The sequence below is a fragment of the Haematobia irritans genome, chromosome 4 (assembly GCF_050003625.1).
Source record: "Haematobia irritans isolate KBUSLIRL chromosome 4, ASM5000362v1, whole genome shotgun sequence".
In the NCBI taxonomy this organism is placed as follows: Eukaryota; Metazoa; Arthropoda; class Insecta; order Diptera; family Muscidae; genus Haematobia; species Haematobia irritans.
The window spans coordinates 6,287,014-6,760,373 of NC_134400.1; the positions used below are offsets into that span (position 1 = coordinate 6,287,014).

General features: G+C 29.1%; 22 protein-coding genes and 3 long non-coding RNA genes across 42 annotated transcripts; 10 read left to right on the forward strand and 15 right to left on the reverse strand.

Annotated features, from left to right (window-relative positions):
• Window positions 1-28,241: 28,241 nt before the first annotated feature.
• Window positions 28,242-34,477, reverse strand: LOC142235278 (uncharacterized). Its single transcript, XM_075306530.1, has 2 exons — window positions 29,241-34,477; window positions 28,242-29,139 (listed from the first exon to the last, which is right to left on the reverse strand). The coding sequence occupies exons 1-2, from the start codon at window positions 34,475-34,477 to the stop codon at window positions 28,242-28,244; spliced, it is 6,135 nt and encodes a 2,044-aa protein (XP_075162645.1).
• A 163,673-nt stretch (window positions 34,478-198,150) lies between these two features.
• ND-39 (NADH:ubiquinone oxidoreductase subunit 39) lies at window positions 198,151-200,036 on the forward strand. Its single transcript, XM_075305379.1, has 4 exons — window positions 198,151-198,308; window positions 198,447-198,885; window positions 198,955-199,320; window positions 199,377-200,036. The coding sequence occupies exons 1-4, from the start codon at window positions 198,269-198,271 to the stop codon at window positions 199,768-199,770; spliced, it is 1,239 nt and encodes a 412-aa protein (XP_075161494.1). The 5' UTR covers window positions 198,151-198,268; the 3' UTR covers window positions 199,771-200,036.
• A 5,341-nt stretch (window positions 200,037-205,377) lies between these two features.
• LOC142234289 (uncharacterized) lies at window positions 205,378-223,177 on the reverse strand. The gene is made up of 6 exons (XM_075305380.1): window positions 221,955-223,177; window positions 212,298-213,212; window positions 209,075-209,298; window positions 208,802-209,011; window positions 208,000-208,740; window positions 205,378-207,032 (listed from the first exon to the last, which is right to left on the reverse strand). Exons 1-6 carry the CDS (start codon window positions 223,030-223,032, stop codon window positions 206,331-206,333), a joined length of 3,870 nt encoding a protein of 1,289 aa, XP_075161495.1. The 5' UTR covers window positions 223,033-223,177; the 3' UTR covers window positions 205,378-206,330.
• Psn (presenilin) lies at window positions 214,158-235,788 on the forward strand. Of its 5 annotated transcripts, none has more exons than XM_075305383.1 (9): window positions 214,158-214,263; window positions 233,223-233,408; window positions 233,464-233,714; window positions 233,772-233,981; window positions 234,043-234,263; window positions 234,327-234,425; window positions 234,482-234,610; window positions 234,869-235,048; window positions 235,385-235,788. In XM_075305383.1, exons 1-9 carry the CDS (start codon window positions 214,228-214,230, stop codon window positions 235,651-235,653), a joined length of 1,581 nt encoding a protein of 526 aa, XP_075161498.1. In that variant the 5' UTR covers window positions 214,158-214,227; the 3' UTR covers window positions 235,654-235,788. The 5 variants fall into 5 exon arrangements, with proteins under 5 accessions (XP_075161498.1, XP_075161497.1, XP_075161496.1 ...); XM_075305382.1 differs by having other exon boundaries at window positions 214,160-214,263; window positions 234,482-234,637; XM_075305381.1 differs by having other exon boundaries at window positions 214,161-214,263; window positions 234,482-234,673.
• On the forward strand, window positions 224,816-226,403 carry Poc1 (Proteome of centrioles 1). The gene is made up of 3 exons (XM_075305387.1): window positions 224,816-225,006; window positions 225,066-225,829; window positions 225,904-226,403. The coding sequence occupies exons 1-3, from the start codon at window positions 224,883-224,885 to the stop codon at window positions 226,315-226,317; spliced, it is 1,302 nt and encodes a 433-aa protein (XP_075161502.1). The 5' UTR covers window positions 224,816-224,882; the 3' UTR covers window positions 226,318-226,403.
• On the reverse strand, window positions 227,633-229,959 carry Atox1 (Antioxidant 1 copper chaperone). Its single transcript, XM_075305390.1, has 3 exons — window positions 229,731-229,959; window positions 229,593-229,668; window positions 227,633-228,344 (listed from the first exon to the last, which is right to left on the reverse strand). The coding sequence occupies exons 1-3, from the start codon at window positions 229,734-229,736 to the stop codon at window positions 228,211-228,213; spliced, it is 216 nt and encodes a 71-aa protein (XP_075161505.1). The 5' UTR covers window positions 229,737-229,959; the 3' UTR covers window positions 227,633-228,210.
• Window positions 230,410-232,686, reverse strand: ORMDL (sphingolipid biosynthesis regulator orosomucoid 1-like). The gene is made up of 3 exons (XM_075305389.1): window positions 232,405-232,686; window positions 232,196-232,347; window positions 230,410-230,950 (listed from the first exon to the last, which is right to left on the reverse strand). Exons 1-3 carry the CDS (start codon window positions 232,579-232,581, stop codon window positions 230,815-230,817), a joined length of 465 nt encoding a protein of 154 aa, XP_075161504.1. The 5' UTR covers window positions 232,582-232,686; the 3' UTR covers window positions 230,410-230,814.
• A 27-nt stretch (window positions 235,789-235,815) lies between the features above and the next one.
• Window positions 235,816-236,920, reverse strand: mRpL15 (mitochondrial ribosomal protein L15). Its single transcript, XM_075305388.1, has 2 exons — window positions 236,692-236,920; window positions 235,816-236,631 (listed from the first exon to the last, which is right to left on the reverse strand). The coding sequence occupies exons 1-2, from the start codon at window positions 236,794-236,796 to the stop codon at window positions 235,876-235,878; spliced, it is 861 nt and encodes a 286-aa protein (XP_075161503.1). The 5' UTR covers window positions 236,797-236,920; the 3' UTR covers window positions 235,816-235,875.
• A 3,471-nt stretch (window positions 236,921-240,391) lies between these two features.
• On the reverse strand, window positions 240,392-241,385 carry LOC142234295 (regulator of telomere elongation helicase 1 homolog). Its single transcript, XM_075305391.1, has 2 exons — window positions 241,085-241,385; window positions 240,392-241,029 (listed from the first exon to the last, which is right to left on the reverse strand). The coding sequence occupies exons 1-2, from the start codon at window positions 241,143-241,145 to the stop codon at window positions 240,866-240,868; spliced, it is 225 nt and encodes a 74-aa protein (XP_075161506.1). The 5' UTR covers window positions 241,146-241,385; the 3' UTR covers window positions 240,392-240,865.
• A 750-nt stretch (window positions 241,386-242,135) lies between these two features.
• Window positions 242,136-246,626, reverse strand: LOC142235279 (uncharacterized). The gene has a single exon (XM_075306531.1). It carries the CDS (start codon window positions 246,624-246,626, stop codon window positions 242,136-242,138), a length of 4,491 nt encoding a protein of 1,496 aa, XP_075162646.1.
• Window positions 246,627-247,246: 620 nt separating this feature from the next.
• On the forward strand, window positions 247,247-251,935 carry CtIP (CTBP-interacting protein). The gene is made up of 6 exons (XM_075305392.1): window positions 247,247-247,473; window positions 247,529-248,193; window positions 250,473-250,555; window positions 250,632-251,018; window positions 251,241-251,616; window positions 251,681-251,935. The coding sequence occupies exons 1-6, from the start codon at window positions 247,392-247,394 to the stop codon at window positions 251,891-251,893; spliced, it is 1,806 nt and encodes a 601-aa protein (XP_075161507.1). The 5' UTR covers window positions 247,247-247,391; the 3' UTR covers window positions 251,894-251,935.
• Window positions 251,924-254,742, reverse strand: Hpd (4-hydroxyphenylpyruvate dioxygenase). The gene is made up of 4 exons (XM_075305393.1): window positions 254,589-254,742; window positions 252,887-253,297; window positions 252,167-252,820; window positions 251,924-252,073 (listed from the first exon to the last, which is right to left on the reverse strand). The coding sequence occupies exons 1-4, from the start codon at window positions 254,589-254,591 to the stop codon at window positions 251,999-252,001; spliced, it is 1,143 nt and encodes a 380-aa protein (XP_075161508.1). The 5' UTR covers window positions 254,592-254,742; the 3' UTR covers window positions 251,924-251,998.
• Window positions 254,743-263,875: 9,133 nt separating this feature from the next.
• On the forward strand, window positions 263,876-309,941 carry LOC142234021 (uncharacterized). 9 transcript variants are annotated; one of them, XM_075305080.1, is made up of 6 exons: window positions 274,940-275,093; window positions 275,234-275,395; window positions 280,066-280,925; window positions 283,290-283,406; window positions 299,273-299,398; window positions 309,485-309,941. In XM_075305080.1, exons 3-6 carry the CDS (start codon window positions 280,382-280,384, stop codon window positions 309,595-309,597), a joined length of 900 nt encoding a protein of 299 aa, XP_075161195.1. In that variant the 5' UTR covers window positions 274,940-275,093; window positions 275,234-275,395; window positions 280,066-280,381; the 3' UTR covers window positions 309,598-309,941. The 9 variants fall into 9 exon arrangements, with proteins under 9 accessions (XP_075161200.1, XP_075161195.1, XP_075161197.1 ...); XM_075305082.1 differs by having other exon boundaries at window positions 280,080-280,925; XM_075305081.1 differs by having other exon boundaries at window positions 275,234-275,355.
• A 713-nt stretch (window positions 309,942-310,654) lies between these two features.
• On the reverse strand, window positions 310,655-311,333 carry LOC142234023 (uncharacterized). The gene is made up of 2 exons (XR_012721542.1): window positions 310,905-311,333; window positions 310,655-310,837 (listed from the first exon to the last, which is right to left on the reverse strand). It is a non-coding gene; the product is annotated as an uncharacterized LOC142234023 (long non-coding RNA).
• A 15-nt stretch (window positions 311,334-311,348) lies between these two features.
• Window positions 311,349-316,418, forward strand: Uggt (UDP-glucose-glycoprotein glucosyltransferase). The gene is made up of 3 exons (XM_075305076.1): window positions 311,349-311,455; window positions 311,515-311,798; window positions 311,855-316,418. The coding sequence occupies exons 2-3, from the start codon at window positions 311,561-311,563 to the stop codon at window positions 316,252-316,254; spliced, it is 4,638 nt and encodes a 1,545-aa protein (XP_075161191.1). The 5' UTR covers window positions 311,349-311,455; window positions 311,515-311,560; the 3' UTR covers window positions 316,255-316,418.
• Window positions 316,419-316,433: 15 nt separating this feature from the next.
• TORIP (Torsin interacting protein) lies at window positions 316,434-319,257 on the reverse strand. Its single transcript, XM_075305078.1, has 4 exons — window positions 318,556-319,257; window positions 318,363-318,502; window positions 316,678-316,774; window positions 316,434-316,610 (listed from the first exon to the last, which is right to left on the reverse strand). The coding sequence occupies exons 1-4, from the start codon at window positions 319,154-319,156 to the stop codon at window positions 316,489-316,491; spliced, it is 960 nt and encodes a 319-aa protein (XP_075161193.1). The 5' UTR covers window positions 319,157-319,257; the 3' UTR covers window positions 316,434-316,488.
• Window positions 319,258-320,594: 1,337 nt separating this feature from the next.
• LOC142234019 (uncharacterized) lies at window positions 320,595-322,631 on the reverse strand. The gene is made up of 2 exons (XM_075305077.1): window positions 321,711-322,631; window positions 320,595-321,410 (listed from the first exon to the last, which is right to left on the reverse strand). The coding sequence occupies exons 1-2, from the start codon at window positions 322,328-322,330 to the stop codon at window positions 320,960-320,962; spliced, it is 1,071 nt and encodes a 356-aa protein (XP_075161192.1). The 5' UTR covers window positions 322,331-322,631; the 3' UTR covers window positions 320,595-320,959.
• Window positions 322,632-323,387: 756 nt separating this feature from the next.
• Window positions 323,388-323,923, reverse strand: LOC142236859 (uncharacterized). Its single transcript, XR_012722235.1, has 2 exons — window positions 323,667-323,923; window positions 323,388-323,599 (listed from the first exon to the last, which is right to left on the reverse strand). It is a non-coding gene; the product is annotated as an uncharacterized LOC142236859 (long non-coding RNA).
• A 1,269-nt stretch (window positions 323,924-325,192) lies between these two features.
• On the forward strand, window positions 325,193-337,250 carry Pitslre (cyclin dependent kinase 11B pitslre). Of its 3 annotated transcripts, none has more exons than XM_075304841.1 (4): window positions 325,193-325,547; window positions 327,336-327,810; window positions 333,563-336,173; window positions 336,238-337,250. In XM_075304841.1, exons 3-4 carry the CDS (start codon window positions 333,786-333,788, stop codon window positions 336,760-336,762), a joined length of 2,913 nt encoding a protein of 970 aa, XP_075160956.1. In that variant the 5' UTR covers window positions 325,193-325,547; window positions 327,336-327,810; window positions 333,563-333,785; the 3' UTR covers window positions 336,763-337,250. The 3 variants fall into 3 exon arrangements, with proteins under 3 accessions (XP_075160956.1, XP_075160955.1, XP_075160954.1); XM_075304840.1 differs by lacking the exon at window positions 327,336-327,810 and having other exon boundaries at window positions 336,238-336,786; window positions 336,998-337,250; XM_075304839.1 differs by lacking the exon at window positions 327,336-327,810.
• LOC142233808 (uncharacterized) lies at window positions 327,817-333,388 on the forward strand. 2 transcript variants are annotated; one of them, XR_012721496.1, is made up of 4 exons: window positions 327,817-327,999; window positions 328,065-328,347; window positions 328,430-328,474; window positions 333,093-333,388. It is a non-coding gene; the product is annotated as an uncharacterized LOC142233808 (long non-coding RNA). The 2 variants fall into 2 exon arrangements; XR_012721495.1 differs by having other exon boundaries at window positions 327,817-328,347.
• Window positions 337,251-339,810: 2,560 nt separating the features above from the next.
• On the reverse strand, window positions 339,811-341,190 carry Pex16 (peroxisomal biogenesis factor 16). Its single transcript, XM_075304842.1, has 2 exons — window positions 340,982-341,190; window positions 339,811-340,919 (listed from the first exon to the last, which is right to left on the reverse strand). Exons 1-2 carry the CDS (start codon window positions 341,091-341,093, stop codon window positions 340,012-340,014), a joined length of 1,020 nt encoding a protein of 339 aa, XP_075160957.1. The 5' UTR covers window positions 341,094-341,190; the 3' UTR covers window positions 339,811-340,011.
• A 308-nt stretch (window positions 341,191-341,498) lies between these two features.
• Window positions 341,499-342,136, forward strand: LOC142233812 (coiled-coil-helix-coiled-coil-helix domain-containing protein 7). Its single transcript, XM_075304844.1, has 3 exons — window positions 341,499-341,656; window positions 341,800-341,898; window positions 341,968-342,136. The coding sequence occupies exons 1-3, from the start codon at window positions 341,612-341,614 to the stop codon at window positions 342,076-342,078; spliced, it is 255 nt and encodes an 84-aa protein (XP_075160959.1). The 5' UTR covers window positions 341,499-341,611; the 3' UTR covers window positions 342,079-342,136.
• On the reverse strand, window positions 341,838-343,139 carry LOC142233811 (distal membrane arm assembly component 2). The gene is made up of 2 exons (XM_075304843.1): window positions 342,133-343,139; window positions 341,838-342,067 (listed from the first exon to the last, which is right to left on the reverse strand). Exon 1 carries the CDS (start codon window positions 343,122-343,124, stop codon window positions 342,162-342,164), a length of 963 nt encoding a protein of 320 aa, XP_075160958.1. The 5' UTR covers window positions 343,125-343,139; the 3' UTR covers window positions 341,838-342,067; window positions 342,133-342,161.
• A 636-nt stretch (window positions 343,140-343,775) lies between these two features.
• Window positions 343,776-444,512, forward strand: LOC142233815 (vacuolar protein sorting-associated protein 26C). 3 transcript variants are annotated; one of them, XM_075304857.1, is made up of 5 exons: window positions 343,776-343,947; window positions 344,391-344,510; window positions 344,571-345,345; window positions 387,289-387,373; window positions 444,316-444,512. In XM_075304857.1, exons 2-4 carry the CDS (start codon window positions 344,442-344,444, stop codon window positions 387,333-387,335), a joined length of 891 nt encoding a protein of 296 aa, XP_075160972.1. In that variant the 5' UTR covers window positions 343,776-343,947; window positions 344,391-344,441; the 3' UTR covers window positions 387,336-387,373; window positions 444,316-444,512. The 3 variants fall into 3 exon arrangements, with proteins under 3 accessions (XP_075160972.1, XP_075160971.1, XP_075160970.1); XM_075304856.1 differs by lacking the exons at window positions 387,289-387,373; window positions 444,316-444,512 and adding exons at window positions 344,112-344,199; window positions 347,090-347,363 and having other exon boundaries at window positions 343,777-343,947; XM_075304855.1 differs by lacking the exons at window positions 387,289-387,373; window positions 444,316-444,512 and adding an exon at window positions 347,090-347,363 and having other exon boundaries at window positions 343,777-343,947.
• Window positions 396,696-407,301, reverse strand: LOC142235280 (uncharacterized). Its single transcript, XM_075306532.1, has 8 exons — window positions 407,290-407,301; window positions 404,724-404,750; window positions 404,556-404,656; window positions 399,675-399,726; window positions 397,641-397,672; window positions 397,325-397,568; window positions 396,862-397,090; window positions 396,696-396,796 (listed from the first exon to the last, which is right to left on the reverse strand). Exons 1-7 carry the CDS (start codon window positions 407,299-407,301, stop codon window positions 396,872-396,874), a joined length of 687 nt encoding a protein of 228 aa, XP_075162647.1. The 3' UTR covers window positions 396,696-396,796; window positions 396,862-396,871.
• Window positions 444,513-473,360: the final 28,848 nt, after the last annotated feature.

The following is a 473,360-nucleotide window of genomic DNA, read 5'->3' on the forward strand; positions in this document are numbered from 1 at the left end:
GAAGCTCCGGAGGTCAAATCTGGAGAACGGTTTATATGGGTGCTATATATAATTATGGACCGGTATGGACCAATTCTGGCATGGTTGTTAGAGACCATATACTAACACTATGTTCCAAATTTCAACCGGATCGGATAAAAGTTGCTTCTCTTAGAGGCTCCATAATTCAAATCTGGGGATCGGTTTATATGGGGACTGTATATAATCATGGACCGATATGAACCAATTCTGGTATGGTTGTTAGAGACCATATACTAACACCATGTTCCAAACTTCAACCGGATCGGATAAAATTTGCTTTCTTAGAGGCTCCGCAATTCAAATCTGGGGATCGGATTATATGGGTGCTATATATAATTATGGACCGATATGGACCAATTCTGGCATGGTTGTTAGAGACCATATACTAACACTATGTTCCAATTTCAACCGGATCAGATAAAAGTTGCTTCTCTTAGAGGCTCCGCAATTCAAATCTGGGGATCGGTTTATATGGGGACTGTATATAATTATGGACCGATGTGAACCAATTTTTGCATGGTTGTTGGAGACCATATACCAACACCACACGCAGAGAAGGAATATGATCACCTCAAACATGTTTCAAGAGCAAAATGTTATTTTTGTATGGTGACCATGTAACATGTTTGTCACTAAAATGTTATTTTCTCGTCAAATATAACCTGCTTGCCGAAATCAGATACAAGATTTCCGAGAAGATAACATGGTTGCGAAAACCATGTTACATGGTCACCACCCAAAAATAACATTTTAATCTTAAAACATGTTTGAGGTGATCATATTCCTTCTCTGGTTGCATGTACCAAATTTCAGCCGGATCGAATGAAATTTGCTTCTCTTAGAGGCTCCGCAAGCCAAATCTGGGGATCGGTTTATATGGGGGCTATATATAATTATGGGTCGATGTGGACCAATTTTTGCATGGTCATTAGAGACCATATACCAACACCATGTACCAAATTTTAGCCGGATCGGATGAAATTTGCTTCTCTTAGAGCAATCGCAAGCCAAATTTTGGGGTCCGTTTATATGGGGGCTATACGTAAAAGTGGACCGATATGGCCCATTTGCAATACCATCCGACCTACATCAATAACAACTACTTGTGCCAAGATTCAAGTCGATAGCTTGTTTCGAAATCTGGGGATAGGTTTCAACCGGATCAGATGAAATTTTCTTCTCTTTGAGGCTCCGCAAGCCAAATCTGGGGATCGGTTCCCAAAAAATTTCCCTACAATTTCCCCTATAATATTTTTTTTTTAAATTTAAACAAAATTTATAAAACAAACATGGTTTTTTGTGTTTTATTATCTTAAAACATATGCAAATGCAACGTATATTACGAAAAAATAAATTAAATCTCTATAAAAATAAAATTTTGGAAAAAGTTTCTATACAAAAATTTTACTTGGAGGACAGTCTAAACTAAGATTAGAGAACAAAGTTTTGATCTACAAAACGATTTTAAACCCCATATGGACGTACGGTATACCGCTCTGGTACCTCTAATATTGAAATCTTGCAAAGATTTCAGTCAAAGACCCTTAGAACAATTTTTAAAGCACCGTGGTATGTTAGAAATTCTACGATACACAATGATCTAAATATGCCAACTGTTATACAGAAAATTAGCAGATATAGTTCCAAGTATCTCAATAGACATAGCTACCATCCAAATATCTTAGCTATAACACTCTTAGATGATAGTAATGAGATTAAAAGGCTTAAAAGACTTCATGTTTTTGATCTCCCATTTAGAAAATAAACAAAAATATTCTTGTTATAAATACATAATTAAGCACCATAGTAGTATTTGATATTATTATTTCAAATAAGATTACGTTAAAAAAAAAGAAAATTGTATTAATTTTTACGTTTAATAGAACTTGAAATATCTGTTATTTATAATGTTTTATACAATTTTGCTTATTATTTCTTTGTAAATAGATTGCAAATAAATGAGTTTGAGAAAAAAAGAAATAAAATTTTGACAAAAATTATCTATAGAAATAAAATTTAGACAAAATTTTCTATAGAAATACAATTTTGAAAAAATGTATATAGAAATAAAACTTTGACAAAATGTTCTATAGAAATAAATTTTGAAAAAAAAAAATAATTTTGAGAAAAAATCCATTGAAATAAAATTTTGAGAAAATTTTCTATAGACATAAAATGTTGAAAAATTTTTCTATAGAAATAAAAATTTGAAAAATTTCCATAGAAATAAAATTTTGACAAAATTGTGTATAGGAATACAATTTTGACAAAATTTTCTATAAACATAAAATGTTGAAAAATTTTTCTATAAAAAAGAAAAATTTTAAAAATTTCCATAGAAATAAAATGTTGACAAAATTGTCTATAGGAATACAATTTTGACAAAATTTTCTATAGAAATAAAATTAAAAAAATCTATAGAAATAAAATTTTGACAAAAATTCCATAGAAATAAAATTTAGACAAAATTTTCTATAGGAATAAAAATTTCACAAAATTTTCTATAGAAATAAAATTTTGAAAAAAATTTCCATATTTTGACACAATCTTCTATGGAAAAAAAATTTGAAAAAAGTTTTATAGAAATAAAATTTTGACACAATCTTCTATGAAAAACAAAATTTGAAAAAATTTGTATAGAAATAAAATTTTGATAAAAAAAATCTATAGAAATAAAATTTTGAAAAAAAAATAAATATAAATAAAAATTTGAGAAATTTCCATAGAAATAAAATGTTGACAAAATTGTCTATAGGAATACAATTTTGATAAAATTTTCTATAGATAAAAATTAAAAAAAATTCTATAGAAATAAAATTAAAAAATCTATAGAAATAAAATTTTGACAAAAATTCCTTAGAAATAAAATTTAGACAAAATTGTCTATAGGAATACAATTTTGATAAAATTTTCTATAGAAAAAAATTAAAAAAAATTCTTTAGAAATAAAATAAAAAAAAAAATCTATAGAAATAAAATTTTGAAAAATATTCCATAGAAATAAAATTTAAACAAAATATTCTATAGGAATAAAATTTTGACAAAATTTCCTATAGAAATAAAATTTTGACAAAATTTTCTATAGAAATAAAATTTTAAAAAAAAAATTCTACAGGAATAAAATTGTGGCAAAAATGTTCTATAGAAATATTTGTTTGGCAGTTTTGTGGTAAGATTTTCTTCAAATATTGGTAGATTTTTTTGGCCCGAGTTGTAACCGTGGTTACAACACATTGTTAAAGATCAAGCCTTGTCTGCTTCTAAATTCCTCCTCTAGTATATAGCCATTAAAATGTAAAAACTTATAAAAAATTGTGTTGAGTGAAAAAGTCCCTACATTGTCCCCCTACGTCCCTACAACACGCTAAATATTAGAAAAAACCTACATGTAGGGAATTTCCCCTACTTCTGGTAATACTGTTCTGAATAGATATGACGATGTCCGTTCGACCGTCTGTTGAAATAACGCTAGCTTCCGAACATGCACTCAAACAATAGTGAACTGGTCTGGTTCCCTATTTTTTGAAGGTTTGGTTGGTTTTAGAAAATTTAGGTTATTTTAGAAAATTTTATGTTATTTCGATATCACTCCGATTTCAGAAAAATCAGTAATATTCGACAAATTCAAGAAAATTTATAAGATCAAATTATTGTTTTACTTGTCAAAGGAAAATTCGTAGCTTGAAAGAAAAAAATTGCAAAAAGATCTTTAGTGCCATTCAAGTTCAAGATGGGTGCGTTATTGATAAAATTTATAAATTTTAAGAAATTCCGAACTATTTTATGGGAGATACAAATTTAGAAAATTTTCAACTTCATTTGTGTATAGTTTTTTCCCATTTTCTAATTCATTTAACTAACGTACGTAAAAAAATTATTAAAGTCAAATAAATTTTTCCAAAACATATTAATTTCATGACCTAAAATACAATTAAATTGGGTTTAGTGCCATATAAGGTTAGGTTAGGTGGCAGCCCGATGTATCAGGCTCACTTAGACTATTCAGTCCATTGTGATACCACATTGGTGCCATATAAGTGTGCCCACAGTTTTTTTCTCTTAAATGTCTTACGGCCATTTTCATGTAGCTCCGTTAGGCTTTAACTGTCAGTTAACAGAAAGTAAATTGCAAATATCTTCTCTTCGGTTAAATTTAACTGAAAATTTTTCAGCAGTTAAGATCCTAGCTGACATATGGAATATATAGGCAAGATGACAGATATGTCCATAGTATGGTTTAAAAGTTCATTAGCTAACGTAGCACTAACGAAGCTTCATGCAAATGGGGGTTAAAGGGAGAAGTAAACTATTTTTTCAGTGGAGATATTAGTAGTTACAATACCAACAATTTTTGTCAATATTCTGCTATTGCATTAATTTTATTTTTAACAAAAACATTCACATGAATATAAACAAGTATATACGGCCGTAAGTTCGGCCAGGCCGAAGCTTATGTACCCTCCACCATGGATTGCGTAGAAACTTCTACTGAAGCCGATGGCAAGGTATCTTAAAACTTCCTAACACCGTAACATATACCACATAGTCCATACGTGGTATATATTAAACTAAAAAAGACCGATTAAATACGTATATAATTAAGTTTAAAGTTTCTATAGAAATAAAATTTTGACAAAATAAAATTTTGACAACATTTTCTATAGAAGTAAAATTTGGAAAAAATTTTCTATAGAAATAAAATTTTGTCAAAATTTTCTATAGAAATAAAATTTTGACAAAATTTTCTATAGAAACAAAATTTTGACAAAATTTTCTATAGAAATAAAATTTTGACAAAATTTTCTATAGAAATAACATTTTGACAATGCTTTCTATAAAAATAAAATTTTGGTAGATTATTTTTGGCTCGAGTGGCAACCATGATTATGAACCGATATGGACCAATTTTTGTGTGAATGGGAATCGCCTATATATAACTATAGACCGATATGGACCAATTTTGGCATGGTTGTTAGAGACCATATACTAACACCATGTTCCAAATTTCAACCGGATCGGATGAATTTTGCTCCTCTAAGAGGCTCCGGACGTCAAATCTGGGGATCGGCTTATATGGGGGCTATATATAATTATGGGTCGATGTGGACCAATTTTTGCATGGTCATTAGAGACCATATACCAACACCATGTACCAAATTTTAGCCGGATCGGATGAAATTTGCTTCTCTTAGAGCAATCGCAAGCCAAATTTGGGGGTCCGTTTATATGGGGGCTATACGTAAAAAGGGACCGATATTGACCAATTTTTGCATGGTTGTTAGAGACCATATACTAACACCATGTACCAAATTTCAGCCAGATCGGATGAATTTTGCTTCTCTTAGAGCAATCGCAAGCCAAATTTGGGGGTCCGTTTATATGGGGGCTATACGTAAAAGTGGATCGATATGGACCAATTTTTGCATGGTTGTTAGAGACCATATACTAACACCATGTACCAAATTTCAGCCGGATCGGATGAAATTTGCTTCTCTTAGAGCAATCTCAAGCTAAATTTGGGGGGTCCGTTTATATGGGGGCTATACGTAAAAGTGGACCGATATGGCCCATTTGCAATACCATCCGACATACATCAATAACAACTACTTGTGCCAACTTTATAGTCGATAGCTTGTTTCGTTCGAAAGTTAGCGTGATTTCAACAGACGGACGGACGGACATGCTCAGATCGACTCAGAATTTCACCACGACCCAGAATATATATACTTTGTGGGGTCTTAGAGCAATATTTCGATGTGTTACAAACGGAATGACAAAGTTAATATACCCCCATCCTATGGTGGAGGGTATACAAATTAACAAAAATAACAAAACTTACAAAATGTTCTATATTTTATTGCTAGCAATGCTCTTTGTGACCATGACCAACATAATAGCAGAGGCAATTTATATGAATCGGAAGTTGTTAGTCAACTAGGAAAATTTTTGTTTTTCAATTTTCAATGTTCCAGTTGAACAACTACGCAATGTTTATTTCAAGGTTTGAAAATCAGATATGAAAATTTTGTGAATTCTAAATCTCTTATACGAGGAGATGGTGAACCATATTTATTTGAAAAAAAAAAAAATGAAATAGGCATTGAGTCAGTAGGGCAAAATGCTATGAACTTACTTTGCAATCGATCGAAAAATGATTAAGGGATGCTGAACCATTAACATTTTCCATTCAACATTTTCATGTTAACAAAAAGTCATGGCTTTTTCTATTAACAAAGCAATAAACTTTCGTAATTACTCCTCGTAAAGTGTTGCCAAAAAATGTATTTTCCCCTTTTGGAAATTTCATAACTATCCCATGCGGGATATGTGTAAATGTGTCAATAATTCTGATTCTCATCGCGGCTATGGAGGGCTATGCGTTTGCAAGTGTGTTTCATTTTCATGACACACATTTTACGAAAATATCGCATGTGAATGCAATAGAGTGTGTCCTAATATTGCAAGTATACCCGATATTTGATGGTCCGCTAAATCAATGAAAAATATCACTGGCTTAATTTGAATGAATTTTTTTTATAGGCTCCATACATAAAAAAATATTAAACTTAAATCCGGGAATCGTACCATTTGAGTTTTGTTTTAAAAAAGTCTTCAAATTAACTGATATATCGTAAGAAAACAAGCTTCGAATATAGTCTAACCCCCAATTTCATGAAGCTCCGTTAGTGCTTTGTTAACTAACGAAATTTTAAACCGTATTATGGACATAGTTGTCATCTTGCCTATATATTTAATATGCCAGTTAGGACCTTAACTGCCGAAAATTTTTCAGTTAAAGTTAACCGGAGAGAAGACATTTGCAATTTACTTTCTGTTAACTAGTAGTTAAAGCCTAAGGGAGCCACATGAAAATGGCCTTAAGACTTATTTTGAAGATTTTGTTTCGTTGGTTTAAAGAATTTTGTTTGTTTGGAATCAAGAGAACATTTAAACTATTCAGTTAAAATAACGACCCTATGCAAAATTTGTGCAAATTGCCACTAACGGGCCTATACAGGACTAAAGGGTGATACCGTCAAAATTTGGTCAAGGGAAAACGCGTGTAAATCGGTGAAATCGTTTATTTAAAAAATCAAATTAAATTTCTTTTTCAAGTTCAATTAGTATAAAATTCAGGAAAAATATTCAGTTAGGCTTTCGCTTTTCCAAATCCGAATTGCCGGGCCTCACGTTTGACACCTGCCATCAGATTTTGTACAGCCACCTTGTCCACCTTCTTCGCCGCAGAAAGCCAGTTTGCCTTGAACTGCTGCTCGTCCTTAGCAGTTTTTTTGGTCTTCTTTAGGTTCCGCTTGACAATAGCCCAGTATTTCTCAATTGGGCGGAGCTCTGGCGTGTTGGGAGGGTTCTTGTCCTTGGGAACCACCTGCACGTTGTTGGCGGCGTACCACTCCATGGCCTTTTTACCGTAATGGCAAGATGCCAAATCCGGCCAAAACAGTACGGAACAACCGTGTTTCTTCAGGAAAGGCAGCAGACGTTTATTCAAACACTCTTTCACGTAAATTTCTTGGTTGACAGTCCCGGAAGCTATGAAAATGCTGCTTTTCAAGCCACAGGTACAGATGGCTTGCCAAACCAGATATTTCTTTGCGAACTTTGACAGTTTTATGTGCTTGCAAATATCTGCTACCTTTCCGCTTCCTTTTGCCGTATAAAACTCCTGTCCCGGAAGCTGCTTGTTGTCGGCTTTGACGTAGGTTTCCTCGTCCATTACCACGCAGTCAAACTTCGTCAGCATCGTCGTGTACAGTCTCCGGGATCGCGCTTTGGCCGTCGTATTTTGTTTATCATCGCAATTTGGAGTCACTACCTTCTTGTAAGTCGATAGTCCGGCTCGTTTTTTGGCTCGATGCACGGTTGTAGACGATGCACCCAGCTTATTTGCGGCATCTCGGAGAGAGAGGTTAGGGTTTCGCTTGAAACTACCGGCAACTCTCTTTGTCGTCTCAGTGGCTTCCGATTTTCGATTTCCCCCCGATCCAGACTTCCTGACTGTCGACAAACGTTCCCCAAACACTTTAATTACATTTGTAACGGTTGATTTGGCAACTTTTAGCGATTTTGCCAGCTTTGCGTGCGAGTAGCTCGGATTTTCGCGATGCGCGAGCAAAATTTTGATACGCTGCTCTTCTTGCTTGGACAGCATTTTGACAACTGAAGAGTGAATTCCAAAATCAAACTAGGAGCAACATTCTACACGCACACACCTTCAAAATGAGGGGTGTTCAAGTTTTTTAAATGCAAACTTGAAAGAAATACGTCAAGTTTATATTGACCAAATTTTGACCGTATCACCCTTTAGCACCACTACTCCACTTTGTCGCAGATTTGAAATTTTATATAATTTATTGGTTCACTTGATTTTAAAATATTATTGGGTCTAGACATTTATCAATGGTTGAACATATTCCAAATATTTCTCCTTGCTGGTGTGATTCGAATGCTTAATCTAAGGATTTGTCCCGGACCTGTCTAAGTTCTTCCAGGATATGGCCTTGGGAATGAGTCCAAGCCGTGTCCTACGCACAATTGCCATAGTTGGTAGAATTCTACCAAACCTGATAGAATTTTTACTCTTTGATAGGGTGGTGGAATTCTTGATGTTTTGGTAGATTTTCAAAATATTCCTCTTCAACTAAGAGGTACTTCACACATTTTCTATAGAAAAAAAATGTTTACAAAATTTTCTATAGAAATAAAATTTTGACAAAATTTTCTATAGAAATAAAATATTGACAAAATTTTCTATAGAAATAAAATTTTGACAAAATGTTCTATAGAAATAAAATTTTGTGTTTGTTGTTGATATTGTTGACCTTAAAAATTTTGACAAAATTTTCTATAGAAATAAAATTTTGACAAAATTTTCTATAGAAATAAAATTTTGACAAAATTAGAAATAAATTTTTGACAAATTTTTCTATGGAAATAAAATTTTGGAAAAATGTTGCTTAGAAATAAAATTTTCACAACAGTTCCTATAGAAATAAAATATTGACAAAATTTTCTATAGAAATAAAATTTTGACAAAAGTTTCTGTAGAAATAAAATTTTAACAAATATTTCTATGGAAATAAAATTTTGAAAAAATGTCTATAGAAATAAAATTTTGACAAATATTTCTATGGAAATAAAATTTTGGAAAAATTTTGTTTAAAAATAAAATGTTAACAAAATTTTCTTTAGAAATAAAATGTTGACAAAATTTTCTGTAAAAATAAAATTTTTCAAAATAATTATTTGGTAGTTTTTTGGTAAAATTTCCAATTTCCGATGCGCGAGCAAAATTTTGATACGCTGCTCTTCTTGCTTGGACAGCATTTTGACAACTGAAGAGTGAATTCCAAAATCAAACTAGGAGCAACATTCTACACGCACACACCTTCAAAATGAGGGGTGTTCAAGTTTTTTAAATGCAAACTTGAAAGAAATACGTCAAGTTTATATTGACCAAATTTTGACCGTATCACCCTTTAGCACCACTACTCCACTTTGTCGCAGATTTGAAATTTTATATAATTTATTGGTTCACTTGATTTTAAAATATTATTGGGTCTAGACATTTATCAATGGTTGAACATATTCCAAATATTTCTCCTTGCTGGTGTGATTCGAATGCTTAATCTAAGGATTTGTCCCGGACCTGTCTAAGTTCTTCCAGGATATGGCCTTGAGAATGAGTCCAAGCCGTGTCCTACGCACAATTGCCATAGTTGGTAGAATTCTACCAAACCTGATAGAATTTTTACTCTTTGATAGGGTGGTGGAATTCTTGATGTTTTGGTAGATTTTCAAAATATTCCTCTTCAACTAAGAGGTACTTCACACATTTTCTATAGAAAAAAAATGTTTACAAAATTTTCTATAGAAATAAAATTTTGACAAAATTTTCTATAGAAATAAAATTTTGACAAAATTTTCTATAGAAATAAAATTTTGACAAAATGTTCTATAGAAATAAAATTTTGTGTTTGTTGTTGATATTGTTGACCTTAAAAATTTTGACAAAATTTTCTATAGAAATAAAATTTTGACAAAATTTTCTATAGAAATAAAATTTTGACAAAATTAGAAATAAATTTTTGACAAATTTTTCTATGGAAATAAAATTTTGGAAAAATGTTGCTTAGAAATAAAATTTTCACAACAGTTCCTATAGAAATAAAATATTGACAAAATTTTCTATAGAAATAAAATTTTGACAAAAGTTTCTGTAGAAATAAAATTTTAACAAATATTTCTATGGAAATAAAATTTTGAAAAAATGTCTATAGAAATAAAATTTTGACAAATATTTCTATGGAAATAAAATTTTGGAAAAATTTTGTTTAAAAATAAAATGTTAACAAAATTTTCTTTAGAAATAAAATGTTGACAAAATTTTCTGTAAAAATAAAATTTTTCAAAATAATTATTTGGTAGTTTTTTGGTAAAATTTCCAAAACCTCCAATTTATGGTAGATTGTTTATGGCTTGAGTTGCAACCGTGGTCCTACAGTATAAATTTATACCGTCAATGTCAAACCCATGTTTCTGGTCAATACGTTTTGACCAGAAATGGAACTGGGACTTGAACTGCACCGGTCCCGTTAAAGGGAGCTTCGACTAGTATATAGCAAAAAGGGAATGAAAACTTGATAAATAGGATATGTATCCTAATTTCATTAATTCTAGATTTAAAGCTAGGTAGGTCTCTCAACCAATACCATAATCGTTAAGGGACAGATTTTCTTTTTTGTTTTTAAAATCGTTATACCCTAATGTCTTCTCACCCCAGCAACCAATCGTTAGTTAAAATTTTTGTAAACGAATGTGTATCGATTTGTGCGAGTAGTATGTTTGTAGTTGAGTGAGTTTATGCGCTAATAACATTTCGCTCGTTTAATTTTGATTCATTTCCATTTACGTTCGAGTATTGCAAATTTGTAATTTGATTTTTGCGCATTGATTCACTTATAATTTTGTTTTCAGATGTACTATGCACATACACATGCATTTGTGTATGTGTGTGATTGTGTAAGTGTATACATGCGGTCAATACATGTGCAAATTCGATGGTTGAGGCAAACAAAATTTCGATTGGCTATGTTTGTGTGTTACCATATACATTTTTCATTTCTTAATGTAAATTTGGTGGTGAAGGTGGTGGTGATGGTGGTGGTTTAACAAAACTCAACACATATTTCAACAATTTCGATTGCAATAGGATTTACATCGCTAATAATTGCAAATGAACACTAACACACTGCCGTTATAAAGCCAACCATCATTGGCATACATTTTCCCAATATACTGCACTTCCCATTCAAAGACTAACTAGAATTTCTAACACACTTTGGCACATACATATTTATAGTTAGAGACTGCAGTAAATTTTTGAGGTCATTCAAATCTCTATTTGTTGATTTTATATAGTATGGACTTGTTATTTCCGATTTAATTATTTAATAAAAATCATATAAAAATATTCACACTAATATTAATATGATTTTCTGATATGATAGAAATTTCTAAATGGATGCTGGGTAATGCGTAATATTTTCAAATATTTGAAATGAAAATGTACAGTTTGCCATGGTGGAATATTGAGAGGCTTAAATTTTTAAACACATTCAATATTGCAGTAAGGGTCCTATTTATTGTGTGAACTTGATGGTATGACCTTGATAGCATGGACTACGACAATTTTGGGGCTTGGTTCGGTAGGGTTAAACAAGATTTACTTGGCTCCAAAGATTTTGACCTTCTCTTAATTTTGGTATTGATTCCGAGCCAAAGATGTGTCTTCTTGAATATAAATAAATTTTTAGGTTCCAAAAAATCCAGAGATTCTATATTCTCAAAATAAGTCTTAGCCTATATTTAAATCTAAAGATTCAATCAATTAATTTAAGGGCGATTTCGTTAAACCAAAAATGTGTTTCTTTATTTACCTTAGTCCAAAGATGTACGACTTTATAGGAGGGTTGCAAATTTCCAAACTTTGTGTCATAAATTTAATAAAACAAATTAAAGCAAAGATTATAAACTTTATTTTAATTAAAATTTCATTTTTTAAACAAATTTGTCCTATGGAAAATGTTGTCAAAATTTTATTTCTATAAAAAATTTTGTCAACATTTTAATTCTATAGAAAATTTTGTCAACATTTTATTTCTATAAAAAATTTTGTCAGAATTTTATTTCTATAAAAAACTTTGTCAAAATTTTATTTCCATAAAAAATTTTGTCAAAATTTTATTACTATAGAAAATTTTGTCAAACTTTTATTTCTATAAAAAACTTGGTCAAAATTTTTTTTCTATAGAAAACTTTGTCAAAATTTTATTTCTATAGAAAATTTTGTCAAAATTTTATTTCCATAAAAAATTTTTCAGAATTTTATTTCTATTAAAAATTTTGTCAAAATTTTATTTCTATAGAAAATTTTGTCAACATTTTATTACTATAGAACACTTTTGTCAAAAATTCATTTCTATAGAAAATTTGGTCAAAATTTTATTTCTATAGAAAATTTTGTCAAAATTTTATTTCTATAAAAAATTTTGTCAGAATTTTATTTCAATAAAAAACTTTGTCAAAATTTTATTTCTATAAAAAATGTTGTCAAAATTTTATTTCTATAGAAAATTTTGTCAAAATTTTATTTCTATAGAAAATTTTGTCAACATTTTATTTCTATAAAAAATTTTGTCAGAATTTTATTTCCATAAAAAACTTTGTCAAAATTTTATTTCTATAAATTTTTTTTTCAAAATTTCATTTCTATAGAAAATTTGGTCCGAGTTTTATTTCTATAAAAAACTTTGTCAAACTTTTATTTCTATAAAAAACTTTGTCAAAATTTTATTTCTATAGAAAACTTTATCACAATTTTATTTCTATAGAAAATGTCAAAATTTTATTTGTATAAAAAGTTTTGTCAGAATTTTATTTTAATAAAAAACTTTGTCAAAATTTTATTTCTATAGAAAATTTTGTCAAAATTTTACTTCTATAGAAAATTTTGTCAAAATTGTATATCTATAGAAAATTTTCTTAAAATTTTATTTCTATAGAAAATAAGGGCGATTTCGTTAATACAAAAATGTGTTTCTTTATTTACCTTAGTCCAAAGATGTACGACTTTATCGGAGGATCGCAAATTTCCAAAGTTTGTGTCATAAATTTAATAAAACAAATTAAAGCAAATATTATAAACTTTATTTTAATTAAAATTTCATTATTTTAAAGAAATTTGTCCTATAGAAAATGTAGTCAAAATTTTATTTCTATAAAAAATTTTGTCAACATTTTAATTCTGTAGAAAATTTTGTCAAAATTTTATTTCGATTTGTTTTGTTATTGTTGGTTTTGTTCTTTAATCATTGTTGTTGTTTTTTTTTATTTAATCTTAAAACCATACATTGACTAAACTGCAAGTGTAGCTTAACCAACAGAGGAAAAGAATGTTTGTCAAATTTATTTGGGCAAAGCCCTATAGACTGCAAGATGGTTGGATGGACGCACGTTTCGGAATTACCACATTCCTCATCAGCATCCTCTACTTGCAGCAAAACTATCAACCAATTATCAGGATAAATTCAGGCAGTACATTAAACCCAACAATGGGCAACACTTGAACCCTCATGATAGCCGGCTTATGCCGAAATAAATTCGTACAAACATATCTCTTTTCCTTTGCCACCGTCAAATCATCGCCATAATTTGTGCCAAATGCAATCAATTCGAGCAAATCTAAACTTATTCTAAAATTTGATGTTCATACCGACATATTTTTCATTTGAAATAATGAAATAAAAAAAAATATGAAGCCACTTTAAATTAATTATTGGCATCAAAATTTGTGATTTAATGCCAAAAAAGAGGATCATTGACATTTTAAAAATTATCTTTGCTTTATATCTTAATCCTAATTTGAAGACATCGATTTAATTTTTATGTCGGTTCCATTAGTTACATTATTATTATTATCACCCAGAATAATGGCTAAGAATTTTGTCTTTTAATTGAAACTAAATGAGCCATTTTATATGCTGTAAAATTTTAGCGGACAATGACTCTAAATAGCTACCTCCTTCCTAGCCTCAACCTAAAGGATAATTTCAAATTAATTTCATCTTAGTTGGTATAGCCTAAAAACCTATAATTGTTCGTAGTTTATTAAGCATAAATCACCGACACCATTTCGAACACCAACATCTTCGTCTCCTGCAACCACAGCAAGGGATAACATTCTCCTATCTCATGATGCGTCTCCTCTAGTTAAGGATCTTTTGTTATAGCTACGCTACACTTTGTGAGTCTGTGTCGGTGTGTGTGTGCTTGAGTTTCCTGTCTCTTGGTTATGTTGTCTGTAAGCTGACTTTAAATCCAAAGTAATAAGACGATTAAGTTTACTTAATGCCTTGTTAAATATCCTTACAAATGTCTTTGGTTTAAAAACCAGACCACCCACCCACAACTTTACGGTATGACAGGCAAACAAAGTCACTTTGGACCTGATACCCATTCCTTCAAGGATTTCATACACGCCATTCATGCACATCTGCTTTGGAAGAGAGCCACAGACTTGACACCAAACCGCTTTACCACCGCCAGCACCACCACAACCACTACTCCTGATTCAACCGGAGTCCTTGCAAGTCCTTATTGCAAGGCAACTATGTACATCTCAAAGCCATCGAGCTTTTAAAGACAAGACAAGCATCCCTAGAAAACATTGACCGTAAAAAGTTTTGCTTCACTGCTTCAAATATGAAAGGGGTGGGGGCGATTGGTATAGTTCTGCAGTCCACCATCATGGCCACTTATAAGTGAAGATCCAACAAATTTGAAATTAAAAGTCAAAATGATTAATTGTTAAATGTCAAATTAGTTGAAACATAAAACTGACATTGAAGGTTTTCAAGCATTTGGAAACCATCACTTTGGATCATGTCAAGTTTTGTTTTGTCTTCGGATTGCCAAGAGAGGGCATAACTACTTAGTGTCCTCTTGAAACTTTTGTGCACCAGAGCACCAGTTTATCATAATGTCTTTGTTAATAGAAACATCCTGTCGTGCCCCTCTCACTCTCTCGCTTTATGTGCGTTCATACAGCAAAATATGCTATGGCACATTAATGTTCGCATTGTTTGGTGGAAATAATTGTTGTATTTAATTAATTATATTATAATACAAAATTAAAAATAAATACTTTGATGTTCGAAGAGTAAGAACGCGAAAGCAAATGGTAAGCTACAAACTACACGAAGTAGAAAGAAAAATGCTCTTAGGTGAATTTCTCATTCAATCCAAGGAGATATTGATTTCCATAAAAACGCTCTCTTTATAACCGAAAATTTAGGTTAGGTTAGGTGGCAGCCCAATGTATCAGGCTCATTTAGACTATTCAGTCCATTGTGATACCACATTGGTGAACTTCTCTCTTATCACTGCGTGCTGCCCGATTCCATGTTAAGCTCAATGACAAGGGACCTCCTTTTTATAGCCGAGTCCGAACGGCGTTCCACATTGCAGTAAAACCACTTAGAGAAGCTTTGAAACCCTCAGAAATGTCACCAGCATTACTGAGGTGGGATAATCCACCGCTGAATACCTTTTGGTGTTCGGTTGAAGCAGGAATCGAAACCACGACCTTGTGTATGCAAGGCGGGTATGCTAATCATTGCACCCCAACCGAAAATTTTGTCAAAATTTTATTTCTATAGAAAATATTGTCAAAATTTTATTTCTATAGAAAATTTTGTCAAAATTTTATTTCTATAGAAAATTTTGTTAAAATGTTATTTCTATAGAAAACGTTGACCACATTTAATTTCTATAGAAGATTTTGTCAAAATTTTATTTCTATGGAAAATTTTGTCAAAATTTTATGTCTATAGAAAATTTTGTCAACATTTTATTTCTAGAGTAATTTCGTCACAATTTTACTTCTATAGAAAATTTTGTCAAAATTTTATTTATATAGAAATTTTTGTCAACATTTTATTCCTATAGAAATTTTTGACAAATTTTTTTTCTATAGAAAATTTTTTCAAAATTTTATTTCTATAGAAAATTTTGTCAAAATTTTATTTCTATAGAAAATTTTGTCAAAATTTTATTTCTATAGAAACATTTGTTAAAATTTTATTTCTATAGGAAATTTTATCAAAATTTTATTTCTATAGAAAATTTTGTCAAAATTTTATCCATATAGTAAATTTTGTCAACATTTTATTTCTATAGAAAATTTTGTCAAAATTTTATTTCTATAGAAAATTTTATCAAAATTTTATTTCTATAGAAAAATTTTCTAAAATTTTATTTCTATAGGACATTTTATCAAAATTTTATTTCTATAGAAAATTTTGTCAAAATTTTATTTCTATAGAAAATTTATTCAAAATTTTATTTCTATAGAAAATTTTGTCAAAATTTCATCCCTATCGTAAATTTTGTCAAAATTTTCTATAGAAAATTTTGTCAAATTTTATTTCTATAGAAAATTTTGTCAAAATTCTATTTCTATAGAACATTTTATTTCTATGGAAAATTTTGTCAAAATTTTATCCCTGTAGTAAATTTTGTCAAAATTGTATTTCTATAGAAAATTTTGTCAAAATTTTATTTCTATAGAAAAGAACAAGAACATCAAGAATTCTACCAATCTACCAACTGTAACGAATCTACCATTTTTGGAAGAATTCTACCAACCGTGTATGTAATGCAAAAGGGTAAAGCGCTATATTTTTGTTTTTATACCCTCCACCATAGGATGGGGGGTATATTAACTTTGTCATTCCGTTTGTAACACATCGAAATATTTCTCTAAGACCCCATAAAGTAAATATATTCTGGGTCGTGGTGAAATTCTGAGTCGATCTGAGCATGTCCGTCCGTCCGTCTGTTGAAATCACGCTAACTTCCGAACGAAACAAGCTATCGACTTGAAACTTGGCACAAGTAGTTGTTATTGATGTAGGTCGGACGGTATTGCAAATGGGCCATATCGGTCCACTTTTACATATAGCCCCCATATAAACGGACCCCCAAATTTGGCTTGCGAGGCCTCTAAGAGAAGCAAATTTCATCCGATCCGGCTGAAATCTGGTACATGGTGTTAATATATGGTCTCTAATGACCATGCAAAAAGTGGTCCACATCGGTGCATAATTATATATAGCCCCCATATAAACCGAACACCATATTTGACCTCCGGAGCCTCTTGGAAGACCAAAATTCATCTGATTCAGTTGAAATTTGGTACGTGGTGTTTATATATGGTCTCAAACACCCATGCAAAAATTGGTCGAAATCGGTCCATAATTATATATAGCCCCCATATAAACCGATCGCCAAATTTGACCTCCGATGCGTTTTGGAGAAGCAAAATTCATCCGATCTGGTTGAAATTTGGTACGTGGTGGTAGTATATGATATATAACAACCATGCCAAAAGTGGTACATATCAGTCCATAATCATATATAGCCCTCATATAAACCGATCCCCAGATTTGACCTCCGGTGCCTTTTGGAGAAGCAAAATTCAACTTCACTCAAATCGATGATTTGATGGTGGCAAAGGAAAAGAGAGATGTTTGTACGAATTTATTTCGGCATAAGCCGGCTATCAATGTAAAACCTTTTTTCGGAGGGTTCAAGTGTGGTTTTTGTTGGGTTTAATAAACTGCCTGAATTTGTTCTGATAATTGTTTGATAGTTTTGCTGCAAGTAGAGGATGCTGATGAGGAATGTGGTAATTCCGAAACGTGCGTCCATCCAACCATCTTGCAGTCTATAGGGCTTTGCCCAAATAAATTAGACAAACATTCTTTTCCTCTGTTAGTTAAGCTACTCTTGTAGTTTAGTCAATGTATGGTTTTAAGCTGAAATAAAAAACAACAACAAAATTTTATTTCTATAGAAAATTTTTCCAAAAATTTATTTCAACAGAAAATTTTGTCTATCTTTTGTTCCTATAAAAAATTTTGTGAAAACTGTGTTCCTGTAGACAATTTTATCAAAATTTTATTTCTATAGAAAATTTTTTCAAGATTTTATTTCTGCAGAAAATTTTGTCTATCTTTTGTCCCTATACAAAATTTTGTGAAAACTGTGTTCCTATAGAAGATTTTATCAAAATTTTATATCTATAGAAAATTTTTTCAAAATTTTATGTCTACAGAAAATTTTGTCTATCTTTTGTTCCTATACAAAATTTTGTGAAAATACGAATGCAAATTTCGCTTATCATAGAAGACGCATTTCTCTAGTATAAAGTTTTTTCCCTTGACCAAAGGTCGATAAACTTTTCAATGAAGTCGTATTGTCCTTATAATTAAGTGATCTGATTTAAAAACGGATATCATAACATGAAAGAAAAAATGTTTGGGCTAAGGTCAACTTGACTTTAATAATTTAGAAAAAAATCTTTAAATTTGTTGTCTTTTTGCATCTTGACTACAAAGCAAAAAATCGTTCAAATATAGGACATGTTTTTCAACACTTTATTTTAAAGACGTTTTGTACTTGAAACACAGCATAATTTCTACTAGAAGTCTAGTCTTAATTTGGAAAATAAAGTCGTCATTAACTTGTTTTTAAAGGACTTTGATAGCATATGAAGAAAAAAGCTGAAAAAGCGAAAAATTAACATTTGCTTCCTAGAAGCAACTACACAAAACCCGATTTTAAAAGAGAATTGTGTCTTAAAAGTGTCCTTACTTGTATTCTCCGCTTCTTTGGCTCGGAATCAATACCAAATTTTTTAAAGTAAAGACAAAATCTTTGGAACCGGGTATGCTTTTTTTCAGTGTATAGACAATTTTATCAAAAATTTATTTCTATAGAAAATTTTTTGAAAATTTTATTTCTACAGAAAATTTTGTCTATCTTTTGTTCCTATACAAAATTTTGTGAAAACTGTATTTCTATAGACAATTTTATCAAAAATTTATTTATTTTGTCTATCTTTTGTTCCTATACAAAATGTTTTAAAAACTGTTTTCCTATAGAAAATTTTATCAAAATTTTATTTCTATAGAAAATTTTCTCATAATTTTATTTATATAAAAAATTTTGTAAAAATTGTATTCTATATATCATTTTTTTTCAAAATTTTATTTCTATAGAAAATTGTGTCACAATTTTATTTCTATAGAAAATTATGTCAAAATTTTATTCCTATAAGAAAAATATTTTTCACAATCTACCAATATATCAAGAATTCTACCAAACATTAAAAAATATAAAATTTTTGATAGAATTTTACCAACTGTGGCAACTGTGATGTCCATAGAATTTGGCCGAAATATTTGTCTGTCCAGGGCTTCGTTGCTGTCTTCAGGATATTTTCCCAATAATATTTGGCATATATTTTCATCCCACGGTCAATGAATAATAGCGGAAAGCAACCATCGGCGGTTACGGTGGCCCAAACCGTTACCATCGACGGCTCTTAAGTTCTGGTGGCCAATCGAAGGTCTAAATATTAAGCTTATCTCTTTGGCAAATGAAAATGATCATTTTGTTTGATTCACAAACTGCTCAATTTGGAAAGACTTCTCAACGGAGAAAGCCAAATTGTTAACAGGCCACTTTTGTGCAAGCAAAGCTACTCTTTGGCTCTTTCCAGACTAACTTTTTTGCTCTTGCACCCTGACAAAATATTGTAATGAAGCTTAAGATTGCATGTCTGTAAAATGCCAATGCGAGTTTTGAATACAAGATGCATTTATTTGATATAAAGTTTTTTTTCTTGTCCAAAAGTCGATAAACTTTTCGATGAAATCATTTCGTTCTTATAGTTAAATGATTCGATTAAAAATTGACTATCCTAACATGAAAGAGAATATCGTTGTACTAAGACCAACTTGGCTTTAATACTTCTGAAAAATATCTACAAAATTAATGAAATCGTCTTTAAATTTGTTGACTTTTTGCATCTTGGCTACAAAGCCAAAAAGCGTTTTAAAACACGTTTGGAAAACGTTTTTCGTTTGTTACAGTTTTTTGTTTTGAATTTCTTCGAAAATTTCAAATTTTTATCATGAAAAAAATTTGCTTATTACAAAATTTTTATTTTTGCAATGAAAACATAAATTTAAAACATTTTATTATTATTTGTTATTATTAAAATAATTTCTTCTACATTGTTTGTATTACAGAAAAAGGGACTATTTAGAAGTGAAAAAGATGTGAGGGAAGATGCAATTAGCGAGAAAATGTTTTTTTTCGGTAAGTCTGTATGAAATTGCTTTTACATCCTATAAAAGAATCAACATTTATCACAAAAAGTATATACTTTTCTACCAACCAAATTTTCTTACAACGAAAAACCAATGGGAAACGATATTTGTTTGTCTAAAACTTCGTTTGGGAGGAAAGAATTATTTTTTTTTTCATGTGTCACTCAAGCAGTATATTGCCCGATTTTGTAAAATATGGGCCAAAAATATAATGTCCTTTAACGCTTTGATTAGTAGTCATATTCCTACAGATGTCAATATAGCTTTCATTTATATCTTTTGTCCGATATTCTCTCGTAATATTCAGTATAAAACCTGATTTAAGGCTACTTCTGTCCAAACAAAACATTGCCCATATTGCTGAATTTATCCAGCGTTGATTACTGAGACCATAATTCACCCATTAAGACGCCTTTTTATGATTTGGAATAAAACTTTCCTTCTTCTAAGCTCACTTATAAATGACGAAACACATACATATATTCATTAAATTTACAGTTGGGTACTATATGATAGTCTCCCCTTGGTATTAGCTGGTTCTTAGATGATTTTTACTTCGTTTTGCTCTTTTACATTTTCATTGATTGCCTGAAATGTTAATTACATTCAATACTAGAGTCTTCAATACTATCCACTTGCTTCTGCTTTTCTCATCGATAACTGCCATTTGAGAGTGTACTCGTATGTTGGAAACACATCCAACAAACTAATCGACACTTATTCAAATATTCACAATGCATTCGAATTGACAGTTTACTTAACTGTAGGGCAATTTAACAATACATGTCATATGTCATCCCGTAACAGTTAAAACAGACATTATGCAAACACACACACACACACACACATGCATAACAATCAAGCACAATAATATTTGGCTAAGAGTCATACAATACTAAATAACATCTACTCTACACTGTTACAAATTTTATTGCTATTCCGTATTAAACATCTCCCAACACAATGAGCCTCAAGTATGCTTAGGATTAACTCTTTCATTATAGAGCTACCTATGACATTGTGTGAATGTCACACTCATGACACAAGAGAATGACGCTCTCAGAATATTTATGTGTGGTTTTATATGTATGTGTGTGTTAAATAGCCTATCAGTTCTGAGAATAAACTAAACTATTGTGTAAAATATATTGGCCTCAATGTAATATATGACGAGGTTAGGTTAATTACAAAAATTCTGTTTAAATATCTCTCTCTCTCTCTTTCTCGCTCACTCTCTTTGGGCACAGCCCAATGTCTTTTGCAATGTAAAGACAATAGGACATTGTGGGTGAAGATATTCTGAACGAGTAGACAATCATTTCTTAGCACATTAAGGTGATATACAATGACATACTGACATAATTAAAGCATGGTGATAAAAAAAAACACCCAAAAAATAATGTTTTCAGGAAATTTGAAATTTCTTTGAGACAAGCGTTCAATTTTTTCTGCTTCTATAATAAATACTTAAAAAGAAAAAGGCAACATTTTCAATATATCTATTTGGGAGCAAAGCGTTTTTCAGACAAAAATTGGTATGATTACAAAGATGTCTTTATTTTAAATTATTCACGCATGAAGGGTAATTTGTGATTCTATTTTCAATTGGCCTCATCATGTCCGTACGTTGGTGTTTCCCTCTATCGAAAGCAAACAGACTTGCAAACAATATAGATATCCCCTGGAAAAATTACAGTAGGGTAATACCAATGGAGACCATACGAAAGTGGATCGATTAGTACTTAGCACCACCGCCTGATGAAACAAAAGTTGCACATGAAGTAAATTCTCTTCATCAGCTACTGAACTCGTATTTCTTTTTTTTACCGCCATGTGGAAGAGGAGTTTCGAGGTTTTCTAGAGAAATGAAAAGAGACAAATATCAATCGGTATGCTGGTAGCACGCCTACTTGAGGCTCACTTAGACTTTGTGGACTAGTTTTTCACGTCCACATTCCGACTTATTGGACCGATTAACCTCACTAGGCGAAATAATAGGGATCACATTCACGGTTGCCACAGTTGGTAGAATTCTACCAAAAATGGTAGATTTTTTACTGTTTGGTAGAATGGTAAAATTCTTGAAGGTTTGGTATATTTTGCAAAATATTCCTTTTCAACTAAGAAGTACTTCATAAATTTTCTATAGAAATAAAATTTTGACAAAACTTTCTATAGAAATAAAATTTTTCCAAAATTTTCTATAGAAATAAAATTTTGACAAAATTTTCTACAGAAATAAAATGTTGACAAAATTTTCTATAGATATAAAATTTTTCAAAATTTTCTATAGATATAAAATTTTTCAAAATTTTCTATAGAAATAAAATTTTCACAAAATTTCTATAGAAATAAAATTTTGACAAATTTTTCTATAGAAATAAAATTTTGAAAAAAATGTTCTATAGAAACAACAATTTTGACAAAATTTTCTATAGATATAAAATTTTGACAAATTTTTCTATAGAAATAAAATTTTGAAAAAATTTTCTATAGAAATAAAATTTTGACAAAATTTTCTATAGATATAAAATTTTGACAAAATTTTCTATAGAAATAAAATTTTGCCAAATTTTATATAGAAATAATATTTTGACAAAATTTTCTATAGATATAAAATTTTGAGAAAATGTTCTATAATAAAGTTTCGACAAAATTTTCTATAGATATAAAATTTTGCCAAAATTTTCTATAGCAATAAAATTCTGACAAAATTTTATATAGAAATAATATTTTGACAAAATTTTCTATTAAAATAAAATTTTTACAAAATTTTCTATAGAAATACAAATTTGCAAAATTTTCTATAGAAATAAAAATTTGACAAAATTTTCTATAGAAATAAAATTTTGACAAATTTTTCTATAAAAATAAAATTTTGAAAAAATGTTCTATAGAAATAAAATGTTGACAAAATTTTCTATAGATATAAAATTTTGACAAAATTTTCTATAGAAATAAAATTCGGACAAAGTTTTATATAGAAATAATATTTTGACAAAATTTTCTATAGAAATAAAATTTTTACAAAATCTATAGAAATAGAAATACAATTTTGACAAAATTTTCTGTAGAAATAAAGTTTTGACAAAATTTTTTAAAGAAGTAAAATGTTGATCAAATTTTCTACAGAAATAAAATTTGGACAAAATTGTCTATAGAAATAACATTTTTACAAAATTTTCTATAGAAATAAAATTTTACCAAAACTTTCTACAAAAATACACTTTTGACAAAATTATCTGTAGATATAAAATTTTGACAAAATTTTCTGAAGAAGTAAAATGTTGCCAAAATTTTCTAAAAAAATAAAATTTTGACAAAATTTTCTATAGAAATAAAATTTTGACAAATTTTTCTATAGAAATAAAATTTTAAAAAAATGTTCTATAGAAATAAAATTTTGAAAAAATGTTCTATAGAAATGAAATTTTGACAAAATTTTCTATAGATATAAAATTTTGACAAAATTTTCTATAGAAATACACTTTTGACAAAATTTTATATAGAAATACAATTTTGACAAAATTTTATATAGAAATACAATTTTGACAAAATTTTCTATAGAAATAAAATTCTACCAAAATTTTATATAGAAATAAAATTTTGACAAGATTTTCTATAGAAATAAAATTTTGACGAAATTTTCTATAGAAATAAAATTTTGACAAATTTTTCTATACTAATAAAAGTTTGAAAAAAAATTTTAAATTAATGAAATTTTGACAAAATATTCTGAAGAAATAAAATTGCAAAATAATTTATTTTTTATTTGGTGTTTTTTTGGTAAAAAAATGTTTCTAAATTTTCGTAGATTGTTTTTGGCTCGAGTGGCCACCGTGCTCACATCACTCTCAAAAGCAAGATGTTATTTTTGGATTACGTGGTAGCCCGCTTTATTTCAGGCTCACTTTGACTATTCCGCTATAACTATCGTTATCGGTATTTCTAGTTTCTTGAAGAAAAATCACGCAATGAAATAACAAAGCATTGGAATGTTGTATACAATGATTCTTCTCCGTCAATGGCTACGGTTAACATTCAAGCTGGTCGTACCTCACTTTTCAATTGGCTGCGTCCTTGAGACAGGTTTCGGACCAATGGTTGATCATTCCGGACAAGATATCCATCTGCGAAATCATTTCAGAGAAGTGTTTGAACCGTTTGCATCGCAGTCCGAAGAAGTTTCTGTGTCGTTTCATCAACCCGACATGGAGCCATTGGACTGCCAAAAGGTCACATCAGCTGAAAACCTCAATTTTCTAGAACATCGACTAATTGGAGAAAGATCGTGGGTTCGATTTCTGCTTCGACCGAACACCAAAAAATTTTTCAGGCCATTGTACGGGGATAAAAAATTTGGTCTCCATAAAATTTCCTCTACCAATCCCCTAAGTAGCACCTCCTGAAATTGATCTAATACAGGTTTTTTCATCCGTATGTCAATCTCTAGTATTTTAAGTTTCATATTTTCTGAAGATAAGATAAACTATGGCATACATATAACATTCATCCTCATTCCATATTAAAATTGCAATAGTCTCCTTTTTTGTGTGTTAAGCTTGTTAGGAAAAAAATGGTCCATGGTAAAACAAGAGAAACGAACAATAAAATTGATTCGTTTTTTTTGCTGATAGCTGACTTTTTCCTGTTTTCCCACAACACTTTTCAAAAGCATATCACCCAGGCATTTAGAATTGCATTGGCTTTTACATGGAGTGTTGCATAAGTGTTTGAAGTGGGTTGCCAACACTCAACACACTCTCTCCCTTTTTCTCTCTCTCGCCTAAAAATATGCATCAGTGAAGCGCATCTTTTATGACATCAAATATAAATGATTCTCGTTTCTATTCTCGTTCTCGTTTCCGGTTGCTGGTATCAAGTAACAATTTTTATTATTATTATTACTCTCACTATGGTACAGCAGTTTCCAATGTTTGCTGTGAACAATTCTATGCAGTTGGGTAGTTTGTGAATATTTTGTTGGGTGGAAACGGAGATGGCATAGCACTCGAATCGAGGAGTTTAATAAATTCTATGTGTATGTAAAGTAACCCTCCTATTTTTTTAAACTCATCAAAATGGTCTCTTGAAAACGGAAGTTTACTACATTTGTTTGTAATCTCTTGTAAGTGTGACAAAAGTTCAAATGAAATGGCTGAAAAGCGATCAAATCAAAGAACAGAATTCCAGAGTGATGGCAGGAAAGAAAAGAGCGATTATATTTCAATAAATTTAAGGAAACTATTTTAACTATTTGAATTTTTTCTCCATGGCCAAAAAAAAAAAAAATATATTGTCCCACAACATATAAAAGAAACAATGAAGAGGTCTGAATTTTAAATATTTCTTCAACATCTATCTGACGCTTTTTGATATGGATTGGAAATATTTGAAAATCTATTAACAACGGATCTACAGTAAATTATTAAATATTTAACGCAATTGATTTAATATAAAGAATTTCAGGTGGGTTTAATGAAATATACTCCCTCAAGTCCCCGATGTTTTATTTTAAATTTATTTTTTTAGTGACAAATTTGCCACTTTTTGCAAGCGCTGATGTTTTTTTGAGCCATCTTTTTGCTTTTGTTGGGCCTCCTTTTTTGCCATGTTACGCCACATTTTCTTTTATACTGCAAGTATTGATCCCAAATCCCTTTACGATTACAAATGTTATCAGTGCCTTAACAAATAATCGAGTTTAAGCAACCAACACTATATATGGCGCATAGGCGATATGTATCGCCTAAAACTATGCAACGCAATGTTTAGCTCAAATGGTGATTTTTGTGGAAATCGAGATAAAATGATTGTTGGGAAATAATTAATTTTAAATTTCAAAAAGTGTGATATATATGTACACAGAAAAAAATTTCACGAAATTTTTTTCCAATTAAAGTCTTAATTAAGTTTTTAAAAATATTTAATTAATAATTAATTAATAATTGTTTCAAAAAATTTTTTAACAATAATTGTTTTAAAACAGTTTTTACTTAAAAAAAAATCAATCACAAAAAGTAATAGTATCAAATAATTTTTTAATTGACTTTTCATTAATTTTTTAATTGATTTCAATTAATTTTTTAATTGATACCATCATATCTGTGATAGAAGACATTTCAATTAAAATTAATTGGATCAATTAATTTCGTGATTGAAGATAAAAAATATTTTTTTATACCCACCACCATAGGATGGGGGGTATATTAACTTTGTCATTCCGTTTGTAACACATCGAAATATTGCTCTAAGACCCCATAAAGTATATATATTCTGGGTCGTGGTGAAATTCTGAGTCGATCTGAGCATGTCCGTCCGTCCGTCCGTCCGTCCGTCCGTCCGTCCGTCCGTCCGTCTGTTGAAATCACGCTAACTTCCGAACGAAACAAGCTATCGACTTGAAACTTGGCACAAGTAGTTGTTATTGATGTAGGTCGGATGGTATTGTAAATGGGCCATATCGGTCCACTTTTACGTATAGCCCCCATATAAACGGACCCCAAAATTTGGATTGCGAGGCCTCTAAGAGAAGCAAATTTCATCCGATCCGGCTGAAATTTGGTACATGGTGTTAGTATATGGTCTCCAACAACCATGCAAAAATTGGTCCACATCGGTCCATAATTATATATAGCCCCCATATAAACCGATCCCCCGATTTGGCTTTCGAGGCCCCTAAGAGAAGCAAATTACATCCGATCCGGCTAAAATTTGGTACATGGTGTTAGTATATGGTCTCGAACAACCATGCAAAAATTGGTCCACATCGGTCCATAATTATATATAGCCCCCATATAAACCGATCCCCCGATTTGGCTTGCGAGGCCCCTAAGAGAAGCAAATTTCATCCGATCCGGCTGAAATTTGGTACATGGTGTCAGTATATGGTCTCTAACAACCATGCACAAATTGGTCCACATCGGTCCATAATTATATATAGCCCCCATATAAACCGATCCCCCGATTTGGCTTGCGAGGCCTTTAAGAGAAGCAAATTTCATCCGATCCGGCTGAAATTTGGTACATGGTGTTAGTATATGGTCTCGAATAACCATGCAAAAATTGGTCCACATCGGTCCATAATTATATATAGCCCCCATATAAACCGATCCCCCGATTTGGCTTGCGAGGCCTCTAAGTGTTAGTGTGTATGGGTAAAAAGATCAACCTGTGGAATGTAGAATCTCTTGAGCCGAAACAAAGTCAACTATTTTGGGAGAATAGTCGGCTTTGTACTCCAGATGATATGATTTGGAAGAAACAAACCAATATGGATGCAATGGAACGAAAGAAACAAGAAAACAAATTGATTTCAGATCGATGGAATACAATTGGATTTATTTCTTCAACTTTGACGTCTTACCAGTATGGTCGATAAATTCAAACAGAGAAGATATACTTATTTTTCTACGGAAATAAGACCTGAGATATGGTTTGACATTGTGGTGAATTTACTTTGACATTTACAAAATAATTTATCGATCGCAGTGAAAAGTATCTATCGACTATTTGGGTATTTGTAAATCCCATAAAGGGATTCAGTAGTGAAAAAATTAATTTTAGTCGGGAAGTGTTCTTAAGTGTTTATGTGGCATAAACATTAGCGCCCGCCTTGCAGGACGCCTGCAAACCAAACAAAGATTGATTTTCAAACCATATCTTAAGTGTTCATGTAAATATGCATTAATGATTTTTAATTTTTCTTTTCTAATTACTAGAAGTAATTTTCATGCTTCATTTACAATATGGAATATATATTATTAATACGGAAAAATAATTCAAGTTTTTTTTTTTTTTTAATATATATATGTATATAAATGAAAAATGTGTGTGTGTATATCAATGGAAAATGTGATGGGCAGTTCACGTTTTCATTTATTCTCTAAGAATCAGTGCATTCTTCAGTGGGTTTTCATTTGACAAAAAATTAAAAATAAAAAATTATAAAAAAAGAACTAATTAACTGGAGCAGGTACCGTAAAGAGACCAACCATAAATAGTGTTTTGGGCTGTTGGCAACCCAGCTCTATGTATGAAACCCTCGCTTATTATGCGTGCGTATACATCTACACCCAATATAATAGAAATTGGACCGGACTTGTAAAATTCCTTATCCGCCAACAGAAGATTCGAAAAATGCTTAGTACATGATGACGAAATTGTTTTACTTGGTGTATGAACCGATATGCGATTATTGACTTTTAACACGGTTTCAATATAGATATCGGAGTCGTAGGTAGACATCAGCGAAAGTGGACAAATTGTTTCTTCGTCTAAAGATAATGTGGTTAATCCAAGTTTGTCTACAACCTTTGAAGATATGCAACTAGATTTCGATCCGGAATCTAAAAGGCATCTTAGAGTATTATTTCCATTTTTAGTGGCAACACATACCAAAACAGTCGGGAGCAATGTAACTGAATTTTGCTTTAATATTGCCGATAACGATGTACTTGCTGAATTGGATGATGTCGGTGCACTTTCTGCTATTTGAGGTTTTTTGGCAAGAGTTGGGCTGGAAGAAGACGATTCTGGTGCTGATTTACGTTGCTTTCGCTGGGTTTCCCTTAGTCTTCTATGTGTGTGTAGCAATGTATGGTGAGCTTTTGTGCAATAATGGCACCCAGTTGTCGTAAAACAGGTATTCCCTGAATGTTCATGTGCCAAACAGTTTTTGCAGTATCCATATTTATTTACGATCTCAAGGCGCTTGACGGTGTTCATATTCAAAAACCGTTTGCATTTTCGCAATGGATGGGGACATCTACATAAGCGGCATATATATGAATTGGTCTTCTTCTTTCCATGATTATTTGTGTTGCTGTTCGGAGTTTTCTTAGTGGCACGCATTGTCGGACTATAAGCAGATCGGAATTCTTATGTTTGAAATGGGTTTATGATCGCAGTGATATGAGGAGTGCTATTTAGGGTGTATTGTCAAACGGAAGGATGACGAGCTTCGTGATTGGGCGGGTTACCATGCCCTTTTGCGTAACGACTTCCGCAACTCTGACCCGATTGTCGGTTCCTGTATAGACCTTCTTGACTCTCCCCAAACGCCAACAATTTGGAGGTAGATTTTCCTCTCGAATAACTACCATAGTATTTTCTTGTAGATTTTCTGTTGGCCGTTTCCATTTATTCCGCTTGTGCAGTTCTTTAAGGTATTCTTCTTTCCAGCGAAGGCAGAAGTGCTGGTGGATTACCTTAAGTCGTTGCCAGCGGTTAACTATGGACATTGGATTTTCATGAGTAGATGGATCGATGGGAACTAAAAGTGGTGACCCTATTAAAAAGTGTCCAGGAGTCAGAGCGGACAGATCTGTTGGTTCCTGGGAGCAAGGTGAAATAGGACGCGAATTTAAACATGCCTCAATTTTTGCCAGGAGGGTTTGAAATTCTTCAAAAGTATGTTTGAAATTCGCTGCCCCTTTTTTGAGATGAGCTTTAAAGCTTTTCACCCCAGCCTCCCACAGCCCACCCATGTGCGGGGCACCTGGAGGAATGAAGTGCCACGTAACATTCTGGTGGGCATAATTCGAAGTGATAAGACGATTGGATGTTAGGAGAAAATCTTTTGCAAGAGTTTTGGATGCTCCTACAAAATTTGTCCCATTATCGGAATACAAATGTAGAGGACATCCACGGCGAGAAACGAACCTACTAAAAGCGCCTAAAAATGCAGCCGTTGAGAGTTCGGATGTAGCTTCCAAGTGGATCGCCTTTGTGGAAAAACATACAAAGACACAAGTATAACCTTTCGAAATGCGACATGCTCGACCGGAATATGACTTAATGTCAAAAGGACCCGCAAAGTCTATGCCGGTGTGAGTGAAAGGACGTGAGTATTCTGCTCGTTGAGGCGGCAGAGCGGACATTAATTGGGTTTGGCATTTGTGTTTATAAAGTGTACATGGCTTACACTTATTTATCGTAGTTTTTATGAGATTTTTTGCTTTAGGTATCCAATACTGTGCTCTGATCAGTTTTAGCATTAATTGGTTGCCTCCATGAAGAGAAATTTCGTGGATGAAGCGAACCAGCAGCCGGGAATACTGGCAGTTATAGGGAATTATAATTGGATGTCTTTCATTGTATGTTAGAGCTGGCGAATTTGATAGTCGACCACACACGCGCATTAGGCCCTCATTGTCCACAAATGGATTCAAACTAAGAAGGGTACTAGAAGTTGCAATACGCTTCTTGGCGGAAAGTGCCTGGTACTCATTGGGATAGTATGCCTTTTGGCAAATAATTTGCAAGCGCTTCTGTACAGTAACAACTTCAAAGGTGGAAACATCCTTAGTTGGCTTATGAAAGTTGGATTTAAAATTGGGATGTGTTCGATAAAAGAATCGATAAATGTATGCAATCACTCTAATCGCTCTTGATAGTGAAGAAAACTTGTCCAGGAGATCATTAAACTCAGTGAAATATGAAAAATTTACTTTTATTGCTTTTCTTTCCAAGTCGATATCTGGCGTGATTAAGTGATTAAAAATTGGCCAACAATCATCGGAATTTCTAAGAAATTCTGGTCCTTGCCACCAAAGTTCATTTTCAATGAGGTCTTGTGGGAGTAAACCTCGACTAGCAAGGTCAGATGGATTGAGTTCAGATACAACGTGATGCCATTTGTGTGGTGGAACAATTTGAATTATTTTGGATACCCTATTGGCAACAAAAGTAGCCCAAAAACAAGGAGGCTTTGACAACCACGAAAGAACTATTGTTGAGTCGGTCCAACAATCTACTGAAAATTCATTTAAATTAAGTTGAGGAATAATATGGTCTATCATTTCGGCGAGCAATGTCGCGCCACATAACTCCAGTCTTGGAATCGACAGAGTTTTTATTGGGGCAACTTTGGTCTTGGAAGCAACCAAATGAGTGGATATGGAATTTCGGTTTTTTATTCGGATGTACAATGCCGCAGCGTATGCTTTTTCTGACGCATCGCTGAAACCATGGAATTGTACCTTACTCTCAGGGCAATAATCGAACCATCTTGGAATTTTAATGGAATTAATATAAGGATAATTGATTTGAAAAGTATTCCACTTTTTCAAGGACTCGTCCGTTATCCTTTCGTCCCATCCCGTGCCATCAATCCATACTTGTTGCATAATAATTTTAGCCACAATAATGCATGGTGACAGCCACCCAACGGGATCAAATAATTTCGAAATCTGTGATAATATTTCTCTTTTGGTGTATGTCGAGGAAGAAGGAAAATTTTGGACAAAAAAGAATGAGTCGGATAAAGCATTCCAACGGATGCCAAGAGTTTTGGCAGTACTGGAGTCATCGAATTCTAAAAAGTCCGCATTTAGTAAATCGGATGGTGGAATGTCGTATAAGATAGCCTTGGAATTAGATGTCCATTTTCGCATTTCAAAACCAGCTGATTTCAAAGCCAAAATCAGTTGGTTTCTAGATTCAATAGCTTCTGGAATTGAATGTGAGCCGGCCAATGCGTCGTCAACGTACATGCAATTGCGAAGGATTTCACTAGCCTTTGGATATTGAGATTGGACATCATCAGCCAACTGTATCATTGTACGTATGGCCAAGTAAGGCGCACAATTTACACCAAAGGTGACAGTTTTAAGTTCAAAATCTTCTAAAGGATTTTGGGGATTTGTCCTAAAAAGGATACGTTGGAAGCTTGTTTGATTCGGATCCACCAGAATCTGGCGATACATTTTGGTTATATCACCATTGAATACATATCGGAAGAATCGCCAATTGAGGATAAGTGTGATAAGTTCGTTTTGTAAAATTGGGCCTGTATAAAGTAAGTCATTCAAGCTTACTCCATTCGAAGTTGGAGCCGAAGCATTGAAAACGACTCGGACCTTAGTGGTCACACTTTCAGGTCTTATTACCGCATGATGCGGTAGGTAATAATTCTTGGAATCCTCATATAAATTAGAAGGGAAAACTTTAGACATATGCTTCAGTGAAATATATTCTGCAAGGACATTGTCATATTCATCCTTAAAGGCAGGAGTACGAATAAGACGGGCCTCATTTCGAAAATACTGGGCCATTGCAATTCTCCTAGATTGAGCAATGTCAATATCCTTTGGATACGCTTCTTTAAAAGGAAGTGATACAATATATCGTCCCTCTTCGTTTCTTCTTGTTGTGTGGACATATAAGCTTTCACAAAATTGGTCAGATGATGAAGTAAATTTCTTCCTGGGAAGATCTTCCACCTCCCAAAAACGTGAAATCTCCTTATCCAGTGAGATTTCACAAAAATAGGATAAAATCGTGGGAGAAAAATTTGTGGAAGGATTTGGAATAGGCCCTGTCAAAACCCATCCGAATACAGTTTCTTGGGCCATTAGTGACCCGCAAATTTGCAGCTTTAGGCCTGGAAGAATTATTGATGGCAAAATGTCCCCCCCTAAAAGGATATCGATTTTGGAGCTTTCAAAGAATTTTGGATCAGCAAGAGGAATATTTGGAAGAGCTGAAAGTGTGCCAATGTCGAAAGTACTCGACGGAAGATTTCCTGAGAGATGAGGAACCACAAGTGCTGAGGCAAAAATTTCTATGGTATCATCAGTGTTAGAGCATAGTAGGAATGAACATTCCTTTTGTACTGACGCTGATATTGTATGATTTAATCCCGAAATCTTAGCATTGGTATGTTTGAATGGAAGTTTAAGTAAATTAAAAAGTCTCTGCGAGATAAAAGTTCCCTCTGATCCCGAGTCAACTAAAGCCCTTGCAGTGTATGTTAGGTCATTGTGCTTAATTCTTACTAAAGCAGTTCCCAGTAAAACACCACGAGAACTAGTCGAAAAACAAGCATTAATTATCCCACTTCCTGATGCAGTAGTGGACTGTAATACTGTTGATGTAGAAGGATGTGGGCATGTATTTGAATCAGAATTTAGACCAGTATTAGATTGGCCACTCTGTGGTTTATGGAGAAGAGAATTATGTTTCTTATGGCATACACGACAGGAATATTTGCTCTTGCAGTCTTTGACTGTGTGGGATGAAGAAAAACAGTTTATACACAAGTTCTTGGATTTAATCTCTGTAAATCTTTGGTTCGGATCAAATTTGAGGAACTTTGGGCACAGACGAATTACGTGAGCCTCTTTTGGGCATAGGAAACATTTTGGTTCCGACACCTTGGTCTGAAACGACTTTACATTTGAGGAATTTGCTCGATTGTGGGGTTTTCCCATTAGAGATTTGGATTTAGTAGTAGAATTCGACTCCTGTTTCCGAATCTCCGATACAGACTCTAATGTCTTATGGCGATTCGTCAGGAAGTCATCTAATTCGGCCCACTTCGGAATGACTGTTTTATCTGAGAGCGTTTGCTCCCATAAAGTTAAAGTGGAGTCTGGAAGTCGATTGGAGCATATAAATGTAAAAATAGGGTCCCACGTATCGACTTGGATATTATATTGTTTGAGAAGGGAGATGCATGTATTCATGTCCCTTTGAAGTTTTTTCAATGCTGTTCCAGATTCCGAAGTGATAGGTGGAAGGCCAAACAAATTCTTCAGCTGAATGTTCACAAGAACTCTCTGGTTCTCATAACGAGCAGAAAGATTATTCCATGCAATTTCGAAGTTATCGTTAGTAAGAGGGAATTTGCTCACGATGTCGTGGGCCTCCCCCCTCGTTCTCTGATTGAGATGGAACAATTTCTCAACAGAGCTTAGCCTCGGATTATTCAGACATACTGCCTTAAATATGTCCCTAAATGTTGGCCATGCTGAGAAATCCCCTGTGAAAGTTGGAATCTCACACGGGGGTAACTTGAAGCCATTCGGGGCTTCGGGAACGTGAATGTGATGGGAAGTCGTGGACTGAGGAACTGGACTTGCATTGGGAGGAGACTGGTCTAATAAAATTTCACGTAGGCGTGCACTACATCGACAATAAGATGCATATGTACTTCTATACTTCGCCTTAACCGTTTCCAACTCGGAAGCCCTCTTATCATCGCCCGATGTATCCCCCTGCTCACCACTTGTCCTCGCTTCAATATCTTGGAGACATTTATCATACGAATGCTTGACCTTTTCCCACAACGGCTTCAATTCTTCCATATGGGCTTCTATGAGAAAAGATGACGACAATGGAGTATTCTTGTCGTTAAGGTTGGCTTCGAAGTCCACCAACCTATCTGAATCACGGATGAACTTATTGAGGGACATTGTAACAAATTATAAGATATATACAATCAACGAAAATAAAAATTCGACACTATTTTGGACGAACTTTTCGAATAAAACGAATACCGTTGAAAATATTTAAAAAAATCAACCAAAAGAAATGGAACACAGATTCTCTATACCAATTTACGATTTATGACTCAAGTTTGAAATACCATTAAAATCCCACAAAACGTATGTGATGCTCGCGGAATAAATGGATAGAAAAAATAAAATATAGCAAAATAAATATATTTTCAAAACCCAATAGGAAGTTATTAATAAATCGAAGAAAATAAAACAATATGAATAAGTAGCATGCGATAAAAAAAAAATAAAATTAAAAAACGTAAGGAAAATTTTACGACTACGACTAATACGATTTTCCCTTTCAGAAATTGTAAAAACGTAAGTTGCGACAACCCTACAAATTTACCATCGAAAAGAAAAAATAAAAGGAGATATTATGTATTTAATAGATACAAGATTGAAAAGATTCGTAAATGTCGCGATATCAGCTGTTTAAGAATCACAACAAAATGTAAAAATATAAGGCCGTTGAAAAAATGGAATTTCCAGTTTGCCTTCTCCTACTTCCAGAAGAGTTCCACAATAGTGGATCTTAAGAGAACGAGAGAGTGGATGGGGCCTGCGCAGTAAGAAAACTGTAGGTATGGTTGAGTGTGTTGGTGATGAAAAAGAAATGGGAACACTAGGAGAGAGGGTTCTTAAAGCTGCGCTATAGATATGAAGACAGATGGAGAATACGAAGAGAATTAAATTCACAAAGCGTGGGCTAACTACGGAGCTGCCTCCTCAACTGCGACTGATTTATTTTGAAAACAAACAATGAGTTGTAATGGATAGCAACATATGATACTAAATCACAAACCTTTCCCAGATTAACCATTAGCAAAAATCGCTCAATAGCTTTCAACTACTCACAAAAAAAATAAGTAAATTAAAATCGAATATAAAATTATTGATATTGGGCACAATTTCATATAAAATCAGAGCGATTACTTGTTTCGTGAATAATTTATTTAATAGAAAAAATATATATATTATGCTCAATAATAAATATTTTATAATAATTAAAGTATTTAAAATATTTAAGCAATACTATCAACTAAATCAAAAAAAAAAAAAGTGCTGTAAAATGTATTATACGGGGAATTAGTGGGATCACTGTAACTATGTTTATAATAGTCTCACAAAGCTGAGAGACTTGTAGACTAGTAGAAACGGATGAGAAGGAGGGAAGGGGTAGGCAATTGTGATGGAGACAGAGTGAACAAAATATGGGCAATGAATATTTTAGTGTCTACTGTTGGTGAAGCCTAAGGAATGTGTAGCGGGGGTGTGATGTTAAATAGCGGCAAAGGCGAAATCAAAGTGAGAGAGTATTATAGTTGTTGGGCAGTGAGGAGAAATAGGGGAATATGGATCACTGTAAAGGAAAAATGGAACATAGTCATAGCATTATAACAGAGCCGTGTATAGATCTACAGCAGGCGTCTGTTATGAACATGTGCTGTTAGGGAATTTTACAGAGCACGTTTTTCGGATCACAGAATACGACTTACGCTTCAATCAAAGTTCCTTTACGAATGCTACAAGCCAATTTTCCTTTCTCTACTTCAGTTCTTTTTAGCGGATGATATGCAGTGTCTCATTTACCTTTAAGCTTTTTAATTCTTCTCCCAGAATATGTACTTGCGTCACTTGTTAACACAAGTAGAGCAGTATTTATTTCCTTTTCTTCGTTTGATTTATAGTGATTTTAGTTCGCATGCACTTTTAGGTTTTAAATGGTTATCATTTTATACGTTTTACTTTTTTTTTTTAACAATAACTTCTTTTTACTCAATATTTTAATAAATTTTCTAAATTTAATTACGGAGCTCGTAACCACACTGAATAGCACTAGCAGAATGAATTGAAGAATAAATGGAAAACGTCAACTAACCTGTTTGATGTTTGGTGATGACGATGATGATGAGAATAACTGGTATGTGGAGTCGATTTCTCAGAGAGCAATTATTACAAGAGTCGATGGAATCCACGGGAGCGAATCCGGCTCGAAGGACCAAAAATGTTAGTGTGTATGGGTAAAAAGATCAACCTGTGGAATGTAGAATCTCTTGAGCCGAAACAAAGTCAACTATTTTGGGAGAATAGTCGGCTTTGTACTCCAGATGATATGATTTGGAAGAAACAAACCAATATGGATGCAATGGAACGAAAGAAACAAGAAAACAAATTGATTTCAGATCGATGGAATACAATTGGATTTATTTCTTCAACTTTGACGTCTTACCAGTATGGTCGATAAATTCAAACAGAGAAGATATACTTATTTTTCTACGGAAATAAGACCTGAGATATGGTTTGACATTGTGGTGAATTTACTTTGACATTTACAAAATAATTTATCGATCGCAGTGAAAAGTATCTATCGACTATTTGGGTATTTGTAAATCCCATAAAGGGATTCAGTAGTGAAAAAATTAATTTTAGTCGGGAAGTGTTCTTAAGTGTTTATGTGGCATAAACACTAAGTGAAGCAAATTTCATCCGATATGGCTGAAATTTGGTACGTGATGTTAGTATATGGTCTCTAACAACCATGCAAAATTGGTCCACATCGGTTCATAATTATATATAGCCCCCATATAAACCGATCACCTCCGGAACCTCTTGGAAGACCAAAATTCATCTGATTCAGTTGAAATTTGGTACGTGGTGTTAATATATGGCCTCAAACACCCATGCATAACTTGGTCGATATCGGTCCATAATTATATATAGGCCCCATACAAACCGATCCCCAGATTTGACCTCCAGAGCCCCTTGGAAGAGCAAAATACTTCCCATTCGGTTGAAATTTGGTACGTGATGTTAGTATATGGTATCCAACAACCATGCAGGAATAAGAAGTTTTAAGATACCACAACCCAAGTAATTCGATTGTGGGTGACAGTCTTTCGTAGAAGTTTCTACGCAATCCATGGTGGTGGGTACATAAGGTTCGGCCTGGCCGAACTTGCGGCCGTATATACTTGTTTTTTTTTTTGTGTGTATGCATTTAATTTTTATTATACCCTACACCATAGGATGGGGGTATATTAACTTTGTCATTCCGTTTGTAACACATCGAAATATTGCTCTAAGACCCCATAAAGTATATATATTCTGGGTCGTGGTGAAATTCTGAGTCGATTTAAGCATGTCCGTCCGTCCGTCCATCTGTTGAAATCACGCTAACTTCCGAACGAAAGAAGCTATCGACTTGAAACTTGGCACAAGTAGTTGTTATTGATGTAGGTCTGATGGTATTGCAAATGGGCCATATCGGACCACTTTTACGTATAGCCCCCATATAAACCGACCCTCAGATTTGGCTTGCGGAGCCTCTTGCAGGAGCAAAATTCATTCAATCCGGTTGAAATTTGGTACGCGATGTTAGTATATGGTTCCTAACAACAATGCAAAAATTGGTCCATATGGGTCCATAATTATATATAGCCCCCATATAAACCGATCCCGAGATTTGACCTCCAGAGCCTCTTGGAGGAGCAAAATTCATCCGATTCGGTTGAAATTTGGTATGTGGTGGTAGTATATGGTCTCTAATAACCATGAAAAAATTGGTACATATCGGTCGATAATTATATATAGCCCCCATATAAATCGATACCCAGATTTGACCTCCGGAACCTCTTGGAGGAGCAAAATTCATCCGATTCGGTTGAAATTTGGTACATTGCGCTAGTATAGGGCCGCTAACAGCCATGCAAAAATTGGTCCATATCCTTCTATAGTTATATATAGCCGATGACCAATCATACAAAAATTGGTCGAAATCGCCAAAAAATAATCTACCAAAATTTTATTCCTATATGAATTTTGTCCAAATTTTATTTCTATAGAAAATTTTGTCAACATTTTATTTCTATAGAAAATTTTATCAAAATTTTATTTCTATAGAAAATTTTGTCAAACTGAATTATATACGTATTTAGTCGGTCTTTTTTGTTTAATATGTTATATACCCCGCATGGACTAACTTACGATGTTAAGAAGTTTTAAAATACCTTGTCATCGGCAAGTGTTACCGCAACACAAGTAATTCGATTGTGGATGACAGTCTTTAGTAGTTTCTACACAATCCATGGTGTAGAGAGCGTAAGATTCGGCCATGTGTTTGTGGTTCGCAGGATTCCGGTCGTAATTATTAACCGATTTTTATGAAATTTGGTGCATAGCGTTTCTTTGGCACAAGGACGAACGCTATTGAATGTGGATGGAAATCTGATCAAATTTAGATATAGCTTCCATATATGTGTATCGCCCGATTTCGATAAATAGGATCAAATTACGCTTCTTTACTAAGAGGTTGGCATAAAATTTAGCTCGACGTAATCTAATTCACTGCCTTTTAAGTTTGCAAAATTTCATCGAAATGGGTTCAGATTTAGATATAGCTTTCATATATATGTATCGCCCGATTTTCCAAAATTCTTCAATAATAGCCTCATTTATTAACCGATCTTACTCACAATTGGTCAAACCTACTCTTCTATAGTTCTGAATATACCTACAAAGAATCATCGAAATCGATTCAGATTTAGATATAGCTCTCATATATGTTATGTAGCGCTCGCTTTTCCAAAATTTGGCCATAATAGCCTTAGTTTTTAACCGATCTTAGTCAAAGTGCTGACTATACATGAAAACAATTATGGAAATCGGTTCAGATTTAGATATAGCTCCCATATATATGCATCGCCCAATTTTATAAAATAACCTTTTTTTCGAACCGATTTTACTAAAATTTAGCACAAGTTAACCTTTTAATGCAAAATGCCATTCAAATCGGTTTAAATATAAATGTAGCTTCCGATCTTACTCAAATTTAGTTAACGGTAATCTCTTGTAAAATAAACCAAACATGCAAAATATCATCTAAATCGGTTCAAATCAGTGTTGCCAGAAGTAGGGGAAATTCCTTACATGTAGTTTTTTGTAATATTTAGCGTCTTGTAGGGGCGTAGGGGCACAATGTAGGGTATTTTTCTCTCAACACAATTTTTAATAATTTTTACATTTTGGTGGGTCTAGAGGAGGAACTTAGTAGCCGGCAAGGTTTGATCTTTAACAATGTATGGTAACCACGGTTACCACTCGTGCCAAAAAAATCTACCAACATTTAAGACAATTTTACCACAAATCTATCAAACAAATAATTCTATAGAAAATTTGTCAAAATTTTATTTCTGTAGAAAATTGGTTAAAATTTTATTTCTGTAGAAAATCGTTTAAAATTTTATTTCTATAGAAAATTTGGTCAAAATTTAATTTCTATAGAAAATTTGGTCAAAATTTAATTTCTATAGAAAATTTGGTCAAAATTTTATTTCTATTGACAATTTTGTCAAAATTCATTTTCTATAAGGGAATTTTGTCAAAATTGTATTTTCCAAACTGTTATTTTAAAGAAAATTTTATTTCTATAGATGTATTTCTCAAAATTTTATTTCTGCTATAGAGATTTGATCTACCAAAAAATCGATAGAAAACTTGGCCAAAATTTTATTTCTATTAAAAATTTGGTCAACATGTTATTTCTATAGAAAATTTGTCTACATCTTATTTTATAAAAACTTTTGTCAAAATGTTATCTCTATAAAAAATTTTATTGTATAGAAAATTTTATTTCTATATAATTTTTTTCTCAAAATTTTATTTCTATAGAATTTTTTCTCAAAATTTTATTTCTATAGAAAAATTAATCAATTTTTATACCCTCCACCATAGGATGGGGGTATATTAACTATGTCATTCCGTTTGTAACACATCGAAATATTGCTCTAAGACCCCATAAAGTATATATATTCTGGGTCGTGGTGAAATTCTGAGTCCATCTGAGCATGTCCGCCCGTCCGTCCGTCCGTCCGTCCGTCCGTCTGTCTATCGACTTGAAACTTGGCACAAGTAGTTGTTATTAATGTAGGTTGGTATGGTATTGCAAATGGGCCATATCGGTCCACATTTACGTATAGCCCCCATATAAACGGACCCCCAAATTTAGCTTGCGATTGCTCTGAGAGCAGCAAATTTCATCCGATCCGGCTGGAATTTAGTACATGGCGTTAGTATATGGTCTCTAACAACCATGCAAAAATTGGTTCATATCGGTCCACTTTTACGTATAGCCCCCATATAAACGGACCCCCAAAATTTGGCTTGCGATTGCTCTAAGAGAAGCAAATTTCATCCGATCCGGCTGAAATTTGGTACATGGTGTTAGTATATGGTCTCTAACAACCATGCAAAAATTGGTCCACATCGGTCCATAATTATATATAGCCCCCATATAAACCGATCCCCCGATTTGGCTTGCGGAGCCTCTAAGAGAAGCAAATTTCATCCGATCCGGCTGAAATTTGGTACATGGTGTTGGTATATGTTCTCTAATGACCATGCAAAAATTGGTTCACATGACTCATAATTATATATAGCCCCCATATAAGTCGATCCCCAGATTTGACCTCCGGAGCCTCTTAGAGGAGCAAAATTCATCCGATCCGACTGAAATATGGTACATGATGTAAGTATATGGTCTCTAACAACTATGAAAAAATTGGTCCACATCGGTCCATAATTATATATAGCCCCCATATAAATCCATCCCCAGATTTGACCTCCGGAGCTCTTGGAGGAGCAAAATTCATCCAATCCGGTTGAAATTTAGTACGTGGTGAAATTTGGTACATTGCGCTAGTATAAAGCCGCTAACAACCATGCCGAAATTGGTCCATATCGGTCTGTAGTTATATATAGCCGATCCCCAAAAATAATCTACAAAAAATTCTATAGAAACTTTTGTCAAAATGTTATTACTATAGAAAATTTTAGTACTATAGAAAATTTTGTGAAAATTTTATTACCATACAAAAATTTGTCAAGATTTTATTTCTATAGAAAATTTTGTCAAAATTATATTTCTATAGAAAATTTTGTCAAAATTATATTTCTATAGAAAATTTTGTCAAAATTTTATTTCTTTAGAATTTTTTTTTTCAAAATTTTATTTCTATAGAAAATTTTGCCAAAATTGTATTGCTGTAGAAAATTTTATCAAACTGAATTATATACGTATTTAATCGGCCTTTTGTTGGTTTAATATATACCCCGTATGGACAAACTTACAATTGAGAAGACGGTTTTAAGAAGTTTACCGCAACCCAAGTAATTCGATTGTGGATGACAGTGTTTAGTTTCTATGCAATCCATGGTGGAGGGTACATAAGATTCGGCCTGGCCGAACTTACGGCCGTATATACTTGTTTTTTATAGAAACTTATTTCAAAATTTTATTTCTATAGAGATTTGATCTACCAAAAAATCTATAGAAAATTTGGTCAAAATTTTACTTCTATTAAAAATTTGGTCATCATTTGATTTCTATAGAAAATTTGTCCAAATTTTATTTCTATAGAAAATTTTGTCAAAATTTTATTTCTATAGAAAATTTTGTAAAAATTTTATTTTATAGAAAATTTTGTTTCTATACAATTGTTTCCCAAAGATTTGTTTCTATAATTTTTTTTTTCAAAATTTTATTTTATTTCTATAGAAAAATTTCTCAAATTTTTTTTATAGAAACTTTTTCCAAAAGTTTATTTCTATAGAGATTTGAACTACCAAAACATAAAAAAATGCTACCAATCTACCAAACAAAAAAAATCTACCATTTTTGGTAGAATTCTACAAAACTACGGCAACCGTGGTGGTAATACAAATTTATTTTTACGTTGCATTTTCATATGTTTTAAGATAATAAAGCGCATAGAACCATTTTGTTTTGTAAAATTTGTTTAAATTTAACGAATTGTAGGGAAAATTGGGGTAAAACTCTGGCTTCTGGGACCGTATTAGTCCATATCGGACGAAAAATATATGTAGTAGCTATATCTAAATCTGAACCGATTTCAATAAAATTTGGCACACTTGACTATAGTACTAATTGTTCTTCTTGTGCAAAATTTTAAATCTGGCTTCTGGGGCCATATAAGTCCATATCGGGCGAAATATATATATATGGGAGCTATATCTAAATCTGAACCGATTTCCAAAATCAATAGGGTTCTATTGTGAGCCAAAACACCTACTTGTGCCAAATTTGAAGTCGATTGGACTAAAACTGCGACCTAGACTTTGATTACAAAAATGTGTTCACGGACAGACGGACATGGCTATATCGACTCAGGAGCCCACCCTGAGCATTTTTGCCAAAGACACCATGTGTCTATCTCGTCTCCTTCTGGATGTTGCAAACATATGCCCTAACTTATAATACCCTGTTCAACAGTGTGGCGCAGGGTATAAAAAGTGTGTCACATTTTATTGCTAGTGACACTTTTTGTGTCACTTTTTGTCTCAGTGGTAAAAAATTTAAATTGTCTTGTATTTTTTTTTTTGTTCTCATAAAATTCTGAATATTGAAATTCCCAAAATAAATATTTACTGGGACATTTTTAAAGGTTAATTCTATTAAACCCAAAGAACTTTTATAGTTAATGAACAACAAAACATCTTACCTACCATTTTCATAATTACATAGAAATCACCACTTTAATAATTTGTTGTCTTTTCGGCTTTCTCCAATGGCATCAAAAGCATTCAGAATAATGTTGCAACAAAAATATTTCAACCCTTTTCAAAAATGTCGACAGTTCAACCAAACAAAAATTCAAAAATAACCCACAATTGTGTCAAGTCCACACCGTAAAAAGCTACATCAAGACAAACACAAAAAAAACTTCCGTGGCAATACAACAATTTCGTTTGGCTTCACGCCTGTTGCAAGACAATATTCAAAATTTATTCATTATTTAAGCAATTTTTATTAGACAAAATGCTTAATTAACTGAGAATAACTAATTAGTTTTCCTTATCAATGGTAGACATTGAATTTCATAACTAACTACCAGCATTACGTAGCATAGCAAAAGACTCCGAAACGATTGCTAAGCAAACACAGGCGTAAAGAAGTCCACATAGAAGTAGGCATTGAAAGCATAGCATATCTTAAGGCTGATAATTTGCCGGAAACATAGCTGCTGCTTCTGCCTTTGTAGTGGTATGGTTTGGCCTGGGGGCTACTTTCGGGTACGGGTGAATGGTCATTTGCTAGAGTATTAGGAGAATAATTATGCATAAATTTAATACTGGCAAACAAAGAAATAAGTAAACAATGAAAACAGGACCTATTCAATGCTCAATGACTTTGTTAGTGTCAAGAGTGATAAATTTATGGTCTGTCAGTAAAATAGAATAATCATCGAAAAACAAAACTTGATTATTCAGCAACCATGAGATCTTCGGCTAGGAAGTTAACGCTGGGCACTAGTGTCTTAATCAGAAAATTAAACAAGTTTAACACCTAAATGTAGGCAACATACGCAAGAAATATTTTCGTCTCTCTCTCTTAATTGCACGAAAGTATGCTATGAATTTTTTGCTGCTTTATTAATTTATTAAGCACTAACTGAAGCTAAACAATACTCTGTATTCGTATGGATCTAGGCATTTTTTTTTTGTTCTCACATCTCAACTAAATTCACACCTATTAAAGAAATGAAGATTAGATGATGGATGTGTTGCTAATTGGCTTGTTGAAAAAAAAAGTTGAAAATTCATTATGAAGAAAAATGGTAACAAATAAAACTGTTTGCGGAAACAAGGTGAATGGTGAGCTTATGGACATACTTATTGGGTAGAAAGTTAAATAAGTGGGATATAGGAAATGGAAATTTAATTAAGTGTGGCTATACAATAGAGAATTGCGTAATCAAGGAAAACTTCACGCAAATAATAGATGAAATATTGCGTTACACAGGAAATCGTATTCTTTTACGAGTTAGAAAAATCAAATATTGGCTTTTAAAGATTATGCAAAAACCTAAGGAACCAAAATGTCTACACCATTAATCCACGGAAAAGTCATAACCTTTGTTTTAAAAATTTTCCAATCACTTTACTATACTTATCTTTGAAATTCACACCCTTCCGTTAAAGTCATATGTCTTTGAGTTAAGGTCAATTTTTTCCTAATGTCCAGAAAAACATTTTTTTCGGAATTAAAGAAATAATCTTTAATCTAAATGAGATTAACGAAATTTGGATTAACGAATTTTTTTCTCAAAAAAGATCATTTTTCTTAAGGACTCATTTCATTTTGTTTTTAATTCTTTGACACTCGAAGTTATATGAATTCATGGTTCCCTATGCTCCCTGTTTACACCCTCCATCCTAAGGTAGGAGAGTATAATAACATTGTCATTTCGTTTGGTACACATGGAAAAATATAGGCCTCACAGCTCATAGATTAGTAGGATTATTAATGTTTTGCTAGATTTTGCAAAATATTCCTCTTCAATTACGAGGTACTTCGCAAATTTTCTATAGAAATAAAATTTTGAAAAAATTCCTATAGCAAAGAAATTTTGACAAAATTTCTTACAGAAATGCAAGTTACACCAAATTTCCTTTAGTACAGTAATTTTGACAAAATTTTCTATAGAAATAAAAATTTTGCAAAAAATTCCTACAAAAAAACATTTCTGTAGAAATACCCCCATATGCAAAAGAAAACTTCAAGCCTACTTTTACCATATAAATTTCTTCGATAAACTGTCAATAAATTATTTTACATATGGGCAATAAAATTTTAACAAAATTGGCTATCGAAAAAAAAATTGGAAAACAAAATTCTATAGAAATAAAAATGTTGACAAAAAATCCTATAGAAATAAAAAGTTTGAGAAAATTGACTATAGAAATGAAAAATTTGGAAAAATTTCTTTTAGAATTAAAAATTTTGACAAATTTGCCTACAGAAAAAAATATATAAAAAAAATATATATAACTACTTTTGAATATGTAGCATTACTGTAACGTTTAATTTGCATTGAGAATATATAAATTGTATTAGTTTTATATATAAAATCAATATATATTCCTAAGCTATAATTATATGATTTATATCTTGTTGTATAGGAAATTCGCATATATTAAAAAAAAATAACAAAAATAAATACAATTTTGTTAAATTTCCTATAGAAATAAAACTTAGACAAAATTTCCTATAGCAAAGAAATTTTGATAAAATTTTCTATAGAAATAAAATTTAGAAATAATTTTCTATAGAAATAAAATTTAAAAAAAATTCCTGTCTGGACAAATCTTGACAAAAGTTTTTATAGAAACAAAAATTTAACAATATTTTTTATAGAAATAAAGTTTTGACAAAATATTTCTATAGATATAAAATTTTGACAAAATTTTCTATAGAAATAAAATTTTGACAAAATTTTCTATAGAAATAAAAATTTTGCAACAAATTCCTACGGAAAAAATATTTCTATAGATATAAAATTTTGACAAAATTGTCTATTGAAATAAAATTTTGACAAAATATTCTATAGAAATAAAATATAAAAAAAATTCCTAAAGCAAAGGAACTTTGACAAAATTTCCTATAGCGAAGAAATGTAGAAAAAATTTACTATAGCGAAGAAATTTTAACAAAATTGTCTATTGAAATAAAATTTTGACAAAATGTTCTTTAGAAATAAAAATGTTGACAAAAAATCCTATAGAAATAAAAAAATTTAGAAAATTTACTATAGAAATGAAAAATTTGGAAAAATTTCTTCTAGAAATAAAAATGTGGATAAAATTTCCTACAGAAATAAAATTTTGTTAAATTTTCAATAGAAATAAAACATTGTCAAAATTTCTTACAGAAATAAAATTTTGACAAAATTTTCTATATAATTAAAATTTGGACAAAATTTTCTATAGAAATAAAATTTTAACAAAATTTCCTGTAGAAATAAAATGTTGACAAAATTTCCTATAGAAATCAACATTTGACAAAATTTTCTATAAAAATGGAATTTTGACCAAATTTACTATAGAAATTAAATTTTGACAAAATTTTCTACTGAAATGAAATTTGACAAAATTTTCTATAGAAATAAAATATAAAAAAATTTCATAAAGCAAAGGAACTTTGACAAAATTTCCTATAGCGAAGAAATTTTGACAAGATTTTCTATAGAAATAAAATTTAGACAAAATTTTCTATAGAAAAAAAATTTTTGCAAAAAATTCCTACAGAAAAAATATTTCTATACATATAAAATTTTAACAAAATTGTCTATTGAAATAAAATTTTGACAAAATGTTCTTTAGAAATAAAAATGTTGACAAAAAATCCTATAGAAATAAAAAAATTTAGAAAATTTACTATAGAAATGAAAAATTTGGAAAAATTTCTTCTAGAAATAAAAATTTTGACAAAAAATCCTATAGAAATAAAAAATTTGAGAAAATTAACTATAGAAATAAAAAAATTGGAAAAATTTAGTTTAGCAATAAAAATTTCGACAAAACTTCCTACAGAAATAAAATTTTGTTAAATTTTCTATAGAAATAAAATTTTAACAAAATTTCCTGTAGAAATAAAATTTTGAAAAAGTTTCGATAGAAACAAACATTTGACAACATTTTTTGTAAAAATAAACATTTGACAACATTTTTTATAGAAATAAAGTTTTGACAACATTTTCTATAGAAATAAAATTTTGCAAAAATTTTTTATAGAAAAAAAAATTTTGGCAAAATTTTGTACAGAAATAAAATTTTGACAAAATTTTCCATAGATACGAAATTTATACAAAATTTCCTAAAGCTAAGGAACGTTGACAAAATTGCCATGTAGACAAAATTGCCTATAGCAAAGTAATTTTGGCAAGATTTTCTATAGAAATAAAATTTAGACAAAATTTTCCATAGAAATAAAATGTTAACAAAATTTCCTGTAGATATAGAATTGTGACAAAATTTCCTATAGAAGTCACAATTTGGCAAAATTTTCTATAGAAATGGAATTTTGACAAAATTTTCTATAGAAATCAAATTTTGGCAAAATTCTCTACAGAAATTAAATTTTGACAAAATTTTCTATAGAAATAAAATTTTGACAAAATGTTCTATAGAAATAAATATTTTGGAAAAGTTTTATTTAGAAATAATATTTTAGCAATATTTTCTATAGAAATAAAATTTTCTATAGAAATAAAATTTTTACAAATTTTTCTATTGAAATACAATTTTGACAAAATTTCCTAAAGAAATAAAAATTTTTGAAAAATGTCTTCTAGAAATAAAAATTTTGACGAAATTTACTATAGCAAAGAAATTTTGGTAAAATTTCTAATAGCAAACAAATTTTGAAAAAAAATTCTAAAAAAATAACATTTTGACACAATTTTCTATAGAAATAAATATTTTGAAAAAAAAAAATCTTATATAAATAAAATTTTTGGAAAATTTTCCTATAAATAAAATGTTGACAAAAGTTTCTATAGAAATAATAGTATACAAAATAAGAATTTTTGGTTAAGTAGTTTTTTGGTAATATTTCCTCCAAAATGTGGTAGATTTTTTTTGGTTCGAGTGGCAACTGTGCCTACGGAGCCTCCTGAAAAAGACAAATCTTATCCCTTTCGCTTGAAATTTGGTACTTTAGGTTAGTATATGCCCTCTAACAACCGTACAAAAATTTGTCCATGTAGGTCCATAATTATATACAGCTCCCATATAAACTGATCCCCAGATTGAAGCTCCGGAAGCTCTTGGAGTAAGTAAATTATATCCGATTCGATTCGATTGAAATTTGGCCCTATAATTTCCATGCTAAACGTGGAATATATCGTTTCATAATTATTTATAAAAAAATATTTATTTATAACGATTTATGTTATAATTATTTATTTATAAAAATATAAATATGATGATATATATTCAATGTAGAAGACAATGTTAAGAAGGTTTAATATACCGTGTCATCGGTAACTCTTACCACAAACAAAGTAATTCGATTGTGGGTAACAGCCTTTATTAGAACTTTATTCGCAATCCATGGTGGAGGGTACATGAGATTCGGCCTGGCCCTACATACTTGTTTTCGATTATTCCTAATGCTATAATTTGCAATTTGGTGCCCATATTCAGGGTATTTACGATGTTGTTAGCCATGACGATTTATGTGATTTATTTTCTTATTAATTTCCTTGAAAGCCATAATACAATTTCCGTTTAATTCGTTGTATATCAGTTCATTGCTCACAGGCAATGATACAAACAGATATACAGATATATTATCATATTACCATTTGCCTATGACACCTAAAAGTATGCAACGAAAAATTTAGAGGGTTAAGCTAAGGCCTTTTAATAAAATGAATTTCAATTTTATGGAATTATTGGTAAGTGATTTTATGAACCATCCAACAACCTTACATAAGCAACAAATAATTTGCCATGAATACCTTTCTCCAGTGAATAATTAATACGACTAATCAGATTTATTTGCTTTTAAGGTAAATCGATTAATTTATTTTTTTTTACAATATAATTTCTTACCTAGATATAGAACTCCATAGATTAATAACATGAGGAAATTTAATTTCATAGTCAGTTTTAAATTCCAAAGGCCTTCCACATAGATATTTTACATCTTCAAATTTATCCTCTAATGGATATTCTTATTCACACGCTGTTCCATAAGGCTAGCTCTAGTTATATTGGCCATTTGGATTATAATCCCATAAATTCGTCAAATACACACACACACCCACACTGAAGTTCACAAGCAATACATTCGCATTTCAATTCATTCCGGCAATACCCACAGTCATATTGTAGAGTTACTAATGCATTATATACATTCCACACACACACACAGACACACATGGATACACACATACCTTTGCATTGGGAGAATATTGTAAAACCGCATTAAACCATTTGAGGCGATTAGGTCTGTGCAATTCGCATATAGAAAAATCACCTACACATAACCAAAACACACACATTCAAGGTAAGAGTGGAACATTCTGACTTTCAGAAATTTTGAATATGTATGTGAGTTTATTAGGATGCCCTGCAGCATTATTATCATGAAGTCATATAAGAAAAATAAGAAAAAAAAATTGAGACCCAAATAAAATCTGATTTCTCTACCGAGGACTACATACGAGTACATCGGGTATCGAAATCACCGTAAAAAGGTCATGGCTTCTATCCCAGAATATATTTATATTTCGTTGCACCCTTAGCCATGGATATGTGGATTGAAGTGGAATTATGGTTTTTGGCTGATCATCAACAACAAAGTGAATTTAATTCAAAGCAAATTCGAAAATATTTCATCTGTTCCACTCTATGCTCACAATACTAACCAACTCATATTCCGAATTTTAGCTTTCATCGACAATTCAACAGCAGATTAAAACTTAAGCTAAGGCAAATATATGAGAATCCATAACTAGAGGCTGTATATTAGAAATGTTTGTCCTAAGCTATATGTGTGAAAATTATGAAATCAATTAGGAACTATGGTGAAAAATTGCTAAATGTGGATAGGTGATAAATCTCTTTTGTATGCAACTTGATTTTGAGGCCATAATAGAAAATCACCATACAAGGAAAATTTTCATGAAAATCCCCAAAATGAAGCTTCTCTCATATTAATGAGTACAAATCGAGTTCTAATTTCAAAAAAATGATATGATACCACCTTTTTGGAGACGAGTAAGAATGGAGGGCAATGTAAAGATACACTGAAAAACATTATCGTGAGACCAAAGATTTCATGTCCTTAAAATACGAAGCCGAATACGAATCCGAAGTGTGCGCCTTGTTTTGAAATGAGTGTGCCACCTTTTATAGTGTATGACACTTTTTGTGCCACATTCTTGAAATTCTCAACGACAACGATGCCCTCTTGTATTCAATTCAATATTATGGGGAAAATTTCTTGGACAGACAACCATGTCAGCCGCAGGGGAACCTGGAACACTTTTACCGCAATCATGTTGTTTTCTCGCCAAATATTAAATGGTTGTCGAAATCAAATACATAATGTCCGATAAAAATGACAAACAAAATTAGACAAAGAACATGTTGCTACACACAAAAAAAAAATTTTCAGATTCAATCACGAAATTAATTGATCCAATTAATTTTTTAATTGAAATGTCTTCAATCACGAAAATGATAGTATCAATCACAGTTTTAATTGGGCATAGAAAAAATTCTTGATTAAAAAATTAATTGATGTCATTAGCAATTTTCAATTAATTTTTTAATTGATTCAATTAAAAATTTAATTGATTTTGAATGCAAACCCCAATTAATTTTTTATTTAAAAAGGTAACTATTTTCAATTACTTTCTGAATTGGCTTAGAGTTTTTATTTGGATTAAGAAATATTCATCACTTTTTTTAACTGACTTAGTCTTCCGAATTTGATTAAAAAGTTAATTGTATCAATTAATTTTTTAATTAAAAATTTTAAAAATTTCAATCATTGACTTAATTAACTTAATGTTTCTATCTTGATTAAAAAGTTAATTGTATCAATTAATTTATTAATTGAAAAAACATTTAACTTCAATTAACTTTTTAATTGGAAATATTTTAGTGATATTTTTTTCTGTGTATGAGAAGTTATCATATTCCTTCTCAGGGCATGTCGGAATACGGGCCGGAATACGTGCTAAGTTAGCCGATTGGAGCAAAATTTTCTACACAAATAAAATTTTGAGAAAATAACATTGAATGAAGAAATAAAATTTTGAGAAAATTTTCCATAGAAATAAAATGTTGCGAAAATATTCGATAGAAATTAAATTTTGAGAACATTTTCTATAGATATAAAATTTTGAGAAAATTTTCTTATAGAAATAAAATTTTGACTCAATATTTTTATAGAAATAAAAATTTGACACAATTTATATCTATATAAAATTTTGAGAAAATTTTATATAGATATACAATTTTTTAGAAAATTTTATATAGAAATAAAATTTTGAGAAAATTTTTTTAGAGCAATAAAATTTTGAGAAAAATGTCTATATAAATAAAATTTTAAAAAATTTTATATAGAAGTAAAATTGTGAAAAAATTTTGAGAGAATTTTTATAAAAATAAAATTTTGAGAAATGTTTTATATAGAAATAAAATTTTGAGAAAATTTGGTTATAGAAATAAAAAGTTTAGGAATTTTTTTTAGAGAAATAAAATTTTGACAGAATTTTATATAGAAATAAAATTTTAAGAATATTTTCTATAGAAACAAAATCTTGAGAAAATTGTATACAGAAATTAAATTTTGAGAAAATTTTATATAGCATAAAAATTTAGAGAAAATTGTACACAATTGGGAAAATTTTATAAAGAAATTCAATTTTGAGAAAATTGTATGTAGATATAAAATTTTGACAAAATTTTCTATAGAAATAAAATTTTGAGAAAATTTTCTTATAGAAATAAAATTTGGACTCACTTTTTTTATAGAAATAAAATTTTGACGCAATAGTCTTATAGAAATAAAATTTTGAGAAAATTTTTTATTGAAATAAAATTTTGCGAAAATCTTTGATATAAATAAAATTTTGACACAATATTCTTATAGAAATAAAATTTTGAGAAAATTATTTATAGAAATAAAATTCTCTATAGAAATAAAGTTTTGACAAAATTGTCTACAGAAATAAAATTTTGACAAAATTTTCTATAAAAATAAAAATTTGAGAATATTTTATATAGATATAAAATTTTGAGAAAATTTTATATAGAAATATAATTTTGAGAAAATTTTTTTAGAGAAATAAAATTTTAAGAAAAATTTATAGATAACTAAAATTTTAAAAAATTTTATATAGAAGTAAAATTGTGAAAAAATGTTCTTATTGAAATACAATTTTGAGAGAATTTTTATAAAAATAAAATTTTTTAGAAAATTTTATATAGAAATAAAATTTTGAGAAAATTTGGTTATAGAAATAAAAGGTTTAGGAAATTTTTTTAGAGAAATAAAATTTTGACAGAATTTTATATAGAAATAAAATTTTGAAAAAATTTTCTATAGAAATAAAATTTTAAGAATATTTTCTATAGAAACAAAATTTTGAGCAATTGTATACAGAAATCAAATTTTGAGAAAATTTTATATAGCATAAAAATTTAGAGAAAAATGTACACATAAATTAAATTTTGGGAAAATTTTATAAAGAAATTCAATTTTGAGAAAATTGTATGTAGATAAAAATTTTGACAAAATTTTCTATAGAAATAAAATTTTGAGAAAAATTTTTAGAGCAATAAAATTTTGAGAACATTTTTAGAACAATAAAATTTTCAGAAAAATTTATATATAACTAAATTTTATATAGAAGTAAAATTATGAAAAAATTTTCTTATTGAAATAAAATTTTGAAAGAATTTATATAAAAATAAAATTTTGAGAAATGTTTTATATAGAAATAAAATTTTGAGAAAATTTTCTATAATAATAAAATTTTGACAGAATTTTATATAGAAATAAAATTGTGAGAAAAGTTTCCATAGCAATAAAATTTTGAGAAAATTTTGTTATAGAAATCAAATGTTGAGCAAATTTTGTTATAGAAATAAAATTTTGAGAAAATTTTCTTATAGAAATAAAATTTTGAGAAAAATTTATATATAAATAAAATTTTAAAAAATTTTATATAAAAGTAAAATTGTGAAAAAATTTTCTTATTGAAATAAAATTTTGAGACAATTTACATAAAAATAAAATTTTGAGAAATGTTTTATATAGAATTAAAATTTAGAGAAAATTTTCTTATAGAAATACCATTTTGAGAAAATTTGGTTATAAAAATAAAAAGTTTAGGATTTTTTTTTTTTTTTTGAGAAATAAAATTTTGACAGAATTTTATATAGAAATAAAATTTTGAAAAAAATTTCTCTAGAAATGAAATTTTAAGAATATTTTCTATAGAAGCAAAATTTTGAGCAATTGTATACAGAAATTAAATTTTGCAAAAATTTTATATAGCATAAAAATTTAGAGAAAAATGTACACATAAATTAAATTTTGGGAAAATTTTATAAAGAATTCAATTTTGAGAAAATTGTATGTAGATATAAAATTTTGACAAAATTTTCTATAGAAATAAAATTTTGAGAAAATTTTCTATAGAAATAAAATTTTGAGAAAATTGTTTAGAGCAATAAAATTTTGAGAACATTTTTTAGAACAATAAAATTTTCAGAAAAATTTATATATAACTAAATTTTATATAGAAGTAAAATTATGAAAACATTTTCTTATTGAAATAAAATTTTGAAAGAATTTATATAAAAATAACATTTTGAGAAATGTTTTATATAGAAATAAAATTTTGAGAAAATTTTCTATAATAATAAAATTTTGACAGAATTTTATATAGAAATAAAATTGTGAGAAAAGTTTCCATAGAAATAAAATTTTGAGAAAATTTTGTTATAGAAATCAAATGTTGAGCAAATTTTGTTATAGAAATAAAATTTTGAGAAAATTTTCTTATAGAAATAAAATTTTGAGAAAAATGTATATATAAATAAAATTTTAAAAAATTTTATATAAAAGTAAAATTGTGAAAAAATGTTCTTATTGAAATAAAATTTTGAGACAATTTACATAAAAATAAAATTTTGAGAAATGTTTTATATAGAAATAAAATTTTGAGAAAATTTTCTTATAGAAATAACATTTTGAGAAAAGTTGGTTATAGAAATAAAAAGTTTAGGATTTTTTTTTTTTTTTTGAGAAATAAAATTTTGACAGAATTTTATATAGAAATAAAATTTTGAAAAAAATTTCTCTAGAAATGAAATTTTAAGAATATTTTCTATAGAAGCAAAATTTTGAGCAATTGTATACAGAAATTAAATTTTGCAAAAATTTTATATAGCATAAAAATTTAGAGAAAATTGTACACATAAATTAAATTTTGGGAAAATTTTATAGAGAAATTCAATTTTGAGAAAATTGTATGTAGATATAAAATTTGGCAAAATTAGAAATAAAATTTTGAGAAAATTTTTTTGAGCAATAATATTTTGAGAACACTTTTTTAGAACAATAAAATTTTGAGAAAAATTTATATATAACTAAATTTTATATAGAAGTAAAATTATGAAAAAATTTTCTTATTGAAATAAAATTTTGAAAGAATTTATATAAAAACAAGTAAGGAAAGTCTAAAGTCGGGCGGTGCCGACTATATTATACCCTGCACCACTTTGTAGATCTAAATTTTCGATACCATATCACATCCGTCAAATGTGTTTGGGGCTATATATATATAGGTTTGTCCCAAATACATACATTTAAATATCACTCGATCTGGAAGAATTTGATAGACTTCTACAAAATCTATAGACTCAAAATTTAAGTCGGCTAATGCACTAGGGTGGAACACAATGTTAGTAAAAAATATGGGAAACGTTTAAATTTGAAGCAATTTTAAGGAAACTTCGAAAAAGTTTATTTATGATTTATCGCTCGATATATATGTATTAGAAGTTTAGGAAAATTAGAGTCATTTTTACAACTTTTCGACTAAGCAGTGGCGATTTTACAAGGAAAATGTTAGTATTTTCACCATTTTTGTCGAAATCAGAAAAACATATATATGGGAGCTATATCTAAATCTGAACCGATTTCAACCAAATTTGGCACGCATAGCAACAATGCTAATTCTACTCCCTGTGCAAAATTTCAACTAAATCGGAGTTAAAAATTGGCCTCTGTGGTCATATGAGTGTAAATCGGGCGAAAGCTATATATGGGAGATATATCTAAATCTGAACCGATTTCAACCAAATTTGGCACGCATAGCTACAATGCTAGTTTTACTCCCTGTGCAAAATTTCAACTAAATCGGAGCAAAAAATTAGCCTCTGTGGTCATATGAGTGTAAATCGGGCGAAAGCTATATATGGGAGATATATCTAAATCTGAACCGATTTCATCCAAATTTGGCACGCATAGCTACAATGCTAATTCTACTCCCTGTGCAAAATTTCAACCAAATTGGGGTAAAACTCTGGCTTCTGGGACCGTATTAGTCCATATCGGGCGAAAGATATATATGGGAGCTATATCTAAACCTGAACCGATTTCAATAAAATTTGGCACACTTGACTATAGTACTAATTGTTCTTCTTGTGCAAAATTTTAAGTAAATTAGAGTAAAACTCTGACTTCTGGGGCCATATAAGTCCATATCGGGCGAAATATATATATGGGAGCTATATCTAAATTGAACCGATTTCATCCAAAATCAATAGGGATCTATTCTGAGCCAAAACACATACTTGTGCCAAATTTGAAGTCGATTGGACTAAAACTGCGACCTAGACTTTGATTACAAAAATGTGTTCACGGACAGACGGACAGACGGACATCGCTATATCGACTCAGGAGCCCACCCTTAGCATTTTTGCCAAAGACACCATGTGTCTATCTCGTCTCGTTCTGGGTGTTGCAAACATATGCACTAACTTATAATACCCTTTTCCACAGTGTGGAGCAGGGTATAATAAAATTTTGAGAAATGTTAGAAATAAAGTTTTGAGAAAATTTTCTATAATAATAAAATTTTGACAGAATTTTATATAGAAATAAAATTATGAGAAAAGTTTCCATAGAAATAAAATGATGAGAAAATTTTGTTATAGAAATAAAATTTTGAGAAAATTTTCTTATAGAAATAAAATTTTGAGAAAATTTATATAGAAATACAATTTTGAGAAAATTTTCTTATAGAAATAAAATTCTAACAGATTTTTATATAGAAATAAAATTTTGAGAAAATTTTCTATAGAAATAAAAATTTGAGAAAATGTTCCATAGAAATTACATTTTGAGAAAATTATCTTATAGAAATAAAAATTTGAGAAAATTTTATATAGAAATAAAATTTTGACAGAATTTTAAATAGAAATAAAATTTTGAGATAATTTTCTTATAGAAATAAAATTTTGAGAAAATTTTCTATAATAATAAAATTTTGACAGAATTTTATATAGGAATATAAATTTTCCAAAGAAATAAAATTTTGAGAAAATTTTCTAAAGAAATAATATTTTGGTTGTTGGTAGATTATTTTATGTTCGAGTTACACATACACATGTGTTACAAAGTTCTCGACCTAATATTTTACTTGCGAGTTATAGCAAAAATACTTAAAACATTACATTTGAAATAAAATTTCGTTACTTTTAGAAATATTTTTGTTATCTGTGTACGTTAAAAATTCGCATATTAAGGGCAATACTTTATTTTCAGTGTATAGTTCATTCTATGCTGAAAGTTATAAAAATATTCTACTATTGAATAACTCTTAATTTTCAATAGAAAACACATTAATAATTTCTCTTCTTGTTTTCATTAGAAAATTGAAAAATAATCTAAAGAATTCCAATAAATAGAATATGTATTTATTTATACTTTAGTAAATACTAAAAATTATAGAACTTAATTGCAAAAACCACAGTATTATGATTAATGTTTATATTGAATTTAATTAAGCCATTCATTAGACATCCAATAAGAGAAGAGACTCTAAGTTGCTACCACAGACTCTAAGACATATCATTCACATTATGTTATTTGAATGCAAGTGAATGTGTGTGTGCGCATGAGAGAGAGAAAGCCTACATAATTAAATGCAAATATAAAATAGTGTAAATAAATACATTTATTGTTCTAAACATTGAGATCTAGTAAAGATTATGTTACTCTGCAAAGATTTTTATATGACCTAACAGACAATGGAAAGTGAATTAAGATGGAGAAAAAAAGATTTTTGGAAAATTCGCTTCTCTATAAAGCTTGACAAAGCATTTCAAAAATTCAAATATTTTATATTTGTCCTGGCAATAAGATTTTCATTTCTTTTCCGGCAATTTTAACCTTAACCCTGGCCTGTTATTATAGAATTTCTTAGTTGAGATTGAATGTAAACATAAAATATAATATGTGAAATTCCTTTCCATGTGATATGTTTGTGTATAACACCCCTCTCCATCTCTCTCTTGCACTTTCTTTCTTTCTTTGCTAACGAGTTCGATTTGTGACACCATGTAGCTGGACACAAAATGACTTGATTTCATTTTTCACAATAACGTAAAGGAAATTAATTAAGTGAACACAAATTGAAAATAACATGGGAATCGAAACATTTGCTTACCTTGATTAACACCTGAATCCAAATTGCCAGTAATAACAAAAGAAGACAAGGATATCGATGATGATGTGAATGACTATGATGATGGCATTCATACTCAATGCGATGAGAGCATTCCATTGAGAGCAATATGAAAGAAATAATAGCCCTAGTCCCTAGTTACAACATAAAGGACTTGCATTCTAATAACATCATCATTATTGTAGTCATCAGCACTTTTGTTAAAGTTAGTTAGTTTGTAGTTATAACAGCAATTAACAATAAATTCTACTAGCAAACAATAGGTAACACATACACATTCATATAGAAGGATTTTTATTTGAAAACACCGGAGTCCAACATGCGCATTTACACTTATATGCAATTTATACACTCAAGAAAAAAAGCACAGAAAAAATATTATCAAAATATTTACAATTAAAAAGTCGATAAATTGTTCAATTAATAAATTAATTGTTACAATTAACTCTTTAATCAAAATAGAAATATTAAGTTAACTACGCCAATGATTGACTTTTTTTTTTTAAATTTTAAATTAAAACAAGTAAGGAAAGTCTAAAGTCGGGCGGGGCCGACTATATTATACCCTGCACCACTTTGTAGATCTAAATTTTCGATGCAATATCACATCCGTCAAATGTGTTGGATGCTATATATAAAGGTTTGTCCCAAATACATACATTTAAATATCACTCGATTTGGACAGAATTTGATAGACTTCTACAAAATCTATAGACTCAAAATTAAAGTTGGCTAATGCACTAGGGTGGAACTCAATTTTAGTAACAAAATATGGGAAACATTTAAATCTGAAGCAATTTTAAGGAAACTTCGCTAAAGTTTATTTATGATTTATCGCTCGATATATATGTAGTAGAAGTTTAGGAAAATTAGAGTAATTTTTACAACTTTTCGACTAAGCAGTGGCGATTTAACTAGGAAAATGTTGGCATTTTGATCATTTTTGTCGAAATCAGAAAAACATATATATGGGAGCTATATCTAAATCTGAACCGATGTCAACCAAATTTGGCACGCATAGCTACAATGCTAATTCTACTCCCTGTGCAAAATTTCAATTAAATCGTAGCAAAAAATTGGCCTCTGTGGTCATATGAGTGTAAATCGGGCGAAAGCTCTATATGGGAGCTATATCTAAATCTGAACCTATTTCAACCAAATTTGACACACATAGCTATAATGCTAATTCTACTCCCTGTGCAAAATTTCAACTAAATCGGAGCAAAAAATTGGCCTCTGTAGTCATTTGAGTGTAAATCGGGCGAAAGCTATATATGGGAGCTATATCTCAATCTGAACCGATTTCAACCAAATTTAGCACGCATAGCTACAATGCTAATTCTACTCCCTGTGCAAAATTTCAACTAAATCGGAGCAAAAAATTGCCCTCTGTGGGCAAATGAGTGTAGATCGGGCGAAAGCTATATATGGGAGCTATATCTAAATCTGAACCCATTTGGCTGATATTTTGCAGGTTTTTTGAGACTCATAAAATATTCGGATGTACGGAATTTGAGGAAGATCGGTTGATATACACGCCAATTATGACCAGATCGGTGAAAAATATATATGGCAACTATATCTAAATCTGAACCGATTTTTTCCAAAATCAATAGGGATCGTCTTTGAGCCGAAACAGGACCCTATACCAAATTTTAGGACAATCGGGCTAAAACTGCGAGCTGTACTTTGCACACAAAAATACACCAACAGACAGACGGACAGGCAGACAGACAGACAGACGGACATCGCTAAATCGACTCAGAATTTAATTCTAAGACGATCGGTATACTAAACGATGGGTCTCAGACTTTTCCTTCTTGGCGTTACATACAAATGCACAAACTTATTATACCCTGTACCACAGTAGTGGTGAAGGGTATACAAATTTTGTGATACAATTAAAAATAAATGCCAAACATCGAAATTCCTTTTCACCATGAAATAGTAATATCCAATAGTGGCCACTGTATTCATTTTATTGTTATACCCTCCACCATAGGATGGGGGGGTACATTAACTTTGTCATTCCGTTTGTAACACATAGAAATATTGCTCTAAGACCCCATAAAGTATATATATTCTGGGTCGTGGTGAAATTCTGAGTCGATCTGAGCATGTTCGTCCGTCCGTCCGTCCGTCTGTTGAAATCACGCTAACTTCCGAACGAAACAAGCTATTGACTTGAAACTTGGCACAAGTAGTTACTATTGATGTAGGTCGGATGGTATTGCAAATGGGCCATATCGGTCCACTTTTACGTAAAGCCCCCATATAAACGGACCCCCAAATTTGGCTTGCAGACCCTCTAAGAGAAGCAAATTTCATCCGATCCTGCTGAAATTTGGTACATGGTGTTAGTATATGGTCTCTAACAACCATGCAAAAATTGGCCCACATCGGTCCATAATTATATATAGCCCCCATATAAACCGATCCCCCGATTTGGCTTGCAGACCCTCTAAGAGAAGCAAATTTCATCCGATCCTGCTGAAATTTGGTACATGGTGTTAGTATATGGTATCTAACAACCATGCAAAAATTGGCCCACATCGGTCCATAATTATATATAGCCCCCATATAAACCGATCCCCCGATTTGGCTTGCGGAGCCTCTAAGAGAAGCAAATTTCATCCGATCCGGCTGAAAATTGGTACATGGTTTTAGTATATGGTCTTTAACAACCATGCAAAAATTGGTCCACATCGGTCCATAATTATATATAGCCCCCATATAAACCGATCCCCCGATTTGGCTTGCGGAGCCTCTAAGAGAAGAGAATTTCATCCGATCCGGCTGAAATTTGGTACATGGTGTTAGTATATGGTCTCTAATAACTATGCTAAAATTGATCCACATCGGTCAATAATTATGTATAGCCCCCATATAAACCGATCCCCCGATTTGGCTTGCGGAGCCTCTAAGAGAAGCAAATTTCATCCGATCCGTCTGAAATTTGGTACATGGTGTTAGTATATGGCCTCAAATACCCATGCAAAAATTGGTCGAAATCGGTCCATAATTATATATAGCCCCCATATAAACCGATCCCCAGATTTGACCTCCGGTGCCTTTTGGAGAAGCAAAATTCATCCGATCTGATTGAAATTTGGTACGAGGTTTTACTATATGATATTTAACAACCATGCCAAAAGTCGTCCATATCAGTCCATAACCATATATAGCTCCCATATAAACCGATCCCGAGATTTGGTTTTGGAACCTCTTGGATGAGCAAATTTCACCCGGGTCAGTTGAAATTTGGTACATTGTGCTAGTATATGACCGTTAACAACAATGTCTAACTAGGTCCATATCGGTCTATAGTTATATGTAGCCCTTAGATAAATCGATCCCCAATCACACAAAAATTGGTCCATATCAAGTTCATAATTGTATATAGCCCCCATATAAGCGACACCCATATTTCAATTCTGGCTCCCTACGTACCGTGCAAAAGTCCATATCGATTCGTAGTTATTTGTAGACTTACATACATTTTTGTCTAATATATACCACGTGTGGACTAACTCACAATTTAGAAAACGATTTAAGATACCACAACCCAAGTAATTCGATTGTGTATAACAGTCTTTCGTAGAAGTTTCTACGCAATCCATGGTGGAGGGTACAAAAGATTCGGCCTGGCCGAACTTACGGCCGTTTATACTTGTTCTATTTTCCCCCACTAATATGCTCCTGTCTCCTTGCAACAAAAATAATGGTTTATGCCATTGCATTACTATTGTCTCTCTCTCACTGGTATTGACATCATTTTCATAGTAACTAAGTAGAAATCTAATATTCTTGCAAATGATGACAAGCAAAATAAACCCTGGGAAGTCATAGACAAGTGCCAAAAATCTTTTGATTTACAAACAGACAAACTATTTCACCGAAATGTTGATATAAACCTCATTTCCATATTAAGTGATTACAAGGTCTCTCAGGACCTAACAAACTCATGGACAATCTTACCCCCGTGTCCCACCACCACCACCACCACCACCACAATTCTAATATTTTAGAATCTGAAGTAAAATTTGATTATTCATGTATCTCAGTCCTATTCCCTTCCACCTCAAGTGGCGTAGAATAGGAAGAGCGATGTTGAAACATATTTCTGGGAATTATGTTTACATGAGCCGAGTTTTATGTGAGTGTGTGCCATGAACCAAATGTTTTAAATCTCTTAGGTTGGTAATTCAATTATATTGTGCTTGCAACTCCATAAAGAGGACTCGGTGGTCTAGAGAATATTTGAAGAAATTATCGGGGTATTCAACATCCGAATAAGCATTAATAAAGATGGTATTAATAACCCTAAAATGAATGCCATGCTCTATGCAGATGTACTGAAACATTACTGAAGTATCACAATAAACTCCATATTATGATTGGCTGATAAGTAATACAACTAAGTTAAGCGTTAACCTTTAAATGCGCACTGTATCTTTTAAGATACAACCAGAAAAAAATTCTTGTGTCTTACATTTTTGATCGAATTCTACGAAATTAACTGTGTTGCATCTAAAATATTACAACGCATTTTTAAAAAATATCTTTCTAGAGTACATCTGTGTAATCTGAAATAAATTATATAAATTTTAAATATATTTCTATTTTGAAATTAAATTAAAAAAATAAAAAATAAAAAAAAAATAAAATTTTTTCCCTAAAAATTAAAAAATAATATTTAACAGAGGTTAATGTAATGCTGATAAATAATCTGTGTTGAATAGGCAGTTGTTTTTTTTACCATTTTGGATATTATAATTTTGTTTCGGAGGAATCGGTGTTTTTGTGTAGAGATGATCACCACCATAGCAGCATAGTTTCAAACCAAAAATAAATTTTGAAATTTTTCTACGATATCTTCCTGATAGCTCTTACCCACAGTTATGCTTAAAAAAAACTATCATCTTGTCAAATTTTAACCAAGCGGAAACAAGTCAACTTTGTAAATCCATTTGCCATAGAGGGCAAAATATTTTGTATTTTTGCATAAATATAAATATTTCAACACCTCTATCAGTTGCGGCTGAACTCTTTTCTAGTCAACTGACATTTGCATAGAGGAAATATTGGATTTGTGAAAAAAATTCAAATGATTTCAATCATAACTGTCACTTCTGAAGCATTCTTGGTATTCTTATAACCTACATCAAAGTACACAGGAAAAAAACTAAAAAAAAACAAATTTAAATAAAAAAGTTTTTTTTTTAACGTTGGACGTTTTTTATGTGTAGCTCTACCACACTGCCTCTATTGAGATGTAGGGTATAAAAGAAATTCTTACTGGCTCAAATATTTGTCATGCCATCTAGTTTACTCAATTTCAGAGTCATGGCACGGGGCCATATAAATATAAAATTTTTTTATACCCCATAGACAAAAGTTAACAAATAATTTCCCTATAAAACATAAATGAATTGTTCAGGCAAACCAAAAAAACAACACCAAGAGCAAATTACAAACGCAATTTTTGATTAAAACACCAAAAAGCTTTTGAAACCAGCTTTTATGCGAGGTCAACATTTGTTTTTCACGTTTCCTTAAACTCCATACTCTATAGTGTAAAAAATTTAATACTAGGAAAAACTACTAGTGATTTACAAACAATTTTGTTTATTACAAACTGAAAGTTCAGGCCATGATGATAGAGCAAAAAATTTCAGTTTTTTTTGGTTTTACGGACACCATCAACAAAACAAGAGAAAAATCCATTATGAATAGTTTTTAACCTTCAGTTTCTTGTTTTTTTTTTGCAAAACTTTAATTTAATTACAAATGAAAAAGATGGCATTTTTTGTTGGTTATGTGTATGCAAATGTTATAAATATTGGCAATGCCAAGGGTATAACATTTGAGATCACATTAAATAAATTCTCTGAAATTAAGTTTTTAGATAGCACATAAAGGTTATAAAGGTAGTTTTTTTATTTCTATAGAAAATTTTGTCAAAATTGTACTTCTATACAAAATTTTGTCAACATTTTATTTCTATGGAAAATTTTACCAAAATTTTAAATTTATAGAAAATTTTGTCAAAGTTTTATTTCCGTAGATAATTTTCTCAAAATTTTATTTCTACAGAAAGATTTCTTAAAATTTTATTTCTATAGAAAATTTTGTCAAAATTTTATTTTTTTTTTTTTTTAAATTTTTTTTCTATAGAAAATTTTGTAAAATTTTATTTCTATAGAAAATTTTGTCAAAATTTTATATCTCTATAAAAATTTTTGTTAAAAATTTATTTCTATAGAAAATGTTATTTGTCAGTCAAATTCTTTATGTATAGATAATTTTGTCTAAATTTTATTTCTATAGAAAGTTTCGTCGAAATTTATATTTATATAGACAATTTTGTCATAATTGTATTTCTATAGAAAATTTTCTCAAAATTTTATTTCTATAGAAATATTTGGAAAAATTTCAAATCTATAGAAAATTTTCTCAAAATTTTGGTTTTATAGAAAATTTTCTACAAATTTTATTTCGATAGAAAATTTTGTCAAAATTTTATTTCTATAGAAAATTTTGTCAAAATTTTATTTCTATAGAAAATTTTGTCAAAATCTTATTTTTATAGAAACTTTTTAAATTTTGTTTCTATGGAAAATTTTGTAAAATTTTATTTCTATAGAAAATTTTGTCAAAATTGTATTTCTCTATAAAAAATTTTGTTAAAATTTTATTTCTATAGAAAATGTTATTTGTCAGTCAAATTCTTTATGTATAGATAATTTTGTCAAAATTTTATTTCTATAGAAAATTTCGTCGAAATTTATATTTTTATAGAGAATTTTGTCATAATTGTATTCCTATAGAAAGTTTTCTCAAAATTTTATTTCTAAAGAAATATTTGAAAAAATTTCAAATCTATAGAAAATTTTCTCAAAATTTTGGTTTCATAGAAAATTTTCTAGAAATTTTATTTCTATAGAAAATTTTCTCAAAATGTTACTTCTATAGAAAATTTTGGCAAAATTTTATTTCTATAGAAAATTTTTTCAAAATTTTATTTCTATAGAAAATTTTATCAAAATATTATTTTTATAGAAAATTTTGTCAAAATTTAATTCTATAGAAAATTTTCTCAAAATTTTATTTCTATAGAAAATTTTATCAAAATATTATTTTTATAGAAAATTTTGTCAAAATTTAATTCTATAGAAAATTTTCTCAAAATTTTATTTCTATAGAAATATTTGGCAAAATTTTAAATCTATAGAAAAGTTTCTCAAAATTTTGATTTCATAGAAAATTTTCTAGAAATTTTATTTCTATAGTAAATTTTGCAAAAATTGTATTTCCATAGAAAATATAGCAAAATTTTATTTCTATAGAAAATTTTCTTAAAATTTTACTTCTATAGAAAATTTTGTCAAAATTTGATTTCTAAAAAAGAGAAAAATCTATATAAATAGTTTATTATTTTTCGAGCTGTATGGACAAAGAAGATTAAAGGAAATTATAGAAAATTTTGCGAAAATTTTATTTCTATAGAAAATTTTGTCAAAATTTTATTTATACAGAAAATTTTGTCAAAATTTTATTTCTATAGAAAATTTTGGCAAAATTTTAAATCTATAGAAAATTTTGACGAAATTTTATTTCTATAGAAATTTTTTCAAAATTTTATTTGTATAGAAAATTTTTTCAAAATTTTATTTGCATAAAAATTTTTTTCAAAATTTTATTTCTATAGAAAATATTGCAAAATTTTATTTCTATAGAAAATTTTGTCAAAGTTTTATTTCTATAGAAAATTTTGTCAAAATTTTATTTCTATAGAAAATTTTTTCAAATTTTAATTGTATAGAAATTTTTTCAAAATTTTATTTCAGTAGAATATTTTATCAAAATATTATTTTTATAGAAAATTTTGTCAAAATTTTATTTCTATAGAAAATTTTCTCAAAATTTTACTTCTATAGAAAATTTTGTCAAAATTTAATTCTATAGAAATTTTTCTCATAATTTTGGTTGTATAGAAAATTTTCTAGAAATTTTATTTCTATAGAAAATATTGCAAAATTTTATTTCTACAGAAAATTTTCTCAAAATTTTACTTCTATAGAAAATTTTGTCACAATTTTATTTCTATAGAAAATTTTGGCAAAATTTTAAATCTATAGAAAATATAGAAATTTTATTTCTATAGAAAATATTACACAATTTTATTTCTATAGAAAATTTTGCCAAAATGTGATTTCTATAGAAAAATTTCTCAAAATTTGATTTCTATATAATATTTTTCAAAATTTTATTTCTATAGAAAATTTTGTTTTTTTTTTCTTTTCTTTATATTAACCCCGCGAAGCGAGATCATTAATACTTTTTATTTTATATTGCATTAGAGAACGGTACAATTGATAACAAAAAATATGTAGATTTGATATGTTTCCATTTAGAATGAAGAGCTTCATTGCGTAGATAATAATTGCTTTTTTCGTATAAATTTGTTTTTGTTTCTAATAATGTCTATTGGTATTGAAAATATTATTTTTATAGAAAATTTTGTCAAAATTTTATTCTATAGAAAATTTTCTCAACATTTTAATTCTATAGAAATATTTGGCAAAATTTTAAATCTATAGAAAATTTTCTCAAAATTTTGATTTCATAGAAAATTTTGTAAAAATTTTATTTCTATAGTAAATTTTGCAAAAATTGTATTTCTATAGAAAATATAGAAAAATTTTATTTCTATAGAAAATTTTCTTAAAATTTTACTTCTATAGAAAATTTTGTCAAAATTTGATTTCTAAAAAAGAGAAAAATCTATATAAATAGTTTATTATTTTTCGAGCTGTATGGACAAAGAAGATTAAAGTAAATTATAGAAAATTTTGCGAAAATTTTATTTCTATAAAAAATTTTGTCAAAATTTTATTTATATAGAAAATTTTGTCAAAATTTTATTTCTATAGAAAATTTTGGCAAAATTTTAAATCTATAGAAAATTTTGGCAAAATTTTATTTCTATAGAAAATTTTTTCAAAATTTTATTTCTATAGAAAATTTTTTCAAAATATTATTTGTATAAAAAATTTTTTCAAAATTGTATTTCTATAGAAAATTTTTTCAAAATTTTATATCTATAGAAAATTTTTTCAAAATTTTATTTCTATAGAAAATTTTTTCAAATTTTAACTGTATAGAATTTTTTTTCAAAATTTTATTTCTATAGAATATTTTATCAAAATATAATTTTTATAGAATATTTTGTCAAAATTTTATTTCTATAGAAAATTTTTCAAAATTTTATTTCTATAGAAAATTTTTTCAAAATGTTATTTCTATAGAAAATTTTCTCAAAATTTTACTTCTATAGAAAATTTTGTCAAAATTTAATTCTATAGAAATTTTTCTCATAATTTTGGTTGTATAGAAAATTTTCTAGAAATTTTATTTCTATAGAAAATATTGCAAAATTTTATTTCTATAGAAAATTTTCTCAAAATTTTACTTCTATAGAAAATTTTGTCACAATTTTATTTCTATAGAAAATTTTGGCAAAATTTTATTTCTATAGAAAATTTTGGCAAAATTTTAAATCTATAGAAAATATAGAAATTTTATTTCTATAGAAAATATTACACAATTTTATTTCTATAGAAAATTTTGCCAAAATGTGATTTCTATAGAAAAATTTCTCAAAATTTGATTTCTATATAATATTTTTCAAAATTTTATTTCTATAGAAAATTTTGTTTTTTTCTTTTCTTTATATTAACCCCGCGAAGCGATATCATTAATATTTTTTATTTTATATTGCATTAGAGAACGGTACAATTGATAACAAAAAATATGTAGATTTGATATGTTTCCATTTAGAATGAAGAGCTTCATTGCGTAGATAATAATTGCTTTTTTAATAGCTTTTTTCGTATAAATTTGTTTTTGTTTCTAACAATGTCTATTGGTATTGAATTAAGAGTTTATGGTAACTGAGTGATTAAAGATTTTTTTTTCCAAATTTGGAATTGAATGCTGGGATTTAAAATCTTCCTTCTAATTGTCTTCGAGTATTATATCTGTGACTTATAGGCTCTAGAAATGATTCATTTGAAAATTAATTTACAATTGTTGACTTGTATAGGTTGGTAACAGTTAAAATTCCATGTTCCTTGCAAAATGTAGAAGTGTTCAGGTTGTTGTCTGTTGATCGATGATTTGTTCCTTCACCCAAATTCTGTTGACTCTGTTGAATGTACTCTCTGTTGTTCATTAGGATCTTGTGCAATCTGTTCTGTGTTTTTTGAATGATTTTTATGCTCGGGGAGCTACCATATGCCGTAATACCGTGTCTAATGGACGATTCGGTGAATGTAGTTTTTCGAAGTTTTTGGTTTAGCAGATTTACGTGCTCTTTCCAGTTAAAGAACTGATCCAATGTAACTCCCAAATATTTGAAAGAATCTACAGTTTCTACGTGGTCGTTGCATTCATCTTCGTCGTTTGGATTTGAGTGTTTGTTAGTGTATAGGCATTTGTGATTAAGGATTTTTATTTTGTATTTGTGATATTCAGATGTGGTCTTCTAACGTGCATGATTTTGATTTTCTTGACATTAATTATTAGGCCGTTGTCGTGTTTGTTAACAAATTGGTCTCTGACTGCATTACCTTCTCAGCTTCAGCTAGGTTCTCGTTAGACACTACAACAGCTGTGTCGTCGGTAAGCCAACCAATTCATTAGTGTAAATCAGGTATAAAATGGGTCCAAGTTTGGAACCTTGGGGACCCCATGGGTGATTAGAACCGCATTGCTCAATGCATTACCGACTTTAACTCGATAACTCCTGTCCACTAGATAACATGCGAACCAGTCTAGACATTTCCCATGAATTCCGTTTCGTTCCAGCGATTCTATGAGTTTTATATGCGAAAGCGTGTCGAACGCTTTGCTAAAATCAATGAATAGGACTAAACAGTGTTGTTTGCTATCCAGACATTGATTGATGTGTGAGGTAAAATTTCCAAGCAGTTGGTTTATGTTTTTCTCTTTCTGGAACCCATATTGGTTTCTATTAATGACTTTATGCTTCTCTAAAAACTTTTGGACTCTTCTTACCATAACTTCTTTCATGACTTTTTCAATTGATGGCAGTAAAGATATTGGTCTGTAGTTGTTATAATCACCTTTTTTTACCATTTTTATAAATTGGTCTTACAATCGATGTTTTGAGCGACTCGGGCACGCGTCCTTCGTCAATACTCGAGTTTATTATATGTGTGACGATTGGTGTTAGTTTCTCGGCATTATACCGTAAGTGTTTTGGTCGAATACCATCATTTCCAGGGCCTTTTTGAATATTTATAGATTTTAGGATATTTTATATCTCAATTTCACTAGCTGGTTCAATATATTGTTTGGTTTATTTTATTTTCATTAGTTGGTATAGTTCAAAATTATATTTCTATGGAAAATTTTGTCTAAATTTTATTTCTCTAGATTTTTTTTTTTTTTTAAATTTGAAAAACTTATCGCTGCACCCTCGCATTAAGCTATCCCTATTTATTTTATTGGTATATCACAATTTACTCCACATTTGATAACCTTTCATCAAAGCATATCCCTTATACCCACAGTCGCTCTGTAATCTTTATACTTAACATAAATCTTAGAAGCAATTAAAATTGAGATGAATGCATTACAACTCTTGCAACATTATGGTTTGACATTATTTTTATGACTTACAGCCATAGAGTTTTATATCCAAAATGCATGGATGGCCAATACATTTGGTCGTTTAGGCCAATGACCTAAAATAATCGATTAAAATAATTGTAATGCCCTAAAGCAAGTTCACTCATAGAATTCATATAATTAGTCACAAATGAGGGGGGGGGGGGCGACAAGGCATGGAGATTATATTCATTCAGTTGTTCCGGTAATAGGAGACATGGTTGAATTGTCTGAATAAATCTATCTTTGATGTGTGTTAAAGAATGACAAGCCATGTCATGCCATGACAATTCATTAAAATCCTCTGTCACTCTTACCCTAAAAAGTCCTGCCTAGTGGAAAGTATCAATGCATGTGAATGTATGGGTGGTGCTCTTTTGTTTTGCCTGTTTATGAGTCTGTTTGTGTGTGTGTAAAGTAAACATTACAACAATTAAGTTTAATTTCATTATTCTTAACATTAACGATTATTTTCCAACGACTGCAATTTAATAAAAGTTTTATGTGTAACGGATCAGGGTACGAAATATGGCTTGCGGCCACACCATTTTGTAATTATTTTCCACAAACACTACAGCAGCAACAACAACAACAAGATCTACAACAACATCACCGTTGTTATGTGAATAATAGCCGTAAAATTTCCTCTGCCATACCAGCGCAAAAGGTAGAGGGGTAGGTAGGAAATGCGCAGAAAGTATGCTACTGAAGCCATCACAATGCTATCGAGTTAACGAACATTTTTGAATTGAAAAACAGAATTCAATTAAATTCCAACCAAATAATAACAGCAAAAAAGACCTGGTGGTAAGCATATAAACATATCCCTTAAATTGCCTATGGGATAATGACCATTGGTATACTTTCGATGAGCTAGTTGGGATATGGGTCAATGCGACTTTATTTCTCCCCTACTAATAGCATGACCTAGATTTTTTGTAGTGCACTATGATTAACGCTTCGATGATGGTGACATTGTTTGCTAAGGGGTAGCTGACACGAGGTTCACCAAGATCAAATTTGCCCTCAAAATTGCCCTCTCTCGCACAATTCAGTCTTGATTTTTCAGCATAGGCATCATGATTTTTTTAAGAGAGACATTTTTAACTCTTCTCTTTTGACAAAATGAGTGAAAAATCTAATAAATGCCCCATCTTTTAATAGGGACTCTATAAAAACAAATTACATTTGTTTATTTATACGCACATATGTACATGTACAAAAGCACTCACTTACACTGACAAATAATATTTACACATAAACACCCACTAAACTACAAATACAGTCAGACCCGTACACAAATAGAAGTGCTGAAAGTACGGTTGCCACAGTTGGTAGAATTCTACAAAATATGGTAGATTTTTTGATGTGGTTCAATTTTTATAGAAGTATAATTTGAACAAAATTTTCTATAGAAAAAATTTGACAAAATTTTCAATAGAAAAATTTTTATAAAATTTTCTATAGAAAAAAAAATTGACAGGATTTTTTAACGAAATTTTGACAAAGTTTTCTAACGAAATTTTAACAAAATTTTTCTATGGAATTAAAATTTTGACACAATTTTCTATAGAAATCAAATTTTGACAAAATTTTCTATCGAAATAAAATTATGACAATATTTTCTAAAGAAATAAAAATTTGACAAGATTTTCTAAAGAAGTAAAAATTTGACAAGATTTTCTATAGAAAAAAAATTGACAAAATCTTCTAAAAAAATAAAATTTTGAGAAAATTGTCTATAGAAATAAAATTTTGAAAAAAAATCTATAGAAATAAAATTTTCACAAAACTTTCTATAGAAATAAAATGTTGACAAATTGTTCTATAGAAATAAAGTTTAGACAAAATTTTCTAGAGAAATAAAATTTTAACAAAATTTTCTATAAAAAAAATTGACTAAAAATTGTAATGAAATATAAATTTGACAAAATTTTCTATAGAAATAAAACATTGACAAAATTTTCTATAGAGATAAAATTTTGACAAAATTTTCTATAGAGATAAATTTTTGACAAATTTTTCTATAGAAATAAAATTTTAACAAAATTTTCTATAAAGATAAATTTTTGACAAAATTTTCTATAGAAATAAAATTTTAACAAAATTTTCTATTGCAAGAAATTTTGACAAAATTTTATATAGAAATAAAATTTTGACAAAATTTTCTATGGATACCAAATTTTGACAAAATTTTCTATAGAAATAAAATTTTGCGAAAATTTTCTATAGAAATAAAATTTTCTAAAGAAATACAATACAAAATAAAATGTTGACAAAAAAATTGTAACGAAATAAAATTTTGACAAAATTTTCTATAGAAAAAAAATGTTGACAAAATTTTGATCCCGAAGGCCGAAAAGTCGACTTTTTGGATTTTGATTACAATCCCCAATAATAGTGTTGCCAACTCCCCAAGGCCAAAAAGCACCAAAAATATATTATAAATTCTAACATACCACCTTCCACCACAAAATCGAAAATTAAATGCTCTACTAAAACAAAAAAAAAAAAAAACTTCCGAAGATGTATTATGAATTGAATTTTAAGAAGTTACGGTTACTTTTCTTTAATAATTCATTTTAAGGAATACAAACTTTGTGACAATTTGCTTTTGGCTATAACACATTATAATAAAATTTGCAGCAAATATGCATAATTTTATACCGTTTTTACTGATATAGTTTTCACTTTTGCGGCAAAACTCGAACTTAGTACTCACCATTATGAACCGCTATTTAAGTATACACTTTGATCAGTTTTAATGCTTTCGTCCAATTCATTTTGATCAGTCATGTTTTTCAACTTTCAAAATATTAATATATGGAAGAAGTCTATTGCTTATTCCAATTCTGCGTGCTTTTGTGAATTTAATACAACGCTTTTAATGACATCTTTACCAAATTCAAAAATTCGGCACTCATCGTTCGACTTTCCTACAGAATACCCTAAATAACAATATTAATTAAAAAATAATCAATACCAACTTCATAACAATCAAATTCTATATTTGGCAATAAATTTGACTTTCTTCGGCTCTTGAAAGTCTAATCAAAATTTTTGTATCAATTAAACTTAATACTGTTCAAAATAAAAAAAGCACCAAAAGCACTAAATGAAAATGCCAGAAAGCACCAAGTTGGTGCTTTTTTTGAAAAGGCACCAAAAAGGCAATTTGGTGCTCTTTAGAAATCAAAAAGCACTAAATTTGGTGCTAAAAGCACCAAATTGGCAACACTGCCCAATAAATTCAGTTGGAACCATAGTGCGTATGAATAATACTTGGTGAACCATTCATCACACATACGTATAGGTGTTCAGATTAAATGACAATAAAAGATGGGTACTATGTTCGGGTGGAAGACCCCAAAGCAGAATCTTTATCAAATCTGGCCAAACATGGGTGGAAAATTTTTAAAGCATTGATAGTGTACAACTTAATATTTTATATTTTATGTGATATAGTGTATATGAATAGTACATCATGTGACTGTTTGCTAAAAAAAAAATCTTGTCTAGATCTACCCTAGTGTTAATCAGCTTGTAATCATCGCATTGTTTAAAACATTTTCTATGGATATCAAATTTTGACAAGATTTTCTATGGATATCAAATTTTGACAAGATTTTCTATAGAAATAAAATGTTGACAAAAATTTCTAAAGAAATACAATGTTGACAAGATTTTCTATAGAAATAAAATTTTGACAAAAAAATTGTAACGAAATAAAATTTTGACAAAATTTTCTATAGAAATAAAATTTTGCGAAAATTTTCTATAGAAATAAAATTTTGACAAAATTTTCTATGGATATCAAATTTTGACAAGATTTTCTATAGAAATAAAATTTTGACAAAATTTTCAATAGAAATAAAATGTTGGCAAAAGTTTCTGAAGAAATACAATTTTGACAAAATTTTCTATAGAAATAAAAATTTGACAAAAAAAAAATTGTAACGAAATAAAATTTTGACAAAATTTTCTATAGAACTAAAATTTTGACAAAATTTTGATCCCGAAGGCCGTAAAATCGACTTTTGGATTTTGATTACAATCCCCAATAAATTCAGTTGGAACCATAGTGCGTATGAATTATACTTGGTGAACCATTCATCACACATACGTATAGGTGTTCAGATTAAATGACAATAAAAGATGGGTACTAGGTTCGGGTGGAAACCCCCAAAGCAGAAACTTTTTCAAATCTGGTCAAAACATGGGTGGAAAAATGTTAAAGCATTGATAGCGTACAACTTGATTTTTTATATTTTATGTGATATAGTGTATATTAATAATACATCATATGACTGTTTGCTAAAAAAATCTTGTCTAGATCTATCGTAGTGTTAATCAGCTTGTAATCATCGCATTGTTTAAAAAATTTTCTATGGATATCAAATTTTGACAAAATTTTCTATGGATATCAAATTTTGACAAGATTTTCTATAGAAATAAAATGTTGACAAAATTTTCTATAGAAATACAATTTTGACAAGATTTTCTATAGAAATAAAATTTTGACAAAAAAATTGTAACGAAATAAAATTTTGACAAAATTTTCTATAGAAATAAAATTTTGCGAAAAATTTCTATAGAAATAAAATTTTGACAAAATTTTCTATAGAAATAAAATTTTGGCAAAATTTTCTATAGAAATAAAATTTTGGCAAAAGTTTCTGAAGAAATACAATTTTGACAAAATTTTCTATAGAAATAAAAATTTGACAAAAAAACTTGTAACGAAATAAAATTTGTAAATAAAAATTGTAGCGAAATTAGTTATAAGTTTTTTGATAAAAAACTTATAACTTATAAATAAATATTTTTTTAAATTTGATAGATTAGTCGTAAAATTTTCTTCAAATCTTGTTATTTTTGGCACGAGTGGCAACCGTGGTTGAAAGGCAAATATGCTAATGCACACATACATTCTCTCTCCTCATTCATGGCATGTGTTCTCATAACAAATACGCATTCATAGTCAATTGTTATTTGTACATGCGAGAGTAGTTATTGCAAAACCCTCATATATAGAATCTCTCATCCACTCTCATATACACCCAATAGTGAATACAATTAAACAGTGGAACTCTTAACAAATAAATCTTTTAATAAACCCCCTCGTATGTAAACAAATAAATTTGTATAAACAAATAAACATAGTAACGATATGATTGCATTGTATGAAATCATTGAAATTCCCATTGATGTGGAATTATTACAAAAGTCCTTCTGTCCATCAATAATTCACATTATTCTGATATTGCGGTGAAATGTAATGCGTAGCTAGATATTCCAATTTATAATGATATATTGAGGTATATGTTTATATAATAAACTCAGCTGCCAATAATCATTACTTTGGAAAATTATAATAATAATAATAATAATAACAACAACAACACCGACACCAGCAACATAAATAATGAATTTAAATTGAAATTATATTGAACATTTTATTATTTATTAATACAATTATAGATGGACATAGTGCTATAGTCATACAATGGAAGGCCCTGCCAAAGAAAATAAGGCAATATAGTTTAAAAAAAAAAAAAAATTTTAAGACAACAAAGTTTTGACAAAATTTTCTATAGAAATAAAAATTTTGAAATTTTTTTTTCTATACAAAAAAAATTCTATAGAAATAAAATTTTGACAACATTTTCTATAGAAATAAAATTTTGACAACATTTTCTATAGAAATAAAATGTTGACCAAATTTATCTATAGAAATAAAATTTTGACAAAATTTTCTATAGAAATAAAATTTGGACAAAATTTCAAAATAAGTTTGTTTCTAAATTTGGTAGATTTATGGTAATTTTTTTTTCAAATTTTGGTAGATTATGTTTGTTTCTAAGGCCCTCCAAATCAAACTTCTGTTGCTTTGTTCGATTTGGCCTTATTAATACCATGCCATAGAGTTTTGAAAATAAAAGATTTGCATTCATTATATCGTATTAATTTACTTTTGGTCACTATAACTTTTGTAGTTGATTCAGTCATTTGTTCATTCATGTATTCACTTCAGTATGAATAGATAGATAGTAAAGCTGTGTATATTAAGGTGGTTCATGTCATTTGTTATACTGTTATTAAGAATTTATATACAAAAAAGTTTATGACCAAATTCATCTCATGAAATTAACACAAAAAAAATGGAAAACTCTAAAAAGAAAATTCTAATAAATTCAGTTAGGACCATAGTGCGTATGAATAATACTTGTTGAACCATTCATCACACATACGTATAGGTGTTCATATTAAATGAAAATAAAAGGTGGGTACTAACATATGTTCGGGTGGAAAACCCCAAAGCAGAAACTTTATCAAATCTGGACAAAACATAGGTGGAAAAATTTTAAAGCATTGATAGCTTACAAATTGATTTTTTAAATGGGAAAAATCTTCTTTTCGGCTCGAAAACCAAACCTAGTACTCACCTTAAAGCGGTAATATTTTATGTGATATAGTGTATATTAATAGTATGTCATATGACTGTTTGCAAAAAAAAAAATCTTGTCTAGATCTACCCTAGTGTTAATCAGCTTGTAAACATCGCATTGTTTACATTTGTGTTTGGCTGTTCTTCAATGCCATTAAATAAATAAATTAGGCCACCATAGGTTTATATTTACTTTCATATACATATGTATTTAAGTGCCAGAACGTGAAGATTATACGAAGGATTTACACATTGTTATTCGGCAAACATTATCCCATTACTTCAATTATACTGCGACCATTATATTAATCCTGGTATATCAAGTCTACCTTAATAATAAAGCCTCTCAAGTTTGGTGATATTCTATTAAAATAGAGATTTAAGGTATTTGATAATAAAAGATATTTAAATATTAATGACGGATTAATTTTAAAGAATTTTTCACCTAAAAAACACTAAAATTATTAGAATTAAAAAAACACTAGAATTATTTCTCCAGAGATGCCTTTCTCGGATCCGGTTCTCAGGAAAATATGAAAATTTTTTGCGTATGGAATAATAAAGAATATCTTTTTCATGTCAACTAGATTGAATTAAAGACAAAAGCTTCATCCCAGACGGTTTCAATCATTGTATTAACTACAAAAAAAATTCCAATAGGAGTTAATATTTATTTTGGGAACATTTTTTAGTAATGAAGAAACCCATATTTTATCTTTGTGCTTCAAAACTGGCATTTGTAGGATCGTGAATAGGTTTTAATACAACCCAAAGGGAAAATGGAATCTTCAATCAATCAAATTTGTAGTCTCGGTTAGGTCGAATTGGATTAAGTATAGTTGGAGCCCATAACTTTAGGCTGGCTGAGACTATTTAGCCCATAGTGATATCCCATATAGTGAATTTCTCTTTATCAAAAAAAAATCTGCGTGCAGCATTTTTTAGCTCAATTGTAAGGGACTTTCTTTTTATAGTACAGCCTGAGCTATTTTTCATATGCTACAACTTTGGCTTCCCATTTGTATTCTAATCATGATTACCACAATTGCTCGAATTCTACTAAAAATGGTAGATTTTTTATTGTGTGGTAGATTGGTAGAATTCTTGATCTTTTGGCAGATTTTGCAAAATATTCCTCTCCAACTATGTTAAAAGGTACTTTACAAATTTTCTATAGAAATAGAATTTTGAAAAATTTTCTATATAAATAAAATTTTGACAAAAGTTTCTATAGAAATAATATATTGACAAAATTTTTTATAGAAATAAAAATTTGACAAAAATTTCTATGGAAACAAACCTTTGATAAAACTTCCTATGGAAATAACATTTTGACAAAAATTTTTATAAACATAAAATTTTAACAAAATATTCTAAAGAAATGTTGCGAAGATTTTTATAGAAATATTTTTTTTTTAAATTTCCTATAGAATAAATCATTTACAAAATTTTCTATATAAATAAAATGTTTACAAAATTTTTCTTTAGAAATAAAATGTTGACACAATTTTCTTTGGACAAAATTTTCTACACATATATAAATTTTCAGAAAATTATCTATAGAAATAAACATTTGCAAAATAAGTTTTTTTTTTATTGTAAAATGTTTGGTAAAATTTTTCTCTAAATTCTATAAAAATAAAATTTTGAGAACATTTTTTATAGAAATAAATTTTTGTCGAAATTTTCTATAGAAATAAAGTTTTGACAAAATTTTCTATTGATAACAAATTTTGACAACACTTTCTTTAGAAATAAAATTTTGACAAAATTTTTTATAGAAACAAAATTTTGAAATAAAATTTTGAGAAAATGTTCTATAGAAATAAAATTTTGACAAGATTTTTTATAGATATAAAATTTTGACAACATTTTTTACAGAAATAAAATATTGAAAAAATTTTTTATAGAAATACAATTTTGACAAAATTATCTGTAGAAATAAAATTAAAACAAAATTTTGACAAAATTTTCTATAGAAATAAAATTTTGACAAAATTTTCTATAGAAATAAACAAGTAAGGAAAGTCTAAAGTCGGGCGGGGCCGACTATATTATACCCTGCACCACTTTGTAGATCTAAATTTTCGATACCATATCACATCCGTTAAATGTGTTTGGGGCTATATATATAGGTTTGTCCCAAATACATACATTTAAATATCACTCGATCTGGAAGAATTTGATAGACTTCTACAAAATCTATAGACTCAAAATTTAAGTCGGCTAATGCACTAGGGTGGAACACAATGTTAGTAAAAAATATGGGAAACATTTAAATCTGAAACAATTTTAAGGAAACTTCGCAAAAGTTTATTTATGATTTATCGCTCGATATATATGTATTAGAAGTTTAGGAAAATTAGAGTCATTTTTACAGCTTTTCGACTAAGCAGTGGCTATTTTACAAGGAAAATGTTGGTATTTTGACCATTTTTGTCGAAATCAGAAAAACATATATATGGGAGCTATATCTAAATCTGAACCGATGTCAACCAAATTTAGCACGCATAGCTACAATGCTAATTCTACTCCCTGTGCCAAATTTCAACTAAATCGGAGTAAAAAATTGGCCTCTGTGGTCATATGAGTGTAAATCGGGCGAAAGCTATATATGGGAGCTATATCTAAATCTGAACCGATTTCAACCAAATTTGGCACGCATAGCAACAATGCTAATACTACTCCCTGTGCAAAATTTCAACTAAATCGGAGTTAAAAATTGGCCTCTGTGGTCATATGAGTGTAAATCGGGCGAAAGCTATATAGGGGAGATATATCTAAATCTGAACCGATTTCAACCAAATTTGGCACGCATAGCAACAATGCTAATTCTACTCCCTGTGCAAAATTTCAACTAAATCGGAGTTAAAAATTGGCCTCTGTTGTCATATGAGTGTAAATCGGGCGAAAGCTATATATGGGAGCTATATCTAAATCTGAACCGATTTCAACCAAATTTGACACGCATAGCAACAATGCTAATTCTACTCCCTGTGCAAAATTTCAACTAAATCGGAGTTAAAAATTGGGCTCTGTGTCATATGAGTGTAAATCGGGCGAAAGCTATATATGGGAGATATATCTAAATCTGAACCGATTTCAACCAAATTTGGCACGCATAGCTACAGTGCTAATTCTACTCCCTGTGCAAAATTTCAACTAAATCGGACCAAAAAAATGGCCTCTGTTGTCATATGAGTGTAAATCGGCCGAAAGCTATATATTGGAGCTATATCTAAATCTGAACCGATTTCAACAAAATTTTGCACGCATAGCTACAATGCTAATTCTACTCCCTGTGCAAAATTTCAACTAAATCGGAGCAAAAAATTAGCCTCTGTGGTCATATGAGTGTAAATCGGGCGAAAGCTATATATGGGAGATATATCTAAATCTGAACCGATGTCAACCAAATTTAGCACGCATAGCTACAATGCTAATTCTACTCCCTGTGAAAAATTTCAACTAAATCGGAGTTAAAAATTGGTCTCTTTTGTCATATGAGTGTCAGGGTTGGCCTGTCACAAACTGTGACTTTTGCGACATACATTTGCGACGGTATAATACGTATGTCGCAAAAGTCGTAAACCTACTGTAGAAAACCAAATTTTGAATAGAAGAAATCCTGAAAATTTTTTAATTTAGATTAACAGCATTCGCTGTGAGTTTCTGCAGAAATTTGTGAAAGTTTTCCCATGGTCAAGCCTATTTTCTTAGGTGGTATTGAAATTCCCGTTGGTGAGTACACTGAAAAAAATATTGTCGTGAGGTCAAAGATTTCATGTCTTTAAAATACGAATACAAATTTTGCTTAGAAGACGCATTTCTCTAAAATAAAGTTATTTTCCTTGTCCAAAAGTCGATAAACTTTTCAATGAAGTCGTATTGTCCTTATAATTAAGTGATTTGACTTAAAAATGGGTATCTTAACATGAAAGAAAAAAATTATAGTCTAAGGTCAACTTGACATTAATAATTCAGAAAAACTTTTTAAATTTAATGAAATTGTCTTTAAATTTGTTGTCTTTTTGCATCTTGACTACAAAGCAAAAAATCGTTCAAATATAGGACATGTTTTTCAAAACTTTATTTTAAAGAAGTTTTTTACTTCAGACATAGCATAATTTCTACTGGAAGTCGAGTCCTAATTTGGAAAATAAAGTTGCCGTTAACTCGTTTTTAAAGGACTTTTATAGCATATGAAGAAAAAAAGCTGAGAAAGCGAAAAATTAAAATTTGCTTCCTAGAAGCAAGTACACAAAACCTAAATTTAAAAGAGAATTGTGTCTTAAAAGTATCCTACTTGTATGCTCCTCTTCTTTGGCTCGGAATCAATACCAAATTTTTTAAAGTAAAGACAAAATCTTTGGAACCGAGTATGCTTTTTTTTCAGTGTGTGCAAAATACCTTGGGGTTATATTGGACTGGAGACTGAACATAAAGCTAAGAAAGGACGAGAAAATCCACGGTTACCCTGTACTCGTGCAAAAGGCAATAGGCAAAATGTGAGGACTAAAACCGAAAATTGTTAACATTCCTAAGAACTGCAACTTCTTCGCACATACCATCGTCTTGGCTATCATCGAATTCGCTGCCTAGCTGACGCGACTAAAGTACTTTGAGTTTGCGACTTTTGTTACTTTTTCTACATTTACGACGCGTATGTGACGTTTACAACTTTGCGACAGTCGCAAACCTAAAAATGTTTGATACAGACCATCTCTGATGAGTGTAAATCGGGCGAAAGCTATATATGGGAGATATATCTAAATCTGAACCGATTTCAACCAAATTTGGCACGCATAGCTACAGTGCTAATTCTACTCCCTGTGCAAAATTTCAACTAAATCGGAGCAAAAAATGGCCTCTGTGGTCATATGAGTGTAAATCGGCCGAAAGCTATATATTGGAGCTATATCTAAATCTGAACCGATTTCAACAAAACTTTGCACGCATAGCTACAATACTAATTCTACTCCCTGTGCAAAATTTCAACTAAATCGGAGCACAAAATTGGCCTCTGTGGTCATATGAGTGTAAATCGGGCGAAAGCTATATATGGGAGCTATATCTAAATATGAACCTATTTCAACCAAATTTGGCGCGCATAGCTACAATGCTGATTCTACTCCCTGTGCAAAATTTCAACCAAATTGGGGTAAAACTCTGGCTTCTGGGACCGTATTAGTCCATATCGGGCGAAAGATATATATGGGAGCTATATCTAAATCAGAACCGATTTCAATAAAATTTGGCCCACTTGACTATAGTACTAATTGTTCTTCTTGTGCCAAATTTTAAGTAAATTAGGGTAAAACTCTGGCTTCTGGGGCCACATAAGTCCATATCGGGCGAAATATATATGAGAGCTATATCTAAATCTGAACCGATTTCAATAAAATTTGGCCCACTTGACTATAGTACTAATTGTTCTTCTTGTGCAAAATTTTAAGTAAATAAGGGTAAAACTCTGGCTTCTGGGGCCATATATGTTCATATCGGGCGTAATATATATATGGGAGCTATATCTAAATCTGAACCGATTTCTTCCAAAATCAATAGGGATCTATTCTGAGGTAAAACACATACTTTTGCCAAATTTGAAGTCGATTGGACTAAAATTGCGACCTAGACTTTGATTACAAAAATGTGTTCACGGACAGGCGGACATCGCTATATCGACTCAAGAGCCCACCCTGAGCATTTTTGCCAAAGACACCTTGTGTCTATATCGTCTCCTTCTGGGTGTTGCAAACATATGCACTAACTTATATAATAATAATATTGACAAATTTTCTATAGAAATAAAATTTTGAGAAACTTTTCTACATAAATAAAATTTTGAAAAAAATTCTATAGAAATAAAAATTTTTAGAAAATTTTCTATAGAAATAAAATTTTGACTAAATTTACTACAGAAATAAAATGTTGAGAAAAGTATTTATTTATTTTTGGTAATTTTTTTTTTTTAAATTCTATAACAATAAAAAGATTTTGAGAAAATTATCTATAGAAATAAAAATTTGCAAAATAAGTTTTTTTATTTTAAAATTTTTGTTAAAATTTTCTCTAAATTCTATAAAAATAAAATTTTGACAAAATTTTTTATAGAAATAAATTGTTCACAAAATTTTCTATAGAAATAAATTTTTGACAAAATTTTCTATAGAAATCAAATTTTGACAACACTTTCTATAGAAATAAAATATTGACAACATTTTTTATAGAAACAAAATTTTGAGAAAATGTTCTATAGAAATAAAATTTTGACAAAATTTTTTATAGATATAAAATTTTGACAACATTTTTTATAGAAATAAAATTTTGACAAAATTTTCTATAGGAATAAAATTTTATTTGTAGAGTTTGTAAGGCTTGAGGTCATGTTGTAATAAAACAACATGACCTCAAGCCTTACAAACTCTACAAATAATTATACTAAAAGGTCAACCATACAACAACTACAAGAAATAAAATTTTGACAAAATTTTCTATAGAATTAAAATTTTGACATAACTTTCTATAGAAATAAAATTTTGACAAAATTTTCTATAGAAATAAATTTTTAACAAAATTTTCTATAGATATAAAATTTTAACAAAATTGTCTATTAACATAAAATTTTGAGAACAATTTGTATAGAAATAAAAATTTGCAAAAAAAAAATTTTATTCGGTAATTTTTTGTAAAATTTTTTCTAAATTCAACCGTGATGCTAATTTCAATTTTTTCTGAAAACATCTTTATTTTTATGTCTTCGACTCGGAATCAATACCAAAATCCTTAAATCTCTTGGTTAATAAATTACTTTTATTACTTTTTAAATTTTAAAAAATTTTATAAAATTTAATTTTATTATTTATTATTTTCCATAAAATAGTTCCGTTGTTTCTATTCAATTTGGTTTCAATCCCATTTTGCTGTAATTGTTATCCCTAATGCACATAAGCAGCAAGCCCTATGCTGATTCTGCCATTGTCAAGCTCTGAGGGTTAGAAAAATATTTGAATTTCAGAAAAATGAATACTTGAAAAAATACAAGAGCAAAACAAATGGCAGTCTAACATTTAAACATTTTTTCTACTATTTTTCTTTTGTTTTTGTGTGTGTTTTTTTTTTCATAAACAGTCAAGCTAAAGAAGGGTGCTCCACAACTAAGAAAAATAGAAACATCATAGCGTATAAACGAAATATCACCAGAAGTTATAAATTTTCCAAGATACTTGTCCTTAAGCAAAGGCCCAGTCTTGGCATTTGCAGAATTTCGCATGCAATTTCCTGGTCTGCCTTATGCCCACTCAATCTCTGAAGGACCATAAAACTTAACACTCAAGTTAAGTTTGTTAAACTAAACCATTTTTCATCAAACCAAAAATGGCCTATAAGAGTCGAATGTCGAATAGACAAAGCAAGGACAAAAAAACTTAAACTGTCTTCTGGACCACAATGGCAAAAAGAGGAGACAATAATGGGAAAACTAGTAGGACCTGCCAAGATCGACTCAGAATCGCATTATGCTTATACTTTATGGAGTCTGAGATGAATATTTCGTTACAAATAGAATAACGAATTTAATATACCAACCGTATTTTGATATTGGATGTGATAAATGCAGTGGTCCTGCCAAAGAATGTGTTTTTTTCCAAGACACATTATCCCTTGTGCTCAGTCTAGGTATGAAATGTGGTTTAAAAATATTTCTTATCGAATAGTTTCTTTCTTTTTTTTGTGTTTGATAAAATATGGAACTGGATAATAACGAGAATTAAAAAAAAAAAACTTTAAATCGTGTAATACTAAAAAAACCCAGAGAAGTGAATTTAAGTAGAATTATGGCCTCATAATCGAATATGGTTAGGCCCAAAGCATTCAAAGAAAATATGATTACAAAAATTCTATTGGCTTTGTAAGCATTCGCATGGCTTTGCACTTTTCCTTAATGCCATATAGAGAAGACCGTATGTGAGTGTATTCAAGTGGTCGTGGCATCTATATGTGTGTTCATCGCTCTCTATATTCTTGCTTGACCAGCTCTATCATAGTAAGAGAGTTTGGCAGTGTGTGTATGTGTGAGCAGAGTCGAGTGCATTCATAATTCTCTGTAAATTTATGTACACTGATGTGTTATTTACGATGCTCAAAGGCATTTAGTGTAATGTAATATGCTCCAAACCAGCATGAATGTCTTCATGCTTGTTGGTGGTGTTGTTGCTGTTACATACGACGTGGTTCCAATTGCCATTTGTTCCCTTAGCATCCTTAGACTACCCTACATACTATGAACAAACAAACGAACAAGAAGATGATGAAGAAAACCCAAACATACACATATAGGTACACTTACACATTCTCGTACCCACTCATCCATGGAACTTTGTAGATTGAAGGAAATGGACGTTCCATATGAATGTTGCAACTCTAAATTCATCTCAAGAGATGAAGTAATCAAATTACTTTACTTTTGAATGCATACACATACCACTGTATTCGTAAAACTTAAGTAAATTGGGACAGTGATTCAAATAAAAGAAAATGGCAAATATTTGGATTTGGGAGGGGCCCATCATTGTTGGAGCACAAAAAAAGACTGTGAAACCAGGACTTACACCCGAAAAAAAATACATTGAAATCTCTCAAATTTGGACATTCTGAAAAACGGTTACCACTGAAAAGTGGACAATTTTCATGAGACGTTACAAGTAAACTTTTATATGTGAACACCTCTCAAATGTGGACAAAATTTAAGCGAATTTTAAAAAACAAATTATTTCTATAGAAAATTTTTGTCAAAATTTTATTTTTATATAAAATTTTGTCAACATTTTATTTCTATAGAAAATTTTGTCAAAGTTTTCTTTCTATAGAAAATTTTATCAACATTTTAATTCTATAGAAAATTTTGTCAAAATTTTATTTCTATAGAAAATTTTGTCAAAATTTTATTTCTATAGAAAATTTTGTCAAAATTTTATTTCTATAGAAAACGTTGTCAAAATTTTATTTCTATAGAAAATTTGGTCAAAATTTTATTTCTATCGAAAATTTTGTCAAAATTTTATCTCTATAGCAAAATTTTGTCAAGAATGTAGTTTTATAGAAAATTTGGTCAAAATTTTATTTCCATAGAAAATTTTGTCAAAATTTTATTTCTGTAGAAAATTTTGTCAAAATTTTACTTCTATAGAACATTTTGTCAAGAATGTAGTTTTATAGAAAATTTGGTCAAAAATTTATTTCTGTAGAAAATTTTGTCAAAAATGTAGTTTTATAGAAAATTTTTGTCAAAATTTTATTTCTATAGAAAATTTTGTCAAAATTTTATTTCGGTAGAAAATTTTGTCAAAATTTTATATTTGTAGAAATATTTGCCAAAATTGTATTTCTATAGAAAATGTTTGCCAAAATTTTATTTCTATAGAAAATTTTGTCAAAAATGTAGTTTTATAGAAAATTTTTGTCAAAATTTTATTTCTATAGAAAATGTTGTCAAAATTCTATTTCGGTAAAAATTTTTGTCAAAATTTTATATTTGTAGAAATATTTGCCAAAATTGTATTTTTATAGAAAATTTTTGTCAAAATTTTATTTCTATAGAAAATTTTGTCAAAATTTTATTTCGGTAGAAAATTTATTTTTATAGAAAAATTTTGTCAAAATTTTATTTCTATAGAAAATGTTTACAAAATTCTATTTCGGTAAAAATTTTTGTCAAAATTTTATATTTGTAGAAATTATATTTCATGTTAGCCTGATAATGAAACAGGCAATTGACGTCCAAATGCATTATATCTAATTATACAATTATTTTTCGAGCTTTATGGACAGATATAGATTAAGGAACATGGTTAATAGAGCCATTGAAAAGAAAACGCCAGATACCAATCTATACACGCCTGGACTGTACATGTTTCGGTTCGGGCGAATGAACCTTTCCACAGCCTTTAGTATAGATCTGGCTGGGAGAGATAACTCAATTTTGGGCCCTTTATGCTAACTCCTTATGGAGAAAACATTTGGGAAATTTCCTCTTACAAATTGAATCATATTTGCCAAAATTGTATTTCTATAGAAAATTTTGTCAAAGTTTTCTTTCTATAAAAAATTTTGTCAACATTTTATTTCTATAGAAAATTTTGTCAAAATTTTATTTCTATAGAAAATTTTTGTCAAAATTTTATTTCTATAGAAAATTTTCTCAAAATTTTATATTTGTAGAAATATTTGCCAAAATTGTATTTCCATAGAAAATTTTTGTCAAAATTTTATTTCTATAGAAAATTTTGTCAAAATTTTATTTCAGTAGAAAATTTTGTCAAAATTTTATATTCGTAGAAATATTTGCCAAAATTGTATTTCTATAGAAAATTTTTGTCAAATTTTTATTCTATAGAAAATTTTGTCAAAATTTTATTTCTGTAGAATCTATTGTCAACATTTTATTTCTATAAATAATTTTGTCAACATTTTACTTCTATAGAAAAGTTTGTCAAAATTTTATTTCCATAGAAAATTTTGTCAATATTTTATTTCTATAGAAAATTTTGTCAAGAATGTAGTTTTATAGAAAATTTGGTCAAAAATTTATTTCTATAGAAAATTTTGTCAAAATTGTATTTCCATAGAAAATTTTTGTCAAAATTTTATTTCTATAGAAAATTTTTGTCAAAATTTTATTTCTATAGAAATTTTTGTCAAGAATGTAGTTTTATAGAAAATTTGGTTCTATAAAAAATTTTGTCAAAATTGTATTTCCATAGAAAATTTTTGTCAAAATTTTATTTCTATACAAAATTTTGTCAAAATTTTATTTCGGTAGAAAATTTTGTCAAAATTTTATATTTGTAGAAATATTTGCCAAAATTGTATTTCTATAGAAAATTTTTGTCAAAATTTTATTTCTAAAGAAAATTTTCTCAAAATTTTATTTCAGTAGAAAATTTTGTCAAAATTTTATATTTGTAGAAATATTTGCCAAAATTGTATTTCCATAGAAAATTTTTGTCAAAATTTTATTTCTATAGAAAATTTTGTCAAAATTTTATTTCTATAGAAAATTTTGTCAAAATTTTATTTCGGTAGAAAATTTTGTCAAAATTTTATATTTGTAGAAATATTTGCCAAAATTGTATTGCTATAGAAAATTTTTGTCAAAATTTTATTTCTATAGAAAAATTTCTCAACATTTTATTTCTATAAATAATTTTTTCAAAATTTGGTTCTATAAAAAATTTTGTCAAAATTGTATTTCCATAGAAAATTTTTGTCAAAATTTTATTTCTATAGAAAATTTTGTCAAAATTTTATATTTGTAGAAATATTTGCCAAAATTGTATTTCTATAGAAAATTTTTGTCAAAATTTTATTTCGGTAGAAAATTTTGTCAAAATTTTATATTTGTAGAAATATTTGCCAAAATTGTATTTCCATAGAAAATTTTTGTCAAAATTTTATTTCTATAGAAAATTTTGTCAAAATTTTATTTCGGTAGAAAATTTTGTCAAAATTTTATATTTTTAGAAATATTTGCCAAAATTGTATTTCTATAGAAAATTTTTGTCAAAATTTTATTTCTTTAGAAAATTTTCTCAACATTTTATTTCTATAAATAATTGTGTCAACATTTTACTTCTATAGAAAATTTTGTCAAAATTTTATTTCTATAGAAAATTTTGTAAAAATTGTATTTCTATAGAAAATTTTGTCAAAATTTTATCTCTATAGCAAAATTTTGTCAAAATTGTATTTCTATAAAAAAAAGTGAAGTGCCTCTTACTTAGGAATATTTTGCAAAATTTACTAATACATCACTAATTGTTTCAAACAATAAAAAATCTTTCATATATTCAGTTGAAAAGGGAGAAAAACCGAAAATCGAGCAATATTGAAAAGTGATTCGATTTTTCATTTCACTTCAGTTTTGGTGAATGATAAAACGACAAAAATTTAAGGTACGTGGGATACCTGGGACATTAATTGTTTCCAAAAATCATCCAGGTCATATCCAGTCCTGAACAATTTGAAGACAGTCACTGTCTAATTTTCAACCAAATCAGATACAGACTTTTATTTTTATAGTGTATTGAATGACGATTATACGCGAATTTCATAAAACCGATTCGTATTTGTTTTGGTTAAATCACATTTTTATTTTCAACTTTTTTTCTCTCAAAATATAAAAAGTTCTTAAAACACAGAGTAAAATTTTTTTATTAAATTAACATATGTTATTTTAATACTTTATAATTAACTTTGCTTTATGTGAAATTATCTAAAATAAGCCTATATTTCCATTTTTTCAGGGTAAGTCTACTTTTTTGGGTTTTTGAATTAGCATCCACTGTTTGCTGTCAACAACTGTAACTGTAACAGTCCTTGCACTATTGCCAGCATCTGGAATAACATCAGCTCATTTCCATCATCGTCATCAGTCTCAGTAAAAACAACGACATCATGAGTTAGAGTAGAGTGTGGTCCACACCAACACTGGAAACTGCATCTGTAGCATAGCAAAAATATTTGCCAAAGACTACAGAATTGTTGTACGCTTCTATGGTCTTTCAATGGTATTTGTATTTGGCCATTTATTGTTGTTGATGCTGGATGCAGGAACTGGTGTAGCTGTCTCAGTCATAGTCTTTGGGTGAACCTGTAAGTTTTGTTTATCTTTGAGTCTATTTGTTCAGGGGATATTGCATCATAGCTCCAGTGAAACTAAAGTTCAGTTTTTTTTTTCGATTCTTTTCAGCTTGCAGCTGCTTTCTTTGATAGATGTTGTTGACATGACCAAGTAGTAGTAAAAATATAACACCGTTTTATATAAGACTAGCCATATATTTTCTTGGGTCATTCTGGTCATCCGTTTCCAGGCATTTTGGTTTGTTTTCTGTTTATGTTTTTTTTTTTCTTGGTTGTTTGCTGCCTGCTGGTATTCATTTGAATAATCTTTGTCCTTCTTGTGTGTAACCAAATTATAATGTGTTTATAATTCTCATGATGATGAACTAAATGAATGTGATTATTTACCAAGTGCAGCAAGCAAGTGCATGATTGTCCTTTATGCACCTTTGGATTTAGAATTTCCACTTATTATTTTGGCCCTTGTTGTGTAACGAGATACCCAGCACTTTTCATAATTAAATGTTCCAGTGGTGGTAATATGGGTCTACAAAAGGCATGATTTTATAGTTGAAGGCCCTTCAGGGATAAAAAATTTAATTTTCGTGAAAAACAATTATGTCGTTCTTTTAGAAATTCCCATTGATTGATCGACTCTTGGTTTCTCTTGGCCAATCCAGTCAAATCGAGCTATCGAAAGTCTAATTTGGCCAACATACAAGAAAGATTAGAAGACAAGAAAAATCAAGGGTCGACAGAAATATCATTTGACAAAATAAAATTTTGACAAAATTTTCTATAGAAATAAAATGTTGATAAAATTTTCTATAGATATAGAATTTTAATAAAATTTCCCATAGAAGTATTTTTTTTTCAAACTTTTCTATAGAAATAAAATTTTGGGAAAATTTGCTATAGATATAAAATTTTCAGAAAATTTTCTGTAGAAATGAAATTTTGACTAAATTTTCTATAGAAATAAATTTTTCTACAAAATATTCTATAGAAATAAATTTTTCTACAAATTTTTCTATAGAAATATTTTTTTTTACAAAATTTTCTATGGAAATAAAATTTTGAGAAAATTTTCTATAGAAAAAAATTTTTTTACAAAAAATAAAATTTTGACTACATTTTATATAGAATTAAAATGTTGCCAAAATTTTCCATAAAAATAAAAGTTTGACAAAATTTTCGTTAGAAATAAAATTGTGACAAAATTTTTGTTTCTATAGAAATAAAATTTTTTGTTTCTATAGAAATAAAATTTTGAGAAAATTTTCTATAGAAATAAAATTTGTTTTGTTTTGTTATTGTTGGTTTTGTTCTTTAAGCATTGTTGTTGTTTTTTTTATGTTTGTTTCGAATTTATTTCGGCATAAGCCGGCTATCAATGTAAAACCTTTTTTCGGAGGGTTCAAGTGTGGTTTTTGTTGGGTTTAATAAACTGCCTGAATTTATTCTGATAATTGGTTGATAGTTTTGCTGCAAGTAGAGGATGCTGATGAGGAATGTGGTAATTCCGAAACGTGCGTCCATCCAACCATCTTGCAGTCTATAGGGCTTTGCCCAAATAAATTTGACAAACATTCTTTTCCTCTGTTGGTTAAGCTACTCTTGTAGTTTAGTCAATGTATGGTTTTAAGCTGAAATAAAGAAATAAAATTTTGACAAAATTTTCTATAGAAATAAAATTTTGACAAAATTTTCTATAGAAATAAAATTTTGACCAAATTTTCTATAGAAATAAAATTTTTACAAAATTTTCTATAGACATAAAATTTTGACAAAATTTTCTATAGAAATAAAATTTTAAGAAAAATTTCTTTAGAAATAAAATTTTGAGAAAATTTTCTATTGAACTAAAATTTTGAGAAAATTTCCTATTGAACTAAAAGTTTGACAAAATTTTCTATGGAAATAAAATTTTGGGAAAATTTTCTATAGAAATAAAATTGTTAACAAAAAATAACATTTTGACTACATTTTATATAGAAATAAAATGTTGCCCAAATTTTCTATAAAAGTTTGACAAAATTTTCGTTAGAAATAAAATTTTGACAAAATTTTTGTTTCTATAGAAATAAAATTTTGAGAAAATTGTATATAGAAATAAAAATTTGACAAAATTTTCTATAGAAATAAAATTTTGACAAAATTTTCTACAGAAATAACATTTTGACCAAATTTTCTATAGAAATAAAATTTTTACAAAATTTTCTATAGAAATAAAATTTTGACAAAATTTTCTATAGAAATAAAATTTTGACAAAATTTTCTATAGAAATAAAATTTTGACAAAATTTTCTATAGAAATAAAATTTTGACAAAATTTTCTATAGAAATAAAATTTTGAGAAAAATTTCTATAGAAATAAAATTTTGAGAAAATTTCCTATTGAACTAAAATTTTGGGAAAATTTTCTATAGAAATAAAATTGTTAACAAAAAATAAAATTTGGACTACATTTTATATAGAAATAAAATGTTGCCCAAATTTTCTATAAAAGTTTGACAAAATTTTCGTTAGAAATAAAATTTTGACAAAATGTTTGTTTCTGTAGAAATAAAATTTTGAGAAAATTGTATATAGAAATAAAAATTTGACAAAATTTTCTATAGAAATAAAATTTTAAAAAAATTTTCTATAGAAATAAAATTTTTAGAAAAATTTCTATAGAAATAAAATTTTGAGAAAAATTTCTATAGAAATAAAATTTTGAGAAAATTTTCTATTGAACTAAAATTTTGAGAAAATTTCCTATTGAACTAAAATTTTGACAAAATTTTCTATAGAAATAAAATTTTTACAAAATTTTCTATAGAAATAAAATTTTGACTACATTTTATATAGAAATAAAATGCTACCTAAATTTTCTATAAAAATAAAAGTTTGACAAAATTTTTGTTTCTATAGAAATAAAATTATGAGAAAATTTTGTATAGAAATAAAATTTTGGCAAAATTTTCTATAGAAATAAAATTTTGACAACATTTTCTATAGAAATAAAATTTTGACAAAATTTTCTATAGAAATAAAATTTTGAGAAATTTTTCTATAGAAATAAAATTTTGAGAAAATTTCCTATTGAACTAAAATTTTGAGAAAATTTTCTATAGAAATAAATTTTTTAACAAAAAGTAAAGTTTTGACTACATTTTATATAGAAATAATATTTTGACAAAATTTTTGTTTCTATAGACATAAAATTTTGATTTTCTATAGAAATAAAATTTTGACAAAATTTTCTATAGAAATAAAATTTTGACAAAATTTTCTATAGAAATAAAATTTTGAGAAAATTTTCTATGGAAATAAAATTTTGGCAACAATGGCCCAGACATCTGAACGAGACCTAAAATCAGTTACCCTCACATATTGTATTTTCACACTGGTCTATGCATTACCCGCAGGGAAATAAAATTATGCATGTTTGAGATGATAGTCTTTGCCATCATGGCATGGAGTTGATGTCAACAATGTTATAGCTCCAGGTAAATACTTTTCTCTTAATACCATGGTTGTACTCGAGTTGTAGAAGAAAATGTCGAAAGCCTTTGTTTATGTATAACAAAACAAGGATTTAATTAATTATGTTGGATTATATTAATTATGTAGGGATTTAAAAATGAATAAAAGAAAATATTATTGAAAACTATGAAATATTGGGCATAATATAATATACATCTCTGGGGAAGTGTCGTCTTGAGATGATCGACAACTTTGTTTTCAATGCACAAAAGTCCAACGAATTGAAATTCGGAGATTTTGGTGGCCATTATGCCGTAGAAATGAAACGAAGGAATCTCTTCTCGCGTTCTGAGTGCGATGGTACTGAAATATTCATGGTGTGCAGACACATTCAATACTGTTTTTAAAATATTTTCTCGATAATATTCGACATTTATTTTTACCCCATGGTCGATGAATATGACGGCGGGTCTTGAGTTCTGGTGGAAGTAAAACCGATCATTTTGTTTGTTCGGAAAAGTCCAATGGATTGACATAACGGTTGCCACTCAAGGAAAATAATAAAATACCAAACTTTGGACAAAATGTTAACAAAAAAACTAACAAACAAAATAATTTTATTTTCACAACAAATTTTGTAAAAAATTTATTTCTATAGAAAATTTTCTCAAAACTGTATTTCTATAGAAAATTTTCTCAAAATTGTATGTCTATAGAAAATTTTCTCAAAGTTTTATTTCTATAGAATATTTTCTTAAAATTTTATTTCTATAGAAAATTTTATTAAAATTTTATTTCTATAGAAAATTTTCTCAAAATTTTATATCTCTAGAAAATTTTCTCAAAATTTTATATATCTAGAAAATTTTCTCAAAATGTTATTTCTTTAGAATATTTTCTTAAAATTTTATTTCTATAGAAAATTTTCTCAAAATTTTATTTCTATAAAAAAATTTTGTCAAAATATTATTTCTATAGAAAATTTTCTCAAAATTTTATGTCTATAGAAAATTTTCTCAAAAACAAAAATTGTTTTTCTATAAAAATTTAGATGTAAAAAACTTTCCACACTATCTCTCATCTCTTTAAAATCTTTAAAAATCATTTTAAATACACGATTTAAAATTCAGCATGCAATGGACCATGAAAGAAATCTCCTAATGGAAATCATTTTTAATATTCCACATGAAATCCAAATGAACATAAAAGAATAGACCCACTCTTTTTAGGATAGAGGACGACGGTAAGAGAAGAGGCTAAAGTAATACATTTGCTCACACTTAAACAAAGTGTGTGTGTGTGTGTATGAATGTTTGCATTTTAACTACAATTAAGTTCAACATGCACAATTAGATTTTTTTCACCTGAGGGCAAATGCAAAAATATCAACAACAAAAACAATCTACAGATTCACAAAAACAAACAAAACCAACGAAATCAACCAGAACCACAGCCAACCCATACAACGGACCAAGAATTCCAATGAAAAACTAACCATCCAACCAACGCAATGTAAAAGCAACAATAACATTGGGAATAATGTTTAACAGTAGTTAAACATGCATTTACAAGTATCCAAACACACCCACACAAAAACACGTACAAGTACAACAATTATTAAAAATTTCTACTCATACAGGCTTACGAATTGACTATGCCATAGACCAAATAGTGTAGGTTATAGACACTCAAAAAAAAAAAATAAAGTTTATGTGGATTCAAAAATTTTGACCCATTCTAAAGGATAATGGTATTGATTTCGATGCATAGAGGCCGCCTTTTTGAGGATGATATTTTCATTCTTTTTTTATATTAACAAAGCTGGTCATGTACAAGTTTAAAAATCAAAACTGAAACTGAAGCTGATACTACAATGTAAAAAAGGGTTTCATTTCAAAAAAAACAAAAAAAAACTTTAATCAAATATCAAAAATTCTCAAAACAAAACAAGACCTATATTTTAAGTTTTTTCCTAGAATCTAAAGATCCATTATCTCTGTTAATTTAAAGATTTTTTTCTTTAAACCAAAAATGTTTTTCTTTATTGTAAGAAAAATTTTCCTTATTCAAAATTTACCTAAATATCAAGAATTCTACCAATCTAGGAACCAGTAAATATCTACCATTTTAGGTATAATTCCACCAACCTTGGATTGAATCCACGACCTTTTGTATGCAAGGCGGAGCTGCACCACGAAGGCTCTCTTATCGTTAGATCGTCTTAGAATTTCTCCCTTATTAGGAAGATATTTACCTTATATGGTCGAAAATCGATATGTCAATGTGTTACAAACAGTGTATAACAAATTTCTTATATTAAAATTTCGTTTTCATAATCTTTCATATTAGGTCAATATTTTTTTTCATTGTATGTACATACATTCATATAAATGAAATGAAATGCTTATACTTGATGCAAAATATAAACATAATAATTTCTTTTTACCACTCTTTCTCTCTCTCACTCTGTCGCTCTTCCTTTCTCTATGGCCCGCTCTCTTTAACATGGTAGTAGGCACCTACATAGCATTAAACATGATATGATTCAAGTTTACTCTTGTGTATGTGTAACACAATGGTGTGAGAACATAATTGTTGGAACTAACCTAACGGACAACAATTGCTTTGCTTTTATGCCATTGTGTCTAGAATGACCGGCAATTTTTATGAAAACACCATACAACTATAGCAACTGGAAAAGGTTACAGGATAACAATAAGGAAAAAACTACGGCTAAAAGTTCGTCCAAGTCAGACTTTAGGAACCCTCCACGAGGAATTATATGAAAAACATTCTCGTCAGCAAATTCAATGGGAAATTAACTTTAATCAATTTTTGATATTTTTGGGAGGCAGTCACTATATATGGGCCCACCTCCGATAATATACCCATTTTGTTTGAAAAATTGTATGTAATCATAAATAAATAATATAAGCAAAATTCCCCAAAAAAATCTATGAAATTTTCTTCTCCTAGGCTCTTTAAACAGGACCTTATTTTTTTGATGTGTTCCAAATCGAATCAAAAATATGGAATACCCCTTGCTCTATAGTACAGGACATCACAAAAAAACCAAACTTAATAGTTACAAAATGTTTAGGAAATTGTTCACGTGTTCATTTTAGTGTCCACTATATGTCTTTTTTTTCATTTGTTGTACGGGTATGTGTGTCTAAGTTTGCATTCTTTTTCAGTTTTAAACTGAACTCAAACAGGCGGAAATGGAAAACAAGACTATATAAATGAAATCACCCTGGATATTTCGAGAGGTGTATTAAGGCAAGCAACATTTTTTATAGGAAAAGATTTTCCACAAAATAACACAAAACAGCTTTACACTGATTCAAATAATGTCGTCAGGCCAAAGATTTCATGTCCTTAAAAATAAGAATCCGAATTTTGCTTAGCAAAACCGACATAAAGTTTTTTTGCTTGTCCAAAGTCGATAGACTTTTCAATAAAATCGATTTGTCCTTATAGTTAAGTGATTCGACTTCGGATTGGGTATCTTTACATGTAAGAAGATTTTATTTGACTAAGTTCAACTGGGCTTTAATAATTCTGAAAAATTCTTCAAAATGAATGAAATCGTATTTAATATTTTTGACTTTTTGTATGTTGACTTCAATCAAAAAAGCGTTCAAAAATAGCAGAAGCTTTTCAGACATTTTTTGCTTGATCCATTTGAATGGGAAATAGATCAACCCCAGGACCAGTACAGGACTAATCTCTGGTGTGTATGGACCAGTCCTAGTTCTGGTCAGAATGTATGGAAGAGACCGGTCACTTTAACATTTGTCATTGACTGGGTAAATTTACAAATTAGGACAGGTTTTGGACCCATTCCAAAGGACAAGTCGTAGACCACTTTTGATTACCCCAAAGGTCCTCATGAGACAAACTCTCCACCAGAAAGAAAAAACTTTTGGAATATATAGAACAATAGATTATTCTGATAATTGTATTTCAGAAATGGGTAGATTCAATAACATTTTAATATCAAAAAAGTATAGAAATCAATAAATTATATAAAAATGTAAAAATTCCGACAAACTGAATTACTGATACCAGTTCTGCGATAGGTCTGTTAGTGGCAATTTGCAGCAAAAAAAAACTACAAAACACAACAATTTTTTTTGCAAAAATTTATTTCTATGGAAAATTTTGTCAAAATTGTATTTCTATTGAAAATTTTGTCAAAATTATAGCTCTATAGAAAATGTTGTCAAAATTTTACTTCTATAGAAAATTTTGTCAAAATTTTATTTCTATAGAAAATTCTGTCAAAATTTTATTTCTATAGAAAATTTTGTCAAAATTTTATTTCTATAGAAAATTTTGTCAAAATTTTATTTCTATAGAAAATGTTGTCAAAATTTTATTTCTATAGAAAATTTTGTCAAAATTATAGCTCTATAGAAAATGATGTCAAAATGTTATTTGTCTATAGAAAATTTTGTCAAAATTTTATTTCTATAGAAAATTTTGTCAAAATTTTATTTCTGTAGAAAATTTTGTCAAAATTTTATTTCTATAGAAATGTTTGTCAAAATTTTATTTCTATAGAAATGTTTGTCAAAATTTTATTTCTATAGAAAATTTTTTTAAAATTTTATTTCTATGGAAAATTTTTTAAAACTTTTATTTTTATAGAAAATTTTTTTAAAATTTTATTTCTATGGAAAATTTTTTCAAACTTTTATTTTTATAGAAAATTTTGTCAAAATTTTATTTCTATAGAAAATTTTGTCAAAATTTTATTTCTATAAAAAATATTGTCAAAATTTTATTTCTATAAAAAATATTGTCTAAATTTTATTTCTATAAAAAAACATTGTCAAAATTTTATTTCTGTAGTAAATTTTGTCAAAATTTTATTTCTACAGAAAATTTAGTCAAATTTTTATTTCTTTGGAACATTTTGTCAAAATTTTATTTCTATGGAAACTTTTGTCAAAATTTTATTTCTATAGTAAATTTAGTCAAAATGTTATTTCTATAGAAAATTTAGTCAAAATTTTATTTCTATAGAAAATTTTGTCAAAATTTTAATTTTACAGAAAAATTTGTCAAAATTGTACTTCTATAGAAAATTTTTTTAAAATTTTATTTCTATAGAAAATTTTGTCAAAATTTTATTTTTACAGAAAAATTTGTCAAAATTTTATTTCTATAGAAAATATTGTCAAAATTTTAGTTCTATAGAAAATATTGTCAAAATTTTATTTTCACAGAAAATTTTGTCAAAATTATAGCTCTATTGAAAATGTTTCAAAATTTTATTTGTCTATAGAAAATTTTGTCAAAATTTTATTTCTATAGAAAATTTAGTCAAAATTTTATTTCTATAAAAAATATTGTCAACATTGTATTTCTATAAAAAACATTGCCAAAATTTTATTTCTATAGTAAATTTTGTCGAAATTTTATTTCTACAGAAAATTTAGTCAAAATTTTATTTTTATGGAACATTTAGTCAAAATTTTATTTCTATAGAAAATTTAGTCAAAATTTTATTTCTATAGAAAATTTTGTCAAAATTTTAATTTTACAGAAAAATATGTCAAAATTTTTTTTCTATAGAAAATATTGTCAAAATTTTATTTCTGTAGAAAATTTTGTCAAAATTTTATTTTTACAGAAAAATTTGTCAAAATTTTATTTCTATAGAAAATATTGTCAAAATTTTAGTTCTATAGAAAATATTGTCAAAATTTTATTTTTACAGAAAAATTTGTCAAAATTGTATTTCTGTAGAAAATTTTGTCAAAATTTTATTTTTACAGAAAATGTTGTCAAAATTTTATTTCAACAGAAAATTTTGTCAATATTTTATTTCTATAGAAATATTGTCAACATTCTACTTCTATAATAAATTTTGTAAGAAATTTTATTCCCATAGAAAATTTTGTCAAAATTTTATTTGTGTAAATTTTATGCTCGCAAGCCAATAAGGTCATTACAACGGAATACTTTGCTATACGAAATTCCATTTCATTGCCAAACTTATCATACTGCTCCCCTTTCTTTTTGCGAACTTTAGTAAAACAAAATTAACAGGAATTATTATAGAGCCGCGTGCGTGTCCAAAAGTGGTTCACATAAATGTTTCTATAATTGCATGGGTTGTGCATCCGTTGGCGAATGGGTTCGTCTTATCTACACTGAGTCGTTTGGCCAACCCAAACAACGTCCATAACTGGGAATAATAGCATACCTCTGTGTGTGTGTGTGTGCGTGTATGTGTGTGTTATATGTTAGTGTCTATTCACCACCAGAGTCCATTCGTATTCATAAGTGCTTGTATGTTATCTATGGGACTCTATTTGAGAGAGTGAATATGAGTTTGTCTGTGTGATTATATGCGTAATTGAAATTTCAATTTAAAATGGAGGGAACAAAAAATGCGGCAGCATTTACACTTTGCACCTTTGGTTTGGTCAACAAAGACCACACTAGAAATGAAAACGTAACGATTTTTCTGTTTTTGAGGTTTTGGCCGGGTGAATTGCGTATGTGTGTGTGTGTGGTGAGTGTGTTCATCTTTAGAGCATTTCAAATCTGCAAACAAACATGAATGTTATGGCGACTATGAATTGGTTCCATTTCTTTTTTGTTTTTGTTTCCTCCCACACCTATGAACATAACACCATACAAACCTGGACCTTTTCAGCAGTCTGAAGGCACCAAAGGGAAAGTTTACCACTACATTTGTAACACACCGTCATATTGGTTCATGGTTCAATTATGGTTCTTCTATTTGCTCTTTTTGCGGTATTCAGTGTATTTAAGGTTGGAATCATATCTAAACAGCTCGTCTGACTGCAAGCAAATTTATTCCAGTGAAATATCATTTTATTGTATACAAGCTGACAAAAGCATTTTGATCTACTGCATTTAGAAATAAAGTTATTAATGATGGAATTGAAGTACGATAGTGTGATTGCTTTATATTTGTCTGGAAAACCATTTTTTTATTTCTTTTTTATAGAAAATTTTGTCAAAATGTTATTTCTATAGAAAATTTTGTTAAATTTTTTTTTATTGTGGGAAATTTTGTCAAAATTGTATTTCTGTAGAACATTTTGTCAACATTTTATTTTTATTGGAAATTGTTCCCAAATTTTATTTCTATCACAAATTTTGTCAAAATTTTATTTCTATAGACTATTTTGTCAAAATTTTATTTCTATAGAAAATTTTGCCAAACTTAATTTTTATAGGAAATTTCATCAAAATTTTATTTCTTAGGAAATTTTGCAAAAATTTTATTTCTATAGAAAATATTGTAAAAATTTTATTACTATAGAAAATTTTGTCAAAATTTTAGTTCTTAGAAAATTTCGTAAAAATTTTATTTCTATATAAAATTTTTGTCAAAATTTTATTTTCTATAAAAATTTTTGTCAATTTTTTTTTATAGAAAGCATTGTCAAAATTTTATTTCTATAGAAAACATTGCCAAAATTCATTTTATTGTATACAAGCTGACAAAAGCATTTTGATCTACTGCATTTAGAAATAAAGTTATTAATGATGGAATTGAAGTACGATAGTGTGATTGCTTTATATTTGTCTGGAAAACCATTTTTTTATTTCTTTTTTATAGAAAATTTTGTCAAAATGTTATTTCTATAGAAAATTTTGTTAAATTTTTTTTATTGTGGGAAATTTTGTCAAAATTGTATTTCTGTAGAACATTATGTCAACATTTTATTTTTATTGAAAATTGTTCCCAAATTTTATTTCTATCACAAATTTTGTCAAAATTTTATTTCTATAGACTATTTTGTCAAAATTTTATTTCTATAGAAAATTTTGACAAACTTAATTTTTATAGGAAATTTCATCAAAATTTTATTTCTTAGGAAATTTTGCAAAAATTTTTTTTCTATAGAAAATATTGTAAAAATTTTATTACTATAGAAAATTTTGTCAAAATTTTAGTTCTTAGAAAATTTTGTAAAAATTTTATTTCTATATAAAATTTTTGTCAAAATTTTATTTTCTATAAAAATTTTTGTCAATTTTTTTTTATAGAAAGCATTGTCAAAATTTTATTTCTATAGAAAACATTGCCAAAATTTAATTTTTAAAGGAAATTTTTTCCAAATTTTTATTTCTATAAAAATTTTGTCAATTTTTTTTTACTACGGGAAATTTCGTCAAAATTTTGTTTCTTTAGGAAATTTTATCAGAATTTTATTTCTATAGAAAATGTTATCAAAATTTTATTTCTACTCGTATAGAAGTCAATTTTTTTACTACGGGAAATTTTCGTAAAAATTTTGTTTCTTTAAGAAATTTTAATTTTTTTTTATTTCTATAGAAAATGTTATCAAAATTTTATTTCTATAGAAAATGTTATCAAAATTTTATTACTGTAGAAGATTTTGTCAAAAATTTATTTCTATAGGAAATTTTGTCAAAATTTTATTTCTGAAGAAAATGTTGTCAAAAATTTATTTATATAGAAAATTTTGTCAACATTTTATTTTGATAGGAAATTTTGTCCAAATCTAATTTCTATTGGATATTTCGTCAAAATTTTATTTCTTTAGAAAATTTTGTCAAAATTTTATTTCTATAGAAAGTTTTGTCAAAATTTTATTTCTATAGAAAATTTTGTCAAAATTTTATTTCTATAGAACAATTTGTTCTATAGAAAATTTTGTCAGCATGTTTACACTGTTAACCTTAGAAGCCTTAAAAAATGAATTCCGTAAAAATGATAGAATCACAATGATCTGTATAGTCTAAATGAGTAAATAAAGCGGGCTACTAATTAAACCTTTACCCTGACCTCACTTTAGATTTTTTTATCCTAATTGGAGCCTTTATTAATTGACAACTGTTTAACCAGCTCATTAAATATATATTCAGATTTTCTGTATAAATCATTAGAATTATTTAATTCCACAATGAAGGGTATATTAGCTTCATTCCAACCGAACGTAGCTCAATTTTATTTTATTTTTCATTAAGAATTTTAAACATTTTCGAACATGTGAAATCGTAATAAAATTGAAAGTATGGAGCGGATTTTGAAGGTGTTTTTTTTCCTTGATCTTACTTTGGCTGGTTCTCCATGCAATTGTCTACACTGAAAAAGAGATGATTGCCCGAGTCCAAAGATTTTGTCGTTGCACTAATGATTTTGGTATTAATTCCAAGCCAAGAAGACGGAAAATCTTTTTTAAATTTTGAATTCTACATGCTTGATACCAATTTGCGTTTAGGTCTTTCTTTTTCAGCTTTTTCCATCATTTAAAATCCTTTAAAATTAATTCACTTGGAATTTCGGAATTGAGAGTTTACTTCCTTCCTATTTTTGATTACGTTTTTGGTCTATAGTCAAGTTACCAAAAATCATCGAATTTAAAATGTATTTCAATAATATTGAAAGTTTTGTCAAAATTTCAATATCTTAAAGTCCTATCTACCTACCTAACTCTAAGGACAAGATGCCTTCAAAGTTTATCGACTTTTGGTCAAGGGAAAAAATATTTGCCTCCGAAAAATGAGTCTTCTAAGCAAAACTCCTATTCATATATGTTAAGACAAGCAATTTTCCAAATCACGAGAATATTTTTTTTTCAGTGCTGCCACTGGTGAGTCTGGGTTGATTTGGTGCTGCATAGTTCCTTGTTTTTTATTACTCACACACGAATTTTTCATTTATTTTGCGAATACATGCGATTATCGTAAAGTTTATAGCAGGACATGTGCATTAAGTTGAAGGTAAATAGATTCATACTCTCACATATTCACTTAGCATCTGCTATCTGTTATATCTCTCTCCCTTTCACTCTCTCTCTCATACGTATACACACACACCGACTATCTCTTTAAATCTCCTTTTAGAGTATGGTTGTAAAATAATTTATTAAAACAACTCTCGTAGCGGTTATAAAATATAAATAACACACAAAATGTGTATAGATTTTCATCTTAGGACTATTAAACTTAAGCATCACAAGCTTACGAGTATGTGGTATAGCCATTTACTATGCGATATAGTAAGAGAATAAGTTCCTATTTCTAACTCCCCAAGGTCTATAAAGATTTATGCTCATTTGCTCTTTTTTTTTACATAGATGGGAGGGAAGAGATTGTGGCAAACTTTTGAATGGGCGAAAAACATACAGATAAAATAAGATTAAAACTTGTTTTGTTTTTAATGTAAATTTGTTTTAAATTCAAAGACGAAAATACTTTATGAAAGTTTTTCAAAGTTTGAGACTACATATTATGTTAGTAGTAGCTTGAAGAGAGGAAATTTTGTTACCAAGACAAATGAGAGTGGGTGAATTAAATGATTATTGGGGAAATTGAGAACACAATTATTAACTTCAGGATCATCTAGAAGTATCACCATTTCTATGCATTTGAACTGGAACTCCATATGGGACCCTCAAACTAATTTCCTTTAAATCTACTATCCAATAATTAAATAAAAAAAGATTTTTTCACAGCAGCCTAATAATTTGAATCCCTCAGAACTATGAGTCTTACATGCTTGTTTCACATTTCGAACACAAATTATATTTTGACTTGGTTTTACATTACGTTTTTTTTTTGGGGGGGTCGAAACTCAAGCACCGATTACATTTTGATATATAAGCAATTTGTTGAAATAAATGTTAAGTAGCATTGGGTGGTGGAGATTTATGTAGCTGTGCTTTTGCTCATCTCCAGGCTTCTGTAATTTGAATGTTGCACCATGTATCTTTTCGTTTGGAACGTGCATTTGTAGCCGAAAATATTGCAATTTTGCCTTAGCTATTGCGGCTCATACATCTTTTATTCTAAGATTTTATGCAAAGACTTATGCCTGTTTCAGGGTTATGCATTTTGCTCACTCATATCGGAGGTTCTTTTTTTGTGTTATTTCACAAATAGCAAGGCGATATGCGTCTACAGATATTCAGTGTTAGCTATGCTTTTTGGTATGGGTCATTCCACAACAAAATTAAACATTACATTTTTTTACTGTTTGGTAGTTTAGTAGGATTCTTGATGTTTTGGCAGATTTTGCAAAATATTCCTCTCCACCTAAGAGGTTGTTCACAAATTTTCTATTGAAATAAAATTATTAGAGAAATAAAATGTTGACAAAGTTTTCTAAACAATAACATTTTGACAAAATTTTCTATAGGAATAAAATTTTGACAAAATTGTTAATAGAAATAAAATTTTGACAAAATTTTTAATAGAAATAAAATTTTGAATAAATTTTCTAACGAAATAAAATTTTGACAAAATTTTCTATAGAAATAAAGTTTTGTCAAAACTTTCTATAGAAATAATATGTAATCCTCTGTTGGTTAAGCTACACTTGTAGTTTAGTCAATGCATGGTTTTAAGCTGATATAAAAAAAACAACAACAATGCTTAAAGAACAAAACCAACAATAACAAAACAAAACGAATGAAAAAGAAAAAAAGAGGAAGCACGCTCAAAATAAACCCAGCCCACTGCACTCAAATCGATGATTTGACAGTGGCATAGGAAAAGAGATATGTTTGTACGAATTTATTTCGGCATAAGCCGGCTATCATGCAAAACCTTTTTTCGGAAGGTTCAAGTGTGGTTCGTTGTTGGGTTTAATGAACTGCCTGAATATATGCTGATAATTGGTTGATAGTTTTGCTGCAAGTAGAGGATGTTGATGAGGAATGTGGTAATTCCGAAACGTGCGTCCATCCAACCATCTTGCAGTCTGTAGGGCTTTGTCCAAATAAATTTGACAAACAATATTTCCCTCTGTTGGTTAAGCTACACTTGTAGTTAGTCAATGCATGGATTTAAGCTGAAATAAAAAAACAACAACAATGCTTAAAGAACAAAACCAACAATAAAAAAAACCAATGAAATAAAATTTTGGTAAAATTTTCTTTAGAAATAAAATTTTAACAAAATTTTATATAGGAATAAAATTTTAACAAAATACTTTGGAGGAATAAAATTTTATCTTTTCTATGGAAATAAAATTTTAAAATTTTTTCTATAGAAATAAAATTTTGACAAAATTTTCTCTAGAAACAAAATTTTGAGAAAAAAATCCATAGGAACAGGAATGAAATTTTGACAAAATTTTCTATAGGATTACATTTTTGACAACATTTTCTATATGAATAAAATTTTGACAAAATTTTCTGTTGGAATAAAATTTTGTCAAAATTTTCTGTTGGAATAAAATTTTGTCAAAATTTTCTATAAAAATAAAATTTAGAAAAATATCCATAGGAATAAAATGTTGGCAAAATTTTCTATAGAAATAAAATTTTGGCAAAATTTTCTATACAATAAAATTTTGTAAAAAATTGTCTATAGAAATAAAATTTTGTCAAAATTTTCTATAGAAATAAAATTTTAACAAAATATTTTACCGGAAAAAAATTTTGACAAAATTTTCTATAGAAATAAAATTTGGACATAGGAATAAATATTGGAAATAAATATTAAAACACATCAATAATCGTTTGTTTCTATGACCTCAAGTCGAACAAAACTAATAATCAGAATAAAGGGTGATACGGTCAAAATTTGGTCAATATAAACTTGACGTATTTCTTTCAATTTTGCATTTAAAAAACCTGAACACCCCTCATTTTGAAGGTGTGTGTGTGTGTAGAATGTTGCTCCCATTTTGATTTTGGAATTCACTCTTCAGTTGTCAAAATGCCGCCCAAGCAAGAAGAGCAGCGTATCAAAATTTTGCTCTCGCATCGCGAAAATCCGAGCTACTCGCACGCAAAGCTGGCAAAATCGCTAAAAGTTGCCAAATGAACAGTTACAAATGTAATTAAAGTGTTTGAGGAACGTTTGTCGACAGCCAGGATGTCTGGATCGGGGGGAAATCGAAAACCGGAATCCGCTGAGACGACAAAGAGTGTTGCTGGTAGTTTCAAGCGAAACCCTAACCTCTCTCTCCGAGATGCCGCAAATAAGCTGGGTGTATCGTCTACAATCGTGCATCGAGCCAAAAAACGAGCCGGACTATCGACTTACAAGAAGGTAGTGACTCCAAATCGCGATGATAAACAAAATACGACGGCCAAAGCGCGATCCCGGAGGCTGTACACGACGATGCTGACGAAGTTTGACTGCGTGGTAATGGAAGACGAAACCTACGTCAAAGCCGACTACAAGCAGCTTCCGGGACAGGAGTTTTATACGGCAAAAGGAAGAGGAAAGGTAGCAGATATTTTCAAGCACATAAAACTGTCAAAGTTCGCAAAGAAATATCTGGTTTGGCAAACCATCTGTACCTGTGGCTTGAAAAGCAGCATTTTCATAGCTTCCGGGACTGTCAACCAAAAAATTTATGTGAAAGAGTGATTGAATAAACGTCTGCTGCCTTTCCTGAAGAAACACGGTTGTTCCGTACTGTTTTGACCGGATTTGGCATCTTGCCATTACGGTAAAAAGGCCATGGAGTGGTACGCCGCCTTTTTACCGTAATGGTGAAATGCAGGTGGTTCCCAAGGACAAGAACCCTCCCAATACGCCAGAGCTCCGCCCTCTTGAGAAATACTGGGCTATTGTCAAGCGGAACCTAAAGAAGACCAAAAAAACTGCTAAGGACGAGCAGCAGTTCAAGGCAAACTGGCTTTCTGCGGCGAAGAAGGTGGACAAGGTGGCTGTACAAAATCTGATGGCAGGTGTCAAGCGTGAGGCCCGGCAATTCGGATTTGGAAAAGAGAAAGCCTAACTGAATATTTTTCCTGAATTTTATACTAATTGAACTTGAAAAAGAAATTTAATTTGATTTTTTAAATAAATAATTTCACCGATTTACACGCGTTTTCCCTTGACCAAATTTTGACCGTATCACCCTTTAAAATTTCGACAAAATTTTCTGTAGGAATAAATTGTTCTATAGAAATCCAAAACTGTGAAATACAATATTTTATTTGGTAGTTTTTTGGACGTAGTCTAAAGACTATTTCGTTTCTATGGAACTAAATTCTTGTGTCTTTTTAAGGATAACTATTGAGAAAATATGGCTTTGTTGTTCCATAAAATTTTTGGGGTCCTGCTTCTTTTAGGTTTTTAGGCTACTTTGCATAGGCTCTTTTCATGGCACCTCAAAATCTAATGTCGATATGAGATTATGGTTTTCTTCTCACTGCTTTAGTATTGCCTATGCATTCTATCATGGATTAGCCCATATCTGTTTGTACATCCAATAAAAGATGTGCTCTAACGTTGGCAATAAAAAGATATTTTTCTTGCATTTGATTGCAACAGATAATAAAACGTATTTGATTGCACATAAAAACGTGGTACTTATTAAATGTATTACACTTTGTACGAACACTCACACCAACTCACAGGCATAATCTCAGGCTGCACGTAGGGATTATGGTGTATCTCTCTCTCTCTTTCTCTATAACGCGACTCTTGTGCAGATATTCTCTTACACATTTACTTACCTTACAAGGGTACTTTGTATATTTGATTATCGATATACATGAGTGCTCACATATACGAGTACGTGTGTGTGTGAATGCAAGTGTGCTTTGGGTATAGTGGGTATCTTGGTTTAATGTGATTGTCTACGTGTTCAAGAGATTTGAAGTGACGGGCATGTTATTTCTTCTAATGCTAGATTTCTATGAAGATCTCTTTCCTGTTTATGTTTTATGTCACCTAGTCTAGAAGATGGTGTTACAAACTACTCAACTACTACAACATGCAATTTTATTCATATGACAAGGACTTCATTCTTGTTTTTCGGTAATTTGCAAAACATTTTTGATTTTGCGGAAATTCAAAAAATCTTGTTAAATTTTACATTGTCGAGGAGAGGCCAATAAAAACTATAACCAAATAATGTTTTGTAAAGTCATTGCAAATTATACATTACCTTATTGTACAAGAATAATCCAAAAAGTTTACAATGTAAAAATGGATACACTAGACAGCCCCCTTTTCAATAAGATTTTTCCCATAAAGAATTTCATCTATTTATGGATAAGTAAATTAAACTGAATATCCTAGATGATTAAGGGAAATAGAGAACCACGATTGCAACACGAGCCAAATATAATCTATCAAATTTTTAAAAATATTTTACCAAAAAACCACCAACAAAAAAAATGTATTGCTAAATTTTTATAGAAAATGTCAACATTTTATTTCTATAGAAAATTTTGTCAAAAATGTATTTCTATAGAAAATTTTGTCAAAATTTTATTTCTATAGAAAATGTTGTCAAAATTTTATTTCTATAGAACATTTTGTTAAAAATTTATTTCTATGGAAAATTTTGTCAAAGATTATTTTTTATAGAAAATTTTTTCCATAGAAATTTTTGTAAAAATTTTATTTCTATATATGTTTATAGAAATTTTTGTCAAAATTTTACTTCTATAAAAAAAATTTTGTCAAAATTGTATTTCTATAGAAACTTTTGCCAATGATTAATTTTTATAGAAAATTTTGTTTAAGATTTATGTCTATAGAAAATTTTGTTAAAACTTTATTTCTAAGCAAAAATTTTGTCAAAATTTTATTTCCAAAGAAAATTTTGTCAAAATTTTATTTTTATAGAAAATTTTATCAACATTTAATTTCTATAGAAATTTTTGTCCAAACTTTGATTTTATAAAAATTTTTGTCAAAATTGTATTTATATAGAAAATTTTTTTACAATTTTAATTTTGTACAAAATTTTGTCAAAATTGTATTTCTATAGAAAATTATCTCAAAGATTTGTTTCTATAAAAATTGTTGTGAAAAATTTTTTCTATAGAAAATTGTGACAAAAATTTATGACATAAATTTATCTTTATAGAAAAAAGTTTATTTCTACAGAAGTAAACAAAGATTTGATTTTTAAATTAAATTTTATTTTGCTAAAATTGTATGTCTTTGGAAAATCTTGACAAAATTTTATATCTATTGAAAATAATGTCAAATTTTTTTATTTTTATTGGAAATTTTGTCTAAATATTATTTCTACAGAAAAGTTTTTTCAAATTTTATTCCTTGAAAATTTTTTCAAAATTTTATTTCTATAGAAAATTTTGGCAAAAAAAAATATTATTTCTACAGAAAAGTTTTTTCAAATTTTATTCCTTGAAACTTTTTTCAAAATTTTATTTCTATAGAAAATTTTGCCAAAATTTAATTTTTATAGAAAATTTTGTTTCTATAGAAATTATTATCAAAATTTTTTGTATATAGAAATTTTTGTTCAAAATTTTTTTTCTATAAAAAATATTGTCAAAATTGTATTTCTATCGAAAATTTTATCAAAATTTTATTTCTATTGAAAATAATGTTTTTTTTTGAAAATTTTGTCAAAATTTTATATCTATTGAAAATAATGTCAATATTTTATTTTTATATAGAAAATTTTGTCAAAAGTTTATTCTACTGAAAATTTTATATAAATTTTGTAAAAGTTTGTTAAAATTTTATTTCTATTGAACATTTTCTCAAAATTTTATTTCTATAGAAAATTTTGTCAAAATTTTATTTTTATAGAAAATTTTATCAACATTTAATTTATATAAAAATTTCTGTCAAAATTTTAATTTATATAAAAATTTTTGTCAAAATTTTAATTTTATAAAAAATTTTGTCAAAATTGTATTTATATAGAAAATTTTGTCAAAATTTTAATTTTATAAAAATTTTTGTCAAAATTGTATTTCTATAGAAATTATCTCAAAGATTTGTTTTAATAAAAATTGTTGTGAAAAATTTTTTCTATAGAAAATTGTGACAAAAATTTATCTGTATAGAAAAAAGTTTATTTCTACAGAAATAAACAAAGATTTGATTTTTAGATTAAATTTTATTTTGTTAAAATTGTATGTCTTTGGAAAATTTTGACAAAATTTTATATGTATTGAAAATAATGTCAAAATTTTATTTTTATTGGAACTTTTGTCTAAATATTATTTCTACAGAAAAGTTTGTTCAAATTTAATTCCTTGAAAATTTTTTCAAAATTTTATTTCTATAGAAAATTTTGCCAAAATTTCATTTTTATAGAAAATTTTGTTTCTATAGAAATTATTTTCAAAATTTTTTGTTTATAGAAATTTTTGTTCAATTTTTTTTTTTCTATAACAAATTTTGTGTTAGCCGATAGCCTAAGTAGCTAATGCCAGATTTTACTATATATAGATAGATTTTTATATAGATTTTTACTATAAGTTTAATAAATAAATAAAAAATTTTGTCAAAATTTTATTTCTATCGAAAATTTTATCAAAATTTTATTACTATTGAAAATAATGTAATTTTGTTTTGTTTTTTTTTTTTTGTTGAAAATTTTGTTATAATTTTATTTCTATAGAAAATTTTGTCAAAATTTTATATCTATTGAAAATAATGTCAATATTTTATTTTTATATAGAAAATTTTGTCAAAAGTTTATTTCTACTGAAAATTTTGTATAAATTTTGTAAAAGTTTTTTAAAATTTTATTTCTATTGAACATTTTCTCAAAATTTTATTTCCATAGAAAATTTTGCCAAAATTTTATTTTTATAGAAAATTTTGACAAAATTTCATTTTTATAGAAAATTTTGTTTCTGTAGAAATTACTATCAAAATTTTGTATTTATAGAAATTTTTGTACAAATTTTATTCCTAAAAACAAAATTTTGTCAAAATTTTATTTCTATAGAAAATAATGTAAATTTTTTTTCTATTGAATTTTGTTAAAATTTTATTTCTATAGAAAATTTTTTCAAAATTTTATATCTATTGAAAATAATGTCAACATTTTAGTTTTATACAGAAAATTTTGTCAAAAGTTTATTTCTACTAAAAATTTTGTATAAATTTTGTTATAAATTTTGTTGTAAAAGTTTGTTAAAATTTTATTTCTATTGAACATTTTCTCAAATAGAAATAAAAATTATGCAAAATTTTCTATAGAAATAAAACTATAGAAAATTTTGCATAAATTTTATTTCTATCGAAAATTTTATATCTATTGAAAATAAGGTAAACTTTTTTCTATTGAAATTTTTGTTAAAATTTTATTTCTATAGAAACTTTTGTCAAAATTTTATATCTATTGAAAATAATAGAAAATTTTGTCAAAAGTTTATTTCTACTGAAAATATTGTATACATTTTATCTCTACAGAAAAAATTGTCAAAATTTTATTTCTACAGAAAAATTTTTCCCAAGATGCAAAAAGTCAACAAATTTAAATATGATTACATTAATTTTGAAGATCTTTTCAGAAGTATTAAAGCCAGGTTGACCTTAATAAAACGAAATTTTCTCACTTAATTATAACAACAAAACGACTTCAGTGAAAACTTATCGACTTCTAGGCAAGGAAAAAAGAACTATATATCAGAGAAATGTGTCTTCTTTGCTAAGCAAAATTACCATTTTAGGACATGGAATCTTTGGCCTCACGACACTGTTTCTGTAGTGTGTGAATACATCTAAAAGAGCGGTTTAAGAATGATACCAGCCTGAAGTTGGTTGCAATACATATCAACCACCGAAAATATGCGTATCTACTGCACACTAAAAATTTCTCTGATATCGTACTTCAAAGCTATGTATTCTTCGCCTTACCCTCGTATAATGCTATCAGAAAAATCAATATAAGGATAATACAAAGAGCCTAGCTTTCAATCCAAACATTTAGAGTAATGCAACATGATTATCTCACAGATGCCTTTCAGCATTCAAATCATTCAATTAACCCAAATTTACCCAGGCAATCATGGCTTCCAAGTAATTCTACATACAAAATTTTCTCTGTTAATTGAGTTTTTTCCCATAGATCTATCTATCTATCTATCAATTCTTAGTCATTTGAGGTGCTTATTTTCTTTAGGTCTATGTTAAAAGCCATTAGACAAAAATTGACCAATGGACTTTACGTTCACATGAGTTAACCAGTTCGATTGGTTAAGAAGCAAAAACGGATGTAGAGAATATCCTATTAATCCCTAAGCTGAATTGCTAACATAGTCAAATGTAAAAGCCACTTTTAGGAAAATTCTAGGATATCTTTGGAATGCTACATCATCTCCTCCAATAGAAATTTCATTATCTTCATGACATGTCGATATGAGATGGTTGTTATTTGCAAGGGTAGGGTCGTAGTTTCAAATCAGGGGGGCGGTAAGTAGTTTCAAATTCTCTCAGCTTTTGTATATCCTTCCAAAAATCTGCCGTAACGACAAGAACTACTCACAGTCTGATGGATTTAATCATTGATTCTTTTGTTTTTGCAATTCTCCCCCAAAACCATTTCCAAATGTTTCATCTAAAAACTACCTTGGAATGAGATATTAAAAAGTATTTATTCTGAAAGAATGACAAAAGCTTCTTTAACCGATGAGGCAGACTGCATCAATATTGCCAGTAACGAATTTTGTTGGGGAGCGGACAAAAAAACTAGAAACTCTGAAAACCACTTAAAACACTTGGCCAAAGAAAGGTGGTCCTTGTTTTTTCCTCACTCCACTTGGGAATTTCCAAAGAACTCTTCAATGCAACAGAAATACAAAAAGTAAAGGCAAATAAACTGAAAATGTTTACCCCTTGCTACAGCTGGCAATGGTGTCAGGGATGTAAAATCACAAATCCTGTAATGGCCTATCATAGGAAATGGTCGTTAGGTGGTGACTGGGATAGTTTTGGTTTGCTTACAATTATTCCCTTATACATGTCTTAATATGTTGCCAAATTTTCTATAGAAATAAAATTTTGACAAAATTTTCTATAGAAATAAAGTTTTGACAAAATTGTCTATAGAAATAAAATTTTGACTAAATTTTCTATAGAAATAAAATTTTGACAAAATTTTCTATAGAAATAAAATTTTTGGAAAATTTTCTATAGAAATAAAATTTTGACAAAATTTTCTATAGAAATAAAATTTTTAAAAAATTTTCAACAGAACTAAAATTTTTAAAAAATTTTCAACAGAAATCAAATTTTGACAAAATTTTCTATAGAAATCAAATTTTGACAAAATTTTCTATAGAAATCAAATTTTGACAAAATTTTCTATAGAAATAAAATTTTGACAAAATTTTCTATAGAAATAAAATTTTTAAAAAATTTTCAACAGAAATAAAATTTTTAAAACATTTTCAACAGAAATCAAATTTTGACAAAATTTTCTATAGAAATACAATTTTGACATTATTTTCTTTAGAAATACAATTTTGACATTATTTTCTAAAAAAAATAAAATCTTTACAAAATTTTCTAAAAAAATAAAATTTTTACAAAATTCCGTATAGAAATAAAATTTGGACAAAATTTGACAAAATTTTCTATAGAAATAAAATTTTGACAAAATTTTCTATAGAAATAAAATTTTTGGAAAATTTTCTATAGAAATAAAATTTTGACAAAATTTTTTATAGAAATAAAATTTTGACAAAATTTTCTATAGAAATAAAATGTTAACAAAATTTTCTATAGAAATAAAATTTTGACAAAATTTTCTATAGAAATAAAATTTTGACAAAATTTTCTATAGAAATAAAATTTTGACAAAATTTTCTATAGAAATAAAATTTTGTCACAATTTTCTACAGAAATAAAATTTGGACAAAATTTTCTATAGAAATAAAATTTTGACAAAATTTTCTATAGAAGTACAATTTTGACATTATTTTGAAAAAAATTTTCCATAGAAATAAAATTTTTACAAAATTTTCTATAGAAATAAAAGTTTAACAAAATTTTCTATAGAAATAAAATTTTGACAAAATTTTCTATAGAAATAAAATTTTGACAAAATTTTCTAAAGAAATAAAATTTTGACAAAATTTTCTATAGACATAAAATTTTGACAAAATTTTCTATAGAAATAAAATTATGACAAAATTTTCTGCAGAAATAAAAATTGGACAAAATTTTCTACAGAAATAAAATTTGGACAAAATTTTCTATAGAAATAAAATTTTGACAAAATTTTCTATAGAAATATAATTTTGACAAAATTTTCTATAGAAATAAAATTTTGACAACATTTTCTATAGAAATAAAATTTTGACAAAATTTTCTATAGAAATAAAATTTTGACAAAATTTTCTACAGAAATAAAATTTGGACAAAATTTTCTACAGAAATAATATTTGGACAAAATTTTCTATAGAAATAAAATTTTGACAAAATTTTCTATAGAAATACAATTTTGACATTATTTTGAAAAAATTTTCTATAGAAATAAAATTTTTACAAAATTTTCTATAGAAATAAAATTTTAACAAAATTTTCTATAGAAATAAAATTTTGACAAAATTTTCTATAGAAATAAAATTTTGACAAAATTTTCTATAGAAATAAAATTTTGACAAAATTTTCTATAGAAATAAAATTTTGACAAAATTTTCTACAGAAATAAAATTTGGACAAAATTTTCTACAGAAATAATATTTGGACAAAATTTTCTATAGAAATAAAATTTTGACAAAATTTTCTATAGAAATACAATTTTGACATTATTTTGAAAAAATTTTCTATAGAAATAAAATTTTTACAAAATTTTCTATAGAAATAAAATTTTAACAAAATTTTCTATAGAAATAAAATTTTGACAAAATTTTCTATAGAAATAAAATTTTGACAAAATTTTCTATAGAAATAAAATTTTGACAAAATTTTCTATAGAAATAAAATTTTAACAAAATTTTCTATAGAAATAAAATTTTAAAAAACTTTCTATAGAAATAAAATTTTGACAAAATTTTCTATAGAAATAAAAATTGGACAAAATTTTCTACAGAAATAAAATTTTGACAAAATTTTCTATAGAAATAAAATTTTGACAAAATTTTCTATAGAAATAAAATTTTTACAAAATTTTCTATAGAAATAAAATTTTGACAAAATTTTCTATAGAAATAAAATTTTGACAAAATTTTCTATAGAAATAAAATTTTTACAAAATTTTCTATAGAAATAAAATTTTAACAAAATTTTCTATAGAAATAACATTTTGACAAAATTCCCTATAGAAATAAAATTTTAACACAATTTTCTATAGAAATAAAATTCTGACAAAATTTTCTATAAAAATACAATTTTGAAAAAATTTTCTATAATAATAAAATTTTGACAAATTTTCTATAGAAATAAAATTTTGACAAAATTTTCTATAGATATAAATTTTGACAATTTTTTTTAAAAAACTAAAATTTTTAAAACAATAAAATATAGATAAAAATTTCTATAGAAATAAAAATTTGACAAAATTTTCTACAGAAATAAAATTTTGACAAAATTTTCTATATATTGACAAAATTTTCCGTTTTGTTTTTTTTTTCTTTTTGTCAACGGAAATTCTTGGGCTTGACCTGAATTCTCCAAATTTTTATATTATATAAATTTTGTTTTGTTAACACGAAAACTGTAATATACACGTCCGAAATTGGCAACCCTATTTAGATCTTTAAGAAATATATAAAAAATTAAATACAACCACATATACACATGCAGACTCACAGTTCAATTCATGGTAACTGCTATAGAAATTTATTTGTCATTTTTTTCTCCTCATTCTCTAAGAGTTTTAGAACAAAACTTAAGTATTATTTGCTTAAAAATCCTAGCATTTGACAATTCCTTCAGGCTGCAGTGCCTGAGCGGTAGGCAAAAGGAAATCAGAGAATAAAAAACAAAAAAAAAACGAAAAGAAAAACTCAAAGGCTTTGTAAGCCAAAAAGAATTGCAACAGCCAAAGAAATACAACATGAAACTTTTTAAAACAACTTCAGAACTACGAAACGAGCAGAGAAAAACAAACAGCTCTTAACCCCATTTTGAAGGGGCACATATACGCACACACTCATGCTCAGATCTGTTCACATAATAAAGCAAAAGGACATCAGGGCATATGAAATGCAAACGGCAAGGACTTCTTTAGTTTTAAATCGTTTTATAAATGTCTCCATGCGTATGTACATCAATTGCCTTGTATGTTTGTGTGTTTGTGTGTGTGTGTGTGCGTGTGTGTGTGTGTGTGGCAATTGGCCTAGGATTGTAAGGAAGGGAGTGGGGGTTCGTCGTATGAAAACTTGCTCCTCTATTCGTTATTCTACCACTTCCGCTTCCAATAAACCCAGTGGCTCGTACAAAGAATTTACAAAGTTTTTCCATTAGAAAACATTAAATATTATCCGCCTACTCGCTCTAGCTGCTGTAAAAGACCCATCGCGACACCATAGGACAAACCTATGGCAATGCAATGGCATATAATTTCTTTTCTCATGGCCCAACGCTCAAAGATAATCTTTGGGGTAAAAATTCATTCTTTGGGAGTTTACCACAAACAAAAACAAGTGCAGTTGAAGAAACTCCCACCACACTGGGAAAAACTTATATGCGCCAGAGCCTGAGCCTGCATAAGGCCATATGGATGTGTCTCCATAAGATGCCGAACAAAAGAGTTTCTCCGTTCTGGGGATTTTCCATCCAAGTTTCCAACCACATAACGTGGTTTCCAATGCTTGAAGAACTTGGGCTTGTTTTTTGCCATCACCACCAACGAACCATGACAAAAACCAAAAATCCACGAGGAAAGAAAAACTTCAGGTGGAGGCAAACAAAAAAAAAAACCAACAACCGCATACAAAGTATGAATTTCAAGTTATAAATCAAAATTTTCTACATGTGTTGCATTTGGCATTTATTTCAATGATGAAGGCGCGTAACAATAGCTTGTAGTTAGCACATCAATAGTCCTTGGGAGAATTTCAACAAGAGAAAAAAAAATAATTTTGAAAGTTTTACAAACTCCATTAGCTGCAAGGATTTGTTCGAAAAGTCAATGCGAAAATTCCACGTTTTGTCAGCAAGACTAATGTGTGTATAATGGGATTTTGAAAAAAAAACAAAAAAAAAACTACGTATTACTGGCCGAAGCTTATACAGTGCTTTGATTTCTAAATTGCTCTGAAATTAAATTGTTCGAGATGGAATTCAGTGGCAAAAATTATGATAATGAGCTGAACATATCGTGAGATCGCAACACATATTGAAAAATAATTAGCTTGGACAAAATTTTCCAAAAAATAAGAACGATTCACAAAAAAATTAGACTGTAAAAAACCGCTCCGCTTTCACTAAAGTGCCCAGTTACCAAATTTGTCTTTCTCCGATGAAAAGTCATACCAAATTGAACAAACAAAATGATTGAGGTTTACTTGCCACAGAAGTCAACTGAAAACTTACAACTTCGATTGGCCATCAGCATTAACGTTGAGAATTTCTTGAAAGTGGCAAGCACGGTTGGTACAATTCTACCACAACTGGAAGATTTTTTACTGTCTGGTAGATTGATAGAATTTTTGATGTTTTGATAGATTCTATAGAAACAAAATTTTGACAAAATTTTGTATAGAAATAAAATTTTGACAAAATTTTGTATAGAAATAAAATTTTGACAAAATTTTGTATGGAAATAAAATTTTGACAAAATTTTGTATAGAAATAAAATTTTGAAAGAAAAAATTCTATAGAAATTGACTTTTGCCAAATTTTCTGTAGAAATAGAATTTTGAGAAAATTTTCTATAGAAATAAAATTTTCATAAAATGTTTCAATAGAAATAAAAATTTGTACAAAATTTTCTATAGAAATAAAAATTTGTACAAAATTTTCTGTAGAAATAAAATTTGGACAAAATTTTCTATAGAAATAAAAATTTGGACAAAATTTTCTATAGAAATACAACATTTGACAAAATTTTCTACAGAAATAAAATTTCTATAAAAAAACAAACATTTTGACAAAATTTTCTATAAAAATAAAATTTTGACAAAATTTTCTTTAGAAATAAAATTTTGACAAAATTTTCTATAGAAATAACATTTTGAGAAAATTTTCTAAAGAAATACAAAATTTGACAAAATTTTCTATAGAAATACAAAATTTGACAAAACTTTCTCTAGAAATAAAATATTGCCAAATTATCTATAAAAATAAACTTTTCACAACATTTTCTATAGAAATAAAATTTTGCCAAATTTTTTATAGAAATAAAATGTTACCAAATTTTTCATAGAAATAAAATTTTGCCAAATTTTCTATAGAAATAAAATTTTGCCAAATTTTCTATTGAAATAAAATTATGACAAAATTTTCTATAGAAATAAAATTATGACAAAATTTTCTATAGATATAAAATTTTGATAAAACTTTCTTTAGAAATAAAAGTTTGACAAAATTTTCTATAAAAATAAAATTTGGACAACATTTTCTATAGAAATAAACTGTCGACAGAATTTTCTATATAAATAAAAATTTGGACAAAATTTTCTATAAAAATAAAAATTTGCACAAAAGTTTCTATAGAAATAAAATTTGGACAAAATTTTCTATAGAAAAAAAAATTTGACAAAATTTTCTATAGAAATAAAATTTTGACAAAATTTTCTATAGAAATAAAATGTGAACAACATTTTCCATAGAAATAAAGATTTGGACAAAATATTCTATAGAAATAAAATTTGGGCAAAAGTTTCCAAAGAAACAAAATTTTCTATAGAAGTAAATAAAATTATACAAAAATAAAATAATGCCAAAATTTCTATAGAAATAAAATTTGGACAAAATTTACTATAGAAATAAAATGCTGACATAATTTTCTATACAAATAAAAATTGTACAACATTTTATTATCGAAATAAAATTTTGACAAAAATTTCTATAGAAATAAAATTTTGACAAAATTTTTTTTAGAAATAAAATGTTGACAAAATTTTCTATAGAAATAAAATTTGGACAAAATTTTCTATAGAAATAAACTGTCGACAGAATTTTCTATATAAATAAAAATTTGGACAAAATTTTCTATAAAAATAAAAATTTGCACAAAAGTTTCTATAGAAATAAAATTTGGACAAAATTTTCTATGGAAAAAAATTTTGACAAAATTTTCTATAGAAATAAAATTTTGACAAAATTTTCTATAGAAATAATATGTGGACAACATTTTCCATAGAAATAAAGATTTGGACAAAATATTCTATAGAAATAAAATTTGGGCAAAAGTTTCCAAAGAAACAAAATTTTCTATAGAAGTAAATAAAATTATACAAAAATAAAATAATGCCAAAATTTCTATAGAAATAAAATTTGGACAAAATTTACTATAGAAATAAAATGCTGACATAATTTTCTATACAAATAAAAATTGTACAACATTTTATTATAGAAATAAAATTTTGACAAGATTTTCTATAGAAATAAAATTTTGACAAAAATTTCTATAGCAATAAAATTTTGACAAAATTTTCTTTAGAAATAAAATGTTGACAAAATTTTCTATAGAAATAAAATTTTGACAAAATTTTCTATAGAAATAAACTGTGGACAGAATTTTTTATATAAATAAAAATTTTGACAAAATTTTCTATAAAAATAAAAATTTGCACAAAAGTTTCTATAGAAATAAAATATGGACAAAATTTTCTATGGAAAAAAATTTTGACAAAATTTCCTATAGAAATAAAATTTTGACAAAGTTTTCTATAGAAATAAAATGTGGACAACATTTTCCATAGAAATGAAGATTTGGACAAAATATTCTATAGAAATAAAATTTGGGCAAACGTTTCCAAAGAAACAAAATTTTCTATAGAAGTAAATAAAATTATACAAAAATAAAATAATGCCAAAATTTCTAGAGAAATAAAATTTGAACAAAATTTACTATAGAAATAAAATGTTGACATAATTTTCTATACAAATAAAATTTGTACAACATTTTATTATAGAAATAAAATTTTGACAAGATTTTCTATAGATATAAAATTTTGAAAAAATTTCTATAGAAATAAAAGTTGGACAACATTTTCTTTAGAAATAAAATGTTGAAAATTTGGACAAAAGTTTCCAACGAAACAAAATTTGGAAGGTCTTCCAAAGGCACAGCTTTAAAAGCACTTCCAGAAGATGCACTCCCACTGATGTTCTTTATTTAAACTACCCAGGAAGTTATTTTAATTCAATTTTTTATAACTTGGTTCTTTCATACTTTTAATGGGTAATTTTAACTTTTTTTGTTTCAAATAGGTAAAAACAGAGTAAGAATTCTTAAAATGGTACAAATTATTTAAATTTTGTCGAAAAAAATGCTAAATCCAATATGAAAAAATTGTCAATTTTTGAAAATATTTGAGGTCAAACGTTTCCGACAAGCCTTAGAATCCATTAAAAATTATAAAAAATTATAAAAATTATTTATTTGACAAAATATCACAGAATTCTTTAATTTACATCCAAAACATTGAATTCGGATCACACCTAAAGAAGTGATGCAAATTCAGTGCAATGGTTGTTGAAATGGGTCCTCCATTCCGTCCTATGACAAGCCCATGTTAAATTCATCATTTCTGCGTCAATTTTGCACCACTTCCGGATCCAAAATGAATATTTTCATTACTTTTTTGGCGACGCTTTTTTGCTGGGATTTTATTATAGAAATAACATTTTGACAAGATTTTCTATAGAAATAAAATTTTGACAAAATTTTCTTTAGAAATAAAAGTTGGACAAAATATTCTTTAGAAATAAAATTTTGACGAAATTTTCTTTAGAAATAAAAGTTGGACCAAATTTTCTTTAGAAATAAAATTTTAACAAAATTTTCTATAGAAATAAAAATTTTAACAAAATTTTCTATAGAAATAAAATTTTAACAAAATTTTCTATAGAAATAGAATTGTGACAAAATTTTCTATAGAAATAAAAATTTGACAAAATGTTCTATAGAAATAAAATTTTACCAAATTTGTTTATAGAAATAAAAATGTGACAAAATTTTCAATAGAAACAAAATTAAAAAAAAAAAAATTGACAAAATTTTCTATAGAAATAAAATTTTGCCAAATTTTCTATAGAAATAAAATATTGACTACATTTTCTATAGAAATAAAATTTTGACAAAATTTTCTATAGAAATAGAATTGTGACAAAATTTTCTATAGAAATAAAATTTTACCAAATTTGTTTATAGAAATAAAAATTTGACAAAATGTTCTATAGAAACAATTTAAAAAAAAATTGACAAAATTTTCTATAGATATAAAATTTTACCAAATTTTCTATAGAAATAAAATTTTGCCAAAATTTTCTATAGAAATAAAATTTTGCCAAAATTTTCTATAGAAATAAAATATTGACTACATTTTTTATTGAAAAAAAATTTGCCAAAATTTTCTATAGAAATATAGAAATACGAAATCAGCTGCAAAGGTAGTGATAAAGAGAAATGTGATCGCATATACATTGGAACTACAAAGAGAGCACTGGAGACAAGAATTGGAGAGCATAAAGCGGACATAGAAAAACGAAAAGAAAGAACAGCATTATCACAACACATAAAGAACACTGGACACACAGCTGATTTTGAAAACTACAGAATACTTGACAAAGAGAAAAGAGAGAAAAAACGAATGACAATTGAAAGCTTAAGAATACAACAAAATATAAGACGAACAATGAACTTAAAAGAAGATACTGACAACATAAGTGCTGCTTACAGTGTTGCAATCCTGAAACCCCGGCTGTGATATTAGTTTTAATTTATGTTTTATGTTGTTTTATATGTTTCGTGTATACTGTAATTCAATGTAACTTAAGTTAAAACAATATTGTAAGTGGATATGTTTATGGTGTTTGTAAATGTACAAAATTATAACGTGTTTTTATTTAATAGACGAATTCCCCTGAAGAAGACAACAAACAATTGTCGAAACGTTGGGAAAAATGCAATAAAGTCTTTTTATTTGCGGAAAATAACCTTAGGTCTGATAGCTTAAACATATGGTAAAATTCAAGAATTGACAGAGTTTTCTAAGAAATAGAATTTTGACAAAATTCAATTTCTTTAAAAATTTTAATTGTCGTGTTATTTCACACCATCCATTGTAGGTTTAGTCACGTGGTTGGTGCAATCTAAAATCGTTAGTACATTTAAAATTCGACACATTTACAATCCAAGGAATATTCATATACCCAAAAAAATATCTCTAATAGGAGGGATTATTCATTGATTCGTAGAAATTTTTTTTTTAACTTACCACAAAAATTTGATCAAAAACTTCACAAAAAGATTTTTTAAATTTGGTAGATTTTTGGTAAAATTTTCTTCAAATTTTCGACGATTATTGTTGGCATTAGCGGCAATAGTGGTTCTCAAGCCATGGTTAGCAGCCCGTTTTATTTCAGTTTTACTTAGACTATTCAGTCCATTGTGATTCCACTTTAACTATAAGTACCTATTACATATAGTCATTTCTAGTTTTTACCATTGAACTCACTCGATTATTTTCTTCACAAGCCATGAAAGGTGCCTCAATTTTAAAAAAAAGTGCCACAAAAATTGGCAAACTTTTTTATAAAGAAAATTCAACCTCTAAACTTATTTATAGCAGCTTATTGTATAGACTAGTGGAATTTTTTTTTTTTTTAATTAAAAACCAGTCTAACATTAACTTTATTTCCATTTAGTTTAAATTCTTTGACATTTAATATTCAGAAGATTAACCCAGTTTATCTACTATGGAAAATTTTGCATGTACACTTTTAGGCGTTAAAAGTATACACTGATAATTTTATGGCAAAAAAAAAAGAAAAATTGCTCACAACTATGATATTCGTTTCGCTTATTTGTTAAGACTCCAATCATATCAAAAATCTTAACGCCATTTATGATCGAGATGTGTAAAAAATATTACAGTATAAATTAATGTAATTAAAAAGTGGCACAGTATGGCAAAACAGTGGCAAAATCAAGGCTCTAGAATCCCAATAAAATTAAAGGTCCTCTTAATTCCATCACTTTGGAGAATAATGTATTTCTTTCTAGTAAATCAACAAAATGTAATTAATACACAATATGGTTTTATTTAAAAACGCCATACCGAAGCCTACAGTAAACAATAAAGAATTCAATATCTTTTTTTATTTGTTTTACACCTCAGGTAAAAAACTACACACTCTTATTTATTTTTCATCATACACATCTCTCCTTTACCAAAGCTACTGGCAGCGAAATGAGCTATATTAATTTTCAACCCTAATTACAAACAGCCTCCTTTGGCTTGGGGTTATTTAAGTGTTTTCTTTTATTTACTGCAATTTAAGTGTCCATTAATATTTTGTAATTCATTTGCATATACTGAATCATTGAAGAGACCACCAGGCGCATGTATCCAACAAAAACAAAATGAAGGCCTAGAAAAGCAAAAAAAACAACAAAAATAAATGAAAGGTCGCTGACTAACTTTCACTCGGTTACTGCATATTCTATAACCATGCATATGTAAAAAATCATTAATTTCAAAAGAAACTAAATCGTTATAGAGGAAATATAAAAAAAAAAAACAAAAACGTTTAAAAAAGGTCGATATAATATGACTATAAATCCAAATTAATAAGCTTTAAATATTGGTAAGACTTATATCTTATGATTTATGATAGTTTGGAAAAAAAAATATAGTGCACAGTGGGTAAAAATGGAACATATATTTCTATCATTTTAAAAAGGTCGATATAATAGGAATATCAATTCAAATTAATAGGCTTTAAATATATCTTGTGATTTAAAAAGGACATTGCTAAGGCCATGGCCAAAAAAATACCATTTTACCTTATGAAATAAAGGCTAATTTAAATGTAAATTTTGAAAATTTATTAAATTCAAATTTCTTAATAAAGAAAAACAATCTCTCAATCCATATTACGCCAATCTGTTAAACCACTGTGCACTGCAATCTGATATATACCAGTTTATGATCAAATTTACATGCATTAATATATTCTCATGTAATTGTAAATGAAAGCCTTTGCTATACGGAAAGCATTTAATTGTGTCCTTACGGGTATGTGAGAACGGTTGTATGCATACTTTGTAAATTATGATATTGTATTATTCATGTTTAAATAACAAACGCACGACAACGGCAAGAAAACAAACACCCAAAGTCAGAATCTACACTGCACTGGGAATAGCTGGTGTTTGTGGAGCTGTTCAAGCTATAAAGGCATACAAGTGCCTGGGTAATTTACCACTTGATACCCGCAGCGTTTTTGGCTTTGCAAAAGGGCATTTAAACTCAAAAACTCATACGCACACACACATACATTTCACTTTTCCATTGAAGAAACCGCACAACGAATAACAGAACTATCATATTGAAATGAGATGGCTCGAGACGAGTTGTGATGAAAAGAGCCAAGTTACAATCAACAATGAACCAAGTGCCAGGGAAACAGAGTAAGTGAAATACAAAAACAAAAAATGCTGATCTTTTTTGTATTTCTGCGTTTTGAACATTTTTCACTAGCGAGACCAATTGCTTCATATTATATTTAATTTTAAACAACAATCCAATGCTATTTTGTACACTTGTTGACCATGGGTGCCACAATGAATGAATGATCTCTCTTAACAAACAAACAAACAATACCATTTACGCCCAACCATACACACTCACACATACTTTAACTATCCACCCAAATGTCCACCCTTGCTCTCACGCTCTTTAGTTCGTAGTTTTCTGCTGTAAGCCTTGCTTGACTGACCAACCACATATCATGGCAAAGCTCATTTCACACACAACAAACCCCCCTAAGCTATGTAAGATGAGTTATTGTGAGTGAGTAAGTGTACAGAGAGATGCAGAGAGTGCAAAAAAAGAATATGAGTGAGTATGCATGTACGATTTTATCCCCAGCATATATGTAATTATGTATATGTATTTACTTACCATAAGTCTTTGTTGGTGGTGGTTGTGTTGGTTGCGCCATTACATATTATTGTTATTATTACGATTATGACTATTACCGTTATTTAAATAATGCAATTATCCCCGAATTATTATAAAATACCAAGTATTTATGCATGTTCATATTTAAGCATACATCATCAGCGGCATGTTTATGGCAAAAAAAAAAAAAAGTAGAGTGTGAAAAAGTGCCGAGAGATTTTATGACTTGTATATATTTTCGTTATAATAAATTGTAATGGATCGTATAATCAAGAATATCATATTGTGTAAGTAAAAGGAATGACAGCAATATTAATTAACTTACAAATTAGAAATTAAAAGTCTGGTCATACGAGGATGGTCCGATGAGTACCTTTCCTCGTTACCATATCGCAATAGTATTTTACTATCGTGTACAGGGTTGCCATTTTGGTCCGATCGGACAAAACTTGGTCCAACAAAATTATTAATTTTTAAATTTGGTACCTTGGTCGGACCACATGGAATTTGGTTGATATTGGTCCATTTTCGTGAAATTGGATTTTTTTTTCAAAATTTTCTAAAGAAATAAAATTTAAGACAAAATATTCTGTAGAAATAAAATGTTGACAAAATTTTTAATAGAAATTAAATTTTGACAAAATTTTCTATAGCAATAAAATTTTGCGATTACTATCTATAGAAATAATAGTTTGACAAAATTTCTATAAAAATAAAATTTTGCGATAACTATCTATAGAAATAATAGTTTGACAAAATTTCTATAGAAATAAAATATAGACAAAATTTTCTAAAGAATTGAAACTTTAATAAAATTTTATACAGAAATAAAAATTTGACCAAACTTTCTACAGAAATAACATTTTGCCAAAATTTTCTACAGAAATAACATTTTGCCAAAATTTTCTATAGAAAAAACATTTTGCCAAAATTTTCTATAGAAGTAAAATTGTGACAAAATTATCTACAGAAATAAAATTTTGACAAAATTTTCTATAGAAATAACATTTTTGACAAAATTTTCTACAGAAATAAAATTTTTACAAAATTTTCTATAAAAATATAATTTTGACTAAATTTTCTATAGAAATGAAATTTTTACAAAATTTTCTATAGAAATGAAATTTTTACAAAATTTTCTACAGAAATAAAATTTTGACAAAATTGTCTATAAAAATAAAATTTTGACAAAATTTCTATAAAAATAAAATTTTGACAAAATTTTCTATAGAAATAAAATTTTGACAAAATTATCCACAGAAATAAAATTTTGACAACATTTTCTATAGAAATAAAATGTTTGACAAAATTTTCTACAGAAATAAAATTTATACAAAATTTTCTATAAAAATAAAATTTTGACAAAACTTTCTATAGAAATGAAATTTTGACAAAATTTTTATAGAACTAAGATTTTGACAAAATTTTCTATAGAAATAAGATTTTGACAAAATTTTCTATAGAAATAAAATTTTGTATAGAAATTAAATTTTTGCGACTAGAAATAAATTGTTGACAAAATTTTCTATAGAAGTAAAATTGTGACAAAATAGAAATAAAATTTTGACAAAATTTTATATAGAAATTAAATTTTGCGACAACTATCTATAGAAATAAAAGTTTGACAAAATTTCTATAGAAATAAAATATTGGCAAAATTTTCTATAGAATTGAAATTTTGACATAATTTTCTACAGAAATAAAATTTTGATCAAATTTTCTACAGAAATAACATTTTGTCAAAATTTTCTATAAAAATAAAATTTTGACGACATTTTCTATAGAAATGAAATTGTGACAAAATTATATACAAAAAAAAATTTTGACCAAATTTTCTACAGAAATAACATTTTGTCAAAATTTTCTATAGAAATAAAATTTTGACGACATTTTCTATAGAAATAAAATTGTGACAAAATTTTCTATAGAAATAAAATGTTGACAAAATATTCTACAGAAAAAAAATTTTGACAAAACTTTCTATAGAAAAAAAATGTTTATATATATATATATATATATACAAAAATAAAATTTTGACCAAATTTTCTACAGAAATAACATTTTGTCAAAATTTTCTATAGAAATAAAATTTTGACAAAATTTTCTATAGAAATAAAATTGTTGTTGTTTTTTGATTTCAGCTTAAAACCATGCATTGACTAAACTACAAATGTAGCTTAACCAAAAGAAACGTGCGTGCATCCAACAATCTTGCAGTCTATAGGGCTTTGCCCAAATAAATTTGACAAACAGTCTTTTCCTCTGTTGGTTAAGCTACACTTGTAGTTTAGTCAATGCATGGTTTTAAGCTGAAATCAAAAAACAACAACTATGCTTAAAGAACAAAACCAACAATAACAAAACAAAACGAAAGAAATAAAATGTTGACAAAATTATCTACAGAAATAAAATTTTGACAAAATTTTCTACAGAAATAAAATTTTTACAAAATTTTCTATAAAAATAAAATGTTGACAAAATTTTCTATAGAAATAAAATTGTGACAAAATTTTCTATAGAAATAAAATGTTGACAAAATTTTTTATAGAAATAAAATTTTGACAAAACTTTCTATCGAAATAAAATTTTGACAAAATTATCTATAGAAATAAAATGTTGATAAAATTTTTTATAGAAATAAAATTTTGACAAAATTATCTACAGAAATAAAATTGTGACAACATTTTCTATAGAAATAAAATGTTTGACAAAATTTTCCACAGAAATAAAATTTATACAAAATTTTCTATAGAAATAAAATTTTGACAAAACTTTCTATAGAAATGAAATTTTGACAAAATTTTTTATAGAAATAAGATTTTGACAAAATTTTCTATAGAAATAAAATTTTGTATAGAAATTAAATTTTTACGACATAGAAATAAAATTTTGACAAAATTTTCTATAGAAGTAAAATTGTGACAAAATAGAAATAAAATTTTGACAAAATTTTATATAGAAATTAAATTTTGCGACAACTATCTATAGAAATAAAAGTTTGACAAAATTTCTCTAGAAATAAAATATATGCAAAATTTTCTATAGATATGAAATTTTGACAAAATTTTCTACAGAAATAAAATTTTTACAAAATTTTCTATAAAAATAAAATGTTGACAAAATTTTCTATAGAAGTAAAATTGTGACAAAATTTTCTACAGAAATAAAATGTTGACAAAATTTTCTATAGAAGTAAAATTGTGACAAAATTTTCTACAGAAATAAAATGTTGACAAAATTTTCTACAGAAATAAAATTTTGACAAAACTTTCTATAGAAATAAAATTTTGACAAAATTTTCTATAGAAATAAAATTTGGCGACATTTTCTATAGAAATAAAATTTTGCCATAATTTTCTACAGAAATAAATTTTTTACAAAATTTTCTATAAAAATATAGAAATGATTTTTGACAAAATTTTCTATAGAAGTAATATTGTGACAAAAAAGAAATAAAATTTTGACAAAATTTTGTATAGAAATTGAATTTTTACGACATTTTTCTATAAAAGTGTGACAAAATTTTCTATAGAAATAAAACTTTTATAAGGTTATCTATAGAAATAAAATTTTGACAACATTTTCTATAGAAATAAAATTTTGACGACATTTTCTATAGAAATAAAATTTTGACAAAATTTTCTATCGAAGTAAAATTTTGGAAAAAATTTTTAACTTTTAAATGATATTAATTTAATTTGAAAAATTGTCCGCTGGTACGAATTTTGGTCCAATTTTGGAAAAATATTGGTCCAAAATTAAAATTCATTGTGACAACGCTGTAAATGGCTACCAGATAGTACGAAATGTAAGAGAACGAAACTGTAAAACAGTCATTATAAAAGATTATCTCATGTCATGCTGTTTTTGTCATTTTTTCTTTCAAATATCATAAAGTCGGCGTTCCCCAGTTCTGTTCTCTGCCGGCTTTACGAAACTTAAGGAAAATAGGATTTAGAAAATACTTTGTAGTTTTTTTATAAATGTTTTCATTCTAGTAAATTTTTGACAGAAAATTTTAAAGTATAACTGCCGATGCCTTTATAACAATTTTATCAAAACAGCGCTTCGACCACAACGTCGGTAATACCAAAGCTGCAGGCATTGTGCGACATCTATACAGTTGTTTTCTTTGCAGAAGATAATTTTTCGTTCTCTTTTATTTCCAACTCTCTGTGGCTACTATAGCAAATGTTGCCAGATCGGATTGGAATGTTTAATGTTTTGCCTGGCGGGGAAAATTTATTTATTTATTAGTTTCTTTATAATCATAATAAATTATGAAAATAAATACAGATACAATGTAAGGAACTAAAAACTAAGCCCTTCGACCTAAATGGGGAGAAAAGAGAGTAGCGATTTTGGGGTTTTTGGAAGGTACACTGAGAAAATAAAAATCTTTAGCAAAAGTTATAACCTGGGATTCATAAAGTTTGATCTATATCGATTGACTACAGAAGGGTAAACTGATTACAGGACTATTACTTTCATTTGGCCTTACAGTTTGGCTGGACCCAGTGTATCGAGCAAACAGCATTCCAATATCACCCCTTTGCAGCGTTGCCAATTTAGCTTTTTTCCCGCTAGATTTGGCTTTTTTTGAAGACGTTTAGCGGGAAAAAAATGCATTTAGCTTTTAGCTTTTTTTCTGGCTTTTTTTCATGACCCTTTTAGCTATTTTTGGCTTTTTTATTTTCGACATGTTCCTATTGAAATATGGATAAAACTTCGTTTTTATCTAAGCCTTGCTGCCAGAATAAGGTTTTTCCCATGTTTCAAATCTCAATTGAAACATTACTAATTATTCCAGCCATTATGCGGGCATTTTTGCAGCAAATACACCTTGTTGTAAAGTTCTTGCCTCGTATTCATAAAAGTTATCGTAAACTTTAAATCTACTATTACCATACAAATTCCTTATATAAACTGTCAGTAAATTATTAGGAATATTAGCATTTGACTCGTTTATCCTTTTGATATTACTAAATTAAAATAGTAGATTTGAATTGCTTTGTACACTGAAAAAATATTGTCGTGAGGCCAAAGATTTCATGTCCTTAAAATAAGAAATAAATCTTTTAGTCTTTAAATTTGTGGAGTTTTTGTATCTTGACCACAAACCAAAATAACGTTCAAAAATAGAAGAGGTTTTTAAACATTTTATTTTAAAAACGTATACATAAAATAATTTCTACTTAAAGTCGAGTCTGAATTTGAAAATTTAAGTTTTCGTTAGCACGTTTTTAAAGCACTGTGATAGCTCATGAAGAAAAAGCTGAGAAAACGAATAAATTCAAATTTGACTCGGAATCAATACAAAAATCATTAGTGTACAAAATCTTTGAAACCGAACATAGAAATAATTAAGGAAATAAAGTTTTGAATGTGGTATTATTTTTTTAACACCAAAAAATGCAATAAAAAATTCGTAGTGATAGGATCAAAACAAATCTGCTATTTATTAATGGGATGGATTTACATTTACGAAAATTGGACAACAATAGGTTTGGGAAATTTTCGAATAAAAGTTATTCATTATAAACTTGCAAGACAGTTAGAATAGGTTTTATCCTCTTGGGTAAAATTAGGAGAAGTGTACACGTTCACGAATTTATCATTAATTCAGTTAAAACGAAATATATAGATATTTTCTAATGCAGTTCTATGTGACATTATTAACCAGCTGGCAATTGCAAGTTCACTGGGAAAAATGTTTTTACAAGGAAATATAAACGAAGGACTTCCAGTAAAAATTTGTGATAGTTATCAAAATGTATCGAGTACGCCAACAGAGCTGATATGACTTAGATTTTCTTACAGTCTCACAGAAATGGAATTAAATTGAATAAAATTAAAATAATATGCATTTTAAGTGAAATAAAGCTTTTAAGTTTGTTAAATTTCAATAAAAAATGTGACTTTTGATACAAAAAAATTTAGCTTTTTTTCTAGCTATTTTTTAAAATTTTTTAGCTTTTTTTGGCTAGTTTTTTGGACAAATCTAGCGGTTTTTGGTGAAACAATTCTGGCAACGCTGCCCCTTTGTTATAATCACAAAAATGTGATTACAATACGATCTATTATTGCAACAACGGTTAACGGTTGGCATAACATCAGCAACACAAATGATGATGGTGATGACAATTTCACAGCCGTCGACAACAGCCGATTATGTTTTGTTTGTTTTACGTGTTCAAGCAATAAAAAAGCGTTTTAAATTGTAATTCATAATTTTATAACGAGTTATGTATAACATATAAATGTGTCTGCGAAAGTATATTAATGCCAGGAGGCATAACAATCAAAAACACACGCATAAATACGTACGTATGTATTTATATAATTGGCTTGGATTTGTAGACATTTTAAAGTAGTGCAGTTAAAAATATATTGCATGCTATCATATTTAATATAAAATGAAAACATATCCAAGTTATTATGGAAAATACTGTGATTAGTTACAGGACCCAACTTATTGTTCTGGACGTAAATATTCGTATAAAGAAAAAATGCTGCTGCACACAAATTTTTCAATTTTAATTTTTCTATATAGAAAATGTTGCTGTGTACGAATCTTGTTCTTTCTAGAAAATGTTGCTGTGGGCGTAAATTTTCCTATTTAGAAAATGTAACTGTGCAATTTTATCTATATAGCAAATGTTTTCATGGACCCAAATTTTTGTATCTACACTGAAAAAAAAATATTCCCCTCATATTAAAGATTATGCAACCTAAACTTTAGGACGCGTTAATTACAAAATATTAAAGAGAAATTTCTTTAAAATAATGAAATTTTAATTAAAATAAATTTTATAATCTTTGCATAATTTTTTTTTTTTCATTAAATTTAGGATAAAAATTTTGGAAAATTACATCCCTACGTTAAAGTCCCTATACCTTTGAATTAAGGCAAATTTTCCTTAAAGTAAAACAAGACATTTTTGATTTAAAGGAATCGCCCTTAAATTAACTCAAATATTGAATCTTTAGATTTAAGATAAAAATTCTTCAAATATAGGTTAAGATTTATTTTGAGGATTTGATGTTCAAAGTTTTTTTGTTGGAACTAATAAAACATTTTTTGTTTTGATGTATCTGTTATTGTTTGGATTTTAAAACTGAGATATGTATCCTAATTTTAATGTTTGTTGATCATAGATTCTAAGACGAATAACCATTTCCGTCTGTCTGTTGTAATCACGCTATAGTCTTCAATAATGACGATATCATACTGAAATTTTGCATAAACTCGTGGTTTGTCTGCAGGCAGGTCAATTTCGAAGATAGTTCGTTTTTTCTGCAGGCCGGTCAAGTTCGAAGACGGTCAAGATTAGTATATAGCCGCCATACAAGCCGACCCCCCGATTTTGGGTCTTGAGCGTCTAGACATGCGATTTTTTATCCGATTTGCCTGAAATTTAAATTCAAATTCATTTTTTTACCAGAAGGTTTGATGGTATTCCTACTGTACGCATCTACAACGAAATTATACAAAAATAGACTTTATCCTACTACAGACCGTGGTGAGATTATGTGCGAATTAATTTAAACTAATTAATAATAAATAAATAATTAATAAATAAAAATTTATTTTAATAATAAACAATTCAATTGAGAATTTAATAGGATTCCTACTGTACTCATCTATTATTTTAAATAAAAATTTATTTTAATAATAAAATAAATTTAATAATTAAATAAAAATTTATTTTAATAATAAACAATTCAATTGAGGATTTAATAGGATTCCTACTGTACTCATCTATTATTAATAAACAAATCATAAATCATATTATTAATAAAAGAAATCATAAAAAATCACAAGCCGCCCCCGATTTTGGGTCTTGAGCGTCTAGATATGCGAATTTTTATCCGATTTGCCTGAAATTCAAATTCAAATTCATTTTTTTTACCAGAAGGTTTGATGGTATTCCTACTGTACGCATCTACAACGAAATTACACAAAAATAGACCTCATCCTACTACAAACCGAGATGAAATTATGTGCGAATTAATTTAAACTAATTAATAATAAATAAATAATTAATTAATAAATAAAAATTTATTTTAATAATAAACAATTCAATTGAGGATTTAACAGGATTCCTACCGTACTCATCTATTATTAATAAAAAAAATCATAAATCTCTAACGATTATTTTCGTAAACAATATATTAGGTAAGTGTACATTTTTTTACGAAAAAGTTCATAAATTTATAAAAATGTACAAAATTATGTACAAATTCATATGTAATTTTTTTGTATACCTAATATCTTCCTGTGGACGCAATTCTTTTCTGTATCTGTGCATCTAGGATGACATCCAGTTTATAGCCCATTTTCCTCAAAATCGATAAGTATTCTTAAGGCGATGAAATGTAAATGCACTATTTAACAACCCTTAGAAATTTCCTCCATATTCACAATTTAAATTATTATCCTGCAATTCTATGCTGACAAAAATCGGTCATAGACAAAACTTTGTCGGAATAGGAAACATTGAATGATTCAACACTGCATGTGCCTTCTTAAGGGCTTAACTATGTGGTATGTGGACGTAGAGTGAAACAAAGTGAAGGGAATGAAATTGTGAGTCACTGAACAAACGAACGAACGAACTCACAATGATAGTTTACTTAACTCATAGTCGTTATCACTGGCAATAATGACGATTCTAATGGTGATGATGATAGTAATGGAGGACAATGATTCCAAATGTGGATGATACTTTGGATGGCTGTATCTAACGATGACGATGATATTCTTGGTGACTGCACCTGCAAAATTGAAGTTAGTGTAGAGGAGAGAAGGACATATATTTCTGGTGATTTGTTTGCTTTACTTTTCGATATTTTCAACACTCGAATAGGCAACATAAATAGCAAAAAAAATGAGAGGGAATCATGCGAAAAACTAACACACATTCCCTCTCATACACACCTGAATACATCTGTACCCTTTTCTCTTTAAATTTACGGACCAAATGTTTATCCCTTACTTCTTGTACGTGTGTGTGTGTGTGTTTTTGTACAAGTGTTGTCTTCTCAATCGTAAAAAGAACATTTTAAGTGCAGCCATGGAATGCTAAAGTAATTGATTAATCGTGCGGAAATAATGTATGCATTTTGTCACAGTTATCACTTTATCCCTTGCATCCAATATAGGATGATTCCCCTCAATGGCAAAGGGATCGCCTTTTCATTTTTATGGTTTGATATACTGACAAATAAATATAAAAATTTCATGCAGTAGAAGTTAAAGACAAATGAAAAATCAGTTTTAAGGAAATTTTTCTTTTTTATGGGAAAATTCTATCGATGGTGATTACGACTTTTGAAGTCGCTACCTTCGTTTTTTGGTGAATTTTTTTTTATCACAAAAAGATTTTGGCCGCCATAAAAATTCGATTATTCGTTTTTGACCAATATCGATTAGCCGATTAGTCTCGATTGGCGCGATTTAAAAAAATCTAAATTTAGTTAGCCAATTTTAATGTCGACCTGGACTTTTGACATACGATTTTTGTATGTCTAGCCCCCCATCAATAAATAGTCTGTACTCATAACTAAAAAAAATCCTCCTCCTTTACCCCATCTACCCTGTATATTTTTTCCAGTTCAACCTTTAAATAAATAATCATTTTCTGTAGCATAGCCTAATGATTTCCACGCCACTAAGGAGGGTATCGCAATTTCGTCTAGGTTAAACTCTTTGCCATTCTTTTTCATGGTAGATGCCCTCTGAGATTTCTTCTCTTACCATTCCACTTCTGACTTTTTAATGGTGCAAATTTGTGAATATATTCTCAGCCTTTATTAAATTTAATTACTCTCATTAATATTTCTCGTTTTTGATAAAAAGTCACTTGGAGTAAGGAAAACTAAAGAGGCAAAAAATAACTACAAAATCCGCCAACGAAGTGAAAATATAAAAACACAAAAAAACGAACAACAAAATAATTAAATGGAAATAAATTACAAGTCATTTCAATGTGGGTACTCTCTGGGTACATTTAAGTGTCGTATGCTTTATTTTTATATTAGGGTGTTGTAAAGTATAATTTGTCAAAATTTTATGTCTTTAGAAAAATTTGTAAAAATTTTATTTCTATAGAAATAAAATTTAAAAATTTTATTTATATAGAACATTTAGTCAAAATTTTGTTTGTATAGAAAATTTGGTAATACTTTAATTTCAAATTTTATCTCTATAACAAATTTCATCCAAATTTTATTTCTATAGAAAATTTTGTCAAAATTTCATTTCTATAGAAAATGTTATCAAAATTTTATTTCTATAGAAAATTTTGTCCACATTTTATTTCTATAGAAAATTTTGTCAAAATTTTATTTCTATAGAAAATATTTATCAAAATTTTATTTCTATAGAAAATATTTATCAAAATTTTATTTCTATAGAAATAAAATTTTATCAAATTTTTTTGTCAACAATTTTATTTCTATAGAAAATTTTTTACAAAATTTGATTTCTATAGAAAATTTTGTCAAAATTTTATTTCTACAGAAAATATTTGGTCAAAATTTTATTTATACAGAAAATATTTGGTCAAAATTTTATTTCTATAGAAAATTTTCTCAAAATTTTATTTGTATAGAAAATTTTGTCAAAATTTTATTTGTATAGAAAATTTTGTCAAAATTTTATTTGTATAGAAAATTTTGTCAAAATTTTATTTGTATAGAAAATTTTGTCTAAATTTTATTTGTACTGAAAATTTTATCAAAATTTGATTTCTATAGAAAATTTTGTTAAAATTTTATTTCTATAGAAAATGTCAAAATTTTATTTCTATAGAAACTTTTGTCAAAATTTTATTTCTATAGATTTTTGTTTACAAAATTTATTTCTATAGAAAATTTTGTCAAAATTTGATTTCTATAGAAAATTTTGTCAAAATTTGATTTCTATAGAAAATTTTCTAAAAATTTATTTCTATAGAAAATTGTTTCTATAGAAATAAAGATAATTTTTTCAAAATTTTATTTCTATAGAAAATTTTTTCAAAATTTTATTCCTATAGAACATTTTGTCAAAATTTTATTTCTATAGAAAATTTTTTGAAATTTTTTTTTTTGTATAGAAAATTTTATAAAAATTTCAATTCTATAAAAAATATTGTCAAAAATTTATTTTTATAGAAAATTTTGTCAAAATTTTATTTCTATAGAAAATTTTGTCAAAAACAATTTTTTTTGCTATAAAAAATTTTGTCAAAGTTTTATTTCTATAGAAATAAAATTTTGCCAAAATTTTATTTCTATAGAAAATTTATAATTAAAAATTGTAAAAAATAAAAAAAATATTTTCTCAAAATTTTATTTGTGTAGAAAATTTTGCCACAATTTTATTTCTATAGAAATTTTTTTACAAAAATTGATTTCTATAGAAAATTTTGTCCAAATTTGATTTTTATAAAATATTTTGTCCAAAATTGATTTCTATAGAAAATTTTCTAAAAATTTATTTCTATAGAAACTTGTTTCAATATTTTATTTCTATAGAAAATTTTTTCAATTTTATTTCTATAGAAAATTTTTTCAAAATTTTATTTCTACAATTTTTTTTTTTTTAATTTTATTTCTATAGATTTTTTTTCAAAATTTTATTTCTATAGAACATTTTGTCAAAATTGTATTTCTATAGAAAATTTTATCAAAATTTCAATTGTATAAAAAATTTTGTCAAAACTTTATTTTTATAGAAAATTTTTTCAAAATTTTACTTCTATAGAAAATGTTCTCGAAATGTTAGGTTAGGTTAGGTGGCAGCCCGATGTATCAGGCTCACTTAGACTATTCAGTCCATTGTGATACCACATTGGTGAACTTCTCTCTTATCACTGAGTGCTGCCCGATTCCATGTTAAGCTCAATGACAAGGGACCTCCTTTTTATAGCCGAGTCCGAACGGCGTTCCACATTGCAGTGAAACCACTTAGAGAAGTTTTTAAACCCTCAGAAATGTCACCAGCATTACTGAGGTGGGATAATCCACCGCTGAAAAACTTTTTGGTCCTCGGTCGAAGCAGGAATCGAACCCACGACCTTGTGTATGCAAGGCGGGCATGCTAACCATTGCACCACGGTGGCTCTCAAAATGTTATTACTATAACAAAAATTCTCAAAATTTTATTTCTATAGAAATTTTTCTCAAAACTTTATTTCTATGGAAATTATTCTCAAAATGTTATAAAACAAAACAAATTTTTTTACTATAGAAAATTTTGTTAAAATGTTATTTCTATAGAAAGTTCTGTCAAAATTTTATTTTGAAATTTTATGCCTATGAAAATTTTTGTCAAAATTTTATTTTCTCAAAATTTTATTTCTATTGAAAAATTGGTCAAAATTATTTTTATATAGAAAATGTTTGTCAAAATTTTATTTCTAACGAAAAAAAAATTCAATATTTTATTTCTATAGAGAATTTTGTCAAAATTGTTTTTCTATAGAAAATTTTCTTCCTAATCTTGATTATTGCAGTCTTAAACTATGAATTTTTTCTAAATAGTAAATATATTTTGGTGAGGCCAATCGTTACTATGATTGAATTGGTATCGAGAGAAAATCCGTTCGTAGATTTTCTCTCGAAATTAGCTTATGGCTACACGACACCCTAATGTCCACTTAATGACAACAGTGTGTGTGTAAGTGTATGTGTGAATGTGCTCTTTACAAGAATGTTAACATCAAAAGGCTGGTAAGTTTTAACTTCTACTACTGCCTTTTGCTTCACTTCTTCATTTCCCCAAAGTTCAAAGCTGGGTGAATTTGCCTTACCTTAACTTTTGCTTTAGTTTTTTTTTTCGCCCATTCGGCTATGCTTCGCTGGTTTATTCAGCCATTTTTTATTACATAGGAAACCTCAATGTCATCAATTAGTTGCTCTTTAATAAAATTTCAACAAATTACTTTTCCTTGCCATCTTTTCATTTTATATTTACACTTCTACTTCCTAAAGGATTGTAGAACAGTGGTTTGACATTGCTCCACAACAAACTAAAATTCAGTCTGAAAGCTAAGAGGGAGTGTTATGGGCAATTCCAGCCTTAGAGGCGAGTTCGAACGACATGCAAAATCACTTAAAGAATAAAGACTTCACAAATCCTTTTTTGCAGAATGATTATTTTTATTAAAAAGGCTGGAACACCGTTTAGAGAAGACAACCAAGCCTATTCTAGTTTTCACATAGTGCCACGCTAGCTAATTGCTTTGAAATCGTTCGGATTTTTTTTTTTTCAACATTTACGTGTTCGCATATTAGCGAGATTTACAATGAAATTTAAGTTGAGAATATGGCAACCCTAATGGTGAGATGTCAGCTATTTAGAGAGTCAAAGAGAATTGCGTATTTAGATTAAAAACCTTCTCTCTTTTTATTGAGAGAGCAAAGGGATAGGTATAGTGGCAGCCCGATATTTCAGGCTCTCTTAGACTATTTAGTCCATTGTGATGTGAGAGAGCATATGTCAGGGGTATACTCTCTGTTTTATTGAGTATATGTCAATGCATAAAGGGCTATGAGTATTGTCCACTATATATTTGTATTTCGACATAATTCTTTGTTATGACATAAATAGGCTTTTCGAAGCACTCATTTGTATAGTCTAAGTCTATTACAATCCAAATTGTCGCAAATAGATATCTCTATGTGTTTTATATGAACTCCCGAAATTTTCTTATCTCCCCGCCAACTAACCACTGTACAACTCCACAGGTACAGCTCTTTTGCAAAAATTCAAAATTCCTTACATGTATGTGTATGTGTATGTGCGTGTGCAAAAGAGTGTATACTCCTTGTAATTGTATGGTCCAGGATTTTCACTGCTATACGTTTCGTTTAACAATAAATTTGCGGTTGAATGCAACTCAACTGGTATTCTTTGCCCGTTTGGATGGATTCTTGTAACGTTGCGTATTTGTTGTTTCTGCTGCGGTGGTCGACTTAGCGGCCACCGCTGTGCTTTATGCCATACTTCAAATAACCACAAAGTGGTGACTTAACACGGCAGTCTCTCATACCAGCAGTGCAATAAAGCATTAGCCATACACATCAACCCAGGGAGTATGAAATTGTTCATGAATATGGGGGCCCTATAATTACAAATGGCGCTAATATTGAAGGCCTCTGCGAAATCTTAAAGAAAATTGATAACATGGTCAAAAATTAAGCACACAAGAAATATTTTGTGAAATATAAAAGTCGAAATTTTCGAGTAATGAACTTTTTGTTAGAAAATAAGTTCTTTAAGCTACAAATTCAAAAATTTATAAAATTTTATAAAATTTTTAATTCTATAAAGTTTTATAAGAAATATCGAATTTTATTTGCCATTCACAGACAAACAAAAATTATAAAATTTCATAAAATTTTTAATTCTATAAAATATCAGTCACACCTACTGCTCGCCCTTGTAAGTTTAGGCCTTTATTCTCTAGACCTTGTAATATCGCGTTTTGACTTCAATATGCCATACTACCCTTTGGTAGAATATAATTACTGAGCAGAGGCTTAAAGTCCAGAAGGTTAACTTGTGGTTTCTTCTGTTTCTCCTGTTTTCCACAGTTTTTCAATTCATCAGCATCCACCGCCATTACCACCATTTACATAGTCAGCCATTCAACAACTTCTGTAAAATATAGCAATGTCAGGGGTTATCTTTTGTGGAAGTACATACCCACACACATATACACCCATACACAATGCACACGCACCCACATACTCTCTGGTTTAAGATTGAGGTTGTAGGCCTTATACCTGTAGCCAGCCCAGAATCTGATGGTGAATGACTGCATGAAAAGACAAAGTGGTAGACATAATTGTCTGCAAAATGGTTAAGAGTTCAACAAAGTTAATTACAAAAATAAAATGTTGTGTTTTAAGCGTTGACAAAAACATTCCTACATTCATTTCCTTGAGATGTCAAAGCCCGGAAACAAAAACTCTTCATCATCATCATCATCATCTCCAAAAGTCTTAATTTTCCTGAATTCCGTCATGCTGGATTCTTATCGTTCCGATTTGATAATTCTGGTTTGATGTTCGTATATGTTTGAGGGATAGTTGGAATTTTAACACCTTTCTGTTAGTTTAGTTCACACTTTGTTGGCATAGTGATAAGGTAGCGTTGCTCCCTGGCACTGGTATTGTGCATGCCATGTGCGTATAGGAGAAAGACAATAAAACTACTGTTTGTTTTTTGCAATACCCTACACCAAGTCATATGTGGAGAATTTTTATTTAAATACTATGAAAAGTACCTTTTAGAGTGTCTCCAAGCGTCTGTACACTACACTCACGGACGGACATTTTCCACCTTAAGTAATGTGCAATTAATGATTTGCTATACCGCTTTTATGTTCGCTTTCAATTAATTGCTGACTTTTCCTGTATATTCTTCCCATTAGTGCAACATTTTATTTATTTATCTCGTCTTCCTTGAGGTATATGTGGTCCCGGTTTTATCACCGAAAATTTTTTATATGACTATCACATTGCTTTCAAGTCTATCACATGGTACAAAGTTCATTTTTATTACATTGCTAGTATATGCATTTGTGAGCGGGGGTGAGGGGAAAAGCATTTAATGACTCTTCCTTATTCGCCCACATTTATAGCACTTTTTTTATAGTTTTTGCCTATAGCCTGTTCGCACCAAGCGTTCCTTGCGTTTAATTGCGATTCTTCCTCAAAGGCATGCATCAGAAAATAGACGAAAACGAATATACTCAAGCATTTGTATGCGAATGCCTCTGTGAGAAATGCTGTAAGAGAGAGAGAGAATAAGTGCCAATGTTAAATTGAAGAGCAATGCCATAGAATTGGGAGATAGTTCAGAGTTACTATGATTGTGGCAAGCTGTGCGTGTTGCACATACGCAAGTGTTAATGGCTAAAGTTTAATCTCATATAGGCACCAATTATAGAGCGACATTTGTGTAGATTGGATGTTCCTTTGAAGCAAGGCGAAAATGCTTTTACTTAGAGGTATTTTCAAGTAAGCCTGTTAAAAATGTATGTGAGTGTGTGTCTGAGCTAAAGTCAAGAGTTAACACATTTTTTGATTAGTACACACACTCCAACACATCCATATAAAGGTGATCAGTGTACAATAAGTACTGTCAGATGGGGCAAATATTTAAAGTTTTTTGGGGTATTTCCTATCGTAGAAGAAAAACATGAACACCTATGAATTTCTATGTTTCCCATTATTTTATTTTTTTTTTTTGTTTTATTTCGGCTATGAATAGATTTTTATCAATTATTTATCCAGTAGATCTGCAATAAACACAAATGTTTGAAAAATACTTGAGACCAATTCGATTTCGAATATGCATGTCATAGTCAAAAGTTTGCGTTTGCTGAGGTTCAGCAGCAACATTTTTTCCAAAATAAGAATGTAGTGAGAAATCAATTAAATTTCGTAGCTTAACTTCACATACCTCATTCCCAGGGATTCTCTTCATAAAGGAATGGAACTGTCTGAGTGAATTATTTTATGTTCCAAAAACAAACAAAAAAATGTTATTTTGCACAAATTTTGTCAAAATGTTACATATTTCTTTATAAAATTTAATCACAATTTTATTTATATAGAAATTTTTATCAAAATTTTATTTCTATCAAAAATTTTGTCAAAGTTTATTTATATAGCAAAATTTTGTCAAAATTTTATTTCCATAGAAAATTTTGTCAAAATTTTATTTCTATAGAAAATTTTATAAATTTTTTTTTTTTTGACTAAGTTTTATTTCTATAGAAAATTTTCTCAAAATTTTATTTTTATGGAAAATTTTGTCAAAATTTTATTTCTATAGTAAATTTTGTCCAAATTTTATTTCTATAGAAAATTTTGTCACAATTTTATTTCAATAGAAAATTTCTTCAAAAAATTTTGTCAAAATTTTATTTCTATAGAAAATTTTTTTCAATATTTTATTTCTATAGAAAAATTTTGTCAAAATTTTATTTATATAGAAAATGTTGTCAAAATTTTATTTCTATAGAAAATTTTGTCAAAATTTTATTTCTATAGAAAATGTTGTCAAACTTTTATTTCTATAGCAAAATTTTGCCAAATTTTATTTCTATAGAAAATTTTATCAAAAATTTCTTTCTAGAGAAAATTTGTGAAGTACCTCTTAGTTGGAGAGGAATATTTGGCTAAATCTACCAAAACATCAAGAATTCTACTAGTCTAACACAGTAAAAAATCTACCATTTTAGGTGGAATTCTATCAATTGTGGTAACCGTGCTTATAACCATCAGCATTAGATAACCATCGACTTTCCGGCTGTTCGTGTAGTCCTATTAATTTGACATACTATAGCCCAGTGATTACTTGATATTTCTACTGGTATTCGATGTCGAACAAATCTTCTTCGGATCAGGTGGGTCGAGGGAAAATTAAAACTCTTTATTAAGTTCTGATTGATTTGTTGGCGCAGTACCAATGAAGAATATTGGAGGTGTCTATATAGGGCAAAGATCTAAAATAGTTCACGTGCGGATGTCATAAGGATGTCAATTGGTTCCCCCATTTTAACATAATTTTTTTTTTGGCTAAAATTAAATAAAATTTTTAAGTTTGAGAGTGGTACTGATTCCATTTGTTTTTGGTATTGGAATTTCTATAGGTCCCTAACTGGTCTTATTTCTACTCCTTTAGGAATAGATAAATATATGCTTCGTTTTGGTCCGGACTTGGTATCATTTCTTAGAGAATTGGGTTCTCACCTATTGGAGTGTTAGTTTGTGTGCGTGCATCGATTACTATTTTTTTAGTTTGGTTTCTACTCAACACCCTGCCACTTAGATTATGTTCGCTCAAACAAAAATAAATGGCAAAAACCAAGTTGGCTAAAAGTTGTCAACTAATTGTAAATTTTATTAAAAAAAGTTAAAACATTTCACTTTTACTACCGAATGGTTTGGTCTCACTTGCTTAGCTCTAGTCTGGCTAGCAAAAAGCCAACTCTTTCTTGGGACCTCTTTCACCCTTGTTTCCCCCTTTCCAAACAGATTCTCATACAAACACTTAAAATAAAGTTGTCCCCATTTTATCCTTGCCACCGTTTTAGTTGTTACATTTCTAGTATGTACCAGTTAGGTTTTTTTTGTGGACCATTTGAAACACTCATGAATGGCTTTTCATTTGGCACAAAAGAAAGTTTCCTGGCTAATGGTATTTGCCCAACCAGAAACGTTTAGAATGGAAGTGAGAAAAGAAACAAAACACAAAGAGCACACTTTACAAATTGTTTAAAATTTTTATAAAATTGCCTGTGAACTTAACAATTAGTAATAAAATATTAACTATTCTAATTAGAGTTGGAAGAGTGGGTGTAAAATTCAAACAAATGCCTTTTAATATCTTTAAATTGAAACCAAAAAAGTTTTGTATGGATTTTTTTTTTTTTTTTTTTTTTTGAAGGAGAAAATTGAATAGAAAATATTTCGGGAAAGGAAGTAAAAAGAATTATGTCATAAATAAATTGAGCAGGAAATTGCTTTTTGAATAATATAAGTAAGAAAAATCTAAAGTCAAGGAGAAACTCATATAGAACACCTCAAATCTATTGTTGGACCATGGAACGTATGGATAATATTTAGTGAACCATCTATCACTTATACGACAAGGTATTCCGAACCACTTTTGTCACTGTTAGAATTTTAACAAAATGGTAGATCTTTTACTATTTGGTAATTTGGTAGAATTCTTGACGTTTTGGTAGATTTTACAAAATATTCCTTTCCAACTAAGAGGTACTCAGAACCAACTAAGAGGTACTATAGAAATAAAGTTTTGACAAAATTTTCTATAGAAATAAATTTGTGACAAAATTTTCTATAGAAATAAAATTGTTGACTAAATTTTCTATAGAAATAAAATCTTGATAGAAATTTCTATAGAAATAAAATATTGACAAATATTTTTATAGATATAAAATTTTGACAAAATTTTCTATAAAAATAAAATTTTGACACAATTTTCTATAGGAATAAAATTTTTACCAAGTTTTCTATAGAAATAAAATGTTGACAAAATTTCCTATAGAAACTAACCTTTGACAATATTTTCTATAGAAATCAAATTTTGACAAATTTTCTATAGAAATAAAATTGTTACCAAGTTTTCTCTACAAATAAAATTTTGATAAAATTTTCTTAAAAAAAAATTCTACCAAGTTTTCTATACAAATAAAATTTTGACAAAATTTTCCACAGAAATAAAATTTTGTTTAGAAAAGAAAAATTTTACACAATTTTCTATAGGAATAAAATTGTTACCAAGGTTTCTATACAAATAAAATTTTGACAAAATTTTCTATAGAAATCAAATTTTGACAAATTTTCTATAGAAATAAAATTTTGACAAAATTTTCTATAGAAATAAAATTTTGTAAGAAAAGGAAAATTTGACACAATTTTCTATAGGAATCAAATTTCTATAGAAATAAAATATTGACAAACATTTTTATAGATATAAAATTTTGACAAAATTTTCTATAAAAATAACATTTTGACACAATTTTCTATAGGAATAAAATTTTTACCAAGTTTTCTATAGAAATAAAATGTTGACAAAATTTCCTATAGAAACTAACCTTTGACAATATTTTCTATAGAAATCAAATTTTGACAAATTTTCTATAGAAATAAAATTGTTACCAAGTTTTCTCTACAAATAAAATTTTGATAAAATTTTCTTAAAAAAAAATTCTACCAAGTTTTCTATACAAATAAAATTTTGACAAAATTTTCCACAGAAATAAAATTTTGTTTAGAAAAGAAAAATTTTACACAATTTTCTATAGGAATAAAATTGTTACCAAGGTTTCTATACAAATAAAATTTTGACAAAATTTTCTATAGAAATCAAATTTTGACAAATTTTCTATAGAAATAAAATTTTGACAAAATTTTCTATAGAAATAAAATTTTGTATAAAAAAGGAAAATTTGACACAATTTTCTATAGGAATCAAATTTTTACCGAGTTTTCTATAGAAATAAAATTTTGACAAAATTTTCTATAGAAATAACATTTAGACAAAATTTTCCATAGAAATAAAATTTTGTATAGAAAAGAAAAATTTGACACATTTTTCTATAGGAATACAGTTTTTGCCAAGTTTTCTATAGAAATAAAATTTTGACAAAATTTTCTACAGAAATAAAATTTTGACAAAATTTTCTATAGAAATAAAATGTTGACAAAATTTTCTATAGAAATAAAATTTTGACAAAATTTTCTATAGAAATAACATTTAGACAAAATTTTCCATAGAAATAAAATTTTGTATAGAAAAGAAAAATTTGACACAAAATTCTATAGGAATAAATTTTTTACCAAGTTTTCTATAGAAATAAAATTTTCATAAAAGTTTCTATAGAAATAAAATATTGGCAAAATTTTCTATAGACATAAAATTTTGACAAAATTTTCTATAAAAGTAAAATGTTGACAAAATTTTCTATAGAAATAAAATTTTGTATAGAAAAGAAAAATTTGACACAATTTTCTATAGGAATAAAGTTTTTACCAAGTTTTCTATAGAAATAAAATTTTGAGAAAATTTTCTATAGAAATAATATTTAAACAAAATTTTCCATAGAAATAAAATTTTGTATAGAAAAGAAAAATTTTACACAATTTTCTATAGAAATAAAATTTTTACCATGTTTTCTATAGAACTAAAATTTTAACAAAATATTTTCTATTCAAATAAAATTTTGAAAAAAAATCTATAGAAATAAAATTTTGTATAGAAAAGAAAAATTTGACAGTATTTTCTTTAGGAATAAAATTGTTACCAAGTTTTCTATAGAAATACAATTTTTACAAAATTTTCTATAGAAATAAAATTTTTACAAAGTTTTCTATAGAAATAAAATTTAAAAAAAAAAATAAAATTTGGACAAACTTTTCTATAGAAACAACATTTTGGCAAATTTTTTTATAGAAATAAAATTTTGACAAAATCTTCTGTAGAAATAAAATTTTGACAAAATTTTCTATAGAAATAAAAATTTGACAAAATTTTCTTTAGAAATAAAATTTTGAGAAAATGTTCTATAGAAATAAAATTTTGACAAAAATTTCTATAGAAATAAAAATTTGACAAAATTTTCTATAGAAATAAAATTTTGACAAAATCTTCTATAGAAACAAAATTTTATATAGAAATAAAATTTTGACAAAATTTTCCATAGAAATAAAATAGAAACAAAATAAAATTTTGACAAAATTTTTTATAGAAATAAAATAGAAACAAAATAAAATTTTGACAAAATTTTCCATAGAAATAAAATACGGACAAAATTTTGTTTTTAGATTTTTTTTTTAATTTCCATTACGTGATTTTCTATGTCAATGGAAATAGAACTATGTGAATCCCTATGACATGGTACACAAAAATTATACTCATTCCCCTTCTAAGTTCATGGGCCATATTCAGTTTGCACAATTTTAAAAATACAAAACCTTACGAGTAGTATTTATGGCTACGGATTACTGAATTTTATTTACAATCAAAGCTGAATAATATACTTTCACAAAAAATGAAACCAAATAGTGAATTACTAATTTATTATTTAAACAATAATAATTACTCTATAAGAGATAGCTCTTATTAAATATTTCTATAATTTTCTTTTTTATTTTTTTTTTTTTTGTGTACAGCAACATATTTGAACATTTATTTGTATATATTTATAAACACATGTAGCAATGAAAAGCCTTTATAATTTATCTGATTATTTATTCATAACCTATCCATTCAAGCATACATATGCCACACTCAATCGTCTATTATATTTAATGCAATTTTTCAAATTAGTTTAATTTTCTTTAAATGCAATACAAACATGTCTCGTCGTGTATAGTGTCAACTGGTTTGGTTGAATACAATGTTCTAGGTTTTTGAATAAAGCATTTAAATTCCCATTCAAAAATTCATAATCATATGAATTAACATACTATGTACACACATACATACATGTTTGTCGATGTATGTATGTGCGTTTTGTTGCACATGTGGTTTGCATCGAAATATTGTCGAAACAATAAACATTTGTCTACATATCCATGGATATATTTACATAGTAATTATGCAGACATTTTATACAGTAAATTAGTTTAATTTATAATTTTCAGTTTTCTTTTATTCATTCAGCCCAAATGGAAGAGTACAATTTTACATTAGAGTGGTTCATTGAGTTTACATAAAATTTTAAATTTTATTTAATTCATTATAGACCATAGAAGAAGACGATGGTTTTAGATGGACTTAAAGGATATTCAGTTGAATTGAAAATACAAAAGAAACTTCGTAAATATTCTTCATGGCCGTAGAAGAAAAATTTGCTTTTGAACTTCTTATTTCAGTATTCAATAAAATCTTATAAAAATTAATCTTTCAATTGATTAGAGAGTTTAATTTTCTATATTTTAATAGGGTCAACTCTATGATCTCCCAGTAACAAAGTAATTTTTTTTTATTTTTTGGTTAAATTTCAAGGGCCGATGTTGATTTTGAATAAAACACAAACTATTTAGGAAATTATTGTAATTTTATTTTATTGTGATATATTAGTATTACTCAATTATGTATGGAACAAAATATCGGCCAAATGGGCGCCGCAACCTCGGTGGCAACCCGATGGTCCAAATTTTCGACGACGCTGAGGCATAATGGAGGTTCTATGCAGTTAATCGTTTAGCTCTTGAATTGTTGCTGGCTTATCGACGTACACCTTTTCTTTCAAATAACCCCAAAGAAAAAAGTCCAACGGTGTCAAATCACATGATCTTGGTGGCCAATTGACATTGCCAAGTTTTCTATAGAAATAAAATTTTGACAAAATTTTCTACAGAAATAAAATTTTGACAAAATTTTCTATAGAAATAAAATGTTGACAAAATTTTCTATAGAAATAAAATTTTGACAAAATTTTCTATAGAAATAACATTTAGACAAAATTTTCCATAGAAATAAAATTTTGTATAGAAAAGAAAAATTTGACACAAAATTCTATAGGAATAAATTTTTTACCAAGTTTTCTATAGAAATAAAATTTTCATAAAAGTTTCTATAGAAATAAAATATTGGCAAAATTTTCTATAGACATAAAATTTTGACAAAATTTTCTATAAAAGTAAAATGTTGACAAAATTTTCTATAGAAATAAAATTTTGTATAGAAAAGAAAAATTTGACACAATTTTCTATAGGAATAAAGTTTTTACCAAGTTTTCTATAGAAATAAAATTTTGAGAAAATTTTCTATAGAAATAATATTTAAACAAAATTTTCCATAGAAATAAAATTTTGTATAGAAAAGAAAAATTTTACACAATTTTCTATAGAAATAAAATTTTTACCATGTTTTCTATAGAACTAAAATTTTAACAAAATATTTTCTATTCAAATAAAATTTTGAAAAAAAATCTATAGAAATAAAATTTTGTATAGAAAAGAAAAATTTGACAGTATTTTCTTTAGGAATAAAATTGTTACCAAGTTTTCTATAGAAATACAATTTTTACAAAATTTTCTATAGAAATAAAATTTTTACAAAGTTTTCTATAGAAATAAAATTTAAAAAAAAAAATAAAATTTGGACAAACTTTTCTATAGAAACAACATTTTGGCAAATTTTTTTATAGAAATAAAATTTTGACAAAATCTTCTGTAGAAATAAAATTTTGACAAAATTTTCTATAGAAATAAAAATTTGACAAAATTTTCTTTAGAAATAAAATTTTGAGAAAATGTTCTATAGAAATAAAATTTTGACAAAAATTTCTATAGAAATAAAAATTTGACAAAATTTTCTATAGAAATAAAATTTTGACAAAATCTTCTATAGAAACAAAATTTTATATAGAAATAAAATTTTGACAAAATTTTCCATAGAAATAAAATAGAAACAAAATAAAATTTTGACAAAATTTTTTATAGAAATAAAATAGAAACAAAATAAAATTTTGACAAAATTTTCCATAGAAATAAAATACGGACAAAATTTTGTTTTTAGATTTTTTTTTTAATTTCCATTACGTGATTTTCTATGTCAATGGAAATAGAACTATGTGAATCCCTATGACATGGTACACAAAAATTATACTCATTCCCCTTCTAAGTTCATGGGCCATATTCAGTTTGCACAATTTTAAAAATACAAAACCTTACGAGTAGTATTTATGGCTACGGATTACTGAATTTTATTTACAATCAAAGCTGAATAATATACTTTCACAAAAAATGAAACCAAATAGTGAATTACTAATTTATTATTTAAACAATAATAATTACTCTATAAGAGATAGCTCTTATTAAATATTTCTATAATTTTCTTTTTTATTTTTTTTTTTTTGTGTACAGCAACATATTTGAACATTTATTTGTATATATTTATAAACACATGTAGCAATGAAAAGCCTTTATAATTTATCTGATTATTTATTCATAACCTATCCATTCAAGCATACATATGCCACACTCAATCGTCTATTATATTTAATGCAATTTTTCAAATTAGTTTAATTTTCTTTAAATGCAATACAAACATGTCTCGTCGTGTATAGTGTCAACTGGTTTGGTTGAATACAATGTTCTAGGTTTTTGAATAAAGCATTTAAATTCCCATTCAAAAATTCATAATCATATGAATTAACATACTATGTACACACATACATACATGTTTGTCGATGTATGTATGTGCGTTTTGTTGCACATGTGGTTTGCATCGAAATATTGTCGAAACAATAAACATTTGTCTACATATCCATGGATATATTTACATAGTAATTATGCAGACATTTTATACAGTAAATTAGTTTAATTTATAATTTTCAGTTTTCTTTTATTCATTCAGCCCAAATGGAAGAGTACAATTTTACATTAGAGTGGTTCATTGAGTTTACATAAAATTTTAAATTTTATTTAATTCATTATAGACCATAGAAGAAGACGATGGTTTTAGATGGACTTAAAGGATATTCAGTTGAATTGAAAATACAAAAGAAACTTCGTAAATATTCTTCATGGCCGTAGAAGAAAAATTTGCTTTTGAACTTCTTATTTCAGTATTCAATAAAATCTTATAAAAATTAATCTTTCAATTGATTAGAGAGTTTAATTTTCTATATTTTAATAGGGTCAACTCTATGATCTCCCAGTAACAAAGTAATTTTTTTTTATTTTTTGGTTAAATTTCAAGGGCCGATGTTGATTTTGAATAAAACACAAACTATTTAGGAAATTATTGTAATTTTATTTTATTGTGATATATTAGTATTACTCAATTATGTATGGAACAAAATATCGGCCAAATGGGCGCCGCAACCTCGGTGGCAACCCGATGGTCCAAATTTTCGACGACGCTGAGGCATAATGGAGGTTCTATGCAGTTAATCGTTTAGCTCTTGAATTGTTGCTGGCTTATCGACGTACACCTTTTCTTTCAAATAACCCCAAAGAAAAAAGTCCAACGGTGTCAAATCACATGATCTTGGTGGCCAATTGACATCGCCATTACGTGAGATAACACGGCCATTGAATTTGTTGCGCAAAAGAGCCATTGTTTCGTTAGTTGCGTGGTGCCACTTGCCACCTGCTGAAACCACATATCGTCCACATCCATATCTTCCAATTCGGGCCATAAAAAGTTCATAAAAAGTTCTCACGATAGAGAACACCATTCACAGTAACTGCCTGACCGGCCTCATTTTGGAAAAAATACGGCACGATGATGCCGCCAGCCCATAAACCGCACCAAACAGTCACTCTTTGTGGGTGCATTGGGGTTTCGACAATCACTCTTGGATTCTCATTCGCCCAAATGTGGCAATTCTGTTTATTGACGAATCCACTGAGGTGAAAATGTGCCTCATCACTGAAGATGATTTTATTCGAAAATTGACCATCCACTGTTGCCATTTCTTGGATAACTTTAACACGTTGTTGGATTGTATATCTCTCCATGGTTCAAATTGAGTAGGTCTGAAATAGAGAAATGTCAAATAAAATTCGGGAAAAAAACTTGGCGTTTAGGTGTGGTTCACATTCAACATCGGCCCTTACAATTTAACCACCCACCTGTTGGAAAGCCATTTAACTGACCACCTACGCGTATGAGTGACAAATGATTCAGCCACCATTAACTATACGCACCATGGTCCAACATGACGTTACAAAATCTGCCATTAATATTGAAATTAATTAAAATTGTTTCATAGCTATGACTACAGAAAATTTTGTCAAAATTTTATTTTTATAGGAAATTTTGTCAAAATTTTATTCCTATAGAAAATTTTGTCAAAATTTTATTCCTACAGAAAATTTTGTCAACATTTTATTTCTACAGAAAATTTTGTCAAAATTTTATTTCTATAGAAAATGTCAAAATTTTATTTCTATGGAAAATTTTATCAAAATTTTATTTCTATGGAAAATTTTATCAAAATTTTATTTCTATGGAAAATTTTATCAAAATTTTATTTCTATATAAAATGTTATCAAAATTTTATTTCTATAGACAATTTTGTAAAAATTTTATTATTATAGAAAATTTTGTCAAAATTTTATTTTTATAGGAAATTTTGTTAAAATTTTATTTCTACAGAAAATTTTATCAAAATTTTATTTCTATAGAAAATGTTGTCAAAATTTTATTATTATAGAAAATTTTGTCAAAATTTTATTCCTATAGAAAATTTTGTCAAAATTTTATTCCTACAGAAAATTTTGTCAAAATTTTATTTCTACAGAAAATTTTGTCAAAATTGTATTTCTACAGAAAATTTTGTGCAAATTTTATTTCTACAGAAAATATATAGAAATAAAAACAGATTTTTTTGATATATATCGTTAACATATTTCTACAGAAAATTTTGTGCAAATTTTATTTCTACAGAAAATATATAGAAATAAAAACAGATTTTTTTGATATATATCGTTAACATATTTCCTCCGGTCTATTGGAAATGTAAAAAATATTATGATATCAACTTAAATACATTTGCCTTTGCCAAACCAAGAGCAGTTCGAAATTTCTGAGAGTTGTCCCCTACCCATCTACCTTAATTGGCCTTAGTTGGCAATAACCATATTTTCACAAACCATCTAAAAATGAATCTTTTGTATATACTTTAAAACTATAGAGTGTTCTGGAGGCATCGATACATGACCCCATGCTGCTTATTCCTATTAATTTATCGTTCAAGCGAAAAACAGTTGACTATGAATAAAGAAAAACCCTTTAACTATAATCGAATCGTATCAAAAACATTCACAAAAACTAAATCATGAAGTTAGTTTAGAACCTTTTCATCATGAATTCATTTCAAGCAATTTCCCTTAATCCATTCCCTATTTTTCTTTTTTTTTCATTCTCTAGTACTCTTTCATCCTTACCACCCCTCTGGAATACAGGATACATTGTCCAAATCAATATCCTTTCATATGCAAATTCAATGCAATAAATTTGTTGTGTTGTTTTTTTTTCACTCTATAGAAAAATTGATTTGTATACCTCTTACCAGGTTTTTGCCTCAATTTAAAATTAAGGGGGTAGAGATGAAAAAACTAGTGTTGGCTTTTGTGATCTTTTAGATTCGTTTCTATTATATTTCATGGACCAGAGATAAATGACACAATCACGTACAATAATCAGGTGTATAACACAAATTCCTGCTACAGTCATATATGGCATCGTGTACATTCATCTAATATTCTCAACGAATGGTAGACCAAACCAGTAGGGCAAAATGGGGATATATGACTAACATATCTTAGTCTTCGTAAAATTATTTCTGAATTTAATTGACCGGGGATCAACTGGACAAATTAGACATGTCCGTCCATCTCACTGTTCAAGTCGTGCTAGTTGCCGTACGACAAGATATAAGAGATTCTGTAGTTAGGAATTTACCAGAGGATCATTGATTACTTTTCCAAGCCTCTTGTAGTGATCAAACTTTATTTCCAAAAGAGAGTATTGCGCTGAGTATCACATCATCACCTCATTCAAGATTTAACCACCTTTTTAAGCTTTTGTATTTGAGAGCGAAAGAATAATATGAAAAACCAGAACAATTCACAATTTACCTTACTGGGAAACACTATTCAAGACCCATTCTCTCCCACTCTCACTCTCTCTCTCACACACAACCGTTCACAAACAAACTCTTGGATATGAATACAAAGTCAGTGCAAATATGTTGTTTTTGTATCACATGTTAGCCTAAAATTTCCATCAATGAATAATCATTGGCACCTGTGCAACAACTAAAAATGAATTGGTCTCATAGATACTCTGAATGGCTGTTTCAAAACCAAACAAAGTCAAATGGAAATTTTCAACAAAAGCCTATAATAAATTTGGTCAATAATAAAATTTAGAAGTTCTCCCACTGTTTTCCTTTTTGGTTGGAGCCAACAAAAAAACATAACAAAGGATCAATAAAGAAAAATAATTGATGGAAATTGACTATAAACGAAGGAAGTTTGAGAATTTAGATCAAGAAAAAAAACTAATTTTGATCATGATGTATAAAAAATTTAATTGACGGCAATTAAAAATTTTATTGATTCGATTAATATTTGTATGGTTTTTATTTTTGTTAACAAGTTAATGAAATTATTAAAAAATAAAGAAATTAATTAAAAATGTAATTAATTTTTTGTTGAATGTTTTTTCGAATTTTATCAAGATTTTAATTGAAGAAATATTGGAGATGTGTAGCCTCCATTTTAAAAGCTATCATGCCGGTATTGGTTCATTGTTTACAAGCAAGTCAAATCTGGAGATAGTCTCTACAGGCTATTAGAATTCTTGCCAAGATAACAGAGTGAGCTAGCCTTTTCCGGCTTGTATTTTTCATTTAGATCAGTCTTCATTACAAAAATACTATCACTTTTACCAATTTCCCAAAAATTTATTCTCCATCCTCCTACCATATTGGCATTACAAATCCCCACAAATTTTAAAATCCTACATTGTCTATGAACATTTTCTGATGCTTGGCATGGATCATCACTTTTCTTCTTGTTTTGCCTATCCAACAAAGTCGAATTGTTCACATTTGTTTTATGTTTCGAAATCATGTAAATTATGAGGCAATTGTTTTGCTAAAATACCTGGGACAATATACTGCAGAACACCAAAGGCAACAACAAAAATGAAAGGCAATGAAACAAAGCTCTCAAATAACGAAAGAGTACACACAATCACATACATACTTTTACATTAACACTTAATCATGTTATCTGGAGAAAGTTGCAGATGGTGGATGGGTGTATAAGAGAAGGATAGAGTTGGTTGAGTTTGATTGTGTATGTGCGTCTGTGTGTGTAGTTGGCACTACCCAGCGGGAAATGGAAGCGACGTGGAATCGATGATGGAAGTGCTGTCCGGGTAGCTATAAGGCCTGGGCGCTGCATTACGTGTTCATTTCAAAATAACATTGGATTGGATTGGAGACCAAGGCCTTGCCTCTCGCTTCTATTCGTATGCCTTCTAGAGGTGGTGTCGTCGATGCCATGTTATCAGGCCTTCATACTAAGTACAAAAATCATGCCTTCCAAAGAAGGCCCTCAAAAAGGCCTGGACAGGAAGGCATAAAAGAAAGCGTGTAAAAATAAATATTTTGAAGGCAAGGTTGTCTATGAACTGAACATTTGCCCTCATACCTTTTACGTTAGAATTTAATTTGACTTACTTTTCCTATACAGTTTATCTTATTTTTGTGATTTTAATATTTACCTCAAGTGTATTTTTATTTTTCTGCTCTATCGGGATTTGAACCGGGGTCCTCGTTATTGGTAGTCCTACACTCATCCACTGGCCTACGACACATTTATGGGATGTGGGCGCCAAAAGGTAAACTTAAGCTACACGTGAGGTCATTCCGCGTTCCCTTCTGTTGGAAGTGAACGTATAATGGGTATCGGATCTTTTATATGTTACAGAGAATGTCTTCTAGAAGGCCAAAGTTAGGAGTAACTAGACATAAGCAAATTAATAGCTTGGCAGCCAACAAAGAATGAGTATGGGATCATTGGTGGGTTCGAACAGATTCTACCATAGGCAAAGTTATAGATTTTTGTTATTATTAATTTAATTATTAATTATTTAGAAAGATCTATGTTTATTTATTTAACCGCACTGTAAAAATAAGTAAATACGACCGTAATGTCAGGCAGGGCGAGTCTTATGGACCATCTACCATGTTTCGTAATACAGTAAGTTATACTAAAGACAAGGTATCTTAAAACCTCTTAACATTGCCTTAATGTACATGGAGGTAGATTAAATACCTATATAATCTAAATCAGTTCTTGATCGGTTAACATAAAATTTCCAATTTCGATTGGATCGTATGAAATATCCCCCTGCAGAAGCGCAGGTAACCAAATATGGAAATTGCTTAGGCCGATAGCCTCTAGTTGCTAGTGCCCGTATAAATAAGTTTATTGTAATTTGTAATTATAATAAATTGAATAATAAATAAATAATGGAAGTTGCTTTTTATGAAGGCTACATATATTTTTGGACCGATATGGGCCACTTTTGCATCGTTGTTAGAGGCCAGTTACTAACACCACGTACCACATTTCAACTGGATCGAATGAATTTTTCACCTCCAGAAAGCGCAGGAAATAAAATCGGGGGATGGGTTTGGAGTAATTTTTACCTGGTTGTTACAGGCCACGTATCAAATTTCCACCGGATGTGATAAAATTGTCTCCTCCAAGAGGATCGTGGGCTACACCTAAATGTGGTCCGCAATACCATCCGACCTACATAAATAGTTGCTACTTGTATAAAGTATACCGTCGAACAGGGGGTATTTGACCCCCAAACTGGTACTAATTCAAGGGAACAACCGATTTACATGAAATTTGGCAAAACGTTTGCTCTTGTTAATAGTAGTATCTCTGTCAATTTGCAAAGAGATCGTGTCAGGTATATATATAGCGCCCGTATATATAATCGTCCGATTTGTGTTTATATCCCATATTACTCAGCCAATTTTTTGAAATTTTGAACAAACATTTTTTTTTTGAGTGGCAAGCACCCTCCCCATATGTACAGGGTGGCTGATATGTAATACAACAAGTGCTATACTTTTTAATTTTTTTAAATTTTATTTTTCAAAAGCAAGGGAGAACAAACTATAGTAACCATATAGAGATAAAACTGCACACATACAAAAAATAATTGAAAAAGGTTCATAATCTTAAATTAAAATCTATTTTATTTAAATTTAGTACACGAATCTTTGAAATGTTCGTGCCTCTATCAAAGTTAAAGGACCTTAAAATAAGGCCAATTTAATTTAATATAAAGAAGAAAAAATAGAATATTGAACCCTTGTATTAAAGAGGCTAATACTTATTTGGAAAATACGCTAATACTTATTTGGAAGATTTTGCCTTTTTGATTAAAAATTTATTTGAAAATAAGAAAACATTTGTTGCATTAAAATGTATTTTACAATTTGGATTTTTATTCGAAATTTATTTATAGTTGTATACCTGTGTTGATATATCGCAAAACGTGAACGAAAATTCAATAAATGAGACCTATATCCTAGCTTTAAATTCACAGAGCCTAGATCTAAAGCTAGTTAGCTTCCAAAAAAGTGACTTTATATTAAAAAAACAATATGTCAGATTCAATAACGAAATCCTTAAAAAGATTAAAAAGATTTGAAGTCAAATAAATTTTTCTGTATGTATGCTCTCACAACAACATTACCAAACTGTATTATAACAACAACAACTAATATAGAAGACAAAGAGAAATATCACGATCAAAACAAACGTATAAAGTAAAACCTATGGAAAATATGTGGGTAAATTGATCTACAACTAACTATATGTCCAACTTAATCCCAAAAATACGTAAATTTTAAGACATCGCCAGAAACGCTGTTTCGAATACAAAACTTCACTTTTCTACTGCTTTTTTTCCTATGGTGGAGGGTATAAAGATATATTCTATTTTAAATACACTGGAAGGCGGGGAGGGATACTAATTTCCAAATTTCTGGCAAATGGATGAGAATACATTACATGCTCTAAAACTAAAATCAATAACTATATCTAACTATAAATCATCTTGCGAAATAACAGCAAATTCTAGTTTTGAGGCAAATCGGATTAAAACCGTGTCCTGTTAAAAATGTTTATACAAATGTTTGTTTGATGATTATATAAAAAAACTGAATTTTCGTTCTTATAACAACAATGTAGGTCCTTCTTTTTCCAATTCCCAAAGAAGGCACAGAATAATGTTTGCGGTCATTTTTTAGAAAGGAAGTGCAAGGCATTTTAGAATGCATGATAGGAGAAGGCATATGGGAAGGTGTTAAGGATCCCAAAATCATGGGTTAAGAAGGCATAATTTTTGCGGTACTTCGCAATTTTCCCGCTGGGTACTCTGACTGAAAGACAAGAGTAATTTCCGTTTTGTTTTTAAACAACTGTTAATAGAGTTGTTGTACCCCGCCCTTTTTATTTGCTAGACAAAAAGAGTTATAACGGTAATCCGATTCGAATAGAGAGAGAGAGAGAGAGCGAGCCAGAGAAGTATTGTGGGGGGACTTTTACTAAAGAACGATACATAATTTATGATCCAAAAATGCTTGCCTAGAACCTTACCTTGTCATTTGCATATTTTCGGATTTTTCACTCATTCTCTTCAATTCATTGTGTATGGTCGTGTCTAAGGGATGGCAAACATGATATAAATGAACCATTGGTATATTTAAAATCAATATTGCCAAAAATCCTCTAAAAACATCTTTTGGATGCTTTTGGTAAATTTTGCAATTTTATTTCGAAAGAAATTTTGACAAATTTTTATTTCTAAAGAAATTTTAACAAATTTTTCTATAGAAATAAAATTTTGACAAAATTTTCTATAGAAATAAAATTTTAACAAAATTTTCTATAGAAATAAAATTTTGAGAAAATTTTCTATAGAAATAAAATTTTGATAAAATTTTCTATACAAATAAAATTTTAACAACATTTTCTGTAGAAATAAAATTTTTACAGAATTTTCTATAGAATAAAATATTGAGAAAATTTTCTACAGAAATAATATTTTGATAAAATTTTCTATAGAAATAAAATTTTTATAAAATTTTGTATACAAATACAATTTTAACAACATTTTCTATAGAAATAAAATTTTTACAGAATTTTCTATAGAAATAAAATTTTGGGAAAATTTTAACAACATTTTCTATAGAAATAAAAGTTTGACAAAATATTCCATAGAAATAAAATTTTGACAAAATTTTCTATAGAAATAAAATTATGAAAAAATTTTCTATAGAAATATAAGTTTGACAAATTTAAGATCTAAAATTTTGGCAAACTTTTCTATAGAAAGAAAATTTTTGACAAAATTTTCTATAAAAATAAATTTCTATAGAAATAAAATTTTGAGAAAATTTTCTATACAAATAAAATTTTAACAGAAATTTCTATAGAAATAAAATTTTGAGAAAATTTTCTATACAAATAAAATTTTAACAGAATTTTCTATAGAAATAAGATTTTGACAAAATCAATTATAGAAATCAATTGATTTCATTAATTTTTTATTAAAATGCATGGTCCTCTGAGTTCAAGCCATTACCTCCCGGTATCTTCACACTGGTACAATTGTTAAAAATTTGACACAAAATTCGTACATAATCTATACATTGCGTACAACTCATCACTGATGCATCGTATTTGCCTCAAGGTGTGTTGCCACCCTTTGCCATCTTTAACATACGCTGTTGGATGATAGATCAATATCATTTTTACGCATTGTAGTCATTCGTTTTTTTTCCTTTCTTTTAGCTTCACCTCTGCATTCTGAACAGTGTAAATTATTATTGAAAGCAGCAACCTCAGCAACTATGGACACTTTCAATTCGAGAAATGAGAGTACAAGTGAAAGAGTACATATGTGTGTGTGTGTGCGTGTGTGTGTTCATCTTCTATTTACTGAAACAAACTCCTGTGTGGCCTGGTCTACTCTATATTGTATATCTAACGGTCATAAATTACAATTTATGTTCAGCTAACGAGTTGCATTTAAATGTTTATAGCACTCATTCATTCAGCAGTCCTGCATTCGTTTAGTCCAATGAGAAGAACAGAAAAACGTGCATTCAACATAGACCCATGGTAAAGTGAAGGGAATATGGTTAACCTATTCATTTGATCATTTATAGAAGAAAGCTCAGTCAACATTTTGCACATGAGACGAGAGATTGGTGGTCTTTAGGTAAACAAGGGATATTTAGCTATGAAACAAGCCCACCACTGATTGTGGGTGAATGGGTGGTGGTGGAATCACCGGTTCCGTTTGTCCACCTCATAGTCGCTATAAACGTGAATTATTTGAATTGTTGCACTTGCATACAGTCGTATATACCCATGGGTACAGGATTGCGTGGCATATTTCTAAAGGGTGCAAGGACCATAATTCACGATTTCAAAATGCAAGGATTCACAATCAAGATTGCCACTCGAGTCAAACATAATCTAACAAAATTTGGAGAAAATTTTACCAATTTTGTCAAAATTTTATTTCTATAGAAATTTTTGTCAAAATTTTATTTCAATAGAAATTTTTGTTAAAATTTTATTTCTATGGAAAATTTTATTAAAATTTTATTGCAATAGAAAATGTTGTCAAAATGTTATTTCAATAGAAAATTTTGTCAAAAATTTATTTCTATAGAAAATTTTTGTCAAAATTATGTTCTCTATAGAGAATTTTGTCAAAATTTTATTCCAATAGAATTTTTTTTTAAATTTTATTTCTATAGAAAATTTTATCAAAATTTTATTTCTATAGGATATTTTGTCAAAATTTTATTTCTATAGAAAATTTTGTTAAAATTTTATTTCTATCGAAAATTTTGCCAACATTTTATTTCTATCGAAAATTTTGTCAAAATTTTATTTCTACATAAATTTTTTTTTCTATAGAAAATGTTGTCAAAATGTTTTTTCTATAGAAGATTTTTTCAAAATTTTATTTCTATACGAAATTTTGTCAAAATGTTTTTTCTATAGAAAATTTTGTCAAAATTTTATTTCTATACGAAATTTTGTCAAAATGTTATTTCTATAGAAAATTTTGTCAAAAGTTTATTTCTATAGAAAATTTTGCCAAAATGTTATTTCTATAGAAAATTTTGTCAAAATGTTATTTCTATAGAAAATTTTGTCAAAATGTTATTTCTATAGAAAATTTTGTCAAAATTTTAGTTCTATACGGAATTTTGTCAAAATGTTATTCCTATAGAAAATTTTGTCAAAAGTTTATTCTATAGAAAATTTTGTCAAAATGTTATTTCTATAGAAAATTTTGTCAAAATGTTATTTCTATAGAAAAGTTTGTCAAAATTTTATTTCTATACGAAATTTTGTCAAAATGTTATTTCTATAGAAAATTTTGTCAAAAGTTTATTTCTATAGAAAATTTTGCCAAAATTTTATTTCTATAGAAAATTTTGTCAAAATGTTATTTCTATAGAAAAGTTTGTCAAAATTTTATTTCTATACGAAATTTTGTCAAAATGTTATTTCTATAGAAAATTTTGTCAAAATTTTATTTCTACATAAAATCTTTTTCTATAGAAATTTTTCTCAAAATTTGATTTCTTTAGAAAATTTTGTCAAGATTTTATTTCTATATAAAATTTTATCAAAATTTTATTTCTATATGATATTTTGTCAAAATTTTATTTCTATAGGATATTTTGTCAAAATTTTATTTCTATATAAAATTTTGTCAAAATTTTATTTCTATAGAAAATTTTGTCAATTTATAGGGCTTTGCAGTCTATAGGGCTTTGCCCAAATAAATTTGACAAACATTCTTTTCCTCTGTTGGTTAAGCTACTCTTGTAGTTTAGTCAATGTATGGTTTTAAGCTGAAATAAAAAAACAACAACAATGCTTAAAGAACAAAACCAACAATAACAAAACAAAACAAATGGAAAAAGAAGAGGAGGCACGCTCAAAATAAACCCAGCCATGTGAATTCAAATCGATGATTTGACAGTGGCATAGGAAAAGAGATATGTTTGTTTCGAGTTTATTTCGGCATAAGCCGGCTATCAATGTAAAACCTTTTTTCGGAGGGTTCAAGTGTGGTTTTTGTTGGGTTTAATAAACTGCCTGAATTTATTCTGATAATTGGTTGATAGTTTTGCTGCAAGTAGAGGATGCTGATGAGGAATGTGGTAATTCCGAAACGTGCGTCCATCCAACCATCTTGCAGTCTATAGGGCTTTGCCCAAATAAATTTGACAAACATTCTTTTCCTCTGTTGGTTAAGCTACTCTTGTAGTTTAGTCAATGTATGGTTTTAAGCTGAAATAAAAAAACAACAACAATGCTTAAAGAACAAAACCAACAATAACAAAACAAAACAAATGGAAAAAGAAGAGGAGGCACGCTCAAAATAAACCCAGCCATGTGAATTCAAATCGATGATTTGACAGTGGCATAGGAAAAGAGATATGTTTGTTTCGAGTTTATTTCGGCATAAGCCGGCTATCAATGTAAAACCTTTTTTCGGAGGGTTCAAGTGTGGTTTTTGTTGGGTTTAATAAACTGCCTGAATTTATTCTGATAATTGGTTGATAGTTTTGCTGCAAGTAGAGGATGCTGATGAGGAATGTGGTAATTCCGAAACGTGCGTCCATCCAACCATCTTGCAGTCTATAGGGCTTTGCCCAAATAAATTTGACAAACATTCTTTTCCTCTGTTGGTTAAGCTACTCTTGTAGTTTAGTCAATGTATGGTTTTAAGCTGAAATAAAAAAACAACAACAATGCTTAAAGAACAAAACCAACAATAACAAAACAAAACAAAATTGTATTTCTATAAAAAAATTTTGTGAAAATTTTTATTTCTATAGAAAATTTTGTCAAAATTGTATTTCTATAGATTTTTTAATTTTATTTCTATAGAAAATTTTGTCAATATTTTATTTCAATTGTATGGTGGGCTTACCCTTTAACATGGTCCTTTATGAAATTGCTTACAAGGCAATATACAAATAAAATTTGCACAATTAAAAACAGTCCATGCAACAGAGTGGAAATAAATCGTATGCATGCAAAAAAATATAAATGCAACGCTTATATGCTCCAGAGAATTGCAGTTGCTAGAATAATAACATTTTTATTGTTTAAAAATCAGTAAACAATTTAAAATCAATTGAAAGGTTTCAATACGGCAAATGGTAGGGAGATGTGGCAAAACGTGGCAACGCGGAATAATTAGGAATAATAAGAAGTTGAAGAAAACTTTAATTTAGAATAAGTAATGCTTTTCACTAAGCTTCACGAAGCATTCTTAATAAAATGAATGAATGAAATTTATAACTTGCCAATTATTTGATTAAATTAAATGAGTGACACATGTTAAAAGTGCAAAAAATTTCATCATATAGAAAATGTTGTAAAAATCTTATTCCTATGGGATCTTTTCTTAAAATTTTGTTTCTATAGAAAATTTTCTCAAAATTTTATTTCTATAGAAAATTTTGTCAAAATGTTATTTCTATAGAAAATTTTGTCAAAATGTTATTTCTGTTTGTTTTGTTCTTTAAGCATTGTTGTTTTTTTGATTTAAAACCATGCATTGACTAAACTACTAGTGTAGTTTAACCAACAGAGGAAAAGAATGTTTGTCAAATTTATTTCGGCAAAGCCCTATAGACTGCAAGATGGTTGGATGGACGCACGTTTCGGAATTACCAAATTCCTCATCAGCATCCTCTACTTGCAGCAAAACTATCAACCAATTATCAGAATAAATTCAGGCAGTTCATTAAACCCAACAATGAACCACACTTGAACCTGATAGCCGGCTTATTTCTATAGAAAATGTTGTCATATATTCTATACATAGAATCGGGTAGCATTCTGTGATAAGAGAGAAGTTCATCACTTTACCTAACCTAAGCTCATGTTGGTTTCAATACATGTCTAGCCGAACACAGTGGTTTGAGTATAAAGTCGTTCAAATTTCCTAAAATCTATCCACAATACATCTGAGCCTACTTCAGTAGGACCAGAGAGAAAATGTACTCTTGACTTTGGTTGGCCAAGAAATTTGTCTATGGATGCGAATTTACTCTGTGTTTGTATCCCACCTCAGTTATCTCAAGAACAATTATTCTATACTTCAAAGGACCTCTATGGGTAGAACCACTTAGACAAACACTCAAATATGTCACCATTTATTGTCATACACTAACGCATTTTCCCACTTTTGTGTTATTTCGATCTCACTCAATAAATGGTTCACATTAATTTTTGAATTATAAATTCCAATTGCACAAAACTATTCATCTCAATCAACATTACGAGAAATCCACAAATGATAGAAAAATCAAAGATTATGATTTGTAGGCCACAACAATAAACAATAAAACCAAATCGAGTCGAGCACAAGATTATTGCTGTTTATTTATTTCAATAAAAATTTATAGATAAATTCATGCCACAAGAGACATTTGTTTGCCATGTAGAATCTACATAAAAACTCATAAAAATATCGAAAATATAAAGAGGCAATCGTATGGTCAACATGTATACAATAACCACTACCACCACCACCAATACCACATACAAATGCAAACATTGAATATCCTGGCAATAAGGATATGAATACATTTAAATACTACATTTATAGAGGAATGAAAGTGTGTGTGTATGCTTGTATATGTTTGTATTTATATGTATGTGTACAAACACACACATGTCTATTAACACACAATATGGACATCTAAAGTTATTCCAACGACCCAACCACCTACAATTTAAATACAATGGACCTCACCACCACCCACCGTCCCATTATCGGGGATTTGTGGGTGAGCAAGTCAGTCTCACATGTGTGAATTAAGTCTGTGGAGATTTTTAGTTCAATATCTGAGATCATGTGTGCTACACCCTCAAAAAAAATCGCTTCTTTAACATATGTTCCAAACATATTTTGCAGGAAGCACATATATTATTGCATACTGCCGAAACATTAATATGTTTGTTTTATGTGAACATATTATATGTTTGGAAGCATTTTGAGCCAAAAATATTATATGCTTGGAAGAATTTTTCCCAAACACGATTGTGCTCATTCCCTAACATACTCGTAATTTTCACTTCCACGAATTTTTTTAGTTATTGGCACCTTTCTCTGTAATACAAATAATGTTGAAGAAATTATTCACTTTTATAAATTTTTTAAATTTTACCTTTCGCCTGCACGGAGAATCGAACCGAGGACCATACAGTTTGTAAGCCAACACACTATCCACTGGGCTACGTAGCTGTTATAGTCACCAGTAGATAATTATCGTTTTAAGTTACATTTATATAGCATAGTTTGCAGCGCCCACGAGCCTATGCAAACATAACATTATTTAACAGAAACATACATTTGTTTGCCACGTGGAGCAGTGGTTAGCATGTCTGCCTTGCATGCAAAGGGTCGTGGGTTCAATCCCTGCTCCGACCGAACATTTTTTTTTGTTTTTTTTTTTTTAATTTACACATTTTATTTATACTATATTATTTTTTTTAATGAAACTTCGAAATGTGCGTTATTAAAGATTTATAGTCAGTAACAGTGCTTGATATAAACGAAATTGACTGATTTTTGGATAAAATATTATTTTTTATTGCAAAAATAACAATCTTGTAATAAAAAACTGTTTATGTACAAAACTTTAAAATTTGGAAGGAATTCAAAAACTAACAAAAGAAGAACGTGGAGTCGAGTATAAACATACATACATAATTTTATAATATAAACACAAATTTATTTAGGAGTGAACAGTTTTTTACTAGCATTTAACACCATCGCTCTAAAATTCCTTTTATTTTTCTTTAATAATTCATTTTAAAGAAAATAAACTTTTTAAATTGTTTTAGCTGTAAAACTCGAACTTAATGCCCGCTTTTATATTTGATGGTGTCCGTCAACTCCTCGTGGACTACTTTTTAATAAAGAGGAACTAAAGTTTGTTTTTTTACATTTTACTGTGTAATTTTTCACTATTTCCCCCTTATTTCATTTTACTGTCCCAACTCTAAAAAGAGTATAGTGCCCTTTCGTTATTTTTATGAAGACCCCTGATTTCTTTTAACGAACCAAGAAAAAAATTGTGCCCATAATGCCAAAATGATAAACAAAACACATGTCCACACATACATAAAATGCTGCTCTCAAGGCGAAAACATATGCTGTTTGTTTTTCAAATGTCTATTCTCTTGGTTCAGAATGTATATTCTCTTTATTCAAATTAAATAATATTTAGACTTAAACATATCAAATTTTTGGCCTTATCATAAAACAGTTTTCCGAAACAACATACAAGCGGTTTCACAGAAATTGTTCTCTTTTGACTCTTTTGCTGTGTTATATTGATATCTTTCGTCAACTCTCCCGGTTTCCATCTCTATTTCTCTCTATACTCTCTCTGTCGCTTTGAATAAAATATCACAACATATGTATGTTTAGTCGAAATTTGTAAATTTATATATGTTTGTATTCACTCATATGATTTTTATGAAACATTCATGCCCCAAACATAATATATTCTAACATATTAACAGAGACGTCCCAAACATTTAGTGTTAGTTCAGGAACATTACATGTTCGCACTTAAATATATTGTGGTTTAAAATCGTGCCCGAAACACATTTTGTTTATATCGGAACATATGAAAAACATATTTTTCTAACAGTGTAGTGACAATGTTATCCAAAATATTTTGTGGTTTAAATGTTCAACTTAATATACGAGGGGGGATCTAAAAAAAAGGAAGGTGTTTCTTAACGTCACACTCTGATGAAAGATCTTCCTCTCTCTCTCAATGGCTATGATCAAATATTGGTTTAGCGAATTTCAATTTGTCGGCTAATCTACGTCCACGAACTTGTCATATCCAATATGTTTCAATGATTTTAGAAAAATACTTTAGAACTATTGCCTTTTAAATATAACCTTATTGCAATTTTTGCACCGACCCTCGTATAATTGTCTATTAAGTGTAAATGACTCTCCTCAATTTTGTGGTTTTGTGAATGAGGAGAGAGGAATTCTCATAAATTTTTCCTCAACTCTCAAATTCACAGACTAAACCAAATTGAACATGGGAATCATGGCATATTAAAATTATTCCAAATATGTGCAGACAATAAATATAAGCAATGGGATTATGTAAGGGAAATTTATCGGTTTGCATTTCCAATTAAGACAGACTTTTTGATCATTTAATGAGAATCATGATTAATTATAGAAACTGAAAAAGTAGAGAAAATCCAAATCTAGTACCAAGTACCCTACAATAAATTTTATACATTTATACAGTTTTTTTTAACTTTAGATTGTAGATTTGTGTGCTGTAACTCAGCTTGCTAATTTTCAGTTTGCCAGTTCTTTTATCCGATTGTAGTTTCTTATGTCCCTAATGGAAATCATAGCTCAAATCCTTAGCTTAGAGAAAAGAAACTTCAACTAGGCCAATTTTTAAAATTGAGTAATTTTTTTCACATCACAAATCATCAATATTTGAATTTCATTTTAATTTTATTTTCTCTATGTTAAACGAAATATGCAAATTTCCAATAGACCATGATTGAGGCACTCAATCGCATTACGCTTATTTTACTTAACCCCAACAACTTTTCCTTGAAAAAAACAGACCCCAATTTGAAATGTGCATATTGAAATGTATTTCCAACAGCCACAAAAAAAATCAGACCGTCAATGTCTTTTGTAGAAAATCGCTGGAATTTTTTATTCACTCTCCATTCTGTACTCTTGCAATGCGCATTAAGCATTTCTGACAAGTCATCATAGTCTATATCCATTATGATGATTTGCAATCAAATATTAAATCCTATTTGTAGGCGCTTGATATACACTGAGGAAAATTTACAACAATTAAGGAAAAAATGTCAATCATTTCACATTGGTCCCTCACAACTTCGAAATTCAATTACCTAACGGCATTCGAGATGGTTGTGTTTACACATTTAAGGTCACGACTAATGTATAACTCTTATAGAGATCATTTCTCTGTGTATCTACTAGACCACCCACATTCTCTGAGAGAGGGAGAGAAATCACATTTCTCCATAATACCATCAAGATTTTCTAGGCAAAAGAAAAAAACAAAACAAACACACAGCCCCCACTAGCAACAACAATGCTACGAGTAGTCTTTCTTGATGTTGTTACAGAAGCTTAAAAGTATTTACCAAACCCAAAAACTTTGTCTTCTTCATTATTCGCTTGTGTTGGTTTTTGCATAACCAGAAAAACGCAATATTTCCGAAAGAGCATTACCAATGTATTATAAAATGGAAGATTTACCCTTGCACATACACACTCACACCGACATCACCCAACCTCATAATGCTTGCGACATTTGAAGGCTCAACTAATTTGAGTTTAGGTCCTTGGGATTGACGGTGTACTGTTTGAGTGGTGAGGCAATGTCATTGAATGCAAGAATTTCATGGAATGATGGCTAAACGAAACTTAATTCAATTAGCTTGAACAAATAGTTCTCCAAAAATCCCCGTCAAATAAATCCTTTTGAGGCTTACAACATTCCCCCATTGGTATGGAGATACTAGCTGCTATGCAGAGCAAGGGAAAAGTTTATTTGCTTGAGTTAAGCCCATTTTGAAGATTATATTTTTCTCTTGAATATTATAAAGTTTTTATTTTAATTTCAACAATCTCTTAAGGGAGATTTAGAGACCGAGTTAGATGGTGCAATTATGTGGTTAGGGAATTTGGTATTTGTATTTGTAAGCGGTTAATTGTAATAGTGTAATATGGAAGAATGGTTATTCGATTCTCTATAGACAAGCACCGTAAGCGGAAAGAAAATTTGATTTACTATGGCCTCTGTAACTTCCATTACGAATGATTAGATCCCAAGAGGTTGTATACAAAATTGGTTCAGGTTCTGGGAAGCTGCTTTAATATGAGATATGAGAAAAGAGTATTTTTTACTCTCCATTATGTTATGCAATCTCTTCATGTTGTCATAACGAGCTATAGGCAAAGACAAGCTAAAAAAGACGCATTCTGGTTCTCTGAGAGAAAGAGAGAGAGAAAGCAAATGTCAAGGTGTAGGTTAGATGGCAGCCCGATGTTTCAGGCTCACTTAGACTATTCAGTCCATTGTGATACCACATTGGTGAACTTCTCTCTTATCACTGAGTGCTGCCCGATTCCATGTTAAGCTCAATGACAAGGGACCTCCTTTTTATAGCCGAGCCCGAACGACGTTCCACATTGCAGTGAAACCACTTAGAGAAGCTTTGAAACCCTTAGAAATGTCACCAGCATTACTGAGGTGGGATAATCCACCGCTGAAAAACTTTTTTGGCGTTCGGTCGAAGCAGGAATCGAACCCACGACCTTGTGCATGCAAGGCGGGCATGCTAACCATTGCACCACGGTGGCTTTAGGTGTAGAGGGCTATGAGAAAAAATTGATTTATGTGTACAATGTTATTGATATTGTCACTTTTTCACGGAAAACATGTTTGTTTCCACCATTTTATTTTATCGGAAATTTGATTTCGTCAAGCATTTTTGCGAAAAATCCATGAAAAAAAACATTATGCTCTTGAAGCGTAACGTATTCCTTCTTGGAGTATATCTAATGTAAAATTAAAACGGAGTTTTACAATTTGGTGAATTTTATTTATTTTCCTATTCTCTCAAATAAATTTAAATTTGTTTTTCTTAATTTGAATACAATTTTGTTAGACCAACATACCTTAATAAACTTAATTTATTTTAATCGCTTCTAAACGTGATGACAATGCGATAAAGTGTCCATAGATTTACACGCATTCAAACAACTATGTTCTTGGCTTAAAACGTACATATATGTGGTGGTATTAAAATGCACACCGTTGCATGAATACATGCACAAAAAGGGTACACAAAAATAATTACATTTACTTATTACAAGCCCCAAAAAAAATTTTTTTTTTCAAATGTTAGTGTAAAAGAACGCTAGGTATATAATTTCGTTATGGGCGATAGTATTTTCTAAGGCCTTATCAAGCGGTTTATATTCGTTATGAATGGAAATTTCTTCAGAAAAATGGAAATTTGCCACTAAATCAATACATAGGATACACTGCTTGAATCAGCCTAGACTGAAATGTTCAAAAGAAAAACTTCTTATTACTGTGAACGTTCAGTGATACATAGCAAAGACTTGTAGAAGACGTCTTATAAGTCGTATTCTCTCTCTCTCTATCGAGAGAAAATACTGAATTGTATTGGTTCCCGCAAATACGTTGTGTTATTGCCGATCATCCATGCCTCTGTGTGTATGAGTACTCTTCCTACAAATTCATAATTTGCTCGCTTACATTATTCGCAGGTATTTGCCATGTTGATCTAATCTAAATAAAGTGTTTTTACCTGCTCTTAGTTAGAAGCTGAAGAGTGTAAGAGAGCATAACTAAACCATATAAGGAGAAAACTTATTATTATTATTTTTACACAATATAAGGCCCACAAATTTTCGACTTGCACTCTTCAGAATCACGGGCAAATGAACGTCATCAAAAAAAAAGCAAAAACATTTCATATCTAAAAAACCGCTGGTGCTTAAAATATTTAACCTCCTTCATAACAATAAAAATTCAACAGCTCGTAGTTTGCCACAGCACTTTAGCAGCGGTAAGTTCGTGCTAATGCTACAATTGTTTTGTCTACTTCCCAAGGTTCGCATTTTACAGAGGCTATAGTGTTGATCCTCTTCTAACTAGGAATACAAAATCAAAGCATGAACACCTACCCACATGCTGGCTGACCAACCCAAACAAAGAAGAGACCTTTAGAGAGATGAGAAAAAAAACACATGTGACAGTAAATTGGTTTGAAACGAAGTAACATACATCCTCCAAATATTAAGAATGTTTAGATACACATTGTTAACTATAATTTCGAAAAAAAAAATATTGAAAAGGTTTATCACATGCACTAGAAATCTATCAAAATCTTTGGAATCGGTCATGCTTTTCTATCAGTGTATCCTAACATACTATGACTTCATTTCGATATGTTACAAACATAATAACAACCCCATTAACAATTTCCATTATGGTGTAGGGTATAAAACTGCATACATAGAATTGTGTAAATCCTATTAAACATGATGTAAAAAACACTCTGTATTTCATTTGTGTGTGTGTGTGTGTGTGTGAACTATATATGCATGTAAACTCGTGGTGGCGAGTCTGAAAGGACTCATGCATAAAGATATCACGGAAAATGTGTAAAATTAAAATGTAAAAAAACAGAAAAGGGTTTTGGTAGATTTAACATTTTGACAAAATTTTCTATAGAAATAAAATTTTAACAAAATTTTCTATAGAAATAAAATTTCGAAAAAATGTTCTATAGAAATAAAGTTTTGACACAATTTTCAACAGTATTAAAATTTTGACAAAATTTTCCATAGAAATAACATTTTAACAAAATTTTCTATAGAAATAAAATTTCGAAAAAATGTTCTATAGAAATAAAGTTTTGACACAATTTTCTACAGTATTAAAATTTTGACAAAATTTTCTATAGAAATAACATTTTAACAAAATTTTCTATAGAAATAACATTTTTAAAAAATTTTCTATAGAAATAACATTTTTAAAAATTTTCTATAGAAATGAAATTTTGACAAAATTCTCTATAGAAGTAACATATTCAAAAAAAAATTTCTATACAAATAACATTTTGACAAAATTTTCTATAGAAATAAAATTTTGACAAAATTTTCTATAGAAATAAAATTTTGACAAAATTTTCTATAGAAATAAAATTTTGATAAAATTTTCCCATATACTTATTTTAAAGTGCAGTTTCCATTTTCTTATTAAACTTTTTTTTCGCAATATAAAAGCTTTGTTTTCATAGCAATATCATTTATAATAAATAATATTCTTCAATTTCCTTCATTTCGAGCATTTTTCCTAATGCAGAACAGATGTGGTTTATTTATTAACTGGTTTTCCCAGAAAGATATCCCATATGAAAATATGGGATATTTTATTGGGTCTGACTAAAGTAAATGAACCGCAATTCTCACATTTAAGTGGTTTTCCCATACTCCCACACACTGGAGTCGTTTAAAATATCTCGTAGTACCATATCAAACCGCAAACACTCATCCATGACGATGAACCGACCTACCCCTTTCTCTGAAGCAATTTTATTAAGCCATCTTTCTAATAACCATTGCTGCTGTAAAAATGCTATTAAAACACCATGAACAAGCATTTTGCCATAAATTCCATAGAAAATAATGCACTGTAAACAACGACAACAACAACAATTCCAAGAATAATAGAATAGAACTGAGAAACCAGAGACGAGAAACGAGTTAAGCAAAACCAAGACTCGAGGATGAGTGTATTTCGATGTTAGGTTTGAATCTCATAAACATTAAAATTAGTGAAATTATGATTGCAGTTTTTATGTTCTTCGTCTTACGAAGAGGAGTAGGTGGGTTTGAAGGTTATTCATGTATTCTGGTTTTCTAGAAGGGAAATAGAGAAAATTGGTGGAATATTCACTATACACGGCATACATAAACAAAATACTTTCCTTCGGAACCAAATTTTAGACAATCGAAAATCGTCTTTGGGTAAATTTTATTTTTACAAACATGCTAGTTTTGTTAATTCATCTTCACAATAATTATTCATTGATTATTCATGTCATTCCCCAACCAAATGCTTCTTCATTTACATAATTGAAATTTCTTTTTCTTAATTTAGTTTATGAAAAATCAAATATTGTATTTATTTTAAATTGCTTAATAGAAATTTGCAAAGGCATCAACAGCTGTTACATGAGTTAAATTAAAAAACATTTTTGGTTTTACACCTCTGCTACCGTGTTATTATATCTACAACTGTGTTTGGTAAACACTCTCTCTCACACTCACATCAGCAAAACAGCAGTTGTCATTCAACAGGGTTGCCATTACCACCCTCTTAACAAACGCATATTTCCCCTTATGGGAGAATGAGATGGTGAGATTTCCTAAGACCTCATTCTCTAGGTTGTTATGAACATGTGACATAAAAGGAAAATTATAAAAAAATCTACTTTTACTCAATGAAATGTGAATGGCATTGGCGTGTGCAAAATTCTTGGGGAAATGCGAAAATGAAAATTTCATGCTTTCCATAAGCACATCATATAATATTTTGGCAATATTCAAAAAGGTAAGCAAGAAAAAAGAGCACCTGCAATTGGCATTCGTTTATATACTAGAGTGTATTGTAAGAAATTATAAGAGAGAAAAAATAAGCATGTAAACGTAATGTGTGCTATAATGCAGAAAAATATATGTTGTGTTGGAAATTATTTCGTACGAAGTTCTATTGAGTACAGGGATCTGGGAATAAAATAACTTGAATTTAATTTAAGCAATCAAACCAGTAAAAAACCTCTTATAATTGGTTTTTTATCAATTTATAATTATAGTAATTACACTGTAAATACAGTAAATCTAGGGTCTCAAACTCCAGAGTCGATCTAGCGATGTCTGTCCGTCTGTTGGAATCACAAAAACTTCCTAACGAAAACAACTCGAAACTTCCTATCGACTTGAAATAGTTGTTAATGAAGTAGGACAGATGATATTGCAAATAGACTTTTAGTTATAGTCCCCATGTAAACAGATCCAAAGATTTGATCAAAGTTGTATCCAAAAATATACCGAAATTTTACGTAACCTAACCCTATCGTTCCGTAGGATATGTAAATGATTAGATAGTCCCCCCATTGGCATATATAATTACTGTTATTTCAAGCACCTTGGACACCCATATGGTATCACCTGTTGGTTATTGGCTCATATATGAAAGAATACAGGGAAATATGCTGGTAATTTAATTAGATATCCATTGACAACATCCAGCCCAGAATAATTTATTTTTTGCCAACTTTGACTTTTTGTTGTCATCGTTATGTTGTGATTCCACCGCGAAATTAATTGTTGTTTTTTTTTTGTTTTGTTTTGCCATATAAAAGTTAACTTTATAGAACAATTTAAAACTAAGGTTATTTTTATGCTTTATATTTTTTTATATTCCCTTTATTATCATGATGACGATAATGGTCATTATTGGTTGTGGTGTAGTGGTGCCTATATTCATTTTTATACCCACCACCATAGGATGGGGGGTATATTAACTTTGTCATTCCGTTTGTAACACATCGAAATATTGCTCTAAGACCCCATAAAGTATATATATTCTGGGTCGTGGTGAAATTCTGAGTCGATCTGAGCATGTCCGTCCGTCCGTCCGTCCGTCCGTCCGTCCGTCCGTCTGTTGAAATCACGCTAACTTCCGAACGAAACAAGCTATCGACTTGAAACTTGGCACAAGTAGTTGTTATTGATGTAGGTCGGATGGTATTGCAAATGGGCCATATCGGTCCACTTTTACGTATAGCCCCCATATAAACGGACCCCAAAATTTGGCTTGCGAGGCCTCTAAGAGAAGCAAATTTCATCCGATCCGGCTGAAATTTGGTACATGGTGTTAGTATATGGTCTCTAACAACCATGCAAAAATTGGTCCACATCGGTCCATAATTATATATAGCCCCCATATAAACCGATCCCCCGATTTGGCTTGCGAGGCCCCTAAGAGAAGCAAATTTCATCCGATCCGGCTGAAATTTGGTACATGGTGTCAGTATATGGTCTCTAACAACCATGCAAAAATTGGTCCACATCGGTCCATAATTATATATAGCCCCCATATAAACCGATCCCCCGATTTGGCTTGCGAGGCCTCTAAGAGAAGCAAATTTCATCCGATCCGGCTGAAATTTGGTGCATGGTGTTAGAATATGGTCTCGAACAACCATGCAAAAATTGGTCCACATCGGTCCATAATTATATATAGCCCCCATATAAACCGATCCCCCGATTTGGCTTGCGAGGCCTCTAAGAGAAGCAAATTTCATCCGATATGGCTGAAATTTGGTACGTGATGTTAGTATATGGTCTCTAACAACCATGCAAAAATTGGTATACATCGGTTCATAATTATATATAGCCCCCATATAAACCGATCACCAGATTTGACCTCCGGAACCTCTTGGAAGACCAAAATTCATCTGATTCAGTTGAAATTTGGTACGTGGTGTTAATATATGGCCTCAAACTCCCATGCAAAAATTGGTCGATATCGGTCCATAATTATATATAGGCCCCATATAAACCGATCCCCAGATTTGACCTCCAGAGCCCCTTGGAAGAGCAAAATACTTCCCATTCGGTTGAAATTTGGTACGTGATGTTAGTATATGGTATCCAACAACCATGCAGGAATAAGAAGTTTTAAGATACCACAACCCAAGTAATTCGATTGTGGATGACAGACAGTCTTTCGTAGAAGTTTCTACGCAATCCATGGTGGTGGGTACATAAGATTCGGCCTGGCCGAACTTGCGGCCGTATATACTTGTTTCTATTATTTTTATTGGGATTATTATGATTATAGTAACAAATTAAAACATGTGCTAACACTTTGTTTGTACTTTTGGCCGAATGGTCACACATTAGCCAAGTTGGAGGGTCATAGAGCAGCTACAACGGCTTGGTTATGTGACCACATAAAAATTTGCAATAATCGACAACATTTTTATTACAATTTATTTTTTGATGACTGGACATAAAAATGAGTTTTATGACATTGAAGGAATTATTAGCGTTTGCCAGTTTGCCAATGGTGGCCTACAATTTAGATTTCCATCATCTTCTCCTCTAGAAAAATATCACGAGTGGTCACGGAGTTGACAGCGTGATTAAAATTTGTCATATGAACACTTGCGGAAAATATTAGATTCATGAATGAATGGGCTTTAGCCAAAATTATACTCTCTCACCAACTCACGCTATCAAAATGTTTTACTCTCCAGATAGGCGATAAGAAAAATCTCACAGATTGAGATATTATTGAGAGAGTCAACATGTTTCAAGAGCATTTTTGTAGCCTCTCCTAAATTGGGTTTTGTTATTCTCTGATGTTACAGATACTCTTAGACTAGACATAAACTTAGTGGCACCACATGTGGCGCTTATCAATGAGGGTTTGAAACACTAAGAATATTTACGTGACCCTAACAATAATTGCGACTCACGGACATATCTCTAATACATGAGGTACTCCTGGCACTTAGTATTCGTTATAACATATTCTCATGATGCGGAAACTAATACAAGAAATGGGCCATAAACGACTATAAAAAAGTTGAGAACATTGAATGTTCTTTGTTGATTAGAGGTATACGCGAAATGACTGTTAGCAGTAGCAATTAAAATAACAAGCCCAGCTTCGTTTGCTGACCAAGGTCATAAAACTATGACAAATTTAATTGAGGGTTCTAATTATGTCCTTATTAAATTTAAAGAAATTACATAATTGACATTTCAATAATTGTACTGTAGACTAGGCTATGTTGTTATTGTTAGAACCAATGACAGAAATAAAATTTTGACAAAATTTTCTATTGGAATACAATTTTGACAAAATTTCTTATAGAAATAAAATTTTGGCAAAATTTTCTATAGCAAAATATAACTTTCACAAAATTTACTATAGAAATAAAATTTTGACAAAATATAATTTTAACAAATTTGTCTATAGAAATAACATTTTGACAAAATTTTCTACAGAAATAAAATTTTGAAAAAATTGTCTATATAAATAAAATTTTGACAAATTTCATATAGAAATACAATTTTGACAAAATTTTCAACAGAAATAAAATTTTGACAAAATTTTCTATAGAAATAAAATGTTGACAAAATGTTCTATAGAAATAAAATTTTGACAAAATCTTCGATAGAAAAAAAAATTTTGACAAAATTTTCAATAAAAATAAAATTTTTACAGAATTTTTTAAGAATAAAATTTTGACAAAATTTGCTAAAGAAATAAAATTTTGACAAAATTTTCTAAAGAAATAACATTTTGACAACATTTTCTAAAGAATAACATTTTGACAGAATTTGCTAAAGAATAAAATTTTGACAAAATTTCTTATAGAAATAAAATTTTGCCAAAATTTTCTACAGAAATAAAATTTTGACAAAATTTCCTATAGAGATAAAATTTTGACAAAATTTCCTATAGAAATAAAATTTTGACAAAATTTCCTATAGAAATAAAATTTTGACGAAATGGGAATAACATTTTAACAAAATTTTCTATGGAAATAAAATCTTCATAAAATTCTCTATATAAATAAAATTTTGACAAAAGTTCTTATAGAAATAAAATTTTCTATAGGAATAAAATTTTGATACAATTTTCTATAGAAATAAAATGTTGATAAAATTTTCTATATAAATAAATTTTTTGACAATTTTTTTATAGAAATAAAATTTTGTCAAAATTCTCTATAGGAATAAAATTTGGACAAAATTTTCTATAGAAATAAAATTTTGACAAAATTTTCTAAAGAAATAAAATTTTCTATAGGAATAAAATTTTGATACAATTTTCTACAGGAATAAAATTTTGATAAAATTTTCTATGTAAATAAAATTTTGACAATTTTTTTTATAGAAATAAAATTTTGACAAAATTCTCTATAGGAATAAAATTTGGACAAAATTTTCTAAAGAAATAAAATTTTCTATAGGAATAAAATTTTTATACAATTTTCTACAGGAATAAAATGTTGATAAAATTTTCTATATAAATAAAATTTTGACAATTTTTTTTATAGAAATAAAATTTTGACCAAATTCTCTATAGGAATAAAATTTTGACAAAATTTTCTATAGAAATAAAATTTTGACAAAATTTTTAAAAGAAATACAATTTCGGCAAAATATTATTTTGTTTGCTAGTTTTTTTTGTGAAATTTGTGGCAACCGTGGCTATAAACGGAATGACAAAGTTAGTATACACACCAACCTATTGTGGAGGGTATACAAATCGCTCACTATGGAGTTACAAATGTAACACTGAATACATAACAGACGGACTGAGGGATGTGTATCTTAGGCTGGACTGACGTAAAACAAGGTACTGAGTCTATTGATAGGTTTAGTGTGCGCCCAATCAATATACAAAAAATATCTCCAAAATTTTTCAAATTTAAATTTTGAAATCAATTAAAAATTCAATTTATTCGACAAATGTTGGGTCACTTAATTTTTTAATTGGATCAATTGCTATTTTGATTGACCATGATGATTGATACAAAAAATTTCTGTGATTGAACAAATTCCAATTAAAAATTAATTGGATCAAGTAATTTCGTTATTAAATAATGATTTTTTTTTGTGTATTGGCTCATTTTCATGGAACTCAAAGTTATCATACACCTATGGACCATTCCTCAATATTAACATTTCAACTTTCCATTAATTTTAAGTCACCACAAGTCCACCATAAAAATCATAAGTCATTGTTTATTTCCTTAAAAACTTCCTTGCTACAACTTCTCTATATGTATGTGTGCCTTCAGTTTCTTCTTCGTCTTGCTTGAAAGATGGTCTGTGACAAATTTATGGTCATAATCTATACGTTTAATTTATCAATTTTCTTCTAACAAGATAAATATTAGCCTCATTCCCATTTCGATTAGTCTCCCATGTAGCATATTCTACCCTCTCCCATATACAAGAAGAAAGAGTTCAGTTAGAATTTATATCAGTATTAGTAATATCTTCCCTTCCGTCTGGAGTGTGTTCAAAGAAATGTATTTCCGTTGTGGCATTTCCTTTTCCCCTTTCTCATTACAATTGAGCTCATTTGGTATTATCATCATGTATGTGGTAGTGTGGATGGCAGACGAAAGCAGACATGTGTGTGTGTGTTTTTTTTTTTTTTTTGTTTGATGTGTTTCCAGTTTTTAAATCAATTTCAAAAGGAGAAAAAATCTAAAGGGCATACCAAGAGTCTGTGATGATATTTCTGTAACATCAAATGAATTGTCCCATTCCTTAGACTAAAAGAAGATACAAGCTAATTAATACCAAGACATTTATATCTTCAAATTTGGTTTTTCTTCCATTCCACACAAACCCCTTGTTGCCCCCACTGGCATTTTTTGGACTGGATTTTGGGTTTGTCTGTTGTTACTTCACCATCTCTCGTCTTGCTCTGGTCCTTGGTCTGCAATTCTTTTATACTCTAGCAAGGAGTCCTTTACCACTCATTCATTTTAAAATAATAAACTTTAAGGGTGATGTTGTTATACCCACCACCATAGGATGGGGGGTATATTAACTTTGTCATTCCGTTTGTAACACATCGAAATATTGCTCTAAGACCCCATAAAGTATATATATTCTGGGTCGTGGTGAAATTCTGAGTCGATCTGAGCATGTCCGTCCGTCCGTCCGTCCGTCCGTCCGTCCGTCCGTCCGTCTGTTGAAATCACGCTAACTTCCGAACGAAACAAGCTATCGACTTGAAACTTGGCACAAGTAGTTGTTATTGATGTAGGTCGGATGGTATTGCAAATGGGCCATATCGGTCCACTTTTACGTATAGCCCCCATATAAACGGACCCCAAAATTTGGCTTGCGAGGCCTCTAAGAGAAGCAAATTTCATCCGATCCGGCTGAAATTTGGTACATGGTGTTAGTATATGGTCTCTAACAACCATGCAAAAATTGGTCCACATCGGTCCATAATTATATATAGCCCCCATATAAACCGATCCCCCGATTTGGCTTGCGAGGCCCCTAAGAGAAGCAAATTTCATCCGATCCGGCTGAAATTTGGTACATGGTGTCAGTATATGGTCTCTAACAACCATGCAAAAATTGGTCCACATCGGTCCATAATTATATATAGCCCCCATATAAACCGATCCCCCGATTTGGCTTGCGAGGCCTCTAAGAGAAGCAAATTTCATCCGATCCGGCTGAAATTTGGTGCATGGTGTTAGAATATGGTCTCGAACAACCATGCAAAAATTGGTCCACATCGGTCCATAATTATATATAGCCCCCATATAAACCGATCCCCCGATTTGGCTTGCGAGGCCTCTAAGAGAAGCAAATTTCATCCGATATGGCTGAAATTTGGTACGTGATGTTAGTATATGGTCTCTAACAACCATGCAAAAATTGGTATACATCGGTTCATAATTATATATAGCCCCCATATAAACCGATCACCAGATTTGACCTCCGGAACCTCTTGGAAGACCAAAATTCATCTGATTCAGTTGAAATTTGGTACGTGGTGTTAATATATGGCCTCAAACTCCCATGCAAAAATTGGTCGATATCGGTCCATAATTATATATAGGCCCCATATAAACCGATCCCCAGATTTGACCTCCAGAGCCCCTTGGAAGAGCAAAATACTTCCCATTCGGTTGAAATTTGGTACGTGATGTTAGTATATGGTATCCAACAACCATGCAGGAATAAGAAGTTTTAAGATACCACAACCCAAGTAATTCGATTGTGGATGACAGACAGTCTTTCGTAGAAGTTTCTACGCAATCCATGGTGGTGGGTACATAAGATTCGGCCTGGCCGAACTTGCGGCCGTATATACTTGTTTTTCTTTCTTTTTTTTTGGTTTCGCACAAAACCTCACACATTAATTTTACCCTTTTTTGTGAAGAGGTTGCCATTTGCTCTATATTCTGTTTTTTTTTTGTTTTTGTTTCAATTTCGCAGGAGATTTTTATTTGATTGTGTTACACTATGTGAATTTTCATTCTGTGTATGCATATGTGTGTGTGTGTATGGTGTGGTGCAAATGTTGCTTTGTTATTTCCTGTTTCTGACATTATTTTTACTGCAGTTTTCCAAATTGATTTTCTGTTATTTTTCGCTTTAACAATTGTATGTAACGAGCAGAAGACCTCAGATAAATGTATGGCAGATTTTTGGAAATATTAGGGGTAATCAATTAGAAGATCACGGAATGGCATACATATGTGATTATAGTATCAATAGAAAAAATAATTTGATTTGGTTCATGAGGATTAAATACAAAAATATAATCTCTTTTCAGAAATAAGAAATTTTACTCCAACGGAGTGTTCTTTTGTTGAAGTTACTCCTTTCAGACTAAACATAGTTCGTTTGGACCTAATAAAGCAAAAAGTATCATTATCTCAAAATTATTTGCTTTTAAAGAATATTTTTTAAGGACAAACAAAAATTTTGTTTCTCTAAAATTTCTAATAAAATATATTTCTTCCTTTAGTGTAAAGGAAAATAATTCGTGCCAGGTGAAAAAAATGGTCACCAACTAGTTTTGTGTGCGTACCCCTAATGAAACTTCTCCTTTGTCCAAGTCATTCAATGCATATAGAATCGTTATACCCTTCATTATAGCATGGGGGTATATTAACTTTGTTATTATATTTGTCATTGGTATAGTGGTCCAGGAAGCTTCGCCATGAAATATCGGCCAGAAACTTGACATTAATACTTCTTAAGGTATGGTCACACTGGGCAAATATTTGTCCAGAAATCAAAAAATAACTCGTCGCTACAATCAAATCAGATCACCTTTTTAGCTCATCATGGTCGGCGTATTTTCCAAAAACGATATCTGGAAATTTTCAAAAAATTGTTTTTTTTCCAAAATTTAAAAATGATTTTTAATCGATTAAAAAAGACGACTTTCGTTTATTCTACGTTTATGAAAGTCGACTTTCCGACTTTTTCCAAAAATGAAAAGTCAAGTTTTTGAAAAAGTCTATTTGCACCTTTAGGATTATTGAGAAGTCGACAATTTTTAAAACTTTCAAAAAATCGACTTTCTTCTTTTGTGATTATTGATAGACCAACTTATTAAAAATTTCAAAAACCGACTTTTGATTTTTGAATTATTGAAAGGTTTACCTTGGATGTTGCGACTTTTGATTATTTTACATACTGCCTTTCCAATTCAAATTAGACTTTATAATTAAGATCCGATTAGTCGACTTTTGCAATATTATCTATTATAATCCTATTAACGACAATTTTTGTGTGTGTATAAATATCTCTTGAATTGTGTGTCAAAATTTAGTTCTATAGAAAATTTTCTCAAAATTTTATTTCTATAGAAAATTTTGTTAAAATGTTATTACTATAGAAAATTTTCTCAAAATTTGATTTCTGTAGAAAATTTTCTCCAAATTTTATTTCTATAGAACTTTTTGTCACAATTTTATTTGTATAAACAATTTTATTTCTATGGAAAATTTTTTCAAAATTTTATTTCTATAGAAAATTCTGTCAAAATTTTATTTCTATAGAAAATTTTGTCAAAATTTTATTTCTATAGAGAATTTTGTTAAAATTTTATTTCTATAGAAAATTTTGTCAAAATTTTATGTCTATAGAAAATTTTGTCAAAATTTTATGTCTATAGAAAATTTTGTCAAAATTTTATGTCTATAGAAAATTTTGTCAAAATTTTATTTCTATAGAAAATTTTTTCAAAATTTTATTTCTATAGAATTTAACGTACCACTTAGTTGGAGAGGTTTTGCAAAATCTACCAAAACATCAACCTACCAATAGTAAAAAATCTACCATTTGACGAGTCCTGCAAATGTTGGAAAATAAATTGCAAATTTTCCAAAATCTTTGGTTTATTTTTGTAGACCGTTTTGTTGAAATGTTACATATAATTTTCTCAAAATGTTATTACTATAGAAAATTTTCTCAAAACTTTATTTCTATAGAACTTTTTGTCACAATTTTATTTGTATAAACAATTTTATTTCTATGGAAAATTTTTTCAAAATTTTATTTCTATAGAAAATTCTGTCAAAATTCTATTTCTATAGAAAACTTTCTCAAAATTTTATTTCTATTGAAAATTTTGTCAAATTTTATGTCTATAGACAATTTTGTCAAAATTTTATGTCTATAGAAAATTTTGTCAAAATTTTATGTCTGTAGAAAATTTTGTCAAAATTTTATGTCTATAGAAAATATTGTCAAAATTTTATGTCTGTAGAAAATTTTGTCAATTTTCTATAGAAAATTTTCTCAAAATTTTATTTCTATAGAAATTAACGTACCACTTAGTTGGAGAGGTTTTGCAATATCTACCAAAACATCAACCTACCAATAGTAAAAAATCTACCATTTGACGAGTACTGCAAATGTTGGAAAATAAATTGCAAATTTTCCAAAATCTTTGGTTTATTTTTGTAGACCATTTTGTTGAAATGTTACATATAATTTCCTATTCGACTAAGAACCTCTTTTAATCGAGTTTATGTCTTCAGCAAAAACAGGTCCAACTTTTAGGATTTGGTGCCTTTAGGAAAATTCTTTCGATATTTAATGGAGGGCAATTAAAGATCGACCCGGCCGAACTCAGCGTCATTGCTTTTGTTTTCTTTGTTATATTTTTTACAGGAATTGTTTGGTTTACCATTGTCTGTTTGTTTATAGCAAATAGAAATATTATCTTGGACTTTGTTAGTTCGGTGTTAAATTAACATGTGCTCTAAGAACACAATACGAAGATTTTTATTAGCTAACCAGCCAAAAATTGCACAAACAACTTTTCTCGCACACATATGCTTATCTCTATTCAGATTCCAATAACCAACGGACAGAGCAAAAAAAAACTATTATTTGATTTTATATTTAAACTTTTTTTGTTTTTATTGCTTTTTTTTACTGTAGTCAAAGCAAAACAGACCTTGGATCAAATCAACCATTTCAGATGTGAAGTTGATTCACTGTCAGATGGCGCCAACCACAATTTAAAGCATATGCTTTTAGGATGTGGATGTGGCCAATCTTCATGCCAGATATCTTTGAGAAGTGAATTTAAGGTGGACTATTGGGATTTTGAAGCCCTGAAAGGTCACAAGCACTAAACGCAAGAGACTTGGCTTGTTGTAAAAAGGACATTTTGGTGGTAGTTTGTCCTTTATAGTGAACGCAGATTAGTGTCCATCACACTAAACTTGATTTTGACAAAATTTTTTAATAGAAATAAAATTTTGTCTCGCAATAAAATTTTGTATAGAAATACAACTTTTACAAAATTTTCTATAGAAATAAAATTTTGACAAACTATTCTATAGAAATAATATTTTGACAAAATTTTCTATAGAAATAAAATTTTGACAAAATTTTCTATCGAAATAAAATTTGGACAAATTGTTCTATAGAAATAATATCTTGACAAAATGTTCTACAGAAATAAAATTTTGACAAAATGTTCTAGAGAAATAAAATTTTCTAGAGAAATAAAACTTTGACAAAATAAATAATAAAATTCTTAAATAAAATTTTGACCAAATTTTCTATAGAAATAAAATTTTTATCAACATTTTCTATAGAAATACCATTTTGACAAAGTTTTCTATAGAAATAAAATTTTGTTAAAATTTTCCATAGAAATAAAATTTTGACTAAATTTTTATAGAAATAAAATTTTAACAAAATTTTCTATAGAAATAAAATTTTGACAAAATTTTCTATAAAAATAAAACTTTGACAAAATTTTCTATAAAAATATAATTTTGACAAATATTCTATGGAATTAAATTTTGACAAAATTTTCTAGCATTAATACATAATTCTTAGTATATAATGGTTACTCTTAAAATTTGCGGACATTCTCCGTTTTAAATTGGTCGTTATATTGACATCATAACGGCCACTGATCGCCCATTTGCATCAAAACTCCCTTATTATGGGGCCAACATCCTCACTTTCCCATGGCCATATACTTAAATAGGGCCTTTATGGCCTGCCCTTGGTTAACTGTCCTCTCCTACCCATGGTCTTAGCATTGGCAATGAATATAAAAATAAAATTGTAACTAAAAATACTATTAGACCTACTTGTTTATGTTTTAGGCCATGTGCCATTAACAAACCTCCAAAAGCCATAACATTAAGTTTAATAATAAAAAAAATTCCTATGACCTTTCTCCATCACACATTTTGGTTGATGCTATTGTGTTGTATTTTTTGTTAAATATCAAAATCCTATAAAATACATTTATATCGATATGAAATGAAACAATAACAATTGTTATTGGTTACAATGTAAACATATTTTTATGGCGGCCATGTCAAAAGGAAATGCATTACCACAAGTGAAATGGCTATAACTGTCATTTTATGATGTGACATCTAAACAAACACATGTGTGTGTATGTGACAATGAATGTATAAGTGAAATGAGAGGTATAAAAGGGAGAAAATTTGAAATGAGAAATTAAAAAGGAGAGAGAGAAGACAGAAGGAGAGGGAGTGCACAAAAATAAAAACAAACAAATGGGCTTAAAGTTAATCCACGCCGAATTTTAGATACTCCTATACCATAGATCGCGTAAAAGAAATTATCCTAAAGGCAATACAACAACTTCAAGCCTATACTGTCATAAGGAGAAATAACAAAATACTTATCCTCGTCTCTAGAGCTCTCTCTATATTTCTTTAAAATAAATCAATGTTGTTGCGTTTACGAAATATGGGCAAAATATGTGATCAGCATCCATATCAACATTATCAACAATTAAATAATATCAAGAAAGCCATGTGAAATTTTCATTAAAATCGCCCCCGTTCAAATTCTAAATAATGGCTTGATATCATATAGAAACTTCAAGTAAATAGGAGAGATTATTTTCTTTACTGAATTATATCCCTCTAGGTGTCTGTGACACGTTTGCCACAGTTGGTAGAATTCTTGACTTTTTGGAAGACTTTTCTAATTATTCGTCTCCGACTAAGAGTTGCTTTATTTTTATATAGAAATACAATTTTGACAAAATTTTCTATATAAATAAAATTTTGAGAAAATTTTCCATAGAAACAAAAAGTTTGAGAAAAAATTCTATAGAAATATAATTTTGAGAAAAATTTCTATAGAAATAAAATTTTGAGAAAATTTTTTATACAAATAAAATTTTGAAAAAAAAATCTATTGAAATAAAATTTGAGAAAATTTTCCATAGAAATAAAGTTTTGAGAAGATTTTGTATAGAAATAAAATTTTGAAAAAAATCTATAGAAATAAAATTTGAGAAAAATTTCCATAGAAATAAAATTTTGAGAAAATTTTCTATAGAAATAAAAATTTTGAAAAAATTTTCTATAGAAATAACATTTTGCGAAAATAAAATTTTGAGTCAATTTTCTATAGAAAACAAGTGAGGAAAGTCTAAAGTCGGGCGGGCCGACTATATTATACCCTGCACCACTTTGTAGATCTAAATTTTCGATACCATCCGTCACATCCGTCAAAAAATTAGTCATCTTTACAGCTTTTCGGCTAAGCAGTGGCGATTTAACAAGGAAAATGTTGGTATTTTGACCATTTTTGTCGAAATCAGAAAAACATATATATGGGATCAGAAAAACATATATATGGGAGCACACATGACTATATTACTAATTATACTCCTAGTGCAAAATTTCAACCAAATTGGGCCAAAACTCTGGCTTCTGGGGCCATATAAGTCCATATCGGGCGAAAAATATATATGGGAGCTATATCTAAATCTGAACCGATTTCAATCAAATTTGGCACACATGACTATACTACCAATTGTACTCATAGTGCAAAATTTCAACCAAATTGGGCCAAAACTCTGGCTTCTGGGGCCATATAAGTCCATATCGGGCGAAAAATATATATGGAAGCTATATCTAAATCTGAACCGATTTCAATCAAATTTGGCACACATGACTATACTACCAATTGTATTCCTTGTGCACAATGTCAAGCTAATCGGGATAAAACTCTGGTTTTTAGGACCATATTAGTCCATATCGGGCGAAAGGTATATATGGGAGCTGTATCTAAATCTGAACCGATTTCAATCAAATTTTGCACGCTTGACTATACTACTAATTGTACTCCTAGTGCAAAATTTCAACCAAATTCGGCCAAAAATATGGCGAAAGATATATATGGGAGCTATATCTAAATCTGAACCGATTTCAATCAAATTTTGCACACTTGACTATACGACTAAATCTTATGTTTGTACAAAATTTCAAGCAAATCGGTATAAAACTCTGGCTGCTGGGTCCATATTAGTGCATATCGGGCGAAAGATATATATGGGAGCTATATCTAAATCTGAACCGATTTCTTCCAAAACAATAGGGTTCTATTCTGACCAAAAAAATAGGGTTCTATTCTGAACATGTGCCAAATTTGAATGCGATTGGACTTAAATTGCGACAAAAATGTGTTCACAGACAGACGGACGGATAGACGGACGGACAGACGGACATGGTTATATCGACTCAGGGACCCACCCTGAGCATTATTGCCAAAGACACCATGTGTCTATCTCGTCTCCTTCTGGGTGTTACAAACATATGCACTAACTTATAATACCCTGTTCCACAGTGTGGCGCAGGGTATACAAAATTAAAAAATTTCTATAGAAATAAAATATTGAGGCAATTTTCTATAGAAATAATAATTTGGAGAAAAGTTTCCATAGAAATAAAATTTTGCGAAAATTTTCTATAGAAATAAAATTTTGAGAAAATTTTCTATAGAAATAAATATTTGTGAAAGTTTGCTATAGAAATAAAATTTTGAAAACATTTCTATAAAAATAAAATTTCGAAAAAATTTTCTATTGATAATAATATCGTATTAATCACAAAACTTTGAGCAAAAACTTCAAACAAAGTTATTTTAAAATATAGTAGATTTTTGGTAAAATGTTAGCAGATTATGTTTTGCACGAGTGACAATCGTAGTCTGTGATTGGGGATGAGTTTTCATAGGCGTACGTAAGGGATCAAAAAATTCAACATCAAAAAAACATCATATCACCCAATTTGTTTTTTCGTTCATTTCCATCCATATCAAGTGGAAATCAATGTTAGTATACCCCCATCGTTTTGTGTAGGGTATCAAAAACATTTTGTTATCAAAGAATAATGGAATATGGATTGGTTTTTATGATTCTAAAAATCGTAAAACAATACAATTTTTGTTGGGCATTTATAGGATATTTTTTTTTACATAATAAAAGTCTCAATGCGTATGTGGCAAAATACTTAAAATTTGCAAAACCCCTTCATTGGGCAATTAACGAAATATTACATTAAATATACAATTTTCAATCAGTGAAATTTTTTTCTGTTATAAACCAGGAATACATAAGGATGTTTACCGACATTGTGAGAGTTAGACCTATATTTTATTTTGCCATAGTTCCCCTAAATCATCTTATCGTTACTTCTAGCAGAACTTTTTTATTAGGGTCCGACATTCAATTTATTTTTTTTTTTTTTCTTTTTTCTATGTCTATAACTCAATTATGCTAATGCATAGACATTGGAACAATATCTAATTAAAACAGATTTTATTTTATATCCTCCTTATGACATTCGTTTCTGTCCCTAATGTTCACATACTCATGGAATATGCCAACAACGAAAGACCTTAACGCAACAAATATTTAAAGCCTTTCCCAACCATTGACCTTTGGACCCACGGTATGCCATAAAATTCACAGAAATAATTTTCATAGCCGGATTTGTTCGAGATGACAATCATGTTTATTACATTTGAACCCATTAAAAGGATAATATTTCCTACAACATATTTTCTAGTAATTAAAATTTTTTTCAACTCACCATTGTATGGAATAATGGAATGTTTCAGCAACTAACACAGTTGCAGGAGAAAATTCAGCTTTGTTTTAGAATATTTCATTTCTCTTACCTCATCTGCATTATGGCCAACAAAACACAATGGTCAATTCCTGCAAATACAGCAAAATAACCCAGAAAATTGCATTTCGGCAATGTTGCCATAATAGGTCCACCAAAAAAATACCGCCAAAAATTCCCCAAGACCTGAAAAACACAGGGAATTATCTATGCATACCTTTGGAACTGGTTGTGATGTCTTATTCAAGTCTGGGAGTGTAAATTGGTAGAATTCATGGGACTTCATAAAGTTTCTATAGATAAATAGAGAGAAGTTCTCCAATGTGGTATCACAATAGACTGAATAGTCTAAGTGAGCCTGATACATCGGGCTGCCACCTAACCTAACCTAACCTATAGATAAATAAAAATAAATTTTTAACACAATTTTCTATAGAAATAAAATTTTGACAGTATTTTCAATAGAAATAAAATGTTGACAAAATTTTCTACGGAAAAAAAATTTTGACAAAATTTTCTATAGAAATAGAATTTTGATAAAATTTTCTATAGAAACAAAATGTTGACAAAATTTTCTATAGAAATAAAATTTTTACAACATTTTCCATAGAAGTAAAATATTGAAAAAAAAAATTTGACAAAAATTTCTATAGAAATAAAATTTTGACAAAATTTTCTATAGAAATAGAATTTTGATAAAATTTTCTATAGAAATAGAATTTTGATAAAATTTTCTATAGAAATAAAATTTTGGTAAAATTTTCTATAGAAATAAAATTTTGGTAAAATTTTCTATAGAAATAGAATTTTGATAAAATTTTCTATAGAAATAAAATTTTGATAAAATTTCCTATAGAAATGGAATTTGATAAAATTTTCTATAGAAACAAAATTTTCTATAGAAATAAAATTTTTACAACATTTTCCATAGAAGTAAAATATTGACAAAAAAAAAATTTTGACAAAAATTTCTAAAGAAATAGAATTTCGATAAAAGTTTCTATAGAAATAAAATTTTGGTAAAATTTTCTATAGAAATAAAATTATGATAAAATTTTCTATAGAAATAAAATTTTGATAAAATTTCCTATAGAAATAAAATTTTGAGAAAATTTTCTATAGAAATAGAATTTTGATACAATTTTCTATAAAAATAAAATTTTGACAACATTTGCTATAGAAATAAAATTTTGACAAAATTTTCTATAGAAATAAAATTTTGTCAAGATTTTCTATAGATATAAAATTTTGACAAAATTTTCTATAGAAATAATCTTTTGACAACATTTTCTTTAGAAATAAAATGTTGAAAAAACTTAAAAATAACATTTTGAGAAAATTTACTATAGAAATAACATTTTGAGAAAATTTTCTATAGAAAATAACCATCGGCGGCGCTTGAGTTCTGGTAACCAATTGAAGGTGTAAATTTTTTTCCAGGTTTCAAAACAGCGGTTTAGAAATGAAGCTGGTTCCATTACACATAAGCCACCCTATACTTAAATAGGGACTATATCGAATTTCCAAAGGCTTTGAATGGATATAAAGGCATTTCTGTCCCACCCTATAAGGTCTAAAACCACCAAATATGCCATGCCAAAAAAAAAACAAACGAAACTAATTGGCAATACTTGCTAGTCTGAGTCAACAAAAACAAATAGCCAACGAAATCTATTAGAAATGGACCTCATATTTTGGTGGTCATTCCATTGACCTAACCGATTGCTGAAAAAACTACGAATTTTCACTACTTTTATTTGGTAATAAACGCTATTAAACATTTCCGTATCGAACTGCACTTCGTTGCATGGACAGTTAGTTTTATTTATTTTTTTTTTTTTTTTTGCCCTCCTTCCAACCCCAAAACACACAACAGTGGTGGACAACCACATCGAGAACAATTTGTTGGAATAGAAAACCGTACACAATAACAATGAGGAGAGAGGCGAATTGTCAGTGAGAAACAGGGAAGGGACCACACTGCAGAACAAAAAAAAACTACTGCATTGAATACACTGACAACATAACCTTTAAAATACACAATTTTGTTGGTAAATAAAAGTTGAGGTTTTTATGGTTATGAAGCCATCCAGCCACTACAATGCTTCTTCGCTACAGAATATGCCGCTTTTGCGTGGGAGGATATGACAAACAACGGAAATAAACACAAAATGACAAAATATTACATCCGTTCAGGTGAATTGCACAATAAATACAACTCTGTCCAAAAGAGAATGGTAAGGTAGGGATGACATCAACGACTTTGTTTGCTAAAAATTTTTCAATGGTACTGTATTTGTACCACGGTTGACACACGAGCCAAAAATATTCTACCAAAATTTGGAAAAATTTTTTACCAAAAAACTACCAAACAAAAAAATCATATTTTGCAAAATTTTATTTTTATGGAAAATTTTCTCACGGAAAATTTTGTTTCTATAGAAAATTTGTGAAATATTCCCGAATTAGAGGTAAGTTGGGATTATTTTGCAAAATCTACCAAAACATCAAGAATTCGACCAAGCCGTAAAAAATTTACCATTTTTGGTAGAATTCTACCAACTGTGGCAACCGTGATTTATATCCCAATATTATAATGGGTATTTTTGGTTTTTATACCCTCCATAGGATGGGGGTATATTATCTTTGTCATTCCGTTTGTAACACATCCAAATATTGCTCTAAGACCCCATAAAGTATATATATTCTGGGTCGTGGTGAAATTCTGAGTCGATCTGAGCATGTCCGTCCGTCTGTTGAAATCACGCTAACTTCCGAACGAAACAAGCTATCGACTTGAAACTTGGCACAAGTAGTTGTTATTGATGTAGGTCGGATGGTATTGCAAATAGGCCATATCGGTCCACTTTTACGTATAGCCCCCATATAAACTGACCCTCAGATTTGGCTTGCTTAGCCTCTAAGAAAAGCATATTTCATCCGATCCGGCTGAAATTTGGTACATGGTTTTGGTATATGGTCTCTAACAACCATGCAAATATAGCTCCATATCGGTCCATAATTATATATAGCCCCCATATAAACCGATCCCCAGATTTGGCTTGCGGAGCCTAAAAGAGAAGCAAATTTCATCCGATCCGGCTGAAATTTGGTACATGGTGTTAGTATATGGTCTTTAACAAACATGCAAAAATTGGTCCACATCGGGCCATAATCATATATAGCCCCCATATAAACCGATCCCCAGATTTGGCTTGCGAAGCCTCTAAGAGAAGCAAATTTCATCCGATCCGGGTGATATTTGGTACATGGTGTTAGTATATGGTCTTTAACAAACATGCAAAAATTGGTCCACATCGGGCCATAATCATATATAGCCCCCATATAAACCGATCCACAGATTTGGCTTGCGGAGCCTCTAAGAGAAGCACATTTCATCCGATCCGGCTGAAATTTGGTACATGGTGTTAGTATATGGTCTGTAACAACTATGCAAAAATTGGTCCACATCGGGCCATAATCATATATAGCCCCCATATAAACCGATCCACAGATTTGGCCTCCGGAGCCTCATGGATGAGCAAAATTCATCCGATTCGGTTGAAATCTGGTACGTGGTGTTAGTATAGAGTCTCTGACAACCATGCAGGAATTGGTCCACATCGGTCCATAATTATATGTAGCCCCCATATAAACCGATCCCCAGATTTGACCTCCGGAGCCTCTTGGAAGAGCAAAATTCACCCGATCCAGTTGAAATTTGGTACGTGGTGTTAGTATATGGTGTTTAACAACCATGCAAAAATTGGTCCATATCGGTCCATAATTATATATAGCCCCCATATAAACCTATCCCCAGATTTGTCCTCCGGAGCCTATTGGAGGAGCAAAATTCATCCGATCCGTTTGAAATTTGGAACGTGGCGTTAGTATGTGGTCTCTAACAAACACGATATGGACACGAATTGGTCCATATCGGTCCATAATTATATATAGCCCCCATATAAACCGTTCTCCAGATTTGATCTCCGGAGTCTCTTGGAGAAGCAACATTCATCCGATCCGGTTGAAATTCGGTACAATGCGCTAGTATATGGCCGCTAACAACCATGCCAAAATTAGTCTATATCGGTCTATAGTTATATATAGCTGATCCCCAAAAATAATCTACCAAAATTTTATTTCTATAGAAAATTTTATCAAAAATTTATTACTATAGAAAGTTTTTTTACTATCGAAAATTTTTTCAAGATTTTGTTTTTATAGAAAATTTTGTCAAAATTTTATTTCTATAAAAAAATTTGTCAAAATTTTATTACAATAGAAAATTATGTCAAAATTTTATTACTATTGAAAATTTTGTCAAAATTTTATTACTATAGAAAATTTTGTCAAAACTTTATTACTAAAGAAAATTTTGTCAAAATTTTATTACTATACAAATTTTTGTCAAAATTTTATTTCTATAAAAAATTTTGTCAAAATTTTATAACAATAGAAAATTTTGTCAAAATTTTATTACAATAGAAAATTTTGTCAAAATTTTATTACTATTGAAAATTTTGTCAAAATTTTATTTCTATAGAAATAAGTTTCTATGCAAGTTTCTATGCAATCCATGGTGGAGGTTACATAAGATTCGGCCTGGCCGAACTTACGGCCGTATATACTTGTTTGAATTGTAAAATATCCTTAGCGCCATACTTGACCATTGTATTGACCAACACAATTTAAGTAAAATTTACTCATTTTAGAAAAATATGAACTATTTTGTGAGAAATTCGAGAATTTAGTATAATCTTGTAGTTCATTTGAAGAAAACTTTTTTCTTATTTTCAGTTAATCAAAACATCAAATAAAATTCAAATAATTTTCACGAACTAAAAATATTATATTGGAAATTTATGTTATCTTTTTAGGGATGCCGAATCCTGTTTTCATTCCTATTCATGGCAAACTGGCAAAGAGATAAAGAGACGAAAATATTAAAATTCTTTAAATTTGTTGACTTTTCTGAGTAAATTTTTAAATTCCTGACTTCTTTTATAGAAACACTCCTGCTTTGGTTCTGCTGCAGCAGCATGTAAACATAAAAGAGGGTATTTAAACGAACAAGTTGGGGAAAAGTGCAAAAGCGATCCGAAAATTATTCACAAGTAAGCCCTTGCAACGTGTGAGTGTGTATGTATGCATGCGTTTGTATAGTCTGTGTGCACACTTGAATGTTTACCCTTTTTGTTTTTATACTCACTCACCCACACACGCCCCCCAGCCCCCTGCCAACACTCTTGGTGTTATTATTCAGCTGTGAATGCCCCATGCAACACTAAGGCCTGTGCGTGTTTGTTGTAATTAACAATCTTTACATTGCTAACTATGGTAATACTATTATGGCAACTACAACAAAAACAAAACATTGGCCATTTTTCTTTTCTCTGTTCAAGTGGTGGTAATTGAGAGAGAGTTCACCATGAAGTAGATGCAGTATGCACCAATATTCCAGATTTATGAGTGTGTTGCTGTGTGTTTGGTAGTCGAGCTAAACTACAAGAGCTTTATTGCTGTTCTATTCTTTGGTAAAGTAGTGTCGCCGCCCGTCGCTATTATTGCTTCTGCTGCCTCTGGTCATTTAACTGTGTAGGTCTTTTAATACTCTGTTCTTTTTTCTTATTTTTTTATTTCTTTTTTTTGGATCCCTACAAAAAATGATGAGAGTTTTTCCCTATTTGAAAATATTGTACAAACACTTGTATTTTTTTAATTAAAAGTTTCCAACGATTTAGCATTAAATTGAGCGCTACATGAGGGAAAACGCTATAATATCGTTGGAAAAACTATGGCATAAAAAGTAAATAGTTTAAGACAAACAAAAAAGACGAAGCGAAAAAGAAAAAGAGACACACACTACCATAAATAGGAATAAATCAAAATATGAAATCCAGAAGCTTAGGAAAGTATGCAAAAAATTTAGGATATTAAAATGAAATTTAGTCGAGGAGCGTGTATATGGGTAATTTCATGTCGAAACTAACACATTGCAAATATTTATATAAATAAAATTTTGACAAAATTTTCTATAGAAATAAAATTTTAACTAAATTTCCTATAGAAAAAAAATTTTGAAAAATAACTCATAGAAATAAATTTTCGACAAAATTTTCTATAGAAATAAAATTTTGAAAAATTTCCTATAGAAATAAAAGTTTGATAAAATTTCCTATAGATATAAAATTTTGACTAAAATTTCTATAGAAATAAAATCTTGACTAAATTTTCTATAGTAATAAAATTTTGACAAATAATTCATAGAAATTAATTTTTGACAAAATTTTCTATAGAAATAAAATTTTAACAAAATTTCCTATAGAACTAAAATTTTGATAAAATTTTCTATAGTAATAAAATTTTGACAAAATTTTCTATAGTAATAAATTTTTGACAAAATTTTCTATAGAAATAAAATTTTAACAAAATTTCCTATAGAACTAAAATTTTGATAAAATTTTCTATAGTAATAAAAGTTTGACAAAATTTTCTATAGAAATTAAATTTTGAAAAAATTTTCTATAGAAATAAAATTTTGAAAAAAATTTCTATAGAAATAAAGTTGTTAATAAATTTTCTATAGAACTTACATTTTGATAAAATTATTTATCGATATAAAATTTTGACAAAATTTTTGTATAGAAATAAAATATTGACAAAATTTTCATAAAAATAAATTTTTGACAAAATTTCCTACAGAAATAAATTTTTGATAAAATTTCCTATAGAAATAAAATTTTGACAAAATTTTCTATATCAATAAAATTTTGACAAAACTTTCTGTATCAATAAAATTTTCACAAAATTTTCTACATTTTTGACAAAATTCTCTATTGAAATAAAATTTTGACAAATTTTTGTACAGAAATACATTTTTGAAAAAATGTTCTATAGAAATAAAATTTTGAAAAAATTTTCTATAGAAATAAAATTTTGACTAAAATTTCTATAGTACTAACATTTTTATAAAATTTTCTATAGAAATAAAATTTTGACAAAATTTTCTATTGAAATAAAAATTTTAATACATTTTCTATAGAAATAAAATTTTGACAAAAGTTTTGTATAGAAATGAAATTTTGACAAAATTTCCTATAAAAACAAAATTTTGACAAAATTTTCTATAGCAATATAATTTTGACAAAATTTCCTATAAAAATGAAATTATAAATATAAATTAAAAAAAAAAAAACAAACAAACAAAACAGTAATTAATAATTAATCTCTTTAATCTTCATCCAAGTCGGAAGTAGGTCATGTCCAGAGTAAAATTGATTACGTATTTATAATCAAGTTGTCCACACCACCTACATGTAGTCGTTACAAAGTCCCTCCTAACAAAAGAAAGTAATCACTATTCTAGGATATTCTAATTTTAATTGTACATTATTTTGCCTGTCAATCGCCAACTGGTCCATGCTTCTATTTCACATTATAGAAACCCTTGGACTAGAGTGATTGCATTTATACACAAAAAAAGATAATGAAGAACTTTTCCCCATAGAAATTTAGCTGCGTTTCGGACGAATTAACAATAAAATTATAACTAAAGAAGTAATTTTCCTTACCCTGGCGTCTATTGTTTCCAAATTTCTATTAGACTGTTGAGGAAGGCTCTGAAGAAGCATAAGCTACTTTAGCTAGCAATGGCAGCATCTGTTTAGCTGTCGATATTGTCTATTCATTTGCTATTGAACAACGTTCCATTACGCTGCATTGACCAACATAATTAAAATTGTTCGTTAAAGTTTCAGTTTAACTTTAAACGACAACCATCGAAACGAAAAAAATCCGCGGTTCATACAGCGTGGTCAAAAACGGGTTTGACACGCCTTGTTTAAGGCCTTATTTAGGTTGAATCCGCGACCATTGGATGCTAGCCATTGTACCACGCTGGCTCCCAGGTTCTGACGTAAAAACACTTATTTGTGAAAGAACCAAGATATTGGCTTAAAACATTGCATAACAATTTCTTAATGCAGCAGATAGATTTACCTTCTTGAGCCTCTAGGTAGCGCGCAATTTCTCAGCGATCAAATTTAAATTCGGTACATGACGTAGGTATTAATCCCCAAACTACCCCATAATACTTGGCTATATTGCCCCAGATTTAGGGTGAATTTTCCGTCCAATCAATTAGGGATTCTATAGGCTTTTGCTCGAATTAAACCATTTTCGCCTACTGCTCTAAATCGGTTAAAAATCGCAAGCTTCTCGAAAATATTCTGCTGGTATTTTGGTCTATTGCGTGCAAAGGATTTGTTCAGAGCTTCCATATTGGCTTATTTTCTATTCCTTGCATTGTTCTCTAATAATTGTAAAATTTTTTAAATTTTCCAGAAATTCAAGACATTCATTTTTAATATGCAAGGGCCGATTTTTTCGGAAAAAATTAAGACTTTTTTAAATTTTATTGGCAGCACATAAGAAAAAAAACAACCCCTATTTATTTACTCACGTAGCTATTCTGGTATTGTATGTATATGTGTTCCCATACACTGAAAAAACAGTGAACCCACCAGGAAGAAAAATTTCGGTTAATTTTAGAAAATTTTGAATATTTATAGAAAATTTTAACTAAACAGTATAACAAACGCTGGCATCACGCCGATGTCATAAAAATAAGTAAATATTTTTCAACAAATTCAAGAAAATTTCTTAGACATAATTAAGTTTTTTCACTTGTTAAAGAAAATTTTGTAGTTTGAAGGAAAAACTTGGAGTTCAAAATTGCAAGAATGTCTTTAGTGACATACGAAGTTCATGATGGACGCATTTTTGGTAAAATTTACAAATTTAAAGAAATTCTGAACTATTTTGTGGAAGACACGAATTTAGTTAATTTTTATGCTTCATTTGAGTATATTTTTTTCCTCGGTTTTAGTTAATTTAACCAACGTACACAAAAAAATATTAGAGTAGAGGAAACTTTCTCCAAACATAATAATTCCATGAACTAAACGAAAGTTAAATTGGCTTTAGTGAAATATAGAGTTCACTTTTTTTTGAGTGTATCTGAGCATTATCTTCAGTCACTTAATTCTTAACTATTCACAGTGAGAAAAAGGGTCAGCTTAACTGTTGCTCATCGTACGAGATACTTAATGCGTTGCGTGTGTGTTTTATCAAATTTGAGAAGAGTTGAGTATAGCTTTATATGAGTAGGATGAGTATCAGCATATACTCCCTTCGACATAGGTATTTTGGGTAGATATAAATCCATACTGGTTTGCGTTATCTGTTATGTACCCTCCAACCTCAATCCATGGTGAAGGGTTCAAAAGATTCGGCCAGAGTCGAAATAACATAATTTGTGACATTTTCATAATATTTCATACGTTTGGACCCATATTGTAAAGGCCTCTTTCCAGGCCTTTCTCTTAAGCTCTCTCTCTCCTATCTCTCTTATAATCTACCGAACCGACATCGTTGCCATTGTTTTAGTTGGCAGAATTTGTTGCCAATGCCTTCAACCTTTGTAGTTATTGTTGTTCCCGTCATTGTCCCATCCTAGCTGTCATCGTTGTTACAACGACAACAGCAACAACAGGACAAGTTCTTCAAGAAATCTAATGAAAATCGTCGAAACATTTTATAAATTCATGTAAAGAACAAAAAAAAAACAAACACACAAAATCAATTCAAAATAAGAGAAAATTGTTTAAGCTTTTCCATGGAATAGAAATAACATTACCCAATCTTGGGGCATTGATTAAAATGCATTTCCTAAGTAAAAGTAAACTAGGACGCTATATTGAAAGTTTAATTTTTTTAAAGGGAAATGACAAAGACAGATTCGTTAGGGGATGCATTTTTCTATGTTCGAATAAATAATTGAATGAACTGCGTATATCTCCTTTTTAATATCCTCCACATTGTTTGTGACCATAATCACACTAACGCTCGGATCAACCATATAGGTGTAAAACAAATGCAAAAAGACATCTATTTACAACGTCAACCATGCCCCGGGGTGACTACCTCAAGAAGTAGATTTGAAACGTAAATTTTGGAAAAGTTTTTAACAAATTTTTGTATAGAAAAAAATTTGACAAAATATAATAAGAAAAAATGTTGACAAAATTTTCTATAGAAAAAAATTTTGACAAAATATTCTTTAAAAATAAAATTTTGCCAAATTTTCTATAGAAATAAAATGTTGACAAAATTTTCATAGAAATAAAATTTTAACAAAATTTGCTATAGAAATAAAATTTTAACAAAATTTGCTATAGAAATAAAATTTTCTATAGAAAAAATTTTGATAAAATTTTCTACAGAAATAAAATTTTGACAAAAATATTCTACAGAAATAAAATTTTGAGAAAATTTTCTACAGAAATAAAATTTTGAGAAAATTTTCTACAGAAATAAAATTTTGAGAAAATTTTCTACAGAAATAAAATTTTGAGAAAATTTTCTATGGAAATAAAATATTGACAATTTTTTTTTATGTAGAAAAAGTGATAAAATTTTCTGTAGACAAAATTTTCTATAAAAAAACATTTTGACAAAATTTTCTATAGAAATAAAATGTTGACAAAATTTTCTATAGAAATAAAATTTTGTAAAATAAGATTTTTATGGTTGGTAGTATTTTGATAAAATTTTCTTAAAATTTTGGTAGATTTATTGGCTCTAGTGGATATACAAATAGCACCGTAAATACGCCCTCTGCCGGTTGTGTGATAAGTTAAGCACGTGTTATCTTTGCCACAAACCAACATCAAGGACCTTTACCAATAAACACAAGGATTCAAGAATTGCTAATATTCCAAGCGCTCTCAAACATGGTTTCCAAGCATTAGCTTAGAATTTAATTTGAGCAATTGTTGAGGAAATAGAATTTTCAACACAAGCGGACATTACCCTCAACAATCCTTCATGGTTCCGAAATTCGGAATCGCAAAATTTTCATTTGGCCATAATTTCTTAACCTTTAATCATTTTAACTTAAATCTTGGTAACATAGTTTTCTTTAAGGAGAAGTTCAAATTAAAATTGTATTGAAGTCCTAGAGTATCACTATTTTTTCGTTACAAGAAAAATAAATTCTTGCGATTTGCGATTCCGAATATCAGAACAATGGCAGCATTTTCTTTTTTCAAAAATACTAGAGAATGTGTAGAAGATAAACAATTTATAAAGTCAGTTGAATGTATATTGTGGATGGGGTTTGTCATTCACAAGGAAACTTTATAACATTTCTAACATTGTTGAAATTCGTCGATTTTCGTATTTTGAGTACCTGCACAAAAACCTAACATAACGTCAATGTTCCAAATTATTTATTCAAAAACGTTTCTTTCTTTGAAATTATATAATAAAACACAGAAAACGTAAACATATTTGATTTTCACTTGTGAAACACTAAAGGTAATAACTATGTTCGAGTTTTTCACCAAAACACTAAATTAAAAGTGCAAAAATATATATGAAGACGATAACATTTTTGTCAAGTCTCTTCAAATTATGGATGGAAAAGATCCAATGTATTGATTGCGAACCATTTAATATTTCGAAATTAATTGATTGAAAATTGAACATAGTACTCAGCTTAAGGTAGTACTACGGAGAATGGACCAAAGCACCGATTTAATATGTTGTATTTCTAAAATTACATTGTAAAGACTGGTAAACGTAAAATATTTAATTTCCACCTGTGAAGTGCGAACTTAGTACCGGCCTTTTAACAAAAAATATATACTCAGCTGTTTCACTATCACTACCTCGTCACTAGATAATGCGTTACACGTCGCAATATAACGAACCCCATCGTAAACATGTGGCAACGCTTTTATTTTGACAACTGCCCGAATCACAGCCGTTTTCAGGCTCAGAAGAAATAATTTTTGCAGAGGAAAATTCAACATTATTTGGGTGAAGCATAGCTGTCCTGCATAAAATGGCTTCGATTATCTTAACGAGGAATGTCCAGATGGCAAGTAAGTGCGAGAAATCAATTGCAGTATGAAATTTTGCAGATTTGCAAAATAAAAGAACAATCTAAAATTATGTAACTTTCCTTTCTGAGGCCTCCAAGATTGTTTTTCTACAATAAATTTCCCATTTCCTTCATGCAGAACAACATACAAATGGAGCTTTGGGTGTGTTGTGTTTGCGCTCTGCCAACTATTCCAGTGATAGTCCACGTCCATTAAAAACCACCAATTTGAGTGCTATGAAACGCGGTACCGGCGGCCGAAGCAGTTTCAATGGAATTGTAGCCACGGTGTTTGGTTGCACCGGTTTCCTGGGACGTTATGTATGCAACAAGTTGGGTAAATCTGGCACTCAAATGATTTTGCCTTATCGTGGTGAAGATTCAGAAGCCATTCGCTTGAAAGTATGCGGTGACTTGGGCCAAGTATTGTTCCAATTCTATCATTTAAGCGATGAGGAGGCTATTCGCAAGGCGGTTAAGTACTCCAATGTGGTCATCAATCTTGTCGGTCGCGAATATGAAACTAAAAATTTCAAATTCAACGATGTCCATGTTGATGGTGCACGTCGTATTGCCAGGTAAACACATCAAAAAAAAATATATATTTTGAAAACTTGCTTCCAAAACTGCATATCTTTCGTTAACAGAATCTGCCGCGAAATGGGTGTTGAACGTTTGATTCATGTATCTGCTTTAAATGCTGACCCTAATCCAAAGGGTCATGTTATTGAAGGTGGCAGCAATTTCTTACGTAGTAAGTACTGGGGAGAAAAGGCTGTACGTGATGAGTTCCCTGATGCTACCATAATCAGGCCAGCTGATATCTATGGCTCAGAGGACCGTTTCTTGCGTTATTATGCTCACATCTGGCGTCGTCAGTTCCGTTCTGTACCATTGTGGCATAAAGGTGAACGTACCGTCAAACAACCCGTCTATGTTTCCGATGTGGCTCAGGCAATTTTAAATTGTGCTAAGGATCCTGATACTGCCGGTCAAGTTTACCAGGCTGTTGGGTATGTTTGCCAAAAAATATTTAATAAACTTTTTTATGCAAATTTATGCATTTCAGACCTAAACGTTATCAATTGAGCGAATTGGTCGATTGGTTCCATCGCATTATGCGTAAAGATGCTGAATGGTGGGGCTATCAAAGATACGACTTGCGTTTCGACCCTACCTTTGTATTGAAAACCAAGCTCACAGAAATGATTTGCCCTGGTTCTCCCGTAGGTGGCTTGCATCTGGAACGTGTCGAACTTGAATGCGTGACTGACAAGGTATTACAAAATGTACCAACATTGGAGGATTTGGGTGTACAATTAACACCAATGGAAAACCAAGTGCCATGGGAATTGCGACCATATCGGGCTGCCTTGTACTACGATGCTGATCTAAACGAATTCGAAAAACCAGCCCTTCCCAAAACAATTTCACCACGTGAAGAGCAAAGAATTAATGCATAAAATAATCCCAAAGGCCACCATAACAGCGAAACAAATAAATCTTCCCGTCGTTTAAGAGGAAAACGCCTGCGTATTCGTGAACTACTTTTTTTTGTTTTGGTGGTGCGTTCGTTGTGGTATGGTGTATTTAGTGAAGAATATTTGAATGATATTGAAAAGCTATTCCAAAATAACGGAATGGAAACTTCACCTAGGCGTAATTAAAAATAAACCAATGTTAAAGCTAAATAATGAATAAATAGAAAATGACTGTGTCAACATTACAATTATATTTGATTACTGGGCATTTAGCGCAGTGAGGATATTTTATTTTACAGTTTCTCTTCGATATGGGCCGTTTCGTCCACGACCTTTGACGTTTGGTCCCCTTTTAGCTATCTAGCAGCATGTTAGAACCACGAGGCTTTTTGGCGTTAACTCGTGTGGCACCAATACATCGAGCTTCTTTTCGTTTCCGGCCTTATTTAAATACTTCTAAACGGATTTTTTGTGCAATCTTCAGCTATTTGGCAATTAAAACAGTGTTTAATTGAGACCGAACTTGAGAATGTTCATTGAGGTGCGTGGTCTTGACATCGATATCACCAGAACGTAGCCCGTGAAACCAAAATTATGGTTCTTTGGCTGATGCGATGTAAGAACCAAAAACGTTATTCAAATTTTCAGGTGGGTACTACATCTCTCCGCACCAGAAAACTGCTTATTTTCATGATAATTGTTGTCACCAACCAATGCAACGAATACGTTGCAACTTTTCCTTCCGAGTTTTTACAAGATTCGGCTCATGCTTAAACAAAACTGAATCAAACAATTTGTGAATTTTTAATACGAAATGCCATCTGGCTGAAACAGATAGGTCTTATAAAACGCGAGATGCAGCCAATCAACGCCATCTATTGGAAAATGCTAAATTTCTTTAAAATCTACGTTCGACAATAAGTTGATTTTCGACTTTTGTAACCTCATTCAGCAAAAACACTCATTACCAAATAATCTTGAAGGTAGATTATTTCCAAATCGATAAATACGTTCTATATAGATGAATTCCTATAAGAAAAGTACTTTCCTACTACAATCACGGTTGCCACAGTTGGTAGAATTCTACACAAAATGGTAGATTTTTACTGTTTGGTAGATTGGTAGAATTCCTGATGATTTGGTAGATTTTGCAAAATATCCCCCTAACTAAAAGGTACTTCAAAAATTTTTTATATCTTTATTTTCCTATAAAAATAATATTTTGACAAATTCAATAGAAACAAAATTTTAACAAAACATTCTATAGAAACAAAATATTCTATAAAAATAAAATGTTATCAAAATTATTCAATAGAAACAAAATTTTAAGAAAATTTCTATAGAAATAAAATGTTATCAACATTTTTCAAAAGAAATAAAATTTTCGTTAGAAATAAAATTTTTAACAAAATTTTCTATAGAAATACAAGTTAAGAAAGTTTTCTTTAAAAATAAAATTTTGACAAAATTTTGTATAGAAATAACATTTTGACAAAATTTTCTATAGAAATAAAATTTTAGGAAAATTTTCTATAGAAATAAAATTTTAGGAAAATTTTCTATAGAATAAAATTTTTATTCTATAGAAAATTTTGTCAAAATTTTACTTCGAGAGACGATTTTGTCAACATTTCTATAGGAAATTTGGTCAACATTTTATTTTTATAGTAAAATTTGGACAAAATTTTCTATGGAAATAAAATACTGACAAATAAAATTTTGATCAAATTTTACTATACAAATAAAATTTTGACCAAAGAAATAAAATTAAAAAAAAAAAAAAATTTATAAAAATAAAATGTTTTCAAAATTTTTCAATAGAAATAAAATTTTAGAAAATTTTCTTTAGAAATAAAATTTTGACAAAAATTTCTATAGAAATAAAATCTTACGAAAGTTTTCTTTAAAAATAAAATTTTGACAAAATTGACTTTAGAAATAGAATTTTGACAAAGTTTTCTATAGAAATAAAATTTTAGGAAATTTTTCTACAGAAATAAACTTTTAGGAAAATTTTCTATAGAAATAAAATTTTGACAAAATTTTCTATAGAAATAAAATTTTGACAAAATGTTGACAAAACTTTTTATAGAAATAAAATTTTGACAAAATTTTCTATAGAAATAAAATTTTGACAAAATTTTCTATAGAAATAAAATGTTGACAAAATTTTCTATAGAAATATAATTTTGACAAAATTTTCTATAGAAATAAAATTTTGACAAAATTTTCTATAGAAATAAAATTTTGACAAAATTTTCTATAGAAATAAAATTTTGACAAAATTTTCTATAGAAATAAAATTTTGACAAAATTTTCTATAGAAATAAAATTTTGACAAAATTTTCTATAGAAATAAAATTTTGACAAAATTTTCTATAGAAATAAAATTTTGACAAAATTTTCTATAGAAATAAAATTTTGACAAAATTTTTCAATAGAAATAAAATTTTAGAAAATTTTCTTAAGAAATAAAATTTTGACAAAATTTTCTATAGAAATAAAATCTTACGAAAGTTTTCTTTAAAAATAAAATTTTGACAAAATTGACTTTAGAAATAGAATTTTGACAAAGTTTTCTATAGAAATAAAATTTTAGGAAATTTTTCTACAGAAATAAACTTTTAGGAAAATTTTCTATAGAAATAAAATTTTGACAAAATTTTCTATAGAAATAAAATTTTGACAAAATTTTCTATAGAAATAAAATGTTGACAAAACTTTTTATAGAAATAAAATTTTGACAAAATTTTCTATAGAAATAAAATTTTGACAAAATTTTCTATAGAAATAAAATTTTCTCTAGAAATATAATTTTGACAAAATTTTCTATAGAAATAAAATTTTGACAAAATTTTCTATAGAAATAAAATTTTGACAAAATTTTCTATAGAAATAAAATTTTGACAAAATTTTCTATAGAAATAAAATTTTGACAAAATTTTCTATAGAAATAAAATTTTGACAAAATTTTCTATAGAAATAAAATTTTGACAAAATATTCTATAGAAATAAAATTTTGACAAAATTTTCTATAGAAATAAAATGTTGACAAAATTTTCTATAGAAATAAAATTTTGACAAAATTTTCTATAGAAATAAAATTTTGACAAAATTTTCTATAGAAATAAAATTTTGACAAAATTTTCTATAGAATTAAAATTTAAAAAAATTTTCTATAGAAATAAAATTTTGACAAAATTTTCTATAGAAATAAAATTTTGACAAAATTTTCTATAGAAATAAAATTTTGACAAAATTTTCTATAGAAATAAAATTTGACAAACATTATTTTCCTCTGTTGGTTACGCTACATTTGTAGTTTAGTCAATGTATGGTTTTAAGCTGAAATCAAAAAAACAACAACAATGATTCAAGAACAAAAACCAACAATAACAAAACAAAACGAATGAAAGAAAGAAGAGGAAGCACGCTCAAAATAAAACCCAGCCAACTTCACTCAAATCGATGATTTGATGGTGGCAAAGGAAAAGAGAGATGTTTGTACGAATTTATTTCGGCATAAGCCGGCTATCAATGTAAAACCTTTTTTCGGAGGGTTCAAGTGTGGTTTATTGTTGGGTTTAATAAACCGCATGAATTTATTCTGATAATTGGTTGATAGTTTTGCTGCAAGTAGAGGATGCTGATGAGGAATGTGGTAATTCCGAAACGTGCGTCCATCCAACCATCTTGCAGTCTATAGGGCTTTGCCCAAATAAATTTGACAAACATTCTTTTCCTCTGTTGGTTAAGCTACACTTGCAGTTTAGTCAATGTATGGTTTTAAGCTGAAATAAAAAAAACAACAACAATGAAATAAAATAATGACAAAATTTTTCTATAGAAATAAAATTTTGGCATTTTTAAAGAAATAAATTTTTGTAAAACAAGACTTTTTGTTTTGGTAGTTTTTAGTAAAATTTTCTTCAAAATTTGGTAGATTAGTTTAGTTTAATTTACTTTTAATTTAAGGGACAAAAATTGGTTAATTATTTTTTTTTTTTTTTTTTTTTTTTTTTTTTTTTTTTTTTTTTTGATAATCTTTATTAGTATATAATACTTTAAGGTGTTACATAATATACATTTTCACAATTAATTTGACATATTTCTTAAAAAATCTGAACACATTTTTTTAAAAATTACATTATTTGACTCATTTTTTATGTTGGTTGAAAGTTCATTATACAATTGTAATCCTTTATAGAAGAGTGATCGTTGCATGTTGATTGTTCTTACTCTCTGTATCCGGAAATTATTTGATGTACGCAGGTTATAGGGTTGCGAATCCCGAACATATTCCACTCGTTCAAGTAGATATTCCGGAGATTTACCATGTTTTATTTTATGAATGAAAGACAATGTGTTTAGTTGTAGCCTTTGTTTTATATTTAACCATTTTAATGCGTCTAGCATACTTCTTATTGGTGTATATCTATTGCATTGCAATATTATTCTCATTGATTTGTTTTGTAATTTCTGGAGTCTTTGGATTTGGTCATCTTTACAGCAAGTATATAATATTGTCGATCCATATTCGAAATGGGGCTTGATTATGGTGTTATGAATGTTGACTGCGGTTATGGGCGAAATATTTTTTCTAATTCGTCTAAAGAAACCGATTTTCTTTGAAATTTTCTTACAAATATAGTCTATGTGATCCTTAAAGTTTAAGTTTTTATCTATCATGAAACCGAGGTATTTTATTTTATCCACTTTCTCAATAGTTTTTTCATTTATTTCGAAATTTATTTGTGTTGTTGTATTTATTTCTAATATTTTAGTTTTTTCTTCATTTAACTTAAGTTTATTCATTCGTAACCAAATTTCTATATTTTTAATGTCGTAAGATAATTTATCGTAACATTCAGAATCTGTGGCGCCTTCAACATATATAAGAGTATCATCTGCATACATAATAATTTCACAGTATCTCAATATATTTTGTACGTCATTTATATATATAATAAATAGTAAGGCCCCAAGGATAGAACCCTGCGGAACACCTAAACCATTTGCAATAATATCAGATGTTGTATTATTAACTTTTGTTGTTTGGGTTCTGTTCGTTAAGTATGATTTAAACCATTTCAGTTCACTTCCTTTTATTCCATATCGTTCAAGTTTTTGTATTAGAATATCTCGGTTTATTGTTTCAAAAGCTCTTTTGAAGTCCAAAAATATGGCTATTATTTTTTGATTTTTATTAATACTTTTCCATCTGTTTATGACATAGTTAACGGTAGTCTCACATGAGTAATCTTTTCGAAATCCTGATTGGAATTTAGACAACAAGTTATTTTCTTCAAAATATCTTTCTAATTGGATCTTTACAACTTTCTCCATCACTTTTTCGAATGTTTTCAAAGTATTTATGGGTCTATATTCCTCACATTTTTTTGTTTTGGAAACTTTCTGCACTGGTATTATGGTAGATTGTTTCCACGTTTCAGGGAATTTTCCTGTAGCCATTATTACATCATCGACACTGTCACTTCGGTGGAAAGTGTTTAATTCGAGGTTGGCCATCTGTGTATATATTCATGCCACGATTATATTCCCCATATATTTTGAAATAAAACATGTACATGGTTTTCAGAATATTGTAGTGAACATTGAAAATGTTTCAAATGTGTTAACATCGATATTTTGGTGCCTTGACCCTTTTGTTTTATAAATTGTGTTCAATAGTACACCTTTTAATGTTTATTCATTGACTTTTCAAATTAATATATGTATTTATGTGTAATAATACTAGTGACTATATGCGGTTTTTGTTTTTCTATAAGTATGTTTTGTATATATGGGTGGATTTAAGTACATGATATAACAAATAAAACAATTTGTTTGGCTTAAGAAGATACACATTATCAATTATCGTAATAATCATAATAAGAATAATAATAGCTATATAAACTTAAGGAAAATGTGAAATTATTGTAAATTTATGGTAAAAACTAAATTTCTAATTAAGGACACTGTAAAACAAAAACTCAATTATATATGCAATTAATTTCCTTAGAAATATCTATGTTTTATAAAAACAAATCACGATTTTGTTGCTTTTCACTTATGCTACTGTTGTGTTGCTCTTGTGGTTGTTGTTAATTTCGAATTTGATTCCATTCTACTGTAGACATTACAAATTGGAAAAATATATATTCCAATGTCTAAGTACATTAAGACAATACATTTAAGGAAACAAAGGGAGCCTCTAATTTGTGTTGACACTTTTGTATTTTGTGTCATGAAGACAATTTAGGAAACTCTGTGATAGTGTTTCTGATTTGCTTATTATAAGAAGGAGGGCTTAAAGGACTATGTGGGCTGTGAAGATATAAATGTAGCATGTGCTGCTGGTGATGCTATGAATTGAATTTTATAAGTTTGCAATATAGAATATCTAGAAGATGATAGCGGGTGCTAAAATACAAGCTACAGACGGAGGCATAGAAAATTATGACTGAGGGTATGATTTGCATAAAAAATGTGCAATAATGATCAAAATGACAGACTTCGAAGGTTTGTCGTAACCACAAACACTATTCACTTGAGCTTTCCTTATCGACAGCCTCACACCCCAGAGATTTCTGCGAAACCTTGTCATCTAGTTTATTAATTTCTTGTTGTGTTTGTGTCTTTTCATCGTCCTCCTTCTCCTGCTCTTCGGCAGGTGGAGTATTGAGATCATTTTCAAATTCCTCGAAATCATTATCGTTGATATCGGCAGACAGAGGCTGCCAAGAATCTAATTGATCTATGTTAAATGTTTTTGGAATTTCAATGCCAGTGACATCGCCAAGGCGTGCTCTTAAACGCTGTGATATACCTTCCAATTCGGTAAATTTGCGTTTAATAGCTTGTCCCAAATTCAAATGCGTTAAATCTAAAGTTTGCTCAAATTGATCGATAACTGCATCAACAGATGGTGCTGGACCCTCGTTAGTAACAATTGCCGGTGTAGTCTGTGGTCTGGTACTTGGTGAAGGCAAAGGATTTTGGATACCAGCACTTATTGGTATCTCCTCTAACGGATGACAACGAATTTCCAATTGACCATTAATGCGTCCATTAAAGTCGACAATATTAAAACGGCCCGCAATGTGTAGACCTTTGGTAAAAACTGTCAAATCGAGAGCAGCAAAACCAATAATGGCATCTTCCATGGGTGTTGGTTCATTACGACCTTGCATCATGTGCAAAGCAGATTTTTTCCATAGTTTTAAGATGAAGCGCTTTTGAGGCTAGAATGGGAAGAAACAAAAAATATGAACAGAATTATATATCGTTTAATAAATTTAAGTAAACAAAAAGAGTAGCTAGCAATGTTTTTTGACCTATCAATTGTTATTAATGATCCTCTAATGATCCATTTTTTGCAAACTGATAAAATATTCTATGGTATATGGTCACGGTTGCCAACATTTTATTTATATTGAAAATTTGGTCAAAATTTTATTTCTTTAAAAATTTGGTCAAATTTTTTTTTTTTTCTATAAAAAATTTGGTCAAAAAATTCGGTTATTTCTATACAAATAAAATTTTGACAAAATTTTCTACAGAAATAAAACTTTGACAAAATTGTCTACAGAAATAAATGTTGACAAAATTTTTTAAAAATAAAATTTTTTACAAAAAATTCAAAATTCTAAAGAAAATTTTGTCAAATTTTTATTTCTTTAGAAATTTTTTAAAAATTTTATTTCTATAGAAAATTTTGTAAAAAATATTTCTAAAGAAAAATTTGTCTATAGAAAACTTTGTCCAAATTTTTCCAAATTTTTATTTCAATAGAAAGATGATAAGAAATTTACCATTAAATTAGTTATACTACAACTTAGTCGTAGTAGTTAATCTTACAATACATGTATTATAGGCCTTATTAGGCTTCCTATGTATTGATGTTTGAAATAAATTGAAATTGAAATTGATAAATTTCGTCAAAATTGTATTTCTATAGAAAATTTGGTCAACATTTTATTTTTTAGTAAAATTTGGTCAAAATTTTATTTTTATTGAAAATTTGGTCAAAATGTTATTTCTATAGAAAATATTGTGAAAATTTTATTTCTATAGAAAATTTTGTCAAAATTTTATTTTTGTAGGGATGAATCCCGTTTAAAGGTGGTCTTGGGTATTAGGGGGTTAAATGATAACAGGAGTAAAAGCCTGTAGGAAGCAACTCACCTATATGAAAATTTTATTACTTACATTATTTAGATAGTCTACCGTTGCCGATAAACGAAAACGTTGCTGCCATTGAGGTTGTGACGATTTTTCCACAATATTTGTGGCGAAAACCATACCCTCATGCGACTTGTATAAGGGATAGGGCCCCTCTTCCGCTTGGAATGTTACATAGGTGCTGGGCGGTTCATTTGGTGGGAAACGCTTAGAGGCGTTACGTTGTTTGGAACCCTTCTTTGATTTGGAAGCTGGATTTAGTGGCAAACCTATGGCTCTTTGAATCTCTAAAGCAAATTTGAAAAGATTTAGATTTGATGCAAGCAAGGGTTTCAGTGCCGTCGAATTATGTGTAGGACTTGATATCTCTGCAGCTTTACCCTCAGGACCTGAGGGTTGTGGCAGAACAGGTGACGATGTCTGTTGTGATGGAGTCACAAGCACTTTCTGCAGCATATCCAAGAGATCTGCGGTTTTTTTAATTTTTGAAGCTTTTGCTGAACATGACTGGACACTGGCCATAGTTAAATTGGGTGAATTCTTAGAAGTAGTAGCTATTTGCAATGGCTGCAAATTATGTAGAATATCCTTTTCTAACAATAATGTGGCCTCTGTATTGAGGATTTCAGGGCTTAAGCCCCTATTTGCTTTAAGATTATTTATTTGTTCCTCGCTGCCGACAGCCAATAAACATTTCAATTCTCCAATTCTATCTCCAGTTTGCCAATTTACGATTGGAGCCCAAGAATCAATGGAGATGACAGGAAGCTAAACAAAATTAGGACTAGTTTAGTTTTAACAAAAATCTTCGAAGTTTTTTTTTATTTACCTTTCCTTTACACAAATGATTGGTTATGGCAGCATCCCTGTAAGCTATGAAAAATTGGTGCAGAGGTATAAGAACCAAACCCACAGGAACCAACTTTTGGTCGTTATTGCCATTACCATCGTCAGAACTCACGCGATGCCATAATTCCAAATGTAAAAACTGTTTCTCAACACGTTGTAAAAATTTCTCATCATTTATCACCGAAAATTGCTATAAGAACGACAAAACAAAATGAGACGATATTTATTTTTTGGTTATGAATCATGACATTACCTCTTGATAATTAAATTTGTTTGTTTCATCTGCCTTAGCCGCCGCTGGCTCATCCAACCAAAAACGCCGACATATCAAAATCTTTTGAGTCCCAACATCATTTTCCATATTACGCACTTCGTTAGCATATATGAATCCTTTGAGTAGACGAATTTTAGTGGTTTCATCATCAAAATTGTTTTTGGCTATTTGTAGTTTATTTGTGTTGTTGTTTTGTGCACATGCTGGATAGAATAAGAAAAATGGAAACTATTAAAACAACATAAATTATTTTTCATGTAAAAGAAAAATTTTAGGAGCATAGGTAAACCAAGGATAAAAAATACTAGCAAAATGATGGAACATAATAAACTGTAACACATTTGTAGGTAAAGAAAATAGAATAGCCTATATGCTCGTCCCTATGTATCGCTTTTATGGTTGGCAACAAACCATAGAGAGAAATTGGCAAATAAGTACTTTTGGAGTCTGCACATAAAGGTGCAAAATCACACCATCCTTTCAATTTAAAGTTGATCGAATGTCCATAAGTCGATTTTCTAAAAAAGGAGATTGGTCAAGTATAAAGACTTAAAAAGTAGACTTTTCCACTTTTATTTGACAAAGGTCGATTTCGGGGATATGCAAATATAAAGACTACCAAAAGCCAACTTTTCTAAATTTATTTGACAAAGGACAATTAGTTTATTTTCGACCTTAATATCCCTTTTCCCATGGGCATTACATGAGCGGCATGTAAGGGCATGTTTGGTAGATTGGTAAAATTCTTTATGTTTTGATAGATTTTGCAACATGTTCCTCTCCAATTAAGAGGTACAATTTTCTATATAAATAAAATTTTGACAAACTATGCTATAGCAACGAATTTTTACAAAAATCCTCTATAGAAAACATTTAAAATCCTGCACTGTAATTATAAGATTTTAATCTTGTTGTGTAGGTACTCCATAAAATGGAAATGAAATAAAAAAATAAATTTTGCAAGATATTACTATAGAAATAAAATTTTGAGAAAATTTTCTATAGAAATAAAATTTTGACAAAATCTTCTATAAAAAAATTTTGACAAAATTTTCTATAGAAAGAAAATGTTGACAAAATTTTCTATAAAAATAAAATTTTGACAAAATTTTCTATAGAAATCAAATTTTGACAAAATTTTCTATAGAAATCAAATTTTGACAAAATTTTCTATAGAAATAAAATTTTGACAAAATTTTCTATAGAAATAAAATTTTGACAAAATTTTCTATAGAAATAAAATTTTGACAAAATTTTCTATAGAAATCAAATTTTGACAAAATTTTCTATAGAAATAAAATTTTGACAAAATTTTCTATAGAAATAAAATTTTGACAAAATTTTCTATAGAAATAAAATTTTGACAAAATTTTCTATAGAAATAAAATTTTGACAAAATCTTCTATAAAAATAAAATTTTGACAAAATTTTCTATAGAAATAAAATTTTGATATTTTCTATAGAAAAAATCCAATTAATGAATTATTGATAATTGGAAAAATCAAATACAGGTCGAATACAATAAAAACAAGTTTGTAACAAAGGAAAACAAATTTGACAAAATTTTCTATAAAAATAAAATTATTGTCAGTTTAGAAATCAATAAATACAATATGAATAAATCTATTTGACTATTCTTCAGTTTCATAGACTACTAAGATTAAGTTAAACAAAATTTCTTAAAGTATATTCTATGCAAAGTACTTCGAATATTTCAACAAAAATTTTAACAAAATTTTCTATAGAAATACAATTTTGACAAAATTTTCTATAGAAATACAATTTTGACAAAATTTTCTATAGAAATAAAATTTTGACAAAATTTTCTATTGAAATAAAATTTTGACAAAATTTTTTATAGAAATAAAATTTTGACAAAATTTTTTATAGAAATAAAATTTTATCAAAATTTTTTATAGAAATAAAATTTTGCAAAAATGTTCTATTGAATAAATTTTTGGCAAAATTTAGAAATAAAATTTTGCAAAAATATTCTATTGAAATAAAATTTGGACAAATTTTTTATGGAAATAAAATTTTGCAAGAATGTTCTATTGAAATAAAATTTTGACAAAATTTAGAAATATAATTTTTCAAAAATATTGTATTGAAATAAAATTTGGACAAATTTTTTTATGGAAATAAAATTTTGCAAAAATGTTCTATTGAAATAAAATTTTGACAAAATTTTCTATAGAAATGAAATTTTGACAAAATTTTCTAATGAAATAAAATTTTGACAAAATGTTCTATAGAAATAAAATTTCTATAGAAAATTTATGTATATGTGTATCCCAACATTGCAAGATGTCTACAAAATGTTCAGCATTAGTGGCAAAACGCAAATATTGGTGTCATTTTTCGAAATATGAAGATTTCTTTCAAACACCTAATATGGGCCAAATACTACTAGAAGTTACGTCCGATAGCCAGAACTACATCGATTCGGGTGATAAAGATTATATAATGATATATAATTGAACTGATTGTACTTTCATAGAAAATAAAATTATTTCCTATGGTGAGAACGAATAGAGATTCTTGGAATTCTAGTGAATTATAAATTTTTCGAATGGTCCCAAAAAATGTGATTTCATCCCACAGTTTTCATGCCATCTATATGTAAATAAACATATTTTAGTGCCAATCGGTTCATATACCAATTAATCGGTATACCCTTTTTTGATCACAGGTCGAATCAGAATTTTTTTCATATAAAAAAGTGAAATAGTTCTCTGTTTCTCAAACCAAAAATCATTGAAGAAAATATGATTACTTACTGAGATAATTTTTTGTTTGAGGAATGTATCAATGAATGAATAAATGAATTATGTATGCATAATATTAATAAAAAATGGTGCATAATGAATAATGAAATGTGCCAAAAAGAAATTATCAAAAATAAGAAAGAACATATTTGTTTTTGTTGTTGTTTTTTTTTCGATTGTCTCCAACAATTGCAATACATAAATATTTATTTGATAATATAACATCGTAAACCAATTCAGAATTAGCAAAGTTATTTGCAGCGATACAGTTGTCATTGTAATATCTATGTCTTTCGACCAGGGGCAAGGGATTATAATAGAAGATCTTGTCAAATCGAATGCCTCTACGGACGATTTCATTGACTTTTGATGATGAAATCTTAGTCATTGTGTTTTGGTAGGCTTGAAAAACCAGAATTTTTCCACATATTCACCTTTTTCTTCAGATATTTTATCGTTAGTTAAATTAGATTGTGCTGATGTTTGGGCAGCATCCGATGTTGTTTTCTGTTTGTCAGTAGTCTGGGAAGCGGGAGATTTCTCATCGCCACTATCACAACTGGATTGCTTTGGCAAAAATAATTCACGTTTAATTCTTCCATTGGTTTCTTGATTAAGCGCCGTCAAATCACGTTGAAGGGTTATCTTGAAATACAAACAAGCCAAATGGCGATCACGTCGCTGTATCTCAATGCGTTTACACTGTTCCAGCAGTGAGGCATTATAAAGATCTGAGAGTTCCAAAACACCCATGCCCAACATTTCGTTGAGACAAGTACCAGGTTCACGCCACCATACCGTAAAGTAGAGGCGTCCCAAATTTATTTCATCAATCTCATTGGCATTCTCATCCAAATCCAATTTAACGGAACGTTCATCTTCCTGACCAAAACGAGTACATTGGGTGAGACTGTGGAATTTCTCCGATTCAAATTGCATAAGATGGAACATATCATGACGTGGCACCTTGCGGATGAGCTCATTGGATAGTTGGCATTCGACGGTAAATATGGGACGAATTTCATTTTGCATTAAATCCATGGTTTTTGTACCTTCGGTTTGTAATGTAAGAGCTTCCATTTCAAGTTTGATACCTTTGATGCTTTTGAAGATGTTCAATTTTGTAGCGGGCGATAAATCGTCCATGCGTATTCCAAAGTTATTGTTGTTATTATCGTTTTGTTCTAAATTGAAATTGACCTCATTCTCTTCCTCACAGTTGACAAGATGTTTTGAGGCCATATCTGTTTCACCGGCCAAATAGGCAACTAATTTTGCGTCTAATTTCTTCATGGCTTCAACAATTTCCTCAGATTTAGTCTGTGCTAATAAACGATTGGATTTGTCACCTGTAATTAGAAAACCAAAATGAAAGTGATAACGAAATTAGAACAATAAATTAAAATGTTTGATGAATAGAATTTCCTATATAAAAAACAATCAATTTTCGTTGCTTAAAAAATTAAATCTAATCATGTTGCAATTCCACACTGCATTTACGATACACATGGCTATTTGTTTAAGTTATTAAAATTATTTATGTCACTGTGATTCAGTTTAACATGAATATGTTTTTTTTTTTTAATCAATTTTTCCTGTCACATGCCCATATAAGGAAATTCCCTTAAGAAAACACATTTTCACCAAATTCATCCTTACCCGCTACAAAAAATGTATGGCTCGCGTTTGCGATTATAAATATACGTTTGCTCTTTGCAAAGTATTGTCCACAATAGACCAAATCAATTTAAAGCAGGGCAATAAATAGAAAAATGTTCATGTCTGACGTTTGTAGTTTTGCCTTTGAATCATCATTTCGTTACGTTTCTGATCGTTTTTTTTAACAAATTTCCGATTATCAACGAAACCCACAAAAAAACAAACATTTACTATCTTCAAATCTGAAACAGACTTTCGTTGATCATTCAGCCGAGTATATTCCACTAACAAATTGCCTTTATTTTCCATTGAATTAAATTAAGTCTTAGCGACTATAGTTCCATTTCTTCTATATTGATCATTCTATGAGACAGACATTCCCGTAACAATGTACAGTGACTTTATTTAGTGATAATAAGGTGGTAATCTGTACTCAAAGCAAAGGGTCAGAATACGTAATCATTTTCGACCTAATCGAGAAGATTAAATTGATCGTCTAGTCAAGGCAATAAAAGAAAATGAAAAGATGATGAAATTTGTAAAATTTCATCAAAATGTATGGATTAGTAGACATGCAGAGAAACTATTAAGGAGATGCCTGACACTAAACACATTGTTAGTGAAATGTAGGAAAGGTTGAAATCTAGAGCAGATAGGCGGACCCATTGAAGAGAAAATTAGTTCGCGCATACTACTACCGCCTTGATGTGTTTTGTTATTTATATCCTAAACCAATATAGAGTAAGTGTATAATAATTTTGATTTGCTTGAAAATAAGACTAAAAGAAATGTTGGTCGAATCTGAATAACCCATCCAGTCGATCTAGCCCTAGTTGTCAGCCCTTCCGTCTGTTCATCCATTTGTTGTTTGGTACAGTGTATTTCTCTGATACAAGGCTAAATGCTTTTTTAATTTGTATTAATTTTAGATAGTACATGTAGAGTAAGTGCAACAAATTTGGTACAGGCTGATAATGCGGTATATTAGCTTTTTTCTCTATCTAACAACATACGAATAACTAATCCAAGCTGAATAGATTGTGGCTGTCAGAGAATGAAGCAATCAAAGATTATTTAGATTTTTGCAATTCTTTATTTGTGCCAGTTGAAAAAAATCACACTTAAACTTTCTCAAAAAATTTTTCTATAGAAAATTTTCTCAAAATTTTATTTCTATAGAAAATTTTATTTTTTTAGAAATTTTCTCAAAATGTTATTTCTATAGAAAATTTTGTCAAAATTTTACTTCTATAGAAAATTTTGTCAACATTTTATTTCTATCGAAAATTTTGTAAAAATTTTATTTCTATGGAAAATTTTGTCAAAATTTTATTTCTATAGAAAATTTTGTCAAAATTTTATTTCTATAGAAAAATTTCGTCGTTTTCTTGATTTCAGCCTAAAACCATGCATTGACTAAACTACAAGTGTAGCTTAACCAACAGAGGAAAAGAATGTTTGTCAAAATTTTACTACTATAGAAAATTTTGTCAACATTTTATTTCTATAGAAAATTTTGTAAAAATTTTATTTCTATAGAAAAATTTGTCAAAATTTTATTTCTATAGAAAATTTTGTCAACATTTTATTTCTATAGAAAATTTTATCAAAATTTTATTTCTATAGAAAATTTTGTCAACATTTTATTTCTATAGAAAATTTTATCAAAATTTTATCTCTATAGAAAATTTTGTCAACATTTTATTTCTATAGAAAATTTTGTAAAAATTTTATTTCTATAGAAAAATTTGTCAACATTTTATTTCTATAGAAAATTTTGTCAACATTTTATTTCTATAGAAAATTTTATCAAAATTTTATTTCTATAGAAAATTTTGTCAACATTTTATTTCTATAGAAAATTTTCTCAAAAAATTTTTCTATAGAAAATTTTCTCAAAATTTTATTTCTATGGAAAATTTTCTTTAAATTTTATTTCTGTAGACATTTTCTCAAAATTTTATTTCTATGGAAAATTTTCTTTAAATTTTATTTCTATAGACATTTTCTCAAAATTTTATTTCTATAGAAAATTTTCTCAATATTTTATTTCATTAGAAAATTTTCTCAAAATTTTATTTGTATAGAAAATTTTCTCAAAATTTTATTTGTATAGAAAATTTTCTCAAAATTTTATTTGTATAGAAAATTTTTTCAAAATTTTATTTGTATAGAAAATTTTCTCAAAATTTTATTTCTATATAAAATTTCAAAATGTTACTATTAAATTTTGTGATTGATTTTTGTTTCCATTAAAAAAATGTTTGAAATCAATTAAATTTTTAATTGAATATTTTTAAAAAATCAATTAAGAATTTATCAGGAAAATTTTTCGTGAAATGTTTTCCTGTGTACCATAGTAGGTCTCATGTCGATACTTATGGTACTCTCCTTAGTTCGACACCTGCATGGGCTGGTAACAATCACCTTGCCACCTCTCCTATAAATGAAGACTTGACTGATTTTTTGAAGCTTTAGTGGATAAAAGCATACGAAATAATTACTAGTGAAGAACTGATTCCTTACAACTAAGGAGGAAAGTACACAGAAAAAATGCCAACAAAATATTTCCAATTAAAATTTTAATTGAATTTAAAAAATATTCAAATAAAAATTTAATTGATTAAATTAATTGAATATCAATTAATTTTTTAATTGGGTTTAGTGATTGATACTATCATTTCTGAGATTGAAGAAATTTCAATTAAAAATTAAATGGATCAATTAATTTCGTGATTGAATCCAAAACCTATTTTGTGTGTGTATCCTTTTGTTTAAAATCCACGCAACGTGTATATATAATTTTTTAAGAATGTTTTGGGAACTACGTAATATCGTAAGATTTCCGTAGATTCTTTTATCATTTTAAGAAATATCCTCTAAGACAATATACCCATATCTCAAAAACCATTAAACGTCCATGTTGGTGTTAAAATGGAAAATTATTATTAACAAAAGTGCTATAAAGACATGCAGGACAACTCTTAGAGACATTCGCATTCTTACCTATCATGTAAAAAAAAGACTAAGCTAAATACAATTGGTTATTCCGAAGGAACGTACTATGCTACATAAGTACCATTGACATCAACGATGGAGGCAATTGTGTAAAGCACATATAAACACTGTGACCCAAGAGAGTATTAGTTTTGTTTTCATTTTTAATTTTATTGTCCATTAGTTTAGCTGTTTTTTCTCAACAGAATGGAAAATTTTGCAAATCGTCAACCAGACCATAAACAAAACAGCTAGAGGATTTGAATACATTGATGTGTGTATAGCAAAGCGTGGAGGAATTTTTTTGACGGCAACAAACTGTCGTAAAATACAGTGTTTCAAACAGAGAAATCATTGTAATGGACCAATACGAAATCTAACTACCTAATGACTGTATCATGTAAAGATTTCCTTGTAATACTCATTTTTCAAAGGGAAAGCACTATGTAGTACAAACCGAAATCGAAAAATAAGATTAAGCGATTATAGCTATATGAGAAGATGATGCACAGTGGTGGTGAAAAAATGGTTCAAATGGTTCTTTTTCGATTTCTGTCAAATATTTACCCAGTGTGACCATAGCATATGGAAATGTGGATCAATAGCTTAATAATACCAATTCCTTAATATTCATGTCCACTTAGCTCCTATAAAATAATTACTGATTGCTTTAAATTAGAGCACAGGAATATATAAAATAAAATTCTTTGGCACTTTGAAAATACTTTAGGAAACATTTGAAGACTTACAAAATTTAGGAATTGTTATTCGCTAGACCATAAAGTGCAAAAATGTGACAGCACATTCCTATTGCTGTTTTTAGCAGATTTTTCTCTGAATATGGTATATTATTACTACCAATATCATTTTTTATTTGATTGGTTTAAACTTTTATCCACTGTATATGTAAAATACGTACATATACATACATTTGTGGCTATACTAAACACACAAGTAAAATAAAAAAGGAACAAGTCAAATAGATCGATATACTGTCGAGCCTGTACGATTGTTCACATTCACCACACTGGCATAAGAATTAAGCTGTTAATGCGAGAGATTAAAATCAGATAATACAAATGACAAAAAAAAAGTTCAATAAACTTTAGTTTGTTTTTTATTTTATTTTTGTTTATTTTTTTTTTTTTCGTTTCAAGAAATTCCTGTCATCTGTCTCAAAAAAGTGTTTAATTAAGACGTTTCAAAAATGTAAATTGTTTTAGAATTCAATAAGTAGTAATTCTTTTTAATTGTTTTGTAGTAAGCATCTTAATTAGTTTAAATGGGCAAATACATAGTACCTTATTTGTTTGCTTATAGTCAACCAGTCACTCAAAATGGTATCATTCATAAAGTGATGATCCAAAAGCTGATTTTAGGGGCAGGACTAACTAAAAATGACATGAACTTAATCCTAGTAGCAGGTTGAGGTTTTTTCAAGTTTCTTCATTGTTTTAGTGTCAGGCAATAATGTAATAATATGATCCTCCGTAGTTTGGTCTTACCTGACCACTCTTTCAATACCATAATCGCTTTTATTGAATATTGCAATATCGCCTACAGGTCGCACTAAACCAGCCTTTGGAACTTTTTCTTACATATTTATGTATTCTTTATCTACTACCCATTGTGTGTTCATTTGATTGGCACATTAACGAAATAAGACCCCTTGTCGATTAAAAGGTTTCTTTGCCATTTGACCATTCATATCCACTTTTCTGACGTCATGTCATTCTATGTCCGTATATTTAAATTGGTATTGTGTCCGTAATCCACAGATAATTCTATGACCAGATATTCCCACAGAATACAGTTTTGCCTGGTGTAAACAAAACCAAATGCGAATTTATTGAACATGTATTTGAAAAAATTTATTTGCCCTTTTGCAAATTTCCCCTACGATTCCATAACAAAGATTTAGTCATTATTTAACCCTTATGGACATACTACATATATAGTATGTGTATATGTAAGACATTGATTGCTTGGTCTTAAAATAGCAAATATCCCACAATTTGATTTCTGGGACTGAAATTCCGATACATACACAAATGAATGATAAAGAAAACAAAACAAAAAAAATCAAAACACAAACCAAGGAATGAATGTATTGTCAATAACATTTATTGCATAATAGCGTTAAAATGTTGTTGTGCAAACAAAATTATCGTTTATTTAGCCGGCGAACAGAAAGTCAAAATAAAATTAACAAACAAAGAGGAATGGGAAATAAATGTCTAGAATATAAACAAAATACAAAACCTGTTTAATCTTTTAATAAGCTTATATAAGTGTGTAAAAATGCATAGCCAGGAAAATATGCATGCATTGGAAAAGTATACTAAGTCGACATTGATAGGATCTACAATTTTAGATATTATAGCCCATTCACATTAGGCCTGAAATCTACTAAAAGTGGATTTGAAATCCCTTTTTTAAAAGGCATATGACAGTTGAAATATAGTTAAAGTGGATTTTGGAAGTGTAATGTTTATGAGGTATTAAAGAAAATCATAGGAGAACAATATTTTCTATAAAAATTAAATTTTATAAAAAATATAAAAATAAAATTTTGACAAAATTTTCTATAAAAATAAAATTTTGACAAAATTGTCTATAAAAATAAAATTTTGACAAAATTTACTATACAAATAAAATTTTGACAAAATTTTCTATAAAATAAAATTTTAACAAAATTCTCTATAAAAATAAAATTTTGAAAAAAATTTATATAAAAATAAAATTTTGACAACATTATCTATAAAAATAAAACGTTGACAAAATTTTCTATAAAAACAAAATATTGACAAAATATAGAAATTAAAATTTTGACAAAATTTTCTATCGAAATTAAAATTTTGACAAAATTTTGACAAAATTTTCTATAAAAATAAAATTTTGACAAATTTTTCTATATAAATTAAAATTTTGACAAAATTTTCTTTATAAATTAAAATTTTAACAAAATTTTCTAAAAAAAAAATAAAACTCTGACATTTTCTATAAAAATAAAATTTTGACAAAATTTTCTATAGATATAAAATTTTGACAAAAGTGTCTATAGAAATATTTTTTTTTTTTTGACATTTTCTATAAAAAAAAACTTTGCCAACATTTTCTAAAGATATAAAATTTTGACAAAAGTGTCTATATAAATAAAATTTTTGAAAAAATTTTCTATAGAAATAAAATTTTGACAAAATTTTCTATAGAAATAAAATTTTGACAAAATTGTCTATAGAAATAAAATTTTGAAACGATTTTCTATAGAAATAAAATTTTGACAAAATTTTCTATAGAAATAAAATTTTGCAAAATTTTCTAATGAAATAAAATTTTGAGAAAATTTTCTATAGAAATAAAAGTTTGTGAAAATTTACTATAGAAATAAGATTAGGACTAAAATTTCTATAGAAGTAAAATATTGAATAAATTTTGACAAAATAAGATTTTATTGTTTGATAGTTTTTTGGTAAAATTTGCTCCAAATTTTGGTAGATAATTTTTGGCTCGAATGGCAAACGGGATTACAATGAACTGGAAGGTCTAAGTGAAGAGTTTGGCATATTATATAACCTAGCATTTTCATGCTATGAGCAGGTCACCGCGGTAACCATTATATAACCCCCAACCAATCATGGGTTCAGTGCCAGCTTCAGCTGAACACCAACATGTTTTTCTAAGGTGTTAAATAACCTCTATGCAAGTCTGGTTAGATTTGGAAGCATTTCAAAGCATAGAAGCATGGCCCTATTATAGAACATAACACATTGACAAGAAAGAAATTCACCATCTGGATACCAAGATCGGCTTGTTGTTGGATGGCCACTCTTCCTAAACAAATCAAGACATTATGCCGAATGGCGTCTTAAATTCTGTTTGATATAAAAATCATGACCTTCTGTAACAATAAGGCGGCTTTTTTCACTTGGCTGACTTGTTGCGCCACTTAGAGAGGGATCCGACAGCAAGTGTCAGATATTGGCCTCAGGACTTTTCTATCTGTTATAAAGGGTGATTCTTTTGAGGTTAGGATTTTCATGCATTAGTATTTGACAGATCACGTGGGATTTCAGACATGGTGTCAAAGAGAAAGATGCTCAGTATGTTTTGACATTTCATCATGAATAGACTTACTAACGAGCCACAACGTCGAATTTTCAGTGAATGGGCCCTAGAAAAGTTGGCAGAAAATCCGCTTTTTTATCGACAAATTTTGTTCAGCGATGAGGCTCATTTCTGGTTGAATGGCTACGTAAATAAGCAAAATTGCCGCATTTGGAGTGAAGGGCAACCAGAAGCCGTTCAAGAACTGCCCATGCATCCCGAAAAATGCACTGTTTGGTGTGGTTTGTACGCTGGTGGAATCATTGGACCGTATTTTTTCAAAGATGCTGTTGGACGCAACGTTACGGTGAATGGCGATCGCTATCGTTCGATGCTAACAAACTTTTTGTTGCCAAAAATGGAAGAACTGAACTTGGTTGACATGTGGTTTCAACAAGATGGCGCTACATGCCACACAGCTCGCGATTCTATGGCCATTTTGAGGGAAAACTTCGGAGAACAATTCATCTCAAGAAATGGACCGGTAAGTTGGCCACCAAGATCATGCGATTTGACGCCTTTAGACTATTTTTTGTGGGGCTACGTCAAGTCTAAAGTCTACAGAAATAAGCCAGCAACTATTCCAGCTTTGGAAGACAACATTTCCGAAGAAATTCGGGCTATTCCGGCCGAAATGCTCGAAAAAGTTGCCCAAAATTGGACTTTCCGAATGGACCACCTAAGACGCAGCCGCGGTCAACATTTAAATGAAATTATCTTCAAAAAGTAAATGCCATGGACCAATCTAACGTTTCAAATAAAGAACCGATGAGATTTTGCAAATTTTATGCGTTTTTTTTTTTAAAAAAGTTATCAAGCTCTTAACAAATCACCCTTTAGATCTAAGTTTCAGAAAATACACAAAATTTCTTTTAGTGAAGGCTAAACCCACTTATAAGTTATCCATAATACTTATTGTCATGTCATTCAATATTGGTTTTAAGATAGGAAGACTCTTCTTGTAGAGTCCAGGTGAATCATATTACAATAAGGACTGTCTTCTCAATCTCCAGCCATTTTTCGAATCAGATATTAGGAAAAAGATGATGTGTAAATTACTGTATTGTAAAACATTTCCCAAAAAGATATCAAAATATAATTTTAAGAAAAAAAGATTAGTTTGCTGTTATACAAAAAAAAAATGAAGACACCTTCCCAAAATCTGTAAAATTTAATTTGGAAAATAATTTTGTAAAGACAAATTTTAAAGAACTCATTTTATAATGAGAAACATTTTCCCATAATTGATTATCACATTGTGGAATTAGTCTAAATCTTACATATAGAACTATTTTTAGCATAGCAAGAGGATGCAAGTAGAGACATACCTTGTACAACATGAACATGTTCTGCAACTTTTGATTTACCACTAACCACCATATGAGAATGATGATGATGATGGTGGTGGTGATGGTGTATGTGTTTTTCCGAAGGACACCAACTTTGAGTGTCATGGACGCGAATGTCACTCGTCGCTGCTGGTGCAAACATCATTTTGAAACGCAATTGTATCTCACCGGATTTTACGGAATCCCCCCTCAACGGCAAATATGTAGTCGCTGCTGTTGACGACGACGATGATGATGTCTGTTTTCTTTTGTATAGGGTATATATTTTTGTTTTATGTTCGAAATTATTATAACCTTTGGCAATATTTAATGAAAATTTTTTCAAAAGTACCGATGGCAGCAATTGTGCTTGTCCCAGGACAGTGCCCGTTGGCAGACTGCCGTTGTTGCTGTTATTGCCCGAGACAATTATTTGAATGGGTTTGCAAGAGCGCAAGTAATCTAAGAATAGAGCTCCACAAGTACAGATGCGATACCGCAGTTTATTGTTGACCGCGGTGGATACAACGACAAATGACTGACAATGTTTATATTTCTTCTTACGAAAATGTTGGGGATATTTTTTGGTCTTCAGTGGCGACGACGTCGACGTAGAAACACAGCTGACAAAAACATTAGCGGCGTCTTCACTTTTTTCACCAAACCATACTATTTTCACTTGTACACAACTAGAATTTAATATATTATTATTTTCAATTTTGGTAGCACATGAATTTCTGCAATTTTCTGCGTTAAATTTATTAGCATTTAGATTTTTATGGTGAAATTCTTTTGCACTTCCGACCACGACATTCCGTGTGTCGATGTTATTCAATAATATTATTTCTGCTGGTGATGGTGATGATAGTGGTGATGGTGGCGGCGGTGTGTCATACAAATTTTCCGTTTCACTACACTCTTTTGCCTTTTCTTGTGGTAATGATGAAAAAATTCTTCTTTGCTTTTCGCCCAGAATTATATGGCTCACTTCTATTTCCAAGATCCCTTGCAAATCTCGATTAGCACACTCTTCAAGCTGTGGGGGTGGTGGTAGATTATGATGAACAAAACCGTTCATTATTTCTTAGCCATTTTCGTGTTTTCTTACTTGCTTCCAATATATCCCATAAAATAAAAACAAAACAAAACCTATTAACGTTTATTTCAATAATTCCTTTTATTCTTTTCAAACACTTCACACGCCACAACCGACCAAAAAAACTACAATCTTTCCAGAACCTTCATAAGGGAAGAACTGAAAAATCTTGTATGTGATATCGTCTATATCGACCGGCGCGCACCTATTTGCACGCAGAACAACACTACTAACTACAACAACATCGGAATATTTGTTGACATTTGTTTCTCAAAATGTAAACAATGTTGCCACTTTGTCATTTGAAGCAAAAAAATGTCCTCAAATGTTGAATTTTGAATTTAAATAACAATTAAACGTGATTGTATTATGCAATGACCAATAGGGCATATTTAATTTACGTTATCTATTGTGTTATTCTTCTTGTCTGACTATCTTTCACCTGTCGAAACAGCTGAGGCAGGGACAAATAACAATGTTTGTCAATGAGGATTTAGGACAAGATAGAACTTTGCTCTCCTTTATTGAGAGAGAACAAAATGTTCACAAAATTAACTATGCATACGTTGGGCAAGTTTTCTATTAGTACTCGATACATCATTTGTATAATATATCCAGAATATCGTTGCACTGGTATTTATTTTTATTTTATAGCATCATCAGAGTATTAAGAAAACAAGAGAACGAAACTGTCAAGCGAAACTGCGACATGAGGAAATTTGAGGTGGCAGTCATGAGGAAATTTATCGAATGTCATGCAGTTTTTGTCGGCGCTTCTCTCAAATATCATACGGTTTGCGTCGGCGTCACCCAGTTTAGTTCTCTGCCGACCTTATGAAACGTAAGAAAAATATGATTTAGAACCTACTTTGTAGTAACAAATGTTCTTTTATATAAATCTTTTCATTCTATTAAATTTTTTGGCAGACAATTTGAAATTATAAGTTCCGATGCCTTAATAAAGAATTTATCAAAACAGCGCTTCGACCGCAACGTCGGTTATACCAAAGCTGCAGGCATTGTGCGACATCTATACGGTTGACATTGGTATTTTTTGTAGAAGAGAAATTTTCGTCCTTTATTCTATTTGGAAAGTCGAAAATTGTTCACCATATACCTTTCACAATTTTAAGCGTAATATCTATGTTTTCAGAACTTTATTTTCGTTTTTATTTAAATAAAATATAACAAGCTGTTGCCCTTGGCGTTTCACAAAAAATACAATGGCTCTTCTAACAGTAGTGATGGCAAAATACTTTCATGTACATTTTGTACTTTTTGATATGCTTCCCCATCACAGTTCGCGATGTTTGTGGTGACATTTATAAGTCTGTGGTAGCGATGAGGATGAAATGGAACTTTGAAATGCTGGCAGGGAATTGTTCCGGACGGAATGTCGGTGTTTGTAAAGAATCTTACAGTGTGTCGGATCGATACGACATGTCGGCGATGACTAAATAATCGGTAAATGTGTTATCGATCCCATAAACATGCAGCAGTATCGATTATGCCTTCGGACTTAACTGATAATGTGAACAATATATGGGATATGTTCGACACGAGCACTGTCGTCCGGAATAACTGATAGTCTGTAAAGTGCATAAACAAATATAAAAACGTAACATTATAATGAACAAATTTATAATTTGTTTGTAAACACCCACTCCATCCGTTATTGTTGCACTACCGTGAATTGGCACTATTGTCCGGGTTTTTGTGAATTGTTATTATTGTTTGGGTTTCTGTGAATTGTCATTATTTTGCTTGTTTACATATTATTGCGGGCGCCATTTTAAATGTCATTCATTCATTTTTTCTGGTGAATTGGAATAATGGACAAGTTAGACAACGAATTTTCTGATCCTTGTCTAGAAAGGCATCTTACTGGTCATCGCAATGCAATAACTCAGGTGCGCTTTAATCCAGAGGGAACAAAATTGGCCACCAGCTCATTAGGTAAGAATCTATAAGAGTTAGATTGAGTCTATAACCCAGAAGACTTGCATTCCATATAGATGCGTCCGTTATATTGTGGGATTTGAAACAAGCGGCTCGATGCATTCGATTTGCTGCACATACTGACAGTGTTTATGGAGTAAGTTGGTCTCCTCGAAGCAATCTTGTTGCTTCATGTTCCAAGGACAAAACAGTGAAAATTTGGGAACCCAAACTAAGGGGAGTTTCCAGTGAATTTCTTGCACATGGAAAAACAGTGAGATCTGTAGATTTTGATCCCACAGGAACTATGGTAGTAACATCTTCAGACGACAAAAGCATAAAACTATGGAAAGTTGCAACACGTAAATTTGTATCATCTTTCGCCTATCACACAAATTGGGTACGTTCGGCAAAATTTAGTCCGAATGGACAGATGGTGGCCTCTTGTGGTGATGACAAAACCTTGCGCATCTACGACATAAAATCGGGACAATGTATTCGTAGCTTTACTGAAGAAAAAGGAATGGGCCGTCAAATTGCATGGCATCCTGATAGTAACATGATCGCTGTAGGGATGACTTGCAATCGAGTGAAAATATTTGATTTAGTTGCTCAACAATTGATACAGTTGTATCTCGTACATGCAGGACCAGTCAATGATTTGGCATTTCATCCCAATGGAAAGTTTATGCTTACTTGTAGCGATGATGAGACGATGAAAATATTGGATTTGTTGGAAGGACGTCCTGTTTATACTCTGACTGGACATACGGGCAATGTACTAGCGGTGGCATTCAATCATGATGGTTCCCGTTTTGCTTCGGCAGGCTATGACAAACAGGTAAGGCAAATTTTATTCAAAGGTAATAATGGAATTCAATTAAATACGTAAATATGGCCTTTGTGTGTGTTTAGCTCTTCGTATGGAAATCAAATTTACATACATACGACCTTGCTGCGCATCAGGCAAAATTAAATCGAGAGGCCAATTTGAGTGGAATAGAGCCGCATTCAACAACAGCCACAACTGTTACTCATTCGAGTGATCAATCGATATTGATTGATCCTAGACATTCCATAGTTTACAAAAATCACGATGAAAATTTCCAAGTACTTGACAGTGAACACACCGAAGAACTTCTGCATCAAGATAAAAGTGGAACAACCAAAACGGTAAATCCAAAATCACCAGCTGCAACCACTACCCATACATATAGTCACAGTAGTTCGTCGTTGTTACATTTACCGAACTCTTCCAAACAAGAAAATTTTGCAGTTAATACTTTTTCATCATATGAGAGACACTCACAAAGCAGCTCCAAATATTAAGCTATTTTATATTCAAATTTCCGCTTTATTTCGTTATGGCGAAAGTTCTAACTTTGTCCTAATAAATTTTACATTTTTATATTTAATATTACGTTTTTAGATTTTTGGGACAGTGGGTTTAATGTTTTCAAGTAGTTATAGTGTTTTTAATTCCACAGTATGCTGAGTCAACATCAAAAGTTGTTAAAGAGTTCTATTCCTATCAGTTTTTGTTTAATTAAAAGCGGTCCGTTTTTTATAACCTAGTAACAACAGAGTCGTACAATACCGGGAACTAGCAGGTTCGGGTTTATCCTGAATTGAGTAAATTACTTAAAATACGAAAAAAGAGCTCGGGCATAGTGCAGTACTTTCGGCACAGCGTGTGGTCGAATGTATTTCCAGATCCCATATATACCTGCATTTGGATTTTACTTCTTGGCCAATAAATGGGCACAATATTTTTGATTTTTTTAATATATGGTTCCTATAGGTTCTAGGATTGATATATGCCAATATTTTCAGTAGGTAGATATGATTTACATTCATAGTGGAGTTATATGAGGTTCGGCTAAGCCGAACATGAAGCCGTTGCTTTGTGCTAATAAAATTTTGTATTCCGTTACAATTTCTAGACAAATTTCATTCCAAAAACTGTGGCAAATTCCCTTTCAGAGATACGGCAGAATATAACGGAGATCTTAAGAAGGGTAAAAACTTTGGAGGGGAGATTGTATAATATAGAACAACGTATATTAGAAGCTAGTCTCGTAAACGAAAATTAAAAACAATAATGAATTTTAAAATGCATTGTGTTTAGATTATTTGTTTATTTAATATTTGACAATATTTCATGTATTTAATACTAACTTTCATAATGATTGAATAAAATTTAATTAATTATTGTATTCAAGGTGTTAAGAGCTCCTTGGAAAACATAGTTTTATGAATAATTGTTTATTGCAATCACATCGCATCACTTTTTTTAATATATGTTTGTAAGTAAATTCTTTAATATTAAAATTATCGTTGATTATTATGGTAAGTAAATTTTAAATGTATTATTATTTTGTAAATAGATTAGCGGTATATGTATCGTTTATTTATATTAAGAAATATTCATAAGATTCAACCATATTTGGCATAAATTTGTAGTTCTAAAATACTTTAAAAATTGCAAGAGACGAATAAATTCTAATCAAAAACTACAAAAAAAAAAAATATTTCAAATAATGTTTCTGATTTTTTGGTTTGTTTGCTTGTTTATAACAAAATATGTATTATTTAATATGTAACTTTATGTGAGTAAATATATTGGCAAAATTGAAATGCATGATTATTGTATTCGCAATTAATATGCACCATTTTATTTTTCTATATTTCATGGACACATAGTAGTATTAATAATAGTTTGAAACTTTTGATGTAATCTGTAACTTATTGATGATCTTGTCGCTTAAAACTATGCCCACAGATCCACACTTTTTATATATTTTTTCGTCTTATTTTGAGCATTTAGATTAATAAATGGAATCTTTACTTAAAAAAAAAATAACATTAACGATAATAGAATTTTTAATTTTGCCAATTTCCCATTAAATCCAGGATGGTATTACATATTTTATTTAAAATTGATTTCCGTCTCATAACTTTTTTTGTATATAATATTGGCAAGAATAAACGTTATTTGAAACGCCTTTCACTGATGCAGCAAGATTGTAATCTAGATTTCTAATTAACAAAAGTCTAGAAGATTTTGAAATCATACATAACTTTTACTATATAACAACGAAACATCTTACGCACGTATAAAGTAAATTTCCATAGTTAGCTTGTGTCATTTTTTCTGTTCTCATTCATTTATACTTCTAATTTCAATTTCGCTATTCGACGAAATTTACAAAAAAGTTCGTTTCATTCTTTCACTCCAACGTAATATGCCGGTTTGCCAGTCTTCTTAATTACTTCCAAAAGCTCTTCGCCCGACATATTAGATGTAACTAAAACAGTTTTGTCATCCAAATCAATGCTCACTTTTTCAACTTTATCTGAAAAAAGTTATTGTTATTATAGTAATTTTTTTTTATTATAATTAAAAGATACATATATACAGACATTTTGTTCTTCAGTATTTCATTTAATGAATTCTGTATACAAAAGCCAAGTATATAGAATAATCGATTGTAGATGAGTGGGAAACTTTAAAAATATGTCAGCGACCATTTTTTCTATTTAAGCTTTAAAATCTAATTAAAATATAGGACATTGAAATTCGCCTTAGGTTAGTTTAGGTTAGGCGGCCGCCTGAAGTATCAGGCTCAATTACACTATTCAGTCCATTGTGATACCACAGTGAACTTCACTCTTATCACTGAGTGCTGCCCGATTCCATGTTAAGCTCAATGACAAGGGACCCCTTTTTATAGCCTATTCCGAACGGGGTTCCACATTGCAGTGAAACCACAAGCTTTGAAACACTCAGAAATTTCATCAGCATTACAGAGGTGGGATAAGCACGAATCGAACCCACGACCTTGAGTATGCAAGGTGGGCATGCTGACCATTGTACCACTGTGGCTCCCAAACTCGCTTAGATATGATTTTCAAAGATTTGCTGTAAACAATAATCTGTAATAACTTTTTCTTGTGAATTTTGTCCTTATTCAAAAATCTAGCTAATCTAAATTTATGTAGTTCATTTAAAAATAAATTGCACACAAAGGCTCAAGTTAAATCCTTTGAGCAGTGCAGTGCATTGGCATTTGTGAATATCCATACCCACAGATATTTGTCCGATCTCTTTTTTTAATTTTTTCATGAAATTAAATTAAGTTTTTAATATTACTAATGACACACTAGAACGTGTAAAACTCCCGAATATGACGATATTTTGTTCTGAAATTCGCTGAAGTTCGCTAACGTGAACTCTCTTGGTTTTAATTAGTTCACGTTACCGCGAGTGCACTGTATTTCAAAAGTTTTCAAAGTGGTTTCAAATGTCAAGTAGGTTATTATGAGATGAACATGGAATTGGGCAGCAATCTTTGATGAGAAAGAAGTATTATAATGGTCTAATATGTCTGTAACAATAACCACTCTACCTATCCTAACCTATATTTATAAAAAATACCATAGAAAAGGGGGAGGGGATGTTCTTTCAACTTTATAGTCATATTAATCCCATCTCACCCTACACACAAAAATAAAAAATAAAATCAACAAACTATCTATAATATATCTTACCTCCTAATTTTCCCAATACTTTTTCCAAACAAATTATCTATAATATATCTTACCTCCTAATTTTCCCAATACTTTTTCCACTGCCCCTGAACAACCAGAACAGGTCATTTCCACTTTGAATTCGTGAACCTATAAAAAAAAATGATAAGAGTATATCGATTTTTTCACTCATCTATTGAACTGGTGCCTACCGTCATTTTCGCTGGTGGTACTCTGGAACTTCCCGAGTCTGCGTTGGCAAAAAATTGAGGTAAGTTCAACACTTTGAAAGCTTTTTCTTTATTCCTAAGAGGGCAAATGAAACGTGCGTGGTGTTCCTTTAATTGCAGCTTACAATTATCACACCCAAATTTATCAACTTCTTTTTTATCGCAACAAATTACAAATTGTATTCGTCACAAACGTCAGATTGTCAAACTTTATTATTTTATTTGTTTAGAGTTGCCAACTCTAAAACACATGGTTACTATGTGAGCTTTGTTCGCGTACCCAATAATTGTAATAATTTTTTGATGGGGAATAATCCAAAGCTACAATTGAAAAAGAAAAGTAACGAACCAATATATAACCGGCCTATACATTTGAAACGTATAAATTAATTTAAATTTGAGAAGTTGTTGCCAATGTAAAGAAATCTACTGTTGAATCTATTTCTGTTGAGAACGCGACTTTTATACTACTCGGTCACTGTGCTCGAAATCTTGGTATTTCGACATATGAAACATTTCTCTACAATTTTCCTAATATCAAAAAGAGAGATTTGGTCGTAAACTCAAACTTCGTACCCCACTTCAATTTTAAAATAATAATAAACATGATATATACCATTTCGTTGCATGTTTACTAAGCTATTAAAAATGAAACTATATATTTATAATTGCAATATATTTAATAATTATTTTTATACATATTTACATATCTCAGATTTCTGTAAAATAAGCTAATAACTTTGAGTTAACAGGAATATTATAGAAAATTCATAAATTCTTTTAAATACAATAATTATTTTCATCCATCAATCCAATTAAAATTTACATTTAACCAAAATATAGTATATTAATAAAATAGCCAAACAATACCACTCTTATGATGCGCAAACAATTAGATTAAAATTTTAAGCGGTCAAATAGTTAAGGTAATAGTAGGACCAATATTATGTTCTGTGGGTTACTGTAATTGGTTATTTAAAATCATAAGCATACGTATATTTTATATAAATATCAAATTCTATTATGATTGACGACGTCATACAGGGATAACATATTGTATTGGTGTTTAATATTTATTGATATTGAAGAGACGAACGCCATGGAATTGAGGAAGTTTTGGTAGAGTAACAATAACTAGAGAGATGAAATTGGCAATAAAGTGATCGTGATCATTTCGAGTATATAGACATGTTAGAAGGAAGCTGAAAATAAATAATGGAATAAATATTAGAGTATTTCATGAATTCATTCATTTGTCTCGGAAAGCATTTTGGCCCGAAAAATTAATATAAGGTGCGAATGAACAGAATACACACACTAATAGATATGTGCGATCGAGGCATACTATAGACCAAATTTTTGGAGTTATGTAGGTAACCAGCGTTGCCACAATGAATTTTTATTTTGGACCAACATTTTTCCAAAATTGTACCAAAATTCGTACCATATTTCAAAATTACATTAAAATAATTTAAGTTACAATTTTTCCAAAAATTTTTCTTCGGTAGAAAATTTTGTCAATTTTTTATTTCTATTCAAAATTTTTATTTCTTTTTATTTCTATAGAAAATTTTGTCAAAATTTTATTTCTTTAGAAAATTTTGTCCAAATTTTAATTCTATAGACGATTTTGTCAAATTTTAATTTCTATAGAAAATTTTGTCAAAATTTCATTTCTATAGAAAATTTGGCAAAATTTCATTTCTTTAGGAAATTTTGTCAAAATTTCATTTCTATACAAAATTTAGTCAAAATTTTAGTTCTATAGAAAATTTTGTCAAAATTCCATTTCTATAGAAAATGTTGCCAAAATTTTATTTTATAGAAAATTTAGCCAAAATTTTATTTTTATAGAAAATTTTGTCAATATTTTATTTCTATAGAAAGTTTTCGCAAAATTTTATTTTTATATAAAATTTTGTCAAAATTTCATTTCCTTAGGAAATTTTATCAGAATTCCATTCTATAGAAAATTTTGTAAAATTTTTCTTTCATAGAAATTTTAGTCAAAATTTTATTTCTACAGAAAATTTTGTCAACAATTTAAAAAGTTTGAAAAATTAACGATTTGACGAAAATGAACCAAAAACAAGCAAATTCCATTTGGTCGACCATCGGACCAAATTTAAAATTTAACAATTTTTTGGACCAATTTTGGTTCGATCGGACCAAAATGGCAGTCCTGTTGGTAATTTTATTTTCCGCTTTTCAGCAAACATTTTTGCTGTTACTACTAAGTCCTTGGGATTTATTTAATATTCATTGAGGACCCACTCAAAAGAGAGAAATGCAATTGTTTAGGGAATATTGTCAGAACATTGCGTATTTCATTATTGAGAAAATACTAGTGGATGTTTCGGGAAATATCCAAACTCCATAGAAACTTTGGATGAGTCAAGGTGCTATTCAAATATGTATCGTTTATAATAATAAATTATCAAACTTACAGTAGAATGGGCATTGCAGTTAAAAATTTCCGTGTTGCTGTGAATTGTTCACCATCATCGATTTGCTCCCAATGTGTCAAACGTCGGCCGGCATCGTTCTCAATGGAAAACCAAGGGGCTCCTTTGATAATGTGCAGAAAATATAAATGCGCCTGTGGAGAGAAAACATGCCAATTACTTATTTATTAATCTATCGGTTTGTTACTTACCCCATTATGTAGAAGATTTGTTAAAGTCCATGCCATAGAAATACTTATGAATGGAACGGACAATAAAATTAAATGGGTTGTTACAACTCCCAGAATATAAGCAAGCCACATCCCCCTTGCTCCGAGCCAGGAAGAATTTGGATTAGGCTCTCCATGACCTCCGGCAATCACTGTCATATTCTTTAAGATCTGAGATTAAAACACAACTTCTTAATCTTTAGAATTACAATCTAATCCCATAAAATTGATGATGTTTTCTTTTGACTGGGGTATCAATGCGACGTGAGTGCTCAAATATTGACAAATGTAGAGTTGCCAACTCTATAATTGTGACCATTGATTAATAAAATGTTTCAAAATTCTAAACCTGTACGCCATTGAAAATAGAAACTTATTCCAAAAATATTTATATTTAAATTACAAAGTAAGTGTGATGTTCATTTAGACTGTAAGTGAATGAAATGTTGGAGACTTATGTAGGTGAGAAGTAGTTACTCATTATATTGCTCTATTGGCAACACTGTTTTGTTTTTATTTTGTGGCTATTCGGTTTGTTGATTCATGAATTTTGATTAGGATCTTGAAGTAGAAAAGTTCACGCAAATACAAGTTGTTTTTACACCGCGCTTCTTTCAGAGATTGGAGATTCGGAAAAGTATGCACACATTTTAATTTTCATTTGTAAATAACAAAACTCGTTTTTATGAATCTCGAAGTTTTTTAGAAACAACAAAGGCTTCCAAATAATATTCTTTCATCTTGTATTTCCTTACCTGCTGCTTGTTTTGTACAAAAATACAAACACGGATCCACAAAAGAGTTCAATTTCAGGAGAGGAGCCCGACGAAAGTACCCCTCTAATGGAAGGACACGTCGGTCCTCAAATTAGTTGTAATAACTCGCTAACAGGAGGAGCAGATAGGAGACGCCAACGTCGTGTAGAATTACTAAATAATTATGGTGGAACTCAGGAAGTGACGGAAAATAGAGATCAAGCAGATGGGGTTAGTATACCACACAAATAAATTTTGCATTTTAACTCTTATTTAATACCATTAGGCAATCTTGGATGTGCCTGGTGTGGAAATAAGAAGCAGACGTCAGCGGGCCAACGATGAAGACAATCCATCCTCCTCCTCAGGTCCCCACCCATCAAATTTGCCTAATGCTCAGATTGAAGATGAGGAACAAGGTTTAAAGTATGGAGCTCAACATGTTATTAAAATATTTGCTCCAGTTTCTTTGTGTATGCTGGTGGTGGTGGCCACAATAAATTCCATTACATTCTACACATATACCGATACATATTTGTAAGTTATCTTCAAAATGATTTTTTCGATACTATTAATTTCCAAATGTTTTTGCAGATTATATACACCATTCCACGAACAATCTGAAGACAAGGGTACGAAACTTTGGAATGCTTTGGCCAACTCTCTAATTTTACTATCCGTGGTGGTAGTTATGACCATTGTGCTTATTGTGCTTTACAAAAAACGTTGCTACCGAGTTATCCATGGTTGGCTGATATTGTCTTCATTTATGCTGTTGTTCATTTTCAGTTATTTGTATTTGGAGTATGCAAGCCTAACCATTGGTTTTGATGTCTATTCTTATATGTCAAATATTTTATTCCAGAGAGTTGTTGAGGGCTTATAACATAGCTATGGATTATCCTACAACGCTATTGATATTATGGAATTTCGGAGTCATGGGAATGATTGCAATTCATTGGCAAAGTCCTTTGAAATTGCAACAAGCTTATTTGATATTCGTTTCCGCTTTGATGGCATTGGTATTCATCAAGTACTTGCCTGAATGGACAGCATGGGCAGTTTTGGCCGCAATTTCCATATGGGGTTTGTGTTTCAATTAAAAATAGTGATTTACTACCATTCTAACATATGTACCTTATGTTATAGATTTGATTGCTGTTTTAACACCTAAAGGACCTTTAAGAATATTGGTCGAGACCGCACAAGAAAGAAATGAGCAAATTTTCCCCGCCTTAATTTATTCATGTGAGAGATAAAATTTTTCTTTGCAAATTTCGTTACTTATTATTGTTTTTCTGAAGCTACAATTTTGTATGCATTTATGGGAACAACTGGTCCGGGTCAACAGCGAAATAATTCATCTGAATCTGATTCTCCCAATTCGCCGCATACCTCCACCAGTTCAACATCCGTTTCTCGTCAGACGACAGGTAACACAGCTCCTCCTAGTGCTGAAGGTATGCCTCTAGTGACATTTAAAATGCGCGGAAATGGTATTTATTTATTTTTTTTATATTTTTAAAACTGTTCACATCTTACGTTGTTTAAAATCTTCTTGGTTGTGCTCGTATTTGGTGGTAGAGGTGGGCGGTCTTTGTAGTTGATTTTTTTGTAGCCTACTATTGTTTTCTATATTTTGTAATGAATATTTAATTCAACTTTTTAATGCTGTCTTTATTTTTTAATAGAAGCAGCAGGTTTTACAGAAGAATGGTCTTCGAATTTAGACCAACGTGTTGCAAGGCGACAAATTGAAGTTCAAGCAAGTACTTCGGATAGTGCTAATCGTTCCACAAATTATCGTACAGTAACTGCTTCGGAAAATCGGACACAGCTGGGAAGCAATATGACAGAGGCCCAGGAAGAACGTAAGTATAACACACTATATCGTAACTTCCAAACTACAGTGTGCTGAGTCGAATTTTCATGGATAGTGTTCTAAATTGGGAAAGGACATTTTTTAAAGTAGGGAATTTTGTTTAAATTATGAACTTTGATTAATCGATTTCACTTCTAATCGCTAATTAAAATTAAAGGTAGTGAAAAGTCTATCCAATTATAAAAAAAAGTTGAATTTGATTGTAGGACGATTTGGCCTTTTGAACCCCTAATATGGATTATTATTTTTGTAACAATGACACTATAGCTTGGAGGTATCGATATGTGGAGACAAATTTGTATAAAATAAATTCAAATAATTTTAGGTGGAATCAAGCTTGGTTTGGGCGACTTCATTTTCTACTCCGTTTTGGTTGGCAAAGCCTCATCGTATGGTGATTGGGCGACTACCATTGCTTGTTTTGTGGCCATTCTTGTAGGTTTGTGCCTGACTTTAGTTCTTTTGGCTATATGGCGTAAAGCTTTACCTGCATTGCCAATATCAATATTCTTTGGCCTATTCTTCTGCTTAGTTACCAGCGTAATTGTGAAACCTTTTATGGAAGAGCTATCCGATCAGCAGGTTTTTATATAGGAACATATTTGCCGATTGGACTCAAAATCAAAAGAGAGGAAGCATATAAATGACACTAATCTCGTAGTATTTACTCCCCAAAAAATATTATATACTTAAATTTCCCTTATTAATAAAAGTGACTGTTAATTCTAATCCTCCAACTCAGAAAATTGTCTTAAATAGAGATGTTATATAAGACTATATTTTATTAATTTTTAACTTCAAATATAACAACAAGATTTAGTACTTAGGTTTAATTATACATTCATCTTTTAAGTTTACTACCCATCCTGGTTCTAGGCCATAAAACAATTGTCGAGGATCTTTGGCAGCCGTCAACATTTCATACTGTGGATCATCTTCTATTTTTGGAAGTTCGTAGCCATATTTTTGTGCCAACACCAGACGATGCTTACTAATCTCCTCGGGATTCGCAAGGTATCCACGATTCTCCGCAGATGAATAGTAGCTTATTGCATCTTGAGGGGGTAACATGCGTTTCGGTATAGGTACACCTTTAGCAAACCACTTCTTGGGATCCTTCAGAGCATGTAGACTTCTGGGATCGTAATAAGCGGTCCGTATTACACCACCATTACGCTCGATAGCAGCTATTACCGATTCTTTAGCATGTTGTACTTCAATAGAAATTTTCGCCTTAAATTTGTCAGCACCCTCATCGGTAAGTTGGAATCCAAACTCCTTTGTAGCTGGGTCAATGCTCAACAAGCCAGTATTACATAAAGTAGTCAAATCAATGGGCTGTGATATGTCAATGCGGTTGGTATCAATCATAACTTGTAATTGTAACAAAGAAATGGGAGGATACTGCCTGCGTAGATGGTGGCCCTTGTAGTATGGCTCGTAAGGGAATCGCATATAGAAAGGGGTATTGCCTGTTTCATAACCAAGTCGCATAAAGTTTTGTCTTTGACCGGATCCTTTGTTGCCGGCACCGTGTTTATCGCCACCGTGTTGTGCACGTCCTCTCTTGCTCTGTATTGTAATTGGCCGCATATTTTAATTGTTTTTTAATTGTATAATTCACGTACTTACATTTTGTTTAGAATTAGGATTCGGTCTAAGATTCCCTATTTGCACACGAGGCAGAGTTCGTAACATTTTCAAAGCCCTGTCGGCGGTTTCTCTTAAGTTCGCCATTATCCTTTTGTGTATTACTTTGTGGACAATTCTTTGTTAAAGTCTAATTTTATTTAATTAATTCTTAATTCCAAGCAAATCCACAATCGACGAGCATTGCACATTACTCAAAAAACATATGTTTCAAATGTCTCCACATAACACTAAAATTAAGATGTAGATGTCGTTGCTTGGAGAAATGTGCCGTTCACACGATAGTTCTAATCGTTCAATGATGTCGCTTTCCACGCTATTCACGACAAACCGATCATGTTGGCCACACCAAAACTAATGTTCGACGACATAATCGATTTAATAATGAATGTGATGAATGTGTAATCCCGGCATAGACGTCGCACGGAAAAATCTTTCCGAAAAATCTCTAAGGGCCAGTTTCTCAATGTCTTGTTATTATTTATCGTGTCGATAAAACAGCTGATCCCATACAAAAATTTTACTAACCGGAGGTCTATCCTCCGGTTAAAATTAATCGGAGGATGAGAAACTGGCCATAAGACAGATTTTTTTAATGAAATTTTTGAAATCAAATCAGCGTCTCCAACTTATTTTTTTTTTAAATTTTGTTTCTCATTCCCTGCCAGCATTTCAAAGTTCCATTTCATCCTCATCGCTACCACAGACTCGTAAATGTCACCACAACCATCGCGAACTGTGATGGGGGAAGCATATCAAAAAGTACAAAATGTACATGAAAGTATTTTGCCATCACTACTGTTAGAAGAGCCATTTTATTTTTTGTGAAACGCCAAGCGCAACCAGCTTGTTATATTTTATTTAAATAAAAACGAAAATAAAGTTCTGAAAACATAGATATTACGCTTAAAATTGTGAAAGGTATATGGTGAACAATTTTCGACTTTCCAAATAGAATAAAGTGATCCAAGGCATATTAAAGAGGTAAAGTCATGCAATCAGGTGACTAATATCGACATTCATCTTGTCAAAGACTTTGTTTACGTTTAGTAGGTTTGTTTACATTCCTTGTGTACATAAATATTACAATACAACAACACTACACATACACAGAATGTCAACTTAAGTGACCTGCCATTTTAGTTTGACTTTCTAAAAATCATGGGGTGTACACACGTTTGCTCGTGACTTTACCTTTAATTAATATGCCTTGAAAGTGATCGTTTTTCAAGTATTTTTCCAGGCACGCTGTCTCCATCGAAAATAAACAAACTGGCTGATAGACGCTGCAATATGTAACTTGCTACTTAAAACTCAACATCATTCTTTTATTAATGCAAAAAATTATGTTAAATGTGATGAGATAAACCGAAAAATGTTATATTTATAAGAAATTATAAATGTTTAATCAAATCAATAAACATCTACACAATCGTGTTTTACTTGACCACAATGATTCTTCTACAATTACCTTAAAATGCACTTTTTCTGATAGTTTGCAGGGGTTCTTATTGGCGTCCTTCGAAATTGATCTAAATAGGCACCTAATAATTGCACTGATGAGAAACTTTTTCGTAGTAACTTGGCGTGGTACAACTTCTCAATAGTGACGGCGCTTTTCCGACGAGTTTTTGATGTCGTATATGATTGTTTTCGACGTAGTGGGGATTCTCAGAAGCGCCCCCAAATTCAAAAAATGTTGGCAGGGATTGAAGCCCCCATTTACCAATTTTTCCAAAAATAAATGTGTGCTTTTACAACCAAATCGCATTGCCCATATCAAAAACCATGATATTCCCTGCCAGCATTTACAAGTTCCATTTCATCCTCATCGCTACCACACAGACTCGTAAGTGACACTGCAACAATCGCCAACTGTGATGGGTGAAGCGTATGAAAAAGTATGAAATGTACATGGAAATATTTTACCATCACTATTGTTACAAATCTTTATCTAAATAAAGATTTGTAACGATAATGAAGTGCTGAAAACATAGTTATTTCGCTTAAAATTGTGAAAGGTATATATAAATAAATAAATAAAGTCGTTTCACAAATATTTTTCCAGACACGCTGCCTCCATCGAGAATAAAAGCACTGGCTGATAGACGCTGTCACATGTAACTTGTAACTCAACATCATTCTTAATTAATGCAAAAATTATGTTAAATGTGTTGTCATAGTCGTATAAATGTTATATTTGTAAGAATTTATAAATGTGTAATCAAATTAATAAACATCTAAACAATCGTATTTACTTGACCACAATGATTCTTTTACAACTACCTTAAAATTCACTTTTTCTGATATTTTGAAGGGGCTCTTATTGTCGTCGTTCTAAATTTATTAATAAAGGCACCTAATAATTGCACTCAAGCGATACCTTTTTGTAGTAACTTGGCGTGGTACAACTTCTCAATAGTGACGGCGCTTTTCCGACGAGTTTTGGATGTCATATATACGATTGCTTTCGACGTGATGGAGATTCTCAGAAGCCCCGTCAAATTCAAAAAATGTTGGCAGGTGTTCGCCGAATGCGAAAAGTATGGAAATATAGAGAAAAATAAAAACACGATAGTTTAATATTTTCAATATATAACAAGAGCAGCAAGGCATATTAATTAAAGGTAAAGTCACGAGCAAACGTGTGTACCCCCCCATGATAATTATAATGTCAAACTAAAATGGCAGATGACTTAAGTTGACATTTTGTGTATGTGTAGTGTTGTTTTCAGCCAACAATTGTTTATTACAAAGAACAAAAAGTGATTTGAAGTTAAATATATGCCTAAGGCAGACATCAATACAAAACAACAACAAAAAATGGGGCGAACTTTTTCCGCTACATAAGTGAACGGTATCCTTGTCTCAGTGAATTGGCCTGGGAACAATGCGTAAGTGTGGAGTGACATGTAACAAGTTGGAGGAAATAATTATGAGCTTCTTGTGTATTCTATTTAGGTTCCCGATTTTGATAATCTTTATTTGGATATGAATGGCATTATTCACAATTGCTCCCATTCCGATGATACAAACATCCATCTCAACATAACAGGAGGATATGTTGAAGGACATATTCAACTATATTGTTTTTTCTAATTAAACCACAGAAATTATTCTTTATGGCCATTGACGGCGTGGCCCCTCGTGCAAAAATGAATCAACAGCGTAGTAGACGTTTTCGTTCAGCCAAGGAAGCTGAACTTTGGAATGATTAGCACAGAGCCTAGGTGAAGTGAGAGAACACGAACGATTCGGTAGCAATTGTATTACACCAGGAACAGAATTTATGGATCGTTTGCATGAGGCATTGCGCTATTTCATAAAAAATTATTGCTGATCCTATGTGGCAGAAGTTCAGAGTTACCCATCAAAAAATTTGGAAGTTCTTCCAAAGGCACAACTTTAAAAGAACTTCCAGAAGATGTACTCCCAATGATGTTCTTCATTTTAACTACACAGGAAGTTCTTTTCATTCAATTTTTTATAACATGTTTTATTCATATTTTTAATTGGTAATGTTAAATTTTTTGGTTAAGAACTGTTTAAGAATTCATAAAATGGTACAAATTATTTAAATTTTGTCGAAAAAATGCTAAATTCAATCTGAAAAAATTATGAATTTTTGAAAATATTTGAGGTCAAACGTTTCAGACAAGCGTTAGAATCCATTAAAAATTATAAAAAATCAAAAAATTATTTATTATTTATCTTTACGATATTATGAGGTATTGCTTAATTCAATTCTATTTGTTTCCGTGCAGATTTGTCCAATAAATAGTTATAGGACATAAACATATTGTCTGCATCTTCAATCTATTCTTTGGCTCCATAATATGGACACATTTTGAGTTTTTACCAACTTTAACCAAGTCTTCAATGTCCATTAAATCCAGATCATCTTTGCGCGATTCCACACGATGATGAAAGGCACAAGTTCTTTTTTGGACTCGCAATCGACAAATCGATCTGTGTTTTATTTGAATTGCCCTGTTCTCGCAATACCTCGGGATATATACACAATTGATCTCTGGATCCCAAAACCACCGCTTTCGTAAATGAGAAAGATGTCCGCTTTAATTCTTACATATCTTGCGTTAGTTGTGAATGGGTACCTCAAGTACCCAGTATATATATTATTTTAGGAAGACCCCAGCTACCACCCTTGGGCTTTGCACGAGCAATCATTTACAGGTGCTCCGCCTAAATAGGATTGTTTTAAAATAATTGGTGGCGGTGCTGTTTGTTGTATTTGCATCTTCATTTCCTCTTTTCGGGATTGCAGCCATTCCAAAGATGAACATAAGGTTTTACCGGTCCCTATGAGAAAGTTTTTGTTTTATTGGTGGTTACATTGTTATACTTTATTTTATACCCGTTGGGGATTCCAGAAAACCATTTGATCCATCTCGTAGACATATGATGACCTTTTCCATATAAGCTCTTTGAACTTCATAGGGATCCCATGATTTATTGCTATTGCATCTCTTAGATTCCTTAATGCCTCAATTCGTACACTCGAACCATAGTGTTTCAGTTTAGCAATACATTCTTCAACATTTATTTGCCTTATGCCTCCGTCATATGGCAATATATATGTAAACAAAGAATGTAAACAAATCTACTAAACGTAAACAAAGCCTTTGACAAGATGAATGTCGATATTAGTCACCTGATTGCATGACTTTACCTGGATTAATATGCCTTGCAAGAGCAGAAGGTTTTATTAAGGTGTTTTCTATTATAATTAATGGTAAACAATATTACCTATAATTTCCAACGATATGGATAAATTTGCAACCGCACCAATTGGCTTATCGATAACAAGTAAAGTGAGAGATGCTCTCAACCAAGATGGCGGAAGGCGGGGCTTTTGACAAGATAAATTAATATTCAAATTATGACATTTCTACTCTGGCAGGGATGTACCAAAAAGTAGTATACAAATTCTAACGAACACTATTAAGTCCAATTAATCTTTACTCGAACTTAAACATTGCCGGCCGCCTTGCAACATCAAGGTATGTTGTAACTAAAACTAAACTTAAAATACAAAATGAGGCTAAGTGCAGTGCAAAGTGAGTTTCCTTCAGTTCATTTACCATAAATCCAATTTATTAATTCATTTATCTTTTCAAATTCAACCTAAGACTAGATATTACGTAAGGTCAGAAGGGGACCTGGTAGAACCCAAAAGGGGGGCTCCCGCGACAATATATCGATGGGTCAAAAGGGGACCCGTTAGAACCCCAAAAAGGGGGCTCTCGCGAAGAGATACAATAAAACGATGGCCAAAAGGGGGCCGTTAGAACCCAAAAGGGGGGCTCTCGCGCATTTACCCTAGCAGTTACACAACCCGGACAGAACCCAACCGAAGATTGTATAATGAGCCACCGGGAGACCGGGCGACGTATACACCCTATGTGTTATGATTCGCCCATACACCTCAGGACCACTCGGTAAAATTGCGGATCTGCCAAAGGTAATCCCAAAAAGGATTCCTTGATCCGTTCTGGCACGGCTTCGGCGGGGGTCAACACACGACCTAGATCGTGCACACGAGCAGTAAACGTCAGTCGCTGCTCTGGATCATAAGCGGACGATACTGTCAACCGGCAAAATTGGACCCGAATGTGACCATCTACGCCCGGGTGAACCGACACGACTCGACCTAATTTCCAAGAAGTTGGTGGAAGCTGTTCATGACGAATAACGACTAGGTCATTTACCATAACATCGCGCTGAGGAAATTTCCACTTATATCTCATATGCAGATTCTTCAAATATTCCTCTTTCCAACGTACACAAAACTGTTGTGCAAGAGCCTGTACCTTACGAAACCGATTCACCAACGAAAGAGGCTGTTCGGTTATAACTGGCTCAGCAGGGGCGAGTAGAGGGGCACCTATAAGAAAATGACCCGGTGTCAAAGCGTCAAGCTCCTGCGGGTTATCCGATTGGGGACAAAGAGGTCTTGAATTCAAACAAGCCTCAATACGAGCCAACACCGTCGAAAACTCTTCAAACGTGAAACGAACATTCCCTATTTGCCTTCTGAAATGCAACTTAAAACTCTTCACCCCAGCTTCCCAAAGGCCTCCCATATGAGGCGCACCAGCTGGGATAAATCGCCACGATAGGCCCTGGTGTGCAAACTTAGAGGACACGACATCACTGCTTCCCCTAATTACATCCCGGAAATTTCGTTCAAGCTCACGCGACGCACCGACAAAATTTGTCCCATTGTCCGAGAAAATGGTCGCAGGACAACCCCGACGAGCAACAAACCTATGAAATGCCGCAAGAAAGCCGGCAGTCGACAAGTCGGAAACCGCTTCCAAATGAATCGCCCTAGTAGCAAAACACACGAAAACGCACACATAACCTTTAGTTATGCGACAATAACGTCCGGTGAACGACTTCACCTCAAAGGGGCCTGCATAGTCTACGCCAGTCGTCGTAAAAGGTCTGTCGAGAACAGTTCTTTCCGGAGGAAGAGGAGCCATCACCTGACTACAAACCCGTTTCCTCTCCAAAAGACATGGTTTACACCTATGTATAACCGAACGAATAAGATTCCTCACCCGAGGTATCCAGTATTCTATACGAAGAATACGCAACATCAACTGATTTCCTCCATGAATGGAAATCAAATGAACAAATTCCACCAAAAGCTTCGTGAATCGACAGCTGTAGGGCAAAATTATAGGGTGCCGCTCCGAATACGAAAGAATAGGCGAGCGGCTCAAACGACCATACATCCGCATTACACCCATTTCATCAAGGAACGGGTTCAAAGAAACAAGTGAACTGCCAGTACCTAACGAAGACCTATCCATCAAGTCCTTATATTCATTACCATAATTCATTTTTTGAGCAAGCACTATCAAGCGACTTTTAGTTGCCCTAATCTCAGACGATGATAAACTGTGATCCGCATAGCTACAATCACGCCTATGAGCGGGATGCGTCCGATAAAAGAATCTCATAACATATGAAATAACACGCAGCGCTCTATCCAGAGAAGAAAATCTATCGAGAACATCCTCGTATGAATTAACGAAAGAAGCATGTGCCTTCACAGACCGAATTTCTACGTCGGTGTCAAAAGAGGAAGTGTCACGAACCGGCCATTCCGATTGACTACACGATAGCCACTGAGGCCCATGCCACCAAAGTCGAGAGGCGGCCAAATCCGAAGGGGACACACCGCGGCTGCCAAGATCAGCAGGATTATCCTCCGACCTCACATGATACCAATTCGTACCACCGACGTTCTCCTGAATGCGACATACCCTATTCGCGACAAATGTTGTCCAAGCCGAAGGCGTTTTCTTTAACCAGGCTAGTACAATAGTCGAATCCGTCCAACAATAAATTCGACCAAAATCAATACCGATTTCTCGAATGACCGTTCTTGCGAGTTCGGACGCTAAAACAGCGCCGCAAAGCTCCAAACGACGCAAAGAAACCGATTTCAACGGAGCAACTTTCGTCTTGCACGATAGCAAATTAACGACAATCTCGCCATTCGGGGCCAAAACTCGAATATATACTACCCCCGCGTATGCCTTAACCGAGGCATCTGAAAATACGTGAAGCTCGGCCGAAGTGCACGGTGTGTAACGAATCCACCGAGGAATATTTATCGAATTGACATCCGGATAACTATCTACAAATTTTTCCCACTCGGATGCCGTTGCCGAAGGCAGTATTTCATCCCAGCCGACGCGATCAAGCCAAACCTTCTGCATGATAATCTTTGCCACAATTATCACTGGACCTAACCAACCGACAGGGTCGAATAATTTCGCGATAGCCGACAACACTTCCCGTTTAGTGTATCCACACCTTTTTGCTATAGGCTCGACCGCGAAGTAGAATGCATCCAATTGAGCATTCCATCTCACACCCAATGGTTTCGAATTGCTAGCCTCGACAAATGCCAGCAATTGAGCATCAACCAAATATTCCGGCGGTAGTGAATCTAAAATTTCTCTATAATTCGATGTCCATTTCCGCAGTTCAAATTTAGCCGTCGCAAGCGCCGCGATTAATTGATCCCGAGCCATTATCGCAGTTTCAAGGTCATGAGTTCCGGTCAAAACGTCATCAACGTACATACATTTACGTAATATATCGGCCGCGAGTGGAAACTCCTCCTCAGTGTCTTCAGCTAACTGTAACAGTGTCCGTATCGCGAGATATGGTGCACAGTTTACACCGAAGGTCACCGTTTGTAGTTCATAGTCCTGGACTGTCCTTGTCGGAGAATCCCTTAAAACAATTCTCTGCAACGGAGCATGAGAAGAGTCCACTCGAATCTGCCTATACATCTGTGTAATATCGCAGTTGAACACGTATTTAAATAGTCGCCATCGCACAATAAGAAGGACTAAGTCCTGCTGCAAAGTGGGACCTACGTGAAGGATATCGTTAAGACTATTCCCGTTGGACGTTTTATTAGACGCATTAAATACGACGCGAAGTTTGGAAGTCTTCTTCTCGAGGTTAATGACAGGATGATGTGGAAGATAACACGAAAGTGTATCACTTGCAGAAATGGCGGATACTGGCCTCATGTGATCCAAATGCAAATATTCTTTAACAACACTATCATAAACTGATTTCACGTCCGGCCTTTTCGATAATGACGATTCATTACGATAAAATTGCCTCAAAGCAGTTGTTCGGGACTCACCCAAATATCCACGAGGACCGAGCTCTTCCTTTAGCGGAAGTGTAACTATATATCTACCTTCCGAATCTCTGCGCGTTGTCCGAACGTAATTTTCCTCACAGAACTTATCGGAGGGGGACAAAACCCCTTTACGTGGTGTTTCCTCCAACTCCCAAAACCGTAAAAGCGTTCTATCTAAATTTTCCTCTTCATCAACCGCTATAGTCGTAGTAAATGTTTGAATTTGCGATGTAGAAATCGGACCCGTTACTAGCCAGCCGAAAACACTGTTCTGTGCTATCAATGATTGAGCCGCAATCTGCCGGCAACCTTCTAATAGTATTCTCGGGTACAAGTCAGCGCCTAGTAGAATATCGACCGGTCTCGACACGAAAAGATTCGGATCAGCTAAGCGAATATCCGGAATCTGAGACAAAACTTCCTGCGACACCGTAAAGGAAGGTAAATTCCCGGATATAGATTGGAGCACTATAGCCATAGTTTCCAACAAAACCGACGCGTTGAGTGGAGATCCGATTTTCAAATTACACATTTTACTCGATTTGGCCGAAATTGCGCTATTTACCCCCGAAATTGTAACATTAGCCGCGTGAACCGGTAGTTTCACCCGATTTCGAAAGCGTTCCGTCAGAAACGAAAATTCTGAAGCGGGGTCAATCAAAGCGCGTGCCGGATATGAAACCCCATCGTGCATGATATTAATCATCGCAGTTCCCAAAAGCACGGCCCTATTTTGCGTCGTATGAAATGCCTGGCGAGGTAGGCACGCCGACGAGGTAGAAGGTTGCGGCTGATCAACCGAAGGCATAGTTCTCGGTTGAAAACTAGCCGCTGAACTCGACAAGGTGTTGGTCGAACCCGTCGCCGAAGTCGCGCTATTAGACGGCGTAGAATCGCGATGCAATAGCGAATGATGTCTCGAATTACATTTTGCACACGAATATTGTCTTGGACAATCCTTCATCTCATGACCTTTCATTAAGCAATTCAAGCACAACCGGTTACGTTTTACCACTATGTAACGTTCCGATACCGAGAGTTTACCAAATTTAACGCAAGCCGAAAGTCTATGATTATGTTTAGGACAAATAACGCACTTAGATTCCGACGAAGCACGCGACGATTTAGAAGAAGACGCATTGGTAAAATGCGCTTTTACCTTCTTTTCCTGAGAACGCTTCGAAGACGTGTCTTCCCGCAAATCATGCAAACACATCAACGTACGAACCCTTTCGGACAAAAAAGCGTCTAAATCCGCCCACGACGAAAGGGCTGATTTGTCCCTAACACTCTGCTCCCAAAGAGTCTGTGTGAGCCGCGGCAAACGTTGAAGGCAAATAAAAACGAGTATCTGGTCCCAATTATCCGGTTCGAAGGACCAAAATGTTCGCCGAATGCGAAAAGTATGGAAATATAGAGAAAAATAAAAACACGATAGTTTAATATTTTCAATATATAACAAGAGCAGAAGGTTTTATTAAGGTGTTTTCTATTATAATTAATGGTAAACAATATTACCTATAATTTCCAACGATATGGATAAATTTGCAACCGCACCAATTGGCTTATCGATAACAAGTAAAGTGAGAGATGCTCTCAACCAAGATGGCGGAAGGCGGGGCTTTTGACAAGATAAATTAATATTCAAATTATGACATTTCTACTCTGGCAGGGATGTACCAAAAAGTAGTATACAAATTCTAACGAACACTATTAAGTCCAATTAATCTTTACTCGAACTTAAACAGCAGGGTTTGTGCAAATTTTAAAGTATTTAATTCCCATTTAATAATTAGAGTTTGAACGTCCCATTATGTTTTGCCTTCGGCTTACATTTAGGTGATCACAGTTTTAGGAGTAGCATGAAGAGGGAGCCTTCTTGAGAAAAAAATACAAACAATTTTTGATTTGGTATTTTTTTTGACACGACTGAAAATCTTGATATTTGTTTTTGAATAAATGTGAATTTTACTGGACAACAATGGTGTGCTTAGTTTGTAAAAAGAATGTGGCGGGCGATTGTTTCACGCTGGCTTTGGAAACCCTGAAGGAGCATTACACATGTAAGTATCCACTACAAGTAAACTCCAAATTGCAAGCCTCCTAATCTATAAATAGTTTACAAGAATTCCGTAAGCCAGCGCGACGAAGAATTGCACAAAATCAGAGAACGCAATGAAGAACTGAACCAAGCTTTGGAATTACTGCAAAGTGAACAACAATCAAGACCTTCGAAAAAATTTAAGGCCCATAATGAAAGGACAACTAAGCCATCACCACTGATAAGGGCAAAAAATAATAATGCTGGAGGACTTACAGATACGAGTTTAACCGATGATGATTATGCCGGACCATCCAACCTCAATATGGCTTTGAATAGTGAACAACTATTTGAAAGTTCGGGTTTAAGCAGCCCTGCCAAATCGGAAACTAGTATAATCTCTGCTTCCGAAGTACCAATAAGTCCTCATAATAAAGTTGGTACATTGCGGAGTCAAAAAGAGAAAGAAAATTTACACTCAACTAATGTGAAATCGCTGGAGAAATCCAAATCTGAATGGCAAAGCCGAGATACTGCCAACACTAGCCAGAGTAATAAATCATGGGCCTTGTCTTTTTTCCCAAAGCCAAATGCAACAGTATCTGCAAAACGAAATGGTAAAATCGGAGTTAATATAAAGCCAGAGAAAAAAGTCAATTTGTCCTTGAAAAAAACAAACCCAAGTAAAATTAAACAAGCCACACTGCAATTTGAGAGTTGTAAAGATTCGAGCGTAATTGAGGTGAGATATACACAATAAAAAACAAGTAAGGAAAGTCTAAAGTCGGGCGGGGCCGACTATATTATACCCTGTATCACTTTGTTGATCCACATTTTCGATACCATATCAAGTCCGTCAAATGTGTTTGGTGCTATATATAAAGGTTTTTGTTCCCATATACATATATCTAAATCTGAATCGATATGGACAAAATTTGTTAGAATATTGGCTTTAAGGTAGCTAATGCTCTTCGCTGCAACACAATGTTACTAAAAAAATATGGGAAACATTAAAATCTGGACCATTTTTTAGACAACTTCGCAAAAGTCGATTTATGATTTATCGGCTGACATATATGTATTAGAAGTATACGAAAATTGGAGTCATTTTTACATGTTTTCGACTAAGCAGTGGAGATTTTATAAGGAAAATGTGGTATTTTGATCATTTTTGACGAAATCAGAAAAAATATATATAGGAGCTATATCTAAATCTAAACCGATTTCAACGAAATTTGGCATGCTTAGCTACAATGTGAATTCTACTGCCTGTGCAAAATTTCACTTAAATCGGATTACAAATTTGACCTCTGTGGTGATATGAGTGCAAATCGGACGAAAGATATATATGGAAGCTATATCTAAATTTGAATCGATTTCAACCAAAATTACAATGGATAAAGATAACGTCAATTCTACTCCCTGTACAAAATTTGAACCAAATTAGGGTAAAATTCTTGCTTCTGGGGCCATATAAGTGGATATCGGGCGAAAGATATATATGGGAGCTATATCTAAATCTGAACCGATTTCAACCAAATTCGGTACATATTACGACACTATAAATTGCACTCCTTTTGCAAAATTTAAGGAAATCCGGCTTAAATTCTGGCTTCTGGGGTCATATTGGTAGATATCGGACGAAAGATATGTATGGGAGCTATATCTAAAACTGAACCGATATTAATCAAATTTGACATTCGTAGCTACAATGTGAATTCTATTCCCTGCGCAAAATTTTGCTTAAAACGGTTCACGACCTTTGTGATCATATGAGTGTAAATCGGACGAAAGATATATATGAGAGCTATATCTAAAACTGAACCGATTTCAACCAAATTCACACTTTACCACACTATAAATTTCACCCCTTGTGCAAAATTTGAGGCAAATCAGGCTTTATTTCTGGCTTCTGGGGTCATATTGGCAGCTATATCTAAAACTGGACCGATTTCTACCAAAATACCAATAGGGTTCTATTCTAACCCAAAACACATACTTGTGCCAAATTTGAAGTCGATTGGACTAAAATTGCGACCCAGACTGTGATCACAAAAATGTATTCACAGACAGACGGACGAACATGGCTAGATACCATGTGTCTATCTCGTCTCATTCTGGGTGTTGTAAACATATGCACTAACTTATAATACCCTTTCACAGTGTGGCGTGGGGTATAATCATATTCCCCATTGTTCCAATATTCGGAATCGCAAATCGCAAGAATTTAGTTTTCTTTTAAAGAAAATTGGGATACTATCGGACTTAAATTCAATTTGTATTTTAAATGTATCCACCATGTTCCGAAACTTATAGACTTAAATCTTGGTAATATAGTTCTCTTTAATTTACCAATTGAGGTAAATTACAATAAATCTACTGAAGAATAACTCCTCGAAGTACAAAGTTTTACTTATAGTGTATAATGTTTAAAGGTAGGGATTTAAAATGATTACAAATATGAATATATATAAAGAAAAATGAAAAATTATATAATCTTCAATGAGAAGTTCATATTAAAATTGTATTGGGGTCCGAGAGTATCTCCATTTTTCTTCATTACAAGAAAAATAAATTCTTGCGATTTGCGATTCCGAATATTGGAACATGGGGGTATATATTTTACGGTACGGTGACACTGGGCCAATATTTGGCAAAAAATCGTAAAGAATTCATCGCCATAGTCAAACCAGCAAACATTTTTAGCTCATATTGGATATATTACATAATGATCATACCCTTAAGTTTAAGTAAATATGGCCAAACAAAAAAACTTGGGGTTTGCGTTTTCTAATATCGAAACATACCCCATTTTGTATGAATAGCTTTGCGTGCTAAGAAATTTAAACTATTTCGTGGCCTATACAATGTAAAGCTTTGTTAGGAAAACAAATTAAACAAAATAAATAAATTAATTAAAATAAATTAAAAAAATTTCGTCTCGACTAAGCAAATGTTGATGGTTACCCAAATTTGACTTTTCCATTTTCGTACCTTTATCTTTTCTTTTTCCATATTTAGTCTGATATTTGTGAAGATGTTATAGATGCTAGTCCAGTGCCTTTGAGTAAAAACTCAAGATCTGGGAAATCATGGGCCCACAGGTAATTCTCCTCAAATAATTTTACATTAATTACAATTAAATTAAAAATTAATTCAAAACTTTCGCTAAGGTTACAGAAGCGGCCACAACCAAAGTTCCCACAGTCCCACAATAAACAACAAAATCGAAGGAATCCAACAAAAACCTGATAGAAAAAACAGTAGCATTGAAAATATTGTTTTTGATTTCTCTCCCACGAAAAATAATGAACACTCATCCGAAACAACATATCTTTCCAAAACTAATATGAGCTCTAAAGAACTGCATTTTGATGGCAACGATACCGAGAGCAGTAACAAAAATAGCTCCAGTGTAGTGTTATTAACACCGGCAACACAAGATATTATATTTATAGATGAAAGCACAAATGATTTTGGAGATATAGATACTATGGATCTGCTGGCAGATGTACGAGAGCATGAAACGGAGTATATGGCAAACCTCAAAAAGATTGAGAGCAAAAAGTAAGTTTACATAAAACTAAAATTTTAAACGACTATTCCAGGTTGAAGATCTGAAAACTATTATCAAATTAACCTAAACTAGTACCTCGGTTTAATTTGACTGCATCAATTAATTTTGGTATTAATGTTACAATTTCCATAATTGAAACAATTATTTGAATCTAAAAAAATATTAAAAACCCTTCAGGTGTATTGGCTAAATTGTATCCTGTTTTATTTTAGTATTGAAAAGAGAAAAAGACAGGATGTAAAATCAATAAAAAATGACGATGATAAGGGTTTCCTTAAACCAGCAGCTTTTATAAAAAAGGAAAAATCAACTCAAGAAATATTGGATGGTAAAAGAAATGGCGATGAAAGGGTTGTTGACATGGACACTGCAAACATAAACAAACATGAAAATATACCAATAAATTCCACAACAGAAAAGAAAAAAGACTTGATAAAAAATTACTTAGACGATGAGGACGAAGATGAAGATGAAGACGCCATGCCTAAACCTTTTGTTGTAAAAAAGGAAACCGATGATTATCAACATACATCCAAAACACTGACAGTAAAGGAACGCTTTGGTATAGACTGTGATAATTGTGAAAAGGTTGTTTTGCAAATGGGAAATATAAAACGCCGTATGTTTTAACTCTCAATATCGTTTCTTTTAGCTTTTGCGACTTCTAGGTCCCCACATAACGAATCGCGAATTCGAAATGCATTTGAATAAGTGTAACTTCCATAATCAACCCGATTTTATGCGACAAAACACTCCTGAGGGATTTTGGAATCCCCTAATGCTAACATTTGATGAGAATGATCCCCGCAATGAAGTGCTAATAGATACCCGTTTCAAAGATAATAAATTGCAATTAGGGAAATAACTTAGTTATTATATTAATACAAAATTTGAATTGAATATCTAATGAATTCTTTTATTTACATTTAAATTACAATAATAAAAAGAAATAAATTGAAAAAATGAAAATCTACAAATTGCCACGTCTCTCCTGTTCGATTTCAATGGCGGTAAATAAGGATTTAAAGTTACCGGCACCAAAGCCCTGTAAGAAAAAACAAAAAACAAAACGAATATATATATATATATGTATTAAAAAATTTCTCCTTTCCTTTAGTATTTTCCTCGCAATACATACATTGTGATTGTGACGTTGGATGACTTCCAAGAAAAGTGTGGGACGATCTTGCATATTTTTGGTAAATATTTGCAATAGATATCCATTCTCATCATAATCTATTAAAATATTTAATTTTTTCAGAACTTCCATGTCTTCTTTAATCTTAGTGCGGCTGTGTTTCAAATTTTCTGTTAGAATCTCATAGTATGATGGGGGAATGGTAAGGAATTCCATTCCTCTAGCTCTAAGATTTTTAATGGCACTAATAATATCACTGGTATTCAAGGCAATGTGTTGTACCCCGGCTCCACCATAATATTCCACATATTCCTGAATTTGTGATTTCTTTTTGCCCTTGGCCGGTTCATTTATGGGCATTTTAACTGTCTCCTCGTAGTTGGCCATAACAATGGACCGTAGAGCTGAGTATTCAGTATGAATCTGAGAATCATCCACAGACCAAAAACGATGGAATTGCAAGACACGTTCATACCAGGCGGCAACTGGTTCCATTTCCAAATCGGGTTGATTACCCACTACGTGATCAATGAAATCCAATTTAGCAGGGGGTAGTGATTTAAGCAAAACATCTTCAGGGGATTGTTGGAAACCAGGTAAGAAAACACCTTTATATTTAGTGCGATCCACAAAGGTATGAGTAGTATCACCATACTAAAATAAAAGAAATTTTATGCTTTATTTTTCAATATTTTGTTTTTTTTTTTTTTGAAAACTTACGGTCTTAATGGTGGCAAATTTAACTGTGCCAAATTGATCTGACTCCTCCCATAATTCGTTAACAACTTCGGCTCCACGTTGTTTGGCTAAATTGAAGATAGCCTCAATATCTTCCACCTCAAAGGCTACATCTTTAACACCATCACCATGTCTCATTAAATGTAGACCATGATCTTCATCGTTTGTCTCATAGGCTGATACAAAAACGAAGACAATTTTGTTTTGCTTTACAGCATGCTTGGCATAACGACGATTGCCGGTTTCTAATCCCTGATAGCCCAATGGGGTAAAACCCATGCGAGTGGTGTAGTAACTAGCAGCTTGTTTAGCATTGCCAACGTAGAAGGTTAAATGATCGAAACTTAAGAATTTACCAAAGGCAGGTTTGGGTCCTTTGTCGGTGTAAGTGGTCTGAAAAGGAAAAAAAAATTAATCGAAATGGGTTCAGGATATAAAATAAAGTTTTTAATTTTTTTTTAGCTAGTCCGTGGTTGTTTTCAACAATGGGAGCAGCCTGGTTTAATTTGTTTTTATTCATGATAAGAGACCTGTTCTTTGTAGCCAAGTCAAAAATGTGTGTCAAAAAATCTTAGGTACTGTGTATGGAAAGTTATTTCTTATCATTTTATTCCCTAAGCTGGAACATAAAAGTCTGCTAAAACAACAAAAAGTTTGCTAAAAAAGCGAAAGCAGTCACTGTTTGCTGCTATTTTTAAACTCGATTTCACCAAAACATGTATTAGTTAGGCTGAAATAAACAAAAAGTTCATCGTCATAACTCAATAAAATCAATTATTAAGAATATATCTCATATCTGTCCAAAAATCTTTATCAAAGTAAAGCATAACAACAAGCACAATTTTTACTGGTAGCATTTAGGAGCTTTTAAGGATTTTAGTGCATTACTCCGATAGAGCAAAGGTGGAGCAGAATAAAGAATCTTTGCTATTTCTAAAGGGGAATGAATAGAATTTCGTAAGAAGGATTGATCAAAATATATACAACCCTTTGGTTACATAATCTATCAGATTGTAGTCCACATTGAAGCCTTGGAAGAAAACATTTTTTCTAAAAAAATACTTTTTAAATTGGTACTTTTGTAATTTAGTTTCATAAACAATGTGCCATTTTTTATGAAATGACGAATTACCTATTGTTATTTTTTTTCTAATCCTACACAATTGTTCGTTTTTTACGTTTGTTATACCAACCAATTGCATAAAACGCAATAAATAATTGGAATTACGTCGAAGAATATTATATGATGTATGCACAGAAATCTAAGAGCATTCTGAAATAATTGGAGTGGACTGCGTATTAAAATATATTATTTTAAATTGGTTATCCACTCGTCAATCACTTTTGAAGTTATTAGAGCAGCACCATTATTACTACATTAAAATTTTAGACGACCACTCCGATAGATTTATTGAATATTTTTGTTGAGATATTTTTTGGCGATGTTTGTTTTTTTCGATAATTTTTGTTTTTTCATTTAAGCCACATTTTTTGTATATATATATATACTGTTCATATCACATAGTAAAATTTCCTTTGCATATATATTTTTTTTAAAAGAATTGCCTTCAGCCTTTTTTCAATGAGGCTATCTGTGGGTGTATGTCAAATTTTTCACACATTCTAGAAAGTTCTTTTCATATTCAATTCATTCAAATTTTTTTTAAATGCCTTTGAAACATACCATTTTGTTTGAAACTTTCTTCTTTTCTTCACACTATACACTTAATCCACTTTGTAGGTTTAGTGGGGTATCTTTTTTAAGACTAACCTAAGCGCCATGGAAGCAGTCAAGTTTATATAGCTTTTTGTTCAATGGTTAATTTGATTCAGAATACATACCGGCACAATCAGCATCAATATAAGATGAAAATCCTGTTAGTGGTAGGTAGCCCACAAATGTTCAGAGGCTCATTTGAATATTTATATTTTATTAGCTTGAAACAAGTATTTTGTTTTTCTCGTTTCTGTAATAGTTGTTCTTGTTTTTCTTAATATTATTATGCATAAATTACGATTGAAAAACGTATAATTTCTTATTGCTGTTGGTAAACAAACTAGCTATCTACAAAAAAGCAAAAGAAGATTTTTTTAAGTAGCGAAGGAATCATTGGATCATGTTATTTGTTTGGATTAGGAGGCTTGTCACTTGTTCGAAAATGTTTGTGACGATCGGAGCTTGGTTTAGTGAGCGATGTATGGTTGGGTTTTCGTTTTTCTAGATAAATTCCTTATATATCAGAAATTCGTTTTTGACATTTGAATAAATTTAATAATATTCCATATCTTCAAATGGCAGCCAAAGAAGAATTTTCAAAATATAGTGTTTTAAGCACAGAATTCTTACAAATTTGAAAAACTCAAATCTCCCAAAGTCGAAAACTCAAATTTTTAAAGTCCAACACGTGTCCATGTGCAAAAAATTATTTTCGGTTCAGGGAAACGAAATTTTGGACAAACGAAGTAAAAGTTGTTTTCTTTTCAGGATAAACAAAAAAGTAGACCTTTTTATTTTGACTATAATCCCCACCCATGTGCAGACAAAAAATTAATTTATGTTCTGGGAAACGAAATTTTATTTTGTTGTTAACCCTTTCACTACCGAAATAAAGCTAATGTTAAAAATGTTAATTTTTCCTCTGTTTTTACTTATGTTATATTAACCAGGGCTGTGGAGTCGGAGTCTGAAGATTTTGCTGGAGTCGGAGTTGTACAAATTTTTGTAACTAAATATATATTTAGGAAATTTGAATTCATTGAGATCTTCAATAGATCAATGACTGTAATTGCAGTGAAACTTCCAATTATGAAGAATATTCAATGTTTTCTAAAAGGTTTTACTGGTTTTACTAAAAGCTCTACCATTTTTTGCCAGCCTGAAATTTTCATTCCATTTGCCAGAATTTGGGATCCCTTTCGAAATATGAATCCTGTCGGTTCAGATTTTCATATAGCTGATGATACATAAACATATTCTTGAGCGCATAGAAGCCTCTACATTCATTCGATTTAACTAAAATGTGGATCTTAGGCTTAGGTTAGGTTAGGTTAGGTGGCAGCCCGATGTATCAGGCTCACTTAGTGATACCACATTGTGATACCACATTGGAGAACTTCCCTCTTATCACTGAGTGCTGCCCGATTCCATGTTAAGCTCAATGAGGAGGGACCTCCTTTTTATAGCCGAGTCCGAACGGCGTTCCACATTACAGTGAAACCACTTAGAGAAGCTTTGTAACCTTCAGAAATGTCACCAGCATTACTGAGGTGGGATAATCCATCGCTGAACAAATTTTTGGTGTTCGGTCGAAGCAGGAATCAAACCCACGACCTTGTGTATGCAAGGCGGGCATGCTAACAATTGCACCACGGTGGCTCCCATCGTAGGCTTACTTTGGGGCCACAAAATCAAATTAGTACGTTTTTATAGATATCAGCTGTTTATACCCTGTGCCATACTCTGGGTTTATAAATATCCCTTAAATTGTAAATGCGTCGAATTTTGTTTTAATGATTTAGCTTGCACCAACAAGAGAAAGTTACTACTTCTTTAAAAAGGGAGAACTTACTTACAATCGACTTTAACGAAATGGACCAACATGAAAATTAAAAAAAATATTGAATATATAGAAAATTTTGCAAAATTTTAGTTTCATAGAAAATTTTGCCAAACTTTTATTTCCATAGAAAATTTTGTCAAAATTGCAGTTCTATAGAAAACTAAAAATTATATTTAAAATTCTATAGAAAATTTTGGCAAAATTTTATTTCTATAAAAAAATTGTTGCAAAATTTTATTTCTGTAGAAAGTTTTGTCAAAATTTTTTTTCTATAGAAATTGTTGTCGATAATTTTCCTAAAACTTATTTCTATAGAAAATTTTATCAAATTTTTTCCATAGAAAATTTTGTCAAAAATTTATTTCTATAGAAAATTTTGTCAAAATTTTATTCCGATAGAAATTTAATGGTTTCTGTTCATATTATGACGGAGCACCTATGTAAGTTTATGTCATATTTTAATTTATTGACAATAGTAGACAATTGGTCTAAATTTATTTTGGACTTCTAAAATTCTTACGTTTGTCGGTATGCAACTGGCATCAAATGTGAAATTTGGAGCTGGAAATAAGATAATTTATATATTGTTCCATTTTTTTGTGGAGGGTACACCTCATAATTACAAATGAAAGTTATTAAAATGCGATCTGGTTATATTATCCGGAGTCGGAGTCGAGACCGATAAAAAATGCTGGAGTCAGAGTCGATCAAAATTGGTATGCTTACCATTGCACCTCTATAGGTTTCAGGATATTCTCTGGCCGATCCTACTTCTTACCGGGCTAACACACCCGCTATGAACTTTGCTGACTTTGCTTCTTTTCTGTTCCTAAATTGAGCGATCAAACAAACAAGCGTGGTGAGCTTATTCTTCATTTGCAAATCTTTTAGTTTGCATTATATGGGAGTTCTTTTAATTTAAAGAATCTACATAGAAACGTTTTTGGGTCTAAAATTTTATATGGCAATAAAAAAACTTTTTTTTGTGTTAATTAAATTAGATTAAATAAAATGCACAACAATTATGTCTGTATTGAACATTGTAATAATTTATCAATAACCACAAGTTCAAGATTTTTTAGTTTTCACAATATTCGTTTCAACGAAACCAGTTTTGTTTTCATGATTCCTAACTTCTGTTACAGTAGTAGAGCACCACTAATCAATTCCAAAAATAATATGCCGGCTTATTTTGATAACCAAAATCAAGTACATGAATAATTCATATGAAAGCCCCACGCCAAATTATAATGGAAATTTATATGAAAAAGTAGTTCAACCGGCGGTATAGAAACATAGTTTTAGAACCTTTTTTTACAACCATTGATAAGAACAAACGCATTTTAGAAATGAGAAAAACTTGTTTTGTGACAGTTATGGGTTCGACAAATAGAATATTTAGATGCTGCAGCTGGTGATGATAATCAACACCTGTTTTTATTTTTTATGAAAACGATTTGTCTGTTGTTAAGCTCTCTCCAGTCTTTTGAAGAACAGGTTATGTAATAAAAACTTGTTCCATTACTATTATTTGAATAAAATGCATAAACAAATTTATCATTTGGCGGCTCCTAACAACAGTTAAATATATATAGTTGGCTCTAGAAGCTTTCATATTACGATATTGTTTTATACGAAAATGCTTATGGGCTTTGCTCTATATGCACATTAAAGACCACGAAAAAATCTGTTCCGAAATTAACCTGCTCGACCAAATAAATAGGGAGATCGGTTTATATGAAAGCTAACTTCATTATAGATGTTATGAAATAATATTACACAGAAAAAAATTCAAGAAAATTTTTCCAATTAAAGTCTTAATTAAATTTTACAAAATATTCAATTAAAAATTTAATTGATTTAACAAATTTTTTAATTGAAACAAAAATCAATCACAAAAAATAATAGTATCAATTTATTGTTTAATTGGATCAATTAATTTTTTAATTGACTTTCAATTAATTTTTTAACTGATACTATCAGTTCTGTGACTGAAGACATTTCTATTAAGAAATTCATTGGATCAATTAATTTATTTCCAATTATTTAAGCAATTTCGTGATTGAATCAGAAAAATGTTTTTTGTGTGTACATTATGGATGCTATGAACTAATATTGGGACCTTTTTTCTTAAGAAATTAAAAAATTGTTAGTTAACTTTATATATGCACTCATAGAAAAGTCTGCTAAAAACAGCAGTCGATGTCTGCTGTTATATTTTTTGTACTTCAGGACCTAATGAACAACAAATTATAAAATTTTTAGGTTATAAATTTTTCCTCAAAGCATATTTAAGAACCAAAAGTAGTTTTTGGTATATTTTTGTACTGTAATATACTTACAAGCTCCTAAATACGATCAGCCAACATTTTGTTTGCTGTTATGCCTCAATTCGATAAATATTCATATTTTTGGTCAAATACTATAGATATTCATAAAATATTGTTTTAATTATGTTAAAACAATATATGTCAGTTGACATTTTTTTTTGTTTCAGCCAAATTAAACATGTTTTGCTGTAATCGAGCTTAAAAATAGCAGGAAATGTTTGCTATTTCAGCAAACAGTTACAGACTTTCTGCTGTTTTAGCAGACTTTTCTGCTGTCCCTACTAACAAATTTCTTTGGGTGTGATTTATAATATGATCTGGGTCTGGGACATTCAAGACGTCAAATATGTCATGTGGAGAGCATGTGAAGATCCAGGCTGACTTTTAAGAAATTCTGGTGGGGAAAAAATTAGCTCTAGAAACAACTGACGCAAGTGGAACCGGCCTCCACTATTTGATATGAGAGAAAGTCCCTTTTGTTTCTCATGCGGTGTTTGTAGGTAACATGGATTTATGACAACCTAAATATAGTCCCATAGCCCCCGACATGACTCATTCGCTAAATCGCCTCAGAATTCCACTCCAATTTTCATGAATCTCCGTTAGAAAAACAGAAACTAAAGAATTAAAAAAGAAATAATTTTTGTGTTTTTTATTGAAAAACTAGTGGTTGTATCTTAAAAACTTTGAACTAAGTTTTTATTTATAAATAAACAATTTGATTTTAGTATATAAAAATAGATATATTTTTACATTACACTCAAAAAAAAAAGTGAACTCCATATTTCACTAAAGCCAATTTAACTTTATTTTAGTTCATGGAATTATTATGTTTGGAGAAAGTTTCCTTTACTCTAATAATTTTTTGCGTAATGATTAACTAAAAAGTATTTCTCACAAAAAAATGTGTCAATCATGAACTTCGTATGTCACTAAAGACATTCTTCCAATTTTGAACTCCAATATCTTCCTTCAAACTACAAAATTTCCTTTAACAAGTGAACAAAATTAATTATGCCCAATTTCTAGTTTTTTGAATTTTTGGTCAAAATTTTATTTTCAAGTTTAACTGCAGATTACTCAGAAGTACAACAAATTTTCCGGAAAACCATATTTTTAAAAAATATGTTTTAAATGCAATGCACTTAATTTAATAGAATTCGGTCAAAACTTTAAGATGTAAGAATTTTTTCTGGTTGTATCTTAAAAGATACAGTGTGCACTTAAGGGTTAAAGCTAAATGCCCTTATTTCAATGTATACCAAATTGAATGACAAAAATTAGTATACCGCTCATCATATTGTGGAAGCTATAAAAAAACAGAAAATTCACTCTCCAATAGGTAAAATGTACCAATTTTCCATTGGCATAGGTCTTTTTTTCTTTGTATAGCCCTGCCAATTGACATCATCTATGTACAATGTTGATATTTTCCAAAAGAACAATTTTTACTACATTTTAAGAACATATCGAGTGATTGAAGATTAGTAGACACTGCCATATGTGTTATCTTTAGCAATGAATAAAGTGGTCTTTGGCTCAACGCCAACAAATGGGGGGAAAACTATTGACACACGCACGTGGACATTGTCATATATACAAACAATCATAGACATTTTATGTGAAGCCTATGTGTGTGACATTTCCAATGCTCAATATAATGCTAATTGTTAAAGGTCCATATTGGGAATTAATGTTCTGTAGCTAAATGTGTTTATGGGCAAATGATGAAAGGCTCATTATTCATAGTTTTGAGATTTTAGAATTTTTATATTGGACAAAATCTAATTTCGTTCAAATTTCCCTACAAAAAAAAAAAATGATCTTAAAAATATTTGTTCGCCAATCGTAGGAGTTTAAATTCTCAGGGTTAATCAGGGATATTATAATTGATTCCTCCCACAAGAACATCTTTTTTGATTTTCTATAGGAAAAATCGAGAGAGAGGGGATAATCCACCTCTGAAAATATTTTTGGGGTTTAGTCGAAACAGGGATTGAAGCAATGACCCTTTGTATGCTAAACCACTGCACCATGGTGGCTCCTTATACACATATTATGGACGTATTGGATTTTTTGTCTATTAGCTTTCCTAGATCGTTCTATATGAGGGCCATATAAAAATTGTTGACATATCCCAACTATCAAAAACTCAATATACTCAATTATGGGATAGTTTTAGAAAACCCTTTGGGAGAAAATATTTACTTCTAATGGCAACTCTGTTTAAAACCCCCACACAAAAGTTACTCACTATTCTTCTTAGCTATTGCTGTTAGCACCTGGCTGTTTAGCATAACATGAGTTTTTCTCCCTCTCTCTCGATTTGAGCCACATGCGGCGCTTACACGGACGAAAATGACTGTTTTTCATATGTTTGGGTGTAAAAATTATATGTTTGGAACTCAGATTTTTAACACAATATTTTTAAGTGCAAGCATATAATGTTCATAAACTAGCAATAACATGTTTGGGACATATATGTTAATATGTTAGAACATATTATATTTGGGACATAAAATGTTTGTAAATATAATATGCTTAGATGCAAACATATATTAATTTGGAACTAGCCTATAAAAATATATGTATTTAGAAAGAGAGACCTAGAGAGTATGCTGCAAGTAAAATAATGGAAGTAACCAATTGGCGCCTTAAAAATATATCCACACAAAGAACATTTCATTAAATTTTTTACACTACCAGTGTATGCCCTAAGGTGAAACATAATAGGTTTGAACAATTCAAACAATATTTTATTTGGGCCAATCTTGAAAATATATATGCTTGAAGCAAAATGTGTTTGGGGTATATGTTACAGAAACGATTTTTTTGAGGGTGTATATAGCACTCATTAAGTACGACAGCAGAAATATAGGTGTCGCAGTTATTTTGTTTGCAATTTCTTTATATGCGCAAAAGATACTCGGAAACAATAGAGTATATCGAACTTTAAGACTACTAAGCCCCAACCATCTAATGTCCATAGATGGCCATGGAAACCAGACAATGAAACGACGCAAGCACAACCCTTATTTATTGATGGGTTTCCTTTTAAATATAAAACCGCTTTGATAGGGGTTGGTTGTTTTTTTTTTTTTTTTGTTCAATAAAAGAATTTCTAAGAAATTCAGTTTATGTTAGTTTTTCAGTCACTTCAAAAGCCACAAGTAGAGTAGCAGTAGTAAATACCATGGAGATGGAATGAAACGCCAGTTTTTGTTTTGGTGTCTATGGCTTAACATTTGATAAACACGGTGAAAAAGCTAAATAAAATGGAAGAGTTTAGCAAAACCAGATTAAGTCTATGAATTTGTTACTGACTAGCAATGGCTAGCATAACCATACAGAGGATCTTAGATTTTCCTAGTTTAGTACGTAAACCAAAAAGGTTTTCAGCGGTCTTTTTTATTTTTAATTCCATATGTTAAGCATAATCAACGATGACACCTATATGTTTATTAATAAATGTCGAAAACAAAATTGCAATTGTATGCAATAATTTAGTAATAAAGTTTAGTGGATAGCATTTTGAATATAAATCCTTTGCAAACACTATTTCAAATTCCTTCCTCATCTCTACAAGTCACATTGAAATCCCCTTTTATAAACCTTATAATAACAACATATTCTTATATGTAATGTTATTGGGAGAGTTTTAATCTCCTTCTGTTATTACTCTCTTGTTTTTCTCTACTCAAACCCCCCCCCCCCTCCCGAAAAAAAACCAACCAAGTTCACGTTTACGCTCACACAAACCAACACTTATACATAAACATACATAAATCTGCCATATTCTCTCATCATTGCTTGAAGAGAGATCCAGTGAATGCATGACAAAGGACATAGATCCCGAAATAAAGTAAATAAAGGGTGATTTGTTAAGAGCTTGATAACTTTTTTTTTTAAAAAAACGCATAAAATTTGCAAAATCTCATCGGTTCTTTATTTGAAACGTTAGATTGGTCCATGACATTTACTTTTTGAAGATAATTTCATTTAAATGTTGACCGCGGCTGCGTCTTAGGTGGTCCATTCGGAAAGTCCAATTTTGGGCAACTTTTTCGAGCATTTCGGCCGGAATAGCCCGAATTTCTTCGGAAATGTTGTCTTCCAAAGCTGGAATAGTTGCTGGCTTATTTCTGTAGACTTTAGACTTGACGTAGCCCCACAAAAAATAGTCTAAAGGCGTCAAATCGCATGATCTTGGTGGCCAACTTACCGGTCCATTTCTTGAGATGAATTGTTCTCCGAAGTTTTCCCTCAAAATGGCCATAGAATCGCGAGCTGTGTGGCATGTAGCGCCATCTTGTTGAAACCACATGTCAACCAAGTTCAGTTCTTCCATTTTTGGCAACAAAAAGTTTGTTAGCATCGAACGATAGCGATCGCCATTCACCGTAACGTTGCGTCCAACAGCATCTTTGAAAAAATACGGTCCAATGGTAGCCATTCAACCAGAAATGAACCGAACACTGATTTTGGTAATAAAATTCAATGATGAAATGAACCGAACACTGATTTTGGTAATAAAATTCAATGATTTGCAAGCATTGCTCGTTAGTAAGTCTATTCATGATGAAATGTCAAAGCATACTGAGCATCTTTCTCTTTGACACCATGTCTGAAATCCCACGTGATCTGTCAAATACTAATGCATGAAAATCCTAACCTCAAAAGAATCACCCTTTATAATATTTTGCCTGCTGGCTCAACAAGAGGGCCGAGGGTCGTTTCTTATTGTTGTGGTGGGACTAGTATCAGACCAGACAGTTGCTATTGTGCAAGCATAGTGGAATATTTTGTATGTCACCGCATCTGTTAAAACGTTTGTTCGTTCTTCCTCAACATTAAATGGCCGGTCGTAACAAAACAAAAAAAAAATGACAACAGTGTCATCTAAGTTCAGTGACGTGAATATATAATAAATGTGCTTGTAAAATAAATGGAAATATAAAAGTAAAAGTGTATTGAAATTCAAAATTGTTTCCATAAAAATAAAAAAATCTAAAAAATAATTTGTAAATATTTACAATAATAAAGAATCAATGATTGTGCAATATTCATATACCCTCAAATATTATTAAAATTTTGAAATTAATACGGTGTTTAGTTTTAGAGTTTGACGTTTAAGTGTTAATTGTGGAAAGTAAGAAAAGGCAAATTTCAGCCGGAGATTCAGTTTGTTATTCACCCCAATAAATGCAAATCGTCGTAGGAGAATTTTACAGGAGAGCCAATGACCTTTGTAAGAGTTTATAATCCGAACACGGAAAGGTGAAAATAATGCTTGGTTAATATTTTCGATTATGATGACCCCATATACATGGTAACTGGCACGAATGTTGCCCACACTAATGTATGTGTAAAACTGGAAACGATATTTGGTTAATTTGCGGCTGAGTTTATTTAAAAATAAAGTTATTCTTGGTGAAGTTCAAGCATAATAGTGTGATATTTGGCCGGGAAAATACTACCGCCAACTGTTGGCGAATTAGAACATCTCAAAGTGAACAACATGTTGATGTATCGCACTATAAACATGGTTGGCACTCGAACCAAAAATAATCTACCCTATTTTTAAGAAAATTTTACCAAAAACTTCCAAATAGAAAAATTTTATTTCGCAGTGTTTGTTCAAATTTTTGTGGTTATTAGTTTTGTCAAAAATTTATTTGTGTAGAAAATTGTGTTAAAATTTTATTTGTATAGAAAATTTTGGTAAAATTTTATTTCTATCAAAAATTTTGTCAAAAAATTATTTTTATAGAAAATTTTGTTAAAACTTTATTTCTAAAAAATTTTGTTAACATTTTATTTCTCAAAAATTTTGTTAAAATTGTATTTCTATAAAAAAAATTGCCGAAATTTTATTTCAGTAAAAAATTTTGTCGAAATTTTATTTCTATCGAAAATTTTGTCAACATTTTATTTCTATAGAAAATTTTGTCAAAATTTTATTTCTATAGATAATTTTGTCAAAAAATCATTTCTATCGAAAAATTTGTTAACATTTTATTTCTATCGAAAATTTTGTTAAAATTTTATTTGTATCGAAAATTTTGTTAAAATTTTATTTGTATAGAAAATTCCTGAGTACCTCTTAGTTGGAAAGGAATATTTTGGAAAATCTACCAAAACATAAATAATTCTACCAATCTACCAAACAGTAAAAAATCTACAATTTTTGGTAGAATTATATCAACTGTGGCAACCGTGACTATAAATCGTTTTAATGAGTCTGGTAGAGCACAAACATTTCGATCGTACACGGATGAAAAAGGCTGTTTTTCATATGTTTGGCTATAAACATTATATGTTTGGAACACAAATTTTTAAACACAATATTTTTGAGTGCAAGCATATAATGTTCATAAACTAGCATAACATGTTTGGGACATATATGTTAATATGTTAGAACATATTATGTTTGGGACATAAAATGTTTGTAAATATAATATGCTTGGATGCAAACATATATTAATTTAGAAATAGCCTATAAACATATACGTGTTTAGTAGCTTGGAGCGCTATTTAACAGGGAGCGATATTGAATTAAGTTGGTGGTTGTTGCTTGTTATTACAAAATTAACATTTTATTTTTCCTTGGGCAATTGATCAGCTACTTCTTTGATCCTTACAAACTGTGTGGTCCGCTGTTCGAATCCCCGTCCGGCAAAAGGTAAAATTAAAATAAAATAAAAATCATACTATTGAATAATTTCTTCTACAATGTTTGTATTACAGAAAAAGGTGCTAAGAACTAAAAAATCTCGTGGAAGTGAGAAAGATGTGGGGGAATATACAATTGGGCAGAAACAAAATTTTGAGCATTCAGGTCGAAAACCTATGTTGTTAGCACCTATATTACCTGTTTATTTTCATAATTCGTTATGATTGTAAATATATAAATAAATAAAATTTTGAGCACAATATTGTTTGGGAGAATTTTTTTTAAGCATATAATATTTTTGGGTGCAAAATGCTTCCAAACATATTATATGTTCACATAATAACATATTGTTTTTTGGAAGACAACATTATTGAATTTGGATGCAAAAATACAAAATGTTTGGAACTTAGACTACCCAAACATATATTGTTTAGACTAATATGCTTTCAAACATATTATATATTGGAAGAGATCAAACATATAAATGTTTGGGCAATACCCAAAAATGTATATGCTTGAAGCAAAATATGTTTGGGAGTATATGTTACAGAAGCGATTATTTATGAGCGTGTAGACATTCGGCACGTAATTTCTCGTCAGTTAATCATAAATCAATAAAAATAAGTTCTCAATTTCTTAAAATCGCTGATGAAATTATGAAATAAATCCTTATATATTTTGTATGTGAAACGCACATAAACATATTTGTATATTGATTGATGAATTGATTCAAAAACATCCCATCAAAAATTTTCTTACAAATTATTAATGATTAAATATTTTACGTCCGCTGTTATCTCTATGGGATGCTTAGCGAAAGAACATTGGAAATGTTTTTCCATTTTCATCATAGAGACTACAAATATTAATATATATAAATATATACAAACCATCAACGAAGAAAAGCACATCAAGCATCTGTCATAGATAGCCATAAAATATAGACATAAATATTTGCTCGATTATATGAAATATAGTTCTAAGACCTTGATCAATTTTATGGTAAATCAATTTAGATTTGTTGTGGAGTGTCATTGAAAAAAAAAAACGCCCATTTTCATGTAGCTCCGTTAGGCTTTAACTATCAGTTAACAGAAAGTAAATTGCAAATGCCTTCTCTCCGGTTAAGAAAGCCTTTCGTATAACTTTTTGGGGTTCTTATAAAAGACCGATTGTTTGCTAACGGCCATTTTCATGTAGCTCCGTTAGGCTTTAACTGCCAGTTAACAGAAAGTAAGTTGAAATATCTTCTTCTTAACTTTAATTGAAAAAAAATTCCGCAGTTAAGTTCCTAACTGGCATATGGAATATATAGGAAAGATGACAGATATGTTCATAGTGTCATTTAAAAGCTCGTTAGCTAACGGACCTCTATGGAAATGGCCGTGTAAATCGAATAAAATATGGCTTCGGACGGGAATATGTATATTACAATGTTGCAAATCGAATAGAAAACATGAATCTTCAACATTTGTCACCGATAGTTTTTCCAGTGTTGTTAAATTGTTTATGGAAAAAGAGGTATTTTATATAAAAATAGAATCGGGATGCACTTATCCTTCGGGGGATATTCGTGGAAAATGTACATGTTCTTTTGAAATTTTAATTTTCGTTTTGCTGAGGTCTTTACATATTTCTTATTACTGTAGTCCTATCGCAATATTTTATATCTTCCACTTTAATTGTCAGTAAATTATTTTTCCCTTGCAAAATTTCATTCTCAAATACATCCTGTCCGTGTTACTTGCATATATCCTTTTCGTAGTTTGCCATTAACTCCCCTATTTTCCAGTGACTTTATAATCTAATTGTTATGAAATTCTTTTTAGCCATGCGTCATTATCCTTGGATGACATAGTTGTGTGCAAAAAGAAAATCATTACACATACACACTGGTATATGTGCCCCAGAATTTTGGTTTCGTGATAATCGTTTTGTATGGTAGGTTGCATGTAGGATATCGTAAAAGCGGATTTTCCATAGAGCACATGAAGAAATAATTTATTTTCTCTGAAACAAAGGTTTAGTCATACAAAGAACCCACATGCGGATAAAGAATTTTCTTTAAGGACAAATATAACTTGTCGTAGACAATCCTTTCAAAATAAATCTCAATTTCTACGATCACCTCTTCATCCGGCGAAAAATAGAGCAAACAATCCCAAATAACGTTTTCATAAACTTTAGTTAAAAAATAATGAAAAATTTTTACAACGAAAAGTTTTATCAAAATTCAAAGAAAATTGCTCTTTATATGACGGTTGCCACTCGAGCCAAAAATAATCTACCAACATTTGGAGAAAATTTTACCAAAAAACTACCAAACAAAAAAATCTTGTTTGGCAAAGTTTCTATAGAAAATATTGTCAAAATTCTATAGAAAATTCTGTCAAAATGTTATTTCTATAGAAAAATTTGTTCAAATTTTATTTCTATAGAAAATTTTTGCAAAATTTTATTTCTATAGAAAATTTTGTCAAACTTTTATTTCTATAGAAAATTTTGTCAAAATTTTATTTCTATAGAAAATTTTGTCAGAAAAATTTAATCATTATAGAAAATTTTGTCAGAATTTTATTTCTATAGAGAATTTTGTCAAAATTGTATTTCTATAAAAATTTTGTCAACATTTTATTTCTATAAAAATATTATTTCTATAGAAGATTTTGTCAAACTTTTATTTTTATAGAAAATTTTGTCAAAATTTTATTTCTATAGAAAATTTTGTCAAAATTTTATTTCTATTGAAAATGTTGTCAAAATTTTATTTCTATAGAAAATTTTGTCAAAAATCCATCTGAGTCTGAGTTTTGTCAACTCATTGTAGTTCCCTTGTATGGCCAGTCACCCCTAATCAGTGTTGCCTGTACTGGGGATTTTCCCCCAAATCGCGGATATTTTTTCGTGGATGAGGACGAAATTTTCGAGTTGGGGACTTGTGAAATGTCAAGATTTTAATTCTATAAAAATGTTGTCAAAGTTTTATTTCTATAAAAATATTATTTTTTGTCAAAATTTTATTTTTTTAGGAACTTTTGTCAAAATTTCATTTCTATAGAAAATTTTGTCAACATTTTATTTCTATAGAAAATATTGTCAAAATTTTATTTCTATAGAAAATTTTGTCAAAAAATTATTTTTTTAGAAACTTTTGTCAAAATTTTATTTCTATAGAACATTTTTTCAAAATTTTATTTCTATAGTAAATTTCTTCAAAATTTTATTTCTATAGTAAATTTCTTCAAAATTTTATTTCTATAGAAAATTTTGTCAATATTTTATTCTATAGAAAATTTTATCAAAATTGTATTTCTATAGAAAATTTTGGCAAAATTTTATTTCTATTGAAAATTTTGTCAAAATGTTATTTCTTGAGAAAATTTTGTCAATATTTTATTTGTAGAAAATGTTGTCAAAATTTTATTTCTATAGAAAATTTGGTCTAAATTTTATTTAATTTGGCAAAATTTTATTTCTATAGAAAATGTTGTCAAAATTTTATTTCTACAGAAAATGTTGTCAAAATTTTATTTCTATAGAAAATTTTGTGAACATTTTATTTCTATAGAAAATTTTGTCAAAATTTTATTTCTATAGAAAATTTTTTCAAAATTTTATTTTTATAGAAAATTTTTTTAAAATTTTATTTCTATAGAAAATGTTGTCAAAATTTTATTTCTATAGAAAATTTTGTCAAAATTTTATTTCTATAGAAAATTTTGTCAAAATTTTATTTCTATAGGAAATTTTGTGAAAATGTTAATTCTATAGAAGAGTTTGTCAGAAGCTTATTTCTATAGAAAAGCTGTAAAGTAGTTGAAAAGGAATATTTTGCAAAATCTACAGAAACACCAAGAATTCTACCAATCTACAATTTATGGTTGAATTCTACCAACTGTGAGTATATTAAAAAATAAATGTACAGTGAAACCTCTCAAAAGTGAACAATTGTCGTGATTCATATGCTATTTTAACACTTCTGAGAATATATCTTTCTCAAGAGTTAGAAATCTTTGTCTTAATGAAAATTTGTTTTCAGTGTATTTATAAGCATATTTGTTTAACATTATCGTCCCTGTTTACTTTCTCTGCAAAATGGCAATATTGTTCTTTTATTACAATATCAAATATTTGCCAAATAATATTTCCATTTTATTTATTCATTTTGTGTACGGCAACATATCGATGTTTATCTTCACATCCGTTTCCCAAAACTGACAAATGGCAAACATCGCATAAAGCTCAAAATAACTTTACGAGCATTTTGTATTGAAATCAGTCAATTCTAGGTGTTATCATTGTTTACTAGGTAAATAGAGTTAGGTCCTAAATTTGCAATGAATTGGATAACAAATTGAGGGCATTGTTATCCAATTGTTGGTTGTATCCAAGTGTATAAAATGTAACAAATAAGACGTTGCACGAAAATTTGATGGACGCTATTTGCCGGTGTCTTCCCAGCTACTGCAGAACATTCATCGGTGCTGCGCATCCTGACAACTTTCTCAGTAGGCAGTAGGACAGTTTTGTTGGCTTAAGTAATCCATCTGAGTCTGAGTTTTGTCAATTCATTGTAGTTCGCTTGTATGGCCAGTCACCCCTAATCAGTGGAGGGACTGTATTGGGGATTTTCCACCAAATCGGGGATAATTTTTCGTAGATGAGGACGAAATTTTCGAGTTGGGGACATGGGGATTTGATGGAGAAATTCCACAAATTTGGGATTTTTTTCGGGGAATTTTCGAAATCTGTTCAGTATAACAAATCAAATTTAAAATTATGGTTTATATGATATTCTTTTCATCTACATGCTTAAAACAGGGCTTTAAGAAGTACAGAGAATCTCCAAAATAAAAATGAAACTTTCCTCCACTTCATAAGAATTTTTTTACTATTGTAAAATTATTTCGCAAGGACTCGGGCCACTTATTTGGAAAATATATGCCATACATATACCATAGCGTTCATATGGGGACAACAACGTCTTTTGATCCATCCCCCTATTTTATTTCTTGACTATGTAGAACTAAGTTTTTTTGTTTCATTTCTCGAGCATTTAGAAGACGATTTGCATAAGATAATTTGATGACTCTTTGTACCAATAATTAACTCTGATGAGGGCTTGTATCGGATGATATTTTGAGCACCCTCCGCCTAGTTTTGTGTTTTAAAATCTTCATATAATCTAAAAAATCTTCAATATAATCATTTTTTCCCAATTTTTAATTTATTACGAATTTTCTACAGCAGTCACCAGAGTTACTTTTTTCAAAAACTTGCCAAAAAATTATTGGGGATTATTGTGGGGAATTTTAAATTAAATTAGGAATTTTTGGCGATGGAAACGTTCCATTTTGGGAACAAGAGCCCGGAAAATACTGGCAATACTGTCCATAATAGATGAATATTGAATTTCTGTGTAGTTCGAAATGTGTCTCCTTGGTTCTAAAAAAAAAAATAATTATGTAATTAGTTTATAAAATGCATTGCAATTTAACCAAATGCAATGACATAGTAAATGAAATCGTAACGCAAAGCCACAAAGACTTCGAGTACCATGGGCTCTTTCCGATATTTTAGTAATGTATATTTATGTCTTCTTTTCCTTAGATCACGTTAAAAATAACATAACATCAACTTAATAAAATAAACAACTAATGCTACTACAGCATCTCGGCATAAATAAACAAAAACGTAGAATTTTATTTTTATCAAGACTATGTAGGGCACTAGGTTTTCCACATTGAGAATATACTATGAGAAAATGTGTGTTTGAATTGAGTTTTCAATAGAAGCGAAATAAAGCTTATTTTGTTAAGAAGACCAACAGACAAAATTTTCGGTTAATCTATTAAGGATTGTGCATACGCACAGAGAATATATTTTAAGAGTAAAATTGTTTTTTTTTTTTGACTGGGAACATGTGACGTGTTTGTCGCAAACATGTTATGCTCTCGAAAATGATGTATCTGATTCGATAACCATGTGTATGTTTGCCGAGAAAATAAAATTTTTGCGACAAAAATGTTCCATGTTCACCGCCCAAAAATAACATTTTGCTCTTTACCAGTTATTTCACTGCTAGAAATTTGATGTTATCTGCCACCAAATCCTTAGCCACACTGTTCACTACATGGACGGCGGAAGTACGTAGGCAGTTGAATGTTAGAGTCGATGGCGAAAAAATTCCGACAGTAAGCTAACCCAAGATACTCGGGGTCACATTCGACAGCCTTTTTAAGTCTTATGCCCATGCCACTGCAGTTTGCAACAATCTCCGCGGTAGAAGCAAGGTCCTCAAGTCACTTACCGGCAGCACTTGGGGTGCTGACAAAGAAACCTTGTTGACTACATATAAGGCAATTGGCCGGCCAATGGTAAACTATGCAGCGCCAGTGTAGACACCTGAAATGAGCGATACGCAGTGGAATAACATCCATATCTGTCAGAACGCTGCCCTCAGAGCTGCGACGGGATGTCTCCGTAGTGCAGCCCTGGATCACCTTTATGTGGAGACCAAGATCATCGGGAATAGACACAATTATATATTGTCAAAGCAGTACCTCCTGGGTGCCATAGTAGTAGCCATCCAAATCACCATCTTATGGATAAGCAACCACCACCAAGGAATGTAAAGGGTTGATCTTCATCTTCTAGAGCGCGAGTGAGCTTCTAGATCAGACAGGTCTGAACTGGATTCAGGAGGATACTATAGCTGAAGCGGTGAAAAGCTACAATGTGAATCCTGTTCTCGGAGTCCGACCACCGCCCATAGCACCAGAAGAAAGAGACCTCCCGCGTCAGACCAGTAGTTTTGGCCCAACTAAGATCAGGCAAGTGCAGCCGACGTGTGTCCCATTTGTAACCAAGGGCCACATGACACTCGTCACCTTTTCGCTTTTACATTAAAAACTTTTGCAACAATAACATTTTGCTCTCAAAATATATTTGGGGTGATCATATTCCTTCTCTGCGTGTATCGAAAAGTTCGTTTGTCTAAAATTTCGTTCGTGGTGGTAAGAAGTATTGTTTTTTGTGTGTACATACTTCTATGCTCTGACCATAGTATGTAGCCCCTAATTGTTTTGCACTCTCATTATTGTTCCGAAATCACAACATCGTTTCCTAAGGTGTTCTATATCTCTGCCAACTTCACATTCTCAATACCCTGTATAGAGTACACATTTATGATCATCTTTTGATTTGAACTGCAGCTGTAGTAGTAAAGATAAAATCCCAGTTGTCTATGATAAAACTTCAACGCTGCTCATACAACTATAAATTTATTTAAATAATGACATACAGACAAAGTGAAGGAAATAGAATTGTGAATAGAAGATATATGTTTTGTTTTGTCTATGGAAAATATGTCAAAATTATAGTTTAGTTATGTGAAAAATTTTGTAAAAACAATTTATTTGTTTGTGTTCTTTCATTCTTGCTCTCTCTCCCTCGTTGTTAATCGTCGCTCTCTTGGGAGTCTTGTCGATCTATAGAAATACACAACTGAAAATATTATCTAAATTAATTGTATGTATGTTACTCATTTTCCCATAAGAAATATGTTAAGCAGTAAATTAGCAAGGGATTAAATTGAAATTCTTTGAAATCCTGAAGAGAAATGTTTTGTTTAACATACATATCTCATTTAAGGTAGGAAGTAATTGTATTAAACACAATCAAAGAGTCTTTATTCCGCGTCTATTTACAATGGAAGAAGAGTTTTATTTTCTGATGAATGAAATTTTTGACAAACAAATATCGTTTCTCATTTGCTTTTCGCTGTAAGGAAGTTTTTTACAAATTTGGCAAAACAGACAAGTTCATGCGGGAAGAAAATCTCGATTTTGTAAAAGTCATAGTCAAATACACAATTTCTATAGAAAATTTTATCAATATTTTATTTCTATAGAAAATTTTGTCAAAATTTTATTTCTATAGAAAATTTTATCAAAATTTTATTTTTATAGAAAATTTTATCAAAATTTTATTTTTATAGAAAATTTTATCAAAATTTTATTTCTATATAAAATTTTGTCAAAATTTTATTTTTATAGGAAATTTTGACAAAATTTATATATGTATAGAAATTTTTTTAAAAATTTTATTTCTATAGAGAATTTTGTCGAAATTTCATTTCTATAGAAAATTTTGTCAAAATTTTATTTTTATAGGAAATTTTGACAAAATTTTACTTTTATAGGAAATTTTGTTTATAGAAAATTTTTTAAAAATTTTATTTCGGTAGAAAATTTTGTCATAATTTTATTTCTATAGAATTATGTTAAACTTATATTTCTATAGATAGTTTTGTCAAAATTTTATTTCTATAGAAAATTTTGTCAAAATTTTATTTCTGTAGATAGTTTTGTCAAAATTTTATTTCTATAGAAAATTTTGTAAATTTTTTTTATGCATTGTTGTTGTTTTTTTATATAGACAATTTTGTCAAAATTTTATTTCTATAGAAATTTTGTCAAAATTTTATTTCTATAGAAACTTTTGCCAAAATTTTATTTCCATTGAATTTTTTTACAAAATTTTATTTCTATAGAAAATTTTGTTAATTTTTTTTTATGCATTGTTGTTGTTTTTTATATAGACAATTTTGTCAAAATTTTATTTCTATAGAAATTTTGTCAAAATTTTATATCTATAGAAAATTTTTGCAAAATTTTATATCTATAGAGAATTTTGTCAAAATTTTATTTCTTTAGGAAATTTTGTCAAAAATTTCATTTCTTTAAAAAATTTTATAAAAAATTTATTTTTATTTATCTACAGAAAATTTATAAAGTACCATGAGTACAACCGTGATTATAATACTACTGTTGTCTTTGTAAGCGAATATAAAACTAATGGCCTGTTCCTGTATATCGAACGAAAGCTTTCTTTGGTAATCCAAACGAAAGAAAATTGTTTTTTGTTCTTCTATTTCGAAAGACAAGTCACTCCATATATTGTTGTCGAGCAATAAACGAACATATACAATGAGTGTCAAGAAAAAGGTAAAAACATTGTTCACATTTGAATGAATTCTTAGCCCAAAAATTTGAAAATACTCATTTTTGATAGTCAATGTATTCTCATACAAACGTAACGAATTTTCATAAGAAAGCTTTCGTTCGATATACAGGAACATGGCATTACTAAAAAAATTTCGTTATGTCGTTGGTCCAATTTTAATAAAAATTATCTTTCTATGTATATGCATCTTCCGAATTTTATAAATATGGCCATTTACTCTTCATTTATTTATCGATATTATTAAAATTTGGCACAAGGTAATTCTATTAGTATTGTTTTTGCCCATTTTTTTTGCAAGTGTATATTGAGTTTATCTTCACAATATGTTATATCAAAACCTTGTCGACATTTAAGAGCATATAGCATATCTCTCCATTAGTTGAATTTCCTCTCTTTGTTAAATGCAATGCAAATAAGATGTTACTCTCAGTCATTCATAGCCCCAAAAGCTCGTCGTACACGCTTGCAAACAAACGAAGAAATGGAGAAAAACAAATGCAAAAAGCAACAGTAACACCCAACAACGTGGAGATTGGGAGAGAATGTGTTGCCAAAAACTTCGGGCGGCTAGAAGCCTAACAAAGGAATATGTTTGGTTGGTGAGTTAAACAAGAATAAGAATTATTGTTGATGGAGAGCATTCATTTCAATACCAGAAGCAGCAGTTACATACATACAAACACAACTATTTGAGATTTTTTTTGTAACATTGTGTGAATTTATTTTGTGTGTTTTGCAGATATGTAGTTTTACAATCCAATAGAATAGCAGAGAACGCGAACGGATGTAGACGAAGTGCGCTTTTATGTTCGGTAATGGTGAAAAAAAACTATAACGACGGTTCACATTGTTTTACGACGAGTACTACTTATAACGGATTATCAATCCGAATGGATGTTTCGTTAGTGTTTTAGTGATTTTGAAATAGAATTTGAAAATTTTATATTTCACTGATTCTACTACATATGTTGCCAAACAAAAATATACTATCAATAAAAATTGATTAAAAAATAACGATAAATTAAAAAAGTGAATTCGTGCAAGAAGATAAAAACATTTTTTTTCTTTGCGAAAAAAAATATGTGAAATTTCGAAATATCATTTATTCTTATACAAAACTTCCAAAATGTTAATACCAATTATAAAACAAAAACTACAATAAATGAACAAAATTAAATTAAAGTAAAAGTGCAGCAAAAATTATCCTCATCATAACGAAACCTTGTCATAGGCCCGATTCTCTACATAAAAAAAAAACACATTTCTTGAAATCATGAAGAAAAACGTACATGATTTTCCACCAGACCGAAGTTCCATTCAAAATTCTATAATTCATGGATTAAAAAAATTCTATAATTCATGGATTAAGAAAATATACGGTGTCTTTTGAAGATTTGACTTTTTAGCCATGGTAGTATTTGTCCTTAGAGTTAGAAGCTTCGAATTTAAAATAAGTATCTTTAGATAAAAGAAAATTCTATTTCAGTTCTGTTTCAGTCAATGTGCCTTTAACAAACGTGAAACAACACTACAATATACTGAAACCGTCCTATAATTTTTATACACTCCACCATAGCATGGGGGTATATTAACTTTGTAAGACATCGAAATATTACTCTAAGATCCCATAAAGTACAGTAAAATCTCTCAAACATGGACACTCTGAAATCCGGACACCTCCCAAACCTGGACAGTTGGTTGGGGACGTTTTCTATATTAACACATTAAAATTAACCTCTCATACCTGGACACCTCTCAAAGGTGGACAAAAGTTACGCGACCGTGGGTTTCCACCTTTCAGAGGTTTCAATGAATATACACCCAGAAAAAAGTGCCTTCGAAACTAAAGGAAAAAATTTTCATCAATATAGTTTATCCATTTTATTTCCATTAAGGTAAATTTTTGTGAAAAATAATAAAATTTACTCGTTGCAGTAAAAAAATCCTAAACTGTAAGCAGTTAGGAATAGTTCATTAACTAGAATAAGGCATGGAATTTTACTCATACTATTTTCTTCGCTGGGTATAAGAATTTACTACTGAAAAAGAAAATTTTATTCACCGATAACAAAGCATTCGTAAAAATAAACAAAAACCGAACTAAAACCAAGTTTCCTCAAAATTAGTAAAATTTCTTATAAAATGATAATTGCGACTTCCTTTATAATAGAAAGTTTTTCATACATACGAACAACACTTGGTATAGAAAAATATTTTAGTTCATTCGTACTAAGAAGTATGCAATCCTTTCAAAACTTAAGGAAACACACTTGTTAGAATATAGGAAATTTTCCTAAATTTCTATTGTCTACCTGTAATCGATACCTGTCATCGTAATCGATGTGTTTGCGCGTGGGTGTAATCGATATATTTGCGCGTCGGTTGTTTTTTTAGTTGGAATCGCGTTGTTTCGGAGAGATTGTTAAAAAATAATATGGTAAAATAATATAATAAATAACAAATAAAATATATAAAATATTTGTTATTTTAAATTAGTGAGAAAAATTTTCGTTTTTTTAAATAAATCTATCAATGTTCGTGATAGCGTATAAAGAAAGAAAACACCAGCAGAATAACAACCCTTTCATTTGTCTTCATTTTGGAATCTTCAATTATCAGGTAATATTCAGTGACGCTAACCTTTTGCAACAAAAATGTTTTATGATTTTTTATATTTGTAGGTATTGAAATTGTAAAAGGAGGACAAAATCGTTAGGCAGCAACTTATTAAAAGTGAAAAGTACAAGAAGAAGAAGAAAAAGTGCGTTTTACAGTTGATAATATCACACGGAAATTGTGGAATAATAAACTAATATTTCAAAGAGATTCGATGCTGTTGATTCTTAATAAATATATTCAATATATTAATAAAACATGTCTTTTATTGAAGATAAAATTGCTTATAGAAATAAATAAAATTGTATTTAAAAACGAAGGTAAGCAGTTCTAATTATGAAGTAAAAGTTTTACCACAAATGTGTAAGATTTGTCGAAATGAATGAAAAAATTTCAATAAAATCATTCCATATATGAATTCAAATTAGTTAAATTTTTTCATTCTGTAGTATAGTGGTATATAAATATAGGAAAATGTTAACTAATATATGGAATGCATTATTCCTAATTTCTACGAAAATCACATCGTTCAAACAAATAAAAATGTCTTTGGCGCTATACGAAGTTCAACTTTCTTCACAATGAGTTCATTTTAACTTAAAGAAGGGGTCAATTTTTTCTGGGTGTATATTCTGGGTCGTGGTGAAATTCTGAGTCGTTCTAAGCATGTCCATCCGTCCGTCCATCTGTTCAAATCACGCTAACTTCCGAACGAAATAAGCTATCGACTTGAAACTTGGCATAAGTAGTTGTTATTGATGTAGGTCGGATGGTATTGCAAATGCAAAATGGGCCATATTGGACCACTTTTACGTATAGCCCCCTTATAATCCGACCCCCAGATTTGGCTTGCGGGGCCTCTTAGAGAAGCAAATTTCATACGATCCGGTTGAAATTTGGAACGTGGTGTTAGTATATGGTATTTAACAATCATGCCAAAATTGGTCCATATCGGTCTATAATTATATATAGCCCCCAGTCCTCAGATTTGACCTCCGGAGCCTTTTGGGGAAGAATTCATCCGATCCGGTTGAAATTTGGTACGTGGTGTTAGTATATGGTCTCTAATAACTATGCAAGAATTGGTCCATATATGGCCCCCATATTAACCGATCCCCATATTTGGCTTGCGGAGCATCTTAGAGAAGCAAATTTCATACGATATGGTTGAAATTTGGTACGTGGTGTAAGTATATGATCTCTAACAACTGCGTAAAAATTTGACTATATCGGTCCAAAATTATATATAGCCCCCATATTAGCCGATCCCCAGATTTGACCTCCGGAACCTATTGAAGGAGCAAAATTCATCCAATACGGTTGAAATTTGCTACTTGGTGTTAGTATACGGTCTCTAAGTTATTCAGTCAAATCCATAATAATAATTGTACGTGTGTGGTCTCATAAGTAATTAGCCTACGAAAACAGAACATTTGTCTCTTCCATCCTATTTAGAAAACAAGTATATACAGTAGTAAGTTCGGCCGGACCGAATCTTAAATACCCACCACCATGAATCAAATATAATAGTTTCCTTTGAAAATTTCAGGGGGTTTGATGACAAATATTTTCCCAAGCAGATCAGTTCAACCAGTACGCTTCCCACAGATAAATGTAAAGATTTTACCTATGAAGACTAGATCAGATTCTGAATTTATAAGAACCATTTTTTTGTTTGAGTTTTAGAGGAATCATAAACATCTTTTGGAAGTGTGCAAGAAAATGATGAAATAACCCCTTGATTTGAAATTTAAAATCTGTGGATTTTCATCCCAATTATTTAAATGACTACAGTTTCAAGCAATTTTCATGATCAGTGCGCCTTCTATACCCTCAATAAGTGAAATCGGTCTATATGGATGCCTTACCAAATGGACCGATAAAACTAAATCATACACACTTTGTTATGGGTCTAAAATGCCAGTTTATTTTCAATTTGTGGCAAATCGGATAAAAACTACAATTTCTAGAAACCCTAGGAGTTAAATCGGGAGTTCGGTGTAATGGGGGCTATACCAAAACATGGAAGGATACACACAGTATTCAGCACATTTAATTGTAGTTCTAGAATCTAGACCCCAAATCGGAGGGCCGGTTTATAAGGGGGCTATATCAAAAACTGTGCCGATACTCGGCACACCTCTTTATGGTCCTAGAATACCTCTAGATTTCCAGTTTCAGGCAAATTGGGTAAAACCAAGAAGTAAAATCGGTAGATCGGTCTATATGGGGACTATATCAAAACATGGACCGACACATCCCATTTTCGCCACACCTCTTTATGGTCCTAGAATACCTCTAGATTTCCAATTTCAGGCAAATGGGATAAAAAATACACTTTCTAGACGAACAAGAAGCAACATCGGGAAATCGGTCCATATGGGGGCTATACCAAAACATGGGCCGATAGGCACCATTTTCGGTACACTTTTTGATGGTCCTAAAATACCTTTAGATTTCCAATTTCAGGCAAATTGGATAAAAACTACAGTTTTTATAAGCCCAAGACCCCAAATCGGGAGGTCGGTTTATATGGGGACTATAACAAAACTTTTCGAACTTGACGTGCCTGCAAACAAAAGACGAATCTGTGCCAAATTTCAGGATGATAGCGCCATTATTGAAGGCTGTAGCGTGATTACAAAAGACGGACATGCTTATATAAACTTAGAATTTCTCCCTGATTAAGAATATATAGACTTTATATAGTCGGAAATCGATATTTCGATGTGTTACAAACGGAATGATAAACTTATTATACCCCCACCACCATTCTATGGTGGTGGGTATAAAAACAACCAACATACAAATATAATAAATAATAAGCTGCTATTCCACCTAGATATGGAACTATGAACTTATCGGACCTCCTACGTATATGCCATAAATTGAAACTATTTTTCCAAGTCTCATACAAATTGCCTCAGTTCAAATAAAAAAATTAATATTTTTCAGTTTTCCGTCAACAGTAGGGTATCAAATTTCCATAAAAACCAGCTTCGTAAATATGAATCATGGATCCAGTCAACAAACATGAGAGCAAACAAATTTGAAGTGGTATTTGAAATAAGTGAATTGAGCTGAAAACGCTAATCAGCTATGAACAAACAACAAGTCACAATAAAATGTCAATGGACATTTAGGAAAAAAATTCAAACTAAACTCGACATAAAGTAAAAGTGAAAAAACATATGCACACTGATAAAAAAAAATAAAACAAAAGAAAGTTGAGTGAATTCTTGATTGTGCCCTACTTACAAGTGTTGCTGATATGGCAAATCTACGCCAATCACCCACTGAAATTGAAGATAAATCAAAATTTTCCAAATCTCCTCAAAAAAGGCCACCAAAGTCTGATGTTGAATATCGTGATGATGACGATGATGATGGCTATGATGATCTTTACCATTTAGAACAATGTTATCAATGTGTTCCAAAAACTAAATCAATCTCTAGTATTCCTCCACATAATTATCATAATTCCTCCATGCTGCCCCCTAACCTAAATCCACTGCCCATGGTGTATGTATTATGTATATTGCTCCGAGATATATGCGGGATTTTAAGATCAACGGGTAGGCATCACCATCATCGTCGCTGGCTGACTATAACCACCTCCTGTGTGATTCTTCTATTCCATATTTCTACATTGCCAACTGCTCTGGCTGCACCTCAATCGTGTATACTCTGTGATAAAAATGATTTAAAAGCCAAAGATCCTCAAGGAAGTTATGAGGAGTTTCTGTTTGAACATCAGGTCACACGTCAAGATGCCATAAATGCTCTGAAGCAATTGAATGAAAGCTTTTACGATGGTAAGTGATTAATTCCAAAAAAGGTTATTAGACAATAATTAAAATTAAGCCAACATATTTTTGCTTTAACTAACTATACACGGACGAAAAAGACCGTTTTTCATATTTCAATTTTTTTTTAACACATTACTTTTAAGTGCAAGCATATAATGTTCATAAACTAGCACACCATGTTTGGGACATATATGTTAATATGTTAGAACATATTATGTTTGGGACAGAACATTTTTATAAATATAAAATGTTTGGATGCAAACATATATTAATTTAGAAGTAGCCCTTAAACATATGTGTGTTTAGAAAGAGAGACCTAGAGAATATGCTGCAAGTAAAAGAATGGAAATAACCAATTGGCGCCTTAAAAATATATATACACCAAGAAAATTAATATTTTGTAAATTTCGCATCCTAAAATTTAGGTTGCGAAATCTTTTTATACCCTCCATCATAGGATGGGGGGTATATTAACTTTGTTATTACGTTTGTAACACATCGAAATATGTTGTGGGTCGTGGTGAAATTCTGAGTCGATCTAAGCATGTCCGTCCGTCTGTTGAAATCACGCTAACGAAATAAGCTATCGACTTGAAACTTGGCACTAGTAGTTGTTATTGGTGTAGGTCGGATTGTATTGCAATTGTGTCATATTGGACCACTTTTACGTATAGCTCCTATATAAACCGACTCTCAGATTTGGCTTGCGGAGCCTCTTGGAGTCTCTAACAACCATGCAACAATTGGTACATATCGGTCCATAATTACATATAGCCTCCATATAAACCGATCCCCAGATTTGACCTCCGGAGCCTCTTGGAGGAGCAAATTTCATCCGATTCGGTTGAAATGTTGGTAGATTGCGCTAGTATATGGTCGCTAACAACCATGCCAAATTCTCTAATTATCGCGAAAAAGTTCATAATTTGTTTATGACTCCCCGACATATACCGGTCAAGACCTGAATTATATAGGTTAGAAAACCAAGTTAAGAAATTTTAAGATACCTTGCCATCGGCAAGTATTATCACAGCCTAATTAATTCGATTGTGGATGACAGTCTTTAGTAGAAGTTTCTACGCAATTAATGGTGGAGGGTACATAAGATTCGGCCTGGCCGAATTTACGGCCGTATATACTTGTTTACATTGGTTCTTTAGACTTTAAGCGAAGGATTAAAGTAATAAAGACAAGCATCTTAAATTTGGGAGCCGATCAATGGCTAGCATGACCGCTTTGCTCTCTCAAGGTCTGAATTCAATTTTACACACCAAATCTTTATTTGAAAGAAGCGACGTCATTGACTCGGAATCCATACGAAAATCCTAAAGTGAAGGTCAAAATCTTTAGATCCAAGTATTTTTTTTAGTGTGATTCTAATGGAGAGAATTTGGAAGCAAAAGTTCATAGTTTCCGAGTAAATAAAAATCCACAGCTAATTCTAAATAAACTTTTTAGTGTCAACGGAGAAAATCTGGCAACGGAGAAAATCTGGAAGCAAGAAGTCATAGTTTCCGAGTAAATTAAAATCAACAGCCAAATTCTAATTTTTTTAAAGCTTTTATAAAATCCTTTAGTTTTCAGCATTGAACTACACTGGTAGAAAAAGTTTTGTTTTTGAAATGTTCATAATGAGAACATTTCGTTGGATATGTGGTTTATTGAGAGCTATCCTACATCCTTCTCTTAAGGGTTTTGGAGTTGATTCTATGCCAAAAATCCGGCTTCTTTAAAATGAAGATATTTTAGAGACCTATCTAGCTTTAAATCTAGAATCAATAAAATTATAATTAGGATACCGATTAGCATCATTTACCAAATTTGGCAGTTTAAAAATTCAAATTATAACAGGTATCGCAAAGTAAAAAATGCTTTCTGAATTTGAAAAAAAATATTAAACCAAAAATGCAAAATCCTCAAAATAAGTCTTACCTTATATTTGAAGCATTTTTATCTTAAATCTAAAGAGTCAATATATGAACTAATTTAAAGACGATTATTTTAAATCAAAAATGTTTTTTCACTTTAAGGAAAATTTTTCCTCAGTTCAAAGACATACGACCTTGACGGAGGGGCGAACATTTCCAATATGAGAAAATTTTTGGAAGCAAAAATTATAAACTTTATTTTAAATAAAATGTCTTTGTGTTAAAACATTTTCCTTAATATATTGTAAATTGCGTGTTCTAAAATTTAAGCTACATAATCTTTCATATTATATCAATATTTTTTCAGTACATGGGGGTAGTAAGGGAGTGATTAGGTGGGCTATTTTATGAGGTTCATATATAAAACTTTTAACTTACTTTTTCTATATCGATTCCTTCAATAAACTGTCAATGAATTGTTTTCTTTTCTTTTTCTCCTTAGGTTTACAATCGGATAGTTCCTGTAATGCTGTAAGGTGTACAGAAAAAGTTAGCAAATATTGTTTGGGTCCACAATTCATTAACGATCATTGCTGGTGTGAATTTGGCCATAGTACAGGTAAGAGAAAAACATGTAAATTGGCAAGAATATTTTTTGAAATAAATTATTGCCTAAAGCCTGCATCAGATTGGATACTATAGGGGTTGTAGCAGAGTTGATAAATAACCAACACAATACAAACCTTCTAAAAACATCTATCTTTTAATAACAAATCTAAAATGTCTGATCTTACAAATTGAGTAGTTTAGTCATCTTTCTCCACCTTTAGTCCATATTTATTTGTATATTAAGGTTTTACTGCACTACAACCTGATGATTCAGCTTCATGAGGCTCCAAATACCATGAGCTTCGGCCTGGCACAACATAGCGGCGTTTTTATGTAAACTTGAATCTTGATAATAATCATGCAACTCCGTTCCAAATACCCTTTGTCTCATGAATTTAATGTCTGTTGTATATATATCTCACTCCATTTTCTGGTATTTGTTTTGCAATCGTTGTCAATGTAGCCACAGTCTTTAGTCATCCATTAATATTAGAGAATTGACTCCTTTCTGTTTTATTCAAATTATGCAAAATTCCTAAAATCACAAAAGTTTTGCAATAAATGAGTTTTTTTTTTAATTTTTGGGTTGTTTTGTTTTTATTGTTCGCCTTTACTTAAAATCTTACATTCATTGAGGGCATTAGTCATACCTAGTGTGCCATAAGCGCATGTGCAGGAAGGCATTTAAGAAATCGAATGCGACAATTTCAACAAAAAATAAAAAAAATCTATCCTTAAATACGAAAATTTAGACTAACGGTGTTTTATTTTCCAGTTAAATATGTCTCTTTATAAGCAAATAAATATTTATTTATGATACCCTTTTTGTCCCCAATGGATTTTGTTCGGCCTCAAAGAAATGCCGAACACCGAAAAAAAAATAACTTGTACTTATAAAAATTATATTCCCACAATTGATATATTTTTTCAGTATATCATGCGTTATATTTGAAGCCTATAGGTGAGTATTAAGTTCGAGTTTAGCCGCTAAAATCGCCATTTTTTCACGATTACTTTTCTTTAATAATACTTTTTAAGGAATACAAACTTTGTGAAAACTTGCTTTGGACTATTCCCCATTAAGTTATAATAAAATCTGCAACAAATATGTATAATTTTATGCCTTTTTTACTGTTTTAGTTTTCACTTTAGTGAAAAAACTCGAACTTAATACCCACCTTATTTTAAAAAGATAAAACTATACCTTGCCTATCAATACAAATTTTTCATACAGTTTTTCTTAAATTAAATTCAAAAAATCAAAATTGTCATTGAAGCGGAAGAAGCAATCATACGGAAACTCTTATTCTCCACATGCATAAAAACTTAAACAGTTTACAAAATGAAATCATGCATGAGAATATAACGTAAAGAAATAGGGACAGAACTACTTCAAGTACTCTGTTTATTAAATTTCAATTGATCAATAAGAACTTAAAAAATACACAGACTGCCACAAATCTCTCAATGAAAATCCTCAAAAAATCAATTTTTTTATATGAAAAACTTAAATTGGCCATATCTCATTAAATATACGTCCTAGAGCTAAAAGAAGGATAATTCGTGACCACACCCCAAAAATCAAAATTTCTATGAAAATCCTCAAAAAATCAAATTTTTTATATGAAAATCTTAAAAGGGCCATATCTCATTAAATATGCGTCCTACACACAAAAAAAAATTTCTGATTCAATCACGAAATTAATTGATCCAATTAATTTTTTAATTGAAATGTCTTCAATCACAGAAATGATAGTATCAATTAAAAAATTAATTGGCAGTCAATTAAAAAATTAATTGATACTATTAATTTGTGTGATTGATTTTTGTTTCAATTAAAAAATTTGTTGAATCAATTAAATTTTTCATTGAATATTTTTTAAAACTCAAGATTTTAATTGGAAAAATTTTCGTGAATTTTTTTTTCTGTGTAGAGCGAAAAGAAGATTAATTCGCGACCATCCTCAAAAAATCAAATTTTTTTTTACGAAAATCCTCAAAAAATCAAATTTTTTATATGAAAAACTTAAATTGGCCATATCTCCTTAAATATGCGTCCTAGAGCGAAAAGAAGGTTCATTCGTGACCACACCCCAAAAATCAAAATTTCTCTGAAAATACTCAAAAAATCCAATTTTTTATATGAACAACTTAAAAGGGCCATATCTCCTTAAATATGCGCCCTAGAGCGAAAAGAAGGTTTATTCGTGACCACCCCCAAAAAACCACCCCCAGTATTCATCTAATAAGTGAAATACTAGGGAACTTCAATGAGCTAAGACGACTTTAAATGTTGCAACGGAGCTAAAATCACTAGCGTCCTGCAAACATATTAGTACTGCGTAATGAGGCTATTATGTTTGTTAATGACCGATGGATATTCCTGCAAGCATTGCATATATAGAAAAAAATGTAATTTGGTTCTATCTCAAGTTTATATAGTAATCGATTTATTAGCATTCTTAAGTCTTCATTCAAAAAAGTTTAATAGGATCCAACGATTTTGACCTGCTTCTTTAAAATAAAGACATTTTAGAGAGCTATCTAGCTTTCAAGATGGGTCCATTTGTAGTAAATTTTTAAAATTTTAAGAAAATCTGAACTATTTTGTGGTAAATATGAATTTAGTAAACCTTTATGCTTCATTTATAATTTTTCCTCCTTTTTAGTTAGCTTAACGAACGTACATTAAAAATTATTAAAGTCCAGGAAAATGTCTCATATTGGAGTAATTTTGACTAAAGCATAATAATTTCCATGAACTAAAATAGAGTTAAAATGGCTTTAGTGCCCTGCGGTGCCACTGGGCTCCAAGGTACTTGGTAATGCCTCTACAAATAAATGTCAGTTTAAAAATCCCAATTATAGCAGATAAGTAAAAAAATGTTTTCTTAAGTCAAAACAAAACAAACTTAAACCAAAGATGCCATACTTCAGAGACATACGACTTTAACGAAGATACCCAAATTTTAGAGATTCGTCTCCTAAATTTGAAGAAACCAAATTTTAAAACAAAGAGTATGATCTTTTTTAATTAAGATTTCTTTATTTTGAAAAAATATGTCCTTTATATTGTATAAATTACATGTCCTCAAATTTAGGTTGCATATTAGGTAAATATTTTTTCAGAATTTTAATATCAACTAGCTCGTTCTCTGATGCGGTAGTTTGCAAACAAACATATAGCTCTATTTCTACATTTGTAAAAATTTCCTTTATGAGAATCTATCTGACGATTTCAATCCAAGACCAAAAGGGTAAGCACGAGCTTCGATCCAGCCGAGCCTAGTAATATTTTTTTTCTTGTTTGCAATATACCATTCTTTACCTCCAATTTAATGGAGGTAAATTGAAATCTATTAACAGTTCATTTGATTGGGTTGTTTGGTGGTTTCACTTCACTTAATTTCTTATTTCTAAGGTTGGGTTAATAGAAGATTGAGATAATTTACGGTAGAACTATATTAGCAAAAGTACATTGAAAAAAAAAATAATTAACTTAAACGCAAAAAATTATGTACCATAAGAGGGCAGTTCGGAAACTTCTTAGCCTAGCACAAAAAGCGCGGTATAAACAGAAAAAAGTTAAGTGTTTTGGAAACTTTCATCTCTGTTATGAACACATGTTAATATTTTTTTCGATCTGGCAACTCCTTCAAAAAAGACGCATCCGCAATTTTTTTACAATAGAAAAATTAGAAATGTGTGCTGTCATTAAATATTTACAAGAAATTCATAATGATATGGTGAATGTGTTAGGTGAAAGTGCTCCTTCATATGCAACAGTAAAAAATTGGGTTGCTGAATTTAAACGTGGTCGTACAAGCATTGAAGATGAACCGCATAGTGGACATCCAAAAACAGCAACAACAACAGAAATTGTAGCCAAAGTGCATGGTATGCAGTGTTGCCAACTCCCCAAGGCCAAAAAGCACCAAAAATATATTATAAATTCTAACATACCACCTTCCACCACAAAATCGAAAATTAAATGCTCTATTAAAAAAAAAAAAACTTCCGAAGATGTACCTATTATACAACTTTTGTGAATTGAATTTTAAGAAGTTAAGATGGGTATTAAGATCGAGTTTAGCTGCTAAAATAGTCATTTTTTTGACAATTACAATTTCTTTAATAATTCATTTTGAGGAATACAAACTTTGTGAAAATTTGCTTTATGCTATTCCCCATCAAGTTATAATAAAATTTGCAGCAAATATGCATAATTTTATGCCTTTTTTACTGATATAGTTTTCACTTTAGCGGCAAAACTCGAACTTAGTACTCACCATTATGAACCGCTATTCAAGTATACACTTTGATCAGTTTTAATGCTTTCGTCCAATTCATTTTGATCAGTGATGTTTTTCAACTTTCAAAATATTAATATATGGAAGGAGTCTATTGCTTATTTCAGTTGTGCATGCTTTTGTGAATTTAATACAAACGTTTTTAATGACATCTTTACCAAATTCGAAAATTCGACACTCATCGCGCGACTTTCCTACAGAATACCCTAAATAACAATATTAATTAAAAAATAATCAATACCAACTTCAAAACAAACAAATTCTATATTTGGCAATAAATTTGAGTTTCTTCGGCTCTTGAAAGTCTAATCAAAATTTTTGTATCAATTAAACTTAATACTGTTCAAAATAAAAAAAGCACCAAAAGCACTAAATGAAAATGCCAGAAAGCACCAAGTTGGTGCTTTTTTTGAAAAGGCACCAAAAAGGCAATTTGGTGCTTTTTAGAAATCAAAAAGCACTAAATTTGGTGCTAAAAGCACCAAATTGGCAACACTGATGGTATGGTATTAAATGATCGACGAATAAAAGTGCGTGAAATTGCTAATATCATGGGCATCTCAAATGATCGAGTCCATTTAATTTTGCATGAAGAACTACAGATGAAAAAGCTTTCTGCAAGATGGATGCCGCATTTGTTAACAGTCGATCAAAAACGCATAAGAATGAACATTTCTCAAGCTTGTTTGGGTCGTTTTAAGCCACCGTGGTGCATGGTTAGCATGCCCGCCTTGCATACCAAAAAGTTTTTAAGCGGTGGATTACCCACCTCAGTAATGCTGGTGAAGTTTCTGAGGGTTTCAAAGCTTCTATAAGTGGTTTAACTGCAACGTGGAACGCCGTTCGGACTCGGCTATAAAAAGGAGGTCCCTTGTCATTGAGCTTAACATGAAATCGGGCAGCACTCAGTGATAAGAGAGAAGATCACCAATGTGGTACCACAATGGACTGAATAGTCTAAGTGAGCCTGATACATCGGGCTGCCACCTAACCTAACCTAAGCGAAATAAAATGGATTTTAAGCGTCGTTTCATAACTGTTGATGAGACATGGATCCACCACTATACTCCAGAGGCAAAAGAACAATCCAAACAATGGACTGAAGCTGGAGGAAGTGCTCCAAAGATGGCAAAAACAATTCAATCAGCTGGTAAGGTTATGGCAACGGTTTTTTGGGACTTCAAAGTTATTTTATTGATTGACTATCTGCAAAAGGTTAAAACAAGAAATTCAGAGTACTATTGCAACTTTTTGGATCAATTAAATGTACAAATTCGAGAAAAACGTCCTGGCTTACAACACAAAAAAAAAATAATTTGTCATCAAGACAACGCACCAGAGTGTTTAACAATGGCTAAAATCAACGAATTAAAGTACGAGTTGCTTGACCACCCACCTTATTCTCCTGATTTAGCTCCCAGTGACTTTTACTTGTTCCCAAATCTAAAAAAAAATCCTTGCTGGCAAGCGTTTTACCTCAAATAAAGATGCAATTACAGTTGTAAACCACTATTTTGAAGACCTTGAGGAAAACTATTTTAATCAAGGGATAGAATTGCTAGAAATGCGTTGGACTAAGTGTATTGCAGTTTCAGGAGATTATATTGAAAAATAAAAATATTTTTGAAAAACTAACTATTCTCTTTCATTGATAGGCTAAGAAGTTTCCGAACCGCCCTCGTACGTGGGGTTTCAATAAATCCCTAGACCCAAAGAAAAAAATACCTTCCTCCGGAACGAAATTTTAGACTAACGAAATTCCCCTTTCGTACAAATTAATTTCTTTTAGAGCAAATAAACACGAATTTATGATAGGTGATTCAACGATTGTCTCTAAACTTTTTTTCTTGGTTTTAAAGAAATTTTTTTAGAGTCAAACGAAAGCTTCGCTTGTCTGAAAATTCGTTACTCAGAAAAGACAACGAAATACCCCTTTCATGTAAATTAATTTCATTTAGAGCAAATAAACACGAATTTATGATGGGTGATTCAACGATTGTTTATTTGATTTTAAAGAAAAATTTTTAGTGTCAAACGAAAGCTTCACTTGTCTGAAATTTCGTTTGTCAGAAAAGAAAACTCTTCTTTCAGTGTAGACAAAAGAAAATAATAACGAATATTTTCAAAATGTGTCGGTTTATTACTCCTCTTTTAGATGGTACTTCTGCATCTAAAGGAGATATCGATACTTTATCCCAACTTAACGACATGAAAGAACATTTCTCGTAAGGTTTCACCTTGTTCGAAACAATTCTCATATTGCAACTTTCTTATCATAACGATTTGTTTTCAGTTTTTTAGTGATTGTGATTTTCTGTCTAGTGCATTTTAATTGTATGTTAGCATGCTCATATATATGTGCTATAATTAAAACAAGCGTATAACAAAAATTTTCAAATAATCAACATAAGCTAATTAACAACATGATAAGGTGCAATTAAAATGCATGTTGCCTGGATTATTTCAAGTTCATTCAATTCTATAAAAAAAATCTAAGCCACCAGTCAGAATTTGAAATGCATGTTGTTTCAAAGTTATATTATGAAGAAACAAAATGTGGCATATACAGCATACCGCCAATATTTACAACTGGTCAGGCAATCACAATCACAAATTAGAAATCCTCCATGAAATTTACAAACTTTATTTAATTAAATGATTACAACTGAATAACACATAAATGGAGAATTACTTCTATTATCCGAACGACAAATTGTGGTTACACGCAAAGTGCTGGTTGGTATTTGCCAAGTACTCAGGGTGCTGACTGATAAACAGCCCCATCATGGACGGAGAATAACAACTGTATAAAGCGCTTTCAAAATGTGACTTTAATTCATTGGTCGATAGAAATGAAAAATTGGGTTAATTTTTTTGCACATGCTAACCAAACCATAGTACAACCCAATTAACCATTTGACTGTTAGGAAGAAAATTACTCAAAATGTCATTTAGCTTAGTAAACGTAATCTATTTCAAGTTATGATGTCAAAACTAAAACTACAACGTAATGTTATAAGAGTACCATCATATGCTATGGCTTATTTCTAGTGGAAGTAATATGAATATTTTGCATTATATTTGAGGATATAAAAATTATTAAATTATCCTTATTTATAATTAATTATTATTCGAGCTTTATGGACAAAGAAGATTTAGAAACTTGATAAATTGAGGCATTAAAAAGAAAATGCCAGATACAACTTTATATACGCCTAACTATACATTTTTCCATAGTTTTCTCATAGTTTTCAGTATAGATCGGGCTGGGGGAGATTACTCAATTTGCGACCTATATGCTAACTTGTAATGGGGAAAGCTTATAGGAATTATAACAGGTTGGCTGATAATCCCCGGTCTGACATATAAAGGGTGATACGGTCAAAATTTGGTCAAGGGAAAACGCGTGTAAATCGGTGAAATCGTTTATTTAAAAAATCAAATTAAATTTCTTTTTCAAGTTCAATTAGTATAAAATTCAGAAAAATTATTCAGTTAGGCTTTCGCTTTTTCAAATCCGAATTGCCGGGCCTCACGCTTGACACCTGCCATCAGATTTTGTACAGCCACCTTCTTCGCCGTAGAAAGCCAGTTTGCCTTGAACTGGTGCTCGTCCTTAGCAGTTTTTTTTTTTGGTCTTCTTTAGGTTCCGCTTGACAATAGCCCAGTATTTCTCAATTGGGCGGAGCTCTGGCGTGTTGGGAGGGTTCTTGTCCTTGGGAACCACATGCACGTTGTTGGCGGCGTACCACTCCATGGCCTTTTTACCGTAATGGCAAGATGCCAAATCCGGCCAAAACAGTACGGAACAACCGTGTTTCTTCAGGAAAGGCAGCAGACGTTTATTCAAACACTCTTTCACGTAAATTTCTTGGTTGACAGTCCCGGAAGCTATGAAAATGCTGCTTTTCAAGCGACAGGTACAGATGGCTTGCCAAACCAGATATTTCTTTGCGAACTTTGACAGTTTTATGTGCTTGAAAATATTTGCTACCTTTCCCCTTCCTTTTGCCGTATAAAACTCCTGTCCCGGAAGCTGCTTGTAGTCGGCTTTGACGTAGGTTTCGTCGTCCATTACCACGCAGTCAAACTTCGTCAGCATCGTCGTGTACAGCCTCCGGGATCGCGCTTTGGCCGTCGTATTTTGTTTATCATCGCGATTTGGAGTCACTACCTTCTTGTAAGTTGATAGTCCGGCTCGTTTTTTGGCTCGATGCACGGTTGTAGACGATACACCCAGCTTATTTGCGGCATCTCGGAGAGAGAGGTTAGGGTTTCGCTTGAAACTACCGACAACTCTCTTTGTCGTCTCAGCGGCTTCCGGTTTTCGATTTCCCCCCGATCCAGACTTCCTGGCTGTCGACAAACGTTCCCCAAACACTTTAATTACATTTGTAACGGTTGATTTGGCAACTTTTTGCGATTTTGCCAGCTTTGCGTGCGAGTACACGGTTGAAAAAGACTGTTTTTCATATGTTTGGCTATAAACATTATATGTTTGGAACATAAATTTTTAAACACAATATTTTTGAGTGCAAGCATATAATGTTCATAAACTAGCATAACATGTTTGGGACATATATGTTAATATGTTAGAACATATTATGTTTGGGACATAAAATGTTTGTAAATATAATATGCTTGGATGCAAACATATATTAATTTAGAAATAGCCTATAAACATATATGTGTTTGGTAGCTTGGAGCGCTATTTAACAGGGAGCGATATTGAATTAAGTTGGTGGTTGTTGCTTGTTATTACAAAATTAACATTTTATTTTTCCTTGGGCAATTGATCAGCTACTTCTTTGATCCTTACAAACTGTGTGGTCCGCTGTTCGAATCCCCGTCCGGCAAAAGGTAAAATTAAAATATAAATAAATCATAAAATTGAATAATTTCTTCTACAATGTTTGTATTACAGAAAAAGGTGCTAAGAACTAAAAAATCTCGTGGAAGTGAGAAAGATGTGGGGGAATATACAATTAGGCAGAAACAAAATTTTGAGCATTCAGGTCGAAAACCTATGTTGTTAGCACCTATATTACCTGTTTATTTTCATAATTCATTATGATTGTAAATATATAAATAAATAAATAAAATTTTGAGCACAATATTGTTTGGGAGAATTTTTTTAAGCATATAATATTTTTGGGTGCAAAATGCTTCCAAACATTATATGTTCACATAATAACATATTGTGTTTTGGAAGACAACATTATTGAATTTGGATGCAAAAATACAAAATGTTTGGAACTTAGACTACCCAAACATATATTGTTTAGACCAATATGCTTTCAAACATATTATATATTGGAAGAGATCAAACATATAAATGTTTGGGCAATACCCAAAAATATATATGCTTGAAGCAAAATATGTTTGGGAGTATATGTTACAGAAGCGATTTTTTGTGAGCGTGTAGCTCGGATTTTCGCGATGCGCGAGCAAAATTTTGATACGCTGCTCTTCTTGCTTGGACGGCATTTTGACAACTGAAGAGTGAATTCCAAAATCAAAATAGGAGCAACATTCTACACACACACACCTTCAAAATGAGGGGTGTTCAGGTTTTTTAAATGCAAAATTGAAAGAAATACGTCAAGTTTATATTGACCAAATTTTGACCGTATCACCCTTTAATTCATGAAATCAAATTCTCAGCACAGCACAGTATGTTCCTAAAAAGGGGACTAATATATAAATTATAAAGAACATATATCTGAGGCCTGAGCGTTGGCATACTATACTTTCGCGGTTGACATTTATAGGTATATTTGAAAATCTTGTATACTTATGCTTAAACTTGACCAAATAAATCCACAGTAGCCAATAGTATGCCATTAACAAATTTTTTAATTGCGTTTTTACTAGACCTTTTGTTATCTATATAAGGATATTTCAAAACTTTATGTCACCTGACTCATCAAATGTCTAGCATACATGGTTTTTGCATAAATAAAACAAATAGTAAGCTTAACTACCTGAATTTCTATTAAATTCTTTTTATTGGTCTTTTGTGTAAAAAAATGTGTAGAAATATTACTATCCCATCATTAATAGAAATTCTAGGTACAAAAAATGTATGCATATTATTCATACCTCTATTCATACACACGTAGTGTATATAAAATATATCTGAATATATAGATTTTTCTTTGGCATGTATGTAAACAAAATCAGAATTGAACATATCTGCATTATGTCTTGCATATTAAAAAGGCTATATTCACTTGTTCTATTACTTACTTACTAGCGGAACGTCAATGTTCAATCGTCAACAGTGATTTGAGGAAGTATGTGTACACATTCATAAATGTGTTTTTATCAGTATTAGTAGGATTGAATAGGTGTTTGTAACTGCAACTATAGTAATGATGGGGTTAGAATATTTGGAAAAATTATCAGGTTAAGAAAAAAATTTTGAAAAAAAATCTGCAGAAACAAAATTTTGACGAAAATGTTGACAAAATTTTCTATAGAAATAAAATGTTGACAAAATTTTCTATAGAAATAAAATTTTTACAAACTATTCTATAGAAATAAAATTTTGACAAAATTTTCTATAGAAATAAAATTTTGACAAAATTTTCTATAGAAATAAAATTTTGACAAAATTTTCTATAGAAATAAAATTTTGACAAAATTTTCTATAGAAATAAAATTTTGACAAAATTTTCTATAGAAATAAAATTTTGACAAAATTTTCTAAGAAATAAAATTTTGACAACATTTTTATAGAAATAAAATTTTGCCAAATTTTATATAGAAATAAAATGTTGGCAAAATTTTCTATAGAAATAAAATTTTTACAAACTATTCTATAGAAATAAAATTTTGACAAAATTTTCTATAGAAATAAAATTTTGACAAAATTTTCTAAGAAATAAAATTTTGACAAAATTTTTTATAGAAATAACATTTTTACAAACTATTCTATAGAAATAAAATTTTGACAAAATTTTCTATAGAAATAAAATTTTGACAAAATTTTCTATAGAAATAAAATTTTGACAAAATTTTCTAAGAAATAAAATTTTGACAAAATTTTTTATAGAAATAACATTTTTACAAACTATTCTATAGAAATAAAATTTTGACAAAATTTTCTATAGAAATAAAATTTTGACAAAATTTTCTATAGAAATAAAATTTTGACAAAATTTTCTAAGAAATAAAATTTTGACAAAATTTTTTATAGAAATAAAATTTTGCCAAATTTTATATAGAAATAAAATTTTGACAAAATTTTCTATAGAAATAAAATTTTGACAAAATTTTCTATAGAAATCAAATTTTCATTGTTGGGTTTAATGAACTATAGAAATAAAATTTTGACAAAATTTTCTATAGAAATAAAATTTTGACAAAATTTTCTATAGAAATAAAAATTTGACAAAATTTTCTATAGAAATAAAATTTTCTATAGAAATAAAATTTTGACAACATTTTCTATAGAATTAAAAATGTTAACAAAATTTTCTATAGAAATAAAATATTTTTTTTGGTGGTTTTGTTCTTTAAGCATTGTTGTTGTTCTTTATTTCGGCATAAGGCGGCTGTCATGCAAGACCTTTTTTCGGAAGGTTCAAGTGTGGTTCATTGTTGTATTTAATGAACTGCCTGAATTTATTCTGATAATTGGTTGATAGTTTTGCTGCAAGTAAAGGATGCTGATGAGGAATGTGGTAATTCCGAAACGTGCGTCCATCCAAACATCTTGCAGTCTATAGGGCTTTGCCCAAATAAATTTGATAAACATTCTTTTCCTCTGTTGATTAAGCTACACTTGTAGTTTAGTCAATGCATGGTTTTAATCTGAAATAAAAACACAACAGAAATAAAATTTTGTCAAATTTTCTATAGCAATAAAATTTTGACAAATTTTTCTATAGCAATAAAATGTTGACAAAATTTTCTATAGAAATAAAATTTTGACATTTTCTATAGAATTAAAATTTTAACAAAATTTTCTATAGAAATAAAATGTTACCAAAATTTTCTATAGCAATAAAATTTTGACAAATTTTTCTATAGAAACAAAATGTTGACAAAATATTCTATAGAAATAAAATGTTGACAAAATATTCTATAGAATTAAAATTTTAACAAAATTTTCTATAGAAATAAAATGTTACCAACATTTTCTATAGAAATAAAATTTTGACAAAATTTTCTATAGAAATAAAATTTTGACAAAATTTTCTATAGAAATAAAATGTTGACCTGCCTACAGAAAAGTCGAATATTTACAAAATTTGTGTATAACAATTCTATTATTAAAGGATTAGAAGAATTTCATCCTGACAATAGAGGCTTATGTCCATTATTTGGATCTAAGGAAATGTGTTGCTTACCCTCTTGGGCCTCTGAGATTCTATGGGTAGTTTTTTAAAAATTAAATTTTTATGTTAATAATATTTAAAAAAAAATTTTACAATATTTAAATTTAATTTGCGTGTTTTTATCATAAATACTTTATAATGTTCTTTTCCATTTCGCAATCCTTGTAGATCTATTTCTGTTAGCCTCATGGTTTTATTCCCTCGAATTTAAACAGTAGTGCGAGTTCATAAACACCACTGCACTAATACCTTCTGGACATCATAAAAAAGATGACTTCATAAAAATTTATTTGGAATTTTTGATCGCCACGTTAAGTGTTTGCATTGACCAAGATATTTTTGCTTTCATTTTTGGCTATACTAAAAATATCAAAACAACAATAAAACGAAAATACACAACCACACAGTTATAGTATAAACATTTCCATCCAAAGGCATAGAAAAATTTATGAACTTTGGAAAATTATAACAATAATAAACTAAAATGTTTGGAGTATACTTGGTAGACCGGTGTCGATGATATTCCTGGCATGAGATTGTTGAGGGTGTGTACCGAAAGAAAACACATTGCACTTTTTTTCTACAAATGAAAATGGACGAAAAAAGATGCGAAACGCCAACAATAAGAACCCACAATCCCATTCGCATCGATGTAAAATAGAAATATTTCTTAAATGCTACATTATACCAGTGATGCCGTAGGAGATATCCTCAAATATTTGGAATTAACAAAAAAATCGAAAATCGATCCAAAATAATCTACCAAAATTTGAAGAAAATTCTACCAAAAAACTATCAAACAAAAAATCATCTATAGAAAATTTTATCAAAATTTTATTTCTATAGAAAATGTTGTCAACATTTTATTTCTATAGAAAATTTTGTAAACATTTTATTTCTATAGAAAATGTTGTCAACATTTTATTTCTATAGAAACTTTCGTCAAAATTTTATTTCTATAGCAAATTTTGTCAAAATTTTATTTTTATAGAAAATGTCAAAATTGTATTTCTATAGAAATTTTTTATTTCTATAGAAAATTTTATCAAAAGTTTGTTGTTATTAAAATTTCTTAAATGCCTCTTAGTTGGAGAGGAATATTTTGCAAAATCTACCAAAATATCGAGAATTCTACCAATCTACCAAACAGTAAAAAAAATACTTTCCTCCGGAACAAAATTTTGGACACACGATTTTTAGCATCTAAAGAAATCTTCGCTTGTCTACCTGTTTAACTTATCATTCAGTTTAGGCACACTCACAATCTTCATGGGCCCTGAAAACTTTCAACAATTCTGCGATTCATCTTCAAAATACCAATTCCATATGTCTTTAGCTTTTACCCACTGGTTTAGATGAGCATTCAACCTACAATCTTCTGGGGTCTTAAACATTTTCGAGAATTCCGCAAATCATTTTCAAAATCCCGGGATTTCCAGGACAATCCAGCACGACATCTCTACTATATTCATGGCAACATTGTGAAAATCATGATTTTCGTCCATATAGGTTTTCTTTTCCAAAAGCTTTTTTTTATAGATTTGGTTCTGGTGCATGAGAACAAATCAATGTTTCTTATAATGGAAAATACGACATATCATCATACACTCACTATACATAGGTGTGTGAGTGCGTTCGTTATGAATGAATGAGGTTTCTTGTATGGCAGCCAGAAATCATTTTGCCAATAATAATGATATCACATTGAAATAAAATGTTTTCATTTTAAAATTTTCTATAATGGAATTTTTACACTTAAAAAACAGGCATACAATATGTTGCTCACCATTTACAATTCAAAGGCATTTAATATTGTAAAAGACTATACCTAGTCTAGGTGTGCTAGAGTCACGGTTGCCACTCGAGCCATAAATAATCTACCAAAATTTGGAAAAATTTTACCAAATAAAAGAATCTTATTTTTCAAAATTTTATTTCTATAGAAAATTTTGTCAAAAATTTATTTTTATATAAATTTTTTTTTCGAAAATTTTCTATAAAAAAATTTTGTCAACATTTTATTTCTATAGAAAATTTTATCAGAATTGTTATTTCCATAGAAAATTTTATCAAAATTTTATTTCTATAGAACATTTTTCAAAAATTTATTTTTATAGAATTTTTTTTTTTCAAAATTTTATTTCTATAGAAAATTTTGTCAAAATTTTCTTACTATAGAAAATTTTGGCAACATTTTAGTTCTATAAAAATTTTGTCAACATTTTAGTCCTATAGAAATTTTTTTCAAAATTTTATTCCTATAGAAAATTTTGTCAAAATTTTATTTTTATAGAAAATTTTGTAAAATTTTATTTCTATAGAAAATTTGTGAAGTTCTTCTTAGTTGGAGAGGAATGTTCTGCAAAATCTAACAAGACATCAAGAATTCTGCCAATCTACCAAACAATAAAAAATCTATTATTTTTGGAAGAACTCTACCAACTGTGGCAATCGTGGCTAGAGCCCATTATTAAAATGATCCTATGGGAATTGGTCAAAAAAATTTTATCAGATATCTATATAAAAAGGGGGAATAACGGGGGTGTAATAGGTTAGCCTGGATGATACTACACTGAAAAAACAGTGAACCTACCAGGAAGAAAACTTTCGGTAAATTTTAGAAAATTTTGAATATTTGTAGAAAATTTTAACTAAACAGTAACAAACGTTGGCATCATGCCGATATCATAAAAATAAGTAAATATTTTTCGACAAATTCAAGAAAATTTATAAGACATAACTAAGTTTTTTCACTTGTTAAATAAAATTTTGTAGTTTGAAGGAAAAACTTGAAGTTCAAAATTGCAAGAATGTCTTTAGTGACATACGAAGTTCATGATGGACGCCTTTTTGGTAAAATTTACAAATTTAAAGAAATTCTGAACTATTTTGTGGAAGACACGAATTTAGTTAATCTTTATGCTTCATTTGAGTATATTTTTTCCCTCGGCTTTAGTTAATTTAACTAACGTAAACAAAAGATTATTATAGTAAAGGAAACTTTCTCCAAACATAATAATTCCATAAACTAAAATAAAGTTAAATTGGCTTTAGTGATGTGGAGATTTCACTTTTTTTTTAGTGTATGAACAAATTTGATGTGTTCGGCCCAACCTAATGGAACCCAATATGAGGATCCCTTCTATTGTTAACGTTTATTCTGTTTGAGTTATCCTGAGTAAAATTAATTAATCTGTATATATATGTTTCTTTCATTTCAGAGGGTTTGCCTTTTGTGCCCCATATGTGTTATGTGGGAGAGAAAGTCTATAAGCCATCGGTTGGTTCCTGTTTTTTATATGAAGAAGTCAAGGAGTGCTGTTGTTCAGCGCTTTTAGCCAGAGAATGTAAGTGTCTGTATGCATAACTTCATATTTACCGATTTTCCAGTATTTATGGCATATGTTATGCTTAGTAAACCCAGAGCATGAATATGAACAAAATTTTATTTCATATGTTTTACTCGAAACATATGGAGAAGACTTTTTTCGTACGTGTACCACACAGTTGGTAGAATTCTACCAAAAATGATAGATTTTCCACTGTTTGGTAGAATTCTTGTTGGTTTGGTAGATTTTGCAAAATATTCCTCTCCAATTAAGAGTTACTTCACAAACTTTTATAAAAATATTTGTATTTTTTATTTTTGTTGTATTTTTTTCTATAGAAATAAAATGTGGACACAATTTTCTATAGAAATAAAATTTTGTTGTTTTTGATTTCAGCTTAAAACCATGCATTGACTAAACTACAAGTGTAGCTTAACCAAGGAAAAGAATATTTGTCAAATGTATATGGGCAAAGCCCTATAGATTGCAAGATGGTTGGATGGATGCACGTTTCGGAATTACCACATTCCTCATCAGCATCCTCTACTTGCAGAAAAACTATCAACCAATTATCAGAATAAATTCAGGCAGTTCACTAAACCCAAAAGTAAACCACACTTGCACCTTCCGAAAAAAGGTTTTACAAAAGGCCGGCTTATGCTGAAATAAATTCATACAAATATTTCTCTTTTCCTTTGCCACCATCAAATCATCGATTTGAGTGCAGTTGTCTGGGTTTATTTTGAGCGTGCTTCCTCTTTTTTTTTCATTCGTTTTGTTTTGTTGTTGGTTTCTTTCTTTAATCATTGTTGTTGTTTTTGATTTCAGCTTAAAACCATGCATTGACTAAACTACAAGTGTAGCTTAACCAATAGGGGAAAAGAATGTCTGTCAAATTTATTTGGGCAAATCCCTATAGACTGCAAGATGGTTGGATGGACGAACGTTTCGGAATTACCACATTCCTCATCAGCATCCATTACTTGCAGCAAAACTATCAACCAATTATCAAAATATATATTAAAAATTTTGACAAAATTTTTTATAGAAATACATTTTTTACAAAATTTTCTATAGAAATAAAATTTTTACAAAATTTTCTATAGAAATAAAATGTTGGCAAAATTTTCTATAGAAATAAAATGTTGGCAAAATTTTCTATAGAAATAAAGTTTTGACAAAATTTTCTATAGAAATAAAATTTTGACAATATTTTCTATAGAAATAAAATTTTGACAATATTTTCTATAGAAATAAAATGTAGACAAATTTTTCTATGGAAATAAAATGTAGACAAATTTTTCTATGGAAATAAAATTTTGACAAAATTTTGTATGGAAATAAAATTTTGACAAAATTTTCTATAGAAATAAAATTTTGACAAAATTTTCTATGGAAATAAAATTTTGACAAAATTTTCTAAAGAAATAAAATTTTGACAAACTTTTTACAAAATTTTCGATAGGAATAAAATTTTGACAAAATTTTCTATAGCAATACAATTTAACAAAATAATAATTTTTTGTTTGATAGTTTTTGGTAAATATTTCTCTAAATTTTAGTAGATTATTTTTGGCTCGAGTGGCAACCGTGACGTGTACCCATACTTAAAATAACATCCATCTTGTTTTTATTAGCCTTTCCATTCTTTGAAATATCTATATCCATTATCATTTGGGTTTGCGCTCAAGAAGCCACTCAGTCTCGTTTAATTGCTATTGATTTAAAAAAATAATAAAAGAAAAATGTTCTAATATTTCTTGTTAACCTGGTTGTCGTAATGCTGTATAAATAGGCATAGCCTTGTTCCTAATAATTAAGCTCATCTTCTTGCTGTTCATTATGCCAAAGAGGCAGTGCTTTTGGTAATCTATAGCTAAGACAAGTAGAGAAATGTCGTCGTAAAGATGTTTATATTTGGCAAGAATTAGCATGTCCTTTGCCTTAAAATATGCCACACGTTTCTAAAACAATGTTAAGCCTCAAACTATACTTCAAACGTAAATATGACAATGAATTTGAAAAACAAATGTTTATAACCATTTGGCCTTGGAGAAAAAAACCAAAAGAAGAAGTCAAATGGGGTTGGTATCTAAAAGAATATAGTGGGTGATATACACACATTTCTAAATTTGCACATATGTGAAAAGCAATTGACAGACGCGGATTGAAGGTGAGCTACAGAGTTGAGAAGTAGGAATTTCAAAAATCACCTGGGCAAACGCGCTTAAAAAATCTAAAATTTTCGCTCCTTTTTTTATGGTTTGCGGAATCACAATGCTTTCTTAAGTTCCTCAATAGGACATAAAAAACTACTGCAATTCCATATACCCTCTCATGGCCTGCATAGACCCACACGTAACCGATTTTTCTTACTGCTGTAGGCCGCCGGATATGGGCCCACTGTTGGTAGATTTCTACTAAAAATGGTAAATTTTTTTACTGTTTGGTAGATTGGTAGAATTCTTGATGCTTTGGTAGATTTTGCAAAATATTCCTCTCCAACTAAGAGGTACTTCACAAACTTTTATAGAAATATTTTTATTTTTATGTTTTTTTTTCTACACTGAAAAAACAGTGAACCCACCAGGAAAGATAACTTTCGATTAATTTTAGAAAATTTTGAATTTTTTTAGAAAATTTTAACTAAACAGTATTACAAGCGCTGGCATCACTCCGATATGGTAAAAATAAGTAAATAGTTTTCAACAAATTCAAGAAAATTTATTAGACATAACTAAGTTTTTGCACTTGTTAAAGAAAATTTTTTTGTTTTAAGAGAAATCTTGGAGTTCAAAATTGCAAGAATGTCTTTAGTGCCATACGAAGTTCATGATGGACACATTTTTGGTAAAATTTACAAATTTAAAGAAATAATGAACTATTTTGTGAGAAATACGAAATTAGGAAACCTTTATGCTTTATTTTTGTATAATTTTTTCCTGTGTTTTAGTTCATTTAACTAACGTACGCAAAAAATTATTTGAGTAAAGTAAACTTTTTCCAAACATAATGATTCTATGAACTAATATAAAGTTAAATTGGCTTTAGTGAAATAGAGAGTTCACTTTTTTTTGAGTGTATAGAAATAACATTTTGACAAAATTTTCTATAGCAATAAGATTTTGACAAAATTTTCTATAGAGATAAAATTTGGACAAAATTTTCTATAGAAACAAAATTTTGACAAAATTTTCAATAGAAATAAAATTTTGACAAAATTTTCTATAAAAATAAAATGTTGACAAAATTTTCTATAGAAATAAAATTTTGACAAAATTTCTATAGAAATAAAATTTTGACAAAATTTTCTATAAAAATAAAATTTTAACAAAATTTTTTATAGAAATAACATTTTAACAAAATTTTCTATAGAAATACGATTTTTACTAAACAAATTTTATATAGAAATAAAATTTTGACAAAATTGTCTATAGAAATAAAATTTTAACAAAATTTTCTATAGAAATAAAATTTTAACAAAATTTTCTATAAAAATAAAATTTTGACAAAATTTTTTATAGAAATAACATTTTAACAAAATTTTCTATAGAAATAAATTTTGACAAAATTTTCTATAAAAATAAAATCTTAACAAAATTTTTTATAGAAATAACATTTTAACAAAATTTTCTATAGAAACAAAATTTTGACAAAATTTTCTATAGAAATAAAATTTTGACAAAATTTTCTATAGAAATACAATGTTGACAAAATTTTCTATAGAAATAAAATTTTGACAAAATTTCTATAGAAATAAAATTTTGACAAAATTTTCTATAAAAATAAAATTTTAACAAAATTTTTTATAGAAATAACATTTTAACAAAATTTTCGATAGAAATACGATTTTTACTAAACAAATTTTATATAGAAATAAAATTTTGACAAAATTCTCTATAGAAATAAAATACTAACAAAATTTTCTATAGAAATAAAATTTTAACAAAATTTTCTATAAAAATAAAATTTTGACAAAATTTTTTATATAAATAACATTTTAACAAAAATTTTCTATAGAAATAAATTTTGACAAAATTTTCTATAAAAATAAAATTTTAACAAAATGTTTATAGAAATAACATTTTAACTAAATTTTCTATAGAAATACGATTTTTACTAAACAAATTGTCTATAGAAATAAAATTTTGACAAAATTGTCTATAGAAATAAAATTTTAACAAAATTTTCTATAGAAATAAAATTTTAACAAAATTTTCTATAAAAATAAAATTTTGACAAAATTGTCTATAGCAATAAGATTTTGACAAAATTTTCTATAGAAATAAAATTTTGGAAAAATTGTCTATAGAATGTTGACAAAATTTTCTATAGAAATAAAATGTTGACAAAATTTTCTATAGAAATAAAATGTTGACAAAATTTTCTATAAAAATAAAATTTTAACAAAGTTTTCTATAGAAATAAAATTTTAACAAAATTTTCTATAGAAATAAAATGTTGACAAAAATTTCTATAGAAATAAAATTTTAACAAAGTTTTCTATAGAAATAAAATTTTAACTAAATTTTCTATAGAAATAAAATTTTGACAAAATTTTCTATAGAAATAAAATTTTGACAAAATTTTCTATAAAAATAAAATTTTGACAAAATTGTCTATAGCAATAAGATTTTGACAAAATTTTCTATAGAAATAAAATTTTGGAAAAATTGTCTATAGAATGTTGACAAAATTTTCTATAGAAATAAAATGTTGACAAAATTTTCTATAGAAATAAAATGTTGACAAAATTTTCTATAAAAATAAAATTTTAACAAAGTTTTCTATAGAAATAAAATTTTAACAAAATTTTCTATAGAAATAAAATGTTGACAAAAATTTCTATAGAAATAAAATTTTAACAAAGTTTTCTATAGAAATAAAATTTTAACTAAATTTTCTATAGAAATAAAATTTTGACAAAATTTTCTATAGAAATAAAATTTTGACAAAATTTTCTATATAAATAAGATTTTGACAAGATTTCTATAGAAATAAAATTTTTACAAAATTTTGTATAGAAATAAACTTTTGGCAAAATTGTCTATAGAAATAAACTTTTTACAAAATTTTCTATAGAAATAAAATTTAGCAAAATAATATTTTTGTGTTTGGAAGTTTTTTGGACCGGACACTGGCCCAAACTTAAGTCCACTGGTACACAGTGCATGACAGAAGTCGAAAACTGTGCTATCGACCGGAAAGGCCGTATCTACCGTTTTGTGAGAGTCACAATGTGTGATCCATGGGCAAAACGATCACGATTGTACTATACCTAAATAATATTCCCGATTCGAAGAGGAATTGTAGAATAACCAGGCCCAGGAATTCACCACTGCTAGCCCCCATCAAAAAAAAATTGTCTCTTGACTTCAATGAAAGTTTCAATCGCCATAGTCTCATACTTCGTTGGATTTCCAGTTTTCCCTAATTTTCTTTCGAATTGGTGAAACAAAAATCTAGCATATAATTTATTTTATAGAATTTTCACAGTTAAGGTGTTGCTTAGCTGGCTGGGTGGCTAGTGCTAATAAATATTTTGATGATGCCGTGAATTCCTCACGTTAATCATGCGTTTAAATAATAACGATGTATAATTTACAACATTCCTATTAAATGTGGGGGCGGTGGGTCTAAACATTTGAAGTAATGACCATAAAAATCAAACTAAATAGGCTATGAATAAAAATGTGTATTAGGGTGGCTCATCTAATCACAATACGAAACAAGTACCCAGCAAAAAAGCGTCACCCAAAAAAAAAATTTAATATGTTCTTTTTGGATCCGGAAGTGGTGCAAAATTGGTGCAAAAGCGATCAATTTAACATGGTTTTGTCATAGGACGGCCGTTACACTGAATTTTCATGACATCCTAATACAGAGTTTTGGATGTGGATTATAAAATTCTGTGATATTTTCCTAAATAAAAAATTTTTAAATTTTTTTATTATTTTTAATACATTCCAGCTGGTAAAGTAAAAATTATTTTAAAAAAATTATTATTTAATCATGCGTTTAAATAATAACGATGTATAATTTACAACATTCCTATTAAATGTGGGGGCGGTGGGTCTAAACATTTGAAGTAATGACCATAAAAATCAAACTAAATAGGCTATGAATAAAAATGTGTATTAGGGTGGCTCATCTAATCACAATACGAAACAAGTACCCAGCAAAAAAGCGTCACCAAAAAAAAATTTAAATATGTTCTTTTTGGATCCGGTGTGGTGCAAAATTGGTGCAAAAGCGATCAATTTAACATGGGTTTGTCATAGGGCGCCCGTTACATTGAATTTTCATGACTCCTAAGATGTGATCCGAATACAGTGTTTTGGATGTGGATTATAAAATTCTGTGATATTTTCCTAAATAAATAATTTATAATTTTTTTTATTATGTTTAATACATTCCAGCTGATAAAGTAAAAATTATTCCTTGAAAAATGAAAAAAGCGCACCCGAACGGCTTTCCACATTGCGGTGAAACCGCTTAGAGAAGTTATGAAACACTCAGAAATGTCACCAGCATTACTGAGAGGCGATAATCCACTTTTGGTGTTTAGGTTAGGCTCACTTAGACTATTCAGTCCTTTGTGATACCACATTGGTGAACTCCTCTCTTATCAATGAGTGCTGCCCGATTCCATGTTAAGCTCAATGACAAGGGACCTCCTTTTTATAGCCGAGTCCGAACGGCGTTAAATAAATAATTTTTAATTTTTTTTATTATTTTTAATACATTCCAGCTGATAAAGTAAAAATTATTCCTTGAAAAATGAAAAAAGCGCACCCGAACGGCTTTCGACATTGCGGTGAAACCGCTTAGAGAAGTTATGAAACACTCAGAAATGTCACCAGCATTACTGAGAGGCGATAATCCACTTTTGGTGTTTAGGTTAGGTTAGGTGGCAGCCCGATGTATCAGGCTCACTTAGACTATTCAGTCCTTTGTGATACCACATTGGTGAACTCCTCTCTTATCAATGAGTGCTGCCCGATTCCATATTAAGTTCAATGACAAGGGACCTCCTTTTTATAGCCGAGTCCGAACGGCGTTCCACATTGCAGTGAAACCACTTAGAGAAGCTTTGAAACCCTCAGAAATGTCACCAGCATTACTGAGGTGGGATAATCCACCGCTGAAAAACTTTTTGGTGTTCGGTCGAAGCAGGAATCGAACCCACGACCTTGTGTATGCAAGGCGGGCATGCTAACCATTGCACCACGGTGGCTCCACTTTTGGTGTTTGGTCGAAACCTGGGTTGAACCCACGACCCTATGTATGCAAGGTGTGCTAACCATTGTACCGGGATGGCTCCCGAGGACATTTCTAGAAGCGCTTTTAAAGTTGTGCCTTTAGAACGACTTCCAAATTTTTTTGACAAAATTTTCTATAGAAATAAAATTTTGACAAAATGTTCTATAGAAATTAAATGTTGACAAAATTTTCTATTGAAATAAAATTTTGACAAAATTTTCTATAGAAAAAAAAATTTTGACAAAATTTTTTATAGAGATACAATTTTGACAAAATTTTCTATAGAAATTAAATGTTGACAAAATGTTCTATAGAATTAAATTTTTGGTAAAAGAAAAACATTTTTTTTATAATAAACACAACAATTTTATAAAAATTTTAAAAATAAAATTGTTCTTTAATTTGGTAGATTTATGTTAAAATTTTCTTCAAATTTTGGTAGATTATTTTTGGCACGAGTATCAACCGTGGTAAGATCCCAAACAATTTGTTCGAGTGAATTGGTCGAATTCGTGGTTGATCCGGTCAGAATGCATGTTTTGGAGATACCTCAATCGAAGTGGTAAATGTGCTTCAACAATTGGTTGAAACTCATGCAAAAGTGTATAGATCTTAATGGGGAATATTAGCTACAGCTTAAGCTATCTATAAATAAAAAATGAATATACAGTGAAACCTCTCAAACTTGGACACTCTGAAACCCGGACAGCTCCCAAACATGGTCAGAGGTTTCACTGTATATATAATAAACAATTTTTCAATGTTATTTTTATGATTCGATGAAACCATTTCCTGTTCATATTATTTGGAAATATTCAATATATTTTGCTCATTTTTCCCCATTAATACCTGCTAAATAATCTTCAAAGAACTGATTTCGAAAGGTGGTAATTAAATAATACAGTTTTCAATATGAACTTTGCCAAACATCATATGTTATAGCTCAAAATTTATTTATGTTTCCATCAAAACTTTTGATTTGTGTAAATGTTTATTTTTTCCCATTTTTATTTTTTGAAGCACATGCTTTATATTAACAGACATCGGTTGGTGCTGTATTCTAATGGGGAAGTAGTACTTTTTGATTTTTTTTTTTTTTGCTTTATTTGCTAACTTAATTAGAAATGAGGTGTTAAATGAACCATTAACATGAGTAACAGCATATAAAATACTGAAGAATGAAAATAAATAATTAAAATTAATTTTATATCACTTGCAAATTTATAACAATAAATAATATCAGATATGATGGTTTATAGGACCACTCTCAATTACATTTCCAAATAATACACTCAAAGAAATTGAACCATAAATGGAAAGCTATCGTTTTTAGCTAAAATAAAAATTTTTCTATAGAAATAAAATTTTGACAAAATTTTCTATAGAAATAAAATGTTGACAAAATTTTCTATAGAAATAAAATTTTGGCAAAATTTTCTATAGAAATAAAATTTTGACAAAATTTTCTATAGAAATAAAATTTTGACAAAATTTTCTATAGAAATAAAATTTTAACAAAATTTTCTATAGAAATAAAATTTTGGCAAAATTTTCTATAGAAATAAAATTTTAACAAAATTTTCTATAGAAATAAAATTTTAACAAAACTTTCTATAGAAATAAAATTTTGACAAAATTTTCTATAGAAATAAAGTTTTGACAAAATTTTCTATAGAAATAAAATTTTGACAAAATTTTCTATAGAAATAAAGTTTTGACAAAATTTTCTATAGAAATAAAATTTTGACAAAATTTTTTATAGAAAAAAAATTTTGACAAAATTTTCTATTGAAATAAAATTTGGACAAAATTTTCTATAGAAATAAAATTTTAACAAAGTTTTCTATAGAAATAAAATGTTCATTCGTTTTGTTTTGTAATTGTTGGTTTTGTCCTTTAAGCATTGTTGTTGTTTTTTATTGCAGCTTAAAACCATACATTGACTAAACTACAAGTGTAGCTTAACCAACAGAGGAGAAGAATGTTTGTCAAATTTATTTGGGCAAAGCCCTATAGACTGCAAGATGGTTGGATGGACGCACAGCATAAGCCGGCTATCAATGTAAACCCTTTTTCGGAGGGTTCAAGTGTGGTTTTTGTTGGGTTTAATAAACTGCCTGAATTTATTCTGATAATTGGTTGATAGTTTTGCTGCAAGTAGAGGATGCTGATGAGGAATGTGGTAATTCCGAAACATGCGTCCATCCAACCACCTTGCAGTCTATAGGGCTTTGCCCAAATAAATTTGACAAGCATTCTTTTCCTCTGTTGGTTAAGCTACACTTGTAGTTTAGTCAATGTATGGTTTTAAGCTGCAATAAAAACAACAACAATGCTTAAAGAACAAAACCAACAATAACAAAACAAAACGAATGGAAAAAGAAGAGTAGGCACGCTCAAAATAAACCCAGCCAACTGAATTCAAATCGATGATTTGACAGTGGCATACGAAATAAAATTTTGACAAAATTTTCTATAGACATAAAATTTGTACAAAATTTTCTATAGAAATCAAATTTTGACAACATTTTCTATAGAAATAAAATTTTTGCAAAATTTTCTATAGAAATAAAATTTTGACAAAATTTTCTATAGAAATAAAATTTCGATAAAATTTTCTATAGAAATAAAATTTTGACAAAATTTTCTATAGAACTCAAATTTTGACAAAATTTTCTATAGAAAACTTAATTTTTTTTATTTAATTATCCCAAAAACCATTTTGAACACTGGAGCAGAAAAAAATAATATTTTTAGAAATATTAAAACGAATAAACTGCATATATTTTCATAAAAGAAATATATAATAATTATTATTTTTATGTATTCTTCTAATTACAGGGCGTCACATATCATCTTCAACCAGTCTACATAGGAATGACAAAATGTATTACAATTACAGTGCACTTGTTATCGTATTTATGTATCTGTTAATTAGAAAATTGCATTTCTAAAAACACCTACCTACCTAAGCAACAATATCTCTCCAACATTTGAGTTTAGTTACATTAAGAATAAAAAAAAAAGTTACAATAAATATATAATAATTGTAATCTGATTAACATTCTTAGCAGCGGAAATTTTTTTATTTATATGTATGCACACATACACAATAAAATAAATGTATATATTTATGAATGTTACTTTACTAGTCATACCAGTTATCTTATATGCAATGTTTTGTCAACTATTTACTGTAGTTACTTGTAATAAATAAATTGTAAACATTATATCGTATATGCATAATAGTTATTAAATGTTAAAGCTAAATCGAATAAACTTAATCTATTTGTTATAATTCTCTTTTGGGCACCGTTTGAATTAACTTGAGTTTCTATTACAATCTGTGGGATTTCAAAAATATTGCTGGGAGCCTCACTGAAGTATTTCACTAGTGGAAACCAAAATTGCAAGTACATAATAACAATAAAGATAAGGCTTTTATTTGCAAAATCCAACATAACGTGGAATGAATGGTCGAAATTTGCAAAAACAGAAATTTATCTTTCCTTAAAATAACAGTAAAGTTACCCTGAACATTGTTGGTCCCGCATGTGAACCACGCAGTACTGGTCTTAAAAGAAATTTCTGTTTGAGATGCATACATGGAATTAAATATAAAAGGTCATATCTCCTATATATGCTTTTGACAACCCTGTTATGGACAAAAACTTCATTAGAGCTGCTTACTAGAATGCGGAATTTAACGCTACCGAAAATTCCGTTATAATAAATACCCTGCCAACATTTTTTGAATTTGGGGGCGCTTCTGAGAATCCCCAGTACGTCGAAAACAATCATATACGATATCAAAAACTCGTCGGAAAAGCGCCGTCACTATTGAGAAGTTGTACCACGCCAAGTTACTACAAAAAGGTTTCGCATGAGTGCAATTATTAGGTGCCTTTATAGATCAATTTAGAACGACGCCAATAAGAGACCCTCCAAACAATCAGAAAAAGCACATTTTAAGATAGTGGTAAAAGAATCATTGTGATCGAGTAAAACACGTTTGTTTAGATATGTATTAATCTGATTAATCATTTACAAATTCTTAAAAATATAACATTTATACCACTATCACATCACATTTAACATAATTTTTTGCATTAATGATGATGTAGAGTTACAAGTAGCGAGTTACATGTTACAGCGTCTATCAGCCAGTGTTTTTATTCGATGGAGGCAGCGTGTCTGTAAAATATTTGAAAAACAATCACTTTATTCCATTTGGAAAATCAAAAATTGTTCACCAATATACCTTTCACAATTTTAAGCGTAAAATCTATGTTTGCAGAACTTTATTTTCGTTTTTATTTAAATAAAATATAACAAGCTGGTTGCGCTTGGCGTTTCACAAAAAATAAAATGGCTTTTGTAAAAGTAGTGATGGCAAAATACATGTATGAAGTACATTGTGTACTTTATGATATGCTGCCCCCCATCACAGTAGGATGGTTGTAGTGACATTTACGAGTCTGTGGTAGCGATGAAGATGAAATGGAACTTTGAAATGCTGGCAGGGTAGGTATGCACCTTTCGCAAGAGGTGCACAACAGCTTTAAAATGTTCATTCAAACAAAATTGTCGCCGACTCTAGAATCTTTGGTTGTGTTTCGGCCCCATGTCAGCCATAATGACAGTTATTATTTCCAAACTAATCGGCTTTGCTCTTCGCATCGCCTACGTACTCTGGCAGTGTTTACGTTACTTTACTTTTCCGCTAATTAAACAAGTAAATTATCCGGCTAATTCTTTGTGCCACATCAGTTTTTGGAAATTTTGCAAAGAATATTATAGAGTATAAGACAAGTAAAAAAATAAAATTCATTGTTATATAGGGTTCATAATAATCGTGTGTTTCTTCTCAGGTTAATATTATGTATTAAAAGTGTAAAGAATAATTACTTCCAAGAGATGAAAATGATCATCCACAGTGAAAAAATCCTTTTTCTGGCCTCATTGATTAGTTTGGCAGCTATTTGTTATGGAACGAGTAGCAAAAGTTATCCTATTACAACTTTGGTAAATGCAAAATGGGAACAAACACCCATACACTTGGAAATTTCAGAGTATTTGGCTGATGAAAATCCCAACTTGTATTGGGATTTCGTAAAGGAGGCAACAGATCTTGATACACCGCTCTCAAGCTATGGTAAAACTCTGGTATAACGAAAGTATTCATTTTAAGCATCCATTTTCATCTTCCAGATACGGAGTCTCAAAGTTACAATGCCGCCCTTAAATTAGTCCGAAATGGTTTAACCGATGTACAAATTCCCCTAATGAAACTTGTTGTTTCAATGCATAGTTTAACACCAAGAATACAGACACATTTCCAAATAGCTGCTGAAGTTCTGAATAAGAGTTCTTGCATGGAAGCCAATACGTTTGTTCACATTGGCTCTGAAATAATTTGCAATTTTGAGGAGGTGAGGAAAAAAATAAGTTCTTCGAAGGAAGATAAGTCCTTGGAAGCTCCTATTGAAACATATGCTTTTGACCATATATATCCTGGCTCTGAAAATAATACTCGGACAGTTGTATTGTACGGAGACTTTGGTACACCGGCATTCACTCAATATCATCATCTTTTGACAGCAAAAGCCCTCTCGGGAAGTATACGATATGTAGCTCGTCATTATTTATCATCTGCAATAAGAGAAGGTCGAAAACGGGTTCGTCTCTCAGGTTATGGAGTGGAATTACATCTCAAATCTACGGAATATAAATCACAAGATGATGCCCCCAAACCAGCGGATGGTGGAAGTAAAGAGGAAGATTCATCAGCTGGTGCTGAAATGGAAATTCAAGGTTTCGATTTTAATGTGTTGAAAGAACGATTTCCTACAATGAGTCACTTCTTGGACAAATTTCGACTAACCCTGTTACAAGGAAACGACGAAATAGCTCAGCTAAAAGCCTGGGAATTCCAAGATCTAGGGTTGCATGCGGCTCAAGCTATAGCGGAAATCGACGGAGAAGAAGCCCTTAAGATTCTACAATATACAGCTCATAACTTTCCTATGCAAGCCCGAACATTATTGAGCCACAAAATAAGTGAACAAATGAGAAATGAAGTTAAGCATAATACTGAAGTTTTTGGAAGAAGCCTTAACATTGTGCCACCAGATGGAGCTTTATTTGTGAATGGCCTTTTCTTTGATGCCGATAGTATGGATTTGAATTCTTTGATTGAGACATTACGATCGGAGGTGCGAGTTTTGGAAAGTCTTCACAAGAGCCAAGTCAAGGGCAGTTTGGCATCTTCTCTTTTAGCTTTGGACTTTTCTGGATCGGGATCGAAAGAGTTTGCTATTGATATTAGAGATTCAGCAATCACATGGATTAATGACATTGAACAGGATGTTCAGTACAGACGATGGCCATCGAGCGTTATGGATTTGCTGAGACCCACATTTCCGGGAATGTTGAGAAACATTCGTAAAAATGTCTTCAATTTAGTGTTAGTGGTAGATCCTCTCCAACCAACAAGTCGTAGTCTTATAAAGCTCGCTGAAAGCTTCGTATTACACATGGCACCTGTGCGCTTGGGTCTAGTTTTTGATTCCCGCAAATCCTCTGAGAGTAGCAAAGTGGATTATTTGTCCATATCGTGTGCCTTCAATTATGTGATGCAGAAAAAAGATGCCCGCTCAGCTTTGAGCTTTTTAACAGATATATTTGCAGATGTTGGTGCCCAGCAAGTAGTGACCCGTAAACATATCAAGTCTCAACTGAAAAAAACTTTTGATAGACTCTCAGGATCAGCGATCGATGATATTTTGGATGAAGATTCCGACTACGATTACGGCAGACAGTTGGCCCTGGAATTTGTAGAACGTCTTGGCTTCACAGATTCTCCCCAGGCTCTTCTAAATGGTGTACCAATGCAAAGCAATATCTTATCGTCCGATAGCGATTTTGAAGAAACCATATTCTCAGAAATCATTCAGCAAACTACCACATTACAGAAAGCAGTATACCGTGGCGATCTAACAGATTCCGAGGAAATTTTGGACTACCTAATGAATCAACCTCATGTTATGCCTCATTTGAACCAACGAGTTTTGGGTAATAATGAAAACGCAAAATTCTTAGATTTGACTGGCTCTCCCCATGACGATCTTTCAAATGTTAAAGCACTAGCACTACTTTCGAATCGCGACATGACTGCAACATTGCTGAAGAATATAAAATACTTCGAGGGAAAGCATTCTTTTGAGACTATTGGGGAAACGAAATTGCATTTCCTCACGCTTTGGGTTTTCGGAGATTTGGAAAAGGAAAATGGCAAAGAACTGCTAAGAAACGCCTTGCAATATGTACGAGCTGGATCCAGTGTGAGAGTTGCATTTATTCCTAATGTCGAGGGATCGAATGTTGGAAGAAAGGACAATCTCAACAGATTAGCATGGGCAGCACAACAAACCTTAAAACCCAAAGATGCCACAGATTTTGTCCTCAAACTTCTAAAACAGCCTTCAGACAAATGGCAAATACCTGAAGCAGTGAACGAAATTATATCATCAACAGAACTTCATATGAAAATATTAAGGGTCTATTCACAAAGAGTTCTAAATCTAAATGCTGCGGATAGATTAGTTATAGGCAATGGTAAAATTATTGGACCCATGTTGGATTCTGAACAATTTGGCATCGAAGATTTTGGTTTAATCGACCGCTTTAATGCCATACAATATGCCGATAAATTACGTAAAGCTCTAAAACAGAATGCCGATGAAATTGACTCGAATTTCGATAGTGACACCTTATTAAAATTGTATACCTCCTTGATATCCAGACAAACCAAGACGAGATTTAAGATACCGGAAGATGTCAAAGATGCTCACTCGGTGGTAAAATTATCATCGAATCGTAAAGATCTGCCCAGCTTTGATGTTAGCGCTATTGTAGACCCAGCCTCCAGAAGTGCCCAAAAGCTGGCACCAATATTGATATTGCTACGCCAAACCATCAATTGTAACATGAAAGTTTATCTCACTCCAGTAAGCCAACACAGTGACATGCCCGTTAAGAATTTCTACAGATATGTTGTAGAACCAGAAGTTCAATTTTTACCCAGTGGGGAGTTATCCGAAGGTCCTTTCGCTAAATTCACTGGAGTGCCAGCAAATTCCTTATTAACCCAAAATCTTCAAGTTCCTGAAAATTGGTTAGTGGAAGTAGTGCGTTCTGTATACGATTTGGACAATATAAAATTAAGTGACATTAATGGTCCGGTCCATAGTGAATGTGAGTTGGAATATCTGCTACTGGAAGGCCACTGTTTTGACAGTTCAACTGGAGCCCCACCAAGAGGTTTACAAATCACGTTGGGTACAATGGAAAACCCGACTTTAGTGGATACAATAGTAATGGCCAATTTGGGATATTTCCAATTAAAAGCTAATCCTGGTGTTTGGACATTGCGTCTGCGCGAAGGTAAATCCACAGATATATATCAGATAACCCATGCCGAGGGTCCCAACACATTGCATAAAAACGGAAATACTCAAGTCGTGATAAGTTCACTGAAATCTCATGTCATTAAAATGAGAGTAACTAAAAAGCCTGGCATGGCAAATGCTGATCTCTTAGAGGACGATGGTGACCAACAACAATCGGGTATATGGAATTCTATAGCCAATTCTTTTGGCGGTGGCTCAACATCCGATGATGAAGATAAAGATACAATAAATATTTTCTCTGTAGCCTCGGGACATCTGTATGAACGCCTGTTAAGGATAATGATGGTATCTGCCATGAAACATACAAAATCTCCAGTAAAATTCTGGTTTTTGAAAAACTATTTGTCACCCCAGTTTACCGACTTTTTACCACATATGGCTAAAGAATATGGTTTCCAATATGAATTGGTCCAATACAAGTGGCCCAGATGGCTGCATCAGCAAACAGAAAAGCAAAGAACCATATGGGGCTATAAAATACTTTTCCTCGATGTGCTTTTCCCATTGAATGTACGTAAGATTATATTCGTGGACGCCGATGCCATTGTGCGGGCAGATTTAAAAGACTTATATGACATGGATTTGGGAGGTGCTCCCTATGCTTACACACCATTCTGTGATTCACGAAAAGAAATGGAAGGATTCCGTTTCTGGAAACAGGGCTATTGGAAATCTCATCTAATGGGAAGGCGCTATCACATTTCCGCTTTGTATGTTGTAGACTTAAGACGATTCCGTAAGATTGCAGCAGGAGATCGTTTGCGCGGCCAATATCAAGCTCTGAGCCAAGATCCAAATAGTTTAAGTAACCTCGATCAAGACTTGCCCAATAATATGATTCATCAAGTTGCCATCAAGTCTTTGCCGGACGAATGGTTGTGGTGTCAAACGTGGTGCAGCGATAGTGCCTTCAAAAATGCTAAAGTCATTGATCTATGCAACAATCCTATGACAAAGGAAGCAAAATTAACTGCAGCTCAGCGTATTGTACCCGAATGGAAAGACTACGATGCAGAGGTAAAATCTCTAATGGCTCGCATAGAGGATCACGAAAATCTGGAGCAACACGATATTAACAGCGAAAGAAGCGAAAAACAAGCTCCGGACTCCGACGATACTTTCAAACATAGCGAACTGTGAATTTAGGTGACATCCAAAATCTAGTAAATTCCTTTTTTTTTGTTTTTTTTTGTTCTTAAAATTAATATTTAAGATTTGTGAATAAAGCCATGGATGTTATAGTATGTAAAGAACCCAATGCTTAAGGGTTTGCAAAATAACATTCCTAAAATTCTATACTTAAATTCGATGCATAATACTGCAGTTATAGAAATATTTATTGGTAAAAATCAAAAATTTCTCAACATAATATTATCAAGTTTTCAAAAAAATTACTTGATCTGTGACTCTAATGATTAGAGGATCCAGTTCGTTTCTTTCCAAGGAAGAGCCCCACAATTCATTTAACGTATTTTCTGCAATTTTGTCCACTTTTTCTGTTAGAAAGATAATAGAGTATAAAGTTACTGGGCGACAGAGAAAAGATATGTTTTTGTTACTAACTGTGGTCTACTTGAGGAATTATCATTGTTAAAAATACAACGACACTGTCTTCGGCATCGCATATGGCATGGAAAGCCCTGGCAGCCTCCGCTGGTATCTGAGTGAATAGAAATTACATTTTAATTAAATATTTTGCTATATATAAATTTAAATAGAATTGTGGATCAATCGCTTCCTAATCTTTGTTTACATCTGGTGGTTACATTGAAGTTCTTGAACTGTTTTCCAAATAAATTTGGAATTCTAACAAATGAATCCTTGGAATTATATTGAACTTGAATATGTATGTTTCACCAAACCTATTGAAACAGCAAGAGTAAGGCTATGTGAGCACGTTTGCCACAGTTGGTAGAATTCTACCAAAAATGGAGCCACTGTGGTGCATGTCCGTCTTCCATACACAAGGTCGTGGGTCGATTCCTGCTTTGACCGAACACCAAAAAGTTCTTCAGCGGTGGATTATCCCACCTCAGTAATGCTGGTGACATTTCTGACTTTTCAAAGCTTTTCTAAGTGGTTTCACTTCGATGCGGAACGCCATTCGGACTTGGCTATAAAAAGGAGGCCCCTTGTCATTGATCTTAATATGGAATCGGGCAGCACTCAGTGATAAGAGATAAGTTCACCATTATGGTATCACAATAGACTGAATAGTCCAAGTGAGCCTGATACATCGAGCTGCCTCCTAACCTAACCTACCAAAAATGGTAGAATTTGCACTGTTTGGTAGAATTCTGGATGATTTGGTAGGTTTTGCATATTTTTCTTCTCCAACTAAGAGGTACTTCACAAAATTTCTACAGAAATAAAATTTTAACAAAATTTTCTATAGAAATAAAATTTTGACAAAATTTTCTAAAGCATTTAAAATTTTGACAAACTTTTCTAAAGAAATAAAATTTTGCATAAACTTTCTATAGAAATAACATTTTGACAAAATTTTCTATTGAAATACATTTTTGACAAAATTTTCTATAGAAATAAAATTTTGATAAAATTTTCTATAGAAATAAAATTATGACGAAATTTTCTATAGAAATAAAATTTTCATTTTTTGAAGTTTGGTAGATTTTTGGTAAAAGTTTTGGTAAAATTTTCTTCAAATTTTGGTAGATTATTGTGGCATGAATGGCAACCGTGTTTAGGACACGTCTGGACGCATTCCAAACGAAACGTACTGGGACAATTTAGTAGAAGCACCCCATAGACAGATCCCCATGAACCAGTCTCGAACAAATTCATAGGAATTAATTTCATTTTGGGCATCCGAATGACACTAGGAATTAAAAACTTTTGAAATACGTTTAACAAGAGGTTATTCTGATAAATTATGACTACTTAAAAATTGTGACAAACTGGAGCACCGGTACCAGTTCTGTGATAGGTCAGTCAGTGACAATTTGCACCAATTTCCCATATGGTATTTAATTTGAGTTTGAAAGAAGTCATTTTCTAGGACATGTTTTATATAAACCCACTTTCGAATGACAAAAAATAGATCGAAAACTTTACATTGACGTTAACATGAAAAACCCCAAATTTCATAAAATGGAAAGCGAAATGTCCTTTCCTATAGGCTTTGTACCTTCATTAAATTTGCTAGTTAGCCAAATATTTATATAAACCAAATGTAAACAAAAATGAGGGGCATTAGGACTAAATACATTTTCTGTTTTCTTATGTACCTCATTTAGATTTGCGATTAATATAACTCTTCCTTCTTTAATTTTCAGTTTATATTTTTCTATGACTGTACCATAGTCAGTTTTAGCTTCGAAAGAGGTAAAATCCTCTTTGTTCATTTCAACAGGATTCATTTCTTTGCCTAAAAGATAAACAATTGATTTTTATTAATGTTAATGGATTGATTATCCTTACCAAAACAATGGGATGTATGTGAGGCAATATCCTTAACAATCTCATGCATCTGGTTATCGCCGTAGTGAGCAAATAAATACACCACTGGAGTATTGCGTTCTTTATTTAAAATCGATTCAATTCCAAATTTAAGCGTTTGCCAAACTTTACTATCCTGTGAGGGATATTGTGTTTGTAAACTATCAAAGGTGCATAAACGTTTGTTACTCCCATTTCCTAAAACATAAACCCCACTCAAAGCGGAGAATATCACAATTAAAATTGTTAAAGGCCATGGGGAAAATATTTTCATTGAACTTGATTGAGGTTCATAGATAATGGTGTCTTCGGGCATATATGATGATGTCTTCGATATTTTGGGACGTTGTGGAGTTCTTGGAACACTACGTGACATATTGAATGATTCTCTTATTTCCTTTGGACCAAGAGAAACACCCCTCTCGTAATCTTCAAAGTCTGATGCTGAATATTCACCAGTGGAATCGTACTCTGCTTGTGAATCCCCTATTTCATTTGGGTCTGGCGACACGTCACGACTTTGATTAGAATTCTCATTTCTGTGTATAGACCTGCGTCCAGTAACTTTAATATTTTCGGACATTTTATAAAATCTTTAACTATAACTATGAAAAAAACAGTATCAAAAAATGTACTAGAACGTAATATCTAAACAAATGCTGAATGCAGTTTTTAAATATTATTTGCAATTAATGGTAATCGTAAACAACGATACGTAACGCCACAATATATTTTTGCATAAACTTAATGGAGTTCCCTAAATTGGGCCGCACATACGCAAACGACGTTACCGATCGTTTTTTGGAAATTGGCAAACTATAAGCATGCCTTGGTTGATGGGATGGGCCCTTTCGAACTTTTTAAAAATATCTATGCGAAATTTGACTCTAGTGGAAATTCCATTTGCGTGCAAATTATACTGTTTTGCCATGTTTTTTTATATGGGAGTAAAATGCAAGTAATCGATAACAACGCTCAGGGATTTTTTCCTAAAGACCAGTTGGCAACTCAAGCGGAAATTCCGTTTACGTGCCAATAACACAGTTTTGCCATGTATTTATTTCTTATAGGCCGGTATTAATGCTGCGTGCCGATAATAAAGTTTTACAACACATTTTTATGGGAGCAAAATGTAAACAATCGGTAACAACGAAATTTTCGGCAGTAAAAATAGCAATAGATTTCTTATGGGTAGCGGAAATTTCGTTAGAGGTGCATCGCGGTCTTATGAAAGCAAAATGTAAAAAATTATAAGGCTTATTAAAGCAAAATGTAAAAAAACGCCTCATGGAATTTTCGTTACCAAATATGTAGCAATATATTTCTTATGGGTAGCGGAAATTTCCGCTAGAGGTGCTTACCGGCCTTAACAATCCGTAATGGGTAGCGGAATTTCGTTAGAGTTGCATACGGACCTTAAACAAACAATTTTGATGCAACAAGAATTTTACCGAAATACCGGGATATTTTTTTTTTTTTTTTTGAAATAAATTTTAATCGGTTTTCATTTGAGAGATGTTCTTCCTTCCCACCACTTGAGACTACTCGTGCAAAATGTACATGTGTTCATGCATATATAAATACATAGAAAAACAAAATATTTTATAAAATTATATTTGTAAACGAAATTTTTACAAATTATTCACTAATAGCATAAAAATTAAGATGGTACATTAGTAATAAAATAAATAACATTTAAATAAAATAAAAAATAAAGGGTAATTTGATTTTGGTTTCATCTAAATCCATAAAAACAAAAAAAGTAAAAATTCGAAGAAAATAAATTAAAACACATGCGAACTGTAACACAAAATGCGAAAGATATAAAATAAAAGAAAAAATTTCAATATTTCTTTAAGCTTATTGCCAATGTAAAGTCAAGAATAAAAAATAGTCATTAGTTTAGTATTTAAATTTATATATATAGAACCATTGGCTTTAGCGAGTAAAAATTTAATCGGGGGAGAATCAAATTGACATTGCTAATATCGTCCAAAATGTACAAAAAAAAACCTAGGACATAATATGGCATTTTGCATATTGAGATAATATTGCAATAATTTCCTATGGCATACATAGAATTTCTTAAATCTATAAAAAATTATAATATATATTATTTTTGATTTGTACCACAATTATAGCAAATTATAAAAATAAGAAAATAAAAATCCTTCCGTACTGCATGCAAATAATTTCTTAAGCCTATAAAAGCATGGTGTTTGTTGAATTTGCTTGACAATCATAGAAAATTGTTTGAAATGGAAGAATGTTACTTATTAGTACCATTAGTAAAATTTAATAGATAACTAAACATAAAAAATACCATGTACAAGAGTATCAAAAAATATATTACATTCTTTCGTCCTTCGTTCTGGTCGACTGTATTTTATAGACTAGTTCGCCCTTTCGCCAGTGTCTTATTTATCGTGTTCACACACGACATGACATCCTCATAATCTTGTGACCAATCACGCAAATTATTTTCCAAAGTTTGTAAGCGGTTTGCCCCCAAACGTGGACCTCCAGATTTTATAGCTGCCATACAACTACATGTTAGAACTTTGAAACACTGTTTTCGTATAGTATTATGTGTGGAGTTGTCCCAATTTGGTGTAGCTCTAACACATTGCCAAGCCATAAATGCATAATCCAGTAGAGCATCATAGTGTCCAGAATCGTGTAGATGTTTTGTGTGATTTGTCAATATGCGTTTAAATTCCAATAGATGCAAGGAAGCTCTTGTGAAGGCAGTGCTATCAGTTTTCTTGCAAAGGCGTGATGTGGGCAATGATTTGAAAATCATACGTTTGGCATGGTGGAGTTCCTGCTCCAATTTTCTAGAAACAAATATCAAGAATAACAATCGCATAAGAATATAACCAATGTGAATAAAAACGAAAATAATATTTTCATGTAAATAAAATAAAACAGGAGGTAACATTTGTAAATTCTTATTATGAAATGGAAAAATTTTAAACTTTTAGAATAACTCCTAGAATGAGAGCTCCGCATTCCTGGTATCACTATATCGATTTGTTTAGGTATTATATCCGAACTTAATGATCCGATTTTGAGATGGAAATTATTTGAATGCCTTTCCTCCCTAAATCAAATATTGTTGAATTTCATTTACTTACTCAATATCCGGCATTGGTATTTGTGATCTTAATTCTGATTCCGCTTTTGCATCTCCCGCCACCTTTCCCATAATCAGATCGATTAGTTGTTGTTGTGACAAGCCTTGCAGAACTTTGTCCAAAGGAATTTCCTCGCTGCTCTGCACTAAAGGACGGTCATCAACCAAACGTAATTTCTTCACAACAGGCGACCCAGGCCATAATTGTTGTTTAGCATTAAATTTATTTGGCGAATTTAAAGAAGCCATCGTTGGTTCGGGTGGTGTGCTGCCCATAGACAGACGTTTACGTGGTGAACTTCTTAAGATCATATTTGTGCTCAATGGCATTTTGGTTGGTGTGCGTTGGAAGGGGTTACGAATGGAATTGCTTTTAGCTGCTTGCTCTGGTGTCCAATCCGTTAAGGGTCTTCGTCTTCCTCTTTGACGAATAATCAATTCGTCGGGAGATGGTATTAAACCTTCATAGTCTTGGAGGGCAACGTTTGTTGTATTATCCATAAGAGATGATGCAAATATAGAAGCTGGTGCTGGATCAGGACGATTGGGAGTTGTGGCCATCCTTAAGGCCTCCAAACGATCGGATAATGCTAATCTTGTACTTTGAGTTGGTGTAGCCATTACGTGTAGTTGCGCGGATATTAAAGAAAAATAAGAAATTATAGAAGCCCTTTTTATTTGCCGCCTTGTTCAATTTTGTTCTATCTAATGCTGCGTCGTAATTCAATATCCTAAACAGTTTCGTCAACAAAAGACAGCGTTGTCTTGGCGGCAGCTGTACAAAGCAGATTGTTGTTGTCGCTGCTTTCCTTTTGGTCCTTTCACTACACGGACGGGAATTTCTTTATAAGTTCAAATTTTATTATCCTAATTTAAAAGCGTTCCATCGTCCCCCTCAACGCATCACGAATACGTCAAGCCAGACGATAATCATCAACACCCCAGGGCCGATGATTGTCTTTGGTAAGACGTGTTAGGGGGTGTAAGTTGTCCGCTTGGAGCGCTTTTAATGTACCAACTTTGTAGGCAATCAAACGCCGTTACTTTTTGTTGTCTCGGCTCTGAGGAAGTACAGTGAAGGAAAAAACTACACTGCAATATTATAAATAATCATTCTTCAATCTTAGAACTAAGATCATGTTTTACTAGTATGAGTTCAGCCGCTAAAATCGCCGATATGATATCTAGAACATTTCCTAAAATTGCTCTCTCGATTTACAAATATGTTTGTCCACTTTTGTAAAGAAATTCCTAAAACGGCAACACTACCATTATGCCACTAGTGCATTTTACAGACTGTCAGTTATTTCGGACGACAGTGCTCGTGTCGAACATATCCCATATATTGTGCCCATTATAAGTTAGTCCGAAGGCATAATCGATACTGCCGCATGTTTATGGGATCGATAACACATTTGCCGATTATCCCTGCCAACATTTTTTGAATTTGAGGGCGCTTCTGAGAATCCCCACTACGTCGAAAACAATCATATACGACATCAAAAACTCGTCGGAAAAGCGCCGTTACTATTGAGAAGTTGTACCACGCCAAGTTACTACGAAAAAGTTTCTCATCAGTGCAATTATTAGGTGCCTATTTAGATCAATTTCGAAGGACGCCAATAAGAACCCCTGCAAACTATCAGAAAAAGTGCATTTTAAGGTAATTGTAGAAGAATCATTGTGGTCAAGTAAAACACGATTGTGTAGATGTTTATTGATTTGATTAAACATTTATAATTTCTTATAAATATAACATTTTCGGTTTATCTCATCACATTTAACATAATTTTTTGCATTAATAAAAGAATGATGTTGAGTTTTAAGGAGCAAGTTACATATTGCAGCGTCTATCAGCCAGTTTGTTTATTTTCGATGGAGACAGCGTGCCTGGAAAAATATTTGAAAAACGATCACTTTATTCTATTTGGAAAGTCGAAAATTGTTCACCATATACCTTTCACAATTTTAAGCGTAATATCTATGTTTTCAGAACTTTATTTTCGTTTTTATTTAAATAAAATATAACAAGCTGGTTGCGCTTGGCATTTCACAAAAAATAAAATGGCTCTTCTAACAGTAGTGATGGCAAAATACGTTCATGTACATTTTGTACTTTTTGATATGCTTCCCCATCACAGTTCGCGATGGTTGTGGTGACATTTACGAGTCTGTGGTAGCGATGAGGATGAAATGGAACTTTGAAATGCTGGCAGGGATTTAGTCATCGCCGACAAGTCGTATCGATCTGACACATTATAAGATTCTTTACAAATACCGACATTCGTCCGGAATGTCTTTTTATTAAAAAATGGCTTTAAGCTGAGTACTATGTTCAGTTTTCAAGCTGAAAACCAGCTTGTTTTTTTTGGCATTTTCCTTCCTAATTAATTCTCCCACAAAGTACTTTCCTAAAGACAGACACACTCGATTCAAATGTCTCGGTGAGTGAATGTCGTCTCTTGAGGCATGTTAACTTTATTGTTTGAAAAATGAAAGAAATTAGAATAAATAACAGTCTCATAAATTAGTTTTTAAAAAGGTTCTTTTTATATTAAGAAAAACATTTTTTTTCTTATAGTTTACGATGTTGTTTTATGTTTTTGTTCGATGGATAGAGACACATGTTCGGTTTTCGAGTTGAAAATCACTTTATTTTTGCGATTACTTTTCCTGAAATAATAAAACAAATTATAAATGAAAACAAACTTATTCCCATATTGTCTTGCTGAAATTTAGAGGAACAAGAAATTGCGCAATAATTGAGTTAATTTTTCCACTTTATATTAAACTATTTTAATAAAGTAACCGCGAAAATTTCAACTTGAAAAGCGAATATATTACTTACCTTTAGCCATCATCATCCAAATTTCCGTGGAATATTTTAATTATATTCTAACGGTCTTTTGATTACTAAAATTAATTTTAAAGGCCGGTATGCACCTCTAGCGAAATTTTCGGTAGCAAAAATTTATTTAAGTCTACAACAAAAAAACAGGGCTGTGCACACAAATTTTAAACCAGCTAATCGCTTTTAAAAATTGTTAATATATGTTCCAAATATTCCTCAAATAAATTGTTTATTATTTACAGACCTTTTGAAACTTTTACGCACACAATGATTGTAATAAATTAAATGTTTGCTGCCAAAATATGCTTTTGACAACCCTGTTATTTTCATTAGAGGTGCGTACCAGCTTATGAAATTGAACGCTATCGAAAATTTCGTTAGCATAAATAGCAATGCATTTCTTATGGGAATGAAATTTTTCGCTAGAGGTGCATACCGGCCTTAAGGACTGAAATTAGTTAATTAGTTGTTTCAAAAACATTTGAATTTTAGCATTTTTCAAGCGGTTGTGTTTACTGGGATTGTATTGAAGATATTGAGTACTCATTTAATTGTAACGAGTACTCAAAAAATTAGTCAGTAACGAGTACTTGCATCAAATACTCGTTACTTTCCCAACACTAACTCCAAGGAAAACGTTTATCGAGGAAGCAGACATAGTGACATTATCTGCAAATAATTTGAAAAAAAAAAATCATCTTTTTTTGATAAAAAAATCATAACTACATAGAAATTATCGTTGCTTAAAGATTTTTTTTGGATTATACAAGTTTCACAATAAAAAAAAATAAATATTGGTTGCCAGTGTCTGGCTTGAAGGTCGTGTGACGCTACCCCTTCAATTGCACAAAATTTTTCTGCGAATTTCGTTTACCAAGCAACGTCAGAGGGAAAATCCTGTATCCCAAATCCTGAAACGCAATAAGGAAAAATGTCTGGCAGTGAGGATGGTCAATTACGTAGTCCCGCGGATGCCCATATGTTTAGGTGAGTACTTCTAACCTCGTCGATATATCGACGATTTTTTTTTTCTATATAATGCATATATATGTATGTATATACGTATATGCAGATGTACGAGTTTGTATATGTTAAACATGGTAAATTGGTATGTGTTGCTTGAACAGAGAAAAATGAATGAATGAACGAAAACCCAATGTCCTCACACCTTTTGCAGTTTACAGAAAATTTTAAATTATGAAAACAAAGATTTGTTGGGCACTTTATGGGTTCTTCAACTGCTTTATCTAAAGAAAATACTTAGTACTAGTATTTGCCAAAAAAATCGTCTCTGTTAAAGTCGAAATTAAATCAAATCAAAAAGTGGGGACACCTCAAACGATTGTTCGCGAATATTTCGGAGTTTATTAATGGGGTAAAGTAACATACGAATATTGGATACAAATGGATACGACACATATGAGTCATGTGAATCCCAACTTTTTGAAGGGTTCTTTGAATGTATGTACGCAATCAGGAAGAGAATTTGATTTGATCGGCTGGATATAGAGAAATCATTAGGTCGATCTTTAAATGAAATTGAAACAGAAACAGAAACAGTCACCGTGGTGCAATGGTTAGCATGACAGCCTTGCATACACATGGTCGTGGGTTCAAACCCAGTTTCGACCAAACACTAAAAAGTTTTTCAGCGGTGGATTATCCCACCTCAGTAATGCTGGTGACATTTATAAGTGTTTCAAAGCTTCTCTAAACCTCATTTAGAATTAGGGTTAGCATGCCAGCCTTGCGTACATGGGATCTATCCCATCAATTACACCAAAAAAAGCTTTTCAGCGGTCGATTATTCCCTCTTATCACATTGAACTGAATAGTCTAAGTGAGCCTGACAATAAATCGGACTGCCACTTTAACCTTTTATTCCCTCTCAGTAATGTTTGTGACATGACTGTGTGTTTCAAAGTTTCTCTATGTAGTTTCACCGCAATGTGAATGAGTTTTCATCTGTTCCTTATTAAGCTTATGGACAATGCATCACATTTTGGTAGCTATATGGAGTGAAGTCACTCAGAAAAGCTTTAAAGCACGGAGAAATTTAGTCAAAATTGCTTATAAAGTCTTAACTGCAATAATTTCCATTTTTTATGGAATCGTTTTGAAGTCTTAGGCTTTAATATGGAAAATTTCGTATTATACCCATATAATGTGCAGATATCATTCTACATTTTATGCTGGCAATATTCTATTCAAGAAGTCAATATCATCGGCATAAGAGGAAAACTACCTCACCTCAAAAAGAAGTCTAAAGTTTCACCTAGTTCAATGATTAGAAGTAATGACATAAAACCTTACAACCATACAAACTTTTTGGTCATTACATTGTTGGCATACAACCTTAAAACCATTTTTGGTCGTTGCAATATTGGGCATTATTACAACCCTTTGTATTTTTTTATCTAATGAGAATGAGATTTTGCATCGTTGGTCGATGTTTAATTCCTTGTTTAAAAAAATGTCAATTGTCTCTAGAAAACCTAGCCTCAGACTTTGTTTTTTACTCGCTTTAATTGTCGACAAATTAAAATAAATTTGACAATACCTTTTATCACAATTTTCCATACCCACGTTTCTATATTCATCCCTCCATATTGCATACTGCAACAGTATTAAAAAACTTTATGTTAAAAGAATTATATTTATATTTTTTTCTAATAGACGAAATTCAAATAAAAAACCCATACATTTGTTATAAAACTTTTAATCTTTGTAAGTGTAAACATGTTTAATTTACTTGAATTTTTTCATTGTAAATAGGCCAAAAAGTGTGTACATGTCCAATGACCGATGCGCGCGATGGCCACGTAACGTATTTAAACAAAAAACATTTCCTAAACTATCAATTTTTTATAAAACCTAAAAAAGAAATCACACAACGAAAAAAGCCACACATCTTAATAAAAGGCTGAGAGTGCATCGATATGTACATTGCATACAAAAGCTATTAATGCTGCTGCTAACAACAGTGATGTATGGCTCAAAAAAAAAAAAAAAAAAAAAACAAAAAACAAAATCGTCGATAATAAACTATGGTGTACTGGTGCAATGTGTGTCTCATGTGGATAATATTGTGATTCGGAGCAACAACATCTGGAAGGTGAAAATAAAGGCGAAATAAAGCACAAGAGTAGCTAAATATATTGTGCCATCAAACTGTTAACATACACAAAAACAAGATAATGGATAAGGATAATGCCATCATCACCAAAACAGATACATTATCTTGATACCGGTAAGCGGAAGAAATAGGGAGGATTGAGATAATGAACAAAGCCTCCTCACCATTTAAGAGCATTATAATACATCATAAATAAACAACAGACCCCTAAAAAACGTCCTTCTATAAATACGACCACGATATTATTGTACTCCTCTGAACATCCACATCCTTCACCTCTAAAACAAATAATTTGATTTGTTGGTAATTTACGAATTTTAAGAAAACACATGATATCCATTAATCTTTGTTGTCTTTCTTCTTAAAAGTTCTTTTTTTCTTAAAGAATGTATCTTGTATTTCGTATTTAACAACAAAGAAAAAGCCTCTTTTTGTTTGCAAATAGAAACCTCCAAGAGAAACCGATCTGGACTTATTTCGCTTGCAGTATTTTCCTGTGATGCTGATTTACTTTTAACTTCATCTGTTTGGTGGCTTTGGTTTTGCTTTGGAATTGTATTACTACTGCATCTCTCAACCCCTGCCAATGTGTAAACATTGTTGAGGGTGTAGTATTTTTGTTGGATTAATTCTGTAAACAATTGGGTCAAGGTGAGTAGTTTTTCGGTCGAAAGTAATGCACACATGCATACTAGTTACCTTTCAACTTATTTCTTGTTTCTTTCTTTTTAAGGACTTCAATGCATACGTTTGCAACATTGCAACTACTTTTGTGAAGGTAAATGAATATTTAACATGATTACTAATATCAAGTTTTTACAAGGATATATGTATTGATAACATTAACCAATATACAAACTTTAGATACACACACAATTTATCACAATTATACAGCAGATAAATAGACTAATTGTATAATAAATAAGTGAATAATAACTAACGGCACTTGAAAAGATAACGAGGGTTGCAGTCGGCCTTTCCCGACTTTATCGTTTAAGCAGATTTTTCAGTTGTTTCCTCATGCAAATTTCATTAGGTGATAAAACAATAACAAATATCTGGTCAATCTTCAGCTCTTTGGAATCTTATTTCTATAAGCCATGTACCCTCCTTAGAAGAACAAAGGATATATGTGGGGCCATTCCCAGATGGTATTATTTCATATGTCACATACAAATGAATAGTAAATGAATTGTTTTATTAAACAAACTGTAAAAAGGACAAAGAAAGCCACAATAACGACGAATAGCACAAAAGTGGAAACTAAAGATAGAAAAGTGCAGTTGATACACAGTGAAGTCTCTTAACTCTTAAATCTCCTCCCAAGAGTGGACAATTGTCGTGAGACGTTTGCTATATTAAAACATTATTATAGTTAACCTCTTATAACTGCACACCTCCGAAATATGGATAAAATTTAGGCGATTACTCTAAAAATTGGACTCCTCCCTAAAGTGGACAATTGTCGTGAGACGATTGCCAACAGGCTTCAGAAATCGAAAATCCGACCAATTTAAGAAACACGACTAAGGAAATTCTTTCTTAGATAATTGTGTTTTATTCCATTGTTTGTGTCAACTAAAAATTCAATTATTCCTTTGAGCTTGAGATCGTTTTTATTTGTTATTTATTTCTGAATATTTCGCAATTTTCATTGAATTGACTACGGAAAATATATCAATCTCATAGAAATAATTGCTTTTTCTAGAAATTCATCTTGTGTCATTTATAAACATAGTCAGTTAATGGCATTGTATTTTTGGTCCGTCTGTCGCAACAACAACAGCAGCAAGGAGTCGCTATAGTCATAACAAAAAAATGCATGTCATGGTGCATGGTACTCACGAAAATGTCAAATATGTCAAACATATATTTTTTTCAATTAAATTTGAAACACTGACTTTCAGTAGCGACCTCAGTTAGAGTCCTCTGTTAGATTCCAAATTGGTGACCGTATTTCTTTGTGTTTAGGTTAAACTTAACAGCGAGCAAATATTTCATGAACACTGCAGGTAAGTTGCGAAAATCGTCTGCCGTATTTAAATAATACGGACATACCTGTGATCTGCATGTTATCAATACTTGGAACTATAACATATATACCATGGAATTTATAAACGTTCCTTTAGAAATCTGCCAAACTATTCTAAAAGAAATTGTTATTTGGATGAGGAATATGTTAGAAGAAAATTTTGTAAAAGTTACGAGGAAACAGTGTGTCCGTGCCCATAGTGTCTGTGATGTCTGCAATTTTTAAAACTTGTCTGGTTCAATGGAGTCCTTACTGACCCATCTGTTTATATGTGTTGAACCTTGTTGAGTACCGTGGAGCCCTTATTCAAAGATTATAAATTGTAGGAAGATAGGAAATTAGCTACTGAGGAGATCGAACCATTTACCAGATTAGTTTAATACTCGAACCAAACGCGTATACGACAAGTATTGACATAGCATTAAAATGCAAATAAAAAGAAATTAAGTGCACGAAATAAATTTCCATAAAGGGGAAAATGTAATTTTTTTGTAGTTGCCTAAAATTTAACATTGTTTCATTAAGAAAAATTTTTCATTTAAAAAATAAAAACGAAAAACAACTAAAAGATTACAAACATGTATTGAACTAACATGGTAAATGAAACATTTGGCTTGACGCAAGCCATTTTCCTATCTTCCTCAAGTTTATAATCTTTGCCCTTATTGACTGAACGGCGTCCTTACCGATCGACTTCACGAAACTTTGGAATACCTACTGACTCGCTGTGGCCCTTACTGACCTAAAGGGCCCTTCTGGCCCATTTTATGTGTAAGATTACATTTCATAAAATAATTTAAAAATATATTTTTTTTAATTCCCGGCTGCTAATAGCTGTGTAAATAATAATTTTTAGACAAGGAACTCAAACCAGATAAATATTGTGTATCTGAAAAAAAAAAAAACAACTGCATACAACACAATATAAACATTTGAAACAATTCACGTATATCAAAAGTATTGGCTTTGATAATCAAAGCTTTGTATGCCGAACACTACATTTCCTATATTATAATATGAATTTAATATTCTATTATAGATTTTCACCCCATGAGTTGATGTTAGCATTACATTTTTAAGGATTTTATGAGCGCAGTAACTATATATAACAATAGGAGTTATATGTAATATGTAAACTAATGGTTCATATTTTTTAAACAACAGGGTTCATATTTTTGAAAAACTATGCACCCAATTAGCTTACTTTGTGAAAAAATCAAACTAATATACATCTAGATCTAGATTTTTTTCGATGCCTTCTCATGAAAATGTTGACCACAATTATTTGACATATGACAGAATAGATTTTAATTTGGTCCTAGATTTGATCATCAGGTACATATTTGTGGTGTTATATAAGACATTCTTTATAAAACAGCTCGAAAAAATGCGATAAGAATGTCTCGATTTTTAAGATCTGATCCTATCCACAAGGTAGATCCAAACATCATGCTGGATTTTTCAATTTTTACATGACATATCTGATGTTTTTCACTTTAATATGTTGTGTTGGTATGTACATATTGCTTATATTTTTCACCAGTAAAGTAAATGGTTTCTGTTGATATTTGGACAATCAGGGACTTCCAGACTCATTTGGAGAACCTGTACTTAATTACATCTGATTACAATGCCAATGGATTTGATTAAAATGAAATCTAATGAGGGATCACACATTTTCATGCCAAATAAGATTGAGATACAATTAATGACTTTAAATAATTTTCCAGGCTCATTTCCTGGCATTTTAGGATTGGAAGAAGTTAATTAGTCTAGATATAAAAAACAGAGGTCAATTGAAATCAATAGAAAAGTTTCCGGACATATAAATACGCTACTAAGATTAAATTCTTATTATTTTTATCCGTAACCTTCATTATTAGAGAAACATTCATTATCTGACAACAGAACATAGACCATGGGGTTCAGACTTAAAATATGCAATGGAAGTGAAATTCGAAACATTTCTTAAAATGAGACTATTTTTCTGTGATTTCGTCCTCTAAACTTATTAAAGCTTAAAAGTTATTAATTTTTATTTATTAATTTGGAATTATCAACTTGGCATCACCAACTTTACGCAGGCCTTTATCATAACCAAATATTCGTGAATGTTGCGATATCTTTTGAGCGCTTGTCATTTCATTAATTTTGTGGAATCAGTATCAATCGAATGGCGCCCATTTTCAATTTTCGTCGTTGCTCCTTTTACCACGTCTAAACTTACCTTACCAATCATTGATGGTTGTTTTTTCAGAAACATTTTGCGCAAGCCAACAACTGTCACATTTTATGGCACTATCTATGTGCCAATCCGTTCATCAGATATGAGTGGATATAAATATATACAACTAGGTTAGGCAATGGAATCCACCTCGGTGTATATGCTAAGGACAGCATATATCGAGTTAATTGGCCTAGTCGCAATTGTGTCTGAAAATATAAATGTTTGACAAAAACAAAAAATTCATCAACGGACAGAGTATATTACGGGCCAGTATCATTGAGTTAAGACAGAGTTTGAAGGCACTATTTGATAAGAGAGAAATCCACCACTTGTAATTTAACAATGTCCATAGTCTAAATAAGCATTTTATTCGCCAAGGGCTCAGACCCTAAAGTTTTTCAAGGAGCCTTCTTAAGGCGAAGACACAGTGATAAATGTATTGATAGAATTTGGCATACGTATTATAAGGGTAAGGGTATGGTCACACTAGGCAAATATTTAACCAAAATGAGTGTAAAATTTTTTTCAAAGACCATTTTCGAAATATCTGGATACAGTTTTTGGAAAATATTTCAATTGTGATGCTCTAATCCAATATAATCTAAAAGCGTTTACTGGTGTGACTGTGGCGATGATTTCTTTTTTGATTTCTGTCAAATATTTGACCAGTGTGATCGTACCGTAAGGCATAACTATTTTTCTGTTTATCAATCATTTCTCTTTAGCTATTAGTGTTTTTTTTTTGTACTCTTATGAATGTATTGTGAAAATTTTAATGGCCTAAGAATTGTACCGGCTTTTAGCCAATTATTAATAAGAAATCATGTTCATAATTTCCTATGGAGGTATACATTTTACTCCATTTCTTTGGCACTGATCCCAATGTATTGCAATTTTCCGTAGGGCCTAAAAATTGTATATATGGTTCCCCAACTATTTCGGAGACATATTCATACACATATTCTCTAATGTAACTAATTATCTGACACTTTATATAAATTTGTCTAACCTAAGTGAATTTATCCCCAATTTAGCAAATCTATCAAATAGAAAATAATGGTTGAAAATTACCACAATATAATTCAAAAATACTAAATTACATTTCCTCATTTCCTTGTTTTTGTTTCTTTTATGCAGACAAATACAATTCCAAGCAAAGCAAGCAGTCAACAATAAGTAAGAAAGTAAATTGTCATCTCGGGTAAATAACAAAAAACATTACAAATTAATATATACAAATAATTTTTACAAAAATATAATAAAAACATGCCATTGGTCATTGTGATGCTAGATCAAGGACGTTTGTCTTGTGGACACCAAACTCAACCAAATACATACACCTTAATGTATCACGGTTTACGGGGCCTTGGGGAAGAACGCATAGCAACAGCAGTGCTCTCAATGACACAACTGAGAAGTTTCCATCCCGCAGAACGGAAGAATTAAATGCATATCGACAATGACTTGATATAATGGATCTGCATCAGTAAAATGTGTGGTTTTTGTATAAATCGACTATTTGGTTAAATAATAATTTATAGATTTAATTTTATTGCAAACATCGAAAACATGTTCCATTTTGTATTTTGATCTCTTTTTTTTTGTAGTGGAGATGATGAGGAACACGACACCGATTCTTTGGATATAAAGCCACCACAGGCTCAGGTTGTCAGAGACACATCGGGTTCGAGGCGAAAAGAGAGATCCAAAGACAAAAAACATTCCAAAGAAAGGAGGCACAAGGAAAGGGAGCGCTATTCGGAAGGATCGACACGTGAAAAAAAGGATTATAGGGAAAGGGATGAACGACATGAACGGCGAGGTAGTGATATGGATAGCAGGAAAGATGTAAAACGACCATATGACCGTGAGGAGTATTTATCCAACAATGATAAACGTTATCACAAGCACTACGAACGTGGTGGTGTCACCAATATGTATCACCAGGATGTTGGGGGCGGCGGTTACCATCATGGCCATCAGGAACATCAATATCATCAGTATCACATGCAGCAACAGCGGAATCACTATCCCCCACCTCATTACCCCCACCATCACCATCAAGCACCCACCGATGACTACCATCAGCAGCGACATCATCAACAAGCCTACGATAACGCTCGCTCCCTGACTAACCATAAACACTATGAACAACGTAAATACTATGACCAGCCCAAAGATCCCGAAAGTTTGGAACAGGATTTACGTTCTCGTTTGCTGAGTAAACGTCACAAATATGCCAAGGATGACCTTGTAGAAGTTGATGAGACTTATGAACGTCCCGAACGTATTTACGATGAGCGTGAAGCCAAATCCCTGAAAGCTGAAAGGCATAAAGCCCGCCGAAAAGATCGGGAAAATAATGAGACGGCGGAATACATTGATGAAAATTCCGACGCTGAACGTCAACGAAGGCGTAAGAAACATAAACGGCACAAGGACAAACATGCTAAGCGCTACATGGAAGATGAAGACGAGGTAATAGAAGTTGATTCTAATGCCGATGAACCTGCCAAAGCTGCCGAAGAGGTAAAAGAGAAACATCGAAGTCCAGAAGATCCCGAATTGGTAGCCCGAAGGGCAAAAATACTTGCTGCCGAGCAAGAAAAAGATAAACGCCGTGATATTGCACGAAAAGAGTTGGAGGCACGACGTGAACTACTACGAGAACAACGCAATTCGGCCCCCACTGTGGATGCTTTGAGTCCCACAGCAGTGGCTGCTAGTGTCACCGCCAGTCTACATGTCATCAAACGCAAACACATTGAAAAGGAGGAGAAGACGAAACGAAAACGCTTAAAGAAGTCAACTAACAACGAAGACAACGAAGAAGAAGAGGATTCAGAACCAGATTCTTCAGATGATTCAGCAGAAAGTGATGAGGAGAAAAGTGAGTCCGAAAACTACAATTCCGATCAAAGTGGTTACAGAAAGTCTAAAGGAAAAACTCAGAAAGCAAACAAAGGTAGTGAAGGAGAAATATCCGATATGGATAGTCCCCTATCCATAGGCGAACTTACAAAATCTCCCGCTGATGGAAAAACTAAAATAAAGAGCAAGAAAACCTCAAGATCTAAATACGATGGCGAAGAAGAACCAAAAGATGGCAAAATTAGATCGGAAACAATTTCCTTGTCGCCGAGTACAGATTCAAGATCTCGTTCTCACACACCTGCACATTCACGTTCAAGATCTAGATCACGATCAAAATCCTACAGTTCAAGATCACGGTCGCGGTCGCGTTCAAGCTCGTTGTCATCTGAACACAGTCGGTCAAGGTCAAGATCACGTTCACGGTCTCGTTCCAGAGATTCTAGATCTAGTTATCGTTCCGATTCCCGTTCTAGAACATCGCGTAGTCGAAGTAGATCACGCAGTAGATCCCGATCTCGTTCACGTTCAGAAGAAAGGGATATGAAAGCCAATTCAAACCGAGAAGAAAAAGAAACCGAAGGCCATCGCAAAAAACTTGAAGATCAAGGAGATGCACCAGTTCTAGATGATAAAGGAAATCCACTGCCCAATTATTATCCTGGCATTCAGGGTTGTCGTTCGGTTGAAGAATTCCAATGTCTGAATCGCATAGAGGAGGGTACTTACGGTGTGGTTTACCGAGCAAAGGATAAACGTACAAATGAAATTGTGGCCCTAAAACGCTTAAAAATGGAAAAAGAGAAAGAAGGTTTCCCCATAACATCCCTGCGTGAAATTAACACTCTGCTCAAAGGGCAGCATCCCAACATTGTAACAGTGAGGGAAATTGTGGTGGGCTCCAATATGGATAAAATTTTCATAGTAATGGATTATGTAGAGCATGATCTCAAGTCATTGATGGAAACTATGAAGGCGAAAAAACAATCATTTTTCCCCGGAGAAGTTAAATGTCTAATCCAACAGCTACTTAGAGCTGTGGGTCATTTACACGATAATTGGATTCTACACCGCGATTTAAAGACATCGAATCTTTTACTCTCTCACAAAGGCATTTTAAAGGTGGGTGATTTTGGTTTGGCAAGAGAATATGGTTCTCCCCTAAAAAAGTACACATCACTTGTGGTTACCTTATGGTATAGAGCTCCGGAATTATTGCTGTGTTCGCCGGAATACTCTACACCCATTGATATATGGTCGGTGGGTTGTATATTTGCTGAATTTCTACAAATGGCTCCCCTTTTCCCTGGAAAAACAGAAGTTGATGAACTCAACAAAATATTTAAGGTAGGAAGGGATTGTACTTTTCTCTCTGTTGCACCGGCTCAAAATTTTCTTTCTATATTTATAGGAGCTGGGAACACCCAACGAGAAAATTTGGCCTGGCTATAATGATTTGCCTGCCGTTAAAAACATGCTTAGCCAGAATTCTCAATTTGCCGACTATCCTGTTTCGAGTTTACGCAAACACTTTGCTGACAAAACCAGCGAATTGGGTATTGAACTGTTACAAGGCTTACTCACGTATAACCCCAAACAGAGATTGACAGCTGATGGTGCTCTTAAGCACCAATATTTTAAGGAGCTGCCAGTTCCAATTGATCCATCTATGTTTCCCACCTGGCCTGCCAAAAGTGAATTGGGAGCCCGCAAAGCACTGGCATCATCGCCCAAACCTCCTAGTGGTGGTTCTCAGTTTAAACAATTGGGTCGTGATGATGTTGGCGCAGTTGGAGGAGGAGGTAGTGGCAGTAAAATGATATCCGGTATTATCACAGGCAATAAAAAATCATCTGCCAATACAGGATTTGTTCTAAACTCGGGTATCGAACAAAGGCAGTTGGCCATGGGACCCGGCTTTAATTTAAAGTTTTAAGCATTAAGATTATTGGCATGCCAGGTATTTTTAATTTTTTTACTATGAACAGAAATAATGTTTTTTTTTGTTTTCTATTTTTAATTTTCTCCAATTAACGGCAGCAGCAAGTAAAAGAAAATGCTATTAAATCAATTTGTAGTTTAATTCAAAACCCATACACACTCGTACACATTCATATGTCTCAGATATTGTCTGTAATTTTCTATTCATTTTACTTGTATTTCATTTACAGATGTTTACCATGTAATGGAATTACAATAGGGCATCATACATACTTTTACATATTGTCAGCTTAACCAGTAGTACATCTTCACCGAAATAACTGAATATCTTGTTTAAAATCCAAAAGAAACAAAAAACAAAAACTATGTTCACTTTTATTTACAAAGACATCTTTTAGTTTTAAGATTGAACAGGAAAATCAGAAAACACATGTGTGTAAAAATAATATACAAAAATACAATATAGTTTTGGATAACCAAAAATGTTGTTTTGCATCTTTTTGAGGGGTCAACATTTTATTTGTATAGAAAAATTTGTCAAAATTTTATTTCTATAGATTTTTTTTTTTTCAAAATTTTAGTTCTATAGAAAATTTTGTGAAATTTTATTTCTATAGAAAATTTTGTCAAAATTTTATTTCTATAGAAAATTTTGTCAAAATTTTATTTCTATAGAAAATTTTGTCAATATTTTATTTCTATAGAAAATTTTCTCAAAAAATTTTTCTATAGAAAATTTTGTCAAAATTTTGGTTTTATACAATTTTTTTTAATTTTATTTCTATCGAAAATTTATTCTATAGAAAATTTTTGCTAAATTTTATTTCTATAGAAAATTTTGTCAGAAATTTATTTGAAAATGAAATGAAAACTTTGTCAAAATTGTATTTCTATAGAAAACTTTGTCAAAATTTTATTTCTATAGAAAATTTTGTGAAAATTTTATTTCTATAGAAAATTTTGTCGCAATTTTTTTCTATAGAAAATTTTGTCAAAATTTTATTTCTTTAGAAATTTTTGTCAAAATTTTATTTCTATAGAAAATGTTGTCAAAATATTTCAATAGAAAATTTTTTCAAAATATTTCTATAGAAAATTTTGTTAAAATTTTATTTCTATAGAAAATTTTGTCACAACTTTTTTCTATAGAAAATTTTGTCAAAATTTTATTTCTATAGAACATTATTTCAAAATATTTCTATAGAAAACTTTGTCAAAATTTTATTTCTATAGAAAATTTTCTCAAAACTGTATTTCTTTAAAAAATTTTGTCAAAATTTTATTTCTATAGAAAATTTTGTCAAAATTTTATTTCTATAGAAAATTTTGTCAAAATTATATTTCTATAGAAAATTTTGTCAAAATTTTAGTTTTATACAATTTTTTTTTTTAATTTTATTTCTATCGAAAATTTATTCTATAGAAAAATTTTGCTAAATTTTATTTCTATAGAAAATTTTGTCTACATTTTATTTCTATAGAAAATTTTGTCAAAGTTTTATTTCTATAGAATATTTTGTCAAAATTTTATTTCTATAGAAAATTTTGTCAAAATATTTCTATAGAAAATTTTGTCAAAATATTATTTCTATAGAAAATTTTGTCAAAACTGTATTTCTATAGAAAATTTTGTCATAATTTGATTTCTATAGAAAATTTTTTTAAAGTTTTGTTTCTATAGAAAATTTTCTCAAAACTGTATTTCTTTAGAAAATTTTGTCTAAATTTTATTTCTATCGAAAATTTATTCTATAGAAAATTTTTGCTAAATTTTATTTCTATAGAAAATTTTGTCAGAAATTTATTTGAAATGAAAACTTTGTCAAAATTTTATTTCTATAGAAAATTTCGTAAAAATTTTATTTCTATAGAAAATTTTCTCAAAATTTTATTTCTATGGAAATTTTTCTCAAAATTGTTTTCTAAAGAAAATTTTCTGAAAATTTTATTTCTATGGAAAATTTTGTCAAAATTTTATTTTTATAGAGATTTGAAGTACCTCTTAGTTGGTGAGGAATGTTTCGCAATATCTATTAAAGCATCGAGAATTCAACCAATCTACCAAACAGAAAAAATGTACCATTTTTGGTAGAATTCTACCAACTGTGGCAACCGTGGTGGTGCTACAAGTATCTAAGTTTAGCTCAATGACAAGGTACCTCCTTTTTTATAGCCGAGTCTAAACCGCGTTTCTCATTACCATGAAACCACATAGAGAAGCTTTGAAGCACTCAGAAATGTCACTAATATTACTGGAAGGGAATAATATACCGCTGAAAACTTTTTGGTGTTCTGTCGGAACTGTGATTGAATGCAAGGCGGACAAAATAACCCTTAATGACCTATGAAAAGGCTTCATAAAATTCCAAGATTTGAAGAAGTTTTGCATTTTGAAAAAGGTTGAACTTAATAGCGATGATATATAGAAATATCAGTAGTTTTATCTCAGGATACACTATAAAGTTTATTTAATACAGAAATAATTAAATAATTTTACACTTTAATTTATTTTACATTATTTTTACTAATACTTTGTCCCAGTACTAAGTGTAAATCAAGCAGTGAATACATCAATGACATACTCAAGCAAATTAATAAAGATAAAATATATATAAAATTATACAGGGCTTTATAAAAAAAGTTCTAAAATTTATTAGAACTAGTTTTAAAATTTATCTAGTTAATCCTCTAATGCCCAAGCCCGCCTTTAGGCGGTCTTCATTTAATAAGGAAGCTTTTAGTAAAACACACCTTAAGCCAACAAAAATGGGTAAAACAAAAAGAAAACTTAGTTAAAACTGTTGAAGAGGCTTTGCAGCATATACTGAATTTTATCGTATAATTTTTTTTTTGTATAGTTTTCTTGCTTTCGTGTCGTTAACATTGAAAATTTAATCAGCTGGCAAAAAAATTGGGGCATTAGAGGGTTAATCTTTAAATGTGGTATAAATCCGTAACTCGTCTTCGATTTTTTTATTGTAAACCAATTGGAGTGTATTTCTTAAGTACTCGACTTTGTAAAACGAAAAAAATTAAGAAAAAATTATCCAAAATTATCATTTTTTATTCTCATCATTCATGGACTCGTTGGATATATATATACTACATACGAAAATAGTGCAAAAAAATAATTTTAATAACTAATCCATTACACATGTGGAATGACCAATATACCATAATAAACTAATACAAAAAAATACTAAAATAGAAAATATTATCGTCCTACAGTATGAAACTTTGGATATTACGTTGACCACATATAGAAATACATAGATTGCCAATGTGGTATATAATCCCTCAAGGGACCAGCCAACATTTTTGCTATGGGTATCTTAGCCAATAAATTGAGCAAACTATTAAGACGCGATTGGGTAAAGGTATCATAGCAAGGAGATCTCATCAAATACATGCAAAGATTAAGGCAACGATGAGATAGTATACGCTGTTGTTCCTTCGACATCTGATGGCGATTTTTGTGATACATTCTAATGCTAGCTACATCGACGGCCAGAGAAATCATAAATTGTTTCCAAGATTTTTCTCCAAATAGTCCCATCGAAGCCAAATGTATCAAAGGTTTTGCTATGTACAGATACTCGGCCTGTAATAAAGCCTTGGGATGTTGTTGTTGTTGAACACTTAGAATTTCTTCTTCCAATTTAAATGTTCGATACTGAAGTGGTGGAGCCCCTTCCACTTTTCGTATTAGCCGACCCGATCTTTTAAGCTTGAAAGTCACGCTATGTTCACCCCCAGTGATTTTATTACAATCCGATTTGTCATTTTGATTTTTTAATAGAGATTTTCTATTTAGAACTGGTATGGCGGGTGATGTTATGATACCTTCTGTGGAATGTTTTAGGATAAAGTATCTTCCAGCAGCTTTAAAACATTGCAAGAGTGTGATAAAAAACCATTTGCCCTTGCTGCCAAAAACTCTTTTGGCGCTAATTTCAATGAATACCTCTGTATATTCGAGCGTAGTTAAAATGACCTTTAGACGATAGCAAAACTTATTGGGACCCATTGCCGATGAGCATTCATTTGATGTTTCTTTGCGAACATTTGTTAAAATACGATCATTGTATAAAACCAAAAGATTTGATAAAGAATACACCAGCTCCGTGGCAATTGAGGAATCAGTTATACGTCCTAAAATAAAGAGAAAGCTGTTAAAATATAAAAAACCAACAGTAACCAAGGTGAACACAAACCTGCCACAAAATAGGAGGCCCATTTGGCTGTCGTCTCAAGTTCTCCTACCGTTTGTGGGTTTTTAGAAACCCAGGATTCGTAGGCTTTTAAGAACTGTTTTACATTATCCATGTTTCGAAATCAACTATATTTCTGCAGGGTAAAATGAATTAATCCGTTCTATTCTAATCTAATCAAAGCCCCCAATAAAGTTAACAAATCCAATTTCATTAGAACAGCTGAGCTGTGAGTGTTTAATGGGGATACCTAAATGGGCCTGCGTGTGCGTTGTGCGCGATGCGCGTGCACTATAGAACCAAATCGAAGTATTACGACATTTGTTTAGCAATGTTTAGCCGCAAACATAACACACAAAATTGTCATCTTTGGTCCATTTTAAAACAATAAAAACAAAATATTAAAAAAGCATCGCATGGTCCAAAAGCCTGGGACCTGTGTATAATGAAAGCACTTACTCTGTGATTTAGATATTGCCGCCGTATTGTGTTATCATGCTTTTAGTGTGGCATCATTGATCTGTGCTGCCAAGTTTCTTAAATCATATGGTTTTATTTATGTTTATGGATTAGTGTGGTGCAATTATTTTGATTTTATATAATTTTAAGACGAGCACACACTAATTTCAAATAATGCCACGAAATTTGGACGCAGAAAAGGATAATCCTTGTTTGAAGGTAAAGTAATGTGCTGATTTCAGCGTTTCAGGTAAAGGGGCAAAGCAAAGAAGAAACCAATGCCTTGGAAATACCGGTTCTACTGAAATGAGAACAAATTTGTACTCTTGGTGCACTAATTCTAAAACTATATGTATTTTAAGGAACAAGAACTCTCCTACAAATGTTTAAACAAAAACAATTTTGATCGTGAAGCTTGTGAGGTATACTTTGCAAATTATAAGAATTGTAAAGATTTCTGGGTAAGTGGGTACTGAATATTTTGTATATTATACGTATGTATCAAATTATTATCCCCTCTTCCCTCATAGCACAAAGTTCGTTCAGATCGTCGTGCTAAGGGTATATCCCCATATTTACCACCAGTTGAGGAAAGGGAATCCATTAAAGCTGAATATATGAAAACCAAACCTAAGATGTGATAAATAAATGGCATTTTATTTATTGTAAATAAATTATATAATTTTTTTTTATACCAAAGCCATTGAATTTAACTACCGGGGGTCTACTGCAAATTATGTACTGACAATGCGTTAACAATTTTCAATTTGGGTAAAGCCTCTTCAAGCATCGAGCATGATAATTCATATTCCAACGATTCCTGGGGATCATTGACAATTAAGAGTTTTAAATTATTCAGTCGGTACAGGCAAGAAAGACCCCTGGCTGTACATTTGGTCCCGGAAATATCCAGCACTTCCAGTTTATCACATTGTGACCCAGAGAAACGATCTAAACACCAATCATCAAAAGTGGGTACATTATGGAACGAGGCAAATTTCAGATGCTGCAACCAGCGAATGTTTTCCAAGCCTTCATAAAACAAACGCATATTATCGCATCTTATGGCCTCCAGTTTGAAGTTTGCTTCGTAACGGCTGGGTAGTTTAAAATTTCCATCTCCATCAGCTTTCATCCACTGCTGGGCATTGACGAATTTCACAGAACCTCCTCGATGTAGTAAAAAATGAGCGGTAGCCAAATCAGGACCCAAGATTTCATGACGATCTGAGAGGAATTTTTGCATATGTCGTTCTTCTTTTTCTTTCTTCTTCTCCCACATTTCTAGCCATTTTTTGGGATTAAGCTCCAAGGGTTTTTGCATTAATAAAATAAAATCGGAGGTTTGCTCATTATTTGCAAAATACTTTAGTTTTGTATCAATGTCTCCCGATTCTTCATTGGTCTTGCGCCACTTTAGAGCCGCCTTATCACGCAATTGCTCTTCTCGTATCTTTCTAAGGACAGCAGATTCACGGGGTTCACTTTCGTTACTTTTTTCATTTAGCCGGCATACTGAAGATGACAAAGGCCGACTGGAGAACTGATACAATACGCGAGAGTATAATTTTATCATTGTATCCGGAGTTATTTTAATACTTCTTCTATTCCTGGCATTATGGTCACTTGGTATGGTTATATCAACTAACAGTAATGCCCAATTGCTAAACCATGCAACCAATAACATATGTTGCTTGTTAGCAAGCTGGCATAGACCAAGGAAGGTATAGACAACGAAAGTGAATTCACAGCCCTGTAGTTTGTCTGCACACCGTAGATGGCTCTTTTTCGTCTACAATTGAGTGATTTTTAAATTTGGCTTTAATTTGTTTTCTTTCGTTTGTTCTTTTGATGAAACACCAAATATTGGAAAAACATGTAAAATTCTATACATCCACCTGTTTTTGTAATGCAAATTGACTGATTTGTATGGTAATTTTCGTTTTCCAAAAAAAAATTGAGTCACTTGACTGCGCAATTGAGCATAGACCAAGGAAGGTATAGACAATGAAAGTGAATTCACAGCGCTGTAGTTTGTCTGCACACCGTAAATGGCTCTTATTCGTCCACAATTGAGTGATTTTTAAATTTGGCTTTAATTTGTTTTCTTTCGTTTGTTCTTTTGATGAAACACCAAATATTGGAAAAACATGTAAAATTCTATACATCCACCTGTTTTTGTAATGCAAATTGACTGATTTGTATGGTAATTTTCGTTTTCCAAAAAGAAATTGAGTCACTTGACTGCGCAATTGAGTGGAATGAGTGCGCTCTGCAAATAAACAAAACCATGGTGAATTATCAAGGTATGTCTCTATTTTAATTGGTCTATGTTTTCAACCCAAACAGTTGGCATCACTGGCTGTCGGGCAAAATTAAGCAAAACTTCGAAGGGACGCTTAAAATTAATAATCGTTCATAAGAATAGGAGAATCTGAAGGAAATACACGTTTTAAATAAAATACACGTTTTAAATAAAATGAAAAGGTTAAAGTGGCTATAAAAAGACGGTAGGTATAAAACAAAACTAAGTTTATTGGGACCCAATTCTTTTTTAGGCTTTTGTAGTAATGGGCTAACATATTTTTGTTTGGACCTTATAGAGCACGGTGACTCAAATTGCCGTTTAATTGTTGTATATCCAATAAAATAGTCATTTCTTCTGAATTTCTAGCACAATATAATGATCTCTGTTCCAACATCCATCTGTCGTAACATTCATCGTACTGATGATATGTGATTTTATTAAAAGACGGGAGATTGTAAGTAATCCCATCTCCATATTTATATGTTTGAGAGTTTTTAACCTAAAATTTTATCTGAATTGAAATTGGGAATGGGACTATATATCTGGAATACTTAGGTAGTTGTCGTCTTTATTAATGTAATAGATCCAATTAAAACCGATTTCAGGGTGCTTTTATTTATTTGCATTTAATTGTTTTTTTTTCAGGAAAGTCATATTAGTTGAATAAAACTAACACAGGAACCACAAAGAACAGAGATGATGGGTCCAAACAACCTAAACTTTGAAATAAAATTGAAGCGTGAAAATAAAATCTATTATGAAAACGTAAGCAAGTAATTTATTCGTAGATTTTTGAAATGAACATAATTGTTTTGCTTTTTTTAGGATGTCTTGGTTGGCTGTGTACAGTTTTCTTGCCCTTCAGAGGCAAAACATGATGGTATAACTCTGTCATTGGAAGGTGTAGTCAATTTACAGCTGAGCAATAGTAAATCTGTTGGCCTTCTTGATGCTTTCTACAATTCCTTGAAACCAATACAGCTACTAAATTCAACTATAGATTTATCGGCTCCGGGAAAGCTTGCAGGCAATACAGAATTTCATTTTGAATTTCCTTTAAAGTGCAACAAAGAACCCAAAGTTCTATATGAAACCTATCATGGTCTATTTATCAATATAAACTATCAATTGAAATGTGATGTAAAACGAAGTTTTCTGGCCAAGTCATTGCAAAAGACACAACAATTCTGTATACAATATAAACCGCCAAGTGGACCTGAAGCAACGCTAGTGCCTCCTGCGAAAGAGGTTAATTTTAGCATAAGCCCCGAAAGCATACAGAAGAATTCCAAAGAACGTATAACTATGCCAAGATTTTTAATAACTGGTAAATTGGCCAAGACCGAATTTTGTATAACTGAACCGCTGAAGGGTAGTTTGACAGTGCAACATACTGAAGTAGCTATAAAATCAATAGAATTACAACTATTACGTGTGGAAACATGTGGATGTAAAGAAGGTTATGCCAAGGATGCAACAGAAGTTCAAACCATACAAATTGTTGATGGAAATATATGTCCAAAATTGGAAATTCCTATATATATGGTATTGCCTCGATTATTCTCATGTCCCACATTGATAACGAAGAATTTTAAAATTGGTAAGTAAACGAAAATATTAATTGAAATAGTAAGGAATATACATACTACATATCCATATGCACACACATACCCATACCAAATAAAACTCTATCTTAGTCTCAGTTGGGTTTATATATAGAAATCAATGCTTATATTTATTTATTTTAAATATGTACATACAATATTTAAATTGCAATAGACTTCTGTAGTAGATTTATTGATCCTATTCATGGTATATGTTATATCAGCTCCAACGCAACGGACCTTAATGCCTTCTCTATTTGTATGTATGAATGGATATTCAGGTCTAAATCTAAGAGACTTGTACTGCAATAACGAAAAGAATATATAAACAGATAGATAGTATAACTTCCAAGGAACGGCAAGCTATTTATCTTATTCCCAATAAATGATATTTATGCAATTACAATTTTTTTTTACCTATAATGTGAAGTTCTTATCAATGAGTGCTGCCCTTTTCTATGCTTAGCTGACTAAAAAAAGATTTGGAATCACCATTAGTGAGAGGAGATAATCCACCGCTGAAAAACTTTTTGGTGTTTGGTCAGAAATGGATTGAACCCCTTTGTTTGCAACCTAACTTGCACCAGAGTAACTCTCATAGGGCAGATGTCATTCTCTTACGTTTGCTCCGCATTGATATCGTATTAATTCTTTAATGCTCCTGATTCAGTATTTCCGAACATGAATAATAATTTAAATATTGAGATTTACACACAAACTTGTTCATAGCAGAGTTGGTAGCTTAGTTTCGCTTATCATATGGGCAATCATAGATACGCTTTAATCGTATGTTTTGAGTCACCCATAGGTTCAGGTTTAGCTATAACACATTCTTAATGAACTGTCTTCAATGGCTAATCTGAAAAATAAATGGGAAATTTTATATTCGCCTCGAAAATATATTTTAAAAATTAATAAAATAAGAGTTCAATTTATGAAGTATTTGGTAAAGCAGAATGAAAGGTTATAAACAAGTATGAGATTTGGTTTTATGCAAAAAATTTATATTTAATATTCTTTAAAAATGATATAATTTTGATTTTTTTAATTTTTAATTTAATATGCAATACATTATTTTTTACCGAAAACCCCTTTAGTTTTGTCTTTCCATAACACCATAAAAATCAATAACAATAGGCTAATAAATAAGCCATTATATCATTACATATACTAAGGGACGTTAAATGTACTGCAGGGTCTTGAACGCTCACATAAATGGATTTTGAAAACAAAAACAACAAAATTTGTCATTTAAAAGCAACCGATCTCACCAATAAAAGTAATACAGAATTACTATTATTAACTTTTTGGACAAAATATCTAGCTAACTGATCGTTTTAATATCTAAATTTTGCAAACTAACCCACCACACTCGCCTCATTAACATATGCAACTTTATTTCCCTTGCTTTAACTCACTCTCTTGCTTTTTTAATGCTCTCCGAGTGACTCTCAAACTGTTTTCATCATGTCAGCATAACAAAAGTCAAACACACATACACAGTCACACACAACTCACCAAACAACAGCTTCTCAAAACAATGAAACAACTAAATAAAGTCAACATTTCTATTTAAAAAAATGTCTAAATTTCTCCACTAAAACTTGGCCATTTTGAAAAATTAATGTCATTCGCCAAAAACCTTGTATGTGCTCACAATATGTAACCCAAGTTGTGGCGTGTTAATATATATTACTTGTACAAACATAACATATATTTCTTGTGCTTCTTTCATTTCAGAATTTGAAGTTAATCTGGTAATTGTTTTCAAAGATGACTACATTATCAGCGAGAATTTTCCCATTGTCTTGAAGCGTTTAAATGGGCCTCTGGGATCTAAAACTGTAACTCGTGGAATTTAAATATAAATACAATATATTAAAGTTTATACAAAAAACTTTAATATATTGTCTATGATAAATAGTAACTTAAGTGATCATATTAAAAAAATATATATAAAAAATTATAATATCAAAAAATTAAATAAAAAAAAAAAACACTATACAAGGTAAAACTATATGCCAAAGGCTGATCTGAATTCGAAGCAGTTGCAGTGAAAGTAGCTGAAATGGGAAAAATGTTAAAATGAAATGGAAAGTGTTAATTTTTTTTAATCCACAATTTTTATGAAAAGTAACTGAAATGGGAAAAATTTTAAACGAAAAAGGAAAATGTTTAATTTTTTTTAATCTTAAATTTCTAAGGGCTTTGGTTTTTAAACCTACAGGAATTTATGGTGCAGCCATATTCAAGGCTTGACCTAAAGACAGTTGTTGTTGTTGTAACATTTTTTTAATGTAGTTTCATCAATTTTGTTCAATGCTTGTGTAGTTCAGCTGGTAGCCAGATGAAGGAACTCTGCGAGAAGGATGGGGTGTGTCCAGAGTGATCTGGTAGTGAGTAGTGTGGCTGAGGATTTGGTGGGAGATATCCACAAATTTCTTGCAGTGAAATAACTGGTAAGATCAGCGAGGTAGACATTCAATCGATCGTAAATGTCATCAACAATGGGCCCGGATGCCATGATTGTGCAATCGTCTGCATATGACACAATCTCGATTTTAAGATACCACCTTTCACCTACTACTAAAGTCAGTTAAAATTCAATGCTCTACTAAAAAAACTTGCAACTTTTTGTATTAATTTCACGCAGTTCTAATTTTTTTTCTCAACCTCTATTTTCTGAACCATAATGAAATCTAATGCGAAATTTGTATAAATAGTTCTTATTGAAAAGAAATTTAATTGGAATCAATTTCATGACAAAACCTGGAATGGTTCAAAAGTTATTGAAAATGCAAAATTGTGCGTTTTGCGAATTCGTAAACCAGAATATGGGGGTATGAACGTTTATTGTAATGTCTTTAAAATTTCACAATATTTTTTTCAGACGAGAAAAACATTTTTCGACATTAAATTTGAGTGCTTTGTGAATTTAATACAAACGTTTAAATGACATCTTTATCACGTTCAGGAATTCGTCACTCGTCCTTAGACATTTCTGAAGAATACCCTAAAATACCAATATTGATTAAAAAAAGAATCAATAGCACCTTCATAACAATAAAATTCTCTATTTGGCAATATAGTTCAGTTTCTTAAGCTTGTGAAAGTCTAATACGAATTTTTGTGTTAGAAGATATCGTCAATTAAGCTTAGTACTGTTCAACTTGGAAAAAACACCAAAAGCACTAAATGAAAATGCCAGAAAGCACCAAGTTGGTGTTTTTTTGAAAAGGCACTAAAAAGGCAATTTGGTGCTTTTTGGAAATCAAAAAACACTAAATTTGGTGCTAAAAGCACCAAATTGGCATCACTGCCTAAAGAGGTGAACTAGAAGTTGGATTTCCGTATATGTGACCATAGGATATCCACGATTCCAAAGTTTGATGTTTTAGACATTTTTCCTCTTTCACAAAGACTCATTCGATGATTCACAATCCATCCCTGTTTAACGAAGATTTTGTTTCGCATACACGACTCCAATTAAACTCGCACTCTACATTCTAAAAACGAAAGTTTTTACAAACTCTTTATTCTCATTTTTTACCCTTCCTGCTCGCGTTTCAAACAAATTTGCCATAATACAAATAAAGAAACTAAATTGAGTTGAAAAAATTCTTCTAAATGAGAATAACATTTGGTGGTACGAAACTTCTCTATGGCATTTTCTAGGACAATGCAATTATCATCTGGTCTATGTTGTAAAAACACGTCTCTGACACACAATACAGTAGGGAATTTTGAAACTTATTTTCTTTTGGTCTTTATTGTGCTCAATGAATTGCCATTCCCTTATGGTACATTGCAAAATTAGACAAATGTGAAGCAAACTATGCAGAATACCCATATATACTTACATTCCAAAATGTCTACATGGGAATTAATTGATGGCGTAATGGTTGAACCTAATGAGTTAGCGACTACACTTAAAGATAAACGCTGTGAAAACGATTGCATTGTCATTTAGGTACCGAACTAGAATTTAGACGAAATTATTTAATTAGAAATTTTAGGGGGACAAAGAGATGCTGAAAGTGAAAATAGGATATCACGTATTTTATATTTTTACGGGGAGACACTTGCTCTTAACCTAATCTTCGAACATAGAGGGAATTGCTGGATTGCTCACTCTGTTATATCGATATAGACAGGACTCCCTTAGCCTTTTTATACCTGGCGCTATATACACAAACAAATTCTGTAGTTAAACTAACGCTAAATTTAATTTATTTTTTGTTGCAAAACAAAAAATACTTGTTTGTAGTTAATTTTTATTATTTTTGTAGAAATTTTCCACAGCCCAGTGAAATTTTCCTTTTTTTTAAGTATGTCTCAAACATTTTCTGAACTAAACGTGGGTATAAGTTTCAATGACCATACACATAAGTTCAATATGAACTAAAACAGAAGAAAATTTTCGTACGATACCCACAAATAGTAAGAATCAACTACTGTATGCTTAAAATGGTCGTGATTTGGTTCCCATGATTTCTATTTTAATTTTAGTTAATTTTTATACCCTGCTCCACACTGTGGAACAGGGTATTATAAGTTAGTGCATATGTTTGCAACACCCAGAAGGAGACGAGATAGACACATGGTGTCTTTGGCAAAAATGCTCAGGGTGGGTTCCTGAGTCGATATAGCGATGTCCGTCTGTCCGTCTGTCCGTGAACACATTTTTGTAATCAAAGTCTAGGTCGCAGTTTTAGTCCAATCGACTTCAAATTTGGCACAAGTATGTGTTTTGGCTCAGAATAGATCCCTATTGATTTTGTAAGAAATCGGTTCAGATTTAGATATAGCTCCCATATATATATTTCGCCCGATATGGACTTATATGGCCCCAGAAGCCAGAGTTTTACCCTAATTTGCTTAAAATTTTGCACAAGAAGAACAATTAGTACTATAGTCAAGTGTGCCAAATTTTATTGAAATCGGTTCAGATTTAGATATAGCTCCCATATATATCTTTCGCCCGATATGGACTTATATGGCCCCAGAAGCCAGATTTTTGGCCGAATTTGGTTGAAATTTTTCACTAGGAGTACAATTAGTAATATAGTCAAGTGTGCAAAATTTGATTGAAATCGGTTCAGATTTAGATATAGCTCCCATATATATCTTTCGCCCGATATGGACTAATATGGTCCTAAAAGCTAGAGTTTTGACCCAATTTGGTTGAAATTTTGCACAGGGAGTAGATTTGGCATTCTAGCTATGCCTGCCAAATTTGATTGAAATCGGTTCAGATTTATATATAGCTCCCATATATAGCTTTCGCCCGATTTACACTCATATGACCACAGAGGCCAAGTTTTTGCTCCGATTTAGTTGAAATTTTGCACAAGGAGTAGATTTAGCATTGTAGCTATGTGTGCTAAATTTGGTTGAAATCGATTCAGATTTAGATATAGCTCCCATATATATCTTTCGCCCGATATGCACTTATATGGACCCAGAAGCCAGAGTTTTATCCCGATTAGCTTGAAATTTTGCACAAGGAGTACAATTAGTAGTATAGTCATGTGTGCCAAATTTGATTGAAATCGGTTCAGATTTAGATATAGCTTCCATATATATTATTCGCCCGATATGGACTTATATGGCCCCAGAAGCCCGAGTTTTGGCCCAATTTGGTTGAAATTTTGCACAGGGAGTAGATTTAGCATTCTAGCTATGCGTGCCAAATATGATTGAAATCGGTTCAGATTTATATATAGCTCCCATATATAGCTTTCGCCCGATTTACACTCATATGACCACAGAGGCCAATTTTTTGCTCCGATTTAGTTGAAATTTTGCACATGGAGTAGAATTAGCATTGTAGCTATGCCTGCCAAATTTGGTTGAAATCGGTTCAGATTTAGATATAGCTCCCATATATATGTTTTTCTGATTTCGACAAAAATGGTCAAAATACCAACACTTTCCTTGTAAAATCGCCACTGCTTAGTCGAAAAGTTGTAAAACTGACTCTAATTTTCCTAAACTTGTAATAAATATATATCGAGCGATAAATCATAAATAAACTTTTGCGAAGTTTCCTTAAAATTGCTTCATTTAAATGTTTCCCATATTTTTTTTTTACTAAAATTGTGTTCCACCCTAGTGCATTAGCCAACTTAAATTTTGAGTCTATAGATTTTGTAAAAGTCTATCAAATTCTGTCCAAATCGAATGATATTTAAATGTATGTATTTGGGACAAATCCTTGTATATAGCACCCAACACATTTGACGGATGTGATATGGAAAGTGGTGCAGGGTATAATATAGTCGGCCCCGCCCGACTTTAGACTTTCCTTACTTGTTTTCCTTGAGAGGGTGTAATTTCTTGAATTGCAGTTAAAAAATACACTAGGGCATTAAATTTTCTGGTTTAAACCAACGCTTTGTGGAAATCTCAAAATGTTCTTCCAATTAAACAGTTCACTGTTTTTCGGTGTAGGTGGTTATTTCTATGGAAAATTTTGTCAAAATTTTATTTCTATAGAAAATTTTGCCAAAATTTAATTTCTATAGAAAATTTTGTCATAATTTAATTTCTATAGAAAATGTTGTCAAAATTTTATTTCTATAGAAAATTTTGTCAAAATTTTATTTCTATAGAAAATTTTGTCAACATTTTATTTCTATAGAAAATTTTGTCAAAATTTTATTTTTATAAACAAATTTTGTCAACATTTTATTTCTATAGAAAATTTTGTCATCATTTTATTTTTATAAACAAATTTTGTCCAAATTTTATTTTTATAAACAAATTTTGTCAAAATTTTATTTCTATAGAAATTTTGTCAAAATTTCTATAGAAATATTATTTTTATAAACAAATTTTGTCAACATTTTATTTCTATAGAAAATTTTGTCAACATTTTATTTGTATAAACAAATTTTGTCAAAATTTTATTTCTATAGAAATTTTGTCAAAATTTTATTTCTATAGTAAATTATGTAAACATTTTATTTCTATAGAAAATTTTTTCAAAATTTTATTTCTATAGAAATCTTTTTCAAAATTTTATTTCTATAGAAAATTTTTTCAAAATTTTATTTCTATAGAAATCTTTTTCAAAATTTTATTTCTATAGAAAATTTTGTCAAAATTTTATTTCTATAGAAAATTTTTATCAAAATTATTTTACTTCTATAGAAATTTTTCTCAAAACTTTATTTCTATAGAAAATTTTCTCAAAATTTTATTTCTATAGAAAATTTTGCCAAAATTTTATTTCTATAGAAAATTTTGTTGAATTTTTTTGTTTCTATAGAAACTTTTGTTAAAATTTTTGTTTCTATAGAAAATTTTGTCAAATTTTATTTCTATAGAATTTTTGTCAAAAGTTTATTTCTATAGAAAATTTTGTCAAAATTTTATTTCTATAGAAAATTTTGTCAAAATTTTATTTCTATAGAAAATTTTGTTAAAATTTTTGTTTCTATAGAAAATTTTGTTAAAATTTTTGTTTCTATAGAAAATTTTGTTAAAATGTTTGTTTCTATAGAAAATTGTATCAACGTTTTATTTCTATAGAAATTTTGTCAAAATTTTATTTCTATAGAAAATTTTGTTAAAATTTTTGTTTCTATAGAAAATTTTGTCAAAATTTTTGTTTCTATAGAAAATTTTGTCAAAATTTTATTTCCATAGAAAATTTTGTAAAAATTTTATTTCTGTAGAAAATTTTGTCAACCTTTTTATTTCTATAGAAAATTTTGTCAACATTTTATTTCGTTTTGTTTTGTTATTGTTGGTTTATTCTTCAATCATTTTGTTGTTTTTGATTTGAGCTTAAAACCATGCATTGACTAAACTACAAGTGTAGCTTAACCAACAGACGAAAATAAGGTTTGTCAAATTTATTTGGGCAGAGCCCTATACACTGCAAGATGGTTGAATGGACGCACGTTCCTCATCAGCATCCTCTACTTGCAGCAAAACTATCAACCAATTATCAGCTCAAGCCGTGTCACAGGACGGTTCTCGTGGCGCTTAACCTATCGAAGGCATTCGATACGGTCAACCATGCCCTACCCTACCGGCAGGAACCAAGCGTTGGGTTTGAATTATCTGTGCGTACGCCAGTCGTATGTGGGATTCAGGGATAGGAAGTCAAAACCCCGTAGAGTTAAACAGGGAGTTCGTTCCCCAGGGTGGGGTGATATCTCCGGCACTGTTTAATCTCTACCTGTCCTCGATTCCACCCCCTCCTGATGGCGTCGAGATTGTATCATATGCCGACGATTGTACAATTATGGCATCCGGGCCTATTGTTGATACATATGCTATCGATTGAACGTCTACCTCGCTGATCTTACCAGTTATTTCACTGCAAGAAATTTGAGGATATCTCCCACCAAATCCTCAGCCACACTATTCACTACATGGACGGCGGAAGTACGCAGGCATTTGAATGTCAGAGTCGACGGCGAAATAATTCCGACCACAAATTACCCCAAGATTCTCGGGGTGACATTCGGATGCCTTTTTAAGTCGTTCGCCCATGCCACTGCAATTTGTGATAAGCTCCACGGTAGAAACAAGGTCCTCAAGTCGCTTGCCGGCAGCACTTGGTTAACTACATATAAGGCAATTGGTCGGTCAGTGGTAAACTATGCAGCGCCAGTTTGGACACCTCAAACGAGAGATACGCAGTGGAATAACACACAGACCTGTGAGAACGCTGCCCTTACAACTGCAACAGGATGTCTCCGCAGTACACCCCTGGATCACCTTTATTCGGAGACCAAGATCATCCCAGTGCCTCGACACAATTACATGTTGTCTGTCCTCTTGGGTTGCTATCGTAGTTGTCGTCCAAATCACCATCTTGTGGATAGACAACCTCCACCCAGGAATGTAAGGGTTGATCTTCACCTTCTAGAGCCCGAGATCCAGCGTTATAAACAAGAGCCTCTAGATCAGGCAGCATACCAGACAGGTCTGAACAGGATTCATGAGGATACTATAGCTGAAGCGGTGAGAAGCTACAAGGTTAATCCTGTTCTCGGAGTCCGACCGCCGCCCATAGCACCGGAGGAGAGAGACCTCCTACGGCAAACCAGGGTCTTTTTGGCCCAACAAAGATCAGGCAAGTGCAGCCGCCTCAATTCCTACTTATCAGTGATTGATAGCAGCGTAGCTGACTTGTGTCCCATCTGTAATCAAGGGCCACATGACACTCGTCACCTTTTCGCTTGCCCAGCTAAGCCTACCCGTCTCACCACCAGATCACTCTGGAAACACCCCATCCTTGTCGCAGAGTTCCTTGATCTGGCTAATAGTTGAACTACACAATAGAGGTGTGCACGTGACACGAAATTGTCGTGACTCACGAAAATTTTCGTGATTCGTGCGTGAGTCGTGAGTCACGCTCATGACAACAGCGTGAGTGTGCGTGAGCGTGATTAACAAAACAAAATGTCGTGCGTGAGTCACGAAAATAATATCTTCGTGAGTGTGCGTGAGTAACGAATTACACTCACGACAATATTCCTGCTCACCAACATAAAACGCTTAAGAGTTAAATTCAATTACAATTCTAGTGACACCTGAGATGTTAAGAGTTTAATAACACTCTCGATTTTAATAATGCTCATGTTTTCAGACACTTCGGTAAGGTAAATTAATTATAAAATTATTCGTGAGTCACGATATTTTTCGTGATTCACGGTATTTTTCGTGAGTCACGGTATTTTTTGTGAGTCACGACGTTTTCGTGCGTGAGTGTGCGTGAATATAAATTTTCTTTTCGTGAGTGTGCGTGAGCGTGAGTCCTACCAAAAATATCGTGCGTGAGTGTGCGTGAGTATGATTTTTCTGTCGTGAGTGTGCGTGAGCGTGAGTAAACTATTACTCACGTGCACACCTCTACTACACAAGCATAGAACAAAATGGATGAAAAAAAATTAAAAACTGTTACAACAACAACCAATTATCAGAACAAATTCTAGTAGCTCACTAAACCCAAAGTGAACCACACTTGAACCTTCCGAAAAAAAGGTTTATCATAGCCGGCCTTTGCCGAAATAAATTTCTACAAACATATCTCTTTTCGTTGCCACTGTCAAATCATCGATTTGAGTGCAGTTGGGTGGGTTTATTTTGAACATGCTTCCTTTTACTTCATTCGTTTTGTTTTTTTTTTTAAGTGTGTGTTTATTCTTCAATCATTGACTAAACTACAGATGTAGCTTAACTATAAGAATTTGCCCAAATAAATTTGACAAACATTCTTTTTCTCTGTTGTTTAAGCTACTCTTGTAGTTTAGTCAGCGCAATGATTTTTAAGCTGATATCAAAACAACAAAAAAATGTATTTCTATAGAAATTTTTGTCAAAATTTTATTTCTATATATTCAGTAAAAATCTACCATTTTTGGTAGAATTTTACCAATTGTGGCAACCGTGATTAAAAGTCGTAATGAAATGTCGAACTTAAAGTACTGATTTATTTATTATTACATACTCCTTGGTGTCGTATAAGTAATACTAATTCATGGAAGATACGTTCAATGGATCGCATAAGTAATTGAAATGAATTTCCAAATACGTATACGTAATATATGACCGATTACACTAGAAAGTATTTACGTATGGTGTTTTCACAAAGAACAAATATACCAATTGGCCGATAAACACATGTATCTGGGAACTTTCTATACCTCTATCATATCCCAGCGGCGGAATCGAGAAGGACCTTACAAATTCAGGCATGTTAAATGCCTTAAATTGGAAGGAGTTGTGTTTATAAGACATGCATGTGTACTGATTTTACATTCATCGTAGGCATTCTAAAATCAGACCTGTAATTAAGCATTGCGTTTCATTTACTTTTTCATTTTATACACCCAGACATTCTCTTTGCCTTCTTTATAGAAGTTGTATAGCATGGGTGTTAAAATTATGTAGCAAGAGAGTTGTCTTGTGCTCTCGTTTAAAAGAGAACTTTAAAATTGTTTACATCCCTATTCATTTATAATTAGAATGCATTTGTAATGCCTTTGGAAGTCAAGTGGTTATTTCATATTATGACAGAAAATATTTATGTCAGAAAATATTTTCATTAATTGTCTTTGCATATGTTAATAAACGAGTGAATAATAATTTTGCGGACGCCAATTCACGCCATTCGTTTGTTCAGTTTTGATTTTGTGAAGTACAGACGCGTTCCTTGTTTTGTGTTTTTAAATTTGTGAAATTGTGAAAAGTTAAACTTACAGCATGGGTGTTAAAGTTATGCAGCAGGATATTTGCCTTGGGCTCTCTTTTAAAATATAGTTTTAAAATTGTTTGCATTGCTATTTAATTATAATTACAATGCATTTTCAATGCCTTTCTAAGTCAATCGCTCGTTTTATAAAATCCCACTTACAAATATAAGTAAACAAGCATCTAACATAATTGGACTGCCTTCAATTTCCCAAAAAGGGCCATTATTTTTCTATAATTTCTTGAATTTAAATTCTTCCAGATCTCAACAACAAATGTGGCGAAAGAAGTCCTGACTTAAAAATTTGTATATTTTTTCTTTAATTTTATATTAATTATCTATTTATTTATCTATCTTTGAACTCGAAACTTCTTATTGTAACAATAAATCTGAATTAAAACAATAACTATGTCTAATAATGATAAAGTCATTCTTTTGAGAACGTATAGGGAAGACCGCCCTGTACTACAGAACACCTTCTTGACGTAGCGCTGCAACATGCCTGTAATAAGAAGGAGCGAAGGTGTGGTTTTATTTTCAGTAATTATGTAGGAATTCTTATATACACCCCTGTAGAACTCCTTCTGTTTAGAGGGCTGGTGAACGCCCTTTTATGTAAGCTACAAAGAAGGCCTTGCCCTCCAATCTCACCCTATGTTAAATGGAAAGGAAGGTGTAATGTCCTAAGCAGGCCTCTGTAATGCCTAGACAGGCCTGGAAAAAGGACTTCCAAGCACATGAACTACGCCGCTGGGATATATAACAGTTGTCGGTGGTGTTTGTCAGTTAGGACAGTTAGGCTAAATATATATGTGTTCCGTTAGATCATCTAATTGGGCTACAGTATATATACTGGTACACCACAATGACCTGCTGAATCAACACAGCCCTGGCTGTCTTTTAAACTGTCCATTTGTCGCGTTTTCTTGACCACAAGTATTTTTTAATCAGAAATTCGTAAAAGGTTTTGTTTTAGCACAAGGACGTACGTCATTGAAATTGGGAACAATCGGTGGTGTACAAGTTATTTAACCCTCTAACTACCCATGTCCACTACACACGACATTCGCAAACGACCCCAAACTTTAATTCTCCACGTAGTTCCGATTTATTTCACAATGTTATTTTAAAGGCCGTAATCTAAATACGCTATAAATATTTTCCTGTTGGTGGGTACTACTAAAATGCATTTATTTTATAAACTCCTTTAACAACCAACGTAGAATCTGTAAAATCAATTTTGTGAATTTTCCTCTGACTGATGCTTTATGTAGTTAGAAACCTTCGAGATGTCAAAACGAGAGGCAATCCATTTATAAAAAGAATAGACTATTTAGTAAACCCATTTACAATTATCCAGGCAAACATCATGTTGGGGTCATCGCCGGACACCAGACTTTTTATGATAGTCATTCTTCTATTTTTTTTACTGTTGCTTCAATCCAAGTGGCAGACATGGTACTATTTATGAACTCTAGTAGAGTTCCGTCCGTTTTCTCTACTAAATATGCAACAAGAACCTGGTACATATATGCAGCTACACTTACAAATCATAAATATTTCCGTAATGGAAAATATGAATGGTCCCAAACAAAGAGAATGGAAATCATAGAGAAACATAAAAAGAGCCCTGGAAACCAGGAATAACTGTAGGCAAACATGAAAGTGATGTAGCATAATGCAACTGAGTTATACATATCCTGTCTGCATTCTTGCCAGTTCAACATAGCCAATGCCTTTATTTATTAATGTGCTAAGTCGAAAATTATAGTTTTTTATACACTGAAAAAAATAGTGAATCCACCACGAAAGAAAATTTTAGTTAGTTTTAGAAAAAATATATTAATTTTAGAAAATTTTAACTAAACTGTATTAGAAACGCAGATGTCACGTCGATTTCACAAAACTAAGTAAATAATTTTCGACAAATTCAAGAAAATTTATTAGACATAATTAATTTTTTTCACTTGTTAAAGAAAATTTCGAACTTTGAAGGAAAAAATTGGAGTTAAAAATTGCAAAAATGTCTTTAGTACCATATGAAGTTCATGATGGACTCATTACTGGTAAAATTTACAAGTTTTAAGAAATTCTGAACTATTTTGTGGGAGACCCGAATTTAGTTAATCTTTATGCTTCATTTGTGTATAATTTTTTCCTCTATTTTAGTTATTTAACTAACGTAAGCAAAAAAATTATTAAAGGCATGGAAACTTTATTAAAACGTAATAATTCCATGAACTAAAATAGAATTAAATCAGCTTTAGTGAAATATAGGGTTCACTTTTTTTTGAGTGTACGTTTTTTTTTCTCTGTGAAGTCTGATTTTCCTATATAGAGCCTAAGCCTGATTCGATTTAACGAAAAAATTTCGTTTTTCTTAATCGACAGAGAGACAGAGGAATTGATGGATATTCCGGAACCTATCGGAGACTTTGAGTAGATCGGGGTATTCCACCAGTATTCCTGGTCAAATAGTGAACTTTTTTATAGGAAGAATGAACTACCTCGTGCGAAAATTGAACTAAAATCTACTTCAGTTTCTTTACATTTCCCCCTAATGCGTTGTTAAAATAATGTAAAATATTCGTTTGTCTACAATTTCGTTCCTCAGTAAAGAAAAATTTTCTTTCAGTATACGTGCTGAATATTTTCGCCACATGGTTTTGTACAGAAACCGAACTAAGTCGATTTAGTACACTTTATAAATAAGAATCTTGTGCTCTAAGACTTACCAAGGATCATGGAGACACACAAACATGGGCAAATAATTAAAAAGTCGGAAAATTAAGGGCCGGAAAAACATCAAGCTAACGACTTAGCGAACACGATATGAATGCATGAATGGAAATCAGGAAGTTTTCATCTGTAATAAGGTGACATACTAAACTATTATGCAGTTGTTAAACAAAAAGCGGTTCTGGCTATAGATGGGACAAAAAATCTGGAATAGGACAAAGTTGTGAGAATAGTGAACTATAGCTTACGAATGATTATGAAAATGAAAAATGGGTTAGAATTTCCCCACTATTATCAGCGACTCCGATAACGATATGCTTTTATAGGATAACACAATGTCAATTTCCATGTCTTGGGGAAATTCGAAATTTTGAGACCACAATTTTTTCAAAATAGAACATTTTGTCAAAATTTTATTTCTATAACAAATTTTGTCAAAATTTTATTTCTATAACAAATTTTGTCAAAATTTTATTTCTATAGAAAATTTTGTCAAAATTTTATTTCTATAGAAGATTTTGTCAAATTTTTTTTTCTATAGATATTTTTGTCTAAATTTTATTTTTATAGAAATTTTTGTAAAAATTTTATTTCTATAGAAAATTTTGTCTAAATTTTATTTTTATAGAAATTTTTGTAAAAATTTTATTTCTATAGAAAATTTTGTCAAAATTTTCTTTTCTGTGGAAAATTTTGTCAAAATTCTATTTCTATAGAAAATTTTGTCAACATTTTATTTCTATAGAAAATTTTGTCAACATTTTATTTCTATAGAAAATTTTATTAAAATTTATTTCTATAGAAAATTTTGTCAAAATTTATTTCTATAGAAAATTTTGTGAAAATTTTATTTCCACAGAAAATTTTGTCAAAATTTTATTTCTATAGAACATTTTGTCAACATTTTATTTCTATAGAAAATTTTGTCAAAATTTTATTTCTATAGAAAATTTTGTCAACATTTTATTTCTATAGAAAATTTTGTCAAAATTGTCTTTTCTATAGAAAATTTTGTCAAAATTTTCTTTTCTATAGAAAACTTTGTCAAAAATTTATTTCTATAAAAAATTTTGTCAAAAATTTATTTCTATAAAAAATTTTGTCAACATTTTATTTATATAGAAAATTTTGTCAAAATTGTATTTCTATAGAAAATTTTGTCCAAATTTTATTTTTATAAAAGATTTTGTCAAAATTTTATTTCTAATAGAAAATTTTGTCAAAATTTTATTTCTATAGAAAATTTTGTCAAAATTTTAGTTCTATAGAAAATTTTGTCAAAATTTATTTCTATAGAAAATTTTGTCAACATTTTATTTCTATTGAAAATTTTGTCAACATTTTATTTCTATAGAAAATTTTGTCAAAATTTATTTCTATAGAAAATTTTGTGAACATTTTATTTCTACAGAAAAATTTGTCAAAATTTTATTTCTATAGAACATTTTGTCAATTTTTTGTTTGCTCATATGCTTTTAGTCAATTTTCAAATTATTAATGAAGAATGAAAGGATATAGTATTATTTACTTATTTCTGTTTGTTCTATGGTTACAAATTTAAACTTTTCTCTTGACTTTTTGTTAAAAAGGCAATATGGTTAACTTTTCATTAAGTCAGTGGGTTACCATTATTGACTTAAATTGCTTTTGTCCACCAAGTAAAGCTAACAATTCAACACACTTAGATGCTTTAGAAGCAAGAACACACATCAACATTGCTCCAGGGCCTCGATTGGTAACAATTACCAACAGTTTTAATTGCTGCAATGAATGAGAAAAGAAAGGAGTCCTGGATGTTATTTAGTTGAATCGAGTCGAAGCTCTATTACGCTTTAAAATAGATTGAATTGAAATCGATGAAATATATAGAGCGGGCTACAGAAATGAAAAACTTTTATGCACTATGTATGACTAGGAAGACCGGACAAAAAAGGGTCCAATGAATTGTCCAGCGTCTTCCAGACGGGTATGTAGCACGGTCGCCACAGTTGGTAGAGTTCTACTAAAAAATGGTTGACAATTTTGACAACATTTTCTAAAGAAATAAAATGTTGACAAAATTTTCTATAGAAATAAAATTTTGACAAAATTTTCTATAGAAATAAAATTTTGATAAAAATTTCTATAGATTTCAAATTTTGACAAAATAGAATAACATTTTATTTGTTGTTTTGATCTCACCTTAAACACCATTGCATTGACTAAACTACAAGAGTGGTTTAACCAACAGTGGAAAAGAATGTTTGTCAAATTTATTTGGACAAAGCCCTATAGACTGCAAGATGGTTGGATGAACGCACGTTTCAGAATTACCACATTCCTCATTAGCATCCTTTACTTGCAGCAAAACTATCAACCAATTATTAAAACACATTCTGGTAGTTCATCAGAACCCAAAGTGAACCACACTTGAACCTTCCGAAAAAAGGTTTATGATAGTCGGCTTTTGCCGAAATAAATCTTTTGACAAAATTTTATGTAGAAATAATAATAATTGTCTAAATAATTATAAATATTTCCCAAATATTGTCCGAGATTTTGTAGAAGTCTGATTTGAGATTTTATCAAAATGTAGATCTAAATACAAAGTTGTGCAGAGTATATTATAATCGGCCCGCCCGACTTTAGACTTTCCTTGCATTTTTATTTTTTGTTTGTTACGTCCCATAACGTTGAATTTAAATTTAAAGTACATAGATTTTGTAGAAGTATATACAATTTTGTCTAAATCGATTCAGATTCAAATTCATGCATATGGGAATATAAACCTTAATATAGCTCGCAACAAATTTAAAGGATTTGAGATAGTATCAATAATTTTGGTCCACAAATACATGTACTGTTGGCATCTTCTCATATTATGATGGGTATTTATAACATTATTTTATTTATTAAACATTGCCCTAAATTTGAAATATAGAGTTTAATTGGCATCTAATGTGAAATTAAGACCTTTTTTGCACACATAAATAAATACGATAGTTTATATCGATCCACTTACGGTACCCCCACAATAGAACTACAAATTAGTGGTATTAAAATGAGATTTAGTTATATTACACGGAGTCGACTCCGGAGTCGAAGTCGAGCAAACTTGGCTCGACTCCTCAGCCCTGGTTTTAATATTTCAAGGCCAGTCGATGCTGTTGATTCTAAATAAGTATATTTAATATATTAATAAAACATGTCTTTTATTGAAGAAAAAATTGCTTATATAAATACATAAATGTGTATTTAAAATAATATAATATCTAATTTTGAAGTAAAAGATTTACCACAAATATGTAAGATTTGTCTTCATTCATTTGGAGTTCAAGTTCAATAAAATCATTCCATATATGAATTCAATTCAGTTAAATTTTTTCATTCTGCAGTATAGTGGTACATAAATATAGGAAAATGTTAGCTAATATATGGAATGCATTCTACCTAATTTCAGCGAAAATCATATCGTTTAAACAAATAAAAATGTCTTTGGCGCTATACGTAGTTCAACTTTCTTCACAATGAGTTCATTTTAACTTAAAGAATGGGTCACTTTTTTCTGGGTGTAGAAATAAAATTTTGAGAAAAACTTTCTATGGAAATAAAATTTAGAGAAAAACTTTCTATAGAAATAAAATTTTAACAAAAACTTTCTATAAAAATAAAATTTTGACAAAAAATTTCTATAGAAATAAAATTTTGAGAAAATTTTTATAGAAATGAAAGTTTCTGTAGAAATAAAATTTTAACAAAATTTTCTATAGAAATAAAATTTTGAGAAAATTTTCTATAGAAATAAAATTTTGACAAAATTTTCTATAGAAACAAAATTTTGACAAAATTTTCTATAGAAATAATATTTTGAGAAAATGTTCTATAGAAATAAAATTTTAAGAAAATTTTCTATAGAAATAAAATTTTGACAAAATATTCTATAGAAATAAAGTTTTGACAAAATTTTCTATAGAAATAAAATTTTGAGAAAATTTTCTATAGAAATAAAATTTTGACAAAATATTCTATACATTTAAAATTTTGACAGAATTTTCTATAGAAATAAAATTATGACAAAATTTTCTATAGAAATAAAATTTTGAGAAATTTTTCTATAGAAATAAAATTTTGACAAATTATTCTATACATTTAAAATTTTGACAGAATTTTCTATAGAAATAAAATTATGACAAAATTTGCTATAGAAATAAAATTTTGACAAAAACTTTCTATAGAAATAAAATTTTGAGAAAATTTTTCTATAGAAATAAAATTGTGAGAAAATTTTTATAGAAATGAAAGTTTCTGTAGAAATAAAATTTTGACAAAAACTTTCTATAGAAATAAAATTTTGACAAAAACTTTCTATAGAAATAAAAATTTGAGAAAATTTTCTATAGAAATAAAATTTTGACAAAATTTTCTATAGAAATAAAATGTTGACAAAATTTTCTATAGAAATAATATTTTGAGAAAATTTTCTATAGAAATAAAATTTTGACAAAATTTCCTATAGAAATAAAATTTTGACAAAATTTTCTATAGAAATAATATTTTCAGAAAATTTTCTATAGAAATAAAATTTTAAGAAAACTTTCTATAGAAATAAAATTTTGACAAAATATTCTATAGAAATAAAATTTTGACAAAATTTTCTATAGAAATAAAATTTTGACAAAATTTTCTATAGAAATAAATTTTTTACAAAATTTTCTATAGAAATAAAATGTTAACAAATTTTATAAAAATTTTGCATTAGTAGTATTACATGATGAGAGCTTCCAATTCCCAGCAAAAAAATTGGAAGTTGTTCCAGAAACATTTCTTTTAAAGCCCATCCCACAATCCCCCATCGAGTTTTTTCAACTTCCGATGCAGTCCTTTCGGACAAGTGCACAAACATTTCTTCTAAAGCGCATATTGGGATCCTTGTGGACAAGTATTAGAAAAAAAAAACGCAATAAGGCTAAATGCAAATTTTGGACAATTAAATTTTACAAAAAAATAGAAAACTAATAAAAAATTAAAAAAAAAATAGAAAAAATGGAAAAATATATTTATACGAAAATATATGCCGAAAATAAAAAATAAAAACGATGCATAACAAAGAAAAAAAAATTTTTAGAAAAATATTTGATAAAAAATTGTCGCTGGTGAGATTTGAACCTGCGTTTCTTATTTTTTCGTTTATACTAAAAAGAACATCTCGAGAAGCAATTAGAATGTTATTCCTTGGTGTCGTATTACGATCATATCACAAACATTTGAATTGACCTTTCGACGCTTTATGTTCAATGGCGTTTGTGACTGAGTGTGCTAAGGCTTTCTGTTATGGTGCCAGCAAACCCAGGTCCAATCCCTGGTTGGAGCGAAAAAGTTTTTCAAATTGTAAAAATTAGATAATAGGAACATAATAGTTTTAATAAAACATGGATGAAAAAAAGTGAAATTGGTTGAAAAAAAAAATTATTCGCTTTTTAAATTTCTTCATTCAAATTAACTTCCAGGGCACAACTTCTAAAGCAATGCAAAGGATCCAAAGAGGGAGTACTTCCTATGACAAGCCCATGTAAAATTCATTGGAGATGATCCAAGTTTGCACTACTTCCGGATCACAGATTGGGGATTCAAACTACTTTTTTGGAAGCTCTTTTTTGCTGGGTTAGAACGCTGACTAATGACATCTGTATATATCAGCCGATATAGTGATAGGAAATCCTGGATTCTAAGGGTCATGGTTTCCATATGAAAGAAAACGGTATGATAGTTCCATAATATTTCCATAGTATGGTGAAGCGTACATATGACCATCGTTTACTTTTCTTACTAATGATTGCTATTCTAGTGGCTGTTAAGTACTGTGGTTATTTATCCTGCTCGGTATCTGTGTTTTGTTTTACTAGGACACTTGTTTATGACCATTAGTTGGCCTGGTTGACTGAAAGGTTTTGTTTTCATTTTTTTGTTTTGTTTTCAAAGTCCTATGTTACTTGTATTGTTGTGATATTGTTGCCTCCTCTCCTCCTCCGCCTATCAACTGGCGGTAGCTGTTGTTGGTTGTGTCCATGTTTGGATAGCATTACATTTAATTGGCATCTATTGCTGCACATCAGAAGGTTTTAGCTCTAGCTAGCTAGCCATGTGAATGTCCTGTCGTTGTAAATACCCTGAGTTTGTTTGTGTTTCATTTTTTTCTAATTTGTGAAGCTACTTTGTCTACTTTTTTGTGAGATTTTTTTTTCTATTGATGCTAGGTATACCAAATGTGGTTTATATGGTTATTGTTGTACCTTGCTATTCGTTGTTGGTTTCTAAAAAAGTGGCAACAACAAACGTTGTTACTAAATTAATTGCAATTGTTTCAAGTCGTGAAAGTCGAACCATGTAAAATTTACTCGTGGCTGGCACTTAGAGCAGTACTACACGTTCGTATGGATAGGATTCTGTTGTAAGTTTAAGTGTAGGTGGTATTCGGTTTTTCTATATGTGACCATACACAATTTTCTATATCTATATAAGTGAGTGATAAAGAGAGAGAGAGAAGTGTACGATTTAGTGTACCTGTATGTTTGTTAGCTTGATTGTGTGTTGCCACAGAGCGTTTTGTTGATAGGTGATGACGGTGCTGGTGGGTAATTTGAAAACAAAACCGGAAGTACTCGCATACACTTAAAACTTATGTTCGTTACCATTTAGTATTGTATTCCAATGCATTTTTGGTTTGGTTGCATGTTGTTTGCCTTGTTCGTATATGTGTGTGTGTGCTGATGTCAGTACGGGTTTTCTGTTAAGTGGCAAATAAATACACCGGTGTTAAGTGCTACTGAAATTGGTTCTTTTGCAAGTTTTCAAATAGAAGACCATCAACACAGAGCATTGTTGAAAACTTTTATAATTGGATTGACTATACATTAAGAGGCGTCGTTGTTGTTTGTCCTAAAATTTATATTCTATTGTTTATGCACTTAACAAAAAATGTTTACTTGGATCCAAAGATTTTTTGACCTTTCCTTAAGGATTTTGTTATTGATTGCGAGCCAAAGACGGGACTTTCGAGTATTTTTTGAAGGAGCTATGTGGCTTTAAATCTATACTCAATAAAATTAAGATAGAGATTTAATTTTCATTCCCTTTTTACGATTTATTAAAAAAAGCATATATTCATGTATAATTAAAAGTTAGTTAAAAATTCGCATTATAAAAGGTATGTACTTCAAACTCAAAATAAGTATTAGCCTATATTCAGATTCAATGACACAGTTATTTTAAAGATTATTTCTTTAAATTAAAAAAGTTTTTCTTTACTTTAAGGAAAATTTACCTCAATTTAAAAACATACGACTTTAACGAGGCGAAGCAAATTTCAAAGATTCGTTCCCCAAATTTAAAGAAAAAAAATTAAATCAAAGATTATGAACTTTCCTTGTCTTTATTTTAAAGAAATTTGTCCTTAATATTGAGTAAATTACGTGTCCTAAAACTTAGGATGAATAATCTTACATATTAGGTAAATATTTTTCAGTGTGTGTGCATTTAAATTTATTTTCACCACTGTGGTATCACAATTGGACAACATTTCCTAAATTTTTTACAAAATTATCTATAGAAATAAAATTTTGACAAAATTTTCAATTGAAATAAATTTTTGACAAAATTTTCTATAGAAATAAAATTTTGACAAGATGTCTATAGAAATCAAATTTTGACAAAATTTCTTATAGAAATGAAATTTTGACAAAATTTTCTATAGAAATGAAATTTTGACAAAATTTTCTATAGAAATAAAATTTTGACAAAATTTTCTTTAGAAATACAATTTTGACAAAAACTTTCTTTAGAAATACAATTTTGACAAAAACTTTCTATAAAAAAAAATGTTGACATAATTTTCTATAGGAATAAAATTTTGACAAAATTTACTATAGAAATAAAATTTTGACAATATTTTCTATAGAAGTAAATTTATTTTTCATAGAGAGTCACCGTTGTGCAATGGTTAGCATGACCGCCTTGCATACACAAGGTTATGGGTTCAAACCCAGTTTTGGGCAAACACCAAAAAGTTTTTAAGCGGTGGATTATCCCCTTCAGTAATGCTGGTGACATTTCAGGATGTTTCAATGTTTCTCTAAATGGTTTCACTCCAATGTGGAATGCCGTTCGGACTCGGCTATAAAAAGGAGGTCCCTTGAGCTACACATAGAATCGGGCAGCACTCAGTGATAAGAGAGAAGTTCACCACTGTGGTATCGCAATTGGACAACATTTCCTAAATTTTTTACAACATATTCTATAGAAATAAAATTTTGACAAAATTTTCAATAGAAATAAATTTTTGACAAAATTTTCTATAAAAATAAAATTTTGACAAAATGTTCTATAGAAATCAAATGTTGACAAAATTTGTTATAGAAATGAAATTTTGACAAAATTTTCTATAGAAATAAAAATTTGACAAAATTTTCTATAAAAATAAAACACTGACAACATTTTCTATAGAAATAAAATTTTGACAAAATTTTCTATAGAAATAAAATTTTGACAAAAACTTTCTTTAGAAATACAATTTTGACAAAAACTTTCTATAGAAATAAAATGTTGACATAATTTTCTATAGGAATAAAATTTTGACAAAATTTACTATAGAAATAAAATGTTGACAATATTTTCTATAGAAATAAAATTTTGACAAAATTTTCTATACAAATACAATATTGACAAAATGTTCTTTAGAAATAAAATTTTGACAAAATTTTCTATAGAAATAAAATTTTGACAAAATTATCTTTAGAAATACAATTTTGACAAAATTTTCTTTAGAAATAAAATTTTGACAAAAACTTTCTTATAGAAATACAATTTTGACAAAAACTTTCTATAGAAGTGAAATTCTGTTTTTTTTTATAGAAATATGTTGACAAAATTTTTCTATAGAAATATGTTGACAAAATTTCTTATAGGTATGAAAACTTTCCCTCAAAATTGGATTTTTTTAAATTTGGTAGATTTTTGGTAAAATATTTTTAAAATTTTGGTAGATAATTTTTGGCATGTGTGGCAAACGTGTTCGAGAGTGCGAGTGAATATTGTGTTGAATTGAGTAACTTATCACTCGTTTACTCTTCATGTGTAAGTGTAATATTTCTTTGCATGTGAATATAGATGAATGGGATTCTGTAAAAATTCTTATTTGCTATTGTGAATGTGAAGTTAGTCTTTTTTTCGTTGGTTCCTACACAAGTGTGGTTGGGCTTGTTGTGCTTGAGTAACAATCTTTTACCGCGAACATGGTCAAAAGCTAATTACATGAAGTATTTGACCTTTCTGCTGTATAACCTTTTGTGGAATTAAATTGAGATTACAATGAGGCGACTGGATGAAAATGGTTCACCATTTCACAGGTTTTTACCCTCTGTTTTTGTTTATATATTTCCTTCTTCATTCCTTCGAATTAAATGCTTGGGTAATTATACGATCTAGAAGTCCCCTAGCCTCAGGTATTGGTTTAATTCAAATATTACTCTTAGCATGGATGGGTGTGATTAGGGTATGCAGTTTCTCAATGACAAAGTGAAGCTTTTCCCCAAAAAAATTTGTTAAACTACACAGCTATTTCCTTGGGAAATTAACATTTTCGAGTTGGAGAATATAAATTAAGGCTAAATTAAAATTTTGACAAAATTTTCTATAGAAATTAAATTGTGACAAAAATTTCTATAGAAATAGATTTTTGACAAGATTTTCTATAGAAATAAAAGTTTTACAAGAGTTTCTATAGAAATAAAATTTTGACAACATTTTCTATAGAAATAAAATGTTGACAAAATTTTCTTTAGAAATAAAATGTTGACAAAATTTTCTATAGAAATCAAATTTTGACAACATTTTCTATAGAAATAAAATGTTGACAAAATTTTCTATAGAAATAAAATTTTGACAAAATTTTCTATAGAAATAAAAGTTTTACAAGATTTTCTATAGAAATAAAATGTTGACGAAATTTTCTATAGAAATTAAATTGTGACAAAAAATTCTATAGAAATAGATTTTTGACAAGATTTTCTATAGAAATAAAAGTTTGACAAAATTTTCTATAGAAATAAAATTTTGACAAAAATTTCTGTAGAAATAAAATTTTGACAAAAATTTCTGTAGAAATAAAATTTTGACAAAATTTTCTATAGAAATAAAATTTTGACAATATTTTCTAATTTTTCTATATTAGTGCTTTAAGTTTCTTATCAAATAATCTGGAATTTTTTTTCGTATAATAACACGATATTTGTTGGAATTTTCAAAATATTCCCAAGTGCAATCTCTATTTTGGTACTACAATTACGAGAGTGACTGTGTGTGTGTAATATTGTGGCAATACAAAATTGTTTCGTGTTTGTGGAAATTAACAGCATTGCTAACCAAATGCGAATATTTAATTTCTTTGAGGTTTTTTTTGGTTTCGTTACGTTTGGTTCTTGCGGGTATTTCCGTAACTAATTCGTATCGTTCCCTTTTTTCGTGTTCACTATTTTCACGTAAACGAGGGGGAAAATCCTAATTACCAATGTTTTTGTATAGATTTCGTAGTGTGCTCAAAGTTTACAAATAAATGTATTCAAGGATTTTCATAAAAAAAAATATATATAAAAATTGAAACAAATTCGTGAAAGTGTTAATTGGGATTGGAATATATTTAGAATATGAAAATTCTTTATCGTGGACAAGGTGTACATTTAAAAAACGCAATACTTAGTAGTAATGTTTTTCTCCCAAATAGCATCTTTTGTTGGATTTAATTACCTTATACACTCATCATCATCAAAAAGCTCACCAGGGCATTAAAGCCAATTTAAATTTGCTTGAGTTCACAAAAATTATTAGTTTTTAGTTAAATAATAATTAATTTACTCAATATGAGAAAGTTTCCTTCACTTTAATATTTTTCTTAAATGAACTAAAAATTATACATAAAATAATCTTCGTATATCGCTAGAGATTTGTCTTCCATTGAAGTACAAAATGTACGTTACCTAAAGAAAACCTAACAATTAGTGTTGCCTTTAATATTTCGAGATTAGAGAAACAAACAAAAAAAAAACAAAAAAAATATTTCCATTTTTTTTTTTAATTTTTATTTCTATAGAAAATTTTGTCCAGAATTTTATTTCTATAGAAAATTTTGTTCAAAATTTTATTTCTACAGATAATTTTATCAAAATTTTATTTCTATAGAAAATTTCGTCAACATTTTATTTCTATAGAAAATTTTGTCAAAATGTTGTCAAAATTTCATTTCTACATATAGAAAATTTTGTCAACACTTTATTTCTATAGAAAATTATATTTCCTTAGAAAATGTTGTCCAAAATTTTATCTCTATAGAAAATTATATCCAAAATTATATTTCCTTTGAAAATTTTGTCCAAAATTGTATTTCTATAGAAAATTTTGTCAAAATTTTTTTCTATAGAAAATTTTGTCAACATTTTATTTCTATAGAAAATTTTGTCAAAATTTTATTTCTATAGAAAATTTTGTCAAAACTTTATTTCTCTAGAAAATTTTGTCAACATTTTATTTCTATAGAAAACTATATCCAAAATTTTATTTCTATAGAAAATTTTGTCCAAAATTTTATTTCTATAGAAAATTTTGTTCAAAATTTTATTTCTATAGAAAATGTTGTCCAAAATTTTATTTCTATAGAAAATTTTGTCAAAATTTCATTTCTATAGAAAATTTTGTCAACATTTTATTTCTATAGAAAACTATATCCAAAATTTTATTTCTATAGAAAATTTTGTCCAAAATTTTATTTCTATAGAAAATTTTGTTCAAAATTTTATTTCTATAGAAAATGTTGTCCAAAATTTTATTTCTATGGAAAATGTTGTCAAAATTTTATTTCTATAGAAAATTATATCCAAAATTTTATTTCTATTGAAAATGTTGTCCAAAATTGTATTTCTATAGAAAATTTTGTCAAAATTTTATTTATATAGAAAATTTTGTCAAAATTTTATTTCTATAGAAAATTTTGTTCAAAATTTTATTTCTATAGAAAATTTTGTCAAAATTTTATTTCTATAGAAAATTTTGTCAAAATTTTATTTCTATTGAAAATTTTGTCAAAATTTTATTTCTATCGAAAATTTTGTCAAAATTTTATTACTATCGAAAATTTTGTTAATATTTGATTTCTATAGAAAATTTTGTCAAAATATTGTCAAAAATTCATTTCTATAGAAAATTTTGTCAAAATTTCATTTCTATAGAAAATTATATCCAAAATTATATTTCCTTTGAAAATTTTGTCCAAAATTTTATTTCTATAGAAAATTTTGTCAAAATTTTATTTCTATAGAAAATTTTGTCAACATTTTATTTCTATAGAAAATTTTGTCAAAATTTTATTTCTATAGAAAATTTTGTCAACATTTTATTTCTATAGAAAATTTTGTCAAAATTTTATTTCTATAGAAAATTTTGTCAAAATTTTATTTCTCTAGAAAATTTTGTCCAAAATTTTATTTCTATAGAAAATTTTGTCAAAATTTCATTTCTATAGAAAATTTTGTCAAAATTTCATTTCTATAGAAAATATTGTCAAAATTTTATTTCTATAGAAAATTTTGTCAAAAATTCATTTCTATCGAAAATTTTGTCAAAATTTTATTTCAATAGAAAATTTTGTCAAAATTTTATTTCAATAGAAAATTTTGTCAAAATTTTATTTCTATTGAAAATTTTGTCAAAATTTTATTTTTATCGAAAATTTTGCCAAAATTTTATTTCTATAGAAAATTTTGTCAATATTTTATTTCTATAGAAAATTATATCCAAAATTTTATTTCCTTTGAAAATGTTGTCCAAAATTTTATTTCTATTGAAAATGTTGTCCAAAATTGTATGTTTATAGAAAATTTTGTCAAAATTTTATTTCTATAGAAAATTTTGTCAGAATTTTATTTCTATAGAAAATTTTGTCAAAATTGTATTTCTATAGAAAATTTTGTCAACATTTTATTTCTATAGAAAATTTTGTAAAAATGTTATTTCTATAGAAAATTTTGTCAAAATTTCATTTCTATAGAAAATTTTGTCAAAATTTTATTTCTATAGAAAATTTTGTCAAAATTTTATTTCTGTAGAAAATTTTATTTCTATTGAAAATGTTGTCCAAAATTTTATTTCTATCGAAAATTTTGTCCAAAATGTTATTTCTATAGAAAATTTTGTCCAAAATTGTATTTCTATAGAAAATTTTGTCCAAAATTTTATTTCTATAGAAAATTTTGTCCAAAATTTTATTTCTATAGAAAATTTTGTCCAAAATTTTATTTCTATAGAAAAATGTAGTTTTTTGATGTAAAAGAATGACTTCCGTTAAAAAATTGTGATAATTATAAAAAAATTTCGGGTTCTCGAAATTTTAACGAAAATTTACTAAAAAACGAAATATTGTCGCAGTAATAAAGACCATACTGATTGCCATAATATCATATCTACCGTAGGCATTAAACGTTTGCTGCGACTGTATCCAAAAATGTTTTCCACTTTCATATGATATTTGAACAATGTGTCTGCCTTAACATTTTTGCCTTTAGTTTCGCCAGGAATTATTTTTCTATAGATTTCAAAGTCTATCCAAGAACTTTTTTCACAATTGATATTGATGACCAATATTAAAAAAAAAATGAAGAAATTTTAAAAAGTTTTAAATGTTGTTTATTTATTTAACCCAAAGACACAAAAAGCACACGTATTGACCTAAGTGGGTTTCATGTCCTTTTCATTAAAATGTTTGAAAAACTTTTAAATTCCCATGTGATAACACATTGCAGGGAAAATACGTGGAAATCTGTTCATAGTTATTGTAGACCTTTATTCAGTTTATCCTCCTATCTCTCACTCACTCCCTCTCTCTAGCTCTCGCACCCAGAACTAAAGTAAACACTTCCTTAATGGTTCACGTTAACGGAACTCAAAGTAGTACCTTATTTACCTCGTTGGCGAGTGTTTATAAGGCATTGTGGGTGGGGGCATGTGTGTGTGTGTGCTTGTAGGTGATTGTTAATGTAAAGTGTACGAGAGTATAAGCAAATATCTTTTCGGGAGTAAGTTAGTGAATGGGTGTATGTATGTGTGCATGCTTGCTTTGTTATTACAGCCGTTAGCGTTGCCATTTAACAATCGAACTTCCGCTGAATCAAGCATGACCGGTTATACAGAACCAGAGAACATGTATGAGAAACTATTTTAGCCTCTGTGTGTAGTCATTTCCCTTGGCATATTTTTATATCACCATATACCGTCACATACTACTATAGTGGCTACCCAGTAAACATGTTATATTGCAATCGATGGAAGAAAGGGAAAATAAAACAATGCTGACGGTGCTCACGGCATAGAATATGGATTGACAATTTTTTACATCAGAATTTGGGAAGAGAGGGTTTCTCACAGAACAAAAAATAAAAACTTGAGATCTTAAGGTGGGTAGTAAGTTCGAGTTTAGCCGCCAAAATCGCCATTTCACGTTTTAAGGAATATAAACATTGTGGAAAGTTGCTTCGGGCTATTCAGTTTTCACTCATTTATATTTGAATTTAGCGGCTAAACACGAACTTAATACCCACCTTATATGAAAAGATTTTTTCTTCCGGTATAAACAAAATATGGCCATCCAAAGAAGTCTCGATCTCGAACTGTAATTTTTTTCCTCAAAATTATAAAACCCTTTTTATCGTCTAATATCCATATACAAAACAATTTATTGACAATTTTTTGAAAGAATTTCTATGGGTAGGTTTAATGTTTACTTTACCTTTTATATATTTTTAATGCCACGGCTAAATGTTTGTTGGACTACAGGAATATTTTCCGTTCATGTGAAAGTGTAATGGGGCTTGTGAAAAATTATTATTGTTGCCCTTGTGTGCTACTAAACTAGCAACTTTTGACCACAATGTGTTTAATGGGCGTTTTGTGTATATGAGTGAATTAAAACGTGAGGAGTTAGTCAATGCTAGTTTCACTATAACCACAAAACTTTTCCCATACCTTGCCACAATGAAGATTCTTCATGAATGAATTTAATAAATTTTAAGGGAAGATATACATACTGGGTTAAACTTTCGATAGTTTGTGATGTGAAGGAACACATTTTTTTATATGATCGGGACAATTTTTACTGTTAATGCAGAGCGCCTCGTAATAGCAATGGGGATTTATTTCAAAGTTACTACTGTGTACTTAAAGGTAATCTGACATTCTGCAAGTTTAATACCTCTTTCTATTTAAAATTGTCTGTCCATCAGTCGTAGTGTAGTATTATTTGCGTCCGTCCGCCTTTTTTGTAATTTTTACTTTTACTTTTTTTATTACGTAATATATATTGCGTTTTCATATGTTTTACGATAATAAAGCAAATTTTTTGTAAATTTTGTTTAAATTTAACGAAAAATATTGCAAAGAAAATTTCTTGGGAATGTAGGGGACTTGTTTTGTCCTTGTAGGGTAAATCGAAAAATTTTCCTGACAACACTGATTCTAACATGTTGGTCCTGTACGGGTACCGCTTGTTTCCAAACATAAAAAACATTGTTTTTAGTAGAGGTCTGCATCGAATAACTTTTCACTACATGTATGCAATTCGCTGTCGAATATAGTACATACAACTGTCTTTCTCTCAGAGCGCAAGTAGTGAAGTGAAGAGAACACTTGCTTGTCAAATACCACCAAGTACTTATCCGAAACAATATGTGTTCCGAAAAAAAGGAACAATAAAAATGTAAGTACTTGAGAAAAAGTACTACATGGATTCTCTTCACTTCACGTGGTACCACAAGTATTTCTCAGTTATGTGCGAAGCAAAACTTTCCGTCATAGATATGTATGTATATCACATATTTCATATATTTATGTATGTCACACACTTACCTTAACGTTTGCCGTTCTTTATAACAAACCAAAACATATATTATGGAGAGTAACTGTTTTTTTGTATTTCTGAAACTGCACGTGGTACATGGAGTACTCTATGCAGTTTTGTTCTCGCAACATACTCGACGTGATCACTCTGAGTACACTTCAATAAGAGAGTAAGAGGAATATGTGTTTGTTGGTAGTGAATACATCAGAGTAGCAACAAGAAGTTACTCGTGGCTGTTGGTGTTCATCAAAATGTGTACCAATCAGGGATGGAAAATGCAGTACTATAGTACTTTTTTCAATACTTTTTCACCCCGGTCAGTACCGTAGTACCCCCGCGAAGGATTTAGTACCTTTTGTGTAGACATTTTTGAGTCGATATCAGATTTAGAATGTTTTAGTCGAAAAAAGAATGCGATTCTATATTATCGATTTTTTATTTCGGTAGAAAATGTTGTCAAAATTTTATTTCTATATAGAATTTTTGCAAAATTTTATTTTTATAGAAAATTTTGTCAAAATTTTATTTCAATTGAAAATTTTGTAAAAATTTTATTTCTATAGGAAATTTTTGCAAAATTTTATTTCTATAGAAAAAATTTTGCAATTTTTTTTTCTGTAGAATTTTTTTGCAAAATTTTATTTCTATAGAAAATGTTTGCAAAATTTTATTTATATAGAAAATTTTGTCAAAATTTTATTTTATTTAAAATTCAGTCTCTTGACAATAATCTTCCAGTGAAATTTTTGTTGAAATTTAGTAAAAAGTACCTTTCCGCTCAAAAAAATACCTTTTTTGTACTTTCTTAAAAATTGTATTTTCCATCCCTGGTACCAATAGTTTTGCGACTCTCTCAAATAGATGTACTCATGTAGCAAGTACACGTGTACTCTGCATTTACAAATGGAATTGTGCAGACCTCTAGTTTTTAAGTGGTTAAAAAAGTTAGAACATTGCTGGATTACGTTGGTAAATAAATGCCAACTCTTTCAATTTTTGTTTTCCTGTTTAGTACTTATGAGACAACTCTCTCATACGGATCACTATTAAAGAATTATGATTTATATAGTTACAGGATTTCTGAAGATCCCTTGACTTTATGTAGAATTTGATACATTACTATCGAAAACGGATTTACATTCTTCTTGTTGACCTACATTATCTTATTGTCATCGTTATTTCCTCACACATGCACACACACATACCCATACAACATTTAAAGCCATTTTCACCAAGTTATCTATATTCGAATCCGTTGCTAAATCTCTCTCCCCTCTAACAAATGCATTTCGCATTGCATATAGCCTTGTTTCTGGTGCAACATGGTCATTAAGGCCCACTGTAGTAAGGAGGTGGCGAACATTTGCATACAATTCCAGGCCAAACATATATCCAAACACAGTTTAGCCAAGGCCAATTGCAAATCCATACATACATACCCTCTCAAAATAGAGTCACAAACTAATGGTGAAGGTTTGTGTTTTTCTTTTTTTTTTGAAGGAAATTGAAATTGTTTGTGAGTGGTTTTATTGTTCCGTATGTGGTGGTTTGTTGTTGTTGTTTTTTTGTTTTGTCTTCACTGCTACTGCTGAAGACACACCTGGGTCAAATGTTAGCAAAAACAAGCAGTGAAAATGGAATGGTAATGTCTGGCATATGGCCAAGTGAAAAGGAATAAATTAAAGGTTATGCTGATTACCTCCATCGCCCTATGCTCTTAAGTAGAGATACGAGTAGCAACAATTTATGGGTTGGATCATTTACAGGTTCACATTTAAAATCATTTTACACACACACATATATATAGATACCCATGCCAACTGTGGCAAATTGAAAAACTGCCAAAGGATATCCTAATGGCTATTCACTTAGATGTGTGTGTGTGTGTGGTGTGTAATCAAATTGAAGTGAATGAAATTGTTTACTTTTGAACTATCTTTGTCTGATTAAAAAAATCACTTAAATAACCAAAATTAAATAATTCGAAATCTTTGTCTCGGTCTTGATTAAAATGAAAAACATTTAAGTTGCATTTTTCGAATCTAATTCAATTTGGTTCTACCTTGTGATTTCGAATTGGGATGCCATGTGAAAGTGTTTTTTTTGACAAAATTTTCTATAGAAATATTTTTTTTTGTTTTGTTATTGTTGTTTTTTTTTTCTTTAATCATTGTTCTTGTTTTTTTGATTTCAGCTTAAAACCATGCATTGACTAAACTACAAGTGTAGATTAACCAACAGAGGAAAAGAATGTTTGTCAAATTTATTTGGACAAAGCCCTATAGACTGCAAGATGGTTGGATGGACGCACTTTTCGGAATTACCACATTCCTCATCAGCATCCTCTACTTGCAGCAAAACTACCAACCACTTATCAGAATAAATTCAGGCAGTTCACTAAACCGAAAAGTAAACTAAACCTTCCGAAAAAAGGTTTTATATGATAGCCGGCTTATGCCGAAATAAATTCGTACAAACATATCTCTTTTCCTTTGCCACCGTCAAATCATCGTTTTGAGTGCAGTTGGCTGGGTTTATTTTGAACGTGCTTCCCCTTTTTTGTTCATTCGTTTTGTTTTGTTATTGTTGGTTTTTTTCTTTAATCATTGTTGTTGTTGTTTTTTTTTATTTCAGCTTAAAACCATGCATTGACTAAACTACAAGTGTAGCTTAACCAATAGAGGAAAAGAATGTTTGCCAAATTGTCTGTTGGTTAAGCTACACTTGTAGTTTAGTCAATGCATGGTTTTAAGCTGAAATCAAAAAAACAGCAACAATGATGAAATAAAATTTTGACAAAAAATTCTATAGAAATAAAATTTTAACAAAATTTTCTATAGAAATAAAATTTTGACAAAATTTTCTATAGAAATAAAATTTTGACAAAATTTTCTATAGAAATAAAATTTTGACAAAATTTTCCATAGAAATCAAATTTTGATAAAATTTTCTATAGAAATGAAATTTTGACAAAATTTTCTATAGAAATAAAATTTTGACAAAATTTTCTATAGAAATAAAATTTTGACAAAATTTTCTATAGAAATAAAATTTTGACAAAATTTTCTATAGAAATAAAATTTTGACAAAATTTTCTATAGAAATAAAATTTTGACAAAATTTTCTATAGAAATAAACTTTAGACAAAATGATCTATAGAAATAAAATTTTGACACAATTTTCTATATAAATAAAATTTTGACAAAATTTTCTATAGAAATAAATTTTTGACATTTTCCATAGAAATGAAATGTTGACAAAATTTTCTATAGAAATAAATTTTTGACATTTTCTATAGAAATAAATTTTTGACAACATTTTCCATAGAAATAAATTTTTGACAAAATTTTCTATAGAAAAAAAATTTTGACAAAATTTTCTATAGAAATAAAATTTTGACAAAATTTTCTATAGAAATACAATGTCGACAAAATTTTCTATAGAAATACACTTTAGACAAAATGCTCAATAGAAATAAAATTTTGACAAAATTTTCTACAGAAATAAAATTTTGACAAAACTCTATAGAAATAGAATTCAAATAAAATTTTCTATAGAAATAAAATTTTGACAAAATTTTCTATAGCAATAACATTTTGACAAAACTCTATAGAAATACAATTTTTTAAAGAAATAGAAAAATTTTTTTTTAAAGAAATAACAGTTTGTAAAATTTTTGTTTTTAAATACAACTTTTCTAAAATTTTCAATAGAAAATTTGTGTGAAAAATTTGCAAAAATTTTCTATAGAAATAAAATTTTGACAAAATTTTCTATAGAAATATTATTTTGAGAAAATTTTCTATAGAAATAAAATTTTGAGAACATTTTCTATAGAAATAAAATTTTGAGAAAATTTTCTACAGAAATTGATTTTGACAAAATTTTTTATAGAAATAAAATGTTGACAAAATTTTCTATAGAAATAAAATTTAAAAAAAAATTTCTATAGAAATAAAATGTTGACAAAAGTTTCTATAGAAACGAGTGGCAACCGTGATTGCGATCCCTATCCCTATTTATGCAGCAGAAAAATAAATAAAAAAATAAAGCATTCAAAATCCTGTTGTTGACAGCTTTTATCTTCTTTCAGGTCATTTTAATGCTACACAAAGGACAATGGGTCTGAACGAACAAACAAAGAAACACTTTGGAGAGTTAAATAAACATCAGGTGCAATGCAAGATACCTTTGTTGTCGTCCACTTGTCAAAAGATGTTTTCCTTTTAAGGTTTTTGTTAGTCCTTTTTCTATTTTCTTTTTGAATGGGTGTGGATGGCTATTCTTATGTGAAAACTGAATGGTTTATACAACACTACGCTTTGTTACCTGAGGTTAATACATGATTTATTGTAGGCTTTTGTAAAATTGTAAAAGACATTCTTACAAAGAGGGATTTGATTTAAATTTTTTGGAGAAAAAATGAGTAAGAAATTTTAAAGGAAATTAAAATATTTTTTTTTGAATTTTAGGATTAAGATCACTTCGTGGATATATTTAGTTTTCCTTGACTTCGTGGCATGAAAATTGTCGTGGTTCATGAAAATCTCGTTATTCATGGCTGAGGAAGTTTTTCATAACGACAGATTATTATTGAGTAACAGTTAAAACTAGAAGAGCGCGATTGATTGTGATTTTTATCATCGCCAGTCACTTTCCGATTTGGACATAAAATAACACAAAAAATATAAACAACATTCTCGTATGTTTCCCATTTCTGCGCAATAATTTCTTTGGTATCAAATACGTATAAAATCATTGAAATCATTCAATTTTCATTAATTCTAGATTCTTTTACACATTTATTCAAATTGACAGCACATGAAACCCTGCGTTTAGAGCAATTACAACCCTCTTGTTTGTTGGCAAGCTGAAAATTCCTTCAATTTGCCACTGTGCTAGGCATTTTGTTTCTTTTACAAAAGAACCTAAAAAGATCATATTACGGGAAAAATGCAAAAAATGTGCATATTCTTCAAGAAAAGAATATACCGATCGACTCAGAATCACTTCCAGATTATCTAGACCTTGGTGTCGGTTAGCCACCATAAATATGCGTCGCCCGATTTTGACAAATGGGGTCATATTCACGGTCGTCACTCGTGCCAAAATTTTGTTAAAATTTTATTTCTATTGAATATTATGTCAAAATTTTGTTTCTATAGAAAATTTTGTCACAATTTTATTTCTATAACAAATTTTGTAAAAATTTTATTTTTATAAAAAATTTGTACAAAATGTTATTTCTAAAGAAAATTTTTGCAAACTTGTCTCTATTGAAAATTTTGTCAGAATTTTATTTATATAGAAATTTTTTGCAATTTTTTTTCTATAGAAAATGTTTGCAAAAATTTTTCTATGGACTTTTTTCTATAGATTTTTTTCAAAAAATTTTCTATAGAAAATTTTTACAAAATGTTATTTCTAAGGAAAATGTTTGCAAAATTTTATTTCTATAGAAAATTTTGTCAAAATTTTATTTCTGTAAAAAATTTCGTCAAAATGTTATTTCTATTGAAAATTTTGGCAAAATTTTATTTCTATCGAAAATTTTTACAACAATTTATTTCTATAGAAAACTTTTATTTCTATAGAAAATTTTCGCAAAATTTTATTTCTATAGAAAATTTTCTGAAAATTTTATTTCTATAGAAAATTTTCTGAAAATATTATTTCTATAGAAAATTTTCTGAAACTATTATTTGTATAGAAAATTTTCTGAAAATTTCATTTCGGTTAGCCACCATAAATATGTGTCGCCCGATTTTGACAAATGGGGTCATATTCACGGTCGCCACTCGAGCCAAAATTTTGTTAAAATTTTATTTCTATTGGATATTTTGTCAAAATTTTGTTTCTATAAAAAATTTTGTCAGAATTTTATTTCTATAGCAAATTTTGTACAAATTTTATTTGTATAAAAAATTTTTACAAAATGTTATTTCTAAAGAAATTTTTTTGAAAAATTGTTTCTATTGAAAATTTTGTCAGAATTTTATTTATATAAAACTTTTTTGCAAATTATTTTTTCTATAGGAAATGTTTGCAAAATTTTATTTCTATAGAAAATGTTTGCAAAAATTTATTTCTATGGATTTTTTTCTATAGATTTTTTTTGAAAAATTTTTCTATATAAAATTTTTACAAAATGTTATTTCTAAGGAAAATGTTTGCAAAATTTTATTTCTATAGAAAATTTTGTCAAAATTTTATTTCTGTAAAAAATTTCGTCAAAATGTTATTTCTATAGAAAATTTTGGCAAAATTTTATTTATATCGAACATTTTTACAACAATTTATTTCTATAGAAAGCTTTTGTTAAACTTTTATTTCTATAGAAAATTTTATTTCTATAGAAAATTTTGGCAAAATTTTATTTCTATCGAAAATTTTTACAACAATTTATTTCTATAGAAAATTTTCTGAAAATTTCATTACTATAGAAAATTTTATGAAAATTTCCTTTCTATAGAAATTTTGCTCAAAATTTTATTTCTATAGAAATTTTTCGCAAAATTTTATTTCTATAGACATTTTTCGCCAAATTTTATTTCTATAGAAAATTTTCGCAAAATTTTATTTCTATAGAAAATTTTCTGAAAATTTTATTTCTATAGAAAATTTTCTGAAAATTTTATTTCTATAGAAAATTTTCTGAAAATTTCATTTCGGTTAGCCACCATAAATATGCGTCGCCCGATTTTGACAAATGGGGTCATATTCACGGTCGCCACTCGTGCCAAAATTTTGTTAAAATTTTATTTCTATTGAATATTTTGTCAAAATTTTGTGTCTATAGAAAATTTTGTCAGAATTTTATTTCTATAGCAAATTTTGTAAAAATTTTATTTTTATAAAAAATTTTTACAAAATGTTATTTCTAAAGAATTTTTTTTGAAAAATTGTTTCTATTGAAAATTTTGTCAGAATTTTTTTATATAAAAAGTTTTTGCAATTTTTTTTCTATAGAAAATGTTGGCAAAATTTTATTTCTATAGAAAATGTTTGCAAAAATTTATTTCTATAGATTTTTTTGCAACAATTTTTCTATAGAAAATATTTACAAAATGTTATTTCTATAGAAAATTTTTGCAAAATTTTATTTCTATCGAAAATTTTTACAACAATTTATTTCTATAGAAAACTTTTGTCAAACTTTTATTTCTATTGAAAATTTTCTGAAAATTTTATTTCTATAAAAAATTTTCTGAAAATTTCATTTCTATAGAAATTTTTTGCAAAATTTATTTCTATAGAAAATTTTCGCAAAATTTTATTTTATAGAAAATTTTCGCAAAATTTTATTTCTATAGAAAATTTTGGCAAAATTTTATTTCTATAGACAATTTTCTGAAAATATTATTTCTATAGAAAATTTTCGCAAAATTTTATTTCTATAGAAAATTTTCGCAAAATTTTATTTCTATAGAAAATTTTGTTAAAATGTTTATTCTGTAAGAATTTTTGCAAAATTTTATTTCAATAGAAAATTTTATTTCTGTAGAAAATTTGGAAAAACATTATTTCAATAGAAATTGTTGCAAAATTTTATTTCTATTTTCTTGCAAAATTTTGTCAGAATTTTATTTTTATAGAAAATTGTGTCCGATTTTTTTGTGCAAAATTTTATTTCTGTAGAAAATTTTTTTATTACCGATCTTATAAAAATAGGGTCAATATCTTGTAATAGGTGTACAAATTATTTTTCCTTCAGTGCTCGCTATAAAACTCAACATTTCATTCATCACAATAAACGCCCAGTCCATAAGGAAAAATAAAAACTATTCATATCAAAAACACCGGAATCTAGATTCCCACCCATATTATCGTTCGTTTCAATTATTCACACCAAAAAAGGACATTATTGAAATTTATAGAGGCCAAAATATTCCAAAGAGAAAAGTTAATTTCTTTGCTCCATGCTCCATCTGATTTATGAGAAATTTACGTGGTAATGTCCATGCGTTATTTTTGGTATTTCATTTAGAACTTAGGTAATTTTCCTTAACTTGACCGACCGACCAACCTTTTAATAAAATCGAAATGGTGTAGATCGTTATGGCAGGTTATATCATAACCATGGGCAGTTATTGAGTAGAGCACGTTTTTTGTCATTTATCCAAAATTATGATTAATACCTATTAACAATAATAATTTGAGCAATACTAATAACGTTGTCTTACATCTACGCCAGCTTATGTTGGCTTGGCTATCATATGCCAGTTATTTATGAACTAAATCATACGTGCTTATCTCTTTAACGATACGAGGGTGGAAAAACTTTATATGGGCTGGCATTGGTGAAAATCGAATGTATGTGAGCTTAATTTAAATTAGAATCTCTAATTTTAGTTTTGAAAACTAAACATGGATTAAGAAATTTGGCAATTAAATGTAAAAGTTATTTAACCGTGGAGCTAAATAAGCGAGAAATACCATATTATTGTCCTTACAATTGAATATAACGTAAATTTTTATTGGCTTCAATTATTAGACTTCTCTTGGTTTTGTCTGCGTCAACATTCAAACTATTGTGGATTTCACATAAACACACTCACACACATACACATACACCCATGCAAAAAGTAATCGTATACAATACTATGTACATATATATCGTATAACACATACTAGAAGTTATTCTCATTCATTACATAAACACGTGTCTGACCAATTCAATGGTCCATTTGTTTCTCTATTTTAGTCCAAGTGATTTATGTTTTGGTAATCATATCGGAGGCATATATCTTTTGAGTTTTTCTATTTCGAATTTATTTATTAACCTGTAGCTCTAGTGTGTAGGTAGTTAGTGTTGAAATATACACTCCAAAGAGACATGTAGGACTATAGATTATATCAAAAAATATTTATATGTATGGATATGTAAAAGTGTTTGTCAGACATATGTACACAAAGAAATTCCAATGTTAAATATTTTATGTACTTCTAAGAGAATGATATACAGTTGAAAGGAAAAATTTATGAAGAGTTTCGTGTTTTTCTTATACGCAGTAAAAATTGGCTAAGAATTATTAACTACAGGAAGTGTTGCCAGTTTTTTTTTCTATAGTAAAATTTCTCAAAATTTTATTTCTGTAGGAAATGTTTTTAAAATTTTATTTCTATAGAAAATTTTCTTAAAATTTTATTTCTATAGAAAATTTTATAAAAATTTTATTTCTATAGAAAATTTTCTTAAAATTTTATTTCTATAGAAAATTTTCTCAAAATTTTATTTCTATAGAAAATTTTCTCGAAATTTTATTTCTATAGAAAATTTTTTCAAAATTTTATTTCTATAGAAAATTTTGTCAAACTTTCATTTCTATAGAAAATTTCCTCGAAATTTTATTTCTATAGAAAATGTTTTCAAAATTTTAATTCTATTGAAAATTTTCTCAAAATTTTATTTCTATAAAAAATTTTATCAAAATTTTATTTCTACAAAAAATTTTGTCAACATTTTATTTCTATAGAAAATTTTGTCAAAATTTTATTTCTATAGAAAATTTTGTCAAAATTTTATTTCTATAGAAAATTTTGTCAACATTTTATTTCTAAAGAAAATTTTGTCAAAATTTTATTTCTATAGAAAATTTTGTAAAAATTTTATTTGTATAGCACATTTTGCCAAAATTTTATTTCTATAGAAAATTTTGTCAAAATTTTATTTCTATAGAAAATTTTGTCAAAATTTTATTTCTATAGAAAATTTTGTCAAAATTTTATTTCTATAGAAAATTTTCTCAAAATTTTATTTCTATAGAAAATTTTGTCAAACTTTCATTTCTATAGAAAATTTCCTCGAAATTTTATTTTTATAGAAAATGTTCTCAAAATTTTAATTCTATAGGAAATTTTCTCAAAATTTTATTTCTATAGAAAATTTTGTCTACATTTTATTTCTATAGAAAATTTTATTTCTATAAAAATTTTTATCAAAATTTTATTTCTATAGAAAATTTTGTCAAAATTTTATTTATTTATTTATTATTTTCATCATGTAATTTGAAGCCACATAGTGGACAATATATATAAATTACAACGCACTACTAACTATGAATAAAGCACAATTCAAGTTATGACAATATGAGAACATATGCGTGTATATAATAAGTGTAAATATATAATAGTATAAAAATAAATTAATTAATAATATGAAATATGACAAAATATTTTAGGTTCCCATTATACTTAAAAGAAGACAAAATAAGAAATGATTATTTACTAAATCAACCACAACAAAGCAACACCACTATTCTCTCTATTTCTATAGAAAATTTTGTCAAAATTTTATTTCTATAGAAAATTTTGTCAAAATTTTATTTCTATAGAAGATTTTCTCAAAATTTTATTTCTATAGAAAATTTTGTTAACATTTTATTTCTATAGAAAATTTTGTCAGAATTTTGTCAAAATTTTATTTCTATAGAAAATTTTGTCAACATTTTATTTCTATAGAAATATTTCTCAAAATTTTATTTCTATAGAAAATTTTGTCAAAATTTTATTTCTATAGAAAATTTTGCCAAAATTTTATTTCTATAGAAAATTTTGTCAAAATTTTATTTCTATAGAAAATTTTGTCAACATTTTATTTCTATAGAAAATTTTGTCAAAATTTTATTTCTATAGAAAATTTTGTCAACATTTTATTTCTATAGAAAATTTTGTCAACATTTTATTTCTATAGAAATATTTCTCAAAATTTTATTTCTATAGAAAATTTTGTCAAAATTTTATTTCTATAGAAAATTTTGTCAAAATTTTATTTCTATAGAAAATTTTGTCAAAATTTTATTTCTATAGAAAATTTTGTAAAAATTTTATTTGTATAGCACATTTTGCCAAATTGTTTTTCTATAGAAAATTTTGTCAGAATTTTATTTCTATAGAAAAATTTCTCAAAATTTTATTTCTATAGAAAATTTTGTCAAAATTTTATTTCTATAGAAAATTTTTTCAAAATTTTGTTTCTATAGAAAATTTTGTCAAAATTTTGTTTCTGTAGAAAATTTTATTTTTATATAAAATTTGCAATAGATATCACTCTGTATACTCATGGTTTGTCGATTACTGAAATTGAAATTAAAACTAATGTGGTTGTGTCAGTATTGGATATATACTGGGTGGGCGGACGCATACCTCCACCCCTCTGGACTGACAACAACATAGAAACGCATGGACGGACGGACTGCTCCGTACAGGCATCTACAACTTCTTCGGTATTGTCGAATTGTCTGAGTGGAGGGGTGGAGGAGTGCATTCGCCCACCCGTTGCGATTAAACTGCGTTAAACACTGGCCCGAAGTTGTTACACTTGTTATCCAGAGTGAGCAAATGTAGCACCTAATGCGTGAAAAATTCTCCAGGCGATCTAATGTTTAATATCTAAACTAAGGCGAGTCCCTACAGTCGGCAGTCTGTCAATAGGACATCGTGGACTTTTCTTATTTTCCAGGGTAGCCGTTATAAGGACACTTAGATGGGGCTCTTTAAAAACCGATGTGTGATTTTTAATGAGGCCGCTGCTGTCAATGCTAGTGGACTGGATCCCCCTCTTACGGCTTCTTAAATCCAATCTATAATAATGCAGTTAATTTCAATTAGACTCTGTTATGACAAACGGGAAATATTTTGACACACTGTCTGTCTGGCTTATTAATTCTCCACATAAAAGGCTATGTCATCTTTGCCAACAGATATCCTTGGTATACGAAAATCCTCTTATAGACCATGAATCTCTTATTAGATCCTTTGTATATTTCGCAATATGCATTAGGTCTTACGTTTATTTTGCCATATCAAGACAATGTTGTGTCATCATATTTGGCAAATTCCCAATTAGAAAATTTTTGTGGTCCCCCAAAAACCAAACAATAGTTGATGCGGGGACAGGAGACTGTTACATAGATACACCATGGATGTTAGTATAAGAATCTCACTATAGATTGTGGCCAAGCCTTTAGTCCGGATGTTAACCCATTTAAAAAAAAATTTATATATTTACTTAACGTAAATTTTTCAACCATTCTCACTTTGATTTTCTCCATTTCTCTCTCTTTCTCTCTATAGGTGGCCATGGTGACAAACATCGATGTGTTTACTTTTCCATAGAATGATATAGTGGAGCAGAAGGATGACATTTACTTAAGTCATGGTAAGTCGAACATTAAAGACTAAACCATATATTCTCCTATTTTTTTTTGGAATATTTGCTCGCATTCTGGCCACTGCAATCTAACGAATGAAATGAAAATTCCTGATTTCATATTTACTTTGGCTTTTTGAAATCCTCTCTTGCCATGCGGGATGCCCAAATGTCCTACTGGCCATAACCAAATGATGATTTTTCTCTAACGAAAAAATGTAAGTGTGATTTTTTGATCACTTTTGCATTGGATTACATTCGATATTAGATGAGTTTTTATTACAAAGTTAAATATTTCAAAATAAAATGTTGACAAAATTTCCTATAGAAATAAAATGTTGTCAAAAATTTTTATAGAAATAAAATTTTGACAAAATTTTCTATAGAAATAAATTTTTTGACACATTTTTCTATATAAATTAATTTTGACAAAATTTTATATAGAAATAAAATTTTGACAATATTTTCTTTAGAAATAAAATTTTGACAAAATTTTCTATAGAAATAAAATTTTGACAAAATTTTCTTTAGAAATAAAATAGAAAAAATACAAAAAAAAATTCTATAGAAATAAAATTTTGACAAAATTTTCTATAGAAATAAAATTTTGACAAAATTTTCTATAGAAATAAAATTTTGACAAAATTTTCTATAGAAATAAAATTTTGACAAAATTTTCTATAGAAATAAAATTTTGACAAAATTTTTTGTAGAAATAAAATTTTGACAAAATTTTCTATAGAAATAAAAATTTGACAAAATTTTTTGTAGAAATAAAATTTTGACAAAATTTTCTATAGAAATAAAATTTTGACAAAATTTCGTATAGAAATAAAATTTTAACAATTTTTTTTGTAGAAATAAAATTTTTACAAAATTTTCAATACAAATAAAATTTTGACAAAATTTTCTATAGAAATAAAATTTTGACAAAATTTTCTATAGAAATAAAATTTTGACAAATTTTTCTATATCAATAAAATTTTGACAAAATTTTCTATAGAAATAAAATTTTGACAACATTTTCTATCGAAATAAACTTTTGACATAGTTTTCTATAGAAATAAAATTTAGACAAAATTTTCTACCGAAATCAAATTTTGACAAAAATTTCTATAAAAATAAAATTTTGACAAAATTGTCTATAGAAGTAAAATTTTGACAAAATTTTCTATAGAAATAAAATTTGACAAAATTTCCTATAGAAATAAAATTTTGACAAGATTTGCTGTAGAAATAAAATTTTGACAAAATTTGCTGTAGAAATAAAATTTTGACAAAATTTTCTATAGAAATATAATTTTGACAAAATTTTCTATAGAAATAAAATTTTGACAAAATTTTCTATAGAAATAAAATATTGACAAAATTTTCTATAGAAATAAAATTTTTACAATATTTTCTGTAGAACTAAAATTTTGAAAAAAAAATCTATAGAAATAAAATTTTGACAAAATTTTCTATAGAAATAAAATTTTGATAACAATTAATAAAAAATAAATTAATAAAATCGAAATGCTGTAGACCGTTATGGCAGGTTATATCATAACCATAGTCCGTTATTGACTAGAGCACGTTTTTTGTCATTTATCCAAAAATTATGATTAATACCTATTAACAATAATAATTTGAGCAATACTAATAACGTTGATAAAAAATCCCATAGATAGGAAAAGTTTAGCAAAATTTTCTAAAAAATAAAATGTTGACAAAATTTTCTATAGAAATAAAATTTTGATAAAACTTCCCACAGATAAGAAAATGTTGTCAAAATTTTATTTCTATAGAACATTTCGTTAACATTTATTTCTATAATTTTATTTCTATAATTTTATTTCTATAGAAAATGTTGTGAATCTTATTTCTTTAGAAAATTTTCATAAAATTTTATTTCTTTAGAAAATGTTCATAAAAATTTATTTCTTTAGAAAATTTTTGAAAAATTTTATTTCTTTAGAAAATTTTTGGAAAATTTTATTTCTTTAGAAAATTTTTGCAAAATTTTATTTCTATAGAAAATTTTGTCAACATTTATTTATATAGAAGATTTGTTTCGAGTTGAGAAAACCAGTCGTAATTTAGCAAGAAAATCCATATACGTATACACTATAAAATTAAAACAAAAAACATTGCTATTGTCCATCAGCAAAAATATCTAACTTTTATCTACCAAAAACACAAAAAAAGAACTTTATTGACATCACACCCAAAACATCCAAGCTAACATCACCATCCAAGCAAGCTTTGGGCTTATCTTTGGTTGGCAAAAAATGTCAACATTTGTATGCAGATTTCATTCTATACGAAAAAGTTTTATTAAAATTTAATTTCGTTATTTCAATACCAGATAATACCGTGTGATAAATGTGTCAAACAAAACCATCCCTTCTTTTTAACTATAGAGCAAAATGGAATGAAACATTTCCAATATTGGTAATTGGTAGGGTCTTTAGAAATTTAATTTTGATTATGGTCAAAGATATTACAATTTCAATAGGATGAGTTACAAATCCTTGAAGCATTAAATGAATTTATAAAAAAATAAAAACAAATTGTCAAAAAAAAATTTTTTTTGACATAGTGAACGTTTGATAGAAATGGTGGAGGAATGGGGATAAGTTTGCACCCTTCACCATAGGATGAGTGCAAGTTGATTCACTTGCAATAGAAACATTCACAATGTGTTATTCTCTGTGTTCAATGACTTGAGCGAAAATAGTAAATAATAAAAAAATTATTTTTCACAAGTCTTCTTTAGTTTCTATGGCAACTAGACCTCTATTCAACAAAAGCATTCTTTTTCCCGTCCGTTCAAAAACTAGAAAACCTAGGAAACATTGTAAGAAAACACCAAAACATTCATATTAGAGTGATGTGAAGCGAGTTTTGGTTATGATGATGCTTATAATGATAGAGATGACATTTAATACAACTTTTTGGGAGGGGGTGGCAAGAAGAGAAAGGGTCCAAAATAAAATTCACCAAGTTTTCAACTACAAAAGATGATATCCTTCTCAACAATAACTATTCTCACAACAAAAAAAAAAAAGAAAGTGTATAAAATATATTTTTGCCAAAAATGTGATTCCAACGGAAAAGAAAGGAAAATATCATGAATGGAATATTTGCATTTGCAGCAACAATATCTTCAATAACTTAGGCTAGAACTTTGTTATTCAAAGCCAACAAGGGAAAATAGTAAAGGACAGTGGATTCAGTTAAGATTTATATATAGCCTCTATAACATATCAGATTTGTGAACCACTCGTCAAAATTTATTTCTACAGAAAATTTTGTCAAAATTTTATTTCTATAGAAAATTTTGTCAAAATTTTATTTTTATAGAAAACTTTGGCAAAATTTTATTTCTATAGAAAATTTTGTCAAAATTTTATTTTTATAGAAAATTTTGTCAAAATTTTATTTCTATACAAAATTTTGTCAAAATTTTATTTCTATGAGAAATTTTGTCAAAATTGTATTTATATAAAAAAAATTGTCAAAATGTTATTTCTATAGAAAATTTTGTTAAAATTTTATTTCTATAGAAAATTTTGCCAAAATTTTATTTCTATAGAAAATTTTGTCAAAATTTTATTTCTATAGAAAATTTTGTCAAAATTTTATTTCTATAGAAAATTTTGTCAAAATTTTATTTCTATAGAAAATTTTGTCAAAATTTTATTTCTATGGGAAATTTTGTCAAAATTTTATTTATATAAAAAAAAATTGTCAAAATTTTATTTCTATAGAAAATTTTGTCAAAATTTTATTTCTATAGAAAATTTTGTCAAAATTTTATCTCTACAGAAAATTTTGTCAAAATTTTATTTCTATATAAAATTTTGTCAAAATTTTATTTCTATAGAAAATTTTGTCAAAATTTTATTTCTATAGAAAATTTTGTCAAAATTTTATTTCTATAGAAAATTTTGTCAAAATTTTATTTCTATAGAAAATTTTATCAAAATTTTATTTTTATAGAAAATTTTGTCAAAATTTTATTTCTATAGAAAATTTTGTCAAAATTTTATTTTTATAGAAAATTTTGTCAAAATTTTATTTCTATACAAAATTTTGTCAAAATTTTATTTCTATGGGAAATTTTGTCAAAATTGTATTTATATAAAAAAAATTGTCAAAATGTTATTTCTATAGAAAATTTTGTTAAAATTTTCCCAAAATTTTATTTCTATAGAAAATTTTCCCAACATTTTATTTCTATAGAAAATTTTTTGAAAATGTTATTTCTATAAAAAAAAAAAAATCCGAAATTTTTATTTCTATAGAAAACTTTCGGAAAATTTTATTTCTATATTTCAAAGTTTTGTCAAAATTTTATTTCTATTGAAAACTTAGTCAAAATTTTATTTCTATAGAAAATTTTGTCAACATTTTATTTCTATAGAACATTTTGTCAGAATTTTATTTCTATAGAAAATTCTGTCAAAATTTTTTTCTATAGAAAATTACACCAAAATTTTTATTTCTATTCGTTTTTTTCCGGCAAATATTTCGATTAGCCGAAAGGTCGATTTTTGAAAATTTTGTCAAAATTTTTTTTCTATAGAAAATTTCACCAAAATTTTTATTTCTATTCGTTTTTTTTCGGCAAATATTTTGATTAGAAAACTTTTATTTCTATAGAAAACTTTGTCAAAATTTTATTTCTATAGAAAATTTTGTCAACATTTTATTTCTATAGAACATTTTGTCAGAATTTTATTTCTATAGAAAATTTCACCAAAATTTTTTTTCTATAGAAAATTTCACCAAAAATTTTATTTCTATTCGTTTTTTTTCGGCAAATATTTCGATTAGCCGAAAGGTCGATTTTCGAAAATTTTGTCAAATTTTTTTTTTCTATAGAAAATTTCACCAAAATTTTTATTTCTATTCGTTTTTTTCCGGCAAATATTTTCATTAGAAAACTTTTATTTCTATAGAAAACTTTGTCAAAATTTTATTTCTATAGAAAATTTTGTCAACATTTTATTTCTATAGAACATTTTGTCAGAATTTTTTTTTTCTATAGAAAATTTCACCAAAATTTTTATTTCTATTCGTTTTTTTCCGTCAAATATTTCGATTAGCGTAAAGGTCGATTTTCGAATTTTGTATCCCTAATGCTTATCATCTGAACTAACTAGTGCACCTTCAATAGATGATCTGCCAATGAGAGATCATGGATTTTTCAAACTGTTTGCCTCCATTGAGCTTCGGATCCCTGAATTTCGCTACACAATTTATCTTCCATAAACAGATATTGTTTTTAGAGATTTTTCTTGTTTAGTTTTTTTTTTCTATGCCACTGTAATTCCAAAGACTGAACTAAGTCAAGAAGTGGTTGAAAAAAGAAAAACAGAAAATTGTCGTAGAGAAAAAAACTAAGTAGCAAGTAAATATTATTTTTATACCTCAATTTATGGTTTTTATATATTCGGCATAAACTTGGTGGAAATGAATGAAAAGCATTCCACCATCCGGCGGGAGAATTAAGATTTTGGCTTTTTGGTGTCCTGAAATATCATTCATTTTCCGATACGAATGAAATTTGGGCATTGAGTTTAAATTTTGGGTTCCTTTATTCTTATTTTTTTGTTAAATACATACACAGAAAAAATATTACCATAATTTTTATTGAATTCTAAAAAATATTTAATAAAAAAATTGTATTTTTTTAATTAAACCAAAAACTAATCGCCATATTAAAGGTTAAAAAATTAAATTTTTAATTGACTTTGGTGATTGATACTATCATTTCTGTGATTGAAGACATTTCAATTAAAAATTATTTGGATGAATTAATTTCTTGATTGAAGACAAAACATTTTTTTGTCTGTGTAGATAATCTAACATATTTTAATTATACAATTGAACTTCCTTATAAGGAATCTGGGCCTTTCTCTCTCTTCTGTGTGATAGTCATATCTTATGCCTCCTAAGGCCCTTTATCAGGCATTATTTAATAGGTTCATACACCCATTTTTCCTACTGGGCTCATCTCCCCACATGCATTTGCATATGTATGAGAATTGAAATGAAATATAAATAAAAAAATGTGGCATATAATATGGGGGTTTATCGCCTGTATCCTCTAGCTAAATGTTAATTTGTTTGTTCTCGTACAAACTCGAATTTGAACATATCAGTGTGTGAGTGTGTGTATTTTTTGGTAAAAGATTTGTATGCGTGCTTGTATCTTGTGTAACATAAATGCCCTGTAATAGGAATGTAATATGAGATAATATGGTTATGATTTTCATTTCTTATCTTCTGTTTGATTATGTGCTAACAATTCCTTCTGTTTTGAGGGGGTTTTATTTCGAATGTCATTCAAAACTTGTTCTTTAATAAAAAGTACAAAATGAAATGTCGAAACTTTGGTAGTGTAATAGTTTGACAATGTAGATATTTAAAGTTGGGGAAATAATTTGCAAAAAACAAGGACTAAAACGTTTTGCATGTGAATAAAATAGGGTAACTTTTGACTTTTTGTAAAAAGAACATAGAGTGAGATCTTATGGCGAAATCGGAATCACGGTTGCCACAGTTGGTAGAATTCTCCCCAAAATGGTAGATTTTTTACTGATTGGTAGATTTTGCCAAATATTCCTCTCCAACTAAGAGGTGGTACATCACAAATTTTCTATAGAAATAACAATTTTGAAAAAATGTTCTATAAAAATAAATTTTTGGAAAAAAATTTCTATAGAAATTAAATTTTGACAACATTTTCTATAAAAATAAAATTTTGACAAAATTTTCTATAAAAATAAAATGTTGACAAAATTTTCTATAAAAATAAAATTTTGACAAAATTTTCTATAGAAATAAAGTTTTAATAAAATTTTGATAAAATTTTCTATAGAAATGAAATGTTGACAAAATTTTCTAAAGAAATAAAATTTTGATAAAATTTTCTATAGAAATAAAATTTTGATAAAATTTTCTCTATAGAAATAAAATTTTGACAAAATTTTCTAAAGAAATAAAATTTTTATAAAATTTTCTATAGAAATAAAATTTTGACAAAATTTTCTAAAGAAATAAAATTTTGACAAAAGTTTCCATAGAAATAAAATTTTGACAAAATTTTCTATAGAAATAAAATTTTGACAGAATTTTCTATAGAAATAAAATTTTGACAAAATTTTCTATAGAAATAAAGTTTTAATAAAATTTCTATAGAAATAAAATTTTGATAAAATTTTCTCTATAGAAATAAAATTTTGACAAAATTTTCTAAAGAAATAAAATGTTGACAAAATTTTCTATTGGAATAAAATTTTGACAAAATTTTATATAGAAATAAAATTTTGACAACATTTTATATAGAAATAAAATTTTGATAAAATTTTGACAAAATTTTCTAAAGAAATAAAATTTTGATAAAATTTTCTATAGAAATAAAATTTTGACAAAATTTTCTATAGAAATAAAATTTTGACAAAAGTTTCCATAGAAATAAAATTTTGACAAAAGTTTCCATAATAGTAAAATTTTGACAGAATTTTCTATAGAAATAAAATTTTGACAAAATTTTCTATTGGAATAAAATTTTGACAAAATTTTATATAGAAATAAAATTTTGACAACATTTTATATAGAAATAAAATTTTTATAAAATTTTGACAAAATTTTCTAAAGAAATAAAATTTTGATAAAGTTTTCTATAGAAATAAAATTTTGACAAAATTTTCTATAGAAATAAAGTTTTAATAAAATTTCTATAGAAATAAAATTTTGATAAAATTTTCTCTATAGAAATAAAATTTTGACAAAATTTTCTAACGAAATAAAATTTTGATAAAATTTTCTATAGAAATAAAATTTTGACAAAATTTTCTAAAGAAATAAAATTTTTACAAAATTTTCTAAAGAAATAAAATTTTTACAAAATTGTCTCTAGAAATATAATTTTGACAAAATTTGCTATAGAAATAAAATTTTGACAAAAGTTTCCATAGAAATAAAATGTTGACAAAATTTTCTATAGAAATAAAATTTTGACAAAATTTTCTATAGAAATAAAATTTTGACAAAATTTTCTAAAGAAATAAAATTTGGACAAAATTTTCTATAAAAATAAAATTTTGACAAAATTTTCTATAGAAATAAATTTTTAATAAAATTTCTATAGAAATAAAATTTTGATAAAATTTTGATCAAATTTTCTATAGAAATAAAATTTTGACAAAATTTTCTATAGAAATAAAGTTTTAATAAAATTTCTATAGAAATAAAATTTTGACAAAATTTCTCATAGAAATAAAATTTTGACAAAATTTTCTAAAGAAATAAAATTTTTACAAAATTTTCTATAGAAATAAAATATAGAAATAAAATTTTGACAAAATTTTCTATAGAAATAAAATTTTGACAAAACTTTCCATAGAAATAAAATTTTGACAAAAGTTTCCATAGAAATAAAATTTTGACAAAATTTTCTAAAGAAATAAAATTTTGATAAAATTTTCTATAGAAATAAAATTTTGACAAAATTTTCTATAGAAATAAAGTTTTAATAAAATTTCTATAGAAATAAAATTTTGATAAAATTTTCTCTATAGAAATAAAATTTTGACAAAATTTTCTAAAGAAATAAAATTTTTACAAAATTTTCTAAAGAAATAAAATTTTTACAAAATTGTCTCTAGAAATATAATTTTGACAAAATTTGCTATAGAAATAAAATTTTGACAAAAGTTTCCATAGAAATAAAATTTTGACAAAAGATTCCATAGAAATAAAATGTTGACAAAATTTTCTATAGAAATAAAATTTTGACAAAATTTTCTATAGAAATAAAATTTTGACAAAATTTTCTATAGAAATAAAATTTTGACAAAATTTTCTATAGAAATAAAATTTTGACAAAATTTTCTATACCCGTGTAAAAATTGGTGGATCTGACCAGATATTATTAGATCTGCCGCCATATCTGATTAGATACGGTAGTATATCTAGGCAGATATGGTCAGATCCGAAAAATGGTAATATCTGATCAGATCTAATTCTAAAGGAGTTAGATCTGACCAGATCTCAAATTTGGCCCACATCTAATTATATCTAATCTGATATAATTAGATGTTAATATATCTAATTATATATAATTTTATCTACAAATTGTAACACTTCCCCGTTACATATAATATTACCCTATTTAATAAAACGAATTATATAATATACTATATTAATAATGGTAAAACTGTATTATTTAAATTACTATTGAGATCGTACATTTTATGTATGTTAAGTAACTTAAGTTTTAGAATTCATTTAAACAAAAGAATGAAAAAGTTAAACAATAGTGGTCTATTTCCTACTTTTGTCGTTTGATCTCGCCAAGACGTTGGGAAATTGCCCTCTCGACGTCTTTTTTCGATTGTGGCTCCCAATTCCGCTCTTTCGCAACCCGGAATGAAAAATCTAAAGACAGAAAAAGATTTATCAGCTAATTTGAAATTTATAGATTTATAGAAGGGTATACTTACCAACAATAGCTTATTTGGCCCTGTAATTTAGGGCAAAAACGGGTTCTAACTGTGTCTCCAAACCCTGTGCTCTTGGGGGTTGTTCAGTGAGGGTGGCTTTCTTAAGTACATTTCGTTTGAATACGCCTTCCAGCAACTTGCGAGCCACATGCGAAGCCTTGTGGGACGTCCCCAATGCCATGTTGTGAATTATGGCACGACAATATATGTTGTTCCCAATACATATCATCTGTAAAGAAACAAAAATAAAATTACTTAATTATTCATGGTTATGTTGAAATCATTTTATTCATTATTCCACAAAACATTTATATTTCTATCAAATCTTATCAACCTATGGATGGGAAGCATCCAGAGCATTGCAAAATATTTAATTTTGTCTAAATTCATTGTTTCAAAAAAAATTAAAAGTAGGTCCAACAAAACACTTTTGACAACTATTAGATTTGCTCTTGACACTTACCTTTTCATCAAAATTGCTGCCAAGGAGCTGCTCCTCATCATCACTACATTGGACGGATTGCTCTACCGTAATTTCTGGTAAAGCCTGGCTTTGTTTTAGAGCTTCTAGTTGATCCTCAGTCTCCCTTATTTTCTTTTGCAGAACCTCAATTTCATTTTCCTGAAAGAAAAACCATTTATTTTTATATTTATATAGATAATAACAAAACACAAAACTTACCTCGTCACTGGACGTAGTTATACGTCTTTTTAAGGGTTTTTTATTTGCATTTGCATTTCATCAATATATAAAAATAGCAACAAAACAATAAACTTACCTTATCACAGCTTCTCTTACTCTTTTATCTTCCTCGAAAAATGAGAAGACATTAGATTTTTATATGAAATAAAAATATCAAACTCGCATTATCAAATATTTGATATATTTTTTCAAATTTAATAACAACAGGCGTTGCTAATGGTGATAGTTATGGGGTGACATTTTTGAAAACAAAAAGACAGTTGTGTCTGAAAGTTAAGCATTTTAGAAGACACTTCAAAATTATATTTAAAAGGGTTTTTTGAAACTGTCGCAATATATAAAGATTGTTTGGTTATGGTCACCACTTGTTTTGATGTGCGACCAAACATACGTGCTTGTAACCAAGTATATCACGTTAATATTCTCGTAACAAACACATTATTTTTAAACACAAACATATACAAATATTTTTTATCCGTGTTACAGAACTGGTTCATGATTTAATGCGATATATATATAATTAGATATGGAGCTATATATAGTATATATAATTAGATATGATGTCATATATGAAGATATACAATTAGATCTTACCAGATATGACAGATATAAATAGATATAACAACATATATAATTAGATCTTGAATCAGATCTAATCATATATAACACTATACATAACATATCTCCGTAGATCTATTTATATCTACAACCATATCTGAGCAGATATAATTATATATACTTTGATATTATTAGACATGATTAGATCTCTCAATTTTTACACGGGTAGAAATAAAATTTTGACAAAATTTACTAAAGAAATAAAATTTTAACAAAATTTTCTATAAAAATAAAATTGTGACAAAATTTTCCATAGAAATAATTTTTTAATAAAATTTCTATAGAAATAAAATTTTGATAAACTTTTGATCAAATTTTCTATAGAAATAAAATTTTGACAAAATTTTCTAAAGGAATAAAATTTTGATAAAATTTTCTATAGAAATAAAATTTTGACAAAATTTTCTATAGAAATAAAGTTTTAATAAAATGTCTATAGAAATAAAATTTTGACAAAATTTCTCATAGAAATAAAATTTTGACAAAATTTTCTAAAGAAATAAAATTTTTACAAAATTTTCTATAGAAATAAAATATAGAAATAAAATTTGTACAAAATTTTCTATAAAAATAAAATTTTGACAAAACTTTCCATAGAAATAAAATTTTGACAAAAGTTTCCATAGAAATAAAACGTTGACAAAATTTTCTATAGAAATAAAATTTTGACAAAATTTTCTATAGAAATAAAATGTTGACAAAATTTTCTAAAGAAATAAAATTTTGATAAAATTTTCTATAGAAATAAAATTTTTACAAAATTTTCTATAGAAATAAAATTTTGACAAAATTTTCTACAGAAATAAAATTTTTGACAAAAATTTCTATAAAAATAAAATTTTGACAAAATTTCTCATAGAAATAAAATTTTGACAAAATTTTCTATAGAAATAAAATTTTGACAAAATTTTCTATAGAATTAGTTTTCAACTAAAATGTTGATTGAATTTAAAATTACTTCAGTTGACTTTGTAATAAAACAAAAATCAGTCATATATAATAATTGATTCAATTAAGTGGTTAATTGAATCAATTATTATATATGATAAATTTTTGTTTTCATTAAAAAATCATTTGAATCAAACTAAAATTCAATTAAGATTTTAGTTGAAAAATAAAAGAAAAAATAAATGTGTATATTATTTTCTGTGCTGAAAATTCGAAACAAATACACTAAATAGAAGTTTTGGTATTTGTAAATCTCTTTAGCTATTCAAAAAAAAAATCCTATGAAATATTTGTATACTTTCAAATGTCATTTCCCTTAGAAATATTTGCATACATTTAGGCGCATATTTGTACCGAATTCCTAGTACCAATCACTCCAATCTATTGTTAGTATTGACTTTGCCTATGATTTCATTGTTGACATATGTTTTCAATGTTAAAAGTTAATTTCCATTTTCATACGTTCATCCGCCCCCCTTAAAAAAGGGAACGCCTCAACTATTATGCGACCATAGAAATCTTAAAAGTTCTCCTTATCATTTACATTAACATTTACATAATGATAATTTTCATTTGTGGAGATACGAGTTTGCAAACTAAGCAAAAAGAAAAAACACAAATGAAACACCCATATACGAAATAGCATAAATATTCTAAAATATGTTGTCACAACCAAAGATGTGTTTTGATTATGCCCAGACTAGAGAAAAATGCCTAAAAATATGCAAAGAAATTCTACTTACTATACAAAATTCAGCTGGCGTTAGCAGTTTTCTATACACATATGTATGTGCCCCATAAGGATTGTTTTGTTGGTTTATGTGTATCGTTCGCATCCAACATTTCTATGGGAAATTTTTGTGCGTTTTGTTCCCTTTTAAGGGCTAAGTAGAAAATGTATCTCTTACTTTTTTAACTCTATCCTAGACTTTTGTTGAGTTCCTTTATAGACGATTTCTCTCGCCATTCATTATAAACAAAAGAAAGAAAAAAAAACAAACGAAACAACCTTCAGATATTGAAGCATTCAATAATGGCGTCTTTTAATATATGCATGATATTTGTAATGTCTTTGAAAGGATATCTAAGACAAAGAATACTCGTTTTTTCCTATAAGACGATGAGATTTAGATGATTTGTCAAAATTTAATTTCTATAGAAAATATTGTTAAAATTTTATTTCTACAATGAAAAATATATTGACCTAATATTGAAGATTATGCAACTTAAATTTTAGGACTCGAAATTTACGTAATGCTAAGGACAAAATTCTTTAAAATAATGACATTTTAATTAAAAGAACGTTTATAATCCTTGCTTTTTCATTAAATTTAGGACACAAATCTTAAAATTTTGCGTCCCTCTGTTGAAGTTGTAGATCTTTGAAGTAAATGTACCTTAAAATAACGAAAAACATTTTTAATTTAAAGAAATCATCTTTAACTCAACTGACATTGAATGTTTAAATTTAAGATAAAAATGCTTCAAATGTAGGCAGAGACTTATTTTAAGGATTTGCATCTTTGGTTTAAAGTTTTTTTAGCATTAAGAAAACAGTTTTTACTTTAAAGTACTTGGCATAATTTGGATTTTGAAACTGGAGTTTGTTTGTACATGAATACCTTTATTAATATATCGCAAACAGAGAATAAAAATTCCATGAATGAGATCTGTATCCAATTTTAATTTTATCGATCCTAGATTTAAAGCCAGGGAGGTCCCTAAAAAATGTCTTTATTTTAAAGACGCCGCATCTTTGGCTCGGAATCAATACCAAAATCCTTGAAGGAAGGTCAAAATCTTTGGATCAAAGTAAATTTTTTTTTAAGTGTACAGAAAATTTTGTCAACATTTTATTTCTATAGAAAAATTTCTCAAAATTTTATTTCTATAGAAAATTTTGTTAAAATTTTATTTCTATAGAAGATATTTGTCATCATTTTATTCCTAAAGAAAATTTTGTCAAGATTTTATTTCTATAGAAGAAATTTGTCTAAATTTTATTTCAATAGAAGAGATTTGTCAAAATTTTATTTCTATACGAAGTTTTCTCAAAATTTTATTTCTATAGAAAATTTTGTCAACATTTTATTTCTATAGAAAATTTTGTCAAAATTTTATTTCTATAGAAAATTTTGTCAAAATTTTATTTCTATAGAAAATTTTGTAAAAAATGCTATTACTATAGAAAATTTTTGCAAAATTTTAATTCCATAGAAAATTTTTTTCAACATTTTATTTCTATGGAAAATTTTGTCAAAATTTTATTTCTATAGAAAATATTGTCAAAATTTTTGCAAAATTTTATTTCGAAAGAGAATTTTGTAAAAATTTTATTTCTAGAGAAGAAATTTGTCAATTTTATTTCAATAGGAAATTTTTGCAAAGTAGAAAGTTTTGTCAAAATTTTATTTTCATTAGAAAATTTTGTCAAAATTTTATTTTTGTAGAAAGTTTTGTCAAAATTTTATTTTCTTTAGAAAATTTTTTCAAAATTTTATTTCTATAAAAATTTTGTCAAAATTGTATTTCTATAGAAAATTTTGTCAAAATGTTATTTCTATAGAAAATTTTCTAAAAAATGCTATTTCTATAGAAAATTTTTGCAAAATTTTATTTCCATAAAAATTTTTTTCAAAATTTTATTTCTATAGAAAATTTTGTCAAAATTTTATTTCATAGAAAATTTTTTCAAAATTTTATTTCTATAGAAAATTTTGTCAAAATTTTTTCAAAACTTTATTTCGAAAGAAAATTTTGTCAAAATTTTATTTCGAAAGAAAATTTTGTCAAAGTTTTATTTCTAGAGAAGAAATTTGTCAAAATTTTATTTCCATAGCAAATATTTGCAAAATTTTATTTCTATAGAAAAAAATTGTCAAAATTTTATTTGTATTGAAAATGTTGTCAAAATTTTATTTCTATTGGAAGTTTTGTCAAAATTTTATTTTCTATAGAAAGTTTTTTTTTCATAATTTTATTTTCTTTAGAAAATTTTGTCAAAATTTAATTTCTATAGAAAATTGTGTCAAAATTTTATTTCCAAAAAAAATTTTTGCAAAATTTAATTTCTATAGAAAATTTTGTCAAAATTTTATTTCTATAGAAAATTTTGTCAAAATTTTAATTCTGTAGAAAATTTTGTCAAAATGTTTTTTTGCCAAATTTTGCCAACATTTTATTACTATAGAAAATTTTGTCAAAAATTTATTGTTATAGAAAATTCTGCCAAAATTTTATTACTGTAGAAAATTTTGCCAAAATTTTGTTACTATAGATATTTTTTTCTAAATTTTATTTTTATAGAAATTTTTGTCAAAATTTTATTTCTATATAAAATTTTGTCATAATTTTATTTCTATAGCAAATTTTGTCAAAATTTTATTTCTATAGCAAATTTTTTCAAAATTTTATTTCTATAGCAAATTTTGTCAAAATTTTATTTCTAAAGATTTTTTTTTAATTTTATTTCTATAGAAAATTTTGTCAAAATTTTATTTCTATAGAAAATTTTTTCAAGATTTTATTTCTATACGAAATTTTCTCAAAATTTTATTTTTATAGAAAATTTTGTCAAAATTTTATTTCTATAGAAAATTTTGTCAAAATTTTATTTCCATAGAAAAAATTTTTTGCAAAATTTTATTTCTATAGAAAATTTTGTCCAAATTTTATTTCTATAGAAAATTTTGTCCAAATTTTATTTCTATAGAAAATTTTGTCAAAATTTTATTTCTATAGAAAATTTTGTCCAAATTTTATTTCTATAGAAAATTTTGTCCAAATTTTATTTCTATAGAAAATTTTGTCAAAATTTTATTTCTATAGAAAATTTTGTCAAATTTTATTTCTATAGAAAATTTTGTCAAAATTTTATTTCTGTAGAAAATTTTGTCAAAATTTTATTTCTATAGAAAATTTTGTCCAAATTTTATTTCTATAGTAAATTTTGTCAAAATTTTATTTCTGTAGAAAGTTTTGTCAACATTTTATTTTCTTTAGAAAATCTTTTCAAAATTTTATTTCCATAGAAAATGTTTGCAAAATTTTTTTCTATAGAAAATTTTTGCAAATTTTTTTTTCTATAGAAAATTTTTGCAAAATTTTATTTCCATAGAAAATAGTTGCAAAATTTTTTTCTATAGAAAATTTTTGCAAATTTTTTTTTCTATAGAAAATTTTTGCAAAATTTTATTTCTATAGTAAATTTTTGCAAAATTTTATTTCTATAGAAAACATTGTCAACATTTTATTTCTATAGAAAATTTTGTCAAAATTTTATTTCTATATAAAATTTGGTCAAAATTTTATTTCTATAGAAAGTTTTGTCAAAATTTTATTTTCTTTAGAAAATCTTGTCAAAATTTTATTTCTATAAATAGTAAGGCCTTTCGTAGTAAATCAACTCCTATTCCCGTCTACTGGTGAATACAACACTAATATACATTTCAATTATTTTCTCCACAAATGCCTAAAATTATGCAAGTATTTGTTGGATTTGTCGAAATTTTACAAATTGGATTTAATCGTTTTGTTTGCGTAGATAATTGAGCACATTTCCGTTGAATAAAATTTCCATATTATTCGTTTGTATTGAGGTCTGTTTGTTGGTTAGTGCGATGATAGTGTTTACAATACACAATAATTCACTGATACCATTATGAAAGCTTCAAAATAAATGTTCTGCAATACGGATTTTATGTAAAGTCAAATTGAATGCTATTTGAATATTGGGGTGGAATATTTGAAGGGGGGGTTTTTGAATTCTATTTTATGTGTGGTCCTAATAGTATGGGCCATCCATAATACAATGTTAAATTAATTGTGGTCATGAAGTTTACTTCATGGAAACACGTGTCAGTTGGAAAAATTGAATGAAATACAAATACTTGAACGAAGTGCTTAGGAGACAATTTCTTTGTTGGTTTACTGAGAACTTAGGACTGAGGACAAGTGTATCTGTATCAACAGACACCCATAATCTAACCTAAGGGCATATGGCCGAGTTATAATTAGAGCAAATATTTACTATCAAATGGAATAACCACATTGCCCAACGAGTAAAGAAAAACTAACCTCATGGGAAACTGGCTATATTATACCCTACACCAATAATCTTTGGGAACGTTGAGGTAAATAGAAAATACAACAGGTAGGGTCTTGATATTAGATATAATGCACAAAGTTATGCTACTCTGGCCACAAAATGGTGTAGGATGCAGTAGATACATTTTATGCAAAAAAATTTTCTCACATGTAAAGAAGACGAAATTACAGTTTTTCACACAAACCCACCTGCCCTCCTCCACCCAAAACGAAAAAATCCGTAAAATTTTAAAATAGTATAGATCATGAATAAATCCTACCCCTATGCAAACAATGTTCACAATTTACTTCTTTTAATTAAAAATATCCATAAATTTACAGTTGAATATCCTGGTATGTGTCAGGCAAGGCATACAAATCCATTGCTGACAAAAATTTGGGTTGTGTCTCACGAACCTTACGTTTGCTAGATGCACATATCTTTATGGAAATTTTACCATTGTTAGGACGACTATTATCTGTTGAAATATTTGACGGACGGACATACCTTTTGTAGCCATTGCAATGCATTGCACTGTTGAAAAATTTTATTGCAAATGGCAGATTCAAACCAGCCTGTTTTTACTGTTGGCAATATCTCTGTCTCTCTATCCCTGTTAGATTTCAAATCATGTCATTCATTTCTTTAGACTTTTGTTTTGATTGTATGCAAGAGCTATATGGGTATGTGTGTGTGTGCGTGCGTATGTGTGCATTTTGATGGTACGTTTGCTCCCAGCTTAATGCACACTGCCAACGAAGCCACATAACTGAAGTTGAATAATCGCTTCCGGTGTATAAAAGGACAGAATTTTCAATGTCCATCGATGTAACCATGCTGACTTTTATTAAACTTTGTGAGAATCTGTGAATAACACTGTCTTACACGGTTATTCACAGATTTAAAATTTATGAATATTATCATAGACCAATATGTTCTATAGAAATAAAATTTCGACAAAATTCTCTATAGAATTTTTGACAAAAGTTTCTATAGAAATACAATTTTGACAAAATTTTGTATAGAAAAAAAAAAAAATGACAAATAATATGTTGACAACATTTTCAATAGAAATAAATTTTTGACAACATTTTCTACAGAAATAAAATTTTCAGAAAATTTTATATAGAAATAAAATTTTGACAAAATTTTCTATAGAAATAAAATTTTGAGAACATTTTCTACAGAAATAAAATTTTCAGAACATTTTATATAGAAATAAAATTTTGACAACATTTTCTATAAAAATAAAATGTTGACAACATTTTCTATAGAAATAAAATTTTGATACAATTCTCTATTGAATTTTTGACAAAAGTTTCTATAGAAATAAAATTTTGACAAAAGTTTCTATAGAAATAAAATTTTGACAAAATTTTGTATAGAAAAAAAATTTGACAAATAATATGTTGACATTTTCTATAGAAATAAAATTTTGACAACATTTTCTACAGAAATAAAATTTTCAGAAAATTTTATATAGAAATACAATTTTGACAAAATTTTCTATAGAAAAAAAATTTTGACAACATTTTCTACAGAAATAAAATTTTCAGAAAATTTTATATAGAAATAAAATTTTGACAAAATTTTCTATAGAAATAAAATTTTGAGAACATTTTCTATAGAAATAAAATTTTGACAAAATTTTCTATAGAAATAAAATTTTGATACAATTCTCTATTGAATTTTTGACAAAAGTTTCTATAGAAATAAAATTTTGACAAAAGTTTCTATAGAAATAAAATTTTGACAAAAGTTTCTATAGAAATAAAATTTTGACAAAATTTTGTATAGAAAAAAAATTTGACAAATAATATGTTGACATTTTCTATAGAAATAAAATTTTGACAACATTTTCTACAGAAATAAAATTTTCAGAAAATTTTATATTGAAATAAAATTTTGACAAAATTTTCTATAGAAATAAAATTTTGACAAAATTTTCTATAGAAATAAAATTTTGACAACATTTTCTACAGAAATAAAATTTTCAGAAAATTTTATATAGAAATAAAATTTTGACAAAATTTTCTATAGAAATAAAATTTTGACAACATTTTCTATAGAAATAAAATTTTGACAAAATTTTCTATAGAAATAAAATTTTGATACAATTCTCTATTGAATTTTTGACAAAAGTTTCTATAGAAATAAAATTTTTAGAAATAAAATTTTGACAAAATTTTGTATAGAAAAAAAATTTGACAAATAATATGTTGACATTTTCTATAGAAATAAAATTTTGACAACATTTTCTACAGAAATAAAATTTTCAGAAAATTTTACATAGAAATAAAATTTTGACAAAATTTTCTATAGAAATAAAATTTTGACAACATTTTCTACAGAAAGAAAATTTTCAGAAAATTTTATATAGAAATAAAATTTTGACAAAATTTTCTATAGAAATAAAATTTTGACAAAATTTTCTATAGAAATAAAATTTTGACAACATTTTCTATAGAAATAAAATTTTGACAAAATTTTCTACAGAAAATAAAATTTCAGAAAATTTTATATAGAAATAAAAATTTGACAAAATTTTCTATAGAAATAAAATTTTGAGAACATTTTCTATAGAAATAAAATTTTGAGAACATTTTCTATAGAAATAAAATTTTGACAAAATTTTCTATAGAAATAAAATTTTGACAAAATTTTCTATAGAAATAAAATTTTGATACAATTTGTTATAGAAATAAAATTTTTAACAATATTTGCTATAGAAATAAAATTTTGACAAAATATTCTATAGAAAAAAAATTTACACAATGTTCTATTGAAATAAAATTTTAGACAAAATTTTCTTGAAATTCATGGAGCATCCTTGGAGCGTAATTATCATACTATCTATTCAATTGTATTTGTAGACTAGTGTAATTTATAAATTTTCATTTTATTCACTTCTTCGATATGCCTGTATTCAAGTCAAACTGTCTCTCTGTCTTCTATTTTGAATTTTTGTTTTAAGCAAGCCAACAATTTATTGCTGGCATCGTGACAAAGATGCCCAGTAATTTGTTTAGAATTTTTTTCCTTACATGCTTCATTCGCCAGACGTTTTTCTTACAGATTGCCCCATTTCGAGTCCATTAGAAATGCCTGTCAAAAAATTAAAATGTAGAGGAAGGAAAAATGTTATTAAAACATCAAAACATCAGAAAGAAATTTACAATTTAACGAAAAAAATCAAGTGCACTTAAATTTGTTACATGGCTACTCTCAAAATTAAATTAACTTAAAAGTGTTTTGGGGTTTGTTTTTTTTTAGTTAAATCTCATCCAAACCCAAGGACTCAAATAATATTCCGGAAAACCTACACAATGAGTGTTTCATTAACATGAGAAGGCGGTTAAAGCCCCATGAATCCCACACCGCAAATACAAAAAACAAAAAGTCAATGGTCAGTATGGTATAACACCCACGAACAAACAACACTGGTAACTGACCTACACCACATAGTGATGGCAGAGCAAAATGCAAATTCTCACCCTGATTATCCGGGGGAAAACCTCAGAAAATCCCGTGGCTTAAAATCTGAAAAAAGTAGCACAAAAAATGAGTTGAATACTCAAACTATCACAAGGACTTTTTCCCTATAAGATAGAAAATATAGTGGCTTCCTCCCCCGCTTTCGCTTATGAGGCTTTTATGTTTTTCCTTGGCTGCTGTTTTTTTTTTGTTTAAGCCTTCGTTTTTACTTTTAGTTACTTTCATGGCCCCGCTTCACCTTCTACTTTAACACGGCTACAAAAGTAATTGTAAGCGCATTAAAATGTTAAACACTTTGTGTAACTTACGCTTAAAACAAACGCATTTCCTGTAGTCTGTATGCAGAGATAGTGATATGAGCGGATTTATAAGAAATCTCCATGGAGTTTTAATCATCTGCACAACCGATGTAAGGTTTGGGTTCTAAAATTTGCTCTATAGAAACTTTTGTCAAAATTTTATTTCTATAGAAAATTTTCTCAAAATTTTATTTCTATAGAAAATGTCAAAATTTTATTTCTATAGAAAATGTCAAAATTTTATTTCTATAGATAAATTTTGTCAAAATTTTATCTCTATAAAAAATGTTGTTAAAATTTTATTTCTATAGAAAATTTTTTGAAAATTTTATTTCTATAGAAAATTTTGTAAAAATTGTATTTCTATAGAAAATTTTGTAAAAATTCGATTCCTAGAGAAAATTTTGTCAAAATTTTGTTTCAATAGAAAATTTTCTCAAAATTTTATTTCTATAGAAAATTTTGTCAAAATTTTCTTTCTATTGGAAAATTTCTCAAAATTTTATTTATTTAGTTTAATTTAATGAATTTCATTTCATTTTATTTCAATTCAATTCCATTAATTTAATTTAATTAAATTTTTCGGAATTTAAGTAAATTTTTAATTATACTCAACACTTACACAATGCCTGCCGCTAGGATATTATAATCCTAACTGAAAATGCTGATATGTGCCACCCGCAAAAAAAAAATGCTACGCGGTATATTCGTATATGCAAGGCTATAAGAAATTGCTCACTGAATGTTAACTGAATTCATTACAAGCATCATTTTCTTTTATTTTAATATGGCCTGGTGCAAAACAGCTAGTAGCTGTAATGCTAGTACAATGGGATCACGTCCTAACCAGCTGCTCCACTCACTAGTCCCTGCGGTGGAAACCCTTCCTTCTAGTTATTCTGCATATTTGTCTGTCTGTTGCACAAATGACTCGCTGTTAATGACTCGTATTAAACATGTGTTACAAAAGTTGCTAACACAACTCATGAAGCATTAAAATGCTGAAAGCAAAATTAATTGGAAAACTAAATTAAAACAAAAAATGAAATGAAATGAATGAATGAAAGAATAATAGTTGCAGTGAACTTTTAAAGCATACTTCAGGGAGTCTAAGTGAGTGGAGTAAACTTTGGTATACGAGTTTGTCTTGGCTCTATAAATAAATGAAGTGAAATAAATATTGGGATTGAAATAAATAGAAAAAAAATATTTTAATATTAATTAAATATTTTTTTTAAGTTAAAGAGAAACAATCAGGTTTATGGATTTAGATAGATTTAGAAAATTTGCTTATGGGAAATAGTGATTCCAGACCCCATATATACTTATCTAATGGCGATTTCGATTGGGAAAAAAGGTGCAACATTCTCGAAATTGCATGGAAAATATGAAGGACACTGCCATAGAGTTTGGATCCTGCATCCCGCACAATATTATGAATTAACAATAACTTTGGAATGCCACTATCATTGGGGGTAAAAAGCAATGAGGGAAAAAGTAGGGTAACACCAAGGCAATATATTTTTTGCGAATCGAAAATGCCATAAGAATCATTTTTTGCATCGATCTAGCCTTTATATTGTATACATTTTTATCTCAGTTTCAAGGAATTCAGTAGGAAATTAAGAAAACTCTCCATTTTAGAAAATTCTATATTGGGTAGTTTTTTAATTGTATTTATTAATAGTGGTGACAAATTTATTTGTCACCACTATTAATATATACAGTTACAAATTTCAGGTAACTGGTGGTTACAGAGAAATTAATTTTTTAAATTAATTAATATTTGACTTCATAGTTTGTTTTGTTTTTTTTTCTAAAATTAACTAAAACAAACAAAACCTCAAGCTATCTAATATATATGGTAATTAAATTCAAAATATTTTTTCAGCTCCCAAATAAACACTAAAAAATGTTTAAAAACTGATACCAAAAAACATTAAGGTATACTTTCAGGCTGAAAAAAAATACACAGTATCTAGCCTACCTTGGGGAGGAAATAAAATTAAATGCTTCACAAGCACAAAAAAAAAATAACTAAACATATTTTATTACGAAGAGCACTAGTTCATAGAATTTTGTTTGTCTCTCTCTCTCTCTCTCTAGAAACATTTGTTGTAAGCAACAAATTTTCATTTGTATTACAACATTTCTAATTACACTTGACATAGCATATCTCTTGGGTATTATTTTCCATAACACGAGTACAAACAATACTAACGTAAGACGAAATTAAATTTTATTTTCCCAGAAATGTTGAATACATATTGCAACTAACGAAATCCATAAACCCCATGGATATGGGGTAGGTGTGTGTGTGTATTTAAAAAGCAAACTATTAAGGATATTTATTTTCTTTGCATTTCTGGGAAATGAGATAAACGATGGTGTTAAGTTTTTCTTTGATATTGTTGGTCTATGGACTGTTTGTTACGAACATGCGGTATTTATAATTCCATTTTGGACTTAAATAGACAGTTAAACCTTGAATAACGTTATACTTTGTTGATACAACTGACTTTTTAATATTTGTCAATTCTAAAATTGAAATATCACAGTGAACTGAGTCTATTCAGTACACCTGAAACAAATCAGTCTGCCACTTTAACCTTTTAAAATTAAAATATATAGTGACTATATAAAAATTGAATATAGCCCATCTTTGAACTTGGCTTTCTGCATTTAAAACACGAATGTATGTCAATATTGGCTATAGACACAAAAATGGCCGAATGTATAGCTTCCTTTACTTCGGATAGCCATTAAAAAATAATGATTTTTTACTCATTATTTCTGTTATAATATCATATTTATGCATATTTATATAATAAGGCCATCTATTATTATAAATGTTTTAAATATACCAACAAAAATAATGCTCTTTCTCGTTTAATTTCTTGGATTTACTCAAAAAACTTTAATTCTTATAATGAATTATATTGCTATCAGTTATCATCTTGAATTTCCTTTTCATTCTTTCATTGGGGGCCATTGTTTCTATAGAAAATTAAAACAATGCATAATGAAATGAATGAAGGACAATGTCATAACCATAACTTCCATTTGCAATTTTTTTTTAACCATTACTATGGCATATTTCAAGGCACTGCCACAAATTCAATGATATGGTTCCCTACACCGGAAAAATAATCTACCAAAATTTTAAGAAAATTTTACCACAAATATACCAAATTAAAAACATGCCAAATAAATTTGATAAACATACATAAAATCATGCGTTGGATAAACTACTAGGGTAGCTTAACCCAACAGAGAGAAAATGTTCTCGAAAATTTGTCAAAATTTTATTTCTCTAGAAAATTTTGTCAAAATTTTATTTCTACAGAAAATTTTGTCAAAAGTTTATTTCTATAAATAAAATTTATTATAAAATTTTATTTCTATAGAAAGTTTTGTCAAAAAGTTATTTCTATAGAAAATTTTGGCAAAATTTTAGTTGTAGAGAAAATTTTCTCAAAATGTTATATCTATAGAAAATTTTGTCAAAATTTTATTGCTATAGAAACTTTTTTGAAATCTTATTTCTATAAAAATTTTTATAAAAGTTTATTTCTATAGAAAATTTTGTCAAAATTTTATTTCTATAGAAACCTTTGTTAAAATTTTATTTCTATAGAAAATGTTGTCAAAAGTTTATTTTTATAGAAAATTTTGTCAAAATTTTATTTCTATAGAAATTTTATTATAAAATTTTATTTCTATAGAAAATTTTGTCACAAGTTTATTTTTATAGCACATTTTTGTAAAATTTTATTTCTATAGAAAATTTTGTCAAAAGTTTATTTTTATAGAAAATTTTGTTAAAATTGTATTTCTAGAGAAAATTTTGTCAAAATTTTTTTTCTTTAAGAAATTTTGTCAAAATTTTATTTCTTTAAGAAATTGTGTCAAAATATTATTTCTATAGAAAATTTAGTCAAACTTTTATTTTTTGGAAAATTTTGTCAAAATTTTATTTCTATAGCAAATATTTTCAAAAGTTTAATTCTATAGAAAATTTTGTCAAAATTTTGTTTCTAGAGAAAATTTTGTCAAAATTTTATTTCTATAGAAAATTTTGTCAAAATTTTATTTCTATAGAAAATTTTGTCGAAATTTTATTTCTATAGAACATTTTTTCAAAATTTTATTGCTATAGAAAATTTTGTGAAAATTTTATTGCTATAAAATTTATTATAAAATTTTATTTCTTTAGAAAATTTTCTCAAAATTTTATTTCTATAATTTTTTTTTTTTTATAAAAGTTTATTTCTATAGAAAATTTTGTCAAAATTATAGCAAAAATTTTGTCAAAATTTTATTTCTATAAAATTTATTGTACAATTTTATTTCTATAGAAAATTCTGTCAAAATTTTATTTCTATAGAAATTTTAGTCAAAATTTTATTTCCATAGAAAATTTTGTCATAATTTTATTTCTATAGAAAAATTTGTCAAAATTTTATTTCTATAGAAAATTTAGTCAAAAAAAATTTTTTTTGGAAAATTTTGTCAAAATTTTATTTCTATAGCAAATATTTGCAAAAGTTTAATTCTATAGAAAATTTTGTCAAAATTTTATTTCTATAGAAAATTTTCTCAAAATTTTATTTCTATAAAAAATTTTATTTCCATAGAAATTTTGTCAAAATTTTATTTCTTTAAGAAATTGTGTCAAAATATTATTTCTATAGAAAATTTAGTCAAATTTTATTTTTTTGGAAAATTTTGTCAAAATTTTATTTCTATAGCAAATATTTTCAAAAGTTTAATTCTATAGAAAATATTGTCAAAATTTTATTTCTATAGAAAATTTTGGCAAAAGTTTATTTCTATAGAAAATTTTGATAAAATTTTATTTCTATAGAAAATTTAGTCAAAATTTTATTTATATAGAAAATTTTGTCAAAATATTATTTCTATCGAAAATTTTGTCAAAATGTTATTTCTATAGAAAATTTTGTCAAAATGTTATTTCTGTAGAAAATTTTGTCAAAATTTTATTTCTATAGAAAATGTCAAAATTTTATTTCTATAGAAAATTTTGTCAAAATTTTATTTCTATAGAAAATTTTGTCAAAATGTTATTTCTATAGAAAATTTTGTCAAAATTTTATTTCTATAGAAAATTTTTTCAAAATTTTATTGCTATAGAAAATTTTGTGAAAATTTTATTTCTATAAAATTTATTATAAAATTTTATTTCTTTAGAAAATTTTCTCAAAATTTTATTTCTATAAAATTTTTTGTTATAAAAGTTTATTTCTATAGAAAATTTTGTCAAACTTTTACTTTTATAGTATTTTTTTTTTTAAATTTTATTTCTATAGCAAAAATTTTGTCAAAATTTTATTTCTATAAAATTTATTGTAAAATTTTATTTCTATAGAAAATTTTGTCAAAATTTTATTTCTATAGAAATTTTTGTCAAAACTTTATTTCTATAGAAAATTTTGTTATAATTTTATTTCTATAGAAAAATTTGTTAAAATTTTATTTCTATAGAAAATTTAGTCAAAATTTTATTTTTTTGGAAAATTTTGTCAAAATTTTATTTCTATAGCAAATATTTTCAAAAGTTTAATTCTATAGAAATATTTTGTCAAAATTTTATTTCTATAGAAAATTTTGTCAAAATTTTATTTTTTTGGAAAATTTTGTCGAAAGTTTATTTCTATAGCAAATATTTTCAAAATAACATTTTTTCAAGATTTTATTTCTATAGAAAATTTTGTCAAAATTTCATTTCTATAGAAAATTTTGTCAAGATTTTATTTCTATAGAAAATTTTGTCAAAATTTAACTCTTCTTCCTTCACTAGACAAAATTTTGAAGGTTTGAAGATGTGTTTCTCTGTGCTATATTTAGCGTGTGATGAGGATGATTCCAAGATATCTGTCTCGTCTTTTTCCGCAAATCATTGATCAAGGGAAATGTCTGTAGCGTAGGTGTACTGTTTGATAAATATGGTTTATTTGATGTAATATTTTGCATAATGTCTTGCCCTATGGGTCTTGGATAATACATTATCTTTATATATTGCAATACCAAAGAAATTGGGGGTAGCTCGTTTGCATTTGCCATATTACTGTGATTTCTTTGAAAATTACCCCAAAACTTCTTAGTTGATTTCTGACCTAGAACACGAGGATAACACAAAAGTTCCTAAATTTGGATCGAGAAAAAAACCTTTATATCTGCCTCAGATGGAGACACAATAAAAAAAAACAACAACAAAAGAAACAACAAAAGAAATATAATGTAATTTAATTAAAAGCAAATCTTTTGTAATATAAACATTATCTCTTAAAGACAATAAAGCACTGAAATAAACAGAGAAAATATCCTTGAATCCTTGTTGGTACAACAAATATTTCTTGGTCGTTATTGTTCCTTCTTTACCGGTATATCCTGTCCATTTGGTCCTTTCGACTGACTAGCTGTTTGCTTGTCTTCAGTTGTAGCATTTGTTTGTATTTTTCTTACAATGGCAATTGTTTACTTTGAAGGAAGTCATGCACAATGTTTCGAAAATGAGAGTGAGAGATAGAAATTTTTTGAGAGTGAAAGTTTGTGAAAAGGCAGTGTGTGAGACAATCATATTCTATATAAGATTAAAAGAGGCATTTGAAAATGTTATCAAGCTTTATATTTAGGCTTTATAGAATTTATATTATAATGCACTTATACTTCAAATTAAAAAAAAAAAACAAATTTTATAGAAATAAAATTTTGACGAAATTTTCTATAGAAATAGAATTTTGAGAAAATTTTCTATAGAAATAAAATTTTGAGAAAGTTTTCTATAGAAATAAAATTTTGACAAAATTTTCCATTTAAGTAAAATTTTGAGAAAATTTTCTATAGAAATAACATTTTGACAAAATTTTCTATAGAAATAAAATTTTGACAAAATTTTCTATAGAAAGAAAATTTTTTCAAAATTTTCTATAGAAATACAATTTTGACAAAATTTTGCTATAGAAACAACATTTTGACAAAATTTTCTACAGAAATAAAATTTTGACAAAATTTTCTACAGAAATAAAATTTTGTCAAAATTTTCTATAGAAATACAATTTTGACAAAATTTTCTATAGAAATACAATGTTGACAAAATTTTCTACAGAAACAAAATTTTCTATAGAAACAAAATTTTGACAAAATTTTCTATAAAAATAAAATTTTGACAAAATTTTCTATAGAAATAAAACTTTGACAAAGTTTTCTATAAAAATAAAATTTTGACAAAATTTTCTATAGAAATAAAATTTTGAGAAAATTTTCTATAGAAATAAAATTTTGACAAAATTTTCTATAGAAATAAAATTTTGACAAAATTTTCTATAGAAATAAAATTTTGACAAAATTTTCTATAGAAATAAAATTTTGACAAAATTTTCTATAGAAATAAAATTTTGACAAAATTTTCTATAGAAGAAAAATTTTGACAAAATTTTCTATAGAAATAAAATTTTGACAAAATTTTCTATAGAAATAAAATTTTTTCAAAATTTTCTATAGAAATACAATTTTGACAAAATTTTGCTATAGAAACAACATTTTGACAAAATTTTCTATAGAAATAAAATTTTGACAAAATTTTCTACAGAAATAAAATTTTGTCAAAATTTTCTATAGAAATACAATTTTGACAAAATTTTCTATAGAAATACAATTTTGACAAAATTTTCTACAGAAACAAAATTTTCTATAGAAATAAAATTTTGACAAAGTTTTCAATAGAAATAAAATTTTGACAAAATTTTCTATAGAAATAAAATTTTGACAAAATTTTCTATAGAAATAAAATTTTGACAAAATTTTCTATAGAAATAAAATTTTGACAAAATTTTCTATAGAAATAAAATTTTGACAAAATTTTCTATAGAAATAAAATTTTGACAAAATTTTCTATAGAAATAAAATTTTGACAAAATTTTCTATAGAAATAAAATTTTGACAAAATTTTCTATAGAAATAAAATTTTGACAAAATTTTCTATAGAAATAAAATTTTGACAAGATTTGCTATAATAATAAAATTTTGACAAAATTTTCTATAGAAATAAAATTTTGAGAAAATTTTCTATAGAAATAAAATTTTGAGAAAAGTTTCTATAGAAATAAAATTTTGACAAAATTTTCTATAGAAATAAAATTTTCCACAGACATACAATTTTGAGAAAATTTTCTATAGACATAAAATTTTGAGAAAATTTTCTATAGAAATAACATTTTGACAAAATTTTCTATAGAAATACAATTTTGACAAAATTTTCTATCGAAATAAAATTTTGACAAAATTTTCTATAGAAATAAAATTTTGACAAAATTTTCTATAGAAATAAAATTTTGACAATATTTTCTATAGAAATAAAATTTTGACAAAATTTTCTATAGAAATAAAATTTTGACAAAATTTTCTATAGAAATAAAATTTTGACAAAATTTTCTATAGAAATAAAATTTTGACAAAATTTTCTATAGAAATAAAATGTTGACAAAATTTTCTATAGAAATAAAATTTTGACAAAATTTTCTATAAAAATAAAATTTTGACAAAATTTTCTATAGAAATAAAATTTTGACAAAATTTTTGTACAGAAATGAAATTTTGAGAAAATTTTCTATAGAAATAAAATTTTGAGAAAATTTTCTATAGAAATAAAATTTTGAGAACATTTTCTATAGAAATAAAATTTTGACACAATTTTCTATAAAAATAAAATTTTGACCCAATTTTCTATAGAAATAAAATTTTGATAAAATTTTCTGTAGAAATAAAATTTTGACAAAATTTTTGTATAGAAATAAAATTTTGAGAAAAATTTATATTTTCTATAAATATCTAAAATATCCTTAACATTGCGTGTCCTTAAATTAAGGTTGTACCATCTTGCATTTTAAGTAATTTTTTCATTGTAAGTATACTATAGATCCAGGCCATCTTACTTTCGGTATTCATTCTCCCTGTTTATTATTTTTGTAGATTTTTCTCTTCTACAAATCTCTAAAACATTTCCAACATGCCTCCAAATACTGTGGCTCACATTACAGTTGATTAGGATTTTTGTTGTTGTTTTTCCTTCCTCACAAAACGACAGAAAAAAACACGAATAACAATAACAGATAATGCCATTTCTGTTGATTGTTCGAGCAGTAGTACGGAAAGGTAGAAAAATTGAATCCAGGTAATCTTACGAATTTTACAATACCCTTGGTGATTACAATGTGTGTGAGTGTGAGAGAGTAATATAAATCCATTTCAATGTGTGAGAATAAGATGCGAATGGGGACTAAGTGAGCGAGTGTAGAGTGTAATTTTTATCTCTCTCACATTTTGTTTAGTGGTATAGGTGAATGACATTCTACCAATGCTGATGATGCTTAAGAGACAATGATAAGCATATCAATGGTTTCATTGGAAGTTTTTGTTTAGTAGTATATGCGTGTGCAAAGCTTTCCCTGGTTTAGTTGGATGGAGTCCTTGAAATCCAGATAAACATGAAAGCCAGAGTAATCATTTCAAGGAAATTGTTGAAACAACTGTTTGCATAGATTCTTTTTTTACGAGTGCTGGCAAATAGGGAAAAATTGTTGGATATTTGTCGTTATCATAATTGCTCAACATGACACAAATGGAAATAGAAAAAAGGTAAACTAAGAAAAAATTAGGCTTACTTTTAACATTTCATTTTGGATATTGCAGATATGACAATTGCTAGAAAAGAAAAGGATATAATATCCGGGAGATATGGAAAGTAAACTTTATAGTAATGTGAGCTTATAATTTTTAAGAATATTCGCACAAAATTTTTATAGGAATATAAAAATTGCATTATTATTATTGAATTATGAACAACGATGTTATCAACATCGATTTCGCAGGAGTTTGGAAATGATACCAATCCGAAGTTGATTGCAATTGAAATTTTTCTTTTGCTTTAGTTCATATTGAACTATTACCCACGTTTAGTTCATAAAATATTTGAGACATACTTAAAACAAGGAAAATTTCATTAGACTGTGGAAATTTTCGAACAAAACATAATAAAATTTAAACAAATATTTTTTTTTTTAATAAAAATAAGTTAAATTACGGAAATTTTGTTCGGTGCGTATATCCTTATGATGAGCACTTAAAGAGCATAGAACCCTTTCAGTTGGCTTATCATACTGACAGTTGATATTCTTTCAAAAGCTTTAGCAGTATAACAATTGACTCCATCTAGTGAAGTAACATCAATCTCATTTGGCAATCTTTTTTTTCGGTTGATATTTGCTTTGTTTTCGAAAACAAATAACTCAAAACATTCAGGACGAAAGGCTAAAGTCATGGCCATTATCATCAGTGTGATAATATCCAAAACAAAGCAGTGACTCATATCGAATTTACTCGTTTTTTTTTCTCCAAGGCGCAACATAAAGTCATAGTCACTATAGGCCTTTATCCAAAATGGAAAAGGATGACTGTGGATTAAGTAAATAAAGTAGATGCGAAACAGGAAATTCTGATAAACATCTCTGTCATCATCAAAAGGACTACAATGACATTTGTGTTGCGATAGTGGTACAGTGGTTAAGATTTTAAAAGAAAGATAGACAATATTTTCTATAGAAATAAACTTTTAACAAAATTTTCTATAGAAATAAAATTTTGACAAAATTTTCTATAGAAATAAAATTTTGACAAAATTTTCTATAAAAACAAAATTTTGACAAAATTTTCTATAGAAATCAAATTTTGACAAAATTTTCTATAAAAATAAAATTTTAACAAAATTTTCTATAGAAATAAAATTTTGACAAAATTTTCTATAGAAATAAAATTTTCAGAAAATTTTCTATAGAAATAAAATTTTGACAAAAATTTCTATAGAAATAAAATTTTTGACAAAATTTTCTATAAAAATAAAATTTTTGACAAATTTTCCTAAAGAAATAAAATTTTGACAACATTTTCTATAGAAATAAAATTTTGACAAAATTTTCTATAGAAATAAAATTTTTGACAAAATTTTCTATAAAAATAAAATTTTTGACAAAATTTTCTATAAAAATAAAATTTTGACAAAATTTTCTATAGAAATAAAATTTTGACAAAATTTTCGATAGAAATAAAATTTTGACAAAATTATCGATAGAAATAAAATTTTTGACAAAATTTTCTATAGAAATAAACTTTTAACAAAATTTTCTATAGAAATAAAATGTTGACAAAATTTCTGTATGAGTGCTCAATTTGGTGACCACGGTGGTCATTTTGATAATTTAAGAAATGTTCTGCAGAGTAAATGTATTCAATTTGTGAAACCCACCAGTTTCTTATTGAAATATAAACCACTGTGCATCTTTCAAAATACATTGGCAACAACAGCAATACCCAAAAGCCTCTTTTTCATCTTTCAAAACAGGAAAAAAACACTTGAAGTGAAAATCTCTAAACCTCCTATTTTTCAACAAAACAATAAAGCTTTCAAAGGAAAAATTGTGATTTGAAAACAAAAAACTCAATAGAAATACTATATTCAGAAAAAAAAAACAACGTAAAGACAATCACAAAAGTTAAAGGATGATTGTCTTTGCTTACACAGACCTGATCTGAAAGGATTGAATGGGACACAAAAATGCACTAAATAAAAGAAAACGGATATATGAGATACAGATGGAAAATAAAAACGATGATATTCGAATGGAAAAGATTATCGATAAACTAACAACAAAGATGGTGAAGAAGAAATGGAATAAAATCGAAGCCATATTCAAATGGAGATACTAATTTAATTAATAAGGAATTTGAGTTTAACGATTATCGCTAAAGTAACAGCAAACTTAAAGAAACCTGAAATAGACAAGTGATACTCAGTGGAATAACATACAGACCAGATCTCAAAACGCTGATCTCAGAACTACGACAGGATGTCTCCTCAGCACACTCCTGGCTCACCTTTATTTAGGGTCGATCTGTACCATCTAGAGCGCTAGATACAGTGCTACAGACGAAAGCCTTGAGATCAGCCAGCATACCAGTTGAAGCTACAAGTTTAACCATGTTTTCTATAAAAATTAAATTTTTACAAAATTTTCTATAGAAATAAAATTTTTTAACAAAATTTTCTATAGAAATAAAATTTTGACAAAATTTTCTATAAAAATAAAATTTTGACAAAATTTTCTATCGAAATAAAATTTTGCAAAATTTTCTATAAAAATAAAATTTTGTCAAAATTTTCTATAGAAATAAAATTTTGAGAAAATTTTCTATAGAAATAAAATTTTGACAAAATATTCTATAGAAATAAAATGTTGAATAAAATTTCGACAAAATTTTCTATAGAAATAAGATTTTAAAAATATTCTATAGAAATAAAATTTTGATAAAATTTTCTATAGAAATATAATGTTGATAAAATTTTCTATAGAAATAAAATTTTGACAAAATTTTCTATAAAAATTAAATTTTGACAAAATTTTCTATAGAAATAAAATGTTTTAACAAAATTTTCTATAGAAATAAAATTTTGGGAAAATTTTCTATAGAAATAAAATTTTGAGAAAATTTTCTATAAAAATAAAATTTTGACAAAATATTCTATAGAAATAAAATTTTGACAAAATTTTCTATAGAAATAAAATGTTGACAAAATTTTCTATAGAAATAAAATTGTGACAAGTTTTTATTTCTATAAAAACAATAGTTTGAAAAAATTTTCTATAGAAATAAAATTTTGACAAAATAGAAATAACATTTTGACCAATTTTTCTATAGAAATACAATTTTGGAAAAAATTTCGATAGAAATTTTGACAAAATTTTCTATAGAAATAAAATTTTGACAAAATTTTCTATAGAAATAAAATTTTGACAAAGTTTTCTATATAAATTAAATTTTGCAAAAAATGTCTATAGAAATTAAATTTTGCAAAAAATTTCTATAGAAATTTAGACAAAATTTTCTATAGAAATAAAATTTTGACAAACAATTTGACAAAATTTCTATAGAAATAAATTTTTGACAAAATTTATTATAAAAATGAAATTTTTGACAAAATTCTCTATAGAAATAAATTTTTGACAAAATTTTCTATAGAAATAAATTTTTGACAAAATTTTCTATAAAAATGAAATTTTTGATAAAATTCTCTATAGAAATAAAATGTTGAGAACATTTTCCATGGAATTAAAATTTTGACAAAATTTCCCATAGAAATAAAATTTTTACAAAATTTTCAATAGAAATAAAATTTTGACAAAATTTTCAATAGAAATAAAATTTTGAGAAAATTTTCTATGGAATTAAAATTTTGACAAATTTTTTATAGAAATAAAATTTTGACAAAAATTTCTATAGAAATAAAATTTTGACAAAATTTTCTATAGAAATGAAATTTTGGCGAAATTTTCTATGGAAATAAAATTTTGAAAAACAACAAGTATATGCAGCACTAAGTTCGGCCGGGCCGAATCTTAAATACCCACCACCATGAACCAAATATTAGGGTTTCCTTTGAAATTTCAGGAGGGCTTGAGGACTGGAGGACACTTCCCGAAGATAAATTTAAAGATTTCATCTATGAGGACTATATCAGATTCTGGATTTATAAGAACCATTTTTGTTTGAGTTTTAGAGGAATCATTAACATCTCTTGTAAGTGTGCAAGAAAATTATAAAATAACGTCTTGATTTGAAATCTTAAATCTGTAGAAGTAAAATCTGGAAATTTTACATTGAGTTTCAAGTAATTATCATGATCAGTGCGCCTTCTACACCCTCAAGAAGTGAAGTCGGTCTATATGGAGGCATTACCAAATGGACCGATAAAAACTTAATCCGATACACGGGTTTGTGAGCCTAAAATACCAGAATATTTACAATTTCAGGCAAATCAAATAAAAACTACGGTTTCTAGAAACCCAAGGAGTTAAATCGGAAGATCGTTTTTATGGGGGCTATACTAAAATATGGACCGATACTCGCCGTTTTCGGCACACCTCTTTATGATCCGAAAATACCTCTAGATTTCAGGCAAATAGGATAAAAACTTCGGATTCTAGAAGCCCAAGAAGTAAAATCGGGAAATCGGTCTATATGGGGGCTATACCAAAATATGGACCGATACTCACCATTTTCGGCACACCTCTTTATGGTCCTAAAATACCTCTAGATTTCCAATTTCAGACAAATTGGATAAAAACTTCGATTTCTATAAGCCCAAGACCCCAAATCGGGAGGTCGGTTTATATGGGGACTATATCAAAACCTGGACCGATATAGCCCATCTTCGAACTTGACCTGCCTGCAGACAAAAGACGAGTTTGTGCAACATTTCAGCACGATTGCTTCATTATTGAAGACTGTAGCGTGATTACAACAGACAGACAGACGGACATCGTCTTAGAATTTCTCCCTGATCAAGAATATATATACTTTATATAGTCGGAAATCGATATTTCGATGTGTTACAAACGGAATGACAAACTTATTATATATATTTTGAAAAACAAAAAAAAAAAATCTATAAAAATTCTATATTATATATTACGTTCCTATTAGTAAACTAATGCTAATGATTGCTACCAGAAGATAACGATCCCAATTGGATTATACATTTGGCCATTAACCTATAAAAATGTATATTGGGTCTTGGTTTTGGTTCGAGCAATAATTGCAATCTACAATCTACAAATGTCCGTTTAACAAGCATAATTATTTGGTATTGATGTTAGTATGGACTTGGTGATTCGTTGAGTTAGTCTAAGAGATTGAAAGTTGTGAATTTGAAGTAATCGGCAAAATGTTGCGCGTATCAAGGATCCTGATTATTTTAATATATTTGGCGATTGCGGGAGTAATGCAAAAGTGGATTTTCTCTTTATTTTTTTGATTCCCTTACATTTACATTTAAATTTTCATTATCATTTGTAGCATTGCATTATTCTTGAATTCGAATCTTTTCGCACAGTGGTTAATAAACAGTTGATGGAGAATGTATCCCTAACCCTAATTAATGTTGGTGGGCGTAAGGTATTGAATGGCTCTGTAATACCAGCGGTTGATTTAAAAAATTGCACAGTGCGGACAATTATCGGTGTTCGCACAAAGAATGCTGGTCGTTTCATTAATTTGGTAAATCTTACATTGGATGGATGTGAATTTATGGCAGGGAATGCTGGAAAAAAATTCAATTTGCAAAGTTTAGTTTTTAGGGAAATACGAAATGTTATGAAAAATCTACCATCCAAGTGTCCTTGGCCAAAGGTAGGAAAAATTGAAGATTTAAACCGTTTATGTGGTGATGTAATATTTTGCTGATTTTTTTTCAGCGATTGGAAGTAGTTATTGAAAATTTTTCTATTCAAAGTGAAAAATGGCCCATACAATTGCCTGTGGTAAATTTTGATTTTAGGCTTAGCATTACAGAGAACTCGACCATGGCAGTGGAAATGTTTATGAAAGGTCGTACTATTCAAAGTCCCAGAAGAAATACAAGACGTCGTGTTGGTCAACTATACTCGCAAATAAACTAGAAGAAAAACAGGGAGCCAAAAACAACAATATTTGAAGACAGTTGCAGTTACATTCTCCCAAAAAAAAAAAATTATATTTACATCCAACGAAAAAAATACTTTCCTTCAAATTTAGACTTTAGAACTCTTTGAGAACAATAAATCATAATTTATGACAAACCATTTAATGATTTTTTCTAAATATTGTTCTTCGAAAACATTTTTTAGCGTCAATGGATGTCTTTGACAAAATTTTCTATAGGAATAAAATTTTAACAAAATTTTCTATAGGAATAAAATTTTGACCAAAATTTTCTTTAGAAATAAAATTTTAACAAACTTTTCTATAGAAATAAAATTTTGACAAAATTTTCTATAGAAATAACATTTTGACGAAATTTTTTATAGAAAAAAAAATTCGACTAAATTTTCTATAGAAATAAAGTTTTGACAAAATTTTTTATAGAAATAAAATTTTAAAAATTTTTTGATAGGAATAAAATGTTGACAATATTTTCTATAGAAATAAAATTTTTACTAAATTTTTTATAGAAATAAAATTTTGACAAATTTTTCTATAGAAATAACATTTGGACATAATTTTCGATAGGAATAAAATGTTGACAACATTTTCTATAGAAATAAAATTTTGACACATTTTCTATAGAAATAAAATTTTGACAAAATTTCCTATAGAAATAAATTTTTGACAAAATGTTCTTTAGAAATAAAATTTTAACAAACTTTTCTATAGAAATAAAATTTTGACAATATTTTCCATAGAAATAAAATTTTGGTGAAATTTTTTATAGAAATAAAATTTCGACTAAATTTTCAATAGAAATAAAGTTTTGACAAAATTTTTTATAGAAATAAAATTTTAAAACTTTTTTGTATAGAAATAAAATTTTGACCAATTTTTTGATAGGAATAAAATTTTGACAAACTTTTCTATAGAAATAAAATTTTGACAAAATTTTCTATAGAAATAAAATTTTTACAAAATTTTTCTATAAAAATAAAATTTGGACAAATTTTTCGATAGGAATAAAATGTTGACAACATTTTCTATAGAAATAAAATTTTGACAAAATTTCCTATAGAAATAAAATTTTGACAAAATTTTCTATAGAAATAAAATTTTAACAAAAGTTTCTATAGAAATAAAATTTTGACAAAATTTTCTGTAGAAACAAAAATTTTGACAAAATTTTCTACAGAACCAAAAATTTTGACAAAATTTTCTATAGAAACAAAAATTTTAACAAAATTTTCTATAGAAATAAAATTTTGACAAAATTTTCTATAGAATTAAAATTTTGCAAAAATTTTCTGTAGAAATAAAATTTTGAAAAAATTTTCTATAGAATTAAAATTTTGATAAAATCGATAGAAATACGACAAGACCATTTCAAACATTTAGTAAAGCTTTAGCCATTCATTTAGGTATAATGCAATTTTTTATGACCTTAACACCTTTTTCGAAATGTATCTTTTACAACCTCGATAAAATTCGTGGAATATTGAGTGTTGCAATTTAGTCATTATCGTTGAGAAATATGGCATACAATCCATTCCAAATGTCATTTCCAATCATGCCCTTAGGAGTAGCGATAATAAATCTATAATCAGGTGGCAATGTGCTCTTCGATACATTTCCATTAAAATAAATGGATTGAGAAACACTCGTGAGTTGTAAGTATAATAAGATATTCATGGATTTTTTCTTTGCCCCATCCCGCCCCAACTTTCCCAATCATTACTACGGTAAAAGTAAAGCCTGCCAAAATATATGCCAAAAGCAATAAATGTGCTATGTTAAAATAAATTGTATCGCGAGTAAAAGTCAAGAATTTGCAATACAATTGAAAAGGGTAGGGGTAGCGGGAGTAGGGTTGTGCGAGTGATAGGGAGTGGTTTTTAGAGGTATGAAAGCTATTTCAGAATCCCCTTAAATCCTTCGTCTGTTATATACCTCGAAAATTTTGCACGTAAAGAGTGTTTGCTGCTGTCGTTTCCCCTATTGAGTGAAGGGAAGTGGAATCAAGGTAACTAAATGAAAATGACTGTATCACCTTTCGATATACAACATTGGAAATTGGTATAAATATTAGGTTGTAAGGGTGAAAAAGAAATTCAAAAAGGGACAAAAAATCGAGGAACGAGGAAGAATGGCTCTGAGTTCAGCAGGGCCGAATCTGACTCCATAACCTATATATCATACAAAACACTATACAGATTGCAACCAGGCACCCATATTAGGTGAATATTGTACTGCTCAGTCATCTCATTGAGAGATTTGCGACAGTTGATTGCCCTTTTTGATTTAAGGAACACAGAGCCCAAGGGTTTTATTGTAGGTTCACTATCTGAGTATATATTAATGCCGACATTTGTTGGAACATTTATTTTTGTCAAAATGTTATTTCTATAGATAATTTTGTCAAAATGTTATTTCTATAAAAAAGTTGTAAAAAATTATATTTCCATAGAAAATTTAGTCAAAATGTTATTTCTATAGACAATTTTGTCAAGATTTTATTTTTTTTTAGAAAATTGTGTCCAAATTTAATTTCTATAAAAAAGTTCTCATTTTTTTCATAAAAAATTTTGTCTAAATTTTATTTCTATAGAAAATTTTGTCAAAATTTTATTTCTATAGAAAATTTTATTTATAAAGAAAATTTTGTCAAAATTTTATTCTATAGAAAATTTTGTCAAAATTTTATTTCTATAGAAAATTTTGTCAACATTTTATTTCTATAGAAAATTTTGTCAACATTTTATTTCTATAGCAAATTTTGTCAAAATTTTATTTCTATAGAAAATTTTGTCAAAATGTTATTTCTATAAAAATTTTGTCAAAATTTTATTTCTATAGAAAATTTTGTCAAAATTTTATTTCTATAGAAAATTTTGTAAAAATTTTATTTATATAGAAAATTTTGTCAAAATTTTATTTCTATACAAAATTTTGTAAAAATTTTATTTCTATAGAAAATTTTGTAAAAATTTTATTTCTATAGAAAATTTTGTAAAAATTTTATTTCTATAGAAAATTTTGTAAAAATTTTATTTATATAGAAAATTTTGTTAAAATTTTATTTCGTTATAAAAATTTTGTAAAAATTTTGTTTCTAAAGAAAATTTTGTTAAAATTTTAATTATAGAGAAAAGTTTTATTTATAAAGAAAATTTATGAAGTAGCTATTACCCAGCAAAAAAAGTTGTTCCACAAACATTTCTTTTGAAGCCCATCCCAGAATCCCCCATCGAGATTTGTCAACTTCCGATGCAGTCCTTTTGGGCAAGTCCACAAACATTTCTTCTAAAGCGCATCGCGGGATCCCCCAATGATTTTTTCTACTTCCGATGCAGTTCTTTTGGACAAGTGCACAAACATTTCTTCTAAAGCGCATTATGGGATCCCCCAATGATTTTTTCCACTTCCGATGCAGTCCTTGTGGACAAGTATTAGAAAGAAGCAATCAGGCTATTTTAAGTACAAATTTTGGACAATTAAAAAAAATCAAAAAAAAAAATATAGAAAACTAATAAAACAATTAAAAAATAGAAAATTAATAAACAAGTAACAAAATAAAAAAAAATGTATCTCCGTTGGGATTTGAACCTACGCCGTTTGACTTTTGACAAAATTTTCCATAGAAATAAAATTTTGACAAAATTTTCTATAGAAATAAAATCTTGAAAAAATTTTATAGAGAAATAAAATTTTGACAGAATTTTCTATAGAAATAAAATTTTGCAAAAATTTTCTATGGTAATAAAATTTTGCGAAATAAGATATTTTGTTTGGTAGTTTTTGTAGTATATTCCAAATATGGAGAAAATCTGAAAAATACTCCCCGAAAAGGGAAAATATATAGAGATTGTTTCCATAATTTGTTCATTCTATCCCAATAGACTTTAATCCCCAAACTCCCACACACACTCATACACTCGGCAGTTATGCAGTAACACGAAATATCGGTAATAACAGTTGAGTGGTATTAAGCTAACATTCATTTATTCATCTTGATTTCAAGCCGACTTAGAGCCGTATCTATTTCAATGTCTCCACCCCCCACCCCCCCACACTAATTGACTTGACTGCGGAGCAAATGTTCGTGCCAATATTGCCAAAATTTGATGGTGCCAAAGGTATTAAGATTTAAAAATTTCGTTTTTCCAAAGAAATTTTAGTAATTTCCCTAACGAAGTGTCTTCGAGGATGATGGTTGATGATGGAGAAGTTTATCCCTAATGGGAAACTTGACTTTTACTTTTGTACATTTGGGTTCATGAATGTTATTCCTTCTGTGTCTTTTCGAAAATCCACTTTCATCCAGATCAAAGCTTTCGTTCACACGTTACCTTGTTACCATCAGTATTATTTGTTTAAAGTACTTTTACTCTTCAATTGTTGGCAAATTTTGGTTGCCCTTTTTCTTTTTGTGTTTCTAAGGAAATTCCTACATTTGCTTCATTCCGTGTGTTGTAAAGAAATTTTCTTATTTGTGATGATGATTGCTAGAAAATCCCTCGTTTATCTTTAGAGAGAGAGAGAGAGAGAGAAGGAGAGCTTATAGCAGGCAATGAATTCTATAGCAAAGCCACTATCTGATAGGGAACGCTTATCTGTGGTAGATAGATGGGGACACTGAAAAAAATTGTTCTTAATTCATAAAATTAGATTAGTTCAATTAATCCCTGGATCTCTTAGAGTGCTACACATACACTTAAAAAAATTTACTTTGATAGAAAGATTTTGTCAAAATTTTATTTCTATAGAAAATTTTGTCAATATTTTATTTTTATAGAAAATTTTGTCAAAATTTTATTTCCATAGAAAATTTTGTCAAAATTTTATTTTTAAAGAAAATTTTGACAAAATTTTATTTTTATAGAAAATTTTGACAAAATTTTAGTTTTGTATAAAATATTGTCAAAATTTTATTTCTATAGAAAATTTCAGCAAAATTTTATTTCTCTAAAAAAATTTTGCAAAATTTAATTTCTATAGAAATTTTTTGCAAAATTCTATTTCTATAGAAAATTTTTGCAAAATTTTATTTCTATAGAAAATTTAGTCCAAATGTTATTTCTATAGAAAATTTTGTCAAAACTTTTATTTCTATAGAAAATTTTTGAAAAATTTTATTTCTATAGAAAATTTTTGCAAAATTTTATTTCTATTGAAAATTTTTATTTCTAGTAGAAAATTTTGTCAATATTTTATTTTTATAGAAAATTTTGTCAAAATTTTATTTCCATAGAAAATTTTGTCAAAATTTTATTTTTATAGAAAATTTTGACAAAATTTTATTTTTATAGAAAATTTTGACAAAATTTTAGTTTTGTATAAAATATTGCCAAAATTTTATTTCTATAGAAAATTTCAGCAAAATTTTATTTCTCTAAAAAAATTTTGCAAAATTTAATTTCTATAGAAATTTTTTGCAAAATTCTATTTCTATAGAAAATTTTTGCAAAATTTTATTTCTATAGAAAATTTAGTCCAAATGTTATTTCTATAGAAAATTTTGTCAAAACTTTTATTTCTATAGAAAATTTTTGAAAAATTTTATTTCTATAGAAAATTTTTGCAAAATTTTATTTCTATTGAAAATTTTTGCAAAATTTTATTTTAATAGAAAATTTTTTGCAAAATTTTATTTTTATAAAAAATTATGTCAACGTTATATTTCTAATAAAATTTTTGCAATCTTTTATTTCTATAGAAAATTTTGTCAAATGTTTATTTCTGTAGAAAATTTTGACAAAATTTCATTTCTATAGAAAATTTTTGCAAAATTTTATTTCTATTGAAATTTTTTGCAAAATTTTATTTCTATAGAAAATTTTGTGAAAATGTTATTTTTTTATTTCTATAGAAAATTTTGTCAAAATTTTATTTCTATAGAAAATTTTAACAAAATTTAATTTCTATACAAAATTTTTGCAAAGTTTTATTTCTATAAAAACTTTTTGTCAAAAATTATGTCAACGTTATATTTCTAATAAAATTTTTGCAATAGTTTATTTCTATAGAAAATTTTGTCAAAACTTTTATTTCTATAGAAAATTTTGTCAAGTGTTTATTTCTATAGAAAATTTTGTCAAATGTTTATTTCTGTAGAAAATTTTGACAAAATTTTATTTTTGTATAAAATTTTGTCAAAATTGTATTTCTATAGAAAATTTTGTAAAAACGTTATTTCTATAGAAAATTTTGTCAAAATGTTATTTCTATAGAAAATTTTGTTAAAACTTTTATTTCTATAGAAAATTTTATCAAATGTTTATTTCTGTAGAAAATTTAGACAAAATTTTATTTTTTTATAAAATTTTGTCAAAATTTTATTTCTATAGAAAATGTTGTCAAAATTTTATTTCCAAAGAAAATTTTTGCAAAGTTTTATTTCTATAGAAACTTTTGTCAAATGTTTATTTCTATAGAAAAATTTGTCGAAATGTTATTTCTATAGAAAATTTTGTCAAATGTTTATTTCTATAGAAAATTTTATTTCTATAGAAAATTTTTGCAAAATTTTATTTCTATAACATATACAATTTTATCAAAATGTTATTTCTATAGAAAATTTTGTCAAAATTTTATTTCCATAGAAAATTTTGTCAAAATTTTATTTTTAAAGAAAATTTTGACAAAATTTTATTTTTATAGAAAATTTTGACAAAATTTTAGTTTTGTATAAAATTTTGTCAAAATTTTGTTTCTATAGAAAATTGTTGCAAAATTTTATTTCTATAGAAAATTTTATCAAAATGTTATTTCTATGGAAAATTTTGTCAAAACATTTTATTTCTATAGAAAATTTTATCAAAATTTTATTTCTATAGGAATTTTTGTCAAAATTTTATTTCTATAGAAAATTTTATCAAAATTTTATTTCTATAAAAAATTTTGTCAAAATTTTATTTCTATAGAAAATTTTGTCAAATGTCTATTTCTATAGAAAATTTTATTTCTATAGAAAATTTTGTCAAATGTTTATTTCTATAGAAAATTTTTGCAATATTTTATTTCTATAGAAAATTGTGTCAAAATTTTATTTCCATAGAAAAAGTTTGCAAAATTTTATTTCTATAGAAAATTTTTGCAAAATTTTATTTCAATAGAAAATTTTTGCAAAATTTTATTTCTATAGAAAATTATGTATTAAAGCCAAGTTGACCTTAGTCAAATAAAATTTTCTTTCATTTTAAGATAAACATTTTTAAGTCGAATCCCCTAACTATAAAGAAAATCGACTTCATTGAATTGGACAAAGAAAAAAACTCTATATCAGATAAATGCGTCTTTCATGCAAAGAAAAATTCACATTCGTATCGTAAGGACAAGATATCCTTGTACTTACAACCAACGTTGTTTAAGTGTATTCTGTTTTTGTAATTGGAACAGGATCTGAGTCTGAGTCAACCACATCTGTCCCTTCTTCTTCATATTCTTTTCTTCGTCCTATTCAAAACCCCTCTGCTATCTGTTGTGAGGTCCCAAATTTCCCAGAAAGTTCTTTCTGGTGCCAGAAATTCACACTCAGCTGTCTTCGAACATCCGCTATCATTACTTCGTTTCTCTTATTATCCTCTACTGTTTAGTTTGGTCTCCGTATTCGTTTACTAGAAGTAGAGAAGGTGGCCGATTTCAGGATTTACTAACTGGTTTTCCATATTTTCTGCTTCTTCGTTATTCAGTCTCAAGAGATCTATAGACATATTCCAATTCCATGTTAAAAAAATCTAACGAGAAGATATATCTACAATATCTCTGTAATCTTTCGCTCACATACACACACATTCATACAAAAGAAAATCATACTATAATGGGATACAAGGAATACACCAGCAAAGATCCTATACCTTGGAATTTTCTTAGAATGACTCGAAAAGCAATGTTTCAGAAGATGTGTGTGTGTGCTTGCATTTCTATGGATTAGAGGCACGGTATCAATTTGGTACAAATGACATCACATGTAATTTACAATCAATAGCAATATCGTTGGAAAATTACTTGAGATAATTGTGTTACCAATTATCCAGGGTATCTGCCATAGATTTGTCAAAGGGTTAAATGTAGGTGTTCGTTCTGTCATAGAAATTAAGGGCAATGGTTAATTGGAGCCAACGGTAATTTGAGATGATATCCATAAGGTCTTGTGGGTAAAAGCCAAGTGTTTATAAGAAAACATGTAAACGGAGGCAGGGCCAGAGCTGCTGGATTGTTAGCATACATTATTAAACAATTGTATCTAATTGACTATATAAATTCTAAGTTAAATTATTTTAAGAGAATTTGTTATCTCATAATAAGCAGCATAATTAGACGTTAGAAAAATAACGAAGATTAATATATGGCCTCAAACACTCATGCACAAATTGGTCGAAATCGGTCCATAATTATATATAGCCCCCATATAAACCGATCCCCAGATTTGACCTCCGGAGCCCCTTGGAAGAGCAAAATTCTTCCGATTCGGTTGAAATTTGGTACGTGATGTTAGTATATGGTATCCAACAACCATGCAGGAATTGGTTCATATCAGTCCATAATTATATATAGCCCCCATATAAACCGATCCCCAGATTTGACCTCCGGTGCCTTTTGGAGAAGCAAAATTCATCCGATCTGGTTGAAATTTGGTACGTGGTGGTAGTATATGATATTTAACAACCATGCCAAAAATGGTCCATATCAGTCCATAATCATATATAGGCCCCATATAAACCGAACCCGATATTTGGTCTTGGAGCCACTTGGAGGAGCAAATTTCATCCGAGTCAGTTGAAATTTGGTACATTGTGCTAGTATATGGCCGTTAAGAACCATGTCTAACTAGGTCCATATCGGTCTATAGTTATATATAGCCGTCAGATAAATCGATCCCCAATCACAAAAAATTGGTCCATATCAAGTTCATAATTGCATATAGCCCCCATATAAGCCACCCCCATATATCCATTCTGGCTCTCTACATACCGTGCAAAAGTCCATGTCGATTCGTAATTATTTGTAGACTTACCTATATATAATTCGATAGTGGATGACAGTCTTTCGTAGACGTTTCTACGCAATCCATGGTGGAGGGTACATAAGATTCGGCCTGGCCGAACTTACGGCCGTATATACTTGTTTTTTTTTTTTTTTTTTTTTTTTTGTGCCCCCTCCATATGTTTCACTTCTCCTCCTCTGGCCCCCAGTACAAATATCCCAAATTAATTTATTGGCCCTCTGATATGATTTATCACTTAGTAGGATATGGTTCGGTTCGGTGGAAAAACATTCCATCAAGTTTGTGCAAATAAACGCTAACCATAAGTTTCAGTTAAAGTCATCGACACCAGTGTTTACTTTGACAAACCCCCAGATAGACCCTAAATGTTATGGTTTTGTTATTGTTGTTTTTTGGGCTGGTCACTAACTGTCAATTTATGCAAACTTTTATAGTCGAAGGACATTTCTTTGTCTAGGCTCTGGGTTTAAATTGCCCATATGCTGCAGGTATTTCATGTAAATCGAAATACTCTTAGCTAAGCATGTGTGATTTTTTTTGGTTGTTGTTGTTGTTATTGTAGTTGTTTTTGATAACACATGCTTGACCAAAAAAGGCCAATTTACATAGGTCCAGCCAGCCGATGATATGTAGCAAATATTTTCTTAGGGATTTAGGGGGAGACATTTTTTTTTGAATGAGAAGAAATGTTTGCTTTATGCGTCGAGTGGTAGGTGTGTCGTTATAGAAAAAAACGTTAATCTCTTCATCATGGATTCTATATAAGAAATTCTCTAGAAAAAAATTGTCGTTATGGTAGATCAGTACATAAAAAATTAAAAAAAAATACATGGATCTAAAAATTTTGACCTTCCCTCAGCGATTTTGGCAATTATTCCGAGCCAAAGATGCCGCGTCTTTGAAATAAAAATATGTTGGTCTAAAACAAAATAGAGTTTAGTTGGCGTTATTGCATCGGAGAGTTAAACACTACACTCAAAAAAAAAAAAAAAAACCCTGAACCCTCCAAAGCACTAAAGCCAATTTAATCCTACACTGAAACATTAAATAGTCCTACGCTGAAAATTAAAGACCTAATATGAAAGCGTTTGCCATCTCAATTTGCACAATATTTAGGACAAATTTTCTTTAAAGTAATTAAATTTTATTAAAAGGAAAGTTTATAATTTTTGCTTCTAAAAATGGAAATTTTTAGGTTTTGTGTGACAACCATGCATGGTTCATTCGGCCCTATTTTCTTTTTTATTTTTGGCAATCCATTAGAGCTTAGACTTTTCCAATCATTTTCCAGCAATGTCACCTCTATACAAAATCCTATTTGCTATGTTTTATTGCAAAATAAGTTACAGCCCAAAGAAAGACCTACACACACACACACACATTGAGCCCTTGCAAAGGAGGGAAAAGGAAAATTTAGTCCTTTTTTGCAAAATGTATGGAAAATCTCAAACAATTCATTTCGAGATAAAAAACACCCAATGGCAATTTTACACATTACCATTACGAATTTTGCATTTTTTTCAAATACCACATAAAGAAAAAAGAAAACAAAACAAACTCTGGAAGGAAAGGGAAACAGAGGACTTCATTCGAATTGTTAAACATGTTGATTTATTTAAACCTCTACTATAAGATAGGGGTAGATATATTTACATAGGTAGCCAGTTTGTAATGCATGAATATATTAATTGGAGACTTCATACAGGTAATGGCGATGGAGCTATAAGCTACAAAGATAAAAAAGTCAAAAATCGAATAATCGATTTTTATGAAAGCTTAGGAATTTTTAATTTTGGAACTAAAATTTTTACAAAATTTTCTATAGAAATAAAATTTTTGACAAAATTTTCTATAGAAATAAAATGTTGACAAAATCTTCTATAGAAATAAAATTTTTGACAAAATTTTCTATAGAAATAACATTTTCTATAGAAATAAAATTTTCTATAGAAATAAAATTTTGACAAAATGTTCTATAGAAAAGAAAATGTTGACAAAATTTTCTATAGAAATAAAATTTTGATAAACTTTTCTATAGAAATAAAATTTTGATAAACTTTTCTATAGGAACGAAAATTCGATAGAAGTGAAAAGAAAATTTTCAATAGAAAATTTTAACAACATTTTCTATAAAAATAAAATTTTGACAAAATTTTCTATAGAAACAAAATTTTGACAAATTTTTCTATAGAAATGAAGTTTTAACAAAATTTTTCTATAGAATTGAAATTTTGACAAAATTTTTCTATAGAAATAAAATTTTGACAAAATTTTTCTATAGAAAAGAAAATTTTGACAAAATTTTCTATAGAAAAGAAAATTCTGACAACATTTTTCTATAGAAAAGAAAATTTTGACAAAATTTTCTATAGAAAAGAAAATTTTGACAAAATTTTCTATAGACATAAAATTTTGACAAAATTTTCTATAGAAATAACATTTTCCATAGAAATAAAATTTTGACAAAATGTTCTATAGAAAAGAAAATTTTGACAAAACTTTCTATAGAAATAGAATTTTGACAAAATTTCCTATCGAAATAAAATTTTGATAAACTTTTCTATAGAAACGAAAATTTCCTATTGAAAGGAAATTTTAACAACATTTTCTATAGAAATACAATTTTGACAAAATTTTCTATAGAAATGAAATTTTGACAAAATTTTTCTATAGAATTCAAATTTTGATAAAGTTTTTCTATAGAAATAAAATTTTGACAAAATTTTCTATAGAAATAAAATTTTGATAAAATTTTCTATAGAAAAGAAAATTTTGATAAATAGAAAACAAAATTTTGACAAAATTTTCTATAGAAATAAAATTTTGACAAAATTTTCTATAGGAACAAAATTGTGACAAAATTTTTCTGTAGAAAAGAAAATTTTGACAAAATTTTCTATAGAAAAGAAAATTTTGACAAAATTTTCTATAGACTAGAACTTTTTGACAAAATTTTCTATAGAAATGAAATTTTGACAAAATTTTTTTATAGAAATAAAATTTTGACAACATTTTCCGTAGAAATAAAATTTTGACAACATTTTCTATAGAAAAACAATTTTTACAAAATCTTCTATAGAACTAAAATTTTGATAAAGTTTTTCTATAGAAATAAAATTTTGACAAAATTTTCTATAGAAATAAAATTTTGATAAAATTTTCTATAGAAAAGAAAATTTTGATAAAATTTTCTATAGAGAAGAAAATTTTGACAAAATTTTCTATAGAAATAAAATTTTGACAAAATTTTCTATAGGAACAAAATTTTGACAAAATTTTTCTATAGAAAAGAAAATTTTGACAAAATTTTCTATAGAAAAGAAAATTTTGACAAAATTTTTTTTTTGAAAAGAAAATTTTCATAAAATTTTCTATAGAAAAGAAAATTTTGACAAAATTTTCTATAGAAATAAAATTTTGAGAAAAATTTCTATAGAAATAAAATTTTGACAAAATTTTTTATAGAAAAGAAATTTTTGACAAAATTTTCCGTAGAAATAAAATTTTGACAACATTTTCTATAGAAATAAAATTTTTACAAAATTTTCTATAGAACTAAAATTTTGACAAAATTTTCTATAGAAATAAAATTTTAACAAAATTTTCTATAGAAATAAAATTTTGACAAAATGTTCTATAGAAAAGAAAATTTTGACAAAATTTTCTATTGAAAACACATCTGTGACAAAATTTTCTACAGAAAAGAAAATGTTGACAAAATTTTCTATAGAAACGAAATATTTGACAAAATTTTCTATAGAAAAAAATTTTGACAAAATTTTCTATAGAAAAGAAAATTTTGACAAACTGTTCTATAGAATGGAAAATTTTAATAAAATTTTCTACAGAAATAAAATTCTGAGAAAATTTTCTATAGAAATAAAATTTTGAGAAAAATTTCTATAGAAATAAAATTTTGACTAAATTTTCTATAGAAAAGAAAATGTTGACAAAATTTTCTATAGAAATAAAATCTTGACAAGATTTTCTATAGAAATAAAATTTTGCCAACATTTGTTATGGAAATAAAATTTTGACTAAAATCTTCTATAGTAATAAAATTTCGTCTATGGCCTCTTTAAAAAAAAATATTTTTTGTGTATAACCCCTTTAGAGCCGTAAATCGATATTGGTTAACTGCTTAATGTAGGGTTTAGCTCTGGGCAATATCTATTTGGTCTATGATATTTTGATTTTTGCCTCAAGTCTAACCGAACCAAAGATCAAGCTCACCTCAGGTTACCAATTTTCATACCACAAACCATAGAAAATTTACAAATTTCCTCATGTATTTTGCTTTATCCGCCCATAGATGGATGAAAACTCACAGTCATGATGTTTCACGTACCACATGCTACAAATTGGAAACAGTTCATAGAATAACAGCTCAGCAAAAAATGAAAAATTACTGTTTTGAATCGCAGCAAGAGAGAATGCTTTAAACTACGAGCAAGTCTGAAGGATACACGCAGAGTGCTTCTATAAAAAATGGTTTGGCTTTTGTCAAGGATTTAAATCAAGACGATATTGATGATGCTTTGGCCCATTTGAAAGGTGTTGGTATTTTGGGTTTGCTTCTTTCCACTTCCTTGTTAGTATGTGGAAAATTGTATATTTTCGTATATATAGAGTATACGATGTTGTTTGTTTGTGATATTTATTCAAGAATGTTGGAAAGATATTTATTTGCATAAAATATTGCAAGAGTTAATCTTAAAAAAAATTGTAGATATAACAATTGTTTGGTGAAAAGATTAATTTATCTACAATTATGAAAAAAAAATATATAAATAAAATTTTTATAAAATTTTCTATAGAAACAACATTTTAACAAAATTTTCGATAGAAATAAAATTTTGACAAAATTTTCTATAGAAATAAAATGTTGACCAAAATTTTCTGTAGAAATAAAATGTTGACAAAATTTTCTATAGAAATAAAATGTTGACAAAATTTTCTATAGAAATAAATTTTGAAAAAAATTTTCTATAACTAAAATATTGACAAAATTTTCTATAGAAATAAATTTTGACAAAATTTTCTATAGAAATAAAATTTTGACTAAATTTTCTATAGAAATAAATATAGAAAATAGAAATAAATTTTGACAAAATTTTCTATAGAAATAAAATTTTGACAAAATTTTCTATAGAAATACAATTTTGACAAAATTTTCGATAGAAATAAAAATTTGGCAACATTTTCTATAGAAATAAAATTTTACAAAAATTTTCTTTAGAAATAAAATTTTGACAAAATTTTCTTTAGAAATAAAATTTTGACAAAATTTTCTTTAGAAATAAAATTTTGACAAAATTTTCTATAGAAATAAAATTTTGAAAAAATTTTCTATAAAAAAATATAGACAAAATATTCTATAGAAATACAAGATTGAGACCATTTTTTATAGAAATTATATTTTGGGAAAATTTTGTATGGAAATACAATTTTGAGAAATTTTTCAATAGAAATAAAATTGTGAGAAATTTTTCTTTGGAAGTAAAATTTTGAGAAAACTTAAAGATTTTGAGAAATTTTCTAAATTTTGAGAAATAACATTTTGACAAAATTTTCTATAAAAATACAATTTTGAAAAAAAAAAAAAATTTAGAACATTTTTGATAGAAATGATATTTTGAGAAAATTTTGTATGGAAATAAAATTTTGAGAAATTTTTCTTAGGAATTCTATATAAATAACATGTTGACAAAATTTTTTATAAAAATAAAATTTTGAGAACATTTCTTATAAAAATGATATTTTGATCAAATTTTCTATAGAAATAAATTTTTGACAAGATATTTTTCTATAGGAATAAAATTTCGAGAAGTATTTCTATATAAATAAAATGTTGACACAATTTTTTAGAACTTTTTTTTATAGAAATGATATTTTCTATAGAATTAAAATTTTGAGAAATTTTTCTATAGAAATAAAGTTTTGAGAAATTTTTCTACAGAAAGAAAATTTTGACAACATTTTCTATAGAAATAAAATTTTGAGAAGATTTCCTATAGAAATAAAATTTTGAAAAAAAATTTTTTTAGAAATAAAATTTTGACAAACATTTTTATAGAAATAAAATTTTGACAAAATTTTTTATAGAAATAAATTTGTTAGAAAATTTTATATAAATTTCATTGTAGTTATGTACATTTTCGTAGTATTAACGAACGTTAGTCAACGAATATTAATCGATTAAGATTACAATTGTGCTTGCTTTGTATATGTCCCATACATTCATAACGGTATGGTCACACTGGGCAAATATTTGATAGAAATCAAAATGGAATTCGTCGCCACAGCCAAACCAGCAAACGTTTTTAGCTCATATTGGATATATTACATCACAATACGAGTATTTTCCAAAATCGTTTGACAGATATTTCGAAAGTACTCTTGGAAAAAAGGTTGACACTCATTTTGGGCAAATATTTGCCTAGTGTGACCATACCCTAAGGATTTCAAGTCAATTAAATAACCAACTTCCAGTCAATTCTTCAAAGAAATTCCTTTTGCCTACCGTGTTTTCATGTTAAGGGGGAGAAAAAGGAAGAAATCAAATCAATACAAACACACACACACACCAATCCCTACATCCACTCATACACATGACAAACACAAACACTCGATTCAGGACAGTTCTATGATATTTCTCTCTTATCGACATAGATGAATTTGGAAGGCATAGTTTGAAGGCGGGCCATTAAAAAATACCTTAAGTCAGCTTTGGAAATTAGAAAGAAAAAAATGCTAAATAACAGAACAGACAACAAATAAAATCTACGTGTTCGATAAAAAGAATTGAAGGAGCATGAACGAGATTGTCAAGTGAAGTTATGTACGAACATAAAATTTTATTGAAATGTGAAGAATTAAACTATACTAAGCTAAGGATGTTGTAAATAAGAGGAAAGGGACTACTTGTTAGTCAAGTACATCTTTACATAAAAAGGGATTTGTGGTATACACGAGGTGTGTGAAAGAATGCACAATGGCATGATAATGAGAAGAAAAAAAATAAATTGAAAAAAAAAAAAAAAAAACAGTATAAAGGGATGTCGATTTGAAACTGGGATTTTGCTGGGATTGTATCATCCTTTAAACGATTTTCTGATACAGTTTTTGTATATGAACTAAAGAGAATTAAATAGATGACATACGTATTTTCGAAAAATCCAACCCACTGTGCACTATTGAAGCTATATCCTTTACATGACCCTTAGTTTTGCTCTTCCCATAATCTACTAGGTTTGGGAAGTGGTAAATGTTTTTATCATGAAAATATTTAAGCGGATTAAATTTCCTTTTTTGTTTGATTCTGTATTGCTAATACCAATCGTATTGCCTTTCTGTAGGTGGATCACTATCTCCACCCTTATCATCAGATATAGACTAAGTCCAACGCCCAGCAATTTTTTATGTGATTTCTTTATTGCAACACATCTGATATATTTAAGAAGATAAGGATGTCGTGTTTTGTCTTTTTTATGGGAATTCTTTTGGATTGGTAGAAAACCAAAAGTTGAAAAGTCAAAAAAAAAAAAAATAAACTTATCTCACTTTGCTTTTAATGTCCATGTGACAAATGTAAAATCGTAAAAGAACAAAATCGAAAAAACAAAATTGTATAGGAACTGGGATAAAAGAATACTTATACTACCAGGTGCTTTCACAGGTAAACCTATGTAAAATTTTGATTTTTAAGCAAAATCTTGTCGACTTGGTCAAAAGCTGGGACGTCAACTATCGGCTAATCGAAAATCGACTAGATGACATTTTTATAATGTGGAAAATACAAATTGATATCTTCTCCAAATTTGGAAAAAGTCGAAAAAGCGAAAAGTTTGACCAATTTTTCCAATTTTTGGAAAAGTAGATTTTTTGGTGGCACACTTTTCATAATGAAAGTTAAGCTCATTAAAATAATTTTTTTAATTTAGAAAATTATTCATAAAATTTTAATATTAAGATAAGAAGATCCGGTTTGTCTACTACACAGAAAAAATTCTCATGAAAAATTCTCCAATTAAAGTCTTAAATGAGTTTAAGAAAAAATATTCAATTAAAAGTTTAATTGATTCAATAAATTTTTTAATTAAAACAAAAACCAATCACAAAAATTAATAATATCAATTAATGTTTTAATTGACTTTCAATTAATTTTTTATTTGACTTTCAATTAATTTGTTAATTGACTTTCAATTATTTTTTTAATTGACTTTCAATTAATTTTTTAATTGATACTATCATTTCTGTGATTGAAGACATTTCAATTAAAAAACTAATTGCATCAATTAATTTCGTGATTGAATCCGAACAAAAAAAATCGTGTCTAAATAAAAAAATCTTTGCATAGTTTTAGGCACAAAGGTATCGCTACTTGAAAAAAACTTGGAAATTTATCACTAAAATGGTTCTTCATAAAGAGTGCATTTTTTCATGGATCGTCTTAAAAAAGCTCGATATTGAAATTTCGAATTCTAGTTCGTTTCTTCACTTTGTAATTAAGTTTCCAATAAATTCTCTTTTAATTTATGCCTATTTTTGGGTTTTGTTTTTAATCTTTTGATAATCTACCATACAGTTATGTTACAATTCGCTCCAATTAAATCGTATGTGACAAATTTCAATTGTAATACGAACGTGATATTTTATAGATCTAAAAGATACCTCATGAATGAGGTTATATTTGAAAAATTTGATTTTGAAATTGCATGACACCGAATACGAATTTTTGTGGAGAACCACAAATTTAATGGGGGGGACACATTTACATGCGTTTATTTGCAGCTTTATTGGTACACAATATAGAGCCTATCTGTTTAAGAATAAATTTTAACGTCTATTTAAAAACACGTAGCAGGAGCGTTATCAATGCGGGAAATTCGGGAGTAGAGCTCAACCGAAGAAATACAATTTTAACAAAATTTTCTATAGAAATAAAATTTTGAGAAAATTTCCTACAGAAATAAAATTTTGATAAACATTTTTGTATAAAAATAAAATTTTGACAAAATTTTCTTTAGAAATAAAATTTTGACAAAATTTTCTAAGAACTAAAATTTTGACAAAATTTTCTATAGAAATAAAATTTTGACAAAATTTTCTATAAAAATAAAATTTTTACAAAGTTTTCTAGAGAAATAAAATTTTGGCACAATTTTTTATAGAAATAACATTTTGACAAAATTTTCTATAGAAATAAAATTTTCTTTAGGAATAAAAATCTGACAAAATTTTCTATACAAATAAAACTTTGACAAAATTTTCTATACAAATAAAATTTTGACAAACATTTTTGTATAGAAATAAAATTTTGACAAAATTTTCTATAGAAATAAAATTTTCAGAAAATTTTCTATAGAAATAAAATTTTCAAAAAATTTTCTGCAGATACAAAATTTTGACAAAATTTTCTATATAAATAAAATTTTGAAAAAGTCTTCTATAGAAATGATGTTTTGTCAAATTTTTCTATACAAATAAAATTTTGACAAAATTTCCTGTACAAATATTTCTTCGGTTGAAATAAAATTTTAACAAAATTTTCTATAGAAATAAAATTTTGAGAAAATTTCCTATAGAAATAAAATTTTGATAAACATTTTTGTATAGAAATAAAATTTTAATAAAATTTTCTATAGAAATAAAATTTTGACAAAATTTTCTATAGAAATAAAATTTTGACAAAATTTTCTAAGAACTAAAATTTTGACAAAATTTTCTATAGAAATAAAATTTTGACAAAATTTTCTATAAAAATAAAATTTTTACAAAGTTTTCTATAGAAATAAAATTTTGGCAAAATTTTTTATAGAAATAACATTTTGACAAAATTTTCTATAGAAATAAAATTTTTACAAAATTTTCTTTAGGAATAAAAATCTGACAAAATTTTGACAAACATTTTTGTATAGAAACAAAATTTTGACAAAATTTTCTAATGAAATAAAGTTTTGTATAGAAATACAATTTTGACAAAATTTTATATAGAAATAAAATTTTCAGAAAATTTTCTATAGAAATTAAATTTTCAGAAAATTTTCTATAGAAATTAAATTTTCAGAAAATTTTCTACAGATACAAAATTTTGACAAAATTTTCTAATAAATAAAATTTTGAGAAAGTCTGCTATAGAAATGATGTTTTGTCAAAATTTTCTATACAAATAAAATTTTGACAAAATTTCCTGTACAAATAAAATTTTGACAAAATTTTCTTTAGAAATAAAATTTTGACAAAATTTTCTTTAGAAATAAAATTTTGCCAAAATTTCCTGTGCAAATAAAATTTTGACAAAATTTTCTTTAGAAATAAAATTTTGACAAAATTTTCTATAGAAATAAAATTTTGACAAAATTTTCTATAGAAATACAATTTTTGACAAAATTTTCAATAGAAATAAAATTTTGACAAAATTTGCTATAGAAATAAGATTTTGACAAAATTTTCTATAGAAATAAAATTTTGACAAAATTTTCTATGGAAATACAAATTTTGACAAAATTTTCTCTATAAATAAAATTTTGACAAAATTTTCTATAGAAATAAAATTTTGACAAAATTTTCTGTAGAAATACAATTTTTGACAACATTTTCTATAGAAATAAAATGTTGACAAAATTTTCTATAGAAATAAAATTTTGACAAAATTTTCTATAGAAATACAATTTTAACAAAACTTTCTATAGAAATAAAATTGTGACAAAATTTTCTATAGAAATAAAATTGTGACAAAATTTTCTATAGAAATAAGATATTGAGAAAGTTTTCTATTGAAATAAAATTTTGACAAAATTTTCTATAGAAATAAAAGTTTGACAAAATTTTCTATAGAAATAAAATTTTGACAAAATTTTCTATATAGAAATTAAATTGTGACAAAATTTTCTATAGAAATAAAATTTTGACAAAACTTTCTATAGGAATAAAATTTTTACAAAATTTTGTATACAACTAAAATTTTGACAAAATTTTCTATAGAACTAAAATTTTAACAAAATTTTCTATAGAAATAAAATTGTAACAAAATTTTCTATAGAAATAAAATTGTGACAAAATTTTCTATTGAAATAAAATTTTGACAAGATTTTCTATAGAAATAAAATTTTGACAAAATTTTCTATAGAAATAAAATTTTGACAAAATTTTCTATATAGAAATTAAATTTTGACAAAATTTTCTATAGAAATAAAATTTTTACAAAATTTTGTATAGAACTAAAATTTTCTATAGAACTAAAATTTTAACAAAATTTTCTATAGAAATAAAATTAAAAAAAAAATGTCTATAAATTCAATATAAAACATTTCTTTCGAATAAAACAAAATTTTTTTATACGAACCAATAACCAATAAAGAGTTTACAGCCAGAGTATTTGGGTACTTCCCACATGCAAAATAAAATTCTGACTAAGACCCTGTTATGCTCTCGCTCTCCCTGTCTCGCTACGCATATAGATGGTATACCATTAATTAGGGCAATTAAAATCACATATCATGGCATATAGGAAATGCGATAAAAATAGTAACTACACACTCGTCGTTCACTCGAACGCAATTTAAATTTTAAAATAAAAACAAAATCAGATGGTACGTGACATTGTCATGGTTAGTACAAAATGGCATAGTTTGCTTAATTACATTATGGCTTATTTTTGCTCTCGTTATCTAGGGCCACATATATTCACCATCATTATGGCCTGTGTATGAATTGAAAATAATAATTTAAAAAAGAGGTAACAATTTTTTTTCTTTTTCAGATAAAATCTATAAATGGTGTTTGTAGGTTTGGTTAAAATAGAAAAAAAAGAAAACCATCAGCAAATGGGTGGAGCTGTGTAAAATGAAAAAAAAAAAAAAAAAAACAGTAAGGCGATATTCAAATAAATCATACGCACTGTCGTACGCCAATAAGAGTTTTTAGGATGTGGGAGCGTGTGATTTATAATAATCAGGTGAGTTGTGATTTTCTTATAGCACACTGTGGGAAAAAATAGTAGCTAACTAAAAATATTGGATCATTGGATGTAAACACTGAAAAGAAAATGTATTATTTTTGACGCAAAATGTCACAGAAATAAGAAAATTGATATTTACTTATATTCATCTATTATTTATTTATTTTTGCCCTTTCTCGATTTACAAAGAGAACCTATGTATCAGTTTTTTTTTTCAGAATTTGGATGGAATTTTGATTTTATGGGGATGATTACGAATTAAGGTCCTTTTCGCTTTAGAACGCATAGTTTAGGAGGTATGAGCAAAAGAAATTTTTCATATAAAAATTTCGTTTTTTTCAGAATTTGCATGGAATTTTAATTTTACGGGGGTGATCACGAATTAAGGTTGCAACTCAATCCAAAAATAATCTACCAAAATTTGAAGAAAATTTTGGGAAAAAATATCAAACAAAAAAAAAAAAATTATTTTGCAAAATTGTATTTTCATAGAAAATATTAACATTTTATTTCTATAGAAAATTTTGTCAAAATTTTATTTCCATAGAAAATATTGTCAACATTTTATTTCCATAGAAAATTTTCTCAAAATTTTATTTCCATAGAGAATTTTCTCGAAATTAAATTTTATAGAAAATTTTTCTCAAAATTTTATTTCTATAGAAAATTTTTCTCAAAATTTTATTTCTACAGAAAATTTTCTCAACATTTTATTTCCATAGACAATTTTGTCAAAATTTTATTTTTATAGAAAATTTTGTAAATTTTTTTTTCTATAGAAAATTTTGTCAACATTTTATTTCTATAGAAAATTTTGTCAAAATTTTATTTCTATAGAAAATTTTGTCAAAATTTTATTTCTATAGAAAATTTTGTCGAAATTTTATTTCTATAGAAAATTTTGTCAAAATTTTATTTCTATAGGAAATTTTGTCAAAATTTTATTTCTATAGAAAATTTTGTCAAAATTTAATTTCTATAGAAAATTTTGTCAAAATTTTATTTCTATAGAAAATTTTGTCAAAACTTTATTTCTATAGAATATTTGTGCAAAATTTAATTTCTACAGAAAATTTTTGCAAAATTTTATTTCTATAAAACAAAAATTGTCGAAATTTTATTTCTATAGAAAATTTTTTCAAAATTTTATTTCTATAAAACAAAAATTGTCGACATTTTATTTCTATAGAAAATTTTTTTAAAATTTTATTTCTGTAGAAAATTTTCTATAGAAAATTTTTGCAAAATTTTATTTCTATAAAACAACAATTTTCGAAATTTTATTTCTATAAAAAATTTTTTCAAAATTTTATTTCTATAGAAAATTTTGTCAAAATTTTATTTCTATAGAAAATTTTTTAAAAATTTTATTTCTATAGAAAATTTTTTAAAAATTTTATTTCTATAGAAAATTTTTTAAAAATTTTATTTCTATAGAAAATTTTGTCAAAATTTTATTTCCATAGAAAATTTGGTCAAAATTTTATTTCCATAGAGAATTTTCTCAAAATTTAATTTTTATAGAAAATTTTTCTCAAAATTTTATTTCTATAGAAAATTTTGTCAAAATTTTATTTCCATAGAGAATTTTCCCAAAATTTAATTTTTATAGAAATTTTTTCTCAAAATTTTATTTCTATAGAAAATTTTTCTCAAAAATTTTCTTCAAAAAAACATTTTCTCAAAATTTTATTTCCATAGATAATTTTGTCAAAATTTTATTTTTATAGAAAATTTTGTCATTTTTTGTTGTATAGAAAATTTTGTCAAAATTTTATTTCTATAAAAAATTTTGTGAAAATTTTATTTCCATAGAAAATATTGTCAAAATTTTATTTCTATAGAAAATTTTGTCAAAATTTTATTTCTGTAGAAAATTTTTGCAAAATTTTATTTCTATAAAACAAAAATTGTCGAAATTTTATTTCTATAGAAAATTTTTTAAAAATGTTATTTCCATAGAAAATTTTGTCAAAATTTTATTTCTATAGAAAATTTTGTCAAAATTTTATTTCTATAAAAAATTTTGTGAACATTTTATTTCCATAGAAAATATTGTCAAAATTTTATTTCTATAGAAAATTTTGTCAAAATTTTATTTCTATAGAAAATTTTGTCAAAATTTGATTTCTATAGAAAATTTTGTCAACATTTTATTTCTATAGAAAATTTTGTCAAAATTTTATTTCTATAGAAAATTTTGTCAAAATTTGATTTCTATAGAAAATTTTGTCAAAATTTGATTTCTATAGAAAATTTTGTCAACATTTTATTTCTATAGAAAATTTTGTCAACATTTTATTTCTATAGAAAATTTTGTTAAAATTTGATTTCTATAGAAAATTTTGTCAAAATTTTATTTCTATAGAAAATTTTGTCAACATTTTATTTCTATAGAAAATTTTGTCAACATTTTATTTTTTTAGAAAATTTTGTCGCAATTTTATTTTCAAAATAAAATTTTGACAAAATTTATCCCTATAGAAAATTTTGTTAAAATTTTATTTCTATAGAAAAAAAATTTTGTTAAAATTTTAATTCTGTAGAAAATTATGTCAAAATTTTATTTCTATAGAAAATTTTGTTAAAATTTTATTTATACAGAAAATTTTGTCAATATTTTATTTCTACATATAAAATTTTGGCTTCCATTCTTATTGGTAACTTTTTTACTTCCTTCAACCTACTCCTTCCACATAAGAATGGCTCAGCGTTAAAAATGGTCCTTCGAGCTGGATATGAATCAGGGATATGTTACTGATATGGCTTATATTGCTAGTCTTCAATGTGCTTTACATTAAATCTTCACCAATGAACTAGGCATTGTGTTAATATTCCCCATTTGAACAGATCTTGTACATTTTCGTTCGATTGTCCCATATAACTCAGTTGGTTTTTAATTAAAACACATCCTTCAAAAAAAAAAAAAAAACAACAATCAGGGAGAGAGACAAGGCATATCGGGGCATTGTTTTCTAAACAATAGCCATGCATATCTCCATGATGTATGGGTTGATGTCCAAAAGTTGCCTTAGAAATGATTTTCATTTCTTTTGAATACCATTCCAGCTATGCTGGTATCATTGTCATCGTGCCATTTGGCTTGCTTGTGACTGTGAGTCAAATGATTGCAGCATTAGAGCTTTTCCGGTTCGACATGGGAGTTTTGGTACACAGAAAAAAAAAGAACAAGAACTTGTTCCAGATAAAATTTTAATTGATTTAAAAAAAAAAAATAATATTCAATTAAAAATTTAAATGGCTCAAGAATTTTTTTTAATAAAACTTAGGCTCAAAAAGTTTTTTATAACAATTAATTGACGTTGGTGACTGATACTGTGATTTCTGTGATTGAAAACACTTCAATAAAAATGTAATTGGATCAATTAACTCCATGATTGAAACCAAAAAATATTTTTTTCTGTATATCAAATCCCAATTAAGGGAGAAAATTTCATTTCAATACATTTACGAGTTGACATTTTCGGCAATATTGTTAAAGGCAATGTAATTCAAATGTCTAAAGGGCCAATGATGAGGGGGCATGAAAAACAGGGACAAGCCGGCAATAGGATTTTAAACTCCGACCCTAGGATATTACATGAAAGCATCAAAGCGTTGACTGTTTTATAGAAACGTGATATCGTACCATAGTTTTAAGAAGATAGTTTTTTTCTAAGGTCCACGTTGAGTTTGAAAATTCGTGTAATATGTACGGTTGGCACAGTTGGAAGAATTCTACCAAAAATTGTAGATTATTTACTGCTTGGTAAATTAGTAGGATTCTTGATTTTTTGATAGATTTTGTAAACAATTTTAACAAAATTTTCTATAGAAATAAAATTTTGACAAAATTTTTTATGGAAATAAAATTTTGAAAATTTTTTCTATAGAATTAAAATGTTGAAAAAATTTTTCTAGAGAAATAAAATTTTGACAATTTTTTCTATAGAAATAAAATTTTGACGAAATTTTCTATAGAAATAAAATTTTGACGAAATTTTCTATAGAAATAAAATTTTGACGAAATTTTCTATAGGAATGACATTTTGACAAAATTTTGCATAGAAATAAAATTTTGACAAAATTTTCTATAGAAATAAAATTTTGACAAAATTTTCTATATAAATAAAAATTTGACAAAATTTTCTATAGAAATAAAATTTTGCCAAAATTTTCTATAGAAATAAAATTTTGACAAAATTTTCTATAGAAATAAAATTTTGACAAAATTTTCTATGGAAATAAAATTTTGACAAAATTGTCTACAGAAACAAAAATTTGACAAAATTTTCTAGAGAAATAAAATTTTGACAAAATATTCTATAGAAATAAAATTTTGCAATTTTTTTTTTATTTTCACTTAAATGCCAGGCCATGCCATTCATTTCTCCAATTTCTTTCAAAGAAAGCCTTTAAAGTCACAAATTTGTTTTGTGTAAATGTTTTAAGAAAATTTGGATGCAAACGGGAAATATTGCCTTTTTCCAACCTTTGGTTCCAACTAAATAGACATGAATTTCAAAGTTGTCGTCTCTTATTTCTCAATGATATTTCTTTCATTTTTCGATATATGGGCCATGAATAAACCAGAGTAGGAGGATTTTTTTCTATTAGCATTTCTAATCTCATATGGAACTTTGGAGCAAATATGCTCAACCCTTTAGTTGGGGGCATAACAAAAGAGAATCGAAATCAATGTGAAATAAATGAAATTGTTAAGGAATGTTATGGCATCAACATCAAAGAAAGCTAATGTAGGATATGTTTGAACGGAACGATTTTTGCCCCTTTTATGTGTAAATGAAAGGAATGCCTATGAAAGGGAAATAAAATAAGAAATGGGATTTCCTAATTCCATAGGATAGGATTTTTGGTGTGATGTATGTAAAAATTTTTCTCAGTCGTTTTTTGTTCTTCTAAGGTTATGTTATGTCGATTGGTAAGCCATCTGTTGTTAGAGATACAGGTAGTGTTATCGTTGTGCAACTTTGATGGCAAATTTTTCAAAGCTTTTCATAGAATTAAAATTTTTTTTATAGAAAGTTTTACCAAATTTTCTATAGAAATAACATTTTGACAAAATTTTCTGTAGAAATAAAATTTTGATAAAATATTCTATGGAAATGAAATTTTGACGAAATTTTCTATAGAAATAAAATGTTGGTAAAATTTTCTATAGAAATTAAATTTTGACAAAATTTTCTATTGAAATAAAATTTTGACAAAATTTTCTATAGAAATAAAATTTTGACAAAATTTTCTATAGAAATAAAATTTTGACAAAATTTTCTATAGAAATAAAGTTTTGAAAAAAATTTCTATAGAAATAAAATTTTGACAAATTTTTCTATAGAAAAAAATTTTGACAGATATTCTATAGAAATATCATTTTGAGAAAATTCTCTATAAAAATAAAATTTTGATAAAATTTTCTATAGAAATAAAATTTTGATAAAATTTTCTATGGAAATAAAATTTTGACAAAATTTTCTATGGAAATAAAATTTTGACAAAATTTTCTATAAAAATAAAATTTTTACAAAGTTTTCTATAGAAATAAAATTTTGCAAAATTTTTCATAGAAATAAAATTTTACAAAACTGTTCATAGAAATAAAATTTTGACAAAATTTTCTCTAGAAATAAAATTTTGACAAACTTAAAATTTTCCTTCAAATGTTGATAGATTATTTTTGACACGAATGGCATCCGTGGTTATAACTCCTACCCAGTCTAATACATTCACGTTATATACTCCCACATACTTTGTGTCAGTATGGTCGTTTGTTTATACGATTTTTATACCCTCCACCATAGGATGGGGGGTATATTAACTTTGTCATTCCGTTTGTAACACATCGAAATATTGCTCTAAAACCCCATAAAGTATATATTCTGGGTCGTGGTGAAATTCAGAGACGATCTGAGCATGTCCGTCCGTCTGTTGAAATCACGCTAACTTCCGAACGAAATAAGCTATCGAAACTTGGCACAAGTAGTTGTTATTGATGTAGGTCGGATGGTATTGCAAATGGGCCATATCGGACCACTTTTACATATAGCCCCCATATAAACCGACGCTCACATTTGGCTTGCGGAGCCTCTTGGAGGAGCCAAATGCATCCGATCAGGTTGAAATTTGGTACATGGTGTTGGTATATGGTCCCTCACAACAATGCAAAAATTGGTCCAAATCGGTCCACAATTATATATAGCCCCCATATAAACCGATCCCCAGATTTGGCTTGCGGAGCCTCTAAGAGAAACAAATTTCATCCGATCCGGCGGAAATTTGGTACATGGTGTTAGTATATGGTCTCTAACAATCATGCAAAAATTGGTCCATATCGGTCCATAATTATTTGACCTCCGGAGCCCCTTGGAAGAGCAAAATTCATCTGATTCATCTGACCTCAAACACTCATGCACAAAGTGGTCGAAATCGGTCCATAAATATATATAGAGCCCCCATATAAACCAATCCCCAGATTTGACCTCCGGAGCCCCTTGGAAGAGCAAAATTCACCCGATCCGGTTCAAATTTGGTACGTGGTGTCAGTATATGGTATCTAACAACCATGCAAAAATTGGTCCAAATCGGTCCATAATTATATATAGCCCTCATATAAACCGATCCCCAGATTTGACCTCCGAAGCCTTTTGGAGCAGCAAAATTCATCCGATCCGGTTGAAATTTGGTACGTGGTGTTAGTATATGGTCTCTAACAACTATGCAGGAATTGGTCCATATCGGTCTATAGTTATATATAGACGATCCCCAAAAATAATCTACCAAAATTTCATTTCTATAGAAAATTTTGTCAAAATTTTATTACTATAGAAAATTTGTCACAATTTTATTTCTATAGAAAATTTTGTCAAAATTTTATTTCTATAAAAATTTTGTCAAATTTTATTGTTGTAGAAAATTTTGTCAAAATTTTATTTCTATAGAAAATTTTGTCAAAATTTTATTACTATAGAAAATTTTGTCAAAATTTTATTACTATAGAAAATTTTGTCAAAATTTTATTACGTTAGAAAATTTTGTCAAATTTTATTACTCTAGAAAAGTTTGTCAAAATTTTAATACTATAGAAAATTTTGTCAAAATTTTATTACTATAGAAAATTTTGTCAAAATTTTAATACTATAGAAAATTTTGTCAAAATTTTATTACTATAGAAAATTTTGTCAAAATTTTATTTCTATAGAAAATTTTGTCAACATTTTATTTCTATAGAAAATTTTGTTAAAATTTGATTTCTATAGAAAATTTTGTCAAAATTTTATTTCTATAGAAAATTTTGTCAACATTTTATTTCTATAGAAAATGATGTCAAAGTGAATTATTTACTTATTTAATCGGCCTTTTTTTGTTTAATATATAACCCGTATGGACGAACTTACAATTGAAAACACGGTGTTAAGAAGTTTTGCGATACCGCAACCCAAGTAATTCGATTGTGGATGACAGTCTTTAGTAAACGTTTCTATGCAATCCATGGTGGAGGGTACATAATATTCGGCCTGACCGAACTTACTGTTGTATATGACTTTTTTGTTGTGTATGTGGCCGAGTATATGTCCATCAATCCAATTTGTCTTGTTATGAATTCGTATTAGTATGCATCCTTAAATTGCAAATGCTCGTAAACTAACACTTTTACTACTCCTGTTTTGGTGCTTTATGACCAAATATGAATGGAACAAATCAAATGAACCATGACGTAAATGAACCATCCCGCAATAATCTTGCTTTTGTTTCTATTCCTACTATATCACCTCAGTGTGATTCATCCACATACAATTCAAAGCCAAGCAAGAGGAGCTAAGACTATAATGAAGAAAAGTAAAGAAAATAATCATAAAGAGGTGATGGATACAATGTACTAAAGAAGCATATAAAATGAATATGAATTTAGCATCTCTCATTTCTCAAGGATTAAAGAACCGAAGGCTTGTTACAAAATACTCAAGAGAGTGATTTATAACAATGGTTTCATCTTCTTCTCGACCGTAATAAGAAACTTCACAATATGGCTTTTGTAAAAGCCTTGGGAAGTAGGGTAACAGCTTAATTCGAATTTGGAGTTATCTGAAACGGAAATAGGTTCACTGGTGGAATCATTAGAAATTTTACCGAAACATACAATATGATTCGAATGGTCCCATGTCTAATGGAGCATCGGTCCCACGTTTTCAGAAGTCTAAAATATCTCAAGTATTCCTTACACATCTTTGTGACCTCCACTAGAGCCCTAATATTCCACTACCCGTGCAGCCACTGCAAAATATATTTACAAGTAGCCTAAATTTCCGAACACAATATAAACGAAATAGGTTTTTAACAATAAATAATTTTTAATTAAAAACAAGTATATATGGCCGTAAGTTCGGCCAGGCCGAATCTTATGTACCCTCCACAGTGGATTGCGTAGAAACTTCTACGAAAGACTGTCATCCACAATCGAATTACTTGGGTTGTGGTATCTTAAAACTGCTTAACATCGTTTTCTAAATTGTGAGTTAGTCCATACGTGGTATATATTAGACAAAAAAGTTATGTATAGGTAAGTCTACAAATAATTACGAATCGACATGGACTTTTTGCACGATACGTAGAGAACCAGAATTGAAATATGGGGGTCGCTTGTGTGGGGGCTATATAAATTATGAACTAGATATGGACCAATTTTTGTGTGATTGGGGATCGATTTATCTGAGGGCTATATATAACTATAGACCGATATGGACCTAGTTAGGCATGGTTGTTAACGGCCGTATACTAGCACAATGTATAGAATCGGATGAAATTTGCTTCTCTTAGAGGCCCCGCAAGCTAAATCTGGGGATCGGTTTATATGGGGTCTATATATAATTATGGACTGATATGAACCAATTCCTGCATGGTTGTTGGATACAATATACTAACATCACGTACCAAATTTCAACCGAATCGGATGGAATTTGCTCTTCCAAGGGGCTCCGGATGTCAAATTTGGGGATCGGTTTATATGGGGCCTAATAGGTTGGCTGATAAGTCCCCGGTCTAACAAAGAAAAACATATTTTTTTTTGTCAAAATTCTTTTTTATTATTCAACATAGTTGCCTTCAAGAGCGATACAACGATTATAACGACCTTCCAATTTTTTGATACCATTTTGGTAGTAGTCCTTCGGTTTTACCTCAAAATAGGCCTCAGTTTCGGCGATCACCTCTTCATTGCAGCCAAATTTTTTTCCCTGCGAGCATCCTTATGAGGTCAGAGAACAAGAAAAAGTCACTGGGGGCCAGATCTGGAGAATACGATGGGTGGGGAAGCAATTCGAAGCCCAATTCATGAATTTTTACCATCGTTCTCAATGACTTGTGGCACGGTGCGTTGTCTTGGTGGAACAACACTTTTTTCTTCTTCATATGGGGCCGTTTTGCCGCGATTTCGACCTTCAAACGCTCCAATAACGCCATATAATAGTCACTGTTGATGGTTTTTCCCTTCTCAAGATAGTCGATAAAAATTATTCCATGCGCATCCCAAAAAACAGAGGCCATTACTTTGCCAGCGGACTTTTCGAGTCTTTCCACGCTTCGGAGACGGTTCACCGGTCGCTGTCCACTCATCCGACTGTCGATTTGACTCAGGAGTGTAGTGATGGAGCCATGTTTAATCCATTGTCACATATCGACGGAAAAACTCGGGTGTATTACGAGTTAACAGCTGCAAACACCGCTCAGAATCATCAACAAGTTGTTGTTTTTTGGTCAAATGTGAGCTCGCGCGGCACCCATTATGCACAGAGCTTCCGCATATCCAAATATTGATGAATGATATGACCAACATGTTCTTTTGATACTTTTGATATCTTTTCGTCGGTAACCACCTCTTTCGGGCGTCCACTGCGTTCACCGTCCTCCGTGCTCATTTCACCAAGCTTGAATTTTGCATACCAATCAATTATTGTTGATTTCCCTGGGGCAGAGTCCGGAAACTCATTATCAAGCCAAAATTTTGCTTCCACCGTATTTTTTCCCTTCAGAAAACAGTATTTTGTCAAAACACGAAATTCCTTTTTTTCCATTTTTATCTCACAATAACTCACAATAACAAAAGTTGCTTCACAAAAGACACTCTATTTCACAAACTAATTGACTTACAGACGTCAAATTTTGACACGAATCATTTGAAGGTTGGTACTATATGAAAATAATATGCATTTAATACTAGCGACGCCATCTATGTGTCAGACCGGGGACTTATCAGCCAACTTGTAACTTGTATATATAATTATGGACCGATTTCGACCAATTTTGGCATGGGTGTTTGAGACCATATATTAACACCACGTACCAAATTTCAATTGAATCGGATGAATTTTGGTCTTGCAAGAGGCTCCGGAAGTCAAATCTGGTGATCGGTTTATATGGCGGCTATATATATAGTTATGGACCGATGTGAACCAATTTTTGCATGGTCATTAGAGACCATATACTTACATCATGTACCAAATTACAGCCGGATCGGATGAAATTTGCTTCTCTTAGAGGCTCTGCAAGCCAAATCTGGGGATCGGTTTATATGGGGGCTATATATAATTATGGACCGATTTCGACCAATTTTGCATGGGTGTTTGAGGCCATATATTAACACCACGTACCAAATTTCAACTGAATCGGATGAATTTTGGTCTTCCAAGAGGCTCCGGAGGTCAAATCTGTTGATCGCGTTATATGGGGGCTATATATAATTATGGACCGATGTGGACCAATTTTTGCATGGTTGTTAGATACCCACCATGTACCAAATTTCAGCCGGATCGGATGAAATTTGCTTCTCTTAGAGGCTCCGCAAGCCAAATTTGGTGGTCCGTTTATATGGGGGCTATACGTAAAAGTGGACCGGATGGTGGCCCATTTGCAATACCATCCGACCTACATCAATAACAGCTACTTGTGCCAAATCGATAGCTTGTGTCGTTCGGAAGTTAGCGCGATTTCAACAGACGGACGGTTGGACGGACGGACGGATGGACATGCTCAGATCGTCTCTGAATTTCACCACGACCCAGAATATTTACTTTATGGGGTCTTAGAGCAATATTTCGATGTGTTACAAACGGAATGACATAGCTAATATACCCCCATCCTATGGTGGAGGGTATAAAAATATAGAAAGATACAAAAACAATCATTTTTGTCTTCAATCATGAAATTAATTGATCCAAAAAATAAAAGAAACAATAGATAATGGTTGTTGTACAGCCCCATTCGCCTGTTCGGAATCCACAACTTTACTACATTTTCAATATAAACAGGACCTGAACCCTGTATACTAGGGAATTACACAGCCCTATTGGGCTTTAAATTTTTTATTTCTCATTTCTTTCATATTGATCTTTAATAATTTAAAAAATCAAACCACAAATGCCTGAACATTTTTTCTTTGTTTATTTATTTACCTTTATGTGAAATACTGCATGGTAGCCTATCTTTGTATCTAGATTTTTATTTTATTTCTTTTTTTATTTATGTAAATTTTTCCCAGAAAAAAAACGAAATACAGGAATATAAAATATTCCAATCATATAATAAAAAGCACAAACACACACAAACACACAATCCTCCTGTATACACATAAATACGTTTTGAGATGATGTATGACAAAAACTCACACACATACAGCCATATTTACAGATTCGTGTAGCTATGTCAAATAGGAAACGGAAACCCCGTACAATGCTTCAAAATGAATGGTAACATTTTCTGTGTTCTTTCGCATATGCACGTAGGAAGCTATTCAAACAGAGGAGCAAACAAACATCGATTCATGTATCCTTGCATATGATTTGGCACTCAGACACAAATCTATGTGATATGAATGGCAGGGATCTTACATTCTATGCCCTAGGATTGCTTGTTATTCTTGTTGTCGGGAATATCTCTGATGATGGTCCATGTTTAGAAATTTCATCGTTGCTGTTGTTGTTGTTGTTATTGCTTCGTCCTCGTGCAACAACAGCGGCGGGCTTAGTATGAATTGTGGGTTAACAAATGTGTGTCAGGGCAAGCTTCCGTGATTTTATTCTCTTGTTTTCTGTTTTTGTATTTTTTTTTTGTGGGCAGCAAAAACCAAATCTAGACAATTTTTGTTCTGCTTTTGTTGCCCTTCTTTTTTCAGCATATTTATAAGCTGCTATTTTTTTTATATTGCATGCGTATGCAATATTATTAAGGTTGGTTTGACATTTGCCAATGGTAAAGTGTTAGCGAAATGTTGGCAAATTTGTGTATTCTACAAAATGTCTATTCGTGTGGCAAGATTTTCGAACTGTATTAAGGGGAATCAAAACACAAGCCTGTAAGAATTTGAATTACAAAAGATCTGATGCGAAAAATTTCCAATAAACTAAAGATCACACTAAACAACAAGTATATACGGTCGTAAGTTCGACCAGGCCGAAGCTTATGTACCCTCCACCATGGATTGCGTAGAAACTTCTACTGAAGCCGATGGCAAGGTATCTTAAAACTTCCTAACACCGTAATATATACCACATAGTCCATACGTGGTATATATTAAACTAAAAAAGACCGATTAAATACGTACATAATTAAGTTTCTATAGAAATAAAATTTTGACAAAATAAAATTTTGACATTTTCTAAAGAAATAAAATTTGGAAAAAATTTTCTATAGAAATAAAATTTTGACAAAATTTTCTATACAAATAAAATTTTGACAAAATTTTCTATAGAAATAACATTTTAACAATGTTTTCTATAAAAATAAAATTTTGACAAAATTTTCTATAGAAATAACATTTTAACAATGTTCTCTATAAAAATAAAATTTTGGTAGATTATTTTTGGCTCGAGTGGCAACCATGATTATGAACCGATATGGACCAATTTTTGTGTGATTGGAGATCGGCTATATATAACTATAGACCGATATGGACCAATTTTGGCATGGTTATTAGCGGCCTTATACTAACACCACGTTGCAAATTTCAACCGGATCGGCTGAATTTTGCTCCTTCAAGAGGCTCCGGAGATCAAATCTGGGGAACGGTTTCTATGGGGGCTATATATTAGAGGTGTGCACGTGAGTAATATTTTGCTCACGCTCACGCACACTCACGACGGAGAAATCTTGTTCACGCACACTCACGCACGCCATTTTTTGGTAGGACTCACGCTCACGCACGTTCACGAAAAGAAAATTTATACTCACGCACACTCACGCACGAAAATCTTTTAAATGTCGTGACTCACGAAAAATATCGTGACTCACGAAAAATGTCGTGACTCACGAAAAACCTCGTGACTCACGAATAATTTTATGAGTAATTTACCTATAGAACCTGACTAAAAACATGAGTATGATTAAAATCGAGAGCGTTATAAAACTGGTTAACACCTAGGATGTCACTAAAATTATAAATGAATTCAACTCGTAGGCATTTTATGTTCGTAAGCGGGATTATTTTCGTGAGCGTGTTTTTCCGAAATTCGTTACTCACGCACACTCACGACGATATTATTTTCGTGACTCACGCTCACGCACGACATTTGATTGGTTAATCACGCACACTCACGCCGTAGCCGTCAGCGTGACTCACGAATCACGCGTGAGTCACGAACATTTTCGTGAGTCACGACAATTTCGTGTCACGTGCACACCTCTACTATATATAATTATGGACCGATATGGACCAATTCTTGCGTGTTTGTTAGAGACCACATTCTAACACCACGTACCAAATTTCAACCGGATCGGATGAATTTTGCTCCTCTAAGAGGCTCCGGAGGTCAAATCTGGGGATCGGCTTATATGGGGGCTATATATAATTATGGATCGATGTGAACCAATTTTTGCATGGTCATTAGAGAACATATACCAACACCATGTACCAAATTTCAGCCGGATCGGATGAAATTTGCTTCTTTTAGAGGTTCCGCAAGCCAAATTGTGGGATCGGTTTATATGGGGGCTATATATAATTATGGACCGATATGGACCAATTTGTGCATGGTTGTTAGAGACCATATACTAACACCATGTACCAAATTTCAGCCGGATCGGATGAAATTTGCTTCTCTTAGAGCAATCGCAAGCCAAATTTGGGGGTCTGTTTATATGGGGGCTATACGTAAAAGTGGACCGATATGGAGCAATTTTTGCATGGTTGTTAGAGACCATATACTAACACCATGTACCAAATTTCAGCCGGATCGGATGAAATTTGCTTCTCTTAGAGCAATCGCAAGCCAAATTTGGGGGTCCGTTTATATGGGGGCTATACGTAAAAGTGGACCGATATGGACCAATTTGTGCATGGTTGTTAGAGACCATATACTAACATCATGTACCAAATTTCAGCCTGATCGGATGAAATTTGCTTCTTTTAGAGCAATCGCAAGCCAAATTTGGGGGTCCGTTTATATGGGGGATTTACGTAAAAGTGGACCGATATGGACCAATTTGTGCATGGTTGTTAGAGACCATATACTAACATCATGTACCAAATTTCAGCCTGATCGGATGAAATTTGCTTCTTTTAGAGCAATCGCAAGCCAAATTTGGGGGTCCGTTTATATGGGGGCTATACGTAAAAGTGGACCGATATGGCCCATTTGCAATACCATCCGACCTAAATCAATAACAACTACTTGTGCCAAATTTCAAGTCGATAGCTTGTTTCGTTCGGAAGTTAGCGTGATTTCAACAGACGGACGGACGGACGGACATGCTCAGATCGACTCAGAATTTCACCACGATCCAGAATATATATATACTTTATGGGGTCTTAGAGCAATATTTCGATGTGTTACAAACGGAATGACAAAGTTAATATACCCCCATCCTATGGTGGAGGGTATAAAAATTGAATCTTTAATAAAACATTGGATCAGCTTTACTGTTGAGAAGAATCTCTAAAAAGTGATACAAAAGGTGTCACGAAAAAACATACAGAAAAGTTTCTTAGCATACCTTCAGGCAGTACACGTATTTTTCTATACAAATAAAATATAGACAAATTTTTGTATAGGAATAAAATTTTCTATAGAAATAAAATGTGGACCAAAATCTTGTCAAAATTTTATTGCTACAGAAGTTTTTATCAAAATGTTATTTCTATGGAAAATTTTGTCAAATTTTTATTTCGATAGAAAATTTTGGCAAAATTTTATATCTATAGAAATTTTTTTTTTTCAAATTTTATATGTATAGAAAATTTTGTCAATTTTTTTTTATTTCTATAGAAAATCTGTTCAACCTTTTATTTCTATTGAAAATTTTGTCAAAATTTTATTCCTATAGAAAATTTTGTCAAAATTTAATTTTTATAAAAATTTTGCCTACATTTTATTTCTATAGAAAATTTTTACAATATTTTATTTCTATCGGAAATTTTGCCAAAAATAGTTATAACACCCTTACAAATAATACTGATCAATGTTCTTTTCTAATTCCCATGATATGTATCTTCAAATCAGTGAAGAGAATTGGTTTCGAACATTACATTTGTCAGCATTTTCCCCTTCTTTACCATAAAGTTTTTAGTGGACACATGTACGACCTAAAAGTATGCAAAGAAATTCTTCTATATATTAGACAAACCGAGTTGGTATTTTGAACATTAAATTTCTAGCACTGGTTTTAAATGGAATTAAGATTGTTAGGAAAGTGAGGATCTAAACTGAAAAAATATTTAAAAATTTTATATAAAACAGCGATATAAATGCGTTTATTTGTTTTACTTTGTCTATATGAAAAAATGTGTCACATTTATGACGAGTGAAACTTTTTGTATCAATTTTCTTGGGCATTGTTAACGGTAACACCGGTACCCCTGACCGAAACTAGGAAGCCAGGCGTAAATGCTAACCATTGCATCTGCAAGCTTATCCTGCCAAAACAGACTTTTATGGTATAACAGCGGATTAGCAATGGGAGGAATGAAAGTGTTGAGAAGCCACAAATAGTGGACGGTCACTATAACCCAGCCATGTGATTCGATTTACTGGCTTGCATGAATCGAGCAGTGACCACTTTTTTTCTATAATAGCACCCCGCCATTATTCTCACTCATCAATACCAATACTTTATAACATCAGTCTGCAAGAGTAGTTAGGGAAAAAACTAACAAACTTTCTGATAGTCACTGATGATGATGATGATGATGACGACGACAATGATTATGGCACCATTAAAGGCCATTGATGGTAGTGGTTTTCACCCCATCCCAACAAAAAGGATATGTAAGGACTTTTTCAGAAAACATTGAATTAAACAACAACAACGACACCATACATACACCAAGAGCAATAGAGCAATGACTTAAGATTGATTGAATTTTGTCAAAACTTTAGTAATTTATTTCACATCATTTTCTTTTTCTTCGTTTGGTTTTTATTGAAAAACACTTAAGCGAAAAAGGAGAAAAAGTACCACAAGTATAAACCGAAACTTCAGGAAAGTAATAAACATAAACTGATTTTTTTGAATCAGCCATTATAGCCGACTATAAAAACACAACTTATGTTGAACCAAAGATGAAGAGCATCTACAGAACCCGATCTTATGAGTTGGGGAGTAAATTGGGGACTGTAGAGAAAACGAAAAAGAAGATTTTTCAATTTTTAAAAAAATTGATTTTTGAAATATTTAGACTTTTAAACAATTAAACATGATTCTTTCAAAATTTGCAAGAGTCGTTTTTTCAACTTTTCTTTGCGACTTTCGACTTTCAAATGGCAGCACTAAATATGCTGTGGAATCACAGTTGCTACAAAATAATTCTACCAAAAATGGTAGATTATTGTATAGTTTAGTAGATTGGTAGAATTCTTGATGTTGTGTTTGATTTTGCAAAACATTTCTCTCCAAGTAAGCGCTACATCAATTTTATATAGAAATTCAATTGAATTTTGACCACATTTTCTTCAGAAATAAAATGTTCACAAAATTTCCTAGAGAAATAAAATTTTGACAAAATTTTCCATAGAAATAAAATTTTGACAAAATTTTCTATAGAAATACAATTTTGACAAAATTTTCTATAGAAATAAAATTTTGGAAAATTTTCTATAGAAATACAATTTTGACAAAATTTTCCATAGAAATAAAATTTTGACAAAATTTTCTATAGAATACAATTTTGACAAAATTTTCTATAGAAATAAAATTTTGGAAAAATTATCTCTAAAAATAAAGTTTGGACAAAATTTTCTATAGAAATAAAATTTTGAAAAGATTTTCTATAGAAATAAAATGTTGAAAAAATCTTCTATAGAAATAAAATTTTGACAAAATTTTCTATAGAAATAAAAGTTTGGACAAAATTTTCTATAGAAATAAAATGTTGCAAAAATCTTCTATAGAAATAAAATTTTGACAAAATTTTCTATTGAAATTAAATTTTGACAAAATTTTCTATTGAAATAAAATTTTGACAAAATTTTCTATAGAAATAAAATTTTGACAAAATTTTCTATAGAAATAAAGTTTTGAAAAAAAATTTTGACAAAATTTTCTGTAGAAATAAAATTCTCAGAAAATTTTCTATAGATACAAAATTTTGACAAAATTTTCTATATGAACAAAGTTTTGAGAAAATTTTCTATAGAAATGCAATTTTGAGAAAATTTTCTATAGAAATAATATTTTGAGAAAATTTTGTATAGAAATAAAATTTTGAGAAGATTTTCTATAGCAATACAATTTTCAGAAAATTTTCTATAGAAATAAATTTTTCAGAAAATTTTCTATAGAAATAAAATTTTCTGAAAATTTTCTATAGATACAACATTTTGACAAAATTTTCCATATGAATAACATTTTGAGAAAATTTTCTATAGAAATGCAATTTTGAGAAAATTTTCTATAGAAATAAAATTTTGAGAAAATTTTCTATAGAAATAAAATTTTGAGAAGATTTTCTATAGAAATAAAATATTCAGAAAATTTTCTATAGAAATAAAATTTTCAGAAAATTTTCTATAGATACAAAATTTTGACAAAATTTTCTATATGAATAAAATTTTGAGAAAATTTTCTATAGAAATGCAATTTTGAGAAAATTTTCTATTGAAATAATATTTTGAGAAAATTTTCTATTGAAATAATATTTTGAGAAAAGTTTCAATAGAAATAAAATTTTGAGAAGATTTTCTATAGAAATAAAATATTCAGAAAATTTCTATAGCAATTCAATTTTCAAAAAATTTTCTATAGAAATAAAATTTTCAGAAAATTTTCTATAGATACAAAATTTTGACAAAATTTTCTATATGAATAAAATTTTGAGAAAATTTTCTATAGAAATGCAATTTTGAGAAAATTTTCTATTGAAATAATATTTTGAGAAAATTTTCTATTGAAATAATATTTTGAGAAAATTTTCAATAGAAATAAAATTTTGAGAAGATTTTCTATAGAAATAAAATATTCAGAAAATTTCTATAGCAATTCAATTTTCAAAAAATTTTCTATAGAAATAAAATTTTCAGAAAATTTTCTATAGATACAAAATTTTGACAAAATTTCCTATAGATACAATTTTGACAAAATTTATTATAGAAATAAAATTTTAACAAAATTTTGTATAGAAATAAAATTTTAACAAAATTTTGTATAGAAATAAAATTTTGACAATATTTTCTTCTATAGAAATAAAATTTTCTATAGAAATGCAATTTTGAGAACATTTTCTATAGAAATAAAATTTTGAAAAAAATTTATATAGAAATAAAATTTTGAAAAAAAAAAAAATTCTATAGAAATAAATTTTTGGAAAAATTTTCTCTAAAAATAAGGTTTGGACAAAATTTTCTATAGAAATAAAATTTTGAAAAGATTTTCTATAGAAATAAAATGTTGCAAAAATCTTCTATAGAAATAAAATGTTGACAAAATTTTCTATAGAAATAAAATTTTGAAATAAAATTTTGAAAAAAAAAAATTGTATAGAATTAAAATTTTGACAAAATTTTCTATAGAAATGAAATTTTGACAAAATTTTCTATAGCAATAAAATGTTCTGAAAATTTGCTATAGATACAAGATTTTGAGGAATTTTTTTTATAATAGCCTTAATGGAACCCATTACATAGGCATTATCTTACTATTTAGGCCTTTAGTCAATTACCATTTTTTTTCATCATCGTCAGTCTCTTTAAATTCCAATACGTACCTCATGTTATTTCCTCACTTAATCTCTTAACTTGTAACAAGTTTTCTTGTGATACTTCACTTTGACGCGTTGCAGTGATAATTCATATCCACTTATTTCTTCTCCTTCAATGTGGATCAATGTACTACTATTTATCCACTGTTATGTTATGTTTTGTTTTTTTTTTTTGCTTTGCTCTCCTATTTGTTTGGAATGTGTTAACGAAAAACGAAAATAAAAAACAACTTTCACTTTTCCTTGTAGTCCTTTAGCAAGTGTGTGTTTGGTGGTGAAGGGTGAAGGAGCAAAGAATGTAAGAATGGCGTTGAAAAGGAATCATAAAAAAAGTTAGCCTTAAATATTTGGCAAGAAGATGAAGCTTCAAAATGTTGTCGATGTGATTGTTTTCATAGCCCCTTTTCCCTTGAAGCCCCCACCATCCCCTGCCATCAACCTCATCATTCAATCGCAAAAAAGTTTTTGATTTATGGTTCAAGTTTATGATGTGCAGAATATGCCTTTTCTCATACCATGTCCTTGTGAGTGTTTACCTACTTCTTGGCATTGTATGTCAGTAAGGACCTTCAATGTTTATTGAGCATTTTTTGTGTGTGGTTTTTTGTTTTTTTTTTATGGCATTTCAACGGCGAAAAGTTAATTTGTTAATATGTTGCCAAATTGCTTGCATGACAATAATATTGTACTTAGCATTATAAACTCTTTGGTTTGAGACATCAAAATGTCTTTCTATCACCAAGAGCCAAGGCAATATGTTCATGGCAATAATGTGGTAATTTAGTCACAGCTGAAGTTAGATTCGGCATAACACGAAACACTTTGCATTTTTGGGCGATCATCATGGCAGAGAAAGTGGGATTGTGTATCTTGCTGATCGCTGGACCGACAGACAGACGGACAGATAGATAGATAGACATACGGACAGATCATCCGATCCGGCTGAAATTTGGTACGAGGTGTTAGTATATGGTCTCTAACAACCATGCAAAAATTGGTCCACATCGGTCCATAATTATATATAGCCCCCATATAAACCGATCCTCCGATTTGGCTTGCGGAGCCTCTAAGAGAAGCAAATTTCATCCGATCCGGCTGAAATTTGGTACATGATGTAAGTAAATATATGGTCTCTAATGACCATGCAAAAATTGGTCCATATCGGTCCATAATTATATATAGCCCCCATATAAAGCGATCTCCAGATTTGACCTCCGGAGCCTCTTGCAGGAACAAAATTCATCCGATACAGTTGAAATTTGGTACGTGGTGTTAGTATATGGTGTCTAAAAACCCTGCAATAATTGGTCCATATCGGTCCATAATTATATATAGCCCCATATAAACCGATCCCCAGATTTGTCCTCCGGAGCCTTTTGGAGGAGCAAAATTCATCCGATCCGGCTGAAATTTGGGGCATGGTATAAGTATATGGTCTCTAACAACCATGCAAAAATTGGTCCATATCGGTCCATAATTATATATAGCCCCCATATAAACCGTTCCTCAGATTTGATCTCCGGAGCCTCTTGGAGAAGCAAAATTCATCCGATCCGGTTGAAATTTGGAACGTGGTGTTAGTATATGGCCGTTAATAACCATGCCAAAATTAGTCCATATCGGTCTATAGTTATATATAGCCGATCCTCAATCACACAAAAATTGGTCCATATCGGTCCATAATCATCGTTGCCACTCGAGCCAAAAATAATCTTCCAAAATTTTATTTCTATAGAATATTTTGTCAAAATTTTATTTCTATAGAAAATTTTGTCAAAATTTTATTTCTATAGAAAATTTTGTCAAAATTTTATTTCTTTAGAAAATGTTGTCAAAATTTTATTTCTATAGAAAATTTTGTGAAAATTTTATTTCTATAGAAAATTTTGTCAAAATTTTATTTCTATAGAAAATTTTGTCAAAATTTTATTTCTATAAAAATTTTGTCAAAACTGTTGTTCTATAGAAATTTTGTCAATATTTTATTTCTATAAAAAATTTTGTCAATATTTTATTTCTATAGAAAATTTTGTCAAAATTTTATTTCTATAGAAAATTTTGTCAAAATTTTATTTCTATAGAAAATTTTGTCAAAATTTTATTTCTATAGAAAATTTTGTCAAAATTTTATTTCTATAGAAAATTTTGTCAAAATTTTATTTCTATAGAAAATTTTGTCAAAACTGTTGTTCTATAGAAATTTTGTCAATATTTTATTTCTATAAAAAATTTTGTCAATATTTTATTTCTATACAAAATTTTGTCAAAATTTTATTTCTATAGAAAATTTTGTCAAAATTTTATTTCTATAGAAAATTTTGTCAAAATTTTATTTCTATAGAAAATTTTGTCAAAATTTTATTTCTATAGAAAATTTTGTCAAAATTTTATTTCTATAGAAAATTTTGTCAAAATTTTATTTCTATAGAAAATTTTGTCAACATTTTATTTCTATAGAAAGTTTTGTCAATATTTTATTTCTATGGAAAATTTTGTCAAAATTTTATTTCTATAGAAAATTTTGTCAAAATTTTATTTCTGTAGAAAATTTTGTCAAAATTTTATTTCTATAGAAAATTTTGTCAAAATTTTATTTCTATAGAAAATTTTGTCAAAATTTTATTTCTATAAAAAATTTTGTGAAACTTAATTATATACGTATTTAATCGGGTTTTTTTAGTTTAATATATACCACTTATGGACTACCTTGCAATTTAGAAGGCGGTGTTAGGAAGTTCTAGATACCTTGCCATCGGCAAGTGTTACCGCAACCCAAGTAATTCGATTGTGGATGAGTCTTCAGTAGCTTCGGCCTGGCCGAACTTACGGCCGTATATACTTGTTCTAGATTCCGATACAATTTCCTCGATAAGAAATGATCGCCGAGCCTCTGTTACACCGCCAGATCATGGTTCAAACGTCTGGTTTCCAGGAAAGTGTGTGTCCAAAAGTACCTCCAACGTCTCCTCACTGGACGTTGTCCAATTGCCCTCCGATGTTTTAATGAAACCTCGAGCAGAGTTTGTGGATGCTAGTACCTTCCGTAGTCTGGAAGCCTCTATAGAAAATGTTGCTAAAATTTTATTTCTCTAGAAAATTTTGTCAAAATTGTATTTCTCTAGAAAATTGTGTCAACATTTTATTTCTATAGAAAAAAATGTTCAAAATTTAATTTCTATATAAAATTTTTTGAAAATTTTATTTCTACAGAAAATTTTGTTAACATTTTATTTCTATGATTTGATTTACCTGTCATTTGTTTAAAATCCTATTTTTCAATTTATTAGAGTCTTTGTGAGTTCTCCTCTTTGGAGCAGTATCTTCGTAGCCATCTAATGCCTCTAGTTATTTAAGATCTCGGCGTTACTTGATTTTTCTGATGTGTTGCGTTTTTTTTTTTGTAATTAGCCTTATCTCTCATAACTACTGTTAAAGTCATTGACTAAGCCCCATGACTATCACTTCACCATCACCTGTCTGTTAAGTTGGCAAACTAATTGAATTCTCTCTCAGTGATGATGGTCCTCAGGCACAAAGGAAACAACACTCATGACTACTGGTCTCACAATGCATGCATATCCTCTATCCGATATCCTTTCTTGGTGCTACTAACTTCCATAAAATCATCATCATGGATGGATGTATGATGATTGCATTAAGCTCTATTGCATGCATTTAGAAGGATCTGTGTTTTTTTTTTCTTTTTGCTGTATGGATGCATCATTGACCGGTTATCCTCATAGAAAAGTACCTGACTTTGGACAGCTATAACATGTAAATGTCAAGTTTTTCATTTCGTTTTTTGCCCAGAATTTTTCTCATTTCTCCTATGACATAGGTATTACAAGTTTCAAAGGATTTGGTTTGGGTGTATGTGGGCCAAGGATATAGCTTTGTGTTGGACGACATTAGACATATTAAAGGCACTTTCAGAATATTTCGCATTTTGCTTGACATAGTAAAAAGATTATGCCAATAAGCTTCAGGTGAAGCTAAGTGTGCTTCAGATTCATGGGCAATATCGTAATTCTAAGTAGGCTATAGGTTTAGGGTTTTGAACAAGAATAATTGTGTGGCCTAAGGATATTTAGGTTGACATGCCATATGATGGCTGTGGTAAATCTTTATTGGTACTATATTAACTTCGGCCTAATGTCTTTAATATAAAGAGATCTCATTTACCAAATTTTCAGCGTTCAAAATCGAGTTTTTAATAATCGAAAATTTGCGAAAATTGAGAAAATCGACATCGACATTTGCGAAAATTGAGAAAATCGACATCTCATTACAAGCCCTAGCTCCAGCGATATTTTGGGTCCTTAAAGATACTTCTGTCTTCTATGAGTGTCTTTTAAGCAAAATATAGTTTCGAAATGATTAACGTCGGTTGGGAACCATAATTATTCCTCTCGCTTTTGTTTTTTTTTCTGAAAAATTTCTCAGCTAACCAAATATGTCAACAATTCCTTAAATGAGCCAAACATTAAAACGAAGACTTAATGCCACTAATCCCTTGGCTACAGCTGTTGACATTTTACGTGCCAAGGATGTAATGTGGCAGCAATAAAACTAGTGACAGCCATAGTGGGAACGACACCGTTCATATGAACGAAGACAAACAGACCCCCATTAAGAGAAAGCTCTGCACAAACGTTTTTGAAGCAACGGTTTACTTTCAAACTCAAATAGACCCTCGACTGATGTGAACATTTCGGGGTTCTAAATGAAGGAATCCACAAGCCTCCACCTCTTTTCCCACAAATGTGATGTCAACTGCTGTCAATCTTAGTAACATCCGGTTTAAGCCCTAAGGCTTAAACTTTGAGGCACATGCTAGCATCTTGTCTTGCATGTTGCAACAGCACATGCAACATGGAATTTTATGGGCTACGGACAACAATACAAGTGCAACGAGGAAATATCTTTAATGACGCTGGCTAGAGTTGCCTACAGTTGTCTTCCATGATTGGCCGTAATTCCACTTGATGCTTTGCCAGAATAAATTTCATAGGCAAAGGGAATTAAAAATGTTTGTGAGGACTGAGGAAAAATAAAATAAAACAAAATTTTCTATAGAAATAAATTTTCCATAAAAATAAAATTTTGACAATATTTACAATGGAAATAAAATTTTGACAACATTTCTATAGAAATAAAATTTTGACACAATTTTCTGTAGAAATAAAATTTTGAGAAAATTTTCTATAGAAATAAAATTTTGAGAAAATTTTCTATAAAAATACAATTTTTGAGAAAGTTTTCTATAAAAATACAATTTTTGAGAAAATTTTCTATAGAAATATAATTTTGACAAAACTTCCTATAGAAAAACATTTTTTGAGAAAATTTTTTAGAGAAATAAAATTTTGAGAAAAAATTTTTAGAGAAATAAAATTTTGACAAAATTTCTATAGAACAGAAAATTTTAACAAAATTTTCTATAGGAATAACAATTTGACAAAATTTCTAAGAAATACAATTTTGATAAAAATTTACATAGAAAAAATTTAAAATTTTATTCCATAAAAAATTTTGACAAAATTTTCTATAGAAATAAAATTTTTCAGAAAATTTTCTATAGAAATAAAATTTTGAGAAAGTTTTCTATAGACATAAAATTTTGACAAAATTTTTTATAAAAATAAAATTTTTGATAAAATTTTCTATAAAAATAAAATTTTGACAAAATTTTCGATAGAAATAAAATTTTTTTTATAGAAATAAAATTTTTTCTACAGAAATAAAATTTTTAGAAAAAAACTTTTGTTTTGTTATTGGATGGTTGGATGGACCCACGTTTCGGAATTAGAAATGTTTGTACAGATTTATTTCATCATAAGCCGGCTATCATAAACATTTTTTCGGATCTTTGGGTTTGGTGAACTGTCCGAATTTATTCTGATAATTGGTTGATAGTTTTGCTGCAAGTAGAGGATGCTGATGAGGAATGTGGTAATTCCGAAACGTGCATCCATCCAACCATCTTGCTTTTCCCAAATAAATTTGACAAACATTCTTTTCCTCTGTTGGTTAACCCTTTCACTACCGAAATTAAAAACTTTAATTTTTCTTCTGTTTTTACTTGTACTAACAGCATGTAGAACAAAAAATGTCTTTTTGAGAACTTACCTCAACTACTTCAAGAGCTATATGAGCTTGTACTGAAAACTTGATTCTTGAATTGTGACCAATTGGCCTTACGAAAATAAGCGCTATTTGGCCTATAATATATTTCACAGTGTGAGAAAAAATACAAAAAAGAACCCGTAAAAGTATCAGCTATAGTTTTTGTATAAATGTCCATTTACTAGAAATATACAGTAGAAAAATTGTCTCAAATTTTCGTATTTTTCGTTTATTGTTTAAAAAGTTTATAAAAATTTATTTTAGTGCTCACCAATACAGAAAATATTTATAGCTTATTTAGATTAAAGCCTCTACTTTAAAATAACACCGAGAAATAAATCGAAACTAAGTTGCAAAATAGAATTTGGTGTCTTTTTCGAATGTCCTTCTAAGTGGACATCGGTAGTGAAAGGGTTAAGCTACTATTGTAGTTTAGTCAACGCAATGGTTTTTAAGCTGAGATCAAAACAACATATATAAAAAAAAAATTGAGAAAAATTTTTTAGGGAAATAAAATTTTGAGAAAATTTTTTAGAGAAATAAAATTTTGAGAAAGTTTTTTAGAGAAATAAAATTTTTGAGAAAATTTTTTAGAGAAATACAATTTTGAGAAAATTTTTTAGAGAAAAAAATTTTGAGAAAATATTTTAGAGACAAAAAATTTGAGAACATTTTTCAGAGAAATAAAATTTTGCCCAAATTTTTGAGAAATAAAATTTTGAGAAAATTTTTAAGAATAAAATTTTTGACAAAATTTTCTATAGAAATAAAATTTTTGCCAAATTTTCTATAGAAATAAAATTTTTGACAAAATTTTCTATAGAAATAAAATTTTTGACAAAATTTTCTATAGAAATAAAATTTTTGACAAAATTTTCTATAGAAATAAAATTTTAGCAAAATACTCAATAGAAATAAAAAATTGAGAATATGTTCTATTGAAATAAAATTTTGTGAAAATTTCCCAAAAAAATAAAAATTAAAAAAAAAATTGCTATAAAGCCTATATTAATAATATTAATAATAAATGTTTGTACAGATTTATTTCATCATAAGCCAGCTATCATAAACCTTTTTTCGGAACTTTGGGTTTAGTGAACTTTCCGAATTTATTCTCATAATTGATTGATAGTTTTGCTGCAAGTTGAGGATGCTGATGAGGAATGTGGTAATTCCGAAACGTGCGTCCATCCAACCATCTTGCAGTCGATAGGGCTTTGCCCAAATAAATTTGACAAACATTCTTTTCCTCTGTTGGTTAAGCTACTATTGTAGTTTAGTCAACGCAATGGTTTTTAAGCTCAGATCAAAACAACATATATGAAAAAAAAATTTGGAGAAAAGTTTTTAGAGAAATAAAATTTTGAGAAAATTTTTTAGAGAAATAAAATTTTGGGAAAGTTTTTTAGAGAAATAAAATTTTCAGAAAAGTTTTTTAGAGATTTTTTTTTAGAGAAATACAATTTTGAGAACATTTTTTAAAGAGCTTTTTTTTAGAGAAATACAATTTTGAGAAAATTTTTTTTTGTTGCAGTAATGTAATAACGAATTGAAATCGAAAAAATAAGATTAAGGGATTGTAGCTATATGAGAAGATGATGCACAGTGGTGGTGAAAAAATGATTCAACTTGGGAGAAATGATTCTCGTGTGTAATTTCCATAAGAAATTAGCATATAAGACCCAAATTGAATCATCTCACCCAGCCAGATCTTACTAGAGACTATGGAAATGTGGATTAGCCAACACTGAAACATATGTATAGTCAGGCTTTTAAGATGAATATCTGGCATTTTCTTTTCAATAGCATAATAAAACCAATTCCTTAATCTTCATGTCCAATTAGCTCGCATTTAAAATTGTAATTAATGTAAAGTAATTGATTTGGAAGAAAACCCAGCCTGCGTTGATATCAGGCTAACATAAAACTAAAAAATTTTGAGAAAATTTTTTAGAGAAATAAAATTTTGACCAAATTTTAGAGAAATAAAATTTTGACCAAATTGTAGAGAAATAAAATTTTGAGAAAATTTTAAGAGAAATAAAATTTTTGACAAAATTTTCTATAGAAATAAAATTTTTGCAAAATACTCAATAGAAAAAAAAAATTTGAGAAAATGTTCTATTGAAATAAAATTTTGTGAAAATTTCCCATAAAAATAAAATTTTAAATAAATTTGCTATAAAGCCTATATTAATAATATTAATTAAAACTAGAAGTGCCCATATGTAATAGGTACTTTTAGTTAATGTGGTATCACAATGGACTGAATAGTCTAAGTGAGCCTGAATCTTAATCGGGCTGCCACTTTAACCTAACCTAACCTAATAATATTAATAATAAATGTTTGTACAGATTTATTTCGGCATAAGCCGGCTATCATAAACCTTTTTTCGGATTTTTGGGTTTTGTGAACTGTCCGAATTTATTCTCATAATTGGTTGATAGTTTGCTGCAAGTTGAGGATGTTGATGAGGGATGTGGTAATTCCGAAACGTGCGTCCATCCAACCATCTTGCAGTCGATAGGGCTTTGCCCAAATAAATTTGACAAACATTTGTTTCCTCTGTTGGTTAAGCTACTCTTGTAGTTTAGTCAACGCAATGGTTTTTAAGCTGAGATCAAAAACACAAATATAAAAAAATTGAGAAAATTTGTTAAAGAAATAAAATTTTGAGAAAGTTTTTTAGAGAAATAAAATTTTGAGAAAATTTTTAGAGAAATACAATTTTGAGAAAATTTTTTAGAGAAATAATATTTGGCAGTCGATAGGGCTTTGCCCAAATAAATTTGACAAACATTTGTTTCCTCTGTTGGTTAAGCTACTCTTGTAGTTTAGTCAACGCAATGGTATTTAAGCTGAGATCAAAACAACAAATTTAAAAAAGAAGAAAATTGAGAAAATTTTTTAGAGAAATAAAATTTTGAGAAAGTTTTTTAGAGAAATAAAATTTTTAAAAAATTTTTGAGAGAAATACAATTTTGAGAAAATTTTTTAGAGAAATACAATTTTGAGAAAATTTTTAAGAGAATACAATTTGAGAAAATTTTTAAGAGAAATAAAATTAAAAAAAAAAAACTATAGAAATAAAATTTTTGACAAAATTTTCTATAGAAATAAAATTTTTGACAAAATTTTCTATAGAAATAAAATTTTGGCAAAATACTCAATAGAAATAAAAATTTGAGAAAATGTTCTATTGAAATAAAATTTTGTGAAAATTTCCCATAAAAATAAAATTTTAAATAAATTTGCTATAAAGCCTATATTAATAAGTTTAACAATTAACAATGTTAAAAAGGTTAATAACTTTAAAAATTTTTATTTTCATTTTAGGTCATAATATCAAGGTCCATTGTGGGTAAGTTCTCTCTATTTGTAGAAGTATCAATTTTCATTTTTGATGCAAAAACAAGTATATACAGCTGTAAGTACGGCTGGACCGAATCTTAAATACCCACTACCATGAACCAAGGTTAGGTTAGGTGGCAGCCCGATGTATCAAGCTCTCTTCGACTATTCAGT

Excerpts from the sequence above, each read along its gene's own strand:
- LOC142235278 (XM_075306530.1), bottom strand. The coding sequence starts at position 34,477 with ATGTCCCTCAATAAGTTCATCCGTGATTCAGATAGGTTGGTGGACTTC. Across the intron at positions 29,140-29,240 it reads GTAACCCGCCCAATCACGAA|TCCGACAATGCGTGCCACTA; the intron begins GCTCGTCATCCT and ends ATCTGCTTATAG.
- ND-39 (XM_075305379.1), top strand. The coding sequence starts at position 198,269 with ATGGCTTCGATTATCTTAACGAGGAATGTCCAGATGGCAA. Across the intron at positions 198,309-198,446 it reads GAGGAATGTCCAGATGGCAA|AACAACATACAAATGGAGCT; the intron begins GTAAGTGCGAGA and ends TCCTTCATGCAG. Across the intron at positions 198,886-198,954 it reads GGTGCACGTCGTATTGCCAG|AATCTGCCGCGAAATGGGTG; the intron begins GTAAACACATCA and ends TTTCGTTAACAG.
- Psn (XM_075305381.1), top strand. The coding sequence starts at position 214,228 with ATGTGTTTTGTTATTTATATCCTAAACCAATATAGA. Across the intron at positions 233,409-233,463 it reads ATAGAGATCAAGCAGATGGG|GCAATCTTGGATGTGCCTGG; the intron begins GTTAGTATACCA and ends TAATACCATTAG. Across the intron at positions 234,426-234,481 it reads CCCCGCCTTAATTTATTCAT|CTACAATTTTGTATGCATTT; the intron begins GTGAGAGATAAA and ends GTTTTTCTGAAG.
- LOC142234289 (XM_075305380.1), bottom strand. The coding sequence starts at position 223,032 with ATGAACGGTTTTGTTCATCATAATCTACCACCACCCCCACAGCTTGAA. Across the intron at positions 209,012-209,074 it reads ACAAATTTAATTATCAAGAG|CAATTTTCGGTGATAAATGA; the intron begins GTAATGTCATGA and ends TCGTTCTTATAG. Across the intron at positions 208,741-208,801 it reads ATCATTTGTGTAAAGGAAAG|CTTCCTGTCATCTCCATTGA; the intron begins GTAAATAAAAAA and ends AATTTTGTTTAG.
- Poc1 (XM_075305387.1), top strand. The coding sequence starts at position 224,883 with ATGGACAAGTTAGACAACGAATTTTCTGATCCTTGTCTAGAAAGGCAT. Across the intron at positions 225,007-225,065 it reads ATTGGCCACCAGCTCATTAG|ATGCGTCCGTTATATTGTGG; the intron begins GTAAGAATCTAT and ends CATTCCATATAG. Across the intron at positions 225,830-225,903 it reads CGGCAGGCTATGACAAACAG|CTCTTCGTATGGAAATCAAA; the intron begins GTAAGGCAAATT and ends GTGTGTGTTTAG.
- Atox1 (XM_075305390.1), bottom strand. Across the intron at positions 228,345-229,592 it reads AGTATTGGGAAAATTAGGAG|ATAAAGTTGAAAAAGTGAGC; the intron begins GTAAGATATATT and ends AACTTTTTTCAG.
- ORMDL (XM_075305389.1), bottom strand. The coding sequence starts at position 232,581 with ATGACAGTGATTGCCGGAGGTCATGGAGAGCCTAATCCAAATTCTTCC. Across the intron at positions 232,348-232,404 it reads CAAATCTTCTACATAATGGG|GCGCATTTATATTTTCTGCA; the intron begins GTAAGTAACAAA and ends TTCTCTCCACAG. Across the intron at positions 230,951-232,195 it reads ACTGCAATGCCCATTCTACT|CTTCCTTCTAACATGTCTAT; the intron begins GTAAGTTTGATA and ends ATTTATTTTCAG.
- mRpL15 (XM_075305388.1), bottom strand. The coding sequence starts at position 236,796 with ATGGCGAACTTAAGAGAAACCGCCGACAGGGCTTTGAAAATGTTACGA. Across the intron at positions 236,632-236,691 it reads ATCCTAATTCTAAACAAAAT|AGCAAGAGAGGACGTGCACA; the intron begins GTAAGTACGTGA and ends ATTACAATACAG.
- LOC142234295 (XM_075305391.1), bottom strand. The coding sequence starts at position 241,145 with ATGGAAAAGGTCATCATATGTCTACGAGATGGATCAAATGGTTTTCTG. Across the intron at positions 241,030-241,084 it reads TTTTCTGGAATCCCCAACGG|GGACCGGTAAAACCTTATGT; the intron begins GTATAAAATAAA and ends ACTTTCTCATAG.
- LOC142235279 (XM_075306531.1), bottom strand. The coding sequence starts at position 246,626 with ATGTGTTTGCATGATTTGCGGGAAGACACGTCTTCGAAGCGTTCTCAG.
- CtIP (XM_075305392.1), top strand. The coding sequence starts at position 247,392 with ATGGTGTGCTTAGTTTGTAAAAAGAATGTGGCGGGCGATTGTTTCACG. Across the intron at positions 247,474-247,528 it reads CCTGAAGGAGCATTACACAT|TTTACAAGAATTCCGTAAGC; the intron begins GTAAGTATCCAC and ends ATCTATAAATAG. Across the intron at positions 251,019-251,240 it reads AAAAAGATTGAGAGCAAAAA|TATTGAAAAGAGAAAAAGAC; the intron begins GTAAGTTTACAT and ends GTTTTATTTTAG.
- Hpd (XM_075305393.1), bottom strand. Across the intron at positions 252,821-252,886 it reads AATTTGCCACCATTAAGACC|TATGGTGATACTACTCATAC; the intron begins GTAAGTTTTCAA and ends CTTTTATTTTAG. Across the intron at positions 252,074-252,166 it reads TCCAACGTCACAATCACAAT|GGCTTTGGTGCCGGTAACTT; the intron begins GTATGTATTGCG and ends TTTTTCTTACAG.
- LOC142234021 (XM_075305085.1), top strand. The coding sequence starts at position 280,382 with ATGGCAAATCTACGCCAATCACCCACTGAAATTGAAGATAAATCAAAA. Across the intron at positions 280,926-283,289 it reads GAATGAAAGCTTTTACGATG|GTTTACAATCGGATAGTTCC; the intron begins GTAAGTGATTAA and ends TTTTCTCCTTAG. Across the intron at positions 299,399-309,484 it reads AGCGCTTTTAGCCAGAGAAT|GGCGTCACATATCATCTTCA; the intron begins GTAAGTGTCTGT and ends TTCTAATTACAG.
- Uggt (XM_075305076.1), top strand. The coding sequence starts at position 311,561 with ATGAAAATGATCATCCACAGTGAAAAAATCCTTTTTCTGGCCTCATTG. Across the intron at positions 311,799-311,854 it reads TACACCGCTCTCAAGCTATG|ATACGGAGTCTCAAAGTTAC; the intron begins GTAAAACTCTGG and ends TTCATCTTCCAG.
- TORIP (XM_075305078.1), bottom strand. The coding sequence starts at position 319,156 with ATGTCCGAAAATATTAAAGTTACTGGACGCAGGTCTATACACAGAAAT. Across the intron at positions 316,775-318,362 it reads TAATCGCAAATCTAAATGAG|ATACCAGCGGAGGCTGCCAG; the intron begins GTACATAAGAAA and ends CTATTCACTCAG. Across the intron at positions 316,611-316,677 it reads AATTCCTCAAGTAGACCACA|AAAAAGTGGACAAAATTGCA; the intron begins GTTAGTAACAAA and ends TCTTTCTAACAG.
- LOC142234019 (XM_075305077.1), bottom strand. The coding sequence starts at position 322,330 with ATGGCTACACCAACTCAAAGTACAAGATTAGCATTATCCGATCGTTTG. Across the intron at positions 321,411-321,710 it reads ATACCAATGCCGGATATTGA|AAAATTGGAGCAGGAACTCC; the intron begins GTAAGTAAATGA and ends ATTTGTTTCTAG.
- Pitslre (XM_075304839.1), top strand. The coding sequence starts at position 325,492 with ATGTCTGGCAGTGAGGATGGTCAATTACGTAGTCCCGCGGATGCCCAT. Across the intron at positions 325,548-333,562 it reads GCGGATGCCCATATGTTTAG|TGGAGATGATGAGGAACACG; the intron begins GTGAGTACTTCT and ends TTTTTTTTGTAG. Across the intron at positions 336,174-336,237 it reads AACTCAACAAAATATTTAAG|GAGCTGGGAACACCCAACGA; the intron begins GTAGGAAGGGAT and ends CTATATTTATAG.
- Pex16 (XM_075304842.1), bottom strand. The coding sequence starts at position 341,093 with ATGGATAATGTAAAACAGTTCTTAAAAGCCTACGAATCCTGGGTTTCT. Across the intron at positions 340,920-340,981 it reads GGCCTCCTATTTTGTGGCAG|GACGTATAACTGATTCCTCA; the intron begins GTTTGTGTTCAC and ends TCTTTATTTTAG.
- LOC142233812 (XM_075304844.1), top strand. The coding sequence starts at position 341,612 with ATGCCACGAAATTTGGACGCAGAAAAGGATAATCCTTGTTTGAAG. Across the intron at positions 341,657-341,799 it reads AGGATAATCCTTGTTTGAAG|GAACAAGAACTCTCCTACAA; the intron begins GTAAAGTAATGT and ends ATGTATTTTAAG. Across the intron at positions 341,899-341,967 it reads AGAATTGTAAAGATTTCTGG|CACAAAGTTCGTTCAGATCG; the intron begins GTAAGTGGGTAC and ends CTTCCCTCATAG.
- LOC142233811 (XM_075304843.1), bottom strand. The coding sequence starts at position 343,124 with ATGTTATTGGTTGCATGGTTTAGCAATTGGGCATTACTGTTAGTTGAT.
- LOC142233815 (XM_075304856.1), top strand. The coding sequence starts at position 344,442 with ATGATGGGTCCAAACAACCTAAACTTTGAAATAAAATTGAAGCGTGAA. Across the intron at positions 344,511-344,570 it reads ATAAAATCTATTATGAAAAC|GATGTCTTGGTTGGCTGTGT; the intron begins GTAAGCAAGTAA and ends TGCTTTTTTTAG. Across the intron at positions 345,346-347,089 it reads AACGAAGAATTTTAAAATTG|AATTTGAAGTTAATCTGGTA; the intron begins GTAAGTAAACGA and ends CTTTCATTTCAG.
- LOC142235280 (XM_075306532.1), bottom strand. Across the intron at positions 404,657-404,723 it reads CATTGCAATGGCTACAAAAG|ATATGTGCATCTAGCAAACG; the intron begins GTATGTCCGTCC and ends ATTTCCATAAAG. Across the intron at positions 397,569-397,640 it reads GTAAGAGAAGCTGTGATAAG|ACGTATAACTACGTCCAGTG; the intron begins GTAAGTTTATTG and ends ACCCTTAAAAAG.